At 39.0% G+C, this 552,450-nt stretch overlaps 5 protein-coding genes and 2 long non-coding RNA genes across 14 annotated transcripts; 3 read left to right on the forward strand and 4 right to left on the reverse strand.

The window, feature by feature from the left end:
- Positions 1-12,082: 12,082 nt before the first annotated feature.
- On the reverse strand, positions 12,083-414,565 carry SMYD3 (SET and MYND domain containing 3). Of its 6 annotated transcripts, XM_062629464.1 has the most exons (12): positions 414,278-414,562; positions 371,377-371,440; positions 364,179-364,286; positions 363,029-363,086; positions 359,524-359,660; positions 97,339-97,406; positions 94,825-94,927; positions 86,037-86,147; positions 64,450-64,537; positions 61,208-61,382; positions 19,349-19,457; positions 12,083-12,681 (listed from the first exon to the last, which is right to left on the reverse strand). In XM_062629464.1, the coding sequence occupies exons 1-12, from the start codon at positions 414,526-414,528 to the stop codon at positions 12,580-12,582; spliced, it is 1,374 nt and encodes a 457-aa protein (XP_062485448.1). In that variant the 5' UTR covers positions 414,529-414,562; the 3' UTR covers positions 12,083-12,579. The 6 variants fall into 6 exon arrangements, with proteins under 6 accessions (XP_062485448.1, XP_062485449.1, XP_062485451.1 ...); XM_062629465.1 differs by lacking the exon at positions 19,349-19,457 and having other exon boundaries at positions 414,278-414,565; XM_062629467.1 differs by lacking the exons at positions 359,524-359,660; positions 363,029-363,086; positions 364,179-364,286; positions 371,377-371,440; positions 414,278-414,562 and adding an exon at positions 272,242-272,355.
- Positions 342,790-343,351, reverse strand: LOC134169271 (uncharacterized). The gene is made up of 2 exons (XR_009966840.1): positions 343,228-343,351; positions 342,790-342,911 (listed from the first exon to the last, which is right to left on the reverse strand). It is a non-coding gene; the product is annotated as an uncharacterized LOC134169271 (long non-coding RNA).
- A 6,819-nt stretch (positions 414,566-421,384) lies between the features above and the next one.
- TFB2M (transcription factor B2, mitochondrial) lies at positions 421,385-431,463 on the reverse strand. Its single transcript, XM_062629471.1, has 8 exons — positions 430,879-431,463; positions 429,843-429,931; positions 428,840-428,993; positions 428,297-428,445; positions 427,057-427,146; positions 424,932-424,994; positions 423,997-424,148; positions 421,385-422,361 (listed from the first exon to the last, which is right to left on the reverse strand). Exons 1-8 carry the CDS (start codon positions 431,201-431,203, stop codon positions 422,175-422,177), a joined length of 1,209 nt encoding a protein of 402 aa, XP_062485455.1. The 5' UTR covers positions 431,204-431,463; the 3' UTR covers positions 421,385-422,174.
- A 15,466-nt stretch (positions 431,464-446,929) lies between these two features.
- Positions 446,930-483,121, forward strand: CNST (consortin, connexin sorting protein). Its single transcript, XM_062629472.1, has 10 exons — positions 446,930-447,364; positions 453,408-453,613; positions 458,089-458,119; positions 460,620-460,706; positions 461,162-461,276; positions 463,745-463,766; positions 463,946-464,042; positions 468,876-469,747; positions 477,261-477,396; positions 478,981-483,121. Exons 1-10 carry the CDS (start codon positions 446,980-446,982, stop codon positions 479,184-479,186), a joined length of 2,157 nt encoding a protein of 718 aa, XP_062485456.1. The 5' UTR covers positions 446,930-446,979; the 3' UTR covers positions 479,187-483,121.
- An 8,576-nt stretch (positions 483,122-491,697) lies between these two features.
- LOC134169179 (uncharacterized) lies at positions 491,698-504,885 on the forward strand. Of its 3 annotated transcripts, none has more exons than XR_009966806.1 (3): positions 491,698-492,335; positions 504,122-504,194; positions 504,670-504,885. It is a non-coding gene; the product is annotated as an uncharacterized LOC134169179 (long non-coding RNA). The 3 variants fall into 3 exon arrangements; XR_009966807.1 differs by having other exon boundaries at positions 491,698-492,287; positions 503,899-504,194; XR_009966805.1 differs by lacking the exon at positions 491,698-492,335 and having other exon boundaries at positions 502,539-504,194.
- A 1,303-nt stretch (positions 504,886-506,188) lies between these two features.
- Positions 506,189-515,322, forward strand: SCCPDH (saccharopine dehydrogenase (putative)). Its single transcript, XM_062629473.1, has 12 exons — positions 506,189-506,430; positions 506,674-506,786; positions 506,998-507,078; positions 507,468-507,597; positions 509,163-509,212; positions 510,485-510,615; positions 511,146-511,263; positions 512,669-512,788; positions 512,896-512,952; positions 513,697-513,808; positions 514,629-514,710; positions 515,131-515,322. Exons 1-12 carry the CDS (start codon positions 506,220-506,222, stop codon positions 515,234-515,236), a joined length of 1,311 nt encoding a protein of 436 aa, XP_062485457.1. The 5' UTR covers positions 506,189-506,219; the 3' UTR covers positions 515,237-515,322.
- Positions 515,323-516,465: 1,143 nt separating this feature from the next.
- Positions 516,466-546,229, reverse strand: AHCTF1 (AT-hook containing transcription factor 1). The gene is made up of 27 exons (XM_062629694.1): positions 546,086-546,229; positions 544,229-544,316; positions 539,641-539,767; positions 538,745-538,998; positions 534,446-534,626; positions 533,959-534,166; positions 532,576-532,692; positions 531,521-531,605; positions 528,103-528,253; positions 527,061-527,193; positions 526,792-526,973; positions 526,252-526,313; positions 525,224-525,352; positions 524,069-524,159; positions 523,892-523,981; positions 523,652-523,792; positions 522,820-522,924; positions 522,085-522,178; positions 520,473-520,596; positions 520,269-520,364; positions 519,542-519,810; positions 519,193-519,337; positions 518,976-519,107; positions 517,766-517,913; positions 517,530-517,680; positions 517,238-517,339; positions 516,466-516,778 (listed from the first exon to the last, which is right to left on the reverse strand). The coding sequence occupies exons 3-27, from the start codon at positions 539,759-539,761 to the stop codon at positions 516,559-516,561; spliced, it is 3,531 nt and encodes a 1,176-aa protein (XP_062485678.1). The 5' UTR covers positions 539,762-539,767; positions 544,229-544,316; positions 546,086-546,229; the 3' UTR covers positions 516,466-516,558.
- Between the last annotated feature and the right edge of the window lie 6,221 nt (positions 546,230-552,450).

Below are 552,450 nucleotides of genomic sequence, written 5' to 3' on the forward strand. Positions count from 1 at the left end.
TTGTGGCCACGTTCTTTCTCATTATGACAGTGGTATAAAATAGGGCTAAGGAGGAGACAAACTGATGGATATAGAACTAATGCTGGTCCCACCAGAAATTCCAGAAGAGGATGTATCAGTAGTAGATATATATATATATTTTATCAACTAAATTTTATGGGGGTGGGGGGCTGGGGGGGGGGAAGAACAGCATGAGGACAAGTTCAAAATGTGGAAAGTCACAGCCATGTCCAAGTTGGTCAACAAATGCATTGAGCCTTTTGCCATTAAAATTGTAAAGTTTATTGTTTGCTGGCTAAAAAATATCCTTTTTTGTGGTATCTGAGGTGTGAAACATTGTCAAAAATATGATGTCTGGAAAAAAAAATCAAACTATAGTGGCATTAAATGTTTACTTTTATCTTACCAATATATCTGCCTGTTCCTCCTGACTGTTTTACTTTGGATGAAAGCATTTATGAAGTGGCAGAGAAGAAAGTGCTTTTGACCCACAAGAGGATGTGCTATTATAATAGTGAGAGTGAGCAAGATGAAACCTGAAAATAAAACAACCAAAGGGTTCTCCCAAGCAAGTATTGCTGAGAAGCAAATTCACCAGAAAACAGTAACAAACTGCAGGGCTTGATAGCAGTGACAGAAATATTAACCCAAGCATAGCACCATTAATTTCTCCCCTGCTGCTGTTCGGAAACAAAAAGAGAACAATCTCAGGACCAGAATTGGTTAGGCTTTTACATAAACTGGTTATGCGTACGTGCCTCCCCAGATTAGCAGGGATTTCTCTATCTGCATCCATAAGCAAGAGAAAAATCTGAGAGTAAATGATAAAAATGTGTATGTAGGTATAATTTTTTGTCATCTCTAGCAGTTATGTCACCATGGGTGTAAACCACAATGTAAGAGTGATAAAACAAGTTCGTGGCCGTTACTGACGACATGCTTCTCTCTGAGAGGATACGGTGGCATGTTCAGCTGACCTCTGAGCTTCTGCTAAGATGTGCATAATATTTGCTAGCCTTTTGCTCACATTTGCGGTATTCCCCACTGATAATTAAGAGAACATCTTACATGGAGAGCAAGATATGAACTAGCTTTCTGGGAAGACCTCAAATACCCTTTGACACTTGGGTATGCCCTGATAAGGACTCTGTGCTCTTCCCATTGGAAGAAAACAACAAATCCTATTTCTTGTGGGAAGAGAAAAAAGGAAGCTATTTAAAACCTCCTTTAAGACACATCATATGCTGGCAGGTGATTCCCTTACATTCCCAACTTTAGGAGGGACATATTAACATGCTAGGCATCTAAATATTTGGTAGACAAGTTTGGTGAGCATTTAAAACCATCCTTTCTTCTATCTATCTTGTTATTACACCAGTTCAGTGACAGAGCTAGCAGTCACAGTGCAGGTGATGCAGTCATCTATGGTGACCAGCTTTTCCAAACGAAAAAATATCAAGGTGGCTGCAGAGGCTAAGGCTGGCACTAAATGTGGTGGAGGGGAAGAGGAAGCTTCTCCTCGTTTCTCCTCTCTTAGCAGCAAACCCTGTGACTCCAGTACTACCTTAGCTCTTTCTCCTGGGCTAGTGAAATTGCATGCTGGTGCTTCTCCACAGTAACTGTAAATGAAGATAAACAGCCATTCCTTTTCTCTTTGGGCTGTTCAGAATAGCTCTGATTTGCTCTAAAGAGCTAAAAGGCTTATTGCCTATTTTTGAGGTAATTTGTCTTCATTGCTGTTATCATGCAGCCACATCAGTATTAAAGAACCCAAAGTGCCTTACAGTGACAAAAACAGAGAAAAATGGGTTAGCAGAAGTCCGAGACTTTGTCTAAGGCGGAACTGATGGTGAGGAGCTCTCTTTGAGCTAAAAAAAAAAACAACAAAAAGGAAAATCAGTTCCCTCTTGGTCAGTTCTGAAGACCTCAGTGCTACGCACCTTCACTTTGGGGAAAGACTGCCAGGAAAGGTTTTGAGCATGGAACGGGAACAGGAGCTCACACCTGGCAAAAAGGCTGCTGTCCTGACGAATCATGCTTAATACTGTTGGCACCTCTTGTGTGGCGCTAGCCATCACCAAGTCTTAACTCATCTGTAAAACCAATAACCTTCCAGGCTAAGTCAGGAGAAGGTTTAGTGTGGAAACCTGACAAGCCCAATATCCTTATGGGGTCCTGAACAAGCTCCTTAGCTACTGGAAAATGAGGAGGAGCAGAAGTAGTTGCTAAAGCTGGTTCCTATCCCACATCTACCTGCAAACCATTCGGGCTTCCGTGACCTCACCCTCACTTTGGCTGGCATCACTAGCTGCCTGGAAGCCACAGGGGAGGGCAGGGGGCAAGAGAATTCAGCTCCCAGTCTCCCAGATGGAAACAAAATTAATGTTTAGTTCCTTTAGAAAAAGCCCATCTTTGAGTGGATTTTACATTTTATGATATCTGTTAGTATTCTTGACAGTTGCCAATCTGGCAGTTTTGGAGGCTGACATCTGCTATTTGAACTCTGAACAATGCTATACTGGCTGTGACCACACAAATGCCCCACATTTCTCAAAAAGCACTTCAGAACCTCCATAACCAAGCGGGTAGCTTGGAGGTCCTATGTACTCTCCTTTCAGGAATAACTATGCCAAATGCTGATCCAGAAAAAGCTCCAAGATGGGCAAAAGTGGTCCATCCCTAAAGGATGCTTGTCTAGGGGAAAGCCCTGCATCAATTTTCATTTACGTTTACATGTGTCTCTTCTGTGGACACTTACTGCACAGGTTTGGCACCCGTTCTTTGCATCAGATTGCAGGTTTCATGCCAGTCAACTGGCAGCCAAATGTACGCAGCTGTGTGTGGCGCACATTCATATTTCCATTTCTATCTCCTAGAGAGCCAAGTGCAGCCAGACACATGGGTATGGTATGCAGGACTCAGGGCTTCCTGGGAAGGAAGTCCCACACCTCCAGCAGATCTTTGTTACTGACTTGAAAAGGTGCAGGGACTGTGCTTGTTCCTGTCTCATCTGTCCTCAACTTCATTCATTCTCTGAATGGCAAGAAACCAGGGAGATGGGAGAAAACTTGACATCTTTCTATATCTAGTTTGCCAAAAGATTAATTGCTCATTGTATAAATAAAGCAGGAGGTGAGGGAGGACACAAGCCACCCCACTCGCTGTCTGTGCTCTGCAGACTCTTCAGTGCTGGTACGGTTGGATTCTCTGTGCCATTCAGCAAACTGCCCCTTGGAGCTTGCTTGAAACAAGAGTGTCCAGCAGAGCTGAAGGAGTAGCAGTGCTTTTACCTGCCTTGTATTTGAGTGCCTGTCCATGCATAGTGGCCCAGCTTGCTCCCATCTCTGTGTTTTAGCTGGATGCCCAGGGACACAACTACTAAGACAGTCATGACAGATGTGGGAAGATTCACAGGGTGAGCTGCCTGCTCCTAAACCATATTTAATGGAAACCTGGAGATACCTAGCAAGCAGCACCACAGAAGCCAACTTGTAAACATAATTTTCTCCTAATTTCTAATGGAAGAACAATGGAAGGCATGGAAATTATGATGTGACTAATGAGAAAGATAACAGTCCAGCTCCTCACCCAGCAGCTGGTGACTCTGCTGCTCATGCTGCTCCTAGGGGCTGGTGTAGCAGGACTCACACCTGCTCTGAGTTTCCAGAGGCTCAAAGATCATTTATGAAGGTTATTTGTAAAGCCATTAAGATGCTGTGAAATCAACAGGAAAGCTTCTGAACAGCCTCTAAGCCTCAGTGTTGCAGATTTCACACCCACCAGACTCCTTTCTGCTGCCAAGGCCAAAACATTGGGACCACCAACCTTGGCTTGACAATTAGCATTGCAGTGACATGAAATGGTCTGCAGAGTGGGTCAACCATAGGAGCAAACAACATGTGCATAGTAAATAAGCCCCTAAATAAATAAAGCTAGCAAGAGGGCTTCACACCTGAAATCTCTGTTGGGGATGCAATTAGTGTGGGAGTACTGGAGCACCAAAATACTTTCTAAGTGAAAATATTTGTTTGGGACTGGTTTTTCCACCCAGTAATATCACTTTGGCACTTGTGACTCATTCTATCAAAAACTTATTTACACCCCCTCTAAATAATTGCTGTCCTGCTTTTATGTCCTGCTAATTGATCACTTTCCATATGCTTGTACAAAATAAACAGGCCCAAGAGATGAAATCCAAGGAACAAGGGGGCTATAACAGGCATGCCAAGGGATGCTCGGCGCAGCACCAACATTGCTCCTTCCACACCGTTTTCATCTGTGCCAGCCATGGACGTGGGGCCATAGGCCTCATCTACATAACCCCATTCAGATTAGGGGTAGGGTTAGAGTTCAGAGATCCACAGAGCCTTCAGCTTCATGGACAATATGGATTCAAAAGACATATCAAGGAAAACATGGCACTGCACCTATTTTACTCTTTCCATACCTTTTCTCATCTGAGGCAGCCAATGGTGTGGGGACACAGGCCTCATCTCCATGTTGCTTACTTTAGGTTTAGGATTAGCATTATGGTTCAGAGTTCCATACACCGTTTCAGAGACACTGGGGCTGCAAAAGGCATGGCAAGGGGAACACAGCACTGGATGCACATTACTGCTTCCACAACTTTCTCATCTGGCCAGCCATGGATGTGGGGATGTAGGTGTCACCTCCATGACCCCTTTCAGATCAGGTGTAGGGTTAGAGTTCAGAGATCTGCAAAGCCTTCAGCTCCAGGGTCACTGGAGGTGCAAAAGACATGCCAAGGAGAACACGGCACTGCACCAACATTACTTTTTCCATACCTTTCTCATCTGGGCCAGCCAATAGTGCTGGTGACTAAGGCCTCATCTCAAAGATGCTGCTTACATTAGGGTTAGTGTCAGAGTTAGGTTTCAGAGATCTACAAAGACTACAGCTCCAGAGACACCAGAGCTGTAAAAGGTATGTCAAGGAGAACACGGCACAGCACCAACATTAGTCCTTCTACACCTTTCTCATCTGAGTCAGCCATGGTGCTGGGGATGTGTGCCTCACCAATATGATGCCACTTAAATTATGGTTAGGGTTTAGAGATCCACAAAGCCTGCATCTCCAGGGACACTGGGGCTGCAAAAGGCATGCCAAGGGGGGCTTGGCACAGCACCAACATTACTGCTTCCACACCTTATTCACCTTGGCCACATACAGTGTTGTTGCTGTCATTTTCACCTTCATATTGGATACTGTCATTCAACTTTTGTAAGGACCTGCCTGCAGAAGATGTGCCCATGTGGAGACCTCCTGAGTGGAGATCTCACACTCAGAGAGATGTAGTCAGAGGCTCAATGTCCAAGTGATGAGTAGAGTTCCTCAAGGGTTGATACTGGAACCTATCCCGTGTAACACCTTTGTCAGTGTCATGGACAGTGGGATTGAGTGCACGCTTAGCAAATTTGCCAATGACACCAAGCTGGAGGGAAGGAATGCCATCCAGAGGGACCTTGACACACTTGAGAGGTGAGACATGAACCTCTCATGAGGCCAACTTCATGAAGCTCAACAAGACCAAGTACAAAGTCCTGCAAGTTGGAGCATTCCCAAACACAAACAACAGCCTGGGTGGAGACTGGGTTGAGAGCAGCCCTGACAAGAAGGACCTGCTGGTATTTATTGATGAGAAACTCAACATCACCCAGTGTATACTCACAGCCCAGAAAGCCAAGCATATCCTGGACTGCACCAAAAGGAACATGGCCAGCAGGTCAAGGGAGGAGATTCTCCCTCTCTACTCTGCCTTCATGAGACCCCACCTGCAGTCCTGTGTTCAGCCCTGGTGCCCCCAGCACAAGAGGGACATGGACTTTTTGGAGTGAGTTCAGAGGAGGGCCACAAAGACTATCAGAGGGCTGGAGCACCTCTCCTATGAAGACAGTCTGAGAGAGTTGGGCTTGTTCAGCCTGAGGAAGAGAAGGCGCTGGGAAGACCTTGAAACAGTTTTCCAGTACTAACGGGGACCTACAAGAAATCTGGAGAGGGACTTTTTACAAAGGCAGGTAGTGACAGCACAAGGAGGAATGGCTTTAAACTGAAGGAAGGGACATTTCAATTAGCCATTAGTAAGGAATTCTTTACTATGAGGGTGGTGAGACACTGGAACAGGTTGCACAGTGGATGTCGATGCTCCATTCCTGGCAGTGTTCGAGACCAGTTTGTACAGGGCTTTGAACAACCTGGTCTAGTAGAAGGTGTCCTTGCCCATAGCAGGGGGGTTGGAAATAGATGATATTTAAGGTCCCTTCAAACCCAAACCATTCTATGATTCATATTAGGGTTAGGGATCAGAAAGCCACAGAACCTACAGCTCCAGGGACACTGGTGCCACAAGGCATGCCAGACCTTGAAGGGCTGTTCTATAGCAGAGATGATGTTGGTAGTTGATGATCTTCACCACAAGCCTGGAAGGACACATTTTGCCAAGGCTTTAGATATGAATAGCAAAATTAATAACTTTGTGGCTTGGGTGTATCACAGTCATATTCATGGATTGCATGAAGAACTTTGGGGCTGTGATGAAATGAACTTGGACAATGCCCACCTCCAGGGTTTTTATTCATCTTCCTGTCTGCCAGCCATAAAGCATCCCAGACTTGGGGTCAGCTTTCCTCTGACCTTTGCAGAAAATACAAAATCAGATTTTTGTCTTTTTTTCACAAATTATGTAACAATTCCAGCTCCCCAGAGGAAACATTTGGTAAGGGTGAAAAAAAAAAGTCTTTGAATTCCCTCATTACACTGACATACCATTATGTACTGGTGTGTTCAGAAATAAACTTTCCCAGCTTGTGGTAGAGCACTGCCCTTATTCAGTACTCCTGTTAGCATTATGGGCAAACATCACTCTGCAGTAATGGTATTTTGATCACAGTCCTATACAGGGTGTAAGCTGGGTACAAGGCAATGACACTGAAGAGAATAGAAATCCAGACACTGCCAGTACCTCATTGAAGCTGTTCTCTCCAGACTGTGATGTGACTTTGAAGAGGAGACTGAGATACAACAGGGGCCCTTGCATCCAAACAGGAAAGCAGGGCTGCCCAGGAGAAGCAGAAGCAAACCCCCAGCAGGGACTGCTCCCTGTCGTGCAGTCCTCATCAACACTGCTACTCCAGTACAGACCACTGGCTGTCCCTCACCTGTATTGGTCTCCATAATGCTAGGTATGGAGACCAGTTCCTCCCTGCAGCAATGTGATGCCTGTGACTCTCCAAACACTGCAAGAGCCTTTCCGTCCTTCACTGTGGCTCCTGCACATGCTGCTGCCAGTGGGAGGGATGGATGGCAGCTCTGTGATTTTGCAACACATCACTTTGGGGTCCCCAACTCGGCAAGCAACAGCACAAGGAGAGTCAGACCTCTTCTCTACCTGTTTCATTACGGGATGCTCAGCACCACACCTGGCACCTATTACAACAGGAAGGCAACACTAAAAAGGCTTCATTAAAAGGAATTTCATTAGAAGTAAAGAGGCAAGTACAACACAGAGCAGAGCACCGGGCCTGAGGGAGGGGAAAAGTACAGCTTTGCTAATTTTCTCATCAGACACCTTCTCTATTACCGTCTCCTGGCTCCTGCTCTGAAAGTCAAGTGGAATTGTCAAGAGGAATCACCTGTGATTTAAAGTGCAGTTCTGCTCCAAGAGCTATGTAAAAATGCCACCTTCCTATTTGGAGCTTCTGGGGACCAGAAACCAGAGCTGCTGAATTTGACAGGCAAAGGAAGAAAATAGTTCTTTTCTCCAGGCTTATCAGCTGTATTACACTAGCCCTTAGCTGAAACAGAGATGGAGGAGCAGGGTCTTAGTTCCAGGTAAGGAGACCAGCAAGTGCTGCCTGCCCAAGTCCAGGACATGGAGGGGAACTTGAAGCAAAGAAGAGGTTGTGTGCTTATCCCCTTCCTCCTATCCTGTAGGCAAGGAAATCAGAAGAGTTTGGGCTTTGTGCTGATTTAGGCATCTTTGGAGTTAAAAAGGACTCAGGAAGGATGCTTCAGCCCTTCTCTCTTGCTGTGAGCCCCATCAGAATTTAGTTAACAAGCAACTGGAGCATCTGAGACTACAGAAAAGCTTGTGTGTTTGTGTGTTTCTGTGTATGCCTGTCTCTGTGGCTACATAGAGATATATTTAAAAGAAGGTTAATTGGTCTCCTGGGTACTATAAAGAACTTGTTAGGTTCCTCTGCATGAGCAGTGACTGCATGAAGCCTAATTACTAAGCCTGAGTTACTCTTTTTGGGGGGCAGGAAGGAATCTCTAAGGTCCTTATTAAAACCTACAAAAAGTCTAAAGAATGATGGAATTAGAATTGATTTCTCCATGTGCAGTGCAAACAAAAACGTTGAACTTTCCCCATGAAAAACTAATGGGGGGCCATATAGGCATAGTTTACATATTACTATTGCGGGGACAAACAGAAACCGCCATGTCAAATGGCAAGAAAAGTAGACTTTCAGATAAGATGCACACTTAGATGTTCTTCTAGGGAGCATTTTACAAAACAGCCATCTCAAACGTATTTTTCAGGCTGATTAACATTGTAAATCGGAAATTTTAAAGAAAAGGACTTTTGTATGGGAAATGTACATTGAAAGGAAAGAGAAAAAGAAGAAAAAAAGATTAATGTGGCTTTGGTCTGAAATATCCAAAATCTTGGGAGTTTTTGACTGTCCTTAGATTTTGCTGAAGTGCCATGGGTGGAGACCAGAGCTTTGTCTATGTGGAGGAGACACAACTTAGGCATCAGCAGCTCAAAGCACTCTGCCCATGTGTGGCAACTCAGCTGCGGAGGAACTCTCAGGCAAAACCTGCAATTATAACAAGAAAACATGATGATGCCATTCCACCACATGAAACCCACAGTTAGAGATGGCAGGACTGAAACAGAGACATTGCACATAGCTACGGCTCTGACACTGGTCGGGACACGTGCATGTGGGACATGATTAATGTTGGTAAATTAACATGTCAACCAGCTCCTTGTTGCTCTTCACCAAAAACTAAGCTGGCCAAGTACTTCTGTAATTAGTAGTTTCTATAGCTTCTATTTTGCTTGGTGAGGGATCTTTCTGCAACACCGAGTTTCCTGCTCACAGTAGCACTTTTTTCTGTGAGAGAAGGCACTGACCCACACCCTGCTGATAGCAGGCATTGCTCCAGGGCTGTTTGCAGATCTGCTGTTGCATGAACATGTTGAGTCACTTATCTATAGCCTCTTTTTCCTCAGCTGTGACAAAATACTTGAGTAGTGGGCAGGTTTTGGTGGCATAAACCCGTGTGTGAGAGATGCCACACACAGGCTGATGGACTCAAGGATCTCAAAGCTCTAAAAATTGGTTCACTGCACTTTTCTCTCACTGTATTTCTTTTACTTTTTACCACCTCTGTTATGCAGTGCACTGCTCAGATAGTTCTTTCTTCCAACATCTGGTAGCATGTCTTGGGGGATATGGATACAGAGAATTAAACCATGCTTAAAGAAACAGCACAGTTTAGGGAAATAAATTATTTTTATTTAGTTTTTTTTTTTAGGCAGATGTTTTGTTCAACTCAAAACAATTGTTCTGAGCAAAACTGTATAATCCCTCATGTTTTTTTCCTGTGTGTTGGTACTGCTTTTCTTCCAAACACATACTGTAACACAGTTCAAGTTGTTCTAAATGCAATCTCACATTGTTGATCCTGGGCGAACTTAAGGGATAGTGACAAAGCAAAAGTAACTCAAAATGTATTCCTAAAACTTGAAGTGAACCCAAATTAGTCTCTGGCCTGCTGCAAGAAAGCAGCAAGCCTGTCAGCATTACAGATAACGTTGCAGTCTGCCTCTTTCTGACTCTAGCATCTTTATCTTAGCAAGATGATACCTCCTGAAAAATTTGACAGATATTGTTTGTGAAGACCAAAACATGAAGTCTGTGCAAAGACAGTTCCACCTACTTTCAGTCTGAGCAGAAAATGTAAGATTACTTGATTTGAAATGAGGGCTTATCTTACGTTCCTTCCTCGCTGGCACACTTGCTTGATATCACACTTTCAAATGACACATTTAACTAAATCTTTTTGCAGTTACCAGCCAGTCTGCCAGATTTTTTTGCAGAAAATAGGCCGGAGTAAGAGCACTGGGCGAGAAAACTCTGTCTACAACAACCTCCCCTGCAGCATCAGCATCCCTGCTGGTGGTGTTAGCACATGTGAACCTCCAAGGGAAACTGCTCAGAAAACTTGAGTCTTTTCTTGACCAAGCTGAAAGAAATGCGTTTTGCATCAGCAGTAATGAATATCAAGTAAGGAATTATACTCCCATACTAAGGAGTCTCCACAGACCAGCCCACAGGAGAAGTCCAGCCAGGGCAGGGCATTGCAGCAGTACCCTCAGGACCCTGAGCCAGAAACCTGAGCCATAGACCAATCTGGGGCTAATTTGGTTTCTTGCATTGTTCAGTGGGCTGCGAATCAGTTTCCTATAGCCCTGTGTGCGTGGCAGGACACTTGCTGTCCTGACACACTGCAGCCAACATAACACGCTCTTTCTCCATTTCAGACAGTTGTTGAACTGTCTTACTTGTATTATTTTCTTTAAACATCTGCTATAGACCACTGCTGGAGAGAAAATACTAACACAGGTAGATCCTTCAGCTTGGGGTCATTTGGTCTTTCTCATCTGACATCTGGTAACTCTGAGCACTTTTCCCTGCTATTGCAATTGGAGAGTTGGTGTGTCCTTGTATCAGAAGCCCCAGTAAACAGTACTGCATTTCATACATACATTCACGGATGTATGAGCTCATCTATATGCACAAGAGCTGCCAAGCTGTACATGCTGCATAAACTAATGCATCACCTTTCATTCTGAAGCTCCTCCCATTGCAGATTTTAGTATTGGGTATGTAAACGTGAGATAACATACGCAAACTCTTTAAGCAAAAGCACATAAAATCTAATATACATGTGCCTCTTTAAAACCAGAAAACAGCTCTTGAAGACTGGGTACCCCTCACATTTTCTGTTTGCACATCAGCGATGCCATTACTTTGTCAGAAATCCCAATAAATGCAAAAACCTGACCTTTACCCCCAGATAATTTCCTTTTCATAATAGCAAGACCCAACCAAGCAGTGAATTTCTGCACTTCTTGGGTGGCTGATATGACTTGGCCTCTGGCATCAAGCCATTCTATGTACTCTAGAAATGTACTGCATTTCATAGGTTATTGCTTGCATGTTACTGCCGGGCAAGTGAATGCTCCATATGCTGGAACAAATGCAAGCACCTTGAAAGGCGATATCTTCCTGAGCATTGGCATTCATGCTAATGGCTATAAATTATGCCCAGAGTGTTCATTTTCTTTTTAAATGTGTTCTCATCTTGTAATCATTAATGGTGTCAAGTTACTGGTGTGAAAAAAGCCTGACTTTACAACAATGATGGATTAATGAAATAACAGTCATGGCTGGAGTAGTAGCGATAAATTGTTAGAGAGGAGTAACACACCTGAAGTGATACTTTCAAAGGCCTTAAATTATTTAGGTTTCAATGTTCCTCATGAATATTTGGCTTTTGTTAACATTTGTGTCTCTATTAAAAATGGAAGTCAGCAGCTCCGGCAAGAATAACTCTCTCACAAATGAGCATAGGAAAATGGGCACCCACGCTTTTCAAGACATCTTTCTCTCCCCCAGGGATGACCTCCTAATTCAGCGGTCATCTGTAGGTCTTAGAACTTGACTATCTGGGGAAGTGAAATCCAAACCCCACAGGCTTAGAAAGGTCTAGAGAGCATAACACTGAATTAACAGGTCCAAATCTCTCTTTAAAACTGGTATGAAGTAAGAAACTCTTGCAGCAGTCAAAATGGGGACAAAACAGAGTAAGCCATTTCAACTCCACATAGATACACTTTTGATTAAATTTTTTGTTGAGTCCATTTTATATATTATAATATATAATATATAATTAGTATATAATATATCATATTTATATATTATAAAAATAACATCTGAAAGTGCAAGAAGAGCGGCAGAACCCTGGCATATTTGGAGGGAAGAAAATCTCATCTAAAACACTGAGAAACTTATTTAATATCAAAGAGCACTGGTTCAGGCTTTTGGAAACCAAACTGAAAGGCAAGGGAAAGAGAAAAAAATATTCTCTCTGCTTATAACGTGTCTGACATGAGATCCTTTATTTCAGGCATAAACTGGTATAAAAAAGTGACTGCTGATATCAATGGAATTGCATTACTTCATAACTTTGATGATGACTCTATGCATTCCCCAATATTTATTTTCAGTTAAATTAGCTGTTGTAAATTGATAATTAGGTACTGTCAATTAGATTGTTTAGTAGGAAAAAAAATCCTCTGAAAATTCCTGATATTCATCCAAACATCAATCACACAGCAAAACTAACAAATATTAAACATTTTTGTAAAGCAAGTAGGACATAATGAAAAAAAAGGGAAAATCATCAAGAAGCTTTCTAATGCAATAAAAAGCATTTGATTTCCTTTATCCTTGAATATTTTGTTTCTCAGACTAGATGCTATCTTCACTGTATCCTCATGATGGCCTCACACTGTTCCTTTATCTCCATCAAGGCTTGCATCAGGCTGTGATCTGTCCCATGGGTCACCTTCATAATATTATAGGCCTTGAGAAGAGAACAGAAAGGGACACATTAGTTATTGTGCTGACCATACAAAGGGGTTGATCCTTGCAGGACGGTAGGGATATAGGTACTGGTCCTCAAGTGGTTGGCAGTGGGGGCTTGAATGCATGGCATAGTAGGAATAGGAGTGAAGCACCCCAAAGTGCACAATGATTTGTCCCTGACAAAGAAGGAGGTACTGATACATTATTCTTAGGTGTTAAAGCCCACTAGTATGTTGCACAGATGGATGTCTGGAATAGTAAAGGAAGATATTTTGCACTGAGGCACGAAGGCCATTTTAAGATCGGTCAACTACAGCACCCAAGGTTTTGATACATTATTTAAAAGATAACTGTGAAGTCCATCATGTTAATAGCCTTGAAGTCCTGTAAATAGAAATGCATTAATGGTTAACCAATGGAATAAAGTGCCTTAACTGTATCAGGAGAAACGACGTATAGCATCAAACAAATGAGTACATTAATAGTTACACTATAAAAGGCATGCAGGGGAATGGGTCTTTGCTACTTTTCCCGGAGATTATTTTCTCTGTGTTTGTCATTTTCTATTGCTAGGCCAATTTATGCTTGCTGATTCCCTGCCACAGATATGTCTGAAATGCTCTTTGCCTAGTTTGTGTTTAGATCATCACTTTTCATATGACATTTCTGCTTCTTCCTTCTATTAAATTCCTCCTGCAAAAAGAGAAGTACCAGATGGAAATGGATTTGGCACTTCTGAAAAAAAAAACAACCAACCCAAGGGAGCTAGAAGTGTATTGGTAGGAGAAAAGACATCAGAGATTTTTCTCATTCCAAACTGAGTAATTATCAATAACAAATTGGTTTCAAGAAGTTCCTGGTCCAGTCAGCTGACAAAATTCAGCTAAATCAGCTTTGGACTGCAGAAAAAGGATCTTTTTGGAACCAAAAGTCAAGGCAGGGGCCTTACTTAAGTTGGAAAGTCAAAAATAAAAAATAAATATGTTCTTTGGTCAAACAAATGAAAGCTTCCACATTCTAGAGACTGGCAAGCATATGGAAAATCTAACACAGTTTATTTTGCTTCAAATTAGCTAATTCTTAAGAAAAAGAGGGAGGCAGCAAAAGACTGAAAGAACAAGTTGAAACGGCAGTCAAAACAAATCAGAGTGTGCATGGAGCTCTAAAAAGAGTCAAATATGTTCTGAGCTCCCACAATGCACTACTACCAAAGGATAAAACACTCAGTTAAACTAACAGAACAATGGAAATGCTTTCATCACTATTAGAAATGCCTAAAAAATTAGGAAACCTTCATTTTTGTCTATTTCTATTTTAGCAGAAATACAAAGCTGGTCGTGTTTTTTTGGCAAAACGTTTACAACTGTCATAATTACACTTCCTGAAAAGATGACTTAAATTGTTCTTAGTGTTCTGCTTTTCCTAATTTAACATACTGGGGAAACGTTGTAAAGAATAGATCATAGAAGCATTTCAACATAGTGGAGTGTAAGGTATTAAGCAGTACAAGAGGGTTTGGGTTTTTTTAATAAGCAGTTGAATAACACTTGCGTGGTGTAGGAATCCTTGGATGGTGCAGCCCAGGACAGTTACAGGAGGGATCCTGTGCATGTCGCAGTGCAGCAACACATAGCTGCACCCATGCTAACTAGGAAGGAGCAGGATCACCCTAGAGCAAAGTGGCAAGGTGAATTGGCCATGGATCCAGACACACTTGGTGCACAGCCTTTTTGCATGGCCTGGACAAGAAGGCTGATGGATTTATTGTGAATGACGTATGCTAAGAGATGTACATCTGGCTACATGTGAGTCGGAGTCCCGGGGCAGCTGACCTTGATCTTCAGCCTACCTATGTGACAGAGTTCAGGCATTTAGTGACGAACCTGGACCTGCATCACCCTGATGAGCAGCCAGATGTCCATATGGATATACTTCTGGTAAAAGGAAAAAAAATCCTTAATATCACACCTAATTTGGGGATAATGCTACTACTGCTGACTTATCTGTCACCTGCAACATTTCCTTTCCATTTCCTTTCTTTTCTCAGGATGGTAGATAAATGCACCCAGTCTTTATCCCTTGTTTCCTCAGGGAGAAAATCACGTCTCACACACTGCAGTAGGAGTCAAAACCAGCTGCACAGAAGTTATAATAACAATGACTTCTGTAATTCCCAATTTAAACTGGCATCAAGTTATGGAGCTGGTTTTGCAAAGTTTGGTGCAAAACTGGGGATAATTCACTTCCAAAGCAAGGAAGTGTTTTACTGGGCAGAAGCAAGAACATGCAGGCTCTCTAAACACTCCCCTGCTCTCCTAAACTGCACAGTTAACCAGCAGAGTCGAGGCTGAGCAGTCCTGTGGTCTGTGTGGTCTTCCTCTCAGAAAGAAGAGCAAAACTAACTATGAAAAACTATAGTAATAGCAAGACAGCAACACAGGCCACAATGTCATAAACCACATACTGTCTCCCAGAAGAACGTAAAACCCATTAGATTAGTGGTACGGCTGTTGTTCTATGAATGCAAATGAAATGCAGCACAGTCGTTTATGCCTGATTTGCATGGGGATGGGTGGGAATGCCCATCACCACAGCTGCAGGGAACTGTGATCAGATGCAGGACGGCTCCACTCCCATCACAAGGAAAGCAGAAAGCAAATGGCCACACACCAAAACAGCATGAAACGAAGGCTCGCATTTCAGAGGGAGTATCTGTGGTTTTCCATCTTTCTTGACTGACGGGGATACTTGTTAAAGCAGGCATAAGAAAACAAAAAATATCACAGTTACTATTAACCGCAGCTGGTAAACAATTTGGCATTTGAAGCAAACACCCAGAGAAACAGGATTTCTTCAGCGTTGCTCTGAAACCTTGGAGGGATTTTACCCCAATTTCTGTGCCTTTTGCCTCCACACCAGAGATTACAGCAAAAAGGGAGATGATATTGTACCTGTTGCAGGCCTTCCTGAGACAGGGCCATGCCCATCAGCTTGTGGGAGGGCAAAGGTGCTCCTGCGACTGTGCCAGCAAGTGCAGGGTCCGCAGGGAAACTGGCCAGTGTCACACGAGTGCACATCCTCCTGCCTGTCATCCCCTGTCCCCAACAGCCATCGCTCAATGGCTGGGCACCACTGCCCTGCTCAGGAAAGGGCAGCGGTGGGTTTGGGCAGCCATCACCACCACAGCCCAGAGGACAGAACACAGCAAGACACACTGCAGCAAGACACACTGCAGCACTCATCAGCTTGCTCTGAGGAAGCAATGCTCAGAAATTAAGTCTTCTCCTTGAATTCAAGCCTTCCCCACTGCATCCTGCCTGTCCTTCTAAGCCGAGTCCAGCTCCACACAGGTTATTGGCAACCAAACAGGTGAGCTCACAGCAACTGAAGGTGCACTGAAGGTAACATGTGACACCTAGCAAATGTTTATGCTATGTGAGTGCACCTAGGACAAATCCAGACACTTGCGAGGGGCTCCCATGAGCTCCAGAGATGCAGACCTGCCCTGAGCTCCACAGGACTGCTGCTTCCCAGTTGAGAATCTTTTCTCTTCACAAGGCAGCTTATTGCAATTTTTGTTATTGCCACTTTTTACAGTTATTCCAGGTTATTTAAATTAGGTTTGTCAGACAGCTCCAGTCTTTCGCTGACAAAGGTTTTCCTGATCTATAATTCTGTTTGTCCTCCCACCATTTTATCTTTCATAACCAGATGTATATAAATTTTGAAATTGGTTGTACAATAAACCAATGGCTACCTTCAGGTTTTATTCCAGAAGTAGAGTGTTGCCTCTCTCCAACACTTCTATTTTCAAAACCTGTCACATTAGATTCTGCAGGGCCTAATATACTTCAGGGCATGATTTCTTTTTAATGGGTAACATAAAGCCCTCCACATTATTTAAGCCTTCTTTGGGGATGCAGAGCAGAGAGCTAAACCCAAGGGCACTAGGAGTAAGGATGATATGACAGTGATATGATAGTGACAGTTTATGATGGGTGGAGCAGAGAACAGGATTACAGCTGCAGAGCTATGTATGAAGGTCTGCTGGGTTTAACAGACAGCCTCTGTGCATCTGATGCAGAGAGGCTGTCAATCCCCAGCAGCTCTGGGTCTGTGCCTGATTAAATGAGATTTATATGTGAGGTGAATTTCACTCAGATCTCAATTCCTCTGCACCTTCCACATCCTTCTCCTTAATGCCACAGTGAAATTAGTCTGACGAGGGTTCCAACAGGGTGCTATTCAGTGTCAGAGTGTATTAAGAAGAGCAATGAAACAGAGAACATAATGGAGTTTCTGCTCTGAGCATGTGGCATGCTCTGTTGACACATCTAATCACAAAGGGCCAAACTGTGTTCTCATATAACTCTAGGACATTATCTGAATTATATTAGGAATCACATCCTTTACTCACAACAAACTGGGAATTATATCTTGCTCTAATTTGTTCCAGTGTAGACAGCAATGAAGGAAATCAATTTCCTATCTCATCCAAAGAAACGTTGTGTCCTATGCTTACAAGATGTATGGAGAAACGGGATGACAGGAAGTTTTTCATCTGTTCAGCTGTGCTCCAGAGAGTGGGAGTTCAGTCTCTCCCTGTCTCACAAATGCGGGTGAAAGGGGGAGGCTGAAATAGGCAAAACCACAACAGGATTAAATTATAAATGGTGCGGCATCTTAGCTGTAGAGCACTTACATTAGAGTCCTTGTGGACCACTAATGGCTTTCAACCACAGTTAGAGATGCACTGAGGTATGGCATAGAATAGTGAGCAGCACGTTATTCTTCCTTTTCAGCAAAAGAGGAGATCACAGCTTCAAAAAAGTTTTCTGTGTTAGGTAGTTGCTCAGTACTCAAAGGATGATACTGCAGGAATCTGGCTTGTAATGGGCAACTTCTTCACTAAAATCATAAAAAACCCTGTCACATCTTCCACCTTCACTGATAAGCAGTATTCAGATGTCTCTAGGGGAATTCACTCCACTTTAGTTTAATGTAGTATCCTATTAAAAATGCAATTAAAAGAAAACTTGTTGATATATTACAGCAGTATCAATGAAACTAGAAGCTCCTCTAACTGGGGTCTCATTCCACCTGCTAAAAAGGAAAGTCTGAATGTTTATAAACATTATGGGGGAAATAGCAGACCAGATTACCTTGCACATGACAGACATATGACTTACTTCCAAATAATGCATGGAAAATAGAATTGATTATTCTTCCATCTGCTTTTTAATGATCAGAATTGGACATAATTTAAGTTAAATATATGAAATGAAAGTTTAAGTTACCAAGACTTAGTAAAACTGCATCATATTAAATACTAATTTATTATTTCAACAGGTGGAAATTATAAGCTATTCAGTTTGCATAATTAATCATTAGTTTAAACCAAATAGATACAGGGGTTGAAAAAGTAAGTACAAAATAGTAAGTTATGTAGACACTCATGACTGATACTAACTTTATAGGTGATCCAGGCAGAAGTAAAACCCACTTCTCCCCCTATCTCCAGTGCAGACACCCAGCCCCTTCTATCCCAAGCAGCTGCTCTAACTCTTCACCAAAAAGATTAGCTCTTCATATTGTATGGACATTAAACAAAGGGGACATACAGCCAACTTATGCACCTCTTTGAAATGCTGACTGGGACCTGCTCCTGCCTAGAAGCAACAGGCAAGTAGCTGGGCCAGGTGGCTGTCTGCAGCACCCAGCAAAACAATGTCAACAGAGGCTGTGTCAAGCATTGGAGGTGGGCTGAAAGATGAGAGGGGAACCACACAGAGTATGTACTGTCTTCAGGCCAAGCTGACCACAGGCCAATCAATAACATAAGGGAATAAGCTAAGACCTCTCTGGGGGGAACTGGAGGCAGCACATCTTCCAGGAGGGAGAAAAACACCTTAGCAGTGAATAAGGGCTGAAGATTTGCAGCAAGTTGAGAGCCTACATCCTGAGGACGTGTTGCATATGGAAGGGGATTTTTCAATATATTTAAGATGATATTAACAGCAATAAAATGGCCGGACAAATAAGAGCCTGAGACAGGAGGAAATTCATATAAAAGTCAGCTCAGTTACAAGAGGGATGGCTTAAAGCTGAAATAAATGTAACTAGGAAAGCACCATCTGCAAAAACAGATCAAAGAGGAGAAAGATGATGAGTGATATAGGAACAGGAGGGATCAAGAAGCATGCCTGCTGATTTGAGTGTGGCTCACAATAAAATACAGGCATTAAAGACAAAGTTCTCCAATCTGAAATCAAAGATCCTCGATAGGGAATAAGGAGGGTAGAATCTGCAGCTCTGCTCCTGTTGTAATTTCAGTGCTCCCAGATTCACTTTGCTATGGTAAGGAGAGTTTGAGGCACTAAGATATTTTTATCTCTTCAGATCTAATAGTAATTTGTCATCCAGGCACCTCTGAGCTATCAAACTGTGATTAGCAGTGACTGATACTGGAGGAAGTCAGTGCCTGAAACGCTGAGCAACAGTGACCCATCACCACACACTCAGCTGCAGCCTGGGGAAACACCACTGATGGAAAAAGCAGTGAGATACAGTCAGAGCAGAAGGCGGGGGGGGGGGACACGGACACATGGCAGGTTTGGGGGAAGTGAGGGAAGGAGACAGAGAAAAAAACAGTTCACAACACTGACCTGCTTCAAGGTCTCCAGTGCTTGAGGAAACAGGTCTTGACTGTACTGCAGTTTGCCCACTCTCATCAGCTGGACAGCCCTCAGTGGATGGAAACCAGGATAATACAGACTGCAGAGAAAAGGATGAAAAGTGTGTCACTGTCAGCTCTCACCTTCACAGTCACTGCCTCTGCAGGGAGCTATTAGGGTGGGACTGCAAAGTTATTGTGAATGTTAATAAGGTACTCAGAGAAAATTAGCTGCACTACTGAGAAGCATGAAATACTGAGGGGAATTAGCAAACTATTACTCTCCATCTCAGAGGAATGCCTTTAGCATTATCCTGTTAGAAACTAATGGGAGTGGGATTATTTAATTCACTACTGTTAGGTAATACAATAGCATTTACTGTACTTAGTGCTGCAAACAGAGATTGTTCACAATCTCAGGTCTCTGGAGAGGTACAATTTTAAGAAGAAGATTCAGCATGGAACCCAGTCATGGATCCTCCAAGATGAAAGAGAGGGACTGCAGGGGAAGCAGGTATGTAGGACAGAGGCCACTGTTACTGAAGGTTTGCTTGCTGCTCCCTGTTGCAGAAAGAGTTGGTGCTGCATGCCTAAGGAAACATCTCATACTTGGCTTGTGCATCTAGACAAGGTATCTGCTAGTGTGAGGATACACTCCCTTTCTTAATTTTACAGAAGCAGAGGTTTTCCATCAGTCTCATTGGAGTTAATAAAAACAGAACTATGCTTTGTTTTCTTTTTCTCTTCTAGGAAGTAGACAGAGAGCAATGCCATCATTAATTCCTTGCAAGATCTCTTGAAATTGTGGCTTTCACGGTGGCCACAACACCTGGATCTCACCATCTCCCTGGACATGGAGAGCACAGCATCTCGGGAGAACAATCCGGAGGCTGCAGAAAGCTGTGGATGTGACTTGCCTGAAACTGGCCAGTAGGAAATGTGAGGTGAAGGAGCATTTTATTTCTTCAAGTACACTAGCAATATGCTTAACTAGTGTCTAAAAAACCCACAAAATTTGTCAAAATTACAAGAAGAAGAGGCAATAAGCTTCCCAAAATCTACTCTTTGGAGAATGTATTTTATGTTTGCACCAAACCTGTGATCATCGGACTTCAGGGAAATTGCAAATGAATGGTACCACTGCAGTCAGAAAGACACTTAACTGTGCATGCGTATGGTTAAATGCACGCTAAAACATTAAACCATCTAAATTCATACACTGTATAGGAATCTTCTGATAAGTCTGCATGCAAATTAATTAGCTCTCTTCCCCATTATTTTTCACTAATGAAAATGCAAGCACAATTAAATACAAGTAGTTGTCTAAATGGCAGTGTATCTGGCCGCCCTTACAAATCACAAATGAAGATTGTTTTCACACCCAAAACCCCCTTCTCTGCTGATCCCATGCAGCTTCAGTAAGGACATACAGAAACACATGGGAAGCATGTCTGGCAGGATCTCATGAGCAACAGCTCTTAATCTGCCAAAGCCTCTCATGAAGCAAGAAACCAACTCCTCAATGAGAATAATCCACACTGAATTGCCACAAGTACCACCTGTTCAGACCCATTGTGGGTTGCAGTTCAAAAAAGCTGGAGAGCCAGCCAACAAGAGACAACTGATAGCACTTATGTCAGTCCAAACTGACCCCTCGGGAACTTCAAGGATCTGGTTAAACAAACACTAGAAAATTATCAGGTTTATTTTTAGGTTTTGTTTATGGCTATTAGCAATTAAATGATGCTATCTGCTACTAATGAAATAGGGAGAACATGCGATTAAGTCAGACATTTTGGTGTGAATCAGTGAGTAATAATAGAAATTGCAGCACTAACACGGCACAAATGGGAGTAGCGAGCACATGCACAACTTTGTAAAAATTGCAAAAAAAAACCCTACAATTGTGTACGTCTGCTCCCACCTCTGAGTACCAAAAAGGAAGGAGTAAAAAAAGTCATTCCCTCACCTCTATGCCACTGAAATGCCAGAGCGCATGGGGCAAGGATCACAGCCACGGGAGAAAGAGCTAGGAAAGCAGAGTTTTGCATGAAATGATAACTCACATTTGCAGCCCCCACTAGACTGTCTGTGCTGTATCCTCATAGCTCTGATTCTTTTCCCACTGCTCCTTCACAGCCTTTTCCCATCTCCTTTGTTTCATACCTTTACCTTTCATCCTTTCAACCACCTATTTAATGTCTTGCTCTTCCTCCTGAATCACCAACTCCTTTCAAAATACCAACTTAAACAGAGAACTTGGGTCTTGCCTCACCCACAATCACCTCAGGAATGGCAGCTCACATAGACAAATCCAGGTTATGCTTAATTTAGCAATGCGGTGCCTGCGAAACTTCACACATGGCCATCAGAATTCCGAATCTGGCCTCCCATGCAAACAGGTTTCTTTCTATAGATCATACATTCACTTGCAACCGATGAAGATTTAGGAATGTAATATACGCAAGATCAGAGAAAACAGGTTCTGATTTAGCAGTGTCAGGTACTCAGCCCAGACTACCAGCTATAAACTAAAGCAAGTGAAAATTTAAGATGAGGACACAGAAGGAGTAAGTGTGAAACAAAGAACCTTTTGCTCATAAATATTTACAAAGCTGTTTTACTGAGCTGATTTGTGTTCTGATCTTATGCATGTACATAGTTACATTTTGCAAGCCTTAAAACTGACATTTGAAACAACTGATTATTATCATATTCTGGAATAAATCTATTAAAATATTGGAACACCTTTTGTGGAAGCACATCCAATGAGTAAGTTTACCAAAGAAATACAGACAGCTTGCAGATCTTCTGGGAAATGTGTAAGTGGGAAAAATGCTGCTGGCTTCTTCCAGGCATCCCTAGGATTCAGTATTATGAAGAACTGGCATGGCAGAAAGAACTAAGAAGCAGAGGCAGGTACTTGTGAGCCAACTTATTATCCCCACACATTGCTCTGAACAAAACAAAGTGGATAAATTTAAGAATAAGGAAGACACTTACCAGCCAAGGAACTGGTACCTTAAGACTGTCAACAAAAGACTATGACAGCTATAGAGAAATACATGCTGTAAAACGTGTTACAGCTTTGGAAGAATAGGATTTCTATCTGAAAAGGATTTTACTAGATTTACCAGGGCCTGAGGGACAGGAAGGAGAACAGTAACATACTGAAAGCTCAAATAAAGACAGTTGTGTGATGTTTCCTGGCCCTTGGCACTGATCAGTGCCCAGTAGTTCACTTGCAAAGAGGGATTAAACAGAATACAACAGCTAACAAGTAAAGCTGCACTGTAAACAAGAGGATTGGAGGAAGCTGAGAAAAATTTGTACATTTTGCATCATGTCTTCTGCTTATATAAGGCAGCACAGCTTTGTTGCTGTTTATGACGAACAGCAGCCATGCTGGCCTGTCCCTCCAGCCTGCCCTCCTGCCTATGGATGGCTCTTCACAGTTTGATGTCCTCTGCAAACCTCACAGAGGCCCTTCTGTTGCCTCTTCCAGGTCATAGATAAAGACGTGAAAGAGGACAAGTCCCAGCTCCACCTCCCTGCAGTACCCCACTGTTATTGGCATCCAAACAGGGAATGACCCAACAGCCATGTTCTCTCACACCCACCACCCGACCAATTTTTTACCTCTTTACCCACCTGGACTGTAACTTCCCAACTTGGATGTTAATTCCCTGGTGTTCTCAACCTTGCAAAGATAATAGTGAGCAAGCTGGCCAGCTCTCTCAATGCCTTTGCTGGAGGTGACCATTGGGTCTGGTGGGTTTGTAGGGGTCACACTCTCAGGTAATCCCTGGCTCAACCTTTATTCTGAGGTGTGACTTAGTAGGTGGACAGTGAGGCAAAGAAGGCACTGTTAAGTTTACTATTCAAAACCTCAAATGACAGCTATTTTCTAGTCTCCAGGTAGCTTGTACCAATGTTCCACTGTTCCAGGCACCAGCAGCTCCTGCTTTTCATTCACAAAACACAAGGGTACCAATTTTCACTAGGCAAAGATATGGCTCATACTCTGTAATGCAATAGCTGCTTCTAATACACCATGAAATAAATAACTCATATCTGTAATTCAGCCGCAAGTTTTGCCTCAATTAACCCCAGAACAGTCACTGGTCATACATATAAAGAAAAAAATACTTTTCTTCATTCTCTATATTAGCTCTGACCATCTCCAAGCAATTCCTTGTATACTCATGTAAAGGACAATGTAGAAAAGCAGCCCTTGACAAATTTTAGCCAGTTCTATTTCTTAATACCGCGGTTCCATTAATTCCACTTAACTTATCTCCCATTACAGGGTAGGTAAATAATCAGAGCTTTTGTGTTCTCTTGTGTATTAAAGCCTAGTAGTAATAAAAGAGACTATGCAAAATCGCTGCCTTTTCTGATGCCTCATATTTTAAAATAAATAGATGCCTACCGTTTTGTCGTGGTTTAAACCCAGTCAGGTAATTCGTTCGCTCACTTCCCCCCCTTTTCTTGCCCTCCCCCTGCTCTCGGAGGGACGGAGAGGAGAATCAAAAAGAATGCAACTCCCACAGGTTGAGATAAGAACAGTTTAGTAACTAAGGTATAACACAAATCACTACTGCTACCACCAATGATAATAATGATAAAGGAAATAACAAGGGAAGAGAATACATCATCTCACCACCAGCCGACCGATAACTCGCCCCCCAAGCCCGACCAAGCTCCGACCGATACCTCCTCCAACCCTGCCGTCTCCCAGCCCTTCCGGCTTCACATCCTGGGCATGACGTGCTGTGGTATGGAAACCTCTTTGGTCAATGGCAGAGCATGAGGCTCACAAAGTCCTTGGCCAAACCAAAACATCACCTATCAGCTCTGTTCCCAAGCTGAAGGTCAAAACACTGCACTGCACCAGCTACCAAGAAGGGGAAAAATGACTGCTACTGCTGAACCCAGGACACGTTTCTTGTAAATCAGTCTGTGGGGTTAACATTTACACTGCTGTCTTCAGCCCAGTGTAATTAGAAGCAGGCAGGGTTTATAAAACCTTAAATAAGGGTTTAAAATGGAAATATTATAAGGCTTTTTAAATGGTGGCACGTAAAAAGTGATGCAATAAGAAACTGTAAATTGGTTTGCAGTACCTTTTAGTGCAAGTAAACATGACAGCATAAAAAATATAAAGCAGTTTAGAAGCCCCAGCAACAGAGAATGAATTAAGAGGAGGGAGGCTCCTGGGCTTCAGCAAATGTGGGGAGCAGAATACAAAGAGGACACCATCAGCCTCATTACAGAAATGTACTTGCTACAGTTGGTGGAAATGTTCAGCACAAATATAACACCCCATAAGTTCAGCCTTCTAAGCTCAACCTTCTCTCTTTAGCTCAGCATTCAGCAAAGTTTTTCATCTAACTGCAGCCTAGGAATTTTTTTATGTTGTCCAGTTATTTGTGCTTTCACTATTCAGTGATGTGAGACTGGTCACCCAATTCACATGATATTATTTCTACTCCTTGGCTGGGATGATTGACAGCTTCTAAATATGTGAATTATTAGAAACATTTTTAGGACAAATTTAAGGACAAATGAGTATTTGTACAAAAAGTAGAAACATTTGGTATCTATCAACATTTCTAGGGAGGAACCAGTTATTTTATGAATAGTCAAAGAAATCTTATGCATCAGGAACATACGACAGGTAAATGAACTGTGCTCATTTAGGAGTTTTACAGATCTTAATGACAAAGGTGCTGCAGCCGTTGTCTGATCTACACAGAAATTCATCTACCAATTCCTGCTCTAAAACCAGCAATTTGAGGCTGAAATACTGCTTAACAAGCAATGCTCTATTTATAGAAAATGATCTTAAGCAGCTTTATACATAATTTGCTCAATATCAGTATTTGTTAATAAGCACGAGCTCTATGCAAGAGTTTTGCCTGAAATGGAGCAAGGTTACAGGATTATTTTTGGAGGAAGTGGGAATGTGTTATTGACACTGAACTAGGAAGTGACTATTTTGCATGCTAAGTATTTGAAGTCTAGTTGGAACTGTAGACTTTTTAAGGGAATATATCTATATTAACTTGTGAACAATCTTTAAGGGTCCCTGAGAAAGCCTTCCAAAACAATACTGGCCTGGCTTTCATGTTAATAATGTGCTTTTTCTTGGAATAATAATGGTGTTAACCTCTTATTCTTTCTGGCTTCTCTTTCTCTCTCTCTCTTTTCTTCTCTTAGCAAATACAGTAAGCTAGGTTTAAATAAATTCAGTATCTTACAACTACCCTTATACCTTCTCCAGCAGCCATGTCATTTTTGGAGTAGCAGACTAAATCCTTCACCTGCGGTAGGCCTGATATACTCCAGCTGCCTAAAATGTTTATTGTGCATTTTATATCTCCATCACAGTGTCTCATAGAGGCAATCAAAGCCTTAGTGAACAGTTTAATATTGGCATCACCCTTTTCTATTTTTTTTCCCCAAATCTGACCTCTCTCAGTTGGTTTCGGGGATCAGCTCCTCAGCACTAGCAGGAAGTTTTCCTGTAGGTAACTGCTAATGCACATCCCTTAAGCATTATAAAAAAGGTTTGCTAGTTATGATAAGACATTATTATTAGTAGAAGATTTATGTTGGAAAATCTCTTACAAACTAAAGCAGGAAAAGTTACTTTCTGTTACTATTACCTGAAACTATTAATTACCTCAAGAGGCTCACTTTTCTTCTGGTTTAATCGAATAACAGCAGAAAGTCAGCACCATATTCTGAGCCAGCTAGGGCCTGATATAAGTAGTGATGTGTAGACCTAACAGATCAGAGTTCACTTGAAAGTCTCCATACTCTTATAAAATATCCTGATGTACACTCTTGCAGTCTGATTTATATGTGCTCTCTATCTGTATTATTGCTGTATTGGCAAAACTCTCAGTATCCCCAGTACAGAAATTTTCACCAGCGACCACAACTCATGTACGAGCCTCATCATACTAAGCACTAAAAAGCATGGCACGAACAACCTTTGTTCTTCACAGATATAACACGGACACCCAGGGAAATGAAGTGGTTTGTCCAGTGTTACAAGAGGAAATGTCTGGGAAAGCCAAGAGTTGAACCTAGATCCCACTGTAACTTTTGGATGCAGAGTTCAGTTCTTGTATCTATGCTATCTTGTCTATCTGTCTGATTCTGCCAATCCAAATGAAAGTAAATGTAGTTTTATATGCTTAACAGCCTTCCTGTATTTTGCAAATGAAACGTAGAGACAGTAATCTCAGTTTAGAAACTTTTGTGCCAGACTGTCAATTTATTTTTCTGGGTTTATTTATTCTGTCCTCACTCAAGAAATGTCCTGTTATTTTGGTGAAAAAAATGCTTCTGGAAACAGTTCAGGATTTAGATGGATGAAATTATGGCTCAAAATATTTTTCATCACATCTGCATCTCATACTGTTCAATTGCTATTTGTCTCAGTAATCTAACTGATGTGACCACATAAGCAATCACATTTCTTAACCGACTGAATTCTCAAGAAATTTTAGCTATCCGTCTCAGAAATTATTTCTCTCTAGCTGCTGATCATCCTGCCATATTCCTTACGGTGATAATTTATGTCACATTAAAATGGATATTGTTCCAGATGTTGGCTCTGCCAAGATTTGAATGATAACTTCAATAAAATGACGAGGTGGTATAAACTGCAATTTTCATCTTGGCTCTTGATCTGTTCAACTCACCCTCTTAAAATGCTGACATTGTCTGAACTGTCCACTTCAAATGTTCTGTCTTCTTCTGGTATTAAGAAGTATTAAGGAAAGAAAGAGTGTTCACTCTGGAATAGAAGTAGGAAAAGATTTTGCATAGATTGTTGCTGTGTCCTGGCTGATCTTCAAAACATCTTGTAGATCTTGTTGGTTTTTTGTCATGAGCTTACCATCTTTACAGCTAAAGATGGTAGGATAGAATGTCTCTGCAGATAAGAACATACTGTCTCAGTCCTTTCATAACCAGAAGAATAAGAAAATAAAGTCAACAGTTTAGATCAAAGGATTTATAAAAAGATTTTAAAAGCCATATACGGTATACTGGGAAAGTGCCAGAAAACAGAAGTAGTGTAGAAAAGACAGCAAAGGAAGAATGGGAAATCTAGTTAAAGAGAATACACACAGGAAGAGAAGAAAATACAAAAGGAAAATGTACACTAAAAGCATGGTAATTTGTGACAGACCTTGGTGTTACCTTCTCCTCCAGCAGTGAACCTACGACTAGCTGTTAAGAAAAATGTTAAGAAAAATGTTCCACCTTCCATATCTCATATAGCTGGGAATACAACTACAAGCCTGGCTGCAGATACAACCAATGTGAGTTTTTACTCCAGTTTTCTTACAGCAGATCACAGATCTACAGGTTTGTATGATCTCTCTTCATCAACCAGAGAGTGAAAGGCAAATATATATACCACTGGATCCCTTATGCAAGTTGCATATAACTTTCTTCTAATGGATTCCCTTTGCTACAATATGAGTCCCCCCCATATCATATTCACACATGTCTAATTGGTACTATTGTCAGTAAACTTCAGAGAGGTTGTGAAAGCATGTGTGTGTGCAGGTGCAAACACAAGCTGCACAAGGAAGGATGCATATTGACATCTCCAGTGAAAATGTCTTTTCTCCACTCACCAGTATCTCAGATTAGCTCAGAAGTCTGTTGTAATACAAAAGACTGATAACGTGAGAAATGACTGTGGAAGGACTTGTTGGTGGATTTACAAAAACACGGGTAGTGTGGAAAACGCTAATGAGGAAGGATCACTGTTGTATAACCTAGAAGTTATCAGATGAAACCAACAACTAACTGTCATGTTCAGAACAAATAAAAAGGTGCTCTGTCTCACTCAGACACTAGTTGAACCATCCACCCAGTACCTCAAGGTGCAGCTGATTTATGATCAAAAAGCAAATGAATAACTAAGTCCAGGTTCTTATTTTCCTCTTCCATGACTATATCATTTGGCATGTTAAAAGTCAGCGATCACCAAATCTTCTTCCTTGTCTGCTATTTCCAAATTATAAGATTGCAGTTTAGAGCAAGACTATGAAAGGACTTAGATGAATCTTCCCCTTTTTTTTTTTTTTTGATATTTCCCCAAACCCACAACTTTCTTACCATTTCTTATAATTTTTGAGCAAATGATCAACAAGAATGACAATAACTCTGTAATATTCCATGACATTCTTCATTGAAGCTTAGTTCTACGGTATCATCTAGATTATATTGTTTTATCTAAAATGCATTCTTGCACAATCTGTTTTAGCAAATCTACACTGTCTTTTTACAGCATTTTCCATGCCTTTTACTTTTTTTCTCCCATCACAATTTGCCCTAAATCTTTGAGGTGAAGCCCCCCTTCTAAGATACTGTGGTTCTCATTTGTCAATTGTTTAGTGTTTCCTCTGATGTGAGGATGCTCTTTGAGCACCACTTTTACTTTGAAAGTGCAATGTATCATATCCATAGCTAATAGTGAAGCTAAGTGAATACAGAAAGGAATTTACTCTGCATCTGATTAGAAAGATGATATCCAGTGCTATTCTTGTTCCCTGAGTAAATACGTTCCTCTTTGCACTAACTACCACAGTAGCATTGTGTTTACCAACAGAGTTTCATGTTAATAGCAATACAGGGATTATGGGAAAAAGCGAGACCAGGGATCTCTACCCCGGTCTTCACACCAGCAAGATGCTCTTTCACTGTCATCCCAAAAGCTGAGAGTTGATGCAGCTCAATGTGTACAGGCTTCTGATTTCATTGGGTAGCTGTTGAACCTAGTGATACTAATCTCACTGTCCTGCCAACATCTGGATGGCTCATCTCCCAAATTTTGAGCACACAGTTGCCTTCCAGACTCACCTCTCTTACAATCATTTTATGCTTTTACCCACATCCACTTCATTTCAAAATTTGTCAAGCCTGTGCTTTATCAGCTGCCATTTCAGTTTTTCTTGCTTCATGGATACATAGCGTCAATGACAGCAACAATAACAGCTGAATTAGCATTTACAAAATTTCATGAGATTCTTATGCATAAGGTGTTACCAGCATGTCTGAACAGGAACTCCATTGCCTGATGTCAGATATCTCATTTAGACATCTAGCTTTACTCCTCGTGTCCCAGCTTTTCCATCTTTAAGATAAGAATACTGATCTATCCATTGGAGTTCATATGTGGGCTAAATTTAATCATGTTTGTGATGAGCTTTAGGAGTTCAACAGGAATATTCTGTAGAAGTTCAAGTTATTAGCGCTGATTCTAAAGAGAACTACAAATCCTTGGTAAGCTACACAGTTAAAATGTGACGGCTAAACAAGACCATCTGCCTGAACTGGAGAACACTTAACTTCCATCCAGTTGCTCAGCTGGCTAGAAAATTTCTTGCATAACCCAAAAGGCATGTAAATTGCTCCAGAGTTTTCTAGGAAATAAAACAATCTGGAAGAAAAGGGAGGGGTAAAATAACATTCTTTGGAGAAGAAAGGAGACCTGCTATGAACTTTATGAACAGCAATCATGAGCAATAATCTCTCCTAGGCTCTAAAGTGCTGCCTGAAATGCTGGCTGAATATAAAGGAGAGATTTATTTTTTTTTCATGTTACACCACTATGCCTCTTCATGGCATGGAGAACAGTGTGCAATACTTCAAAAGAGCAAGGCATGCTTGAACTCTCTGTTTGTAATTGGAAGTAGCATGTTCACTGAGCAAGCATTTTTCAAGCAAAGCCATGTTTGCGGTACACCTTGATCGATGAGTACATATGTAGCTTGACAGAATGGGTAAGGGGTAAAAACTTTTTAAGAAAAGATTGCTCGAGGAGGAAATAGATCCATGAAATGAACATTTCAGTTCATATAAAGTAAAATAATTCTCAAGATTTCATGCTTTATGCGGTACCTCATAACAGTAGTTAGTTTAGCCTGTGAGCTATTGTCTCCAATGGATAAATCCAACATGTATGTTATAGATAGCAGAACATCTCAAGACACTTTCCCTGATATAAATTAGTACAATGCCATCGATTTTAACACTTGATACATAGACTTCCATGGTTATTTTGCCTTTTGCTAGCAAAAAAAAACCATGAAACAACATGTTTCTAAGAGCTATAAACCAATATGAATGTCAGAGCCCCAGAAACAAAACCAAGTTGCCAAAACGTCACTTAGAATGCATAGTACTTTGGATTAAAAGATTTTTTTTTCTTTTTTTATTCAAATACTGTTTTCTTACTACAGTACTCTCTGGGACAGAGAGCAAAGTTTTATGCCCATATTTTGGCTCAAAATTATTTGTAAACTCAATCCACCATTTTGTAATCATATGTTGCTGGCCTAAAGATTCTGAGTTTTTGCAAAATTAAACTTAGCTACAGTTATGTGACCCAGCCACTGGGAGCTTGTTTAGATGTGTGATACAGAAGGATAAAAGATAATCTTCAATAGGAATTTTGCATTGCGTTTCCTCATATGAGGTTTTGGATTGCGTTCCTAGATTAGGTCATTAGAGGTATTTGTCTTGACATGACAAGGCCAGACAAGAGATGAACATTTCAGCCAAAGTGCAATGCATTCGGTGACCTACTGAAAAAATCTCAAGCAAAAGCAGAAACAAAGAGTTCACAGGCTGAAAATACAGGGCATGATACACATATTCTCAAAGAATTAACTGGTTTTCCTGCCACTTAGTGTCTAGATAAAAATATACATATCCTTCTGTTGGAAGGACAATGTTTTCTCCAGTCATGGAAACTCCAGCCCTTGTGAGGAGATCCATAGGAGGGTGGCCACTTCCCCAGGCCAGACCACAAGTACAGTGGCTGAATATGACACTGAAGAATTTGGCCATGAGACCACCAGAAAAAACAAACAAACCAACCCTCCCTGGAAGCTGCACAGCAAATCCTGTGGAGTTACTTGTCAGGGACCTGATCAGCCCAGCCCTTACAATGGCACTTGCTCAGGCACCAGTGAAGGCACAGACATTTTGTAGTCAACCTCTTTTCCCTAGAGGCTGCGGGCAGACATTCCATCAGCACAGTACAGTTCTGATAGGAATCCTCCAAAATTATCTGATAAATATTTACCTTGCACCCTGTTCACTGAGGGCAGTGGGCACAAAAGAAGGACTCCAACTGCACTATCATGCCTAAAGCATATGAATAAATAGCTTGTAGCAGTCTAATATTACGAAAGAGTGAGCAACCACATTTTCCTCTCAGCCAGTTGTGTGAAGGCAATTAGCACATTGATTTATGGATGAGTGGAGGAGGGAAAATGAGCAAAAGAAACACATGTGCACTCTTTCAAATAATATTTTTTCTATCAAATGTTAGTTGTGCCCCACTGAGCTTAAGAAAGACTCTGTAAAACTTGGCCTAAAGTTCCCAGTAGACAGTTTCTGTGCAGTGAGACAAGGTTCACAGTTCTAGCTCAGAAATAATAGCCAGCTCCAGCAAGCTGCTGTGCAAGTGCAGCAAAACTGCCAGGGTAACATATCTATGGGTCCTGGACTACTATATCATCCTGTGTCCCAGGTTGTACCCCTTTATTGGCTAAAGCACTTCAGTATAATATTTATTATTGGTTTCCCATTACACATACCAGCTATGTCTGAGGCAGAATCTCCAGTCTATCTCACAAGTCATTATTTCGAACAGTAAAAAGATATTCCAATTTCTTTCCAGACACTTGTCTCCTGTTTTCTTGTCCATTTTCCTCTTCTAGTTTTTGTATCTTTCTTTCCTAGTTTATCTGTTCTTACTGTTACATTTTCTTCGTTCACTATTCTTTATCCCACAAAGTTGCCTTTTTTCCGTCTAACCTCCTTTTGCTATCTTTTTATTCATCATTTGTATTTTTTACACTCCAGGGCCCTGTCTACCTACACATAACAAAAATGGTATGTTCTGTGAAGGCTGATCGCTCATTTGGATGGGCTACATGCAAGATACACATCTTTGAAGCAGCTGTTAGATCACTAACAGCTGTTTCAAAGTACATTCCCTATACACACTGAAAATTACATGTTAAGACATGCAGTAGTGTACTGTGCATGAAGCCTCAGGAAACTACCCATTGATCTATGATCTGTCCATTAATCTCTGCAGCCTAAAGGGCATCTTTCTAAATTGGTACAGGAGGCAGCCATGAAAAGGAATCTGTCAATATCCTTTTGCAAGGAAAACCATGTACTGAGTCTTTGCTATTAAATATGAATCCATGGCATGAGTCAGGCATTGAAATCTAAAACAGCATTTACTTGCCTCAGGCAAAAACAAAATGTCCTGCTCCATCTGACTTTGCAAAGTAGCAGAATGGGACCTCACCATTTGGTTGTCTATTTGTGATTTCTCTGAAATATGGTTTAGCTACCTCTTGGCTTTCATGGCATCCATTTTGAGGATTTTTGTCTCACTTCCAGTTCATATTTCATGCTGGACCATATGTATCTCAATAGATCATAAAAAAAAGGCCTCTGCTAGCTGACACCTCCTCTCCCAGAAAAATTGAGATCTTTCCTGGAGTCACTTTGCAGATGCACATCGTGGCACTGCAAGCTTTTTTTAATAAAAAGGACTTCATGATCTTCCTTGGAGCTGTATCTTCCCTCTTTTTTTTGCTTATGTTGGTAATTCAAATAATTTTCTTGCCCCACTTCCTCCCCTTTTTTGTAAGACTGTCAAAGGACCAGCAACTTTGACTCACATGAAAGACCAGTTCTGCTAATTGCTTACTGGCTTTCTGCAGACTTTTGTGGGCAAAAACTATGACATACCTTAACACAGTCCTTGGTATTTAGGGCAGTCAGTTATTTACATTGCCCATTATCAGATGAACAGCTGATAAGAGTTGTAGTTTCATATAAGAAGGTATATGGCTCAGTTCTAGCCCTTACTTGGTGCTACCATCAACTGCTGTCTTTAGCCAAGGACAAGCCCCTCCTTTGACGTTTCCGAGCAGCTTTACCACGTAGGCATTTAACCTCTCACAGGAATGTTCCAGATCCCATCCTAAAGCTGAATAACCACTACTTTGGTGTTTAGGCCATGGTTTCCCCTTCAGAAAGCACCAAGATTACAGTTCCAATTTTTTGGCATAATTTAAATTTTAAGTTCAAAGATAATAATTACACAAAAAGGAAACTCAAAGTCACACATTTCTAGAAGCTATCAGACTTTTTAGCAGTACGCTTCCAGAACAGAGGTAAGAATGAAGCCAACTTCCAAACATAGAGCTATTTAGCTACAACACAGAAGAAGTCCTAGATAGTTTACCCATGCAAATGATGATTTTTATATGTTGCTATAAAGTACAAATATTGCTAACTATGCAAGCAAGTTTTGCAAAATGTGTAATTTTTCAGTGCTGGTTTGAGGCATGATAGAGTAGATTCTTTAAAACTGCAGACTATTAACTTCTCCATGAGGTTTGTTTATGAATAGAGATGAGCCAAGAGGGAAATTTTGCTGTGCATGGAGGTACAGTGACAGCACAAACACTACTGTGTAGTAAAAGTATTTCCACCACGACATAAGCAGATTTAAATGAGCGCATGCAGATATGCAGATTGCCTTAGCATTTGAAAATATGAGCCCAGACAGATTAAATATAACCATACCACAATTTTTTTTGATTCCCACATGATAGAGTATAGATCAAATCATTTCACACAGTATGTCATACAATATTATACAACACACAAGACATAACATTTTATGGCAGTTTCATGTGGCAAAATACTTATACCAGAAAACAAACATTGAAAAAGGCGATCTTCCCCTCAACAGAGAAGAATAAATGGAGAGATTACTGGGTTAGAGAGTATACAGGAATACCTTGCTTTGTCTCCAACTCTAGAGCACTTACCTCTTCTTTTTCTCTCTTCTTTTGTCAGCCTTGTCTTGTTTCAGGAACAGCCAAGCCTCTTCTGAACACTCCACCACCAAGTCTCCTTTAGCTTTTAATATGGCTTGCCCATGCCCAGGGCTCCTTCACTAAACATCTTTCCTGTGTCTTTGTCTGCAAAGACTGACAAGATCACTAACCTCCATAGTCATCAGACTTGTTAATTGCATCACAAGCCTCATGTATACAGTAAGTTATCAAACCCAAGACATAACCTTGGTACACTGAACAGAACTACTTCCAACACATACTCTGTCAGTGCGTTTGTAGTGTGACTCTACAAGCAGAATTTTTATTTTTAAAAGCAGTGAATGACCTTTTGTATCAGAAACAGTGTGGCCAGCAGGACTAGGGAAGTGATCGTCCCCCTGTATTGGTGCTGATGAGTGGTGCAGCCAGGCCACACCTATAACACTGTGCTCAGTTATGGGCCCCTCACTACAAGAGAGATACTGAGGTGTTGGAGCGGGTCCAAAGAAGAGCAATGAAATTGGTGAAGGTTCTGGAGCACAAGTCTTATGAGGAGTGGCTGAGGTGGTGTTAAGCCCAGAGAAAAGGAGGCTCAGGGAAGACCTTATCGCTCTCTACAACTACTGAAATATTCCTGGAGGTATTTAAAAGACATGTAGATGTGGCACTTAGGGACAGGGTTTTATTGGCAGACTTGGCAGTGCTAAGCTAATGGTTGGACTCAATGAGCTTAAAGGTCTTTTCCAACCTAAACAAGTCTATGATTCTACAATTTACATGAAGAGCAGATTTCATAAATCAGAGTAGTGGATAAACTGATGCCAATTTGGGCATCTAATATCTGTAGAACAGCTTAGCCAGAGTGTCTTTTTCACCCAGTAACCATCCCACAACATTGCTATTGATTACCTCACTGTATGTGTATTATTGTATTACATTTAATTTTAACACTTTATTTAAAACTCTATGAACTCCAGCATATCTGTTTACCTTACAGACAAGGTCAACAATTCAACATAGAATAAAGACAATTTACACATATTTTAAAGAAAGGGTGTCTGGTAAAACCTCAGCTGTATGCTTTTCAGTGTACTTGGGACTACCCCAATGAACCCCAAGTTGACTTGATTAGAAATCATGACTGCAGTATGAAACACATTGTTTTGGATTACAATTTCAAATTTTCAGCATTTGCAATATGTGGGCAAGCACACTAATTTTCAGGAGGAGTTTGTAAATAACTAAAATTCTTGGGTACACATAATTGCTCTTCATAATATCAGTGTCAGACAGCTTCTCTACCTACAGACTTTCCAGGTTAATAGTGTGAACGTAAGTTAACACTTCAGCTATGTTGTAGGTACTGTCATTGAAAACTAATGTAGAGTTATTTCATATTTAGCTTGATTCATTTCCAAAGTCAATTGGACCATGCTGCATTAAGTTGAGAGAAACACAGGTATTTGAAAAGATTAATTAAAGCACTTTAAAATCTATTTGGGTTATTTACTCTGGAGGCATAAGCATTGGTCAAACAAATGCTTCAATATTTCTTCAGAACATTGGTCCAAAACACATGCAAAAATAATATCTTATGAGAAATATCATGTAACTACCCTTTCTTCAGAATAAAACTTGATATTTTATTGATAAGACTTGTTTGAAGTGGACAGGAAGTACTCAGAAAATTGCCTAATGTGAAAAAAATATAAAAATTTGCACTTTCGGATACTCGACAATATGCGACAAAGTGCAGACTCGATACAAGAATATATTTTGCATTATTAGGTTAATAAGCTGGCTGTGCTACATTTTGATCCAAAACTGGTGGTACAATAAATAGAAATTATGAAGTATTAATCAGAAATGACATATTGTACTTAATGTACTAGCAGACACTAGCGATGTTCAGTTGCTATAGTAATTCTAGTATCCACCTATGTCTTCAGAATTGTTAAGGGATATGATGAATTTTGTCCTTTACAAAATGTGTGCTTTCCCATAATCGTGTTTAGTGGATTTTCTGCACAATGCCCATGTGTATACTGCACAGATCACACAGTGTCTAATCAGATCCAAATATCTGATTTGAATTTTTATTTAATGCTGACCTTTTTGATATCCATTTAATTTGCATTTGTATCTAATATATATATCACAATCTCAAACATTCCACTCTGCTTGTGTTTAAAGAGAAGGCAGCATGAAAGCAGTTCACTAGCAAAAACAGAAGCAGATAAAAAAGGATAAAAGATTTCTAAAGCAAAGTCCAACAGTTAATTGTTGCAAGCTAAAAAACTGGGAGCAATTCCCCCATGTGTACAAGGGCCAATACAGGTCCTGTACATCAATTAGACCCACTTAAAGCATATTTTAAAGGCTTAGACAGGATTTATGTGGTGCATAAGCCTGGGGCTGTCTGTCTGCATGTGAATTTCATCTTTTATCAATACACTTGTCAAGATAGCTGAAATCTGAACATTAAGAAGGTTGTTAGCAAACCAAAATCAAAATTCACAGACATTGTCACCTGTTTTATTTGTCACTCTTCCCTTTCTCACAGCAAAACAAAGTGATTACGTGCACAAAGCAAGTGCAAGCAACTGCTTGCCACAGTACTAAATATTCTCATTTAAGCTGCCTAAAAAGGAAGATGGATGGTACTTTCTGGAGAAAAAAATTGTTTCTCTCACTTGCTGTCTTTAAAGGATGAGGTTTTAGTGGTACCCAATAAAATTCATTGCTATGTCAGGAAATGTAGGGAAGGACAAATACTGTACTAAGCTCCCAAGATACACAAGCCTGCAATTACCAGTTTTGTTCACGTAATTACAAGAATTTAAATGTATGATCAAATTGCATTATATAAGAAGTTGGACTTTTATCCCTAATAACAATTATTTAGGATTCATGGATTCTTAGTAATTACAGGCTTCTCCATTTCTTTACATTTCTGCATCAGTCATCATTTCTAAGGAAGGTAGAATCATGAAAGCTGGAAACAATACTTATCTTCAGAATTCAACAGAAAAAAAAATAATATTTGAGACATGAAACATTTTGACAATTATTCACTTACATTCACTTACTTGGATCCATGCTAAATTATGAAATAAAGGAAAACCTACTGGATTAATTTTCCTCTTAATTCCTGGGGGAAAGGCACAGACACATCAGGTGGTGAATTTGCACTGAAAACACTACAGAATTCGGGCTTTGCATTCTATTGGACTTCTCCCCTATTAGATCCTAGCTATCTCTTAATGATACCAGATTTGAGAAAAGGTTTGTTTTTTTTTTCTCCCCAGTTTAAGTTCTGGGCATTTTTCTCTGCATTTCCTTATGTTTTATGCCAAACTGGCAAAGTATCACCACTGCCTCATTTAAATTCCTCTTAAGAAATAACATTCTGCAGTGCCTGAAGAAAGCAGAATTTGAACCTTTTCCCACTCTAGGATCCTCTAGTAAACCTTGCCACTGTTTTTTTAGGAAACATTGTATTCTGTCTATCAGTCTGTGCTCTGAGGTCTTCCCTTTGGAAAACAGACACAATCTACACCATAAAAAATTTAATTGCACTTTAATTATCAGTCAGCTGAATAGCATGAGATATGCATGCCTTCATTTTTTTATAGCTTCTGCCACTTCCAGCAAATTGTGTGCTTCTACCAAGATAAAATAAAAAAAAATGTAAAAAATTCAAAATGAAGGTTCAAATTCTTTTGGATCAGTCATAATCCAGGGGGAACAACGAATATGGATAGCAATAATGAATATCGATACATGAACGCAGCTGTGGCGTTCACATCAGTGGCAAGGTAATGCAAAAATTTACCCCTTTGGTCGAGTTCTGCTACATATGGGCAGATCCTGCTTGACCAACCTGATCTACTCCCGTGATAAAGTGACCCACTTGGTTGATGAGGGAAAGGCTGTGGTCGTTGTGTATTTGGATTTAAGTAAAGCTTTTGACACTGTCTCTCACATTTTTGTCCTGAAGAAATTGGTTGCTTATGGCCTGGGTATGTGTATTCTTTGCTCGATTGGAGACTGGCTGGATGGCTGAGCCCAAAGGGTGGTGGTAAATGGTATCGCATCTAGTCGGCAACCGGTCACTAATGGTGTCCCTGAGGACTCAGTGTTAGAGACAGTGTTGTTTAACATCTTCATTGACAATGGGGATGAGAGGATCGAGTGCATCCTCAGTAAATTTGCAGATGATACCAAGTTGGCTGGGAGCGTTGATCTCTGAACTCCGCACCGGTGAAGCCACACCTAGAATCTTGTGTTCAGTTCTGGACCTCGCACTACAAGAAAGACATTGAGGTGCTGGAGCGGGTCCAGAGAAGGGCAACAAAGTTGGTAAAGTGCCTGGAATAAGTCTTATGAGGAACGGCTGAGGGAACTGGGTTTGTTTAGTCTGGAGAAGACTCAGGGGAGACATTACCACTCTCTACAACTACCTGAAAGCAGGATGTAATGAGGTAAGGGTCAGTCTTTTCTCCCAGGTAACAAGTGATAGGACAAGAGGAAACAGACTCAAGCTGTGCCACTTGAGGTTTATATTGGATATTAAGAAAAATTTCTTCACAGAGAGGGTGATCAGGTGTTGGAACAGGCTGCCCAGAAATACGGTGTAATCGCTGTCCCTGAACATGTTCAAAAGCTGTGTAGATGAGGCCCTCAATGATATTGTTTAGTGGTAGTCTGTCAGTCCTGAGGTAACGGTTGGACTTGATGATCTTAAAGGTCTTCTTCAACCTAGCTGATTCTATGATTAAACTGATAAAAAGGTCTTGGCTGACTGACTCAAGGTTGCTTCTTTGTTTTATAAGATCAGAGCTTTACCGTTTTAAAAATATTATGTATGTTGCAATATTTACCTCATCTCCTACAGAGATGTTGTAACCATTCAGGACTAGCACAGAATATTGCATATATAGAAAATGCCTTATGAATAAAATCATAGCATCATTTTGGCTGGCTGCGTAGCCAATGAAAAATGTTAGGCTGGATAAAGTGTAGTATCTAGCTGGCTTTTATACCACACCCCACATACAGTGGCATCCGAACAGCATACAAAATGACAATATGTTGACAAATCCCCTGTAATACTTAAGTCTCACAACTGAAAACAAATTTGTGTTAAAAAAGGGTTCCTGTTTAGAATTATGGGGAAACAGGCAAACCAGTATGTCTCCATCTTGGCCTCAATGACTTTTTTGCTCATGCTGACCTTAAGCACAGGAGATCTTCCTAAGTATAAAAGTATGGCTGAACTATTTAATTCAATACATTTTATTGTATTCAATACATACCTTTCATGACTTCACAAGAACAGGAAACATGTAACAGAGAGAAATTACTTATCTATCCATGCTCATGGAAAAAGGATGGAAGGAAAATGTATTTGTGAAGCTTTGTGCTCCTTACCATAATAGATTCGTTTGACCACAGGACACATGCATTAGCTACAAACTTTAGTTACAAATGTAAATATTCATCTAGGGATGAGAAAATTTTATCTTTGGGAAATGTGTATCAGGCACAGTAACATGGAAATTCTTCTTCTTATTATTATTATTATTATTATTGTTTTCTATTTTTAAGGGAGGAGATAAATAGTGATAGGATATATATGAACCACTGCTGCTCACTCTGATAAATCCTCACTGCTTTTTTGCTGGAAAGATACATCACACAAGAAAACATTTGGCTTCTAAAGATACAGTAATGTCCAAACTGAAATATCAAAATGCTCACACTTCATTATCACATCAGGAAACAATATTAGACTGAAAGTGTAAATGAGGCAGAACCAGGTATTTTCATTAGCAAATACAAAGGAAAGTAAAGATCTTTAAATGAACACTGTATTTTCTCTATTTTCCTTATGCCGTATTACTCTCTGTAGCATTGTAAATGTCCTGCTATGATGAAAGGTAATAATGAAAACCAGGAAAAAAGTACATGCTTAACTGTGTATAGAGTATCTATTAAATCACAGTTACCTGACTTGACAATTCAGTAGATAAGGAACATTCAGTGGAAGCAAGTACTTCTGAGCATGCTTATATATTTTTTAAAGCCCTCAAGTTTCCCCTGCAATTATAATCATGTAGACAGAGTACAAAATAAATCCATTATATATTTTTTTTTCTGACAGGTGTGAAATGTGGTATTTGTAATATCAGAATATTGTTTTTTTAAAATAAGAACTGGGAAAGCCTTGATGTTTCAGTGGCATTTTAAAGTCTAACTAGAGGTTATAGGGAGGTTAATATTTGTCATTGCTTTTTTACTGTTGTGCTCCTTTATTCCCACAGGTTTTCCATAAGAAGCATAAATTTGCATAGGTATTACAGCATTGGAGGAAGAGATTAGAGCATGGATAGCTGAAGAACTGTTACATGAAAAGTCAGAAACATGAGCTGGTGTAGCACAAGTGTTTCTTAGAGGATTTGCATTGGAGAATAACATTCTTCCTGAGCACTTGCTCCATTTCGCCTGTCTGGGATGACTAATCACAAAAGCACTGGTATTAAATCAGTTAGCAGAGCTGAAACCCAGCAGAAAGTGTCAAAAGTAGATTAATTTAACCTTGCAGTATTCAAAGAATGGAAACTATACCCTGGGGCACATTAGAGAAGTACATGGATGGTAATTATCTAAAAGGAGATAACCAACATGGATTTAGAGAGGCAAGAGCCTCCCTAACTAATCTACTTGACCTTTATCGTGACGCTAAAGACAAGGCTGATAATGGGCTCTGCAAATAAAAGAGTGTGTTTGTATTTTCAGGAGGTCATGTGGGCATACACAACAAATAGATGAAAGGGGTGAAAAGAAAATAGCTTTATAAAAAACTCTGAAAACTCATAAGAAAGCACGTACTGCAAGGGAACTCATTTAACCCTCCACTGTCCACTGAAGCACATGCACATGCAATTGCTGCAACCCAACAGCAACACTGTGTATTTGATGCATCATCCACATAGTGGGTTTGCACACTAATGTAAATAATAACCAGGGAGTGTCGTTCCATGGGAGCCGATGGTCCATTTAAATATAAGAAGAAAATTATATATAAACTGCAGGGATCTCAGTATAGGTCAAAATTTGATTTAACAGACTAAGCCACTATAGTACATAAAATCCTTTTCTATACTCAGGTTTGCTTTTTTTTCATTTATTTTTATTTTTATTTTTTTTCTCTTTTCTTTTTTGTTAAGACAGCAGATGAACCTGGGGAAAACAGTGCTGCAAAACAGTGAGGAAGGTAAAGCTACTCTCCAAAATAATGTCTTTCTTGAAACTGCTCTTCTAGCGTATGACACTCTGCAGATACTTTGGGTGGGAAATGCTTGGGCCATAATCACAGTCTACCCTCTAATAACCATATCCAAAGGTCACTGGAATTAATGGGGTTTGGACAAGATCCTCATAGTTTCACTTCCGTCTAACCAGGTGCCAAGGTTATCATCTTTCCATTTGCAATAGAGCAGCCAAGCTCTAGCAAGCTGATTATTTTTCTCATTCCTGCACTACCTCAGCAGTGGAGATAGCTCCCCTTGATCTTACTCACTGAATCAACATAACTCAGGACTAATACCAGGTTTTGCAGCCTGGAAAAGAGGCTTGTTTATTGCCCTGACCTCACCCACAAGTTAAACAAGAAATTTTGAACAGCTGGATTTTTACTTTAATCGTTGTTGCTGGTGACACCACTGGATCCAGCACAAACACATCACATTACCATCTTCTTGTCTTTGTTTCAGAGTGAATTGCTTAGATGGAGTAATTTAGGTAGCTCAGAAAAGTCAGGAACCACTCAGAAAGTGTGAAATACCAGGGCTGAGAATACACAAGAGAGGTAAACAAGATCTGTAAATGAAACCACGCAGTAAGCTAGATAATATGGGTTAAAAAAAAAAACAAACCACAACAAACTTCTACAGAAGATACTACAACTCGTTTGTTGTCACAAAAAAAAAAAAAAATTACAAGCATTTAAAGTATTTAACCACCTAAACAGCATCTGGAAACATACTGTTTCTTTTCCTTCTGATTCAGAAGTGTGCTAGAAGCAGCACAAGATATTCTGTTCTTTGCTATGAAGTGGGAAGTCCCTACATTTTAACTGAAATTATCAGGTCCCTCATTTTGTTTTACAGTTAATAACAACTTGAATTCTTCTAAAGTAAATATTCGTAGCATGCATATTCTAGTCATATGTGTGGATTTGTAAAGTTAAAGCTTGGTTCTTGCAATTAAAGCCATCAGTAAGGTTTCCAAATGGCTTTGCACTTGCATAGAAAGTTGAAAAAGAATTATCTTCATTTTTTAATGCCAGCACTTGGCTGGATGTGCCTTAATGCTCAGCTAGCATGGAAACAAGCATTTTTAGCTGAGGAATAAAAACTGAGATTTGGGGTTTAAATGTTCACAATACAGTCACAAAGGAAAATATTCCAAATATTCTAACATATAATTATTTGAAGAATTTCACAAAAAATAAATATGATAACACTGCAAATATGCTCATAGCAGTTCTGAAGGCAAAGGAGAAATTAATTTTGGGAAACAAAATAGTTGTTATTCATTGCTTTCTCAGCTGTAGTCATAATTTCATTTGTTCTGTTCAGACGCAATTCTAATATCAGTGACAGAAGCCTGTGACCTCTGGCTGAGTTGAGTTGTGCTGTGTAGAATGGCACATGTTCAACTGTTGGAAAATCATTAGTGGGAACTACAAAATGCAAGATAGTGATATATCCTAATGTAGCAGTTCCCAGGATGTGGTTCCTTGAGGATTGCCTTAAATACTACAAGGGTCTCCCTTCAAATCAAACGTCTCAATTTTAAATGTTGGGAAAGCATACAAAGGTGAATATTATCTGCAGCAGGGCCACCATCCAAGTGGTGGAAGTGGAGATAGTATTTGTGGGAGAAACAGAGGCAGAAAGGAAAATCCTGTGCTGCTGCTTGTCATTTGTAGCTTGTCTTCTAAAAGAAAAAGGTTGGCATTTGTAAAAGAAAATGTGTGCCTGTAGCTGAGTGGGCAGGGATGGGAAGGTATCCTGAGATGGGTATGAATGTCGGGAAAAAGGAAGATACTGGTTGGTGCTATATGACTTAGGGGAATAAGAGTCCAACACCAGGTAGGAAAGAGAGTAACTCCTGGAGATTTGGCAGCTGTCAAACTGCCTTTGCAAAAAATACCCAACAAGTTGATGCTCCACTGCAATCAGGCAATTGATTAGCTGAAACTATCTAATCACTGCTAGGGTACCTAACAAACTGAGATGTTCAATTTTCATTGCTTAGTGACTCTAATAGGAGAAGCATCTTCACCATAGTTTAAACTTCCCATTTTGCCCTGCTATACCGTCTCTCAAGCTGCCTTTCACACGTGGAAGAAGCTTCACGTAAGCATCCATAAAACTACTTATTAGTTTTCAGCAAATCTCTCATTAAAACTCCTCCTTGTCATAGTTCCAGGATAATGTCTAGATTGTGTGGGAACTGGTAATATCTCACTCATGCCTGCCAGCAGTCTGCCTGTCTAAGGCTGGAAAGGACTGATGTCCTGTTCATACTCTATCTTATTGTTAGCCTGTCCTTCCCTGACCTGCTGGCTTTATCTTCTAATGTGACAGCTTGGGTAAAGAATCCTTTTTTTAGCCTGATAACAAGATTTATGGAGCCATCATGTGTCTAGTAATTTCTGAATCCACTGGCCAATTTTAGCTAAATTTGGCAGTGAAGTAGAAATCTCAAAGATGTTTTCATACTGTAAAAAAAAAACCAAGATAACAGCAGATAAAGATACCAATACTACTTTCCCCAAGGTAAAGAACACAGTGTGAGCTTGCCTCAAGATAGATATGACAGAAAGCATGCTGGAAAAAAATGTTATAAATTGCCTACTCATGGGGAACTCTGTTTTGTGCACTCTAAGCCCCATTATGCTGTGTCTCTGGTGTATTGTCTGATATGTAATAAGTAGTGCATGAACAGTGCAGCATAGCTATGATTCAGTCAATCAGCATAAAAAGTCAGTCAAAGACAAAACCTAATGGAAAAATAGCTGTCTTAGTTCTGGAGACCAGTGAACAACTTGCTTGTTGAGAGTTGGCATGGTGGTGTTTTCCTTCTAGAGCTGACATGTCACTGCCCAAAGCTTCATACATCTGCTGTCCTCGTGTTGCCACAGCTATCATGAAGGACTTGCGCATTAACAAGCAGTGAAAGGTTACAAGAAATACAGAGTAAGGTTCAGAAATCCTGTGATTCGAGGAGTCCACAGACTGCAAGTTTTCAGTATGCTCATTACACGTCTGCAGCCAACTTTTCCGTATGCTTGTACATTTATGGATAGCACTTCAGGGAAATCTGTGGCTTACAAAAGGCAAACAGTTAAATGTAAAGAAGAAAAACATATCTCCCGAGTGACTGTTGTTAGCAAGCTGTCTTCAGGGGAAGAATAAACCAGACAACATTTTATGAAGTATGTCTATTTATTTTTTATTTTTTATTTCTGAAATAATGTAGTATTCTTGTTAGACACAGAGAGATAAATATATCTTACATAAATATAACCTGACTCTGGCCACTGGCATGATATGTATCAGCAGAATTAAGGGTCAGTGATAGGCTGGTCAAAGGGAACACACAGGCTGGTGTCAGGGATGAAACAGGGTAACGTGCAATGACACAGAAGGCAGATCATGTGCCAAATGGGAGATATTTTCAAACTAGTGAAAGAAAAATGGTGGCAGCTATTAAAATCATAGCAGTACATAAATCAGGGCTTGCTCCTTCAGACTGTGATGGGCCATCCCCAAAACTTCTACGACCAAATATACTGCCAACATCAGCCAGAGGCTGGATTTATTCTCACTATTTAGACTTACACTACACAGACTTCATTCTTCTGTCACTTCAAGTTAGATAGTATCTTTACCTCTGGTTCCTCTGATCCACCAACCTCTCTTTGTTTTCTTTTAAAAAAATATTTTGAAATCAAGTCACTATACTGAAATCACTGAAAATCAAAAGCTGTGAAAGAGTACGGAAGAGGTCAAGAGTTGTGCAAGTACCAATCTTCACAAAACTGGATACACAATCTTAGGATTGTTTTGGCCTCACATGACCTCCATGGAAAAGAAATTTGAGAAATGCTAAGTACATACCAGCTTATTAAGGAGTGCCATTCAAACAAGGAGCATAATTTATTAAACTCCTACACTGCAAAGTGTGCTCTTCAAGATGAGGAAAGTAATGTAGTCAGTTTCAAAATTTCCCTTTTAATTTCAAAAGTTCCTTTTTAATTTCCCCAAACTCTCACTCAGTAGTTTTCTTCACTGATGTTAAGTTAAAGAGTGATAATTAAAAAAGACTTGGAAAAAAAACCCAAACCCAACAAACAAACCCAGCAAAACATTATCATTATCCAAAACCCTTTTGTGCAGCAGAAGAGGGTGCATTACACAGTGAAAAGCATTCTGTTGATGCCTCACAAAATCTTTGATTTCTAAATCACTGTTTTGTCTCAATTACATGATAAAATAATTTGTAATCTCCATCAGACTGTGAAAAGCAGGTATTTTCAACTATTGAGAACAAAGTAAAATTGCAAAATGTGGCTACACTAAAATTAAAGAGCAGCCAATGCTTCATTGAACTCAGGGAGAATTAGAAACGTCTGTCAACCTATCATAACAAAAACTCCTACAGTGAACAAAAGTCGTAAGTGCAGTTCTCTTACTTTCAGAGAATTTTGCTAATTTAAAAATTATGTACATAAATGTGAATCTGGTCTTGAACTTATGAAAGTGCACTAGTGCATAAATAACCGAGGAAGAGAAACATGCTATCGGATCCACACACACAGGATTCAGGCACTGGATGACAAGTGTGTATGAGCATGTGTCTGTCACTGAACTTCCATGCACGTGAGAGAGGAGGACCTGTCACTGCATTGCTTCTGGATAATGAATCATCTAGCAGTAAATTATTCCAGATGACTTTTCCCAGGGATCCTCATTTTCAGATGTGACAGACATGGAGATGGAGACAAACAACAGCCACTGCAGTGAGGGTGGGAAGTACAAGGGAGAGGTCAGAAGAGCAAGTTTCCTACCCATCGTGTAAAACTTGACAGTTCTGAAGATACTGGGAACACTTCCATATGACTCATCCAGAAGCCATCTACAGCTGACTGATCTACAACCAGCACAACAGATGCAACTAGCCCTAATGAAGGCAAGAGAATTTTGCCAATTACTACAACAGTGCCAAGTATCATACCTGATGGCTTTGAATGTTTTCTAAAATATTAACCAAAGATTGTATTTACTTTGATATATAAAAGAATGCAGACTTGTCAAACCCTTTCAGCTTTGCCTAGGCAGTGTAGTAAAAACTGATGTGTATGCAGTGACCTTTTTTCCTCACATAGTGTTCAAGTAACACTGAAGTTGTAGACAAGATTCTAGATTCCTTGGTTTTAATTTTTTTACCCCATTTTTACCATGGTAGCTTTTTGCTTCATACATTAAAAATAAAACAAAATAATTAAAACCAAACCAAATCAATGATTCTGTAGCACTAAAAGCAGGCAGGAAGGCTAATGTTACCACCAATACTGCATAAATTACGCTAATCTAAAGCAGAATGAGCTGGAATATGATGGAGTATGATGCATGTAAGATGCAGATGTTGAACTTTGATGACATAATTTCTAAGAGAAAAAGGGGCCTCAGAATAAGCAATTGGCTGCTATTTACAACTCCCTTTCAACTTCTTTGTACCTTCCCACTTTCCCCTGTTGGGGTGAGAAAGCACCTAGCTTCTGCCCATAGGTGTGCCACTGTGGCGAGCAGCAGAATGACAGAGTTCAACTAGTTCTAGGAGCCACAAAACTCCTTGTTGTTCATGGTTGTTTTACACTACCATAGGAAGATAGGTGTGGAGCTTTTTCCCCCACCACCCAGACATTAAAAACTGCTTTTTGCTATGCGGACATTTTGGTGTCTATCATACATTTGGGCATGAGCTTAAATTTGTTTCTTTATAGGCACTCTATACAGGGCCTCTTATTTTCTACAAATTTGTAGGAACCTCATATGCTTGACATCTCTGTCTTTATGCAAGTTGCCAGATAGTATGAACAAGCAAAGGCACTGACAACACAATCATAGAAGCCTCATTGCCACCAAAGCGTCTTTAATGTCTTAGTGGTTGCTGCAAGACCAAGCATTAACTGGAGCAATGTGTGGCATTCTTTCAGCATGTCCCTGGCTCTTGCTGTTGTGCTCTCCTGTGCTCTGGGCAGAAAGAATGTGCATGATACACTATAGCTAGGAGAAATGGTAGGGTGGGTGTCTTTTTTCAGCTATACAGGTTTTGCCATACTTTGCATAGTCAAGATTCACTTAGGTTTGAAGAGGTATGATGTTTATTGAGCCTTTCAAAAGCATCTTACCAACAGCACATGCAAACTAGTTCAATAGAATATTAGATACTATACTCTTAAGTACATAAAAAATGCGTTTTAAAGTTAACTGGAGATGCAGCACATATAATTCACAACAGGAGAATTTCCAGAGACACATTTTTAATATTATTTTTTACTCCACTAACCCCAAGCAAATTTCTCACAATCAGCTGAAACAAGATCTCTGCTACAGGTACAGGAATTCTGCACTCACAGAAAGCAACACATTAGAAAGTCACATCCTCTTTTTAACTTTGGGAGACATATTGATCTGATTGCTTTAAAAACATGAAAAAAACTCAAGCTTCTGAAAATCTAGGCTTTCTTTTGATTCAGTTATTAAGCTGACTTAGTTCAGTATAAAACAATAGCATAAATGTCAGTATAGGCTGTCTGCAAATTCCATCCCGAGGTTCAACTTTCTGCAAATTTTGGAACACAAAAATTAATTTGTCACCACTACAATGGCATACAACTCAAAATGCATAAAGTAGTGACTGTGGTGAAGCTATGCACAAATATAAGGGTCTTCCAGATCTTGACATGAAGGTTATTATTTCTTCAGATTAGCAAGTGGTGGAGCTCAGGAAGTCACTATTAAGGATACAAATGCAGTGTCTCCCTTATGTATATACCCTAGTGGCATTCAACTTGCAACTCTATCTATTATCTGCAGAGTTTTACATTATTCTTCAACAGATCTGTAGGATGCGTAACATTTTCTATTAAATGTTACAGATTTGTACATCATTTCCATACAACACTACTTCATTTTTATAGATGCTACTGATTTATAGAAGAATTTTAAGACACTCCTGCTATGGACTTAATTTTCACTGAATTGTAATGAGACTCCAGCCCCTTATTATTTATGTTGTTGTAGAATCTTTAATTTTTATTTTCTTTTTCAGTTCCTTAGGATATATCCACAATGACACTGTACTTTTTACCCATCTCATTATTTTAGGAGAAGCACACCTTTTAAGTAGAAGTCCCTTCTTGATGAATTGCTGTGCACCTATTGATATTGTGTTCCCTCCCTGTATCTATAATTACTGAAAATTCAAACATATGCAGTGTGTATTTATTTAGGTTAAAACAAGGAAGCACCCAAGAAATCTGATAGAGGCTGCACACTTTCATGAATCAGTCTGTTTTACAGGTTCCATCTGCTCTTGAGTGCTTCCCAGAGAACAAACAGTGTGTCACAACCACATATTTCCATTGCACTATCCCAAACACACTTAAACTGCTGACAGATTAATGCTTAGTTCACTTGTGGCATACATTCTTGGGTTCTTACACATGTTCTTATAAGGAAATGGAACTCACTAAGCACTTAATCACAAGTTGGGGTACTGTTATTGCATTGAATACAACACGCTAACTTTGTTTCAGGAGCAGGCTAAGGTATCTCTATATAAGCCATTGATGTCACTAGCACTGCCAAAGACCCTGGAAATCAAATCAGTTTTGTCAATCTCAGTTAAACAAAAGTAAGCAGAAATATGCCAAAGGGTAGCCCTGGGATGAGCCACATGAGGAGTGTGCAGAATTGGGCAAAGGATTGTGCTTTTTACTGGAACGGAACTTGTATGGCTTAAGCATGCATGTATTTGCTTGAAGCCATTAAAAATAGATCTTGATAAAATGACTGCAAAGACAGGGAATAATAGGCAGGTCTAAAAAATAATAGCAACAGAACTGAAGTAAAATACAGCCCAACTTGCTAAAGACATCAGCAATCCACTTAAGTGTGAATTTAACTAATGAGGAAGCAGTAACAGCAAGAGAAACTAGTGTAAGTATGTGCAAAATGTGAATATACACCATAAACATCTGGATTTGAGCCTGAGAGAATGGTAGAGTTTCATGGAGAATCCTTTACATCCTTACCTGATATAAAAGAAGTTTGATTAGTTAAGATAGCAAAGAACCTCACTTCCATTTAAATACTGGACAGAAAAAGGAAAGGATAGTATTTTAGGGTGAATATCACAGAAATTGGAAGTACATTTTCTTCCACATTTGATCTCATAAATATTTGTCTGGTTCTAATCTTTGAAATAGATTTGATAAAGAAAACTTAGTGCTTGACTCCCTAAGCAGACTGACCCCTGAGTTATAAACAATACACCATTATCACCAACTGTCAAGGCCTTTTGCCACCGAAATGTATGTTGCCAAGACCAGGATCCACAAACCATCACTGCTTTCTATGGAGCTAGATTCTTTTCAGTTATCAGCAAATTTGTTGTCAGTCTTCCCTTGGTGAACTTAGCAGGGTCTGCGTAAAACCCTCTGTGAGTTTTTATTAGTGTCACTGGATGTGGTAAATGCTCTATCCCTGGGGTTTTCCAAATGCAAAGATCAGGCACAGTGACAGTCCTCACCACTGCAAACAGGAGGGGAACAGTCATGTCCCACTACCGTATCTGGAGCTGGTTGTTCATCGATGGACACAGTTTAACACATTAGATGTGTATAAACACTGCACTTCCTTGCTCTCCTCAAGGTATTGGAAGACAGCAGTACTTCTCTAGGGCAATGCTGCTCTCAGAGCAAGGCAGGGAGTTGGAGAGGTGGAGTACTTAATAAAATTAGCAATTTTAGTGTAAATCAACATACTTTTGTTTGCGTCAGAGCTTAATGTCCACGTTCTGTTACAGAAAAAGACTATTTTCCCTCCTCCCACTCTTTATTTCTCTCTACTGGCACAAGAAACCTTGCACAATTTGATAGCATCTCTTGATAAATACCCAGTATTGGTAGAGCTCACCTGCACTGCAAATATGCCAGCAAGACAATACACAGATGAACTGAATCCAGACAGATAGCAACAGATAAAGCTTGAAGACGTATTCAGGATGTTATCTTACTGCAAGCATGTAAACCTGCTTTTTATCTCACAATTCTGAGATTTGAATTGGCAGAGGTAATATTTCCCAACTTGGATACACATTTTGAAATCCCTTGGAAAACATAAGGCCTTACACTGATGTGGTACTGAGGCAAATATCTAAGATAACTTATCTCTAGCTATTGTCATGAAAGCAAGCAACTAACTAGTAGGACATTCCCTTGGTCATAAGTTACTCTGTGTGATTTTTTCCTAAGATTTGAGAAGTTACACTGTATTCCATAGGATACAATGTCTGTGTTTCAGAACCTCTCAAACAATACAATATGCATCAATTTCCCATTCTTCCCAAGCAAGATCTCTTCCCATATTCACATAAACACTTTTGAAACATGTATTTTGTGGCACTGTCTAAAGCGAAGTTCTCCATAAAATGCTGTGGTAAGTCTTGCAAATTCCCCTTTGACAAGAAAATTAATCTCCTAAATGTTTTTCCTTTTTATGACTGTATATACCAAGGCTTTTGTTCTGAAGCAATATAGGATCTAATTCCATTTCAAAGTCTGCCTAGCACACTATTGCGTGAAAAGATTTTCTTCTCTTTTCTATTTCATCAAGTAGGAAGACTGGGTTTAGGATGCTTCCACTCGTGGCTGCCACTTTTGCCAATTTTCAGACTTCTGAAATCCTGGCCAGCCTTAAAAGTACATTAAGTCCTTGGTGAACACCATTAAACATACCTGAATTAATATGGAAATGTATTCATGATGTGGCTTTAAGAAACACACTTTGATTCAAGACCTTTATCTTCTGGCAGCCCGTCAACTATCTTGTCCAAGAGCAAACTGCATGGCTAGAGAAAGCTGATTTTCCTCTTAGGAAACTGCTTGCAACTGTAACAGTATCAATTTTTTTTGCCTTTCTCTCTTTTATCTATTGCAATGATGGGAAGAATTTAAGAGAAAAGAAGGCTTTTCCTCACTGATTTTGGTATTTCTGGGCTTCTTGCAATTGTTCTTTGGTTTCCTATACTCTTTCCTCTCTTCCTTTACTGGCCATATGTGCATTGCGTTCCCCAGTTCTCCTCTAAGATTACTTTATTTTGTTTTCAATATACATATTTTTTAATATTCATTAGTAGAATTGCATAATTTTTGAAAGGAAATTTTTTTTCCTCTCTGATACATTTATCTTGTGCTCACTTTTGTCAGCTTACATGGCACTTTGGGTAGCCTACTTTGTGTTTCTCAGAGCTTTTTTCCTTAGTGCTACAGTCTGCCTTTTGCTAGCCTTCCAGCATTAGTAATCAGTTACCATCTTTGTTCAGAGCTCTACCCACAGTCATTTGCTTTCTGATTCTTTCTTCTTACTTCTATCTTCACAATCACATAACTAAAGGCAATTCAGGCTCTTGTGTCTTGCCTGATGATGAAATGAAAAACTGAACCTGGAAAAAAAGGATCCAGTACACTCAAGGGAAGAGAAGGGCATCTAAGGGAGGTAAGGGTCGGGGAGAGAGGCAGCACTGCATCACCTGCTTATTCATGGAACCGGATTACCTGGTGCCCAGCAGATAGTGTCTGGCGTTCTGGACTAAAGCAGATAGATTTTTCTAGTAGAAAACCAGAGTGGAGATGAAAGAAGCAGCACCTTTGATGGCAGTCAAGGGCATGAATACATGCAGGAGGATTTTGCAGGTCAGCATAGTGTCACATCACACCATCAACCCTTTCACTATAAATTGCATAGTCCAACATCTAGATGTTCTAACAGAGAAGTAAGGAGGTGATTAACTGCTGACTAAATTTTTTGAAGGCCAGGAACTGTTGTATTTATAACGTAGCTCAAATAGCCTTTGTGTAGCAGTCAAAATTTTCAGCATTTCCTTGAGTAGTCCCCTAAGGCACAATTCTGCTGCTAATTATATGAGGCAGAGTGCTATCATGATGTAGCTGTGTTGTTTCTTATATCAGAATTGGATAATTCAGAACTAGTTCTGATACTTACAAATGTTCCCTGTATAGAAGGACTGGGTTTTTTGTTTTATGGCTTTCAGGAAAACTGAATAACATACCTTGAACAGGTCAAGAGAAATCTAGCTCAGAGATTTGATATGGCGGACACATATATGAACCTATTAAAGAAGGTAGCGTTATGAACAAGCTTAGTAAACACAGGACCTGAAAATACGGATATTTCTGGTTTTCAGGGACATCTGAGTAATGCATTCCTAATAAGATCTTCCATTACATTTTAGCCCTTATACTCAATAACTAGCAAATTCAAGTGCTGGTGAGCTTGTAGTTTATCATCACACCAGTAACTGAGTGGTCTCTAGGATTTACTCACTGCAGTAATCTATCTTTTCCTCTCACCTGCATGTTCATTTATTTCTGTTTGTTTCCTGTCAACATCAGTCTGGGAAATTTCAGCCTTACTTCAGCATCTCCTGTTTTGCTGTAGAACCTCTCTGACCTCCATTCTCTACTTTCTCTGCTGGATGGATCATCTCACTATAAATTTGGTCATTCATTGGCATGGTTCTTGTTTGACAATACTTCTGGTTCTGCATGTCCCTCTTTAAAGCACCATCTTTCCACCACTCACTCTCCCTGGCCAATCTCATTGATTTACCCTTTAAACAAACTGTGGTCTTCAATTTCTCTGTTCTCCTTATCTGCTGCTCCTTTCCTCTTCCCTCCCTTGCAACTGAATTTTTCCTTTAAGACCCTTTTCCACTTTTTCAATGGAAAAAAATATTTCTTTTCATCCTTTTCAGCCTTTATCTCTAAGGTTGCTTAGACTGTTTTCTTGTTTAAATACCACAAGTTTCCCTTTGCACCACTGTTCACATCTCCACCATTAGGAACTCTTAACTGATTTCCTCCTTAGAAGTACTGCCAAGTTTCCACTCTCTGCCTCCTCAACTCAAATTGACAATTTATTCAAACAAAGAAGTAGATATTTTCTGACTAAAATCACTCTTTCTAATTCTCCCCCCAGAGAATGCATTGCTCCTTACAACATCTCTGCTGCTATTTTCTGCACACCCTCTCTTTATTTGTCTCTTTCATCAGAGATAGTATTGTAAATTTATATTTCTTTCTTAATGATCATCCTCCCCTTTGACTCTCTCTTCACCACAAGTTCTGCCTCTAAAATAGCTTTTTCGAAGCAATATTCAGTTACTGTTAAAGGAATCCAAAACTCCATGTATGCTTCATACATATCTATTTTTAACTGTTAATTGTTCCCTTGATACCACTTCCCAATCACATTTTAGCTCAGGTTCTAACCAAACCTTTGTTTAGAATCTGTAGCCATCAACTGTCCCCTTTTCTTCTTAGCAGAATTCACACAGATATTATGAATCCTCAAAAACCATTCTCAAAGTCATTCCAGCTGAATAAGTATGTGGCATTTTTCTCACAGCACACAGGTCTTTGTAATATCTATTCATGCATTTATAGGTTAGTGTATGAGAGCTTTGTATTTACTTAGAACACTTTTAATACTCCTATTTTATTCATGCTTGTCCTTTAATTGGAGTGTAATAGCAAGCAGACTGATGAAAAGATCTCAGGCAAGGGCTGCATAAGTCATCGCTTTGTAAAGTGCAAATATGCATGTACCAAAGAAATAAAAAAGGATCTCTGATTACAAGAGAAAGATACCAACTATTACTGTTTAAGTAAAATAACCCAACCAAACTGAAGCTTTCAGCTTTCAGCTATGATAGGCAGGTCGACTAAGACTGAAATCCTTATTTTAGACAAAGTACAAAAGCCCCGAATGGTCTAACATCTTAACTGAAAGTGGGGAGAAGAAGAAAATGTCTACAGACGAAGCTATCATTGTCAGAGAACACAGCTCTTTCAAGAAGTGTTGTAAAACACCTTAGAAATGTGAAAGATGGACAAAACAACACTTGTAGTCATGTCAGAGAAAAATGAAACTCTGGGAAACTTGGTGATTTAGTTCACTAACGTCACTCAGAGATCACTATCTGTAAAACTCAGATTCAAATAGCTCTGGACATAAGTGAAAATGAAACTAAAACTGAAATTAGAAGCTAAAATTGAAGCTAGTAACACCAGTATACAAATAACAGAGCTACTAAATGAACACTGTCAAAAAAATCTTGCAGCAATGAAGCTATTTAACAAAGTTTTAGCCAACCTAAGAAACGTGGTATGTACTGAATGAGGTATTGCAAATTAAGACTGATGTTGCTGAACATCTGCTCGTGTGATAGAGTATATTGGACAACTTAGAAACATCAAAATTATGCCTGAAAAACAGCTGGCATAACCTAGAGGGAACAGTAAGAAATTTTACCCATAGAATCATAGAATAGTTAGGGTTGGAAAGGACCTTAAGATCATCTAGCTCCAGCTCCCCTGCCAAGGGCAGGAATGCCTCACACTAGACCATGTTTCCCAAGGCTCTGTTCAACCTGGCCTTGAACACTACCAAGGATGGAGCATTTACCACTTCTTTGGGCAACCTGTTCCAGTGCCTCACCACTCTCACAGTAAAGAACTTCTTCCTTATAAGCATGATGTGTGAAAATGAGGAACAAGAGCAGCACTTAGGGAAGTGTGAGATTACAGAAATCATTGAGGATTATGCACCTCAGTGTCACTTCTGAGGATAACACCTGGTTAGGACGGAAGAATACAAGAAAAACTACTAGAAAAGAACTGAAGAACAGAAGGCACTGGTACTATGCAGATGTATGTAGCAAGCAAACAGCAAAACAGAAATTCTATTTCTTATGTGCGAAATGATTGATCAGGGCACAGTCAATTTAGGCACCAGACTTCAGACATAAAACATTTCCTTTTGTTTTTTTGGAAAAGGCTGTTAGGATTTGAGAGATCTGGAGGGGTAGAAGTAAGGAGGAATAGAAGATAGGAGTGAACTGCTGAAGTGCTTTAAGGAATTCCTAAAGATATAAGGCCAGGGAAAAGCATGCTCCCTGTTTATCTATAAAACTGGTACACTGAAGCCAGGAATTATGCAAATATTGCTACAAATATCTGTGGCTTGGAAGAATTAGCCAGAGACAATGCACTCTCCAATTTATACTGAGTTTTCCTACCCAGAGAGCAAAAAATACCCCAACAACCAACTAAAGTTTACAGTTTGCATGGTTTTGCGATGTATATTTTTGTCCTCTCAGATCTGCATAGGAGAACAAAACCGTATTTAAGTTTCTGATTAAAATAACAAATATGTAAGAAAAAATTTTATTGTGAGGCCTGTGTTATCTCACATAAAGGATATGTGAGATAAACTGGGGATAAAGTAGGAACAAAGACAATTATTGTACAACTGATACGAATGTTCATATATATACTATTTCTTTGAAAGCTGTGAAACATGCTTAAATCACGATATTTGACAATATACAGAGCAGAGTGCATGAAAAGGTCTGACTTATACTAGGAAACACTTAAGTGAAGATTGTTTTTTGTAGTTTACAACATAACATCCACAGTCTCATGAGGATTTCTAACTACTCCATGTGTTGCTGTGGTTTATAAAGACGGGCTGGCCTCCACGGAATTTTACTAATAGTGACAGCTAATTTCATATAACTAAGTAAACACAAGCAGTGAAGAATGCTATGCTATCAACAACCTGGGAGAAAAATGGAGAGACGATCTTGGTGCTACCCACTGTTTATACCTGCTTTAGCAGTTTGTCACTATCAAGCTCTCATCCTTCAGTTGATTTACTTATGTGTAAGATGCACCAAGGCTGCTTGGAACCTCCCTGAAGTTCCAGTGAGCTGTGATGTCCCCAGCCTTGCACTTTCGTATAGACACAACCTACTCTTTTAGCAAATGTACCTATTCCTTTCCTTTCGCAGACTTCTGGTGTTTACTTGGCACTACTATCTTACCACCTCTAGATAACGCATCGGTATAACCATTTATGAACCAAAAAACAATTCCCAAATTTTAATTCACACCTCTTTGTTCAGACAATGGAAAGGATAACCCAGCTATTCAGATGTTCCCGTAAACTGTATTTTTTAAAATCTCTTACAGCTCTGTAGTAAGATGATTTTTTTTCTCTTTTCTTTCCACATATTTTGCTCTAAACATTAGAGGTAAATGGCCGTGGCCATTTCCTAAAACCCCAGAAAAGTGAGCAAGGTAGACTATTCTTTCGGTTCTGTGTTTCATTCTTCCTTTGAATTGCTTTCTCCACCTTCACATTTTTCTCTCCCTCTCAGGTGATCCCAGAGGTAAGATTTATGTTTACTACTGATGTTTTTATGATTAAGACATTGAACTTTGGCCACTGAATTACTACTATCTGTAGGTTCAGAAATGTGCCAGCCTCGCAGAAGTCCCCAAGGGGACCTCCAGCAACCAGGGTGCCGATGGGAGCTAAACCGAGACTTTAACCCTTAAGCACTAGCATCCCCCAGTGGTCCTATTTATCACTGCAGCTCACTTTTTTATTTTCTTTAAGTTTTCTATGTACTCAGACTTTCAACCTAAAAGTAAATTCAATTCAAGTGCCTCACAACTACCCAGTACTCAGGAATCTTCTGAATTCAGCAGAGAACTATATATATATATATAATGATAGGTAAAGGTGAGGAATTTTAATTTATTGTCAGTCATTGTATAGATCATGTACGTATTTCAAAACACCTGTAAGAGCAGAATTTTCTTGTAAAACACATTTGAAAAGGGGGAAAATATGACCAAAAGAAAATCAGACCCTTTATTGGATCACTTTTTTGAAGAAGGAAAAACAGGTTCAGAGTCTTTTCCAAGAAAATTAGGTTCTACAGCTGTTTCTGACCTTTTTAACAAGATCATGACTTATTGAAAAGATGCTATAGCAAGTATGATTTTTCTTAATCTGCCTTTTGATTGAACTTCACATACTTAGAAACTAGAGTCCATCATATCTACTGAATTAGAATTCTAAATCAAAAAATCCTGGCTGACATTTCATTCACACACTGAAAATTCAGCCATGTTCTCACAAAATACTCAACAGGAAGCACAACCCGGCCACTGTTCTTCAACCCAGCCCTTTGCAAAACAATCTGAAATTGTGTTGACTGGGACTGTTTTCCCTGTTCTCTAGAAGACCTTTGTCACTGGGGAAAGGTGAAGTAATAGGATATTGCAAACCTTCAATGGAAGGGATAAAGAATAGGAGTAAGAAGAGCAGACAAATGATGCATGTCTAACACAAATATGGAATGCTTACACCTACCCAGCTCCCTCCCACTCCAGAAGCAGAACAGCCACATCAGCAAAGCCCTGTTTCAGTGCTGACTTAGCAGAAGGAGAACAGAAGGATGTGCAAGTCTGCCAGGGGAAGAGACAGAACATCACTTCTGCACAACACTTCTGTACGTAATGAAAAGAAGGAATTTCCTTTCGTTAATGTTGGAGCCCTGCAGTAACTCCTACTGCTGCAGTATTGGAGATGAAGGGCTGTTAATTAAAACAGCCCATCTGAAAATCAGTGGGACTTATACATTAGCTGTAATTCCAGCAGGAGATTATGAGCAGTGCAGAACAGAAACAAACGTGTTTGTCCTCTTTATATCAGAATCTCACCAGACTTGATGTGACAGGCAGCCAGAGAGGTGACACAGCTTTACCCAGCCCCTTCTGCTTCCTAAATCCAGAAGGCTCAGTTGCAAAGCTGAGGACACCTAGTAGCGTTCTATAACATACTTCCATGCTTTGCCTTCAATGTAAGCACCAACACTTGAGACAGGAAAAAAAAAGCACCCAAAAACCGACCCCAATCCCCAGAATATATGTGCCTTCTCTGCAATTTAAGGGCTAAATCCTAGGGTTCTTCCTCAGAGGTAACCTAACAGAAGCCTGCGTTACTCGGTATCCGTGAATCCAGTCCTTCAAAAGCAACAGCCCAGACTGTGAATACGCTGAGACTAGGCAAACCCATGTAACACCTCTTGCTCTGTTATCCTACAGTAAAGGTTCATGTAGAACCTTCCTCAGGCTTTGAGAGGAAGTTTATTTTTGCAAGCTGCTGTGTGCTGACTATGATGTGGAGCAGCTTTCACTTAGGCAACTGTCTTAACTTTTGTTAAGGATCTTGGACAGACAAACTTACTGTGGCACTTACAAGAAAAGCTGCGTAGATGCAATTTGGCTTAGGCTATTCAGTGAAAGTGCATGTTGTAGGTTTCAACAAATAATGGACAGTTACGGTTTCGCACAATAGGAGAAGACAGCTTTTCATTTTGACAGCCACCATCTATCCCTTCCTTTTGGAAGTTCTAAAAATATTTGAGAGGTCCTAAACTATGTTCCTCATAGCTTACCATCACTACCTAAAACATAGAGGTTGGTATTCAGTATGACAAGTCGGTTTTATGTAGTTTAACCATCTGTCTCTGTCAGTTACATGAAGTAGACAATTCTGAAAAAGTCAGCAACCATCAGAATGAAAACATACATTATGATACAATGTGTCACACAGCACTGAAAATTAATCCTGCTGCTAAAGAAATGGAAAATGCATAATAAACACATTACCTGAAATTAAAGTTATTTTTGACCAAATCTCCAGAGCCTTTAAAGTTGTAACAAATACGGACTGCTAGAATTCTCAGGTGATTCCCTGTGGAGAGCTGTATGAATACTTTTTCCAGAGCTCAGGAAAGGAAAATAGATAGCTATAATGAAACTGCAGGAGCAGCCAAGCAGCAGATTGATTCAACAGGAGAAATTCAGTGCATCCCAAAAGATTTCCTAGGATTTGCTCTCCTGCTGCTTAGGGCACAATCTGTCGTAACGAGAAACTGAGGATTTTATTTCAGGTGTGTCAAAGCTTGTAGTGATGACTTGAAGGTATAAAGAAAAAGTAACAATTGAAAACCTTTCTTAAATAATCCTTTTGGATTAACAGAGAACAAGGGCAAGCTCTTCCAGGTGCAAAAAAAAAGGTAAAATATCTCATGTAAATAGCATTCCTTAAGAGATACTAATTGAACGCACAGTTGAATCCTTTCCTTCATCTCCAGGCTCCTGCATTCAACTACAGTACACTTCAGTAAGCAAAACAGAGAAAGCTTTATTAAATTATCTGGTAAAATTGCACTTGGTCTCAATGTGATCTCTGCTTTCAGAAATGCCTGTAGAAAAATCCCAAGTTTTTGATTGTGAAGTACTGAGCTAAGTTATAAAATAATAATAATAAAAAAGAGGGTTTGTTTTTGTGGTGCTATTATTTTTTTTTTTATTTAATAAGGGTATGTTTAAACAGGCAGACTACTCTGTTCATCTGGAGTGTGCCACACTGTAGAAGGCTGGCAGGAAGCACCTACTGCTGCAGTAGTACATAAGCCCTGTTTGAAAGGTTAAGTGGAACATGCACGATGTGAATTTCACCCTGAAGAAATGTGAGAATCTGTAGTCACTCATGCCCTCCTCTTTGAGAATTGATAGTCATTATGAATAGTGAGCCTCCTTACAACTCTGATATATCACAGCCTATGCAGATTTCTCACTAATTACTTCATAGTGAAAGCTCTGAAATGCTGTTTTGTTTCTTAAGGAAAGCTCAGAGTTTATTCAGAAATGGGCATCAGAAACAGATGAAATTTCTTCAGGCGAAATTTTGAATGCTGATGCCATCCTGGTTTGATTAGGGAAGACATGTAAAATCTGAGATGTTCATATTCACAGTAGCGCTAGCATACTTCTCACTTCTCAATATCTCACTATGTACTGGAACATCAAATCATGTAGAACCACGGAGAAGAAATAGATGTTCTAAAAAATACCTTACCAAGAATGAACATTATTGCATGAATGACATTATATCTGGACATTCAGCACCGGTTTATATTTAATTACAAACAATGCAAATACAGAGCAGACAGTACCTACCCTTTCTCCACTAAATGACTAAAGCTTCATTACAACTCCAGGCTCCAAACAATTTCAGGACCTACCACATGAAGCAGGATCAACTAGAACATCCTTCCTTATTGATAAAAGACCATCAGACTCAGAAACTTTTCCAGCACATAGCATAGGAACAAGTACTGACCAGAAGAGAACAGCAAGTGCTTCCCCCGCTTCATGATCCAAAATATGGACCATGGGATTTTTCATTTCCAGTTAAAACTGCATTTTGCAACATTTTTTTTGAAATTCTTATTCTTTCTGTAAACTCTGTGTCTAGAGTATACAGAGATATGCATTATTATAGCCAGCTACCTATCCCTCAAGCTCTGCATAAAACACTGATACCCTCATGGCAATGGACTCTGAACCAGAAATCATTTGATCAGGGATGGGGCAGGATCTGAACACATGCAACAGTGAGGAGCTAATAGCCAGTTATTATTATAGCTCCTATTATCATTTTACTGCTCTCAGCCTGACTGCGGAAGCAGAATGGGAGTTCTGCCTCATTCATTAGCCTGGAAAGCAAGACAAGTTGTACAGAAAGAAATAAAACCAGTAAGAAGCACCTAGACAAAACACAATCTTTGCTTTTAATGAGAGACCCTCCTCTGCCCCATCTTTGGAAACCCATTACACTTCTTACCTGTATGGTCCCAGAGTCCTGCTGCCGTAAGACAAAGCTTCTTCCCAGGATTCAAGGTTAATACAAGCATCCATGGCACAATCAAGCATTTTCAGCTGATAGATATTTGTGTCTGGAAGACGACCTGTATTGCTGCTCAAGAGCTTCTGGAATCTTGCCAGAATCTGTTCCCACTCTGTAATTAGCCATAGTTAAAGAAATATCTTTAATCAAACAAAAATACAAGTTCTAAATGTTGTTAGCAAGGAGTAAGAGCTACAGGGCATTAAGATAAATTTTCTTTGTCTTTGAAACAGTTGTAAAAATGACTGGCTTTCTGTTTGAGGTTTTTTTTTCCACATACAGCTGCACGTTTCATGCATGAAAAAGAAAATAACTGCAGTTCTGAAGTCTGACTACAAGTCATGATTAAGGATCTTGATCATAAAGAAACTTTTACTTCCAGTGCTACAAGAGGACTTTGTGTGCTTCGAAGAGACAAAAAAATAAGCTGGGTCTTACATTCACTTTAGTTGGATATTCCTTACCACAAATCACTCATTTTCATTGCATTCTACACTGCTTTGACTTCTCTGCAGACCAGATTCTTCTCTCTGACCACACCTGAGCTGAATACCAATACTCCCAGATTTTAAATAAGCACTGTTACCTGAGACTTTATGGGAGTCCCAGAATGCAAGCTCTCTAAACACCAAAAAGATACCATATACACCAATCAGTAAGACCAAATCAAAAAAACACCACATCCCCCCACCCCTCTGACATAATAGCAAGAGAAGGAACATTGTTTGTATCACAGTCTTTTCTATACAATCAGCCCAGGGAAGTTCAGCAGTTATCTTCACAACATCACTGAAAATACTATTCACCCCCAGTCCTGCAATGGATTTAAATGTACAATGATAACGTTCTGATGAAGTAATTAGTCCTTCCTGAACATGGGAATATTTACATACCTAAATTTAAGAATGTGACCACTGTGTGGCTGGGCCAGGATTTATAGCATGGCTGTTACAAGGCTAAACTAATTATTTGCGAATTGCTCTCATGCCCTTGGATTGAAAGAACCATATAAGGGAAGGAATGTGTTATTAGAAAATTGCACCTTAACCTTTATATCTCTGGCAAACATCCATGTATTCTTTACAACTGATTAAGGACAGACAAACAGAAGAATGAGGGATATTATTTCAACTTCATACAATTTTTGTAGAAAGTACAAAGCACTGACATTCTTGAAAGATTACCATTTTAGCTGATGCACTGTATTAGTCTGCTTGATTTTATTTCTCATTAGACTGCTTTGCTCACTCACTAGCTTTTATCGGCTGTTGGGCTATATTGCAGAACCTATTGGGATCAAATTTTCAGGTACCTAAGTTGCAAACTAGAAAACCCACTATCATCTGCAACAGGACGAAAGAGAAGGTGTCTGCCCTGTATCTAGAGAAGCAGCCCTCAACCAGCTATGCTGCTGTTGTGTGGCCTGAGATGCAGAGAAATACCCTTGCATTGGGTTTTAGCACGTCAATTTCTACGCTTAAACTGGAATTTAGGTCTGAGACAGTTTATTCACACATATAGTTTCAAGTTCTCTAACTGCAGATTTAGAATTAAAACACTCTAACATGCTATTGGTAGCTCAGATTTTGGAAGTCACTAACTTTCTCAACTGTAAGAAACTTTGGTTTAATTTGTAAAAAAAATTATCTTTGCAGAAACTGAACATGCCTCAAACAGCAAGGAAAGTTCTCTATCTATTTTTGGCAAGTGGAAAAACATCAAGCTCCCTTTTCAGGTAGTGCTCACTACTGCATGCCAATTAGTATTTTGGTGCAATTGAAGGATGACACATTTCAAACAACCCATGTCTGAAAAAAGAAGCTGAACAGACAACAAGGACATATTTGTCAACCATTTCTGATTCATTTTACTACAATGTTTTTGATTAAAATGTTACATTAGTAATCTTAATTAAAGACACTAGCAAAATTCAGTAGCTGCAATTTTTCCTGCAATTAAATATAGGAACGTTATATAGCACCAGTATTCTCACTCCATACTTTCAATATAACAATGATTGCAACTGCATGTGGCATATCTATAATTTAACTCTCAGGTTAAAACATGGCCTCTAAAGTATAGCTGAATACCTGAAGATCTACTTCAGTACTGTCTGTCTCAATCCAGTGACTACAGAGGAACTTAAGACATACTAGAATATATGTAAATTAAAGTTAGATTAGACGAGTATTTCCCCTTTGCTAACAAACAAATGTCTCTGGATTGGAAAGAAAAAAACCTCAGTTGTTGTGCTTTTTTTAATAATTATTATTTTTTACTGTTTTTATTTTTCTTACAATAAAAATTGTGACCACTTGTCCAGCCTGGAATATCACCACGCAAACTTGTTTTTTATGCTGCTGAAAGGGAGTACTGGAAGATTTAATTCTCTCCAGCTCCAGAGAAAGACCATGTTTCTGAAAATGGTAAGGAATTATTATATTGCTACAATAGGACAAATTCACAGTCAGTGAAATTTCAATGAATAGCCTAATATGAGAGAGGACCAATATACTCACAGTCTTGTAGTAAAAATCACCTCTCTCCTGTTCATCTTTTTTTGGCTGTTTCTGTTCACTAATTTTTTAAATTGGATTTAATATCTACATGATGGCCATTAGGCTCCAGTTCTGTTTATTAGTGCAAGATCATCTCATTCAATTTGCTTAATTATAAATTATTATTATATGTTATTATTATGAATTATTATAACGATGCTGTAATATTTGCAATGAACCTGACTGTGATTATATTCTTGTTATTTTCATTGCTGTGCAAAGAATGAGAACCTGGAAATGTTCACAATGGGAGTAATGAGACAAAGAATTTAACAACATTTCAGATTAAGATTTATTTCATTCAGAAGTGGATTTTATATAAAGTGATGTCTGTGATGGCAGAAGTCTAAATCTGAGCCAAAATATCCCTCCTTATCCTAGATACCTACTATTCCTGCTATGAAGCAATTCCAGTCCTAGTAATCAGAAAATCTATTATTATTAATATAATTATAAATATTACACATTTGAAACCTTAAATGAATTAAAAATAATTTTAAAATAACGTAAAAATATAAACCTTTAGGAAATAAATTTCAAGAGATGAACTGCATACTAAGGGACTCTCCAGACTGTTTTCAGAACTGAATGGCAGACTGTAGCCTGTCACTGAAAGGATACCTTCTTTTGATTTTGGATATCTCACTTTATTTACAGCATCTTTGACTTCTTTCCATGCATGTTCTTCACCGGCCAATTTCTCAGCATCCTGGTTAATCGAAACAAAAGCATTTGATGAGAAAAACAGTTAACTAAGAATACGCAGTAATGATAAAAAACAGGGTAAAACGGTTGACTGACAAAAGCTACTTGTGGGGATAGCGTCGCTGTTTTTTTTGCAAATACACAAACACACAAAAAAAACACCTAAAAAAAATTCACCTGGCATTCATACTTACGCAGTGTTTGTATGTAAATGAGATGATATCAAGAAAAATTAATACAAACTTGGAAACATTGACTATACTAACCAGATATTAGGTTTGCAATAAGAATTACGATGAACCAGAAAAAGGTAATAATAGTATGTGATTTTTGCCATCAAAATATAATTAGGAGATCAAATTTTCTCAAAGACCTACTAGCTGGTACTTCACAAATCCTCAGCCACACCATAGAAAGGGTTTAGCAAATTATTTTGATTAACCGTGTGCTGAGTACAGAGACATTACAGTGTGGGGCTGCCTTCATCCATTACAGTTATAAGCATAAGCTTACAGGAGAAGTATACTACTCAAAAAATAAATAATAAAAAAAAAAGCTGAATTTCAGCTTTGTTTTATAACTTATTGCTGTTTCTTTCCTATTCCATCAGATTCTATAAACAGCTATATTTTCCCATTGCTTTGTCATAAAAAAGGCAAAAATTATTAATGGCTACAACAGTAAGAGGAAGTTTCCCTTTTCAATTCTCTAGCAGTGACTAACTACACCTTAGTCAACCACTTGGAACAAATTTCTTGAAGCATCTGTAGACATGGTTAAGTATCTCGAGGGTTTTCCAAAAGTATCTTAGATATTAATTTTCCACCACTATAAGCCCTTAAATATCTTTAAAAATCGTCCTATGGATCTGCATTGAACAGTGCAGTTCATTATCTCTCCTTATAAAAGGCCCTCCTACTCACAAAAGAGTTTTGTAAAGGCAAATTCTTGCAGGAATATTTTAAACAGAGTTCTAAAAATTTAGCCTTTAGCAGGGGTGGAAGCCTGGAGATGAACAGAAGGGGTGTGAAAACCTAACCAAGCACTTCATAATTAATAGATGCTCACTGGGCATCACAGAAGTACCTCTATTAAAAAGCCTGTAATCTGTATCTGTCTAGAACTGCATAGTTTTCTTATTCTACTCCTCCTTGTTTACCATAAATTCAGAACAGAAAATATTTACAGTGAGAATCAGCGCTCACTTTCACATTTAATTTGCAGTTTTGTCTTTCCATCTGCTCCATGAAAGCAGACCTCTGCGTATTCCTGGAATGATTAAATAAAGACTAAATCAAGATTGGTCTCAGCAGCCCCACCATTCTACAAGGGCCTTACAAGGGGGGCAGCCTGACTCCACTGCATTTTTCTCATGTTCTTCCCCTACAGTCAGTTCTCTGATCAAAAAGATTACTTGGAAATAATTTTGTACATAGCTGAATTTGCTGCCAGAAGGCATGAGGTAAACGTTAGGGCAAACAAGCTCATACCGTAGAAATTTTATCAGCACAGTTAATGTATATACCCAGCCCTCTTACAGCTTTGTGATAGACTTACAATGAATCTTAGCTTCAATGTAACCACTACCAGGTTTTAGGGGACTACATCAACCTCTGAACTCAACTGCCGACCTGTAAAAATCTGTCTCTAAAACATCTTTGTAGATCAAGCACTACTCACTGATTGATCTAAAAAATAAGTCTGACCTGTAAGACACTAATAATGATGTCCATAAAACTTCAGGTTTAATGAGCTACTGAAAAAGAAAAATTCTTTTAAGCTATCTTTTCCCACTGGCCCAAGTATAACGCTCCATTTTTCTGTAACACACTGTAAGCCTTACAACTAAAACCTCAGAAACATGGGAACTAGGACAGATTTATAAATGAAAGAAAAAAAAACCCCACAACTATACACCAAGTTACAGAGCAATGACTTAGGTCAATGCATCATTAGGGCTCACTCTGAGCACAGTGGGACTGATGGATGAATCAGGTTAAAGTGTTCATTGACATGGGATTAACCTTTCTTGTGCCGTTTTTTCAGTTGCTTTCCATTGTTTTCTAGCATTTCATTAAGAACACAAAGTGCAAGGTTGGGGTCTCCTCTAATCTTTACACTAGTGCATAGGGTTAAGTCAACACTGGATTCATACCCAGGTAGAGAATGGGGAGTGTCTGTTGGACCAACAACCTCCCAGCCCTCTCTGGATTCATGGTCTTTATCCCTTTAATAAGATACTTTAGGATGGATGGAGCTGGGCAGTATGCCCAGCTCTGGAAAGGATTTAGTCACAGGTTTCAATGAGATGTTTTCTGTGTTCTCAAGATGTGGCATTTAGGGGATTGGCTGACGTAAGAACAAGCAAAGACCTGGCTAGCTGGGCCTTTTAGACTTCTACTGTTCATCAGATTTTCATACACCAAAGAAATCCTGTTCTTTCCTAACCATTCTAGTTCAAGGCATGCAGGCTGCTTCCAAACCAGGAGGACTTGTCACAGAGAACTTCTGCCTTCCAGCCTAATAAGCTTTTTCCATGAAAGTTCTTCCTCTCTCTTGGACAATGCCTTGAAAGTCATGGCTATGTGATATAACTAAGTCAGCTTAGAATACAAAGATGCCTTGGAGTTGGAATTATGGAAATAATTGAAGTGATTAATACTTGTGCCAAACTGTTTAATTCAGTCTAATAGCATAGCAGTAACAGCTATGGGAGATTTAGCTTTCCACAGAGCAACCTCCATTCAAAGCAGCTCTTTCCAGAGCATGTTCCCAGTCAAACCTACAGGTGTGCAGAGCTGCCAAAAATAAAGGAAAACAGTTTTTTTCATCTGTAGAGAGGGAAAACCCTAGCTGAAGAAAAGAAAGAGGCTTTTTAAAAATAAGGAATAGTAACTTGTGCCTAATAAATAATTATTTCTAACATTGACACTAAATATAAAGTTTGTTTAGAACAACAAAACATTTCTATCGTGGTGTAAAAAAGAATAATTAGACTAGACAATCTAGTCACAAAAACGTATGACAACCTTGTGATGGCTGAAACTGGCATGCTTTACAATTCAGCTTTCACACATAGAGGCATGCTGGAGAAAACTGACAGCAGAAGTGTCGAAGGCTCATGGGGAAAGCAGAAAAGACAGCTGCAACACACAGTTTTCCATAGCAAGAACACAACCTTGAAATACTTTTAATAACACAGGTAAAATCCATTGGAGACAGAAGCATAACTGGATGTGATAGCTGAACCCACAGTCTAGAGCACAAGGATAAACAAAATGGATCCTGTGACTTATTTTGAGCAATTATTTCAGATGGAAATAGAATAGCTCCAACAAATAGCTCCAACACCTGATTTCCTCTTATTCCAAGCATGTGCAGGGGAAACATTCATCAAAATGTGAGTTAAGATGCAACAGCAACATTTCAATCCCACCTCTCCATTCTTCCAATACCATGGCAGATGCTGCTACAGTTTTCGTGATTAAAAATACCTGGGGATTTGTCATCTTAATACTGAAGCTTTCTGTAATTCTCCATAGACTACCTACCCCTGATTACTTAGACTTTTGCTTCTAATAACTCTCTTATCAGAGCAAGCACATGCCAATGTCAGTGTCATTGCCTTCTCTGCCCAAATGCACTACCACTGCCTCAGCATTGCTCATCTGAAACACACTGCACCTCACAAAATCTCCTGAACACTGAAAAGGTTGATTAAGGGCTAGTCCTCCTTTCATACTTAGGCTACAGAATAGAAATAGGACATGGATTTTCTGTCCTCTCTACAAAGTTAATCTTTCTCCTTCTCACACATGGAGGTAGAAAAACAAGCCAGGTATTTGCCAAGGAAGAGAGCTGTGAAGCACTCCCCACCTCCTTCCACAGAAGGGAGAAGTTGGGTCAGGAAATTCTGATCAATAAGAAACTCCTACACTCCTTTTTCTCCTTTCCAGCCTTCCTCCTACAAGAAAGTCAAAAAGAAACTTCATTATGTGACTATTACCAGTGTTACGGTATCCAGTCAGTCCCACATAGGCAGAAAGGAGAAAAGCCTTGTAGGGAGTATTGGAGAGAGTAAAAAACAAGGGAACATTTTCCAGCATTTATTAGCTTCACTTCTAAATACATAAATAGAATACAAAAGTGTAATGTAAACACGAGCAACTGTCAGTTTTACAATGGTAAAAGCCTATAAATCATAGTTTAAACAGAAATTAGGGGTTTAATATGAAATATTATTGGGCATGGTATTTTTGCAAGACAGAAAAACCATGCTAAAGAATCATATTAGTTCCTTCTGAACTCAAAATGTATGACTATATAATGATAATCCTGTAAGACAGCAGCATATAATTCTGTTCATGTTCTCTTTTTGTGGAAGCTTTAAAAATATCTTTACAAAGGAAGTTTTCTGGACTGTAATATTTTAATACTTTAAAAGCTGCGGATACCTCAAATAGCTGAACATTTCATATACATTGCTCACCATGGCTTAAGATTTGCTTAATTTGTCTAATTTAAGTGGCAACAACAGATGTGCATCTGACAGAACAATTCTACCAACTTGATGGGTTCAGATCAAAAGAGGTTTTCTTAGGTTTTGTTTGAAGAAGGTGTCAGAAGAGCTCAGACATTTAAATTAGGGCATGACCATTTAAAACAGATCTGTAATGCATTATGCTCTGAAAGCATAAATAATGTTTTATTTCCGATTCTATTTAAAAGTGCAGCAACTACTGAATGCATGTTTCCAGTAAACTCAGTAACTCAGCGTTTTAAACTTTGCAGCAAAAGGGAAGCATTAAATGTGTAGAACATATTGTGTATCTTCTGAAGCTTCACTTTCAGCAAGATTAAGAAAATGTTAAGAAAATGTGATATGGAAATGGTTATATACTGTGGCTAAACTAAACTTGTGACTCAAGTGCTTCAGAACAACCAGGGTATGAGGGCCTGCAGGGCAATCACAGGTGCATGCAGCTACAGGCACAGCAAGAGAAAGCACACTTGAGCAGTGTCCTGAAATATCTGAGGTCACCTCTTATAAAATATTTTCAGTCTTTCTCATTTCTATAGATAGCTTGGTGCTCAACTTTGAAGTCACAGCTTTGTGATGGGACAGCAGTTTGTGGTAGAGGACTGCCTATCTTGAAGAAAAACATATACTCACTGGGAAGCACAGATTATTGTGATGCATTTTTGTATACTGGATGTATTTGTATACATATTTGTATACTGGATGAAGTTTAAAATCAGAATCAAAGACCCACCATCTCTTATCATGAGGATCGTGGTTTACTAAAGCCTGCAGATTCAGCTGAGGATTTCGCTCTCGTGAGTGCACTTTGTTAAGAATTACAAGTATGTGAAATCATCAGTGAAGAGCTCTGTCATGATTCAAAATTTACATGTAACTTCTGAAGTTTCAAAAACTCACATTCTCTGCCCCATGAAAAACAATGCCAGCTCTATAAGTGCCAGTTCAATTATCCTTTCCAACCCACATAAGGCTGTCCTCAACAGCAGCTGACCTGTCACAGGAGAAGGCCTTGTGTTTTCTCTCATATGGCCCTGAATAGGGTGTATAGGACACATGGCAATTCCAAAACTATTCTGTCTGTGAATAAAACCAATGTCATGTTCCTTGTGAGGCTATTAGGAGTGGGTGAACTTATTTACTTTTTATTTTTTTTAATTCTGGAAGTAAAATTAGACACATTGCAGTTGGATTCCATATTGCAGCTGTGCGGTAAATTGCTCAGCATTAGGCAAGGCTGCATTACCTCACATAATTGATATCAGCTCTTCATGGGTTACTGACACTGGTGTCTGGAAGTGCAAAAGAACTACAGAGGCTAGTCATATTTTAAATTGTATAGGTATTGGAAGAATTAAGTTGTTCACACCTTTCATGTTTAAGTGCTCTGCTTAGGCATTCTAATAAAGATGAAGGTTTCTGCACACCCTGCGTACAATTAGTGCAAAAACCCCAAGCACCTTAACACGGTAGTATGAATAATCTTCCCTTAGCATTACCCAACTTGCTTACATTACAATATTAACTTGGAAATTTTAAAAAGAGGCATCAAAAACAACTGTGGGAAATTTATTAAAATGAGATGCTCTTAATAAAGATAAACTTAAGATCAGCAAGTCCATTTTAAGAAGTCAGTTTAACAAAATTATATGGGACTAAGATATGTTTATCCCCAAAATATCTTAGATATAATTAAGTCTAAAAGTATAAGGTAACAGGGGAGCAAACAGACCAAAAGTTCTCAGCCTATCCAGTTGCAAGTCCAGTATCTGTTAGGCTGACAATTCTGCACACCAAAAGCAGCAATTGCATTTCTGTCAGGCTCATACTCTACTCTCATTCACTTCAGCTATTAATTTCTCTGATTTTTTTTTTTTTAGGTACACATATTTTTAAACATTTTTTTCAAAGACCACTGCTTCTGTATATTGTATGCTAAAGAAGCAGTCTCATAAATATTTTACAGTGAAATAAACTGACATCCCACTTCCTACTGACTCCCCTGCTTATAGATTCAAGGGTCACATTAGCCTTCTTTGCCAGATGTTTTCCATTTCTTTTCAGACAGCCATGCTCAGATCCATCTAACCAAATGTAGACATTTGGGTTACTCTTCTATTTGACAGAGAAAAAGAAGCATTCTTAGGGTATAATTTGTATTATCCTAAAGCAGGCTTCTAAAATACATCAGATGAATAACAGTTGAAGTGTGTCCATGTTTCTCCATTTTATCCATAAAGGAAGTCTGGAGTAACTAGCTCAGATGCCGACATTTAGACTGTAGCTGTCTGTGATTTTTGTGAAACAAATCAAACCTGCAGATCCCATTTTCAGATGTGGAACATGTGTTCTACCCTTACAGTGATGGTGCATTTTATTTCAATAGGTCTAATTTATCAAGCAATTCCAGTTACTCTGCATTATTTACCTATCCTTGTAAATGTTTATTATTCTCTGAGTCTTTGTCATCCACAAATTTTACTGGCAATGATTTTGCAATTACTTCCAATTCATTCATGAAAATGCTGTGTACTGTAGAAACAGGTTATTTTGGACACACTCTGAAACTATTTGGTAAGCATTATACATACCACTTATGACTATGGTGATTGAATGTTTAAATGTGTTGCCAGAACAATCTTTAGAGTGCATATATATTTAGAGTGTATATATATGTATGAATTTCTGTAGTAAAAGACACCAAAAAAGCTCAAAGCTTTCATTAGTCTCGAACATCACAGCCCAATGTACTTTTTAAAGACCAATAATGCTCATAGATCAAGTGCTATTATTAAAGCTTTTCTGTTTTACTTGCACTCTTTGTGACAAAAAAAACAAGCAAATAACATTACATACAGTGTTTCCTTTCTCAAAAAGCAGCATACAAGGACGCTAGGCTACTTAGCAAGAAAGCAAGATAGTAGCTAAAGAGATCTGTCAAAATATAAACAATATACAGGGCTAAGCAGCTAAACTTCACCATACCATTTTCCCTGGACCTGGAGACTCTTCAGATGAAAGGCACTTGTACTTAACACACTATGAAGTTGTTTCAGTTAAGCGTTGGTCAATCAGGTTCCTGACCAAAACATCTCCCATATTGATTCTTAAACTATGTCCCCTAAATATTACTATTACCTTTGGTGAAAAGGAGTCATAATTACAAAAGGTCTATCCTAGCTCCTTTGATTGCCTTTTCTCCATACTGTTTTACAGGATACTTGTAAAATACAGCTCGGGCCCGTGGTGATGATCAGCACTTTGTAGACCCATAATCCCAATCAGTACTCCCACTGAAGACAACAGAAGTTGCTGTTTATTCCATGAGCAACAGGACTGAGTTTTGTGTCTGTGACAGTACTGCCTTTATAAATCCCCTAATTTCAGGAGTTTAGACCTGACTGCAAAATTCCCACCTAAACTATATAGGTTACAAGCTGAAATAAAAATTGATTGGACCATTGGAAGAGCAATAAGTGTCACTATTTATCAACTCAAAAAAGCCAGAGGATGAGAGGAAGACAGGAAAAGCAAAGGAAAGTACTTACAGCTTAGTATCAGAGAAATAGGGCCTTATGCCAGACCACCTGGAAGTTCTCGACACATTTGTAATTCCACTGTAGTTTCCAGCACCAGTCCAAAAACACCCTGTGGGTAATTCAGTTACCTGAGGAAGGATACTGTTCAGCCTAATCCTTATTAACCGTGAGGCTGGTATTTCAGACTGTCTTAGACATTACACATTTGCTAAAGCAATCTCTTGGTCTACATTACCAAACAGACAGCTATAAGGCAAATCTATTTTATTCCCGAATTTTGCAACCTGTTGAGACACAGAATGCCACTGAGGACATTTAGTGGCTCAAAAGAGATATGTAGGTCCAAAATCAAGGATATTTAGATATTCACAATGCATAATCCAATCCACATTCATCACTGCATTATGTACTTAAGTATAAATACATGCACATTTAAACTTAATATTTATACAAATGGCTAAAGACTTCACTAAGTAGAGATGTAGCTATTTGTGTGTCAAAGTTCAATTTACGTTTCAGTGATTCTAAGAATTTGTGCCCACTGAATTATTGGTTCTAATTTCAGATATATTGACATGAAGTTACACATTCAGTTTGAACACTAATATTAAAAGCAATTTATTATCTTAATGAACGATATACCACATGATAAAATGGTAGCTATAGAAATTACATTTTTAATGCATACTGCAATTTAAAAATATTTACTGCAGCATATGTTTTCTGAATGAATGGGTATAAAATACAGGGAATTCAGGGTTTAGAAAAGCACATATAACATGGTTAAGGTCATACACAGCTGATCAACCTACCCTATACCTTAAAATATTTGACAAATCTAAATAGTGAAAGTGGCAATTCCTAAACTGCTGGTGAAAATGGACTGCCCTAACTCACTAGCATGTTGATTGAATATTCAGTGTCAATGCTCAAATCCACACTTACAAGTCTGTAGGAATTTTAAACTCGTAAATAAAAAAAGGTTGAATTAATTTTGTACAACTGCAGCTCTTAAGAGAGCACATTATCTCTATTTTCCTCCTCTAGAATTTTGCCAACAAATTTGATCGTCTCCTAGATGAATATTAGTTTCATCTTTAAAAGATAGATAGAGAGTTTCAGTCATTCCGAGACCGTCTACTTTGGACAACTTTTATTGTCTATCCTCTAACTACCAGCAATTTAAACCAGTAGAGGTTCTTCCAGTCTTTAAGGGAAGCAGCTAGAAACACTTCATAAGGCAATTGAAACAAACAAACAAAACAAACTGGTTCCAGTACCTTTCTAGTACTCTATTACTCTGATTCAATAATTACAGGCATTTTAGTCATTGTCACAAAAAAATAGTAAAATGGCCACATCCCAGAGAATGAAAATGACATTCTCTATAATGTCATAATGTCACGGAAACTATTATAAGATGCCTGAATGTTTCTCAGGCCTTAATTTTGTGTTTGAATAACTGTCATGCAGCTGGTTCCTGTTGACTGCCACTGTTACAAGTTTCTATGTGCCTCCACCACAGCAACCAGTGGTGACCAGCCAAGTTGATTCAAAGAGAGAACCAGTAGCACAGATCACAAAACATGTACTTAAAGTTTGATATCTTGACTCACATGCAAGCCCAAGTTTATGGGACCTGCTGGAACAACATCATTTGATGATACATTATCAATACTGGATTTCCAATTTTTCAAAAAGGTTCATGGTACTACTGACATATTTCTCTGTCTCCTGATAAGTACTCTCCACTAATCACTTAAAAACACTCATCACTTAAAAACAGAAAAACTGTTCTCCTAAAATATTTTTCTCAGTCAGATGGATGAGTGTCACCTCTCAAAAAGCATACTATCTTATCCCCTCTTTTTTAAATTTCTTTGACGGTGAAGGTTTAAGGTAGGAAAGAAGAAGCTCACTTTGCACGGATCCCCACTTTCATTAACCAAATGCAGGGTACTAGGAACTGAACTTCACGATATCTTTCTCTCCTCAGCTAAGTGCCTATGAATTCAAACTACTGTATTATTAGGCAGTAACATCAAAAGCTTTCAAAGCTTTGAAAGATGACTTCTGAGCATGGGAATGATGCAAATTTCACACAAAGTTGTACACTAGAAATATTTTGAAAGTAAAAATCCAGTTGTCTAGATATTATCAAAGGAAATGAAGAAACTTTCATTTATATCCAGCACTTGTCAGCACTAAGACAAAGATTCATACCTTATGAGTTCTAAAGCAATATGATGCAGCAACATATTTTTCTGAATGATTGTGGTCAGCTAAATCTTGGGAGATATACTGTTTTATCACACTCCCCAATTCAAATCACCGCTTGCAGTGTAATCAACAGCTTTCATAGAATTTACTGAGCAACCCTGTGGAAAATAACAGGATATCCTGCAATGGGTCAATAAATCACACAGTGCTCTGCTGTAACTCACATGGCTGGAGTAAATTCAGCCTTTTCAAGCCTTCTGCCTTTTACACAACAAAAAGTTCCTATTCATGTCTAAAAATAAAGCTCACAAATGCAAAACTTACAACTACAGCTTTGGTTACCGCACTGTTGTGATATTAATTAAATTCATGGCAAGAAATTGATGTGCCATAATAGTGATTTTTAAATCCAAAGCATTCAGTCTGTAGTTTTACAGTCTCAAAAATTATTTACTTCCTTGCTATTCAGGTGAGCTAATTCTTGCTTTAATAGACCTCAGAGGATATTCGTTAAGGACTGGAATTGATATAGGCACTGAAGAGCCTTATTTTGTTTTTCTCAATCTACGGCGCTTCGTATGAATTCAGCCAAAGCCCCATATCTGTTTTATGGAAGGAGATATGAAACAAAGCTGTACATAACTTTCCAAAGATCACAAAATAAATAGCAGCAAAAGACAAGTACCACCACCATGTACTGCATGTGTAATACATTGCTCACTAAAAGGTACAATACCTTGAAAATTGCTCCCATGTGGTCAATGCACATATGCATGCATACTAGGCCGTGGCAGTTAAACCTCAGGTGTAAACGGTGGGGCCAGTTCTGCGCAAGCTGCGCCTCACCTAAAAAATCCACTGCAGGCTGGAAGGGCTCACTCTCACTTGTCTGTATGGACAGGCAAGGGTCAAAACGGTAGGTGACAAGGTGCATGGGAAGCTGCAGATCCAACCTTGCATGTGGGTGGACCAGCGCATGGGTAGCTCGAGTTAGCTCAGGAGTTGACAGTCGTGGTCGGACACTTGCTGAGTGCCTAAGCACCCTTTTTTCCAACCAGATTTGTATATCCCACATGCCCTTGGTCATCCTGCTTGTAGAAAGCATGGTTAAAGCCCTTCCCAAGTCTTCGCTCGTGAAGCCAAGCCATCAATCAATCAATCAATCAATATGCATACAATATTGCTTTCCCCATTAAGACTTGTTTTTACCTACTGTACATACATGGCCAATTCACCACAAAAAAGTAATCACAGTGAAATGGATCACAGAACACACTGCTCCTCCTGGCAAGTGGACAGGCTAAGATTTTTTAGTTTATAGAATTACCAATGGGGCAAATTACTAGATTAAAACCTGGACTACTAGATTAATTTATTTTTTTTTTCCAAGCTTCTTTTAACCCATTGTCGATCCACACACTGTAAAAAACATGATCTTACTTCAGGGCCCACTGTGCACAAGTCCACTTTACAAAACCACTCATTATTCCTCTTCTCTGGAATTATCAGGGAACTACAGCAACAGGTATAGCAATAAAACTAATCTTTTGTTTTACCATGCATTTGCACCTACTGCACATGTAGTACTTAATCCAGTGATTTCCAGGCATTGTATGGGCAATAACTGATCTCACAAAAAAATATACCATAAGAAAGGTGAGATTTATCAGCACAATTTTCAGCTAAGGAAAATAAAACAAAAAGAAGACAAACCACCTAACATTGTAAAGAAAGTATATAGTATACAATCAGGCTGGCATTAGAAACCAGAAATATGGAGTATGAAGACAGTATATTCAGAGTCTGAAGAGAAAGACATGGGATGCACTGATACGAAGAAGAGGCATCATAAGAACCACAACTGAAAAAAGATGTCTTTCCAGAACAAAAAAAAATTCCTCTAGACTAGTTTTGGTTGATATCTTCAAGAGAGAATGCATTTTGAAATGACAAAAGTTTTCACTGAAATTACTTGAAGATTGCAAAAAAAATTCAGTGAAGCAATAAAATCGTGTGTTATTTCAAGTTACGCACAAATTTCTGATAAAGAGTCCTTTTCCTTCTTGTTTTCTTCCTCCATATTGGTGTGACACAGAATCTTTGTAGACTTTACTGTTCCTATTATTTAAACCTGGCAGTATCAGAATCACAGCTACACTGTTCTGCAGGCTTTTAGACTGTACAGAGTAAGAAGAGTACTCATCTCAAAGAGTCTACTGGGAGAGAAAACAGTGAAATGGAGGTACCAAAACATACAGCACGACAGGAAAGGCTGAAGCTGTAATCAGCCCACATACTGTTGATGTCCTGGTTTGGGCCTTTAAAAGTAAACGGTAAAATTAATTCCTTGTCAGAAAAAGATTTAGTTTACATCCACAGAACTAATGAGAAAAGGTATTTCCACTCATTTTCATCTCCTTTTTCTTTAAAATTCATAGTCCATTAGTTAAAATATATACATGGGAAGAAAAAGATCCACACTCCTATTTCTATTTGATTTGGAGCAGGAATCTAGAAAAAAAAAAAATATGGTGAACTGTCTGTATCCTGGACTCAATGGAACTTCACCCATTGCCTGAAGCATTGACAGAACTGTGGGGTTCCCTTACCCCATAGGGAGTGGGCCAACACCTATAATAAAATATCATTCTTGCTCTGATCATTTTGTCCAAAGTAGAAGACCTTCAACAGGAGCAATTTTTAAGCCCAGTAAAGTGAATCCTACTCAATCCAGGAAACTCTGCAGTTTAAAGTTGTGATTATATTTTTTTTTTTTTTTCTGAGATGGGAACTGAATTGAAACCTATCAAATTTCAAGTAAATTACCAAATTCATGGGATTTAAAAAGACCAAACATCCTGCAGAGTAAAAGAAAGTGACTGATAAACAGATCAGGAAAAGGAACCCACATTCAAGATTCTTCCCTTAAGTACTACTGATATTAGAAACCACCTTCTTGGGCTGAAGCACACAAGGCCTTATACCAAACTCAGTGAAAGAGAATTCAGAGATCCAAGATCAGATAAAGCAACAACTGGCTTCAAGATATATTTAGGAAAAAACTGTGAACTAGTCTCCCCAAAATCACTGCAGGAAAAAGCATTTGAAAAACGATTTGTCTGATCTAGTCCTATGTTTTAAATTACTGCTGTTTCTCTCAGCATATTGTATCTTCTATTTGCTTATTTTGGATTGCTAACACAGAATAAGCCTTTTCTGCTTAGCATTCAGCAGAGACCAAATAGTGATATTTATAAGAATGACACCATCTGAAAAAAAAAGGAAATAACAGTAATAACTAGTTCTAACAACTGCCCAAAAGAAGCTAGATGTCCGGAAAGGGGCAACACTTCTAGCCACTACAGCCTGAAACAGTAATGACAGCAGGCTCCCTCCTCTTGGCAAAACAGTATTTCTGCTTAAAATATCTGCTAGAAGATTCACATTTCCTCTTAGATGGCTGGGTCTGAAAAGAATGAGATTCTGGTCCACTCAGATGAGCAGAAAGGTAGAATCCTATGAGGCTGCCACACCCCAACATTGCCTCCAAATATGAACCTGTTGGACTAAATTGACACGTTTCCCTGTCAAGGATCTCCTGAACAAGCAAGAAGTCTGCATAGAGTCTTGAACTCATGTCTGTTTATAAGACCAGCAATATCTTTCCTGTGACCTTTGACAACCCAAGAGAGCTTCAGCTAACTGCTGCCAAACCATGACCAAAGCACACTGAGGTGGTCCTGAAGCAACTGGGTGGCAAGTTGTCATGGAAAAATGACCACAGTCTGTTTGTCACTGCCTGTGGGACTTCCCTTTGATAGAAAAAAAAAGTACAATGTTGAAAGGTGGAAGAAACCTCTAAAGTCGTGTAACAAATACTAGGAAGCTGAAAAGATGATGCCTTTGTTAGTGAACAAGACAGCCCAGAAATTAGAAGTGGTTGCCTTGGGGATTAGTGTCATTTTTGGCACTACTAAAAAAGAAAAGCCCTCTGTCCTTGGAAATACATCCCAAGAGACTGAAATCCTCTGAAAGGGAACAGAAGAGTGTTAGATGACTGTTGGATTTCAGGAACCAATCCAGGATTTATGTCACTACCAAATATCTTGCCAGAAGGAAGGAACTGTTAATCAGCCTATGGGAATCTATTGAAAGAATCATCACTGTGTCCCAGTGGACTGCTAATTACTACCACTGGCTTTTGTAAGTACTGGTTATGTGAGCATTGGGCTAAAAGGGTAGGTCAGTGAAACATGACTGAGCTCTGGCTTGGCTTCCTTCTCTAGTTTGCTTCAAAGGCAGTAAAAAAGATGAGGAAGTAACAGATGATTTCTAAATAAATTATTGCAAACTCTATTTTGCTAGAAAACAGATTAAACCAGCATTTTGTTAGAACAATGTCCTGATCTATTTTTTTTAACACACCTTTAGAACCTTAGTACTTAGCAAGTGCCTTATAATCATGGCTAGAGATACAGATGCTCCTACTTTATTCTTTGCTTTGATCAAGTGGGTTATTTTCAATTAGCTGTATGAACAGATTGTTTTCAACAACAGTATTCAATCTTTGCTTACCAGACTTCATCTTTTGAATTAATTTGGAGATCTCATCTTTAAGATCAAGTGAGAACCTAAATGCCTGAAAATAAATCAACATTGGGGAAACTGGGACACAAACTTCTGGAATTAGACAATTCAGCAATTTACAAAGGCATTTCTTATCATATAAATTTGTATTTCCTGTGTCCTAAATATATGCTCCCCGAAGGAGGGTGATATTTTTGTAACAACATCAGTAGAGTGATCTTACATGAAGCACTTACATGCTAATTCAAAACAGTCAATAATAATAGTTTTCATATAAAAAGGCCTCTGTTATTTAAGCACATGTTCTTCAGCAGTACGGATATTCATATTTGGTGCCAGCAAAGGTGAAAATGTTGTGTGAATTCTATCCTTGGCCATATTCAAGAATCTCTCAAAAATGTTAGTAAGGCAAGTCAACCATCAACATAAGCCCTAGCAACAAATTTTAGTAACTTATGTAAAGTACCATTTATATTTGATGAAATTCCAAGATTATAATTGTGTTGTTTCCTAGGATAGGAAAAGATTGTCAAATCTTCTAGCAGGTTTGGGAACTTTTTTAATAAAAGAGCTGGTTGTTGTACGGAAGTGCAATACGAGCCTCAGAGTTGCAGGTGACATTTTTATGTGGCTATAAATGGCCTGGCTGCTGTTCATGTGACCTAATTTTGAGAGCCCTTGAGCTGGAAACTGGACTTATGATATTCTCTACCAAAACTCAGAATGCAATATAAGTAAGTACTAGGCAAAGCTGATTAAATGAATAACATACTTACTGGCACTACATTATTCTTAACTTCGGCAACTATCAAATAATAGCCAAATATAAAAACAATTCAGATTTAAATCCATTGCTTTTGACCTTGCAATAAATAAAAGCCTTCCAAAAACCAAGCTAGACTAAAATAGTAAATCCTGGTTCCAAAGGAGAAAGACGACTCTTAACAAAGTGATTCTATAAGCGCAAATGTCCCTGAAATCCTTGGCTGAAAACGTAGAACATGAACAATAGTCTGGCTCATGACTGTGGAAAAAACTGTTCTCCATTTAAAATGTTTGTCATCAATGTAATCCCATCTTTAATTATAATTAATACAAGGGACTTTTATGTGCTGGAATGATAAAACATTGCCAAGAGTTCAGCTTTTAGGAAGGCACACATTTCTGAATTACAGTAGAGATTGATCTTCAAATGGAACAAATAATAACATATAAAGCTGTCAGAGGTACAGTGAACCGAAGACATTACAGTAGCAATAACAAATTGCTACAGTGAGGAAATATTGCATGAGTGACTTTTAGAAATATATGTTTTTTTCCCTCTTCTGGTTACTGATTTGACTTTTTTTTTCCCCAAATTGGCCAAAGATCAATTAAAAGTATTGTTTAGATTTGTAGCTGGTGCCATTTAATTTGGCAGTAACTGTACTACCAAAAGGTTCACCTTAATCTTATCTCACCCCATTTGCACTGTGTTAGCCCTTGCTACTCTTCCCTTCTCAAATCAGCAGCCAGGCTGCTTGATCAGTTGCTAAAAGACATGGGCCAGCATTATACTATGACATCTTAGAATCAAAAGGCAGCTGACATTGAGGCCCAGGTAACAAGAATTGAGATCCACAGGTCCAACTAGTTGCCACTGTTTGCCTCTGTATTTTCTCATCCTTGATGACAGCTATGCACCTGGATTATTCCATGGCTGTGCTCACATTTGGAGAGGCAGATAGAAAAACTACTGTAGAGCAAACAGGGATTCATTTTAAAGTCTTTTCAACAGTGACCAGTGAGGAACATTTGTTGTCACAATATACAATACAATTGTGACTGCACAGCCATGGACCTCTCCGTCTGGTCTGCACACACCGAGTGTGCATCGGTTGGTCAATGCTCAACTTCAAGAACTTCAGCAAGGTCCCTGTGGCTGGGCCGCAGCCTCTTTCAGTTGAAATACAGCCTTTGTCATAATATAGTCCCAGATCTAGATAACTATGCAAGTGAACTCCAGCACAAGGCAGTGGTTAGAGAAGATTCTTATGCTGTATGAAGTCGCTGTATCTAGCCAGATAGACCAAGGGACTGAATTTTGAAGTCATTGCTGGCATAAGAGTGTATTTTGCTGTTTTATATAGCTGTGACATGAAATATTTCATTAAATGAGAAATAAAGACTATTTCTTCATAGACAAGTTGCCTTTTAAACCATAGCTCACCAGAGACCTGAAATACTACAAAAAAAGCCCTAGCAGAATCATAACCTATAATGGCAAAAGAGCACTTTGCCACATTACTCGTTTTTACACAAAATAAACTGTGACTGTATTATGATGTAAATATGTCCTGGGTCTGGCAGTAGCAGTCATTTTTTTCCTTCTTAGTACCTGGTGCAGTGATGTGGTTTTGACACAGTGGTTTTGGCACAGGCTTGACACACTGGGTGCATTCCTAGTGTCATCACCTCCATACTTTGGGAGGAAGCAGAGACAGGACACCTGACCTAAACTAGCCAAAGAGGTATTCCATACCACAGCATGCCATGTCCGGTATATAAACTGGGGGCAGTTACCCGGAAGGGTTAGATCACTGCTCGGGTCAGGCTGGGTACCAGTTGGCAGGTGGTGAGCGGTTGTATTCTCTTCCCTTGTTATTTCCCTTATCATTATTATTATTGGTGGTAGCAGTGGTGGTTTGTGTTATACCTTAGTTACTGGGCTGCTCTTATCTCAACCTGTAGGAGTTACATTCTTTCGATTCTCCTCCCCATCCCTTTGGGAGCGGGGGAAGAAAGGTGGGGAGTGAGCAAGCGGCTGTGTGGTTCTGGGTTGCTGGCTGGGTTTAAACCGCGACAAACTACTATCACAGTTTAATAATTTTTAGCATAAATAACAGCGAAGAAGCAGTGATACTGGCTGTAAGATATATTTGTCTACAGCAGCAGCCAGAGACAAACGCGTGGAGTATCAAATAAATTAATTTTACTCACAGTCTGGATCTTAGTATATTGAAACCAATGTAATTGCAACTGCACTCTGCTATCCGCATCAGCACAAAAACATAATAATGTGATTCTTGATTTTGTGTTTATATATACTTCATGGAGCAGCACAATTCATCTCACCCAACCTTATCTGTCTAAAGAGTGGATATTTACTTGACAGCACTCCTTAAACCTCTTATAACCAACCCAGTTTTCTTAGATTTCTACTGCAAGACAGTATGAATGAGCTCTTTGTCTTTTCTTTGGGTACACAGAAAAGCTAAAATTTGGCTTAGATTAGATACCTAACTAAAGTTAGGAGAAATTATAGCATTTTGTAGGCTAAATCTTTTATTTGATTATGTATATAATGTCTCTGAAGGAAAACATTACCCTCTTTTTTGTTTGGGTGATTTGATTTTTTGTTTGTTTGTTTCTTGCTTTTTGTTTCGTTTGGGTGGTGTTGCTTTTTTGGTGGTATCCAACCATGTGACAATAGGAACTGGATAAAGCACACAACTAAACCTGAAACCATTCCATTTCAAGGAATCATTCTCAATAAAGCAAATCCAGCACTTAATGCTAAAGGACCTTAGAAAATTTACCATCTTTATTATCCTTTGGACACCAGAATACACAGCAGAAGTACAAACTGCTGCATTTGGGGAAACTGAGCAAAACAGCTTCACCGAACACTCACAAAAATGGTCCCGATATAAAGACTGATCTAGTTTCTAGACAAAAATCTGTTCAGCTCCAATTGAAATGGTATCTTCTCACTAATTTTGAAAAATAAGGGCAGGGTTTTGGAAAACACGAAGGTTGATTTTGAATAATTACCCAAGGTCACTTACAAAGTCAGTCACTGACTTGAGAACTGAAACTTGATACCACCTTCCTTCTTCGCTTGGGCATGTAAGACTAAATGAACAAGGATTTAGAAAATACAGCAAGAGACATATATTTCATTGATAAGAAACCTGCAAAGTATTTTTGTGAATATGAATAAATAAGTATGTATGTAACTAAGTACTAATACATATAAAGTTTATATGCCCTTCATGGAAACTTAAATGTATACTTCCCACACGTTACTTTTAAAGGATTACAAAATATGTAGTATAAAAGCTACAATGGAAATTACTTGCCCTACGCTTTTACCATAAATTGAAGTGTGCACTTCAGGAGTGATTCCTCTGCTTTCAATGGTACACTAGTTTGTTCAGCAGCTGGCAGGCACACTCAGCAAGACTGGAATTTGAGAGTAAGAAGAAGCTACAACCTCTGTAAGTGTTTGTTAGAAAAAGGATTCCAGATTTTTTGCTGAGATGACTACGACTGAAAAAATCCTCAACACCTAAGAACTTACTTGAAGGCATAAAGCTTCTCTTAGCCAAACTGGAACGTGCATTTTCACCTGTAACAAAGACTTATGAGGTAGATTGCTGTTGACTAAGCCATCATATTTGCAAACCAATGTTGTAATATAATCAGCTAACAGTAAATTCCCATATTTACTGAATCACAGTGTTGACTCTACCACCCTTGATTACCCAAAACTACTGCTGTTGCCAAAGACTTTGCCTTTTAGAATATATCCAAGATGCCTTGGTAATTTGTCTCGGTATCTGGGGTATTTCAGCAGGGATATCATTGGACAATTTTACCAACTGATGACTTTTAAGCATCTAAATCCAGCCATTCTGTAATTTTAAAAACAGTATTTCTGAAAATATTATTTCCCACTGTAGCTGAGCTGCAGTGTTACGTGACTTGCAGCTTGCAGTGACAGAGATCAGTGGAAAAACCCCCACACTGTTTCCAAGTTAGCCATGTAAACAGTTGCATTTATAAAATTTCTGTCACAGAGAACTGAAATGCAGTACTATAAGGACTACTGCAGACTATATCTAACCATCCTAGACTGAAGCTGAGAGTAAAGATGTCTTCTTCATAGACATCAATAGACCTCTCTACATTTCCTCATTGTAGAGAAGAGGAAAACAGAATCTCAGAGCACAGTCACAAAGAGCTTTCCAAACAATATCATCCCCACAGGGAATTTTGCCAATGGACAAAAAAAGATCTATAGAATATGAACTTAAACCACAATTACAAATTTCAAAGAGAAAATTAATTAACCTACATATTAGATTATTGTTTTCATCAATATATGCACATAGAATTTCACCACAATATTTTTTGATGCTGTATGTTGACTGTTACAGTGAAGTGTACTTCAGCCTGTGGATCTCGTTTCTTAAAATATTCCACATGCTGAATGGTCTTTACACTACTTGTCTACTCCGTCACAAACTGTTAAGCAATCTTTAAAGAATCTTTAGCCTGCTTCTTTTTCTTAATTGTCTCTGCATCCACAGGGTTGCCCTTCCCCAAAACTAATCTAAGATTTCACGGCACTTCAGTGAGCATCTTTAAAAGAAAGACAAAAGGTCTTTCTTCACTTCCCTTCATTGCCTCTGAGTAGCACTGCAGTAATCTTTATCAGGCACAGAATGCCAGCAAGTTCTGCACACAGAGAGGAATTAATTTAGCATTATGTCATAAGCCTGAAACTTTTCTGTGTTCTCTTTTTTGAACTGTTCACTGATAAACCAAAGTATACATTATGTATTCAATGAGTGTGCATTGGCTTAAACAAAACTACACACATAACTGTCCTACCCAACACAGAATTTAAACATTTTTTTTTTTTTTTTAATTTTTAGCTGTACAGCAATTATTTCAGGAATCATATCATGGTCCATTTTCATCAATACCATTTTTGCCATTTCTAATCTCCTGGGAACACATTTAGCTATGGCATACGACTCACCCAAACCAGGCATTTCTGGAAATAACAAAAAGTGTACGTATAACTAGAGACAAAGTGCATAAACTGCTTTGAAGACAGCCTTGTTTTGCATATTCCATTTGATCTCTCATCGGGCTTGGGAGCCAAAATTATTCTAGCCAGGCTGTGTAAGTGGGAAGCAACTTACTGTATAATTAAACCCGGCTAGGCTGAATCCTAGTAAGAAGTCACACCGAACAAAATTTTATCTACTACAACTGACCTGCTACTCCAAGAATTTGTGGAAGAGAGCATAAAAACTACAACAGTCATCCAAGAGGACTCTAAGTGCTGAAAATGTCCAGTAGTTCTTGAATGTTATTGATGCGGGTGTTTGTCAGAATTCATTTAACATTATTATGAGAATAAGCATAGCCTTCCTGTAGCATCAGACAAGTGGTTTCAGTAAAAGCTCCAAGATTATTCTTTTGAACAGAAAAAAAATAAAGCCTTCCTTTCAGCTTAAAGTCGTGTTAACACTCATGTTCAGAGTTCTTGAATCTCAAAATTATCCGAATCACAACTTGGAACTCAAAGCGGTTCCTAGCTTTACAAACAATGCACGTTTTAGCAAGAAATTCTTCTTATCATGTTGTCAACATTTCCTGCTTTTCTTTCCTTCACAGCTGTCTTCATAGCAACATAAACAACACTGAGGGCAGAGGTAATTTTTTTCTCTATTCTGGTCATTCGATTAGTAGCAAAAGATAAGTATGTAAAGGGGGGGAAGCTGTTGACAGGCCTTGGAAAATTCTGTTTCATTGTCAGGGAATATCTTCACTCAACCTACCTTTTCTTGATTCTGGCAGAAAAGACAGTCACATTCAAAGCAATACTGGCGCATCAGTTGCTTTTGGCGTTCACTGGTGGGCATCAGCGATTCAATATAACTGATGGTGAGCTGTGTGCAGTACATACAAAACCAGAGTTGGTATATTTTACAAAAATTCCATGTTCAGTGTATGGATAGTAAAGTAACATTTCTGGATACAACATTTTTCCAGCACAAAATAAAATTTCATCTCAACAGATGACTTCCCAGAAGAAATTGACTACTTTTACAAATGGAAAAAAAAAAAAGGCCAAAAATAATTTCCATGAAGAAATACTTTTTAGCATTTCCACATAAATATTTTTTGCAACATGAATGCCCCAAATTATCACTATTTCATTTTTTCATCCTAATTTGGAATAAAAAGAAAAAAGGAGAGAGAATAGCTCAGTATCTGAATTCCCTGTGCATGAAATCTTTTTCAGTCTAGCTCCAAAGCTCAATATGTATTTAGCACTGGTGTTATAGAATGTTCAGCTATCTCCAAAAATTTCAGGGAAATTTCAGGGAAGCCTCTACTTTCTGACAAATACATGTTTGAACTCTTATGTCATACCCATCCTCAGTTTGTCTATGATGTTTCCTTTGTGATCAAAGAAGCACAAAAGCACTGCAAAGTTGTTGAAACTATTGACAAGAAAAAACATTAAAATGATACAAGAAAATGGTTACATCTGTGCCATTTTCAACTCCCCATGCTGTACACAGTGAATTCCAATTAACTAGAGAGAAGTCTGTAGCTTATTCACTTTGATGCCTGCCAGAAGGAATTTTACAGGCCTAACTATTTGTAGAGTTCTTCAAATGTTTGAAGTGCTGCACAGGCACAAACTAATGATAAGGGAAAGAATATAACAGCATAACAGTCCAACTCAGATCAGCATTTACTATTACACGCTATTGAGTGATTACACTCAACACTCTTTGAAACACTCCAGAGAAGTCAAAGCTAAAAAAAAAAATCAGGTCACATTATTTCATCCTGAGCCTAGACACTTCAACTAACTGGGAGAATTTTCATATGGTTCTCAGTTAAGTCATGAGAGTCCACTCAAACAAATTACAGGAAAACCTAACCAATTTGTAGTAATGGCTCTGAAATCCACTGTCAGAACCTGCCTTCTGCAAATCAGTGAGCACTCTAATTAAATGAGCAATTAACAAGCAACTAAAACAATGCCTGATTTTTTTTCACTTATTACTACAGCGTAATTTGATTACATATTGAAGGACAACTGTATTAAAAGAATACTACTGAGATGGCAAGTCAAGCATTTAAAATGATCCTAAGCAGAAAGCCTGTGGAAAAACATAAATATGGTCTCATAATTGAAGATTAATAGTACAATTAATGACAGAGTCAAATTAGAGTTCCACAGATACTCAAAAATTAGAAAGTATGAGAACTTTGTTACGTTTTGCATTCTGTATAATTTTGTTCTGCTCCAGGTTGTTTGTGTCTGACCTTAGAGGGAATTAGTTTCACCATTGCTGGTTTACAGCAGAACAGTCCATACCAATCACTTACACAGGAGCTGCAGGCTTCTCTCTGAGCTTTCAGCAGTGAATGGATAGAAATAGTTTTGCCCAAGCTTGGTCTCTTCTCCCCCATGCTCTCCAATATGTCTCTCTTCTCCACCCCTGGATGTGAGCATCATTTTCCAGTCTTAGTCTTTTGTCTAAACCTGTTTTCCAGTCTTAGTTCTAGCATTTTAGATAGTTGCTCTTGGTACAATGGGCTGATTTCATCATCCTGCCAACCTCAGGCTCTGCCTTCTCCCTCCCCTCTGTTCCTCCTCTTACACCTTTTCATGACATTTGATCACAAACACTTCCCCAAGTGAACGGTCCTTGTTACCCTACCCTGGTTTCTAAATCATGTTCAGTGATCCCACTAACTTTGTCCTTGTTTCTTTCCCCAGCTGGTCCTACTCCGCATCCTCGCTGGTAGGGTATCTGTCTCCTTCCTTCCCACAAAGCAGTTCCTAGTCAAGCTGTAGTCCTAACCTCATCCTTTAGCCATTCATAGCCAAATTTCCTTCACCCATCACAAGCCCCTAATATTCATGTCTCCTTGCAATTTGCAAGTGTTTGCTGTCAAATCATTCCACACACAGGCTTTTTCCCCTGTCTCTCATCCTCTGCATGAACACTATTGGTTCCTATTGGTCCTGACCCATGTCCCACTGAGATTTAGGTTCAGGTGTCATCCAAAAGTAAAAGGGATCTAACCAAATTCAGGCACAGAGCAAGATAGTAGGAATTTTCTGGGAAAAATCATTCATGTGAGACTAGTCTAACCTTTGTCAAAATACTTAAGACAATAGCTTAAACCCTATTGTTACTGTTGAAACCATCAGGTTCATTAGGGTTTAGTTCTAATACTGCAAAAACAAACACATAGCCAGCATTGAACATGCTTTATTTATCTTCACCCTATAGGGTGAACATAAATATCCCTTTATATTCTTTATACTTTTTTTTTTTTCATTTTTGGCCTTTTTTATTTTTTTTTCTCCCATACTGCAGAAACCTTGGAAGTAGGAACAAGTTTGAAAACAGAAATTTCTTTTACAGAGGTTACTGATAAGTTGTAGGTACAAATAGTCATGTAATAACCTGCTCTGAATTACAGCATATGACTGGGCAGAAGGAGGAGAAGAGACTTCATTACTGTGATACCTCCTTTTACTGTTCTAACAACATGGGGTTTTCTCTGCTGTCAGAGGCCCAAGTCCAAATTCCCAATCTTGCCAGCAGAAATCCGTAAGTGAAAAAGTGTTAGTAGCTGGCAGACTGAATGGGAAAATGTAATTAGAATATTTAGAAACATGACCAACTTAACAGTGACTAAGTCTGTACTAATCATTTAATCGTTTAAACATAAAAATTCTGCATTCAAGTTTCTCTCCTACACTTGTTTTAATTTTGGATCCCTTCATTTGATGCAAGGCTCATTTAACTTGTACGTATTTAGGAAATATGCCCATTTATCAAAGGTTGTCTTAATGGTATTTGCATGTGGGATGTATGGTATTAATTAAAACATTATTTCAGCTGACCAGAGCTTGCCTCTTTATCGCATTGCTCATAAAGAATGCAGTAAATCTTTTCCCTCAAACTGGAGAATCTACATTAAATAACATTTATGAAGGCAAGGAATTATTTAACAGCTGTGAGACTTACTGACTCACAAGATTTTCTCCTTAGAAATGCAGCATTGTCTGAGCCCTGCTTCTTGCTCTGACATAGAAATTCTTTAATCATGGTTATGGTGGTTAGTTTCTCATATTCCTCATCAGCCAAATGAGGTGGGCACAATTTTTCAGTACTGCCATGCTGCAGTGGACTGAATTTATATTTTTTTTGTAACAGACTATAAACTATAGAATTTATAGACAGAGGATTCTGTAGAAATTTGAAGCAAGTTATTTAATGCAAATGGCAGGGTAAAAAAGCAAGTCCTCTTGATTTTACAATCATGGGTCTCTGGGTTTTAGAGAGGGCTGTGTACAAATACCTGTTCCTGAGACAGGGTCATGTAAGTGAACAATCTGTGCTCTTTCTGTTTTAGCATATATGATCAAAATGCCATCTAACTCAAGGAAAAAATTGGTTTTAAAAAATATAATGTGACAAAATGTAATGTGTCAAACATGCAGAGATATAAAATTTCTCATAGAATTATAATAACTGAAATATTACATACTTTGGTTGAAATCTGTCATGAAGACAGACAATTTCTGGCAACTTGAAACTCTTATTTTTATTATGTATTAAATTTTAAAATTATGTGCTCTATAAGAATACAGTCGGTTATCTGACTTTACCTGACTTTCTGCAGAAAGATTCATAACTGAACTCCGAAGCTGATGGGAATCCATGCATTCGTTTTGGAGCAGAACTGGTTATCAGCTAATACACAGCCTGTCTCTCAGCAGGACTAATCATAGAATCATAGAACAGCTAGGGTTGGAAAGCACCTTAAGATCATCCAGTTCCAACCCCCTCTGCCATGGGCAGGGACACCTCACACTAAACCATGTCACCCAAGGCTCTGTCCAACCTGGCCTTGAACACCGATTTTTTTAACTATGCAGTGAGCTAACCACAGCTATACAACTTCTGATTTGTGAAGAGGCAAAAAGAGCCTGCAAAACACCACCTAGAGACAGTAATTAATGAAAAGTCAACTGAAATTATAGCACAGATTTTGATGCTGTTTAAAGTGGTTACTTAAGGGTAGGGAAGTAATGAAGACCTCTTCAGAGCAGGCTGCTTGTCTTTTTGAGAAACTAAATTAGCTGATAGACTACCTTATCACTGAAGGTGTCTTGGTGATCTCTAGATGAATAATTTTTGCCTTCTTATAATCCTTCCCCATATCTTACCTTTCTTAGCAATACTTACATTTCATTAGGGGGGTTGGAACTAGATGATCTTAAGGTCCTTTCTGACCCTAACCATTCTATGATTCTATCATTATTGTAGAGTGCAAAAAGAGGAAATCTTTGTATATTGTCAAAGTAAAATCACCTAAAGTTAGAAAAGCTGTGATAGTCAGCACTACAACTAACATTATCTTGAGGAGGTAACAGGTGTTATAATCAGCTGCTAGAAGTAAGTTTCAGAAAATACTGTAGTCTTTTAAGTGGAGATAAACAGAATAAAATCCCCACAAAAATCTATTATTTCTTTCTTTCTGCTATTAAATTCAATTATACTAAAAAAAAACAGTACAGAGTCTAGAGTGTTAAGAGACCCTTTCTAGCCACCTCAACCTCCACTCTATGAATGTGGATCAACAGTTGTTCTCAAGCTTGTCCTCCTTTTATCTCCTCTGTCCTCTCTACTGCTTCCTGTTTCATTCCCATTATGCCAGTTGCAGGACAGAAAACTCTTAAATTTATTGGTGATCTTTACCAACTGGTCAAGCACTAGAATTTGGGGTATTAGCATAGACTCACGGGACCTTATATGAATTAGAGCCAAGCAAGGATGGATAAGGAAAAACAGAAAGGTTACCATGCCTGGAGAAAGTTACCTATTACAGCTAAATTTGCACATTAAAAATTCTACATGAAATGACAATTAGAAATGTCATTTAAACAGACAAATAAGTTTTATAATGGTAGAAATGAAAGCTGATATTTTGAACATCAACTAAAGCATTCATTGGCAAAAGCCAATGGGAATGTAGTGTATTTTTGTTTAAAATGGTAACTTTCTGCCCTCAGAGAGCTTGCAATTCCATAGAAACACATTAGTATAAAACTCAAATAATATACCTAAAGATAAATCTGCTTTTTTGGCTGCCAAAGCAAAACTTAAGATCAGCAACTTCTCCATCTTGCCAGCTCTCAGTATTTTATTATGATTCCTGCAATACACTTTGTTTTCTTAAAGCTTCAACTTGGAAAAGCATTTAATTATGTATGATCCCTTTTTTCAATGCCTACAAAAAACCTGATGTTAATGCCTCATGATTTCTTAGTGCTTCAGGATTGGCAACATTTTCTGCCACAAAGGCTTAGATGGCTAAAACTTCTGCATATGACTTTAGGAGTGATTAGTTTTCCAAATGCAAAGCACCATCAAATTTAGCACTTCTATTCTGTAAGGATTCAGGCAAACACTTTCTGTCTTGGGAATCCTGATTTTCTACAGCCTGAGATATAAATTTTGGCCTTAGGATTGGAACAAATTTCAAAGCCCAAACCAAAAGTCAATTAAAAGCCACTAAATGCCACATGCCTTCCTGTCAAAAACATGCAAAGCCAACAATCATCTGCTTAAATATGAGACTAAAACTGAATTGAAAAAAAATTGCATTCCAAACACAAAAACTTTGAGGTTCTCAATCTTGCATGTTTTTTACCACTGACTTGGTAAATATAATTACTTTGTATAGCTTGAGCACTCTAAAGTGTGGTTGGGTATAAATGTTATTCCTGAATACATCTGCATCGCACTGCAGCAGTTATGTCCCATGTAATAATATCTCTTTTTCTGGTTTACAACCAAAATCATACTGATGCCTCCCTCTTTATATAATTACGAGGTGACCACAATGGCCAGTTACCTCAACACCCTGTGTCTCTGTTTTCCCTGTGATTATATGTGGTCAACAACTCCTTAACATGAGTAAATTGTTGTTTCTGACAGCAAGAACTACAAATGTGCAAAAATATTTCTATTTCTCACTGGCCTAGTGAACACATCATATTGCAGTGGCTGATACTTTCCTGGAAAGGGTCCAGAAGCCCTATCAAGTTTGTTCCTGTATGGACAGTAAAGCCATAGTCCTCTTCTACTAATCCAAGCTTGACTTCCTGCTTAGCTTCTCATTTCTCATAAATCTTAGTGCTTATTTACTTCCTTTTAGTTATTACATGAGGCATCTCATTCTTTCTCAATCTAGTGTAAGTTTGAACAGGATAAGGCAAATTTTCTACTGCTTATAATTATTTCCATGTTCTTGTTGCCTCATGACTTGAAACAATGTTTATTTTGCCACCTCAGAGCACTTGATTTATTCAGAAAACCCAATCAGATTCCTCCCTAACATGTATTTTCTCTCCCATTAGCTCAGATCATGACCTCAGTAACATAAATAAAAACTCACATTGTAACGGGTAATGTAGTTTCTTGTACATAGGTGTGTAAATTCAACACATGGCTACAAAGAAAACCGGGTTCACCCTGCTACAGGCAATTAGTAAGGCAACGTGAAAGAAGTTGTACCAAAGCTACCATAAAGAAAACAAAAGGAAAAGCAGTAGCAGTTACGTAAGAAAAAAAGTAACTAGGTGTTGAAAAGAATATTAACTGCTGACTTTTACATAACCTCATAATAATTTTCATTACCTTCCTCCTCCAGTAACAGATCTAAATTAATATCACTTTGTATCTTTACTTTCTCACTTATGCCCATTTTTTTCTTAGACACATCCTTATTCAAAGAAGCATGCAGCTCAGACTGACACTTTTATTTGCAGGTAAATCAAGAGGGTACCTGTTTTAACACAGTGTATATATATGTATTTATATGTAAAATCTTAACATGCTTCTTAAGGCAAGTTTTCCTTTCAGTACCAAAACCAGAAGCAATATTCACAACAAAGACACCAGAACACAAGCTCGTCAGAAAATTCTGACTTTACTGCCTTATTGGAGGCAAAGTTTTTTAGGAAATATAATATACCCACACAACATGCAGTCATTTTAAAGCCTGTATTCACACACAACTGGTCCTAGCTGCCCTGTTTTATAACCTATATTTATTTCCTGATTGCCTTGAAAATGATTTGTAACTTACACCATATCTGTTTCACCACTGATTTTAAACTAGAGACTTCTATGGGTTACAGACTACTAACACTAAGTCTAAAACTGGGTTACAGCTTCATAACCAGAGCACAGTCTGCATGGTGGTCATGCCTGCAAGGAAATTCTACTTCACTGCTCACTCCAGAACCACACAGGACCACCTGAGGGTCCCTCCCAGTCCATAAAAGCTGCTTGTTAAAAAGAATTGCTTTATGATATTTATCTAGAAAAATATATCCACATACAGAAAAATAGGATAGCTTCAGAATTTAGAATTCTAATAATTAACACAAATGAAATGGGAAATTTAATGGAAAGACATTAAATTCTACTGCATTTTGAAATAAAAAACCCATCTGGGTGAATTAGGAAGCCAAGAGGAAAATGGAAGAAAGGTATCTAAAATCTGGCTTGAATAAGAATGCCAGATCAAAAGATGTCTATACTCAAGAGCTCCACAAAAGTATATTGCATCCTAAAAGACTTCTCTTAGCAAAAAAGTAAGTATGCAAAAGCATTTCTGTTGTTTTCCCACAATGTTTTGCCTAAAAAAGCATTTTCCCATTTACTTATTTTGATGCCTACTCTCTTAGAGAAAGGATATAGTGAAAAAGAAAATAATAGGGAGGAAAAGAGATTGCAACTTCTAAATTTGAACACGTATGCCCTTGATCTTCCCAAAGTTTGCAGCAAAGGTGTGAACCATATTTACATTAGGTCATGATTTTGAAATGACCAACAGCTAGGACTGCATAGGTCACTAGTGCATGTAAAGTTACATATATAAACATGTCTCTGCAGCCCTTACTAATCAAATTCATTGTTGCGTTGCTGAAAAAGACATTTACTTTGAAACGCTTACCCAGACAGGAATAATTATTTTCAAACTAGTACAAATGCTGTTTTAAAAACAAAGCTAAGAATACCTTAGACCAAATCAGAAATCTTTTGAAAGGGGTATTTTGAAGTCTTTTCTAATGAAATCAGCAAGAAAATAAAACTTGTCTTGCTACTTTCACTGTCAATGAAAGGTTTACTACAACAGTATGGTTACAGCCTGACAAATGCTTATTGTTGCAATGACTTAGTGAACACTGCATTCCACCCAGAAATATCATTAAGTGTTTCCATCAGGGTAAAGACATTCAAATACAAACAAAATAAAGTGCCTAGAGGAGGAAAGGAGGAACAAGAATTTATCAAGACTGCTAGTGATTTATGAGAAGTAATGATTATGGGGCCCAGGCAGTGTGAAGAGATGATTCTATTTATCATTTTCCCCCTGATAGCTATGTGCTAGAAAGTGGCATCAATATATCATCAAAATATTAAGCTGGTGGCCCTGCAGTCTGGATTTTATTTAGGGAGATGTCATTGTTGCAGGTGTCTGTGATGGAAGGGAGGACAAGTTAATTACCTCTTCACCAATCTGGATCTCTTGGACAGAGCGAAGTAAAAGCTGGTATCCTTCAAAAACGATCACGCAGTTTGGGTTGCAGCTGTGGTTCAGTAAAGACATGCTGTGAGGGGTGGTAGAGGGGAAGAGAGGGAGAAAAAATACTTTACAGAGGAGCCTCCACTGCCCTTCCCCTTTAATAATTTCCAAGTAGCCAACATGATTACATCTGAAGTATCAAGCAATTAAGTTACGAAACAAATAAAATCCTTGGTAAATGAGCTGCTTGCGGTTAGTGGGGGAAAATTAACACTAAGAAGATTTATATTCATTGCTAATAGGAGCCATGCCTGGGTGTCTTCATGTGTTTCTGCCAGGGTGGGAGGGGACGATGGCCTGATTCAGGGGAGAGCGCAAAGCAGGCAAGCAGGGAACAAGGCAACCTGGACAGTTCAGAGCAAAAGGTTAATAACATGGGACCATGTTTTATTTCTGCAGCTTCTGCTCAGTTTCATACTAACCTTATCGGTTACCCTGATTGTCAGAGGAACTGCAGCTCAAAGGGGCCAGCAATCAACCAATATTTCCTATTCGGTAGAAAATGGAGTATACTGTGTCCCAAAACCAAAGTACTTGGTGTATAGAGTTGAAAGAAGAGATACAGCCATTGCCGCTGTTTTATGCATATTTTGGTTCAGCCTCTGTTCTTGTGGTGTGTAACAGCTGAAGCAGCACAGCTCATTGCACAGCTGCTGCCACTCCCAAGAGACACACACGCTGCTGGATCTCCTTGACACAGATATGCCCTTGCCTCTCTTTTCAAGCAGACTCTATGCTTTTGAGTCCCATGCTTCATTAGCTGAGAAATAACTGACTTTGCCTGGCCAACATTAGTCCCATAGGGATTGACCCATTGAAAGAAAAATTCTGGCATCATCAGGCTGAAAGAACACTTGGCTTATCCAGCTCCTGGCTGCCTTTATTTGCTTTCCTTGTCTGCCTAACTCAGCGACTCAAAATCCCAACTGTTGTTGGCAAAACAGAGGATGTTGCCAAAGGGCAGAGCCCTGTACCAGACCATGTTTATGCAGTTTTGGACTCTTAAAGGAGGTATCAACAGGAGCATGACTCTTCCAATATCTTTCTGGCCTCATAAAATATATATGGTTAATGTCCACATGAAGACAGTAATGTACACTGGGAGAGAGTGTCTATTTAACTTATTGCAAGATCAGTGAGCATGCTCCCAAAGCTGGTGGCAAGGTGATGCAGAGGAGGACCACAGGATTTTATCTATTTTAAAATAGTCTGGGATACTGAAGTTATCAAGCCATGCAACAATGTCCAACCTCTTGAAGAGACTAAAGCACTTTCAATCAAATTTAACCTCCAGGAAACACTAGCGGTTTTGATGACAACTTCATCTGGAAGCATATGAATTCATCTGGAAGGCCATTTGCCTAGGTTTGGGAAACTACAGGTTTAAGTTCACAATTTTCCCAGCTCAGAGTGATTTTCTACAGCAAAACTTGAACCGCTCTGAACTGACTTGGGAAAGAGTCTATGGCATGCCTTGGCAATGCATTATCACAGAACATATATAGTCACTTTCTTTGCAGTCAGGATTGTTTTTTTTTTAAGCAAAAGAAAACATTTCACTAATAATATTTCTCCAAAGTAAAATTCCATTTTTTCCCAAGTATGTGAAAGGGTTTGTTTCCATTCCACTAGAAAATCAAATAACTTTTCTGTACTTTTCATAGCACTAATTCCCATGTCCTCCTAACCACCTTTCCCTTATCTTTACAGTAATGTAGGCCTCAAGATACTACGTGTCCTTAGTCAAATCTTACATGTGTGACATTAGTAGAAAAAGAAACAACACTGACAGGCCCACTGAGATATTGACAATATAGTTCAACTGTGTATTATAAAAAAATGAAGATGGTAAAACACAATTTTAAATTATACACAGTAATTTTTTCACATTAACAATTAGAAGTAACAAATTCTATGAAGGAGAAACCTTCAAAGGGATGTACTTCTTAAATAATACATACAAAAATAATAATATGAAATTCAAATATTAACATCCATCTCTCAAGAGGCTTAGCCTTTCACCTTACTGGTGTCTTAGTTATGGTAATTTACTAATAAATGTGTTCAATCTTTATTTTAATTGCCAGTTCAGAAGGCTCTTGGTTGCAACATATCTGCATTATAAAGCAATGCTGAATGCGTTTCCATTTACTAGTCCCTGTCACACATTTTTTATGTCAGCATTTATTCTTAGAAAAGACTTCCACCTCCATGAAAATAAAATACAAACGTGTCTTACATGAACTGTTTTAACTCTGTAATTGGGACTATTAAGACTGTTTTCAACGTTTTTATCCTCCTTTAATTTATTCACATTTCCCAGTTTCTCATTTAGAAATGCTGCTTTGATGGCCCTTACAGCTACCTAGGAAAAAAGACAAAAAAACCCCAAACCCTAACATAGATTTTGCCTGTGAATGAAAGTGTCCACAGTACCTGGGATACAGGCCAACACCAACATCCTGCATCTCTCCATTACTGATGGTGAAACAGTTACAGGTCACCTGTAAAAACAAGGGAAAAAATCCAGGATTACCAGAATCATTTGAAAACCCCATACTCAAGTGAAAAAAACTTTCAAAATACATTGAAGGGGCAATTGGTAATTGGATGGGAAACATTCAAACCCAACACTGGTGCTCTTTCATTTTAGAGCAACCACATCTGGGACACACTCTCCTGTAAAACTGCAGTGAATTAAAAGCAGAAATATCAGTATCCTGCAAAAATGTGGGGTTAAACACATGCAGAGGCCCTACCTTCCTGTCCAGAGTGGGGGGAAAAACGGCACACTACCCAGAGCCTGAGGAACTCATCCTAGAGACAACCTAGCAGATGAGAGTGACTGCTGATAAAAAGAATGTCTGTTTCCATGCAGGGACACCACTGATGTCAGGCTGCCATAGCACCTTTTAATAAGTACCAGTGGAGCCCAAAGAATATGGGAAGTTTTGAAGTAAATAGCAGCCTTGACTGTGGTAACCTGATATGGATACAAATGAACACATAGACTGTGCAATAGTGTATCTTTCACATTGTGGGCATTTTGGTTCACAAATAAAATATCCCACAAAAAAAAAAGCATGCTGAAATTGCTATTCAAGAGAAATGCAACCTTTCATCTAATCTCAAATATTCAGTTTGATAGTATTCTTCATACAAAGCTAAAGTGGTTTTAGAAAAGAGTGGAGAAGAATAGAAGTTCCTTGCAAATTGATATAATCCTACCCCAAACTATCAGACTTAAGTTTCTTGGTATTTGCCTCCAAGACAGATCAGCACTTTGTAAATGATTGCAAGTATCATTTTCACCACCATAAACAAGAACCAGGACTCAGATCCTTATGTATTTTTTACATATCTGATTTTTTTTTTTAACAGATGATTCTTATTTTATTTTTTAGATAACCTGTTGGTCAGTTATCAATAACGTGATAATAATATATTTTATGTAGAAAAACACTGCATGATACTTCATATAACAGAAAAATCCCAGGTCTCTTCTGCATAATATTAGATTTTTAATCTCATTAATTCCTGTTAGAACAAAAAATTACTTAGAGTAGGATTTGGCAGACATGAAAGTTGCAATTTTACCCCTAGAGTAATAATAGTCCAGAACAGTAAATGCACACCTCTACTTTAAAGAGGTACACTAAGCAATTCAATAATATATCTAATCCTCTACATTGACAAATTATTATTTATGAGATCATTAACCTTAAGGTGAAAATGAAATCCTCTTTCAAAATCTCACAAATTCTGACAGCAATGTTAATTTAAATAAATGTACATGCAGACGGGCATGTGTTTTTTTAAATAGTTAGACAATACTTTGATTAGTCTGTTATTTATGTGACCCATTCAAATGTTCCTGATCAATTATCAAAATCATATATCTTTGTTATTTCTTTCCTGTTGGCATTGGATATAAAGTGTCAGACAACCTCAGAGCAAAGATTAGCCCATTTAAAATGGCAATTATCCTGGTTCTAAAAATATTGACTTGATTTTGGCATTTATTATAGAAATAATGCCTTCCAGGTAAAAGAGAAAGCAAGTAAGCTTATGTGAACCTTAGTGCTCTCCAATGGATTATGAAGTAGCAGAGGTCAAACATCTCTTAGAACTATATGAATCCCTCTTCCTTGCAAATGTCCTATTATTACCGCAAAATGTTTATATTAACAATATTTAATTTTTACTTCTGTAGTTAGAGACTGTTTCACCATTTTCTATTGAAGGCATGTATTCTATTATGTAAAAAGTTTCACACACAGAAGCCACAATAGTTTTGCTTTTTCTTAAACATGCATTAGCTTTTTATACTGGGATATATATGAAGAAAAACGTGAGACGAAAGCATGTTCCGAGATTCAGACCCCAGATTTTCAGGTGCTCTGAGGTGTGATTAACCTCTTTGGAGACAATATTTCCCCACTTTTAAACTCAGGCATGAAAAAGAAAAAGAAAAAAAGGGTGATACACACATAAAGTGCACTACAGATAGTAGTAACCTCTGTTATGGATGGTTTCTGTCCTTAGCAAACGGAGAAATGGAGAAGGAGGAACTGATGGTGGTGGGAGGAAGATCTCGTCATTTAAGGTATAAGAAATTCTAATTTAATGACAACCCTTCATGGACAGTCAGCTGCTGGTGACACGTATCAAATACAAAATCTTCATAGCCTATCAATTGAGGACGGGTTGTTTTTTGTTTTCTTTAACATTTGTAAAAAGTCTAAAAATCTACCGAATCTTCATTTCTATTTACATAAACTTATAGGAGCTTTTAAATCTCAGTTAAAGAGTAGTCCTGCCACGGGGAGTTCTGAGATTTCAATCCAAAAGTCCATCACAGGACTTGATGTTGCAGACCACACCTGAAAAAAAATCCATTTTCCTAGCTTCCCAGGATTCACAGATGTAGCTGAAATAAATCTGGAGTATCTAACACTGCTGTAGGAGAGCACAGATCAGCTGCTTGCTCCTGAGGCACTCATTTATGGATCAAAACCTACTGGATCTGGAAGTTAACTAATTCCATTTCTAGGGGAAAAAAACCCAAACAAACCAACAAGAGAAAACAATGTCATTGCCATGCACCACAGTATTTCCTTTAGGTTTCATGGTCACCCTGTGTTGTCTTTCTTCTGCTTAACTGAGTCACCTTTTTCTTAAACTGTAATCAGGTTCTAATTCTGTGTGACCCCAATTTTAAAATAAGAAGGAATAAATAATTCTCAGCAATCTGGCACTTCAAAAAAAATAGGTTCTATCTTACAAAGGCATGGCCTTTGTCATCTTAACTCCTGCAGGATCATTAATCTCAGTTACTTAATTTGTGGTGTTGTTCAGGTTGTCCCTTCTGATTCTTCTAAAAACTCCTCTCTATCCAGCTGCACAGCACTAAACCTGCATATCCACATACCGAGACAGAACAGAGTACTCACAAAGGTTGTTACACTCACAGATAAGGGAAAATACACACATATTTAAAAACTTCAAAGCTGCAAAGATGAATGCCTTGCCATTTCTAACATTTCTGAAATAACACATCTCCCAGCATGAGAACCGAGGGAAAATTCTCAGGGTAGAGCCACAGACTTTTCAGACCTCCACAATGCAAAACTTACTTAGGAATATCCTAGAGCTCCTCCAGGCTTATCATCATAGCCTGACTGGCCATACAGCTCACTAACAATTTAAAGAATCAGTGCTCAGTGTTTGAGTTGGCTCCATGGCAATAAATCCTGCATGTTTATTTAAAAGCAGCAGCTATTTCAAACAACAAACTGATTGAATTAAGTAAAAAGAGTTGCTCTTTTGAGAGACTGCGCGTTTTAGAGGGGTATCCCGTACTCATTTAGGCAACCTAAGTAGAAGACATAAACACACAGCGAGTACACCAGTTTTACTGACTGGCCATTATTCTCAGGCATACTTTAACAGCAAACAAAAAATACTGCAATCTGTTAAAATTTATTTCCTCTCTGAGTGACACATGAAAAATCTGTAAATTTACCTCATAAGGAGGTCTCTGTTCTCAAGACGTCTGGAGCTACTGTCTGAGTAATCTCTGCCTCTCCCAGATGCACAGTCTAGTGGACAGCCATGAAGATTTATTTCAGTGTTTGCATTTTACAGGATATGAAGGCTTCAGTTTGGCAACATAATGAGTTGAATTTGCTTTCAGTTCATATTACTTTATACTATGGAGTTGCACTTGAATTAAATAAAACAGACTCAGACATGATAGCAGGCCATTCTAGATTTGGAATTTCAGACACTAAGACAATGAAAAATGTCAGTAAGGGAGTATGAGGAAGAAAAAAATCCAAACTGAATCATTATTGCCTAACGCTGAACATATCAAATCACAAACACCAGGACTAATAATCAATCATTCCATCCTCAATGTGCTCCTGTACGCTCCTGCAACACAGTGAGGCAGCTCTTACAACATATGTAAGAAACCCTTTAACAATAAGGACTACCAAAAGTTATCTTACACTGATGGGTTCAACGTCATTTTTAGCTTTTACATACGATGACTCCAGCTATCTCTGTTAATGGTGTGTCACAGCTGGTGTATTCTAACCAACCACCAGAAGCCATAACTAACACTTTTTTCCCCTAATTTATGAACCCAATATAATGTAAATTAAAGATATTAAAAAGCCTTCATGGATTATTAAGTTTCTTATTCACACGAAAGCTGGCTGGGTACTCCTGGTCACTTGCAAATATTTAATAAAAGATGCAGTAACCAGTTCTCATGTTAATGGGCTTCTCAAGAAGACTCAAATATTATCCAGGAGGAAGGGATGGGCAGAAAATACTATGCAAGGGGCACACTAATTCAAATGACCAAGGCATACCCCAGAGACCTTCTAGCACCACGACATTCCACTATAACTTTGCACTGACAGCTCTTTACCACTCAAGTATGAACAGATAGCAGGCACAGATGGTTGATAGATCTTAAATCTGCTAATTGTTTCATTTGGCACATGGAGCGCTAGAGCAACAGTTCTAAACACAGCAACAGTGCTAAACACAGCAACAGTGCTAAACTGTAAATGCACAGTATGCCATGGGAGTGACAGACCTGTGAAGCCCCTGTTTTGAGTGTATTTCAGTCAGCTGCTTGTAGCCACAGCCCATGACACCCAGGCTTCCCATGCAGTCAGAGCTTCTTGATCTGTCCGTTGGACAGGGTATTACAGAAGGAGAGAGGAGACAGGACAAGGTGGGAAGGCATCTGCTACCAGAATGGTGTGCTTGAAAGGAGCCCTGTTACAAGGCACATTTGCAGACAAGACCTTTGAGTCTTGCATATACATGCTTGCATGTTTTACTAAATCAGGAATTTTCAATCCAGTTCTGCATTGCATTGTACTTGAGACCTATCTACTGGCTTCCACAAGGACCACAAAAAGAAAACAAGATGAGAAACATCAGAAGGATCAAAATAAACTAAGGAAAAGAATGATTCTTTGGTGTTTGCTTCCAGACAAAAATCAAAACACCTTAGTATGACTTTGGGAAAGCTTTGTCTTATTTAGATTTTTAGACTAAGAAAAGGTGACTAGTACTTAACTATTTGTGACAATTGCTCAAAGCCAAATTTTGCTGCAATACCACAAAATTTGAAGAAGTTATATTCCTTTCACTCCGTGACTGAAGTCACAAATATTTTATTTTACTTCAAGAACAATTTGTCCTACTAATCTTCTGTGACAAAATACCAATGTTTTTGCTGAATTAGAGACTACCATTACTTCAGAGCTAGTTACAGCAAAGATGTGCTTTTCCAGCTGTTAAATCTTCATCTTATGTGCTTGGAGGTCTTTCTTCACATCAACTATCAATATTTCAGGCCTTTTTTCCTATCGTAGCATGTAAGTTTCTGTCAAGTGTGCAGAACACAAGTATCCATTGCAAAGGGCTGTCACCACCTACAAGGTAGCAGACCAGAAATTTGGCCTGACATTAACAGATGATTTAAAGTTAAGTGTGCTTCAGGCTCCCCTTTTTAGTAGTCAGTCAAGTGGTGCAATTTTGATTGGAATGGAATGAAATGAAAATAGGTCATAGCAAATTACCTCCTCTTGTCTTAACCCCAAACATACTTCTCCTATCTTTCAAATAAAAATATTTAGCCATGCAGGTAAATATATTTGATTACCAAGAATTTCAAAGCCATCATCACCAGGACAAATGTTATGTTTGCTATAGGTACTTTTTTTTTTTTAAGAGTATGCAAGGTGTAGTCATAAACATAAGACTTGAAAAGGTGAAGCCTGAAACATGAAAAAAATTGTACTCTTTGGGTAACATGAAACAATTTGAAGTTTTGTGGGGCTCCCAATAAAAATTTTGTGCAACCTGTCCTAACCTTTCCACAAATTTCTCCTCTGACAACAGTCAGCAAGTCTCATGTTCCCTTTGGTGAAAGTCTAGCTTTTACCCAGCTCTGCAAATGTTATTATTCCTGCTTTTTGGAACAGAACTGAAATGGATCTATTTCTGGAGCAGAACTGAAGAGACAGTTGCAAAGCCACTAATGGATCACATTACAGCATGCTTGCAGCATTTGGCATTATTAATTGGAGTGAAGTAGAGGCATGACATCCTTCTTTTCATCCTCATTTTCCTGCTGGTAACTCCACTCCTGTGAAATGGGGCATAGTTATTAACTTGATGTCAAAAGCCACTGCATGTCACTCTATTGAAAACAAACTGCTGTTTATCAAATGAGATCAAACTTCATGGGCATCCAGGAGTGGTTAACTAACTTTGTATTTGTCTTGCCTACTTTGTTAGATAGCTGTTTATCTGCTTTGTAACAGTATACTAAAAAAATAAACATTGGAAAATTAGATTGAGATTCAGTTATGGTTGCTGGTATGAAAATTACATAAGCAAAAGCAAAACATTAATGAATTACTCTTTTATAACTTCAGCTAATAATACAGGTGGAATAAATTGCTGTCTGTCAGCTCCCATTACCCAGATTATTTCCTTAGGCTAGGCAGCCTAAGTTAGGCGAGATGAAACCTAGCCTAAGTGTTTGAGGGTTTGCCGACTTTATTCTCACAGAAGAAATATAATTGTTATTCTTTCTGGAAGTGCTTGTTGAGCTAGAAATTCAAGCATATTTACCTCTTGAAGTTTATCATAAGCCTTTGGATCTGGTGTATTGGCCTTAGTGGATTTTTTTCCTCGCTTTCCTCTTCCCTTTTTCACTCTTTAAATACTGCCCAACAATATATTTTATACTGGAGGCAGAGGGAGATGAAAATATGGGGGAAATGTTTTTCATACAATGTATTTAAAATTGTTCCCAGTTCGAAATTTCTGAAAGCACAAAAGTTAAGAATGTTTATAGAGGAGGAAATTTCAAAAAGAGTAGGAAAAAAAAAAAAAAAGTAACTTCCAAAATGTGATGGCGTATTTTAAAATCTTAAAAATTTAAACTAATAAAAAGCTTGATTTTGAAAAATCTTCTGAAAAGGGCAGGAAAAAAAAGAAAAAAAAAGGTTTAGTTTAGAAATGTGGAAAGCTTTTTTGTTCTTGTTTTGAGAAAAAAAAATCTCACTATTTTTTTTTCTTTTCATAAACAGCATGAGTTTTTTTTGAACCAGCTCTAGTCTCACTTTGCCACTTAAGTTACAGCCTAAACCAGAGATGACTGGGGAGTTTTAGAATTGAGGCTAAGACTGTGTTTTTCTTAGTCTGGTGAAAAAAAGTACACAGAAGCCACTCATACCGGCATATGACACTGTAAACCTGTATGTGTCCATGACCACTGCAAAGCAACGTCAACTACAATCTGCTGCTTTGGTTTGTATTAACCAGACAAAAGTTCAGGTTCTCAAAATGTTTGCATGTCAAGGCCCAAAAGAATACTGATATCACTGACAGTTCCTTCCCTTTGTCTTATGTTGTTTCCCTATAGATAAACTACTACTAGTTTTCTTTTGACAGTTCATAAAAAGGAATAAGTATTGGGTTTTTTTTTGCAAATCATTAAAAAAAAAACAAAAACAAAAATGTACTTAAGTTATTTAGACATAACATATTTTTCAACGTATTCTTACCATACAAACTGGGTGACATTACTACTTCTAAAAACCAGTGGGCCAGACATACCCTTTTGTAAATCCATCACCATCAGTGGTCTAAACCACCTTTCTCCTAATTAAAGACCATTGGAAATTGGTAAGGCAAAAGGAAACATGCACTGTGTTCTTCCAGATTGCTTGCAGACCAAACATCTGCTGAGAGCAGGTCATTTAAATTACATGCAAAAGTATAATTTGAAAATTATATGAGCTGTTCACAAAATGCCAATGTAGAATTTTATAAATAAAATAAAGCCCTTTTCAGTCTTTTGGCATTTGCTTAACACATGCCTGTAAAACGGTTTTGAACTCACTCTTATGCCTTACTTCCACAGACAGCATAAGAACAGCATTGTTAAATATATGACTGATGATACTGTACCACAGAAGGTGTTCTGCATGAGACAGGCTATAACTGCCTGAGGCCAGTGAAAAGGAGTAGAGCACCACCTGATATTCATCAAATATATTAAGTCCAGGTGGCAATTTGAAGTTTAACAGGACAAACAGTAAAACTGTGAAACAAAAAGCCCACTATGTATTTAACCCTGAAACACACAGCTGATTGCCTTAATAAGAGGTCTTTAGGAGGAAAAAAGAGTAACTGTCTATTAAAGGCACTGAAGAGGTGGTTAAATCCAGACCACAGTTCTAGACCCCCTTCTGACTGAAAGGAAAATCTGATTGCACTGTGACCATGTGCACTGGCACAGAAGGGTAAATATGATCATATCAGAAAATAGCAGGATATGACATAGCAGAAAATATAAGTCAAACTCCATTTCCTTCCCCGGACAAAATAGAACAGTATACATTTAAGGTAAAGATGTGATACACAGAAGAAATCAAAGCTAAAGGAGCAATTTTAAGGCCTGTATAATTCAAGTTGTCAGTACTCAAAGAGCTCCTGGATTTCTACAAGATGTGTGCATTCTTAGTAACTCTGGAAAATCAACTGCCCAACGGTTTTCAGCTAGCTTCTTTTTTTTTCCCAACATCTTTTTTTTTTTTTGTCTATTTCAAATATTGCTCTGATCAGGAAACAGTTGAAATAATTTAATTTTTGGAATTCCGTAACATTAGATATGTTTAGTCTCAATGCAGTACATACACTTCTAGTTACTGTGAGGCACAGCTTTCATGCTGATGCCACTCATTTTCTCATTCCCACAGTGCTAGTCTGACAGTCTTGGACAATCCTATTTGACAATAAGACACGGTAAGTCAATGATTTTAACAATACCAAAGACAATTTGCTAGCAGTATGCGCTATATTTGACCATATTGGGAAATGACAGGGAGTTAAGTCAGAAAATAAAACAAAGCAATCCTGCTCTACTCCTTTGGATCCACAGGGTGCATTTGGCACTCAGAATCTAAACCAAAGCATCTCAGGGCTGCATTTCCCATTGGTAGGACAGAGTGGGGGATTTTGCTCGAAAAGGCTCTGGATGCTATGACCTGTTCCATTCAGAAATGCCTGGTTAGTTGGTACCGAATAACAAGAACCTCCTTTTCATATTTTGCATTTATTTTTCTTTGATTTTTGTTAAGTACTAGTAGAGAAAAGAAAAAAATAATTATTTACTCGAAAATAAGCTTATAAATGAAGCTCAACAAAGAATTCCTCGTCAATGTGACATCAGATAATAAGTTGACAAAACTGTAAAATAACTATGCAGAGTAGCTTTTATTAGCACAGCTAGAGTCATAGCTTGCAGAAAAAGTCAGGAAAAAGCCAAACTCCGATATATGCTTCCTATTTTGTAAACTCTCTTAAGGTATACAGACTGTAAATTGGTGAGAAAATGCTCAAATAATTGCATTATTTGATCTTTCATTCATTAAAAAAATAAAAAGTCTCTATCGGATATCTTGGAAATACAGAAATAAAGGAAGGTTAGACAAACACTGCGCTGAGCTCACGGTTCAAATGCTTGTGGGTAGCTAACTAAAGTTCACAGACCTGCATGTAATTGCTGTCTACAGGAAATACTTGCATTAGCAAAAGAATTTTCTCCTCACTCGTTCACCTTTGCCCTTCCACAAACTCAAAGAGCAAAGAAACCTTTCTGTGAAGAGAACTTTCCCCAGCTCTATGAGATGAACTAGATTTAAGACAAAGGAACAGAATCTTACAACTTCTCAGAAAGATTATTTTAGCAAATATTAAATGATAAAGGATATACGTTTCTACAAATAAGCTTGGAAAAAAAAATTTCCACTCCCTGTTCATTTGTTCTTGTTTCGAATCCACACTGAATTATGACTTTTTTTTAAAGTTTGTACATTTTTTTTTTAATCTTGTAAATCAGAGCACAAAATTTGCACTTATATTAATGCAAACTGGCAGTTACTTCACTGTCATCAGATGAGTTACACAGAACAACAGTTAGGTAGGAAGAAGGTTCACAAGTTGAACTAGAATTAAAATTTCTGTGAGCACTGAAATTTGGTGATTTAATTCCATGTGGTTAAAATTCTGTACATATCAGACAAAACAAATCTTTGCTATTAAACATCTGCAAACCTTGTGTTGCTCAATTCTTGACCTAAGCTATTCACCACAAAAGCCTCAACTTCCCATTAAATACTAAAATAAAAAGAAGTTTTTAAAAAATAACCAAACAACAAACCAGACAGTAGATGTGATAGCATTAAATAGCTTGACTAGTCAAACTGGGAAGCTGACCAAACATTTCAAAAATAGAGTGCAATTTTTTTCCCTCTAGCTTGAAAGACACCGAAACTTTGCCATTATAAAAAATGTCTGTGTTTTCCCAGCATTCAAATGATATTTACAAAGTGACTGCCATAACCCTGTATTGTTTCGTGTGAAAGTGACACTTTTGCCTTCCAACAAGTATCAATATTTCTTTATAGGAAAAGCTGTATCATCTTTAATCATATATGCAAGACCAGGAAAATAAATATCACTAGTATACCCTGGAAAGCTGATACATACCAATATGCTTTAATTTTATTTTCTTCATCTCACAAGCTTTAAGCCAATTCAATTGTTTTCATAACCCAGATTCAAGATTTCAGAAACCTTAAGAACAGACACAACCTCTACATTTCAAGGTCCCAACATTAACTACAGTCTGAGAAAATTACCATGGTGCTGTGTTACAAATTTCAAGCAAGAAAGATGGCCAAGATGGCTGTGCTGGCTTTACAAAGGTAGCTACAGATTTACAAAATACCCCTTTGATTCACAACACTCTCCTAGTGCTTTATGTTATTTTCTTCAGATATGCAGATTCACTCTCAACAAATCTTTACAGTCTTCATACTCCTTATCTTGAGCTTTTGGTTTTGTTTTTGTTTTTTTTTTGCTTTGTGCAAACCAGATCTTTTACATATACCCAAGACAAGCAAACCAGTTAGATAAACAGCGACTTCAGCAAGTTACAAGGAGCAGCTGTCACTTCTATTACACCTGACAAACCCCAGGATGACAGGAAAGAACGTACTAATTTTTGGTCACAACAATGCAAGCTGGATCCTACCAAATTTCTCATCTCCACCCCTAATGAAAACTCTATGTTTATACCTTGAAGCAATTTCAAAAACATCATAGAAACAAAGAAAGAGCAAAACTGGATCAGAAATACGAACCACAAGGCACGAGGTTTTTCAGATCTACTGCTGCATTTCTCCTCACAGTTTGCATTTTGACACTGACTCTCCTCCTTATGTTCATACTGGTTTTATCCAAGCATAATGCCAAAAATGTACATGCCAAAATGGATTCTTCCTTGATGAACTAAGACCTTTAAAATCCAATATTCTGGCCATGATTATTTAAGAGCACATTTTTCTTTCCTCTGGGCCTTGTCTCCCAACTGCCTATGGAAACTTTACCTTTAAATTGCTGTACTTTCATGAATAGAATGAGGTAAAAATAAAAAATAATTCCTAAACCCTAGACATTTCACCCTGAGGAACCATTCATGATACAATAAGAATTTAAAACAAAAATTGTAATATCACACTAGGTAAGGTTTCATTGTTATCTGTTGTTATGAGAGTCATATGAGCACAAAGTAAACTCATGCTTTCTTTCACAAACGAATGTGGAAACAATTCTCTTTTTTATATGTTATGACAGAAAAGAGCAATTTGTTCCATTAATAGCTGTTTAAATTACAATTAAAATGTATTTTTGAAGCATTTTACATGCTGTGCTACTCTTGGCCATTCATCTCAAATTTAAATCAGCGCATTAAATGACCTTTAGGTCATCTATCAAGAAATTAAAATATCAGGATACCAAATACTTCCACATTTTTTTTTCTAATATTGAGCTCATCCTAATGAAAATGCACAACATATTAAAAGTTTAACTCAAGGAATGATTTGTTCTGTTTGACCAGTCTTTCCAGACTGAGTCCAAGTGTTTTCCCATAGACAGTAAGTCACATCACCTCCTCAGTGAAGCTGAAACAGGTACCCCTTTTCATTGGCACGGCTCTTCCTAACTATGAATGAAGTGCTTACTTCTCTTAAACATCATTGCTATTACTTTTTTGACATTTTATACTTGCTTTGATAGCAATGCATCCAACAGTCTTGATATATCATTTAAATCAATTGTTCAGTTTGTATTAAAAACAAGTATGTGAAAATTATTCCCTTGGACAAAATATGAAATTCTAAATCTGTTCCTCCAAACTACATTGACAACCATCCAGTTACACATCCATGATTTTTAATAAAGATAGGAAGCAAGAGAAGGAAAAGTAATAAAAACTATAAAATAACTGAATTAAGAGAAATAAAATAGAAGCCAAACTTGCAGGAGATAATGTATTCAAAACACAAGTTCAAACAGACAAATTCTTCATGTTTCAAATACCAGTCAAGGCCAACAGTGTTTAATTTCCACCACCTGTTACTCAAAGGCATTATGCAGGCTCCACTAGAATATAAATAAAGTTTTGTTTTAAAAATTAGGGATGTTACACATCTTAATTCACTCAGCAGTTCTAAGCAGCAATCCAGCTTTGACACGGAATGTGCCCGTAAGTGCCTGGCAGTATACTCTCAAAGATGTCGGTGCAGCAGTTTTTGCCTCTTCATGCAAATATAGGGCTGAATTCAACCCCTTGAAGCTGAAACTCCACCTGCCTGTGGATCCCAAGGTCCCTGACTCTAAGCTATTCTCACAATTCACAAAAACTGCCTCTTATTAACTAAGAAAACCTTTATCTGTGGGACAACTGAGGCTACATAAATCATACACCTTACCTTGCAAAGGTGGCTGCATAAATACTGGGGTCCATTCACTGATCCCTTCTCACCCAGTCAGCACCTAGAGATTGTATTTTCAACTGTCCTATTGTAAGAATGATTGAAAGAACGAATACTTCCTTGATACCTTCACTGTATGGTTGTCTGATGCTGCTTTACAAGTAGAGAGTTTGTCACCTAACTTCGCACACACCAGTCAGACATCTGAAGATGGAAAAATCTTCATGCTTTGCTCTTGTGTGAGAAAGAGGTCCTGCTTATGCAAGTGCAAACAGAGAAGTTTGGTTATCAGCTGAGCTTTCTCAATTACCTCAAAAGGGTAGTCACAGGTTACTGCTGCCACGCCTTATCTGCTTTAGTAAGTCACCCTGCAACCCACAACCCATAAATGGCTTATTCATCTACTTAAGTATTGCTATTCTAATTAGAACTAGTTGTGTCTTATTGCATCTAAAGTCTCTGAAATGTAACTACTGTAAAAAAAGGTAATTTTAACTTTAAACTTATCTTTTATTAAATAGACATGTGATTTTCATGCAGAATCTGGCCACTGGGAGGATTCCCAAAGCAGAAGAGTCACAGACAACCCCAGGACCTGTGCATGAGATGGGAACATAACAGTAACAATTGTGTGGGATGGCTTTTTTGGACGTTGCTTATTGGTAAATGTGTCATTGAGTAACACTGACAATATTTAATGAAATTAATGCAGAAGTCTTTTACCGGAGGAAACACGTTAAAGCGAGAAACCAAGTGAAGAATGCTCAGCCTTGATAACTAAACAATGATCTGTTTGTATGACAATACTTCCATGAGACTGGGCAACAACAGCAAAGGGCAGGTAAGCTGACTAGGCTTTAGGAGAGATGCATTAGTAATGGCATGTGGGGCGATCAAAGCAGAGATGTTTTTGTCAAAACAAAAATAGTGATTGAATGGCTACATAAAAGCCATTATTTAAAAAGCCCTATCTATCTATACAGATCTGACAAATCTGTTCCAAGACATATAAAGAGATGATTGCAAAATAAATCTCACTGATATTTACACAGACTTCACTCTGCCAGGTCTGTGTGCATGACTATGAATGTACTCGTCACTTCATGTGTTTGTCTAAAAAAAGACTCGTTATTTAACAATACAGTCTTTGGCAGAAATTTAGCCATAAAGCCACACATTTTGCAAACCAAGTATCCATAGTAACTAACTGCACAATAATGGAATTTGGGTATTATTTGTTTCAAAATTATTCACAAACAAAAATGCTACACACTTGAATTAATAAACATCTAAGCCTGTGCATCCTCTTCATTTCCATGAGTAAAAATGTTTATCCTAATTAGAGCTGAGCAAATAATTTTTAACAAATCATTTACCCTCCAAAAGCAGTTTCTGTCTTTACTTTTGGAATGCCTGACAGTAATTATAAATCTGTCATAATTCATTCAAAATCAGCTCAAATCTTTCTTCCTTGTTGTTGCTGGTTTTGAATTCAATGAGCCAATCATGGACTAGGTAGTAAAAATTCACATTCAAATACTGAAAATGTGACAGTCACAGAGTCTGCAGACAAATTGGCTGACTTAAAAACTGAAAATATTGTAGCTTATTGTGACTGCATTGCAGCATAGATGCTAAATGTAAATAACGATCCCAAAGACAAGCTGGAAGAAGCTCTGCACTAGAATAGCAGCAACTAGTGGAACAATAAATCTTGGAAAATATTAATTATTTTTTAGCCCACACAGAAATTGTCAATCAGTCCATCCTGGGAATTATTATTTTGGAGGGAAACTTTTCATTTCTTCTCCCATTATCAGATTATTATTGGAAAAACTACTTAAATGCTTTCTGAAAATGATTGGGATAAAAAAATAAATAATATTTCAAACTCAGGAAGTAAAATAATGGAGCACTTCATCAGTAGGAAGGAATAAAAGGTAATGTTTTGGGAGATTCTTTCCTCATTGCAGCTTCTCACAGAGCTTCGCTTCTGCTTCTCACTTTGGCAATTCAGTTTTGTGGCTACAGTTTGAAACCAGACTTCATCAGGCCTGAAATACTGTTATTTATCTGCATATCTGTAGCTTTATATATATATTTGCTCCAGGACATCAAACAATGTATAATATTAATTAGTTCAGTGTTGCAACAACCCTGTGAAGAACAGAAATGAGGAACTGAATCATAAAGAAGTTGAATGTAACACTAAGGCCATGGAGCACATCAGCAGCAGTTTGGCATAACAAAGAAATTATTTTAGTCTTTGTATCACAGGATTATAGTATCGTTTAGGTTGGAAAAGACCTTTAACATCATCAAGTCCAACTGCCCAAAAGGTTTAGAGTTAAAAAGAAAACACATTAATGTTCTTAAGAAAATAACAGAAGCACAAAATCTGCAGTTGAAATGGCATTCCTGGCTTTACACCTCCCTTTGGCACATGTTGATGGTGCCATGCTGCAGTAAATCTGAAAGCACAGTGTTGGTCATGTTATGCCAGTTTAGGGGCCATGTATTATTTCATGTCTTCCGTCTTGGCTGCATGATGCTGTGAAATCTGCTGGTAGTTCCAATATACTTCACTGGTGCATTTTCAGTCTGCATTTGCGTTTCTCCATTTATGCAGATTACTGCATGCCTGTTAACTGCCATTACAGCCCAAACTCATCACAGAAAACAAAAAAGCAAGCAACACAAAGAGGAGGGAAAGAAGTCCCCTCATCAGCCAAAGCACCAGAGCACTTTCAAAAGTTCAACCATGAATCAGAAAGGAAAATCCCTGAAGAACTGGGGACAGGAGCAGCCAAGCTAGCACAGGGAGGCCATGCAGCCCACCTCATCCACTTGCTGCAGGGCATTCGCCATCCCCAACGCTGCAGCCAGCCTTGGCAGCAGTGATTTTGCCTCTTGACAGTTGCTGTGCATCCGAAGGTGTGCCTGCTCTGGGGAATGGCTCCCCTGGGCCACGCTGGGTGAGGGGGGGAAGCAGTGGCAGTGGCAGTGGGGGGCTGCCATGTCTACACTCTCAAATGCAGGTGACTGTCAGACCAGGAGGATATCTAGGAAGGTGGGACAGGCCCTGGCTGCCCCAAGGTCCTGGGGGACCCAGAGGCCAGCCCACACAGTGCCACTTTACATTACTTGCTTTCTCCTGTGAATCAGGTCATGGCTATGAAAAGATTACAGTACTTAAGACATAATCACAACGGAAACATAATTACGCCAGCCTGACAGCAAATACCCTCTGTTCCTCCTCCTCACCCTCCATGACTGAGGAATACTCCCAGGAAAATACTACAGAAAACAGGTTTAACAGAAAACTAGTGCATAAACAGACATCTCCAAAACAGGTCTCAACAAAACCACAGCAATTCTGGAACAACTTAATTTAATTTTTTTCACTCAAGAAAATGTGACAATATCTAAAAGCTGCATTTCCCCTTCCCCTTCTCCCATGAGGAAATAGCCCTCAATAGTCAAACTTCTGATGTGACAGAAGAAAAACAACTCATCATTAACTGTGTATTTTTCAAAATTATACTCTTTGTATATTGAAAGCATGTGCAGTTTCTGGCCCCTATACAAGTTATCTATAGTGAATTTTAGAGGGAAAAGATGTATTTTTTTTATCTGGAAAGTGAGAGAACTAAGTGTGTGCTCAAAGCCCAGAAAGCCAACCGCATCCTGGACTGCATTAAAAGGAGCATGACCAGCAGGTCAAAGGAGGTGATCCTGCCCCTCTACTCTGCTCTTGTGAGACCTCACTTGGAGTATTGTGTGCAGTTCTGGTGTCCTCAACATAAAAAGGACATGGAACTGTTGGAACAAGTCCAGAGGAGGGCCACGAGGATGATCAGGGGACTGGAGCACCTCCCATATGAAGACAGGCTGAGAAAGTTGGGGCTGTTCAGCCTGGAGAAGAGAAGGCTGCGTGGAGACCTCATAGCAGCCTTCCAGTATCTGAAGGGGGCCTATAGGGATGCTGGAGAGGGACTCTTCATTAGGGACTGTAGTGATAGGATAAGGGGTAAAGAGTTAAACAGGGGAAGTTTAGATTGGATATAAGGAAGTTCTTTCCTGTTAGGGTGGTGAGGCACTGGAATGGGTTGTCCAGGGAAGTTCCATCCCTGGCGGTGTTCAAGGCCAGGTTGGACAGAACCTTGGCTGACACGGTTTAGTGTGAGGTGTCCCTGCCCATGGCAGGGGGTTGGAACTAGATGGTCTTGAGGTCCTTTCCAACCCTAACTATTCTATGATTCTATGATATAAATATATATAGGGAAACAATGTGTGTAGGTAAATTTTGTGGATAGGAAAGCATTCACTACTATTCATTTTCAGTGGATAGACAATATGAGTTGCTTTTCTTGGAGTCATTGAAAATGCACAATGAAATCTATGTTATTTGCCACTTTAGGAGGAGCACGTTGGGATAAATGGTAACTTATTTCCATGTCTTGTTTCCACAGTAGCCCCCACGTACAGATTCTTAATTCAAACCCATAAGCAACTTCTTAAAAACCACGAGAAAAATACATGATCTACTTCAGTTTTAGATCATACACTCAATTATACATCATGTCTCAAAAATACTTTCAACACATTTCTGGTGCTCTGAAACCTTCACTGGTGCTTTTACAGGTATAGATACTGCTGTCAACACATGCTCTATAGCCTTCTGTGAATAATGCCCAAAGTACAAGCCTTTTTCAAGAAAATAAGACAATTCTCATATAGTCACATTGCATTGTGCTGCACACAAATCACAGTCTCACTGGAAATATACATTTTCCCTTCTAGGTGTTTTCATAAGCCTCAATAACACCACCAAGTAAAAGAAAACCACAAATACTTGCATAATTCATGCTGCTTTCAGGAACTCTCCCTCCATCTTCATACAAGACATAGTTCAAAACAAATCTGTAGAAGCCATGAGTTTAAAAGAGTGCAAGAGCATCTATATTAGCAGACTACAAGGTTCCTTCTCAAGCAAGCAAACAAGGTTTTAACAAAAGTCTAGTGGTTTGACCTAGATGGCACTGGGCATCTGACGATATGTTTTACCCAGACGATATCTCTTCTACAGATTATAACCAAAAGCATCCGTGGCTTAGACTAATCAGAGGAGAACATCCTTCATGTGAAGGAGAAAATGGGTTTGACATTGAAGACTTTAAGGATAATCTGTGAACTATTTTCAACTGCTTCTTTGTCAGAAAATGCCATATTGCAGAATTAACTATTTTACAGAAATGCGCGTCTCATACAATTGTTGCTGTGGTACTGGAGAGCAAATTTAACTTGAGTGAGCAATAACTTGTATGAGGTTTGGGGAATTTTCTGATTTTTTTTCCAGGATTTTGCTATTTCTAAGAAAATTTTTAGAATGAAGTCTCATTCTAAACTGGCATAAGTCAGGCACTTGGAGCTCAACCAGCTACATCACTACAAAGTACATACAACATCACAAAGACATTATCATAAAATTACAATAAATGTTTCTAACAGTGTTGCTAAACAGATTCTGTATCATATGACTGGACTAATTTGATTTCTCAGTTGCACAAACAACCAGAAGAACCCCTGCAGTAAACATGCTTATAATGTAAACATGCTTATAATGGTTAGACCCAACTTGAGACCCAGTAGATGCTGGCAGTACTGGGCCAGTTCCTCAGCCATGCATCTCAGGACAATTCAAGCAGGTTTCACATGGTACTGTTACAATTCATAACAGTGAAGGATCCATCAGGTAATTATGAAAATGCCAGTAGGGAGGAAATTGTTTGCTTTCTTTGTAATGTTAAATATTCTACCTAGGTCCAACTCATTTGCTGAATTTTTTGTCTGAGATTCACTCTCGTTTCTTTTTGACAGGAATGTCTGTTAAGGTTAAAATGAACTAAACATTATCACAAGGAAGAAAATGGCAATAAGAACATTAATTGGTAATGACAGCATGATAGCATCCTTTCTTAATGTACAGAAGAACATTTGTCAAAATATGAATTCTCTGCTCTGAGAACATTAAAACATAAAACCAAACAACTTGCATGTGGACTTCAAGAAACATCATCAAATTGGTCAAATAAAAATGTAGATCTACCTCAGAAGCCCTTGACCTCCAAGACAGCTTTTCAAGCCAGTTAACTTTCTGTCTTGAAGTAGAACAATTTTCTTATGCTTATCTCAGACTATGTGGGTGGATGAATGAAATCAAGCCCCTGTGAATCTCTTAGAAAGATACAACGTCTCTGTTCTCAGGCTCTAACAGCATCTCTTGGTTTTTAAAAACAACATGCCTGATGAATGATAGAGTTTTCAAAATCATTTTAAATAGTCAAAAGAATGTGCATAATTGTTTTCTAAAAATACGTCAGATACAATCTCTGTCTAGGTTTTTTAATTGCCTAGCTGGAGCCCTACATTGGCAGCACTCACTGTAGTATCTGAGCACTCCCCAACTATTAACTGCACTCTGTAGCCTGGAAGTCTGTCTTCTCTCTAAAGCTCCCCTAACAGCCCATGTCCACTTATGGTCCTATTCTGAAAATCTGTTTCTTCTGAGGGCAACTCTGTGGCTATATAGAGCTTCACTGATACCCAAAACACTGTGTCTGTGTCAATCTATCGATGTCTTCCATTGGATAAAGGAATCTTAAATGAGTATTCTGGCTCATGCCTTGCCCTTCCTTCTAAAATGTGCCAACATTATATGTATATAGAGTCATTTAGCAGGGAATAGCAACACTTCTGAGACTTCCAAGAAACTTCCCCTGCCCTTCTGTTGCTTCCCCATTTATTTTATTATGCTAATTCATGAATATAAAGATGTCAACATCTAACGCTGTTTACTTCAGTAAGCACAGAAAACTCAAAGTCAGTCAAGAGGATACAGAGGCCACATTGTCCCAAGAACGGAGGGTTCAATGCTAGTCCCAGAGCAACCATCCTGGCTGGTGTGCTGCCATGCACCTGCACTGGAAACATAATCTGAAGCCAGCAGCAGTCTCCAGTGCCATGTTCACATCCCTAAACAAAATTCATTTTCTGAAACATCTAACAGTCAAGTGTGTGAACTTACATTGACACTGACAGGTGAATCGGAGTTTCAGATAGCTTGTAACCAACTTCAAGCTTAATTGTAAAAAATTAAAATCACCTAGGTATTTAAAATTATAGATTGTAAAGTATGGTCAGACAATCATGTACTGCACAGTGACTTAAATTAGCACTAAACTAGCCAGTTTACCTGCCATGAAATAGAAGCATGCAACAATCAGTCACTGCATCTCAGCTCAAGGGTGGTAACTTCTTAAGACATGCTAACTTAGTCATTTACAATCATCTACTCACAATTCTACTTTACATGACATTGCTTCAGCAAACAGATTACGCAGCTTTCAAATGACCTGCACGGATATTATTGTATCAGTTAAAATATTAACAATGCAAATTAGGACAGGCCCTTGGCTACACACTCAATCATAAATCATTATTCTAGTGGTGCAGGAGGTAGAACACATAACATACAAAGAGGGTTTTCAGAAACTATCACGCATTAGTAACAATATACAAGCTACTGCCTTCCTGAGTTTTTCTTTTTTTTTGGCCATGTCACATACTAAACCAAAAAGTTAGCAAATATAGAAAGACAGTGATAAATACTATGAGTAAGAGAAAAGACATGGTGGGGTTCGGCTAAAATGCTCACTAACTATTGCAGTAAAGGAAGAGTAAAAGGAAATCTGAACACCAATTTTCAAACCTCTGACTTGCAACATACTTCCTCTGTGGCTTTGGGCAAATCACTTACCCTCTCTGTGACCCAGAGCTCTGCATGGCATAGAAATAGTCTGATCTAATGCTACAGCTCTGTATCCCTGTTTTCCTTGTTTTCTCTTTGTACTGTGGGCATTACAATATGATTTCATCAGAATGCAACGCAACAACAAAAATTGACTGTTTGTTCTTGTTGCCTACAACTTGCCCTAATGTCACACCCTGTTTTCTGCACTAAGCCTAGAGCCTAACTACCGCCAGACCTCTCGGAATGTAAAATCCTTTCATCTGACATAAACCCAAGCAAAATAAATATCTGTATTTCAAGCATATCTGAACTGTTAACCAGAATTAACTGACTTTGATTAGTGTGTTTCATATGGTTGACAGACAGATGCCAGCTTCTCACTGTACCATAAAAGTGTATTTCTGTGTGAAAAAGACATACAGAGATTTTTCCTTTGATTATTTTGGATAATTCCGCCTTCTATTTTTTATTTGTAAAAACAATCACTTTCTGAAATGTTGCTTAACCGACCATGATTTCCAATTAGCCTAGGGAAGAAACCAGCAGGTTTTCTTAAACGTAACTTTACAACGGAGCAGCATCTTGAGTGACAGATAAAATTACTACCGCTTATTGTAAATGAACTATTCATCAGTGAAATATTGTTTTAACTCAATTATACTTCCATCCACAGGAAAAAGAAAAAAAAAGTACAAACATCAAATATTAAGTGCTTAAAGGAAATCTCATTGGTTTATGGGAAGAATGGTACTAGAGAATGTTCTCTCAAAAAAGAAACTGAACACTTGCTGCAACTTTCTTCCTTGAAACCAACTAAAATGAGGAGTTCCCTTGCCCTTAATAAGATCACAGAAATGTAATCATGAAGCACTGCCATCACTGAGAAAACAGATCTCGTTTTGGTTTTTGGTTTTTTTTTTTTACCGTGTGTGGTAATATGTGGGTAAGAAGTGAGGAATCTGTAGTCCTGCAAGAAATTGCTTACTAGCGCATCTCAAACATCCCCCAACTAGTTCATGTATTGAGAAGTAAATTCTGTCTTTAAGGATCTATTTCTCCTTGGTTTTTAATGCCATCAGAAGTTGGGAAGAGGATAGTAACATTTGCTATCATAGGCAGATACCCAGTACTGCCATGACTAAGGACCTTCTGTCTTTAGCATCTGGGCTATAATATCCAAAACCACCATGTGCTGGCATTAGAAGGACAAAAAATATGCTTGGTAGCTGCACAGGCTGAAAGGAGTCACAAAAACCTGTTTTTTTGCTCATCAGCAAAGAACTAGGTAAAACCTATTGTCTGTCCTGCAACCTGTGATGCAGAAAACACTACTCCATTTTCAGCAGTAGGAAAGTGGAGAAACATGGTCCCCATGTCCAGTATGCTATCACAAGTCATAAGCCAAAAGCATCTGACACAGAGCTCATGACACTCAATGGAAAAACTCCCACTGATTTCAAAATGTTTTAATCCAGTGTTTTCACATACAAGCCTGAGAGCTTGTATGATTTTCAGAGATGATGATTGGCAGAAAATGAAGAAAGAGAATACATTTTCATAACATTATTTAGTCAGTTCTTTGGAAGAATAATATCTGCTTTCCAAAACAGGAATTTTCTCTTTCCCATTCCTAAGGACTTTTCTCTTTTTTTTTAAATTATAATATTTTAATAGCAATCACCTTTGTAAAAACAGATTATAATCTGTGAAATATTTGCTGTTATTAAACAGCATTTCCAGTACTGCTGGTAGAAGACTTATTCTTAACAGTCATATATGCTCCAAAAATCATTGGATAAATAAAATTTTCTGGGTTAAAATAATCAGCTGTACTCTATGGCAATATTAAAATTGCCTACTAAATAAGCAAAAGAAATATTCAGTTGCTACATATTCATCATTAGCACCCTTATTGTAGATCACTTTATGCCACTTCAGAAAGTCATTCAAAGGCATTTATCACTACAAAAAAGCAGCACAAGGATGGTCACCGGTGTTTCCAAGACAGTGACCTATGTTTTAACAGGTGAGATGTAAGGCTCATCACAGCCATCACTTTCTACTCACTACATTATCAACTACCAAGACTAGGACAGCCATACATCATACAGTTGCCTGCCATAATGTTGCAAGCAGAGTGGTGCCAGGTGGTGCCACCTGTTCAGCAACACAGGAAAATGTTAGTTTTAGAAATGTTCATAACAGATGAAGTTCCCACCTACCTTCCTTCATTACAGTGTTTATTTCACATTTTAGACTCTTTTTAATTGACTGTATAGCAAGACATGGCAAGACAGTCACCAAGAAAAGACAAGAAATCACAATCAATAAAGGGAAGTTTACAAATTGGAGATGAAATCATGATGATCTTCTGAATGATGCTGCAATGTTTCCTCAGTCTTGTTTTATTTGCTTTCCATTTGACTTTAAGCTAATCAGCTACTGCACTAGGACTCCCCAGGCTCATCCCTACATTAGGAATAACCTCCCCCAGCTTGCAGACTGTCCTTCGCCAGTCACCTCGGCTAACTGGCTGTGGCACAAAGTACTCTGCCTCAGGGCACACTTCTATGACCACTTCATCTGTGAATAATAGCTCCTCAAAGACTAAATTGAACTTGATGGTGGCATAGGTACATTGAGAGAGATAATGTGAGGGATGAGCATTCATTTTGGGCATCAACCTGATTGGAAATTCTAAGTGCTGCAGGCACTTAAAACGGAAGTATGTACATATTTACTGAATGGTTATGAAATCAGTCTATCTGATAAAATCACCTGTTCTGGGAAAAGCCTCTCTATGTGCTTCATTCAACTCCATAGGGAAAATACAGGATGTTAATTGGATGACTCACCCATGCAAATTCTGAAGCATCAGGCACTGATCTTTAACTGCATGCTATTTTTTCTGGTGTTCTGGTTAACTGAAAATGGCCCTCAGTGCCTCAGAGTTTAAGGATACATAACTGCCAAATGGCTATATATTTATTAAGGAAATAAGACTGCAGGCATCAGAGATGTACAGTCCGCTAACCTGCACAGTACAGACCATGTGGTGGGTTGACCCTGGCTAGCGATGAAGCATCCACCAAGCGATCACTCCCCACCACCACCTCAGAGGGATGAGGAAGAGAATGGGAAGAGTAAAAGCAAGAAAACTTGTGGGTTGAGATAAAGACAGTTTAATAACTGGAGGGAAAAGAAAACAGCAAGTGGTGCAACGGCAATCATTCACCACCTTGCACAAGTAAACCAGTTGTTTCAACAACTTCAACAGACTCATATTGGAGTCACTAAATGATTTGTTTCTAACTCGTTATATCTAACTACACACATGTATTAAATACCTGGGTTTGCATATACAGACACAGATACTTAAAATCAAAATAATTTTGTTTAATTTTTGCTTTTATAAGATGAGATTTAGCAGAGGGAAATATTGACAAAATCAATCCTGGATATAATTCCACCGAACTCAGAAGAGTTATAGAAGGCAAGTTTGGCTCAGTATATTATATTAAGGTTTAAATCAAGGCAATAGATTATTACTACTTTCTTCTGTATTCATTGCACAGCATTAGCTATTTTCTTCTGTTATTACTTGTCTCTTCTGTAGAATATGAAAGACTTTCTCTTTTCCCCTCACTGTGTCTGCCTCTTATCCCACACAAAACCTTTGTTGTCTCCTATTTTTCTTTCTGGCGGGATAGAAAAATATATACAACCTTCAAAATCCAGAGGAAATTTTCTTTGCAGATTTTTCTGGTTTTGTTCTATTTTTCTGCCATTTTTCCCAACTGTTCAGGTGCCACATGATCATTTCCTACTTCAGTTGCCTCATTGACACATTTCTTCCTTTCTTCCTCAAAGCTTTCAATGATTACCTGCTTATTCTTATTTTTCAGAACTTTTAATCTGTTTGCTATGGTTAAGTTTAAGGTCTCAAATTACTTTGGGTAGGAAATAGGAGGTGAATCTGTCTCATTCTCATCCATTCAGCAAGCAAGTATAACATTCAGCTGAGCTCTGAAAGCTTCAGATTTCATCTTTCATTCTACTCATAAAAGGCCAAAATCTCTCATGATAACATTTTTCAGTTAACATTTCACACATTAGAAAGCACCAAAATTAACAGGAGTCCAGTCAGCAATCTGTGTCAAGCTACAGTATGCACAGTATGCTCAAATTCCAATATCTTCAGATACTTCTGTCTCCCATTTAGTTGGCAATGCATGAAGGTCTGGGTGGTTCAAGCCATGTGTAGCACAGAAAGACTAACATCTGGAGTATTACAAGTGTATCAGCTAGAGTTCAGAGCTCAAACTGCAAATGCAGGTTGAAGTTATTAAAAATCACTGTGCTAAAAATTCTAGCCACTCAAAAACCAGAAAGTTTAAAGGAATTGGTCACAACCTATTTTATCAAAAGTCTTGCTGCTTTGGGTACCTCTCAACTGTCAGGGAAAAGAAGCGAAGAGATCTGCTGACTGGACGGTCAAATTAGCAGAGGACCTTTTGGAAACGTTTTGAGGGACATGGATAAATTCCATGTATCTTTCCAAAAGATAATGTTTTAATTCACCCTTAAATCATTGGTCTTAATGAAGGAACTGGGACTGAAATGTTGTGGTGTTTCACAAAGACTGGAGTATTACACTAAGTATTCTGATTTTCTGAATAAGAAAAAAAAAACCTAACCTTAACCTCTTTTTCAGCTTTGGTAATTGCCTTAAAATTAAAACTGTAAACTTCAGTTTAAGCCTTCCAGTATGTAACTTCATGCCACTGTATAGCACAACTCTAGCCACCTCATTGCATTTTCTGCACATCAGAAATCTGTGCTTAATGATAAACACAGCATGAAAAGTCTGCCTGGGTTAAAGTCTGCTATATATTCATCAGAGCTCCCTTCTTTATTTCCTTTACCTTTGACAGATGCAATGTCTCAAGTACTTGATATTAAAAAGTATACATTTGGCATAATATATATGCCCTATACACTTAAAAGATAAATAGCACAGGTTTGCAGGAAAAAGTAGTATCTTTCATAAGTGATTGATATTAGAGGAAAAAACAGAATAACCTTTCAATCATTTCTGCAATTATATCAGGTGGTCTAACAAAAGACTACTTCAGCCTACAAGCCTCAATTCTTCTGTTTGACATTCATGGCTACACTCAGTTCCTAAACCCAGAATCTCTCATAGCACTGTACTGTAATCATAGCTCAAGACTGCATTGAGGGTCTCATATTCTTCCTCTGATATTGATACATATATATACACAATTTATACTGAGTTGCAGAAGTAACATGCAAAAATTCTGCCCTTGCTTAGGACACACACCCAGCTTTTAATCACTTCATTATGATTTGCGTGATACTATTATAGTGTGGAAAGACCCTTCACATTTTGAATGCATTTCTGGACATTTTATGTAAGAAATGTATTTACCAACTTACGTAATCACAGATCAAATTTACTTTCACAATTATTCCAGCATTCTGAAACATAATTTAGTTTTCTGATTTGCTAGCTTATACGTAAAGATTTTATAGACTTTATTAGGACATCTCCATAATCTTGAGATATCATTTAAGAAGTATAAAACCATCTACGATTTGTACATTATCTTCCATCTGAAAGTATTTTAAAATTCATTACAGAAGGTATTTCACATCTGTGTTGCTTGATGCTGAAATTTGTTAAATGAGGACTTACAGGAGCAGCGCATTAACTAATGCTGCACAGGCTCCCTTACCACAAAGAACTGTCACACTGCATGCCTGGCCTGGCCAAGTGAACAAACTGCCCTTGAGGGGACAGCGTTACCCTATTCTTTCCATCTCTCCATTATATTATTATTTGTAGACTTTTAATGGGTTACATCATAACCCTTCTCTTCTTCCTGAGGAGGAGTAACATGAGCCAAATTCTGCCTTTAAGAAGGAGTGACCTCACACTGCCACTTACTCCTCTTCATAAAATTATTAATTTCAATACAGGTAATTTGTATGTCTTTTCATCGGATATAGTTGGGCATTAATCTCTTTCTTGGAAATATCCACTCAGGTATAACAACACCCCCAAAGACAGTGAAAAGGAAGGCCATTTAGAAAGGCACTTTCAGTACTAAGTTACTATTTGCATTATTAATACGCAATACAGAATTTGTACTCAAAGCTCCCAGTGAACGAGAATTGATGAGTCTAGTAACATGCATATTTACAATGAGCACTTCTCATGAAGTAGGTGATTTATAGAGTTGAGTAGCAATCGTGGAGATGCTGTAAACAGGAAAAAGCCAGCCAAGCTAGAAGGAATGTGCTAATTAAAGAAAACAAGTGAAAAGCAGCCAGATAAGGAGAAGGGAAAACCTGGCCCCAAACAGGAAGGAAGGAGGGAGCATCCCCCTTGCTAGATTTGCATATCATATCCCACGGCCCAGCCACATCTAGCAGGGGAGGTAAACACTCGTCCTTCACATCTCTATTTAGTGCAGGTCCCCAGGCAGCTTTCCTATTGAAAAAGATCTAGGAAGGAAGTTGAAAAGAAGGATGGCAAAAGGAACAAAAGAGAGAGCGAGAGAGCGGAGCTCAGAGCAGAAGCTGCTCCAAGGGAAGGGCGGTTTCTCAGCAGCTCACTCTGCAGATACAATCCAAGGACAGCCAAAGTCATTCCAGCCAAAACTAAGACACAGTGACTAAGAAAGAGGGTAAGTTCAGAGGCCAAGTAGTGGCATCACTGTATTCCCTAGAGCTTAATTGCTTATGCAAGGCAAAGTTTCTAAGTAAAGCTAATGCCTTTCATCAGAACAACTGATGTCCCAAAAAGGCACAGAATTAAATCACAGGTACACCTGACCACATTCCTTCTTTTTTTTCTCCTTTGTGTCACATTTTTTCTCTTTCTGTAATTCAATACCTAAACTTCTCTCATTATTTTCTTAGACTTTTCCTAGCAATTTGAGCAACTTCCAAATAACCTTGCGGATTAGGAATTCTCTGTTCCTGGGGAAATATCCATCCCGCTTAGTCTAATTGCAAGTACACTCTTATTTCCAACACCTATTTTGAGGCTGTGAAGTGTGTCTTTCCCTCAAGCTGTCAACAGCACCATAAGGAATGACAGGGACACGTGGATATGGAAGAGGGATTTAATAAAAATTCATGTTCCTTCCACAAGCAATAGGTTATGGGAATATGGCTTCTACCCATACCAATATCCCTAGATAGGAGAACAGGTCTAGAGTTTGGTGGCATAGTGAAAAGTCCCCCAAAGTCCTTGGTGAACCCACTGACTTGAGTACTTTGAGTTAGTTCCTTAAATCAGATTCCACGTGGGAAGACACAGACAAATCCATGAAGCAAAACAGACTGAGACTACTTGCAGTTTAGATCCGAAATAGCTCTGCTGATTTCCCTGGGTTTAAGTTGCAAGTTTACTTGGTATTCAGCTAACTGGCTTTTCTCAAACCCAGTCTGCCAATAGTGGAAATGAAGCCTAAAGGGGAAGCACTTAAAATAATTAATAATTGTGAGGCACTGGGTTTAATTTAACATGGTCTTCAACATTATCTGTGATCTTGAAATATTTATCTGAGGTTTACTGGAAATGCATGAACTATGGAAAAAAAAGATATCAACAATGGAAGGAACAGACAACAGAAAGAGTATTTTAAAACTACAGAATCTTAAGGGAGTTTTTTGGTTTTGTTTTACTTTAGAAAACCTAAATCAGGGTTTTTTCTTACTTTTTCCAAACTCTAAACAGACAGGAAAAATGTAAATAAATAATGCCTTTGGCTTTTTACAGCTCTATAAAGGTCTAAATTAGTGAAGGTCTTAAAAGCCAGTTCTTCAGCAAAGGGAGCAAACAAATTAAATATCCATTCTTCAATCCCTTTGTGGTATCTGTATTGTTAAATGGTCTCCAAATGACATAAAAGAGAAAATTTTCAAGTGTTGAGATCAGAAGAGTTTTTGAGAGTTTTATATTAATTAGCTGATAGCTAAGACTCTGTCCCATAAACTAATATTAAGTTCTTAGCCAATCTTTTCACATTTTTGTCATTAATTATTTCTATTATGCCAATGGAAAAACAAAGACACAGTGCTCCCAAGTGTTTATTAATGAACTCTGAGGGGACCAAACAGCCATAATTGTCTTTCGCAACTGGAAACCTTCCTTCTACAGTGGTTCTTTGTCGGCATATCACGCCTTTGTATAGCTTAATGTTGCTTTTATCACTTCATTGCTTTTGTTACTTTTTCACATGGAAATGTTTTGATTAGATTCAGAGAATCTTTCTAAGCTTTCATAATAGCTATTTCTGCATTTACAGCAATAATACAATCCCCGTAATACCAAATTTGTAAATTTGCTCATTATTTTATCATAATACCTCTACTATCCTCTAAATAGATAGCCAGATTAGCAACAATAATGACTATTATTACCAGCAGTGAGTTGTAAAGTTTGTGCCTGAAATAGAAAACTTGACCAGAATCCTAATTTCAGTAAACAGGATGCATCATTGTGGCAACACTAAGGACATTCTTTAATGACCTTCAGCATTTCATCTGGATATTTGACAATACCACAGTGTTTCTGGAATAAGATTTTAATTTAAATGATTCCTACCAATTCTCTAAGCAAGGAAGGAGGCAGATTCTTTCTACTAGTTGCCTGACACAGCCCACTTTAGGTTCTTTCATGGTATATCTATAAAGCAATTGGATTGCAACTGCCACAGCTTCACCTAAGCAAGTCAGATTAACGTCAACAATTAATATTCAATGCAATCCCAATAGCAGCCAAAACTGTGAAACCGCCCAGCTGGCTACGTGTAGGTGAGCTTGTACAGCCTATCCTGGGGTATATGCTGTGACAGTTAACGCTCTTGAGTCCACTTGGTTTACAGGTGCAACACACGTCTCAGCTAAGTGTAAATATGTTATAAAGACAACTTTATGTTATCTATGCACAGGGTGGCTGAACAACCTCACATGACAGGAGGGGCATGTCTTAAGCCAGGGCAACTCCCAGACAGAATATAAATGTGATCTGGTAAAACATTTATGTTTCTCTTTCCTGAAAAGAAGTACCTGCCTAGCATATATTGTAGCTGTCAGCTAAATATAAATGCCTGTGCAGGCCTGTCCATCACATAGGAACATTCTTTTGCTTGCATAATAGTTCCCAAATGATGTATTATGCTTGCTCTTTGTCAGATTGGGTGTGAATGAATTACATTGCTTTGACTTTGCAGCAACAAAATCCTCTGCTAAGAATGCTACAAACTCAGACCTGTTTGTATCATATGTGGTGGTTTCAGTAATAAAAATGTTATCTGTAAGTTTACTGAGAAATGATGCAGAAAAGACATAGCTCAGAATTTGAAGTAGATGAACTTTAGTAGAGGAAATGAATTTCAGAGAAAATCAAGCAAGTGACCCAAAGTATCCGAGGAAAGGGCTAAAACACCTTAGTTTCTTCCTATTAAATAATTTCCAAATAATAACTGCTAATCTGCTCCTCAGTATAATCTAGAAAATTTAGATCATACTATCCAGTTTTTAATCTTTTAATTTACATTAAAATAGAAATAAAATGAACATATTAAAAAAAAAACTATTTTAGTGTCTCAAGATGAAATTGTGGCTCCATTTAATTCAGTGGAAGATTTGTCATTGACTTATTGTCCTGGGTTCAGCAGTAGCAGTCATTTTTCTCCTTCTTAGTAGCTGGTGCAGTGCTGTGGTTTTGTCTTTCAGCCTGGGAACAGCGCTGATAACACCGATGTTTTCAGTTGCTGCTCAGTAATGTTTCGTCTGATCAAGGTCTTTCTGAGTCTCATGCTCTGCCAGGGAGGAGGGGCAGCCAGGAGGAAGCAGAGACAGGACACCTGACCCAAACTAGCCAAAGGGGTATTCCATACCACTGCACGTCATGCCCTGCATGTAAAACTGGGGGCAGTTACCCGGAAGGGTTAGATCACTGCTTGGGTCAGGCTGTGTATCAGTCAGTGGGTGGGGAGTTGTTGTATTCTCTTCCCTTGTTGTTTCCTTTATCATTATTATTATTGGTGGCAGCAGCAGTGATTTGTGTTATACCTTAGTTACTGGACTGCTCTTATCTCAACCCGTGGGAGTTACCTTCTTTCGATTCTCCTCCCCAGTCCTCCGGGAGTGGCGGGAGGAAGTGGGGGGAGTGAGTGAACGGCTGCGTGGTACTGAGTTACTGACTGGGCGTAAACCACAATACTTATGTACTCAAAAATGTCAGCAGCCATTTCTTTCACATAAAAGACTGAACTTTCAGAATAAAGGTAAAGGGACTGGGTTTGAAATTAAATTCAGGATTTCCATTACTTTAATTCCTCTCCCTCCAAAATAAAAGAGAAATCAATATCGCTTAATACAATGTTTATATTTCTGTCATCCTGTTTTAAACCTAAAGTAAAAGAGGTTGTTTTAATTTTGCAAATGCGCCTTCCCTCCATAGAACTGTAGATCAAGGTTTGAAATAAGGAAAGCATAACTCTATAGGGAAACTGAAAACAATTTAAGGTATTTTTTCATCATCTCTGAACACATGGAGTTCGTTGCATTGATTTATTATTATTAATTCATGATGTATGCACTCACACATTTTTTTTCTTTTTTGTCCTGTTCCTTACTATTGCATCTGTGCCAACCTCCTCCTTTTTCCAGGGAGCTCCACCTCACACCAACTCTCTAGTTAATCAACATGTGTATCAGTCCAAAATGTAAGGCAATGATGAGGACTGCAGGAAACACTTTTTGCTAGGTGCCGCTGGCTGTCATACAGCTAATGATATCTTTCTCTGCTGGATAACATTCTTTGTTTAGACAATTCATTGAGTCCACTGCCAAGAGATGTTTCTTGGGTGTGGTCTAAGGAATGAGCCATTGGAAAGAAGACAGGCATGACTTCGTTTTGCCTGCACACAATATTCCCTGCATAAACCCTCAAAATTTCCCACCTGTTCCTGGGACGAATGTATAAGGCTGAATTAAGACTAGCCCTAAAGAGAACATTGAAAAACAAGTAAAAGAGAGAACAGCTCCTTTCCCCATTCTTTTGGCCTTAATGCTTTCCCTAAGTTTTTTTGTGCAAATGCAGGGGCATCCTAGTACTGAATTTATGCATTGCAGAAACAATACTAGGCAATATGACAGAACCTAGGCAATATGACCAGAGAGGATTTCTGATCACATAAAGCAGCAGTATGATTTAATAAAGAAAAATAAATAGATACCTATAAATAAATTAAGCCCAAAACTAACATACACCAAAGTTTGAATTAGAGAATGAGTCATATAAAATAAAATACCAGGTTAGTGCTTCCAACAGCAGCTGTGCTCCAAAAAGGCCTTGCTTTTGTATTTTAAGTCTCTATTTTCAAATTTATTTTACTTTTTCAATTAATTCTATTTTAGAATTTATTAATATATTCTCCTGAGCAACTGAAATTATATTACTGATAATTACTTCCAATACACATAGTAAATAATACCTGCATTCACATAAGCTTCCTTTTCCTAATGTCCACTTTTAGCCAGTTTGTCTGTTTGTGTGAAGCAAGTGCATAGCTCTACTGATTCAGTAAAACAAGGTTGATTTATACCAACTGGGGATTTAGCCTTTCTTGTTTCCATAAAGTCAAATAGCATCTCATAGAGCTTTCCAAATCTCTTAAATGGTATGTAACAGAAAATGTAAAACGCTCTCAGATGGTTGGACATTTCCTTAGAGTGCTGACACTTCCTTCCTGCTCATTTCACTTGTAAGACAGAAATAACTCTCTGATATCTTGACCTCTTCAAAAAGAAAAACATTTCCATACTGAGACCTGCTAATGAGGTCAGACTGCAGGAGCAAGTTTATTGCTATGATCCTCTGAAAAATGAAAAGTATTAATAATTCCTTACCCAGAGGCCTGAGCACAAATTCTGAAACAAATACTCTCTGGTTTACATCAGAAAATCACTTTACCCATTTGATTTAATGCTGCTCAACACACATCACTGTCTAGTGAAGAACTAGTATATGGTTCCTTATGTTACATCTACATATTCTGCTACCATTTATTAGGATATAAATCATCAGTCTTTATAGTATTTTTGCCTATGGTCTACGGTCCAAGTCGTCTGCATGACACAGATACCTGGATAAATATAAATATATAAAACAAAAATAAACATATAAAACCAGTCAGTTTTTAACAAACTTATACAAAATCAATTTATTGCTAAATAAGATTAGACACTGTATGGACATGCAGGTCTACAGAGTCCTGATAAGAAAATGTCAATATCTCAGGCATGTTGCCAACTATTATTATTCAAACATCATTCTTGAAATGAATTGTCTTCTTGCAAAAGAAGAATCAAATGTTTCCAGAAATGAAGCAAAGTGTACAGGGATGCCTTGGTTGGGCAGCAAGAAGAAAATATTATTTTTTCTTATTCTGTCCATTAAAAAAGGAAATATTTGTCATAAAAAGGTACTTTTAGAAGATGGAGCAAATGGTGTCATCTTCAAACCCTACCTACTGCACAGGCCTCAGCTATGACAGGTGGATAGTTTTGCCCCTTGAAATGTGATTTATGACAAATTCTGGGTTTGCCAGGCTGTTATAACATGCCACGGTGCTAATTAAATGCAAGTCAAAAGTTCTGTATAATTCATTAGCATTCTTTCTTGATTAGGAACTATGCAGCCACCTGTCATTGCTGTTATTCAAGAAAAGAAGACAAGGTAGTCATTAAAAAAGGACTGGACTGACAAGCATTTGGTAGTGGTGAAGTACAGAATAAGAACAACGAAACTGCAGATGGTTTTGTGATCAAACTACTGATGTGAACCTACGAGACTTAGAATCATAGAATCATAGAATAGTTAGGGTTGGAAAGAACCAGCTCATGTTCATTTTCTCATCAACCAACACCCCCAAGTCCTTCTCTGCAGGGCTGCTCTGAATCTCTTCTTTGCCCAACCTGTAGCTGTGCCTGGGATTGCTCTGACCCAGGTGCAGGACCTTGCACTTGGCATGGTTGAACTTCATGAGGTTGGCATCAGCCCCCCTCACAAGTGTGTCAAGGTCCCTCTGGATGGCATTCCTTCCCTCCAGCATATCAACTCAATCACACAGTTTGGTGTCATCGGCAAACTTGCTGAGGGCGCACTCAATCCCACTGTCCATGTCAGCGATGAAGATGTTAAACAAGACCGGTCCCAGCACCAATCCCTGAGGGACACCACTCGTTACTGGTCTCCAGATGGACACTGAGCAATTGACCTCAACTCTTTGTGTGCGGCCATCCAGCCAGTTCTTTATCCGCCGAGTGGTCCATCCATCAAATTGATGTCTCTCCAATTTAGAGACAAGGATGTCGTGTGGGACAGTGTCAAAGGCTTTGCACAAGTCCAGGTAGATGACATCAACTGCTCTACCCCTGTCCATCAGTTCTGCAGCCCCATCATAGAAGGCCACCAAATTGGTCAGGCAGGATTTTCCCTTAGTGAAGCCATGCTGGCTGTCACCAAGCACCTTGTTGATTTTCAAGTGCCTTAGCATGCCTTCCAGGAGAATCTGCTCCAAGATTTTGCCAGGCACAGAGGTGAGACTGACTGGTCTGTAATTCCCTGGGTCATCCATTTTCCCCTTCTTCAAAATGGGGGTTATATTTCTCTTTTTCCAGTCACTGGGAACTTCACCTGACTGCCATGATTTCTCAAATATGATGGCCAGTGGCTTAGCAACTTCATTCGCCAGCTCCTTCACGACCCGCGGATGGATTTCATCAGGTCCCATGGACTTGTGCACATTCAGATTTCTAAGATGGTCTCGAACCAGATCCTCTCCTACAGTGGGTGCAAGGTCTTCATTCTCACAGTCCCTGCGTCTGCCTTCCAAGACTTGGGTGGTGTGATCAGAGCATTTGCCAGTGAAGACTGAGGCAAAGAAGTCCCTAAGAACTTCAGCCTTCTCCAAATCCAGGGCAGCCAGTTCTCCTGATAGCTTGCGGAGAGGGCCCACATTGTCCCCAGTCTGTCTTTTATTCGCTGCATACCTACAGAATCCCTTCCTGTTATCCTTAACATCCTTAGCCAAGTTTAATTCTAACTGGGCCTTAGTTTTCCTAACCTGGTCCCTAGCTTCCCATACATCCCTGTATTCTTCTCAGGCCGCCTGTCCTTGCTTCCACCTTTTATAAGCCACTTTTTTCCTTTGAAGTTTCCTCAGCAGCTTCTTATCCACCCAAGGATGTCTCCTCGCCCTCCTGCTGCACTTCCTTCTAATTGCAATGTAACCCTCCTGAGCTTGCAGCAGGTGATCCTTGAATATCAATCAAGAGTCTTGGGCCCCCTGCCCTCTAGGGCTAGATCCCATGGAACCTTACTAAGGAGGGTCCTGAAGGGGCCAAAGTCTGCTCTCTTGAAGTCCAGGGCTGTGAGCTTGCTGCACGCTCTTCTCAATGTCCTGAGGATCTCGAACTTGACTGTCTCATGATCGATGCAACCAAGGCTGCCCTGGAGCATCACATTTCCAACGAGCCTTTCCCTGTTGGTGAGCACGAGGTCAAGCACGGCACCTCTCCTTGTCGGCTCCTCTATTACTTGCAGAAGGAAGTTGTCTTCCACACAATCGAGGAACCTCCTGGATTGCTTGTGCCGGGCTGTACTCTCATTCCAACAGATGTCAGGGTGGTTGAAGTCACCCATGAGGACAAGGGCTTGTGAGCGGCGTGAGTCTGTTCCTATCTGTCTATAGAGTGCTTCATCCAGAGAGTCCTCTTGATCACGTGGTCTGTAACAGATCCCCACAGTAATGTCCCCCATAGCTGTTCTCCCTTTAACCCTGACCCACAAACTCTCTGTTGACTGCTCACCTGTCCCCAGACAGAGTTCCATACTCTCCAGCCTATCCCTAACATAAAGGGCAACTCCCCCTCCCCACTTGCCCGGCCTGTCTTTTCTAAAAAGCCTGTAATCTTCCATTCCAACACTCCAGTCATGGGAGCCATCCCACCATGTTTCTGTGATACCTATTATATCATACCCCTGTAGACGTGCACACATCTCTAATTCCTCTTGTTTGTTCCCCAATGCTACGGGCATTTGTATAGAGGCATCTGAGCTGACCTCCAACTGAAGCCGGCTCATTGGCTGGAGTGGCTGGAATCTCTCTACATTGCTCAAAGCATTTATTATGGGTGCTGGCAACTGACTGGGTGTGTTGGGATGGAATGATGCCCCCCTCCCTCAACACATCTAGTTTAAAACTTTCTTAACCAGCCTGGCAAGCCTCCAAAAACTAGCTCCACCAGGCTCCACTAGACCTGGCCTCCCAGATTGAGTCCCATGTTCTAGATACCCAAACCCCTGACTATGGCACCATCCTTCTAAGCATTAACTTGGCCAATCCTCCTAGCCTTTTTAAGGTCCTCCCCTTTATGCTGGAGAATTGACAAAAAGACAATCTGAGCTCCAGAGCTCCTAACCACCTCTCCCAGGGCTCTGTAGTCCTTCTTTATGTTCTCCAGGCTACTGCTGTCTGTATCCCTTGCACCCACATGTATCACCAGGAGTGGGTGATAGTCCGTGGGACTTACTAGAGCAGGCAGCCTCTCTGCCACATCCCTGATCCGTGCCCCTGGTAGGCAACACACCTCCATTGAGATGGGGTCAGGCCGACAGACGAGTGCTTCTGTCCCTTTCAAAGTAGAGTCCCCTACTACTATGACCCACTGCTTTCTTTCTGCAGCACCAGTAGTGATCTTTTTTACCAGTGCATCAGCTGGTTGTTCATGGTGTGAATGTGTTTCCTCGTTAGCCCCCTGCAGAACTGCAAATCAACAGATTTAGGAGGAAGCCCCTTGCTTTTAACTGTACTCTTCCTCCTTTTTTTGTCGGTTTTCTTTGTCACTATTTCCCAGCTTCCTGGGTTAATGGCCTCCTTCTTTCCTCCATGAGCTAGAGGGGACGCTCGAGGCCCCTGCACAGTTTGGGCCTGGAGCAAGCATTCCTGCTTCCTCTCAGCTTCCCTGACATCTCGCAGCCTATTGACAGCGTCCCGCAGCTCAGCCACCTGCTGCAGGAGGACCTTCACCAGGGAGCACCGAGCGCAGCCCTGCCCATTGCGCACCCTCCCCTCACCAGACCAGTGCAGGCACTCTCTGCACTCCAAGCCCTGCGCTGCAGCCTCCCCTCTCATCGGGGACTTACGCAAATGTCATTTCTCCATCAGATTATGTGACTTGTATCTGTCTGAGAAAATCGCTTGTTTCTGGGACACCGAGTTGTGCAGTAACCCTACAATAGTAAAATTGTTGCTGCGGAAGTTGTTGCAACTCTCACACAAATTACCTAAGAGCTACCAGAAAAAAATCTTTAGTATTAAGGAAATCACTAACTAGAGTAACATATAATTTGCATATTTTACAGTTCACACCACTGGATGCAATGCAGGCTTGCAAGGATTCAACTTCTACATTTCTCAGTCTTAATTCTATCAAAAACGACAACCAGTCTAACTTTACTGATAATGCATCCTACTCACACCAAACATCCATTCTGAACACCAAGAAACAAAGTACCAAAATAGCTCTTTTATATAGACATCTGCATAAAGTTGATGAAGATATAATCCCTTATTTCATTCCTGTCTCAGTTCATGCTGTAGACAGGCTGCATGCGACCATTTCTCTCTTTTCCATTTGCTTACATTCAAAACTATATATCAAATATTGAAATAAGGAATCTATATGAAGTATTACAATACTAGCGTTTGTTTAAGACTGGACATTTTTCATATATAACAAGTTGCTAAAAATTATCTGCACGATCACTGACATTTCAAATACTTCACCAGGAAAAAAGACAGGTTATGAAAGTCAGACAGACCATTAGATATGCTGTGTTCTTTACACATATAAGAAACATATGTATCCCTAAAAATCTAGCTAGCTTAGCTGTAATATTTTTCCTTCAAGTAATGTAAAACTTTAAAGAGATACACACCCACTATTTACTTCCAATACTAGCTCATAAAGAGACCTTTTTTCACTGAGCTACTTATGCTTAAAATGCAAAGCTTTTAAAAGGTGAATTTCTTGATAGAAAGCCAGTCAGTAACTGAGCAAAGTGAAGAGTGCAAAGCCATTTTCTAGTGTATGTTATGCTACATGTGTGGCAGACCGGTTTTCTATGCCGAATTTATGCAGGCAGCCGAAAAACCGTGAGAGAACCACAATCTGGAGTTCTTCTGCTTTGAAAACCAGCAAGTTTTCAAAATCCATACACATCCTTTAAGCCTTAAGATTATTACACACCAAGTTCACAGCAATAACTTTTTTTTTCCTAAAAAAGGGGAGTACATGAAGAATAAAACTTTCACTGGTTCTTAGCTGAAACTAATAATGCCTACAGTATCTATGAGTTTACCTCAAATTCATTCCCCCTATCACCTGCATAACACTTTTATACTGTTTTTACTTGTATACATGTAATATACAAACACATACCTTTAACAGATTAACTTATTAGTTAGGATTTCAAAGTTCACAGTTGGTTTTTAATCCCTTTATAGAGGGTTGGTAAAAGAAGCTGAAAAGAATTCTACATGAGGAAAGCAAAAAGGAAATACCAGTGAACAGGCCTCCTGTTATTACAGAGGAGACCAGATAAGCTGGAGGATAGCTAGGATTGCAATTTTGCAGCATCATCCCTATGAACACAACTCTTTCAGTCTTCAAGGAACAATTTAATGACCTTCACTGGGAAGTTTAGACTGGACATTCAGAAACATTTCCTTACTGAGAAAGTGGTCAAACACTGGAACAGGTTTCCTAGAGAGATGGCCTATGCCCCAAGCTTCAAAGTGTCTGAGGGATTTGGATAATGCCAATTCTTTATCTTTTGGTCAGCCTTGAATTGTCCAGGCAGTTGGACTAGATGGTCAGTGCATGCCCCTTCCAACAGGAATAGCTTATTCTACTATATTCTGTTCTATGCTATTCTATTCTATTCTCATGTGGATTCTATTCCAATTTGTCACATTTCCCCTCTAACAAGCAGTAAGAAAGCAGGGGATCTAGCTAAAGTTCTAGTTTGTTTTGTTTTGTGGGTGGTATTTTTTTGTTTGCTTGTTTGGTTTTATTTACTTGTGCTAAAATCTTTTGATGGGGCTACAGCTGAGGAAATTCTGCCTTTATAACACTAAAAACTTCAGGCTTTACAATATGAAGCCTGGTGCAGTGGGAATCCTCTGAAGGTACGTATTTACAAATAACTAAGAGTGCCAAATGAAAAGTTTCAGTGTTCTCTCTTTGATCAGCAGTTATGCAGATCACCTTCTGTTCTACCGCAATATTGATTTTTATTAATCATGAAAACCTCATGGCTTGCGGGCATGAAAGAAAAATCAATGCACTAATGTTCTTGTTGGTTTTCTACTAGCCAGCACATTTGCTTGACAGAAGAGGGCACACAGCGAAGCCCTTTGGTGAGTCTGTAGGTAAACAGATGAGAAATGTAAGAGCAAAAATGCTGGTAGTGAATGAAAAGTAAATCTTTTAACAGCTCTGACACAAAGATGTTTTGAATGCTGATTTTATTATTCCCTCACAGAATACTGTACTTAGCATTCAGTGTATAGGAACCATATTTTTACTAGGCATTTGGTGTATTTCATGCTTATTATTCAAATGCTACAAAAAGACAGATCTCTCATACTCCCCTTACTTATTCAACACTAACAGCACACTTCATTCATACATACTTCTCCATAATAATAATAGACGCAGTACTGTTGTGTAACTTCCTGACTAATGTAACAATGTGTTGACCAAATAAGACCTTCCATCACCAGACACATAACTGTGTCAGAAAAGTCAGGATACTGGATGAACTGGTACTTATGTATCACTAGAATCTGCAGCATGAAAAACAAAGCACAGATGCCAGCTGAACCATGTATGTAATATAATAAGGCTAAAACGGAAGTATATGTTGATTTGTGCTGTGTGAGGTACTGCCTTCTTAGACTGTCCTGTCTCCTGAAATGAACAGGGCCAGTGAAATCAGCAGAAATATTCCTATTTATGCTTGCAATTAATTTTCATGCAATTTCTTCTGAGTTATGGCTTACTGATCAACAAGCTTAAACTATTTCTGCCTAAAAGAAAAAAAGAAAGTGTAATTCTGTAATGAAGTGTGTAATAAGGTTATAAAAAGCTATGAAATCACTCTTAGAGTATCAAAAATTTCCTTTGCATAAGAGAAATTTTTGGGGAAGTCAGATTTCTCTTTGTAGTGCACCATGAAGGCAAAACTAGATGATGCAACTTAACTGTGGTTTTATACACACTAGGAATTGAGTCACACAGACAGTAGCTTGTATTTGTAATAAATTAAAGCAGAATCTAATTCCTACTATCAGAAAAGGATATAGTAATAGTACACAATAGTAGCATTTCGAGGCATCATAGTATGGGTAAAGTTTCCAAAAACTAACTTCCAATATTAATGAATGCACATGAATTTCAGCTGTGAGACAGTTTATATTTAGTTTTCAAGGTTGACAGATTGGCTTTGAACACAATAATCCAAAGGAGGAACCAACATTAACATCACATAATGAACACCTATTTAAACCTTTTTTTGCTGTAGAACCTGCTCCACAAATAAACTTTTTTTTCAGTAGTGAATTCCTCTCTCAATTAAATTTTAAGATTTGCAAGGAAAGAAACAGATGCAATTTTCAATGTCTTCTAGAAACCCAGGAAAGAACTGTTCTCTTGTGTTTGCTCTGTCTTAATGAAGCTGAAGTAACTCTCCAGAGCATACGAGCCTTAAAAATTGTGAATCTGGAGAACTGTTTTCCTTAACAGGTTGACTGATGTTCTTCCCACTGAGGTCTGCTATGAAGTCACTGACTGCAACAGTCAACCAGTGTCATGGTTTAAACCCAGTCAGGTAACTTGTTCACTCACTCCCAGCGAGTGGTACCGAGCTGACAACAATCGAGGTCCGTGTCTCCCCCCCACTGGGGTTCTCCCCTTCCCCATTCCCGGAGGAACGGGGAGGGGGGTCGAAAGAGTGCAACTCCCACGGGTTGAGACAAGAACAGTCCAGCAACCAATGTACACAAATCACCACCGCTACTATCAACTACAACAATGATAAGGGAAAATAACAAGGGAAGAGAATACGATACCACCGGCCAAGAAAACGAGTTCCACCCGGAAGCCCGTGTCCTTCCGGGTAACTCCCAGTCACCCCCCACCCCGGGCATGATGTGCTGTGGTATGAAATACCTCCCTGGCTAGCCCGGGTCAGTCGCCCCATCTCTGCTTCCTCCCGGCTTCCCCTCCTCCCTGGGAGAGCATGAGCCTCACAAAGTCCTTGGTCAGGGTAAACATCACTTAGCAACAACAGAAAACATCGACTTCACCAACACTGTTCTCAGGCTGAAAGTCAAAACACAGCACTGCACCAGCTACCACAAAGGAAAAAAAACATGACTGCTACTGCTGAACCCAGGACAACCAGAAACAAAGTGTGACTGATTACCAGTGATATCTGTGATTTCACATTAAATCATCCTTTCCTACTAATTTCCATTACCTATTTATAGGACAAACTATCTCAAAATTTTATTGGAATTCAAACAATTGGTAAAAGTTCTAAAGCAGTAACACTAATATAGTCTTTAGAGGGGAAAAATGCAACAGGCAAGAGGATTCAGTGAACTATTTGGAAAGCTAGAAAAGGACTTTAAGCTACTTTGCAAATTCAGAGAAGGTGGGTATGTATTTCATGGAATTAAGTAAGTGGCAAAATTTATCTCCTAACATTATTTCTACTTCTGTGCATACAGAAGCCCCATTCTATGTGAGAAATCACTGAAAAATGTTTTACTGTGTAAAAACAAGGCCAATGTATGTCATGCACCCTAAGAAAAAAATGGGGTGTTTTTATAGGAAAATGCTTTACAGAATTAAATTATCTGAATTGTATTTGAAAATATCAGTGTTTTGGTTTTTTTTTTTTCTGGTACTTTCAATTAAATTAAAAAAAAACCACCAAAATTCAAAGTACTATGACATTAAAGCCTCAAAACATTTAATATCAGTGCTGGAATATATTTCCTTGAGTCCCTATGCAATACTGCTTTTCAGGAAGAATTCCAATTGACTGTAAATCCTGCCATCCTCTAGCACTGGAGCCTGATGGGAGCTGTGGTTCCAGTGACTGTCACCTCGCCTTCCCCATCACCTGCAAAGTCTGTGGTCAGACCCCCACTGTCTTGACAAATTCAGAAATATCCCTGTGCACCAGACCTGGGGATCAGGCAGCACAGGAGGAGTGGAGGATGAGGGAACAAAACACCGGCACACAGCTCCAATGAGCCATGAAGACACACACCAGTCTCACAGACCTCAAACCTACCTGAAATGAGACCATGCAATTCAGTGAACTGAAATGGTTTGGTTTTGTTTGATTCACAACCAAGACAGAAGGTTTCCTTTCGTTTTCCGTGGCAGAATGTTTACATCTGAAGGTACTAGGAAGGAGCTGAACTTACTGCATTTGACGTCCAGAGGATACATAAAACCAAGCTTCGCAGAGTATGGAAATTCATCAGGTGTGTTTCCTATCATGCAGGGCCATTTTTGCAAGAACTTCAGCTCCACTTAGCAGCAATAAATCTTCCTTCAGAACTAAATTCTATGCCTATGTAATTTGATCCAGTTCTACTGAAGTTAATAAAGCTGCAGAAATTTATAGCAGCAGATAATTCAGCCCAGAAAGAATGAACTGCTAATTAGTAGGAGCAAGGGTTGGAATGACAATCTTAGCCTGCTTCAACCGTGGTATTAAGTACAGAATATCTCCATTTATCTCATTTGTTCCTGTCATAAACATATTTAGGAGAGTTCTACCTGATGCATATGAATTTCTTTCTTTAAATTACTACATCGCACATCAGAGTAATTTCAACACTTATTTCCTTTCAACAATTCAGATAATTATGTTTAAGAATTTAGAACAAGCTTATATAAAGTTGCTTTACTCTATTTATTATGTGACAGATACTGTATCACTCATGAGTAACCAGGGCCTGTCACAGTGGAAAATTTCATGAATAATATGTCATATATTATGCATGCACGTATAGTTCAGCATAGTCAAATATAACCAAACAATTAATAAAACAAATGAAGAACGCATAATTGAAGCGCTAAATCTGAGAACTCAAAACCAAATTGACTAGAAGAGAATTATTAATCTGCCAGAAAAATATCCATTGTAAAGTAATCTGAGTGCACTCAACCAAACTACAGCCTTTTTAAAAAAATAAGTATTGCTATTATAAATTGATTATACTTTTTAATAGCAATAAATCCCCATGAAATTAGTTATTGCTTACCATAGCTATAGCATTAACCTTTTGAAGCAAACTTAGCAAATTGCTAGCTAATGCTAACGACCAATTTTGAAAAGGATTACTCCTTAATTAAATTATATCATATACAGGAGTAGTCATAAGACAGAATCATTTTGATGCCAGCTGCATCTTAACGTGAACAGTCTGTATTGGAATGAACCACATTAGGAATGAAGCACATTAATCCAAAATCAGTAGTTCGTGTAATTAAGAGAAGCATGAGGACTACTTAGATGTATTTGAATGACCAGGAAAAAAAACCTTTGATTCACATTAAAAATGTTAAACCATGAACGACCCTTCCCAAGTATGTACCTATTGTCAGACTTCTGCAGTGCACTTGCTCAATAGCCTACTTAAGTAATGTGATCTAACTGCCAGGATATAAGGGACTATAGGACAGCCTTATTTTCAAGAAGGACATTTGCCATTTAGTAGTCTCCCTGAGTTAGTTACTGAGTTTTTACAAAGTGCCACTAGCTTCCTTTGTTACAAAACCAACTACAGCAAAACATACCTTCAAAATCTGCCCATTCTATAAATTATGTCATGAATCATTGCAGCTATAGTATTAAATGCAAATTTCAGAGTCCAATCGACACATGCAATGTTGTTCAAATAGGCCAGTGGTGGTTTCATCTGCAGTTCAGATGGAATGAAATGAAAAGTGATAGACACAATTCCAATCTCTCTCATTCCAAAGGAACTGCTAGGCATGCTTTGGACTCCAAATGAGGCAGAACTCTACTGTGCAGAGGAACTGCCTTTTAGGGTTTCAGGTACTGAAGCTCTTAGTGAAAGTGGGTCTATTAGAAGAAGCAGGATCTCTGTAGCACCTTCAAGAACTAAGCAGCTTCTGCGACAACACAAATACAAAAGGGGGAAGGATACAGGCAGCTGTCATGCCAGTTCCAGCAATAAAAGCCACGGACCCAAGATCAAATAAATTAAACAGTCTCCAGAATCTTCTGTATACTCTACCTCATGCAACTATGTCAGGAAGATGAGTACAGGATGTCTACGTTTATGCTTATAGCAGTGGAGTCCGCAGAAATGGGTCATAAATCAGATCTTGCGGACAGAAAAGAGAGCTGGTTAGCAAAAAGCAGTGGTTCGCTGCAACATGGTGCAGCTCAGTACAGCCATTTCAGCCCACAGGAGAATCCATGGTTTGGTGACAATGGCCAGTGGTTCCCAGGCAGCCTCTTCGTCCTCAGTTCAGCTGAAGAACTGGTTTTAGAGCAGGGCAGGAGCTCACTCTCTCCTGCAAATAACCAGGTGCTTCCCTAAAGCACAAGATCTAATGTGGAGACACAAGTAGCGCTCACTCCAAAGCTTTTAAGCTCATTTGAGATTGAATACAAATGACTAAGTATTTGCCATGTATAAATTTGTTAAAATAAAACAAAACCCACAGTAAAATCTTGTGTAATCCCCTGGTTAATCAAAACTGCTTAAGGGTATGAAGTATTACAGCTGCAACTTAAAAATCATCTTTGTTCATGTTTCTTACTTATTTCTGTACACAGTTGAGTAAAATCTCAAACCAGAGGGCTAACTATTCCCAAACACGCAGAAGTTTGGATCCAGATCTGAGCTTTGTGGTTGGCCTTGCCTCCTTGATGGCTAGAGCCCAAGCCTCCATTACCAAGCACCCCAAACTGTGATATGGATGAGAACACGTGTGGGAAACTTTACTCTTACGCACATATAACTCTGCAGTTGTCATCGCTTCCCCCTTCAGAGTCTTTGCTGCAAATCTGAATGAAGCCCAGTGGTGCCGCAGCTCTTTGCTTCGCCTCTTTATATTTGTCTTTTTTCTCCCCACTTTGAAATATTTTTGCATACAATGCCAACTGAAAGCCTCAAAGCTGGAATGCTTACTGTCACTTAGACTATGCAAGGGAGGCAGACTTATTTGAAACATTCCTTCCCTTCCTTTTAATTTTTGCTGCTCCCACGCTATTGTTGGCAGCTTTAGATCCATATCAGAAGGAAAGCATGTAAAATGTATGCAGTTAGGCAGTAGTCTTGTATGACACTTCATGTGCACAAAATATCTGCAGCTGTGGACTGCTTCTGATCTGTGGGAGACTACATATGGCACGGAGATCAGAACACATCAAATCCCCATTATTAAATGCATGTGTCTTTAAAGCAATGCGTCTTAATTCCTGTTAAGAGACTCCAATAATAATAAGAAAAATGAATTACATTTACCCCCAGCAGAAGGGAAATTATGATTTCATTTTCTCTGTTCAGGTCATACCAGCAAAGAAATGCAACAACATAAAAGACTTTTAAAGCCTATAGAAAGATGCCTTTAAAACACTAAAGCACAATTAGCATTCAAATAATATTTACAGTTTTTTCCTCTCTACAGCCAAAATCCTTGTATGGCTTCAGACTCTTGGTGGGCAGCAAGAACCAGCAGCTAAAAGCCAACACAAGGTGCATTCAGATTCCTCCATGATGTTTTTAACAGTAAGGATGAGGAGCTGGGAACAAATTAATGTTCAGGTTTTTGATCTCCAAGCACAATCAAATCCAGTTTAGCTGTCTTACTGAAAGCAAGCCTTATAAACTAAGAAGCACAATAAAGGAGAAGCCAAGGGAGAATTAAGGAATTACTATATACAAGTGAGACTAGCTGATGCAAAGATTCACTTTGGCTGCATGCTCTAAAATCTTATACTATAAATGAAGTAATAATAGGAAGTAGATACATGGAAAAGCCATTGGAAAGCAACACTTTCTTGAATTATTATTTTTCTGTTATGTGACTTGAGATAGAACTCCCTGCTGAACTTTGAAATAGATGCCTAAAAAGTACAGCGTTTTTGCCATGAATTTAGGAAACACAATGTAAGACGAGAGACTTAGGAAGGCTTATAATTCACAGGAAATACTGCATTTCAGTCAAGAAATTTCACAGCCAACATAAATTCTTAAGGTTACATAATTCAGCTAGTTTATCGAGAGCTACCATTAGTACAAATCTCCACAGTATAAAGTATTGCTACACCTCAAAAGGTATAGTCATTAGTAGAACCACATCTTGCAGTCCTTGCTCATGCAGAGATCCCTACTAGTATCTGGAGAAGTTTTACAGGTACCAGTATTTTAGGATGTAACAGAGAAGCTGGCAATATACTGAACAGAGGCCACTTTCTTTTTTTGGACTCTGCTTACCAGGATACCAGTGGCAAACAAAGATAGGACAAGGGGTAATGGGTACAAACTGGAACACAAGAGGTTCCACTTAAACTTGAGAAGAAACTTCTTCTCGGTGAGGGTGACGGAACACTGGAACAGGCTGCCCAGGGAGGTTGTGGAGTCTCCTTCCCTGGAGACATTCAAAACCCGCCTGGACACATTCCTGTGTAACATTATCTAGGTGTTCCTGCTCCGGCAGGGGGATTGGACTAAATGATCTTTCGAGGTCCCTTCCAATCTCTAGCATACTGTGATACTGTGATACTGATACAATGAAGTCTTTATACATGGTTGGTTTATTGTCCTGCTTTGATTTTCATATTTGCAAATTTATTTGTGCAGATGTGCAATTTTTTTACATCAGGTTGTTTATCCACAGTTGTGCATAAGGTGTTTCACTGACCACTATCCTGGAGGAGCTGGCTGTGGGTGTTGTGACTCTCAAAAGACAGCTATCATGTACAAGGAATATTCAATAGGTTGTTGATCCCTACCTTAGCTGATTTTTGTGCTTCTAGTGAATATACAGATCCAACAGGACACAACATCCTGGCAGAAGTTTATATATTTGTAATTTTACTTACAGCAGGAATGAATTTTGACTATAATATTTACCAGGGAAATGAAAGAATAGCTGGTTTTAAATTATATTTCAAATACTTAACACTATATATATATTATATGCAATTGATTTAGGCAACAGTTAGTTTGAAAAGGCTGGAGATTTTTCTGGGGTATTTTTGTTTTATTTCATTCCCAGTGTAGTAAGGTCTTAAATTACAGATATGGGTACCTGACATAACATTATGCCAAGCCCAACACTTCACACTTTCATTTATATTTTTCTAGTCAGCAGATAGCCACTTACTGGGTGCAAACTCAAGCTTCTACACTGGAGTATATAACAGCTGACTTTAAAACCTTTACCTCTGGAGAGAGGTGGGCTTCGCATCCTTTAGTTTCTTTCCTGCAGTACAAGTCTACCACTGAGATTTCCATTTTCTTGTCCATGTTATGAAATGTCAAGTCTTGGTGAGTTTGTATCAACAATACTGCAATTCTCCTATAAGCCTGGTGAAAATTGCAGCTGGTGATATATCAAAAGGTTCCCCAGACAAGGAAGTCTCCAACCAATTTATAGGTGACATAATACAAGTGACTTTCCTAACACTGTCGTCAGGAATGCTTTGTCACCTGAAGCGAGGTGGAGACAGGCTTCAAAATCACATTGATCACCCCCTCCCAAAACAGTGACATTTTAATTCCTATATCCGTCTGGTGTGCAAGTGATAGGCCTGGGCAATTCATCTCTGCTTTCCTGCATTCCCAATCTGCTGTTACCAGCTGTTCTTACACTGAGAACCAACTCATGTTTGCAACTAGTCATGTAAAATACAACTTAAAAAAACATATCAGTAACAGTGAAGATGGTAATATGAAAATGTTAAATGCCAGACTGTTACTGATTTTGGTATTTCATATTTGATTAACCAGCTGGAATTCCCAAACTGAGGAAGCAGTAATTAGCATACTGGCTACCTCAAATACACACCAATCCCTGTTAACAGGTTAGTTTAGCTATCTGTTAAGATGCAGTATAGCAATAGAAAAAACTTCACTAAGGAATTATAAAGTCAACAATAATGGCCAAATTGAAGATTTGGTTTCAGTTTCAAACTTTTCTTGGGACCTGTTTAGTCAGTCATTACATTAAAACAAACAAACCACAAAAAAAACCCAAATAACCAAAATCTCTTATTCTTACTGGACTTTATCGCTCCTCCAAATCTTTACTAAAACACTTTTTCTGCTCAGTAGAGTCAGCAGACTGAAAGAATTCTGCATTTGGATGTCACAAAGATTTTGCCTGGGCAGTAAAGATCAAACTGCTTACATACAACTTTTAATATGAATTTCACAATCTTTAAAAAAAGCTTAAGGAAAAGGGAAATTAAAGTTTTACAAAACAAAAAGAGTAGGAAAAATTATAAAGGATTGTCTTATTTCTGATAATTTTTTGGTGCACGTTTGTATACAAAATCCATCATCATATACTCTTTTTCTCCTCTTTTGTTGAAACAATTGGGAAAAAAAAAGTGTGCTTGTAAAAGCTGCTGTACAGTAAAAGAAAATGTATGGATCACTGAAAATGGAGTTTTATAATAAACCACATTTATATATATATTTATACATATACCAATTACATTAAAATAAAAGGAAGCAAAACTTGCTAAAAGCAAATTTCATAATTTATACTGTGATATATCTGTATAAAACAGGAGCTGGAACAACTCTGCAGGCTTTATAACCTTCCTATCAGTGGTTCTTAACATGCTGACTTACTTGAAATGTATGTGCACAGAAACTGCCACATCATTATCAGATGGGCAAGCAAATGCATTTCTTCTCACTTTTCTCCTATCCCTAGCTAATGTCTTATCATAACAACCTCATAAGCTATCACATCACTGACAATCTGCCTTATTTCTTACCTTCATCTCAAATGCAACCTCAAAAATTACTATAAGGAAATAACTATGGCCAGCCTGACTGCAAGCTGAAGGCAGATAGGAAAACTGGCAAAAGTGGTATGTGCAAATGGTTGACCTTCAAAACAGCAGTCTGCAAAACATATGTGCTGCCACAAAACAATAGTAAGTAACCCTTCTTGTGCTTCCGCTACTAGATTCACACTGGGGCTAATAAATATTGATCTGCAGCCCTGGAGAGATGTTCCCACATCCTCATGAAGAAACCTGCTTTAATTTAATTCAGCATAATATCACTGTCTTCAAAATAGATCTGCATACTGCACAGAGGTGGCAAGACAGCAAAAGCCAAACCTGGCCAGACACCCCAGTGTGTCCCAGAGTAGGTTACCCCACCAGCTGCCTGGGACAGAGCACAGCCCCCTCCTGCAGAAACCGTCAAAGGTATAAGCACTTTCAGGTCCAACGAGCTAGACCATAGGAAATGAAGTTGACAGAATAAGTGAAATTGCTACTTCCATAAAATAAGTGCATCTTCCCTCAACCCAGCCTGTCTATAGATTTTTGAGGGGAAAGGTTTTATTTCATAAATAAGGCTTAGCCAATGCCTATGAGGCATTGTTGGGCTCACGGTAACTACCTGGTGCTGAGGGATTCTTTTCCTAACATATACCTAGATATCAGACTACAGCATCCTGCACTCCCTCAGACTGCAGAAAAAACAAAACACAATTACCAAGACCAAAGAGGCTTGAGTAACCAGCACAGCTTCAGCTGCAGTCTTATTCCCTTCACCCCTAAAGGGCTAATGACTGCAGCTCAGAGTATAAAGTAGACTCAATAGAGAATGAGCTCGAAGAAAATTGTCTTCCTTCCATGCCCCGCATTAGCTCTCTCTGATGATACCTAGGCCTTGCAGCTCCCCAGAGTTATGACAGACACACTGCAGCTGCTAAGACAACCCCTCTAATGAACCGGCAATCTCATTTGTAAACTCCTTCCAGCATTATAAAAAACAAAAACTATGATAGTGATTTGGCATACATCTGATATACTTCCATACAAAAGACCATCTGCAAATACATATATTTTAAATGTTACTTTTTCCATTACTTAATCCCTCCATGATTTGTGCTTATAGTTTGTGAAGCGCAGAAAGAGCCATTATTCATTTAAGAGCTTGAAATCCATACCAGTTTCTCATAACTAAAACCTAGACAGTACTGTACTCAAGCGAGTTCTACTGCACAAAACACAATTACCCTATCAATTGACTACACATCAATAGAACAGCACATGATTAGACAACAGTGGGGAATCCCTGTGAGAATTGGGGTAGTGCAAGCCTCTCATTTCCTGCTCCATGATGTGTAGATGAAAAGTACACCAGAAAGAATACAAAATGAATGGCAGCAATTCTGTGCACATCCTAACTTCATTTTCATGGGAATGTGGAAATCTAATGAAAGAGCAAGACCATGATTATAAGATGGAAAACAAAAAAACACTGATTGTAATGTCTTACTTAGGAGCACAATGACTTGTCCAGTTCTATAGCCCTGATATTTTCAAAGGGCTGATATTTTCAAAGCATCTGTTAGACACACACATTCACTCCCAAGTATCTTCGGGTTCACCAACATTCACAGGTAGGTGACAGATACACTGTGACACATTGAAAGTCACACTTAATGTGATTCTCCATGGAGACAATCTGGTGAGTAAAACCCTGGTGCAAGCTGTTCCTCTCACAGGGCACTACAGTCAAATTAATACGGCCCTCCCAGGACCAGACATGTGTCACAGCATGCTACAAGGATGCCAACCAACTTTTGTTTGTGTTTATTCCATTCCCCAAGGTCCTGGGTTCAGCAGCAGCAGTCATTTTTCTCCTTCTTAGTAGCTGATGCAGTGCTGTGGTTTTGACTTTCAGCCTGGGAACAGCACTGACAACACCGATGTTTTCAGTTGCTGCTCAGTAATGTTTACTCTGACCAAGGACTTTCTGAGGCTCATGCTCTGTCAGGGGGGAGGGGAAGCCAGGAGGAAGCAGAGACAGGACACCTGACCCAAACTGACCAAAGAGGTATTCCATACCACAGCACATCATGTCCACTATATAAACCAGGGCAGTTACCCAGAAGGGTTAGATCACTGCTTGGGTCGGGCTGGGTATCAGTGAGTGGGTGGTGAGCGGTTGTATTCTCTTCCCTTGTTATTTCCCTTACCATTATTACTATTGGTGGTAGCAGTGGTGGTTTGTGTTATACCTTAGTTACAGGACTGTTCTCATCTCAACCTGTGACAGTTACATTCTTTCTATTCTCTTCCCCATCCCTCTGAAAGGGGGGGGGGAGGGAGGGGGGAGATGGAAGGTGAGGGAGTGAGCAAGCAGGCTGCATGGCAGCTGAGCTTAAACCACGACACCTGTCACCTGCAGTGGAGAGCTCAAACTCTCATAGTGTTGTTTTGGTTTTGTTGGGTTTTTTTATCTTCTGATGAAGAAAATGATTTTAAAATGAGATATAAACCATGCTTACACACTTTATTAATTTCAACAGAGGACATATTAGAGAGATCTGAATGCTACTGGAGACTGTCAAATTAACAGAAATACATTGACAAAGAGACTTTGTTCAGGGAAGGTCAGTACAGCAATAATGATGCTAAGTGATGGCAAAGCATCATTTTGCTTATGGCAAAATTTCATTTTTGCCTGTTCACAAAAATAAATGCAATTTCTGCCACCTGTTTTTTTGTCCTTGCTTGATTTGTTTGACATATTTTAAAGGGATATTATTTGCTTTCTTTTTCATGTTCTTTTCCGGCAGTTTCTAAGAATCAGTACGTTACAGTCTGTTAGACTTAGAAAATCCCCAACAGAGCTGATCACATTACTTTGCGATTTGCAATACCAATACCATATGACTAACGCTATTGATATGGTATTTTCAAATACTACTTTTTTTTTGCCAGTCTCAGTACAACCTAGTTTGGTTTTCTTTCCTGGTAACAAATGTGCATTGAACAGGACTATCTAAACTTAGTGAGCAAGAGCTCTAAAACATTGCTCAGTTTTCTCTTGTTAACTCCCAAAGCTTTGCCGTCTCACTGCTCAACTGCTATGCTATTAGTAGGCTCCCTTCTCTCCTTAACTTTTTCTATCAATACAATTCAGCAGAAATTAGTATGTTTTGAAGACTCTTTGATGAAATTAAATGGTTGATTTGGCCCAAAACTTATTTAATACCATGTCTGGTGATGATCCACACCAAAGGAGTTACAGTAAGTTACTTTTTACACTGCTCTGAGCTGTAGTCAGTGAGAGACTAGGAGGGAAAAGACTGGGACACTTCTATCTTCCTAGCATGCTTGAACATCTACTGTTGTTGCAAGCATCTGAGACCTGCAAGTCTGGCTCAAAGCCATCTTTCCTTCCATTTCTCTGATTCTGTGGTAAAAAAGCTCAAGTAATTCCAAGGATCTGACAGCATATCTATCATTGTAGTGTTTGCGCTCACCAATGTAGTACTTAAGTAGTCAGTGATAACAACCTCTCTACCAAAACCAATGTTTTGCTTTGGCAAACATCACTTAAGACATTTCTGTTGCAGGCTTTACGCATATAAAATGAATATTTCCCTTTTACTTTGAGGAAGTAATGAAGCTTTTGGATCACAGATATTAAAACTACTCATATACTGAGATACGTCTAAGCAGAAATACAAAGGTTGCTATCCCATATTTTGGATGATCTTCTCAACCCTAAAGTGCCCATGAATATGTAATGTTGTTTGTTCCATGTCCTAAGTTATTCCCCTATAAATTCAATTAGCAAACAGAATTGCTTCACCACAAACTGACCAAAAATGTCAAAACCCATTTAGAGACAACAGCAATCATTAAACAAAACCCATTTTCAGGAAAGGTGAAGGCATTTCCAATACTCGCATGAAATTTAAAAATAGAAAACACTTCAAAGCGCTTAAACTGCAGACAAAACCCTGTTTAATTTCAAAGTAGCAGAGTTATTAATGCATCAGCTACTTCAAATACAGCGAAATCATTTCCTTTATTAAACATTGGTAGTTACATCCAAAATGAGGGGAAAAATATAAGATTTACCAAATATTAAATTTAACGTGCACAGGTTGTTCAAAGTTGTCTTAATTTGCATGAGCGAGCATAGCAAAAGTCATAACTTATCACAGTTAGTTAGGCTCAGCTTCAGAAATTGCAGTTCAGTCATGAACCTCAAACAGTCAACCCACAAGGCCACCTCTCCCTGTTTTATTCCATAATGCTGGAAAAATAAAGTATTGTTTACCTAGCTGGAAGGATTTTCTTTATTATAAAACACCACAGGAGAGTAATTTATTTAATATCATTATTTAGCATGTGCATGACCACAGATAAATAGCAAAGCACTCAAGAATTCAAGGCCTCCCCTGAAATATTTTTACAATCCTCTCAAAACCGATGAACTTTTGACTCAATACTGGGTTTTCTTTTCAATAATTATTTTTCCTAAATCTATTACCAAGCTCTGATTACCTTTACACTAAACGCAATTAAAACCCCAACACAATGCACACAGGAAAGCCATATGCCTGGTTACTGGGATCCTTATTCTCAGGCTGAGCTGGCAAGAGCTGCTCCTCCACACTGAGCTTTACCAGCTCCATACAGCAATTTAATGAAGTCCCCAAATAAAAAAGTTCAAAATTATATTTGGTTTATAGGTTTGAAAAAGTTTCCTTTGCATTTTGAGAGCTCATAGAAACACAGCACTGCATGGTTAACACTGACTGGATCCCTTTGAAAAGACATCTTCATGAGAAAATGATCACCTGGAGACAGTCAAGCCCACCCATTTTTATGTAACTATCATTTACTGTAAAAGCAAAATGAGAAATGGAACAGGTGAACCTATAAAATATTTTCAGAAGAGGAGCATAATGAAATCTAACATCAAAATATTCAAGTTTACAAAGTAAAAACTGATGCCTGCATTAAAAAAAAAAAATCATTACTGGGACAGAAGAAGAAACTGGGGGCTGTGTAAAGAAATTCAGGCTCAGGAGCTCATACACACTGTGTGACAAGGGAACTAGTTTCCTGCCAAGTCTGGATTTTCATCAGGGCATGCAGATCTGTATCTGATGCAGAGAGCCAAAACAAAAGCTCAGGCTCTACAACTACTTTGAAATTGTGATGAACTACTGCCAGGTTATTGGGCGATAGTGCAACTTTGTACAAGAATGATTCTGAATGCTTCATGTTCAATACATGATGGCTATTGATCCAAGTGTTGAATGTATTTTACAGGGAATTGAAGTATTTCTGAAAAGAAACTGTCAATATTTAAGAATAAATGGAACTTTTCCAGCCTTTTTCTACCACTTTCATGTGTGCATGTATAAGGTATAATATTTAGATCAGTGTCTCCAGCGTCCGTCAAACAAAGAAATGTCAAAGTACTAATATAATCTTTTTCCTATTAATAAAACAAGAGCTTGCTATCAACTTTCAGAAGAGGGAAGGCCTGGTCATGTTCTCCCTTCCTCTCCAAATTCACTGAACAGTGAATATTTCAAAGGGTTGAAGCTTGCTCATTCACTCTGTTTTCCCAGCTTTGCATAGTTGCTTTGAAGCAGCTCTCCTCAAAGGATCAGATACTGAGATTTCAAATCCTGTTTCAACTTTTCAGCAAGGCTTCTGAGTTCTGTTAAAGATTAGGCAATATTTTTTCTGCACTGAGGCCTTCTAGGCATCCAAACAAGGAACAAGCCTCCAAACATGCTAAACAAAGGTGACATTGCTCTTGGCCAGAAAACCCCTTAAAGGACATAATTTCCATTCACAAGGAAATTACAAAAAAAAAAAAAAAACAAAAACTATTTAAAATGGCCCTTATCATTCCATCTGAATCAAAAAACATATGTACATAACAAACTTCTGCAACAGAGTAAATAAGCAACACCTGTGATTTTAGGAATTGTACTATATATGAAAAATATTCCATAAAAGGGTCAAAGTATATCATGAGATGGAAACCCAAGTGTCCAGCACATTCCTTCCCTAAAATGATGTTATGTTTAGCAAAGGCTGCAAACAGCCCACTCTCAGATAGGAAGTATGGGGAACGAATACTACCATATTAGTCCTGCAAGCAAATATTTGCTGTATATGTGTTAGGCAATTTAAAATACATGTGTACAAGAGTGTGTTTGTGTGCATGCACAGGCATGGACACAACGTGCAATAGCACAGTGTTCTGAAGCACTACTTCTCACAGGTTCAGTGTTTCACAATTTAGCTGGGCCGACAGTGCTTGCTAGTTAAATTATTCTTTATCCATTTCTGTGAAATATCTGGTGACACACAAGATGGAAATTTTATTTCCTGAAATTAAGTAAAATGAACCATAGGTAGCTGTTTGGATTACTATCATCCACAGATGGCCAATTTCTCCTCTGAACATCACATACCCACCCCTCAACACCTACTCTAATTATGAAATTTTACAAGGGAACTGACAACTCAGGCTGCCGAGTCAATACCCACAAAGGCTCCTGCCCAGGAAGCATCAGAATAGGACTATAAAAGTAAAGATAAATGCCAAAGTAGAAAGAGATGCTGCTGACCTTTAACTGTTCCTCCGAGATGTGATGCTATATGTAATTCACAGGCACAGTATGTTCTCATTCGTGGAGAATGTCTAACCTAACAGTAGATGCAGAGGGTACACCGTGAGCCACCCTCCCTTCATGCAGTGAAGAAAGGGGCAGAGAGGGGTCCTTTCAGAAAGAGAATTCAGAGGCGTTATCAAACTCTTCAACAGTGGAACTGTAACATGCGAAAAGGTTGCAGAAATACAAACTAATGGCATATTTCAAAGTTGAGGTACAAGCAGCAAGTATTCTGCCACTCTCCTTTGAATACTGGTATGTACAGTCTTTCTGTGAATGGCTCCACCCAAGACCACAGTGATTACTGCCAGAGGGGCCATGGTGGTTCACAAAGCCATGATGTGAACAAAAACTGAAGCACAGGCCCTGCCAAGGACAGCATTGCTCCTAATGCACTGAAAGTGACACACAAAACTGTGACTGGTGCTCCAGGCAGCCGCCCTGCCAGCTACTCAGACATTGAGCAATGAAAAAAACCCAAGTCTTGCTTGCTGGCCTTCAGGAAAGTGGGAGATCCCAATCTCCAATTTACATTGCAAGAAATTCAGTGTAGTGGATTTTTTTTTGAGGAGAATAAGGCCCGCCTGACATTGCTGTTGTAGGCACCTGGAGGCAAATAGTCCTCCAAAGGGTTCTGTCCTACCAACACAGAAACACACATTGGCAGTTCTGATGCTGACAAGTTTCTCTTGATGATGCATTTTGTCTAATTTTTGAGCCTATCTGGTAAGAGCACAGCCTTCTGCATCCCAAGGAACCTGTGCCAGACGAGCAACCCTGGAACCAAGGGTGGTTTTAATTAGGTTTATTTTTCTTTATAGCTGATTCTAGAATGCCGGAGACAGGAAACGTGCAACCCCTTTTACACAAACCTATCAAGCAGCTGGGGACACCCCTCTTCATTGCTTTTTGGCTCTAGGTTTAAGTCCAATGCAAGATATTTAATTGTGATGTTTTCTTCTTCCAGGAAGGAAAGACAACTGGGTAGGTCCATTAGAAACCAAAAATTCTTTACCATAGCCCTTGATGCCAGGGGAGATTATAACCACACACTTTCTGGACCAAAGCCAGAAATTACAGTATGAGATTTAAAAAAGTAGGTGTGGAAACCCAGGACCAAAGTTATAAAGTAACAGAATAAAATAGTACAAGTCCTCAAAAGCATTAGAAAGAACCTAAAGCAAATGAAAATTAAAAAATTAAAGGGTTGTGATGCATTTAAAAGGGGGGGGGGGCAGGGGAAGAAACACTGTAACACAAACAATAAATGGGAGGTAACTGAAGTAGGAATGAGCTCCAGTGCTTGTTCCGTGTGAATCAGATTATGTGCTACACATAGTACAGAAGCAAATAAAAAATATATATATCTGAACAGCAGCCCTTGAATGTATGTACCCAAGGCGTGAACAGAAGAACATACATGAACCAGCTGGAGCAGTGATTCATTCACTGGAATGAAAACCATGACTTCTGAACACTTGGCATGGTAATACTGTTCTATTTCTTACTTCTCATTGCCTGTTTGCTAGCTACAGACCATGGAACTGCCAAAAAAATGTAACATCAGAAGTTTCATAGATGATGAGGTGGTTTTATAGTATTTATTGCCTGGCTATGAGACACAAGGAGATCAAAGCTAGAGTTACATATCAAAGACACAAGAAGACCTCTAACTGGGGCTTTTTTCATCAGAAAGTCACACACTGACACGTAATTAGCATGAGTAATTAATAATCCAGGCCAGGATTAGTCAAGACAATTCTAGACATACATCCCAGAGAGCTGTCCAATCTCCCTTTAGAATTACTAGAGATAAATAGACTTTTCTAGATCATGACTTACCTCATTTTAAAGTTGCTGTCTGGTTTAGATTTGATGAATTTCATCCCAAGTTTTCTTTGAACTTCTGATTGCAAAGAAAGTCCAAGCAACATTTGCTTTGAAAGAAACATCTGTCTTTTAAATGTCTAAAATGACACAGGATAGATTCCACCCCTAAGGCAAGACCCATTATGGTGAGCAGGAGATGTCTATTCTAAATGTTGAGCAGAGCCATCAACATATTTGACAGCTCTTGCCATTTCCTACAATTGTTCCTAACAGCAGTGATGCCTCATGAAAGCTCATAGCTCATCCTAGTTTCTGGTAGACTTTCATGAATTTCTTTTAATCTAGAGAAGCTCAGTTGTGGAAACAAGCTCTGTAACAGTTACACAACAGTGCCTCTGACTTTGCCCCTTGAAAAATTAGGCCCATGACAGTAATAAACTTGTGATGTTCTTTTCTTAGTCTTTTTTGTCTTTGATAGGTTTTGGACACTGTGACACAGCTTAGACTTACACTGGCAGACTCACCACACCTTATGACAAACCCACTGTGCATACCCAATGATTTGTGGTGATAGAATTTATGATATGCATCATGGGTAAACATTTTTCCCTTCTAATTACTTGTTGCTTATTTTCTTGTAGCAGAGATGAGTATCCCAGTATGTCCTTACTTTGGAAGCTTACCTTTTTAAAAACTGCAGTTGTACACTTTCCATTATGCACAATGGCCAGGAAGATCAGACTGAAATATCTGAAATGTTTCCTCCTGTGAAGAAACATTTGACTACATTTCTAAACAACATATTTGGACCCAAAGCCTTATTAAATTAACAGTTCTAAACTAAGTGAAGAATTTTGAACTAGTATGTCTGTAGCATGCCTACAGATATAATTTGCAGTGCCAATAATAAGAAAGCTCAACTTCAGAATGCAAAAAAAGCCCTATCCAAATTTTATACTAAACATTCCCCATCCTTCCTGCAAAAGTCACGTTAGTGTAGGCAACTGCATACTTGCTACAGATGTGGTACTCCCAGCATTCTCAAAATCTATCTCTGAATCTCTACTTTAAGAGCAGTTTGGGTGGACAAATAGTGTTCAACTCCAACTGACAAAAGAGTAGATCTTCTGTGACTTGAGTGTGAATATGTGACTGAAATTCTGCAGTGTCAGACCATGTACAATAATTTAGACAAGGTTTCAGACAAGAAAAATTGGATGAAGATATGCCATGAAACACTGCTCAAAGAGTATTGATTACATACTTCTTCCTGTATATAACAAAGATTTACTGTCCCTGGAAGAGGACAACACCTTTTGACTAGATGGTGTTCAAGACTGTCTAGCTCTTCTTTTGGAATAGCTCAATGAGGAGCTCAGTTCTGAAACTGCTAAGTCCTGATCTATGCAGTATGCTCCCTTTTCTGAGTTGAAGCTAAGAGAAGAGAAGATTGATTTGGATCAAATTCAGCTAATCCATTTTAAAGAGCAATAATTTATATGCCAAAATATCATGACAGTATGAGAAAAAAATTGAGATCCTTGGTGAAAGAACAAGTGTAATTACAAATAGCATAACACACTGGAAGCAAAAGTTTTCTTCCAAACCCTTGACTTGCCAGAGAAAAGCATAGATTCCAAATTCAGAGAGATTAGACAAGTATTTCAAATAAATATGAATAACATCTCAGCTGAGCTTGGGTAAATACAGTGCCAGGTACCTGAAGACAGCCTGGCACTTGATCCATTATAAGTCTCTCTTTTCCAGTACTGAAGGTCAGAATTTAGAAGCTGTTATCTAACTTTAGTAGTGCATGCTATGGAATTATTGTGGGAGGCGGAAGGAGAGATGAGGAACAAGGGAGGGACCAGCCAGGGAATTCCACACCCATACTTTATTGTGAAAAAATACTGTAAGAGAAGGCCCTATACAGCTTGGCTTGCCAGTTAACATAGCAGATGGTTTTCTTTGTTTAAATAAAAAGTTTCACTGATGTTGCATTTGATCTAGAATTTAAAGAGGCTAAATATTTTCAAGTACTACGCTTTTATTCTGTGGAATGTTTTGATAAGCAAAGAGAGGAACTACTTCAAATAATTTATTCACTGTCCACTCAATTTTTTTTGAAAAATAAGATCTAAAAGCATATCTGGCTGCTTATTTCTGTGCAGGAACACTCAAGTACTTGTCATCTGGCATCAGCAAGCTGAATAATGCTGAGTCCCTTCTACTTTTCATTCATTCAAAGGCTTAAGTTCAGGGATTAACCATAACATCTTTCACATATAGGCTCACATATTCATGAATATCAAAAAAGGTTTTAAATCAGTACTTCACAAGTAATTTTATGCTGCATTTTCAAGAGTAACATGCTAGCAACTATAATAGTACAGAGACAGAAGCCACTCTATAAGCTGATTCTGAAATACTGCATACATAGTTTGGGGACTTTTTAGGAATTCTATCATTTAGGTTTGGGAAAATAAGGTCAGACAGGGTTGTAGGTCATTATTTCAAAAGAAAGGCACGCAATTTCAATCCTCTTCATAACAAGCCATGTACCACAAAGATATTGGAAGACAAACATTTCAAATATTTGTAACAGCAAGGAGCAATACGCAATCATTTTAAAATAAGGTATTAAACAAAGATCATTTAGGTATATCGGTATTATAGATGTGTACTGGAACACTACTTATGCTCAGCTTTGAGTGTCCAAAATTGATGAAGACTTGTGAGCAGCCAGGAATAGGCTTTGATCAGATGATAGAGTACAGAAGTGAAAATGAGCCTTGCTGTGGTCCTACTTTTTCAGGAACCAGACCCATTCTGCATGAGTCAACTGCCCTCTATGACCTAACTCCATTCTGCTGTGTCCTGGAAAACTTTTGCAATGTCCAAGTCACCTTGCATCCCAAAGAGGTTCACACTGGCTGCAGCAAAATGTTCTGTGACACAGAGTGTATAGTTACCTTGGTTTGCCAAAGTGGGCACAGATCACCCTGTAATCTGATTTCTAACAGCGACAGTAGGGGCCATAGCCCTGGGTTTCAGTGACCTCTGATAATTATCAGAACTATCTAAATCTGTAAGAAATACAGATTTAAGGGATTACTTTAGCCAGTATTAAAAAAGTCAAACACCAGAAGTACCAAACCATGGAAAATAGCCTAATTATTCACATTCTGGCCTCCTTTATATGACCCTTATTAAAAAAATCTGTTAAAATAGAAACCTTTCTTTCCTAAAATTGAGAAGAGTAAATAAAGAACTAAATAGGTCCTAAATATGCAGTTGCATTGTGAAGCTTTATTCATCTATCCTAAGTGCAAATATTATGTATCTATACCTCCAAATATTCTAAAAAATGCAATATGCATTTTATTTTTTAAGCTGTTATTCACTGTAGACAAATTCTGAATTCATCATTGCATGTGAAAACTGAGCTATTTTAAACACTTGTAAAATATTCTGAAATATTTCAATCTGTCCATTTTGTTCTTTCTCTAAGCAATTAAGGAAAGATTGGAGATCTAAACATTGTTTTCTTAGATTCATTTTTAGTAATATCAACATTTTAATTTCAATTTTTAATTTTGTCCATCCTTTATGCTCAAAACCAGAATAATTTCATTTTTACATTATGTAAATTACAATGCAAAAGTAAAAAATGATTCCAAAGAATCTGCATATCTCAATGTAATGGGTGCTAATGGAAAGAAAAGCACACCCGATTTTGAATGAGAACTATTGGAGAACTACGAAAACTAATCAATTATATCAAACCAAAGTGAGATAAATTAAAACTAGAAATTTGCAGACAAAATTCATACAGAAAATAAAAGGAATAAGTGCACTTATTTCTTTCGTGATGCACTGATGTGGTTGAAAAAAGTCAACGTCTGATTGGTAAGAACTTATATATACTCACCGAAAAGACACAAACAGTATACACTGGCTTCAAACACTTACGTAGCTGCAGAATTTCTGGGAACTTAAACAACATTTGTTCCACTGGATGTAATGATGGTTTTTACATACAGCTGTCTTTGTCAGATCTAAATATATGTTGAGGTAATACATTTGAACAAATGATCATGGGCTAAACTGAAATGTTAGCAGTCCAGCTGAACTGCTGGGCCTGTATTATGTTTTGAATTTCCCACATTGAAGCATCAAATTATTTTAAAGCTCTTCTACACTTAGGTTCTAAGTTCTTCATTTTAGTTTGAGCTGACATCAAAAATCTTATAATAGATACTCAGGTCCATGAGAAATACCAGGAATGAGGGTGGATGCAGTATAGTAGTGGACTGAGCATTGAATCACAGCTATAAAATCTGGATTCACTTCACAGCACTACCTCTGTCCTTGGATTATCTTTGGCAAGTTTCTTCACCTTCCTGCACCTCTCTCCCTCCCTCCCCCTCATTTGCCTGGGGTATTTCCATTGTACCTCACAGGCAGAGACCACCTCACCTAATGTGTTTGGGCAGTTCTAGCACAGAGTGGCACTACTGAAAATTCAAGACCTTTAGATGCTGCTGCAGAACTAATCAGAATGTAGAAATAAAAGCTGAAAATATTTTCTGAGTGTCACATTTAAATCCCGAAGTGTCCAGGACTTGGACTACTGCTATCCAATACATCACTGTTGCAAAGACTAAAGATTATCAAAATATTTAATCAAAATATTTTTTCAACTTATTAACATGATATCTACATCGAAATCAATTTTAATATCTCTTAATATTTGCTTGATTACTGTTATTTTATGAACTGATAATAAAAATTTTTTTAAGGCATTTCTGCTTTAAGATTTTTTTTAAAAAATGTCAGCATCAGTGACTTTTTTTGCAGACACACTTGTCTTGGTATAATATTTTAAGCAAGAAAGCAGTCCTTTCTTACACAAGAAGCATTCTCCTTAAAGCGAGAGCTGAGATCTGCGTCTCTCATCTCATTTCCTGTCTTTCTGGTTTTTAATCAAAACGTATTAAGTCATTGCTTAAAGAGGGTATTCAGTCATGTGAATATTGTGGAACTGGGAGAATATAGATGTTTAGCAGTAGAAGAGAGGCATGTCAGAGGTTGAATCCCACTGATCTGATCTCATTTCTTATCAGAATCAATTGATCAGATTCAAGTGATCTTCATGCAATTTCACATAAAGAACCACATGTAGCCCCCTATACATTCCCAGCAGTATGTTCTGCCTGTCCTATTATATAAAAAATCAGATTTAGATAATACTCTTAGACATCTGAAAAAAAAAAATCTCAGCAAAACCTCAAGCACGTTGTTCAGGGCTCAGTTGAAACAGCATTAACGTGCTCTGAATTTGCCCGATCAAGTTTTAAGACCAGTGAATTGCAAACATCTTCCTATACATACAGACAGACACACAGAAAGAAGAAGAGATATTTCCCTCTTTTGGTTAAACATATTTGTTATTTTTGTATTATACAATCTCCAAAGCTCTTTGAAATTATAAGTCCTTAATGTGAGCACTCCTAATTAAAACCAAGTAATTACCACTCCCAAAGTTGCAGTTAACATTTATTTCTTTAACCAATCTGAAATATTTTATCTCAAGTCAGTTTTAATGTTCCCTGTTATCCTGCCTCTGAGAGGATAGGAAAGAAATATGATGCTTATGAGGCAGATACACTTTTACCTGTTGTAGGAGACAGCCTGGAACAGCACTCCCAGGGACGACTGGCAGTGATCTTTCAGCATGTCTACCTTTCTCAAGCTCTCTTGTTTGCTAACATGATAGCTGCTCTATCACTCGCCTCCTCAGCTGGACTGGGGAGAGAAAATATAATGAAAGGCTTGTGTGTTAAGATAAGGGTGAGGAGTGATGACTCACCTATTACTGTCATGGGAAGAACAGATTCCACTTGGGGAAATTAGCTTAATTATATTAGTTCAGTTATAAACACAGAATTTACAAAGTAAACTAAAATCTGAGCCTCTGGAAAAAATCTTCATATACACATTTTTTGCTATGCAGGTGACAAGTACAAAACTTTATGGGATATGAGCAGAGTTCTGCGCTGCTGGACATTTATGTATACATATGCTGGCAAAAATTAAGATATGTCTGAATGTGTTGACACAAATTCACACATAGAAGTGAGCTCAAAACAACATCTGATGACATGACAACAGTGCCACTGGATATGTATTTATGACTGGAAGATGGCACTGAGAATCTTGGCCAGGAGAGGAGAACCAAAGAGCCAGGACATTCACACCCTGAAGAGAGAATAAGGGACTCTCTCAAGTAAGACAGGGAGCAAGACCCAAACTTTCACTTGCCTTGTGAAGGCAGAACACAAGATAGAGGAAATACAAGACAACTTGAATCCCACTTAGATCTTTAAAACAGGATGAAAGCACTGCCTGCACCTGGCTGATCCCTCTGCAAAAGGGCAATTGCCTGGTTATCCCACAGGCATTAGAGTTGGACTCTGCTTTTCCACAAAGGTGCAAGAGTCTTTTTCTTTGGTTTCTAGATGAAGTCTCCAGTTAAAAGCACAGGGACTTTCACGATTGTTTTGGATACTTCATGGCAATCCCTACATTACTTCTATATCCGCTGAGGCGATACAGTGCCATGGAGATGGCAGAGAGGTGACCTGCCTCCTCTGAATGTGTTAATATCATTTAGGTGGAAAGAAGTTAAGATCTGAAAGCACAAAGGGAAAGGATTGTAGATCACTCTAAATCCTAAGTGAAAGAAAACCCCATTTCATGAATATTTATTTTCACAGAGATTTTCCTATGGCACATGGAGAGGGAATTCTCCACAATTAAGAAGAACACATAAACTTTAGCTTCCTTATTTGAAAGTATACAACATCTAATTTCCTTATTACAGTATATGATACAACTATGCTCAGAAACCAAAATAGGAAAACATACTGGCCATAAACTGTTCTTTTCAAAACATATCTTTAGCCAGAGCTTTAGCTGCTATTAAAGTTAACTTTACCATAATCTGAAATAGGATCAGAATGAGGACCACATTTACCATGTTGCATCTATTTTCAGCTTTAAAATTTTCAAAACTAAAATGTTTACTTTTAAATTGAAGAGCAGCCTGCACGGAAAATTACATTCTGGCCAACACTGCTCATCAATCAAACATTTCAGGGTTTCCCTGGACATAGAGAGCTCTCACTGCAATAACTCAGAGCTGAATATAAAATTTTACCCTGAATCAAACTAAGAACTAAATACTTGCTAGTGAAGGACTACTTTCAAATTCTTCTTTTAAGTCATTTCTCATTTCAGTCACATTTTCTCTGAGCTTTAAGAATGAATGTAGGCTGCTCAATTTCAATGAAACTGTCTGGATAAATCAACTGTATCACACGTTTTGTATAAGACCAAATATTGATCCACAAAGAGTTATTTTTTAAGGTTATTAGATACGGCAAACTGTCATGTGTTCTTTTTTGTAGCTCATTCACCTATTCCTATATAAACTAAAGTTCCATTTATGGTTTTTTATAATTTGGTCTATACTTCACCTGGAAAATGATTCAGAAGACACACACAAAAATTACCACACATTTAGGAAATGTAAAATATAAACCTGAATTTTTAGGGCACAAATACATACATTAATTCTCACAGATAAAAAAACATACTATTTCATGAATTATATTTAACTTGTTTGTCAGAGAAACCAAAGGAAAAAATTCAAAAATTTGGGAATAACAATCCCACCACAAATTTAAGGATACGATCCTCCTAGAAAATCCAGACTCAGATGAAAACATGATCTTTAGTGTCCACCCCTGATTTCAAGGAGAACTAAAAGCACACCAGACTTTTACAGGATTTGTCATCACATTGTGTACTCTGCTGTACTTTGTGAGAACTCAGTAAACTTAAAAACTTTCAGCTTACAAAGATGTGATATTAAGTGTCTGAAGTTGAAGGCATCGTCTTCATTTAAACACATTCAAAAGGATGTAACCCAGTTTAGATTCAGGCCTTGCAGTATTTCTGAGCTGATTTATATATAACAACCAGACAGAATGCCAAGTACTAAGGAACATCAAAAGATGGTTCTAGGATGAAAATGGTTATAATAAAATCTTGTTGGACATTTGGATGGGAGTGAGCCCCTCACAGCTTTCAACACTGTCCCTCATTTTCTTCCTCTGAGAAAAATAGCTCCATCAGCAATAAGTGTTCCTTTCCATTAATCTGGGTGGAAAAGCTGCTTTTTAGAAAAAAAAACAACAAAACAAAACAAAGAACTGATTCTTCATTTAAAAGGAACTGAGTCTCCTCCCCCAAAATAAACAAAATTCAATTAGGCTTGAGAAACACCATGGTCTTGAACAGAGAATCCGTGTTCATTCACTGCCAACACAAGAACAGGGAGTTAGTGAAAATCTAAGACAGAGGGGTCTTTTTCTTTAAGAACTGATGCTTTGTCAATGGTTTTAAACACCAGTGGTTTCCATAATACAGTCTGTATATTAAAATACCAGTTCAGCTTTCAAGAAAAGTTTACTGTCACAAGACTGCTCTTCCTCCCATATGTTCCAAACTTCAAAGATTTTTCAAATCTCTGGTTTGGTCCCAGTGCTATTCTATTGAGAACAGGCACAAACAGAATTTGTGGAACACAAAGGTAATGAAATTACAGGATGCCACTTTGATCTGTTTTCTTCAGTGTGCCACACAACCCAGACACAGAAATGCAAATCTGAAGATAAATAGCTCTAAAAATATTGAAGCACTGTGCATTTCAGCATTTCTTTTGTTGAGACCCAGCCTTGAGCGGGTTATGTAGAGAAACAAACACCATGAAGAGTACAGCTGCTTGCAAGATACTTAACTGCCTGTGGGATAAATATTCATACAAATCAAGACTCCACTGAGTAATATCAATTAGATATATCATTTGGATATACAATAAACCAAAACGTTTAACAAACTTAGAGGCCATTTGAGTAAGTGCAAATCAAGCAGAATACAATCTTCTAAAGTTACAAAATCTGTTGAAACTGCAGCAGTATCTGCAGACACCTGATTTCACCAGATGTGACCCAGCCTCCAAGCCACATACGTTATTCTACATGTTATACAGGAAAATCAGGATACCACTAAGTAAACTTAACTGGATGAAAATACAGATGAAGGCACACATTGATGCTTACTTTTGCTGAAGCAGTTTGCAGTGACAGTCTACCCAGGTGAACTTAAACTGAAGAGCCACTTCTTCCCTTCCGTGCAACTTGCGTCTGGGAAGTGATATAGCCCTGAAATGCCAGTATGTTAACCCATCTAAAGAGAGGCACTTGGATCACTAAAAGGATCCGCAAGAAAAAGGGACAGCTACTCATCCTCCCTCATGCTATCTGGTTAGTGAGAGGGAACATCATTCACTCCCAACATTTGTCCCCTCCATGCCATGGTTTTCTCATGCCAGTACAAGATTAAACAAACTTACCAGTGATTTTATGATACACACAAAAGATGATTGAGATCGAATCACTGACACGCAAATCAGTTATACTCCAAAAGTTCAAAAGCAGAAAACACTTTCACAGATCCAGAAATCTCACTGTGACTTATTGCCCTTTCAACATGGACACTGGTATTTACAGACAAATTGGCACTATTTTTTTCAAACAATGAGTGGAAATCTAAAAATCTTTTTCTTTATACCAAGACCAAGGCCAAACCAAAATTGCCTGAACTGCTTCTCAGTCACAGATCAAATCTAATATCCCTGAAGGTGATGTCAAGGGCCATCTGTCAAAGTTACCTACATTAGATAATAACTATATACAAGTAGGTAACAATAGACAAATAGCCATTTCCTTTTTGCAGCACGTTGCCACTGACATCAGTAGATCTACTTATGAAAGCAAGTGCAACTCACCACTAGGATGTGAGCTAGGAGAGCAGAGGGTGCATCATCCACTGTGCTTCAGAAACAGAAAGCAGTAAGATTCACCTTGCATAAAGGAAAATCACAGTTGCTGCAGAAAGAGCATAGCTGTTGTCACACCTGACTTGAAATAAGCCTAAGAGGCAACTTCTCCAGTTTGTTCCTAGGACAAGACAGATATGAGGAATAAGCATATAGATGGCAAAAGCCATGTTTTTACCTTTCTTTTCAGCTGTGCTGTCACAGCACAGACTATAAACACAGTCAATAAGGTCTGGATGAGCAATGCAAAAGGAATTACATCAGCTAGGAAACTGAAAAATAAGCAGATCACACAGGAGGTCCATAGACAGCAGCAGAGATTTTACTCAACATCCAGGGAGAAAGTTTTCGTCTTTGAGTTTCGCACTTTCATAGTGGCAAAAGACTGAGACCTGCAGTATGACCATCCCCTACTTTGCTGAAAACAGCTGCTGATAGCTCCAGCACCAGAAAATCTAGAGTTTTGCAGAGCTCCTTTCCTCTTTACACGTCTTGGTTACCATTAATACACATCTTGAGGATATTCTTTATCGATGAACATGTTTAACAAAATGGTTCTAAAGTTATAAATATTTTCTAGTCACCGTCAGGCAAGCACTGACAAAGCACCGACACCAGCAAGGTGTGTATCTTTTCCCCACAGCAAGATTCAATGATCTTAATCTGACTACTCATACTGGAAGCATCTGCTTCAGTCTACTGAGCTTATTTAAGATATGATAGGGAGACAATTAGTGGATAGTCTCCATGCAGAAGAGATCCTTTGCTTTTTCTTCAAATTCATAACAATTCACATCAGTGGAAGCTAAAGGTAACCAAAATTAGTTATTAGAAGCTTAATTGCTACAACATGACACTGAAATACAGAAGCCCTAGCATTGCCTGATGCCTTTGAATAAAAGCCGGGTGACTTTTCAAAGATGTGTTATACCTCAGACACGTGTTCATGGGTCTAACATAGCAATTATTGTTGTGGCTTGTTGTCCAGTTCCATAAAGGATATCACTAAAGCCCTTGGTTCTACTTCTGGCCATAGAGGTATTCATTTTCATACATGGCGCTATTCATTTTGCCTTCATTTATTATACGATCAAAGTCAAGCTGCATTTTGCATCTACAGCTGGGAAAAAAATATCACTTAAGCTCTTTAGATGTTATGTCCAGATGATAAAACAACTGCACTAAAATACTAATTAACTTTAAGATTTGTGTCTTATTACAACTATGTTTCAGTTTACAGTATTCATTAGGAAGATTTAACAAGATAGAACATTTAGATTGGTTTTTGCTAGCTCAGTTGTTCCTAGTTGCAAACAACTGAGGTTCATTAGAGAAACAGTGGATGCACATGTAAATTGTGCAGTAAATTTTGGAGCTACAACTTCCTCTTTACAGACAGTATGGTTTTCATAAACACTTTGATTATTGCTCTTACACATACAAACTTTGTGATATCAAAAATTTCACGCTGAGATCTTCCAAAACTTACTGTACTTTGTCTTCCTAAAGTCTGGGACAAACCCTTCTCTCAGGATTGGCTCCCAGGTCCATTAGCTCAATGGACCTTGGATTATACTGAAATTACAAGTACTAGGATATGGCTCAATGCATTTTAAAAAGGACTGAATTAAACTCTATATTTGAGTCTTAATTCCTTGGGATGTTTTACAGTGTTCACAAACAATAGCTTCATGTAGAGACAAAACTTGAATATACTTCTGTGGGAATTTTGATTAAAGACTGTACGCACTGACGGTTCTCATTTAGCAAAGCACATTACATCTTGGGAATATAAAACCCAGAGAATATTGTGAGAGACATATAAAGATATCTTAAGGTCTTTGTTGTGTTTCAGTGTTTATAATTCCCTCTATAACTCTCAACATTGAAAAAGGTTTAGAAGTAGGTTTACCAGTCAGTGAACTTTTCAAGTCCATGTATGCTTCTTACTCAACCATTTGAAAAAAGAAAAGGAAGAAATGAATATTAAAGATATCATACGTCTCATGTAACCCATATAATAAACAACTGCATTACTCTTATTCAGGAAAAAGAGGTGGCTGTTTAACAACCATCAGCCTTAACTCCTGTCTTCCTCTATTTTTTTTTTTAAACAAGACTATTACAGCAGCTAATATAATCACTGAATAGGTGAACCAACTGATATTTTTTGGTATAAATACCACTTCTGTTTTACAAGAAAAATCTCGTTTCATTTAAAGAAAAAAAATTACTACATATATGCATAATATTCTTTCTTTCTTATAAGGGATGGTTTCATACTGTTTTTATCCTACAGTTGTTAGGATGTGTGCAACCATCTTCAGTTAGAATGATATTTGATATAATTTTTCCATACATGGATATTTTAATATTTTTCTTTATAAGATCAGTTGAGCTTACACATCATCTGAAATTGCCAAATAATGCATTCCATGGTAAAACTGTTTCAGATATATACAGTGACTGCTAAGTCAACGCTTTCATCCATGTTGTGCAAAATTTTAGACAAGATAAGTAGTTCATTCTTCAGTGCAGTGCATGAAAGGAATACAATAATACTTCCATCATTATGTCCTCCTTCTGACCCCACTATATTTCCTCCTACTTTCTGACAAATCCACAGTTGGAAGAAAAGGTAGAATCAAACAGCTTGCATGACAACTTAATTCACCAGCCTAAACATACAATGAGGACTAAAAAGATACAAACTCTCTTAATTTTGAGACATTTTTTGCTAGGATAGATTTACATCTAGTTTTACACTGTGAGTGGTTTTGGGGGTTCTTTCAGTTTTGTTCAGTTTGTTTGGGTTTTTTTTTTTTAATTTGTTTTTGTTTTGATTGTTATTTTTTTAAGAAGAGAATTACTGACTTGTTATAATCCAATTATATTGTTAATAAGCTAATAATTCAACTAAAACAAGTGACTGGAGGGATAATCATTACAAGAGAATTGTTATTTTGCCTGTTTTCCACAAGCTGGGAAAAATGTGGCTTGTTTGGGAAAGAAGGGTGGGAAGTAACTACCAAAATACTTTTAAAATTATTCCAGCTAGGTCACAGAGAGCGTGTCCTTTTGAATAGCTCAGTTCACATGATGCAAACAGAAACCAAAGAGAACTTACTCCTCAAAAACATTTCAAATAAACTATCAAGCATAAGTGATATTGATGGAACTGATTAATGCATTCAATAAAATAACATTACAATAAACTGCCCATAGCACTGGGGAATGTGAAATTAATAATTAACTGGCCAGAAGCGGTAATTTTTGTTTGTTTTCTGCAACTATTTCTGACATAATTGTATGATAATGGAGACTGAAATTAAGGCTTATTTTTAAGTGATAGGCCAAAATACCTTTGAAAATGCTTAGAATGCTTCAAAAATACTTTGTAGTCTGATTATCATTTGCAATTTCTCTCTGGTTTTACGTTGACGGTAAGATTGTGGCAAGAATTGTATAAGAGCATTTGTACAAGGGAAGGAGTGTCGAGAGCCCTTGATCCCTCTTTTTCACAGCTTTCATCTTCCAATCAGTACCTGAAAAAGAAATCTGTGCTTTCATGTTCTCCTAATATTACTTCTCTCCTCTAGAACATTTGCTGATAGCAGCTCTCCCAACTCTTTAGTTTCTATACCAATTTATCGGGAAATTACTTTCTGAAATTATGCTACTTAAACAAAAAATTGCCACCTCTTCAGGGCTAGAAACCACTGGAAACACAGATATACCGTACTAAGCAAGCAACTGTAGAAGAAAGTTTATGAGCAATTCAGGAGGCAAGGTGTTCAACAAAACCGCAATAGAGCCATGAGAAATGTGGCGAAGTGAAAGCCTTGAGAACGAGCATGTGCTGAGGACAAACTGCACTTTATCCAAGTATTCTCCTATTCTCCAAACATTTATAGCTAGAGCTTTTCTTAGCCAAGCACCCTTTCATGCATTTATTAATTCTCAAGAGACTACTCTCAAGAATTTATGTAACCTTTCATTATCCACAATGTCCTATGGCAAGGATTTCTGCTGATTAACAATATATCATGCAGAGAACTGGCTCCTTTGATTTGCTTTGAATTTACCTCCTGTAAATGTCATCATGTATCCTTTACCAACATTCAATTGCTATAATACTCTTAGGAAGGACAGATATTGCTGAAATCTAACTTCATCCTTTTTCTTCAACTAATTTTGGCTGAATTAGACAACTAACAACAAAACAATCCAAATCAACCACTCACCCCAAGTTTGCTTCCTGCAGGATCCCTGAGGCACCATCCCCTTGTCCAGGGTTTATCTCCTTCCCCAGAACAGATACCATGAGCTCCACCAGCCATAGGCAGCCCAGCAGGCTCTTTCAGAAACACTTCTAGCAACTGTCAAGGCAGTGGCACCTTTCCTGTCACAAGCATAATCTCCATGTCAAATTCCTGTCACAATCACTATCTCTTTCTCAGAGCCAAATTTAGAGAATGAGTGTTAGGAATAATTTGCCTTGCTCTAATACAACAGCTGTACCATAAATACATAAAGGGTGGTGCCCACTTTTACGCCATTCTCGTATTGATCAAGAAGGCAAAATCTTCTCCCACTGACAGCCACTGCTTTGGCTTTTGCCAAGTTTGAATACTGTGCTTATTTAAATTTGGTACTTGCAATGTACACAGATAATTCTGGTTACATACACCTTTTACTGGGTTAGAAAATATTAGAAGCAGATGATAACAATACTCAGTGCAACTGTAAAAAACAAGCACCCTCTGTTCTAAGGGTTTGGCTCAGATCTATCTGAAATCAAGAGAGGAGCTTTCACTGGTCTCAACAAGTACTGCACCATGCTGTGAGCTCTTGGTGATAGTGTTCAAAGTGGTAAGCTATGCATTAATGGCATGGTCCTTGCCCCAGCACACACAGCAAGGATGCTCCTGCTTGATGCAACCTGGGCACTTGGCACTAATGGGAGGGGGAGAAAGAAGGGATACATCCATACCTGCACCTCTGACATCCGAAGGGATCTAGTCCCTCAGGAGGAACTTGAGCGTGAGTTGAGCAAGTACAAACTATAAGCAGGACTCTTCACCCTTCACAGAAATCAGCATTGCCTCAGATTTGGAGCTGGACGACAATTTTGCAATTACAGTGAGAAGAAAGCACAAGAATTGGCTCCCCACCTCTGAGTGCTACTGACAAACTTCCACAGCTACACAGCCCAAAGTAAAGAGACTTCAGTAACTACCCTCATAACTCTATAGCAGAAGCCTCTGTAATATTTGTAATGACCCCAGTAATAAAAATCATTTTAGCAGCCTTCCTCCATTCTCCAGTTGTACCCAACTCCTCATTTCTAACCAACAAAGAAGTGAGATGGCCCTTAACAAAAAAGGGAAACTCACAAAGTGTTCCATTTGCATCCATCGGAAAGCAAAAGCACAGATAAGCTATGAGACCCACTAAATCAAAACCTACAATTAAAGAAGTTGTCATCTGCACTACATAATCAAGTTGTGTTTATACAGCAATTTTACCCAGTTTGTCATCTCATCAGCTTTCAGATCTTCATATATTTCAGAGAATTCATTGTGCAGCTGTGTTATGCTCTCTCTTCAATTATTTCCATTAGATATCATTAATAGGTCACATTATAAAGATCTCATTGTTTTTCTGGCTAATGACAAAATATAAATTATTTATCTGAGCCAACATTTTAATGTTTTAAAACATTTTAATTGCATCTATAAAGATTCCAGAAATCAATTTGGAAACAGCTCTCTATGCTGCATACTGCCTTTAGGACTTTGCTAGAATTTACAAAATTTGAATTATCATTTACAGTTAAAATGAAATGTGTCAGAATCCAGTCTCATTCTCTTAAAAAACATTAAAAATACTGAGAGAAGAAATTTTTTTTTTCATTTAGAAGGATTTTTCAGTTCAGTAATAATATAGATATGTATACTGTCCATTCAAAGATGGGAAAATTGATGGAAAGTAATTAGCAGCACAAATTAGCCTTTGCTATCACCCTGAAATGAAATGACTATCATAAGATGCTAATTAGCTGGCAAAGTATCAGGAAAGAGTGTCTGGCAAGGGCGTTTAATAAAAAAGGACCAAGTTTTAGTTATTACAATCATCCAGTTTTTAGGTGCTGCATGCCTCTGGCTACCCTACTCAAGATCGCAGTTTAAGGATGGACAGGCTGTTTTTTTCCTCCTCAGCTGAAGATAAGAAGGGCCAAAGGGTACATAAAATGTCAGTTACATTTTTAAGTCAAATTCACACAGCTATGAGCATAATTCACAGTATAAAGTAGTGAAGATGCAAACCATGGTGCCCAGGCTGTGTTTTTTTCCTCCTCCTGCAGATGTGACCTATACATCAGGCTGAATTCTGGGTATCTTCTCCATATGCTAAATTATGCAAAGTGTTGTGTTTTCTTTGAGCTTCCTGACACACCTCTAGAGAAAACAAAAAATGCTCTCCCACTGTCAGGAGCAGTGGTTCTCATTACGCTTAAGCATGACCTATGTACGGCACAGCACCCCCAGTGGCAGGTGGATGTCCCGTGCTCTTCCTACCAGAAAGAGAGCAAAAGCGGGCACCATTCCATGATCTTTGGAACTTTCCCAATCCTCACAGCAACTGCAGCATTCAACCCTGAAAATAGCAGCCAAGCCAGTGCAAATGAATAAGAACTGATGTGCTGTGTCTTTTATTTGAATTTGCCACAGCTGCTTTCCAGTAAATATGGTTGGTCTGGGCAAGTCTCTATGCATATTGTTTCTTCAGTAATTTACTCAAATAAAATAGATAATGGGCATAAATGCTAAAAGGGGAAAGAAGATATTTGCTATACATCTGGGCCACTTCTTTTCCCTTATAATTTCCCTTATTCCCAAAACTCTGAGGATACAAATGCAGCCAGTGCAGCTGCCAGAACACAACTGAGGGGTAACGGTATCTTTTTGCAAGAGCAAAAAAGAAGGGCAAACACAGACAAGGCACTCTCAAAATCTCCTACTGACAGGAGGGGAAAAGCCACATTCTCTACAGGGTCCTTCCTTGTTTATGCCTAGGAGACTAAAAACCTCCCCTGTCACTTTTAAAATGTACTGTATCTCTCCTCCCACCCATGTGTTTTTTCAATAAATTATATATGCTGGTAATAGAAAACACAGGGTACACAATGTGGATTCCCAAATCCTTAGAGTTAATTAGTACTTCACTGAAGGGCCATTTCAGAAAAACGGACTTTTATTACCATGACTAATCAGAGCAACGTTGTTTACAGTAAGGGTATACTGCGGATGCCTCTAGACTGCTTTTGCAATATAGAACTAAAATTGGCATCAAATGGCATGTATTGGCTTGAATCCATGCTGTTCCAGGTTGGGTACATTTACACTGTTTTGTAGAAAGCAGGCCCCAGTGGATATGTGGAAAATATGTCAATATATCTGTGTTCAGCAGCCAGGGTTTCCTCTAAGAGACAAGGGGTTGGTTTTGTGCCAAGAGGAGGCCAGAAGACAACTGACACTGAACAATCAGAGAGCTGGGGCCACAGCTCAAAACAGACAGTGAGCCAAAATGACTGTAAACATACCTGTGAACTGGGTGTCACACACTCACACATGTAAATCACTTGAAAAGGTTTTGGAAGGACAGCAGTAACTTAAAAAAAACTTGTAATTTAATCACTGGGTGGGCATTTACTGCTACTGTGTGGGCATGTACTGACACAGTACCCAGTGTCATGGTAAGGGAAGAAGAGAGATATGAATCTTTTTCTTTTGTCTTCATTTTGCTTACTTTCTATGCCAATGGTATTTTGTGCACACTGACTTCTGTTGTCCTCTCTCCACATGTGCTTCTGCACTTCCGTGGGTCTTTCACCCAAAGGCAGAAAAGAAAACCAACAGAAATCATTGACACAATGATATGCAGCAGGAACGTGAATGGCATCACATTAGGAAAAGCTATTACTTCTTGTTTGGTTGCTTTTAAATCAGCAACATTTCACCATGTCGCTTTTAAAATTAATTTTTCCCCTGACAAGCCTTATTTGTTGTGATTTAAATAATTTACTACTTCACCATATTTAAGGTATTTTATACCAACACAAATGTACTCTTAATCGTTTTCCAGTCTTTTTTCTCTCTGAATGTCTGCACTCTGTTTAAGTTCAACCAAAGAATCAGGCTAGCACTTGAAACGACTGCACTTACCAAGTAAACCAGCAAGAACCTGTTCTCACTGGACTACTGTCGAAACTGATGTTTATTTTGGCACCAGTAGTTATGGTATGTCTCTGCTAACATAAACTAGTAACTGCGATCAATAAATGGACAACAAAGTTCTCTTGCAGAAGCCATCCATCTGTTACTTGCTGTTGAGGTATTGATTAGTATTCTGCACATGTACCCGCATTACCACACAATATACATAATACAACGATGCAATTACTGAAACTAAGAGCTAAATCTTCATTTGTTTCATAGGTTGGGCAAATAAAAATAAAAGACTCATGACATTCATACCCAAGCAATATTAAAACCACTATTTTCCCATTTGAAGCCAATGAAAATACAACCACATAACACATACCTAGCAGTATCTTGAGAGCAACAAAAGGTTTCAAAAAATACGGTATTGTAATAACTCTTCTTTCAGAAAACTAATTAGACACTCTTGATGGGAGGTTCAGAATTTCAACAACAACAACAACAAAAAATCCTCTGCCTCAATTAATGAGATTGTTTAATGAAGAGCACTCAATTACAGTGTTATGAAGACTCTCTAATGTCCCTTTAATTGCTCTTTCCCATTCTAATTAACCTCTTGAATGCCAGTCTTTCTGGCCTGCTCATTACTATGCCTTTTAAGTACGATCCTGCTCCCCAGAACAATAGCACAGCATACAACACACATCCTCCACACCATAGTGTAAATGGCATGTCACAGCCACCTTCGCAGTACAGCCTGGTGTCTGATGAGCAATCACATGCACATGCTGCTCCATGAAGAACTAGTCTTAGTGGACCTTTTTTATATTTAATCGAATTATTAAATGGAAAGTGGTCCAATTCATCCTTTTAATTATTTCACAGATTGCCTAGCAATAGGAAGACCCACCACAGACTGTGCGCTTTTTTGCCACAAAGAACCGAAAGTCTCTCTTACCGACTTCTGCAACATCTTGCGCTATTGCGCTACTAAGACAATTCTTATTCCAAGCTGCTTTTCAGAGACAAGATTTTGGCTAATATTTCTGAGGAAGTAGGGTAAGTGATTCCACAGCAGGGAGACAAAATGTATTTTGAAAAGAAGCCAAAGATTTTATTTGATTTAGAATGCAACTAGTAATGTCGAAATAAATGCCAGCAAATCTAGGTCACTTACGGAATAATATTAAGAATAAAGCTTTTGTTAATCTTTGCTTTCCTCTTTCCAAGATAAACTACTGCAAGATTAAACTACTACTCCAAGACACAGTTTCTATGCAATGCAACAGAAAAATATTGAAGGCACACAGTATATCTGTTCTTTCAGTTCCTAACTGAGGCAGGGCAAAGACAGCACAAAGGTAAGAAAATAATTCTGTGGGGGAAACTTGTCTAATAGCAAACAGACATTAAAATATTTGCACTATGAAGAGATTGCTATAAGCAATCCTGGTTTAAGCTACATAAAATCAAGAAGAGTAAAGACTGAAAATTCAGAGATTTCGGCATAGGCAGAGGAGGCAAGTAGTCATGGAGACATAAATAATCTTGCCCTATGTTTGGTTCTTCACATGCCTTCTCTGGTTCTTGTCAAGTGCCCCTGTAGCAGGAAGATCTCTGTACTCATAAATACACTCCTGGCCATGACTTACCCTGTTTTCATTTGGAGTTCCTTGAAATCAGAGTTAAACTTCTGTAGAAGAAAGTTTGCAGACAACTATCTCCCTTGCATTATCTACCATTTGTGAACAGCTATTTTTTCTAAGAGCGTATTAGTAGATTACAAAAACAAAGTAAAAAGGACAGCTGCAAAACACAGTAACTTCATGAAATCTTATTAAAAATTCAATATGCTTTAAACAGAAGCTACAAAATAGGGTGAAATCTTAGCTGTAAGTCGACAAGGTACAAGCATCACACCTCAACCCCACGTGTCAGTTGTGCCTGGGAAGAACGGCTTTCCCAAATATTGCTTTTGGCCCAGCACATTTTTATTGCATTTACTGACATGATTAAATCAATAAGCCAGTTTCCTGAAACAACATCAGCCTGCCTGCTTGTTCTGTTTTGTTTTTGTTCTCTCCCAGGATGGACACTTCCTAAAGCCTCACTGAGATCCTCCTCATCGAGCAAGTGTGTTTTGAAAGTCAGCCTCCATCAAAAACTGTTCTTGCAGCACTCACACCCAAATAAAAATGTCAGGAGTTTCTGTGTCCAGTGCCCACCTCCATTATCCTTTCATAAGTAAACCATTTTCAGGCCACATCTCCGACAGTCACTAATGCTTCCAAGCATGGCTGTCAGTGAAAGTGGCACTGGCCAGCAGTGACAAGCAGCACACCTGGGACAGAAACAGTGGTCTGGAAGAAGTGGTGGCTTTTTTTACATGCCCCTCCCCTGCAGGTGTTTGGATGGTGTAAAGGGCAGAGCCAGGAAGAAAAAAAACCAACAGTCCTAAGAGCAGCACAGAGGCTACAGGGAACTGGAGCCATAGAAAGATAGTACCTGTTTGAGCATACCTGCATCTTTTGCACTTTAAAGGAAAAGAATGTCTCAAAGACTTGCAACTCCTAATACCAAGAGGAACTGTATATCAGAGAGCTTGGGAACCTTCAGCCATATGGTCAGTCTCTTCCAATGTTTACTAGGACACACAGCTTGAAGTAAATTATAAAGAACAGTGCTCACTCTCCTCCCAACTTTTATTTTTTAAGCCACAAAGAATGCTATAAACAAACACAATCAAATTTAAAGCCTTCCAAGTCTCTAGATTATACTTTACAAAAGCAGTTTTTACTTCTCCCCCAAAACAGAAACTACCAGTATATGGGCATATTGTAGGGAATAATGCAACAGACTTAAAAATGGTTTCACTGTATAGATCACACACAAACTAATTACAGCTCCTATCAGAAAGCAGGTATGTTGTGAGGGCACAGAAAATGTTTAATCTCACAGAAATCTCAGTAGAACGTATAAAATATTCCAATAGTTCTGCTATAAAAAAGTCTCATTTAAGTCCTGACCAAATCAGTATTTATGAGAACAAGTCCCTCTTTTCCACGACTCCTGGTATTTTAAACAGGTCACTATTTGCTTCTCTAAATGTATTTGGTTTTATTCATTTCACAGAATCAATGTGTATCATATATTATCAAACTAACTTCTGTGGCATATATTTAATCCTGAGTAAGACTTTATTCCCTTTAAGAAGAGAGAGCTTCCGTCAATCATAGGCATAGTGACCTTAGGTGTATTTAACAGGTTATTAATCTAATGCTTTTAATACTCTGAGATGCTTAATAATAGATGCAAGTTAGAGCAGATTTTTGCTTTATTTCTTCTACCATCATTAAAGAATCCAATAGAAAAACATATTTTTCTGACGCAGAAATAAACAGGCTGGCCAAAATACATTGAAAAATCTTCTTCAATTAGTACTGTGAGTAAGGCGTTTACTTGTCACAACTGTCTTTTAAGAAACTTACTGTCACTTCAGTGACATACAAACCACGACGTTCTAAATACCTAAAAGAAATATGGCTTTTGGAGCCTGTTGTTAAAGTGCAGACACTGTCTATATACTCACACATACATTCATGAATACCAAATGAAGTATATTCAGAGATGTCAGAGAAAGCTTCTACTTTATTTTTTCGTGCAAAATTAGGATAAGAAAATCTGAATCTTGTCCAAAGTTTGATACTGCATATGCTTAGCTTCAATTCAAGTATAACTCCACATAAAAACAGCTCTTGACTTTAAGTTTGCAATTTTACAGCATTGCACGATTGTTTTGCTGTTAGCAGCGACGGCCAAAAGCAATGGATAAGCTGTCACACTGTACCCAGACTTTCTGGTTTCAGTTTTAAGACAGCTGTCTGCCAACTTCTGAATTATTTTGGAACAGCCCACAGAGGAATTTGAAGAAGTAAATAAGGAAAACCAGAATTCAACTGGGTGAACTGCACATAAAACCAAAGAAATGCTCATGACAAACCATTAAAATAATTAGCTTCTGGTATCTTTTCTGTACTGCAGAAGTGACTGGAATCAAAAAACATTAACAACTTCCATGAAGCTGAGAGTATGTTTCTTAAAATGTAGCCAAAACCCAATCTACAGGGAAGATCATAAATTATATATGTATTTTCTTCCAGGGGTATTAGTGTTATTATGTAGCAAAAACAAAACAAAAACAAACCAACAAACCCTCCCCCCCACAAAAAAAAAAAACACAAAAAAAACCCAAACAATCCAACAACAAAAATAAAAAAAAAAATTTAAATTAAAAAAACAACAAAAACCAACAAAATGACAAAACCACAGAAGCAGTCTTGGGGTAACAAACTTTCTTTCTGTACTTCTTAAATTCTAAGGACCACTCACAAACCCTGAAATCTAAATAAATATTCCAGCTGAGCACATATGAAAGGAAATCCATATACTGTCTTTCACAGTCATGAGCTTGGGTACAGGACATGGGAAAAAATTAAGACATTTCTGTAGAACCTTACAAAATAGCCTTCAAGATTTCGTATAAACCTTCCCAGTTCAAACACAAAGGCCTCCCATCAGCTGTCCCAGTGTAAAAGACTGACTGGAAGGCATGCAAACCTCACCACTCTGGGCACTCCACCTCAGTGTGCTTCTAAGATCAGAGGGAAGTCTCGCTGAAAGCTGTTTTTCTTCATTTTTTTTCTCCAATCCTAAAAATGTCAGCAGAGCTTCTGAATGAAACATTACTTAATAAAGGAAGACTCGCTTCTTTTCAAATACTTCAGAGAAATGAGACGGCAAAACACATTTAGTATCCAACCATGAATGATGAGTTCAAAGTCAGAAAACAATAGTGCATGGCACGATTAACGCTTACAAAGCCTTTAAGTTCTTCCAGACTAACAGCACTGCAGGAAAGACACTAATCTGATACAGTTACTGTAATTTCAGAAACTTATCCAAGTTCTGAAAGCAATTCACTGACATTTGAATATGAGCTGAGTTACTTTGGTTTGAACTTCTACTGGCCCAGTGAAACCCCTGACAAAAGGACTGATGGTGGGACAGCCATTTCACCAGGGCACACAGGTAGCTGTGCCCTCTGCAGAAAAGGTACTAGCAAACACCACCAGTTACAACCTGTTAGCTCTCTCCTAAAATCACAAGACTCCAGTGAGAGACACAGCAGAGACTCAAGCAAGGATGCTGCCGCTTTTCTCTCCTCAATACTCTTCTCTGCTCCCAGAAAATGCAGTTTACATTTTGTCCAGATTCAAGCTGAGCTTCTGGCCCAGTTAAAGCTCCTGTTTCCAGACAGATCAGCATTCTCTAAGTGTATCTACCACACCTCTGACATTACTGGGATGCACCAAACCTATACCACTCGCCTCTTAAAAGATGCTGTTAAAAAACGGAGATGTTTGCTTTTAAAGTGACCTGCCTCTAACTGAAGTAATTTGTTTAGATTTTCCCAAAGTAAACCAAAATATTTCAGCAAAAGTGGATGGGTTCCCATGTGAAAATTTGATTTTAATGGAATTTCCCTTTTCATTGTTAATACACCGGCAGAAGGTTCCCTATAAAACAAAAACATCACAATGACTGGAAGTGAAAAAGCTGTCTGGATAATCCACTTTGTTAATCTAAGACACAATACTGAGAAATGGGAATTCAATTATAAAAATTAACAACACATGTAAGAAAACAACAGAAATGCTGCTTAACAAAAATTAACAAAAATGTTAATGCAAACATGTAACAAAAAAATATACATGACTAAGAGGAATAGAAACTGCTACCTCAGCAACACATCTTGCATATAATATGGAGGGCTCACTCCAGCTTGGTTCCAAAAGTCTGCTCTGTACTGGCCACACATAAGGAACGAAAGATATCAATTCTCTTAACTCACCCACAAGTAGCAGTGAAGTGGGGCAGCATCCCCAGCTCTGACGCTCCCAAAATATATCCAAAGGGCTTTTGGGGAAGTTAAGTGTTTCCCTGCTCTTTCCAAGAAAAAAAATAAAACCAAAACCAAACAAACCCTAACAAATAAGCAGTGGCATGGCTAGCATCCATTCAAGAGTTACCCATCTTCAAGCCTGCAACAGAGACACTGATATTTTGTGTAAAGCTCGTATTTTAGTACCCTGGCTGTCCTCTGGCACATCCTCTTTTTCCTTATTGTTTACTGTCTGCCGTTAATCTTGTTTAATCTTGTCATAGAAATAACAAGATTAAACTAATTAAGATTAAAGGTATTTTAGGCAAAATGTTTATTTGTTAAGGGTTGTTTTGTTTGGTTGTTTTATTTTTTTTTTGATAGCACTAGCTTCCAGAGGCTTTTCTTTTAGGATGTGACTTTTCTTTAAGGCACTTGTTGACAGAAACAAATGGCAAGCACACCTGCAGCCATTTCATACAGGATGCTGGCAGACATTCTGCTGCTGATCCAGTTGAGTACAATAACTCCTAAGACTGGATGCATCTTCTGCAATACTCGCTTGTAATTTTGATCCCCTGCCAGCTTGTTTAAAAACATCCAGAGCTGATCAAACTTTTTTGTTTGTTTTTGGCTGCTGCTTTATGAAAACTTTACAAAACTTTAATTTCAGCCTCAGGAGCCCTGCGGCCATAAATTAATTGAATAAAATTTACAAACATTACACACTGATAAAGCACTTTCAAAGCTTTTCCCTATTCAGATGACTTAGCTGCTTGGCATGACAGTTTTGCTTGACATGAGTTCAGAGCCTCTGGAAATCTTCCTAATCCCATTCTCCAGGCCTTGTGCCTATTCAGGGAACCATGTTAACCCAAATCCAGAAAATTAATAAATCTCAAATGGTTTTAAGCCTTCAGTAACATCTCTTGGTACACATCCACCTTCCTTACACTGCAGACATCATGCTGCACAGAGTAACTCTTATTTGAAAGACCTAAGTGGAAACCAACGTAGTCCCCTAAGTTATTAACATTTAATAAAATATCTTATTCAAGATTATTGTGGGTTGAAGCATAATTGTATTTACTATAGTCATTATGAAGTCATCTGTTTATGTTTCAGTGCAAGACGTCCATGTCAGTGCGCAAATTAAACTTTTCAACAGAATCCCTGGATGACTTCTTTTATAATAAAGAGCAAAAAAATCCCTTCTGCACATATACTAATCCATGAAACCCCTGATCCTCACCATTCTTACTAATATTTCTGATCAGAGCAGGAAGCACTACTTCTCTGAGACACATCAGACTGGTAGCAATCTAAACATGATTTCTTACATTCTGTGCCAACATGGGAGTACAAACTATACACATTTCATTAAATACTTGACTGCATGGTAAAGGAGTTTCCTTATACCTTTTATCAGTTTAGTATTTTGAAAACAACTATTAAGCAATAATCTTTAGGCGCTATTTCTACAATAGTCTTTAGGCAGTACTCTTAAAATCAAATCCAAGCAACATTTCCAAGTTGTTCTTATTAGAGTTCACAGGAGAAGCACATGGAAGTAAATACTATAAAAAAAATTATTCATTATGTGTAAGCATAAAAAAAAATGAAGGACTATATTGTCCTATAACATATATATATATAGGTCACTGAAGTTCCAAGAGAGATGAATTAATCCAAATAACTTTATCTCACCCCAAGCTTCCTTTCATTTCTATTTGTGTGGGTAATTAACTACAAATGACATGATGCTAAAATGATGTCAAAATCAAGAAATATCACTCTTTTAAAAGAAAAAAAAAAGTTTTTTAAAAGTATCAGGTGCCCAATGAAGGGAGGATGAGCTGTTTCCTGCAGTGATATACCAGAAGAAAGCTTCATAAAACCATGCATGCAGAAAAAGAACCTAACTCAAAATGAAGTCCAGAAGATAAATAAAATATGGGAATGATTTCAGGCATATAGTAGATGGAGAGAATACAAAACATTGTTAATGTTTTGACAGACTAAACATTTTAACAGAATCATGACCATTTTGCATCAGACCTCTAAATCTACAGATGTGATGATGTCATGAAATCCAAGAAGGATTTTTAAATATATTTCAAAAATCAGATCAGAGCTATTGAATGACACAAAGAAACATAAAAGAACAGTGTCTTTTTAGCTCATCCTATTCATAATTCAGTCAAAGACTATAATTGTCAGAGATTTCATAGGCAATACTTAAACAATCAAAACCAAAATAAATTCAGAAGCTAAAGGAAAAACATTTTCAAAGGCACAGAGTCCTTTCAGTGCCCTATTCCCAAAGCAGGAAAGCAGAATTTGGGCAGTTAAATACCATTTTTGCTTTGAAAAGCTCTGCCTTCTACAACAGGGTTACAGCATTGGTGGATAAGGGAAGGGCAACTGAAGTAATCTACTTGGACTTGTGCAAGGCATTTGACACTGACCTGCACGACATCTTTATCTCTAAATTAGAGAGATGGATTTGGTGGATGGACCAGTCAATGCATAAGGAAGTGGCTGGCTGGTCACACTCAAAGAGTTGCAGTCAACGGCTCCATGCCCAGGTAGAGACCAGTGACAATTGCTGTCTCTCAGGACTTAGTATTGAGACTGATCCTGTTCAACGTCTTTGCTGGTGATGTGGACAGCGGGATCAAGCACACCATCGGCAAGTTTGCCGACAACACCAAGCTGTGTGGTGCTTCTGTGTGGATAGGCTTGAGAGGTGGGCCAGTACAAACGTTATGAAGCTCAAAAAGGCCAAGTGCAAAGTCCTGCACTTGGGTTGGGGCAATCCCAAACACAACTACAGGCTGGGCAGAGACTGGATTCAGAACAACCCTGACAAGAAAGACCTGGGGGTATTGACTGATGAGAAGCTCAACACGATCTGACTTCAGTGTGCACTGACAGCCCAGAAAGCCAAGTGTATGCTGGGTTGCACCAAAAGGAGCATGTCCAGCAGGTCAAAGGAGGTGATCCTGCCCCTCTATGGTTCTCTTGACAGACCCCACCTGAAGTACTGCGTTCAGCTCTGGGGGTCCCAACACAAGAGGGATGTGGACCTGCTGGAGCAAGTCCAGAGGAGGGTCACAAAGATGATCAGAGTGCTGGAGCCTGGAGTGCCTCTGTTATGAAGAAAGGCACTGAGAGTTGGGCTTGCTCAGCCTGGAAAAGAAAAGGCTCCAGGGAAAACTTACAACAGCCTTCTAGTACCTAAAGGGGGCTACAAATAATCTGGAGAGGGACTTTTTACAAGTGCAATTAGGGACAGACCAAGGGGGAATTGCTTCAAACTGAAAGAGGGGGGGATTTAGATTATACATTAGGAAGAAATTCTTCGCTATGAGGATGGTGAGGCCTTGGCACAGGTTGCCCAGAGAAGCTGTGGTTGCCCCGTCCCTGAAGGTGTTCAAGGCCAGGCTGGACGGGGCTTTGAGCAACCTGGTCTGCTGGGAGGTGTCCTTGCCCATGGCACAGTGTGGAACTGGATGAGCTTTAAGGTGTTGTCCATTCTGCTGATTCTATGATTTGATGAATCCGCTATGGCCTTGAGACCAGGTATTTGAAGTGCCTCAGATTAAGTTTAGGAAGGGGGGAAAAAAACAAAATCTATAGAAACTTAGGCATCTGGTACAAAACACCCTTGGTGGGACTGACCACATGGTACCCAATGTCACTGAACAATAGATACCAATGCTGGAGCTTCTGTGTGGAATAACGCACCAATATTTCTCTTATCCCTGGTAAAATAAAGTAAGCCACGCCAAACAAGGCAAAAAGCACAAGAAAAAGATAAATGAACATGGGTCAAGTTTCAAAATACGGTATTATTTAAGTAAATTTGATGTACAAGCTCCAACTTCTTAACTGTCCCTTCTAGTCAGTATAAACAGCCTTGCTGTTTCCTGGAAAAATATTAACCATGTGACTAGTATTTAATTTATACAGTTCTAATCTTTGTCTATCATGATGCAGTCAAGTTGCTAAATCCAACACTTATTGCACTACAGAAGCTGAAATAGAAAATTATTCTTCATGATACTCGTGGGGGAAATGCTGGGAAATTTTTACCTTTAATATTATCTATTTAACATTACTGCTATTTCTAGAAACATAACTTTGGCCCTGGGCATTTTATACAAAGACTGTCTGTACTGTAGGTATGGCACTGATAGAGGCCCGGATAGCCTGTGTAACAATAATACCTAAAACCTTGGTATTAATTATATCTGAAGCACAGTGAGGATCACAAGGTTAAAAGAAAAACAAACAAGCAACCTTCATGCAAGCAGCAAAACATGTTTTTAAAAGCTAGTGATTTTGAGCTTGTTTTTAGCTTTGATCCAACCGTTTAACAAGGTTATGTTTCACTGCATACCATCTCGGTATCATCTAAGAGCAATAACACAGGCACCCAATTTTAATTCCTTGTGCCAATATTTTGATGTCAAGGGGGGAGCAAGATTATAAACCACCTGAACTGAAGAGCTGGAGCTCTGTTGTCACTTCCATGTGAGTACCAAGGAAAATACTGAGGCAGGCTATAAATTTTGTGTATCATTTGCTTACAAGTCACTTAATTTATACTCATAAATCTTGCCAAACCAGCTCTTTACACCTAACATCATGGTCTGTATACCGTGCTATATTAGCTGGTTGGCAGGTTCTGCTGTTCATTTATCAACACAGTTAGGAGATAAAGGCTAAATTTCTTTCTGCTCTTCTAGTAGTGATACTGGCAAGCTGTAAGGATGCTGGAAGAAATGAGCTCCAAATCCACGTAAATGCATATAGACATAAATGATATGGTCACTTCAATACACATAAACGCAAGAAAGAGTGTGGGTCTAAGAATTCATGAAGTCTGTCAGAGATGCAAAAGACCTATGCTAAGCACAATAAACTGCCGATAATGTTTGTGGGGTTTTTGAAATGAAGACTGATTTTTTAAATATAATGGTGGCACTGAATAACAATCTAACATGAAACTCAAAGCAACAGTAAAGCTCACAAAATTGGGAGATAAGTGTAATAGGCAGCAGACAGAACCCTTCATCAGAATACATTAGCTTTTAATTAAATGTGATTAAAAGAATGAAAGTAGAAAATATAAAGTGCATGGTTTTGCAGACTGTGAAAACTCTCAACCTTAATAATTGTATGTTTTCAATATACTGTTCTTATCCAAATTTTCTCAAATGTTTTATCATTACTGTTTGTTATTTACAACATATGCTTGCCTGTGTGCAAGAGAGTAGTGATTTGGAGGAACTGGCCATAGGTCACAAGCTTTGCTGGGAAAGAAGATATCCCTTCTTATTTTCTCTTAGCTTATTTTTATTCACAACACGTGCACAAACTGAAATAACTTAAAGAGGTTGCTTCAAACAGTTGCCAAACCACGCAGGGACAATTCCAACAGCAAAAAGCCCAGATGAAATCATTTTGTGCAGGTAGGTGGTCAGAAAGCACTCTTTCAGCTTGTGATCCCTCCTTCCAAACTCAGCAAAGTGCCTTCCTGCACCATTTGCACCACCTTCATATGGCCCTGGGTCAAAGACATGTCGCAGCAGGTAACTCGAAACACAGCAGTCATTTTCCTTTCTCTGTTACAGTTTAGCTCCCTTGTTCTGGGGACAGAATGCACACTATACTGATAAAATGTCACATTTAAAAATATTTCAGAAGATAATGGTACCAATTTAAAGCCATGACCTTGCTCTCCAAGTCCAGTCTTAACTGTGATAAGCCAAAAGAGTTAGAAAGATAATCACCCAGAACTGCTCTGAGGGAAGACTAAGAGGGGAGCTGGTAGGCCAAGAGCAGGCAGCACATGTAGGTCTAGGGATGGTGCTAGAAATTGAGCACTGATGACAGCATAACTCCTGGGTGAGAGCCTGAAGGCTCTTCAAATGATCAGAAAGCGATCCATTGCCCTGATAAACATGCACAAATTTCATTTAATAATAGACATTTTTCTTTATTCAGAGAGCAATGCACTGAAATTGTTACATTTAAATGAATGCCTTTGGAGGCATTTCCCACATGAAATACAGACATAAAGTATTTCACTCACGTCTGTATTAAAGAAGAGGTAAAATTACACTAGAACTGATGAGGTAAAAAAGGATGAAGGAAAATAAATTAGCATGGCTTGTTTTCCTATTTGGCTGAAGGAAAGAACAAATAAAAGAGAAAACAGGCAAATGTACCTAGAGTAGCATTCTAAGCCGTGAGCAGTTCCAGTCATACAATTCAATTTGTTCTCTGACCTTCAGAGGGTGAGCACCAATTTCCTACCTTCAAGTCTGTACCTTCAGAAATTATGATGCAGGCAGCTCATACATGTTTTATTCACTATCTTTTGGCCATCTAAGCATCACAAAGAGAACTGGCCTTCGAACAGTGAAAACCAACATTCATTTCCAAGTTTAAAACAAATTATAAGTTAAATTTGGGAATATTTGGCAAGATGGACATAGACAGATCCCCACAGATGTGATCAACAAGATAACAGCAATGTCTCCACCAACTAATAAGAAAGAAACGCAAGCTTTCTTGGGTGCAGTGGGGTTCTGGAGAATGCACATCCCAAATTACAGTTCGATTGTAAGCCCTCTCTATCATGTGACCCAGAAGAAGAATGATTTTAAATGGGGCCCTGAGCAGCAACAAGCCTTTGAGCAAATTAAACGCGAGATAGTTCATGCAGTAGCCCTTGGACCAGTCCAGACCGGACCGGACCAGATGTAAAAAATGTGCTGTACACTGCAGCTGGGGAGAACGGTCCTACCTGGAGCCTCTGGCAGAAAGCTCCAGGGGAGACTCGAGGTCGACCCCTCAGCTTTTGGAGTCGGGGATATAAAGGATCTGAGGCCAGCTATACCCCAACTGAGAAAGAGATACTGGCAGCCTATGAAGGGGTTCAAGCTGCTTCGGAAGTGATTGGCACTGAAGCACAGCTCCTCCTGGCACCCCGGCTGCCCGTGCTGGGCTGGATGTTCAAAGGCAGGGTCTCCTCTACACATCATGCAACTGATGCTACATGGAGTAAATGGGCTGCACTAATTACACAACGAACTCAAATAGGAAATCTCAGTCGTCCAGGCATTCCAGAAGTCATCATGGACTGGCCAGAGGGCAAAGATTTTGGAATGTCACCAGAGGAGGAAGTGATGCGCGCTGAAGAGGCCCCACCATATAATAAACTGTCAGAAAGTGAAAAGCAGTATGCCTTGTTTACTGATGGGTCTTGCCGTATTGTGGGAAAGCATCGGAGATGGAAGGCAGCTGTATGGAGTCCTGGACGACAAGTTGCAGAAACTGCTGACGGAGAGGGTGAATCGAGTCAGTTTGCCGAGGTGAAAGCCATCCAGCTGGCCCTGGACATTGCTGAACGAGAAAAGTGGCCAGTACTTTATCTCTATACTGACTCATGGATGGTGGCAAATGCCCTGTGGGGGTGGTTGAAGCAATGGAAGCAGAGCAACTGGCAACGCAGAGGTAAACCCATCTGGGCTGCTGCACTGTGGAAAGATATTGCTGCCAGGGTGCAGAACCTGGTGGTGAAGGTACGTCATGTAGATGCCCATGTACCCAAGAGTCGGGCCACTGAGGAACACCAGAACAACCAACAAGTGGATAAAGCGGCTAAGATTGAAGTGGCTCAGATGGACTTAGATTGGCAACATAAAGGTGAATTATTTTTGGCCCGGTGGGCCCATGACACTTCAGGCCATCAGGGCAGAGATGCAACATATAGATGGGCCCATGACCGAGGGGTGGACTTAACAATGGACACTATTGCCCAGGTTATTCATGAGTGTGAAACATGTGCTGCAATTAAACAAGCCAAGCGATTAAAGCCTCTTTGGTATGGAGGACGATGGTTGAAGTATAAATATGGGGAGGCCTGGCAGATTGACTATATCACACTGCCACCAACCCGCCAAGGCAAGCACCATGTGCTTACCATGGTGGAAGCAACCACCGGGTGGCTGGAAACATACGCCGTGCCCCATGCCACTGCCCGGAACACTATCCTGGGCCTTGAGAAACAGATTTTGTGGCGACACGGCACCCCAGAGAGAATTGAGTCAGACAATGGGACTCATTTCCGGAATAACGTTATAGATATTTGGGCCAAAGAGCATGGCATTGAGTGGGTATATCACATCCCCTACCATGCACCAGCCTCTGGGAAAATCGAACGGTACAATGGGCTGTTAAAAACTACACTGAGAGCAATGGGTGGGGGAACTTTCAAGCATTGGGATACACACTTACCAAAGGCCACCTGGTTGGTCAACACCAGAGAATCTGCCAACAGGGCTGGCCCAGCCCAGTCAGAACTTTTACATATTGTAGAGGGGGACAAAGTTCCCATGGTGCATATGAAGAATTTGCTGGGGAAGACAGTCTGGGTAATTCCTGCTTCAGGTAAAGGCAAACCCTCTCGTGGGATTGCTTTTGCTCAGGGACCTGGATATACTTGGTGGGTAATGCGGGAAGATTGGGAAGTCCGATGTATACCTCAAGGGGATTTGATTTTAGGGGAAAACAGCCAGTGAACTCAATTGTATGCTGTTGCCTGCTGTGTAATGCTTTTATAGCCCATCAACTAGATGTCTCCAGGTCACCAGCGATTGGCCCTGACTTCCCTCCAGCCATCATCCCAACAGAGAATGAACTTTGAATATCATGGACCAAATGGACTTGGCAGCATTATAGGGATTGGTCCATGCACTAAGAAAATGATTATTTCCTCTTGGTCTGTATGTATATGGATGTATATATATGGGAGAGCAATGGTGTATTGAAAATGTGGGATCTGAGCACGACGTGAATGGTATGGAATAAGGGGTGGATAATGTCCTGGGTTCAGCAGTAGCAGTCATGGTTTTTTTTCCTTTGTGGTAGCTGGTACAGTGCTGTGTTTTGACTTCCAGCCTGAGAACAGTGTTGGTGAAGTCGATATTTTCAGTTGTTGCTAAGTGATGTTTACCCTGACCAAGGACTTTGTGAGGCTCATGCTCTGCCAGGGAGGAGGGGAAGCCGGGAGGAAGCAGAGACGGGGCGCCTGACCCGGGCTAGCCGGGGAGGTATTCCATACCACAGCACGTCATGCCCGGGGTGAGGGGTAACTGGGAGTTACCCGGAAGGACACGGGTTTCCGGGTGGAACTCGTTTTCTTGGCCGGTGGTATCGTATTCTCTTCCCTTGTTATTTTCCCTTATCATTGTTGTAGTTGATAGTAGCGGTGGTGATTTGTGTTGTACATTGGTTGCTGGACTGTTCTTGTCTCAACCCGTGGGAGTTGCACTTTTTTCGATCCTCCTCCCCGTTCCTCCGGGAGTGGGGGAGAACCCCGGTGGGGGGGGGACACGGACCTCGATTGTTGTCAGCTCGGTACCACTCACTGGGAGTGAGTGAACAAGTTACCTGACTGGGTTTAAACCACGACATAAACACACTGACAAATTCAAATAACAAAACCAGAATTGAGATCTGTCTCTGGGAGGACCAGGGAGCAAGAGGACAGCTTGCTTATATCCACCACCGAGTGCCTTCATCCACTCCAAAATACACTGTTTGTGAAGATAATATGAGCAACAGCATCTAATATTCAGTTAAAAATCAAGTAAGAAAGGCAATACACTACTATATAACTGTAAATACTGTGACAGAGATTGCATATTTAAGGATCAACTCTGCTGACAGATTATCACCTATTTAATTATTGCGGTACAGATGGAAAGACATGCAAATGTAATTAGGTAGGCTAGCCTTTTAATGAATTAACAAGAAGTGCTATAGGTAGTTAGATACTCACTGCTAACAGCAACACTAGAAGCTTTTTCATTAAAAAGTTAGTTTGCCAAGACAATTTTTTTCAGGTGATGAAAAATGCATGTAGGAACCTATAACAAGTTCAGTAATGATTTCTGCTCATCTTTAGCTTTCTCTTTATGCCAGAAAAATAGTAAGCAGTGCTTACGAAGCAGCACTTCATTAGTCCCTTGAATGCGAAGGTAGCGTGAAGTCATGGCTCAACACTTAGATACCAGGAAGAGGTTGAGTATAGTACTAATTGTTAACTCAAAGGGCCAGGCAAAATGTCACAGTAAGGTTCATTTAAAAAGAAAACAGTAAAGCCCACATGTGATGGGACCACTGTCCATGTCTCAGAGTTCAGGCTGTAGCCAAAAAGATGGGAATGTTACTTTTCACATAACCCAGTCATGAACTGGAATATTCACAGTGTTAAACCTAGCTTGAGGAGATAACTGATCGGACTGTAGAGGTAATGTCCAAATTCTTTGGGACTTCATGCACTCCAGGCTGACACACACATATGAGCACAGACATGTTCACTTCATAGTCCCAGAAAGGATGTCCCAGCTCCTTTCTCCTGGGTTTCTGCATAACAAAAATGTCCAGGAGAAAACTTTCTTGAAAGTAAGGGCTAGTGGCAGCTGTGTGAGAGAAACTAACCTGCTTCCATCAGACAACAGAAGTTAACAAGAACTAAGAAACCAAGGCAGCCTGTTTTACAGTTACAACCTGTATAATAACACCAGTTTCAAGCAACTCTCTTTTTTTCTTTAATTTAAATAAATAAATAAAATTAAAAAGAAAAAAAAAAGAAAAAAGATGTTGGAATAATCAAATCATTCTACAACAATGCTATTGAAGGAAACCTGACTTTGCCTTAGCACATTAAATCAGTTACAATAAACATAACTTAATGATAATTCCAACACATAATTAACACAAAAGTGAAATCTCCACAGCTGAAGATACCTCCCCTGGGTAACCTGACCTCTCTGGCCCTGCTTCGAGAGGGAAGAGGACCAGATGACCTGGTCTGCTTCTCTGTATCAGCCTCCTTCAATCCTGAAGTATTCTACAATTCTCTGTTTGATTCCGTCTAATGTATGTACAAATTGAATGGCTTTCACAGCAATACCAGTATAACGCACTCTGGCACATACGATATTTCTCTACGCAAAATTAAACACACAATGCTTGCATTATGATAATAGCAGAGCTAAACAGAAATATGTTCAGTGGAATAGTTTTTGTTATGAGGTTTAATGTGGTGTAGACCTCATGTGAATGACATTTTCATAAAAGTCCTTGAACTTATAAATTTTAAAATGCCTTTTCCATAACATTTTAACTTCAACATGGATAAAGAATACCAAGGTTGAATTTTGCAAGAAGAGGATGTTGCATTCTTCAGTAAGACCCAGATAAAAATTACAAGCAATATTAAAAACTTTTGCTTTTTAGTACCATCAGTGGCTGCTAATACCTGCATCTTGTCCTAGCAGGAGCAATTCTAATTCTGTTAAGTGTCAAATTAAAAAACAAACTGATGCATGGAAAAAAAAAATCCTCTGCTATGTGAATTTGAATTAATTATAAGGGGCAAATAAGAGATTATTGATTCAGTTCCATAATACTAAGAACTTGCCACAGATCCCAATGACCCAGAGATATAAGCATAAATGCACATAATAGAATCAAATCAATAATCAGCCTCCCGGTATCCTACCAAACCTTGCCTTTTCCTCCGATGTTGCAAGTTTTTTGCTGTGAAGGTAGCTATCCATTTGCACAATACGTTACTTGCAATCTAGCTCAGCACCCTAAAAACCCATTCCACTCTCCACATAGATTGCTTTTAATTATCATTTTTAGCAGCCACCTAGTATTCACAGTACAAGTCCTGGACCTGACAAACCAGGGAAGGCATGTAATTTTTTGCTACTGCTCTGATGTAAAGGATGTCTTGGTACACAGATGCAGCCACTGCTGGATGAGTAAAGCTTTGCTATCTCAAGAGTTTCAGCAGCAACAATCAGAACCTGCAGAATGAGCATCTGAATAGCAAAAATACATTAAATCTGCAATCTCTCTTAATCCCTGGGCCCTCACTGAGACAATGTAAAACATGAACTTGCACAGGGTGAGTCTGGAGGATTACAATCATCATCACACTCCCAACCTCACAGCTGCTGTGCAAAGTCTTCGGGAACAACAAATACTTCATACACAAAGTCTTCTACTAAATATGGAATAACCCTGTGACCCACATCTGACTGAAATTGATAAGGACAGTTCCATGGGTGCAGACTACTCACAGAAGAAAAGGTTGAAAGTTTGTTTCAGCTACTGGCAATTTGCAATCATTTATCTTAAAATGAATACAGTCAAATCTTAAACCTAGTCAGTTTTCATCTCGAAGAGATAACTGGAAATACAAACCCAGTATTTCTAGTGAGTCCCAAACTTGGCTAACTTTATAGAGCAAGCGTTGAATGCTGACAGACCATTTCTGTGATTTAGTTGGAGGCAGGCAAAATAGTTCAAGGTCCATATACATTGACATTTACCAATAACATAAATCCCTTCTTCATCTGTGTCCTAAAATTCTCCTCTTGCAAATGATTCACAAATAGCAGCAACAAACTAGTACATTTATGTCAAGCAGAATGAGCCATCCAGAAGCAGAAACTGCAGAATTTCTCTGTTCCTGCTCCCACCAACGCATGCAATGCTGTTCCCAGGTATGACCAACCAACCATGCCTGCAATAGGGCATCAGTCCAGCAATGTAAGAACATCATCACTTAAGTCCCTGCAAAGTCTGATGAATGTAATGTTTGCTAATTGTTTGGAGTCACTCAATTACGATAATTTAAATAGTAGGAATTAAACAGTAAACGTTCTGGGGATCTGATCATTTAATTGCCATTTGTAGCTCAATATATTGATTTCTTATTTGTACAGTTTGCTAGGTTACGGATGAAGGCCACTGTGCATGCTGATGTTGTTAAGATCTAGCATACTGCAGAAGAAAAGATGGTTTGAATTTATATATCTTACTGCCTTCTAGAGGAAATTAGTTTTATTTTCTAATTTCTGAAATAAATAAAAACCCCACCTATATTATTTGTTTAATAACTACGGGGTTATCAGTAAGATCGTAATTGGAAATAAAATTTGGTCTTCAGGTAAAACAAAAGAGGGAAAAGACAGCTCTCAAAATAGTTAACAGAAAATTCCTGAAGAATCTTTTTTCTGCTAATGTTGTATATATATTATACGAACTACTTGTAGGTGAGGACAGATATTAAAAATACATTTTAAGACTACATCATGTCTAACAGAATTTGAAATTCCTAAGTTCTTCAGTCAAGTCATTTTACTTCCTAGTAATCCACAAATTAACTGTGGCTAAAAAACCTCTGCTTTGAGTAATCACAAGTAGGTACAAATGAAAATTCCTAAACATAACAGAATTTCCAATAAAAATCCTGCATTACCATGAACCTATTAACCTACCTCAAACCAAATGTCTAAATCCTAGCATTGTCAGTGCAGAAATGTGTACTGAATTTAAGAGCATCAAGGTTTGAGCCAGTATTTTTCTAGATCTAGAAATGCTGAACATAATATAAATTCTGAGACTCTGGACAACTTGAAAACAGTAAAAGTGATTAATCCAAATTAGACTTTCGGAAAACTAAAGAGAAAGAGAAAAGAGCATATCTTTGCCCTATGTTTTAATATAATTAAAACCTATAAAATACACCAAATTGAAAATGTGAAGAGAAAATAAAGGCAATGATTAAACTTTCACTGCATGCAGACAGAAGCCCTTTTAATAAAGCTTTCAAAGACCAGCTGAGCTGATTCTCTCCACTAAATTTCGTTATTGTTATTTGGAAATGGTTCTGGCAAGAGCCAAATAGATGCAAGAAAATAAAGCAACAGTAAAACAAATTAAAAATAATAAAGAAATTTAATTTGATAATTAATATAGCTCCACTAAATAAAAGGTAAATAATAGTTGAAAAAAAAAAATTAGTATAGTTGTGAAGGGGTTTGTAACCACATATACTAAACTTCCCACACCGATACATACCCAGTTACTATACTTATGTATTACATTATTCTTAAGTGTTCTAGGTAGCAGCAGCCACAAGCTCACCTCTCTGGCAATAAGGCAAATGTAACCTGAGCAAAGAGATTCCCAGTTTGAGCCTGGGGCAACATAATCACCTGCAGAGAATCTGAAGGGCAACTATACCTTGCAAGTTGTGTAAATTACCCCAAACACATGGGTAAACCTAAATCAGAAGACAAGTTATCTTGCCACCAGGGACACTTCACACTGCAATGAGGACACAGGAAATTTGCCTACGTGCCTCTAAGTAAAATGCGAGGTTTCTAGCTGTCGATCAACTGGAATACTTTTCTTTTGAAGAATCATGATGTATTCCCTTGAACTATTTCTAATATGAGCAGTAAATTATGTCCAGCAAATATGTTAGATGCCTTTAATCAACTGATGCAATTTGTATGTCTATTCTATTAATGGTGCCTCATAGCACCTCAGAAAGATAAGGAAATAAAAGGGAAGTTGTTGCCAGGAAACACAGGATTAATTCAGAGCAGCTCAGACATACATTTACATAGCATTGCTGGTTACATTAGTTCTTGCATAAGGAAAAAAGATGAGGTTTAAACTGAAAATACCCTTTGGAAGAGGAATCAGAACAATGCCCCTACAAATAAGACTTTAACATATGCATGTAAAAAAAAGGGATTCATTTCCCTATAATAATTACAGTAACATACCAATGCCCCTAGCTCACATTCTATATAATAATAATAATAATAATTAAAAAAAAAAAAACAACAAAAAACAACTTCCATTTCCAAGAGAGAAATAGAAGTACTTTAAATCTCTCTTGATAAAGCAATACATAAATGCTACCTTAGAATCAAATAGAAAGATCTTTTCATTTATATAAAAAGATGCATTGTGAGCAGCCGTTATCATTAAGATTGTTTTATATTGTTCTTTTCCAAGCAGAGATCTGTGGCTAATGTGGCTGCTATGCAACAGCTGCTAATACTCGAGAGACACTTTTTACTATTCTGATCTGCAGTGCTGCATCACAGTATTGAAGGAAGCATGGTAAAAGCAGAACGCCAGCAGGCAAACACACTTAGCTGCGAAACCCCTACAAACAATCCAGTGCAGACACACATTAAGGACATTTACTTTTGAGGTTAATAAAACTTGTCTTATAGGACACTACAGTCAGTAAAGCAAATCACTACCAATGATATTAGAAACAGACAGCCTTTTGTACTTAGTAATACTTTTTACAGCTTTGCCTAGGAACAGTGATGCATGATAAAGTCCTAAGATTTTAATATACCTTGAAATGCCTTTTAATAGTCTTTATAATCAGTCCTGTGCCAGCAGGAATGGCGCAAATTGTAAAGGGCACGCAGTGTGAAGCATGTGCATTCAGAAATGTATTTTACTGTACTATATTTGGTCTTCTTTATTTTCTCAAGATTCAAAAAACTCAATAGCTGGATTCAGAATTGAAAGAAGTGTACCTGCATAATATTAGAGATTTTAATAGCTGTCCCTTAATATCCCTGTACCTTGCCTGAGCCACAAGGAGATTGGAAGGGTATGAAGTAAAGGAGGTTGTGGAAGAAATATCACAAAGAAGTACAAAGGTGCTCCAGTAATGCCACATGTAAGCCAACACAAACCTCGGATCTGAAAGTCGTATAGACATGTGGAAGCAGAAGAGCAGAGCAGTATTTTCCATGCTTCAGATCCATCATGCTGCTAACGTGCCCCTCAAATAATCACTGAAACAAGATCTGAATCTTTAGGTCTTTAAACCTTTCCTCACAAGTCAGACTCACCAGTACCCATGGAGGCAGAGCTACCCTAAGGAAAGCCCCTTCTCTTCCACCGAGGGGCTGATCTGGGTCTCGGTGCCCAGTGTTATGTTCAAACCAACGCAGTGATGCAGCAGGTGGTAAGTGGCCAGCTCTAATGCTTCCTGGTGAGTGCGCCTTCTCTGAGGCAGCACTGGTAACTTTTGGACCAGACACTACTGCTGGGTCATCAGCAGGATGCAGAGCTTGTGCTCCCTGTCTGTATACAACCTTAGCATAGAAGGAGCTGGCAGAGGCTGCAGCTGCCACAGTGATTTCACAGCACTGTGACAGCAGTGCTGGCTGTGACAGGGATCACTACTGTGGCTGCAACAAGGAACCCTGAGGCTGTGACAAAGATCACTGCCGTGTCTGGCTGCAGGGACGCTGGCAGAACCCACAGTGGAGCTCAGCAACACTTGTAATCCCTAAGACAGACACATTTACCCAAAAGCTTTTCTCGCAAATCTAGAAATCTCAGAGGATCAGGTATGTCCCCTTGAGGTCTTGCAGCTAACATCAGTAAGTTGGGTTACAGCCCCATCATACTGGGACTGACAAGGTAAACGCACAACACTTCAAAAATACTAATGAAGTCAGAGTTATGCTGGAGAGAGAAAACAAGGGCAACAGGATCTGGGTTTTTAATTTTAGGAAGACTTGCTTCCATCAACCCAAGATGGCTCTAGGGCTACTGCCAGTGACCAAGCTCACAGCAGACAAATTTTCCAGTGCTTCTTGTAGCATTTAAACTTCAAACAATTTCCATGTCCTAAAAAAGCAGTCAGTGCAGAGGCAGGTGCTTCTCAGTCACAGCAAGAGCTGTATGACACATACAGACAGAGGGTGGTAAGAAACAATGAATCACTCCAAGGGAAATGGACTTGGTCCCGACCAGCACTGTAAAGGATGACATCTGCTGCCAATCACCCCACTTGACCCGTGGAGACTAAACCAGCCCCTGGACACAAAAGTTCACTGCAAAGATTCAACTGCTTCTTCTGTATGAATGTCAGGTAAATCTGCACAGGTTTCTACAACATGGTATATATCAGCTCCTGCTCAGCACTACATCTGCAGCCCTGTTCCATAAAAAGAGACAATGGAAAGGAGTAATCTACAATCTCCAAGCTAAAGCTGTTACCTGAAGTGACCAAAAATATGCAATGTATATAGTATGCTATTCAAACTTATGTCCTTCATCACATATACTTGAGAACACTATTGTCAGCCCATCCTCAAATAAAAGATGTTTGAGAGAGTAAAGCAAGACTTTTCCATTCTGGGGGGAATGCCAAGAATTGCCCAATACAAAAGAAAGCCTTTTTTTTTTCTCCTTCAACACAGGGGTATATGTTTTTCTAGTGTTGCCTGTGCAACTATACAGGTGTAACTGAGGATAAAATTAAACTCATTTATGCTATGGGTTTATTTATGCTTAGTCTTGTATTCATGGTAATTTGCATGTTGAACACACAAGGAAATCTAGATGAATTTAAAAGTGAAATGAACCAGATTTGTTCATTCTTCCGAAGAGGTTAAGGAAAGACCATAACCTTTAACTGAAATAAAAGTAGACTCACATTGCACAATCCACCCCTGCACAGAAGCTTTTTTTGAGCTAGGTTTACTGGACTCAGGCAGTAACACGGGTCAAACGCATGTCTTCCACACAAGACCAAAAGGCTACTTAGATGTACAGGTAGTCCCAGTGATCATGGGGCTGTCACTGGTCTCCATTGCATGAGCTCCTCCAGAAAGCCTTGAAAGTCCTCCGCTGAATTCCTGTAAACCTTCCTCTTCCCTCCAGTTCCATTAATACAATGTACAACAACCATTTTTCAGTTACAAAGAACCAGACCTGTAATTTGTGAAAAGTAACCCTTTATTTCAGAATAATGGCTATAATACTGCAACTTCCATCATCCAGCTCAAACTGAGAGCTAGAACCACTTGGTAATCTAGTTAATGAGTTCCTAGTTAATGGGTTCAAATAATGAGAGTTAAACAACAAAAATCTACACCAAAACAACAAATACATTAAAGCAGCTTTTCATGTTTTGCCAGGGTTTTGCTCCCTGGCTTAAATTAAAATTTGCAAATATAAAGAGTTTAATAAATGTATGTCTGGCTTGGGGCTAGCATATAAGAGAAACAATATCTCAACAAATAAATACATAAATCAAAGATACACTCCTTTGCCCCAGTACAAAATCCTACTACGCTACTTTTTAACCTGGTACAGAAATTCAACCAGTATCCCTTAGCTGGACTAAAACTGTCAAACAGACAATTTTGGAGTAACAACAAAATTAGAGTAATACAAACTGACACAGATATGTGGAAACTAGTTAAGATGTCTGATAAGGATTTTAGAAGACCAAATGTGATGCTGGCATTTTTCCTCTAGAACAGACTTAGAACCTAACCTGAAAATACTTTAACACACATCACATTGCTTTGTCACAAAGCACACACTTCTTGTTCAAGACCAAAATAAATTATATGTAAATCCAGACGGTAAAGTACTTGTATTAGCCAATGAAATAAATAAACAGAAAATGTTGTGCTCAGAAGAAAAAAAAAGGATTATAAAATTACACACATTAACTTGAATATATTTACATCATGTCTGCGTAAGAAATAAAATGCCAACTTCCGTTTTACTACTGAGTCCTTCTTTCTCTATAGAAAGTAGGAGTATAATGTTATGTATAATGAAGGCTTTTCTTCCTGAAAGCATTGCTGAAAACTTTAAGAAGCTATCAAAATAAAAATAATAGAATGGGCTTTTATAGACAGACCTCCAATCAGATAGGAAGATAACTCAGCAAACTTCCAAGCTGCACTGAGCTAGGGAGAGTGGCTGACACGGTGAATGTGAGGGCTTCAGTCCAGAATGACTGCAATAAATTAGAGGATTGACCAACAGAAATGTCATGACTTTCAATAGGGAAAAATGCAGAATTCTTCAACCAAAGCAGAATAACCCCATCGCAGATACAGTCTGGGAAATACCTTACCAAATGGCATCCCTTAAAAACATACCTGTGGTGTTACATCATACACCAGGCTTCAAAAGTGAGCCCTCACTATAAACAAAACTGAACTACATTAGGAGTACCATGGCAGCAGACCAAGGGAAGCTGGTGGTGAGGCAGCCCTGAGAGATCTCTGCTCAAGAGGGATGCAGAAAAAGTAGAAAAGGTCTAAGAAAGGGCCACCAAGGTGCCTAAAACACATACTCTGTAGAGAGGCTGAAGAAGCTGGGCATGGTAAGTTTGGTGAAGAGGAAACCACAGGGTGATTTAATTACAACTATGTGAAAGGCAGTTATTTGGACACTACCACCAAATGCCGTCTGGTAGTGCCAGACGGCATAACAAGGAATACAATCACACATAGCCGCTTCAGAGGTTAAAGTTGGACAGCTGGAAAAATATTTTCCCTAGCAGCACTGGAATAAGTTGCCAAATAGACAGATTTTCTGTCTTTAGTCCTGTGTTGAAGCAGCCTTCTTCCAAGCAGAACCTTGAACTAGGTGACTGCTGGAGGGCCTTCAAAACAGCAATTTTATGATTCCTCAGAATGGTAAAGTTCAAAACTATCCCTCCATTCATTCTTAATCTACTATTTGATCGATCACATACTGTAAATGTTCATTTTTTTTTTTCTTTGTTTCTACTAGATACTTCAGCGCAATACATGTATGCACAGAACCCAACATTTCAGTACTCCGAGTGGAAGCTGTTCTTAAACACGATCATGTGTGCATCTGCCTAGGCTGGAAATCATTTTGGTTTTCTAGAAGAGATATGTTGTTATATGTTCACTGGCACTGCAAACTGAACATTAAGCACAACCGAGTGAAATTTGCAAAAGCACTGAAAATGCTATTGCCAGGCACCTCCTAAACCAATGTCATAATCGTCATCGTAATCTCTGTATTTGTTAAGAATGCACTGATGAATTTGTACCAAAGTGTTACATACAAAAAAAAATGGACACATCACATGGGAAATACAGGACACTAAACACTACTTTGTTCTATGAAATTCAAACGTTCCCATTACTTACAAAGTTTCTTTCCTAAAAGGTAGCTTCCTTCCTTAAAAATCTAGCCAGGTAATGATGTGTGTCGTATTCAGAAGACACACAAATGGCAGCCTTCATCTCTAAACCAGAGCATATGTGCCAGTTTAAGCTATTTTTATACAGACTTTGTAAAGGTGAAAGGGAGAAGCTTGGGGAAAAGAAGCACAAAGCCCATCACTGAGTTACCTTGAGATACAATGACTTATTCAAAATCCTCACTGACTCGGAGCCAAGAAGAGGCTGGGGAATGAGTACTCATTCTGGCACTGCTGAGCCACTGGCAACTAGAACCCACTGCTGGTGCCCACTCCCCAGCCCCAAAGGTGCCTGCTGCCCAGCCTTGCCCTTTCCACCCCACACAACTCCTCATGCATTTCTCTGGAGGTGGGAGTCCCACTGCCTCATTAGCCTGCTTCTGATTAACAACACGGTACAGTTTGCAAAGAAGCACAAGGTATTATTTCAAGATGCAACCTCTGGTACCTTGGACATCACATACTACATGGGCTTACTGGAATTTGCTAGCAGTGTGGCTAGCAAACCTGCTGTTGGGTACGACAGTTAGAATCACGATTTCAGTTCTTCAGGAAAATGTATATGTATTGAAAGGATCAGCAAACACACTAACTTTGAGGTGAGAAATCACAAATGGAGAAATCAACCAGCACTTATTTAGAAATTGTTGCAGTACAGGAAATGAAAAAAAGCAACAACAGCAACAAAACCTCATCCCATGGAGGAAAGCTGAAGGGCTGAGGATGTCCTGGCACACTTCCTGCTGCTGTAACTACATAAAGGTGCTTACTTATAAATTCAGCAAGTGTGTTGCCATCAATAAACCAAAGTTTGAATAACATGCTTTGATGCAAATGCTTTACTCAGATCCTTAATTAGTGAAAGGAAAAAGCATCTTACGGCAGCAAAGAAAATCTCTGCAGCAGATCACAGGTATGCGTCTTATGCAATATACATGTCTATCCTCTACTGACTTTCAATACTTCTCTGCCATTTTGAATTCCTAGTACTTGATCTAACCCAAACAAACATTAGTAGGCACAAAACCAGTCCTGCCTTGAGATCAAAATAAACATCTGACTTTAAATGCAACACACATCATAAAATCTTCCTTTTTTGCTAGAATTTAAATGCAATGGTTAAATTAAATTAAATTGCTACTGTCCAGCTAAAATTGTTAATGGAAAACTACTTAAAAATGGTTTAACATTTGACTATCCAAATAACTGAAATACTGCTTCAGAGTTAGCCTTTATGCTCTTGGAGACGGCAAAAGAGCAATGGAAGGAAATGTTCATTTGATGATAGAGAAGTTTCGAGGTGTTTCATATTTAAATATGTTACAATAGAAGTTGACTGAGCTCTACAACTCAAGCTCAGCCCAAATCTACTCCCTGTGGTAACAATAAAAGCTTCTGAGAGAAAAAAAAATTAAAATGAACTGCTGATTCAGTGGGTTTAAAAGCTTTGGGAACATTCGAGGCAGATAACAATGTGAATGAAGGAAATATAAAACAGAAGAAAAGAAGTGGTTTCGCTCTTTAGCCCCTTGAAAGACTTTGAAATCATTGAGCCTCACAGCAACGATCCCATCTGATGGCTGTTTTTTAAACATGGTTCATTTGCAGTATTAATAAAAATATCTCTATTTAAGTAATTAAGCATGTCAAAAGACAAGGCTTCAGGGGCATCAGATGCTCAGCATGAATCATGCTACTTTAAAATACCCAGCAAGATAGTAACTCCTAGGACTCCAACGCTTGTGTTCAGATGCATTGCAGAGAAAGTGCTGGCTCTGTGGTACTTGTGCCAACTAGGGCCCCCTCAGAAAGAGAAACTTCAATACTCTGAGATAAAATGGATTAAGAGCAGCACTGAGGGGTTGGAACTAGATGACCTTTAAGGTCCCTTCCAACCCAAACCATGCTATGATTCTACGAAAATGTAGGTAATGAAGAATAGAGGAAAATGTGGGGCTCCCTGCAGCACCCCAGAGAGCCCAAACGACCCAGGCAGTGGGCAGAAACACATTAAGGCATCAGTTTCCCAAAATAATCATTTCTTTGTTCATCGAACTAGAGAGGGAAGGCTTGAGTGCACAAGGAGCAGATTAGACAGAGGCCTGATTCATTTCCTAGCTGATGCGGATGTGCTCATAACTCATTCTGCAGGGATGGGGTCGTTTCTACTGAACAGGTAGAGTGGCAAGACACAAATCCTAGAGATGCTCAGAAACAGAGAATGAAAAGAGATGCATGAAACAAGTGCTTCCTACAGATCAAACAGCAGCTTGTGAAGAACATGATATGTTTTGTTCTCATGTGCAATACTACGAAATCACTGTACACATTATTGCAGCAGTTTCCTCCACTGTCTTATGATCACCATGGGAATGAAAATCCATTTAGAGGGTCACAGGGAAATGCTGAGGCTCTGAGGCTCATACAAAGAAGCAAACCCAAACATTACTATAAATGCCTACAATACATAAACACAACTACATTTTGGAAGTTAAAGAACTGAATTAAGAATAGTATCTGGCCAGAGAAACCCGATTAAAGACAATGGAGGTGCAGTGAACAGATCTAATCAGTTCACTTCCAATTCTAAGGCTGCATTATCCTTAAAATTATAAAAAATGTTTGCTATTTAGTCACTATATTCACATTAAATATAGCTCACTTAGAATTTAACAGTCATCCTTGGGAAATGACCATAGATTATTAGGTACCGAAAAATACCTTATACAGAGTGTCACAAGTCTTTGCATTTCTTTTCTCCATCACACGTATCCTGTATATTTCATAATGAAGTAATAGCCTGGCTTTTCATGGCGTTCATTTCATACGGGTGATATATTTTTGAAATAATGACAAAATGTCTTAGCCCCTCTAGGATAGTCCTTAGATAAAAGCACATTATGAATAAAAAATAAATTTAAAAAAAAAGGAAGAAAAAATCTTTCTAAAATAAGTTTAAAAATCAATTGCCTTCAAAAATCAAATATCTCATTTTTCAAAAGAAACATGAGTAATGGAGGGAGCTGAAATGGGGAATAGTTTTTAGTTTAAAAAAAAACCTCACACTGTAGTTATCAGAAGCATGTAATATCTCAGGTTTATATTAAGACTTGAAGCAAATAATTGCAAACTACAGCATCTTGAGGGGAATTTTACATAAGAAACAAACAAGAATATATTTTGTTCCTGGGGTATTTCCAAGAGAGCAGATGAACAAACCAGGGGCAGCTGGCAAGACTGTCAGGGCAGAGTCCAGAACCAGCATCTACTGAGCTCCAAGTCAGAGTTGGGTTCTCAAGCTGTGTTATGCAATTTATGCATATTTGGAAATTCAGTCAGATTTGCTGCCCAAATATGCTTAAATTCATGTCTCTGAAAACACAAGACCTTTTTTAACCGCAGAATGAGTTTGGGCAAGGAATAGCTTCAGTTAATTCCCCTGGGATTAATTATTTAATTCAGAATCTATCAGCAGATTAGTGAGTACTTCAGAATTTAAAAGCAACAAGTATAAATAAATTTATCCAGAGAAGTTAGTATATGAGACTTGCAGACCCTAATCCCATAAACACAGTATCAAACCTAACCACTGAAATTAACATTAGAAATGTCTATGAGATTATTTTTGTTAAATGTAGGAGTTGGTAGAAATAATTTGAAGCTCCAACTTCTTCTTGATGTAGACTCAATAAAAAATACCTCCATACTATCATGGAAAGCCGAGACAATGCTCTTTTCCTCAAGCCAGAACAGTAGCTTCAGTGGGGTTAGAAAAACAATCAATTAAAGAAGCCTTTACATTTTCAAAAGCAGAACTGCTACAGTCGTACCTTTCCATTTTTCTCAAAAGTTCCATATATTTACTTAATATTTTACTAAAGATTCTCATTCACTATCAAGTATGATTTTTCACTAAGAAATGTATTTTTGGCCAGCGTGCACATCTGAGGCATTATTTCAAAGACATTTCTGTTAAAAACATCTTGGGAAGCATTACACAAAAATAAAATAAGTCTATTTTAAATCAAATGAAACAACTTTCAGGTTTCTAAAAAACTCACAAAATCCATTTCCTGCTCTTTAACCAGCCTAAGGAACATCATTTCTAAGTACACTTCTCAGTGACAGTCAATTTAATAGAAAATGCACCTAGACCAAAAATTAACAGCATCACACAAACCTTCACTTGATAGTTCCATTGTCTCTCACGGGTTTTCTCTGGCCAGATAGCACTCTTTGCAGCTATAGGTCACTGGTGTCATAGCTATAGCTGTGCTTGCAGTGAACCACACAGAGACGCCACCTGTGAAGCTTTAACGGGCCCCAGTACTGCAAGCTGGGCACTGGGGTTTATTTCAAACCTCTTGTTTGAAAATTAAAATTATCTTCACCCCTTTTTATTCCCAGTGATTAGATATTGTGTAAATATTAATCACAAGAAGAACTGTGAACATCCATTCACAATTTCAAGAGTCATTCAGACTCACATTCTTATACGTAGACTAGAAGGTCAAGTATATGTATATATACATATAGAAACATCTATGCATATTTATCTATACATGTATATCCCTGGATATGTGGCAATCATCTGCACACAAATGCTGGATATGCAATGCAAATGTGAAACTGCAAATGCACATATTTTTTTCTTAATACTTGCACTGATAAAGAGAAATTAATATTAACTACTTAAAACATTTGATACACACAGAGACAGTCTCCAGGATTAACCCCAAATTTGAACAGAAGATAATAGTTGTATCAACTTTCACAAGCAGTAGCCTCTTTCTGTCATTTTTAACATCCAAAGTGGAAGAAAAAAACCTAATCCAAGTCTGGTTTTCTATCTGTATTCTATAAGATAGTCATCTCTGGCATCAGCAGACTGAGTCTGGGCTTCACATTGATTTTCCTTTTTCCTGATGTATAAAGTGAAATTTGAAGCCCTATGCATTTCTGTTAAATAAGGTTCTGCTTTAGCTAATAGCAAACTATGACAATGGTCTGCAATGAATTGGGGAAAGGGAAGCAGCCTTAAAAAAAAATTGCCAAGAGCAGCTGTGAATTTATAACTGTCAATAAAATTGCTGAGGTTTTTATATGCGCATTAACAGCATGTTTCAGTGTAAAATGGGATTCTTAATTCTTTTCACAGAGCATTAAATCATATTTAAGATTAAAAAAAAATCCTTGATCAGCTACTGACGGGTCTCCTCCTTATCAAAACCACTCTGCTTCCTGTGGTAATACTTTGTAGACTTCAATAACAAGCTAATTGCAAAAGGATCTTCTCAAAGTAAAACATAAAATAATAAGGTGCAACTATACAACATATGCTGTTCACCATTTACTCCAAGAACAACTCCAGGAGGCTAATGTGTTTTCTTGTAATGCCAGTGAGATGTGTTTCCAAAGGAAGGTAAGTCACAAGTATAATATGGTGCAAGACCGAGCTTCTGGTTCCTTCAGCTGCATGGAAAAACATCGTTCATTTACTGCATACTTCAGGAAAGGCCACCTTAAATCCTGTGAAGATGCAATGATTAGCTTGTGAAGTGGTTCTAACCTTCTGTTAGGACTCACTCAGGAAAACAGCAATACTTGGGCCTCCGAGAACTCCCGTGTGTTGCTGAAATGTCTCACAGTTTCCAAATCCTGATGAGGACAAAGCACCTTCTTAGCCTTGCTTACATTTCATCCTAACTCTCAGAAATAATGTGGAATGTATCATGCAAAATCTGGCCCTGAGTTGATCTCATTCCTTGAGAGATTAATAAAATAAAGCAACAATCAGAGCATCTCCAATACCTTATCTACCTCTCTTTATCTTAATTTCACTGTCAGTGCAAACTAGCTATGGCACCAGGGCATGAGTATCTAACCCACTGTTGCTAAAGAAAAGTAAATCGTTACAGGCAAAAACTCTGTCATTAGAGAAATACATTACTTGCATTTATTTTATATTATTAATGAAATATTTCTATGTAACTGTGGAACTTCCTTTTTGTAGGAGTTCAGCTGTGACCTGCAATCTGTTTATCAGAAGTGTCTAAGAGACAAGACCACAATAATTTTGTGTGCAGCCAAAACCAGCAGTATGTAAATTCAGTGGGCTAATAATACTCTGGCCTAAAGACTTCCTCTAATTTGGCATCTGGTTACACAGTAAGGCCAAATAAACAACCCCAAACAGCTCTGGCACTGGCACTTCCACCTCTGCATGACTGCAGCCACTACCAGATGAAAAGTACGAACAGATCATGTATGACACATGAGGATTAGGCTGGTGTTGGCAGGCACCAGCCACGGGCATATGATCCAGTGGCAGCAGTGCCTGACAGAGATGCTGCCCCTCAAGCTGCCCAAGGGAAACACAGGGGTCCTGGCAGGAGGGTGAAGGGAGCCTGGGCCAGCCTGGCCAAAGGGCTCGCTGGCACCTTGTCCATCCACCACTGCCCTATGTCCATCCTGCCACTCCTGGTGTTCACAACAGCATCTGCACCCAGACCAAGGGGGTTTCTGAAACGTGACCCCCTGACACTTGCCTTGCACCACTTTCCTCCTACCGGCTTGGCACTGGCACAGAAGATGAGTAATGAAGCAGCACACGCTCATCTTCACAGCCTTTTCCAGAGAAAATGACAGCTTGAGTGACCCATTCTTATTGAACTGGTTTTTAATGAAATGCTAGTACTGTACACCACTACACAAAGAACATATGTGGTTGCAAGTGATTAATTACACTCTCAAACAACCTAATAAGAAACTCATGCTTAAAATTCTTTGTGGCAACTCTTAATTTTTTTCTCTCTAATAATCAGAGTAGTGCATCCTTCACCTTAAATTTGCCTTTTTTTTTTCTCTTCCCTCCACCTTTGTTAGCGTTGTTAATGCTCATTGTTGGTTATGTGCAGCAACCAACCTTACTCATCTTTTTAATTTATAAAAGATAAAATACATTTTAAAAGCTCTTCAATTTCATCAGAAATAAATATTTCAATCTTCACCTCTACCCACTCCCTCAAAATGGTGGCCTTAGGAAATGCACATTATTTTATTTTCACATCGACTATCCCAAGGGTCCGCCTTCAGATGTTAAAAACACTGAGCCAAAATACACGACCTTTGAGATGTGCTTGAGTAACCACCATTGAGGACTGAAAATCAGTGGTTGTCCATACCCAAAAAGTACTGAAAATTCAGACTTATGTACACTAACTTCAGAAGGCTACATTCTGATACCATCCAAATAGAAATACGACTTTTTTTTTTTGTCCTGTCAACCTGTTTGACAAACACAGACAGCCCTATGTTTTAAATGGAACTCTACACAGAAATCAATAGAATTGCTATTTGAGAAACACTTTTGCTTTTCTGTGCTAGACTGGGAGCAAGTCTGAAACCAGAGTAATTGACCTTCTGCGTTAGCCTGATCCAAAAACACTGGTCAGCAGCAAAACTTCAATACCAGCTCCTAGCTGCTGAAGGAATATTATTCATATTGATGTAAAGTTTCATATTGATCAACTGTAACAAAACCCAATTCCATCTTTCACTTATTTTAACACACTGCAAAAGACTTCAAGGAGCATTGCAACTTGCCGTTACCGCAGAACAGAGTTATTGTGTGAAGAAATGAAGAAGTCATGCACACACCGAGATGACATTTCTGAATACTCCTTTATGGTCTGCCTTAATGCTGTTTTCCAAAGCTGACTATTTTATTTTGACCCTTATTTTACACAGATGAAAAACGATGAAAGCAGGAACAGAAAAACAAAAATACATTTGAGGATACTAATCCATATGCCCCTAAATGTATTTATACCTTTTGCAAATGAGAGGAAAACAACCACACTCTATGAGTACATAAGATTCTTATCCACATTATAAAACGCAACCCATTCAGGAAAAGGCAATTATTTCAGGCATTCTTTAAATTATTTTTAATTTTAGAGCAGACCCATGGATTTCTGCTTTTAGCTGCTGAAGCACAGTCATGACACCTGGCTTAGCAGACGGTTGTGTATGCACTGCAAAGCTATAGGCACCAGCTTGTCTCGTTAATTTGCACATGAGGGTGCTGCTGGTCGGAAGAGGACAGTCTGCTCAAAAACAATTATTTTGTCTTTTACCACTCCTGTTGCTGGTAGCTGCAGCCAAACCACTTGAAATACCATCTATTTGCTGCCATCTAAGACTGTATGTCAGGATAAAACTAGATAAGCACAGACACCGATGGTAAATACACTTGCCTTTGCAAGCCTGGTAGCAAGACATAAGCCTCATTTGGGGGGAAAATGAACATGATGAGTTTTGCTGGTTCATCCCTTGAAACACAATTCACACGCAAAAGAGAGCGTCCTCAAGAATGAGGAGTTTAATGATGCTTTATTGCTTGAGAAAGCCACATGCCCCCAGAGAATTTGTATCAACATATGCCATGTGTAAGGCTGGTGGAGCTGGTTTTAGGCTCTAATAAGAGAGGTGGAAAAGAGAAGCTGAAAAACCACTATGACAAAAGATGCTTTTGTTACTTGTTGAGATGAATCTGAATCAAAATGTGTTCACAGTTATAATTTCTTGTAGAACTGGAAAAACTGCCAGTAGGAATAGCATGATTTTACTTTCCAGTGTCACTGTAATTCTTATTCTGATCAAAAGAGGCTGGAAAAATTGCCAAGTTATTTCATTAGAAAATGCAGCTAATTTACAGGCACGGTAATTTTCCCCTTACAAAATTGTATAATGAGCTTTAAACTCACTAAATAAAGGGTCTCTTCTCCAAATGATTATGCTTAATTTACACAGGAATTAATGGTGACTGGATCTCCTTTCAGCTTTAAAATAGCTGCATTACAAAACCAACGTCAACAGCTTTGAAAAAAAATCCTGTCAATGGAGTAAAAAATACTTATCTTTACTACAGTGCATACATATAGGTGTCTTCACAAATATCTTTTACAGGATAAGCACATGACTATTAAATCAGGTATCAGAATCCAGCAAATATACAGTGCTGATCTCACAGTAAGTTACTTGCCTAGGCATTACGCTGATAGAATGCATAGAAAATCCTAAACAAACAGATAGACAGAAGCACCAAGCAGCAATACTTCCATCTTTAAAAATTGTTCTCACTGTATTCAATGACAGACCTATTTATTAGGTCTGCTTTTATCGTGTTGGGCTTTTTTTTCCTGCTTAGTCTGTCTAACACATGGAAACTTTGGTTTATAGACAAGCTTTGCCAAAGGCAGCCCAATTTCCACAGTCAAGTAGTTACTAGAAAACCCCGGCATTTCCAAAAAACATGTATTTTTGATATAGAAACTAGATATTATAAGCTATTCCCAACAGCAAGTTGTTTATGGTCTCACTAAGGCAGTAGATGTGTCACCTAAATAGATAGCATTTGTCCCTACCAAGTTATTAAATGAAATTAAAATTCCTGTTACCTGAAGCAGTTGATCCTGAGGTTGTAGAAGCGGGAGAAATGTATTTGGAAATCTTAGTTAAAAAAATAAAACAAAACAAAACCCTCCCATTCTTCCTTTGTAGTGTAGAAAGTTACCTTTTCAACATACCACAGAAGGGAGATTCATAAAATTTCAGGTCTGGAAGGCACCATTAAATCATATAGCCCATCCTCCTTTACCCTAATAGAATAGGTTTACAGATAATACAGAATCAGTGACATCTGTGAAAACAATTAACAATATCTAAGCCAAAATATTATGAGTGAGCAATAGAGACCAAGACCTTGCTCTCACAGCAGCTTGATTAATTTAAAAGAAATAAAAATAGTATTTTTAAAAGAAGTAAAAATGAATCATTGGTATATAAACCTTGGGAACCTGGCACATCCGTCATGATTGTGGCACCACTGTTTCCTCCGATCAAAATAGGGATGAAGCAGCATTTTTAATACGTTATTACCATCTACTGGACACAAGGGAGAATGCAGCTCAGAAATGAGACCGAGAAAATGGACATCCAGATAGCACAAAGGGCTGCCAGGTCTATCAGGACCTACATCCCCACTTTTCCCCTCCACACACCCATCCTAACACAGTTTGTCTTCCCTCTGAAGTTCAGAAGATAAGCAGTCCAAAGGTGTGAAAGTGGATCTGGTAACTAATGTATAACCCAGGACAGTGCCATGAATACAGTCTGAATCTGACGTCTACCAGGAATACAGTGAATTAGAGCCTGAGGCTTCTCTGGCAAACAACAAACATGCTATCTTGTTTCCAGCAGCTTTGACAGAAGGAAACCGTTGGAACATGTTCCTGATGCAGTGACAAAGCCTTTCTGGAGATGTTTTATCACCTTTCCCTCCGCCTGGAAGTCATTTTCACACTTTGGAACCAAATGTAATGCTTAGGGAAGATGCAGGAGCACGATAAGACCAAAGAATTTGACAGTGACAATGGTTTTCTCTGAGAGAGAAGTCTCTTCATCTTACAAAAATCCGTCCATATGTGGGTGGAAAAATCTGCTTCTAAAAGTAACTGCATATCTGTAAGATGTATGCATTTGACTAGATCCAACAGATTTAAGAGGAGCATATGCCTCTTGAATACAAATGTAGTAAAGCACCTGTAAAAAGGCTTTTTAAATTAGAACCAGTATTTACTGAGCTGACACAAACCACTTAAAATAAATTAGATAATAAGCACTGTCAAAGAACACAAAATGAACTTAATAATACCTACAAAATTATGAGGGACAACTTACTGACAATATTGCCACTCAATGAAATCTGGACATTACTGTAGCTCATATCAACTGTTCAAACTAGAAAGTTACATTACATGTGAAATCTGCATGACTGCACATATGTTCCAGTAGCAAGTGGATGATACTGGCCACCACTGGGAGAAGAAGGAGAAGGAGTCCATCCCCAGTCTTCCTCTTTCCCATCCTGGATCAGGAACTATGCAGGCTGAAGAGGCCACAAGAGTGGCAGCTCCCAAGTGGCTTGGTAAGCACCCCCATGCAAAGCCCATCCTAGGCCACAGAGCCACAAACTGCTGCTTGTAGGTTTATAGATACTGCTCAGACTGAGCACTGATCTGAGACTTGAGGGAGATCTGGGAACTGCTGCTCAATCTATTTGGATCTGCTGAGTGACTTCAAACAAGTAATTTCACCCTTCCACCATCTCATTTCCCCACATAGAAATGGGATATTAACAGCACCCTCCTCTGTGTAGCAGTTTGAGATTGTGATTTACAAGAGGAAATTATTACTGCTGCAGTTAAATCCTTATGAATTTAATCACATATGTGAGTAATAATGGCCCAGGAACAATTTTTTTAACCCATTGTCAGCATTACTAATTGAAAAAAAACCTTGTTGTATTTTGCTGTGAGCTATGAATGTTTTTTACAGGTCACTCATCTCCTCTGCTTCGTTACCCTTGTCTTTTCCAGTAAGTTTTTCTCTCTTTCACCAGCAGCCTCCCTAACACTGCCACACTTTCTTATACATGTCACGCTATCAAGTTCATGACATCTTCCCTCAGCCTTTGGTAACACTGAACTTCATCCAGCAGTTCCATGAACTGAATCATTATGTTGTTACTCAGACATGCTCAGCTGGTATACAGAAAGGCACTGAAGCTTTGCACAGTGCCTAGAACAGGATATCATCAAAACCCACAGCAACCTTATGTCATTCTCCAAAGTATTCAGAAGACTAAGACACAATGACCCAACAGAACCAGCTGCTCTGATTTTTCTGGAGATTAATGACCACCAGTAGGAAAAGGGAGGCAGAGGTTTATTTATCAGCCATTGACTCCAAAGAGTCATTTTTGCTTTGGACTCATTCTGCAGGGTCTGTGGAAAAGGTGTAACACATCAGTACTCAGCTCTCCAGAATGTTAGAACTCACTGCAACTGAAGGAAGAGATTCATGCATCTCTAAAGCAAGGATCCTGATGCTTCTTTCTAGATACAAACAAGAACTGGCTTTTTCAAAGGAAGAAATGCTAAATATGTACAAATACACTTAAAAACTGGACAGAAACACTCATTTCATTATTCTCAGCTTCGCACTTCTCACTAGATGGGTGAGAGTAGTACTACTACTGATCTTCCCAATCTGCAGAATGACAGATTTCTGTGGTATTTTGTCAGTACTAAGCACTACGAAAACAGTAAGATTTTATGCAGGACCTGTATTAGTATAAACCACAAAAGCAGACACAGCATCTTTGTCCAAAACAGAGCTGTTCTAACTCCATGCAGCAGTAAGCACCCAAAAGTCATATGGTAGTGCTGGCTAGGTATACGTATGCTGCTCAACTAAAACCAGTCAAAGCAGTTTGATGGGGAAATTTATTTCAGAAGTCCTCTCCTGGTCTGAATTAAAACATAAATATAGATGCACTTGTTGAGACACTAATTTCTTGTGGTCCATTGAGTTTTGACAAATGAGCATTTCTCAATATTAACCACATGGAAGCTCATCACAGGAATAAGACTTGTCTTTTTATTGTAGCTACAAAAGACAGTGACTACCTCTTTCCATTTCCCCCCTCCCTTTCTCCCCCTTCTCCCTCCCAGGACTTTATGTGTGTATATATATAGATTTACATGCTGAATTATTTCCTTTCACACAAATCTAAATGATTATCAGCCTCAGTCTAACAGTTTACCATCTCAGCAGGTGCAACTCTTCTCCAACTGGCTTATCCCCTCTTTCCAAGATCCTGTGATTTTTATTCCCAAAACGTATGACAAATTGCACATGTTAGTTACTCATAGGCCTGGAGCACAGGGCATGGGATCCAGGTATGGCCAGCATCCCTACTCACAACCAGCCTGTGCTGCTTGGCTGAATGATGAGATGCAGGACCCTCTGGGTGCAGAGGGGAGGACCCAAGCGGTAGCAGTATGAGGGCCCAGGAAGGCCCCATGCTCGAACTGGGGCATATACATCACATAAGTTGGTTCTAGTTTGCAACTTGACATTTTCAGCTTCAGAGTCAAATTAAAAAATGCCTATTGCTTTGAAAGCATTACAAAGCACACATAAAAAATTAAAACTTCAAAAACTTTACAACAGGGAACAGAAATTTCTCCATAAGCTATTAGTTTGAATTTGGCCCAACAAACCATTTGATTACCACAATAATTTAGCAGCACCTGATTGCTCAGTGACATTATCTTGGCAGTATCAACCCAGCCTGTAGAAAAGTACCCAAAATCAAAGTCATGACTGCAGTTAGCATTAATTTGCACCATTGTGAAAAGGGCCTGCAGACAGGAAAAAAATGTAAAAGTCACAAAAAGAGGGACGTCTTCTCATACTCCCAGATAGAGCCTCTAAGATCTCCCTCCTGAGGCACACTGACAAAAAGTACAGAGAAATTGCTACTTGAGCTGTTCTATAAATGGTGTACACTCCTCAAACCTGATAAATGGGCACTTAAACAATATCAGATTGAGATCCTTCCACTCTTGGGAAAATCGATCAATATACTTCTGCTTGATGCAAGTTTTAACATTTAATCAAGTTAAAACAGGTTTTGATTTAAAGGATGCTAAAGGAAATAGTAAGAAACAACTAAAACAATTGTTACATTTCAGTAACTACTGAACTATAAAATGTACAATCAATTCCTTCCATTTTTTACAAGAACAAACTCCCAAATAATTATCCTCCGGTATGAAATTGGGATTTTAAATTTCTGGATGGAAGAAATCAGTGCCTTGTCCTCTTGCTATATTAAATATCCCTTTTGCTCTCATTCCTTTTCCCAAGCTTTTTAGACAGCTTAGTGAAAGTGAGAGCACACCTTTCATACTTCCAAGGCAGCACCTGAACTTTCACCTCACATATTCCAACAAGGCAGTTAAAAAAAAAATTTGGGAAGAACGATAAGGCATAAATGTACCACTGAATTCACTGAGAACAGAAAGGTGCAGACACATCTCTTGGTCACTGTTTTTTATTCTTTCCTTCAATTCTTTCCTTCAGTGATTAAACCACAGGAATGAAAAAAAAAATTATATAAATTATAATAAATAAATAAATAATAATAAATTATAATAAATAAATAAATATATATAAATAAAAATTATATAAATTATAAAAATTATAAAACAGTGAATGTGACAGTTGCATGTTAAAATGGAGCTATGCAGAGGTGAACTGATATTTTATTATTATTTTAATAAATACGTAATCTGGCTGCTTTACTTAGAAAAGCCATGAAATGGGGTGCACTGGATACAGTGTAATTACTTCTATTGAAACAACCTGCTTCTGGTTTTTAGTGTTATATGAGAGTAAATCCCTGCCATCTAAAGCCAACAGGAGATCTAATCTTGACTACCTGTAAAAGGAAGGTGCTATACAACTGCTGAGACAAAGGAAACAGGACCATTATTTCCACTGATGTTCAGTATTTTACATATCTTGCTCTTGGAAAAACGTAAAGCCTAATTTCTGACCAGTATTGTTTCAGAATAAAGAGTACAACAGAAAAAGAGGTACCAAAGGAAAAACAGCAAAGACAAACAATGCATGAAATTTTATGATGAAAGGACAAGTGATTGTGGCTTCTTCTTGCTGCTAGTAGAAACAAGGACAGACTTTCCTCTCCCACACTGTCATGGAGTCAAGATGCCTGTCTGGGAAAGGTGCACAGCAGTGCCCATCCCAAACCACAGCCAACAGATTAACAGAGGGTGAAGTTCCTGTTAAGGCAATCTTTAATTAGTAGGCTCATCCAGATCAGGAGATAAAAAACACTTTTAGAGAGGAAAAAAATTTCATTAGTTTCTTAGAAGAATTATTTTATTTTCAACAGGTTCAGCACTGAAACTCTCAGAGAAAAAAAAAGGGGGAGGGGGCAAAAAAATTACCTCTAGAAATACTTTTATAAACTACAGGTGTACATTTTTCTAGGAACCTTCATACATGTAAGGCATTGCCTTGGCTTAGATAATTTGCAACAATAACAATAAATATAGTTTAAGATGCAAGAAATTTCTTACATACAGGGAAATTTTAAAACATTAATGTTATCTCAGTCTGTTGGAAAGATTGCACAAAATGTATTCAGTACTTCAAGAATAAAGGATACTCTTTTGAAAAGATGCATCATACTTTTCATACATTATCATGTGATATATTTTAGTCCTTTAACTATAAAACTCATTGTAATTATGGAGGCACAATGAGCATCTTTTTATAAGGATAATTCTTTCACCCATATTTTTTTCTGCTTATTATATTCAGAAGTTTCCCATGCTACTATTTCCAAAGTATTCATGGAACAGAATTTTAACTGAACAACTGTTAAGTCTCCATATTTCTACAACCTTTTCAAAAACATTGCCTTAGAAACAATATGCAGAGCTGCATGCTACAGATTTCTGAGACCTGAACACCCCAAGGTGTGTTTTTGCAGTATGATTTGCATTTATGGTACACTGTTTCTGCTGGAAGGTAAAAAATACATTAGGAAATATGTTTAATCTTAGGAAAACATATTGAAAATAAGTTAAGTAAAAAGTATTAAAAAATATGTCTGAATCAATGAGCACCAGGGTTAGGGGTTGGGTTTTTTTTACCTCTGCTATTCAGAGGTAAACTTTTCAGCCAATAAGACTCCTAGTGCTTGCTACGGGGATAGTCAAAGCATGGTCAGCTGGTCCATCTAGATTCACTTAATTCCAGGTGCAACAGGAGGCACTAGAGCTAGGAAATCACCCCTCGAAACACTTCCCTGCAGCTGGACCATGAGCTAAATCTCTGCCCAGAAAATCTTTAAGTCCTCACCCCTCACCAAACAGAACAAATGAAAACATGAACAAAAAGCATTTCACCCTTCTTACTTAACCATACCAGTCCTGTAACCTGCCTTCAAAAAATTAAATTATGGGAACACGGCAATGTAGCCAACTTAGTACCAACTAACACAACAGATAAAACAGGGATGCAAGGTGATAATGGCATCTCAAAGGGCAGAAGGAACTCGGAGTTAACCTCTGCACAGATTTCCATGTCCAGATTTGGATCTAGACAGTTTTAGCAGATACATCATTTCTCTGTCAGTGTGTTTAAACGTGACATCACACCTACCTCACTTTTGCAAGTGCATACACAAATATGTATTGGAAAAATCTCTGGGGAGAAAATGATAGTTGACATAGAGCAATAATCCTCTGGCAAGACATTTTACAGACGATGACAGAAAGCCTGCAGCCCAAGTAAGCCTCTGGAGAAGGTACCGTAGGAAAATGAGAAAATACAGTCAAAAAAAACCCAGTTAATTAAGTCACTGGTATAATAAACACATTTGAATGACTAGACTTCAAAATAAACATAGATCAGATCACAAACTTACAGGTGTTGTAAAGGTGCAGTAAGGATGAAAGAAAAAGCCTCTGTGACTAAGGATGACTGAGTTGTCTGATCAGAGAACAATATGAATGCAAAATAAAAATGCTCCAGGACAAAAAAAAATGGAACTTATGAAGAGAAAAAAAGAGGAGAAAATGTTAGGGGGGGGGAACCCCAAAACACACAAAACACACAAAAAACTGCACACAGTCCAGTAATAACAAAAAATCTTCTACAAAGTTAAAACTACGAGGAGGAAAACCACAGTGACTTTCCAAGAAGATCAAATGCTCAAACAGCATCTGTGTAAAATGCTGACAGTCAGTCTTGCCACAAGAAAAATGGACCATGCACACTTAGTGAATTCCAAACGGTGCCATGGAAATCTGCAACACCTTTCACAGTATATCAACATTATAACAACTGCCTCTGAAGAGGCCAGGAAGTAAAAAAAAGGCTAAAAACAAGCAATGAAATTCTAAAGTTTGCATAAACAGCAACTAAGTACTATGTTAATACTTTAAATGAATGACTGGTGTACACTAGAAAAATCAGATTTATTTTAGAACACCTGTGTACCCACAAAGGATGCTGAGCCCTGTCAGAGCCTTGACAGGTACCCAGGACACATTTTTTCACCCTACTCCTTCCCCAGCTGAATAACAAAGATGATGACACTGGAATCTTTTAGGAAGCATATTGAGATCTATCTATTAGACTAAATAGATAAGAACTAAGCGTTAATAGTATTCTCATAAAGCCAAAGACAGGATAAGCAGAAGAGTCTAAGAAATATCCTGTAGCAAAAAGAGTTAAAGGGACACCAAGGTTTACGTACTGCTTTTGGGCAAGATTTTCATTTAATTACAAATAACTTCCAAGGTTACTATAGCTAAAAATTGCTGAGAGGAAAAAAGAAACCCTTATTTGCTCATTTTGTTTAAAATAAACATTGTTTGCTCAACTTCCTTGAAATATTGCCTTGGGTATTTATTTCTTCCTGCAACAGATGAATAATACTTTGAGGAGAAAATCCTTGTAAACCCATAACATCTGCAAAGATTCTGGGCACAGGCTACCATCTGAAACAAATTTTGTTCTACGACTAACTTCCTAGTTCGTATATTTCCTTTAAATAGCAAAACATTAAGTTTGCTTTTGCTTAGGACAAAATACACTTACCATAAATTGTTGACTAACAGGTGCTAAGTGCTACTTACCTGTAAAACAAACAAAACAAACGGGGAATTACTTAAGGGCACTATGAACTGCATAGGACAGTAGGTATTATTTAGGTGGCTTGGTGGTTAATCGTTCCTTTCTTTAACACCAGTTAGATGGAAGAATGGAGTGAACCAAGGATTTCGTCAAAAAGAGATATGAATTACAAACTCCAGGTTGAACTGTGTGATGAGCTGTGCAAAGTTCAGTGTCAGCAAATAACATCTGAACTTCACTGTCCCAAGATGATGGTGAGACTGCTGAGACAAAGGTCTTGCACCTGTTTGCTTTGAAACTCAGAATTGCTTCTGTCTCACCTAAGATAAGCCCCTGTAACACAGGACACATTTCTTATGAGGTAGAATCTCCAGCGTGTTCCTTTTCCAGACTAACTTCACAGGAACCACAAACCAATATTATTCATATTACACACAATTTCACAACTTAAACAATTCATTAGCAAACTCCATTAAGGCATTGTACACTCCCGTTAAGAGCTCAGTAAGACTATGTCTTTGCCTCATTTTTCTTTCAAAACCTCTTTCTGTCTGAAAACTACAAAAGTAGCATCCATTACTATACTTGTTTCTATCAAAGGTGACAAATTTGTAAAGTCGTAAGTCATTAACGGCAGTGTCTTTAATCAAACAATAACAGAAATGCTGCTTGGAAGGAACCTCTGGACATCATCTAGTTCAACTTCCTCTATTGGGAGTGGATTCTCATAAAATTAGATAAATTTTTGAGTTTAGCCTTCTTTGAAATAGAAATCAAAAAAAGGACTTAAATAAAGGAACAACCAATGTTCCCTTGCAATATTATAGTTCCAATGCAATATTATAATTAAACAACTCTAAATATGCACTAGTCAGATACCGCATCTTTTCACAGTGGACACTATTATTGTGGTACTTAGAGATAGAAAGGATTAAGGTTAATGGAGTTAACAAATTGTTTATTTAAACCCAAAATTTGCAGATAATTGTTCTTTTTAATGTTCTTTGGCATTCAGCATCTTTGGCACTGATATACCAAATATGATGCTACTTACCCCTGAAATCAAAAAGTGCATAGAAAGATGCCAAAAAAAATGTTAATATAGCTACAGTCCACACACATACCAAATTCACATTTTTACAACATATAAACAATGTCCAAATCCTAAATTCATAACCCACTTAGCGTTCATATTGGGGTCCTGACAGCTTCCATAGCAGACTGACAAGTAGACCATTTAGAAATATCATCTCTTCTGTTCCACCATGGCAATGATGTCTTTTGTTTTGAAGATTTAAAATAGAATAAGAGTTTGAACAATAAAACTTGTCAAAGCCAAAAGGTGTATTTAAGGGGAAAAATAAAATCACTTGCATGAAGATAGAAACAGCAGTACAGCCTTAAAAATGGCAAGGTGTTCCCCCGATAGCCTTGCCATTGATCATGGCAGAATTCTTGTTAAATGCATTTCATCTCAGCTCAAAATTCAAAACAGGTCTCATGCAGTCTAAATAAATCCAGAAAAGGCTCATAGGCTTATTCCCATTTTGAGCCAAGTTTGTTAATCAATCATGAAAAAAAGTATAGAACAGCAATCCTTAGATTTCTGAGTATAAGCCAGTTATTCTTTCATATCTAGAATTCCCCTGGTGATGTAAGGAGATTAATGTAATATACTATTCACAATATTATGACACACTATAATTATCTCCATAGATGCCAGAAACAATTTTGACCACTGTGATAGACTGGGTACTATTCAAAAGAAAACCAGCATAGATTTTAAAAGATACGGGTACAAGTGCACTACATTTTGATCGCACTGATAGGAAGCTAAAGGCAGCCAAGGACAGCTGGGGCTGGGGAAAGGGTGATGCCAATTTAGTCTTTAAGATTGACAGCTCTGTTTGGGACAAGGAAAGATGAGCGGATGCTATTCAGCGAGGGAAAAAGCCCTGTAGAGGAAAAGAAGCGGTAGAAGTAATATATTAAAAATAAATGTGGAACTTGAGGGCACACTTAATGTAAAGCAAGCCAAATGCTTTGCTAAAAAATGCAGCCTTTGTACTCTTTTGAAATTAATACATGCTAAACACGTGGCCTTTGTACTCATTTGAGACTCTTACCGTCATCAGTTTTCCTCCCCTCAAGCTATGTCCCTCAGCAGACATTAAAATCCTTGTAAATGTTAATTAGTATTCAGGAACACGTTTTACCATGAGAAACAGAAAGTGCCCTGAGGAGCTCAGCCCTGCTGCTCTGGGACAAACTTTGCTCCCAACACCAACCTTGGGCAAACAGCTTCCTGAGGCCTTGCATTGCCGTGGCTCCAGGGGCACAACACTATGCCAGTTCCCTCTCCTGAACGACTACATCACCAAGAAAGGTGGCAGCAAGTGCTGGTGGTGGCTCTGGGTGGCACAGGTTCACAGGTCTGCAGCCCTTGCCACAGGGAGTGATAAGCACGCTGCCGGGTCTTGAGGAAACTGGAAAAATTTGAACTCGCAAACCAGTTGGAAGGAAAAGCTGCTCAGAAAAGTTTCTTCTATGAAAGTGAACTCTGGAAACTGTAATTTCCCAGGAGACCCAACTCCAGTGTTTGCACAGGGCCATTCCTTACGTGCTGTTTGGAAGTAACTCTGCCCCATGTTGCACTGTTCTAAAGAAGAACCAAGATGCTTCAAACCTTGCTTGTCTTTTTGTCTTTCTTTGTTTTCCCACAGAAACTGGCTGGCAGTTCTGCATCTTTTCCTATTGAACACAAGCAATAAAATAGGCCTGATTTGGCATCACAACCTTCCCAGACCTGCCTCTTCACAGAACATCGTGTCCTGCTCTTCTGTCTTGCATACTGGACAAGTTCTGCTTCAAGCTGGCCACACAAACATGGCCAGGATTTGTCCTCATGGATCTCTTAATCCAAACATTTCATTTACGCAACAGTTGCTGCCTTCATACAATGACAATAAAAAAGGTACCAACAGTGCAATCTGATGCCACCCCCATGAGGATCACTTAAATGACTTGCTTGAATCCTATCATGCACATTTCCCTCCAGGAAGCAGAAATATAATACTCTTAATGATTTATAGAGAGCTGTTGAAAAGCCTTTGCCAACCTCAGGAAATCAGCGAAAGTTATCTTTTTATTTGGTTTAGAAAGAGGAGAAAACAACACAGAGATTGTAGGTTTTCTTCTTGGTGTGCTTTTTGAAGCTTTTAATTCATTGAACGGCTAGCTCGTAATATAAACATCTGACAGCAAGTTCAAAATTCCCACTGTCTTCTACAGTAATTCCAACAGAAATCTGCAATATTTGGGCTTTACCACAAATCTCTTATTAAAGCTAGCACCCTCTCCTTTGAGCCCAGAAGATATCCCATAAGCTGGCTTTTCCCACCCATGTCTCCTTTGGGCAACAAACATAAATACTTTAAGATTAAATTTTGTTGTAGTATATATTTCTGTATATGTTATTTCTGTGATAGGATATTGTATTGCTGCTTCACAAACACCCCCATATATGTTGTAACTGACAACTACATCTAAGTTTAATTAAGTTTAATGCACACTAATAAAAGCTACACAGCATCCAAACTCTTTCACCAATGTTTTTTCCTATGGGCTGATGTATTTTTTTCTTGGACTTCCTCAGCAGAAATGCACATGCGAAGCTCATGCCCAGTCAGCTCACAGATCATCAAAGCCCCTGCACAGGCTCACTGCAGTGAGGGTTTACACATACACAGAGTAAATCTGACCTTTCTGTATGTGTCAAGTCTTGCCACATGCGCACAAAATGCAGGCACCGGGGGCTTGCCAAGTGAACTGCACACACACTGATCATCCTGTCCCCATGCTTGGGAAACAAAAGGGCATGCCAGGAGTAACCAGAATGATGCCATAAGTACTGAAATGCCAGGCGACTTTCTCCTGAACACAAGGTCTACCTTGAGAAAAGAAATGGCATATTCAGCAAAAGGCTACTCCCACAGACTTCCACGTCAAAGTCAGTTTAGTTTTGTTTCTGTCTTATATATATTTTAGAACCACTTTTTCTGAAGGCTGCCCCAAGGCCTCACTGCTTTCATCTATAAAGCTTTTTCTAATTAACAGTCTTCATCTTTCCCTTCCCATTTATACTTAGTGCTAATGAACTTGCAGAGAGCAGTAAGATGCTTTTCAAAGTCTTCATTTGACTTGTCTGAATAAATCAAAACATTTTACTCCTCCCTATTCCACACAATCAATTATTTTCATTGTACCTCTTCATTTTGATTTCATCCATCTCTATCAGGACTTGAGCTGCATTATTAACCATCTCTGGAAGCTCCTGAGCTGATAAATTTCAAGAGTGCATTTGGGTTTTGTTTAGTTTTTGGTAGCATGTCACTAGTGGTTGGTGTTGGTGGTTCATGGTATGGCACATACTGATCAGTCACAGTTCCAGACTGGTGAAAATCACTAGGACTGGTCACTCCCACTCCATAAACATTTCTTGTTATCTGTCCCCAGCCACTGAAATACAGATTTCTCTCATTTCCTTTACTGAGATACCTGACTAGAGGATACAGAGAAGCCAGAGCCAGACTCTTAGAGTTGTAGAGCACTATGACAAGATGCAACAGACACAAGTTGGAAAGTGAGAATTCAAATTAGATATAAGGATTTTTGTTGCTGTTGTTACAAGGAGGCCAAATACTGAAAAGGTTTGCCCAGAGCAGTTGTAGATCTCCCACCTTGGAGATATTCAAGACTTGACTGGACACAGCCCTGAGCAACCTGATCTAATTACTTAGACCTGCCTGGAACAGGGAGTTGTGCTAGAAAACCCCTCCAGAGGTGCCCAAGTTGTTATAGGGGGCTTTTCATCCTAGTGACTTAACCAGCCAGTTTCTTCTGACTGATGAACTGATGTTATCATTATACATAAGGTACTCTCTACACTTATTTTGCAAGATTTAAACCAGTATGGTAATTTCATTTTATCCTTGTCTTTTCTGACTGTGACATCAAAGCTGTGGTTTTCATCTGCTGTAGGCTTTCTGTCTACTTCTTAAGGTCTGTTTTGAAGGTGGTTATTCATCCATGTAGGTCTAGAGTTTTTCACCTTTATTCCCAAGGAAGACAAGAATTAATTTTTTTTCTACAGGTTTTGCACGTCTGACCTATGGAATTCTAATCTGTCCCCCTATTCAGCTCTTGACATCATCACTACAGCTATCAGCATGAACGAAATTCCTTAAAGTTTACACTTTCAAAGCTGGAAGACAAAATATATTACAGATCTCATTTAATTTAAGTAGCATTACAAAGAGGTTCTTCCCAGACATCATTCTGGCATGCCTAAGTCCACTCTAAAAGAGAAGAATCCTCTGTTGGCAAAGGGGCTATTAAGTAAAGAAACCTCTTATATATGGCAATAATTGGGTTCAACCATCATTCTCCAATATATATCCAGCAAGTAATATGGCATGGCTGCTATGGATGTCATTGTGTGGCTGTGAATCACAGAGTCATATTCAAAGATTATAAAATTACATATTCATTTTGCAGTATGGCAATTGCAATGTATGAACACAGGTGCTTGCTGAGTAATAAGGAATGATGAGATTAAAAGCCAGACACCTGCACTGAATAGTGTAAATAACTGCTCTTCAGAAGCACTGAGGATCTACACCTTTAAGCTGCTAATGCTTAGCTCTATTCAGCTGTCAGGTGCACGTCTCCCCTCAACAAACTGAAGGATAGAGGCTTGAATTATTTCTTCTCAATTCACCACATCTTACCTAGTGTGGAATTCTGCAGCCCACCAACACTATAATAAAATTAACACCTGCACACGCTTTTCATTTTAACCTTTCAGTCCAGGAAGCTGACCATCCCTGAAGACAAAGGTCTTGCTATGGAGTCCATAAACCCTCTGGTTTCCCAGGATGAGGCCAGTTTGGCTACAAAGGTTATCCCCTGAGTGCAGGTGGCTGTCATACAAAGATACCCCAAATAAAGATTACTTCAGCCTGTAACTGATGCTGTGGGAGTCCCAGTTAGCACTGATGGTAGCAGGCAAAACATCTGCTGGCATCTCAGCTCTCTCCAAGTACACTTTCAACAGCTGGGAGAGCTGGCCCTCATATTATCCTCTCTGCTGTAATCCTAAAATGACTAGAGCACATCAGTATTTTGACTTCATTCTAGTCTGATAATTCCACTTACTCCTGGCTCTTGCAAGTCCTGAGAGCACACTCTTCTTAATACCTGAAATACAGCTACTAGAAACCATGCTGCCAAACAGAGGTACATACATCTAACTTGAAGCAAAAGGACAGCTAGCATTTTAAAAGTAAAACAAGAACAAGATAGGCAGTGTTTTCTTGCTGACAACTGTGTCAGACAGTGCAGCAGACATTCAATTTTGAAACACAGGTGGGTTTTTAATCCTGATAGTGTAATGAGAGCAGTAGTTCCAGATGTGGGGAAATTGACCTCCAGAAAAGAGACTTGCAATGATATAGCACATAGGACGCTAAATTATCACCAAGATGATTTGGAACCCTGCTTGAAATCCAAGCTGTTCTACCCTTTGGTGGAAACACGAATGGGAGAGGGTAGAGAAACAGGAGGAAAAAAAGTAACAGGAGAGAGCAGACGACAGGTATAGCCTTAATTGTGCATGCAAAAGGGTACAAATTACAATCCCTTGAGCACACAGAGGGCAACGTAAGGTTCACAATGCCTTATTATATTAAGCCATATTATAAAAATGACTGTTTACATTGGTTCATTAATATTTGTACAATGCTGTGAAAATGCAAAGTGGTAAGTATCAGCATAGGCATCAGCATAGGGCCTCAACTTTGACATGTTCAGGAGTATTGTAGCAACAGAAAATACACTTTTCTTGCAATAATTATTGCTCACAAAAGGTGGTGTTTAACATACTGTCTCTCTGCATCATTTCTGACCACCGAAACTAAGTCAGAAAGTAATGTCACCAGTGGGTACTGCTATCCTGAGCACTTTATTTCTTCCAAAAGACAAAATGGGTGCAATCACCTGCAAATTAACAAATTCAACCCACTAAACTAGCACATTTGGAGCTGCAAGGCCATGTAGGTACTGTGTTGTTAAATACCTTTAGTTTGATATGGTTCAAAGCCTTACATTGCACTGACAGGTGAAAAGGAGGCTATTGCTCAGCCTTCTACTTTCTCTTTTAAGTTTTTAATTCTTCCCTAACAGTAGCAGACCTGAAACCAACATGGGGTTACAGGAGGAAGTGCCAAGATCTATTGCGTAAAGCGAGTACACCAACATCTCAGAAAGTCAGCTTTGTTTTAACACCAGCTAGAGCAGTAAATGCTATGAACAGAACAAATATGGACTCTCAGCTCTGCTGGATGAAAGAGTGAAAGCAAGGGGGCTGCAAAGAAGTTTCTCCCTGAACCTCCAGGCCCTTGCAGGACAGGTCCTTTTTCTCCAAATGGGCTCTTGGCTGACTGGTATCTACTCATTTCCTGGATCAAAGCAAATTCTACAAAGACTTTCTTGGTGCATTTTGATATATCTCTGTCTGCCATCCCAAAAGGCTGCCTCTGTTTCTCTGCTTCTCCCGGCAGCAGGCTGGCTGCAGAGGTAATGCTCACCATGTGCACATGCCAGTTCTGCTCCACCAGCCTCTCCTCTACCATCTTCCCCAGTGCTGCTCAGGGAAAAGGCAGACTACCCTGCACCCCAAAGGCATCCACTGAAAGGGGGTTGGGGCACACTTCCCTTCTGCTTCTTCGCTACAGCCTGTTAAAGGCACATATCGCCTGAAGCAGGAGGGAAACTGTTAAACTTCAAGCAGGTTAATAATGAAAACCCTTGAAGGTTGGTATTGGGACCAATCTCACTTAATACTAGTATTAATGACATTGGCACAAAAATATAAAAGCAAACAAATAAATTTCCTGAGACCTAAATGTCTAGAAGCCTTGTCAAAAGAAAGATGATTGTGGGCTCACACAGCAGGAGCTGGATTATCTGGAGGGGTAATAGAAGTGGGATGGAATTTAATAGCAGTGTGCAAGGTCGGAAGCTTTGGAACTAATAAGACTTTCTGCTATAAACTATGAGGTTGTCAGCTTGAGGAGCTATGCAGGGAGAAGCATACTTGTAGAATATGGGATGTTGTACAAATCATCAGCCATGAAAAGAGTAAACCCATCAGGTCATGTATCCTCAGAAAAGCCAAGGAAGATTATGTCCCATGTTAAAGACCCCTATGAGAGCTCCTCCTTTGAAATACTATGTATAATGACAGCCATGTTCCAGAAAGAGTCCTTTCAACCTGAACAAGCCAAGGAATAGACTTCAAGATTATCAAGATGATGTTCTGCTGAAACAAGAATAAACCACCTCACCTTTTACCATAGCAAGACCAGGACAGGAAGGATAGTATTCCTGTCTGGTCATTTGCCAGGCAAAATAAACAGTCCAAAGAGGGCTTTAAGCTAAAGGGCACACAGGTATAAATTTCAGAAGAAAATAAGAAAAAACATGTCTAGGAAAAAAGTTATGGAAGTGCTCCCCATCAGAGTCCCACCTTAGGTAGGGTTTGGAAAGTTCATGATAAAATGAAGGTCAGGAGAGTAAACTTGATGAAAGAGGACCGGATTTACAGTAGGAAAACTATTACCTATACTGCTACATATTAGCATCAGATTGTTATCCAACACTTTCCTTTGCGTTTCTCTAAAGGAAACATCCACAAATTTTTTTTTTTTTTCAGCATTTCTGAATAGTAGTAGCAACTTTTTTCCCCTCTATTTCTTGTAAAAGTGCCAAAAGCTTTTTTGCTTTTCATAGTAACCCTGTAATGGTGCATCCCTCAAGCACCTAAGGTACACCTGACAGTAGGATGCACCCATTCTGCCTTGCTCCGGCTGCCTCCTCCCAGCTGAGTTATTATTTCTGTAATTTCTAAAACAGTATGGTGCATTCCTTCAAATCTGTGCTGTCTGTCACACTTTCCCGGCCTACAAATACTACAATGTGCTATCTGGAAGAAACACATCATTTGCACTGCTCCTTCCTCCTAGATGCTGTTGCAGACACATCCCTTCCTGTTAAACAAGACCATTTGCTGTAGAGCAGCACTGCCCTTAGCCTTACACCACAATAATTGCCAAAGGATCATGCCTCACAGTCAGAGAGAAAAAGCATGCAAAATACAAATCAGGCAGTTAAAAGAAAAAGAATCAACCCTGTGAAAGACAGAATTGGCAACAGGAAAAGGAGGCTTGTCAAATTGTATAAATAAGGCAGCAGCAAGTTTTTTGAGGAAAGAATTAGAGTAAGTGAAATAAAACTAGAGTAGAACATTCCTGATCTCAAGTTCTAAAAGCACCAGATGCACAGACACGGCTCCTCAGAGCTCTACCCATGCTTGAAAGCGATTTCAGAAGCTAGAAACATCTCATCAGTGGTGCTAAGGAGTGTTTTCCTTGACAAAACCCACGCGCTACAGAAACAGAAGATGGAAAAGGACAGACAAGAGCTCAGAGCTCCAGCTTGGGGTGACTCATACAAGGAGAAGAAAAACAGTTAAATAGGCAGAAAATGAAGGCCTTCCCTCAGAGGGACATGTCCTCAGTCCCCAGATAATCAAATAGAAAAGGCATTTTGAGAGAGTGCTGTTTGCTGTTGAAAATTTTAATTTAATCAGATTAGGCTTGATAAACATTTAAACAAAAACCAGAAGCATTCTCATTTCTTTGGACAATGCTAAAACTGAAATGTTTCTATAGCCCCTAAACTGGAATATCATAAAATGCTAATTTTGCCAGACTTTGCTTCAAATTAGGATGACAGAAAATGTCAGAATGTCCAGCTCTCATGGGGAATGGAAATTCCAGTTTCCAGTCAGCTCTCTCAGATGTCAGTGACAAAATCACACTTTCGATTGTCCCCACACCTATGTTTTATTTAGATGGGCCCACAGCATTTCTGTCTTTCACTAAGAAAATGTACACATTATGTAACTAACAGCAGTCACTGACCTTTTCTGTTCCAGCTTCCCGGGCCAGCTTTATTTTTCAGGCTGGAGACATATGGTCCCTTCTTAAATGTTAGCTGCCACCTGCTAAGCCTTGGATGTAAATGAACAAAAAGACACCTGCAGAACGCAACCCACAAGTAGGGTCAAGTCCCCTTGAAACAACAGCTTTTAACTAGAATTCCCTTTCCTAACACCATCAGACTTAAGCCCAGTACTCAAAGCTGTATTGATTGCATTTAAAACAAGCAAAGGTTTGATTTCTCTTGTTCCCTCTGATAAAGCAGCAAATGTCTTTTTCACCTGCCTTTTTTTAGGAGAACCACTTAAAAATTCCAACGACCTTAAACTTCAACATGAGCTCAAAAAAAAAGTTCAAGAGAAACAATTTCCCCACTTCTTTAAGGTTTCCATGTTAAAATCAGTCTTTCACAATGACTACACATTACAAAACTGAGACTGTTGCCAACATGAACACTACATTTAGATCACAATATGAATTAATAAGCTTTCTTTTCACCTTCATCTCCCCCTTCTTCAACACTTTCCCCATCCCCTCCCAAATAAATAAGCTATGTTCCTAATAAAGTGCTTGAAAGGAAGGCTGGGAAATTTAATAATAAAAAGCTCTCTGAAATTAAGTTTCTGGCAGTGCTTTAAAAAAGAAAATGTTATTACTTAGTCCATTGCTTTACTCCAAAGCAAATTTCAGTCCTTTGAGGACAGCACAAATATAAAGCAGATAATTTACGAACCTTTTATTTGGCAATAAGCAACCATAATATGGATTGCAAACTGAGATCCTAGTATAGGAAGAGAAACTGTATATTGCAGAAGAAGAAAGTCTCCTTTTTTGATAGAAAAACTATCAAATACTAGACTTTCAATAGGAAGCAAATTGCTGAACATGTTAATTTTCACAGGAAATAGAAAGGACCATTAAGACTGAAAGCCCAATAATAATTGCTGGAGTTCTTATCTTAATAAGCTTCCTAAGCTTAGCTCTTTTACGTTTGCTGTACTGAAGATGACAAAGGGGACAATACCAAGAGTTTGCCTTAGACTATTCAAGTCCAGAACCACAAATGAATCTATGATTCTATGAAATGAGCAGCTATTTGGTGAAGCAAACCTAGACTTCTGCCTCTGCTCATGTCTTATCAAAAAGAGTTATCAAAATAGTCTTGACAACTGAGAAAACCTAAAAATGTCAATTAAATTGTGAAAACTTAATCAGGAAAACAAAAGCAAGTCTAATTATCTAATTTTCCAACAGCTACAGTGTCTTAGACTGTTTCTTACCTAGTTCTCAAAGAACAATGTATGAAAATCAGGGTCCATTGAATTCTCTAGGAATTTTCATGTTGCATCCATTGTGTCAGGATTGTGTTACAATGCAATAAAACTGCAGAATTGTTTATCAAGGGACCTATGGGCTAGATTTTCATGTCCTCTATTGTAGTAAATAGTTGTACCCTTTTGCATTATTGTAAATGTACATCATTTTGCAAGAGTCATGCTTTATTCCTTAATGATATTAACATAGATGTCATGGGTTGCTAGCTTGTAAAATAAAAATGGGCTGAGAAATTTCAGAATTGGATTTGGAGTTCCATGTTGAAAACCCATTTGTGCTTCTGCAAGTTCAGATTTGGACGCATGAAGATTTTGACATCTATACTAATGACACCTTGAAGTTTACAGGCAGGGACTGCTCATTTTTTTGACTGAGAAAAGCCCGGAAGAAGTATACATATATAAGAAAGCTGGCTCTGACATCCGTTTTGCAATTTGTATGTTGCCTATCCAACAACAGCAAAGCATTCAGATTAATTAAAGGTACAAATTCTGACCCATTTTTCGCATGCCGAGAAAATTCTGTTGGAAATTGTGTTTTATGTGGCCAGGATTTTTAAAAGTCTGTGAATAATTTCTAAACAGCTTATTCCAAATTTAAAGACAAAATTATGGATGTTAGTTATATAGTTACTCTTTAACCACTGCTTTAAATGAAGTTAAAGGTTGAGGCTACACAAGTAAACTCTAAAATACAGATTTTAAAAAGAAGTTATATATGCCATAATTTAGGATATAAATTCAAGCATCACTTCAGCCTTAAGTACCATATCACTTATTAGATGCAATCTTTAATGAAAAGCGATACCTGTTTTATTCTTTAACTGTAAAACTTTTAATCACATTCTGTACAAAAAGTTTAGCAATGAAATATGTATAACTAATGTTACTGAAATGTTGCATACAATCTTGATTCTGTGTTGATTTATCTCTCAAGTACAGAGCTGTGAAAAATACACATAAAAGATTTTATCTGTGGAGCCGGCTCCAATAGTGATGTTAAATGAAGAAATCTACAAACACATACAGAAACTCCCTTTCTCCCAACAGGAAAAGTCAAAGATCTGCCAGATAACCCCTAAGATTTTTGCATGTAGATTTCTGATTCAGCTGCACATAAATTGCTACAACATATTGCCCTATGCTCTGAGAACTAGAGGAGGCTTAGAAAAACAACCCTCATCTCTGTAAGTGTGTAAGCATAGAATAAAAATTCTGCTGCTGCTGACTGAGGTCTCCTACATTTCCTCACAGAGGGGACAACACATGCAAGCCACTCCAGCAAAGACCACCCTCCCCTTGGACACTCACACCCCTCACTCAGATCCAGAGGGCTCTCATCCCCATCTTACATTAAGGTGCAGTCCAGCCCAAATCCTTCATCTGTGGTGCAATAAAGCCAGTGCTGCTGATCCTTCTTCTAAGTCACCAGGCAGCTCTACCTGGGAGCTTTCATACCATACAGATGGGAGTTTTCATTACCTTTCTGGCTCCCAGATACCAACACCTCAGAGGATTATACTTCTCCTAGTTCAGGCAATAACAGTGAATTGCTGGATAGGCATAACCTTAATCCTTCAGGGTGAAAGAGAAGATTTTTAAATAGACAGTCATTTCACCCGACTGCTTTGAGATGGATGGTGCAGCCTTATGTTGTCAATTCCTTACTGATACCTACAGGGAAAAATAGCTTTTACAGTCCTTTTGGGAGAGACCCACAGTGACCACTGGAGAACAGTTGAAGTTGAACACTTCTAATTCCACTCTGGTTCTGACTTCAGACTTCAGAAATGTTTGGGCTGGTCAGTTCAAGAGAATTAGACCTTAACCCAAAGTCTGAAACAAGTCCAAGCCCAGAGTAAAGGTAGTAAAAAAACTCCAAGGTCCTTGGATTTTAGTGTTCAAAACATCCTAAAACATCCTAGTTGTGGCATTGGCACTGACAATCTTCACAAACTCTGATCTCTTCGTTAGACACAATCCTACAGCAACTGAAGCTTTTCTCATCTGCATTTCAGTCAGTATTTAAAATTTTTATGCCCGTATATAAAGTGGGACGACTGCTTCAGAACTGCATCCATATTGTACACTAACGGCACTAAAGACTTCTGCCCATCGAGTTTGCTTATTATTACCCTGAATTTCCTGACAATTCCCGTATTACACTATATGGCTATATACTTGTCTTTACATATCTCTTAGCTCCTATTGTAAATGTAGGAACTTTTCTGTACTTTCTCGTAAATGATCCTCATAGATAAAACAAAAAAGAGGCAGAATCAGAAGTAAAAGTATTTTCTGTCAATACAAACAGCTTAGGTAATGGGCTTGGTTCATTTCTCCTAGATGATGGGAGATGCCCTTTCAATTTGGTTTCAGAGTGGCAGGAAGCAGACAATCAGATGATGAGACAGCATCTCCCACTATGGGCAGACTGCTTGCAATGTTTTAATTGATTTTTAAATGTAGTTTAATGATAAAGAAACTTGCTCTTCATTTTTTAAAATTATTTACTTATCTTCTAGGTGCAACCAAATTCCCCATTCATTCCAGCACTTAGAAACATTTCTTTCATGCTGTGTATTAAGATACGCACCATCACAGAGTGATGTGTACATTTTATTATTAATGTATATTTACATTTAAATGTAATGCATTTATCTCCTCCTTCCCTTCCAATAAGTAAATTTTCTTCATAATTACATGGCCATCTATATCATGGAGTATCTACACATAAATTATTTTGTTCTCAAAATATAAATAAGAATAATCACCTTGGTTTTCTAAAGACCTACAAACATCTTGAATCTGTTGCACAGTGAAGCATAAGCCATTGTGTGTAACCCTCTTAAATCCTTTAGAAGCTCTCAAAACTCTGATTCTTCAGATCAGTTTGCTTAAAGAAAAACCTAAACCAACCAATCAACCAAAAAGCCACATTTTTTTAGTTCATTCTCTTTTGTACATATATCCTAAGATGACTTTCTGTCAGACAGAGACAGCTGGCAGCAAGGTTGTCTGTCTCTGTTCTGCAGATATTTGTAGTTGCCAGCTCTTTGGAACAGTCCCCAGACTTGTCTCACAGCAAGTCAGGTTGTGTACCTGGCTGGCATCAGGCCACAGCCATCACGGCAAACTGTAAGAGAATCCGAAGAAGCAACAGATTTTCACAGAAAGAAAAAAAGAAAAAAAAAAAAAAACACACAAACAAAAAAAAAAAAAAGAAGAAGAAACTGGCCTGTGACATGTAAAAAAAATTAATAAAATTAAGGTGCTCAGGATAAAAGCCTTTTCAAGCAGTTCTTTTCCCACCTCTAGATTTCAGAATGTAATTTGGTTTGGGATCATCTGTCTTTTTAGAGCAAGCATTACCAGCCTGCAGCTGAGAAAGCTGTCTAATCCCATCCTCCTAGTTACATCAAGAGAATTTATAGCAGGTCCTTGAGCTGTTACCCGAATCTAGATAAATGACTTTTACCTCGTAACTTCTTCAGGACACTCAAAACTGCACAGCACTCTGAATGAGCAAAAATAATTTTGAAGTAATGCATTTTTGAGGTGACAACTTCAACTAATCTTATTCTCTGCTGAATCCTAATTAGCTTTTACTGTGTTAACGCAGCATAGGGAGATGCAGAAATTACTATAGGCATATTGATTAATCAGCCTATTTGGCAAGAGCTGGGGTGATGAAAATGTAAATCCTGCACTCCAGAGAGCATGCCCAGAGAGCACTGAGTTCAAAGGGAGTCTGGCACCTCCATGCCACGAAGGGAGGGACTCTGGTGCAGAAGGCAGAACCTGCCTTGCCACCACCAAGCCAGACCAATGACTCTTCAGGCTCTGCAGAGAAATGTATAGTGGGTCTTCAGCACTGGCTGCACCAGTGTATGCACAGAAACATTCAGCAGGAACAGGGAAAGAAACGCTGCACTAGAGCATCATGGATTTAATAACCCCTTTATGCATTGGTGGCAAAGCCACAATTTGAGCAGGCCTTCACCAAAATGGTATTATCAAGGCAGAGGGAGGAATGATACAACTGTCAAAGGGACAGAAGTCATTCAGAAAACACAGGGAACAGGGCAGAGAGCCATGAGAACTGCAGTCCTGGCAGATGATGAAAAGAGAAATCCAAGCAAAAAAAAAACCCTCAACTTCCAATCCTCATATTTGGTCATGTTTCCAACAGCAACTGCTGACACTCACTTGCAAGACAGGGGAAGGTTATTTTTAAACAAGAAACTTCCAAGGCTATGCTACTGTTCCCATCCACTTCCACTATTTTGCAAGGTACGAATAAGAATTACAAATCAGATTTGTTACTGGTACTCTGGATTGTTGTTTTCATGGGCTGTCAAACTGTCTGCATCTGTACCTTTACTTACTGATTCACTTGTCACCTGTCTCAAAAGAAAACAGCTTAAAAACTTTGATTTAATAGAAAGAGAAAAAGGAAACATAAAAGAACGCATTATGAAAATGCTTTATGAAGCATCTGTTATAAACCCTTTCTTTTGTTTATTGCTTAAGGGATGGCAGCAGGTGTCACACGCTCTGAAGCTGGTGAAGAATCACTTCCTTAGTGCAAAACTCATCAGCAATATCAGACTCCAAACATGAGTATGGCTTATTAGTTATTTAGTAAGTCTAGAAATCCCCAAATCTGTACTTAGTCAAAGAATGAGAATACAGGGCAGAAACATGACAAAGACACTCATTCATTTGAGAAAATGCTTAGAACTGGAGGCAGAATCTCAAAGACAAAGGTCTTTGGTACCTAATAACTGCTCTAATGTTAAAATGTTAGTTGACATGGTTCGTTAACTGGTTTTGGGTGGACTCCACTTATGTCTTTTTACTGATCTTTTCTGTCATAATATCAGGGCGAGACAGGGACACTGCTCTGTCCCCACTCTGGAGATGCTGCAGAATAAATAATTCTGGATTCTGAAAGCATCAGCTGTAACTCAGAGTGGCAGAATTGGTGTAGAAAACCACCTCAATTTGCTCCTGTAAGTATTTCACTACCTCACCGTCAGCTTTAGTCTGCAGATAGTATTGCCTTTGCTATAGGTAGTAATAGTAAATTTCAACACTTCTCAAAGATCTTTTCAGCCAGCACGTTTCCAACACAATTCTTGAAATCCTTCCTGTGCTGATGCCCATTTTCTGAGACCATGGGCCAGGCAGCATTTCTCCTAACCAGGGAGAACTAGTCAACAAATCTCCCTTTGCCCACCAGTCCCAAACAGTGGTGCACACCCACCTGGCCTTTCCCTTCTTCCCCATCTCCTCCCCTTTCACCCAACAAAAAGTTCAAACTGCACTATGAGAACTAATTTTGGTAACTGAACTTTTAAGCCATTTGTAGCACCAAAGCCAGACTATCCAGTGTGCCTCACAGAACTTCCAGAATCATTTCTTCCACATCCTCATCTAAGCCACGGACAGAAGTCTAAGACAGATTGTAGGTATTACCTTTTTTTTTTACATGAATTACTACTGATGTTTAAATTGCACAAGTTCTCTCTGCCATAGCCAATGTTTTAGCTGCTGCAATTGTTTCCTGGCCATGCTTTTTCAGAACATAATGCCCCTGCAGTACTTCACAAGTGGCTCTGCAGTTTCAGTGGTATTTTGCACATGCATCCCGCAAAGGCAATCACAGGCAGGGCATACAGGATGCCCAAAACAAAACTGCATCACACATAGCAAGTGAAATAGGCCAGATGTATCTCTAACGTCTAACTTCTCTAACTAGTTGCATCTAATATGCAACTGAAGTGTCCTGTTTGTTTTTGAGTTTTTACATTGTTTTCACTATACTGTATATCTTTACACTTTAGGGGATCAATCCTAACACCATTCTGGCTCCAGGCTCCAGAAATCTTAAAGGATTATTAAATGCTACTGTGGTAGTACCTTGCCTAAATAGAAAAGAGCACTGTTTTTCCAGTTTTCCAGGTGATCACACTGAGGAAAAACATAACCATAGTTACCAAAAGATATAAAATGACATAAAATGGGTCATTCTTTAGTTGCAGGCTCTTTGGCATTTACAAAATTGGCCTGATAGAAAAAAGACCTTGAAAGTAATTAAGCTTACAGAGTTGCTAGCCTGGGCCTCACTGGAGAATGGTAATACACTCATTAATTCCTAACATGGCAAAATAGTCAAGGTGCAGAGCACAGTCCCAAAATCCTCTGCACCCCATTTTTATTTAAACTCTTAATGTTTATTACCTGTCTAACTTCCCAGCATTCAACACACCGCTTGCTCCAAAACCCAAAAGAGGACTGGGGCATTGCACAGCTTCACCTTAACCTGCCCTGGCTGGAAGCTGTACCAGCAGCAATCTTGCCAATGGAATTTTTTGACAAATTCCCAAAAGGCTCCAGGAAACATCCTGGGTTCATTTCAAAGGGCAGACAGCATGTAGTAGGACTGTCCTAGAGCAGTTGTATGTGCGTGCCTGCAATTTTGACGTCAGGCAAGGATCTAATTTGCCCACTTCCCAAAAGTGTTGTTGAGAAACAGCAGTTACAGTAACACCATATTTAAGCAATAATAAAAAAAAAACAAAAAACAAAAACCACAGATTTTTACAATTTTCCTTGAAAAGAAAATGAGTGAAGACAGCTATTAAAAATCAGAGGGATTTTTCTATGAGTAACAAAGCTGAGATTCCTGTTATTTGGCTATTGATTCATAACAGTTCACTTGGATATTTTCAAGCTGTCCTCTGAATCATAAGGCTAAGTTACATTCTGGCCCTAAGCCAGTCCACAGGCTAGTCTAGCTTTACTGCATAATCACAGAAAACCTATCAGAAGAGTTGACAAAAGTTTGCTTATTGTCTTGGTAAAGTGCTTAAAATGGGATCAGAACATGATTTCTTCATTCATAATATTCATTAATGCTCTACCTGACCTAAAAACTCCATAGGCAAACACAGTAATGATCCTCAGAGATACTTCACAGAACTGAAGAGATGGTGCCCTCTTCCTCATCAAAATACAAGATTTCTGCTGCTGCAACAAGATTCATTATGGTACTATGACACTTCCCATGGTAGAAACACAGGTTTCCCTGGGTTATGTTCACTCCATGTGCATTAAAAACAGTGCCCTATTTAAATATAGTGCCAGAGTAAAATCCAATTGTGAAAAAAAATAAAATGGAATGGAATAAAATCATAAAACAAAATCTTGCAGCCAATCCTCTCCCTGCCTGTACACAGTCAGATGTGCTGACTGAGGAGCAAACCAAAGCTTTTACTTCTATCAGCAAAGCTGAAATGGATTTCTTAACCCGTTACTGCAGTTTTTCTGCCACTTAGTTAAAATAACTTTTCAACTAAGTGCTGGCTGAGGCCACTTGCTGCAGTTACCCCAGAAGAGCCATTCCTGCTTGCTTTGTCCTGGCAGCATGGAAGGGACATGGCACAGGGATATCCACATGCCACCTCCCTTCTCCTGTTGGACACACACCTGGCTGAGCTTGCTGTGTGTGCTGCAGCAGTGATGTGCTCTAATCCAGGCATGGTTTCATCAGTAACAAGCATTCCTATTCACACACCCAATTTTGCTCTGGATAGGTCACAAATTAACTCTCTGGCAAGCATGGATAACGAGACTTTATACTGAAATTTTGGCTGGCCCTCAAAGCAACAAGCAGGTTAGAATACTGTAGAGTGCCTATTTGTGACTTGATACACATTTTAAAGCACTTCTACATTTAAGAAAATTTGTTACCGAAACCTTTTCTTCTGAGTTACTTCACATATTTGCTTAATAGGGAATCTAAAAGGCAGAAGGCTCTCTGCTGGTTTAAATAATTCCTAAAAATTACAAGACTGCATTAGGTGCATCTGCGGCAAAATTAATGGAGCTATAGGGGTACTTGTAGTCTAAATTAAAAAAAAATCCTTAATTACCCAGAGTACATTCCATGGACTGAAAGTTCAGTACGCTCAACTGCGTTAACAAAAAAATAAAATAAAATAAACCGAGTTCAAACTGACCTTGTTATTGTAGCCTTTTTGTTTTTTTTTTTAAAAACCAAAAAAGAAAGAAAAAGGCAATTAAAAGATTGTCAGTGAAATACAAAATACTACAACTGTTCATCTTATGATCAGATATTGCTTGTTAAAAATATATTCATTTAAGAGAGCAGCACTTTTTCAACTGCCAAGAATGTGCATGCACAAAAGGAAGAGCTGAGTACTCCTACAAATGGAATGATTCATCTCTCGTCTCAGATAGCGACAATCTCCAAGATCATCCACCTTGGTCATTTCCGTGCTGTAAGAATGGCAGAGAGGAGTCCAACCTGAACTCTAAATCCACATTTTCTTCATGTGGATGCGGGAGCAAGCTCCCAGCTGCAGCTTTGCTTGTTTTCCATGAGAATTAAACTTTTAACACTAAAAGCTATAGTTTCTCATGTGCAGAACAGCATGACATCTGTTTCCACACTCTGACCCAGGTGTTCTGGCAGACACCCTTACCTGCCTGCCATTGAGAGCTACCATGCAACTTCCACTGAAATGCCAAATAAGAATGATTCAAAATTAGCTCAATGCCATCTTTTTCTAGACTAGGACTATGTTCCCCAAAAGAGTACGTGTTCTTATTACAGGACACTGGTGCCTACAAGACTTTCCGAATGAATTATCACTAAGTTGTGATTAACATGCAAACTGCCAGAGGCATCTGAAACGCCCTGTTGTCACATGATGCACAATTTCCTGCAATATTCAAAACAAAATTCAGCTCACGTTCAGGTGAGCAGCAAAGATGCTTTCTTCAAATGTGTGTTTTATTACATCTTTTTTATCATATTACTGCTTCCTAGAGTAGTTCATAACTCATTTTTCACAAAGTTTCCTGTAATAGTCTAAGCATACCCAAAGGCTCCCCTCACCCCCTCCTACCCCTTCCATTTCCCACCCCCTGCGTTTCCTGAGCATTCATCTTTCAAATGGAGACTATCACAACACCTCACCCTCCACTCTTTTTTCAGCTAAAAATCACTAACTGTTTCACCATTTCTCAGAAACCAGTGCCAATGCTCCGCCTCACATTCCTGACCTGTCTGCACTGTACAGGCAGCCCAAAATTACACAACGCCAACAATGTGCAGCTGCAAGGCTGCATGGTGTGCGTGTGCGTGTGGATGGGGGAGAAGAGGAATTATGGTAGCTTATTGCTTTTTTCATATACTTTGAAAATGAATGATCCTACTCTAAAAGATGATGTGATAATGTGAGCAAACAAGCCATATATAACTAGCTCACACAAAAGAGACTGGATTTTCTATTAACCACCTGAACTGTTCTCCAGTGTTAGCAGAAGACCTCTGCAAGGGAGAAAATAATGTATGCTGCAACTGTGCCTCCAGCAAATAATACTGTTACGTATTCCTACACAACTATATAGATTAAGATACGGCAGTCCAAAGTAGTAAGTAGAGCGTGCTGCAGTGCCACACACACAATGCCTCCCAAAGTGCATTTCTGGTACTGTGCTGGTGCCATGACTGCAAAACTGGGGCTGCTGTTCTCAGGCACTACAGAAGGCAAGCAGCAGGCAATGTTTCATCTAAAGTGACCATGCCATTTTGCCACCCAAGCCAGGGGTTAACATGGCATTCAAAAGCACAGGTTCGATTTCTGTATTGGTGAAAAAAAATTAATTCTAAATTGGGATTACTGTACATACTGTGCCCTCAAGGATAAAATCCATAAAAAACAGCTCAGTAAATAATCTGTCAAATTAGATTACAGAGATAAACTGTCTATAGATTATCCTCATCAGGATATATGACAGACATAAAATCTTTTTGTAGCAGAAATTCAGGTTACTAAATCCTCTAAAAAAGCCTATAATTGCTGACTGTACTAGGCTAGCTCTTGGCTGTGGCAGGCTTGAAAAACAGCAGACAACTTTCATTTCTAAAAATCTCATTGTTTTTGTAACCTCTTTTCCATTGTATCAGCATACTGTAATATACAATCTAATTCCACTTAATTACTTACACAGCCCTGGGCAACAGTTCTGAGAGGGGAGCTGCAGCAAACTCATAGGACACACCAAACAGAGTATACACAGCTACATATTCAACAGCTTCATCAGTCAAACTGTGTCACAGATGCAGGGAGTATGAGAACCAAAGCAAAACTGTAGAGACCCAAGAAAGCTCATTAGAAAATCACTGTTTCTTTAAAAGATAGATCTTTCCAGCAGAACCCTCAATTGAACAGTACAGGCTATGAAACGGACAAAAGACTTCCAAAACCCAGAGAATCTACAGATATTACAATCTATTTTTCCCAGAATAAATATCCCTGTTTTCTTAATGCATGGAAATGGCAGCCACTTCAAAACATTTCAGTATGGAAATTTCAAGTATTTCAAGCAATCTTCAAAAATTTTCAGCGTATTTAATACATTACTGCCTTTATCTGTTTTCTTATGAGAAATAGGATATAAAGGGCACCGGGATGCAATAGGTCCTTCAACCGATAAAGAACAATGTTCTTTAATCAGCTGTATGCAATTTGCTTAGCCTTTTATGTCTAAACATATTTTTTTTCTAGTATGAATCACATTAAAACAAAGCATGTTGTCTGACCTAGAATGAACAGCAAATTCCAATAATTCTTACTAAGTAAGAATTATTAAAGAAAAACCTTTTGTTGAATCAGACTTCCCTTTAGCATTAGGAATTTCAGTTTTCCCTGCTTATGCAGATGTTCTTTGCCTCAATTTCCATCCTAGCAGGGCAGCAGGCAGCAGCTGGTCTCCTGTCTGAAGTATGTGGCTTTGAATGCAGTCACTAGTGAATCACACACCCTAAATCTGACACAAATAGAGTCTCGAGATATAAGGAGCCATAAAGGAGATTTGATGGGCTTTAACTGTAGCCGAATGCTACAAAAGGAACATACTCTGCAATAACATGTACGCCGTATGGATCCTATTTGCTTCCCCATGATAAAGTGGCAACTTAAGCTGCAAAAATTACTGTCATCCATCTCACCCCATGCTTCACATGCTTGGGAAGTGTAAGCGAATATGTAGCTACGTGGTTTGCAACCAAAATATTTCTCCTAAGTTGAAAAAAAGAATACTTTAATGCATTTCACAAGAAACGATCAGTCAATGCATGGAGGCCTGGCATGAGTCCAGCCCATCAAAACCCATCAAATCTGCCTCACAGACACTGAAAAATCCTGACTTTCAGGCTGGAATCAGTTCCACAGTACAGAGGTCCAACACCCCTGAAGTCAAAAGACAGAATTCATGCCCTAATTCAAAATTTCCTTTACTATGTGCTACAAAGGCACCTCCTTTTTGCTACTTTTATGTGCACTGACAGTACTTGTTCTTAGCCCTCCCACCAGATCTCACTGATCTCCCAGAGTGTTTATATAAAGCTTAATGTCTAAGGAGCACATAGGCATATGTTCTGTAATACAGATTTATAAATATATATGCACTTAGTTTAATTGAACTTAAAGAAACTCCACTCCCCCAGAAGCAGCGCATACGATAAGAAAAACTGTGTGTTCTACAAAATAGTGCTTGTGACTTTTGAAGACTGTTTCCTTTTGATCTCAAGGAATATTCTGAAATATTTCCTTGAAATAAGAGACATATTTGCATGATGTATGTTGCATTTCCTTGTTGTACATTATCAGTTCCTTATACATTTCTACCACATTTCTATTTATGTGATACCTGTTTAAATCTAATAGTTCTTTCAACCATTTGTTGTTTTATCTTTAACGTTATCATCAAATTTTCATTTTCTATTTCTGGATCCTTTCTTTATATACTTTGCCACAGAGACATCATAATCCTACATTATTGCTTATCACACAGTGATATTGAAGAATTTATTGATGCTGATGTAACAATGAAAAAATAATTGATTTTAGTAAAGATACACTTGAATCCATCAGCTGAAAATGTGGTCTGATTTTTGCTGGACATTAACTCAGCAAACCTTATACAATCCCAGTCTCTGTGACTGATTGTAACACAACAATAAAACCTGCTCCTATAAATCTACAAGCAGGAACAGATTCCAGAACTTTACCCTAATAACCAAACACCGCACTCTCTGAATATTGCTTTGCAAAACACAATTGGGTTACTGAGACATCATATGACTTCAAAGGTCTGGGGGACTGGCAGCGATGTCTCATTTGTCACGTGCCACAAAAATTCTAAGCTTTGCCTAGAACAACTGACAAGGCATTTCCAAACTTAAAGAAATAAAAGAAGGCTTCAAATAAGACAATTTCTCATTCTAATGGTCTGCCTGTATTAGCTCCGCTTACAAAATGAAAAGTGCACAGCACAACACCTACTTTTTAATTCATTTTCTTGCATTACGTGAACAATTCCTACAGAAGTTCTCACCAAAGTTTCTCAAATATTAACCATATAAGAAGGTGTATTATTCCAATTGTACAAATGAGAATATTGAGGAAATAAGATTACACATGATCCTACGTCTCCAGAAGCCAGAGCTCGCATTGCGCACCCACAGCTGCTCAAGCTTTGGGCTCTGCCTGTGCCTGGCCAGCTCAGGGACCACGGGACAATAGCAGCCCTGCCCTGAATGGTAAGGGAAACGTTGGCTCATGTGGATGCTGCAGCCTATGACCTATGAATATTTCAGTTAAAAAATAGAAGCATCTGTTTTACCAATAGAGAACCCACACAAGAAAGTAGCAAAAGGGAATTAACAGAGGGTAAGGAAATGATCCATTTCACATCTAAAATGTCTTTTGGTGGACATCCCAGAGAAGGGAGAAATTACAAGGAAACTGTGGAAATGTGTTAAGAGCCCAAAACGCCAGCATGAGCTGAAGTGGTACTTGTAACAGCTTTTAAGAGGTTCAGGACCTGGGCACAGTACCACAAATTTGAAAATCAAATAATGCAATGAAGGAGAAATTATTTACTGCTTTTTTTTCCTCTGAGGATGTAGAGACACACAAAGCAAAGCAACCTACATTACAAATAAGGCTAAATGATCTGTGAGAGGAAGGGAGGAACAGAATCAGACTTCAGTATCCTACCAGCTTATACATTGATATACGCAGAAAAAACTTGGCAGACAAAGCTATCATGGTTTCCTCAGTAATGCTGAGGGACCTGACAAAGCAGCAGGAATATCACCAGGACAGGTTGCCCCTGCCAGCAAGCAAGCATAGTGATTCAGCAGAGGCTGTCAATTAAAATCTTTATATCACATTTTCTGTCATCACATCAGCAGGCCAGAACTGCTATCCAACAGCTAAGACAAAAAATAAAATAAAAATTTATTCTAAATTAACTGAGAGGTACTGCTTATAGAAGATTTATGAAATGACTTTAAACAGAAATGTTTAAAGGGGGAGGAAAAGAGAGTGAAAAGATGCTGTTCAATTAACTTGCCCACTACCTTTTTTAGTTTTGGAAATATTTACCATATACTATAATTATATGAAAACTTTTCAGTGAGCTGTTCTTGTAAGCAGATACTACACGTAACACATTTTGGGAACAATTTAGTGCAAATAATCGGTAGCAATATATCTCTTCAAAGATACCAGAAAGTATCCTTCACACACTGAACGTACCAGGAAACTTGGAACTCTATACTCATCTTTCCCCCTTCGACCTCAGAGACTGTTGCCCAGCTCCCTGGGTACAGAAGCACAAGGGATATCCGCCCAAGGCCCGGTGCCTGGGAAAAGAAAAGGCAGTTCCGAAAAGCCAGACTATTCTGAAGAGGATGTCTCCCAAAGGCAGCAATACCAGCAAGATCGGGGTCAGCAACCATAGACAAGCCTCCTGAGGCTGAAGCAATGAGGAGCTCCACTCCTGGTCCCAAATTATTTGGGCAGGACTGACCCCGAATGGGCAAAGGGAATAGAAAAACATGTTTTCCCCCCAGGGATGAAAGAGAACTTTCAAAATCAGCTTCATAGAATTGAATGTGAGCTGAACAAGGCATTTTGTCCTCATAGGACTCAAGAAGGGTATGAACACTCGTTACAATCCTTGTGAGGAAGGAAAGAGAGGAGGATGGAGGTTTTAAAAACTAAACCATCGTCAAAAAGTCTCTCCTGTCTCCTTACCCCCACAGGTATACATAGCAGGAATGCAGGGTCGCAGAAGTTACAAGCTTTCTGAAGCTAGAAAATGGATGGTTTTGAACATTTACATTTAATAATTGGAGGAAAGAAATGGCGGAGTGACTGCCGGCACTCATTGCGTCGGGCTGACAAGTTGTTTTAAGTTACTTTTCACCCACACTATCAGTTGAACAGACCTGTGCCAAGACACCAGGAAAAGCTATTAGTTTAATAGCATGTTTATGCACTTCAGAGGGATAATGGAAGGTATTGCAACAGAGACTGACATTAATATGGAGAAACTCAGCAGAAAGGAAGGAAAGTCATGTGGATGGATTGAGAAAACCAAGTGAGAAGGCGAAGTTCAGGAGGAAAGAGTTTTACAGTAGACAACTGCACAGATTAGCAAGTTAGATCACACTCAAAATATCCAGCATTTAGAGCAACAACCAGTAAAAATATCTCAACAGAAAAAAAACAGATTCACTGAAATGTAACACTTACTGTAAACGATTAATAGCAACATTACTCTTTGAGGATACCCAAAAGTATCTCTGTAAACTGAAGGGGCCAAGAGACCCTGAAGTCTTTCAAGTTTTTATCTTATGCTTCACATCTTTTAGATGGTTATACAACGGCAAAGTTTTGAGGCCGCATCAGTGATAAACTTGAAAGTCATAGTAGGATGGATAGAAGTGATATAGTAAAAGGAAGGAACATTCTCCATTCATTTTCTTAACTTCATCATTTTTTTTTGATTGGCATATCACTCAAACATGTATTATGGATCCGTATTTATTTATTTATTGAGAAGCACCTAAACTGAAATATCTTAGGTTTCAAAGAGTTTGGATTCTAAACCTAGCAGCATTTTAACAAACTAGTAGCCTTCAGTTGCAACAACTCCACCTTTTTTCAGTTACCATCCCTATCCCATGGGGATCGGGGGAGTGAGCGAACAGCTGTCTGGTATTTAGTTGCTGGCTGGAGTTCAAACACAACAAAGGGTTATCTATGCTTTTTGTATTCAAGCAACTTCCAGTAGGACAAGAAAGCAACAGGAAGAGATGTAGAAGAATCTGTTCAGAAATTAGTAAAGTGATATGTGAATAAAGTTTGTAGAGTTCAAAGACCTGCCCTAATTACTCCTGAAAAAAAGAATCTGAAAAGCAGCCATTATTCAATTAAAAAAATAAACAAATAAAAAAATTTGTAATTTCTGAAAATTTTCTTTCTTGTATCTTTCTCTATTAATAAATGTAACAATACCAAGAAAATGAGCTGGGCGCAATGCACAATGCACACCAGGCTGAGTTCAGAAGACAAACTGAACTAAAGATATAACAAAAATCCAGACCAAATAAGATGAACTATTCAAAATTTCAGTTCTCCAACACTGACACTTCTTTAATGCTAAGTTTAAGGCTCTAGAGATAAAACAGTCTCTGACCTTACAAACACCACTCAACAAACTGCACTAAACATTAAACAGAACATTTAATAGAAATGTTAAATAGAAGCAGGAAGAAGTATGACTAGTTAGACAATAACCAGATTAACCATGGTGAAATAATGTACTGCAACAAGTTACTGGTAATTAGTTACAGAAGTGAAACAAATGTAGCTCATTCCTACTGACCCCTCATTATAGAATTACTTTCAGAAGTACATCAAAAAACTGGTGGTACACAACGTACAAAAAATGTAAAAAAACAACATACAAAAAAAGGATGCATAATACCTCAAATTTCTTAAGTCTTTAAACTATATTTCTGCATATTTCCAGTCTATTCAGAATTTTATTCAGCTTTTAAATAGACCTTTAACATTCAGGTCTTTGCTGGCACATATGTTTTTTAGTATGTGTCAGCACCTTTGGTATGCAAAAATCACTCTGCATTATGTTTTACCACGTATTTCACAGTTCTTTGTTCCTCTCATCACAAGCTGGGCTGTGCTTTCGAAAACTCTCTAGACACATGTGAAACATTTTGCAATCTCTTTTATGCAAAACGTTTCTCTTAAACTAGGCATCACTCTTCTCCTGACCATGCAATAAATATGACAATGTTAGGATAGACCTAGAAGTTATTTATGCCCAATGCCTTTTTTTTGGTCTTGTGAGTAAATTGTTCCTCACCTGAAAGAACATAAAGACAATTACGCTGGCTTGTGCTAAAGGCAGAAAAACAGCACATAAAATGATAAATAGCAGAAAGAGGATATTTAAATAGGCATGAAATGTATGCTATACACATTAAGTAAGAGAAACATGATCCCATTTTAGCAGAACCTACAGGACACTAGGACTGCAGTAGTGTGGTCTGCCCAGAGACTTAGAAACTTACATTTGCCACACAACAAAATAATTTTCCCAAAATAATAAATTTTCAACAATACAGTGAAACAAAGAGATGGCAGTCAAGATCTTAGAAACTGCATCTCAACAGCCACAGCAGTTCTTTAAAGAAAAGGAAGATGATAAAGACTAAACACAAAGCTATGACCAAACAATGTCTGCCTTCATTAAGCTGGCATCATTTCAGTTAAACTCTACTGACTACAGTGTTTTACTATTCCAGTTTCAGTACATCATAAATGATTTCTGAATTAGTATGTTAACCGCGTAACTTACAGCTGGCTTCTGCAATCAATGGGAAAATCAGACTTGCACAATGAGTATAGACTGTTTTCTTCTTCCTGATCCCCAAACTGCCTCTAAATATTTCTCGGGCTGCCCTCCTCCCAGATGTCGGTGACATATGAAGAGCAAAACCAATTTCATCACTGTGACCTGCACCTCTGTGAAATGGTCTCTGCTGGGAAAGAGACCAAAAAGGTCTGTGGTCTCCTCTGCTGAATCACAACCTTGCTTTGCAAACTGAGGCAATGCTTGTCCTGACCCTCTCACAGAAGCGTATGTGTAAAATCAGCATATCCTCAGTAGTGCTTTCCCAGGTCCCCAAGGCTGCACAGAGGAGAATATTATCTTAGCTGGACCATAGAGCAGAGCAGACCTGGGTACAGCAAGGCTGCAGGGAGCGGGTTCAGTGTACCCTGCAGAAAAGCACCCCCTCACAGAACTCGGACTTCATGCCATGCAAACACTTCACCTGACTTTTCACTATCATTGGCACTTTGGCTGGCCATGGATAGCTCTGGAACCTCTTCACTGATGCAGCATCTGTATGTCAGCTCCTCTTCTGCTGCTGTTAACTAGGATTTCCTGGAAACATTTTTCTAGTTTTATATATATAATGTTTTGCTCCTGGAATGAATATTAGCAAGTGTAGAACAGTATTTGGTAGACAGTCTGTCAGGCCAACCTACACCACTTCTTTCAATAATGCATATAAACTCACGTAATGGGGGTGCTAAGACAATTGTAACTACAGCAGCTGTGACTGTGATGTTGTAACATAAAAGTAACTGTCATTACAGTAATTTGAAAGATACCAAGAGAGGAAAGAGGACAGGAATGAGGGGGACAGCTTTCAGGATTTCAGCATTTTCCATTTGGACTCAATGATCTTAAAGGTCTTTTCCAACCTAAACAACTCTATGATTCCATTTATTGGATGTTGGCACTGTAATGCCCTTCCTTTGAAAAAATAGCACACAGTACCATTCCCTGATGGTTTAAAGCACAGTGACTGTGAGCACAGCTCACAATTATGGCAAACTCTGAAATCTGTTAGTCAAGCAACGGAGCTGCTAATACCAAACAAAACATCAGATTTACACCTGGGAAAAGAAGTTATAATGTAAGAAATACATTTTCTTTTGTCTCATTTATAATGGTGGTGGGGGAGTAAACTACAGGGGATGCTGAGCTTATTTACAAGACACTACAGGAGGCTTTTAGCATATTTACAAGCAGCAATGGCATAATTTTACAGTGCAGAAGTTTAAATATTGTAAAGTCTGCTCTGTCTTTAGATTCTGTGATTTAATGCATCTGTATCTACACCTCAACTTGAAACTTTCAAAATGAATAATTTCTGTAATGAAAACCCCATGCTGTACTAACTCAGCACAGTCACAGGATCTTCCTATGAATTTTCTAAAAGCAACAGGGCATTTTGGTTTGAATTTTCTTTTTATTTGATGCTTTCTTTAAAAAGGGCAGAGTAAAAAGCTTTATTAATGCCTCAAAATAATGTGGGGTTTTATTTTTAGACTGATTTTGTTTGCAACAATAAAATGTGCTGACACTAAAGATGCATTCAGCATCTCCAGACAGTTGTGCCCTGTTAAGCACCCCTAAACACTGGTGTGCTGGGCCCTTCTTCTTTTACAGGGTAAGACAAAAAAAAAAAAAGAAAAAGAAAAACCCAGTATATCTTCTTCAGCCACATTCATCTTATATTTTACTATTTGAAAAATAAAACCTAGGTTATGTAAATATAGATCACACCACTCAATCTTCTGTTTAAGAAATCTAGGGATCTAAGTAAGGATCATGTGTTTAATCTAAGGAGGGGACACTGAATAATGTGCGAGCGCAGTGACATACAGAATCATAGAATCACAGAATAATTAGGGTTGGAAAGGACCTTAGAATCATCTAGTTCCAACCCCCACTGCCACGGGCAGGGACACCTCACACTAAACCATGTCACCCAAGGCTCTGTCCAACCTGGCCTTGAACACTGCCAGGGATGGAGCATTCAAAACTCCCTTGGGGAACCCATTCCAGTGCCTCACCACTCTTACAGTAATGAATTTCTTCCTTATATCCAATCTAAACTTCCCCTGTTTAAGTTTTAAACCAACATTCCTTGTCCTATCACTACAGTCCCTAATGAGGAGTCCCTCCCCAGCATCCCTATAGGCCCCCTTCAGATACTGGAAGGCTGCTATGAGGTCTCCACGCAGCCTTCTCTTCTCCAGGCTGAACAGCCCCAACTCCCTCAGCCTGTCTTCATACAGGAGGTGCTCCAGTCCCGTGATCATCCTCGTGGCCCTCCTCTGCACTTGTTCCAACAGTTCCATGTCCTTTTTATGTTGACAACAGAACTGCACACAATACTCCAAGTGAGGTCTCACAAGAGCAGAGTAGAGGGGCAGGATCACCTCCTTCGACCTGCTGGTCACGCTCCTTTTGATGCAGCCCAGGATACAGTTGGCTTTCTGGGCTGCAAGCGTACACTGAAGGTGGCTCATGTTCATTTTCTCATCAACCAACACCCCCAAGTCCTTCTCTGCAGGGCTGCTCTGAATCTCTTCTCTGCCCAACCTGTAGCTGTGTCTGAGATTGCTCTGACCCAGGTGTAGGACCTTGCACTTGGCATGGTTAAACTTCAGGTTGGCATCAGCCCACCTCACAAGCGTGTCGAGGTCCCTCTGGATGGCATTCCTTCCCTCCAGGGTATCAACCAAACCACACAGCTTGGTGTCATCAGCAAACTTGCTGAGGGTGCACTCAATCCCACTGTCCATGTCACCCACAAAGATGTTGAACAAGACCGGTCCCAACACCGATCCCTGAGGGACACCACTCGTTACTGGTCTCCAGATGGACATTGAGTCATTGACCACAACTCTTTGTGTGCGGCCATCCAGCCAGTTCTTTATCCGCCGAGTGGTCCATCCATCAAATTGATGTCTCTCCAATTTAGAGACAAGGATGTCGTGTGGGACAGTGTCGAACACTTTGGACAAGTCCAGGTAGATGACATCAACTGCTCTACCCCTGTCCATCAGTTCTGTAGCCCCATCATAGAAGGCCACCAAATTGATCATGCAGGATTTCCCTTTAATGGAGCCATGCTGGCTGTCACCAAGCACCTTGTTGTTTTTCATGTGCCTTAGCATGCCTTCCAGGAGAATCTGCTCCAAGATTCTGGCAGGCACAGAGGTGAGACTGACTGGTCTGTAACTCCCTGGGTCATGCATTTTCCCCTTCTTCAAAATGGAGGTTATATTTCCCTTTTTCCAGTCACTGGAATCTTCACCTGACTGCCATGATTTCTCAAATATGATGGCCAGTGGCTTAGCAACTTCATTCGTCAGCTCCTTCAGGACCCGCGGATGGATTTCATCAGGTCCCATGAACTTGTGCACGTTCAGATTTTTAAGATGGTCTCAAACCAGATCCTCTCCTACAGTGGGTGCAAGGTCTTCATTCTCACAGTCCCTGCGTCTGCCTTCCAAGACTTGGGTGGTGTGGTCAGAGCCTTTGCCAGTGAAGACAAGGCAAAGAAGTCCTTAAGAACCTCAGCCTTCTCCAAATCCAGGGTACCCAGTTCTCCTGACAGCTTCCGGAGAGGGCCCATATTGTCTCTAATCTGTCTCTTATTCACAATGTACTTATAGAATCCTGTCCTGTTATCTTTCATATCCCTAGCCAAGTTTAATTCTAACTGGGCCTTAGAAAGGCATCTTTCAGACAGACTGAAGGACCAAGTCTATACTTTCCCTCATAGGAACAGCACCAACAAAAGCTACAGCAGTCAGCAGCATACACCCATTACCATAACTACAGGCTACGCTCATTTAAAACCTTGATCTATGACATGTGCCTACAGCCTGTGGATAAATATCAGCTTCATTCTTCCTATCTCACTGTATTTTAACATGTTTACTTGCAACAAGATTTGCATAAGCATAAAAAGAAAAGATGAGATGGAGGACATTCATCTCTACCTGGATTTAGGAATGCAACTGAGGCACTTAATACGGAAATGTGACCCAGAGCTCTCCCTGGAAAGGTACTCATGTCCCAGAAGTAATTCAGCCTACCCAAAATCAGCTTCAATAAGAAAAATCAAAGACAGAATTACCACTTGTTTGAACGTGACACTAATTAACACTAACACAATATTTTTGGTAGGCATTATTGGCTTTTACTACTTCATAACGCATTTACATTTTTTATAAAATTCTGAATCACAATCTATACATAAAATTTCCCTCATTTTTTCCATTAAGTCTAATAAAAAATCATTATACATTCATGCAACTCAGGGAAATCTACCAATTATCTATGGTTGGAGGTAGACTGCAATTTACAATACTTGCAAAATACGTTCATTCAAGGTCTTGAAAACAAACAATGTAAAAAAATAAAACTCAGATTTTCTGTATTTAGGTTTCTCTCATAAAAGAGGCATCTTAGACACTGAAGAATGTAAAACCAGAAGTAGCTTTAATTTTTTAGCTTAATTATGCCTCAGCTATGAAGGAAGATGATGACAAAGAAAGGGGAATTTCAGAGGTTAGAAACACTGGAGCTTAACACAGATCCATTTACTGGTCTTCTTTGAAAACCTAACTGAACAAGACACCACTTATGACAAAACCAAGGGGCAATGCACAACAGATCGTCCTCCCACATGAACTGGAAGCAGCCTGTGTGCCTGCTCAGGACAGGCTTTTGTTAATTCCCACCTTAAATTACTCATAACAAAAGCTGTCTAAATGATGAGCCAAACTCTGCTATAACTTAATTCTGATTATGTTCATTAAATTAAGGAAGAGTCAAGTCATGGCACCATAAGTGTAGGTGATCTAGCTGTTTGTATTTCAGATATATATATATATATAAACAAGAAAGGGTTTAGTATCTAATATTAAGGCACTAAATTAGATGCTTGGGTTACCTGATACCATAAAGTCAATAAAAAGAGGCAGGTATCTAACAGATGCTCTGATTTATCTGTGGAAGTCTCAATTAAAGAACCTAGGCTAACACTTTAACCTGAGATTACATGCTGTGTGGGGCTCCTGGCCCGACACACAGATGCACACACATGCACACTCCAACTGAAAATAACTGCAGCTCCAGAATAGGATTTTGCCCATACAAAATCAAGATGTTGATATTTTTTTGTCTCTGTCACAATTGCAGCTGGTGGGAGCTGCACTTCTTTGTACAGGTATTTCTTTGTCACTGCTCTGCTTTCCTTTCTTCTTATGTATATGACTGAGTGTGTGCTGAGCCACAAACCTGAATAACTTAGAGCTCATGTAAACTGATCATTTCCAGTGCCTGAACTACCATCATAAATAATTTGGATTTAGACCCTGCTGCAAAGTAACAAGACTGCCAGGTATTAAGACAATAATTAATTATCTGCGTTTAAAATTAGTCACATTTCGACATAATAAATTGTAACTGGTGGAAACTGAGTCAAAGTCCACCTCTACTAAGAGGCATAATATACTGCCGTAACTATAACTGTTGGATGCAACTCAAAGTCTGAGAGTTAAGTATTCCTGAGTAGAAAAATTCAACTATCTGGATTCTTTGCTACTGTAGTATGTATCACTTTGGTACTGTCAACATTACTTGCCTTTATTGTGCATATATTTTGTACATAATGAAACCCCATATTTACAAAATGATTAAGTGATACAGGATCTTTTAAGGCCCCTTACACTATAATACTTTAATAGCATATGGTCTGACATATAATTATTCTACTCTATGATTTATTTGTATGCTATAGACGAAAAATATTTGGAAAGGTGTCATCTGAATAGTGAATAATGGGATATAAGAATCTGGCATTATTACTATTTTATTCAGGAAACCACTTGTCTCAAATATGTTGCTCCACTTTTATGGCTTTACCATTTTGTATTACTACATCTGGGGCAGTTTAGAGGCCAGTGAAAAAGGATTCATTCTGTTCTATTTCACTTTTTTTTCCTTTGGTGTATAAACCATCTGGACTCAGATTCCAGTCTTGCCATTTTTAGAGTGCAAAGTTAGATGCCTATCCTATCAATCCTCACACAGATAGGTAATTTTTACTCACAATATTGTGTTGCCTGTATTTGAAAAGATTGCACAAGATTTACTTGGACAAGTACGGTTTGCCAGCCTGAGCCTTGGGGGAGGATTTCATTACTTCAAAAATTTCACACTTCCAGAAAAACTGCCTATAGAAGACCATACACAGTCATGGGATGCACAATGCTCCTCAGTTCATCCCTTCCGAAAACAGAGAAGCTGGCAGAGGTAACATGGTGAGTTTTCAGACTCAGTAGTACATTGAAACCAGCAAAACCTAAAGCAGCCTCCTTGCACTCCCCAGGAAGTAATTTCTCAATGTACGCTGCAGCACTGGAGACAGCACATTTACGTGCAGAATGATATAAAGAATCACATTTGCAACAAGTAAAACTTCAGTTAAAGTAATATTCTAAAACATTGTAAAATAACTTCTGAAAGTCATTCTTCTGAGGTTTTTCATGACTGTTGAAAGATAATAGCAAACTAGTAGGACATACAAAATACTTTCTAAACTTGTCGCAAAATGCCTATTGATATCTTTCCGCAAAGAATGCTACCTTTTAAGATTAATTTTAATGCAAATTATATTCAGATTTCTGTAGGAAAAATGACTGAATTCTACTAACAGTTTTCTTGTCCACAGGGAATATGTCCAAAATCTTCTTCATTTTACAGCTGGAAGACCATATAAATAAAGAAGATAATGGAAAACGACAGGCTGAATACTGAATAGGGGCATGGCACATATGTATTATTTACAAGGCAGAAGGTTTAAATATTACAAAAGTTGAAATCAGCTCCCGTATTAAAGAAAGGGATATGTGAGATAAGATACTGCATGACTCTAATACTAATCCTATAGGACATTCCAAATTCAATTTCTGTTCAGTAAGAAACACCATAGATTGTGGTACATTAACGAGCAGTAGTCAAAAACAGCTCCTACATTTTATCCTTAATATAGTTGGAATACGGGAAAAATCCACTTAAATTAACAGGACTGAATAAAAGAGTAAAGGTTTGCAGAATCAAATTCTTTTGTTTCCAGAACCTTATTATCAAAATAGGTAACAAAAAAAAATTACCACAGAATGAAAAATATTTTGTGAAAAGACTGTTACTGGTTTAAAGCATTTGGACCCATCATGTTGGCTTCTCAGCAGACACTTTCAAACCCACATAAAATCTCCAGTGCGCAGGAAGGAGCTACAGTTTCTACACACAGAATCTGATTCACCTTGTTGCTACAGCACAAAAGCATTGCTTCAGCCCCTCAAAATGTTTGACCAACTCTTGCCTCTTAAAGAAGTCCCAGAGCAGAAGGGACCATCAGAGGATAAGGCAGAACCTATCCTTTATTAAGCTGCTAAAAATGGGATAATGTAATATTACTGAAGGGGTAAGGGGTGCTTGGTTTCTATTATGAGGGCAATGCAAAGTGCTTTCTCTACTCCTAGCAACACACCAGGAAACACAGACAAACAACCCAAGAACACCAAGAAGGAAATACCAAAGGTCAAGTTAACACCTGCCCCCTCCAGCTTTATGAGGCAGCACAGGTCCTTCCTTCCCTCTGGCTGATGGATATGCCCTTCAAAGCACTCAGCCTACTGCCCACAGCACTTCTTCAAATTTCACCAAACTGAACATTTTCAAAAGAGACCAACACAAATCGATAGTATTTGAATAGCTAACACTGAAACTTTTACTCTCTTTTCTGTTGCGGTAATTACCACCCTTTGATATGCTTGCTTCAAGCAAGGAATACTTTTCTAAAGGTAGTGGAATAGACAAATCTCTATTTTCAAACATTGCTATTTCTAAATGGTATAAAAGACCCAACATAAAATCTATCCTGGGAAAGTGTCAGACAAGAACCTTCAATATACTACTAAAATTTGGTTCATTATTGCAAAAACTATCAGATACCAAGCACCTGGAGACATTCAAGGTCAGGCTGGATGTGGTTCTGAGCAATCCGATATAGTTTAAGACAGCCTTTGAAAGTCCCTTCCAACCCAAACCATTTTACAATTCTGTGATTTTACCTCTGTTGAAAGAAAATAAGCAAGATAAAATCCATTCCAGCTTCCTAGTACTCAAAAATCCCACTTAACCTAACTGTAACATGCCTCTGCAAGACAGAATCTACAGATGGCTTCACGCTGCAGAGCTTGCTCACACTTTTACATCCACTACTACAGAATCACTCGTTTTCTGCCTCTCCATGCAATGTCCCAGCCTCATAAAGATCAGGTTTCAGAGATCAGCAAAAGCTAGAAGAGTGCAGGTAGTAATACTATATGTTATTTACTCATTGAAAAACCCCCAAATAAAATACTACTGACCATCTTCACCAGTAAGTAGAATCTCTGAGGAACCATGTCACAGTTATTGGCAGAGTCCTGGAGAGAGTGTAGTGCAAGACAGCAGCACCAAGACAGTGGCCTCCCTCTCTTCCTCCCCAGGGCCACAGGTAAGAACAAGGATTGAAGGATTTTCCAAGTGTCTTGAAAGAAACCAGCACTGACTCAGAAGAACTTGCTTTAACGACAAAGTTCTTGAGCTAAACCTATGCAGGAGCAGGAGCCCTGATTCCGTATCAGAGCTGGGCAGCCCCCCGGGAATGCTCAGGCTGAGCCATGCAGCACTAACAGCCTCAGCTCTACATAGGTTCATCATGTACCAGACATTTTCTCTAACACACATAGCAACTTCAAACGAATTTTTGTCTTAGGGAGCAGGCTTTTCATTCTTCAATGAATAAAAATTACTTATACTGCTGTCTCAATACAGCAGAAGCTGTAAAATAAATTGTTACTACTGGCTGGCATGATACTGTATTTAGAAATATCATTTTACAAGTTCTTACCGATTATTTTAAAACAGTGTTTCATAATGTACTCCTACCAGTGTGAGAATTACTCCTATTAAATGATTTTTCAGATTTTGGTTTTTTTACTGTTCAATTTGGGGGAAATCCTGCTTGTTCAAAAGGAATTAAAAAAAAAAAAAAAATAAAACTGTATTCCATATAATAGTAATAAAAAATACAAACAAACAAAAAAGAAAAGAAACCCCACCAAAATAAGTAAGCCAACCACCAGGCAAGAGAATAAAAAAACCACAGAGTTGGCACAGCATTATGACATTCTTTGTCACATGCATATAGGGTAATATACTGGTAGACGAGAGGCGAGAACACATATGTGTATGAAATCTACAGATGACTAGAGAGAAATAAAGGCTATTTATATTTTGTAAACATACATGTTGCATAACAGCTAGCTATTTAGATGAAAAGCCTTCTGGTCTCTTCTCAGTCCATAGGATTAAAAATATATTCTTAATTAGTAAGTAAAATCATAACAATTTTGAGGAAAATTCTGCCATGTTAATATGGAAACCTTTCATTACCTAAAGTGGAAAATTTTAAGCAGCAAATAAATGTATAACTCCTAGTCATTAATGTAGTAAGGGAAAATGCCCAAGATGCAAGGAGATGTATCCTAGTGTGCACATTAGCTGTTTGTTTGAAAGCTGTAAAGCATTTCATTCTTCCCTTTTAATGCATATTGCACAATGTAAATATTGCTCCTTATGAAATGGCTAGCAGTTTGGGGTTCTTGGATTTTTGTTTAATCCAAACTCTTCTGGAAGCTTCTTTTCATTTCTTTTTTTTAAATCCCATTCAATTTTGGTAAACAAGCAGCATGATACAATCCAAACATCGCAAAACTAGAAGAAATGCACCAAATCAGACCCTGTAAAGAAATCCCTATGACTACCTACTGCTGTGAGCTAACTGCCAATTCCACATACTTGGCTCACAGGTTAAAATATTTGATAAACATGCAGTGCCCACGTGACTAATATACATGCTTTAACTCCTCAGCAGAATATAGCATAGTAGATGTGTTGAGTGAGATTACACAAAATAAACACTGATTTTGATTCAAATTGCAAACTGTCCTAGATTTAAAAAATTACCAATGACACAAAGCAAGTGAGCTGTGACAATATTGCTTATGTCTCTCTTCTGTTGGTTCTCTTTCTTTCTCATCATCTCCTGCCACCACCTCATTTCATCCAATACTCATTCAACATATTAGCAACAATGGACATAAACAAATAGCCTTTCCCTCTTAAAAAACATGGCACTGTTAACACGCACTAATGGACAATTTAGAGACACGGCATGAACAATGATTACTGACCTTCTTTTTCTCATGCAACTTGCTAATGAAAACGAGTTGTGTGGAGAAACCTTTTCTGGGGTATCAAGATCATTTATGATGATGTATGTACAGTGCATTATATTTAATTGACACTCCTAGATTTCAAGTTTGCTGCAGAACAGCTATTTTTTCAAAGTGCTCGTTATTCCTACAGAATATCCCACACACCATTGCAGAACCTGAAAATCTTGATTAATTGCCATATTAGACATCCTGCTTAATATGAAGTAAGGGTTGCTACTCTGGAGGAACAAAAAAAGGTATTCCTTAGGCTGTCAATACACATGTTTCTGCTACTAGAGCATCTTCCTAAATTAACTATCTTGTTTTCCTAGGCTTGTCATGAAAATCCTGTATCCTTTAGCCAGAATAGGAACAATGTCAGAAATAATTACATTTGCTTCCTCAGCATCATGACATTTCATTAGAAACTCCAAGAACACCAACTGATGTCAGTAGTACCAGCTTTAATGATACCCGAGTACACTGCCAATGGTTTTATGAGAAAGAAAATAAGACCGCAGGCAAACACCTCTCCTCCTTGGGTGACTGTGTTGCTCATCAAAGGCAAAAAAACATGTACGAAACCCTTGTTACCATTTCAGCTAATCAAATTTTGTGGCTTGGTGGGATGTGCGTGCACGCACTGACCTCTACAATGTTATGACTTTCAGGTTACTCATTGATTTCCGGGAATCAAAACTGCAACGCAAACCAGTAACTGCTAGTCAATTAGTTCTTATCATGAGCTTGCAGTCTGTGGCAGTGGTATGACATGCGGTTCTGCATAACAATTGTGAACAAGCCTTTTCTAGCCAGGTAAATGTCCTCAAAGGCGAGACATGTCCCCTTTCCCAAGAACAGATGTAGTCAGCAACATGATTAATGCCTTTGCACATGGTACAAGACTGATCTTAACAGCTGTTAGCAATTTCAGACGGTATGGGCAGTCCCTTCCCACTTACGCGATACACGTGATACCAATGTAATCATGGTTTCAGTATTCACACAGAAGGAAAGCTTTTCTTTTTCTCATTATTATTATTAAATTCCATCATAACCAGATAACTGTAATGAAACTATTTGGAGCGTCTTTAAAATGCCTACCATTTGCCATATGTTAATTTAATTTTTAAGAGACAGTTATACTGGGCAAGTTGCAATGCTTTGCCTACCAATATATGTCAGTAAAATTAATATTCATACAGCACTTCCAGTGGCTTTGCTTAATATCAAGCCCAGTGGAGTCATTAAAAGGCTTGTCAACATAACCTACCCATGCCTTTGGCACTTGTAAATTATGAACTTTAACTCTCTGGCTAATCTCAGTGTAGAATAGGAAAATAAATTACTGCATCATTTATCACAGTTTATCATTTTCATGAGTAAATCAAGATTTTATAGTACCTCCAGCATACACTTAGCTTTATTAGAAGTCACTAAGTTACTCTTGACCAGTCCAAACAGACTCTTGAAATACATTATAATTTCTGTTTCTAGATTTCATTAAGTTGCCCTTAGCAGCAAGCCGGTATTCTTACTAATTCTGGAATTATTACCATTTGCTCTTAAATCAGGTGAGCATCTGCAGAGCTTGTTTGAAGTAAAGGCTCAGTCACCTTCCCCTTTGTGGAAATCTCCCAGTGCAAAGACCATGCAAACACCAGTTTGTATACGGGAAAAGTGAGAATCGATGGCTAAAGGTCTCTTGATACAGAGCAGTCTCCCCTGGGGAGTCCTTACATGATCAGCATACAGGGTAGCATGCCCTAAGATTGAAAAGCTGTTGCCACTCCCCACCTACTACATTTGGAGTATCAGGGTGGGTGGGTGACATGGGGAGGGAGGGAGGGAGGCTGTTTTGTCTGCCTGATGTGAGCACTCATAAAGAAGGGGAAAATCACTGAACAGAGTAAAATGTCTGATGAAAAATACTGACAAAGAAAATGCCTGCCAGCCTGGGAACTATGAGCCTTGAAAACATCCTTGAAAATTACAGCTGGCCTACTTGAAGTACAGCTGGGTACCTAGAGACTGGAGACATCCTCAGATATCATTGATAGGTGCTAAACCAAGGAACTGCAACAGCAACACATCATCTGAAAAGGTGAAAAATAGCCCGGCAAAAGGAGAAAGGCGTTCTCTCCAAGACCTTCTTGAACCTTTCATTTTCCAAAACAGGTTGAATTTTGCTCAAGCTTTCTGCAAGCTCTTGGACTGTCACCTGGAATGACTGGCTGCCTGCAGACCCTGTGACCCAGACCACCTTTCATAAAATCATAGGACAGTTTGGGTTGGAAGAGACCTTTAAAGGTCATCTAGCCCACCCCCCACCCCTGCGATCAGCAGGGACATCTTCAACTAGATCAGGTTGCCCAGAGCCCCATCCAGCCTGATTTTGAGTATTTCTAGGGATGCGGCATATACCACCTCTCTGGATAACCTGTTCCAGTGCTTCACCACCCTCGTAAAATAATTCTTCCTTATGTCTAGTTTGAATCTATGCTTTTTTAGCTAAAACCATTATTCCATGTCCTGTCGCTACAGGCCCTGCTAGAATAGTCTCTCCCCATCTTTCTTATAAGCCCCCTTTGAGTATCGAAAGGCCACAATCAGGTCTCCCAAGAGCCTTCACTTCTCCATTCTGAACAAGCCCAACTCTCTCAGCCTGCCTTCATAGGAGAGTTGCTCCAGCCCTCTGATCATCTCTGAGGCCCTCCTCTGGACTTGCTCCAACAGGTCCACATTCTTCTTATGCTGGGGGGCCCCAGAGCTGTACTCCAGATGGTGTCTCACCAGAGGGGGGCAGAGGGAGATATCACCTTTCCTGACCTGTTAGACACACAACAGTGCTTCATTAGCACAACTGTAGTGAAAAGCACAGGACAGACCTTCTAGGTCAAACTGAAAACCTGTGCACCCAGTCTCCAAAAGGAGTCATACACAGGCACCTGAGCAAGGGTAAGAATTAGGAGCAAACACCCTCTACACTTTCAAACTCCTGAGCAGTTCTTCCTTCTCCTAAAACAGTACCTTGCATATGCTCCCAGGACCTTCTGCTGCCATCCCTTAGCTCCATATACAGAAAACTTCTGGGAAGATTTGTGAAAAGATGAGGAGTGCTTTCATTAGTGCTTAATGACCTCTGATGCCTCCCTGTTACATATGTCTGAACTTGAAGAGTAAAACAAAATATTCAGTACCAAAGGCCACCTGGTTTTGACTCAACAAAATTGAGATAACATCATGGTTGTGACTGCTAAATCATTCATTCCTGGAGGCAGGTCTTCTTAAAAGCAATATACAAGGGGCAGAATGACAATCCAACATGTAAAGTTAATTTTGGCATTTTCTGACACTTCCTTGGACATCTGAATGACAGCATTCTTCTAGCAGTGCTTTGTGTACAACCTCCTGGTTTTAGAGGGGGCAGCATTTTTTGCTCAATATACTTGAAGATAACCTCTGCCTTTGTCTAAACAATACAAAGAATATGTGCTGTTCACCACATCCTTAAAAACATGATGTTTGCCTTTTTTTTTCTTCTACACACCAGATTCCCTTCACTCTCTGAGTAAGATTTCACTCGAGGAGATCATTGCACCTTAAAAGACTTCAGCTTTCTCTGAGTGCTCACACTTTAAACGAGCAACCAAGAGAAACACGGCTATCTGTCACCAGCCATCCTAGCCAGGATTTTCCCGCGCTCTGCAGACACTGTCAAGAAGTAAACTCATGCTTCATTTCATTTTAGGCAGCAAAATAACTCATTCCAAGCAGCCAGGTTTTCAAAAATATGAGCTCTTGCTGACACTCGGTTTTTGGAAAATGTGGCCTCAGTATAACACTTGTGGGAAAGCCAAGGACTTCTGCAAATCTGGTCCTAGTGCATGCCAGGGCCTGATATACAACATGAGTTGTACAGTGGACACTTAGCATCTAAAAATTGGGCAAGCAATCTTCTCAAAGGCTAATAGTAACCACTCAAAGCAGTCATTTATCAAAATAAACAAGGAATCTAACTCAAGGTAGGCAGCTAGGATGTGCTCTGGATTTCCAGCAGTCCATTTTACACAATACTGGTTCAAATCTCTTTGCTTTTCATTTTGGTCACTGCAGCACTAAACAACTAAACAGATGGTACATGAACAGGATGCAAAATATTTGATCACATCAGGCAAGGTACAGTAATACCAAATGTTCTGGCCTGCTGACTTTGGTGGAGTTTAGACAATATTGAAAAGTGCTTGTTATTTTACTCTCTTTTTTTTTCCTCCTTTGGTCTCACCTCTACAAATGAGAAGCTAAAACTAGGAAGTCAGACTAATATGCTATAAATGCAAGAAGCATTCCACACATTTCACCTTGCCCACATATATTAATTTAGTACTTAAAGGTTTAGTACTTAAAGATAGCAAAACAATGCAACCTGTAGAGGTGGTGCATCCACAGCCTTATTATCCTTGCTTGGTCTCTGGACAGATTTCTGTTTAGCACATTAATTCTGACCAGACTTTGGCTACAGATAATTATATAAGCTGAAGCTACCAATAAATTATCACAAGTGCTTTTCCTCAATTGAACTATGGGTTATGGACTGGTAGGACTTTAGGGATATTCACCTCCTTTAAAGCAAATCAAAGAACTGTAGCCCCTGAATAAGGATGGGCAATATACATACTTTGCCACCTGTAAGCATCCCTCACTTGGCAAAGAAGAGAGGCCAGGCGCAGAGAGCCCTTGAGTCAGGTTCTCCAGTCAAAAGCATATGGAAGATGATGACACACAAATAAAGAGGAGTTGGAAATACTCTCTCTCCTGCAGCAATATTAGGGTCCTGATTTTGTCTTTGTCCCAAAAACATACTTTTTTTAACTCCTAGAAGGTAAAACAAAAGTCAGAAACCACAGCATTAACATCTGATAAGAAAATTATAAAATAACAATAAGCCAAAGCTAGAAGTTAAATTAACCCAAAATTTGGGTAAAAGTTATTTCAATCTATTTTTCTTAAAAGAGCTCATGACTTCTTCATTCTTCAGGTTGACTTCAGCACGCACAGCTCACTCCTGCTTCTCTGCACGGGTTGAACTACTTCCATTTTAGATTATCAGCTAGCTACACAGGCTCTAGTTGTATTGTTTGCAAGCTCTCACAAAAACAATGATCTTAAAAAAATATTTGATAATTTCAAGTTAGGTGGGAGCTCTTTGCAATGAGTCTACACTGCACCACAAAGACATATTTAGCAAAGTTCTCAGTAAATACAGGAAAAAATATTGCAAGGCCACATGGCTGTCACTAGATAGTGCTTTGCCCTCAAGAAATCTCCAAATCATAGAATAGTCAGGGTTGGAAAGGACCTTAAGATCCTTGGTTTGGAGGCTTTTTTACAAGAACCAACAGAAGTTGCTTCTCACATTCCCCTTAGCTCAGGCTCTCCCCCATTAGCCAATAAGCCTTCATTAAGCTATCTGAATTACTTTTTAAATTAAGAAAGTGGCACACATTCCTGCATACAAGAACAATAAGAGGCTTTTGGCAATGATCCTGCTTGAATAATTACAATATTTTGCATTTTTACACTGCCTTTCATCTCCCTGGGTCCCAGAGCGCTTCACTAAACAGAGGTCTCTGTCCACAACTGCTGCCTCTCAGCCATGTCACGCTTGCTCACAGGATATGCAAGACTGATTTCACAGGTGTTTGCCTTACACAGACAAGCAAAAATGCCACAGTTGACGGTACACTGAATTCATTTCATCAACGTAAAAAACATAGGAGTAATAAATTCAAATCAGGGAAACTGCCTGATTCAATGAAAACTGGTTGAAAACAGGAAAATGTTTCCACCAGGCAAACATACGGACCCTTAAAAGGTATACAGTACAAGCAGCTGACATAGAATCATAGAATGGTTTGGGCTGGAAAGGACTTTAAGCACATCCAGTTCCAAACCCCCTGCCATGAGCAGGGAAACCTTCCACTAGACCAGGTTTTTCCAACCTGGCTTTGAACACTTGCAAGGATGGGGCATTCACAACTCCTCTGGGCAACCTGTGCCAGTGCCTCACCACCCTCACAGTAATAAATTTCTTCCCTGTGTACATCTCCTAATATCCTCTTGAAAGCAAGAAAGGGTGAGAATGAATGCAGTACCAAGCTAATGTTTAAATTGCAGGGGTAGCCCTAAACAGCATTTTCAAAAGCATCCAAGTTACTTAAACTGGTCTATCACTAATAAAGAATCAAAAGCAAACCTGCTTTTTAGCAGTGATGTTCCAAGTGTTCACAGTTATGGCACTAAAAACCCTGCCACAGGTGTAGATTCTCACACTGCATGGCCTATTACAGCTGTGTTTGACCAGTAAGGTGTTACTCAAAACCAAAGACCACATGTTCATTCTCCTGATCGTTGCAGGGTCTCCTCTCTCCACAAGCTGTTCACACCAAGAAGTGTACCACTATCACCATGCTGACTTTCAATGGTAAAATCCCGCTTTCAAGGGTAAAATTCCAACCAGGAAAACCATGGGTAGCCTATGTCTGGGTACCACCTGTTGACAGCAGCAGTAACAAGCAAGTTCAACTACATGAACTGAAGTAAAAAGAATTCCAAATAAAACATCCCTAGCTGAGAAAGCCCCCTCGGCATGACTACACAGAACTCACACAATCCCCTGCGGGTTTTCATTTCTGAACAACAAATGCCAGTAAGACAAAGCAACCCCCACAGTCAAGATCTCATCAGGAAAACAGTGCCTGCTCCTGCACTCCCCCAGCATCCCAACAGCACACAAATCACAGCCAGGCTCAGCGTGGGGACATTTTCTCCAGGGCTTTTTGCTATTAAACCAAAGGGATTGTTATTTTGTTTTGTGCTAACAACTGCAAAATGCCTTTTTTTTTTTTCTCACCCCCACAAAGCACTGCCATCCCTTAGCCTCCAAGCCTCTCTGTGAGCTCGGAATGGTACAATCCCCCAGGGAAACCTTTGATTTTGTCCATTGTGCTGGTCAGGTTGTGAGCATGGCTATAATGGGAGTCTTGATAGTAGTAATTTGTAACAAGCCATTTTTTATCCATTTCAAATAGAAGGGAAGGAAAAATGTCAGCAATGCTTCAGCAGCTGCTTCAGCTTCTATTAGACATCTGCTAAGTGAATATGTACATTTCCAAAAAGGAAACAGCACTTCGGTAGCAAGGGCCATGGCCACTCAGGCCACACAGCCACCAAAAGGAGCATATGCTCCTCACACACTGCTTATAGAAACAACAGGAGTTTGAGTGTCATCACAGTTGGACTTGTTTTACCCCCAGCCAAACTTCAAAGTTTTTCTTGATTTACACCCATGAGAGATCAAAATAACCCCCACCATCTTGTAAATAAAAACACTCTTGAAAGCCTGGCCCAAAATCAAAGTCCCTGAGCCTTTTGGGGGGAGGCAATAAATCTGAACCCTTCACAGAATATTTTCCTTCAAATTAATACCAGTTTGGTTTGCATTTCTCATTCAGAAGTTCTCCTTCCAAGGAGCTACATTAAAAGAAGCATGATAAAAAGTGTGAGGATAAAAAGACAGAGGAAATTCAAATTCTGCAAGTGAAAAGCATGAAACAATTACAGAAAGAGGACTCACACTTTGCTGACAGACACCTCACATCCAGTGCTCAATGAGCTGACTGAGAAAGAATACAATTTGCATAGTGTTAAATTAGCAGCATAAATGTATGTTAATTATACCCAGCTGCAAGTAGCTCACTTCTTCTCATATTTAGTACAATGATGTGGCATTGTAAAATATTGACCATAAACTTCTGTTGTAAAATTCAAAGGCAAATCCAAACTTCCTTAAATCTGAACCTTGTTCTCAGCTTGGGCCCCTTATTCAGAGGGTTTCAGACAGAGCAGTCCCAGGAGTCTCTTTCTCTCTAGCTTTCCCCACACTACCCCAACACCAGCCTAACTCTGTGAAGACCTGCTCACTTACTGTTTGCAATACATTGCTAGTGTCATCTTATAGACCTTCCACCACCTTTCATTAAGCTTCAGATCAAACACAAATGGTTTTAAAACTGTTTAAAGCCTAAGTTGCCCCCATCAGCCACTGACTGCAGTTAAGCACAGCAGTGCACCTAGCCTGACCGCAGCTGATAGGTCCCACCATAACCAAAAAAAATCAACCCAAATTAAGTGGTTCTTAAAATAATTTCCCCAAAAGGAAGGGTTACTCATGACTACAGTATGGGTTATAGGATGTCTGTAGATTAGGGGAACATAGAAATATATTAACTGATGACCAGAACAGATGTTTTCTGGTTACTTGCTTCACAGGTATTTAGGAAATACTTGTTAAGTGCAGGTGAACCAGATATTTTACAATAATTTCTGGTATTCTGTTTAGGGAAAATAAAATACCTATAAATCTCTGCATTAGCAAACCCAGATCATCTGCAGAGGCATAGAACACTCCAGACTCTGCATGAAAAAAGCAAATCAAACATAAATAAAAGCAGAAGTTGAGATTCAGGCTTTAAGTCAAAAGAATATTATTTAAGTAATGGACTCAGCAAAATCGAAGATGTAATTTTAGAGTTTGTTAAAGGCAACAAAAATTAAAATTACTTCAAGGGAATGCTTCATGGTTTTCTACATCAAATTAAATGAAGATTTAATGCAAAATATTCAAAAGCAAGAGAAGTGAGATCTCTGCATATTTTGTGCACATAAATATGTAAGAAAATACATATGGAAAAGAAGGTTTTTTTTGTATGCTTATCACATGTTTATGCACTGTCTGTTGGTACAAACACAAAACAGATTAGGAAAATCAATACTCAATTCTTTTTCTAGATTTTTATCCACTGTAGTACACAAAAGCAATTTAGGTCCTGGCTGCACTGAATCCTTACTTCAGCCTTTCTTAGGTGAGTATATTTGGCATTCCCTCTAACAAATATCAGTTAACACAGGTGGCAAATCAAGGTTGTTTTATATTTAGTATTATTTAGTGCATTCTAAAAACATAAGCAAATCACAAACTTAGCAGATAACTTTTCTTGAAAAACATATATTTAGTCTCTGATGCTAAGAAGGGCAAGAGTCAAAAAGAGCATCAGCAATTATTGACCATGACAAAACCCACCTGTATTCCAGGAGTCCATGGACTTTCTAAAAAAATGGTTTCTAGAAAATGAGAAAGAGGCTGGTGACACAACAAGCTGCCTGTTCCACAGCTGTGGACAATCACTGCATGTTCCAGATGCATTCTGTATGGAGAACACCACTGCTCCTCTGGCAGTGATGTTGACTAGTTTGCAGAGTAAAGCTGCCAGAAGAAGAAAAATACTGAGTTTTGTGCTGGTCTAGAGAAGAGAAATTAAAATTAATTTTAACCACAAAGCTCATCAGAAGATTCTGGTCACCTCACAAGGCAAGACAGTTTGAGCGCTTAGATTTGGCTGCTGCCAAGTATACCATCTAACTTAAAAATTTCAATTTCAAGAGCTAATAAGCAAACTTACACTACTAATGCTGAAGGTATTTCATCTACTGTGACAGTTCACCCTTACTCCTACTTACATGCTTAAACAGAAATCAATTCGCATAATATAATAACACATTTTAACTTCCAAAAGTTATAAAAGCAAGCTTTAGTTTCCAGCTGTCTGCACTTCCAGGTACAGTCTGAAAGCATTTAGCAGCAAGGCCTAAGCACGGAGCAATCTGCTGCAAGACTATTGTAATACCAAGCTTAGATGTGAAATGTTCAGCCTCCTCACTGTGGCCAGCAAATACACTCTGCCAGCAGCAGATCCTGGTTAGGGAGCAACTCGCTAGTAGCTATTTCCTATAATTTTCCTTTTTCTTCTCCAGTAACACTACCTGCTTAGCACAGGATTAGCAGCCTCTCAGCCAGGTGTGTCACTGAAAGAAGATAATCTGGCCAGGCCTTAGGTCACTTTTTTCCTAAACGTTTTTAATTGTGTTCAACAGTGTCAACTACACCAATTGCGCATGTTATAACCAAATAACCAGACATTCGCCTTTTGCCTGTATTGTGGACTCTTTGATTTATCATCCTTGTCTTGCATGAATGTATTCCTGTCTTCTGTTTTCATTATTCAGTAGGAGACGTATGAAATTCATGTATTACTGTCAGTGTTTCAGAAGCAAATAAAATTGGAGCACAACGAAAAGAAAATAAGTCACAGCTCCAGGAGAAGGAATCCCAATTGAACAGCAAGGGCAAGCGCACAAATTGGCTGGTTCTGAAAATAGATAGCAAGTTGAAATACACGACTAGAAAGTCAGTGGGATCATTTCTGCCTTGAATAGAAAACAAAACCAAGTAGGTGTGCTGTAGTATCTGCCTAGTGTGTTTTCACACACAGTTTCAAATGAGAAGAAACAACAAAAGGGAGGACCTGGCATCAGAATAGTGAAAAATTAAAAAGAAGGAAGTGATACAGGGGATGCTTTACGGTCACAGATTCAGGAGCCAGGAAAACAAACATGACAAGGTGTTTAGTACAGCATTTATAAGACATGCAGATACCTCTAAAACCAATTTGCCATGACCTTTGTCTTAAGGCACTCTGATTGCAGAATACAGTATTTATTGTTCAGGACCTTGAACAACACAAGGATGGCTCACACTGCTGAGGACTGACACCCAGTTCTAGCTGGATGCGTTATTCCCACCCGTTATCAGATTTGGCACACACAGAGCAAAATCCAAGAAAAGTTTACTTGCACTTAGAAGCAATTTTAGGTATGTCTTGTTGCGCAGTAGTGCAATGGTAATGAATTTATGGGCAAAGATCTGGCCAGTATTTCTGAGCTTTAAACAAAGCTTCTGAAAATTACAGCTTTTTTTAATGTCTGAGGAACTGAATAAAAGCAATCTGGAGATGACTACAGATATTTTCAACATGAAATATCACAGACTGATAAAAATATTTTGCATTAAGAATAAGCCTAATGAAACAAAGCTAACAGTGACAAAACTTACAATTTCAAAAATGTTAGTTCAGCCAAGCAAAAAATTAGCAATTTCAGGGACAGAAATATATGCACCCACTCCTGTCACATGAAATAATGTATTAGCACAGAAAATGTCCAAAATTTAAGTTCAGTATCTTCTATTATTATTCCTAAACCGCAGTCCCCACTCCCTGTGCTCTATTTTGAACTGGATGATTACAGCTGCTGCCTTGGCACTTTCTCACTTCTTCAAATCCCAGAATAACATATATGCTGCTTAATAGACAAAAGACATTCCTGGTTTAGTAAAATTCTTCAGCTTCCCTCCCCATATCCATAACAAGTAGATCTTCTCTTTTAAACACAAGAGCTACAACAGTATTATTTCTGTAGTGTTTGTGGAGCTTTAAAGACATCTGTGCTCTAGAAACTGAAATGAGACCTCTAATGTATTTCATGTAAGCCCTCCAATAGCTGTCAAATGGTAATGAATTTTATGGACTGGAAAGATTAGCTTTTGTCTAATTTATTATCTGATTCTCAATTGAAACAAGGTACTGAAAACGGCCAGTGTCTGCAGAATTCCTTTCCTTTTCTCGTGGCTGAAGTCACCTACACATTTCAACACACCTGAAACACCAAAGAAGAAATCACCTTAGAAATTATTGACCCTCTTTTCAAAATATCCTGACCATAATCCACATGTGCAATACTCATTATTATTAAAGTACATATATAAAGGAAGGGAGGCTATACACCTTGAGTGTTGCACTGCTCCATGAAACTGAAAAGGAAGCTACTGCCACTCATACTAAGCAACTGAAGTATGAACATTTAGTTTACATTATACCAACGCTACACTAAAGCATTCTTCAGATCAGCTGGTTTTCTTGAGGAGGCTACACTAATCATTTCATGAGGTTTTAACAGTTGGGATGATAGAAACTGAGCTCTGAGAAGTCCTCTTAGACATAATGCACTTATTCCCTTATTCCCTTATGACTGAAATATATTCAATACCAATTTCACGTGTGTATACACACACGCACACGTATTTTTATTAATTAAAACAAAAACATACAATAATTTCTCTGTCCTACTTCAGAGGTAGCTTCCCTACTTTTCTTCTGGGGAGGAAAAAGAAAGAAATGTACAACATAAAAGTAATGTAAGTTATCTTCATTATAGAGAACATCGCTTCTGATTAGTACAACTCTTAACCACCACCTGATGAACCGATTAATTGGAAACAAAGAAAGATATTATGCTACACAGCAGAAACTAAAAGAACTCGTGTATGGGACAAACAACAAGTTCAAGATTGTTATTAAGAGAAACATATTGCAAGGCCTGCTTCATAAAGATTTGTGTATTTATGTTTATAGAACAACCGCAGCGTTAGTTCTGATAAAGCATAGGAACAACTTGATGGGCAAGTTACTAATCACTGCGCACTGGTCCTTAGGTGGGTTCTCAGTAAATTACATTTGCTGTTTGCAAAGCTGCAGCTGTACTGAAACATCGTTCCTTCTTAGCACACACATTTCTCTTCTGAGTTTATAAATGGTATTATTGAATAAACTTATTTGAAAGGTCAAATCCATTCCTCTGAAGCCGTATAAGCTTCAAAAATATCTATGTCCAGATAGAATTTCTACTTTGAAATATCTGAATTCCCTGGCAAAGCCATTTTGTTTAGAGCTTACATCTTTATTAAAAAAATTGGAAATACACTTTTTTAAAAAGCTGTAAAACCTGGGCATGTGCGTTTTCTCTGTCTACTGGATTTCAGTCCTGAAAACTGCCCACTACCTCCACCAGTGCAGCAGATCACACCTGTTTATGGGGCTGTCCACAGCCCTAGAGCTCTGATCATATTGCTTGTCTATGTGGTAGTGAGAATATTAGTCACCTCATGTACCTTCAGCTATATTACATGGAATTACTCAAATAAGAGCAAAGTTGAGAATAAAGATTGCCATACACTGATTAATTAGGAAAACAAAAACAGCATATCTGTGGCTAGAACTTTTTGGGACTTTTCCTGCCTCCCGTTCTCCCCAAACACTCAGTCCTCCCATTCCCTCCCCAGCTCTACAAATAGGTACTTCTCAAAGTAACTAAGGATGCCCCAGCTATCTCACTCCTGGGACACCCAGCTTTCTTGCCAGCAGCCGCAGCTGCATGCATACTGTGGTACAGACCATAACCTCAAAACAGCAGATCCAGATTAATTTCCTTTGAAGAGAACGTTATTTTTTTTATGCTGTGGGAAGAACAGCAGAGGGGAGCCTCCTCTTTCCAAATTCTCTCCCCAAAGGAAAAGGCAGTTTCTCCTTCCTCTTTTTTTTTAGTAGAGGTTAAGAAACAAACAAACTAACTAACTAACTGCTTAAAACCTATGGGGAAAAAAAAGAAGGCAAACTGAAGACTACCACAGATCTTACTACCTTGTACTTAGTATTAACTCCAGTGACTTAACCTCACATTCTCTAAATTACAGATTTAATCACTTACATAATTGTGAATGGGGTGGGGGTGTGATAATGAGCCCCCATCATCTTTTCCCTCTTTGCTCCACTCACTTCCCCATGCCAGAAGCCATCACAACACATGGTACAGCAAAGAGTAGCAAACCCATTTTATTTTCACCATTCCCAAGGGCAAAGGCCATCCTAAACATGTGCTTTTGCATTCATTTGGCCTTGTAAGACTGAGGAAAGCCACATTTTAATACCCTGAACATGAATTTTCAAGTGACTTATCCAAACAGACTGCTCTCTTGCTCTTTGTCTGGAATAAAATATACTTAATTTTTGATTTTAAAAGTAAATAACATAAGCATTCTTTCATTCTGACAGTTAAGTTTAAATGACAAAAACATATGTTACACCAGTGTTTAGACAGAAGCATAGATCACATTTCTCTAGACAGTCTGGTTATTTTCCTTCTAAACATCCTTTGAGTAGGAATGATGTTTCCTGTAAAAGAAATACCACAAAATCATCATATGTAGCTGGTTCAACTGTAGTACTCTGAGGACCAATATGTCTTACAAATGCTTACACAGCCCACTAAACATGTGACTAAGTCCTGGGCTCTGCTTTCAGACCTGTCACCAATTAACAAGCAGCTATAGCAGCGTTGCGTAGGAAAGTCTAACCTTTCTGTGCCCCATTTCCACATCTGCAGAGGGGGAATGATCATATTTTTCTTTACTGTGCACTCTGTGACCAACAGGTGAAAACATACTAATACAAGCTTATCTTCTTCAACCTGTCAAGCTTTCTCCATGCAAGCTTATTTGTATTATTCACGCCTGAAGGATGCAAGAGAAAGATACTTTTAGCCCCACGATACTAAAACTGTTCTTCTTTGCTATTTCCCTGCTGCTGCTGTACCATGTTTTGTTGACAGACTCTGGTACGGCTGGTGTTAAACAAACAGGAATGGTACCTACATCTGCTCTGAGAAAGGTTGCTTAGCAACTGCAATCAAAGGGTGTTTTACCTTCACCAATCTACTGTAAATTAATAGAAATCTCTCTATAATATTCAAACACCTTATGTTTTAGTTGCTATATAAATGTTTTCTTAATTGGAATAATAATATTATTATTTCATAGGTAACATGTTTCATTTCATGATCTGCCTCAGTCAAAATACAGAGCAGCCAGAAAAGGTCAGATTATGAAGCACAAAATGGTTCAGAGACTTGTTTGATGTAGAAATATTTTTTGACAGCTCATTGCGTTTATTTACTATATCCTTTGCTTCTGCCATTTCAGCTGCCCCACGGGAACCTGAAGCCATTAGCCTGAATTATCAATCTGAATGCAAATTTCACAAGGTAACACCAAACAGTGAAGGTTTTTATTCCTGTAGTTACTGAGATGCTTTCCCTTCAGAGAGGTTACAGGTCTATTACCTGTTTGCATATTAACAGCAATGATTTTTCAGTACAACTGACATTACAATGTTTGTTTATCATATGTGTAGTAGCTGAATACCAGAAGATGTCATGCAGAGTGCATACCAACACACAAAACAGCAATTAGCATCTGAGATACTGAACAGGCTATGCAAGCAAGGGGGGGGGGAAGGAAATCAATCAAATGTGGAGTAAAGAAAGCTGGTAAAGCTGGTAGAGCCTATTCACTACGTTTTAGCAAGTTCTATTTCCAACCATATTGAAAAAGGAGCAGAATTTTTGTTTCAAAACCTTTTACTGAAGATCCCAAACCAAAAAGGCTGGAACTTACTGGTGAACATTAAAGATCCCATTCTTTCCTCATCACTAAAACAACTATCCTAGGCAGCAATAAAATGAAGGAGGAACAGGTAGAAAAATATAATTTTATTTTAAAGCTTACACATTTTGTTATTTCCTACCTCTGGCTAGACCATTATGGGAGACTGCAGTTTGCTTTTTGTTCATAACTATAAGAACACGAGGAATTTGAAGTGCTTTGCTCAGGAGAACCCTCCACACCTCCCCTTCTCCCCACATACCAATGCCCTGTGCTCCATGCAGTCCAAGATCACATGCAAGTCTAGCAAAAGCAGCTCCTAGATTTTTCTGCTAGAGTCTACTTTAATGTAAACAGCTTTTTATCCCTGGTCAGGAATTCACGCAAAACCAGCAACAATGTAGGAAGCATGATGGATTTTTGATTCTCCCAAGAACTACTGAAGGCTTGAGCTACACAGTGACTTCAGTTTAGCACTGTCTGTGCTTCTACTGGTTTTCATCCTCTTAAAATATCACTGTGTTTGTGCAGCTCCCTCAGCAGAACAACTGGGCCATATGCTAGAAGAGTAACAGCTATTAGATGTGGCCATAATTGAGAAGTACAGATCACAGAAGTCTAACAAATTATTTAGTAATTGCACAACTCTCCAGAAAATATACTTTGAAATGACAGCTAAACTATTTAGAGCTGGGGGCTTGCATGTGTTTGTTTAAAGGGACACATTAAATAGCTATATTTTCAATCCAGAAAAAGTATCTGTGGTATTTGCTTGAAAAATACATTTCTTTACAGTTGACTCATTCAGCCTAGAGAGTTCTAAACTGGCAATTCTCCAGAATGGAAATCGCTCCATACTTTCAACCATTCTTCTAGGTACCTAATTCAGATCTACCACACCATTATGAATAAAGAGGGAGGAAGGGTCCAAATGAGAGCACCACTGACCTACAAACTGGCACTTAGGTTCCTTGCTGTTTTCCATTTATTTTCCAATAACTTCTATGTCTCATTTTTGAGATTTTGATTTTCACCCCACTCCACCCTTGTGCGTCAATCAAGACTACTCTACACTGAATTTGATCTACCAGTAATCACTACAGTATGCAAGATCTTTCCTGTAACATTTATACGTTGTGCATCATGCACCCATGCTGGACTTTACTGATGTCCTATCCTTTAACCAAACTGATTAATCCACCATTTAGTTTTTATCTTTCAACCAATGGATTATTCTCTTACTTCATGGGAATTTAGTTTCTTTGAGAGACTTTCCTTTCTCCACATAGTTGCTGAGACCATGAGTGAATACCACTGATTTCTGAAACACTACTTCTCTTTACAAATGCTGTGCTGGCTCTTCTTCTGTATGGCCTACAAAATCCGATAAATTACAGGCCACTTGTCCATAAATTTCACTCCTTAATACAGTTTCTATCTGCTTCGTCTGGAATATGGGTATGTGATTTACCTTGGAACTAAATTTTTATACAGATATTTTACTTTTTTTTTTAACTAGCATGCCATCAGCCTCTTGAAGTTACAAGGCAACAAGGTGGTTTTAAACAAATGGTTGCACACTAAATTGTCTGGCTATTTCTTCTTGTTCCTAGTAATGAGGTCATATTAATTTTGCCTATTGGAACTATACCTTTGTCTACCAGCTGTTCAAATTGCAGCAGAATTTTCCTGTAAATGAGAATGAGTTGGAGCTAATGCCTTCTAGCATGTTTTTCAAAATGCTACAGAAAATCTTGCACAGAACAGCCCCACATATATCTTATTTATGTAGTTCTTTGTAAAAGACATGCATAAACTTGAGCCACAGAAACTCAGAATTGGTGGGAGAGTCTTCTACTGAGATAAAAACTAGTAACAAATTAATTATGAAAAGGACACAAGGTACCACTAATATCTTGGAAAGATGCTTTTTGTTCTTTGATCTAACATAAAAGGCAAGCAGAAACACATCTATTCCACACTATCCAGCTGAAACATAATTCTACAAGTTATTAATCCCAAAAACAAGTTAGCAAATACCTTCTTGTCCCTGTAGCCAGCCCTACCAGACTCTGTCTCCTCCCCTGAGGCAGGACTGTGACTTGGAGCAAGTCCTTCAGAGGAGCAAGGAAGGAGTGAGCAGGTGATAAGGCTTCACCCCGTAAGCAGATGGGTAAGGACAGATAGATGCTGGGTTTTACTCCAAAAATAGTCAGCCACCACAGCTGGGACAGTTGGAGAGAGATCATAAGATGAGACTGGTGTAGGCGTATGGCAAACTACTACACATGTGCACAGCACAAGAAAATGAGATAGTCATACCTTGGAGGTGCCAAGGCTTTCAGCAGTCTAGCAACACTTAGAAGCTGTAGTGACTCAGAGCTGCTATCAGAACCAAAATCTAACCCTTGTCTTTGAAAGAAATATCTTTGGAGACCTAAGTCCATTTAATGAGCACTAATTTGTTCATGAAGATGGCAGCTGAATTTCTGCTTCAATCTGCATTACGTTGTATGTCAGTTTTGTTGGCTTCTGGGGAAAAAAAAAGGGGAAAAATAGCAGTCTTTATTTAAAACCAAAAACCAATCCATGATGAGACTGACATGTAAGAGTTGCTGCTCATCAGTAATTGCTTCCCCCTGGGCTTGACAATGTTTACAAATGAAAGCTTTTTCTTCACATATGACTTGACCTATCATGAATTATATTGGCTGCTACCAATTGCATTCCTCCCTGCACACAGAAAAAAAAGGGTTGCTGTCTCAATTTTGTACTGTAATTAAACATTTTCCAATGGCATATTATTTATTCTTCCCCACCTGCAGCTCTCCTGGCATTTACACATCTCCAAATATTAGCAGGCAATTAAAAATTATCATTAACAACATTAATATCCTAAGAGCTTATTTGATGCGAGTGAGACACAGGTCTGAACCGCTTGCCTTCAAGCAACTGATTTATTTTCTTTTAAATCTGTGCATTATCTAGCATTTTGCAGTGTTTGTCCACAGTTAGGACTCTTAAGCGGTCCAGGAGGAGAGATGAAAAAATAATGATGAGCCAGATGTATCACTAATCTCATTTGAGCACTATAAAACCACCAAAGAGCGAACCAAAGTATTAAAAAGCAAACAGGTATAATTTTGTTATTTTACATTTTTATTAATGGTTTGCTTTTTTTAAAGAAAAAAATCAAGCTACAGTTTTTCATAAAAAAAAAAAACACCCTTCGAAGGTAAGTAGGACTTGCTGCATTAGAAGGAAAGCCAAGATCAAACAAAAGAGGAACTCCATATTTCAGACATTCAAATCTAATTGTTTGCATGATTCCTTCAAAACTTTAAGGTTTTTTTCTCACTCCTCTACACATCATGTAGAATTCACTGTGACTTTGTACCAGCTGAGAATTTGGCCAGCTAAAAAAAATGTATTCACACAGTTCACTTTGGTGTGCTTCAGAGCTGCTCAGTAAAAACACCTTAACCGCAGACCAAACTTGCCACACTCACATGCTTGACAATTTTGTGACAGCTTGCCATTTTGCACCTTGCTCTGTATTTCACATTATGTCCCACATGAGATGGACCAAGTTAGTACCGCCATCTCCCTTCTCTGCTCCCCCAGACAGCAATGTGGGTGACAGGGGCTGCCTGTCCCTTTGTCATCTCAGAAACCAAGAATCCGGCCACACTTCTCAGTCAGGAAGGGCACCATAGCTCAGTGCCCCGGTGCGACAGAGAGCTCAGCGGGGTGTGACAAATGCAGAGGGTGAGGAGCAGATCCCAATAGGGAACAGGAAAAGCCGGCAGAACTGAGAGATATATTCTGTTTAGTGTTTTGCCTGAATAACATTGATAAGTAAAAGCACGTGCTGAATGGGATTTGGGTGTGCCCGGGACTTCTTTTTACAGAGATGACAACTGCAATGGTCCCCCATGATCACCCTGTGTTGCTCAGGTGCTCGTAGCCCTGGGGCAGTGTGGGCAGCACAGGAAGGCAGCAGGAGTGCCAAGCTACATGTACACCTCAACAGGAGCAGATCAAGCCACACACAAAGTTTTGCGACGGCTTCAGCTATGGATGGGGGACAAGCCAGAAGCTGTTCTTCCCAACATTCATTTGCTGATGTAACATACCAACTTTGAAAATACACTAATACATAGATCAACAACAAACTCTTCAGAGGCTCCACAAGCAAAGCACCTGTAACCAGCAGTGTTTTGCTTTATCACAGACCTAATGTGCCCAATGTACTAACGAAAACTAAACCGTATACTGCTTAATGATTAGTTCACACTAACATACTCAACATTTGGTTGCTAAAGGGTTGGGGTTTTTTATCCAGTAAGTCAGATGTTTTTGCATTTTGTTAACCCATGAGAAAAAGAAATTGCCTTAGTAAAGGTAACTAACTTGGGATTGATATGCATTCAAAAGCTAAGATCTGCAAAACACCGTATTTATCACTTAACATTAATTTAAACCTAATTCTTTTAGGTTTAACGACTTGATCCAGTCCTCTGAAACATGCTGGACTATAAATATGTTGAAAATAACACTTTGTGCAAAAGGCATTTTATAGGCATGCTAGAGCAGAGATTTCATCAACTTCAGTTAAATGTATAAATGAAAATATGCATTTTGTGTCTGACATTTAAACTAATGTAGATCATGCACTGCTATGTAGTTAAGACACTAATTACTGTTCTTGACAAACGGTGAATTTTCAGCAATTTAAGGCACTGAAAATATTTCTATTTATTGTCTACCCTTACCTCTGTTTTTCAGAAATAAAGCTACATACATTTATGTCTATCTTTTCCCGCAACAGAAGAAATAAATGAACACCATCAAGAAAATGGGATTTTACAGTGAGCTGGTATTTATCACACAAAACCACTATGACTTCTTGCTCAGCTGGAACCATGCACATACCCAGATGGATTATAATTTCACAAAAACAGTTTACTCTCTCAACAGTTCTTGCAATTTCCCTCAAAAGCCATCTCAATAATTCCACAATCTCTGTTCCTACTCCCTATGAAGTCTCCAATATCTTTTCTATCGGCATTATTTTATTTCACTATCATGGAACAATTTTATGTAGTAATTATGCTACTGACCTACTTCCATAGAGATTTTATTATTTCATTACAATATTTATATTAAGCTCTTTACAAGTCTTTTTTTTTTTATTTTCCTTAATCCTATACCTTTCATATTGTTCATTTTTCTTTAATAACCCAACTATGACCTGTGATGTTTTCTCATGGTCCTTTCTGATGGACAACGAAAAGTGAAAAATTTCCTACGCTGACACCTAGGTGATCCAAGATTTAATCAATATTAGCAAAATACTATATCTCAAGTTATTCAACACTATAAATATACCAGCTGTGAAAGGGACACTGCAGGAGAGCTGCACAAAGCCTAGAAAGACAAACACAGGGTCAGATGCCAAGCCTGGACCTGTTGGATGGTGGTGCTAAGTACCAGACCCAAGTTGCAGTCTCTCCTGCTGCAGAGATTGGAGACAGTGGCAGCACCACTTTGCTTTCACCATGGTACATGCTGCCCACAGTATGCCAGCGGATGGAGGCTGTCCCTGGAGCAGATGCTCTCACCTTAGACTGACTCACCTAGAGAGCAATGGGGCATGAAAGAAGTTTGTCACTCCATGGCCTAGAACCTGCAACCACCATCTCTAGGTTAGGCAGAGCAACAGTGATGATGGGAATTTGGCAGCAGGGCAGGTGCCCTCTTACCCAAGGTGTTCCTCAGCACCTTAGAAGGAGGAAGATAACCTGCCTTCCTGCACAGGTGGAGTCCCAGGACACTGGTGAATTAGAGGAACAGCAGTGTGCTTAGAAAGACACTGGGGCTTTTTCCCCTAGCCATTCCATCGCCTCCTGTGTTTACCTTTCAACTGCAACAGGAAGGTGCTTGGAAAGCCATGAAAAGCCTGTGCATCACCAGCTGTGCAAGTCAGCAGAGGTGCAGAAATGAGCACAGGTGACTGCAGCACCCCATGCTGAGGACTCAGACACTGGACAGTGAAGCACCATTTCTGAAGCTGGAGGAGAGGCCTGGATTAGGCAATGTTCCAGAGGAAGCCAAGGGAGAAATGGATTTCCAGTTTCCTGGGGTGCAGAGGAGCCCCACCAATGGAGGGCTGGCATGTGGCCAACGCCAGGGCACCACCCATCACTGAACCACATGGTGCCTGAGCGCCAGACCTACCACAGCACCTGAAACAGTTCTGGAAGGCAGTAACAGTGCAAGGCCAGAGATGGTTCATGCTTACCCCGATCACCTGGCACCAACTGGATTCATGAATTATGAGCGAGGGGGGAACCGCATTAACCTTTCTGAACTGAAATTTCTCCTTGTAGGGATCACCCACAGAAGTCCCCATCTGAAGTTCATGAGGCAGAGAAATATGCTGACTTGTACTCTTTTAGAGATGAAATGGAACATTTGTTTCCTCACCTTACCGCTACCAAAGATACATGTATCAGAAAATAAAAAAAAACAGTTTTATAGCTAAATTAGCAGGTTCATTGCTCACAATGTTACAAGAAAGCTTTATTTGGTGTTAGGGCTTGTCAGTGGCATTATATAATTCAACATCCAAGGACTTACATTATTCTCCCTTTGTTCTAAAACAAAGACTTCTCACTGATTTTGTTAGTACAAGTAAAAGGAAGCTCATGGACACTTTTTAGTGGCGGGACGGCACAGCCCTAGTTAGGTCATCATCTTCTGGCAAACTGCAATGTGCCTTGTTTTTTTAAAACCTGATAGTTTTTGCACCTTTAACAAGTTAAAAAATGACATTGTTTACTGTGAGCATACTTTCAACATATCTCAAATAACAGCTGATCCAGTTAACGTTATTAACACAGCAATTACAGTACTGCAATGACACCTTTGCTGCTGTAGACCTCTTAAAATAATCCATTTTTTGTAATTTGCAGAGATTGTGAAATGAACCGCAATTTCTGAGAAACATCACTCTTGTTCTGGAGAGATAAGTAACGATACAAATACAGCAGATACTCTCAAAATAATTCTGCAAAATGAATGTAAGCAAATTTGATATTAAGCTCAGCTTCTTGGGGTTATAATCACTGTGAGAATGCTTACTGCTTCTAGCCAGAAAAGGAAGGCCCAAGTTGCTCAGCCAAACATCTTTCCTGGTTAATGACAGAACTCACAAGTTTGATTGGCTTTTACTATCAGGCTTGAGCAACACCTCAGATGGTTTAGCACTCACGAGGCAGCAAAGAATAAGAAAAAAATATTTTAAGAATCTACAATGTTGACACAAGCTACCAGTTACCAATGATTACTGCTCCATTGTAATCTCTATTGTCCACAACATACCTTCCTGGCCATGGAAATAAGAAAGTAAGGTAGCAATATTCAAATTAATACACTTATTCACTATGTGCTGCTGGTGCAAAATCATGCACAGAGCCAAGGTATTTAAGCTGTCATTGGAACTGACACACTGATGAAAGCACCTGGAATGCAATGATGTTTTGAAGAGGAGCTTTTACTTTCTGCCTTACCAGAGCTCTGGTGACTCATCTGTAAGACAGTCATGCATTTCTCCATCATTTGCTCTTTTTAACAGTTCTTTAACATAACTCTGTACCTAATGCAACAGGTTTGAAACTCAGATTTGTTATTTAGTAAAAATATGTAAATTTACAAATCAGTAAACAGGTAAAGCTACTTTTTAGTTAATAAGGTGAATTCTTTGGGATTTTTGGTTTTCTTCATGCATTTCATGCCCCACCAGGGGCAAGTTAGTGTTGTTTTTTTTTTTTTTCAGTTTATCATGAATGGAGCAAAGCAAACAGGTAATATTCAGACATGCAGTTGCAGAAGAAACCTTATCAGCATATTTACAACCATCAATAAGTTAAGAGAGTAAAGAGACCAGAAAAAGAGCATTTTTTTTATTACCTTCCCTTAATCACTGATCAGAAACAACAGTTGTTTAGCAAAAAGCTGACTCTCACACAACTTTGGCAGCCCCATAGATAGCAAGCACACTTCATCTCTCACTGTTCTTCTCAAACACTACTTTTTCTTTCCTCTCTAGCCCTGCTCCCCTTCCTCCACTCCACCTTCCCTATTCCTCCTTATATGGTTCTTTCTGACAGGAAATGTTTGATTACATCTTTCTTAGATGTTCAGTTTTCTTCAAATTCTGCGTGGACGTTGTGGCTCATGATTCTTGAATTTGCCTTTTCCTTGAATCATGAATTCAGAGATGCATGAACAGCCTTACTTGATAGACTGTGTATTACGTTACCTCTCACTTCCCTCTGTTATTTTACATGTTGTCAAATCAGACTTCACATTTTGTCACAGCAACTCCTTCTGAATGGTTATTTTTTCACTGAATGTTACACAGATGGGCAATTATTTTAAGACTTGAATACCTGCCAACGACTGTAGTGGCATAAAGCTGATCCCCAGAGCCCACACAACCACAAAGAACACCAAAAACAGAAGACAACACTGAATGTAAATTATACCAATTTTTATGGATGGCAGAGATAGAATTTTTCACACTATTAAGAAAAAGCCTTCAATCAAGTATAAACTTCCGTATATATGAACAAGTAAAATTGCACGTTTCAAATCCCTAAAGAATAACTAGAGAGAACTAAACAACTTAAAGAATAAAGGAGTTTTATTAATTTATGTATTTTAACATCAAAATACTACTCATGGGAGGAGTAGGGTAACCATCCTTTAAAGTCCTACATGTATTTATCTATAAAAATGAGCAAAATATAAGCACCGCTCTTGAAAAAGAAATGACACCTGGAGAAGTGGGTCACTTGCCATGTCCTCTAGGTTGACAGCAGAGAGGCCAATGACTAATAATTCCTCTGTTAACTCTTACCCACATACAGAAACCGTGTCAAGAAATATGGAGCGTTTCACAAAAGATACCAGAAAACTGTCCATGTGCTGTGGCCACTTCCTCTTCCTAGCAGACATTGACTCTGTATGCCATCAATGTTACTGTCGCTGTAAGGGTGCAACATGGCCCCACCTACCAAACAGCCCACGGTGGACAGAGATCAAAAGAAATCACCACGTTCACACCTATGCACACCCTGGACAAATATAGCAATACACATACAAGAGCTTACGTAAGTATATAAAGTCATACAGCACCCAGCCAAGCTTGGCACTGGTAAAATCACCTGCTGCCTTCACCTCTGTCCCTCTAAAAGCCTCAAAAAGTTTTTAGCAATTTTCAAAAATACTTAAGCAAACCACCAGTGGCCCTGAAAAATGTACATCAAGAACTACGACTTACTGGTTTGCACAGGACGCAAAAAAAACAAAGTGATAATAAGGATAAAACAAGACTACAATCTAAATCAGGCTTTTAACAGAAAGCATTGCCATAAAACAGTCGCATGCTTCAAGGTCCTCAGGGAGAAGTCTTTGATTTCCTGAAGAATCATTTACAGAGAGACACAAACATTTGGTTCCAAATCCATAAATAATTAAAGAAGTTACTTATTGAATATGTGAGCCAGTCTTCTCTGAAAAGAAAATTCAGAAACCATTGCAAGCACTTTTTCAATTACATTGGCTTTCTTAAGCACAGTACAGACTTCCCTCCTCTTTTTGTATTCCTTCTCCAAATAGAGTGATGCTAAACAGTGCAAAAAGGAGCACGTGATGTACAGAGATGTACAGCAGAGCCAGAAAAGGCTGGGTGCTATTATTTGAATCACATGAAATGAATAATTTTCCTGATTTTACATTTATTTTTTCCACGTGTGATTTTCTTTCCTTTTCTCCACTTTCTTACAAATTTAGAGAATGCATGGCCTCACCTACAGTCACTCTGCTACACGTTTCCCTACAAAACCCAAATTCAGTCACATATTTCTCAGTAATAAATAAGTGTTCAAAATGGGCTGCTCAGAATAAAGAGAAATATTCTATTAAAAACTTAACTTTCATTCATTTAAAAGCTTCTGTCATTCAGGTTAAAAAATAAATAAATAGAAGGGTTGAAAGACTAAACAGTCATCTAATGTTTTACTTCATTATCAAGCAGGTCATGTTTGCAGAATGTCTGCTGCAGAATTTTGAGGAAATCCTGACACTGATTTCAGGCACATGAAATTGTGTGTTCATACGTTCACACATGACCAGCCCTGGAGATCTGCAAAGATCCTTCTTAGCATGAGTATGCTACTAACCAGTTATGGGAAAGAAGAAAGGAATGACAAATTGAAGAAACACACTGGAGCATGTCAGTTAGCCATTCATGAATAACATGGCCAACCGTAACAATACGCTCCACTGCTAACTTTCAACATTTCAGTTCTATAAACTAATTAAAATAGATGCTGCTGCAGAATATCTGACTTCACAATCCACACATGGTTCTGATTCCAAAGCTATGTTTAGTAGCTGCTGCAGAAATTTCCTATTTCTAATAGGAGTGGAGTTAATTAACCTCTGGCTTTCCAGAAACATTAAGAATGTGGAATGGTCTTCTGGACTATGGTGATTTGGCTACATGCTAAAACTGCTTTATTAAAGGAACTTATAACATGAAGTATCAAAAGCACTTTCGACGCTCTACATAGAGACGGACTAACTGTTCCCTTTGCTCACGACTTTTCCACCCAGACACAGTCCCCAGACTTGAGTAGGGGCATTAACAGTGGTGTCAGTTCAGCCCTGCAGAACCATGCATGAGCTGTGAAACAATTTATACAGCAGACAGCAAAAGGAACAGCAGTCAGCACAGAGATAGGTGGCATGAGACAAAGCAATGTACTACTGGGGAAATCAGACATGTGATGAACTGCTAAAAAAATTACATCAGGAATCAATGGGAACTCTTCTTGCACTGCTCTCATTCAAACCTTTCTCCCTAAGCAGGTTGCCAACAGGAAAGCACTGGCCTTACAACTAGGTGACTGCCAATTGCTACCTGGACGGAGAAAGATTCTCCATTATTTTAGTACTTGAAAGAGGACTGGCTTAGTAACCTCCATATAATTAGCTTCCTAACAAAAGAAAGAATTTCAGATGTAGGATGCCTGAGGAGGAGGGAGAGAGGAGGGCTCACTAATTTTTTGTGGTTCGTTTGTTCTCTTTTCTCTCTGGTGACCTCTCCCTTATTTTCCTATGCTGTAAGGGAGAAATGATTGTTAATGGCATAATGCATGTTATTATTTATTAGCAATTGCTTTTGTTACATTAACCTGTCCTACCTTGTTGACTGCCACAATTCTGTCAGAGAAACTCACTATATATAAATATACATGTATCTAAATTGCCATGGCAGCTTTCCTGCAAAAGAAAACTGCTATTACAGCTGACTGAAAAATTTCCATTAAAACGAATTTATACTACAGTGCATCTTTGAATGCACTGTGGTTTTGCTACATATTATATTGGATAATTTAAAATAACACTCGGTGTTTTCTTAAATAAAAATATTTTATTCCACAGTAATCAGTTTTTAAACAATTTACTTTGCTCACAAGTGTTCCCAATATTCATACATATCATCACTGATAGTAGACTTCCACTGGTAGCCCAGCATGACAAGATACCACAATCACTTGTTTATTTCACCTGAATATTTAGACTGCGCAACAGCATCAAGCATGTCATGAACTGCTACTATTTTCATGACACTAATAATCTAAAAATTACATAAATGTCAAAATTAATTTGGTATTGAAGCAGAAGTTAAGTTTTCTCAAGCTAAATCTTATTTTATTTCAAATTTGCAGTAGGTTTTGGAAATGTTTCATTTTTGCAAATGCAAAATCAATGCAAAGTGGCTTCTCCCTCTCCTCTTGTTATGCCGCTTCAGCTTCTCTCATCCACCAGAGCAGAACACACATGTCCTCAGCAGCTCATCCCATCCACTTGCCTTACAGAAAACCAAAGCACCAGGACCACAGCAACTGTTTTTTCTCTCAAGACAAGGGCCTATATAAAAGAAGCATTCTCTGCATCTACATACAGACACACAAGGCAAGTGTGAAAGTAACTTCAGTCCTCATTACTTGGGCTTCTCCAACACAACAGCAAAACTATTCTACCATGTATCCTAAATGACTAATGCTACTCAACCATGAAAGTCCTCTCGGAGAATGCTGGAGAGGTTAAGAACACGGTTTGGTATAAACAGCTATTATCATATTTCATGGCCAATTTTTTATAAACCTTTCTGGTCTTACAGGCATTTCAGTGTTTTTCAAATCTCAGAAATCTACCAAGATGTCATTTCATAAGGCTTAAAGTATAGTCAAGGAATCATCATGCTTACTAGCACTGAAGGCAGAAAAAAAAAAGTAGATTAAAAGAAATATTCATAGAAAAATAGAAAAAGGAAAAGCAAAATAAGAAAAAAAAAAAAATCTCATTTCAGATAAATATCATTATTATATTGCCAAATAGTCTGACATTTCTGAAAGAATCACAGGACAATGAAATCTGAAAGACAAAGGGAAAAATGCTGGCCTACAAGTATTTTGCTGTCCTCTATCTCACCTCCCTGGATGGGGAGAAGCCTTTAGCCTACAGTGCCAAGATTTGAATGGAAAAAAAGAGAGTTTCCAGCAAGCCTTGGCAGCTTTTTCCTGTATCATATATGCAAACTCATCTACCACATAGAAGTTTTATTGAAGAATTAATGACATAACATCAGTTTATAAAGGAGACAAACCCCATTTCATCTTCCATCTTTCCTGGCAAAAGCTGTCTTCTTTAATTTAAGTCCTTCATTCAGTGATCAGGGACTACATTACCATTAGCTAAGTTTCACATCGGTGCAGACAGATCAGTGATGCATATATCTCATCATCCCGCCTAGACATAGTGATACTCCTAGGAGAAGGAAAACTAACTTCAAACCTGGGCAGATCGAGCTCGTCTAGCCTTGTAAGGCCATCCATCTAAGAGAAGGGTACTCTAACCAAACCTACGACCTGAGGACTTTGCTGCTACTGTCCTAGGCAGCCAGCAGATAAACCTCAGGTGTAAAGGGTGGGCCAGTACCGTGCACGCTGTGCCTCACCTAAAAAATCCACTGCACAGGCCCGAAGAGCTTACCCAGACTTGCAAAGCCCTGTAGCGACAGACGAGGGATGAAACGGCAGGTGATAAGGTGCACTGGAAGCTGCAGACCCAGCCCTACATGCAGACAGTTCAGGATATTGGTCGCCCGAGACTGACCCAGGAGATGACAGTCTTGTTTGGAAACATCCTGAATGACCAAGCAGCCTGTTTTCCAACTGGATTTGCCTATCCCACATTGCCCTTTTAGTCATTATCACACTTGTAGTAAGTATGGGTAAAGCACTTCCCAAATCTTTGTTTGCAAAGCCAAGCCATCAATCAATATGTCATCTTTTACCATCACTGTCTGAAGTTCTCACCAATGCAGACTCCTTCTCCATAGCAGGTAAAAAATAAGTAAATAAATTTAAACAAAAAAAAAAGCAAAAAGCCCTGATTTTTCTTCCCTTTTTTATCTCATCAGAAGAGAAAGTTGCTGCAAATCATAGGCTCCTGCAATGAATGAAACAGCGAAAGCAGAAAGACACTGCAAAGCTAAAGTGTATATGTGAGAGAAATAGCATTTCTTTTCCTTTCTAAAAGCATAACACGTCTTTTTAAATACTGTCTTAAAGTGGGGCTTTTAGGCTCCTTTAATTTTTTGCAAGAAAAATATTCTATGAAAATGGGATCCTATAAGCAGCAATTTTAATTTATAGAGCAGAAAGCTTTAAATGCCTGTCTACATTTAAAACTGCATTAATTTAATGGCCAGTCAGCTCACTTACGCTTTGGCTATCTCTGGAGGGGAAAATGGATTCCTATTAACAATTCTTAGGCTAGGAGAAAGCTCTGACCTACACACACGGTTTAGCAAGGCCTGCTTTCTCTGCAACAGCTACAGGTGGGAGCAATCCTCAAGAGACTTGTTCCTGCTGTTCTCTTCTGATGAAGGAACCCTTTGCATCTCCTCTGCCTTTTGCCACCTAAACTACAGCACTCGTCAATAACCTCAGGAGAGACATCTAACTTTTTAATGCTTGGGGTTTTTCTCTAAACTCAAGGTCGGAATATGAGGATTGAATCCAGTAAAGGTGTTTAATGGTGAAGAAGACAACATCATTTAATCCCTCTTGGTAAAAGTTAGCGAGGTACTAGGAAAAAACAGCTAAGAAAATTCTTGAAGGCAGAGGAGAGGAGTGGGCTTTTTAAACAAAGACACTCCATGATCTTTAAAATATAATCTGAACAGAGTCCTTTAATAATACACATATTCCACATCATTGTTATCACCACTTAGTCACATGGAGGCTAAACTTTTGTGTACAGTTCTGATCAGCCCTACATAACATTGATTTTAATGGTGCTCCTCAGATTACAATTGTAATATGGAAATTAAGGGTGTAAATTTTGCTTTAAAGAAGAACTAAATATGATGATGTTGTTTCTGTAGCAAATTTGTTTGGGCATGTCTTTTTTCTCCTTTTTATCCCCTTGAAAGAATAACAATCTTTCCTTCTCATGGGTTAGAATCCAGCAAAGCTTCCCTTTAATAAAAGGGGTAGAACTATCTCCTATAAATACTATTTCTACTACATTTACATGATCTAAGGCAATGGCTATAGTAGAAAAGACAATGGAGAATAATGGATGACCTTATTTTAAGTACAGGAGGCTTTGTCTTACCAGTTATAGCCAAAGGATGCTACAAAAGAAAATAATCTCTTAAAAAAGCCTGCCCACAAAAGTAGTCAATAAACATCATGATAAGCACTTGCTAATCAATAGTGGTAAGTCAGTACAATTTAGCTAACAGATGTTTCTTCAACAACTGTTTTTGTAATACCTAACTCACTAGTATAAACATATCAGGCCAACACTGTAAATAAGAAAGCTGTTTTGTTGATCAGACAGCAGCATACTACCCCTAACCACTCATGCCAAAATCTGTTCTATGTTTTGCAGAAGAAAGATCTGCTGTAATGCTGGAGCATACAATTATTTCTAAAGGGTGCAAAATACAATATTGAGAAAAATCCCCTTATTTTAGAAGAATTGCACCTGCTCATTGAAACAAACCTTCCCTAACTGGGAAACAAGTTGTAGGGAAGAAAAAAAAAACAAAAACAAAAGGTATAAAATTGAAAATTATGGTTAGTAAAGATAAAACATGAAATGTATAAACTCAAGAGATCATTATGCTGTTCAAAAATAGGTTGATTACAGGCAACCAGCTGGAGTACCTGGAAAACTAACACTCTTATCTTTTATATTATATATATATATATATACACACACATATCATATTTAGCCATGATATGAATTCTTCAAGCTTTAGTCAATAATTAGTGTAAATAATGAGCACATTATCTGGACAAGAACTCCCTAGGGACAGTTCTGACTACCAAAGCCTTACTTGTGGTACGATGGGTGAGGACCAACACTCATTAAAATCAGCTGATGTCTGACTTGCTTTTAGAGAGTGCAGAAAAACATCAGCTCCTGGAGAAAGGGGACATGTAAGTAACCACAGCTTTGACGTCTCTAACAAAGATGAAGAGAAAAAACAGGAAAGGAAAAGTTATTTACTAGACATTTGCTTTGAATAAATTGAACTAAAATGGAAACACACTCAGGCTGATCTTTTCTTAAGCATATTCAAATACTTTCACAGCAGAAACCTTATCTGTGTGTTCAGACTTCAGCAACAAACTTCTTCGTTAGGTATAAACTCAGGCTGCAGGAAAGAGCATTTGTCTTTGACAAATGCAGTTGTTCCTTTCTCCCATCCATTCCCACATAGTGCTGTAGGGGATCCTCACCCCTTCATTGTGCTCATGCCACCCATCTGTTTGGACTCGCCCTGGTTTCCCCTTTCCTCAACACTCAGACACAGGCTCCTTGACTGCCAAGGCACTCTCTGGCCTATTCTCATTTCTCTCTAAATCTCTGATGTTTTGCTTCCTGGTTTGCCAATTACAATGAGGTCCTTTGTCTATTTATTAAATTTTCAAATCTGCACTTCCCTATGCATTTCAAGAAGCCGCATTTTGCTTCCTAAGGCTTTGCTATCATCATGTAACTCACTGATCAGTGCGGTGTCTCACTGTACTCTCCAAAGGACAGGATGGGCCACAATTGTCTTCAGCTGTTCCCTTTCTCTCAGGCCGGCTTCAATTAGTATTTTTACTTCTGTATTTCTCATTTCTCATATCTTAGGTGTATTCCAAGCTTCTAAGCTTTTAAAGCCTGCTCCCTTTAAAGTATCAAATCAAACTAAAGGTCTTTGGGCCAATTGCAGGCAGGGATTTTGCTGCTGCTGATTCAAGATATTTTGTTCTGTCACAAAACCAGCAGGTTTTAATACCTGTATAACTTCACTGCCAAAGCATAGCATACCTGTAGTTTCTCAGATACCTAGCAAGTTAGGAAGGGGGTTGCTGGAGTGCTCAGTTTAAAAAAAAATAATTAGTCACTTATTTTTAACATGGACATTTAGGAAAATCAAGGGTGCAGGTTCTAGGTGTGAAAGATATCATCTACTCTCCAAAAAGAAACCATGGTCCTCCTGGTACAACTAAGCCCTCAGCACTAAGAGAGCAGCCTGTCTGTGCAATACAGCTATGAGGGATGTGGTTCTTTGACAAAAGAACATCAGCATCCCTGCCTTCAGTGGGCAAGAAACACCAATTTGCCTTCCCCCCTAAAGCCACAGCACAAAATAAACACATGAAGCCTCTTCAAATAAAATAAAGCCCCTCAAAGTACACCTGCCTCTCTGGAAAAGTTGAAAGAGCAAATCGCATTAGTGAGGGTATTAGTTGCCTGAAGCAAGATTAGTCAACTAAACTGAGAGTCACATGAGATGCTCTGCGCATCTAAACCTCAGAGGCTGGCAGACAGGACAGAGGGATGAAAAGATGCCAGCTACTGTGGGCCAGGTGGGGCACTCAAGACTACCTCATGTGGCAGTGGAAGCTCAGGCTCATACTGTGGCATCCAGCCCCTAAATGTTACTCAGAGCTTTCAAGCGCTGCAACAAGAGGAAATTAAGAATTTCTGAAGGAAAAGAAGGGCTCGCTGACAAGGCTGTCATCCTTCACCTCCTATGCAGCAGGAGGGCAGTGTCTGAAAGAGATCTTAACACACAGGGGTCTCTGAACTCTCTGTCTGGCTGCTCTGGCCACAAGAATTCAGGTTTGCTGGATTTCTCCAGCAGTGTAAGCAACATTTCAAATACTGACTCCACTGCACACTTGTAACAGAACTCCCGAACCATGCAAATATGAACGCTAACACAACCAAAAGTTATTTTTCCTTTTATTTCATTGCCACACGCTCCTAAATGTCTCCCTAAAATTAGACACTGAGGAGCAGAGATCAGGACATGCAATGTTTCCTGGTCCGTCTGTCCCTGCAAGAATGCATACACTGGGTGCAGGCAATTCTTCAGATGCATGATAAATTACTCTGGAGTAACAAAGCATGGATGAAAGTAGATTCCTCCAAAACCTAAACAGGTGTGTAAAGCCACCATTTATAATATTGTAGTGATATCATTTTCCACATTTTAATACTCCTCCAGTTAACTGAGAATACTTTTATCACACAGGCAACAACTGAGGGTGTTCATGAATGCCAATTTTTAAAAAAAACATGAATTCCATCTGAAACCCAATGTATCACAAATCCCTAAAGTATTCACTGACTTTTCACTGCCGGCAATTACATTTCTTTAAAGAGAGTTCCAAAATCATGCCTATAATTTCCTATTCTAGGAGAGAAAACAAAAATCAGTTGAGCAGCATTTATCCTTCTGTTTGTTTGTTTGTTGGGTGGGGGCTTCACAGTGCTGTTGACTGGCTTTAGTCAATTCAGCATAAGTTTACTATGGCAACAGTTGCATCACTTCATATCACGCAGTGTTCGATATAGAAATAAAACCAGCACCTCCTCCTCTTATCCCTGCACTTTGATCTTCTTAAAGGTAGACTTAAAAGCTTCTGCTTCCAAGATTTCCATACCAGTGAGACTAAGCATATAAGATTCCTACCTGGCTGAGATTTTTCTTATTTACAATTAATCTAGCAAAAGCATTTCTCTGAAAGTTCCTTTGTGCTACGTGGTACATCCAGCAGTTAGGGGGTTAATGCATGAAATGGATCACTGGGCTGAAAATAAGAATCACTGTTGAAAAAATGTGATACCAGGAGAATCGGGCACAACATAATACTGTAACCACCGAGAATTCTCAACAGTAAAATAAAGCCTTATACTCCCAGCATTTTCATTAGTTTTCCAGTAGTGCTGGACGCAGTGTGAATTACAATGAGCTAGAAAGCAGTAGTCGCTCTCTTTAAAGAACATGCACTGTATAGGGGGAAGTCATTTCTTCAAATCATACTGTGCTGGTTATTGGTTTGTATATGCTGGTATGCATTTTAGCACTTAAAAATTATATTTCTCTCCATTACTGAATGCTGCATACAGCCTGCAAAACAGTATGTGTTTAGCAGATCTCAAAATGAACCTCATTGTAAGGTAAATATTTGTTCAGAAGTATGCTCAGAGATATAAATCTGTAGAAAGAGCATTCTGCACCAAATCTTTCACTGGGAGGATGTTGTCTAAGTCTGGACAGGAGGCACTGTGTTTTCATTACAACTGCAGCAGATAACATTAAGAAGATGACTAAAGGCCAAAACAGGACAAAAATTCAGGCTGATATAAGCTTCTAATAGGGACTGCTGGTGTTCTGCTGGTAGTTAGCTATTCAGCATAAAAAAAAAAAGAAAAAAATAAATAAACTGATTTGGGCAAGTAAAGCATGTATCTGATGTGGTTTAATCCCTGCTCGGCCAAATCAGCAGAGTATACCACCACCAATCACCCTGAGAAAACAGACAAACAAGCTTACGTGTACAGAACTACTCATTTCTCCAAAACCACTACTTATATAGCTCTTTAAGAAGTAAGTATATCATCCACATTTGAAGGAAGATTTGAGTTGATCCAGGTCTCAGCATGAACTTCCCAAAGATTCATCTGGGGAATCTATAGGCATGGGTCAAAAAAAATACAAAGGCAATACAGATATTCTCTCTGAGCATTTTCTGTGCACAGACATTCATTTTCATGTGTCTGATACTATCTAGAATACGAAGCTCAGACCAACCTGTACAACCACTGCAACACCTGAGCCTCTCATTCTTAAGAAATCCAACCACCCTAGACAAAACTGTGTAGAGCCAGTCCCCAGCATATATCGCTGCTTGAGGTTGTTCATCCCCAAGGACTGGACTGTGCATTTGCCTCTGCAGACCTTTAGCAACTCCTGTTGGCCCATTTCTCCAGCCTGTCAAGGTCTCTCTGAATGACAAGACAACCCTCTGATATACCAGCCATTATCTGTATTGCCTGCAAACTTGCTCTCTCCACCTTTTCCTTCCATCATGTCCAGTAAAACAAGTACTAGAGATTTCCATGTGAGCAGTGCCTGTTCAGCTCTAGGACAAGGCCTTCCTGTTCAGAAACAGCACTGCACTAACTGGCTTTCCAGTTCTTCAGCCCCGAGCTAATGCCTTTGCACAAGACTATAAATCTCACTGTGCCTCAGGCTTGCATGTGCAGTGCCTTGATCTGAAACATGCAAGATCTGCCATGTGAGATATACGCTGAGATTTTATTAACGCTTTTCCTCACTTTTCATACTCTCTCAAGTCAGCTGTACTCTAGGAGAAATAGAGGCACAACATATTTTGGATTGCTATTTTCAAATTTTAGCATTACTTCCAACATTGTCTCATTATCCACCTTTTTTTGATGTACTGCCTTGTGATCAGCACAAGTGAAGGGTCTTTTTGTTTGCTTGGTTTGGTTTTTATTTTTCAGAAAAGAAGTAAACCATAGGATAGTTTTCCTGCAGTGCTTAAAGGGAAAGACTTGTCTTTAACCAGTTATGCTAATAACAGAAGACTCTAAAGATGCGATTAACAAGCATTAAAGCTTTTTTCCCTAACAAACAATCTGGTATTGTGCTCTTGAGGATCCTTTCTTCTCTTTTTCCCTGAATGTGAACAGCAAGCTGTTTAAAAAGTCAGTGAGATGAAATATTTACAGAAGAAAAATAAACACATTTCAATAGGTATTAACCAAATTTGGTGCTGTTTTCTGGTTTAGACCATGTACTTTTACATGCTAAAACTCTGTTGGATTTAAGTGGTGATGGACAGGAATGCGAGGTGTAGAACATACCTGCACTTTCTGTTTCCACAGGGATCACTGAAGTCATCCAGCCCCTCTGAGCAAGGCACAAGCAGGGATAGGTGAGGCAGAGAATGGGCACCATATGATCTATCATAGCTACACCTGCTACAGTTTATTCCCGTTTCAGAATAGCAAAGGACAAGACCACCACTTATACCACTGGTGGTTTCACATCACGAAATAAAGATCATCACATCATGAAATAAACGTCTGATGCAGTTAAACCACTTGGTTTCTTTGGGGACATCTCTGGCGTTACAGCCAGTCCACACTACGGCCTTTTCCTCTGTTGGGCACTCCTCAATCATGGCATCCCTACTGAGGGAGCTCATGCAAATATGACAACTCTGAGATCTCCATTTTCCTTTCAAACCATTCAGAACTCACTCATGGGTTTGTAACACTCCTGGAGAAGATGGCAGCAACATGGGGAGATTAAAGGAAAAAAAAACACACAAAAAAAACAAACAAACAAAAAAAAAAAAACCTTTGTCTTCCTAACAAATCTGGCTAAAATCAGCCAAGCAACTATGGCAAAATAAGGAGAGAGGAGGCAGCCATAGATGACATGCTAATAACAGGTTCTCTTTGAGACTACAGAAATCCAAAATACATTAAGAAGCAATCCCGATGAACTGACAATTCATTATATTTTACTTCAGTTGCTCCCCACACCTGAGAGAGATCATTTTAAGACCTTATCCTGCAAGCCTCTTCATGGAAGTAAGGCAGTGTCACAGTACCACTGAAATCCAGCACAGCAGGCCAAGCAAGGATCATTTTTCCCTTGAAACACCCAAGAACTGCAGGGCAGAAACAGCAGTGTCACAACTGCCCCATTTCAAGTGCATGTTTAAGCTCAGCTACCCTGTACCAAGGCATAAAGCACAAGGGCAGAGCTACACTAAATTTTTCAGGACAGAGAATCACAGCATGGATTCGTAACTGTACCAGGTTTGCGTGTTAAGGTTTTGGTATCAGGGAAGGGGGTGTGTGCTACAGAAGTGACTCCTGTGAGAAGCTGACAGAAACTCCCTCTGTGTTAGAGCCAGTGCCATCTGGCTCCAAGATGGACCCACAACTGACCAAGATGGTGGTAGCATCTCTGGGATTACATAGTTCAGAAGCGAAGAAAGAAAACTGTGCAGGAGTAATTGCAACAGGAGAGAATGTGTGAGAGAAACAGCCCTGCTGATACCAAGGACAGTGAAGAAGGATGGGAGGAGGTGCTCCAGGAACTGGAGCCTGTGGCGCAGCCCATGCTGCAGCCCACTGTGAGGCAGGCTGCCACCCTGCAGCCCATGGATGTTCACAGTGGAGCGCATATCCATCTGCAGCCTGTGGAGGCCCCATGCTGGAGTAGGGGAATGCCTGAAGCAGGAGTCAACCTGTGGTGAACTGGCCACAACCCCCATTTCCCATCCCCCTGCGCTGCTGGGGGAGTGAAGTTGAGCCTGGGAAGAAGAGAGGGGCTGGAGGAAAGAGGTTGTAATATTTGGTTTTATTTCTCATTAGCCAGCACTGATTTGACAGGTCAAGCCTGTTATCCCCATGAGGGCAGTTGTCAAGTTATCTCTCCCTGTGCTTATCTCAACACGTAAGCCTTTCACAATAACTTGTCTCCCCTGTCCAGCTAAGGATGGGAGTGATGGAGTGGATTTGGTGGGCACCTGGCATCCAGCCTCGGTCAGCCTGCTACAGTAACACGGGTACCAGTTGTGCAGTACGTCCCCACCTCCAGACTCCAAGGCAGTCCATAGCATTACTGGTGATCCCTAACCATCAGGAGCTAGGATCTCCATCTTTGTTCCACCTGACAGTGCAATCAGCCCACCACCTGTAAATTAATCTCAAGAGAGTCTTAAGTAGAATAAAACCTATTGATTGACTTTTTGTCTTAACATCACCTATGACAGAAAAAAATAGATTAACATGTTGCATTTAGGGAACCTCGTAAAGGTCGGTTCTGTCAATTACAAAAGATGCAACATTCGTTAGCTGCATAATACACAGAAAACTCATTTCCAATTCAAAAACATTGCATAGGACTTCATGAGTTTCTCAACAAATGTTAGAAATCTGAAAAAAAAAAAAAGGGCAAATTAATCTGTTAAGAGTGCTGATTATGTTTTTCCAGGTGTTTACTGTGATTGGAGTACTACACATTTGCATAACTTTTGGATTTTCTAGATATTAAGAGAGAAGCAAACATAAAGAGAAGACTGTGATTTATCAAGTGGTTTTTCAGGAAGGAAGAGTAATTTTCCTTTACAAGCCATCTGTACAGTTCAACATGTAAATAATTCTCTGTTCAAGACAACAGAATCATATTTTACTTGTGGGTTTAACATACACAGCACATTCCCACCTCCATTCTGTTCCACCACCAGAGGACTCATTAAGAACTATCAATTAACACAACAGCTACACTAGCAGGCAGAATAATGAAAGGACATTCAGACCTAAAAAGGTTTTTTCCTTCCAGCAATTTTTATTTAATTTCAGGGGGGAGTGGACTGTATATTAGGTATACAGTTTATGGATGTTTCTACCACAAGGCTTCGAGTAAAGACAAATTGTGATCACCTTCCTACGGCACCTTGCTAAATCTCCCAAGTCTTTATTTATTTATACAGAATCCATCACTGCAAAGTCTAGGAACACAAACAGATTAAACATGCTCCCTGCATGCATCCAGGCCGCTCTTGTTGACATTGCCCAGGAAAGCAACTGTAGATTTTATTTTCTCTTTCATCCTTTCAAACTTGAGCACAGAAGGGAAATTGTTAAATGAGTTTTCCTTCCTAAGACTAAACTACACTATTTACTGAATGTCAATCACAGAACAACTGATGGATGCTTGAGTTGTGGAGAACATACCTAAGTCTCAAACCTCCCGTTTTCTTAACACCTTGATACACAGTGACAGAAAAAAGAGAAAACAAAAAAAAAAAAGCTACTTGGGAAATAAAATTTTAGCTAAAATCAATTTATTCTTTGTACACTGCAAATATATCCTTTTTTTTTTTTTCAAATATAAGCGTCTGCTTTCTCCTGCAATTTCCTGGGCATGGATGTCCTCTACCAATGTGCTTGTAATGGAAGCATTTCATTTTAATGGCTTGCAACTTGGGAGTAGTTTCAACACTGCCAACCCAACATCACTGAGACACAACCAGCAGCCCAGGAGGGCACGAATCCATGAAAGAAAAAAGAAGAAAAGACAATTTTACATGCAATCCTTCTGCCTCAGATATAAATTAGGATATTGATAAAGCAGTGAGGTCACAGACTCCTCTCCATCATGTTTTACTGTTACAAGGAAATTCAGTGATATGTCATTCCAGGTATGATAAATTGTCTTCTCTGGGCATCTATTTTTCACAGATAAACAGCCCATGGGATTTAGGGCTTCCACCTTCTCCGAGACTGTCACACCTGCGCCCTTTTAGTATTACATAGTAGCTTAGTGTTCTCATTAGAGTCTGGACATTAATATTAATGAGACAGATTCTCACTCAAGGCATGCTAACTTACATGACTTCAATTAAATTTGAGTGCAACTTATAATGAGAATTTACTTTTATTAGTATTAATTTTTAGAGCGTTCAGCTTCTTTTTCATACCACATTATATCAGAAATAATTCAACCTTGATAAAGCCAGGAAAAGAGTAATCAGTTCCATACAACAGCAAAATCGATACTAAAAGGAGATTTCAGATTCTGTAATCCTTTTCTCTTTGAGGAGAGATGAGTTGGTTTTGGCTCAGGTAGGCAAGCCTTGAATGAGAAGATCATTCGTAAATACAGGGGCTGGGGATGCATACTACTTAAGATTATCAGGATTGCTAATTCAGACAGCCTTGTAAGCGGATTGTGATTACACAAAAAAAGTTATTTTTCCTGTTATCTACAGAAAGGAGATAGAATCTAGCTTTGCAGAATGGGTTTTTTGACTGTCTCACAAGGAAGGAATTATGATGCAATTCAAGATTAAAAATTTCAGTCACCTTTCAGGGATTCTCCAGTAACACAATTTGCTCTGCTGAAAAGGGAAATCCACTGCAGAGTACTAATGCATTAATGATATACTGCTATGTACAGTCATACTTTGATTGCTGAATCCAAACATGCATATCAAACTCACAGGGACATCTGAATACTGCCTTTGTAGCAAAATTAAGAGGTTCTTTTTCTTCAGGGGTTGGGGTAGTTGTTTTAGTCACAGGGTACACAAAAGCAGACTTGTACAACCACGGAGCCTAGCAGATAACCTCCAGGTAACACCCAGATTTTCTAGCCAATTTTAGCTTGACAACAGAACAGCAGTCTGGAAGACATCACATTTCAGCACGGTACAGGAAAATTAAAGGCTAGGTAAAACAAGATAAACACAAAAAATTGTCCCTGTGAGGGAACATCAGCGGAATGACCGTATCAGTGCTCTGGCTGGACACAGGGCATGTTGCCTCTTACTTAGGTGACCTGGAAGAGACCCAAAATGCAACAGATGAAACAGAGCAGTTTAGGACCTAATTAAAAAATAAATAAAAAATTACAGGGTTTAACTTTTAAACTTTTTTGCAGCTGAAAGCTGAGTTTCCGGACAACAGAATAAAATTCATGGGGCAGCTTAATTCTGCAGCTCTGCACAGATGTTTCTGAAATACAGCAGCCCAGTGACTACTGAAAGATGTTCTAAGCTGGATTCTTCTCAAAGCCAATACATCACAGAGTGCTGCCAGCCTAAAAGAGCTGGCATTTCACAGCTCCTTCACAGGCACTATCATTTAGATAGGAAAAAAAAACAAACAAAAAACAAAAACCAAACAACCAAACAAAAAAAGCTCACAAAATTGTCTGAGGAGGCTCTGAAAACATTTCTCTTTCTACCTGGTTGACTAAATATGCTCTTTCACATAATTACGGCTTCTAGATTTGGGAAAGACATCAGCTAACTATAATGTGCCATTTATTTATTTTTCTATAATGGCCCAAAAGGCTTCTTCATAGCCTTTTATATGTTGGAAAAAGTAGTATATGACAAGTATATTTAAAGGCCTATAGTAATTTTGTAAATAGGCTTCATTATTGCACAGAAGTGATGCGATACTGCAACTGACTTGGGAACTGCTCTGAATACAGGTTATCGCACTACTATTGTAACTATACTGGTTTGTTTTGCACTATGCCCCAGTGGAACCACAATGAAAAATTAGCTGTTTCACATTACAAATTACCTTGTTCTCAGCTACAGCAGGTAATGGCATTTCAAGGTGCACTGAGAGAATAGGAGGGGAAGGAGAAAAAATAATAGGTGTTGAGCCTGCATGCCTCACAAACTCACTGTCTCTAGATTCCATGGTAGGATTTGTAGGTGATTCAGATTTGCTCTCTTACTTTGCAAAATAATAAAACTAATTAACATCTAATGAGCAGCTTAATTTTAACATTGTTTCCTACATATTTTACCATATACACCAGAGAGGCACAGCAGCGAGGACAGGCTTCCCTTGGGGGATGCATGAGAGGGAAAGGGGACACAGGAGCTGGCTGCAGTAACAGGTTTTGGAGAAAAGCCCTCCAAAGAGCTACCCACAGGCACATGACTGTGCCTTTCCAAGACAGACCAAGCCCAAGAGTGCAGGTGCTATGCTCCCCTCTGTAGTCTGCCTCCATCCCATGGACCAGCAGCCTAAAAGCTACCTGTAGCTGCCATTGAAGGGTAAGTAAGCTTAATCCCCTCAACTCTTCCCTTGTAACCAACTATTACTTGCTGTATATCACTTTTATTATTAACAGCAATTTTCTGTCTGCTTTACTTCTGACCATTTGAGTTTGAAAACCCCTTCAAGGGAAGAGGCCAAATAGAGGGGCACAACTCCAGGCACATCCCAACCTACACACTCACCACACTCCTTGCAAGGCAAATCAACTCAAACCTCCCAAAACCAAACTGGTGTGCTTTTATCCTATGCTCATTGTGCTGAACATTCACATTCCAGCCATACTCCTTTGTTACCTCTACCTCTTTTCTTCATAAATATTCTTAGATAAGACTTATACCTATGCTACTAAGTACTTATTCCTAGTTACATAGAGAAGTGCAAAATTAACATTAATCATCACAGCATTATTTATGCTTTTGTTTATTAATATGACTTCAGGGAGTTTAACATTCAGTCCTCACTTCTCTCACAATACACAGCAGTTCAGAAGTATTTTGTGTCCAAGACACTATGAAAATCAGGCACCCTAAACATATTTGCAAAATTTTTCCCCATTAGAAAAAAAATGTTTCCAGCCATTTCTATTTCATTTTGATTCTGGCACAAAGAAAGCATTTGGCCACTTGAACATATGACAATTACTTATTCTTCATTCTCATTTACAATTTGATTGTGATAGCTCTAGAGAAACTTGAGATATGAAATAAAAATACAATGCCTGCATGCAAGCGCAAGTTAAGTGTTTAGTCTTCCCATCATCAAGAGACAAGCATTTGCATGGTAAGGGAGTTTAAACCTAAATTCATTTCTCATTTTGTCTGACTAATTCCCAGTCATAAATTGCTTCAAATAAAACAAAACCCAAAACCATTGAGGCTAAACCACAACAAAAACAAAACCAAACAAAACCCACAAAACTCCCCCGCCCTCCTAACCAATGTGATTTTGGTATTCCAGTAAGTAAACTATATATAAACTACATATACACTCCTGTAACGTCCTCTCATTAAAACTAAGGGGCAGATGGCTATCCCTTTCCCTTGCACACTTGTCACATACCATGATTGAATTACCACATGCTAAATTTGTCCAAATTCACTAGATGTGGCCACTGCTGAGGGCTTTATTCACTGTCTCCCACCCCCTGAAGGCAAAGCCACATGGCTGAAGGCACACTGCACCAACACCTCTCAGCACAGGGGCACAGTGAGATCACAAGCCAGAATGCACAGTGCAGTTGCGTGGGATGAGGACAAGGGGGAAGGGAAAAGAACAGTTGGGATAACAAGGACAGCCAGTGTTGTGGAACGAGCTTTGACAGGACATGAATGATGGAAAAGGTGAAACAGAACTGTACGAACAGAAAAATATTAGTAGTATCCTAAAGACGAATTAAGGGATCAAAAACTTTGCAGAAGCCTGAAAACAGAGAAAGAGAAGGGAAAGAACACACAGCTTTCAATATTTTAATATTGCATTTACATGTGCAAAGGCAAATGGGAGAGCATAAAATGTAAGAGAGATGCAGATGTGGAGAGACAGAAGCAAAAGAGGAGAGGGAAAAGCACTATAGCAGTAAGGAAAAAACAGAAACAAAAATAAAAACAGAAGCAGCTTCTAATGGCCACAGGTAGCAAGGTTTAGAAATTTCTTCATTCAAAGAAAATACTCAGGCACCAGAACCTCTTTGCTTTGTAAGCTGACAGTAGTTTGGCACCAATACGGTTTTAAACTACCAACTCACAAAATATGCTGCGGTATCACACAAAGTTTTCTGCCCTTGAGTTTGACTCTTAAAGACAAACATGCTGTTAGGAGCGGGCTTGGATAAGGGTCACAAATGTTTGTGGCATGCCCGTTGGCATGAAAAAAAGCACCAACAGGAGGATTTGGCAGCTTCCTTTCTGAAGCCAGTGGAAAAAAACCTTATTGTTCCAGGTTTCTAAAACCCTGCGGCAGCTGCCTGGTCTCGCCAAGCTTCAGCCAGCACCTGGCAGGCAGGAAATACAAGTGTCTGTGAGCATGGACCTAGCACCTCTACAACCAGCAAGTCAATTAGACAAACTAGGGAAACCACCCAGTAGCTGATTTCTGCCATCCCTGCCAGTTCCTCTGCTCATAATGTGGGAAACACGCTGTAGCATCAGTGGATGTTTGTGCTCCAGCACCTTGTGCACCATATGCTTGCGATGAGCAAAAAATTGTCACTATTAAAGAAAAAATATGTATTTTACTCTAAAACCTTGATAATGCGAAGAGTCACGTTCAGCGTTGTAGAAAAGTAGTTTTCTGTAGCTACCTTGGAATTAATCTTTATTGCAAGAATTTTTAAATATTTTTTTAAATGTTTCCTCTCCTCCACTCTGCTTTTTCTCACAGAACTAATACAGAAAAATACAAATTAACCTTTTCATTCCATGATTCTGGCAGCTGGGTAGGAATGAAGGCACTCGGTGTGTGAAATTGGAAAAAGGAATCTGTAGGAATGGCCATGTACAAATCAGGGAAGGGAAACTCAGGGTGGGCTGCAGGCTTTGCTCCTCATCATTAAGTAGACAATAAAGCAGCATGCTCTAAAGTTTCTGGGCATAGTGTGTTACCATGTGCATTTCAGTAACAAATTATGCAACATGTAAAAGCAAAACTTTTAAATTAAATCTTAGTGGTAATAACAAATATAACAAGTTTTAATTATTAAAAGCCTGGGAATTTGCAACTGCTGGAAATTCAGTCTTATGGTTTACACATTATATTTTAAATACATATATACATATGCACTATTTAAGAAACAGACCTGACTGACTGGAAGTAAAGCTATAAGAAGACAAATAGAATTAAAAATAACTTTATAGCATTGTTTTAAAAAGTCATTGTACTCTACCCTACATTAAAACACTAAAATTTGTTTTATTAGTCATTTTTTTATTGCATAAAATCCACTGGAAATTTAATTGAAAGTATTGAGGCTCTATATCTACCTAGCTTTTATAATTTAGTAATTTCTGTAACTGACACCAAAATTCTTATTTGCCAATTATAATGTCACTTACAGAACAACTGCATTAGGATCATTTTTTGTCCTTGGTTTTTACCCTCAGCTTCAATGACATACTAAAGTGATTTTTTTCCTAGGGGGCTTGAAACATTTTGTTTTTCTTTAAATAAACAATCCACTTAAATAAAGCATCTTCTTTTAAATTTAGAAATGAAGAAATACTAGGAGGTTTTGGTTGCTTTTTGTTTGGTTTTTGTTTGTTTGTTTGTTTTACAGGCAAGGAAGTGTTCATGATCCTTTTTTTGATCCATCCGTACCTGTAAGTCTAAATCATATTAAAAATTAAATGTGGCTATATTATTTAGCACAGATGCTTGTCTGAAGCCATCAATTAACATTAATCTTGTTCAGCTACTATACAGAAGATCAATCCTTAAACTTCATTTCAATTTAATTTTGTAAAAGGGTAGAGCACAGGTTCACAGCAGAGCTATACAAGATAGAATCACTTTTCCATAAATACAGTAACGCTAGAAATACAACTCACAGCTTAACAAAGGCTGATAAATGTCTTTTGGCATCATTGAAAACATTACGCTTCCTCCAATTCTGACTTGTATAGGCCAGCATTAATTAAGAATGATGTTAATAGAGATTTATTAAAACATATAGGAGCTCACAAATGCACAGCAGCTGGTGCAGCATAACCTTAACTAAATATAAGCAGCAATCCTGTAATAAAAGAGAAAGTAAGAGTTGCTGAACCATTTGCAATGGCAGCCTCACTTAAAGTTACAGATTATAGAGCAGGCTGCTCAATGAAGCTGCACAATCTCACCATCATTAGAGGGCCTGAGCATTCTGGTCAGACCCCAAAGCAGACCTTACTTTCAGCATCAAGTTGGGCATAAGTTACCTTGTGATGCCATTTTATCTTTTCTAATTTATCTAAGATAAAGATTCCACTGATTTTGATGTCTGTCTTCCACAGGTAATGGCCTCAAATAAAACCTCACCAACAACCCCCTCACAGAGAAAAACTCCAAACCCTACCAAGAACAAAACACCATAAAAACTTCCAAACTTTAGAAGACTTTTCAGCTTTTCTGTATGATGTTAGCTGTCAATGAATAAATGAGATTTTCTATTACACAAGCAGCATATTTCTTTAAGCCAACACTTCTACCACAAAATGAATAGACTTCAGTAAGATGACTTGTACGTTTCTGAACAACAGACCCTGAACCTCAGTAATTGCACAGCAGCCTGGAAGGAAAAAAAATATTCCCAAAAATAATAGACGTGAGTAACAAATAAAAACAGAATAATCTACAAAGAATTATTGGAATGTGCTGGTATGGGCACATTTTCTTTTCAAGAAAAGAGGATCCACACCAATCCATTTAAGGTGACACTCCTCTATCATGATGCTTATGCCCATGTCACTACACTGAGAAAGATAAATCTTTTCAGATGTTATAGATATACTGTACTTGGACCTTGCCACTTTTAGTAGGATATATAGCATACTGAAGTAGCAATCAAATCTCTGTAATCACAAATGCTGTCAAGCAGGAGTAGATGACAAAACTACCCAAGTGTCATCCTTATACATTAACAATGCCACTTTGTCACCAGCCTTGAACAAAGAGTCAGTGATGGAGATCTTGTTGCAACACAGCGAAGAAGAAATAGACAACATATCAGTACAGGGGATTAGTGAGTATACCCTGCCAGAAAGCAAAAACAAAAAGTCTGGGGTTTATTGTCTCTCTCTCGCATATTGTTCAGATACTTGGTCTAAAGAAACCAGGAGTCTCATTAGAATGACACGCCTCCTCCACACCATAGACCCTAAGCCCAAATTTTAACATGTGAGGTAAGACCCTGTCCTGGGTTCAGCAGTAGCAGTCATGTTTCTCCTTCTTGGTAGCTGGTGCAGTGCAGTGTTTTGACTTTCGGCCTGGGAACAGAGCTAATAACAAGAATGTTTTGGTTTGGCCAAGGACTTTGTGAGCCTCATGCTCTGCCAGGGAGGAGGGGAAGCTGGGAGGAAGCAGAGACAGGAAACCTGACCCAAACTGACCAAAGAGGTATTCCATACCACAGCACGTCATGCCCAGGATGTAACTGGGAGTTACCCAGAAGGGCTGTGAGACTGCAGGGTTGGAGGAGGTTTGGGTCGGTGCTTGGTTGGGCTTGGGGGGTGAGTTATTGGTTGGCTGGTGGTGAGGTGTTGTATTCTCTTCCCTTGTTATTTCCTTTATCATTATTATTGGTGGTAGCAGTAGTGATTTGTGTTATACCTTAGTTACTAAACTGTTCTTATCTCAACCCGTGGGAGTTGCATTCTTTTTGACTCTCCTCTCTGTCCCCCCGGGAGCAGGGGGAGGGCAAGAAGGGGGGGTTGGGGGGGAAGTGAGTGAACAAATTGCCTGACTGGGTTTAAACCACGACAGACCTCAACGCTCTGGTATAAGTGCACACGAAGTTGGACATCAAAGGAAAGGAAAGAAATGAAATACTGCTGCTAACTTAACTGCTCATTTTATGCAGAGACATGACACCACCGGCCAGCTGATCAATAGATTTTTGCTGCTGTTCAGAGCAATAATCTCACAGGGCTGCAGTGCTGGGAGCCTCCCCTTCAAGAAAAATCTCCTATCAGGTATAAGACAGCTTCTGTTGTCTCCTTATCACCTTCTAAAGCTAAACATGACCCCCATGTCTCCTCCACCTATTTTCCAAAAGCAGAGGAATTACCATGCACAAGAGCTCTTGAATGCAGTGACCACAGGTAGTCAGCAGTCAGCCCACCACCAGGGCAAGCAGCCGTTTTCAAAACTTGGAGGGAGCCTTTGCTTCAAAAATCACAGCCGTTCCCAACTCCTACCTCCAGATAGCAGGTGCAATCTCCCACCTCCAAGGTGGCTGTGAGCCCCCAGCCACAGTCCTCTGAGTCAGCCATCCACACAGTGCACAGGAGAGCTCTGTAACAGCCATAGTTCCTAATGCCTTTCTGAAAGGGAACTCTTCCCCCCCAGGAGCCACACAGTATAGTGACATTTTAGTATAAATAAATAAATTAAAAGAGAGGGTGATGCGACACGTGATGCCTCCAAGTTCTCCTTCCATACCTGAAAGCCTTCCCTTCATTTCAAAGCCAAACTGTAATCTGGCCTGAGCTTAAACCCAAACCCCATGGTTCCTTCAACTCATTTTCTACTCTGAATAAGTAGCAGAAGTCAGAAAAAGTACCACACACGAGAAAAGGGAGACACACACAGGGAGTTTGCAACCCACAGTACTCTTAGAAACTCTTTTAAGGAGATTTATTAAGAAATGCTACAACCAAACTTTTTAGTCAGCTGATGTAGTTTCTTCAGTAGTCTAATCAACTACCATCACAGGTGGAGATGATGCATCTGGAGAGTGTTTACCTTTTAATTCTCAGCAACATTTGGCAACACTTCTAAAAACTGCTCTGTGTTTTATAGATGTCTGTGTGTTGGTACGCAGCCTGAACTTCAGGCTCCATACAGTACGGTAACAACTAGCTTTACAGCAACTAGCTTTGCACAAATACTACACTGTAGCTATGGGAAATCTATCACCACCCAGGAATCTGAAAGTAAGCAATATTGATCCTTAACCAACTTAGTGGTCAACTCCTGAATGAGCACCATCCATCAGGACAGTTTTATTGACAACAAGGCAGACAGCCGCCACACCCACCATCACCTCAGAATTTGACCTAGAGATGTTATAGCAACATGATTTTCTGTGGTTTGCCAGATACTAGAGCTCAGCAGAGTATTTCATAGCATTCTCAGAGGATCATAACATTTTATAACCCTAACACTGAATATTCAGGCTATTGTTACTACAAAACAGGTAATAAATGTTAAACTATATAATTTATCAGCAACTACAATTTATTAGTCACTGTAGCTTTTAATAGTGTATTTTGGTTAGGTGTGAAAAACATTGTTTATCGCTATGCTCTATCATAAACTTTACTTTTACTTTTCCAAGTAAGCATCCCTTTGTGACTGGCAGCTCATACAAGCTTCCATTTGAGGATATAAGGTCTTTGACGGCAATAGCATTTTAGGGACTTTTTACTCTTCTCCCTGTTCTCAGAAGTAATCTTTGGTTGTACAGCACAGAACGTTAATCATTATGAACCAGAAAATAGAGAGACTCAGGGTAAAAATAATTTAGAGGCAGAGAAATTTTGAACCAGAACACTTTCTTGAACAATTTATAGTACAGTTGCTGTAAGCAGCTTGGCAAAGACTGCCCCAGCACAGCAGGAACGAACAGAGAGAGGCAAAGGAGCAGAAAGCTTTGTGCTGGCAAAACCATTGTACCAATTAACTACAACCACCACAGCATCCTGGGAAAAGACTGATCTAGGGCCAGTGTGTCTCATGGTAACAAATGCTGCCCAGGAAACACATTGCAAGTCACTTCTGTTTACTAAAATGGCATACACACATGAAACAGCAAATGATGTCAAAGCAACCAATCCAATTTTTGTTTTAACATCAAAATATTGGCAAATGAAATGAATGGCAAAAAATATGAAACCAGTTTTTCAAACCAGTTTCAGAGAGCATCTATGAAACGAATACCTCCGAATCTGACACTTCTATGCTATGCAAAATCACACCTCATGAGTCTATCAGAATTCTTCAAAGAAATCATCTAACTTACGACTGGATGACTGTGATTTAGCTGACAGCCTACCTGAATTTTCAAGAAAGGTTTTTAAAAAATTCTTCACTGAAATCTTTCCCTCCCAAAAGCTGAGATTTCATCAAACAGATGGAAAAACCTTCTCACAAATTATTAAGTGGTTAAAGGATACAAAATTCCAACAGAAATGGCCAGTTTTCATAATGGGGGTAGGGTCTGTGGAATCTCATAGGCGTCTGTGCCAAGACTGTGGAAAACGAGGTCAGCTGGCAAAGTCTGATGACATGAAATTATTCAGGATAACCAAGTCCTAAACTGGCCATGAAGACCTATGAAATTTCTATAATGAGCCACTAGAAAATAAACTAGCAGATGAAATTTAACTTTGATAAACACAGGGTAAAACATTTATAAAAAATTATCATGACAAGGCATACACTGCAGTGGGCAGTCCAAATCATGATACCAATTGGAACAGAGATTTTCATGGTTTTGTTTAAAGTTCTCTGAAAATATCAGTTGAAAGCCAAGCATGAGCGAAAACAACAAATTAAATGGTAGGTGCTATTAAGAACAGAACAGAGAGCAAAACAGAAAAAGGTCAATATGACAATGAATAACTGCATAAAGCACACAGTTCTCTAGCACAGCACTCAGCTGTTGTCCCACTGGTCACCCTATTTCACAGGGAATGTAACAGAACTGGACACACTACAGAGAAGGGTAATGTCATGGAAGGAAATTATGAAGTGCTGTCTATATTGAAAAAAGCTCAAAAAATTCGCCCTGGAAAAAGATATCTTAGATACGAGGCAAAATTATGCATGGAAGGGAGATGATGAACAAATACTCATTTTTCTTACTGTCCTGGGTTCAGCAGTAGCAGTCATTTTTCTCCTCCTTGGTAGCTGGTGCAGTGCAGTGTTTTGACTTTCAGCTTGGGAACAGAGCTGATAGTGATGTTTAGGTTTGGCCAAGGACTTTGTGAGCCTCATGCTCTGCCAGGGAGGAGGGGGAGCCAGGAGGAAGCAGAGACAGGACACCTGACCCAAACTGACCAGAGAGGTATTCCATACCACAGCACGTCATGCCCAGGATGTATATATGTGGGAGTTAGCCGGAAGGGCTGGGAGACAGCAGGGTTGGAGGAGGTATCGGTCGGAGCTTGGTCGGGCTTGGGGGGCGAGTTATCGGTTGGCTGGTGGTGAGATGATGTATTCTCTTCCCTTGTTATTTCCTTTATCATTATTATCATTGGTGGTAGCAGTAGTGATTTGTGTTATACCTTAGTTACTAAACTGTTCTTATCTCAACCCGTGGGAGTTGCATTCTTTTCGATTCTCCTCTCCGTCCCTCCGGGAGCAGGGGGAGGGCAAGAAAGGGGGGGAAGTGAGTGAACGAATTACCTGACTGGGTTTAAACCACGACAGTTCTTTTTGGCGCCCAACGTGGGGCACGAAGGGTTGAGATAACGACAGATCTGACCGGATTAATAGTCACTCGTCACAATGCTGATTTATTGGGTCTCAGAGTTGTTTTGCTTGATCTCACAGCTTCAGAATGTTGTAACTTACGTAGAGCCGGTATTTGCTGTGTTAGTGTTTATCAAGTATGGGGCCTGGGCTAAGGTTCTTGTCTCACTGTGCTTTATGGCAATGGCTTGTAATACGGGCGGGCTCCAGCAGCAGGGCGGGACGGACGTGGCCGTGGACTTGTACCTGGCCGTCCGGCTGCTCTTCACCGTCCTGGCCCTCACCCTACTCTCCATCTTCGTGAGGCTGCGGGGAGCCGAGGGGGAGCGGCCCCGGGAGCCGGCGGCAGCCGAACCAGCCCGGGAGAGCGGCCCCGGGGACCAAGCGGCGGCGGGAGCGGGGCCGGAGGCCGCGCGGGGACGGCTGCCGGTGGAGGAGGTCGGGGCGGTCGAGGAGCAGAAGGAAGCGGCTGCCGAGCAGCGGGAGAAGGCGGCGGAGGAGCCGAGCCCCGCGGAGGAGCCGAGCCCCGCGGCCGAGCCGAGCCCCGCGACGGCCGAGAGCGTTTCCCGGAAGCCGCCCGCCGAGCCCCAGGAGGATGCAGGAGACCACGCAGCATTTCCCAGCAAGGCAGAGGAGGAAGAGCTGGACTCGGGAAAAGAGAAGCTGGCGGTGGGAGAGCCGGCAAGCACAGCAGCTGCACCAGCCCCAGTGACAAGTACAGCAGCATCAGTTGAGAGTTCTGAAGGTTTTGAATGGCCTTTGGGTGTCCTTGGTACCTGCCTGCTGATTGTGATGGGGATCAGCATGTTGGCACACACACAGACTGTGTTCTACCCACGACCATTTTGTCTGATCTCAAAAGTTAAGCAGAGTCAGGTTTGGGTCTTGTCTGGGGTTAGACGAGGATATGGGGGGACCAAGAGGTTTTCCCCAAGGCTGGACAGCCAGGAGTGGCAGGGTGTGTGGGACAGTGTGGGCAAGTATCTAGTCCACTGGGCCCCTCCAGTGCTTTGGAAGCATTGGAGATGGAAGGCAGCTGTATGGAGTCCCCAGCAACAAGCTGCAGAAACTGCTGAAGGGGACAGTGAATTATTTTGAGCCTGGTGGGCCCAATGCACTTCAGGCCATCAGAGCAGAGATGCAACACAGAGATGGACTCATGATCAAGGGGTGGACTTAACAATGGACACTATTGCCCTAGTTATTCACGAGTGTGAACACTGCACACAGTCTCTCCTGCTCTGGAAGACTGTTAGAAGAGATGGAGACTGACATCATGGACCAGATGGACTCAGCAGCTTTATAGGGACTGGTCCATGCACTAAGATAAGAGTGATGGTATATTGAAAATGTGGGATCTGAGTATGACGTGAATGGTATGGAATAAGGGGTGGATAATGTCCTGGGTTCAGCAGTAGCAGTCATTTTTCTCCTCCTTGGTAGCTGGTGCAGTGCAGTGTTTTGACTTTCAGCTTGGGAACAGAGCTGATAGTGATGTTTAGGTTTGGCCAAGGACTTTGTGAGCCTCATGCTCTGCCAGGGAGGAGGGGGAGCCAGGAGGAAGCAGAGACAGGACACCTGACCCAAACTGACCAGAGAGGTATTCCATACCACAGCACGTCATGCCCAGGATGTATATATGTGGGAGTTAGCCGGAAGGGCTGGGAGACAGCAGGGTTGGAGGAGGTATCGGTCGGAGCTTGGTCGGGCTTGGGGGGCGAGTTATCGGTTGGCTGGTGGTGAGATGATGTATTCTCTTCCCTTGTTATTTCCTTTATCATTATTATCATTGGTGGTAGCAGTAGTGATTTGTGTTATACCTTAGTTACTAAACTGTTCTTATCTCAACCCGTGGGAGTTGCATTCTTTTCGATTCTCCTCTCCGTCCCTCCGGGAGCAGGGGGAGGGCAAGAAAGGGGGGGAAGTGAGTGAACGAATTACCTGACTGGGTTTAAACCACGACACTTACATACAAGAAATATGGAGCAGAATACAAATATCCTGCAAAATACTGACAACAAATAAACTCCATATAATCACATTACAGACTGTTTTGCTATAGGGTGCTGTAGAAAACAAAGACAGAAACAGAAAGCAAACCCAGATTCAACTCTGCTTGGAAAGACTCAAACTACAGCATACTGCAACCTGCAAAGCCACACTGGCAGCAAAATAATTTTGTATTTGTCTTGAAGTTATTTATTTCTGGTCACTGTGAGGCAAGTGAGTGGGCTAGGTGGATTTTGGCTTGACCTAGACTGCTCCTTGTTCCAATTGCCTGATCCTCACCCCAGTGAATCCCACCCAGCTGACATCCTTCTTCAGGGCACAGAAAGAAAAAGCTCATCAGCTTACTTGTCCTGACCTCTACTCCTTCATCTCACCAGCGGTTTCTAAAAGGGCCCAGGGAAATCCCTGTGTAAATCACACAGGTGAACCCTAAGGAAGAACAATAAATCCCCACACTATCCTCTGACATGTTTCATGCATCAGTTAAGCCGTTGCTCTCAGTTTCCTTTGTAATACAACTGCTATGACTACTGGCATTAACTACCACCTTTGCTGACACTTGTAGACAGGCCCTGCAATTCATGACTACAAACGGTAATCTCCATGAACAAGTTCAGAAAATTGTGCTCAGCTCTCCCCATACATCAAGAACCAGAGCAAGGAGACATGCATGTCAGCAACTTCGAATAACAGAGGATTGAGGCTCCCAATAAAAACAGTACCCATCTCATCTCACTGTCATGATTCAGTGCAGTGTAAATGACTTCAAATAATTGCTTACCAACTTCTCTTTGAAAAAAGGTAAAGTAGCCATAAAATGAGGACATTTGAGAATTACACCAGCCTTACTGTTATCAATGGCTCACACAGATAGTACTTCCATTGCAAAACTGGTACACAAACACAAAGTAAAAATGTAAAAGAAAAGCTACAAAATACAAAGAAGAAGAAATTTCACTCATATTTGCCTGCATTTTCTAGAGCTCATATGCTGAGGACAGTAGATACTTCAGAGTAACATCTACCAAAGTAAAAGCCACAGGCAGTGATACAAACGGATGAGGGAGTGAAAAAAGCTCTTTTTGATATCTTATGGCATGCTCTGTCTTGCATGCACGACCAAGCTCTTTGCCTTCTAACAGTTTCCCTCTGCTACACTGGACAATGCTGCCATTTTCCTGATTATTCAAATTTGTAATCCAAGCATAAACTCCTGTTAAGACATCCTTTGGATTACATATCCAAACTGTCATTTATAGTGACATAATATTTCAAAACCTGAAGTCTCACAAAGAATAAAAATGAACAATTTTTAAGTGATTTTGTAGTTTCATAGGGCACCAGAGAAAGCAGTAAGACAAACAGAAACCTTAAGACGAGGATAAAGTTCCCCTTATCACTCCAGTAGAAACTCTCTCAATGAATCCAACTGGAATTGGAGAACCTCTATACTTTAAGATCTTCAGAAAAAGGGTCTTAAGTGATATACCAATGAAGCTTAAATCAGCCACATGAAAAAGCAATTATTTGATAACTACCCTGAAACAGCTAATACACAGTCAACAATATCACATTAGAAATAAGTGAAATATATAACCAATATAATTTCAAAATACTAGATCAATTTGACAGAGGCAGTATTAAATCAATTAATTTTTAACGCTGAATATCATTGAGACCTTTGGAGTAAATTGATAATATTTCCATCTTCTGTGTATTGCAGCATTAATGCTTTCATTTATAACTGATTCCAAAATGTACAGATTAAAGCAGTAACTCTAATATAATAGATGTTTTAAACCACACACTGTTAGTAATCCATCATTTTATCTTGATATGGCAAATAAATCTACTTACAGAAAGAGTTTCTATTTTCTCTCTTCAAAGCTATATAATTTTCAAAGCAAGACATTCACTGAATTGAGGCAGATCATCAATTTGCAAGTTTCAATAAACGTGTATCAAACAATCTAGGAAGCAATGAAAATTAGAAAAAAAAAATCAAGAAAAAATAATAAAGCTGAAGAGAAGCAATAGTTAAAAGAAAATGAGTTAGTAATGTATGAGTTGACCTTAGGAAATATAAATAAGTGAACCCTTTTCCTCTTCACAGGCTATATACATGTTTTCATCTCTGGAAACTGCAGCAGAGATTAAATCTATAAAAGAATCTAATTAACACAAACAGCAGCAATATTTTTCCACAGCTGTCACTTAAAAGAAAATTTACTGGATGTGGATACCTGCCTCCAATCTAGAAAGTTAACGGGGCAACGCTCACATAGAGCGGCAATGCATGCATAGAGCATAGAGTTGTGCTTTAAATCGCTGCAATCATACAAACATAGAATAGTTACGGTTGGAAAGCACCTTAAGATCATCTAGGTCCAGCCCCCCTGCCATGGGCAGGGATTATGCAGTGTCCTTAGAGGCAGGCTCATCTACGATTTACAAATAGTATTTTCTGGGTGCACTAAATAATAGAAAAAGGAGGTAAAACATGCAAACAAAACTATAGAACTGGTGCCACCCATAAAATTCAGAAAAAACATCCCACTTCAGGAAGCTATGTTGAGAATCTTTATCTTATTCTCTTTTTTTTTGTAATCTACCAGAAATACCAACACAAAGCAGGATCTTTACTGCTGCTTCATAGTTCTTCCGTCCCTGCAGCTTATTCTTCATCTAAATTCACAACTGTAGTTTGGGATATCACTGTTAATTGCTTCAGAGACCACAAAATGTTGAGAAGGAGGTGATTTTGAATTGATGCACAAAATTAAGCATGGGAAACAGAGCAATTCCTCAAGTCCGAATTCATTAACTGACATTGTTTAAAGCAATTCTCTCTCTCTCCTGTTTTCAAAGCATTATAAATTTACCATGCAACACAGTAATTTCCTATGAGGAACTATAATCTTTAGGCTAAAATTTTCAGTTTTAGTTACCTACTTCATGCTTAGGATGCAGGAAGGGGGAAGCTGGCAGCTTTATTCACTTTCATATTTTTAGCCCTTCCACACATTTCACCACTGAAACAAGCCAACAGATTTGGTGTACAGTGAATTCTGTCAGGTTTTAAATTTTGACTTGGCTTAGGTAATACTATGCCAACATGATGGAAATGCTGGCTGGAGGAAGAGGCACAGCAGTACCTTTTCAGCTCAGATGACACACGCTTCAGATCACCCATTGTAAGCATACTTACCTAGAAGAGGAAAGAAAGTGGAAATGGGTAAAGTAAAAATGGCAGTAATAGTTGCAGATAAGAAAGTTATTACAGCATGCAGGACCAGAGAATACAATGAGGCACATCACAGCACACTAAATGAACTAGTAAAGCAACAGCAAAATATACTCTATGTTGATGAACGCAACATGGGGCAACTCAAGAAAGCTGACAACACAGAGCAATGGCAGAGGAAAAAAAAATAAGAAATAAAATCTCTGCTCATCAGCAGTTGTGGTTAAAAACCAACAGTGATGTGTAAGGAATACTACAGCAAAGCACATGGATTCAGATTTGAAGGATACCACTGAATTAGTGGATGAAAGTGGAGAGTGAAGAAAATCACTAAGTCATATGTATAAAAAACAAATTGTCACTCTTGCTTTTGAAAGGAAAACCTAAAAGCACATGACATTGTGAATGGTCTAGAAACCAGTCATGAGCTTCTCATGCTGTAAGAACAAAGGAATCTTCAGATGAAGAGAGCACTCAAAAAGAACAAATTCAAAACAGATAAAACAAATACTCTTCCCAAATGATGTGATTAAAACTGACTTCCACCAAAAGTAAGTGAAAAGAACTTCACAGATTGCAAGGCCACAATGGATATTCAGGCATTTGTCAGTAATATCCATAGGATATCAAATTAAATTTTGGGAGAGAAGTTAATCTGCATTAAATTAATAGCTTGTGAAAACAAGTCCAAATATCTATCTACTAAAACCTCATCCATTCTTCTAACAGTATAGCTAGAGTTGATTATTTTTAGAATTTGATGACTGCTGTAGATGGCCACCAGATCTAAATTAATTGGGTCTTACTATGATTTAAATAGACATCCATTTCCATGCTCCCTGCACGATCTCCTACAGCTCAGAGGTAGAAATGAAAGCAAGAGATGCCAAAAATCTTATTTCTTACTTTCAGCAGAAGTAACAGAAAATGCTTCTTAGAACTGTCTTCATAAATTTCTAAACAGCAAGGTATTTTATCTGTTTCATGCTTTCAAAGCACAAACACTTTAATAAATGTTTATTAGAGATGTCATTACAAAGATAAGTAATCACAGATAGAGCTGAAAGGTCATTGGTTCGTATTGAAGAAACCACACTGCCCACCCTCACTATACAGTTTAGGAAAAGGAGCTCATTAAGTGTTTTACATTGAAGTGTCAAAGAGTATGGTTATGGACACCTACCATGGAGTACCTAACAACACATACTTTGCTCATGTGTCTAAATCCTTACACTCTCACAGCTTGAAATGGTTCAGTTAGGTCTGAGGTTTGTTATTGGTGTTTTTTCTTTACTTGACATACCTCTCTACTGAATTAGCTGCAATAGAAGAGCTGAATCCAGCTATTGTACCTCATCAGCAACCAAATGCACCAGTTTGAAATTAGTTTTAAAACTATTTGCCAAGCTGAAAAAAATAATTTGGTCTGAATAAAAGCAGTACAATGTATTTCATACTGATTTAGCTCATGTCACCCATAAGCAAGTCTAGACTTGTTCACGTAAGATTTTTTCACTGAACTGAACCAATGTTTAGATAAATTGAGCAAGTTCTGTGCTGTTCTTATAAAATGACTAGATGGGGAGAAGTTAGCACCTTCAGATTTGTCAGAATGACAATGACCATCTTAATGTGATAGCTCATTCCTGCTTTGAAATAATTCATAAGGGAAAAAATCCTCAATATTTTCTAGTGCTTACACTTAGAAAACCTGCAAACAGGCATAAAGCAGACAGATAAGAATGAACTAAAAAGCATTAAGTTTATTCTATCAGTAATGTTTTAGTGTGTTCTCTTATTAACCAGAATACAGGTCATTCTTTCTAGCAATCCCTTTGATTTGTCTCTGGTCTGAAAATGCTACTGCACAGAAAATGCTAGATCATGCGTATATTCATTATTAGTTTGTATCTCTTCTTACATCTTTGTTCGTACATCTGGATAAACTATGGACCAACACAGTGGATATCTTATGTGAATTTAGTCCAATACTGGAAAAAACTAATTTATACAATCAACATAGTGACACTGGCCTAAACCAGATTTGGCTTTGCTTTTAATTTGGTAGGAAATACGGGCAAACGCTGAAAAACATAAGGTCATATAAATTATTGTTAGTAACAAAGCAGTGCCCTATTGATTTTCTTTTGAAGACCTCCTCAGCTGCAATTTAGAGTATTCCTTCAGCACACAGAAATGTCATCTTTCTCTATAAAGCCTGTACCTTTTTCACCATCACACATCTTTTACATGCATAGAAAAAACTGAGAACACTTTGTTCTTCCCTTGCTTAGTTCCTGGCTCCTCTGGAGACCATACCTGTTCTGAAATGAAGAGTGAACTGCTCACTGGAAGTTATGTCAAGCACCAACACAATTAGTCAAGATTATTTCTAAATGCTGAAGGTCAGCAAATGTTGCTTTGTTTTAGAGAAGATGAATTTAGAAGTCAGGATGCTTTCCTAACAAAACCTGTCAGTCACAGAGCAAAATAACTACTCAAAATTCTACCTGAAGTCAGCTGTTTGTCAGCACCCATCTTCATTGCTTCTAGATGCCCTCCTATCCAATGTGTCTCTTAATTGTGTTGTCCCCTCCTCGAGTAAGGATCTTTGAAGTTTATCTGATGGGAGGGACTACGGATGTAGTTGAATGCCAGTATCCAGCACCATAGCTCTCCTCCCCACACAGGGGGTCATTTCTCAGGTATATTATCTAATTCCAGTCTTAAGGGCCATTTGTCAATACCGAGCAATGTGATGGTAAATACCGAGCAATGTGATGGTAAATACCTTTAGGATTCTGGTCTACCAGTTTTCCTTTATCCAATTAAATATAATTTCATCTTTTCATGAGCATATACCTTCCTTGCACATCTGAGGGAAGCTCACCCTGCGTAACTTCAGTACAAAACCAAGATGAGCATTTTCTATGTACCAAGGATCTTCTTACCTCAGATCATTGCTCACTTTCTGGCTCCCTAGTAAGATGAATTCCCTGGCTATTTGCCCACATACAAATAATGAAGATTGATAGAAGAAGTTTTTTATAGCCACAAAACCCACATATTGTCACTGCTGCCTTACAGGTCCTCTGATTTACTCAAGCACAGACCAGCTCCTGCCTCAGTCATTGGAAGATACGGAAGTCAGTCCATAAGGAAATAAGGCAGCTGTCAGTTGCAAAAGTGTAAGGTTACATAGTGGTTGTTGGAGACACGGGCCTTTTGTGCTTTTATCATGCATAGTGGCATCCTCTGTTTTATTCTGCAGCACTTCTTTTACCCAGCAACATAAATTTGGGCATGCTATCGCTACCCTTGGTACTTTCATGCAGACATGATTCCTTTTCAAGGCTTGCACTGAAACAGAATCCTGAGAGAATTTTGCCCTTCAGAGTCCTTTGCAAATTGTTTCTCAGACCACCTACCTTAATATAGCTGATTTCAAAACAAATAGAGAAAAAAGAAGTTCCCACATACCATCTCCCATACTGTGGGGTATTTTATGCACTGGGGGCTTATCCACACTTAAAAGCAACATTTCCACTTACAGATGTAGTGGCTTCCTGCTCTTTGTTACTATATGTTGTTAGCCTCAAATTACGCAATTATCAAGTGACTGCATCACAAAACCTGCCGATTATAGCAAATTACTCCCATATCACTGAGAGTTTTGCTGATGTTGTAATGTATTATCCCCTTGAACCATTATCCACAACTTTCGGGCACCACAGTATATGCCTGATACGTTTTGTAAAGCAAAAAGCTCTGCAACAGTACACTGCTTGCAGCATCTTGGGTTATTTATCGACTGATGAGAAACTGAAGGTAATAGCAGGGGCTGGAACAGGAATTCAAGCAGCTTTGGTGCTCCTTCCCACTTCCCATCTGCAGAAAATATAGCAGTCCTCCTCCAACGCTCTAGGACACAACACTGGCAGACTGTAGCCCATTTTGGGTCTATGAATAGAAGCACAAGAGACATTTGTCCAAAAGCCATGTTGCTGGAATTTTTGAAATCAAAACCATGGTAGTTCAAGACATTCACAATGTTCTAAGTAAAGAGCTGAAATGTAAAGAATTTTTATGAGATAAACCTTACCCATATTCAAAGGGAGACTAGCAGTCAAGTAAAGAAAGGGTTTGCCCTTTGCAGAAGATAAAATGGAGAGCCACAAATACTTCTGAGCAAGCAACCCTGTTGTTAGGCAAAGATGAAGACACAGCATGTGAAGACAGACCTTGAAAGGCTGGCTCCCGATACGCTTAATACAGTGCAAAAGCATAACAGAGGAAGGAACTGATGAAATACTGGGGAAAAGGGAAAGTCAATGTAATTTTTTGTTCAAGGGTTCCACTAGCAAGAAACAGTGATTTAAGACCTGTGTCCAAGACTTTTAGATCCACCCCAGGAGAATTAGGTTGGCAAGAAAAATATTCTTTTGCTGCCTATCCAGGTGCCAATGCAGACACGCAAACACATAGAATGACATGAAGAAGGCAAAGAGCTTTGAATTGTGGCAGTTCAAAAGGGACAAGTGAGAGAGGCAGCAGCTCCTAGAGGCTTTTTGAACTTAAATTTATCAAAACACTCTCTAAATTCAGGAAGGAAAATGGGACTCAACACCTGTAACATACTACAAACATTAGCAATCATTCAACCAGCATGTTTTCATAAGCTTGCCAAAGCTAACTTTATAATGGAAAGTCAGTCAAGAGGTGAAAAATCGACAATATAGCTTTTAAAAGCAATATGGTCTGTCTCAAAATGGTCAAAATTAGTTAGCTCCATTTTGTATCAAACAAAACTTCACACAAAATCATTTAAAGGAATGTTATATTCTATGAGAAAATATTTCCCTTTAAAGTATGTAAAAAGTAGTAGTGAATAAAGCTGTATTCCGACTCATGACTCTTTCCAGAGAAACATGGCCAAGTACCTAAAGCCCTGCTATATCTTTCAGAAACATATGCACAGACAGAGGCATGTAATGTTCATATCTGAAGTCTCAAAGTTTGGGGAATCTCGCACTACCTTAGATACCAGACAAAGTAAAAATCATCATGGCAAATCACTGAGAAATTATTATAGGTAAAAACTGAAGATCTGTTCTCACCCTGAATTTCTGCATAATCTAATTAGATATATTTTAGTAGAGCATAAAGTGACATCCACCTCAGTTACATAATCTGCAGAGGGTGATAGAGTGGAAATAGAAGTACAGAGAAAAGCAGGAGGATGATACAGCTTCCAAGTAAAAGGAGATTCTCAAAAAGAAGAAAAAAACCAAGGCAAACTCAAAGCTATTATATTTGCTGCTGCTGCAAACACAGTAGTTTACAAACACAGTAGTTTAACATGGTGCTATTCCAGTCTTTCAATATATGATGTTATTTCAGTCCTGACTCAGCAACAAGTTTGAATTTATAAAAAAAAAAAAAAAAATACAAATTTGAACATTGTCAACGTTATGTTGCCTTCTCTGCTTTCATTAAAACACAGCCCATTGTAACCCTGAACAGTTACATCACATCAAAGATATTAAAAGTAATATTGGACCTAATTTGGACTACAGCAACTAGGAATCAGAACAAAACAGTAGGGAAAAAGATAAAATCTGATTCCTGCTTGTTCTGTAAACATCCTGATTTTAACATTCTTATTGTTAATATCAGCTACCACTATCAACCAATATAGAACAAGTTAAGTTTAGTAACTCTGCTGAGCTCATATGTCTCGCATGATTCTTATCTTCACTCAAGGTTTTTAAAATTAATGGCGGAAAGAACCATCTACATACGACTTGTGAATCAATGATCAAATGTAAATCAAGAATTTCTACAGGTGTCACTACTGAACTAAACAAGAATGTTAAACCATTCTAAAAGATATATGCTGTCATTTACTTTTCCCTGGAATGCAAGAATCTAAAGGTGGATGCACTTCGGTAGGTATTCCATACATGCAGCATGCATTGAAGTGGCAAGGACTGCAAACAGAAACTAAGCTAGATAGCTGCAGAAAACTAAGCTGCATGAAAGACATAAGCTAACAGGGACTGGCCTCATCACATACCCGTTTGGGTTTTGTTTGGGTTTTTTTACCCATTTTATCCTCCTCCTGCTTTCTGATTTTGTAGATTAGACCTTACCTTAATGAATGCTGACCTTAATGAATTACTATGGCCTCTCATGACCACAGTCAAACACTAGAAATTCAAAAGCGTACCAGCAGATTTCTTTATGGGAGAAGGAAAGTGGTAGGGCTATGAAACTTATCGGCGGGTAGCCTCTATGCATACACCAGTACTTCTACCTCTGAAGAACCTGATGTAAAAGACTTTCGTGTCTTTGACATCAGGTACAAAATTTTCAGTTTAAATGTGATTCATCACAGAAATTAGTCTTTTGCTATCCTATATCTTAAGGTATTTTCCAACCCTAACTATTCTATGATTCTATCGTTCCTATGCTTTTTGTAATGAATATGCATGGGGTTTTCTGCTAAGTGTCATATACACCACGTATTCTTTAAGGACAAAATACTGGAAATAATGTAGGAAATCAGAAAATCTTCAGAAATGGTTGTTTGTTCATTGATTTTAAGAAAAGGACTCAAACCCAAAATCCTGTAGGAATAGCAGAGATAGTTTTAGAGGATGTCTACCAAGTTACATACACAGTTTATCTGTAGCCTGATTATGAAGCTTCACATTCATTCTAGCTCTTCAAGTGTACAGTCCTGCAGTTTCAATTTCCATTGGTACTAAACTGACCCCTGCTGGCATGACCTGTAGTTGTTAAAAACATCTGCATTTTTAAAAAAGGTTTATAAGGATGGAAACAATTTTTTTAATGGCACCCAAAAGTGTGCTAATCCACCTCCTTGTACAAATCCCTGTAACCCAAGGAACTCACAAAATTAGTTTCTGAAACAACCCAGAAAGGAGCAATCAGAGTACAGAGAGGAAAAATGAAGGCAGACATAGAAGATTATTTGGCTTTTCAGCAAACTGTGTATCTGTGTATAACAGATAGCACTTTCTCCCCCATCATAAAACCACATAAACTCTTCATAAAACAAGGTCATTAAAAAAAAATTTTAAAAAGTTCATATAGTCACACATTTTTGAAATTGTATTATGGGAGGCTGAAGATACTTGACTTTTGGGGGTTTAGTACAATGTTAACAGCAACGGTGGAAACCAGCATTTTCTCTTGGAAAATGAAAATTCCTCCATTAGGCTAAGTTTTCTCAGAGGATGTTTGCATAAGGATACTGTACAGTAATAAAACTCTCCCACGTGGATCACGTCACAAAATTTTGTCAGAAATATTAACTCAAAGGGAAAACTGATTTTGTGCGCCTGGCCCAAGCTTCAGCATCTCATGCAAATAAAACTAATCATCAGGGAAAAAGTCATGTGAAAGTTGAGAAAACACCGACATATTTTCCTATGGGTCTTGAAGGTGCTTCTTAATAGGTCTGATTGCATTTCTCCCACATTTCTTTTTCTGCTATTCCCTGTCTGTAAAATGGCAGCCCCTGGGAAACACAGAGAAGGCAATCCAAGCTATAACAAGGTCTCTTCTCATGCACATGTGTACACATGCAAATAAGTTAGTTTGTGCATCTTTTTTTTTAAAATGGCACCTATTTCTTTCTATAAGTCCATAATGAACATGGTCAATGTGATCTAACTTACAGTGCTCTCCACACATATTTTGACACTGAAAACTTGGACAAAGAAACCGAATCCACAAAGAGCAGAACTCACAAAGCCTTGTCTCCTTGGCTTTCATTGACAACATCTCTCTGCTTCAATTATCTTCCCTCTACTAGTATATTGTGGTGGCCATTTCCTTAGTGAAAACACTAAGGGATCTCTTTCCTTCTCAATTAAATGTGCACCTTCACAAAACATGTAGTAATAGCTTTGAAACCTCCGCCCCTCTACTAAATGTGTTAAATGTGATGGTGATGAGTTGGCAGTTCTAAAAGTTATTGGGGAAAGAAGAAATGATTGTCAAAGCAGTATCAACTAAGTCATATACTTCCTTAGGAAACCAAGCAAAAATTGGGTTTGAATTGAAAATAAAGACAGCAAAAGAAGGGAGAAGGAAGTAAGTTATGGAAGAGAAGAGCTAGAAAGTAATGTTGTGGGCTTTTTTTTTTCCTTAGGACAGAATAATTAGAGAGAGCGACATGGCAGCACAAAGCAACTGAAAACAGTGAAATAACAGCACTGGGGAAATAGGCCCAAAAGCCATCCCATACCCCACTTTTTCAGAGTACCTGCTTTTTCTGCATCCTGTCAAAAAGAACTCATTTAGTCATTTTACTCATACTATAGTCCTATCAAACAATTAGGATTGTAGCATGCAAAGGTATATATGCTTGGAAAGAAAATACTGAGATCAGCAAGATGGGTGATGAAGTTTAATTTAATAGACAAGCAGCCACTTTGTGAAGTAGGCATTCACTTTGTTCTGATTTGTCCCACCAGGCTGCAGGTACATTATTAGACATATGTGCACACATGTCCCCAGGAACCTACAGGCAAGCTGTGGTACACATTCTTAAGTGTAACGTGTGCAAAGCGTAATTATAGAAAGCATCAAGAATATATCTGAAACATTTGGATAGCTGGGATTGACAAAGTGTCATTTGTGGACATGAACACATTTTAGATAATGCAAAGCAAGTACTAAGTCCTGATAGCCAACAATTGCCCAGACATTTATAATACTTCCAGATACTGGATACCAGACATTACCCTGTAATGAGGTTTAAAAAGACTCTTCAGCCAGGCCTTGTATTTGCTGCTGTTATTATCTTTAAGTTATTTTAGATACGTGTGTCTAAAATATCACCCACTTTAATTTAGCATTTAAGAATATTAAGGTTGACAACAGAGAATTAATAGCCACACAAGGAATTGTTATGATGAAACCATTGGGATGATCTAAAAATCTTACCTTAAATGAGGAATTTTTTTTTTTATTTTTTTTTTTAAATGGATACAAACACTATCAGGGCTGTGTATTAGCGCATAACACAGGAAAAATCATGTGTGCTTTTTAGTTGGAGGAGAAACAGCTTAAAAAGGGAGAAAAATATTACTTCAGATATGGAATTAAGGTGCTCTCTATGCCCATGGCACATTTGCCCCCCCCCCCCCCCCCCCCCCCCCCCCCAGTTGGCACAGGTTATGTACATCTATTCACTCCCTTGCAGTACTGAAATCAGAACAAAGCTTCAAATATAACTATTTCAAGAAAAAAACACATCCATTTTCTGGTTAAACATCTATTCCCATCCACCATTTCACAAGCTGCCTTAGCATATAAGCTTAAACACAGTTATTTAATTATTTTTTGGCTTTTCCAATTGCTAACAAATTTTTGCTGGTTCTTGAAGACTGAAAGTCACTGCTGCAGATCAAAAAAGCTTTAAAGTAAATAAAAGAACAGTTTGTTAATTTACTGCATCCTACTTCTTTATGAAAGCATGATTTCAAGCTCTCATTTGCTCAAATGAGACTGTATTCAGTTTTACATCCACAGTTCAATAATTAAGAGATTAACTCAGTTTTATACACTCAGATTATCAGTGATTAAATATACATCCTTCTTTATAAAGAGACATATTTTCTACTCCACATTTTGAAATTGGTACAACTAGACATTTGTATATCCAATATCATCTACAATTAGAACAAACACTACAGCACATCAGAATGTCCTGTAGGATTCTGTTTTTTCTGGGCAAATGCTAAAGTAATTCGACATGCAAAATTTGTTATCTGTTTTCTAAGCGTGCAGAAGTACTGAAAAGATCAGAGAGGTTCAGCTTTAGATTCCATTTTGATGAAGTTTGACACTCCCTGCAAACTGCCCCTTTAGTAGCCCGGGCTCTGTAAGAGTTCTTCCAGGGATTACATAAAGTAGCAAATGCCTTTCATGCGTACTCCAGGTTTTTTGCAATACCCCAATCCAAACTAATGGAGAATAGTAAAAAAAAAAAAAACACACCAAACAAAAACCAAACCTATGAACCTCCTTAAACTGTATAATACAAGCTTGCTCCTGTCAGTTACCAGTTGTAAATTTATTCCAGCCCTGTGTAAACCTCATTTCTACAAGGTAAATATTTCATATTTCTAAGCATTCAAGTGGAACTGTATGTAGTGTGCTACAAGAAAATGAGTTTAGAACACTCTAAAGTAAACTACTATAGTTCAAGGAAAAAGCCAAAGCAGAGGGAACACATAGTGCAAAATAAAGCATTAAAAAGAAGGGGGAGAGGGGGGAGGGAGAGGGGAGGAATTAATTCTATATTAAAATCTTGAACAAGCAAGGCATTAAAGACAGAGTGACCCAACATGAGAGGGGTCAGCAAGAATTCTAGCTTGCATTATTGATTTTTCAATATACTCAGCAAATACATTTCTGCCACAGCTTCTTCATCTGAACAATACGAGTAAAATCCTGAAGGAATCAATAATAGCAACAAATTAAACAAGAACATTCTAAAGATAAAAATAGCACTTCAAATAATTCCACAGTAAGAACAGAAGATTATTATCATTTGTCCCTGTTTTGTTATATTGCATCTTCTACTGATAACACAGTAATTAAAAAAAGTTAAAGACTAAATACATACATAAGAACATAGGCTGGGTGCTGACCTGAATTACCAAAACAGAAGAGTTCTGCTTATGACTTTTGATGCTATTTCAGCTAGTTAGTTGAAAAAGCAAGTCCCCTTGCCTACTCACTCAGTTGCATTAGAGCTTAAGCACCGTATTGGAATAGATAAGCCTTATTCCTCAAAAGGCTAAATAAACCTTGTTCTGAAAGCAAATGAAGCTTAGATCGCCCATACTCCAAAATTCGGAAGCCAGGACTGTCTTGGCACTGGGTCCGAGGTAATAACCATACTCAGGGAACAGCTCAGGTTCACTTCCATGATAACGGTGCTGGTCACAGAGCCTCCTATTTAGCTACCTGAGAGCTTTACAGGAGTACATTCAAAGCTGCCTGCAAAACACTGAAGAGAGATGACTTTGGCATTTTGGTACAGAAAGGCTCATTTTGTTCATTATGCATCCAGTGCTTCTTATCATCCTTGTGCCCTAAGCAAGTAAAGCAGTCTTCATTATACATTTGGAAGAACACTGTTTGCAGACTGCATACCTTAACCACAGTTTCTCAATACCCAATGTCTCTTTGTCTCTACTTTTGAATACATATAAAATATAGTTATCATAAAGAATTGGTAACTGAAATTAAACCTTTTGTTCTGTAGATTGTATTTCCATGTTCAGAGCATAATGGCAGAACTTGTAGTGAAAGCCTGACTTGTGACTTGCATTTAGTCGAAAGTACTGGATGACATGTTTGGAGGCCATAAGGAGTGCAAGAGGCCCACTGCATCTGGTTTTCTTTATGATCTAGGTCTTGCTCCTTATTTATATGTGGACTTCAGCTCAATTTCAGATAAGGTAATTTAGTAAATTAAGACAAATTAATGGTTCCTCAAAAAAATGCAGCAATCTTCTTTACAGATAAGAAAGGTAGATGAATGCTGAGAAACTTGGAATACTACCACATTAAAAATACGTAAACTTTTTGCTGACAGAGTTGATAAGATAGCTTAGTCAACACAAATGCCCATATGTCTAGACCACTGAGTACAATTTGCACATACAGCATGATTAATCTATCTTATTCCAAACTGAGCAGATACAAAAATATTTTTGACCAGAAATAATTTGTCTTACCCACATAAATATGCCACACTTGTCAGAAGTCAAACACAGCTACTCAACCAAATAAGGCAGCAAGATTTGGGTTTCTTATGGAAATCTACAGATTTTGTTTTACAGTAAAAGTCTGCTTTAGCTTTCTCAGAATTATAGTTCCCAGCACCGATCAGGCATAACTGCCACATCTCCTTTCAATACCAAAAACTAAGCCTCCAATAAACCACATCCAGTCAGGAGATCAGGTTTTATTGGGGTTCATTTTCTTTCCTCTCTAATAGAACAGGCTGATATGGGACTTTACAATCGCTACCTGGAGGTTTGTTTAGCTTCCACAAGTACATCAGTTTGTTATTCACAAGACTATCAGCAGAAAGAATGCAGAAGAGACATTAGCACATGCAAATTTGAGGACAACCTTTCAAAATAGTCACCTGGCACATAAATAGCTAATGTAGATTTTTTAATTGAATGTAATAGATAAATAACTGCTTTCTTTGCAGTTAAAACATCATTTCAACAGGATATCTAAACAATTTTAAGAAATCTGTAAGTCTGCTTTTCTTTTCCTTAACACCAAAAAGAATGAATTTGGTAATGGATAAAGGACAAATGTCTCAGCACTACAGATTTGAGGATGCTGAAGCTATGAGCTGTTCTCAGAGGCTCATAATTATTCCGTAACAGTCATGTTTTGGCTGAAAAGACCTACTCAGGCCTTCTTTAATTTTTTTACTTGGCAATATCTCAAATCACTTCTACACCTTAAAGTAATGACCAAACCTATTAGCGAGGGTTTCTAATTCACCAGAAACCAAATCTGTAAAACTTGGAAAAAAAAACCAAAATAAAACATTTCAGTACCAACTTGTTAGAGCTGAGGCATCTTCTAGTTTTGCTCCAAATATGCATTAGCCTCTACGTGCAACTGAAGATGTATTCACCACTTTCGGAGTAACTGGCTTTCAATGTGACCTTCTTAATTTGCTTACCTTGTAGTTTTTGAGAACATACCACTATATTGATCAAATTATCGCAAAAGATCCATTGCATTTCAGTAAATTCATACTGATCATGATGATTGTTAACATCCAACCAACACTGAAAGTCCACAAGACATCATGTGTTTCAGTTTATATTCATACTACACCTCATTACTCAAGGACCCAAACCACAAAGTCTGGGTACTTAGGCTCTTGACTAAGGAATTGACTAATACGAAACTCAACCTCCTGTTAAATTCCAAAACCCTGTAGACACAAAATTCTCCCCTTTTTCAAGAATGGAAATATATACAAGACATCCTTAGCATAATTAATGTTTTCAAAGTTGATTAAAGATATGATACAGAAACTGTAGAAAAGCAAACTGATCTCTATTACATTGTCAAAAACATTGTTTTTACCTTCTGTAATTATACTCTTCAGTTTAACAACTGTAATTATTAAGTTGTTAAGTTCTTTATACTTATTTGAAAGCTTTTAATGCCACAGAATTTCAGTGTTAACAAGAACACACTGTTATATTTTTGCTAAGAGAATTAGACAAAACATTGCCAAATAATAAAGCATCTGACAGACATAGACCTGAGACATTGTCATTCTGAGAGCACCGACAGGATGTAAATGTACAGCAGTAAACCCTGGGGTCACGGTACCCACTCTACCTGCAAAATTAAAAGATTTCGACCTTGACACCAAGGCAGGATGAAGCCACCAGCCCCAGACGGTTGGATTCCCTGGGCAGCAAAGATAAATTGTGAAGCAATCGAGAGGCACGCCAAAGAGGAGGAGGAGGGAAGGACACGAGGGATCTGAATTTATAAAGGCAGAACAAAGACGAGGCTCAAAGGAAGCACAGAGATTTAAAAAACAGCCCTCCTCACTAATTTTACAAGCAAAGTTCATTTTTGCACTCAAAGATGTGTTTTTTAGCTTTAAGCTTCTCCCAGCTTCCAAACGGACTTTTTTTAAAGATTTGTAATGGCATTTCTAAACACATCAAGGCGTTTGAGTTTTTATAACTCAAACCACACTGACAGAATGCACACTATATAGCATGTAAATTGAGTAAGTGATTTGGAAAAGGATGGTCTAACACAGAAATCTATTGAGCAACCCCACCACTTCCGCATAAAAACAGCAAGGAGAATCTCTCCTGTTTTACCACCTCTACTTGCCCAGGGAGGTTGTGATGCCCAGGGAAGTTGTGATGCCCAGGGAAGTTGTGAATGCTCCATCCCTGGCAGTGTTCAAGGCCAGGTTGGATGAGGACTTGGGTGGCATAGTTTAGTGTGAGGTGTCCCTGACCATGGCAGGGGGGTTGGAACTAGATGATCTTAAGGTCCTTTCCAACCCTAACTATTGTATGATTCTATTGTTAAAGCTACATCATGTTTCTTCTTGGCTCTTACCACCTTCCCAGTTTCATTACTGCATCTTGCACCTTTTCTTCTTTTATGCCTTTTTTTGTCTGACCCTCAATCATAACCTGTAGTCTGAGTAGCTCTTCTTGCTACCCATTTCTTGCACTCTGTGATCTGCTTTTTCTTTTCTTTCCTTAGCCCACTTGATACTTCCCATTTCCTCTACAACAGACACTTATATTTCAACTGGTTTCTTTTTTTCCTGGGAAGCAACCTTTTCAAATACTTATACAAATCCCACATTCTTCGGCTGGCGTTCTGCTGCTGGCCTCCACTTCAGTGTGATTTCCTCTTGCTTTGCTGCCTGACCTTCAAAAAAATCTTCTTGCAGCTTAACGCAAGATGAACTACAAATATTGTACCTCATACAGTCTGCTCAAAGACGATCCCAGGCTGCATCACCCTGGCAAATGTGACACTTGTGATCTCCCTTAGTACTAAAATTGCTTTGCCGCGCAAAATTCCAGTTTCCACTTATAACATAAAGCAGCCTTTCCTTTTTTTCTTCCGAACCCTCTCCTGACACAGAAGCATGGACACTAGTCTTGTGGCATGCTGAGTAAACAGACTAATTTTCAACCCCCAAGATACAGGGTGGGAAGGGAAAAAAAAAGAGATATGGGAAGAAAGACTGAGGAAGGTCAGCTAAAGCCCACTGTGGGCTGCTTTCTAAAAAAACCCAAATAAATAAAATAAAATACCTGAAGAGCAAAAGCGAAGTTACCAACCTATTGTTGCAGTTATTCCCCAAATTTAATTTAGTTCACTTCTAAGCCTATGCTATAACACTGTATACTTAAGAGTTTGGCAAAATGTACAGGGAGGCATCTAGTTCTGTGCCGCTATGGACTCCTTTGAATGAGAAGTTACGCTGATATAACTAATCTGCATTTGTTTTGCATGATGATAGCCCTGAAATCAACAGCTAGCGAGTGCATGCTACTACTTCCCCTTAAAGCCAAGCTCCTGACTGCTTTCTTTTTCCTATACTTGAGGGAGCTCCTCCCCTTCCTGCTTAATTAATGAAGAAAGAGGTGATCAAGTGGAATGTTACAAGTGGGCATGCAAGACGAAATGTTAAGTGAACCTACAGTGGCAGAAGAAACAGAAGTAACACTGGCATCACCAAACCCGAAGCTTGCAAATGTTTCTCAACAAATGGGTCATAACTAAAGACATACATTGAATTATGCTCCATTCCTCAAAAGTTGGGAGCCTAACAACATTCCCTTCTGTAGATTCACATGCAGCCTGCAGGCAGGCATGTGAATACACATACACAGCCCATCTTTAGGTACATACCTCCTCATAATTGTAAGGAAATCATTAGGCTTCTTGTTCCATTGTGTTGTATCCACCTTTGTGTTCACAATATGTTTTATATACAAGATTATGCAAATAGATGCAGATGTACCAGTTTTTGTAAGATCTTATGATGGTCTACTTTATTCACTGTGCTCACTATCGCTTCATTTCTTGTAAATGATTATATGCTGTAAATAGCAATTGATGAGTCTGCAATAGTTTAAGTTAATATACGTAACATGGAAAGAATCCATGATTTTCAATACAAAATTATTCTTGAACAGAGAATAAAAGATACAAATGAGAAAACTCGGAACAACCAGACAGAGAATCCTGAAATGGAGTGACGCAGGAGAGAAATATGGGGTTTTGTTGACCTGAGAAGTTTAGAATAATTTCTTTGAGTTGAAAGAGCACACAGTACAATGTAGGGGAAGAGACTACCCAGTTCTACCAGTTCACAGCCTATGAGGAATTTCACCTTAGTACAGACACTCACCTTCAATGCCAGCAACTCAGGCCAACGTTACTGTGGAGTCACACTACCAAGTTAAAGATACAGTACTAGAAAGACTCAGGAATCCAGCCTTTCATATAGTTCTGGTAACTTATTCCAAACAGTCTTGGTAGCTATCAGCTAGTTTCAAGATAATTGATGCTTTTCTAAGTGATTGGGGTGCAACATTTGAGTTTGGGGAAAAAAAAAAAAAACCCACAAGGAAAAGAAAAAAAGCAAGAAAAAAAAAACAACAAATTATGTAAATGCCATCCCTAAAAAGTTACAAACTACAAACCCAATGAGCACCAGACCAGTTTTGCTAACCATTATTTCAGTATTCCTACATCTATCTATTCTAGAAGTAAAATTCATTACAGAGCAGAATACCTATATATTGAAATAAGTCATCAGAATCTAAGACTGCTCAGATCAGTTACTGGTCCAGTAACTTTATGATATATAAATTGATGTCATTCTAGCAAGGTAGAGGTTATGAACAGCAGCTTTATAAAAGGATGACCTCTGGCTATCAGACCAATACCGAACCAGTAGCATGACAGTAGATAAGGAGTTCCAGCCATGTGAAATAACAAACCTTTTCTCTCTTCTCAGCTGGAGAAGTGCAGATGAAGCTCATTAACAGTTGATATAATGAAGATTCATCAATCAAAACAATTCTCACTATCATAGACAACTTCCTTTTAAAACAGAGTTTATTATATTGTTTAGCTGGCTCTCCGCAAATGCAAGGCAGTACCATAATGCAGACATTTAGTTACATTCTTAACGTATCATTTTGTTTTAAAATGCATGTTTAATGCAGTAGCTTTTATGAACACTGGAAAATACCACCATTTACAATTATTGTATTTTTCCACTCTGGAAAATCCTTGAAGCAGAACTTATCAGAACAAGTCAGTGTGGAAGAAAAGTTGTTTGTATCATTATCTTTCCACTGTAAGAGGCAAAGGTTTGCATTGCCTATTTCTTATTTGCTGGCAAATTGACATTTAATATTTTGCTAATTCTTTCTCCATCAGATAAGTTCCTTGGCAAAAAAGTGATACTTTGTCATCTTTAAATGTTAAAATTTCGTTTACTTTTTGGCTTGCAAACCGTGCGGGCCCATAAAATCCAACTGTAGAGAGTTACAGAATCTCTCTAGGATTAATTATGCTTTTAATTAAATTAAAAAGATTCCTCCTTACGTGACCTCCATATCAGTCCCATATGCATGTTATCTCTTCTCAGCCTTGTCTCAGAGAACAACAGACTCCCCATTACAGAACTAGACTGTTTTCCCTTTTGTGGCATCTGCCAAGAAGCTATTTGGAATTTAATTGCTGCCCTTATTTATGAATTATAACTGCAGGAAGAGTTGTTTGTGTGACAAATATTCTATGAATTTGAATTTTTATTGCAATGGTTATTGTAGGAAAAGAAAAGAAACACAGTAGGTTTTTGTTTTGTACTCATCTTTAAAGACAAGTACAATCTGCCCTACAATTAATTTTTACATGCCCAAAATCAACTATTGCATCTGAATACTAAACACTGTACACACCTGATAAAAAATATACACAAATATCTGCTTATGCATATTATGTATGTATAGACACATGCACACAGACATTTTTAGAGAAGCTAAATATTCCTGGGAGGTATCAGCAAGCCTAGATTTAAACTGGGAGATGAGAAAGAAGGGAAGAGGGAAGGAAAGCAGTTACCTGATGGATTAAAAAAGAAGAGCGAAACTGCAGTGGCATGCAGGATTGCACACAAAGCAGGTTAAAAAAGAATAAAAAAAAAAAAACAAACAAAACAAAAAACACAAACAAAAAAAGCCAAAAGCCAAAACAAGCCACCAAACAAATCAAGCCACATATATTGTTCATTAATCATCATCTACAGTAGAGGCAGGATAAAATAAACAAATCCCCAGAACTGAATTAGACATGGTCTGATTAAAACACAAACACACAGTGGAAGATAAAAGCTGTAAACAACATAATGGGGTCCCTACGTGAAAGCGTGTTTGCAATACCGTTCTAGATAACAACCCTCTCACTTTTTCTTTCTGAGCAGTCACAGAAGCAGCATTAGTTTCTTATGAACCTGCCACAAAACATGAGGGACTGGAAATCAAACAACTGCACGCTGATGAAACAGAAGATAGATTCCTGACAAGTAGCAATCTTTCAGACCATAGCAGTGTTTCTTAGAAGAGAACAAATGGGAACAGGTCAACTCTCTCTCTTACAGACGCACACACCGGCTTTTCTTAACACAGCTTGATCCATGTGTAGTTTTGTCTTGGCACCCTTGATTTTATCATAGCCAACTGAACAGGAAGGCAGGAACTGGCATCTATCTCTTTCTAGAAACTACAGAGCACACTGTATTCATTCTCTGTAGAGGTCAGAGAGGCACTGGTGCATGAGAAATTGTCTGCTGGAACATTGTACTAATAGTATCAAGGACAAGGAGTGCTCCTCTGTGCCAGCCATTGCATCCCTTTGCATGGAAGGGCCTCCAATCCACAGGAAATATGCAGGTCCAGCACCACCAGCAGCACCAGTGCAAGCTTCCACATAGGTTGAATGAGAGCTGGACAGGGCAGCTTCTTCCATAGATAGCAGTAGAGAGACATGTGATACGACTCTCATTTTCAAGATTGGGTGCATACTGGTTAAAAATAAGTTTGGTAAAAGACACAGAGACTAAATCCCTCACTGGTTTTTAACCTATCCAGGCAATTTCTGTTTGTACCAGGAGTGTCAGAGTAGCAGTAAGGTCAAGCAAGTTATTATTAATTGCAGAATTAATAATAACTCATTGTAGAATGACTCATTGTAGAATGATTGCTCTTCACATACTTCTCAGCAGAAAATTCTGCAGATCAACTTATATTAAGGGGGAGAGGGGAAGAGGCAGGGGGGGAAGGCAGAAAACCCCAACACATGAAACCCAGACAAGCCCCACCATTCAGGTAGCCGCAAGTACTGTCTCGGCTTCCGACAAGCTTGGGTGAACCGCAAAAACAACTAACAAATGATATAAATGGAACAAACAGTTACAACAAAATGATGCTTTACACACAAAAATAACTCAATAATAAATTAGTTTAAAAGAATTGATTCTAAAATGCAAACATAAACTTAGTTTCTTGTATCTAAGTTTCTTTTTAAAATTAATTTTAAGATAGGATGTAAAGTATCCCTTCCTGGAAAGAAGATTTTTGGCAATATATTGAATATTTCTCATTTTAAATTCTTACGGAGGACTTTTAACAACCTTCCTCAAGAAAGCTGTCAAAGCCTAACAGCTTCCTCTACAATTTCTACAATTTTTCCTCTACAATATTCCTGTCCTACCAAGCAACTCATGTTTTAATACAATGTGCTGAACAGTTGTCTAATGGAGTGGCATTTGCTCCTTATGCCATTAATTACCTCCACATTTTGAATGAAATAGGGCAAAATTCCATTTGCATTCTTTCTACTATGTCTACCACTCCAGCATTCAGGTATCACCTGCATTACTGAATATCAACTTGACTGAGCACCAAAAGGCCAAACATCTCCCTCCTCCTCCAAACTGATTTGATCTATTCTGCAAGAAAGAGCATCTAATCAGGTGTCTTCCAGGAGCATGACACTAACTATTCTACAACACTTTCACTGGAAAAGCATACCAGTTAGAAATGAGACTGTGATGCATACTAGAAACACTGCGACCGGACAACTCATTCTTGAGCTCAACATCCAAGGACTCTCCTGCTTACCTTCCTAGCACTGGGAGGTGCTCAGGCTAGATACTGCCTGGGTACCATGCATATCACACAGATAGACAGAAAGGAAGGTAAGACTTCAGGAAATGGGATTTCACCCAGCTATGCATTACTACAGATTACTGCCTCAAATCTTTCCATGAAGCAGTACTCAGTGCAAACTCTGGTGTAACAGATTTTCTTATTAGTCCCATTTTAAAAGCTAAGAGGAAGTCAGAAAGTCCTTGAATAAAAAAATCCTGTTTCAATTCAAAGGTCATTTCAGTACTGAAGTACCATCTGTACATGCTGTAATTAAAAACTTTTTTTTTTATAATTGCACATTTTAAAATTACTGTCATTGAGGAAAATAAATACACAAAAACCTGTTGAAAATACAGTTTTTAAATGCTGAGATATACTAAAAAAATTAAAGAGTTGCTTTATTGAAAAATGTAAATTGGATTGAAAACTTTATTTCAGTTTCTGAAAGTTCAAAAATTTTACCATTTCTAAACTTGAGGAGCAAAGTTCAGCTTCCTGTTATGCCTCAATTAATCTGGGACTGCAGCAGCACACTGTGAAAGGGACAGACATGGATTACTGCAGAAGACCTTTAAATAAATACGTATATGGAGGGATGGAAGGAAGCCCACTACTTTTTGGCCCAAGAAAAAAAAAGGACAAAAAAAAACCCAAACCAAAACCATGAAACAAACCACATATCTGACTTTTTACAGCCATCTGGATATCTTATAGCAGTTACTGAACATACGGAGCGTAACATATAGCGTGGCAACCAAAGAAAGATGCTTGCAGTATGGAGGGGAGGGCTAGAGGAACAGACCCTTCTATTATTCATAGAAGTGATTTCCCATCCCAATGGCACTTTCTGCCTATTATCAAAAATATAACTTGCCTTTGGACAAACCTCTGATTTCTGAAAACAATGTCATAATTTAGAAAGCAATCTAAAAGCTAGGAAATCGGGAGTTTTGTTGTTTGCGCATTAACAGTAGTCGATCCTCTTCCTTCATGAGAGAGGAAGAAATTTTTTACACTGAGGGTGGTAAAATACTGGAACAGGTTGCCCAGAGAAGCAATAGATGCACCATTCAAGGCCAGGTTGGATGTGGTTTTGGGCAACCTGATCTAGTTGGGCATGTCCCTGCTCATTGCAGGCAGGGGTGGACTAGATGACCTTTCAAGGTCCCTTCCAACCCAAACCATCCCATGAAGCTTCCAGAGGCTCTCTGCTAGACTGTGATCACCATGTAAATGTCATTTGACTCTGATCAATTCTGGTACAACAATAAAAATACTTTCTTGGAAGTCATTCTAATCTTATCAGAATGCAGTGGTCAGCTACTATAATGCTAGGAGAATTTCTTAAAGCAAAGTCCTAAAACTAATCAAAAGGAGTCTTAACCCAAATCTGAGGTTTTTTCCATTGGTACCAAAAGAATAGTCCTTTTTATTTTACAATATCTCAGGCTATAGTAAAACTTCACATTATAGCTGGAAGAGGAGCAAATAAACACATCACTTTTTAAGGTAAAGGAGGCATAAAGAGAGCAGCACCAGAAAAAGTAAACATAAAAGGGTTGTTTTTCTTTCTTTTTAATATCTGCCAAAGACTGAATTGCTCCAATAGCCTGCAATATAAACCTCAACAGTTCCTCATAATTTGCCTGTGAATACTTTTTCTTAGCCTGTTCATTTGGAGATTTTCCCTCAAATCTATCTGATAAGGAAATGGCAATTCAAAAACACTACAGAAAAGAGATGAAAGAAATGGCTGAAATGTAATGCATACACTTTTTCCTCACATACTTGTACAGCTACAGTTTGCTGTTCACCCAAGTTTTATTTCTAGGGTAAGTACTACTATTTTTAAAATTACCCCTGTCTGCTAAGACAGAAGAGGCTTGGTCTCACTGTTAACATGCTCATGAAATTTCACCCAGAAGCAGCATTCAACCACAGCAGAGCCAAATTACTGAAGTTCTCATTACATTCAAGCTGGTGCAGAGTCATGGTTGATATACGAGTCTGTCATTCTCAGCATTGATTTGCAGAGCTCGCTGAATGTCTCTGAGTAGTACAGTCCCTTTAAAGCATTTTTCCCTTCTCTCTGCCATACATCATAACTCAAATTGTCAAATCTTATTTAAATGTCTTTGTTACATTAAAAATATTCATCAGGTTGTCATTATGCTCTAGCTATGCACCTTCTTTCCCTTTAAAAAAAATAATCAAACCATAGCAACTAAGAGACGAGTAGAAAAAACAGCTGATGCAGCAATATAAAGCTCTCATGACCGTCATAATGAAGGATGTTAAAGAAAAATATTACTGATATATTTTGCTGAACTATATTGGTTAAGCAAAGGCTTTCTTGTGTCCCATTGTAGACACTACCCATGTAAGCAGTGTGGGGATCAAGGCTGATGAATCTTTCACTAAACTCTTCATGCTCTCTAGCTCTCCTCTAAGTAGACTTACACAAAGTAATTGCATCACCTGCAGGTAAAACACACAACAAGAATAATCCTCCTATTTCCTTTAAGATCCAGCATCTTAAAATCCACTGTTTTATTGCATATATTCATAACCACAGCATATTAAACCTAAAATCAATTTTGGCAAAAGCACAGCATATAAGTTCACAGAAGTAATTAATGACTTGGTAAAAGTTCCTCACTGACAGAAACTGCAGCACTTTAATTTTACATAAAACAAGTTGTTAGGAAGCATACTCTTCATGGGAGGTAAGGGAACTGCCCACTCAGCATGTTTACCAAACTTGTATGCGCCTGCACTACATCTCCAGTAGGTAATCAAAAACAAGTACGTCTTGTCAAAGGCCAGATGTGTTCAGCTGACAAACTGCTCTACTCAAAAAGGAAGGCAAAGCTAATGTGCTCAATTTCTTTTGCCTATATAATACTGAAATAAAACATCAGAATAAACTATCAATACAAATTTTTGCCAGCACTGATTCCTATAGCTGGCATAGGAAGGTGCTCTAGGAATAAAGGCCTTAGACAAACACATAAATTAAAGTATAAGGCCTCCATATGTATTATTGTTTATAATCTTTCCTACACAGAACTTCGCTTACAAGCCCTTTTTTTTTTGTCTTGCAATTCTTGGTTACTGCCAAAGAGGAGGATGAGGAACAGAAAAAGAAATTTACCTACAGTTGTTGCCGCTCCAAAAGAAGAACTGGCTCAATGGTAACACAGAAGTATCTTATCTAAAGAATATATATTACTAATTTTAGCATGACTAATCTAAATTTAATTTCTCTTTTTAAATCAAAGTATCTGCAGTTCAAATTCTCCCTAAAGCAAATTCAGGATAGGACCAAATCCTTCCCTAAATACCTTCTTTATCAGTCCCACCTTAAATAGCTCCATGGATATTCCTCTCAATAAACCACTATAAAGCTTAACATTTTTCCCTTTACTTTCAGTAACTCCTTTGGCTTTCTCTAGCTAAACACCACCTCAAATCCTAGTCCCTCTATAGCAAGCATCAGGTTTTTCCTACCACTTCACAATTGCTGCTTAGTCTCTTTCATATAAAGGAATTAGATTTAACAAGAATGAATTCTCAGCACCTGGATCACTACACTTCATTCAGAAATATCAGCATGGTCAAATAAAGTTTTTCCAAGAAACTTTTCATAATCAGTTTCTTTTTCATAATGTAGGATTCCTAATGAATAATTTAAAAAACAGGAAGAATGTTTTATTATATGAATCAAAGGCAAATGTACGAAAACAGTTAACTTGCTGAGAGTTCACCCACAAATTGATTATAGCAGAAAGCACTGAAAACTAAATGTGCTACAACCAAATGCAACTGTAACTCTGAACCATCAAGACACAGCCACTCTTGAACTTCCAATTATGATGCCACCTTCATGCCCATGTTTTGATTTATTATATTTACAGACTCTGAGACTGCCAAATTCTAGGATTCTTTTCCTCCTCACACAGATGAGTCTTGCTTTCTCTCAACTGGTTTCAGCTGTTCCAGAGCCTGAACCATCCTTCTCCCGTCTGTCAGTTGAGCATCTACGCTTCAATACTGCAATAAAGAACATGTAACCGTGTGGTTAAATATGGCAAGAAAGGGAAACCACAAGTTTCCCCACTTTGGTTTGTCTTGGTCATGGAGTCATGCTCTCACGTACAGTTTTCCCCTACATACAAGCTTTATCACCAGAGGTGAATGCCTCCTGCTCAGTCCCCCAGCCCAGTCTTGGCTGTGTTCCTGGCTCCCCTTTACTCTCTATTCTAGGATCTCACAGTCCCATAAGTGGGGAATGAGACATTTACACTGACTGACAGTAGAAACAGCCCCCTCCACTCACCCTCCCCTTTGGAGAATTAGGTTTCCCTATCAAAACAGCTTCACAGCTAGTTCAGTTTTAGTATTAAGGATGACAGCATCACCACACTTCTGCTCATTTTCATTTATGCCTTAGGTACCTGGGGTCCCGTCATAAAAAATTCATCAAAATACACATTCTCTTTCATAAGTCTGGCCCTACTAAAACTATGACTCAAAAACTTCAGAGTGATAAGAATTCAGATGCAAAGATACCGCACGGCTGAATTCAGGTCAGCCACTCAACCTCAACAACCAGACCAAATGTTTTGTTTACACAACACAAACCCAGTACAAGGCAACACTACTGTACGGCGGGGAAGGGAGAAAGGTGCCTCTTCAGTTTCAAGTTTACCAGCAGAAAAAAGATTAAGTAGTTTTTCCATGACAGACCTCATCAATCTTTCAGCACTTCCTGATTTTACAGTCACCTATGAAAAAAAAAAAAAAACAGACTTAAAACCAAAGCTTTGAACTGATACCACAATGATGGTAATTTGAGTATAGGCTCATCTGGAAACATACGCTGATAATTAATCCCTTCTGAGCAAAAGTTGTTTTAGTCCTATAACAAGATAATTGAAAATTGTCAATTCCACTCTGACATAATTAAACATTAGATCAGTATCCAAAAATAATATTCATTTGGTAGCTGATTGGCACTTTTTATAACATCTGCCTTCACCTGAAATCTCTTGAGATTCTTTCATTATAGTGAACGCATAAGAAATCTAACTGAAAGATGTACTTTTCAACAGAGTTTCACTTTGGATTTTGAGATTTAGAAATAAGATCGTGAATGCAGACTACAATTTTCTCTCTGTTATATCGAAACCATTGATTTCATTTGCTAGAAACACAAATCAATGCAACATGTAGACATTATAATGGCCTAAAAATATTGAAGTATACTTTTATCCATAACAGGAAATAAAGCCAATTCAGGTAGATCAAGAATTACTTTTTTTTTGTTTATTAGGAAGAATGTTAATGGCAAGGAGAACACACTCAATTGTCTACCAAGGACTGATTTCAATAGTCTATTTTTCTCTTACAAATCTTGTGATTTGGTATGACAGGCTGCATTGCATGCTTCAGAATATTCAAGTTATTAAACACATTTTCTGAAGCACCAACAAGAAAGAGAGTATGGGAAGATAAATAACTGGAAATAAAACAGTAAGATCCGTGAAGAAGCTGGCATGGGTAAATTCCAGAGCTTCCTAAGGAGAATGGAATGAAAAAGCTAGAAGATAAGGTGGTAACAAAGGAAGACTGAAGCAACAACTGGGGGAAAAGAGTCTTATTTTGCCTTGTCCTCTCTTTACGGAGTCAAACGCAGATGAAAGATGTCTATATCCAGAGGGATCAGGTGCTAAAGATAAGGAATTTATTTCAGCTCTTTAAGCAAGTTTTGAATACTTTGGAAAACACACAAAACTTTCAGCTTTAGCCTTTTTAACCAAAAACACCTCACCCATCCTGATCAAAAATACAATTTCCCATAATAAATCAGTAAGGAATTCAAACACAGCGTCACAGTGGCATGTACTTGACTTTCAAATTTCCTTTTCCTACTTCAGTTATTTAATTCAGGTATGCCACACAATCAACTCAGACAGTTACAGAATTTATGTTACTGAAAACTCAAAGCTCAAAACATTTGGGTAATGTAAAATTCAAGCTGTTATATAATTGTAATTCTGTTTGCTTTACAGAAATTGTATATTTTTCTCAACTACACCACATTTTTCCTATGTGCCTTCTCATAAAATTCATTTAACATTGAAGCATACATTAAGAAGGGGAAAACATTTAGATGTTACTAAGTGATGTTAACTAGTAACACACAGGAGTCCTAACAGACAGTCCTGCAATTTTATTTATGACTAAAAACATCAGATAAAACATTTGATACGACATTTTCTGTGGTTAAATACATATTGCCTCCCTTCATAAACAAATATACACAAAGGATTAAAGGAATGAAGTTGAAAATATTTAATCAGGCAATGTTTAATGAGAAATACAAACATTTTGGGGGCAGAAGTGTCTTTGGGTTTGTTTTTTTTAATTTTTTTCATGGTCACATTTGTATCACTTTCAGATTTTCTAGGGAAGGGAAAAATTGTTTATACTATGGTAAAAGTTCCCAAAGGTAAATAATCTTTTCTATAAAAGTTAAGAAATGTCATTTTATCATTGTATTCACACCAAATACTTCATTTTGCCTTTTGTTTCCCCTGTTTGCAAGTGTTTGGTGAAGAGAGGTACATATACTATATATACATGCTGTTTTGGGGAAAAAAAAATCCGCCTTCTTAACAAGCACTACCTTAACAGATGTAAAGGGGTCACGATAAGGTTATAAAGCTCTTACCTCATATGCTTTATAATAAAGCATTTATATAGAATTTCCCTCAAAATTTAAATTAAAAATAATTTTTAAAAGTTAGCAATCCTGCATGGCAAGATCAAGTAAGCAGAAATGTCATGGTTTAGACAAGTTGTAAATCCATAACTGTAAGGAACATACTTCCAACAGCTACAATATTATAATTTGGTTAGTTGTTTTTTTTAATAAAATATATCCATATTTCATTAAAGAAGTTCACAAGTTCCCTTTTTCTGACTATAAGTAGAAAACTGTTTACTTCCTCACTTGCTACAAATTAGAGTGTTGGAAGTGGTAATATAGGGTAGGAAACAGCTGGAATTACCATTTCATAAAATGTCCAAGATACCTGGGACTATACTCAATGTCTGCCAGCACTCTACATTGGCCTAAAGGAATAGTACCACTGACGAGTAAGGCTAATCCAGTATTTTCCACTATCAAGCATCAAGTCTCATCTCGATAACCTATAATCAAGCAGTGCATGAAAATGCATCAGTAAGCGTGTGATCAGCACAGTAGAACGCTGTCAGAACTCAAAACTTGAAATACTTAGCCAAATCCCACAGAAAGTATGAACTGGCACATTAAGCCTTTTGGTCCTCCCTGCTCTGTGCAATTTTCTGTGACTTCTGACCCCATTTTAAGCATCCACCATTCTTCACACCCTACTTCCTAAAACATAATTTATTGGAGCATTTTTTCCGCCAGAAAATCTGAGGCAGGGAGGAGTTCACCTCTGTAGTTTAAGAAACAAAAAACAAAACTGTAATATGTCACTATTAAATGCACCAAATACACATTCTTAATACACATTAAACTGGTCTCATCTTATGGGGATCTGATGGACGTAAGACAGAATATCAGTACTGGGGTATTTGCAGTCACTTGCTCAGAAGGACAAATTGAATTGACCTGCACCCATATAATGCACCAACACTTTAAAAGAAGCATTAATTAGTGACAACCATAAAAGAATTGTTCACATATAAACAGCTCCGAGGCATAATGAAGAACGTATTTGCTTTTTGGCAATTCCCATGAGCTAGCTACAGAAACATTGCAGCCCTTCCTCCTAACAAGACAGTGCAAAGATTTTATGCCACTCTTCAGTTCAGTAAAAAAGACATAACCAGTATGCTCTAAAGGGATTATCGTCAGGTACGGCTTTACTATGCTGATATCATATGATCCTTTGTTCTGTCAGACTGCCCTGTGGAAAAACAGAGGGTTGCAATCATTTCTTCAGGCTTGACGCACGTAAACCAGACCTACATCTTTTAGTGGCGCTACTGACCCCATGCATGAATACAGCCAGAAGCTGGACCAGACGCAGCTGGCTAAGGCTGCTGAGGCACAACCGAAATACAACCAGAAAATTGTGAAAATCAATCAGAACAGTGGGGGATCATTTCAGTGCTATTGTTTGCTAGTACACCAAAATGCAGTAAGAGTACAGAGGTTGCTCTGATGTAGAGCAATTAAGACACAGTGCTATGGGTTCTACCAAGGCAAACCTAATAGAAGCAGTGGTCAGGTGAAAACAATGCAGAGAGTATTGTCCCTGTTACTGAGCTGGTATAGCGGCTTCATAACAGGACAGAAGGAAACCTTCCTCTCCCTGGAGTCCACACAGCTGGTCTTTTAAAACAACTCATAAGTAAACATTAAGGAAAAATCCCTAAAACGTGCATGTGGCTCTTCTGGGGAAGAACTAAACTCCATTTCTTTTCATACAGAATCACAAACAAGGGTTTCATTAATTCTTGAGACACCCATATTCAAGTGGATAGCCATAAGTTGCAAGAACTATTTTTTGTCTCTTCATTTCCTACAAAGAAATCTGTAAGACAACACAGTTCCAGTTACGTTCATCACTACATTTACCCAAGACTGTCACATGAGGAACAGATTACTGTAACCTAATCCAGCCAGACCATATGAGGCCAGTTAAAAGCTGAAGCCAAGGCAGAAAACAGCTGCTTAATTTTGCTATATGCTGGCAACACAACAGAAATTCTTTATAGACTGGCCTCTAGCTATATATTGTTTTTCAGATGGCATTTACTGTTTAAAGCTCTATAGAGGTTACCATTTGTTTACCAGCAAACATCCACCTAACACTCTAGCTAAAATCACCCCTCTTTAAAGGAAAAGCATTAATGATCAGGTGTTTTCATAAAATACCCTTGCCTCTACAGTTCCTATCTCAGCAGAAGGCAGAACCTGCTAACTTTACTAGCAGCAGATATACATTTTCTTTTCTCCTTACATGGGAGGGAATAGCCAACGCAGGGCTTATTATGGAAATTGGTTAAGCATGAGACTGTCAGGGTTTTCCTTGGGATGCAATATGAGGATGTAGTGTATTTTTCAAAAGGTATCTACAATTCTTACCTGTTAGATTTTATAGAGGAATAATCTCAAACATATATTCCTCACTGATGGTCTTTTCTCGCTCCTAAAAAAATATTTCCATTTCTATCAGGTCAAAAAGCTATTTTTTAAAAACACCCTGCATAAAATAACTGTACAGACACAGATTTATAACACACAGGATTTTTCAAAACAATTTCATTATCAGAACATCAAAAGTTTACTTATCTCCAAATATGACCTCAGCATAAATTTAGCCACAGGAAATGAGGATACTGTGTATTTTGAACTTGTTCTATATCCCTCTGAGTCTCGAGTCTACCCAGAAGTTGTGCAGCTTCTTCATATTTAATCCTTTCTATGAAGCCAAAATCTGCAAGTTTAGAATAAGCCTTTATATAACTATTAAACATATTATTATTAAAGACCCTCTTATTAAGCAGCTTTGTGATTTCCTAATAGAAAAGGCCTACATTTGCCCAACTCCATGATTTGCTATCACAATAACTGCAAAGGAAGTTACTTAAATATTTTGGAGAGTCTTAGCTGTTTTCATTTACCAGAAGCGAACAGTTGACTTCGTTCCAAATAAAACATTGTAGACAATATCTAGTTCTGCAATAGTAACTGTTCAGATAAGACTAGCTTGCTAAGAAATTATTTACCTGGAAAAATCTTATTATTAAAATGCTGATGTAATTTTAAAGAAGAACGTCTAGATCAAGACCATCTGTAGTATTTCTGTGACTGCAATACCCAGAGCAACATTGGTTTGCACTGTAAGACACTCCCATCATCCTGCTCTGCCCCCAAGTGCACATACCAGGGCATGAAAAAAGCTGGACACAAGTACACACACATTACTTCTGCTTTTCATCAATAAACACCATTGGCCTCTCAATAGTAATAATAACACATAACATTTTGGTAAAGAATCATCAAAAGATGATTCTTTCTCAAGAAACTATAAAGTTAAAATTTTAGCTTCAAAGTGAGTACCACAGAGCTTATGACCTCCATGTCCTTGTTAAGGAAAAGTAACAAACACTGTCAAACTCAAATAAAGACAGTAGCATGAAAGGTCTTCCAAGCATTATGAAAACACTCAGCTGTAGTAAGACGCAATACTGCAGTCATCTGTTAGCTGAAGGGAGGAAACATTATCTGCCATACCAGCTATTTTTGAGCTGGAATGCAATTGTTTTTTTTTTTAATTTAGATAACCAAAAAAAAAAAAAAATTGCTCAATATTATATTTCTTCACCAAACACATAGTCATCAGAAACCCCCTATCACTAGTTTAACAAGAATTTGTTTTTCATAAGGTCATAAAATGATTCAGATTGGAAAAGACCCTCCAGATCACTGAGTCAAACTGTTAACCCAGCACTGCCAAGTCCACCGCTAAATCATGTCCCTGAAGTGCCACATCTACATGTGTTTTAAACTCCTCTTGCAATGGTGACTCCACCACAGCCCTGGGAAGCCTGGTCAAATGCTTGACAACCCTTTCAGGGAAGAAATTTTTTCCTATTATCCAATCTAAGTATTTCCTGGTGCAACTTGAGGCCTTTTCCTCTCAATTCTATCACTTGTTACTTGGGAAAAGAGACCAACACTTACCTCACTATAAACTCCTTTCAGGCAGTTATAGAAAGCATTGAGGTCTCCCCTGAGCCTCCTTTTCTCCAGACTAGATCAGTCAAGACTGATTTGATAAGATTTCATCTGTATCTCTACACTGTCTTTATTGAGAGTATTTTGTATTTCACAGCGACATTATTAATTTGAAAATAAAAGTGATGCGTGTTGAACATTTTAGATATTGACTGAATGTCATTTTTTGCCCAGTTTTCAAAAAAATTCAGCCCTCAAAGAGCTAGCAACCAGCATTAATATTCCTGACATTGTTTTGTCCTGTTAAATCCAGGCTGTCAGGTCAAGATGATAAAAAGATTGTGTAGCATTGAAATAAAGCAAATACAGAAAATGTGGTTTGTTGGGGTTTTTTTTTAAGGTCACATACACATGAAAAAAATAAAAAATAGGACTGTTTTTATGTTATATTCCCTTGTTTATAAATATAACAATAACTGCTAATATTTTAGACAACAGCTCTATATTCTCATGCAGAGACCAGCTTACTGTAGCAAGCATGTACGTGATTCCTATGAAAGAACAAAAGTAATTTATTGTTCCCTTTCCTTCATAAAAATCAAATGCAGACCATTTCCACTCACTGACCATAAAACCCATGTTATTTATCAGCTGCACCCTTGCTAGAAACCATTATACTTTGTTTCTGCAAAAAAGTGCACAACTGCAGTTCCTAACACAAATTATTACAGCTATCCACTGAAATCAGCAAAGTTAAATATTTTTCACATGGTACGCTGACAGCACATGAGAATACAAAAATGACCAATGCATGTTAGAAGGATAAAGATTTACTCCAATCACTATAACTTCATCCCTCCATTAAATATCCAACCTGTTTCGTAATGTGACCTATTTAAAAGATTTTTTTAAAGCATTTGAAATGCATAAAATTTAATTTCACTCTGTCAGGAAGTTTTAATTCTTATTCCTATGAACGTAAGTTCCAATACAAGTAGGGATATCAGAATGCTCACCTTTAGATAATGTTCCTAAAAAAAAAACAGTGCCAAAGGTTAACCACTGGAGCGTTGCTCACCTTTTTCCAGCACAGAAAATTAGGAATCTTCTACAGAAATGATCTTTTAAAATAAAAAATATTTGTGAAAAGCCCCAACACTGAGAGTAAGGAGAACTACTGGCTACTTTACTTGCAGGCATTTTTGTAGTGAGACTCAGTAGGTTTCAATCAATTCTGATTTCAAATAAAGATTAAAAAAATAAATATTATATTCAACTTTCTGCACCATAAGACACTGATGGAAGAGGTATAAAAGGGAGAGAGAATAGAGCAGCCCAAAATAGGTATGCCAACATAGTCAAGAGATAGCATTAAGGTTATGTCTAGTAAGTAAAGCAGGATTTACATCAGGAATTGGTGGAATAAAATAACTATTTCACATCAGAACACATTGCTTTGCCCACCAATATGGAGGAAAATCATCTATCCTTCTTTTACAGGGTGTTTGAAAAGACATGATGAATTCCAGAAGTAAGCAGACAGATCATCAGGGGTTTATTTTTATAGAGCAGGATTAGTAAATCATCATTTAATGGTGGCTACATCCAAAGGTCGATGTGCAACACAGTATCATGTTTCTGACTGGCCCACACCAGACTCCTTGTGAAAAGACATAGCAACAACATAGATATAAAGAGATCTTTACACTGCAATGTACATCCCAGTACCCACCAATATCTGCCATAGAAATTTCCTGAGCTAAAGGCTGTATTCACCTTAAAAATGGCAGCAATTTCTTCTTCAAATCAGCAGATCAGCAGTCATACCAGTCTAAGACATGACAAATCTAATGTTATCCTCTTCTCTCACACCCTACCTTTCAATATCCCAGCTTCTTACACACTACTAACAGTACAACACAACACAGCATTAGAAACACAGGATTAAATGGCTCCCATAGCTCCATCCAACTTACCAAAGACTGGTGAAGTAGATATCAGATCAGACCAGCCAGATGGTACCTCCAATGAGGGAAAATATTCCAAAGTCCAAGGGCAGACCTGCCAGCCCTTGTCTGTATCTAGCTGGCATCTTGGATGCCGTGCATATAAACCAAAAATAAACAAATGAAAAATTACAAAATTAAAACTTTTACTCATCCTCATGTATCCCCTCTCCTTCCATTTTCTGTCTCTTTTACTCCACAGCAGAGAAAGCAAGGATCAGGATACAAGAAGGAGCTGCTATGCTTCAGCACAACCCAAACACAGCAGCTCTCCTCAACCCCACACCCAAAAGGCCAGGTGAAACAGAGCTGCTTAATGCTCTTCATGGGTTATTCGCACAAGCTGCAGTGCATCGTCACCACCTGCCCCACACCTGAAAACTTACTCAGGTGCCTGCACTCTTACCCTGAACTCAGAGCCAGACAGCAGGGCTACCCTTCACCCAACAGGAGCTGTTTAGTAGCCTGAGAAACATTTAGAACGACCCATGTCTCTACCAGAGCAGACCCAAAGTCAATCAAGCCTTTCAGCTCCAAAAGTAGCCAGCAGCAGGAGTCAAGGAAAGAATACATGAATAAGACAAGTGTTATTTTGGGCAAAACTTCATTTACACAATCTCCAAGGCTTTGCTGATTTGCTTCTTAAGGATGCTGCAAGCCAAAGGTGGTACCTTTATATAATCAATGGGATTTTCTTCCATAGTTTAACCAATGCAAATTATTGCAGATCTAGCAGTTCCACTGTTACAGGAACACAGAAAGGAGAGAATCAGATTTTACTAGATTTATTCTGTTTCATGCCATCCAAAAAATGTATAAGTAAAATTAATTTAAAATATTCTATAGTATTTTGGAATCTTAAATGTCTTGGTCTGTTTCATATAGTAACCCAGCCAGGGAAGATCTCCCCATTCAAAACATTAAAGTGCAAAATTTGATTCCTTTTTTAAAGGACTTTGTTAAAACCATTGTCATAAGACCCAAAGCTTGTTTACTGTGAAATGATACATAAAATGCAACTGTGACTGGAACTCCAGCTGCCTTCTCATTTATCTGGTACCTCTCCACCTGAAGCTAATTGGAGAATAGGCAAAGGCCACCTACCCCTTAGTTCTGCCTTTCTTCCTCCTTTTCCCCAAGCATGTCAAATGGTTCCTTGGTTTTCTACATTCACCTTAAGAACAGTTAGCATTTTTCTAATTGAAATAGAAAAGAAGTGTTAGAATCCCCAAAAGCACTCATTTACTAAAGGAATTGTATTATATTCTGCAACATACAGGCTATTAGACACTTCAGAGCTTTGATGTGAACTAGTCTTACCCCTTTCAAATTGTTTAGTAACAGCACAAGAACAAATAGAGCATCCCTTAACAAATTAGTTTCTGGAGGCAGCATTTATACACCAGTCATGTTACTCAAACAAATCCAAAATTGGCCTGCAAGAAGTTGACACAGTCCCTTCTTAATAAAGACACATGAGCTTCAAAACTATTTATCAAAATGGATTGTGCTTAATCAAGTAAGAAAAAATTGCTGTCACAAACAACATCCCTTTAAAGAAGGCCAAAAAGCCCACCAGCTTTTAAGTCATGAACAGTAATCTGTATTCAGATTTCCAAGAGCAACCCCAACCCTGTAATTACACAGTAGTTACAACCCATTTCCCTGACAAAGCCAAGCCCACACAGAAATACCAAGTATAATAATTTTGTATAAAAATTATTGTTTTCTAACCCTAAAACAAGCAAATTTCAGAGAAATATGGAATGCCAAAAGGTATAAAAATACGAACAATTCAATCCTCTATCATGTTGCACATGATCAACGTTTCCCATTTTCTAGCTCAGCTTCCACTTAAAGTCAATGATACATTTTAAATGATACAAAAAAAAGAGACCTATTAAGTTTTATGTTACTCATGTGACAGTGTACTTTTTAAGGGGCAGAAATATCTCCACTGTGCCCATAAAATTCCTAAGGGATTTTGATGAATCATGTCCTGTCTGGAGTTAGCTGCTAAGACTGTCTTCACGGGACGCACATGTAGCATTACCAGGATTAGTCAGACAGACCCACAAGAAAGTCATTTAAATCTAAAGAGACTTATCTTTCCTACAAGAGCAGCAATACTCAAGTTGTTTATGAAGTTTTAGGTATCACAATGGCCCTCTTTCTCTTCTGTAAAGAAGATGGTGCATTTCAGCTATTAAAAAAAAAAAAAAAACCACTCAACCCATTTAAAGTCCTTGGAAATTCTTCTCTAATAAATCCACCACTCAAAGAATATCAGTATCAATTTATCCTTTGACTCCAAACCTGTAGAATTTTCCAGAACCACTGGAAAATTATAAGAATTGCTTTAAAAAACATTATCTCACTTTAATTGACCTAGAAATAAGTACAAAAACACTTTTTCTATCTTATTCCAACAACCTTTTCAGCTTAGACACTGCCAGTGCTTAGGCGCTGCTTTACATTCATGTGAGTTCCAGAAATCATAGAATCATAGAACAGTTAGGGTTGGAAAGGACCTTAAGATCATCTAGGTCCAGCCCCCCTGCCTTGGGCAGGGACACCTCCCACTAAAACATGTCACCCAAGGTTCTGTCCCCAAAAAGTACTCATTTATTAAAAAAAAAAACAACTGTATTTGAAGTATATTGGTGATATCCAAAAGCTATTTAGCTTGGACAGGTAAGCTATTGGCAACAACTGTTGAAGCATAAAACGCAAGCTATCAGGCAAGGTGTTTGCCTCACATTAGAAGACATGAAATATAATTGCTTCTTTTAACTTACCAACCACTAAAAATACATTTGAACTAATTTTTCATGGATAAATTCCATTAATACAAATAACTGCATAACCAAATTCTGTTTACAGGGTGTCTTTTTAGCCCACATGATAGTTATAAATGGGGGTACCCTAGTTCAACCTTTTTAAACGGTGTATTTTTTATCCTTTATGCTTTTCTTTAAAAGTCTTCAAACTTATTTCCCAACTACTCAATCAGAGAACCACAAACTACACAAAAAATGAAATAAGTAATTTAATTTGTGCAATGATTCAACATCAGAATGAAGCAGTAAATGAGCACATTTTCTTCTGCTGCTGCTTCTTTCTCAAAAGAAGCTATCAATGAGAGGTTCTGAGGCAACAAGACACAAACACATAACATCACTGATTCAAACAGCTAATTGAGGGCAGATGTCTCGAGAGAATACCAGAGCAGCCTTCTGCATTTCCAAGTATGTCTTACTTTTCTACAGATAAAAATATCCCCATAGCTAGGAAATTCATTGCATTCTGAAAGTAAAGATGCAATTTGGTTTTGTGCAATTTGTGCATCCTTCTATATTTTAATTACAAGTTCCCTCACGGTTTGGAAAAAAAGGAGCACAAGCAATTCTCACAGCCATATGGAAGCATCAGAGAGCAAGAGTGGTTTTGTGGGAGATAACTTTTAAAGTACTTTTTATCCTAACTTCCAAAGTACACTATCACTTCTGGAAGATGATGACTGCCTTATAAAAAACACATCAATAATATTTTCAAAGTGATTTTTGAGTGCTCTATAGTGAGAGCAAGCTTCATGACAATTAAAAACGTCTTCTCTCAGGGACTCAAAAGTTCACAGGTTCACATATACTCTTCTGTATAACACACACATACAGAAGTCTTGTGTGATCTTCAAGATACCAGTTTCATTCTACCTAGAAAATTCATCCTATATAAAGTAAAAACCCTAAGCAAACTCAATTTAAATTAACTTTTATTTGCATAACAACACATTCCAGTTACATATGTAAAACAGTCATCACTGAAAGCTTTTTATAGCATAAGGCTAGAGTGTAAGATTAACTAGTAACACTAGAATAACAGCAGTTCTAATTAATTCATCCCAACCTGTACCCTAATAGCATGCACAACACTCCTAGCATTAACAATTATTCCACTGTATACACCTCTCACTGAATATACTCGCATTATGCTTAACATAATCCAAATATAACATCTCCCAGAACACAGAAGAGCTAAGGTAGATATGTGGAGGTAGCTTGACTTACCACAACAGAATGGCATGTGAGAGGATGCAGGCAGCTTCTGGCAAGAAAACAGTGTGGAAAAATCCAGTTTTTGCTACCCATTTGTCCCTAAGCAGCAATGAGTATATTCAGATCTTGTCCCTGATCCCATGGAATCACTGATGGCACTCCCACTGACTGAATCTCATCACACAAGGTTCAACGTAAGGCCACATGGAGAGAATGGATACTCAAGTCAAACAGAATGTACATGCCTGAGCACAAGAACACACAAGCCGGGTCCAGGACAGGATTGTGCCTTGGCATATGGGAATACACAGCAGGGCAAGGTCCCTGGAGCCCACATGCAGCTGGAAGTTGTGCCTTCCAATGGGATAGCCCTCCAGCTGCACAACAGCACCACCTCCTTCAGGACCCCATGCAGAAGGCATCAGTAGACTCCCTAACCATGTCTGTATCTAGGACAAGGGGTATGAGAAGATGAATATTACACCATAAGTGAAGTAAATTAATGAGCCTCAGTGGTGAAGCATGGAGCAGAACAGCATGCCCTGGAACATGAGGCAGTGGGTCCACACCAGGGAGGTTATATCCTGAACCCTAGCTTAGGGGGTTTGGAGACCTCCTGAAGATTCACATAGTGCATTACCGTTGCATTACCCTGTTGCTTGCATTTTGTCAAGAAAAGGCTACAAGGTCCTGAGGAGCAGAAAGTCTGTAAAGGTATAATCCAGTCTGGCAAGGCCAGTCTTCCTAGAGTAAAAGTGTTGAATGCACAGACAAGACCAGAAGTTGCCGAAATTGCCCCTACATCTCAAAATTCAGAGAGAGTAAGTCGATTGGAATAGCAAGCTAATCTGCAATCTGGGCCAGAAAGGTAGATGAACATCACTCTGCAAAATTACCTTTCAGCTTCAAAAAACTTTCAAGTATTCTGGATATAAAACCACACTGGTTTTCTTTCCATTAGTAATAAAATCAGTGTTACTGGGAGAGGAGCAAAGCTGACTATGTAAACAAAGCCAGTTACAGCTTTTAAAAACACCAGATGAACTTTATAGAATCCCATGGTCAGATCTTTTACCGTGGGGTTTTTTGTTTGTTTTTTGTTTTGGCTTGGGTGTTTTTGGTTTTTGTTTTGAGTACTCAACGTTTACTTGGAACAATAAATAAAGCCACTGTGCCTCATTATTCTAAATTCCATCATTTACCATTACACAAATTTAATCGATGTCATTTGTTTGCATGAGCTAGAACAGCCACCTGCCCTCCCTTTCAAACATCCTCCAAATTCTCTGTGCAATTTTGATTCTGAAGAGTGGCAAGATCATTCATATACTCAAGGCTTCTCATCTGCTAAGCGATGAGAACTTTTGCTAGTAGTACTGTAAAGACAGGTAAGGTGGATGGAGAAAATTTTAGTGGTCTAAAGTAGTTTTTCATTTTTTTGCTGTAAAGAATTAAGACAATTAACATTCGTCTTGCCACTGAAATGGCAGATGTGCAACTGAAATATCTAGACACCAGGAGAAAACCTGCCAAAATGCAGCTACACACCTTTTTTCATATTACTGCATGAAAATAAATCATTAAATGAGACCCAAGGAGATTCCTAATCACTAACAATAATAATTATAGAATTATCATCAGACAATTGAGCATTAACCACTTAATCTTAGTTGAACTAAATATCAATTGCCACAGAAAGACAGAATGTGACACACTCCTCCTTCACACTTGGGAGAGCTGACAGACAACTGTGGAGTTACACAGTTTTCAGAAGACAGTACATAAATACAAATTACTATTATACACTTGCTTGATCCAACAAGCTTGGTACAGCAAGCTTCATCATATTTCTGCCTATGCACCAGCTCTCCCCTCCACCCCAGCAATGCAAAAATGTAGTCCAGAGAAGTCCTCCTCCACACACTGACAATAAAACTCCAGTCGAGTGTGTATGAGCAAGACAAAGTGATTAAAAGCATATTGTGACATATATTCACAACTTCCCACTTCTCCTTATGTATACGGGTTAACACTAATAGAATAACTATTATAAAATATGATGAAGTACACAAATGAGTAGGAAACCCACCAGACCATTCTCCCCTTGTCAGCTCCACTTCCTACGCTTAGAGACATTCATTTAAACTTCTACAAATATCTGTATTCCCATCCCCAAAAACTCAAGAGATGCTCTGGCAGCAAACAATGGTGCTCAAATGTCTCAAAGTTAACTGGAAAACACAAAGTTCCCCCCTAACCAGCCTTGTATTTCTCTTTCTGCGCCTTTCTCATGAGAATTCACATTTCATCTAGAGCAGAAATTGCAAATTTAATTTCTTGTGAATCTACAACATTTGGATGATAGTAAAAAGTAAAAAATAGTTGCTAGAAATCATACAACTATGGACCTACTGAACTGGGTGGGTTGGTTGGTTTGTTTATATCATGGGCAGGTTTGCCATTATAATTTATATTACTTTTGTTGTTTGTGGTGCAATTCCTGATTAGCAGATAAAAACTTTCAAAGAAAGATATCTGGCAGCAACATGCTTGGACAGCAGATGTGTATATGCTTATGTATATGTTTACTGTTCTCCCAGACAGTAGGGTACTTCACAGTCAAAAATCTCTCGTGAAAATACACTGTTCACAGCTCTGGACACCCAGCTCTTTTGATTCACTCTCCCACCAGAGATGTAACAATGGACTACAGTTTCTTCCGGAATACACAAGCTACCAGACATCTCTCTTTACTTGGCAGGGTTTCTCTATATGTATACACTTTGTGTGGTTATAGAGATATACTATCTCTCTGATCTCATAGCCACACACATATTTGCTTTTGTCTTTCTGACACAACATGCATTATGATTCTTTATCTACTGCTACCACCTGCAGCAATATGGGCCACTGTGAGACATCAGGAAATCTACCAAATTTCAGCTGCTTTCAAGAAGACACAACTTACTGCAAATAAGAACCATGAACGCTGTACAAGATCCTGCTGTTACAGAGTACTGTTTGTTTCCAGGTTCTTCTATTCTTTAATTTTGTGCCATGACAAAATATTACAAGAACAGTTAAATAAATAAGATAGGAAACGTATCCATTAACATCTTCATTATGTCAAGAAGTCTTTTTAGAGAGCTGTATAAAGTTAGAGTTAACCAGGAAAAAACATTTTTCAAAATTACAGTTAACACAATTGCCTCAAATTGCTTCTATCCTTTATACCTCATAGTTCATATGTACTGAAGAGGATGGTACAAATCTTGCTGTAATTCTCAGCAGCCACTGCTAAATCATCTGAAGTACATTCTTTTTATAGGAGATGGTTAAATACACTTAGTCCTCTTTTAACTACAGGTACAAGGATATTAAGACAACAAGCTGAATTCTTGTCTTGGTCATTCCTGCCGTCAGTCAGCTGTGGAGTCAGCCTAGTTACATTACCCAGGTAATGGTACAAATTGTGGTCCTGAGTGTCATTGCTGGAAAACTGACAGAATGGGGGCAAACTGGTGAAGCGCCACACTAAGCTTTACCGCTGAAGCTTGTTTTCAGAATTGTGTCTTTCCAGTAAAATGAACTGGAACTTGCATCAAAAATTACTACTTGACTGTCTGAAATGTCTAAAATCTTAGTTTAATGAAAAAAAGAAAAATAAACCTAGGGAAGTGAAATCTCTCATTTAAAGAGATGTTAATTTCAGATTCATGCCATTTACAGTATCACAGGATGATGGATATTTGTCAAGTAAAAAAAAAAAAAACCAAACACATAGAAACATTTTTAAAAGTTGGAAGCTTAAAAACAAAGTGATTCTACGCTGATAATTTCTCACTAGCAGCCAGTTTAGAGAACTTTACCTCTCACTCTATAATAAAGTCTAAAAACAAATGTGACTCTCCTAGAGATAAGACAGCACAAATACACATAGTGCAAATCGCTGTTTTAAATGCCTATTTATTAATTTGAGTACAAGCTTATTCAGTGAGGCTGAAATGACTACAGAATGAAAAACATGTCAGCATTGCTTAGTCTATATAATTTCTGCATACCAGGGGAAATTGATGTTACAGATAGCAAGCAATTTGTGCACCTCTCTCTCTTCTTACTATCTTCCCAGGCTAGAGGCCCAAAAATGTAAAGTATTTTTCACCCACAACACTGAATGAATGCTGACAAACCAGTAGGCTGACACTTCACTGTTTCTACCTAAACCAGTAGCAACACATAATCCCATCCAGTCTATTTACATGATGAGCGTAGACAACTCTGATTTCAGTGATCTTGTGATCCATAGAAATATCTATCAATGAGTGGGCATCCACTCCAGTTTCCTCTGAAGGCTGAGTGAAACCTTGGCCTTGATGATAATGGAAGAAGAAAGAAGATTAATTTTGTACTCATAAGTACAGGCAAAGCACAAGGTTCATTGACAGACTGAAAAATGTTCTTGTGGAATGGGAGATGGAAGGAAGCTTTAATTCCTAAGGTTTTCTATTTTAAACTAGAAAAATACACCCAAATTTCCAAAAGTGATTATAAAAGATTTAACAGTCCACAATTACTTTAAATTCTGAAGGGAGACATGTTCAAATCCATCATCTGCAGCATCTGTGACATTAGGGACACATCTGAGAGCACACATTCAAAAGTTAAAAAAAGCCCACAGCCAGCAAAGGATCTATAAGAAGAAATGCAACTATTGATGGCTATAGGTATGAAAAATCTAGTCAATATTTACACAGCCAAGGAAAGGAGTGGATATAGAGGAGAAAAGAAACAAAAATTTAGATGAGCTCCTAAAAGAAACATTCCTAGGTTTGACTCTGCCAGTCAGTCAACAATCAAAACTACCTGAGGACAGCACAGGAACTTCCAGGGCAGGGGTGTAGGGAAACGCAAGCAAAGAAGCTATTGCAAATTGTCATGACTGTCAGTCACAGAGTTGTTTCACCCTGCTCCACAGTATCTGCTGCCAGTCACTACTACAAAACAGCTGTACCCACTGCTGTGCCAAGAAACTACCCAATTTACACTCTGTCACCTTCAGGTTGCTATGGCACAAGCTGAGTGATCTCAAGCCAGCTCATAGTGTACCAGTGATACAACCACTTTGTGACTGATGCTCACCCATTTTAAATGGTAATAGTGGATCAACCCATCTGCAATCCTGACCCAGTATGACTGTTGTTTCTTTCTCCATCTTATTTCCACAACAAACTTAGGCATAGTTTGAATGAAATAGGACACACCAAAAAAATTTTAACATCACAGCTACAGTGTTGACAAATATATATATACACCCATATACTGGGGAATAGGGAGAGAACACACTTTTAAGGACTAAACTTCATGTAGGTATGTATCATTTATCTGATACCCACTGAAATGCCTACATGTGACAGAAATCGTCTCACCTTCTGTTGATAACTTCAACTGTAACAGCTAGTTACATATAGGATACCCTCACAGGTATCCTATAGGATACCTTAGACAGAGAAAGTTACCCTCATTTTCACAGAGGCTCCGAAGAAGCTGAGAGAAAAGCAAATCAACAGTAACACCACAAATACACAGCTCCCCATCCTATACTCAAAGAGCATGGTATTCTTCAACAATCAATCTGCTCCAACACCATTCTGGAAGGAAAACAATTTTTACCCTTTTCATCTATTAAACATGTTAAACAAGTCTCAGAGCTGATTAATAATCCTGCCACACAGAGTTCTAGCTCTCCTCAGAGCCAAAACAAACAAGCAAAACCGCTTTAAGCAACCACACTGCAGGTCATGCTAAAGACAAGGATAGAACAGTTTGCTGCCAACAGCATTACAAGCAGTTACCAGGCTTATCCTCCTCAATTAGAGGCTTTTAAAACTGCCAATAGAAGATATAAGTGTTTCTCATTTACTACCCAGACCTTTACTAAACATCTTCATGACCTTGTTTCATGCTGGCTTTTCCTAAACACAGAAGGTGCCTCACCCCATATATTTTTGTGCATGTACTCCAGTCACCACAAATGGTAAAGCTTTTTATCATTACTGTTTCCAGTTCACTTCCATAAGGGTGCCAAAAAAGCAACTGATGTATATCACATGTCAGAGACCATTAGCTTTTTAAGCACTGTGTTTTGTGGATATGCTCTGAGCAGCATTAAGCAAAGTAATGGTAATTAAGTCTCTGGCCACCTGGATACTTTTCAATTCTGCACTAAGAAAAAAAAAAGGTGAGAGCTGCAAAATAGCCTACATTGCTCTGCCATTTATTTCCCCAGACCCTCTTCTGCCTTATTACTTTCAACTTCTCATGACAGAAAAAAGGTCAACTGAACAAGCATATACACTTTCCTCCACCACCACCACACCTTCCCCACCTGCACACACCCAAGGGTTTAAACAACTCTTCTAGAAAGCTTATGCTTTTCAGTCAGGGTTGAATTAACCTCCTTTAAATATGTCTTTTCTCTAACCCCTGCCCTCCAAGAACAAAGCTTTCTTTCCTATTACACACAACCAAATTATTACAAATTCTACCCAACCATTCCTTGTTTTAAAATTCTTCTACCTTATTTTCTATACCTGGTGCTTGTTAAAGTATAGGCAATTTGTAAACAGATGGTGCACACAGCAACTAAATGAAGAGACCTGAACTATACCATAAGTTAAGTTTAAAGTATTGTAGTCCTATAGTTTTACTTTCACTGTACCAAGCTGAATCTTCCTAATGTCTCAGCTACTGCATCAGGAAAAAGTAAAATGCTGAAATGAAAGCATGTAAACAACAAAATCCAACATTCACATAAAACATGGTTGCTTGCTATGCTGCAAGAATCAGATAAAACTTGGTTGTTTGCTATGCTTCAAGAACCAGTGCTTAGTTTTCTTCTAATATATTTAATTTTTCCCTACTTCTTTTGGTTTTATATACTGCAAAAGCAGAGGCTGAGCTTATTTTAGTCCCCTCTTGCTACACAAGACAGCCCTCAGAGTCAACAACAAATGCTAGCAAAGTGATCATCCATGTCCTCTGACAAATATGAAGGTCTGCTAGAATTAGTTTTGTTATGCTTTTGTGGAATACACTCAAAAGAGAGTACAGAAAAATTCCCCTAAATTGTTCAGGCAGTAACCAAACACAGCATTTCTGATGATCACAAGTCAGTTCTTAAAAGCTGTAAGGGTGAAGCTTTTTAAAGCTATACCCAGAGGGAACAGGAAAGAAGACGCACCGCCTCCACATGCCCACCAAACAAATCTTTTTTCAACAGAACTACTAAACCGGTAGCACTTTATATTAAAAGATAATCAACAAATCTCATGTAATAGACTTAATGACAGCAATGGTCAGAGAAAAAGGTACTGATATAGTTTGATGAGCAGGAACATACTCCTCCAACTCTAAAATAAAAATAAAAGAGTCAAGAAGATTGATATAAACAGAGCTGGATGCTGAGCACCTAGGCTTAACCACTGTTGCTTTAGGTATAATGATTTCTGAAAATTATAAGACTTTGGGTATTATAAGAAAAAATAACTATAAAAATGAAAAGTTTTTTGCAAAATAGTTTCCTGGGCCATGACTAAAACCAAATTTGTCAGTACCGGTCTGGTCTTCAATTTACCATAAGCACAGAAGTTTGCATAAGACAGGATAGTAATGTACATTAGGTTTGAATTACACAAAGAGCAATGATGGATAAACATGCACTTGCTTTTGTCACCTCCAGAAAAAGAACTTCACAGCCTCGTAATCATAAGGAAACTAAATAAAGGCATCCAGTGTTAAATAGAACAGCAAACCTGGCATCAGAAAGCAACCTTGTCATCAGAAAGCAACCTTCACCTGTATGCCTTTAACTTGCTTTTATTTTAACATACTCTTAACTTTATCCTAATATTTCCTTTTACTTTCTTGCTACAAATCACTGTAATTTCCCTGCTAACATAGATTACTAAGTTAACTTGTGAATCCTAAGAAGTGCTGCTAAAGAATATGTTGACCAGGCAGACGTATCTTATCTTCAAAGGTCTTCTCAGAAAACATAAGCTACCTGATGCCTGTAAGATCGGAGAGAGCAACGTGAAGATCAAACATACTTTTTCCAGTCACATCAGTAAGTGAGACTATTTCCTTCAACTTGTACTTAAAAAAATACCCAAATAGATTACCACAATTTAACATTCAGATTTTACAAAGGCCAGGTGACACTGCTCAATTCCCAGTTCTCTTCTGCCTATGCAGATACATACCAAAACCCCTTTAAAAAGATTTTTTTTTTTAATTGGTACTAATGCCATTTATGTTGAAAAGAAACTCTGTCAAAGCATTGAGCAAAATAAAAAGCAAGCATTGAAAACTCAGAAGAGCAAGTAAAATATATTTAAACTTTGATAGGAGGAATAAACAAAGGATTTTAAAGAGACCAGGGCATTTGGTGTCTCAAGGGATGTACCTCTGCACTTTACAGTAGCTTTCTTACTTCTTAAGAATAAAATTAATTATACCAAGAGCCTAAACGGACAGTTTGTCCTTTGCTTAAAACTGTCTGTGGGTGGGTATACAGAGACTAGCACACAGCATCAAACTTGTATTCTTCTTCAATTTCAACTTCACAAACCTCAAAAAAAATTGAGGCAGAAAAACAAAAATCAGACTGACATATAAAAGATGAACATGTTTCTAATGCATATGGATACTGAGTTTCTTTTTCATCCTACCCTGGACTTTACAGTCAGCGGAGTCACCCACAGTTTTAGAGCCAACATGGTAGATACAGATTTCACTCAATGTCTCAAGTAGTTTCTCTAGCTCTATCTGCTATTATGAGAAGAACCATAAATGTATACAAAAAATTTCAATTTGTATCCCACACTCATTGTCTCACAGGATTCCAGGCCACCTCCTCACACATGTAAGTAAAAGCTGAAGCATAAAAAGCAAGGACTGATTTTATCTCAAGGTTATGGAAACATCATTAAACCATAAAACCATGTTGTCAAAAATTTATCTTGACATTAAAAAATGTCTCAGTGGAGTTAAATCCTTAACACATAATTAACTGCAGATAATTCTGTTTAATACAGAGGATCAGAATTTAAGAACAGTCACAAACTCAGTAAATGACGTTAAATAAACTGCAGCTTCTGAAGAGTGATCAGATAGCAAGAATGAAAAAAATCCAACTCCAGCTCAAAGAACAGTTGATGCAAAAGTAAATTGCCTAATAAGGACAGAGCAACATTGGCAAAAGGGAAGGTAGGTACTTTACCCTTCTGAAAGGGTACATCCCTTTCAGTACAGCTGATATTTTCCACAGGTCTTATGCAAAGGTACATTGGAGTGAAATTCTGTTCCCATGGAAAAAAATGTCAAAACTTTCTTTGAATTCCAGTGGGAAGTTTCTACAAGTTTGTACTCAAGGGGACTCTGCTCATTATGTGGCACAAGTCAGTGAATAAAACTATAATTAATTTTCACAAAGACAAGAGCAGTGGCCAGCACAAAAGGAGGACTGTTTAAAAGAGCTTCTGTGAAGCTCTTTTGACCTAAATCAGGTTGGAGATTTTCCAAGAACTATCCAGCTCTGGCTACCTCACTTCAGGACTGTTGTTCTTTTTTGTCTGTCCTTCTGTCTGCTTATTTTCCTTCTTGAGGATTCAGCATCAAACAGAATAAAAAATGACCTTTGCCTGGATCTTCTCATGGCATGCAGTGAAAGAACTGATCCAAGAAAGTTCAGTGTTAAAATAAGCACCGGCTGAACTTGAAAGGAATGTTGTAAGAGGTTGGGAAAACAAGATTACATCTTGAAGTCATGTATCTGTAGTATTTCTTTATTCTATGACCACACAGAGAAGTCATCACAGCTGGTGTTTTTTAGAGTTCTTTTTTAGAGAAGAAAGTGCGTAAGTCTTTTATCAGGAACTTTACAGTTCCAAAGCCTTAAATTTACCTGCTGGGAATAAGCATCCCTACAGCTGAAGGTGAAAGAAAACAAAAACAAAAAATCAAAACCAACAGCAAAACTAGCAAAAAAAACAGTATTTTTCACACCGACATTCCTCTTATCTCCCAAAAAACTATTTTATGGCAGTGGCAGAAAATGTCTGCTATTATCCCACTAGGGATGGGGGCATATTAAAATCATATCTTAATATAATGCCATATTTCATAACACACTCAAAAACAACCAAACTGGGAAGGCTGTTAGCTACCACATGGAAAAATATGGAGTAAAAATAAAGCTTTCTAAAATGCACTGTGCTTGACAGAACTCCCAATGAGATATCAATTTTACTCACAAATAAAGCATATGGGTATATTAGTCAATAGCTCCTTTCTCCCAACCAACTCACCTGTTCAATCAGATTTTTCTGCCTTCTGTCCATTCATTTTATAACTAGTTATATGAAGTACCTGTACCCATGATAGCTCTATGTCATTTACTCTCCATTTGCTTAGGGCAGACTATCACATAGGCTCACCAAAATGAGCAAAAGAAGGAAATGAGACCTACTTTAATGGTCTGAGAGCCTCTGAATTTCCAGAAGGGAAAAGAAAAATAAAGCAACAACTTAAAAACTCAGTACTTTGTGGTACATTCCACAGCAACAAATTCATAGTCAAAACAAGGAATCACAAGGAATATATTGAGTTAAAAATATCTTTGTGTTAGCAAAGCTGTAGTGTGACAAATGTCATTAAGAGGAGTATTCCCAGCTCTCCACTAAACACGATACGGAGCTGGCAAGTCTTGCCTTTCACTCTGTCCTGATGCACACTTGCATCACCTAGGCAAAATATATTGGATGGAAGAGGAGGTGTACAAATGTGCACAAGTTTGTGCATGTGCATACATAAAAAAATGTGAAAAGCTTCCCTGTTTTCTTCATCAGTGGTCAAATATATTAAGGAACCATCACACTGCTCCTGTAAAGCCACCACGGCCATCTTAAGCTTCTTACTACACAGAAGGCAACAGCATTTGTAAAGAATTTCTTACAATCTGTGACTCAGTTCAAACCGGTTAGGCAGTTCAGCCTCTCATACTACAGCTTTATCTTCAGCTGTACAAATTCTCTAAACCGAGTAAGACAGCATCCATATCTCATGTGAAATGCATCTGACAAAATTCAGGCCAAACCAGCAGGCCAACACAAGAAAGTAAAACAGTTTGAGTGGAGACGAGGTAGTGTATAAGGCTTTTATCTGTGAGTCCTTTTGACTTAGTATATTTCAGCCAGTGTAGTTTTTCAGAGAAAAAGTTAACATCACAGCAGTCTCACCACCAATTAAAAAATCCAGAAAGATACCACAGTTGATTATATTAATTCCTATTAATTTCCATCCATAGCAAAAGATTCCACAATTGTACAAACAGAATAAAGGAAAAACAAAAAAATCATATATTGCATTTATATTTCATTTCTTTAAAAGAGAATCTCCTTCCATTTATATCAGAAGAAAAACATCTAAAAGTTTTACTTACTCATAAGAAAATGCTTATTAAAACAACTAAAACATGCATGAGTTAAGATAAAACTTACAGTATAATTTATTCATCAGTTAGAAATCAAAAAAATTAAATCAAGTTAAAACTATGAGTCTTTTCTATATGAAGTATTTCTGCTAGCATTGTTCAAATTAGGTTTTCTAAATTGAAAGCAATAAAATATGTACAGCAAAAGTGAACAATATTTTGTTAGTAACTTAACAAACATTTTCTATATTGTGGAAATTAATTTCAAGTGCTTTACATGTAGCAGTGTCCCAAATACCAGCATATAAAACAGGATTTGAGTATATCTGCAAACATAAGATTGCACTCTGCAGAAAAAGTCTAGGCTGCAAAGTGATATTATTTGCTCTATCACAGTGGAAAACTTGGGTTGATTGACTCAATTGGTTTTGAATTTGTTTGGGCTTTAATGCAACTCCCCCACCCCCCACCCCATGAGCTTAAATATGATAATTCTAAAAAGAAAAAGAAAAAATATCCTCTGGCTGCTGCTTTAAGTGTTACAATTATATAAAAGCTATACTTCACTTAAATACTGACTGAACAGAAAACAAAGTTTGATTTCACCTTGTATTATATCACATTCTGGATCCATGTACTGAACTCCCACTCAAAAATAAATCAAGAACACAAGGAAAGGATAATTTATGAGTTGTCAAGCGATCACATTTTAACACTTACCTTTGTGAAGATCTGAAAAAAGTCAATTGCAGGTGGCAAGTGAGATGCATCCTGGATCTCTGCTTTCAAATACAGTTGCAAGGTATGTGCAAGGTGCCTGAGGCCGTCCTTCATTTCTTCACTTAACTGTTCAATATCTTAAGGGGAAGGGGAAAAAAAAGTATACCAGATCATAAACGGAACCTTTCACCAACATTTTGAGAATGCCCAATGGCAGCCATACATTCTAGACATATCCAGGCCCAGAATTAATCCTTACAGAGGGCAATTTTGACAGAGGGTGGACATTTGTCATTTTTTGTGACAGCTACCTATCAACACACAGAATAGTTTATCAGGTTACTACTGCCAAATCATATGAATAGAATGGTATGTTAAAGATCAAAAGCCAACAGATAAAACAGATGTGTAAGCAGATGTAAAACATTACACACAAAAATTAGTCATCTGAGTTTGTAACATTTAAAATGTGCTAGAATTTTTTTGCAGCAGTACCTTTGTCCTTTCAGCAGTGCAGATTTTCATACTGTACTCTCTATAGATGTGTCAGAAACACTTTATGATAGCAGATGAAAAGGGAAAGTAATTTGGAGACAAAGGTAGTTTCAGACACAGCAGCTGATAAACTGAATGGATATAGAAGACTATTAAGCAAATATCACTTTATTAAATACTAAAGCACCATTATTCATGCTTTATGGACAGAAATTCTGAAGCAGAAAGAAGAATAGTGCCTTAGTTTCTAATGAAGTGATCATTCATGCATCAGGTCTGATAAAATGGAAAGTGAAACATGACTGCCCTAGTAAGTTCAGTGCCTGATTACCTGCTTCACATTTCTTTTTCCCAACACTTAGCACAAAATGAATAAGGCCTAAATGGAGAAGGTGAAAAGATTCAAGCATCAGTCTATAACAAAAGGGAAAGAATATTATCATACACTGTGAATCAATTTAATCTCTGCATAATGGTCAATTGTTATTTTATTTTAAACATCTACCCTTAATGGGAAGGGAAATAACCTTTTACTAAGAAAGATTTTTTCCTGTACTTTTGTATCCAAGCTTGTTATCCTCCTGGAAGGACAATTCAAGATCTGTGTTCCTCTTTGAAGCTAATTCCTAGTCACTCACTTAAAAAGAGGATGCAATTAAAGCAAATGTCACTGAGGTTTTTTTGTCTTTTGCACAGAAAAGTATCGTATCTATAAGGACTATCTTTAAGCAAAGCAGAAAACTTTTAGATGACTGCAAAACTCAAGTTTAAAAGATTTAAAAAAGCCACCATAAATGTACACTTGCACTTCTTATATAATATTCTTTTGAAAATAAAGATGCTTTTTCCTTCAAATGTATTTTTCCTCCACATCATGTCATTCATCTTAAACTACCTGACACACACTGCAAAATGTATTATGGCAAAGAAAGGAAGACATGAGTTGCTTCCCTATTAGCAAATAAAACACCTCGAGAATGGAGAAGAGCAATCACATAGGCAACACGGTATAAAGGGCCACTGCAGCTTAGAACAGATGCGAACAAAAATACCAAATCCAACTGGAACTTCAGACAGAATTGACAGAGTTGGGAGCAGAATGCAATTATCCATACTGGAATTTGTCCAGGACATGAGAGCTAATGATCCCTGCAAAAAGTCCCATGGGATCTTTAATGGCGAGTGATCAAAACTTAGTTTTCACAGCACATCAAGCCACCAAGGCCAAAAGCAAAGTGGAATGTAATTCATGAGTGTTTTCATTTTGAGTTTTTAAGAAACCTTTTTGATTTGTGTAAGAACCCTGGTTTGGGAGAGAAACTGCTGCTGTAAAAGGCTCTTTAGGAAAGACAGGCCAGGCAGATGGGGAGGGGGTGTAGCTATCTATGTCAATGACAGGCTGGAGGGTCTGGAACTTTGCCTGGGGAGGGGTGATGGGCCAACTGAAAGCTTGTGGCTTGGGGTCAAAGGGAGAAATGTGATGAGGGATGTTACTGTGGGGGTCTGTGAATGGACCCTGTTACTGCGGAGAACCCTGCAGATGAAGCCCTCTATTAGGCAGATAGGAGCAGCCTCACGCTCGCAGGCCCTCGTCCTCATGGGGGACTTCAGCCACCCTGATATCTGTTGGAACGACGGTACGGCCAGCACAAGCAACCCAGGAGGTTCCTGGATTGTGTGGAAGACAACTTCCTTCTGCAAGTAATAGAGGAGCCGACAAGGAGAGGTGCCATGCTCGAACTCGTGCTCAACAACAGGGAGTTTGCTGAGAAACCTCAATATATATGGATTTATCAGCTACACAAAAAATCTTTACCCACATTAAAGAAAACTGCTGTATAAGCAATCAGTATTTAAAGGGAAACTTCGCTACAGTTCCTCCTGTGCCACTCTTTAGCCAGCCACTGGTACAATAGAGCACCATAAAGAATTTTCTTCCCTGGATCCCAGCAGTGCCATGAGGCATGAAAGTTTTTCATAATTCTAACTTCATTTGAAGGATCTGGAAATGCTGCTCTTAATTCAGGTACTTTCGTAATTCCCCATAAACCTTTGTTACACAATTTGAGAATATCCATGGCAGAAAAGCCTGATGTTTTAAATTATTGAAGTGCATTCCTTCTATCCCTTTTAATTGTTGCCTTTTTAAGGTCTTTTGCCCTTTCAGTTTGGGACAAGGCAGCAGAATGCCAGAATGCACAGAAGTAAAACAGAATACTAGTTATTGCATTTTTTTAAGGTTTATGTGGATTTTATTTCTATCTAACTGTATCAATAGATCAAGCTGGTTTATAGCCAAAGCTCTGAATAACACTAAAAAATGTTGAGGTAATCATATTATTCACATTACTCTCTAGAAAATCCCTTTAAGCAAGATGCAAGAATGAACTGAGTATGTATTTCTTCCCTTACAAGTCTTTAACCTTTAAGCTTCTGCAAAATCTGGAAAAAAAATGTTTTCTATTTCAATATTAGCTCTGCTGAGAGATTATAATGAGCATCCTTTCCTACCCAAGCAGTTCAAACTTGTGAAACCATAAAAATAACATCTGTGCAATTCTAACTTTTTTTCTCCACTGAATGTAGAAGAAATACACATATCTCCTGTAAATTTTGCATTTCTTTCCTTTTTCTGGAAGTTATTTTGAAGCTTTCTGCAATAGGACATAGCTACTAAAAAAGTAAAACTCAGTGTACAAAGATACGTATTTTTGTATATGCAAGTTAAAATACTGGCACTGGTTTGGTAAGAGAGACTGGGTAAACTAAACTCCAAACAGGTAAGACGTACACTGCAAAATGAGGAAAACTATTAACGCCAAAAAGTCAGTTGAGAGTTTTGCTTGAACAAGACATGTTTTTTCCCCATGGAGGTTTTAGTAGGTTTTGTCATTGATTCTGTTATTCTACAGAGCAGACCTTCAGAACACAAGCTGCAAGAAAATCGGATGGCTGTTCTGTAAAGCAGAACTTGGAAGCATTTCCCACAATATGGCTGGCAATTACTTACTTGACTGAAGATCGGAAAAAGAGTAGAGTCTCTCAGAATGGCATACTGATTGCCTAAGCTATAAAGAAAAAGAGATAATTAACACATAGCACGCTTTATCTTGAAAACTCTAGAAGATTGATTATTCCATGTGCTATGCCTGTAAGATAATAAGGTAAGGCTAACAGCATCAACATAAATCTGGTTATTCCATACTTTGTGTAAACTATCCAACCCCCCCCCCCCCAAAAAAAAAGGAAGTTAAAACATGCTCTACTAATATTTTATGCTTTTTTTTTTACTTAGCTTACCCTTAGCAAATTTACTTGGGCCCTTCATACTATAATTGAAAGCCATTTATGAAGTGAGCAGTCTCAGATTTCATGCGACTATCATTAATGCACAGGATACTACATACATATTTGCACTTTAAAAACAATCATACATACACTCTTCCCAGCAATGTATAAATTAAGATGTAAAATGGTATTTTTATCACCCCAGACTAAAACAAATGCAGGCAGACATTTTTATCCAAGACAGACAGCATCAGGGCAGGGTCAGCTAAAAAAGCAGGCAAATCCTTTTTGATTTACAGTCTGAGTCATAAGCTGCTCAACCGAACAAAACATTTAATCCATATAAACTAACCAAACCATGGGAATGTCAAACACCCAGGACTTCCAAGAGAGTTTATTAAAAGGAAAAAAAAAAAAAAAAGTAATTGAGATTAACAGAACCTAATACAGAAATCACGGCAGGACTAGCTAACAGTGCTTCTGTCCTTACCACTCAGCCAAATGAGGGTGAATGAAGTTCCCAGTGAAGTTAATGGAAAAGCACCAATAACTTCAGTAGTATCAAAGAAGAGTATCCCTCTGTGCTTTCCTTCTAGGCAGAAATAATATTAGAATGCTACCACACAGTCATAGGAAGAGAAATTCAATATATAGGTCCCTTGAGCTTAATTATGACCATTTTAATATTTCTTGATCTTTTCAGTATTTCTGCAAATTAATCCGTAATCTTATAATGCAATATGCAGTCCAATTTTGTTCAGCAATCGCAGTAACTTCAGCTTTCTAGCTCCTAATTACATTAAAAATGTAGAGTGAAAAAAGTATTTATCTGAATCTGCTACACTGAATAAACCTAAAAGAATGTCACTTACTAGTTTAAAAACGATCCTTCCAGCAAGTCTGACAGAGTCTGGAGGAAAATTAGGCTCAGCGCTCTTAAGACACCTGCATTCCTGCTTGTGGTCCAGCCAAGCTTCTTTCTATTAAGATTTTTTTAAAAAGGAATAGAAAGAAAAAAATGCATATTATTTTACATAGCATGTATCCTATTTTATATATATATATATACACACATATATTTTTAATATATATATATATATATATATATATATATATATATACACGCGCAAACAAATATGCTAAGCCTTGCAAGGGGCTGGACCTGGGGATCCAGAACCACAACACATCCACAGCCATTGAGCCAGGCTGGGAGGAACAGCCCCACAGCCACAAATCAGGTTCAAAGAATCAGAAAGGGGGCCCCTCCTCAGGTACTGATGTCCAGTGACCCTGGCAGCCCCCAACAAAGGCAACCTCGAATGTCAACTGCCAAAGAAACAGCAGCTTTACCAGCGTAGTCTAAGATTGCAGCTATAACATGAGTGATGTGGAAAGACACAGGCTGGGTTATCCACTCAAACGAACGCATTGCACCATTCCCTCCTGTAACATAATTAATTGTGTAACTGATACTATGGACACTAAACTACTATGGAGCTACAGCAGTGCAGGTTCAGGACACAAGAGTATCACCAGCCTGGTACCCCAGAATTTAATTTTACCTTTAAGAAAGCATAAAATAAACACAAAAAAAAAATGTATGGTCAGATTCCCAATCCAGTTTCCTGCTATATTTTTCCTTTGCCAGTTCATATCATTTTTTTTCCAAACATTGTATCTGATGCCTTTAAGACACAAAAGGAACAGGTAAAGACAGAATGAAAACTACACAGCAGCCTAGAAACCTTCTTTTTTTGTCCCATGTGTCTGCTATACAAATAATTTTCTTTAATTTTCTGCAACATGTTATAAATAGCACCATCAGCTAAGTTCAAACTGATATCACCGTTCCAACTAGCTGAACTTTTTATTAGATAAATAAATGCATTCTGATTCTCATTTCCCTGTGGCAAGAAGAGATGGAGCTGCATACTTCACAACATTGGAGAGAACTACAAAGGATGCTAAAATTTCCTCTACTATCTTAATTCCACCAACATATACAATGCTCTAAGGAAGTGTTCACTCATCAGTGAATGCCACAGAGGCCTTCAGAAGCTATCCACTTCACCAAAATGCAGCTGCTCCAAAGCAATGGTCAACTTTTCCACAGTGCAAAAACTGTCCCCAAAGCTCCCTGAACTGATGAGGAGGCATCAATGCCCATGGCTGGGAGGACTGGGCATGATACTTTCACAGTTCAGACCAGGAATGTAACCAAAATTTGCCAAAACAGAAGATGGAACCAAAAATACCTTAGGTGCTCGTACCACCTGAACCTGAAATTTTTGTTTCATGAGCCACTTCTATTACAGTAGCAGGCAAAGACTAACACTTCCATATCAGAGAAGAGACAGGATAACAAAGTGAGGGAAAGCTGTTCGGTATTGAAATATGCTGGTTTTTTTTTTTTTCCTCTTTCTTGTCTCCCCCAAATCAGTGTGGAAGAGAAACAAGAATGAGTCTTCAGCTTCCAACATGTTAGAAGAGACAGCCAATTTCTGATCACTGGATTTTTTTGTTTAAAAACAGTTGTAAACTTGTAAAAACAGTTACAAGCTGAAAATTCTGGTCACAATTTACAAAAACTCCAAGCCCATCTTATCAACATAGTACATATTTACACATTTTATTTTCATATTCACAGTGCATGTCTGAAGCCACCCAGATGTTTCAAACATGTAAAAAGCAAATTGAAAAAATAATGGCACAACAGCAAATTGCTACAATGACAAGAACTCAGAATAACCAAGGGCTTCTGAAGGTGACATTTTCTCAGAGATATGCAGTGAGAAAAAAATAAACAAAATCAGAAAAACAGCTTCTGTTAGGTAACTGACACACACAAAATGATAAATTGTCTAATATAAAGAAATTACATGTTCAGCAATAAAAAACAGGGAATGACAGTGATACAGGCAAGCGCACATCACACCTGTAGACTATGACATGCTAGCTATAAAGATTACAGAGGCGATCATACAATTTTTTCTTAAGCTGCATTTAAGTGGGGGAATTGTTTCAGGTAACTAGGTTTCAGCACCAGCAGTATTTTTTCTATTTCATTCAGGTTTCCCCTTCACCACCCCCACCCCCCACACCCTTGACTTAGACATAATAAATAAATTGGACCTTTTATTTCTTTCAGATACACAGGAGATTTGTGATTTCATTTTCTTTACCTGTAACTCCACAAGGGAAAAAATGACACCAAGAAGGCATTAATCCAAATACAGTTAGTGTCACATGCAGCCTGACAAATAAAAGTTAAGTATTTAGTGCTGAATAGAATTATTCTTGTCTAGAAGAAACAAGGTCATGCTTGTAAATGTCCAGGCATCATTCTGTGTAATATAATTATAATGGCATTTTTATCCCACTTAAACAAAAATTGTTCTTTGGAGTAAGCCTTAATCTGTCAGATTTTTTCCCTACTTAAATGTCGCACAGTATTTTAAAAATGCTAGAGATGACATCAAAATGATTAATAGCTTTCCCAGCCAGTAAAGCCATAATGAGATGGAATATGCAGTACTACATAGCATCATATGCCACATTTCTTTGAGATGCATTCCCACATGAGAAGTACAGTTCAAACACACGCCTTCTGCAAAAGAACACTTTACTGAAACCAATGCCAAAAAGGAATTAGTCTGCAGAAGGAGCGCTGGAACGGGGACTGCCATTCACTTTGCCCCAACTGGATGAGGAAAGAGGGGAAACCTCCAAATGCATTAAGGGTAATGAAATTCAGCAATATTTCATCTCACTACCAATACAACAAGGATATAAATTACAAGACAATATGAAACCATTAAGAATTGTGACCCTGGAGAAACCTACTTTTAAAGTAGGAATCTAACAATACTTAGTGGTGGGCTTATATTAGTCCCACAGTTCTCAATGAGAGGTTTTCTTAACTGTGTACCCTGGCTTCCAGTCAAGGTTTTTATACCCTATATCCGCAGCATGAGTACAAATACTACAGCACAGAGGTGTAGACACCTGGTATAACCCTTCTCCCTCCCCACCAGAGAAGGTCTTCTAATTTGGCTACAGACAGAGTTTTTTTCCTCCATCAGAAATGAACACTACAAGGAGGAGACAAAGAAAGACATGAAAACAAGTGCAGGGCAGTACCCAGCCCTCATCCTCTGGGCTTCACTATGCTTAGTAACTCAAAGAATATCCCTCCTTTTTTCTCCTCCCAAATCGTTGTCTCTCATTCAAGCTCAATGTATCCCACGTGCAAATCCTCAGGTTTTACCCATGTGAAAAGGGTCAGCACCCACATGGCTTAGAATATAGTACAGCATACAGATGGCTACTGGTGGCAGACTCAGAGTATGCCCCCCCAAACCAGCACCACATAAACAACAGCACATCACTGGGTTTCACTGGACAACTCAGGCTTAGGATCATACCCTGCTGGTTCAGGGCACAGGCAAAGATCCCTCACATCTACATGCAAGGTCTTGCATACTTTTAGCTGAGCTGTTTTGACAGTGTGCATCCTTTTTTGCACAGACATTTACTATCCCTGTCTCCTAATGGTCCCTAGCCCTATGACAGATATTAAACCAATGTTTGTGAAACAAAGCTTTCCCTTGTATCCTACACAGGATCAAAAAAATGAATGCTTCCTGCAGACTAACATGCCAACAAAAAGCAGTTAAAGGCTAGAACTCCTTAAAAAGTTTCGAAGTGTGATATTTTTTTCATTGGAAAGTCTTGATTTGTTAAAAAGACAATTTCCATTTCCAAAGGAAGGTTCAAATTTTTATTGAATGTCTTTTTGCTTGGTTGTGTTGTTGGGTTTTTTTAAATGAATTTCAATGTTTGATAATGGCACATTCTCTGAATTCTGTCTAAAATTACTCTCTCATTTTTCAGGGATTACTGTCTACATCACTGGTCCCCGATCTATGGGATGCACCAAATTAATAAACATTGCCAGGGCAGATCACAGCAGAGATTATGAAGAGCAGCAGATGTGGTAACTCTATGTTTGCAGGGACATCCAGCCAACATAACACTGCTAGAAGGCAGCTCCAAGAAATAAGGCATCAACAAGCACAAAAGGGGCTACAACAGAGGAGTGTCAGAGGGGCAAAAGTCAATGAGATCCAACTGAAAAAAATGTACTGACCATAAAACTCCAGAAAACTCACAGTTTTTAAGCCAAGATAAGTGGTTTGAGTTGTACGATTCATTTAACACACATCAAAAACATGAAATTGCTCTGCAACTATGTGTAAATTGTAAATGCAACTGCACTATTAGCATTTCAAAAAGTTATCTGCATTTATAAACCAAAAACAGTCCTGTTCTACCAATACTCACTTTTTTAAATGTTCAAACCACAATTTCATTCAGTAGCATGCTGTTTACTTTGTTCAGCAACTACTTCAATTAGAAGTGCACATGATAATTACACGAAAGCTACAGAGATGGAATAGAGCACAGAACCTTTGGCTGGCCCAGGAGAGCTTTGCTCACAGCTGCTATAAAACCAGAGCTGCACAGTAGTTTATCTAGCCAAAAAAAGGATTAGAGGACAGTCCTTAAAAGCAAACAGATCTGACTGGTCTCAGTTTTATCTGAACCATCTGCCCTGTCATCAATCCCAATAAATTCACTGTTTCAACTAGAGAATTAAAAATTTTTTATTATCCTCAACTGCTACCTAATATCACAGGGTATTACATAATATTAATTCAATATTAATTTATTGTTACAAACATTTCAAGGTGTTATTTAAGAGTAAATACACAGCATTTCAAGTTCAGTAACATTTAAAAGCAGTAGCCTGTCTCACTGAAATCAATGCCTACAACTGTGGATGACTTCAAGCATATGAACCCTAGGGCTGGAAGCACAAAGTAGGTAGCCTGAAGCCATCTTGGGTATCCAGTGTGAATCCTTGAAGCACTTTCACATATTTGTTTTCCCCAAGGACAAAGCCCCATTTTCTACTGCCCTGGGTTCAGCAGTAGCAGTCATTTTTCTCCTTCTTAGGAGCTGGTGCAGTGCTGTGGTTTTGACTTTCACCCTAGGAACAATGCTGATAACACCGATGTTTTTAGGTTTTGCTCAGTAATGTTTACTCTGACCAAGGACTTTCTGAGTCTCATGCTCTGCCAGGGAGGAGGGGAAGCTGGGAGGAGGCAGAGACAGGACACCTGACCCAAACTAGCCAAAGAGGTATTCCATACCACAGCACATCATGGCCACTATATAAACTGGGGGCAGTTACCCGAAAGGGTTAGATCACTGCTCGGGTCAGGCTGGGTATCGGTCGGCAAGTGGTGAGCAGTTGTATTCTCTTCCCTTGTTATTTCCCTTCTCATTATTATCATTGGTGGCAGCAGCAGTGATTTGTGTTATACCTTAGTTACTGGGCTGTTCTTATCTCAACCCGTGGGAGTCACATTCTTTTGATTCTCCTCCCCATCCCTCAGGGAGCTGGGGGAGGAAGGGGCGGGGGTGAGTGAGCAAGTGGCTGCGTGGTTCTGTGTTGCCGGCTGGGCTTAAACCATGACACCTACCTTCACTGCAACTACACCTAAGTTGGTGTAGTTGCAATGAAGGTATTGTATTGTATTACCCTTTGCAGATTTGCTTGTGCAGCTCAGTGCCAACACAGTCTCATCCCACGTTAGAAACTTGCCAATAGAAGCTTTAGCAATGACTTTCCTGGCAGATATTTGTTTTAAACTTACCATGCAAATACTCTGATCCTTTATATTCTTCACAGTTGTATTTTCCTTCTGACCTCCCCTGATAAATCTATCTATGGCATTATTATTAATGCTACAATAAGCACCTAATGTACATTGCACAGATTTGCCATACAATGACTCAAAATGACGTATCTTCCTTTCTTGGCTGTCCATATGTTTTAATCCCCAAAAGGACAGCTTTCTGGCATGTTGAGAACGCTGCAGATTATAATAAAGCATAATTGTTTATCGAAGCACATGACATGTGAAAAGATCATTTGAATGTCAAGGACTTAACTTAAAAAGCTACATTCGTATACATTTAATACAGTATCACTGCTAGTCTGTTTTGACCATTAGTTGATTTTCTTCCTTTTTCTCTATTTAGATGAAGAAAATCAAACAAACATAGAGAAACCCACACAGAAATCACAATGCAAAGATAAGTGGAATAATTGAAAAATTCAAGGGTCTGTAACATGGCCCTCATGTTTCAAATCTCAGGTGCCTGATTCTCTGCTGTGTTAGACCTTAAACAGTCATTTAGCTTTGCATGTCCACACAGTACCAAGTCCTGCATACATCTGCATACATGTTTAAGTGACAATACAAGCCAAATATAAAAGCTAAAATTTTAGGTCTGAACACCTTTAGCTTTAAAAACTGATTCGCAGAATAGAATCAGGTAACTCAGGTTGGAAGTGATCTACGGAGATCTCTAGTTGCAAAGCAGGGTCAGCTCTGAGGTCAGACCCAACTTAAGAGCTTTACCCAAGTAGGGTCTTGAAACTCTCACAGCATGCAGATCACACAACACTGTGTCCAGCCTGTTCCAGCTCTTAGCTGTCCTCAGGGTGAAATAACTTTTCCTTATATCCCATAAAAAGCTCTTTTCTTTCTTCTTAAGCCTGTTGTCCTTCTGCCATACACCACTGTGTAAGGCCTGATTCCATCTTTTTGAAAACCTCCTCAGCCATGCAGTTTTGCCCAAGGCTTCTCTTCTCTGCACATTCTTGACCCTTTCTTCCCTTAAAGAATGGAATATATACTTTGCCATGACAAAAATAACGCCTGAAATATAAATTAATTATTTTTACTGCAAAAGTGACTTAGAGCCTTCAGTCTACCGAAGACAACGCTGAAGTATTATTCCTCCCCCTCTAACCATGCACAGCCAAAAGTAATAAAATACTCAAATAAACCAAGGCAGCATATTTGTACACTCTGTCCGTAACTACAACATGAGAAACTGCAGTGTGGAGTTATGACAATGCATGGAGACCTTGTAAATAAAATATTCAAATGCCTATTTTTCTCAGCCCTTTAAAGCTGTTATTTTTCATCTTACCTGACAAGATTTACCGCAGTATTTAGCAACCTTGCACTGAGAGCATCTGTGCAGATGTTCATTCCTGTTTAAAAAAAAAAAAGAAAATTGGTTACAAACACAAATATACCTTCATAATTTTCCCTTTTTCAGAGCTAGCAATTTTCAAATATTCCAAGGAAAAAAAAAACAAACTGAAAAACAAGAGCGGTCTACAATGCTGTTACACAAGAATAAAGTGTGCATGGTTATGTTCAAAGATAGATTCACAATCCTTTACTCGTGATTCAGCACTTTTGGGGCCAGTTAGATCAACAGTCAAGGTGTCAAATGTGCTTTTTTTTTTGTTTGTTTCACATAGTTATAACCCTGAGGAGTTTGATTTTGTAGACAGCATTATAATGAGAGCTGTGCAATACAGCCAGTTAGTCTGTTATCTACTTTGAGTCTTGTCTTAAGCAAGCAGCACTTTAAGCAAGACCTTGCCGTGGACCTCCAGTTGTGACAGGAAGATCTAACTTCATAACAGAGTCTAACGCTGAACACATCAGCAGAAATTTCTCTTCTAAGAAAATACTTCTGATTGGTGGGAAGTGACACCAAAATAAAAATTCACTGAGGGGAAGGGGAGGAGGGAGAAGGAATAAAAATCCAGTGAAAGCCAGAAGGACAACTACCAGAGCTATACATCACAATCTAAAGGTTAAAAGTGCTTCCTGACTCTAGTACCATTTTCTGATGTTGTCATAACTTACAGTTATACTAGACTAGCTAAGAAAACAGCACTGAAGTTCTGTAAATTTTTAGACACCAAGAAAATATTAAATGGAAAGTGCACGCACAAAAAATCTTACATCTCAAATACACAAATTTCACTGGGAGATAAATACGTGTCTAACACAGCCCATTTGGAACTGAAACTGCAAGTTTAAGTGATCAGATGAAGGACCTTTCTCTGCAAGATTCCTGGTGTCTGCACATTGGTAGTAGATGTGCTCTTTCCATTCACACTCCCAACTGACACAACTAAAACACAGTGTAGTTCTCCATCTCTGCTGGCACCAAAAGAAAACTCCTCCTCTGTCATCGGTAATGTAGAGGCTGCAAACACCGAGTCTCAGCAAAACTGCTTTATGATATGACCTCTCTTTTTTCTTTCACTTATGCCACTCAGTTGCCCCCAAATTTTAATGTCTATGGGTGACTTCAGAATGGTAGAACATTCTCCAGAGGCCAGATCTAAAAAACACAGCCCACAGATTTCAATTTACAAATTCTGGATGATGAATTTATCCAACTGATTTCAGCCGTGACACCAAAACTACCAGAAGTAGGGGCAGAACACCAGAAATACTATGAAGCATCCTCTACTACAAACCAAACTCTCCTTTCCCAAAAGTCTCACAAGTGGGAAAGGTATTTTGCTGATATATCAAAGTACTGCTTCAATATATGAATTATTAAAATTAAAAAATAGGTTTTAATTAGTAAAATAACTGTTAGTAATTATTAAAATTAGATTTTTTAAAAATAACTGCTTATGCACCATCTTGGGATTCTTATAAGCATTCAGGGAGTTTCGATAGCTGCATTGGTCAAAGATTAAAGAGAAGCACTATTTACAGATAATTACAAGCAAGTAACAATCTTTTCATTTCTACCCCATAAGAATCTCTGGTTTGTTGCACAATATTTTTTTGACATTCCTACTAACTACCAGGAGAAAAATAAATTAGAAATATTTCAGATATGAGCACGTTTTGCTTGTCCCTTCTTTCACTTTTTACTTGCAAAGCCAGCCCTAGAGACTGGAGAAACTAGCAACTGTTGGATTCCTATAAGCAGAATCTAAAATCTTGTACATGCACAACAGGGTTTTTATTTTAAGGTGCAATCCTCGAGGATGATTCAGAGTTGGAAACAAGTGTGAAATCTTCAGCTGAGGAGAGCTGCTTCATTTCCAAGGTTGAGCAACAACACTCACTTGAATTGTTCAACCTACTGCAGAATGACTGAGCAAAACCATTTTGAAGGCAGACCTTTTTTGATCCAAATGCTATTTATCAAAACACAGTAGTGAGTTATGACTTTGATAACGGAGCCCTTCCAACTTTATTCACATTCACATTAAAGTACCAAAAGGTTTCAACAGCAACAAGTAAAACACAAATTCCCAAAGCAGAGTAATTATAACTTCCTGGAGCCAGAATTTAAATGAATGAATGCCCATAGCTATTAGAGAAGTCTCTCCTACAGATTTCACACTCTTCCGTCAGAAGGCTAGATCTGATAATCTTAATATACTGCTAGCATACCTTGGCCCTGTCTACCTTTTAGTATTTTTCAAAGAGATGCTAGGATTTACTGAAATCAGTGGTGTCATCCAGATTATTCATTCTTCCCTTTGTAAAACAATTAGCAGACCTGTTGCCACAAAGCAGCACTCCTCCAGCACGTACCAAAGTCTCAATAAATTGCAGGATAATTTCTTTTGCCTCCTTTGTCCGTAAGGGTTAATGATGCTGCAGCAACAAATGTATACACACACACAAAAATCTAAGAACCATCACACAAAACCTGGATTTTTGCCAAACTGACACTACCAGTCAGACTGCTTGAATAAGGTGACTCCTGGCTGGCAGTGTATAATGAATTAACTACCCATTCATCTTTTGAGGTTTCTTTGAATGACAAGCAGCTGTAGAATGCTTATTACAGAGCTGAAGAGTAAAGTATAGCTACTGATTAAATTCTTACTTTTTCTTCTAATCCTCTCCTCCCTCTCAGGCTAAAAAAATCCCTTTAGATTTACAGCATCTATGAATCTTGCTACATGACATTTTAAATGTAAAACAGCATGATCTAAAACACTTCACCTGAATATAAAGAATTTAAGATTCATCTATTCATATATACAGAATTCATGTATTTTAGAACATTTTAAGAAGTGAGATTATTCCTTTGCTTCTCAATATTTTATTAATGTTATAGATTTTATTGAAACAATTTTAAGGTCACTGTCAAATACTCCTATGCATTTCTCATTACCTGCAAACATCATCTGGACATAATATTAACTTACTCACAAGTTATCTACTGCATCTTGCTTAACTCATGACTAATTTCGTGAGTGAGAAAATGCACAGAATTTCACCTAATGCATTCAATAATACTTAAATCTCTGGAAAAAAGCTGCAATAGAAAAGGAAAGAAAGATGCAGCAATTGAAAATAAATTATTAATTTTCCAATACAGCTTCAACAAGATTTTCCAAACAAGCCAAATCTCTTCTGAAAGAGCAAGCACAAGTGAGGATCTTAGCCTCATCTACATACTACTTCTTTTCATCATTACTGCCTATAAACACCATTCATAGATTAAGCTCTCTCAAAGTGTACTGAGAAGGAAAAAAATGAACATACAGATGGGTGGAGGATGTCCCAAGGGCTTGCTATAGATGGAATTCAAAGGAAAACCTATGAGTTAGGGAAAAAAACTAGTAAGACAGCTCAACTGGAAGTAGCACACGCACCCTCTCAGCAAGACAGCTTTTTTTTCTGTTGGTTTTGTTTAAATTCCTTTTTCTTAAAGGTGTGAGGAGACCAGAGTACCGTATGGAGGCACTGATGATGAGCAGTGAGGCAAAAAAGTCTACGGGAAGCTGCTCCCAAGTATGACAAGCGCAGGAGACAGCCTGAAAACACTTGGCTAAAATCCTGAGAACATGCAAAGTGTGAATCACAGAGTGAAGAGGTTGATAAGGGTTTGCCTGGACTGCCAGGTCCTATCAGAGCCACACCTGCACCCTGACAACATAAAAAACACACACCCGTTTAAAAACACAAAATACTTCTGTTTACCCTGAAAGGGCCTAATTTAATTTGAAAAAAACACAACAAAATCCAACCAATACAATTAGGTTACTTAATTTATAATGGAAATGCATCTACACTTCTCTGCTGATTGCAGGCACTTGACCTTCCGCCTTACTCACAAGATTAGAACATTTGATTACCAGACTGTGCTCAACACTCCTTTCTATGCAGTTTATTCACACTTCTGCTTCTGCCACAGCTTGCAGGGGAAAAGGGCAATCTCACATGAATCCCCAACCGCATTTTTGTTGTTGATATTTTCAGTTAATAACCCAGCCCTATAGCGTATGTAACAGAAGAGTGTCTCTTTCACACGCATGTCATGTTGGACTAATTTCCTGAACAAATTCTTAGACCTTTGCAATTCAGGTGAACATGTGAAGTGCATAAAGTCTGCTCAGATTTTCTCAAGTGTGTACATTTCAGACCTGTCACAAACTGAAAGCAAGCAATACCTACAATAAGCAAACATGTCATTCATTGGTTTAATAATATGCTCCTGATTCTATTAATAAAGATGCGAATAACAGCCATTTCGCATTTGGTAGATTTGAGAGCATCCATTAAATGCAATTACAACTTTCTTTCCTCACATCTCTCCCAGCAGAATAACGCGGTCTAGTAACACAGCTGGTCTCAGCTGTTACCCTGATGCTGACACACATGAGCACCAGGCACTGTGGGTGCAGGGGCATCTCCAGCATACTAAAAGCCACAGCACAGCTTGGGAGACAAGGATGAAGGGTGCTGGGTCAGGCAGCAACAACCCCAGGGTGTATGCCTATGCAACATCCCAAACCCCTTCTAAAGCAACAAGCCTCCGCACTCAGCGAGCCATGCCTCTGGTGCCCTGGATGCTGACTTGGGGCAGAATGGTAGGCTCAGGGCTTCCCCTCTTTTCTCCTGCCAGGGCCCTGGACCCATTCTGCAATTGTGGATCAGGAGGCAGAGAAGAAACCATCCTCCATGCACCCCATGACCCATGTCCTCTGAAAAATGCTGCCAGGTTTTTCTGCCCTGAGGTTACTCTGCATACTGCTGTCGCATCCCACTGGGACCCCCTAGGTCTGGATAAACAAGACTACAACAGGTAAGAAGCCTTTGACATCTATACCACTAAAAGTGAGGCCAAAATCTCCCATATTCTACACTTGCACACTTCATTGTATTAAGTATATGAATTCATCTTTTTTAATCTAACAGCAGCACTGGGGAGAAGTAGCTTTCTGAGAGGTAGCAAAAATGACAAATTTTTGAAAGTTAAAAGACATTAACTGCAGCTAGCCATTAATGAATGACCACATTTGCTGCTGGTCTCTGTAGTTCTTGTAACACCCAACCACATATTTAACACCCTGAAACAGAAGAAAAATAAAGATGCAGGAAAAAAACCTTACTGAGAATCTGAAGAATACCTGGTCAGAAAATTGTGAAAAACATTTTCTGACAATTTATGTTGGATTTTTAGGTTTTTTCTTCTACTGGAGCTCACATGAGCCAAAATCAAGGCTGGAAAAACAATAAAAAGACATACAAGGGGGAGATTTTCATTTACTCCCATGTAGACGCTTGTCTTTGTGTTCATGCAGTGATGGTAGCATTGCTAAATTCTTTGCAGTACTTAGAAAAAGACTGGGTTTCAAAAAATTTCCATCACTCACATATGGTGCAAGATTCTTCACGGAAACTGAAGAGTTATCTAGAGCCACAAAGACATAGTTCTCCTTCAGTTAAACCAACTAAAAAAAAACAACCCAACATCAATTTTCTGGAACTAAACCCACTAGATATGCAGTATTTATTCTGATACAGCCAAGAACAGAATTATACATCTTTCTAATAAGCTGACAACTCATCAAAAGCTTTAGATGCAGTGGTTTCCAATAAAATCAAGAAAAAACACCCAAAATATGGCTCTCAAACACGCAAGAAATTTAATCTTTGAATTGTTTGAATTGTACTTCTTTGTACAATAGTTATTTCTGACCCTAACCTATACAAGGAAATACAAGAAAATCTCCCTACTGAAAACCAAGAAAAGACTTCAGAAGTAATTTCAGTAGTACAAGGCCCTTTAACTGAAAATGTTGTCCAGAAGCAGCACTGAGCATCTCCCAAAACAGTACTTTTTGCTCTAGAAGACAGACTAGCTTTAGAATAAAACACCTTTTACATTTATGCATGCATATATATGTACACATACAAAATGCATATATATGCACACACACAATCAACATGCACAATTAATAAAACAAATGCCACCACAACCAAAACCAGCAGTTGTGTAAAAGTACTGTAATTATCCTCCCAGCAAAACTCCTAGCTATCTGCCACTGAGAGCACTGAAGCAGAAACACAGCAAAAGTTGGCTCCCAAAGCACAAGGTAACTACTACAAATTTTCTCCTACAGCTACTTGCCCTGCAAAGCTTCTTTGACACACTTTCCCTCAAATCAAGGCCATCTCCAGTGTTTGCCCGCAGTGGGTATGCCAACATGCCTCTAGCAATTTCAGGCTTAAACAGATTAATTTTGGTCACACAGTATATTCATTCCACCTTGGGATTTTAATCAAAGAAGAAAGCCAAATACTAAGGAAGACTAAAGTTATATTTCACAACAGGAAAAGGTCATCTCTGCTAATTAGAAACATGTAAAACCGCTACATGCAATATTTCTAAACATTCATTTCTAGAACATGTGGTTACAATCCAATGAAGCCAAGTATAATAAAGCATCCCATCTTTCACTTTTCCCTATAAAACTGATGAATGCATTGTTCATTAATCTGCTGTATGTCCAAGACTTTTTTTTTCTTTGACCCATAAGTCAACATTCCACAAAAAGGAAGTTATTAGTCTAAAATATCATGCTGCTGCTGTAAATATTTACATCCTGCTAGTATTACCTCCTGGATCATATGGACCTATGATTTCCAGTGAAATATAAATCCCTCTGACCCTCTCAGAGAGGAGTATCTTCATCAGCTCTTTTCTTTTTAGCTCTTTTCCCTTCTTGACCATTTTTTAGGACACTAGTTTTTTAGAGGTCCTACAATGTTTGTTTACTTGCTTTTATACTTCCAAACATGAAAAGTTAGACCCGAAAGTCCTTTCATTCCCTATGGAATACATTTGGAAAGTGCTGAACAAAAATTAAAATATTTCAGGCAACAAAGTTGGAGAAACATGGGAATAGAGCTGGGCTTAGAATATATCATGGTGCATTTTGTCTCATAGACATAGAATTTGGTAAAGGTGTACATCAAGTTAACCCTTCAATTTCACCTGTTTAGGCCTTGTGTTCAGATCACACCTGAGTTAAGATGACTGGAACAGCATAGTCAATTCTGCCTACATATAAGCTGAAGAACTCACAAAGCTAGAAAACAGGAGTGAAACGCAGGAAAAAGTGTATTTATATCAAATAGCAGAGAGGGCTGAAGACACAGAGAAACAGATTCACACATAGACTGGTACACAGCCCAGAGAAACAGCTTATTTCCGCTTTGCTCAGGTTTAATCTGATACTGAGAGGTCTTGCAAGATATCCAAAGCATTCTTGTCATTAACTAGATGCTCATAAAATCCAGCTGAAGACTTCTGCATTAGAAGAATGTGAAAATATTCTTGACAACAGTGCCTCTATTTCCTGCCTCCAGCCATCCAATCCAGAGGTGGGCAGCTTTCTGCTGTACTTGCTCCTCTTGGGGTACACTTTAAACTCATAGAAGTTTCCCTCAGCATTTTTGACACCAAGTCTAAGCTTCACCCCTTTGAAATGCAGGCTACTTCTGACTATACCACTATTGACTCTCCTAAATTATTCTACACAATTGTGAAACATTGAGGAAACCTGTGGGTCTGTTTTAGCAGACCTACAAACACCCGTAATAAATTTACAAATACCTGCCTAACCAGTTCTCTCTCAGTTTAGCTGGAAGGAGAGCCTTTTAAATTACCATTAGCAGATACCTTCAAACCTTATTTTAAACATGTTTTCCTTCAAATCTTCTATATTTCATCAGTTCTTTTCCTGTCATTTTCTTATCTCCAGCCTTGCAGGCATTTTAGTTTCTTGTCACTGTTCATATTATTTCCCTAATTTTCCCTGTGTTTTAACACCTTTCCTGTTTGAGACTCTCTTTCCCCTTTTCTAGTTTATAAAGGCCTTGGTTTTTCGCTCAGAGAAAGTCTCACTTTGTTCCCCATCAGCTCCAAAAGTTTTTTAGCTCCCAGTAATTTCTGGCCAAGTACAAAACAAAATATGGTTTGGAAATAGCTAAAAATAGCAGACATTTATACATAAAGCACAGTGCCAAATACCCTTACTGAATGATGATTTTTCATCTTACACTCTTTGCAGCAATTTTCATTTCATATCAGGGTGATCACATTCAAGGAACTTGATCTGAGAACATTTTACAGATTTTCTTTCTAGCAAGTGCTTAAATAAAATCTGTTGTGTCACATCTCTCACTTCTCTCTCCAACAAATTCTGGAAGTCAATACAGAAGGGATGACTACTTCCCTTCAGCCTCCATCCTTTATGCATCCCTGAAAGGTGGATTGTGTGGGTCCCACTCTAAAGCTTAATTTTGGAGACATTCACCAATAAGAATGAAGGTATTTCATGTTAGCACTGGGACAGCAATGCTACATAGAAATTACTAAGAAAAAATGCAGAATATAAATATTTATTATTGACTTCTATATGGCAGTTAAAGCCAAATTGTTATTTTCATTCCAGCTGCTTTGCACCTTTAGTGATGGAAAGCAAGATCTTCAAGCAGGACTTAACATATAATAGCTTAAATTTAAGGTTAAGCCTTAAAGCTGCCCTAAAGTCCACTTATAATGCCAGATGAATTGAAAGAAATCTTACAATAAAAATGCAGTCAGTAAAATTTTCACATCTCAAACCGTGAACTACTTCAGCTTAAATATTTATTGGAGCCTCCATCTTCTTCTCAAAGAACTTTGTAAGAAACTCCTTCAAATGTCCCCAAACTCAGCCTCAATCACTGCAGGCAGAGTGCCGTTGGGAAAGCAGGGGCAGTGCACACTGCTGCCCAGGAAAGCAGTAAGCAGCTGGGCATCTAACAGAGCAAAGGTCCACGCTGCTGCATGGCTTGCAGAACACCACCGAAACTGCAGAAAGCAATGAGGGTGTGCAAAACAATAAGCACTCCCATAGTACACATGCAGTAAAGACAGATTGCTTCCAAGGCCTCTGCTAAGTATTCCACTGTAATGAGCACTAAAACACCAATACTGAGCTGTGTGGTGGTGTGCTCACCTCTTGCTTGCTTCCTCACCCCTTTCATTTGGTGTCAATGCCCCCACTAAAACAGAACAAGGTCCTGAACCCATTTCTTCCTCAGTATTCTAAATTTAAGACGGTTACAGCCATTGTGAAGCTGGCCAAGGTGCTGCCACTGTTGATCTCTGAAAGCTTCTGAAGGACTGGAGCCTTCCCACTCCCAAAATAAAGAGCCAAGGAAAGCCATAAATCAGTTCCACATCACTTAATACTTACTCTCTGTACTCTGGTGACATCCGATGGCTAAAAGCGTAATACATGTTTCTTCAATTTCATAAACAGTATACAACTTAGTAAAGAAGCAAAATGAGTCAAAAGAAATGTCTCTATACCTACAGTGACACTTACGTATTTTCAGAAAAAATGGTTATAATTTGAGAGCCGAGAACACGAGTGTTAATTTGCCTCAGTTCACTTCCCACCAATTCTATGTACCAATCAGTAAGCAAACCCTTTAGGCCCTTCACAGTTTCCAAATTTGTCCATTTCCAACAGAAAGGTCTTTAAAAAGAAAATGGCCTAATTCAGAAATGCATATTAGAACTCTGTCATCACTACCTTCAGAACAAGCTTTCCTGCTGAACAATTCTGACCAGGAAGGCATCTAACCCTGGGAATAACCCTGAAAATTTTAGCATCACCGACATGCTTGAAGACATGCACATGGTTAGACATACCTGCAAATGGCAGCTCTCTCTCACAAACTAGTTCTGCTGTTATGCTGTTAGCACTGCTGCATTTCTAACTGTAGTCCATAACTTCACAAAAGATACTTATCCTAATTAAGTAAGGTTCTGAATAATTTAGTGTTTCCCAGAAACTACTTCTTATTTTAGGGAGGGAACACATAATCAGATAATACTTGCAAAAAAAAAAAAAGAAAAAGGAAAAAAAATTAATAAATTCTTTTGGAAATTTAAAAATTGAGATGAAACATGGGCAACTTCCAGAATTCAAATAATTCTTGAACTAATTCCATTAAATCTTAAGTTTTTAATAAAAAATCCCATGTATTTTTAAATGAAGCCTTCTCTATTCCTATCTCAGTTTATCACTATATTTATCACTGTTATTACTATAACAGTGTTGCATTAACATGAGAAACAACCGAGTGCTTTTTAAAAATCTGAAGTTATTATTTTCATTAATGGAATCTATTTCTTAAGTAATGGGAATTCCAACATACAACGTGCTTCCTCACACTTAGCTACTGGTTCTCATTTTTTTCTTCCAACAACATTCCATAGCAAATGGTGAAAGAAAGAGAAGCTGCCAAGTCATAATATCTGTTGCAAGATGACTTTCTACCTTCTGTTGACTTGTCCCAGTCACATCACATCGGTGCACGCATTTCCATTTCAAAAATTGCCCCTCATATTGAAGAAACTTCAAAGAGGCATAGACACTGTAAGAAGGTTTGAAATAATGTGGAGAATCACAAATTGATATGGATTGGCCATGGATTTTGTACAATTATCCAGTTAAAATTGTTTTTTGTGTTCCAGAAAATACTGCTTTTACATCACTATAAGTCTTCAGTTAAATCTCATTTTCTCCATGGCCAGGAAACATGGGCCTTTAATCATCATACTGTAGCTTCAGTGATGGGTCATAACTGAAATCAGATTATTTGTTTCAGTTCAACAACCATGGAATGAGACTTTGAAGAGCACAGAACAAGAAAATGAGAAATACGTTATTCTATTTGCAAAGGAAGAAAGTGGAGGTTTATTGTGATGGACAAACACTGGGAGAAAGCATGAGCTTTTGTTAATGTATGCCAGTCCTGACATGGCTTATAGGTATCAGTAGAAGTTAAGTAATCAATGGCAATGCTCTGCTTTGCAGAATAAAAGAAATGCCAGCAGCACATGCTTGAAAAACATGAGCCTCTGGTAATTTCTAAAGTCAACCATGTCCCAAATCAATGAACTGAAAATGCCTGTGAGCAATTTACCATTTTGTAGAAACTTCACGCTCATTAACATTACAAAATAAAAAGATTTTTTCAAGTGTGCGCATATACATGTATAAATTTTTATCCATACACACAGTTGCTTTGGTTTTCTTATTCCTGTTCTGAACTCTTCATTTCATATTTCCTACTTCCTCCTATGTCTCATGAAAACATTATTAATTCATCCCCTTTTCTGGGTATCTACCACCACCCCTGCAGTAACATAATGAAACTCAAAAGAGGTCCCTCTCAGCTCAGGCACCTGCCCCCTTTGACAGCTCTGCTGGCACACACGCGAGTGGCTCGTTCATGTTGAAATGCTGTTACAGTATCAGAATGATCTATATAAATCTTACATGTAGCTTATTTTGCTGCCTGAATGATGGTTTCCATTCAAACTCTATATCCAAATCAGACTGGCATTATAAATGGAGGGAGAGAAAAGTATTCTACTGTGCAGGCTTCACTCAAAAAACATTACAGCACACAAACTTTTAGTAGCTCACATTAATTCCCCACTGATGTTGCACAACTGCAGTAGATACTTAAGTTAAAGCTGATGTGAGCATTTCTTATAAAAACAACACATGCATTGCCCATAAATGAGAGATGCAAAGAAAGTATTCCTCTGCCAGCTGAAAGAACAAGCACCTTGAAGACCACAAGGCAAACACACCTGACCTCTGTCATTCTGGTTGCTTAGTCTCCACAGGAAATACTTGCTGAAGTAGGTATTTTTTGAAGGTCTGAGCAGAAAAAGCAAAGTTGAATTGTCAGTATAAACAGTAGGAGATGCAGGTTTAGTTTTGGGTTTGGGGATTTTTGTTTGGCTTCATTTAACTAAGAGGCTGGCATCTCTGCTTAAATTGGGGTCATTCTCAAATAGTATGTGGATTCCAGCCTCTGATTAATTTTACATAAATCATTAAAACTGCTAAAAGAATCCAAATCACACCTACAATTTAAGCTGAATGTAAGAACTACACATAAAAAGACTCCATATCCTTTCGGTGGGACTCCTCAAAACCTGAATACACCATCTGAAGAAGAGATCTGCTACTTCTCAGTGAACACAGCTAAGGGAACAATGCTCTGTCATCTACAAAAACTACTTATACTACTAAAATACCTGTCTGAAGAAAACAAACTCTTTTTCATTTATGCTGCTGTTTGTGGAAACCACCTCTGCTAACACAAAATAAAAGTGATAAAAACATTCCAACATAGGAAGGCAAAAAATAATGACAAAAAGGTGAATAACACCTTTAACCCACCACAGTGCAGCAACCTATTACCATGGCAAAATTCCATTTTGGAGAAGAGATTTCTTGACAGCCAGTTGCACCAGACCATGGAACAAAATTCCTATCAGCCAAGGAACCACTCAGATTTTTACTTCAAAATCTAACCTCTAGATGATCCATACTGTTTGGGGTTATTAAAAGTTGTGTATTAACATAAATGCATGTGTAGTGCTACTGGTATAATGGCTTCCACACTGAACAGCTCATATATAACGTTTGTTCGTTCAGAGCTGTCAATTAGAAAAGTTATGTACTTCAGTTAAACTGTGATCTCACATAGAAATAATTCTTGTTCTCCTCTTAAAAGCACATTGATTTTACAATCTGTTACCTAGGTATTCCAGTTGTTCTAAAACAACCTCACTCAGGGGGCTGAGTAGTATCATCCCCTCTGCTGTGCAGGAATGTTACTGAACTCAGGTACATACATGCTGGTTACGTGGAAATTAACCAAAATTTGGTTATCTTCACATCAGTAACCCCAGGATATTGTAGAAATTCTTCCCAACAGACAGAAATTTCACAAAACCCGAAAAGCCCACATTTATGTTATGTGTGTGTATACGTGTGTGTGCGTATGCACCAGATGTTTCCAAACTAAGCCACTTTAAATTAGGAGAATATACGTAAAACACTGACACAGAATAATTTGCCAATTTAGGACCATATGTCTGCACTTCATATAAAGCTGTGTTTTCATCCAATTTGATAAAAAGTTCCCAGCATGATACTAGGTCATTGCACTGCTGAAGATGAAGCCTTCTGAGGCAGAAAAAAACCCAAGGCTCTGACCACGGCCTTGATTTAAAAAAAAAAAAAAAGAAACAACTCTACAAGTTTGGGCTTTTGTTTGGGTTTTATTGGCCAAAACCAACCAACCAAGAAAACAAAACAAAAAAACCTTGACATGATAGGCCAAGAACTGGTGGATGCACACACACACAAACAAAGTCTTTGGAAATTATTTTTCTGCATTTCTCATCCTAAACTATAGGTTATGTGAACAGCAGCAGTGTCTCAGCCTGTAAGAGAAAGCAGTGAAAGAGAAATTTCTTAACCTACCTGACTGGGAAACTGCAAAGTTTGTATTTGTAATGACCTTTAAAAGCCCTGGGTGGAAAACCAGATTAGTGCATGTTTGGTATTAATCATTCTTGTAAAACTCATGAACCCTGAAAATGTCTCTGAACATTTTAAGATAAAATATGGACTGAGCTTCCAATACTAATTTGTGTTGGCAATGATCAAGACAGAATTACAAACAGATGTTCTAGGTCTGTCTGAAAAATGAAGGGATTTGAGGATAAAAGTCTTCTGAACGATTAATGATATTGCCAAAATAAATAAATATGCAGTCATCTGCTAAAACTAAATATATATAAACACACAGCCCCAAAACAAAGTATATATCCTATGAAAATACTAAACAGATTAATAAGCTAGGCAGTGCCAAGACAATTGTTTTAGGACACTAAAAGAATATGTTACAATTCTCTTTTAGAGTGAAAATACGATATACTTAATAGTACCATCACATATTAAACACTTGGGGGAAAAAAAAGAACCACTGAGACTTGGACTCTGTGAAATACTTAAGAATGAATGACTCTCAAAATCAGAGCCTTAGCTAAAAATAAAAACAGATAAAGATTACCAATTTATTAACACTTTTACAGGGCTTTAGAAGGTGCTTTTATATTCACAGGGACACTGAGTTTGAAAAGACAATGAGGTTTTTAAAAAATAAGAGGAAGTGCAAATATTTTAGAATTCTGGCAAGAGAAAGCAAATCCTAAATGCAGTACATCATTACATTTAATTTGTGAAGTATTAAAATAACATATTCAGTGTACCCTAAACTAATTGCAAACAGACAAATTGGCAGGATAAAGCGTCCTACCATCCCATAATGTTTTCAACATCTTATCATAAACATAAACATCTTATAATATTTAACTGGAATTCTCACAAAGACATAAACCAAAAAGTGGCTTAAGTCCATTTTTGCACTGGATTTGTGTGTTTTTCAAAAGGAGTTGCTCATTCCTGGATCTCTTCTGATCACAATTTGCTCATTCTGTGTAATTACTAAGAAATAGAACAACTCTCATAGCTATGACTTGAAGAAACCAATTAAGTTTCTAAATATTTATTTAAGATTAAAACCATTCAAGCACCTTTTCTAAAATGACAAATATTCTATTGATGAGAGCATACTTGGGATATATAAATCAAAAACATTTACACACTAGCATTTGTGTGTAAACCCCTGGAAACCACTGCATCCCACATCCTGCCCAAAGCAGGGCTAACTTCAGAGGCTGATCAGGTACAACATGTCAGATGTTCTCCTGAAATGTAAGCACTACTGCAAATCTCACAATCATCAACTTGCTGGTCTTGTACATGTATTCATCCATCCCTCTCCAATGAGTCCAAACTATATATTTGTACTGGTGAGCAGCAACCATGAGCAGGGCCACTGATTCCTTTTGGTGACATCCAGAAGCTGACATTCAAATTGCCATCACATCATCCAGCAACAAGTATAGAGAATCAAGGGCGAGTATAGAGGAACAGAACAGATCTCTTGTTAGAGCTACTGGAAGAGGTCATTATTTAGCATCAATAAGCATAGGTCACATCTATTATCTGAAAATCCAGTTCTTTCAATCTGTCTGAAGACTCAATAAAAGAACACTGTATCAAGTATATACCAGATATTTTCACTGTCTTCTTCCACACAACAAAAGAAAAAAAGAAAAAGAAAAAAGCAAAAAGCAGCAGAAGAAAAAAGCCCTTTCTGTACCCACATATTCAAGAACTTTATTGTCGGGGAGTAGCAGATAGAAAAAGTGGTAACTGGCAGCACATACAGCCCTTGTTATAAAAAATAAAAATAAAATACAAAACCAATGAACGTATTTACTCAAAAAATACTCTGGTATCCATATATAGCAGTGATTATGCAATTTTTTTATTATATAGACAGGAAGCTTACTACATTTGGAACAAAAACCCAAAATGCATGCAATAACCCACTGGGTAAAAAACTCAATAAATGCTAACAACTGATCCATTACCCAGCATTTAATGACTACAAAAACCCTGCTGAAAAATAAAGCAGTTCTTCATCTGCTGAAATGATTTAGCAGGTCCATCTGAAAGAGGATGGGACATCTGTATACGATAACCTTGTGAGCTTGTAGCAGAGACTCCATCATACCAAGAGGAAAGAAAAGGTTATACAGGTTAATAGATGCAAAATATCCATGATTGAATTCTGTATTTCATTACACACAGAGTATCTTCTGATAATCACTGAGCTGTTGGAAAGTTTGTATGAATCAATGCTTTCTTCACATTCAAGATCGAAAACTGCGAAGACAAATTATAATTATATAAATCATTGCTAGAGTACATAATGCTATGACAGTATCTGTTTACCATAACAAGCAGAGAGCAAGCATAGCATTAACTATAGAGGCTCAAATGTCAGTGACAGCTCAAACACAAGATGTAACCTCAAAACTTACATTCTCACATTAAAAGGAATATTTTCTTATACAATATTTGCAATTATGCAGGACAGCTTTCTGCCCAAACTCTCATCCTCACCTCACTTTGGCAGGGGGGATAGAGGCTGGAGGACCTATGAGGAATTCTTTATTTTCCCTCCTGCAGCTGATCTCTTACAGGTTTGATACTTCTATAGGTCAGGGTTTCCATGCACAGAGCAAACAAACCTCTACAGGTTTTAAACCAAACAGGTTTAAATGAATTTCACTCACTTCAGTGTTCTGAGTTCTTTGCAACTGGTTATCTTCCACAAACTGGAAGAGGCAATGGATCAGCATCTTGAATTCTTTAAAATTTTTAAGTACTGTGGCATTGGTGCCAATTCTGAACTCACATTAACAGTAAGGGTTCATCTTTTACTTATTTGGGCAGCAACAAAACAGAGAATGAGACAAGAAACCAGGTAAAAATGCTAAGCAGACAGCAAGAAATGAGGCAAAGGAGACAGCAAAACTATGCAACCTTCGAAAATCCAAGCTCAAAAAAACCTGGGGGCAGTGATTTTGGGGAAGAGCCACTGCTATCCATTGTCCACCCTGGCAGCAGACCAGCATTCGCAGAGAAAGGAGACCTGAACAGCCCTGGAGCAAGGGCACCTGCAGCCCTCTGCCTTTCAGCACTGTTTAGCGTGCAAATACCAGAAGAAATGCACACGGCAGCACACATGAAAGCACGCACCCTGCTCACTGAGGCCATGCTGCCTCTCTGATTTCCACAGGAGCAATTCAGTGCCCTTCTATATTTCTCTTGCTACCACTACTGCCACATAATCCTTGTATGTGCTCGAAGCTTCAGTGAGCTCAAACACCAACAATATCACCAAGCCTTGCCTGTGGTACTGGCATTTACATAGGAGGCAGCCAGAATGTATCTAGTGCTACACAGGGAATTACTTTAAAGGAAGACAAGTGTAGCTAACCAGTGAAGGTCTGAAACTTAATGGAAGACAAACTCTAAAATAGACACTCCCAAGTGACAGTAGTAAAACAGACGCAGTCTTTTTAGGCATTTTATCTCATCTCATTTGCATGTTATCCCACGATGTACTTTAATGAAATTTGGCAAGAAAATCTTCCAGCAAAATAACAGTTGAGCTGTGTTTGCATGCCCCGCAGGAGTCACACAAAGACCAATGCTGTTACTAATGTATATAAATGACTGCCTGAAGGTTGCACAGATGCTCCGCTATGCATCTGCAGTGATGATGTGGTCATTTTGAAAAGCCCTTTCCCAATCTGTTACAGAATACCTGTTTCTAGTTTCCTGACTTGGGGAATAAGCTTCATCATCAAATGGCTTACTGATAATTGCCTCATGTTCAATCTGTTATGAATAAAATGCATGATATTCCTGCCTCAAGTTGAGGAACAGTTGCACATAAAGCAGTTGGAGAACTGACAGTAGCATTTAGGTAGATGATAAACATGGCAATTTAATGCACTTTAGAGCTTGCACTTTGGTTCTTCTACACAAGTCATGTGGCTTTTAACAACTGATAAATTTTCCCTTCCACCGTGGCTCCAACCACACTGCCTATGAGCACTAATTACGGAGTAATCAATGTTAGCCCGTACTCCTTGCTAAATGGTTTACAAAGAATGAATAATAAAAGCCTACTGCAAATGGAAACAGATTACCTTATTTTCATACATTCTGGGTCTGTATTCAAGTATTTACTATCAAAGACAGCAAGAATTAATCCACAGTAAAATTTCTTTGCTCTCTCTAGTCAGACAAAAGAGAACTGGACATTTACTGCTTATGCATACAAGGTTGAATGCAAGAGCTGTCAAAGACAACCTTGATCTAGTGGCCAGATGACTAATGATCATAAACAATAAAAAGACAATTTAAAATTTAAGGTCACTGGGGCAGGGAATTGTTGCCCATATTGCAAAATTGTTTCTTTTGCATACAATGCTTTCCCATAGTCCAGAAGCCAAAAATGTCACCTGACACACACAAAGCTGCAACAACACAGAATGTTACAGCGAACCATAATACTGACCGTGTCTAGGCAAGTATTTAATACTCTGGTTTTTAAAGAATCTTTTTGCTTAGTCTGAAAATCACAAAAGCTGTTAAAAAATATGCCAGAAGCATCAGAGAAAAATTTGGTACAGTTTTACTGGAAGAAAAAGGAAAATTTTAAATTAAAAAGCTCTTTTAAAATACAGTACTGCTGGAAAATGCTAGAGATGCTCTATGGTGTATTGTGAATATGAGAAACAGTATTTATTGTGGCAGAATTCAGTCTTATGAGTGCACTCACATTATTTAATAGTCTTTCCTGGTTTGCTTCTTGGCTTTTTTGAAGTCTTCATTATAACTCTCAGAGCTTCGTACACTCAGGAGCTTCTGAAAACAAAAATCTATCCAAAATGAAACTTTTTCAGGATATTTCATCATTTAGTTAATGATGAATAGGAGAACAAAAAAAAATGTTGTTGATGCTTTAATAATTATTGGGTCACTCAGCCTGGAACAAGCAAAATTTTGTGAGTACAATCACTGCAAAAGGAGGAAACAGTACAAAGTATAAAACAGCATTTCAGTTGCTTCTGGTCATTTTGAAGCTGCCCATGCTATACATCCACTAAATTGTAATGTTGACTGTGAGCTGTGAGTGCCAAATGCAGATGCAATGTTACAGCGACTGGACAGCCACTGGACATGAGAAAGGCTACTGAAAGTCAATGAAAAGGTCTAATCCCATATGCTGAATACCAGCTTTAACAGGATTTGCCCAAGTAACAGGAGGAGCATTGCTGCAACAAGTACCCCAGCCCAGGGTGATGTGCTTTATCAACAGCTTGGCTGCCTTAGGGACACTGACTTGCCAGGAGAGCCTGAGCACTAGCAATACCAGGGGCATTCATTGGCTTTGCTCAGTGGGGACAGTGGCTTGGACAGGCAGGGCTCCATGGGTTCAGTCTCTTCCTCATGTTCCCTGTCACTGCACTTGATAGGTGACAACTCTTGGGAGTTACTGCTAGCAGTAACTCCCTTGTGCTGTGCCCTCAGGTCTGGAAGCCTGGACCTCACATGTCATTGCGCTTTAAGAGCTACAAACCTTAATGCAAGGCCAAGAACAGATTTTTAAGCCTCTAAACCATACAAATTCATTTCAAAGAGCAAACAGAAAGATTATACCATGAATGTCACACAATGTTACAGTACACCTCATCAATTTCTCAGACGGTCTGCCACTCTTTTATCTTAAAATTGGAGGGGAGGTGAAGAAATAATGAGTCTCTTCAAACAACCCTGGTAAATACAAATATGACTTTTATTGCTTCCTGCACTGCTCATTTCAATGCTCTGTGTTACCATGTCTGCCAATACCATTTAAGCAGCACTGGGTATCAAAAAGCTTTAAGGAAAGGCTCAGACCTGGCCCTCAGGCCACAGCAAGTTGCCACAAAAGAGACTGATATGAAGGGGCACCAGACTGCATAGGCATCACGGCTCAGAGCTATGGGCATCATGGCTCAGAGCTACAGGCATCTCCCTAATAAAGGGGACAATCATGCAGAAACAAAATAGAAACCACCATTCTGGTGCAGCAAAAGTACCACCTGCCCTTCTGTGTTCACTCAACGAATAAGCAGAAACTGGTCTCAGGCAGAAGGACTGAACTCCACCAGTGTGGTTTTGAAAGGGTGCCCAGGTTTTTATTGTGCACACAATTCAGACAACTTTCCCATCTGTCTGTCTATGCACTCAAGCACACCTCAGCATTTGCTGGCAAGGTCCTCCTCAGGGCCAGGATTCAGAAGTACTACTCCCAGGTGGGAGAGGGATGGTTCAGCTGCCTTAACTATGAAAGAGGTTGTCCTGGCAGACTATTTTTCATCTACAGAGGTTTGGTTTCGCTTTGATCATCTTTAATTATTTTTAATTGTTTTGTTGTTGCTGTTTTTTCCTGTACAGTTTCCTTCAAACGTATGTGTAGATTTGGATTTCACAGAAGCTGATGAAGAGACAACAACTGCAGGTGATAAAGCCCAAACTTCTGTCAGGAAAATAAATGTTGATGACTATCTTGTAGAGGACAGGAATGATTTGCAACTAAACTGAGCTCTGAATGCAACTAAATTAAGCACCCAGCTGCTATATAAAACCTGTCTCAGAATAATTATATTCCTACTCCAAAAAGCACAGAAAATGATTACTTGAACATACATCCAGATGCAAAAGTGACAGAAGTTACTTTATGTCTTCGAGTATTTTTTAATATTCAGTATTTTAATGTATCTCTCAAATATTTACCATCCAACCATTCTTGGCTAGAAATACTTTATATATATAAAAGCTATAAAAACAATTTAATAGGCAATCTGTTAAAGTTTCCATTAAAAATGGTGCACAATCCCTAATTTTCCTGCCTATCTACCCATCTAAACACAAGACCGACGAGATAACATTGGCTCAAAACACAAACACTAAGTAAGACACGTTATCATCGCACTTGTAAATTTAGAGTGAATGGGTTCAACATGAGTTATACTGTAGAGTAAAAAACTATATGTTGTTTTCTATTTTTGCCATAAGGATTGTTACTACAGTAATTTTCTAGCCATGGAAATATTTTCATTTGTAAATATTAATTGCAGGCAGCTAAGGCAAACAGTCCCAAATAAAACTGGCAATCATTTTTTTAACCCTTCAAAAAAAATTCAACAGATTCAAGGTATATCCCTTCAAGGGATATAGCTGCTGCTGGAAACTTGATTTTTTTTTCTCTGTTTACCAAAAATGCTTCAGTCATAGGGTAATTTTGTTCAAAAATAACACACCCACCCAGACATGAATATGCATGTTCAGTTTCTTCTCAGGGATTTTTTTGTCCTCTTTCTAGGTGCCATGTGCAGCAGCCCAGCCAACCAATTAAAGGTTTAAAATGGCCTTTGGCAAACACATGACTTTTGGGTTTTATAAAACGGTGATAATATTAAGAACAAATACATTGACTATGAACTACACCCTTGAAAGCAAAAATAAAGTCTCTGGTAATTAACACCTAATTCACTTTTTGGAAGAATTACCTGTGAACTTAAAATCACCTTGAAGCTTATAAATGTCATGTAGGGTTGTTTGTACCATAAAACCTATCTAATAAGGGTAAAGTGCATGGTGACCACTGTTGAATTAATTGTTCAATCAAGAATCAGTAAGTAAAAGGCATTAGCTCTGTTATGCTCCATTGCACACCGTTACTTCTTTGATAACTGCCCCGTGGGAGTTTATGGATCCTACATGACCCCTGTCAAAACTCAATTGACTTCTTCCCTGCAAATTCTATTAGAATTGGTCCCTGCATCACTGCCCACAATAATCAAGAGCAGAGCATTTGATCTAAGAATAAGCATTTTGTTTTCGTCTAACTCAACAGAATGTAAAATAGATGAGGTTGGGATGGCTGTTTAAAAAAAAAAAAAAGAAAAAAGGTCAACTGCATCCCATTCTATACCACAAATAAAAAATAAAAAGAAGACTTACATCTCATTCTCAGGAATGTTTACACTTATGGAAAACAGAAGGGCAAGATAACTCAAAGCGCAAGAGATAAGCAGACTACATCAAAACATAAAAACTTTCAATCTTTGCTAGCTGAAGTGCACTTTGGGAACTGTTCGAAGCCATGCAAAGATAATCAGATTTCAAACAGTAAAATACTTTAAACGCTTGAACTAGATGCAAACCCAGAAGCTCTGGAGGCGTTAAGCAGCCAATACAGTACCAATCACAGGAACAATGTACCTGCAATGCACAAGTTAGAAAAACTGCAACACAACTGACATAACTGAACTAAGAGCAGAGGCTTCCCGACTTTACGATCCCAACAGCAAAACCCCTCTGCTGATTTGCTTTAAATGGATAAATCCCTCCAGTAAATGCATCAGCATTAGTAAATGCATTAGCATTTACTAATTAGTAAATTAGCATTTACTAATTTATGATGTTAAATTCAAACAGAATTGTAACCAGAGAGCAACCAGAGAGGAAGGTTATAGAAAAGTCCACACAGTTCATTAACAATCTTTACTGACATCATCCTGATCACTAGAAGTCAGGATGCATCCCTCAACCCGGCTTGCCTCACTGTAGCTTTATGAATTCAAAATTCGTCTCTATAAATCAAATCAATCTAAAACTTGAAGATAGCAAAAGTTAAAAACACACACTGGTTTCCAGAAAGGCACATATCCACTGCCAGTTCTTAAGAAGAAACCTGATGGGTTTATAGCCAAAATTTGCAGTATCTATATGAACATAAGCCCACCCACCCAAAGAATTTAACATTTAGCCTTCCCTCAGTGCACAGATGCTTAACTGCAAAAAAGATCTTGGAAATTCTGACCAGATCAGCTAGTTACCGTTCTTTGGCTACCTGCATTGAAAGTGCTGCTCTTGAAATACTTTATTGGACAACAATCTTCTCTTCCCCTGCTCTCTCTCACAATAAACAACCTGTACAGGCATTCGCAGCTCACCAGTCCAAGTTACATGCACCATCCATCACAGCAAAGCTGCAGCACACATGGTCAATTAGACAGTTGGCCAGCATACTGTGCCACCCCACTCAAGGTAGACAACACGCATGCCTCCAAGCAAATTTCTCCACCTAATGCTTCATCTCAGCAATTTCAAATTGCGCATCCTAACAGCTCTGCATTACACAGAGGAGCTTATCACGCCCTGCGCCTGGCAGGATACACCTTCAAATGGTAGCACTGCATTTCCTTCTGCAAACTTAATTAACAAAGCAGATGTATGTGTTCCAAAATGCAAGCCATATTCTAAGAAAAATACCTAGAAAAAAAACTCATTACAAAATCTAAATAAAAGCATAAGGGCCCTAAATTAAGGAAGGATTTAAGAAAATCCCCATGCTGGCATGAATTTCAATCTGTGTAAGATACAGTTATTGAGACCAACTGAGAGTAAGATTAGAACAGGAAAATAAGTCAAAACTTGCATATTTGGGCATTTTCAAATTGCTTTAAGTACCACGGATAGACCATTCTCAAAGAATGCCTGCAACAGACATCTGCCATACATGGAAGACAAACAAAACACCAACTTGGATTTTTATTTTAAATCTGCCTCTCAGAGAATACTTACGTGGGCTTATTAATCACACTTACAAAATAAACTGTTACCAAGCCTGTGACACACAAAATATTTAATACATATGCAAATCTTACTTTGCCCAAAATAAAATGTAAGTCTCCTGAAAATAAGCTGAGACCGTATGGCAGGAAAAACTACCCAGTGTCTACATATGACTGCTATTACACCATTACATTACACTTGTCATTACAGTCTTTAAAATAATATAGAGATATTTTAGACTGCCTATGAATCTTGGAATTGCATCCATTTACTTGGGAGACCTTAACACTATGATGGTAGCAGTTGTGGGATACCGAGAATGAGTCTGTCAAAATTTCTCTCTTATAGTGACTACTCTATTTTAAAGACTCTAAAGAGTGGTTACAAGTTTAAACCTCCCTTTCAAGGAAAAAAATCCTACTTCAGTGTAAGAACTCTAGATATTTCATCTCGATTAGAAAGTCAATCATTATGTTCTCAAACACAGGTTTTTAAGTGAAAGAAATTAAAGGAATAATCAATCTGAATAAATCTATTGCCCCATGCTAATTACCCAGGATTAACGCACTTAACTTGAAGCAGAATTGTCTTTTTTTCCTACTATTACAAGCACAGCCTTGAAATGTTCTCCATTTGTCCTAACAGACGGCTTTTCATCACAAACCACAAACAGTCTCAAATCTGGTTTTTCATTAAGAGCTATATTTGAAATAACCGTTGCACAGCAGAAGAAATTCTAATCTTTGGATAGCAAAGTTTGCTCTTGCAAGCTAAAGCCATCCTTTCTCTATCAAAAAATACTCATGGGACTCCAAACCTTGTCAGCCATCACTCAATGGTATGAGGGCTACAGATACCAAACCCAGTGCTAACACCATAAAGGCTGCATCATTGTGCGAATACCTGACAAACAGCTTGGGAGCTGAGTGATGAAAACCCCACAATTTAACAGTTAGAAGTGAACCTCCTAACAGCACCAAAATATTAACTGCAACTTTAAAAGAAATACTATTCTTATCATAGTACACAATTTTGGTCAGTCTACACTATTTGAAATTTAAACTATTCTACCAAAGCTACTTTAACCTTTGTCTTCTGCTCCTCCTGGAACCAGCTCCTGGGTCGGAGCAATCCCAGGCACAGCTACAGGTTGGGCAAAGAAGAGATTCAGAGCACCCCTGAGGAGAAGGACTTAGGGGTGCTGGTCGATGAGCAAATGATCCTGTGCTGGCTTCAGTGTGCGCTTGCAGCCCAGAAAGCCAACCATATCCTGGCCTGCATCAAGAGGAGCATGACCAGCAGGTTGAAGGAGGTGATCCTGCCCCTTTACTCTGCTCTCGTGAGACCTCACCTGGAGTATTGTGTGCAGTTCTTGTGTCCTCAACATAAAAAGAACATGGAACTGTTGGAACAAGTGCAGAGGAGGGCCATGAGGATGATCAGGGGACTGGAGCACCTCCCGTATGAAGACAGGCTGAGAAAGTTGGAGCTGTTCAGCCTGGAGGAGGTTGCGTGGAGACCTCATAGCAGCCTTCCAGTATCTGAAGGGGGCCTATAGGGATGCTGGAGAGGGACTCTTCATTAGGGAGTGTAGTGATAGGACAAGACGTAACAGGTTAAAACTTAAACAGGGGACGTTTAGGTTGGATATAAGGAAGAAGTTCTTTACTGTAAGAGAGTGGTGAGGCACTGGAATGGGCTGCCCAAGGAAGTTGTGAATGCTCCATCCCTGGCAGTGTTCAAGGCCCAGTTGGAGAGAGCCTTGGGTGACATGGTTTAGTGTGAGGTGTCCCTGCCCATGGCAGTGGGGGTTGGAACTAGATGATCTTAAGGTCCTTTCCAACCCTAACTATTCTATGATTCTATTCTGTGATTCTTTGAAACCAATCCAGTTGCAGAGTCCAAGATGCATACCTAAGGTAATACTAACAAGCCTTAAGTTTATTTCAACCAGTTATTCTTCTTTTCAGTTTCCAAAAATGCTGAATTTTGAGCAAACTTTAAAATGCACACATATATGTATGCATTTAAAAGTCATTGTTTATGCTCAAGCATAGACTTTTAACATAAATATATAACTCAACTTTATAAGTTAACAAACTTAAACCTAATCTTTATCTTTTATTGTGTTTGCTACATAAACACAATACAAAAGAGCAATTGGAAACCATAGTCCAGCTACAGTTTCCAGCTGTGTGCAGGCACACAGTGAACAGTGCAGCTCCATCACTGAACACTTACAGAAACAATACCCCGCTGGTTTCCTGTGATGAAGCACATTTATTCATAACAGGGACACAAGAACAAAAAAAGGAGGTCACTCCTCATGTGGTTTTGAAGAAATCAAAATTGTCTCCTCTAGTGGGACAGTGCCCATCATTCAGACCAGTAAAATCACCACATGTGATGGACTATGAATGCAGATGAACTGCAACTATATACATCTGGGAGGGCTCATTGTAATTTTTGAGAAAATGTACATATAATCTCAATTATTTGGATTGTTCTATAGGCCATGATAACCATAGCAGCATCCCAAATAATAATTCTACTAGGTTTAAAATACGAGACATATTAACTACTACCAAAACATCATATTAAAAAATACCATAAAAATTCATAACTGACTCTCGGGGATAAAAGGATCCATGCAACATCAGCTACAGCTAAGGATTTGCAAAATAAACACAAACTAACAAAAAAACCTAGGACAGTCTGCATAGCATAAAGCCCATATCCAACATCGGACTGAAGTAAACTCCAAAGTTTATACCCTAATTAATAAACAAAGCAGGGTTTGCCTTGTTTCTTTCTTCAGTATTACCTGCACATACAGTTTAGAGATAAAATGGGATACCTTTGCGCTTTTAACCACACTGCAACTGATGGGAGCAGGAGCTGAATAAGCAGAACAAAGCCATCAATCTTGCCTTTGGGCCACTAGCTGCTGCTGCAGGGCTGCAAAGCCACAGCCATGATCCATACCCTGGTTCTTTAGTTCTAGTTGGTTACAAGAAGAAAGGTCTTCTTAGACTTTCCCGCAACCATTCCCTTTGTGTCATTCCCGCATTAATCTATTGCAGTGTATTTTTTCACAGCATTATTACTGAAGGCCAGCCAAAACTTCCTGTCATTTCAGGGTACTGCAGTCAGGCTGCTGAGGGGAATGGGTTGGTATGCACAACCTACCTTCACTTCACTGACTGCCCTGGTTCCCAAACATTTCCAGATGCAATTACAGGCAACTGGAAATCACTGCAGTGAGCCAAGACAGATCCGATGTTCACACTGATCTAAAGACAAGCAGCAGAATTAGCCTCCCCCTGTCAGTTACCCAGTCTTGAAATAATATGGCACAGTGGAATGGCACATAGGTGAAGTGTACACTGCAGTCCTATAACTTCCAATTAAGACATGAGTGGGGCAGGGAAGGGAGGTTTGTGTATCTTTAAGGCACGCTTTTAAAGAACACAGAAAGCAGAAGGACACATAGTATAGCAGGAGGTCAGTGATATATACTGCCTTTTGGGGTTTGGCTTATTGTTTGGTTGAGGTTTTTTAAACAGAACATGATTGGGGTGCCACTAGGCAGCATGTTAGAAGAGACATTCTCACAGCTCTACATGCGATAGTGTCCCACTGATTACTAAAATCAGTCCGTTCTCCTGCTAATCAGAAAACAAGCTCACCTGCCCTCTGTGGAGGCAAATGGCGACATTGGTACCCATCACATGGTGTCCTTAACCTTCAGTTCCTAAGCTCTCCCTTCTGCAGACCCCTGGCTCACAAAAAAATAATTTCCTTCAGAAGCCAGGCACATTCCCTTTTAAAAATATCTCATTTTGTTTACAAACAAGACTGCTTTTGCATTGTTTTCATCTAGTTTCTCCTACACTTACAGGATGCATTAACAGCTGAGCAGTACTCTTCCCCCTTGTAACTTACTACACATGTTCCTCACCCAAATTGTTACTGGGTTTTTGTCATGTGCTTTTGCAGCAGAATAGGATGTTTGTTACCACAGAACAGCTGAAGAACACATGATGTCACGTCATCTTTTGTTTCATGATGCAAACTAGTCCGAGGAAAATGTTGCTGCAGGACTGAAAATGGCCCTGAACTGCAAAACTAAACTCAAGTAAAAGCTCTGTCCTTATCTATGGCATACTAGCAATTCATTATAATTTTTTTCATCTGGTATGTAAGACAACCATGAAGAAAGAACATCTTTAACCAGATATGACACTGAATTGACTCTGGCAGAAGTTGAGACAGATCTTTTGTAAAGTTCAACTCCCTTAAAATTCATACACATATGAAAGAAAGCTGACAGCAGAAAGAAAAACAGCTGGCAAAGTCTTTTTTTCATCAAATCTTCCCTTCTGCAAGTGTGTGCCACATGACCAGATAACTGTTCCACTACACTCTGTATGCTTTAAGTTAATTCTGAGCCAACAAAACCATTTCACAGAAAACTCTATGATTGCAGAAATGATCACATAGAGATGGATGATGTAAAACATACTCAGTTATTCATAGAAACTGCAGCTGATATAGATAGGTTTTGTGCACAGCCTGTTACAGCTGAGCATGGAAGGCAGCTATACCACACAATACTTTCTTAATAAAATACACAATCTGGATTATTTTTTTCCAGGTCACAGATACACCTGTTATTCCTTCCATATAATAACAGCATAGGTACATTTTCTATTCTGTATCATATATTCAAATGAAGCTCTGTACTGTTATGGGGTTTTTAAGCAGAATGGGCACAGCTTTTTCAGAGCCTGACTCAACCTTCATGCACTCAGTTCTTCACAGTCATTTTGTTTCTCATTAGCAATTTCATTTCTTGGCTGACAGAGTAACATCAAATGCATCAAGCATCAACAGCCAAACCAAGCAAGTAATTATTTTAGACATGTACAGAGCTCTAGAGTACAGCTAGTGTCAACAAAAGTCATTTTAAACACTCCAGCACTAGAAATAAAAAGACTGGTTCCCAATTTTAGACCTTTAAAACTGAGCCTCTTCTAGCCTCATAGTGGCCTATATTCATTGTTCACACTAAACCACATAATTTCCAATAAAACAGATCTATCATTTGAAGATAACTTTGCATTTCAGTGTTGAATATGCTTCCTCATCTGCCAGAAAGATAACCACAAGCACTGAGGGTGTGTATACATCTAGGGGAGAACCTGAAGATTAAAGCCAGTGAGTGTCTGAACACAAGATCAGACACTGATCTCTTGTGGCTCATCTGGTGGCTGATCTCCCAGGTAACAAGTGACAGAACAAGAGGAAACAGCCTCAAGCTGCGCCAGGGAAGGTTTAGACTGAATATTAGGAAAAATCTCTCCACCAAAAGGTTTGTCAGGCACTGGAACAGGCTGCCGAGAGAAGTGGTAGAATCACCAGCCCTGGAAATGTTCAAAAACTGTGTAGATGAGGCCCTTAGCAACGTGATTTAGTGGTGGATTTCAGTCCTGGGGTAACAGTTGGACTTGATGATATCAAAGGTCCTTTCCAACCTAGCTGATGCTGTAATTCTACAAGGAACTAACCCTGTCTTAAAAAATGAACATGATTGGACTCCCTCCTCATCTTTCTGGTTTGAAATTTCTGTTCTTTCCCAAGCTGGGTTGGGTGGTTTTGTGTAATCTTGCAGAGCTAACCTCCAGAAAAAGTCAGCCACCCAGTGCCATAAGATGGGATCGATCATGAGGAAGGAACAAAGAGATTTAAATACAACTGCATCAACTCTAAATAGCTTATCAAAACCTTCACTTGCTGTTAGAAAACAGAAAAAAAAAAAAAGGGAGGGGGATCTGAAGCTATAAACACATACCCTCTTCCATTATGAAAACATCTTAATATTTGGTTATTTAATATACAAACATTCAGAAAAACAAACTAATGTCTTTGGATATCAAGGGTTATAATATATATAACTCTCTATATGTAATGTTATACAGAATGGTCCACAAGACCAGGAAAAAAAAACAAGCACACCTTCCTTGAATATGCATCATATACAACTCAGGTTTTAAAATAAAACCTCAATTTTCTGAGCATCAAAATCCAAATCCATAGCCTAAGTTTTAACCAGAAGTAACTTCAGAAAATTAGTTGTTTAATAATCCTATGGTCCTAAAAAGTGCTGCAGGCTTACTGTTTCAGGTCTTCTGCAAATAATTGAGGAAAACTATGGGAGGGAAAAGCAAAAAGTTAAAGGAGTTAAATAAAAATGCAGTATCAAAATATATGAAGATCTACAGATTTATTCTGTTTGTGCCAGGCATGTGAAATGCACATTTCACCAGTGCTACAACAGATGTTCTGAGTTCCCATGTACTCTTGAAGTATACTTTTCTAATTCACTGCAGCATTTTATGGAATAAAATAGCAAGAGTAAGCATTCATTTCCTGAAACTTGAGTTCAAATTCTGATTAGGTCACAAATGAAGTAAAACAGCTTATTCCTACATGATGATGCATCTCCTGCGCCTTACATTCAATGTCTGTTCACTTCAACTGAAGTGGATATACCTCCACACCCTCTAAGGTCAGACCTTGCATTCACAGGGAGGGAAAGAAGAGAGAGCACTCCTAGCACTCACTGAAAAATCTGTTTGCAATTGCAATGTCTCCAAAATAGAGGATAACTTCAAATTTCAGGTTAGCTGAGGCATGTGGAAGGCATCAATCAAAATTACTGTTGTAGAGCACCAGCTCCTATTGTCTTGGAAACAGATACACAACTGCACTTTGGCTGCCTAGAAAATAAAACTAAAGTATGATCACGCTGTAGTTAATTTTACTTCAGTGCCTTTCACTTGGTTTTCTTGCTGCTGGCCATTTTACAAGTAGGTAGATAGACTTCATTTGCTATTTTGCCTTTTTTTAAATAATTAAAAAAAAACCCACCACCAAACAAATTTTCTATCTGCTAATGAGACAGCTCCCTTTACTATACACACAATATATTAATCATATGCAATAAGTGGTAACAACATACTGATGTTTGTGGAATGCTTTTCTCTTCCCAAACACAGTCCATTTGCAGTCTACATTTCTGATGTGATTAAAAATACTCCAATAGCTCAAAACTACAAATGTGAGTACCATATGTAAATATTCAGTCTTCCCAACACAAAAGGAAAAGGGTGATTTCCCAATCACTAATTCCTACAGATTAGACTCACACACACTTTTAAACTACACGTTAAGCAAAACTGAACTGGTGGCTTCCATATAAGACAGCCAAAAAATGAGAACTGCTTAAGAGTGCTTTGGATGAATTTGCCATTCATAACCTTTAAAGTTAGTTTTTAATTCATTACACACGTTTACAACATGTTGTTACCCCCTACCTACTGTTTTTGTGCTTGGTATTAATCTTTTCTGTGAGCATCTTTATGGTGAAAGTGAGCATGCAATTAAAAAACCTGAGCACGCTACTAAATCTTTTTAGTTCTATTAAATTTTTCACTGCTGAGTATTTCATGCAAGTTTAAGGGAAAAGACAAAAGCAATTAAAAATTTTGCTTAAGGGAAAAAAAAAAGAAAAAAGAAAGGCAAACAGAATAGTGTTCATGTCTGACAGAAAAGTAATTTTTTTCCTGGATAGTTCTTGCATGAAGCTTATTCTAGAAACAAGCCAAAGTGCTAATTCCAGAAACAAGACAAAGTTGTTCTAAGTCAGGTTTTCTCCAGACATACTTTTTAAGTTTACAGACTTAAAAAAAGAAAAAAAAAAAGTCTTAGGAAACAACTTGTAAGTATCCAGACTTAAAAAAAAAAACAACAAACACAATAAGTATGCAATGATGCCCTCTATTAAGGCTTCTCTTTTTTCTTGTTTTTTTTTTTTAATTTCATTTCCAGTTATAAAAACATTTTTCCCCATTCTTTGCATTCTTCTTATTTTAGTCACATTAGGTTTTTGTTAACTATATTACCAGGTTTAAAAACAAAACACCAACCAAACAACAACAAAACCCACAAACCAACCTCTCCTCACATATAAAACACTTAAGTGTTGTAAAACAACCATACAGAAAAGCAAACCTTGAAATAAAGGCATGACTCCTCATACCAGCACATATTAACATAAGAACTAACTAATCAGCACACACATATCTCATGTGGTGAGATTTCTTTTGCATTTTTGGAAATTACAAATTCTAAGAGACATACGAGTTAAAAAAATAAAAACTTATTCTCTCTTTATTAGAAATTCTGATAGGAGATAATTGCAGCAGTGAGTCCTCAGAGATTTTGCTGTTCCCAGTTGTGAACTCATACCCCCAGCAGCAGTACACAAGACATACACACATCAAGGACATACTTTACTTCACAGGTATAAGCTTGGGAAAAACTAGAGGTCATTTATTTCTTCCAGTCAGAACAAATACAAAGGACTCACAGGAAGATAAAACTAAAACACCTGCTCTACTAAAAGCTACTAAAAGTTTGTGGCAAAATTGGAAGCATTTCAAACCTGAGAAAAATTTCTAATCTCATCTGCTTACAGAATGGGGCAGGATGGCAGGGGAGGAGGAGGTTTCTGTTACAGAGAGCGGGGGTAAAGCACAGCCTGGTATGACATTACTAAAACTACAACCACTGATTAAACATTGTCTTAAGGCAAAAATTCTACACAATGAGCTTATGCATGCCTTACGGATGCAGCTAAATTATTATCTGCGATAAACTGATAACCATTTATTAACTTCTGAGCATAAGAGACAACTGGCAAGCTATTTCATGCCTCAAAGAATTTACAGCAAAAGGGAGAGAGGTAAACATACAGGTGACTCTGTATCTGGAAAATATAATGAATATTTAAAAATATTGTTACCTTCCAGCTATAAAATAGATCGACATTGAGATGTCCCAACAAAGGCCATTTTTAAAACTGATACTGAATGCTTATGTGCTGTCGAGCAGAAAAGTAAGTATAATCTTTCCATTAATAACAAATAGCTATTAATAAAGTCCTTTTTAGTATAAACTAATCCTACAATTAAAGCCTGTATGAACATATAAGTACCAAATACGTGCTTTACAAGCAGTCCTAACTAGAAGGGTCATAAAATAGTACATGCACAGATAGTTACAGCTTATAAGACTCCATAGGGTGAGGTTAAAAAGAAGATATGAAAATTAAAAATTAGTAAGTCTACACTACAAAACTACAGCTGTTCTGAGCAGACATATTCCAAAAGTCACAACTCCCAAGGCAATCTCTGTGGACAAGAATTTTGGGTCCATAGCTCTTTCTGAAGCACTTAGGAGTTCTGTAAATTATTTCATCTGCCTCAAAACCGATTAATAAGAGACGGAATGCAGCCAAAGAGACCAGAGTCCTACACCAGCTCCCCCACCCCCAAAAGCCAAACACCACTGTAGGCTGTGTACACAAAACACCAACATTGATGAGAGCTACCTGTTCAAAGGCAGAATGTGTCCTTTAGTAATTCAATTCCAAGACTCAAGAACATGGTAAAAGGCTAGAAACGACTTTGAAACAGGATATTCAGAGATGTAGCTAATATGGATATACATTGGAACAGACAATGATACCTATGTGCTCTTCCACCATCGGGCAGTGTAACCAACCCAATGCCACCTTGCAAACAGCCACAGGCTCCCCAGCTCCATGTCTAGTATTGGTGTTTCTGTCCCACAGCTCTCATGGCCAAATACAAAGACACAACTCTCTACTGCCCAGCCAAAAATGCAGTTCCCTCCATGCCTATTTGCATACAAGTTCTTAGAGAGCTTTTCCATTAAGAAATACTGTTCATTTAATGCTTTTATCCTCTCCTTGAGAGGCTTTTTAACGTCAGGAAAGTAAAATCTTGTGCAGAAATTACAAATCTCTTCCCAGACCTATATTTTCTACTTCCCCTTCATTCTTTTCAACTCTTTACATGAGTCACACAGAGGGGGACCACAGCCTTGTAACTTTAAGGGAAAATAAGGACTGTAGGTCTCACCTTTCAAAATCTGAGATTTTTTTTTATAAATACATGCAAAAATCAAAAAGTATGTCTCATAACCCTTCATACCATATATATGCCATTACATCAGTTTCCATCTGCTAAAACCTCTCTTCGATTTGGTAAGTGAATTATATCACAGTATCACCCATAAAAGACCAGTACACTAAAAAACTTGAGATATTCTTTTGTTCACAACCAGCTTTTGCCAGAAATATTTAATATCCCTTCTGCTTAGAGCAGCTCTCCAGGTTATGTCTCCTGAGCCCACCTCAGGTAAACAATTTTTCACACCAGTGTTTTCTTTAGTCTGTTGCAATTCAGATTCCACTGGCCCATTTTCTGTTCTTCAATGGTAATAGTAAAGCTGCTTTTTTAACACACAAACACATTTTTCTTCTCTTAAGGACAAGCAAGTTTCACTGGTTTTGAAACTAGAAGGAACCACCGTATGGTCTAGCACCATAATATTCTGATCTGGCAAATTGCACGGGCTATAAAAACAGGATTCTCCAGTCAGCACACAGGTGTGTCCAGCAAAACAATCCCACCCCAAATTTCCACAAGTCCTTAGAGGGGTATGAATGTTTTGCAGTGTTTTACAGGGCTCAGCATGTCCACGCTCTTTACAGAGTTTCATTAAAAATCCATTTTAAGTAGCTTTGCCTTACCAGAACACACAATAAGGCACTAACCACATAAAACTATAATTCAATCAAAACGACTGCCAAAGCAAGAAAGACTATTTTAAGTTGCAGCAAAACCCACATATGAGCAATATACAAACCAAATGCATGTCTAATAAAATACAAGGTATCTATTAGAAGTGTAAAGATGAACTTGTTTCAATAACTGGATTGCTAACTAAGAGCCATTATATCTCTCCTGCTATTATTATGAGTGACCTGTCACTCTTAGTGCTCCTCAACATAATTCATGTCCTGTCTCAGACACAGAAAGGGACATTCTTAGAGTAAGAGATACTAGTCTGTGCTTATTTTGAAAAAAAACAAAACAAAACAAAAACCCACCCAACCCTCCCCCCCCAAAAAAAAACCACGCCAAAACAAAGTATTTACAAAAAAAATAACATAATTCTGTAACAGATTTTAGTAAAGATAAAATACATTTAATTGCTATGTCTGTTCTACACTTGATGCCATATATATCTTGTATGGATTATTGCATAGCTTCTCTTTGTCCTGGAGCAAAAACTTCAGATAAATCTATCATCACATGCTGAGTTTCATAGAGTATTTTAAGAAATTGCTTTCACAGCTATTCCATCTGTTGCGCCGCAGTACAACTAGTAAGACAGTTTTAATATGACAAGTGGATAAAATATGTAAATAGCTGAGGAGCCAGTCTCATTTGCTAAAACATAGACACTTATGAACCTAAATCTCTGAAGTGGCTTTCTGTGCCACTTCAACTTTTCTTTTTAATCTTTAGTCTAGTTTTGCTTCTTCAGAAATCTGGACTAAGATACTTTCAACAGCTAGAGGGCTTGCAGTCAATGCATCATAGAAATCAAAGTGAGCTACACACAGTAAAGACCCACATCAATGCTCACATAATGATCCAAATATCTGGATCCAAAGACTGAGAAAAAAAAAAAAAAATCTCATTTTTTTCAGAGGAAATCAAACTGTAGAGCACTTGCACAACCCTTTCTCAACCCATACAATAATCAGTAAAGATTCCTAGCACAATCATCTGCAAAGTAGTACTTGAATTTACTTTTTACATATGGACAAGTTGTATAGAAATGGAAGAGGTAAAATTTATGATATATACTTTTATACATGGCAAGTGTTCTTCAGTACAGCACTTACCTCAGGAGGAGATGCAAGCCCTATTTCTATGATGGAAAATAGCAGCCAGGCCACAGCATGACAAAGAGCTATAGTTTTTCTAATCAGGGAAAAAGTACTACAAATCAAAACAAACCAAACAGGACAGCACTCCAGCTTGAACCCTTATTTAAGGGAAGCTCCCTTCAAGCTTTTCTTGACAAATAAACAAAACCAAGTTTCTGGCCTTTGAAAAGCATGAAATACACTGAACCAAGATTTTACACAGGAAACATACATAGTTTATTTCATGCTCAATATTTCCTGAGATGAATCTCTCTCCTCTTTGAAGGCAAATTCTTTCCCCCTATTCTACCATGATCCCTCCCACTACCAAGAATGCCACCATCACAAAAAATCGCCTTTTTTAGGTCACAAGCACACTCTCTTAGCAGTTTAATAAGCCATTTGAATTAAAATGTAATAATGAGCCATATTCATTTAAATTGTAAGGAAGGGCTTATAGTTGATGAGTGGTTTTACCCTGCCCCCCCCTTCTTCCTCAGTGATGATCTTTTGTTCTGCACTTCTACATCACAGCTACTCCTAATCACAGCTGTCTAACAAGTCCTCAACACACTTGCTGGCTTTTTTCTTTTGAATGAAGAAACCTGATTGTGCAGGCAGCACACAAACCCTACATGAATGCCTAGACAAGCCCTCCCCAGTGAAGGAACAGTATTCCATTACACCAGGTTGCTGAAAGCCCCATTCAATCTAGCCTTACACAATTCCAGGGATGGTGCATCCACAACTTCTCTGGGCAACCTGTTCAGTGTCTCACTACCCATAAGGTAATGCATTACTTCCTAACGTCTAATGTAAATTTACCCTTTTTCAATTCCCCCCAAGTGCTCTTTTTAAGGTTGCATTTTTAGCTACAGCAGACTAAAAGCTAGCTACTAGCAGAAGGCATAACTCTGATTGACTGACCTTGACAGCCCTTCAATGGCAACTTCAGCTCCTTTCTCACCCCAGCAGTAATTTGATTCAAGGGCACTTAAAGATTTTTATATACTGGTAAAGGATGGGTTTTGCCACTTTTATCTTTCTGATATACTTATCACACAAACTGATGTATGATAAGTATGTCATACATCAGTTTACCTGACGTATGATACACTTATTTAGTATATCATACACCAGATAAGCAGCAACGCTGCAAATGAGAAGCAGAAGGAGCATGCAGGAAGGAGAGCAAGAACTCAGAGGAGCAGTAAGAATACCTGCCCTTTCAGCAGATCCTAGCCAGCACATCAGGCAGGTTGTCATGCATATTCATACCTCACTTCAAAACACAAATAAGTGAGATGAAGAGGCATGCTAAAAATTGTATAAGCCTTACCTATATAATTTTGAATCATTCAAAACAGTCGTTGTAACTATTTCTGAAGAAAACTAGATTCTCCACAGGAAAACAGCATCGTCCTATACGCGATACAGTCAAAGCATATAGCACCTTTGAAGTACAGCCATGATGGAAGCAACCACTAACAATTAATGAATTCCAATGCCTATCGACAAGGTATCTTTAACAGTTCTTAAAGAATTTAAACAATAAATTCCCTAACACTGTGTAAAACTTTCAGCAACTTGCACAAGATTAAAAACGTTTTTTGGAAATATCTGAAACTAATTATGCCATTACATATTACATTAGCTAGAAGTTACCCATATTTTAATAACTTTTGTCTTCCCTTGTAGCGCTAATTTTCATTTTGTGCTTGCACAATTACACTACACCCTAAGAAAATGCATACTAAAGATAATCCAACTCAGAAACTTATTTTCATGGCTGTATCATTTACCACAAGCAAAGAACATTCATGCAGAACATACTAATATTTTAAAGCATTAATATTATGGACTGCACAATGCAGAAGACAAATATAATATCAGGTATGGACTGCAGATATAGTAAAGCCTAAATTCAGAAGAATTTACAAGATGCCTGCAACTGATACTGTCAGTCACAGCTTGCCAACAATTTTGATCTAATACCTGTCAAGCTTCAGAGCAGTATAAGCACGAAAATTGTAAACACAAAAATCACAACATGGTGAGACTGTAGAAACTAAATTTAAATTTTCATTTTCCATAAATGACAGCACAGCAATAAACACTTGACCTTGGAGAATGTATTTTTAACAATGCCTCTCCCTTTTCTATTTCTTCTGTTTTTAACAGGGGCAAATCCAAGTTGGCAGCAGAAGGCATTAGCAGCAGCCTCGAGACCACAAGGCAGGGGAGGAAGGGAAGAAGATGGGAAAGGATCCACACCTTGCCTAAAGCAAGCCCAGAGCATCCAAGGCAGTAAGAAGGAATGGAGCAAGGACCGAAATACTGTGCAATGGAAAGGAGAGAGAAGGTTTACATCAAAGAGAACCTGAATTACATTACAAAACAGAGAGAAAGAAATAGTGAAGAAAAATACCTACCAAGGGATATTCCTAACAGCAACACAGGAAACTCCTGACCAACCTGACGGGTGCTGTGAGGAAGGCAAACCAGATCAATGGGCAGTCCAGAACAACTTATGAATGCTATTCTGAATGACAGAGGTTCCTCCTTTCCCACCTTCAATTTGACCCTGAGCAAAAGGAAAAGGAGATGGCCTCCAACTTCTACTACAAGCTTTACTCCCCCAGAGAAGAATGTTCAGGGCCTTCACTTGAGAAGATACTGCAGGAAAGCACAGTCAATAGAATTCTCTTCACTCTTTCTTGCAGATTTCCCTGGCAGCATAGGACAGCAGCCTGGAAGCCACTTCAACTATGACTCCAGCTGGCACAAGGACAGAAAAAAGCATTTCTATCCTGCTCTTTGTAAGGTTGCTTCAACCTTCACTATCACAGCAAAATTAAGTCGGGGAGGGGGAATATCTTCTTGGGAAACAGCTACTTGTTTTAGGCTATTAGTCATTCAGGTACAGAAACATTTCTGGTGGTGGTGGTGTGCAATTTCTCAGGTCTTGGGAAGCATTCTCACACATCTAGGTGGAACCTGAAATTCTTAAACTTTGTATAGTTCATTCTCATGTACAGTTTTTTTTTATGTGCTTTGCCCTTACCTCACACAAAATCAGATATATCAAGAGCATAGCACCTGCAATTGCTCTGCTGATTAGTCAGAAATGCTACATAAAGTTATAACATATAATTTACAGGATTATCCTACCTGGGAAGCACAGAAACTTACCTGCTCCTTATAGACACAGTCTCCAATGTCATAAGGACCAACTTTATTTATGTGGAAAGTCTGAGAATTATTTTTTTATTGAAGTCTAAGGAGTTTTAAAAACCTTGTAATTCCAGCCTATTAATCATGAAAAATCAATAGTCTACCAAACAAACAAAATGAAAGCACTTTTTATATAAACAAACTATAAAATGTTCATATCATTTTATATCTAAAAATTTTAACTATAATCCATCTCAATCTTCATTTGATGAGAACTGATGGAAAGTTAACCATCAAAGAATGTATCATCAAATACTAGTTTTCCACAGTTCAGTATAAGTGTAGAACAAAATGGCTTTAAGCCCACAGGAGTAGATTTAGATTAGACATTAGGAAGAAATTCTTTACTGTGAGGTTGGTGAGGCACTGGCACAGGTTGCCCACAGAAGCTGTGGTTGCTCCACCCCTGGAACTGTTCAAGGCCAGACTGGATGGGTCTTAAAGCAACCTGGTCTAGTGGAAGGTATCCCTGTCCATGGCAGGGGGATTGAAACCAGATGATCTTTAAGGCCCTTTCCAACACAAACCATTCTATTAAAACACAAGAATACCAGGAACACCTAGAGCAACAAAACAGTATGTTTTCAAGAAGCAAGCATAGTTTTAAAGCTATGTCTATATTAATCAGCAACAGAAGTATTTTTCAGAGATAAATGAGGAGACTGTGGATTTTATAGCCCCATGCATTACTGGAAGTCTCATATATGTTAAACTTCTATCCACATAAAGAAAGAGCATCAGCTAGCAAACACCACCTAATCACCCAGCACAGCTGGAAGCAGCCAAATTCAGGCCCTGTGCTAGCAGAGACTCTTTGACCCTTAAGGAAGAATCATAGGTTTGTTGGTGAATAATTGCACCTTCATGGAGAAATCCCCACTGCTACAGAGCCAAAATAATGAGCTCCTCTTGTCTCTTGACCTCCCAATTTCAGTGTGAAAGAAGTACACTTGGAGGGTTGAGAGCTAGCTGTGGTCAGGCAGAGCTGCACTAGTCCAAGCCAGGGTCACAGTGCTATGAAGGATCACACAATCACACCCACCCCCCTCATCACTTGCTTTCTGAATTGCACCCTGTGCTTCTCTCTACTCAAAATATTCCACACCCTGGTTTTAACTTAGTGGTATTATTGTACCTTCAGAATACCATTAACCTAGACGTTCCATAATTTAACAATGATATGGCAACATTCATGATTATGATAATAAATTACTGTTATTATTAATAACAGCAATATAAACCAGCAGCTAATTTAAGAGTCTATGCTGAAGATACAGTACTGAATGTAAAGGTGTGTCCATTTGGCTATTATTTGTCCACTTTGGCCAAGTGAGGTAGAGCAAAGATCATATGCTTGCTGGCCTGTGTTTAGCACTTTGCAATTGCCCAACTATCTACCAAATTCTTGGTTATATTTCCCATACTGCAGTAGAGTCTGCTGCCATGGCTACCTTTCCAACAGTGCTTAGATGCTTTTCCTCTCTCTAAGGTATATTTACAAAACTTGCAGTCACAGAAAAACACATTCATACTTCCTGTTATCCCATTACCCAAGTCTGAACCTCTGACCTAACCCAAACAAATAACACATCTTCTATTTCATAGTATGTACAGAAATGTTGTACATTACCTACCTTCAAATATTTACTTAAGTGTCTCTTCTTTAAAGGCATTTGGAAATAGGCTAGTGTTGCCTCTTTTTCCTTCTCTCTTTGTGACACAGACTCTATAAAGTTTGTTTTGTTTGCTCCCAAGCGTGAACCAGGACTTAAGTTTTCTTGCAGTGAATTCTTGTAAATACAACCCATCACACAAATGTTTTGTGAAAATCAAGCAAACACCAAAAGTGTGATTGATTTTCACCCTCATTTTGACTCCTATTCTATAGCAGACTGGGTACCCTGTTGCAGAGAACATACCATCATGCAACACAATGTCACATGTTCTCTTAAGACACTGCTTCCACAGAAACAAACACAGTCCACAAACACTTTTCTTCTTTATCAAAATTTCTATTTCAAAGCAAATCTTTACCAGGTATCCTACCTTGGGGCAGTTGTTGGGGGGGGGTGTTAATTGCTAATGGAATATAATTCAAAACAGCTATGGTATTGTATTAGACCAGTTACAGCAGAATATTTTAGCCCCATCTTCTATAAAAAAAAAATCATATGAACATATTCTTTAGAAAATACAGGATTACATATATACATTATGTATATCTAAACTTTTCAGTATTTGAAAACTGCAATAATATTCACTTCAACTGAGATAAGATTAAGCAGAACTACTGCACTAGCTGAGCTTTCCTCTCTGAATCAGAGTGCAAACTCTGCCCCCAACAGCCATCCCTACCCTGGCTTGGGAACCTCAGACCCTTGCTGTAAGGACTCATCCAAGATCACAGAGTAAGACAGCACCTTAGCAAGCCCATGAACACAAATCCTGGTGATACCATGCTGCCGCTCAGCGGGCAGTCCAGAAATAAGATATTCTGCACATCATTACACATCTTCTGGCTCACCCAGCAGTTCTCATCCAGCCAAAAGCTGCATCCAACAACACTGAGAGACAAAAGTAAGTATAAAATTACACTTCACAGTACAAAGCCTCAAGCATTGATGTTATATATAAGAAAATTGTTAAAACGCTAAATCAGTGTCAAGCACAAGACCTTTTCTTGTGTGTTACTGTACTGCCATCTAAAGATCAGAGTAAAAAACAGGAACAGTAGTAGACAACATCACTTTTCTCTGTAGTCCTGGAAATGAGAATAAATGGGTTTGCTGATGCCTGGCTTTGAACAAAGATCACACTGTGTATTAAATGAAAACCAGATTCCTGAAACAGTTTGATTCCCCATCCCACTTCACCATTTTTCTAGTTTGCATACATTAAGAGTGACCTATGTATCATTTGCTAATATATACGTACCATTTGCTAATTTAACAAAGTCCATTGAGTAAGAGACCACCACCTTTAACTGACTAAGAGAAAAGTCAACTTGTACAGTTTTCATCTATAAACTCTGTCTAGCCACAGTACATCTTGCAATGGAAGCTGGACTGTTGGAAAATTATTTTTAACTTCCTTATGTAACTTTTTTTTATCTAACATATATCACTATTTAGCAAAAAAAGACACTTTCACATAGGCACAGCTTTTCATGATACACCAGTTGGTAACATCACTATTTCTCCCAGCAAACACTGCCCTGGTTACGCTCCTGCATCCAGCACTTCAGATTCATTTTCATTCCACCTGTTGCACACAGGCTGCCTTCTGAAACCTGCAGCATCCCATACCTTGAAGTTAAAAATTAGCAGGCAGTTACCACCCTGAAGGACTCAGACGTCACAAGCAACACTTCAGATGTATTACCTAAAAATCTTTTTCGATTTGTTTTCAGTTGTTTGTGGGTTTTTTTTGTTTTTTGTTTTTTTTGGGGGGGGGGGGGGGAGTGGAGGAAAGTGGTGGGTGTTGCTGTGTGGGTTTTGCGGTTTTTAATTTGAGGTTTTTTTGTATGCTGAGGTAATATGCAAGTCAGACTTTTCTCTGGGAAAATGAGGCTCACATTATCATTTATTTAAACAGAAGCAGAGATGCCCAGTGAGGAAACCAAGAGAAAAATAAAGTTTTAACAAAACAAAGTATCAAATACTTTCAAGAAGAGTAAATAAAGGCTAGCCATATTGAATTGTCTTCTAGGTCTGTGTCTTAGTAATTATATATGGTTTTGCATTACCTACCAAAATGTTTCAGGTATTAATATACAGCTCTCTTACAAACAGGTCTATCATGATCTGTCTCAATCAGAAACTGGCATAAACCAGCTTTGGTTTAAACAAACACAGAGAGGTACTGTGGGTTAGTCAGCTTCCACTTGTCAGGACCTGCTGCAAGGCCGGCCGCATTCATTCCACGCATGTCTCCAAACCACGCTCTCCTTGCACTGGCTGAACTGGCGCAGGTGACAGGAAACTGAACCACCTCACGCTATTTCATGACGACTCATGCCCAGAGGCTGTCCTGTTGTCACCTCGGTGGCTGCCCATGGTACAGCATCACACTCTAGTCAGACGGGTGGCTTCTTTGGAGGGCTACAGCGCACGAGAACGTCTCCCTCACCACCACACGTGGTTCTGAGCCGGGCGGCGACTGTCGCACAGCGCTCACCACAGCTCCTCAGCGCACCCCGCCGACGGCCTTAGGCCCCCAGAAGCGACAAGCCCCTAGTAGCGCTCTGCCGCTTCCAGCCCCGCCAGACTGAGGAAGAGCTCCTAGGGGAGGCTGGCACCTCCAGACAGCGACGCGAGAAAGCGCCACCGAGCCACCTCCAGCCCTACCGACTCGGACCGCCCTCCCGCCCACAGCACGCAGCTATCCTAAGCAACTTCCGCCCAACTTCCCGCGCCCGGGGTGAACTCCCCCTTGGAAAAGCGCCCTGGCTAGAAAGCGCGGCAGGGAACGGCATACCGCGCTCCTCAGCCCGGGTACCACCCACGCGCCCCGTTACCGCGCCACTCTCCAACCCGCCGCCCACCCCTGAACGGCCGCATCATGGGGGAGCCTTGCCACTGCCCCGCCTCGGCGGAAGAGGCGGTGCTGGCCGGGCGGGGCAGGCGGGAGAGAGGGCTGAGCGTTCCCGCGCACGCCGGTACCTGCGGAGGCAGCGCTCGCACAGGCTGCCCAGTTGCTCCTTAGTGATGACATAGGCGAAGGGGTCGGCACGATAGAGCAGCTCTCCGGGGCGCACCCGCCGCCGGGCGCGGAGGCCGCTGCCCTTGCCAGGGCTGAGGAATCGCTCCAGTACCGCCGCCTCCATCCTCCCGCCCTCGCGGCCACAGGCAGAAAGAAGCGTGCGGCCGCCCCGCCCGCCGCCTTCCCCATGACGTGACGCTGCCGCCGCCATCTTAACTGCGGGCGCGGACAGGAGACGGCTGCCCTTCTCCTTGGGGGTCTGACGGAGGTTTCTGTGCTCCGGGACCTGATCTCCCGCATGCACTGAGAGGCCGCGGGGCAGAGAGCAGCGCTTTGCTTGAAGTCGGGTTAATAATGCCCTTCGTTAACACATCCGCCTGTGATGCTAAGCAAAGTATTTATTTGTTTCTAAGTGTTATAAAAACCTAGCCAATCTGTTTTAATTGATTTTTATTATAATTAATATCGAAAGACAATAAGCAAGCAGCGCTGGGTGCGCCGGGGAGTCTCCGCTCCGCCCGAGACGCACGAAGGGAACTCCTGGGGATAGTCTCTTACGCTTTTTGGTTTCCCGGGCTTCTTGGGTTTCAGCCAATCCTGTTGTCTTCTTTTCCCGGGCTTCTTGGGTTTCAGCCAATCCTGTTGTCTTCTTTTCCTGGGCTTCTTCACCTGTTGCTGGGGTCTTGTCTCCGGGTGAAGAAATATTATGTCTATCACAAGTCTGACCGCCATCTTAGCCCCCATAAATTCCACTCCTTACGTGTTTATCTGTTCAGTGCACAGATTTCACAACGTTCTGTAACAGGACATATCTCTAAGTTACCTACCCCCCCCCCCTTACCTTCTAAGAGCATTCATGCAATTTAAACAATGAACAAAATATTTCTTTGCACAATACTGCAGTTGACCCAGGGGAATTACTCCCTTGTTTCGTCTTCCTCCTCACTGTGGTATTGACAGGGACACTTATCATACCCTTTGCACATAGCAAAATGATCACAAGGGATTCCACCTCCACACAAAGTGCAATGATCACTAGGACCCCTGAGTTGCTGACAGGAATCACTCTGATGTAACTCACATAAGGGAAGTTACAAAGAGGGAGTACGTTGGAGTTTTTCAGTTACTTTGTAACTTTTTGTATTGATTTGTTTGTTTTTAGAGGGAATGAGGCAATGAAAAGTATCTAACAGAAATCTTGATGGTGAGATTGGAGCCCTCCTGACACCTCACTGTGGCAACCTCCTGTCCTGCACAGCCACCCCACTCAAGCCTCAGGAGACACCTGAAGCAGGTGCCATATCAGCCCTGTCCAGTACCATTACTGCTTCGGTTCCTTATTAGCCCAGCCTCAACACTGACGCCAAAGTGGGAAATAAAAAACATGAAAATACAGTGGCATGAGAACAACTGAAGGTTGCATACCTACAGCTCCATGCAACGAAGTGAACTTCCTAGGGCCTGCACTGTGCAGAGGTGGGTGGCCCTCTTCGTCCCTAGACCAGTGCCATGTCCTCCGAGGGGCTTCAGGAAACCAGAGAGCCCCTGATTAACTAAGGGCACCCCTCTGAAATGGTGATGCTCAAAGCCCACAAGAAAAGTATGGGTCTGTGTAGTTTCATTCATTTATGAGACGACACACATGGTGCAGGCTAAATATGCTGAAATGCATAGACTTAGCCTGGTTTTCCTTATTATGCCTACAGAGGGAGTTAGGGCTTATGTTTTGGAAAGGAGCGTTGAGTAGTCCTGTCAAAGCCTTGAGAGACAGGCGTAACAGTTCTGCAAAACAGCTTTTCGTTTCTAAAACATACTCAGTTTTGTTGCCTCAGTAATGATTATTTCAGTCTGCAGCTGTTTTCATCCAAGTTGCAACAGGGTAACCAGAAACGGCAATATGCATATCCAAAATACTGCTGTTGGGAAGAACCAAGGTACATCGAAACACGGGATTCCCACTGAAACATGTATTTTGACATTCACTTAAAAGCTGCACCGATGTAATTCATTATCAAAAGAACTAGCAGCAATCTGACTGGCAGTTAAATCATCATGCACACACATATGCTTACCTTTAGTTCTCCTAACAATTTTTTAAAAGGCATTCAGTTACAGATATATTCTGAGATACTCAAGAATCATCCTTAACAGTTATTAAAACAGTAAACAACCTCTGTATTTGGCTTATATGCTTTACTCCTTCACCTATTTTGATTTTCTCTGTTTCCCTGTCTATGCTGTTTTATTGAGTTTCTAAAAAGGCATTGCCCAAAACCTGTAGCAGAAAGAAACCCAGTAATAACGGAAGATAATGTCTGTCTCTTGAGTGAATAAACTTAAGAGGTGAATGGTCAAACCATACACAAAAGGTATGAAGTTAAAAGTCTTACGCATGAACTACAAAAAGTGCACTCAGGGAAGAGCTAATATCAATATACAATACCGGTTGATGCTTTCATTCTTTTCTCAGTTATTCAGGTCAGATTTTCTCACTCACATGTTCCACAACACAACAAAATCTCACAAAGTACAATGACTTCTTGAGGGAACAACAGTCAAATTCACACACACACAAAACCACAACCTTAGAGCCCAGCTACTCTAGCAAAACCCCAAGTATGAGTACCTGAAGAAAGGGGCTTTCATCAGCTTGGCATAAGTTGTACAGATAAATAAGCCATGGAAGCCTAAGAACAAGTTTTGGCTGACATTGCACTGCAACTGATATGACAACATAATTGTAATAATAGAGGCTTTTCAAGTACAGATAAGCTTTTAAATGCAGCGTAGACATTTTCATTGGTGCTGTGTTGGATATTTCAACAGCTGTAAGAAAAGCCTAGAAAGCAAATTCTGTGTATCTACAGTTTATAGACTGGTCTGTCTAGGAGGGCCATTCAACAGAGTCTTTGAGCAGTGACAATCAACAGAACACCCAACTCAAATGTTTGGAAATGTCAGTCTCATTTTTCTGAAAAGAATAATGCCATTATGGCTATATATCCAAATGAGTCATCATTTAGCCCTTAACTTTATTTAGTTGAATTAATAATCCTTGTTATCAGTATGGGGTTTTCATATGACCAAGTCATCCACTGACTAGACAGGTTAGACTCCCCAACAGCTATTAGAAATGCATGACACATTCTGGACAGAAGCACCTGTCAAGGCATGTAATGGAGTCACTTTTGCGGGAAATACCACTTAATCGTGGCTGATGCTCCTGAATTAGTCATACATCCTTACTGCCGGAAGATGAGACACCTTAGTGGAAGTTTAGCTCTTCTATCTCAAGACAGCGTGTTTTACAACATGAGTTTATAGAAAGAATCACAGTAATGAAATAATCAAAATTCTGCTTTTTAGTCATAAATATGCAATACCCATTCCAGCCAACACAGCATAAACCCAAATTTTTCTGGAAGAAAATTATTTCTCAAAACACAAAATGTTAAATTTTGGATTAGTACAAAATCTGTATTGCTAATGGCACAGAAGAGCGATCAAATAATTAGTTGAAAGCTTGTAAGCACATACAGATCTTTTATGAACAGATAGGAAGTTCTTGATATTGTTTCTTTGCTTTTAATGATGTGCATTAGAATTAAAAAGAAAAAAAGAGTTAAAAATTGTATCTAGAATGTAAAAAAAAAAAACCCAAACAAAAATGAACAAAAAACCCCACTCCCAAATAAAAAACCCACCACCTCAGTGCAGAAGCATTTTAAGCATAAACTCATAATGAATTTCACTCAAAGTTACACAGATTTTACCTATTGATTTTTTACTACAAACTTTACAAAAACTTTCTACTTTGAGTCTTCCCTGCCTCAAACACATTACTTCCTTTCAAATGGCAGAAAGAAGCTTCTGAAGTTCACCAGTGTAATTTCTTTGCTGTTTATCTATTTGATGTCTTATCAATAGTATCAAGTACATCAAGTGAAGTCTTGCTTACATTATGAGTAATTGACTGTTACATTTGGTGTATCTTAAGTACCCCTAATTTCTCTTGGGCTTTGTATGCTTGCTTCCTGTTGTGTTCTATCAGCTGGGGATAGCCAGTGTGTCTATTTTTAGCAGTGACATGTTAAACAGCACACCCAAAGAAAGATGCAATAGCTGTTGAGCAATGATACAACACCAGTGAATAAACATCTCCCAGACTTCTTGTTCCTTCTAGAAAAGTTACATGTTTCCATTTTCTCAGTGTTTGCAGAAGAAAGGTACGGCTTTGCTAATTAAAGGGTTGCAAAGCTTAGATTGAAATTTTCAGTCCACATCCCCATAGATTGCATTTAGCCTGCCAGAACAATTAATTCAACACATTTCCGAGGAAGCCTCAGGTTCTCCCTATCACACTTACATATCTTAAGCTACACCACAAAATCAGTTTCTCAAGTTTTCTGTGGATATTTTTATCAACATTATCATTACCTGCAAGGCTAAGCTGTGATTATTGAAATGTCCAATGCTGAACAAGCCTAGTAGCCAGTATATACGCATTCCACCTTAACAACCCCTTGTCACATCATCTACTGTGTTAATTAGTACAAGATGACAAACCCTTCTTCTGGATCAAAAGAGAACTACTAAGTATAGAATCCAATTTGACTGATCTTCTAATTCCAAGTAGCAAAATTTCTCATTAATCGGGCATTATAAGGACCAAGGTTTTTTTCTGTTTGTGTTTGTGTTTGCTATAATTTCACAGTCAAGTAGCAAAACCTTAGGCAATTTCCATCACAGCCATATAATTTTCTTTTACAGGCAGATGGATGGCACATTATAAGGGTCATTCAAAAAGACTTAGCACCTCTGAAGTTACAATCAATACACAAACTGTCACATACCAGTGCTTTAATATGGCATACCAAAAGCCATTTTCTTACCACTCCTCTAAGAAACAGTATTTGAAGAATGGGAACAATACTTGAGTTCTGCTTGATAGATGTATCACACGTGTTCATGTTTTAGAGGTTTATGAATCAGATCGTTCATGAAAGGGAAAAAAAAAAGTAGAAATTGAGGGAAAAAAAAAAAACAGACTGGAAATAATTGAGAGGAATATGCTACACTGTGGACCTTCTGTTAAATTTGTTGTATGAACATTGTAATCTTCATCTCATCCAAGAGCACAGATTACACAGGAAAACACAGGAAGAAACAAACCTCCCCAGAAGCTTGCAGCCATATCTTATTACAAATTATATGTAATTTATATCTCATATATTAATAGTGCCATAACAGAAAACTATGCAAAAACAACTGAATTGTGCAACAATTTCAAATGTTGGTGCTAATTTCAAAATACTTTTTATTACTGTATCTCACACAGTCACAAATTAATGCACTTTCAGAAATGGGAAACTGCTATATCCCTATGTATAAAAGTATGTAAAAGTAGTTTCTGTAAACCCTTTGGTCTCAAAGTTAGCATTAACGTTTTCTCTTCTGAGAGGTTTAGCATTTTAAACTTTGCGTGAATTTGGAGGGTTTTCTTCTCTTTGACTAGCATTTTTGATGTTTACTAAACTGTAAATACTAACCTGAATTTATATACTGTTTTCCTAGTTGTGTCTTTGCACTTACATAAATCAAAGTGAAAATACATTGGCTCAATTTTCCAGCAACATATTGAAGAATATGGCAAAGGCAGTTATAAAAAGGAAAGGGACACAAGTAATACAAGGTTGCTTAAAAATCATAACAAATATATGAGAAGCTTTTATACAGAATTTAAAATTTCAGTGAAAATTTGCATTCGGCATTATCCTACAGAAGCTGTAAACCTGCATCAGTGGAAAGTACTGAGCAGATAACCTCAATTAATCAAATCCATAGACCTACCTCATTTTCATTCAACTGTATTTATTTGTAAACACCACTAATTTTCACTTTTTTCTCTCTCTTCCACCAATACCATTTTTATAATGTCAGTTATTGTTCTCATTTCACATTTGTGATCAGGGCCACATATATTGCTTATACTTAAGACTTAATGGCAGTTCCCATTATTAAACCTTCTCATTTCAAGTCCCCAGTTACACAATCTTCCTTCCACTTACAGACTCCTGCTATTACCTTTGCAGTCCCTGCACTGGCTCAGTAAATCCTGTTTTCCAACAGTAAAAAAAAAAATCACAGCTATTTCCTTTTTTTCAGTTCATGTTTGAAATGTTATCAGAACCACAGTTAAAGTTTACAGACAGTGGTGGTTCTGTATTTTATGCACTGAATATTTCTCCTGATACATCAATGTAACACATCTTGCTGCAACAAGAGCAAGGTATTTGATTCCCAGTGCGGCGAGGAATCAGCACAAGGGACACTGCATTCTTGTAGACCAGTAGATAACAAGAGTCACCATCTACTGAGATTGAAAAAAGGTGGAATAGCTTCTGTTAATGCAAGTTACAGTCAATTTATAACCCAAGTTATCTGAAATAGGAAGAGACGTAAACAGAGAGAAAGCCTCAAATCTTCACAATGCTCTATACCAGAACACCAGCAACCCTCAGGGACAGACTGAAAGTTAAACCTCAGCCTTTCCAGTAGTTTCATCATAGCAACATTACAAGGGCTTTTCAGCAGCTTAAACAGATTATCTGCAGCCTACCTAGCAGGGTGAACTGAGGCTGCTTGAAGTCAATTTTGATTCTGCAGCAGGAACCACAAGACGAAAAGAGAGATGAATGTATGTCACATCTACAGCTCACACGACACTTAAGAAATACAATTCTGTATGTGCATTGTTTTGGCCACTGCTGTTTTCCAAAGCCTGAAAATAGCTCAGCCTTTACCAAAAAGGTATTTTGTTAACTAGTGCTCTGCTAAAAAAAGTGAATTGTGGGCACGACAGCTCTTCCCAAAGGAGACAGTATAGAACACAGAATAAGGACAGCCTGCTAGCACTATCAGACAACAGTAGAACAGTTACACAAACAGAAACTAGGAAGAGGTTGCATTGTGGAATAGTGTGGCTAAAGAGAGAATTTTAGTAACATATGGTTTTGAAGTGATTTTGTATATACATTACACATTAAACGAATACATACTGACAAAGGTTGCAGGTAAGATGATTTTATTTTTCCAAACTGTTTATACAGAACAGAATGTTCTGGTGACTTATTTTAAGTTTAAAAACAATAAAGCCTACACGCATACAGGTGTTCACGTATTGTACTGTGAAGTAGATCAGGCTCCCCAGTGTTCTCAAATTTTCAAAAGAATGAACTGTTATGACTTTCTCTCTGAGAGAGATTACAATTTTAGTTAAAAAAACTAACAAATAAAACAACCAAACCCCAAACAACTCTCAGTTGGTGTTTTACCATGCTGTCATTACCTTGTATTCTATTAACTCACTGCTATTGATTTATTAATATTGACTTTAGACTGCAAAGTTTTTAGATCAGGAGACAACGTAACAGGTTCAGTCATTGTAAAGACCTATGTATTTGGGGAATCTCTGAAAGGGCATTAACAATCATGAAGCACTAAAGCACAACTGCACAAATAACAGTATTTGGTCTGTTTTGTTTTTCAAATGTTGTAAATATACAGCAGTGAAACAAAAAGTTCTGTTTGAATGGTACATCCAAAAGCAGCAGGCCATTAATATGCTCCTGGAAAAGATGCAGAGTTTGTTTGTTCTAGGTAGGATTGTGATCAAGCAACTGTGAATCCATTACTTTCATTCTTCGTAGAAGGGCTCCAGTTACTTGCTAAGTTTATTTTCCTGTTTGGACAGAAAATCGTGTAGGTAACAGTATTTCTGATTTTATTTAAATCATTTCTTATCAAAGTAATCTTCCAGAAGCAAACATGATCTTCCAAAAGACAGCAGCTTTAGATTTAGAAGTTTATGTTCCTTGTATTTTCAAACACTTCATCATGCCACCAGTTTTCAGTAAATATATTGGAGCTTTGCAAAGCCTCAAAAAGACGCTTATAGTCTCCTGGGTATACGTTACGTGTTTGAGCATTTTCTGGAATTTCTAGTTCTCTCAATAATTGGCTACCATTGTCCAAGCTCCATGAACTGAAACAAACAAACAAAATCATAATGGAGCATTTATCTCTGTGAAAAATTAAAGAACAAGAAACAGAACCTGAAGGGTCATTTCACTCTTTTACAGCTTCTAGAAGTTAACATCTTCCAACAACGTAAGTTATTTTCAATTTCTACTGCAAATCGGAAGAAAGCTCTGATAATAAGACATATCAATACCAAAGTACCCAGCAGACAATACCAAACTACATAAGCTCCTTATTACAGGGTGGGTGCCCTCTCTCCTCTGCCCCAACAGCGTAAGTCAGTAACAGGCATTACAGAATAAAAAGGGATATTGTACTATACCTAGGAAGTTAAAACTAAGGTCATCTTCAAGATGATTCAGTATAGCACAAGTTAGTGTGACTTACACTTCCCAGGTATTTTCTTCTATAAACACATGTATGCACTGTCTCTCCACCTACATTATTGCTATGAAAACTAGACCTTTTATAAATGTGCATATACATTAGCTATTTCCCAGACAAGAAAAAGGTGTATAAATACACAGAAGATGCACATTAGAAGCCTTCAAGGTTAGGTCCACTTCCTGGCTTAAGGATCTGACAGGACAAGGGGTAATGGCTTAAAACTTAAATAGGGGAATTTTAGATTGGATATAAGGAAGAAGTTCTTTATTGTGAGGGTGGTGAGGCACTGGAATGGGTTGCCCAGGGAGGTTGTGAATGCTCCATCCCTGGCAGTGTTCAAGGTCAGGTTGGACAGAGCCTTGGGTAACATGGTTTAGTGGCAGGTGTCCCTGCCCATGGCAGAGGGGTTGGGACCAGATGATCTTAAGGTCCTTTCCAACCCTAACTATTCTATGATTCTATGATCTGAGTGGCGATCAGGTACACCACTGAGCTTTAGGAAAGAAACCCATTATGGCTCATTGCACTTGTCTTTGCTAAATGAGTTACCGGAATTTATTAGCTTCCCCCCCCCTTTCTGGAAATTAACTTCCATAAACTATTACCAGAAATTAGAAATATATTCATTATTTTCATTAACAAGTTCAAATCAATGCTTTCCAGACTGCAAACACTTCCTGTTTATGGAAAACAGAAATCTACTCATCATGAAGCAAAGTGAATAGCTCCAATATAATAGTAAAAAGAATAATTTAAAGAGTTGCATAATTGGTAAATAAGTCTAAAGCCTAATTTTTTATTTAGATAACAGAAAGCCATTTGAGAACATCCTCACTCCACCTTCAATAACCTCCAGCTGTTTTCATTAGTATTACTTTGATGTTTGCTATAAACTGAAACTCTCAGCTTTTAATTTCCGCACATGCAAAACTCTTCATGACTTTCTTCTTGCAGATACATGACCTCACTTCCTTTGGAGGTACAATTACTGCACTTCTATATTCTAAATACCTGTCAAGCTTCCTGTCAAACCTCAGGTTTTTTATCATCTGTGAACAGAGGCCAGGAAAAGTCCCCAGAATATGGTATTGCAAAACCACAATCTCCTATTCTACATGTAGACAGTTACTTAAAAAGAGAAAAAAAGCTGTATTTCAACTGCAAATAACTACTGCTTTGAGAACATTATCTTAATATTTTCCCATATTTCTCTGAAGAAAAAGTATAAAAACTGTAATTCTTTCTTACTTACTTTAATCTATCAATAAGTCTAGACTTAGGTTTAGCAAGACACTGTTTCACCATGAAAACAAAGATGGGTGAATTTTTGGGATTCAAACCTCCTGTAAACAGATTTTGCTGAGGAGTCAGTCGTACCAAACATAAATGGTCATTTGGCAGCCGCTGGAAAAAAAAAAACAAAAATAAAAACACAAAAAACAAAATAAGTCACTGAAAAGTCTTCTTTAAGATGGGTTTGTCTTTAGCTCAGAGTTTCATCTGTGCTAGCAGTAACATTTCTTACAGTTTTAGAAGTCTTAACAAGATGATCTCATTGGAAAAAGGATTTCAAATTTTGTTCTAGAATGAAGATGCTTTGACTCCCACAACCCATAAACAATAAAGGAAACAGGAAACAAAACAGACATACTATCACTTGAGTTTTAAAGATTTAAATTTCTTTGTTGAAATAGGTAACATAGGATTGATGTGAATTTTCAAGATATTATGTGGCTTACTTTCCACTCCTCAAGTTTAGCTTTCAGACTCATACTTTTCAGCAATTAACTAGTGCGTGGGATCTACACTGGACATGCAAATAACCATTTTTATCAAAACCAAAGGCTTAATAATTGTGCTATTACTTGCGGTAACACTTGTTTTGTTCAAGCAGGTAGCTGTGACCCTGTCGGTCATTTCTTTTGAAAAAGATTTTACCTGTTCATGTCCTTTATGCTGTTTATTCACTGTATTTTTTCCTTCGTGACAACATACTAGTTTATTTTAGTTTCTAAGTTAATAGCAATTCTTCACCTCACTTCTGATGCATCTACATGCTGTCCTTAAGTTTTAATTAGAAGAACACATCTTTAAAACATATATGTAACTGCTGTTATATTTTAACCTTCCAATTAAAGTGGTTTAGCTGCATCTCCAACAGGAGAGACATACACACAATGATCTTACCACACTTTTCGGTATCGCCAGTCCCCCATTTTTCAAATTAGTGAAGAATGATGACCACGGTTCCTATGGGAAGGAGCAGATATATTACAGAATATAAGTGCTTTGTTACAATAGACTACTTCAATTCAAAGGGACCTACAATGATCATCTAATTGAACTGCCTGAGCAATTCAGAAGTTAAAGCATTTTGTTAAGGGCATTGTCCAAGTGCCTCTTAAACACTGTCAGGCTTGGAGATCAATTGCCTCTCTAGGAAGCCTGTTCCAGTGTTTGACTACCCTCTTGGTAATGAAATGCTTCCTAACATCCAGCCTAAACTTCCCCTGGTGCAGCTTCAAACAATTTCCATGCACGCTATCACTGGATACCAGGGAGATCAGCACCTTCCTCTCCACTTCCCCTCCTCAGGAAGTTGTGGAGGACAATCAGGTCACCAGCTTGTTTAATTTCATCACCTTAATCACAGCTTGATGCTTCATCTATATAGATCCCTCTGCAATGCCTCTTGTTCCTGAAGAGAGTCAACAGCACCTCCCAGTTTGCTATCATCAGCAAACTTGATAATGGTGCATTCAAATCCTGCATCCAGGTCATTGATACTGAACAGGACATTGAACTGGACTGGCCCTAGAATTGAACGCTGAGGAATAGCACTGGTGACTGGCTGCCAAAAGATGTAGCCCCATTCACTACAACCCTCTGAGCTCTGCCCTTCAGCCAGCTCTTCACCCAGCACACCATGAACCTGCTCATCCCAAAGCTGGAAACTTGTCCAGAAGGATGCTGCGAGGGACAGCATCAAAAATATTACCAAAATCCAGAAAAACTACCGTTCTTCCACTAGGTGGCTGACCTTACCACAAAAGGGTATCAAATTAAACAGGACTTTCCTTTGTGAACCCATGGTGACCGTGCCTCATGATTGCATCATTCTTTAAATGCCTTTCAACAGTACCCTCTATAATCTCTGTAATTTTTCCAGTTTCTGAGGTCTGTCTAACAAGTCTGGGGTTAGTCTAACAGGGTTCTGAGCCTTCCCTCACACCTTTTTTTGTAGCCTGGAATAACACTAACGAGTCTCCAGTAAGCAGGGACCTGCCCAGATTCCCAAGACCTTTGAGAAGGGTCCTGCCATTATACCTACTTGTGCCTTCAGTACTCTGGGATGTACATGTGGCCCTCAGGCCCCATAGACTTGGGGAGATTCAGCTGATACAGCTGGTCCCTTACAATTTCAGTGTCCACAAATGGAAAATTGCTGCTCCCACACTGGGCAGCCCAAGGTCCATCAGTATTGTTAAAGACTTCTGAAGCAAAAATCACATTAAATGCCTCTGCTTTTTCTTCATCCCTATTAGTCCGATAACAATCTTCAACAAGTACCATTTTATTCTTCAACTCCTTAACATTTATCTTAATACATACCTTGTGGTATAAGGTATTTGGAAGAAACAACAAAACTTTTAATTTTATATTAGCAAAACATTTAAGCTATGAAGGTAGATTCCTAGAAAAACATTACAAAGATAAATAAATATAAAAACCATAAAGTAAGTTAAAGTAGATGGACACATGCTCATGTTGAGGTAGAGGGACAACATAAAAAACTTTTTAAAACTAAATCATAGCATGTTTGACAAGGTAAGATAGTTACTCGCTAGCAGGAGAAGCAGGCCTGCTTGGAACATAAAAGCACCAAGACTCAAAAAAGTATACTGAATGCAGCTCAGGAAGTTGAAAGCATACATGACAGCAATATGCAGAAGACATAAACAGCAGGCTGTGACAGGTTGGAATAGCAATCTTCCAGTATCACACAACCCTTAATAAGACAGAAAAGACTCATCTGTTTTGCAAGCATCTCTTTCTTACCTACCAGCTCCTGAGAATAAATGTTTTGTAGTACAGTGACTTCTAATGAAAATACTGACATCATAGTTAATGATGCTGCTTACACAAAACATGACTGTTTCAGGTTTTTACATCCAAATGTTTTGGACAGCTTTCTAACTAATTTAAATGTAAAATTAGCTTCCAATTAGTTCACTATAGTAAAACAATATAAACCCTTTGCTAAAAATAAGTTCATAGCATTAGACTATGTCAGCTGGTACAAAAAACTTACCATGTGCAGTAGCTGAATTTCATATCCTAATTGACAAAGCACAGTAATTGCTTGGTAAGTCCCAGCACTCCCAGGCTTTCCTGTTAATATCTAACAAAATGGTAAAAAAAGAGCATTTTTGTTGCATAAACTAAGACTGCTTCTTTAAGCAAAATCCTTATATACAAACATTTATACAATACAAGCGCTAAAAATTCAGAGTTAAGTCTAAAATCCCAAGGTAAAGTACCATTAGGCCTCAAATACATATTTTGTGCTATTTTAGTACATCTTTCAGAACACAGGGTTAGAAAACATTATGGCAGTCTAAGTATTTTTCCACAGCAATTATTTGGATAACTGAACTGTGTAGGAATTTCCAGCTTATACTTTCCGGTCCCTTTTAAGGCAGAGAAGTTTCACAGGGAAGAGAAAAGGGGATTATGTTTTGTATAAAAACCATAACATGGGCAGAGTTATCAGCTTGCACTGATCAAGCAATATTCCCAGTAAGACACACAAGCGAAGCAAGCCAATCATTAGGTGACCTCACTGAACATTAAGCAGCTTGCACAGTCATCACCTTGATCAATATTACAGATCAGACAACTCTTAGCGCAAGAAAAACGAAAAACTCATGGTTATTCTCAAACAGGGCAAAGAGAGCAGTAATTAGCAGGAAGATTTTATTTCTCATAATAGATTTAGAGAGTCTCATTATATGATCAACTAAAAAAACCTCAAACCAACCAACAAACCAAAAAAACCCAAACAAAAAGGAACCAACAATCCCCACTAAAAGAAGGTTCCGATTGCTTTTATTTAGGCACACAATAAAACCAGAAAACTTAATAAAAAACACAGTGAATGCATTAAATGAATAGTCTGCCCTGTTTGCTCACGAATCTCGCCATTAAAACCATACCATGTAAGTGGATATTTCAGTGGTGTCCAACCTGTCATTTTGCAGAAGAATATACTTAGGACTTTCAAACTTTTTCAGTAGGGTGTTAGATATAACACAAGTTGTGTAAGCACACTGGGAAGTCTTTGCTTACTTCTAGTAATTAAAGGTCTGTGGTGCTGTATGAACTTCCCAGTTTCACAGAACTGTAAGTACAGTTCTAATGGTTTGGGACACCATAAATTAAGAACACATAACCCAGAAAGCTGCTCTGCAGGAAAAGAAATTTTCTAGCAAAACCAGTAACTTCTGTGAAGCACTACTTACTCTTTACTACCTGTGAAATCTTACACATACCTTGTACTCTTTTTCACTTATAAAGATGTTGAGTTCTGCTCTTCCGTATCTGTATATGGAATTGCATTCATACAGGGCAAAAAGATGCCTCCAAAGTATGAGCCTTTCCTTGCTTTGTGGTAAGATTCCAAAAATTTTCACAGGTGTGTCTGTATAATAGTGTGTAAAAGTATCTTCAAAATTTTGCAATATTGACTAAACAATGTCATTAATTCTAATGTGTAAACCACAAACAATTACGAAAACAGTCTGTCAAGTCATGCTGTCCAAGAACAAATACAACTCAAGCTGTAGTCAAAGTTAAGGCCAGTTTGCATTAGACTAAAATAAATAATGAAGAGAAGGATATACTGGCAATTTCATATTCCCATAAGGGTCTTTTGAAGCTATCAAGAACATAATTAAAGCTGAAATGCAAGAAATAGTATCCAATAATTCAGCATATATATTAAATATATACCTTGAGTAAATTCCAAAGATTTTGCCAAATTGCCTATGCACCCATCAAATGTATTTGTAACTTGTGTGATCATATACATGTACCTGCCCTCCAAGGAACTGCTGCTACACCCACAGTTTCAAAAAGTTTCTCAGAACATACTGCAGGTGGTTTCACTGCTCCAGTCACCAAAGGATCCAGTCTGCAGAAGTCACCGTAAATTACCTTTAATTGTCCATCCAGGCTGTTCTCTAGGGACTGAATAAAATTAGCTTCAGTTGAAGAAATCTGGATGCAGCAACCTGTCTTCCAAAACACCCAACCCAAACACTAAAAAAAATGCTCAAGCACTACCTAAAATTGTTAGTCAGCAAGAGTTAAATCTCAAAGCTGCTTCTTACAGCTGATAAAAAATTAGCTTCCTTCATTACATGGGGCATTTTGACATTTTCATGCTCTTCAACTGCAGCTTTAAAGCACTAATTTAAATTAGTAAGACGTTCTGCAATGTGTTGCAAAAAAAGGCTACACTCAACTATGCAAACCACTGTATTTCATGATTTACAAACGGAATTCTGCCTTCCATACACGTTTTAAATCAGGTGAGAGTCTTTGGTTCCGAACTTCTACATTACAGCACCATAACACAATCCTTCTAAGTGCAACTTCTGCAGCTGTGTCTGACCACCTATGAATCCATGCAAAGCCAAAGTAACAGGACAGTGCAACACATGTGTCTTTATGTTATCAGTCAACTGTGGGACAACAGATTAAATAATACAGTGTGATAATCAGAATAACCAAGAGTATTTTTACAGATTTCTTAAAGCTACAAACATCTTGCGTAAACATACCTACAATGACTCTGACTAGTATTAGCCTCAAATATATGCATGAAACTAACAATAGGAACTTGACTCGCGACTGTGAACTTGAATTCCCACATACCCAATGTCAAACCAACTGATTACAAAATAGTTATTTCAGATGTTACAAGTAACAATCAACAGCTAAGTCCTTTTTGATCTAACAGTTATTACACAACTGTAAGTTCATTTCTTATTTTCCTTTAAATAATAATAATGTGCTACCAAATCAAAAGCGTACCTGTAAGTTTGGAAGAAAAGCTGGGTTATTTTCTAGAGCTACCACTCTGACACCTGCATTGAGCAGAGTTCGGGTCAAGACTCCAGGCCCTAAGTGAGAATAAAATAAATAAATAAAGCCATTTGAAGTGCATTTTTTTCTAAGTGTTTTCCCCAACACAACACTTGGGCAACACCACCTTCAGCAGGTGATAAACTTGTGTTTATTTAAACACACCTCAAGAGTTACAGATTTATAAACAGCATGCCAGAGATCACCCAGTGAATTATACCAAGCACAGCACTACGATTAGATGCTGAAGAACATCAGATTCAATGTTTCAAAGATTTCTACTATTTCTTCTGCCAACTGAAATATGATTTGAAACCTTAACCATACAAACCGTACCCATACTTATTCTACAAGTAAAATACTCTCTGCAGAACTGTGAAAAAACCCCAACATTACATACCTGCAGAGGGCTAGGTGCATAACAGCCCCAGTCTTAGGGTGTGCTTTTACTGACAAAGTTCACCTACAAAACCTAAAACACTATCCGGACAGAAATTTACATCTCTGCTTACTCTAATACCAGTGACTCAGGTCTCCAGACTGAGCACTCTCTCATTCCCCCAAAGCTCTGTATAAATGGACATACACGCACGCACACCCACACCACCCGCCCCAGGCACAGCGCAGTGCCACGACACTCAGACGTCCTGCCGGTCGCCAACGCCCGCCCCGGGAGGGTACCAAGGCGGCGGCAGGCGCAGCCCTAGCATGGATCCAGTCCTGGAGGGCCCAGGCAGCACCATTACGCAAAGGAGCCGCCGGAAGTAACGGGAGCAGCAGGGCCCCATTCCCTCAGGACCACCACTCCTCGCGACCCTGGGACAACAGCCCAAGGGCCCGTTACCGCCGGTGGCAACCGCGGCAGCTCACTGACCCCGCAAGGTCACCGGGACACGCCGAGCAGCGCCTCGTCCCGGCGGCCCCGGAGCGGCTCACCGCCGGAGGGCGGCGGGAAGAGCGCGACCGCAGCCTCGCGGCAGCTTACCGGGCCCGCACTCGAGCAGGACAGGCTGGGAGCCGGGGCTGGCTCCGCTCTGCAGGCAGCGCTGCACCGTGCGCGCCAGCCGCGGGCAGGCGATGAAGCGGCGGACTGTGACACCGGTATGCCGCACCTCCTGCACCAGCCGTTCCGCCTCCGCCGCCTCCGGCACCCTGAGGCCCGGGCTCGGCCACTGCCCTGCCGCCCGCCTCGCAGTCACCCAGCACGGCGGCAGCCCGCGCAGCAGCGGCCGCAGCCTTGCCACCAGAGCCGCTGCCAGGAGGCGGCGGCAGCAGCCCGCGGCGCCCGGCGGCACCGGGCCTGCCAGCATCGCCACGCTGCCGATCCCACGCTAGCGAGCACCGGGAGTGCGATTGCCGCGGCAACGGGAGCGTCACTTCCGCCTCTCCCCGGCCTCTCTAGCGCTCTTCCGCTCTATCGTCGGAGGTCTCTTGTCAAGCCGCCCTCTCTATGGTGCCAGCCCTGCACCGCCGGGAGCTTGCGGCAGCGGCGGCGACGCGGTGTGGCGGGATCGTCCCCTCGTCTCCACGCCATGCCGAACGGCGGCTCCCGGACGCCCGAGCCACGACGGGGCTGAGGTGAGCTGGCAGGGTCTGAGCCGCAGCCAGAGGAGGGGATGGAGAGATGTTTACCCTGCTGCCGCCTTCCGGAGAGTACCGGCGGGTGAGGGCCGCCGGGCGGGCGGCGGGAGGGTGCCGAGCCCGTCGTGTCGCCGGGAGACACGGTGAGGTCGGCACCTTCCCGGCGGCGGCGAAGCTCCGACGTGGGGCGAGCAAGGGAGCGAGCGCGGGAGGCAGGGGGAGGCCGGCGCGGGCGGGCTGAGCTGAGGTGAGCCGAGCCGAGCTCTCTGCCCGCCTCAGCCGGGGTGTCAGGTGCTGGCGCTGCGGCTCCTCCACCCAGAGTGGTGCCCTGGGGCAGGCCGGGGAGGTCAGACGTGTGGCCGTGATTGGCCGCTCCGGAGCAGGAGGCTTCGGCTGGGCGGCGATGGAGCGACGTCTGCTCGGCCGGTTGGTGGAAGTCCCAGGAGCTACGTATTTAGTTTGAGGTTTGCCTGGGTGTTCATGGGCGTCTTTGATCCTTCAGCAGCTAAATAGTCACTTCGGGACTCGGTGCTTTGTATCTCCCGGCCGCCTCAGCAGGTGCAGCATCCTGCTGCAGCGCATCTCCGACATCATCTTCGTCGGCTTACTTCTGCCCCATACCGCCTTGCAGTTGCGGTTTAGGTAAACCCGGTAATTCGGTAGCAGCGACGTTGTCCTTTCAACAATCTCCTTAATGCCTTAACGAGAAATAAGTTTAGGACTGTCTTCAAAGTGTTTTCATGTTCTGCAAAACTAGAGCTCTTCCTTCAGGGATGCTGTGCTGAGCCCCGTCGGTGGCAGGTAGGTAGCTGCGGTGTGAGACGGGGAGAGAGACTCTTCCCAAAGGTGTTTCCCTGCTCCCTGCCTAGCTTGTGCAGGAGGCAGGAGTGACCTGACAATCACAGAGTATACTGGTCTTCAAATTAACGGCTCAAAAATAGGCTTTCTGTATGAGTTTGTACAAATAACTTAATTTCTTGTATCTCTTTTCTCTGTTTGTAAAGTGAGAAAGTGATATGTGCCTACTTACTAAACATAGTCATTTTGTTTGACTTAGCTTTATTAATCAGAACCTGGGATGGAAAACTGGGTCTTTGCTATTCTCTGTTTTGCAGATCTTAACGTGGCATGAAGAGGTGCTGGGCTGAATTTAAGAAAGATTGCAAATGTCGAGTGCAGCACTTCTTCATATCTACAATTTATTTTTAAATACTCGGATCATTTACACTGAGTGCTGTAATAGTCTACCCCGTGTCTTAAGGGAAAAGGACAGACTGTTGTGAAGCGATACACCTCAATCCATTTTTAAACTGGGCGTTGTTTTTAATAGCTTTTCTCCTCTCTTACTAAGTAGTCTGATAATTCAGTAATTCATAGGACTTTTAGAACATTGAGCAGAACTTGATTTTCGTAGACCAAGTATTTAGTAATGTCCCAGTTCAGCAGTCCTTATCAAATTTTGTTGATAGCTATGGCCACAGAAAGATTAGGTACAGTTGCTATATTACCATGTAGCATTCAATGTATTTTTAGGTTAATTAAAGAATTTTGGAACTTTTTGTTGGTAGTCAGCTCAGGAGTGTTGTGTTTTGTGAATGGGCTGTTGAGCCTAATTGAGATTGCTCAAAGGAGTGTTTGCTAAGTAGAGACAGAGTGCCCTGACAATTCTTCATCCACTTAGAAGTGATACAGTTTTCTTCATATTTTTATTTACTTCAGCTTAGCACTTGGCTGCATTGAACCATAGATCTCTATAGGATAGATTTATGATCCTTTATTCCCTTGCTCCTTCCCTCTAGAACTGCCAGATATATACTGAATCCTGCACGCATAGAGGGCTATCTCCTTCTGACCTGGTCATTATCTTTGAGAAACTGTTGAAACCTTAGGAAAATGGTAAGTTTTGGACTTTTTTTTGTTCAGAAATTACAGTGCAGACAACTTAATACATTTAAGTGTATCCCAAGGACATCTGAACAGTTATTGTTAAGTTAATGGCTGATTGTAGCATATATTTTCTACTTTAATCTAGTTATTGCCACATGCAAATATTTGAATTTACGGTCTTACCTCATAGAGCCTATGTCCTTGTAATTTAAGTGCATTGTTGATTGCTCTGAAATGATTGTTTCCTCCTAATTATTATTTTTGAACTAAATCAGAGAAAGAATCAAAAGGGTTACCTGTTTGATTGGATTCCAGCCTATGCTTGAACCAGAACAGCTTAAACAGCTTATTAGTTGTATGGGACAAAAAGATAAACAAAGAGAAATTTTTCTTCTCGGTGGTTCTAAATGTCTTGTGCTTTTATTTGGTTCTGTTGAAAGTTGGTGGGTTTTTTTTTAGGTTAATATGAAAGCATTAGTATTATTTTGCTATGTATTAAGCGCTTATCCCTAGTTAATACTGAGAAGCATTTCTAAGGGGGAAAATTGCAATAGTACATTAATCTTGATCTCAGTTTTTGAAACTCTTATGCCCATACTTTGTTTTATGTGCACATTCAGTAGAATTCCCATCTTGCATAAAAGAACTCCCAAGAGGTATGTAAATGGAAATTTGCAGGATCATAATTTTTCTTGTCCTGGTAGTGATATTTGTCATTAGAATGTCCTAATTGGCTCAGAATATGGAATAAGTTCATTAGTGTATAAATGCTTCAGAAACTCGTTATCTTTCTATTTTATTCACCATATCCCATTTTATCATTGACCTATTGTAAAATTTATGATTCACTCTCAATATTTTTTTTTTGTCATACATGTATTGAAAACCTTACCTGTTGTTAAATACTACCTCTAATGTGAATTTTTTAAAAAGCTTACAACAGAACTGATGTTCAGAAAAAGAGCTGAAAGTATCACTTCTGTGTATTAGCTTCAGCACTGTGAAAATAAAACAACCTTCTATGTGCTTGAATTGGCAGAAGCATCTCTTTGTGGAGATGCAGGATGTCACAGAATCATTGTTTTCACTAATTTTATTCTGCATACTTCAATAATCTTATAATACCTTGGAGAGTGAACAAGGAAAATAGTCGGAGTTGTAAGAGTTTTCTTCAACTTAAGTGCTCTAAGTGCTGTGCACTCAGAAAAACCATCTCTAGGCAGAACTGGATTTTAAAAATCAGTCTGAGAATTGCTTCATTCTTTTGTCCTGATCCCTTGTCATCGCTGCCCCCAACTCCAAACCCATACATGCACAAAGGAAGTGTCCCAAGAACTGAAGTAACATTTAATGCTATGCCACAATCTAGTTTGAGATCCAGTAAGTTTGTAACCTGTGGGTTTTATTGGACGTCTTCCTTCAAAGTGAAAACTGGTCTTTATAATGAAGTCAGCAATTTTGCATTTAGAGCTGCTATGCTCAGCAAACCTCAACTTACTGCTTTTCTGTGTCTGATCTGTTGATGAAAAATGGCTGGACACTTTGACTTGGGGATGGTGGTGGGAGAGTTTTTTATGCTGTTTGACCAAGCTATTAGTAGTAAGGGAAAGTTCTTTGGAATCCAGTCTGCGCCATGTGACAGTGTAGCTTGCAGCCTAGTGCTGAAAACCTGATTAATATAGAATTACTGTCCATTAAAAGTGAGCAGATGACTGGAGAGTCGGTGCTCAGGTACTAATTAAGTGGAACTATTAAGTTCACCATTGAGCTGGTTTCTGAGCACCAGGTGTATGGTCATGTTTGTTAATATGAGCTTATTTAAAAAAAAAAAAAATCAAACCACTCCTCCTTTGCTGTTTTTCTGATATAATAACATGCTGTTTAATACGAAAGGGTTGACTTTGCAGCCTTACAAACATTGCAGCAAAGTTCACAGCTGACAAAAGAGCCTTTCAGCACAAAAATACACATTTTTAATTGAGCCGGTGGCTTGAATCCTGTCCCTACCAATGCTGATAACAGTGTCCATGTCTTATTGCTGCTTAGTGTTCATTATAAGGGAAAATATTTTTGACATTTTCAGTGGAGAGGCAAAGGGTTCTGTGGTGTGAAGACTGTTTCATAAGCTGTGTATTGTGAGGCATTTTGGCAGGGGTACAAACTTTCTCACTCTGTGCTATATCTGTTCTCTGTATAAAGAGAAACTCAATCCCTAGGGCTATCAATCTGGTGTCTTACATCAGCACTAACCTTACTGCAGGTGTTATTTGTGTGCATGTAAAAAAAAAAGTGCTATTAGACCTTTGTGGACAGGAGTAAAAAACATTAAAATAGGTGCGTCTTCTGTTTACTTCTCTCAGAACTTCTCTTCATTTAATTCTGACGAGTACATTCAGCTGACTCAAATTCACTCAGCCCGTGTTTATATTAAGTCATAAGTCTTTATTTTGACAGTGTCACCTTGCTTAAGAGCTTGTCATGCTAACATGGTTTTTTTTTTAACTTTTTTACATATTTATCTGCTTACTGTAAAAATGTGATGTGTTTGAAAGTGTATTGCTAACTCATAAGGAAAGTGTAGGACAAAAACTGTACTGTGTCAAATATTTCTGTTGGCAAATTTTGGTGTGCTTCATGCTTGCTGCTTAGGAGCATGAACTTTTTTCTGCTGTTGTTCTAATACACCACTCCGTCTGTCCAAACTGAATTGCTAACATGTGGCCTTATAAATGTGAGCTTTGACACTGCTCTGTCTGTGGAATTCACTTATTTTTCCTGGTTTATTTTATTTGTAAAAAAAAAAAACCAAACAAAAACTACACTGCATGGCAAATTGAGATTACTTCAAAATAACTTCAGGATTAAAATCAAACAAACAAAACCAGCCAACCGAAAAACCCCCCAAAAAACCCTTAATCCTGGTATTTGTTTTATCTTGTAATATGAGCATGTTAGGAAGATTTTTAGGTTCACTTGATGAATATGTAATTGAAATAATGTAGAAATTTGTAGTGTACATTTTGGAGGTTCTTTCCTAGTGGTTAGAACTTGGAATTTTGTGTGGTTTTAGCCTCAAAGTGAGGGAAGGATGACCTTGCCACTTTAGAGACAACATTTCAGCTGGACCCACAGTACAGTTCAGGTGGTGTTGGTTCTGTTGTTACAGTGTTACAGTTGACTAATGGCAAAACAAACAAATGGGGGAGCATCTGTGCTGAAACATACAAGTTTATAAATTGTTCAGTAATACCTTGTGTCTTCATTCATGTCTTTATGCAATAAAGTGACATTCACAGTGGAGAGCGTACACATTTGATCCCAAGAAGATTTTATGACAGCTGGCATATAAAATTACCCTTTATTCAATGTTGGTTTGATAGCTGCTTAGTTTCTTATCTGTATTTCTCTTTTTCTCATGGAAGACTATTAAAGTCTACTATCTTAGCACTAAAATATGACATCATTAGTAAAGGAGAAAAAGTAATCACTGTCTCAATAGGCTGTAAATCTCCCCGTGTCTTGGTATCATTTGAACTATCTCAGTTTGGGTGTTAAGTGAAATGAGTTTTGACCTTCGTACAGTACTGATGCTAGCTGTTATTAGTGTTTGTAATATTTGAGATTTTCAAATGGGAAGGTGCTTTTTTAATGGAAACTGCAACTTAAGGTAGCCTTGATAAAAATTTTCAGTTTATGGGCTCAGGTATTACAAACATACATTCAAATTCTAATACAAAACATGGTAACTGTGTGCTTCAGAAAACTTCTCCAAAGTCTATTCATCAAATGTGTAAATTATTAGAGATGGCTAATGTACAGCCAGCATCTACTTAACACAGAGCAGAAATTAATTACCTTCACTTCATGCTGGAAAGAGGAGAGTTGAAACAGCACTCAAGGCTAAACTCACTAGTGGGTTTAAGTAGTCACAGCTTCATTAACAAGTCAAGTTATAGCAGTGGTAAATTTTGTGGGGACTGTGATTCATTTAACGTAAGTCCCTTCCAGTTTATACATGCTTGAGGTCTCAGTCATGCATTTAAGCACAAAAAACTTGATCAAATTTGAGTGTCTGTTTTGTACCTCTTTAAAGTTCTTGTGTGGTCCGTCTTGTCAAAATATCAGTTTCACAGTCTTTTAAATGTATTCTTCTTTGTTACATCTCCCTGAAACAAAGCAGTATTTTGTAGTTGAGAAATGCGTTAAAGATGATATATCAGTTTGACAGACTTCACACAGGAGTTTCAGAGCAGAGAAAGGATTTAATCGCAGTCATATTTGTATCTGACACTGGATAATGTCAAAACTAGACCATCCTTCCCTTGTGAAATGGAAAACCAACTGATGCAACATTTTCATAAAGCTCCTGGGTTTTATAATGATGGCAATTACTGAAGCTCTAACCATCAGCTGTGTTCTTAATCAACCTTCTGGTTGAACCTGCAGTTTTGATAACAAAGGGACCACAAATATGTAATACTTGGATACAATAATTGTTTCATGAATTTTACGGATAGAGAAATCATGACAGTCAGGTGAAGTTCCCAATGACTGGAAAAGGGAAATATAACCCCCGTTTTCAAGAAGGGGAAAATGGATGATCCGGGGAATTACAGACCAGTCAGTCTCACCTCTGTGCCTGGCAAAATCTTGGAGCAGATTCTCCTGGAAGGCATGCTAAGGCACATGAAAATCAACAAGGTGCTTGGTGACAGCCAGCATGGCTTCACTAAGGGGAAATCCTGCCTGACCAATTTGGTGGCCTTCTATGATGGGGCTACAGAACTGGTGGACAGGGGTAGAGCAGCTGATGTCATCTACCTGGACTTGTGTAAAGTGTTCGACACTGTCCCACACGATATCCTTGTCTCTAAAGTGGAGAGACATCAATTTGATGGATGGACTACTCGGTGGATAAAGAACTGGCTGGATGGCCACACACAAAGAGTTGTGGTCAGTGGCTCAATGTCTGGCTGGAGACCAGTAACGAGTGGTGTCCCTCAGGGATCTGCATTGGGACCGGTCTTGTTCAACATCTTTGTTGCTGACATGGACAGTGGGATTGAGTGTGCCCTCAGCAAGTTTGCCAATGACACCAAGCTGTGTGGTTCAGTTGATACGCTGGAGGGAAGGAATGCCATCCAGAGGGACCTTGACACACTTGTGAGGTGGGCTGATGCCAACCTCATGAAGTTTAACCATGCCAAGTGCAAGGTCCTACACCTGGGTGGGAGCAATCCCAGGCACAGCTACAGGTTGGGCAGAGAAGAGATTCAGAGCAGCCCTGTGGAGAAGGACCTGGGGGTGTTGGTTGATGAGAAAGTGAACATGAGCCAGCTTCAGTGTGCACTCGCAGCCCAGAAAGCCAGCCGTATCCTGGGCTGCATCAAGAGGAGCATGACCAGCAGGTCAAAAGAGGTGATCCTGCCCCTCTACTCTGCTCTTGTGAGACCTCACCTGGAGTATTGTGTGCAGTTCTGGTGTCCTCAACATAAAAAGGACATGGAACTGTTGGAACAAGTCCAGAGGAGGGCCACGAGGATGATCAGGGGACTGGAGCACCTCCCGTACGAAGAGAGGCTGACAAAGTTGGAGCTGTTCAGCCTGGAGAAGAGAAGGCTGCGTGGAGACCTCATAGCAGCCTTCCAGTATCTGAAGGGGGCCTATAGGGATGCTGGAGAGGGACTCTTCATTAGGGAGTGTAGTGATAGGACAAGGGGTAACGGGTTAAAACTTAAACAGGGGAAGTTTAGGTTGGATATAAGAAGGAAATTCTTTCCTGTTAGGGTGGTGAGGCACTGGAATAGGTTGCCCAGGGAGGTTGTGAATGCTCCATCCCTGGCAGTGTTCAAGGCCAGGTTGGACGAGGCCTTGGGTGATATGATTTAGCGTAAGGTGTCCCTGCCCATGGCAGGGGGGTTGGAACTAGATGATCTTAAGGTCCTTTCCAACCCTAACGATTCTATGATTCTATGATTTCCATTCTGTTTATGGTTGTTTGTGGCCTTGATATGATTTAGGACCTAACTGAATAGTTTGACCATGCTAATTTTATTTGTATTGATGAGGGCTGTAAAACTTGCTTATCTCTCAGGTGTAAATTATGGAATTCAATCTCACTATGAAATTCAACTGTCAGAAAGTCTCGAACACTCTTATTTATTCAGGTGGGCAATTTTTAGACTGTTGCCTTTTTAGACATTAGATAATTGAAGATGTCCCTTGCATCTTCTTTCAAGGGACTGTATTCTGTAATTTCTGCCTTTTTATATGTGTTTCAAGTTGCTACCTGAAATCGCAAGAGATTTCAGATTGTTGTCCTTTTTTCTTAGTTACTTCTCATGAGGTAGTAGGATATATCAGCTTTCTCAGGTCCCAGTAAAAGTAAAGATTTGGATGAAAGTGAGCTGAACTGATCAGTTCTCGTAAAAATAGTCTATATTGATTTGCCAGGCTTTTTAGTTTGATTGGTTTGGGAGTTTTGGTTTGGGGGTTATTGAGGGGTTTTTGTTTGTTTTAGCTTTTATTTGGGTTTTTGTTTTGTTTTTTTTCTTTTTTTTTTTCTGTTTTTTTTTTTTTTTTTTTGGGGGGGGGGGGGGGGGGGGGAGGGATTCATAAGAAAAAAGTACCTATCCTAGAAAAGAAACATAAATTTATCTATTAGGAAGTTTTTAATATATGTTTTTGTAATCAAACTTGTGCACATGTTCTGAACTGTAACAATCTGGAAGTTGTTCAATTAGAAGGAAAATGTAAAAATCAAAAAAGGCAAATTACTTATTGTAAGACTTAAAAGGCAATTCAACCATCTCAAGACAGGACCAGTTACTCATAGGTTATTCCTGACCAGTGTTTCTCAGGACTGTTCATAAATGTACTGCAGTGATGGGAGTTACCCATCCTCCTAAACCAGTCTGTTCTACTGCCTTTCTACCTCTATCACCTGGTGTTTTGCTGCAGACAAGAACAAAAAATGAATACTCCAAATGGTGAGGTCCCCTTTAATTCTTACACTATTCAGTGAAATGTATACTAGTGAAGCTTGAAACTCAAAACTTTCCAGACACTTGGGCAACTGATCATTGTGTATTTGAACTGCTGGAAAAGAGCTTGTGTGAAATTTTCATCAGAATTCTGTCATATGTTCCAATGAAAGATCCCGTTTGTTCCCAGGCAAACTTCTTGTAATTGGCTGCTGGCTGAAACATATTTTTATAGTCATGTTAAATGTGGAAGAGTAGATTATGCCTGGCAATATGTGTTTATCTTTGTTTGTTAAGGCTGTAGGCATAAGCAGTATGACTAGGAAGTTTAGAAGTTGAAAATAGCATGTGGCACTTCCTCTCAAAACCTCACTATTCCTGCTGTTTACAGATGTAAAGATCATTATGCCACTGCCACTTGAGAAATGTCACTTCAATGTCAGAAAGTGCCAAACCACCAAAATATGCATGCTCAGACATTTTTGTACATTCAGTGAAATTAGGTAAACTGTTCCTGCATCTGAATACTTCTTGGAGGACAACAGACTGAACATGTCTGAAGAGACAGACCTCCTAAACAATGTATGTGACACAAAGGCAGAGAAGACATACAAAGTTATTTTTACCCCTGGTACCTTATTTCAAAGCCAAACATAGGGCAAATGGAACAGTCAGGAGGATGTTAATGAGATTCTCTCATCACGAGGCCATCTAGTAAGGGGATTGTATGTAAGACTATCTTGTGAAATGATAAATACTAATGAGTCCATGTTCTAAGATAGCACAACAGCATGGTAATTTTTTTCTGCAGAGATGTCAGGTTGGAAGTATACACATAAATACTTGTATTTCCTTCTGTTAGAAACAGCAGCATTCCAGCCATTAAGTGTTGCACATAAAACACAATGCAGAGCAGAATTCTGCTAGCTGGAAGTGGTCTGTCTTTGTAAGATGATTATAGCTAAATGAATTGCCTACATTCTTTACCTACTGTCTTGTTCCTTCTGCAGCGAATTGTGTGGTGGTTAAGTATGTCTTCAACAACTAGGACATTTTTTTTTCTTGGCTGTAGTGAGGCAAGGGCACTCTGAAGCAATCTGGTGGTAATATTCCAGGTTGGTTTAGGTGCATCTTGGCTTCCACCTCAGCAGAAACAGCGAGCAGTTGCAGAGAAATTGCACTTGCACTTTCTCAAAAGAGCATACATGCTTTTTGTTTATTAGCTCCTGTAATAGCATAGGAGGTATTGCCCTTTTTCTTGCAAGCTAATGAAATGTAATGGTATGTTGTATGTAGTTTTTAGATAGTGCTATATAGCTACTCAGTCATCTAGTTTCCTCTTTATTGATTCATTTTGGTAGTATATGTAATCATAAAATGAAATCAATGTTCTTCCTTGTATACAGAAATTAGTGTGCAATAATAATAATTTGCAGTACATGTTTTGATTTTGTATGCCCATGATGGTTGTCACATTGTATTAATTTGTAAAAGAATATTTATCAATATTAAATGAGATACTAACATTTAAATGTAGTCTTCTAATGTGTCTTTACACCAACTATCAGAAAGATCAACAGGTTTATTCTATTTAAGAAATATATGGGTTAGGTTCCTCCATTATTTAAATTTCAGTGTTTCTACAGTTTTCCTTTTTTGTTCTATTGGTAAAAGCACCAGCTCTGTAAAGATAAGGGTTTAAAAAAGTCCTGTTTCCTTTTCACAGAATCAGGTTGAATTTCTCTTTCCTCTAGGACTTCTGAAGCTGCTTGTAATTTAAGCAAACAAACAAGTAAAACCCTGCAACAATGAAGAAAATGAATCTTCCTTAATCCTAGATACTATCTCTTTTACCTGTTCTTAAACCTGAAACTTGCTTAATTTGTCTTTTGAAAGGATGAGGCTTCCACAAATCTCTACACATCTGTTTGGTTGTTCATATGAGAACCTTTTCTAAGCCGAATGACTGTTACCACAGATAGTGCTGTCCCTTTTCTCTCCAAAATTCTTGCCTCACTGTGATCTAGGTTTTCTTATTTGTGTACATCTTAGTTTGTGTATATTGTGCACAAACAGAAATAGATGGCTGTAATTGATTAATGTCTGCTAGGGCATAATGAATTCTCTTGTGCCTGTAACATTTGCTGTATTATATCTCAGGAGAAAAAAAAACTTGGACTCGCAGTCAGTTTTCTGTTTGGTATCTCTTTGAGATGCTTTTCATCAGAACAGAATGACTGGTTAATTCGTATTTCATATAGATGTGCCTCATTTATTCTAAAAGATACAGTGTGTTCTGTTTGTCTTAGTGAATTTTATGTTATGCCTCTTGGAGCACTTATTGCTACAATTAATTTTGAATTAAATCCTCAAAAATAGTGTGTCTGCAGATTTTATATATTTATTGTGTTTTATCACTGAAGTTAATGAAAAGATTGAGTAGAGGCAACACCAGGAACCTGTCTGAAATATCTGATCAATTCAAACAGAGCAATATAGGTGATGTAATGGGGAAGCTGACTTTTGAAGAAATAGACTTAAATCTGCGTAATTAACATAGAATAATTGAGTGGCATGAGAATGAGAGAGGGAAAACAGTGTCTTTGGAAGAGGAGCTATATGAAGACAGTCAAATAAAAAATTATTTGCCATAAACTTTTTAAATGTTAGAACCTTTTTAGCCTTTAGCCAGCAGATACGATGTTATGATCTTGATCTATTCCATCAGATACTTCTGAGATCAGTAAGTTAAATACTAAGCTATATACTCAGTAAACATTTACAAGCCCCACCAGCTTTGCAGGATAGAGGAGCTGTGTTAGCATGAGGGTTTGGGGTGGGGTGTTGTTTGTTTGTGGCTTTGGTTTGTTTTTTTTTAATGCCCTCTTCAAATTTTGGCTGTGAGAGGTTAGGAAGGATCCCAGTTCTAACCTTTTCTTAAGAGTACAATCCAACCAACTGTATTTGAGGTTACGTTTCCTTAGTAAGGACAGATGGAAGAAAGACACACAGAGAAATGAGCAACTGCAAAAGTTGTCGAAGTTCTATGAAGTACATGAAAGAGACCCCTGAAGAGCATGGGCTTTTTTTAAGTTGAAATTGACCTGAAAGACATTTCTATAACATACATAGTCTCTGTCTGAAAGCAAACAAACCTACAACTGATTTTTTTAATACAGACTTTGTCTTTTAGCCATTTGCCAAGTACTTTCCATCTCATGTTTGATTTGTGCTATAATCACCATGATTTATGAATTTGTGTGGCAACTGAACTGAAGCACTTTTCATTCATCACCATCTAATAAAAGTGTTAGCTTTTATTTCAATTTTGGGCAACCAGTTAAGGCAAAAAGGATGTGCCTAGGAAGAAACGTTTTTTTCTTAGTGTGTTGTTTGTGTGTACAGTTCATTTCAATGACAAAACAGTAAATACAGTAAATGCATGTTAATAATCTGTTAAATATAGTTCAAATAACTAGTGATTCTAATTCCATTTTTGTTCATAAATATGGTTTTCTACTTGTGTTTTTAAACAGAGCTAAAGTTCATTCTCGCAGGACTTAGCTTCACTTTGGTACCTGCCTGTTGTGTCAGTAAACTTAAAAGGAATTGCAGGTCACAGCACTGAAAAACAGGAAGGAAAAAAAGTTTCATCTGGGGAGGTGTTGAGATAGGGGGAATCCTTTAAAAGATCAAGGCTACGACCATTCTAAATTCTTTGAACTTATGTCTTTCTGGATTTTCTTTCTGTAAGGAGTCATAAGGGTTGCAGAAAGGAATAGATTTTCAGGGCTGCTTTTATTTGGAGAAATACTGAGTTTCAAACAGCAAACTACAAAAGGTTGATCTCTGCTCTCCAGAGGGACTATCATTTTAGCCACATGTTAAAAGGAAATGAGTTAATATTTTCTATCAAAATGTTAGCTTCCTCTATAGAAAATGTCACCTGTCAAAAGCATCTTTTCCTCATTTTGCACAATCTAATAGGAAACACCTTGCTCAAATGCATTCATGCCTGTGTTTCCGTGTGTTAACTGTTGAAAGGATAAACTGTTGTCTATGGGTAGAAGCAAGAGAGTGGTGGTAGGACATAATGGTTTTTAATTCTTGCTGTTAAACCTAATTCCTCATTGGCTTTGAGCAATTTACTTCAACCTTTTTTGTTCAGTGTATAATTTAATCTATGAGCTGGGGAGGGCAGCAGTAGTTACTATTTCATATGCTAGGAGGAATAAGAAGTGAACCTTTCAAGTTTAACTTGGTGTTTGGGATTATTTCTTTTACTGCTTTAGAATAGTTACCATCAATAAATCAACATACCTATAATGTGTGGGTGTCTGAACAGAATATCTTCCAATTCTTATTCTTTCCATACTAATTAAAGTTTTGTCCTCCTTTTAACGTTTCATTTCATATTTAACTCTGAGAGAAAAAGGCTTGATTAAGGAGCATCCTTCTAATGAACAGATGCATTCTCCAGATACGTGTCTTCTCCTGAGTTCCCTTCTTTGTCTTTCCGGTGCTCAAGGAAAGCCAATTTTCTTATTTGCTTGCCAAAGGAAACTGGCTTATGTCTCTAGTGTACAATTAATTATTCTTGTATAATAGAATTGAATATTTCAGTTGGAAGGGATCTACAATGATCATCTAGTCCAGCTGCCTGAGCAATTCAGGGTTGACCAAAAGTTAAAGCATGTTGTTAAGGGCATTGTCCAAATGCCTCTTAAACACTGTAAGGCCTGGGGCATCAATCGCCTCTCTAGGAAGCCTGTTCCAGTGCTTGACCACCCTCTCAATAAGACATGCTTCTAAATGTCCAGTCTAAACCTCTCCTGGAACACTTTGTATGTTATAGGATAGGCAGTAATTTTTGTTAGACTTGTATGGCTGGAAATAGTTAACAAAATCTTCAGGCTGGAAGTCAAGATGGAGTTGTTCTGGTTGGTGCTGAATTTTGCTTGTGTGTTGCTCAGCCAATGGTGGCTTGTTGCTCTCTGCGTGCTTCCCTGGAACTCCTCACTGCCTGTTCATCTAGCCTGTACTTTGTATGCTTGTCGTGAGGGTGCTATTAGAGACTGTCAAAAACCTTACCAAAGTCAAGGTGAAGATCATGTGTTCTCTCCTCTGCTGAGCTTCACCTCTTTGTAGAAGCGTATCAAGTTGGTTAAGCACTATTTACCCATCATAAATCCACGCTGTCTACTCTTGGTGACCTTCTTGTCAATTCCATGTGTGAAAATGGTTTCCAGGATTACTTACTGTATCACCTTCTAGGGATTGAGGCGAGGCTGAGCAGCCTGTAGCTTCCTGAATCCTCCTCCTTGTCCTTCTCTAAGATAGGAGTGATGTTTTCTTTTCTCCAGCCTTTTAAAAAGGCTGTGAAGGAATAATTTTAGGAAAAATCATTCTAGTTATCTTTAATAGAAACATGTTTCTTTATATAAAGGAAAATCTACTTACTCTCTGTTTTTTTCCATTTTTCTGCAATTTGAATTCCTCTAGCAATGAATGAAAAAATGAGACATCATCTTGCATGTTTAGCAAGTGTGCATTTCAGTTACCTCAGCTGGTAAGACTGAAGAAAGCCTGGTGAAGCCAGGATTCCTAAAAAGCCTTTTCATTAAAAAGAAAGGATTGGAAGCTGCTGTAGGAGGCTTGTCTGATCTCTTCTGTAATACAGGAGTGCTTGCTGATTTTTGGCTTCACTGTTTAAAGTATGTGAGTTAAATCTAATGAGATGTGCGGAATGGAGCCATATTTCATCTATATAGTTGCTAAGTTAAATCAGCAGTATTGCCATGCTTCTTAAACTAAAGATAGGAACTGATACAATAATGGTCCTGTCTAAGTACCATGTAACTCTGCTGCTAAGTTACTCTTTTTTCTTCTGAATATGCATCTAACTGCAGCATTGATTAGAGTTGCATGTTCACAAAAAGGGAAAATTGACCCCTGCTGAGAGTAAGTGGGAGATTAGGGTGGTTTTTTTTACTAACAAACCATCTGCTTCTGTGTATCCTGAAGACATGTTGAATGTTTTCTTGAAGATAAAGTGACAATCTGAGTCAATAAACAGGTTCTACTTTCATCTGATTCTTGGAACAGAGTTAATTTATCTGCATATTTGATGTGATACCATCACTGGCAGAATTAAAAGTTGTTCTGCTTTTATTCCTCTGTGGTTTATTTTTATTTTAGTCTAGCTATGATCTTATGTGTCAAGAATGCTTTTGTTTTAGCCATGGGTTATGGGGGGTGGCGGGGGTGGTTTCTGTTTATCTTTTTGTTTTTCTCATTACTTCAGCTGTAGCTCTATAAGCTCTGCTGTAAATATCAGCTGTGCTATTGGTCAGGTAGCTGGAACCTATTATAATTGGATAAAAATGCCAGTTTATAGATAATTTTTTGTATTTTTGCTTTAAGACTTACAATGGGATAAAGGATTACTGATTGAAAGAATTTCCCCATACTTTTAAACTGTATCACTTGGCTGATTTGATTCTTTATTGGCTGGCATTAAGTACAAGGTTATGTATCCATTATAATACATATATTATAAGTGCTTCTTCTGATTTTATATTTTAGGTCTAAAAATATCTGAAGAGAGATTAAGTGGTTCAACAAGTAACGCTCTAATGGATGAAAGAGAATTTCCACCAAATAATCTACAAATAGACTCAAAGGACAGTCTTCCTGCTGACTTTAGGGTGGAAAGTTTGGCATCCCATTTGGTTTCTTCAGCTGATGAAAATGAAAATCAACTTGACAATGATGGCAATGAGGTTCTGACCAGTAGTAGCATTGCTATGGGACAACAGGAGAAAGGTGAGCAGGACAGCATCAATAATAATGAGAATATAAACACTCAAGACTGTACCCCAGGCTGTAAGGAGGAGACTGAGAGGAGGTCTGTGAATGTCCATATGGACCCCCAGCTGGAGGAAAAGCCAATTGCAGAAAAACAGCCAGGTGGAAAAAGAAGTCCAAGAAGCAAAAGAAGCTCCAGTAAAAAATCTAAAGGTACTTGATAAAAATGTGTTATTGTTCTGTTTGCTTAAAATAACAATACGGCAGTTCTAATTCTGTGAACTAATAAACAAGATGTATTTTAGTTGTCATACTAATTATTTTTAAAATGTCACTAAATGTTTGGGGGTTTGGGGGTGTGTGGTTGTCGTTTGGTTTGGTTTGGTTGGTTATTTTTTTTTCTCAGAATTGCTAATAGTTCTAAATCAGATACAACTCTAGATCCTTCTGTATTAAAACACTGGTTATGTAGCAAATGGAACATATCAAGGAAGCACGAGTGCAGGGAGCTGTGGAGTTTCAGTATGGAAATTGGGCTGACTTCCAAATCAGGATAGCCAGAATTTCAGGCAATATGGTTCTGTTAATTCGAACATAAAAATCCAGTGTAAAGATTTGAAACCTCGGTCGCCAAGATTTCAAACTACCAGATAGTTTGATCTTGGCCTGTTGTGGTCAAAATTTACATTGATTTTTCAAAACTTAACAGATACTCCCAGGAAGTGCATTTTGGGTAAATGAGCTGTTCAGAAATGTGTTTCTACCAATTTTTTGTTATTTCTCCTTTAGATCTCTTAGATATGAACTGGATAAGGAAAATGTGAATGTTTATTATGTGCTCTTGAGATGCTCCTTCCCTTTTTGAATAAGCAGGATTTGTCTGCATCAACTCTATTATTATATTGGCTTTTCATCATAAAGCTTATGTCTGTAGTGCTGCAAATATATTCATTAAAATCAGTGTGTCTTTCATTGCATCGGTATCTTTTGAAAGTTACTTGGAACAACTGAATCATGCCTGGGGGTTTTTTCCCCCATCTTTTTCTTTTTTCCCCTCCACCTAAAGATTGAGAAGATGGGGAATTTGGCTACTTAAAATAGGTAATTTTAAAATACAGTTTTCTTGATAAATGGCAAGTCTTTTGTGACCTGATTTGAAAACTGATGATGACCTTACAGAATTGTAAAATAAGTAAAGAAGAGAAAAGAAGGAACCCTTGTGTTTCATATCTTGCACATCTAGACAAAATCTAGAAGAACTGTATCTTCTAGTAAAGATAATCCTGATATCTGTCATTATAGGGAGAATGAGTTCTTATTAAATGATGCAGAAAGTCATTTAGTATGTGTTTAAACTGTAGATTTAATGTTTAGAAAGAGAAGAAAATACTTATTTAAAATAAGAGATTGGCAGAAGTAATTCAGAACCAGTCATCCGTATGACAGGAATAACATAAAACAAGTTGAGGAAATGTGATACACATGTGTGGACAGAGATACCTGAAGCGTGATAAGAAGAACAGAAGGAAACAGAGGAAAAGGAGAAATTTGCCCAAACACTGAAAGCTAATACAAACTTCTCTTTGCATTCTCTTTCTGTTAGTAGTGGTGTTGAGAAATGCGATCAACTGATACAGAAATACCACAGATTGAGCTGTGCACAGTAGATGTCAGCTTTAAGCCAAAAGGCAGGAACATGAAATAATAGAAAATTTTATGGGAAAATCTGGAAATGTGAAATGCCATCACAGAGAACATCCTGCCTGTTAAGAGTTTTAACTCCTATGAACACACTCTTACTACTTTGCTGATGAAGACCCCTGACTATTATAGGATGACGATCAAAATACAAAATTACATTTTATTTCCCATTGATTACAGGCTAATTTAGCTTTTTAGATGTTCTCACATGATGGTTCTCCTGTTTTCATGCAATGCAGTGACTGTGTCACAATTTTTTGATGTTACAAATCTATTTCAGTGAGAATCTTCCATTTATTTTTTAACACCATTTATTTTAAGCAATTCCTGAGTAGCCCTCTTTCTAGTCTTTATACCAACTCAGAGATAAAGGAGAGAATAATCAAACCAGACTGGAAGACCCCTGAGTGGGTGAGTGCCACACAAGCAATCTGGAATCACAGCCTAAATACTTGTGTGGCATGTAATGGTGATTTTTTTTATTTTTAAGTATTGAAAAATCGTGGTTGAGTTACTTTGACTTATAGCTAAAGAAAGGTTTTATGAATCTTCTGTTTTCCTATAAGCAAACGTGTTAGGGTTGCTGTTAAGTGTTGCCATTCTGGAAAAGATGACATTTTACTTAGGAGGCATGTTATTCTTATTCCTTCTTCTGCTAGTGACTAAAGCAATAAAACTGGAATATGTAAGACTACATTCTACATGTTTTTTATTTGGGACTTCACTCAGTAGAAGACTGGTGATCATTGGAGGAGTCAGTCTTCTGCTGTGGACATGCTTTTTATTTAATAAAGAACAAGTACTCACACTTCCAATGGGTTTGACATTCTTTAAGTATTTGCTTACAAAGCATAAACAGTTGTAAATCTGATTATTATGTTTTCGTAGATGCTTAGAATATGTTGGAGCTATAATTATTCTAGCTCCTACAATCAGTAAACCAGAATGCAAGATTAAGAATCACTGTGTCTGGTTGAAGATTCACCTAGTTCAATATCCTTCCTCAGACACTGGCCAATAAAGGATGGGTAGGTAAGATTATAAGGACAAGGCACAGAGGCAGTGATTTTTTTCATGTCTTCTCCTTGCCATCAACAATGATCCATTCAGGATTTCCCCAGATGGAAATAGATAGACTGTAATAGCTTACAGTAAATTTGTCACCTGACTGGCAGTTGGGTTTTTGAGCCCATTTCCTTATCCTGGAGTAAGCAGCACCAAGGTTTCACCTAAGCATTGTTTGATGAAGCATCTCCTTTTAGCTGTCTTGGTGCTGCAGTAGAGTGAAATGACAGGTCTGTAGATCCCAGATCCCAAATCTCTCTCACATTCTTTTTGAATGCTAATAATAGTTTTGAAAAGACTCTTGATTATATCTGTTTAAGGAGGACACTGGTGATCAAAGAAGTGGTGTAAATTTAAATTGACAGATTTAAGCTTTGGTGATTATTCATACTTGGATTCCTTGTAATGAGTCGTATTAACTTTCATGCTATAGATTCATGTAGTGATTCATAAAGTGGCAGCTGCTTCAATGCATTTTTGTAAATGTGGACTTCAAATTATCCCTGTTCACTGAAAATAATTTCAGCTTTTACCAAACAATCAGTCATGGCATAACTAGTAACTTAATATTGTAAAATCACAGTGTGTAATTGCTTAAGGTAGCACAGCACTGTAACTTACATTTAATAGATTTTTCCCAAGTTAAATTTGGCAACATAGGCTTTTCCTCTAAATTGTTCAACTTATTTCTTGAAGCAGCTTGAAGGTGGGGGAAGAAAGTGGAATGGTTGGGATGAATTTGGTGTTGCAACAAATGAAATATATGAATATAAATTAGTCCAATTCTATTAAAAATCAAGCAGTATTATTTAATTTAGGGTCTGCACTAAACAAGACTTGGAGCTTGCTCAGTTGGAGCATCTTTTCCACCAACACTCCTGTCTGAAATATCTTCTCTGGTCTTTTTTTTTTTTCTTTTTTTTTAAACAGTTCTTGAATGAATCACACTGAGCCAGCTTTCTGGTATTGAGTACCAAAGAATGTTTAAAAAGAGAGATTGCCATATGTTTTTGGTGCTAGAAACTAACATTACTGGTGACTTGGGCAAATTGAAATTCAATTAAAAACCAGAGGACAATATCCATCATTTTATTTTGATAGCAAATGCCTCATATGTGCACCTCTGACTTCTTAGGCAGGTGGCAAAAGCATCTTAATTTCATGTGCTTGCAGTACTGACAGAACAAAAAATAAGTATTGAAAAAAATGTCATTTTTATTCACAAGGTCTGTCAAAATTGGGTTTTTTGCAAACATGGGGCCCCTTCTGTGAACTCTTAGGTAAATTTTGAGGAAGTTTGCGTCTCTTCATGTCTTGTGAAAAACATTGGCTCACCCAATTGGGCGTAGAAGATGTCAGCTGAAACCTCTGTGAGTCTGGCAGAAACTTGAACCTAGCTCCCTGCCACATTCTACGGAGCACTCTTTGGAGAGCTGATATTCTTCTGTGGTTTTTTCACATTTATTTTCAGAAAGGTTTTGGTTCCATTCTAGTATGGAACCAAATATCAAGTGTAGAGTAAATATCAATGGTTTGCGAAGTGAAAAAGGTCAATCCTGGCCTCTTAAAAATATCAGAAATATATGTCTCTACTGAAAAATATATCATCTGTACTAAGATTGAATGATTTCAGGAAAAAGTCATGTTGTATGCTACTTTCAAGAACATGGAGGAAAATAAATAGGGATCTTAACCCGTAACACTTTCATGATGAAATGGCATTACCAAGTGTTACTTTCTCAAGGAAAGTTTTTGGTTAGTGCTAAGGCACAAATGCTGTTTTGTGTTCAAAATAGAAGGTAAAATTAACCCAAATGGTTATAAAGGCCTTGCTTCAGAGTCACAGGAGGAGTTTGAGGGCAGAATTTGATTCCAAGTGAGGGATAGCTCAACTATATGTAGGAATAATGTGCAGTTTATAAACTATGTGGCAACAGAGCCACAACAACATTACAATGAAGATTTTGCATGGTAATTGCTACTGAGCATGTTTCAGTCAAGGTTTGTGTTTTATTAGGATGGGTGATTATTAACTGCTTAATAAAGTGCAGTTTGAAGGGCTTTTGTTTGTTTGTGTCCATGTCGTTCCCTCCCCACCCACCCACCAAAGAGAAGAGGTTTGCAGAACATGTGGGCTCTCTTTTCTAGTTTGTGCTGAACAGAAGGCTGTATTTTTAAAAACAACCTTAATTTCATCTCTAAAAGTACTTCCTGGTTTGTATTTTGCATCCAGTTATGTCTGTTGTTGCTTTTGGCCCACAGAAAGCCCAAATAAATAGTGGAAAAGCAGAAACATTCATTAATATTGAAAAATCAATGTTAAGTTACAGCCATATTTTGTTTGGCAGTAAGCCCTGTGGAAATAGCCACCCATGGAGATTATTAGTACTCCTGACCTGGATAGTTTACTTAATAAAGAGTTTAAAATGACCAAAAATAGAATGGTGGAGCCTTCTGTGGACCAGCTAATACCTTTCTTAAGCCCTAAATCTTCATATAGGGTTTCAGTTGCAGTGAACACAAGGGAGTCTGAAATATGCTGAGTGCCCAAGCTGCAGAAACAGTTGAAGCATGACTGTTCTTGAAAGTGCCCCCACCTGTCCTGTTTTTAAAGGATAACATGATTTTCAGCAAACGGGTACAGCTGGGGGCGAATAACATACTCATCCTCATCATAACTTAAGTTTATAAACAAGTTTATGGTGCACATTTTGGTGGCCAAATTTCTCTAAATTTTTTTTTTTTTTTAAATATGAGAACTTCTTAAGAAGTTCAGTCCTACGTAAATGTATCAAATTCAATATTGTTTTATTGAAAAAAAATCATTAATTGGAGGAATAAGCTGTAGTTTTCTGGGTACTCCTAAGACTGTGTGGTAGGAAGGCATCATTTGTTGCTTTTATTCTCTGTGAGAAACTGGTCCAGTCTGTATATGGGTACTTGATGTTTCCTGCTACTACTGCCTGCTCTACACTTCTTTATCTCATTTAATATTTTGTGCTAACTATCATATTGATGATCAGCAGTACACTACAAATACTGCGTTTCTAACAAAAAAATGTGGGATTTGCCCCCAGGAATTTTTTCCTGTAACATTTTAATACTGTTACACTTTATGTTATCTTTCAAATACCTTGCCAGCCCTCCCCCTGCATGTCTGACTTTTGTTTTGACTTCCTTAAAATTGGAGACAGGTAATGTTGGACTGCCAGGGAATGTACCATGGAGAGCCTAGTTTTCTGCCTAGCAAGAAGTTCTGGATGCTATATTCAGTTTACACATCCTTGTGTCACTGTTACCAGTGTAGATCACCACTACTGGCTCAGTTCCCTGGACTCTCAAATAAACTCCAACTAGCCATGGGCTCTCCGTTTTCACCTTGCCTGGGACAGTCCTCTTGGACATTTGTGCTCCCCAGTAGAATGCTTCTCTGTCATCATCTGCTTCCTGCTATCCTGAATCCTAACTTAAGTACTTGTTCTTTTTCAAGGAGTTCCTACAGTGGGAACCACAGCAATCAAGGAGGAAAATACTCTTATTACAGATACAGATCCTGTGCATGCTGAATGTGCTGTTGAAGCAAATGAAAACTTCCACCAGAAAGAACAAAAACACACGTTGCAGTCTCTTTTCTCTTTGCTCCGTGAAGAGGTTGAGCAGATGGATTCAAAGATACTGCCCCTGTGTCTCCATCAGGTACTTCCTATGATTCTGAGGTGCTGCACACAGTTTTTATTTGAGACCTTTATTCACTAGGAAGAAATGCTTTATTTCAGTATATGCCAGTATTCCTATCTGGACAGGGTATTTTGATTGTATAACAGGTGATCGCAGAAAGTATCTCCTCTAAGGTCTTCTAATATACGGTAAATTATAAATTGCCTTGAAAGTATATTCTTCAATTAAAGGAAACTCTTAAAAGATGGGTTTTCCAATTCCATAAGGATGAAATTCTAACTTGGCTGAAAGATTAGGAAAATCACTCTTCATTATAACTTAAATACGGTTTGTAAGACACTGGACAGGTAATATCTAACATTTTAAATCTCAAATTGTTGTTGCTGTTACAGACTTTTCTAGCATGAATTTCATTCATGAATGCTAAGAGTCAAGGTTTCTTAGTGTATACTTTTTTTTTTATAACATAGTTGCAACTCACTTTCCTTTAGCAAGACCAAAGGAAATACTGTGTGATTTGGAAAGCAATCTCTTTTACTAAATGGTCAATATGGTTTTCTTTCTGGAGATTATAGTGCAAGATGAGTATGTTGATAGGACTTGATGCAATATTAATTTGTGTTTAGTTGTGTCACACTAACAGTGGACTAGAAGACGTTTTGTTTGGCTGTAGTGTCTAATGTGGGCTATATAAATAGATACTATACAATGTCTGAGTTGACTTAGTTGTATTATCTTTATTGTAGAAAATTAGATGATTGTGATATTTTAAACCCCTAAACTGCGATGACACTCCTACATTCTTATTATCTTTGATATAAATAAGTGGTTATATTTGCAAAAGAAGTTTCTAAGTATTGCAAATTACAGATAATTTACATCTGACCTAGAATTTTAAATTATTTTTTTAATCTGTGTTTTAGTGAAGATGTTTGATACCATTCCTTCATTTATTTGCAACTTAGCATTAAGGTTAACCATTTATACCTGTAGTCACACCAAATTTGGTGGTTGTTCATTAGTTAGTACAAAGGTCAGTTTTGAGAAAAACACAGTTAAAGCAAAAACTTCAAAATGCTTTACAGACATTAAGGAGTGCCATCAAACATGATGGAGGTGAAACCTGTCCAGCTTTTTGGGTGAGGAAGCCAAACCCTAAGGGTAATAACCTCTTGAAAGTCGTACAGGAACTGTGACAGAACTGAGAATAGAATCTACATTTCCAGATTCAAACATGTGATGAATCACCATCTCTTTTTTCCTAAGAGATATCAAGCATTTGAATGGAGTGTTTGAAAGAAACAGAATTTAGAAAGATCATAACACGCTTTTTAATCTGAGAGAAAGGATTTAAAGATGGGATTCATGTTTTCATGTAAAGTGAGTCTATTAAAAATGTTTTTTTCCCTTTCCAGCAGATTAACCTGACATCTTCAGTCTTTTTTTCAGATCGTTAATACAGCTTGGCATTAACTTTCTTTTTTGCCAAGTCTAGCAAATACTCTTCTACTTCATTTTAAAGAGCTTTGTCAAATGTTCTGGAGTGTTAACAATTCATGTTGTTAGTGGAAAGCCTGTATGGAATATTTAAAGGCTGTGGGATATTAGAGGCTGTTCTAAGGGTTAACTTTTAATTGAAATAAGATACTATTTCCTGCCTTGGATGGGATTCATGTGATTTGTTTAGCATTTGTTGCAGAATCTTAGAAGTACTTATATTTAAAACACAGATACAGAGCTTTAGCAGATCCTGAAATACTTAGGAGGCTACTGTGGGTAGCAGAGAAAAGGCACAGAAATTTTTTAAGACAATAAAAGACAGTGAAATACAAAAGTTCTTAATAAAGAACCCTAGAAGTCGCTTACCAGTTTTGTTTTGGAGGTACTGAACTCAGAATGCTCTAGTGGTTAGTGATAAGGCTGAGAGCCAGGAATTCACAATTTGTAATCTAGACTCCTCTATCAAGTTGCTGTCTTTTTTGAGCAATCAGACTTCAACGAAAGTGCCCACTTGTCAAGCCCTTCAAGCTGTGAGGCCCTAAATTGATATGCCCCAAAGATTTTGAGACTGAATGTTTGTGTGCTGTCATGGAAGTCATTAGCATATCAGCTATGAGGTGTCTTAACCTGAATGTTCATTTATCAGGGTACCTACAGTTATTGGGCACATTTTGCAAGCATGGCCCTTGCCACACCATGCATGGCAAATAGGAAGACTGCCAGCATTTGCTGTCCCTCAGAACTGATTTGTTAATGCTTGTAAAGGTCACCAGTGCTGTAGAGTTCTGTGAAGCAAAATAATTTTACTTCTGAAGTTTATATATTTTATTGTATTTACAAACAAATCCATCCGTATTCTTCAGTTTTCTAGGAAAGCTTCCCCAGTTTTTTAGCAAACACAAATAAGCCGTTGTTGCAAATCTCAACGATTATTTGTATACAGGAAGGAATTGGAAGAAAACATTTAGGTTACCACAGTGTTAACACCTTCTCCTTTGCAGGCGTCGGCTCTATCGTTTCTGTTATACTCACCACCACCAACTCGGAGTCAAAGTGAAATTCTATTTCTGATTAGAAAGACACTCATTTTCTGACTGTCTTTGGATACTTACTTTCTCTGAGTTGGTTTTATGGACTGTAGTACCATGGTGTCTTTAGCCTTTTAGTCCAAGAAATAATCCTTTATGTGAGTTGGGGCGGAGAGGCGAACCAAACAAACACCTGCCTTCCGCCCCACCAAACCCTGACCTTTACTTGATGAAGAGAAAAAGTACTTCTAACTGTCATCTTGATACTTCTTCTGGAAGTTCTACCACTTCCATGCTTTTAATTTTGGCTTTGACATAGCTGGTTGAAAGCCAAGGCATTGCTAGGAAGAGGATAGGAAAGCTATTTCTGTAGTCTGCAGTTAAAATATGTAGCTCTGATATAGCAATAACTTAGTATACTGGAACATAATTTTCTCTTACGTTTCCTTGACTGTGTTCTTGGTTTATACACAGCCTTTCATTGTATAAACCCTTGGTCATCATATATTTACTGTTCCTTTTCGCAGTGATCTGTTAAAGTTAGGTATAATAAAATTACCCAGCCAGTGTGAAGTTGTTTTTAGGATGTTGCAGCTAGACATCTTGAATGCTTAGGCAGAGATCCCTTGTTCAATTCCTAGCCATTGGCTAACATAGCAGCTGCTACAGCACCATTTAATGTGAGCTTACACATTTTGTAAAGCTAGAAGTTACCAGATATTCACTTAGGTGTTCAAGCGTTTTTATGTAGCCTGTCTTAGGTTTGATTTTCCCTCTCCTTTGTAATTACTTTGGAATGATTTTTTTCTCTATATTAAACCTCCTTAGCACTTTGAGCTTTAAATGCAGTGGCAAAAGTTTGCTTATTTCTTGTGTCAGTTCTCTGGTATTTCTTTGTTTTGACATATCTGTATTAAGATCCATCTAAGAGAACAAGTCTTGAAGAGCTGTTTTTTTTATCCAGTGGTCCTCCTTGGCAGAGCTGTCTCGTTACAAATCCAATTTTAATTGTTCTGTTATAGAAATGTCAGTCTAAAGGAGGAAGAGCCACAGTTTTGTTCCATGTCATAACAACTACAGTGCAAATCAAAGAACTGCCGTCTGGCTTAACTGGATGACTTACTCTATTGTTGAAGAGCTTCAGATATCAAGATGTTAGTCTTAGTGAACTGACACATGAGGTAGAGGATCCTTAAATCTTTTTAACAGCAGAGTAGCTTCAGGAAAGGAATTGGCAGAAGGCTGCTGCAGTGCTATTGTCTGCCTTCTGTGGGTGGTCTAGGAGTAATACAGAGAGAAATAAAGAGCTTGAGTCTGTTTGTGTTTATCTCATGAATTTCAAATATTCATACTGTAAATTTTTCAAACTTAATATACTCGAAATATCTGTTGTAATCATTTATAGTAAATAAGATATAAGCAGGAAGGTCACTGGTATATCTCTGGTGCAGTGATAGGCAGTATTTTTAGAGTCTTTTATCCAAAGATTGTTTTTTTCTCATCAGTCAGGAAACCTCAATTTCTCTATTTTATCACAATGTTCAGGAGAACTTGGTATTGATCTCAGTTTGGTCAAACATACGGAAACAATGGTCAGTAACAGAATACAAATTCTTCAACTCGTATCAGTAAACACAGTACTTCTAGGTAATTTTAAAACTTTCTAATACGATAATTTTAAAAGTTTCTGAAATAGTTTTTTGTTGTTGTAACAACATAAGACCCAACTAACATTTGAGCAAATCCACTTGTGTGATAACACTTAGTATTTCTTTGTTGTTTGATATTTTTCTAAACATCTTTCCTAGAATAAGAATACGTGTATTTACTCTGAACATTAGTATTTTATCCAAACTAAATATGAATGTGCAAAACAGATGTTTGAAACTGTGATAAAAACTTCATATTACATCATTATCACCCTCACAAAAATGATAATTCTGATTATTTTTTTTACTTTTGCAGATAGCTGAGACCTATTTTCAAGAGGAGGAATGTATCCTTTTATTTGTTGAAATTGTGACCCAATATTAAAATAATCTGTCATGATAAAACATAAAAGAGAAATGCTTTGTATTGACTCACAGGTTGTGGGTCAGGGTTAATAAGAAGTGAACAGGTATAATTTACCCATGAGTGAATATACAATATGTTAGCAAGTCCCTCTTAATCAGGCAGCTGGAATATGAATTAAGTAATAAATCCACTTCCAAAAGCTGTACCAATACAATCATTAGTAGTTGTGCATAAACAAGGAAGTAAGAGAATATTTTCAAAGAACTTCTGTTTTTATAGGAGTAGTTCTGTTCTAAGCATTAGTAACTGGGAATATGTCCAATCTAGATAGGGTATGTATTCTGTTATTTCAAATAGGGCATAGTTATAGTAAGAACAAAATTATCACAACCATTTACTAGAGTATGTACTACAAGTGTCTAGATTAGAGTAAAAGTAACAAACGCACTGAGCTAAGGGAGATCAGCAACCTGAAAAAATAGCAACATGTTATTTGGTAGATAATGAGTCAAAATCATATCAAGGTATTTTGAGAAACTGTTGTAGGAAAATATGGGTAATAGCTTCTGGGAACAGCCAGTTCAATGGTCCAGTTTATTTTGATTTGTTCCCAGATAGTAAAATTAAGTTTGGTCAAGAAGTTATAACAGCTGAACTGCTGCTAAACGCTGGATTTTTTTTCAGTAGTTGCGGGAGAGATTAATTAAACCATAAAGTGAAATGAGATTTTTAGAAAAGGTGGAGTGGGTTTACTTCTGTTTGCTTTGAAGGGAGGTGACTGGACCATGAAAAGAAGAGGTGAGAGTGGCAAGCCCTTAAGGTATATGTGATTTACTGAGATCAGTCATAAATTACAGAATTTGTGCATACAGATTATTATGTAGTTTGTTACAAGCAAAATACAGCAAATAGGCAATTGTAAAGGTTAAATAACAAAGTATATGAAACCTGGAAAGGTATCCTCAAAACCTAGACAAATTCTGTTAGCCTGTAGTGCAAAACCAGAGAAGTAACTCTGGTGGTAGTATAAAAGCATATGTAAAATAAAATACCCTTCACTGTCTTGGAAGACTGTACTTCTGTCATGGTCATCCTATTTCAAAAGCATCCAACAGAGAATGCAAAATACACAGCACTAATTAAAAGCATGGAAAAATCTGTAGTAAATTATGGCTCTGCATGCAGAAATACAGTAAATTTAAAATGCATTCAGCAGTATGATAGAAAGACAGTTTCTCTTTCATAGAAGTTGCTTTAATCAAAGGGCACTATTTAAAGCTGATCAAAGGGAATATTTTTAATGCAATGTACACCTGCTGTGTGGAATTCAACACCACTATATAATACATATTTATGAAGGATCTCTCCTCTGTACTTGCAACCATCAGTTTCCTGAGGTTAACAAAGAACTTACTTGGTCATGTTGCATTGTATTAATTATCCATGACAGACATTTTCATTTATCTAGTGCAGAACTTAACTAATTCAGGGTTTATTGCTCTGATCCTTTAAGGCTATCTCTCTCATCTGTAATTCTGTTTTAATACCAGATTTCTTGAAGGCAAAGAATACTCTTTGCATTAATATTGTTGTTCATAAGCCATGGTATGTATGAGGCTAACAAGAATAACAAGTACTGGCTGTGTTTTTATAATAACTACTCCAGTGTTTTAATAAACATGAATAATGGAAATTGTTTTTTTCTGTATTACCGAGAACATCATTCACTGTACTTCTGTTCTCATTCTACTGTAGAATTAAATCCCAAATAGCTGGCAAAACATGGCTTTAAACAGAAAAACCAGCAATTCCAGTTTGATGGAACTGGAATTATCCTGAATATTTTGAAAATATGTAACTACGTTTGTGAATATATTGATAACCCTAAAGGAGGGGATAGAGTTCTTCATATAGGAGTAAGCAGAATCTTCAGAAAGAAAACCAGATGAACTCAAGTGTCCAACAGTGTTCTGTACAATGGCTGAAAAGGGGGAGAGTGGGTATTTCTTGAAAGTTTGAGTTGGGGGAATTTTTTTAAACATTGCCTCCAGCTGGTCAGTAGAAACGAACCGTATTTTCAGGTAGTTGTGGTTATTGGCTTATAACTGTATCTCTTGAGAGGTAAGTGCTGGTATTTGTTTTGCTTTTCAATTTCTGGTAAGAGTTGTTGGCATAAGAACATTTTGCTTGTTTCTTTTCTAGAAAAACTTTTGTTGGGCTTAAGGCAGGTGGGAAGAGGTAACTGCTGAAGAGAACAGGATTTTCATTTTTAGAGCTTTTCTCAACTTTACTTTTTACTTGTTGTTTTCATGCCTCTATTATGTTCTTCCTTGAACAGAAATCTGGATACTAGCCATTTTTCATTCTGATCCAGTTATCTAAAATTTCAGGTACATAATGATTGCCCTTTCAAATATGCTGCTGAATATAAGTAACTCATGTGCATATATGTGTGCATTTTTCTTTAACCTTCCATTCAGATGAGAAAGCAATGAAGTTTATTCAGCTTGAACGACTGTATCATGAACAGCTGCTTGCTAATCTTTCTTCTATACAGGAGCAGTGGGGTGAGTACAAGCTAAACTGATACGGCAGAAGAAAAAGCTAATTTGGTTTGTATTTCTAAATAATGGAGTATACTTTTTGCCAGCTTAGAAATGTTACATAGCAAAAGCAGCATTTATATTGGAATTTCTCAGAGCTTGGTACAAGAAAAGTATTCCTGCTTTAGATTTCTTCTCACACATTTCATGAAAAAGGTGCAAATAGTTTGTCATTCTTTATTAATTAAGACTTTGATCCAGTTGTTTGGAGCTTATTTTTGGTTTAGCGTTGGTGAATCTGATGCAATGAAAATGAAGTGTGTTGTGAAAAAATATAGTGCTTTTTTGCACAGTCTGAAATGAGACCTTAGAGCACACAGAAGAATTGTCAGTATTTCTCCATTAGTTTCATGTATATGTTAAGGAAATAATACTTTTATAAAAGTACTTTGGTTTAAATTGATTTTGGTTTAATTTAGAAAGAAAATGGAAAACAGCAGTTCCTAGTCCACTTACAACACTGAGGAATTCAGCTAAAGACCTGAGCGGTGAAGAGCTGGAAAAGCTTACTAGAGTTTGCTCTTCACATCAACAGTACGTATAAGACAATATTTTTACTTTTCCAGTACTTACCTTAGCATAGCTTTTGTCTCCTTGCTAGTGCAGGTCTTTTAAAATAGTCAGTGTCAAAATAAAAGTTGCATCCATTGACTGCAGTGAATTTGGTTATAAAATGGTGGTTCTTTTGGATATGTAACTAAAATTTGTCCATTACCATGAATTTTCACAATGTTTTAGTACAGTTTAAAAAATGCCCAGGGACTAGATCTGGTTCCAGCATGTCATTAGTTTGGCAGGAATGGAGTTTTGAGTTTTAGTATTTTCAGTCAAAGTGAAAACTGAGTAGTGTTAATTTAGGAAGAGAGAGGCTATGGAACTGATGATGATGCTTCTGTCTGATACCTTATTGATTTAGTTGTTGTTTTTAAATTCAGTTGTCCAGCATCTTAGACTCCAGCATCTACCCTAAAGGTTTTAATTCACAAATTTCCCACATTTTAGGACATTTCCCAATGCTTTAAATCATTCTAGTTATCTTTTCTTGATTTCCTGTGGATTACATAAATGTTATGAAGTAGTGATTCTGTAGTTCCGTACAGTGGCAGTACTCTGAAAAGATGTGAAATCTTAGTTCATACATGCTTTACCTGATCCATCAGCTTCCTGAATCACTATATCACATTATCACAAACTTTTGGACAGTGCCTAGGGCACTCTTCTGGGTAGTAACACATATGGGATTTTACCCATCAGGAAGGAGAAGGTCTGTTATTTCATGGGTTAATGTCCTACCTACCTACCTACTAGGCACTGAGTTTAAGGGACAGATGTGAAAAATGAATAAATAAATAAATATATATATATCAGGTGCCAATCAATAGAAGAAGATCAGGCAACAATAATAAGGAAACTAACCACATCCAGATGCTGTGAAAAGACCGACCTGTGATGAGGGAGATACTCCCAATCAGATGGGGAGAGATAACTTTTTCAAATATATTTGCATTGGCTTAGTCTGGATGTAGTAAAAGCCAAGATGCTCCTGTTATTCATAGAGAATATGTTTGGGGTTTTTTTATTCAGGATGGCCACAGAGAAGTTTGAGAACAACCAGGCTGATAGCCAGAGCCCAGCAGGGATTGTTTGTTTGGGTGGGAATACCTGGAAAGTGTACTTCTGCATTTCCTTAGGAGGAGGGAGCAGCCCTAGCCCTGTGGCTGGGTATTTGAACCCACAGCCTGCTGCTACTGAGAGATTGCCTGCAGGGTTCCTCAGCCTAAATTTCCTTGCACGTGACCTTGCAAGCCCACAAAAAGCTTGAGATCCAAATCTATTGTAATTTATATACTGCATCTAGCAGCACCTCCCTATTGTCACCTCGATTATCACTATTTTGAGAATAACTCTGCTTTCTCCTGATTCTTCTGTGCAGCCTCACTTCAAAATACAAAATTTCAGTTATGTAACATCATTCCTGGTTCTGAGAAACACTGCAGTCTGATAAAAATTAAGGCTTGTGTTCATTTGCCATGATTAGTTCTGTGTATTTAGTAGTATTACCCTTCTGAAATCTCTAGGCAAAAGATTATTTTTTTTCCTCAAACTTTAATCTCCATTTATTTTGTAATTAAAATTATACTTTAATTTTTAATGAATGGCATGCAGATCTCAGGAAATCTGAGCATTCTGCTTTTGTAGTTGAAAGTAATGTAACCCTTTCTGATTACTGAACATGTTTGTTCTTTAAAGATAGTTTTGAGTGTCCCTTATTTGAAGTTTAAATGGTAAAATTTAAAGGTCAGTGGGACTTTTAAACATTCTTGTTACAGAGTGTTAGCATCGGTACTTTTGCCTCTTGCCTCCCCTACTTTTTTCAGTAGTTTACAAATTGCTGAACATTTTGTCTTCATCGCTGTATGAAAGGCTGAGAGGTAGACACTGCATGTTAAAACACATGGTGCATGAATCTCTACACAGTTTGCAAAGTCCACACATTGTTAGCAGTGCTGACTCACCAGTGAATCCCAGTGGAAGCTGCTGTGTCTTAAGTACCCAGAAACGTGTCCCATGTAAACAGTCTGTGGAGAGGGAAATGTTTTGCGAGGATTTTTCCATTCTTCAGTCTCTGATAGAATGATCATTAGTTGTAATACTAGTAGATACTGAGTCCTTACTTGATATTTTTAAGTTGGTGGAATTCTGTTTGACCATAATGTTTTACAGGAATTTAAATCCTGTGATATTTTGCAGTAAGTTTTCTTTTGACTGTTTTCTTAATTAGGTGGAGCAGTGTTTGGGCTAATTAGTCTTCTGATGATATTCACATGTAGTATGGGTCTGTGCTTGAAACTATGCTAGCATGCTGATGCTGTTTCAGGGTAAGAAAAGTTCTGTGCTAATAATAGAAGAGAGCAAAGGTTTATAAGATTTCATTTATATTTGATATGAAGAATGTTGCTACTAAGTTATTTAATTTTTTCTTTTCTTCTTTGTTGCTGCAGGCCACAGGCATGCAAAACTAAGGTAAGCAGCTGTTTAATTGAATCTGCTTAGTCAAACACTGCTATAAATATATATTAAATATTATTAGATAGAATATTTCCACTTTAGTATAGAAACTGTTTGAAGTTTGGATGTTTCAAAAAGTCACAGTGTTCCTGTTTCATTCCAAAACTTATGGGAAATACTATCATGTTTTACAGCTACTAGCTGCAGGAAATACACGGGAGAGTGGTTGTTTGCTTCAGTTAACAGAATCAAAACATTTAAAGGAAAGAGAAGCTGCTGCTTTTAAATCAGGTATTTGTGTGTGTATGTGCATGTGCATACATTTGCTTTAAATACTCCACTGTACTGACATATTCCTATAAATACTTTGAAACTATTTCATTTGAGGCTAAAGCATTTGTTGGATTCCCACAGATTCATCCATTTATGCTAATTTTTTTTTTTCCACAACTGCACAATGGGCGCTGCAGCTGTAATGAGATGTTGATATTCAGAATTGTAATTTAAGTAATTTTAGCCTACATTAAAAAAGGTCTTTTACATGTGCATACATTTATAGCAGCCTACATTAACTATGAAACTGTACAGAACTAGAGATAAGGTACATAATTTGGATGTATAAAACATAAGGGAAACAATCTGATGACAAATATTCTGAGTTGTGGCAATTCAGTATAGATAACCATTCAGCAGTAACTGTTTTAGTAACTATTGTAAATTATACGCAATATACTGATTTTGAGACAATTTTTCTTGTAGCAGCACAGAAAATTAGGAAGCTTTTTGTTGGTCTTGAAGAGAAAAATATTCTTCCGTTATTTTTTTCAGTACACACTTTTATGTCTGCTTCATTTTCTTCCTTCTGCCTTGACTGCTTTGTTTGAGTAATTTGTTAAAAGTCATTGGGTTCTTATGAAGCATTTAAAAATTAATGAATTGTTAAAATGGAGACGGGGAGCATTGGTAGGCTGCCAGGCTGTGCTTTACCTGTGTTCTCTTTTAAGCAAGAAGTTTCTGGGTTGTTTTTTTGCCACATTCCAGTTGCAAAATTGGCCTAAACTCTGTACCTTTCCTCAAAAGCAGCAGAATTTCTCACCAGAAAAAAAAAAACAGAGGTTGGCCTAAGTGACCTGAGGAGGTCCCTTTCAACTTAGAGAATCCTAATTGGCGTGTACCAGCCAGGATGTTCAGGAGAACGAGAAACTAACACAGATACAGTGTCACAGTTCTCTACATCTGTGGATCCTCTTCATCCTCTTAAACCCTATGCTGCCTTTTCCCTGTCTTTGTTCTAACTAAACACAAAACATTGAAAATACGAAGCAAACATGTTCTACAGCTCAGAAAGCAGATAAAAAGAAAGAACTCGATGCTTTTTTATTTTTGGATGGTTGGAAATTCCCATTGAAAAAAGGCACTTTTATTTTATTCTAAGTGGGAATGAGAGCTTTCTGGAGAGCAGAATCTCTGAAAATTTGAAACTGCTGAATTAAAGAGCATTTTGTGCCAATGTTTAAATACAGTAGTGCAAACTTAATGTGGAAGGTATTAATGGTATAAATGGATTTTTTTGTGCCTTTCTCTAAATGTAACTCTTCTAAAAATGTCATCAAAATCTTTGCTTTCCTGTGAGATGCCTGTAAATTAATAAAACTGTGCCATCCAATAGAATGACACACAGAATTTTGCAGCAGCGCTAAATACTTTTTCAGTACAAAGATAGGAATAATTCAAGCCTAACTCAAATTTAAATGGTTAAAATTTGCAAAAGATGGCTTTCACAAGATCAGTGTGTTCTTGAGGAAACAATGAGTTGTCACCCTGACAGGTCTCTTCATCTGTTAAGTCAGTGCGTGGTAAATTAGCTACTGCTGCCCCTCACTGAGTCAGCGCGTTGGCAGCAGGGGGCTGAATGTTTTTGTTGCAGTTAGAAGGACAAGTTGATCCATAACTCTGAATTTGTGTACACTACTCAATGGGCTGCACAAAACATATTTGAGCTGTGGCTGAGTGATACAGCTCAGCACTAGAAGGAGTAGGGGCACCTGGGGCTTGTTCTTGATTTTGCCTGAACCTCAGCAGAATCCTATGCTAGAATAATCATCCAGTTCCTAATATTTGAACCTGTTCAGCATTACCCTAAATGCATGGGCCTTCTAACTGAAAACTTAGAATGCTTGTCTTCTGCTCTTTGGGGTGGGTTTTTTCCTCTACATCATGAAAAATGAGACGTAAATGTGGAAACTTCTGCCAGAAATGTATCTGCCGATCTTCAGGAGAGCTACTTAATTCACTTTGCTGGTAGAGTTAGTCTGACACTGAGTCAGAAAAGGGAAATTCTCAAGTGATTTGAGGACTGTCCTTCATATGAATTCATATGCCCAAAATAAGAATTTATATATCAATTATGAATAAGAAGTATTAGCTTATGCAGAGAGATATATTACATTGTAGAGATTGTTGCACTGTACTAAGGTAGCACCTTCAAAGTAAAATCACAGTTGCCTTACTGATCTAAAGCAAAAATTGCTCTATTGACTTATTGCAGGCATTTGGGAACATAGTTGGAGTCTCTGTAGGCAGTTGATCCTAAGATTTTACGATCTCTATTGGGGATACAGTGATCAAGATAAGAAGCTGGCTGGTCAAGATTCCTGGGACAGTAGCTGAAGTAGTCTTCTGCCCTTCTGAGCAAGAGTTGTTCTGTTACATATTTCTTTCTGGCAGATTTTCTCTTTGAGTCTACCAACAGAGAGACCTGGGCCCTTAAAGTTACGTGTGCGTATTAAAAGATGAGATTTGATACATTTTATGTCCATAAATTCTTCAGATTCTCACTGAAAGCCTTTAATAGTGTTAACTAAAGATAATCAAAACCATGTGATTCATGAAACTCTTTCTAATGAAAATTATTAATTAAATAAAACGCTTAGCATAATTTTGCAGTGTGTACATATAGACCCGTTTCCAAGATGGGGAGAAACTGCTTATACCCTGTTTACTTTTAGATCATATGGTATTTGTTTTTAAATGGAAAGAAGGACAAAGATGGAGAAGTGTGAGTTCTCCAATGATAGAATGTCATAGGTCAGTACTCTCTCTGCTAGGCTGTCTTGGCTTAACAGGATAAAAAAGTGATGGCTGCAGGTTACTGTGATGAGCAAACTGTCAAGTTGGAAATAACCTGGGGTGAGGAGGGGGACATTTATTAAATTACCATAAGTGCTTTTGTGCTAGAAGATTTCCAGTAGACACTTAACTGTATCTCTGACAGTCAGACAAAAATTACTGCCATGTTGGTGGGTACATCTTCATTAACTTAGTAGGAAAAAAGTATTTGTTTTAACTTGCCTAGAGTCTATAGTGGGCATGGCTTTTCTAATGCAGGTGTTTTGAAATAGGTGTAAAGAAAATACTGAAAGCTGCTGTATGTCTGTAGTTTGATAAGGATGCTAGGAGCATTTATTACTCTCTTAGGAACAGAGTCCTGAGCTCAAGGGTCACCCTTCATGGTAAATTCCATTTAATATTTGTTGCAGTTGGAGCTGCCAACAACGATGTCTGTTGTAATGTGGATGTATCCACTAAGGAAAAATTGACAGATGGTAACAAAATCTTGCACCAATAATCCAGGCTGTGTTTGAACTCATGACCTGTATGTGAAGGACTCGGTATCCCATTACAAATCCCTTGAGCTGTCTACTCATCTGTGTCTAATATTCAAAATGTCCCGTCTCCTACCCATTTCCTCTTTCAGTGTTTTACAGAAGTTAAATTCCCTGTACTCTTTATATTTGTTGATGTTGTTCTGGGGTTGGGTTTTTTTTTCTGCATTTTGAGATGGCTGGATATTCCTTTTTTCAATTTTCAAGCCAGTCTTTTTTGTGATACCTTGTATTTCATTATCCTTTAAAATGGGGATAGTTTATAATTTAATAACATTGTTCAATACAATGAATGAATGCAAACATTTCTTTAAAGACTAACAAATGTGACCCTGTTTCAAATAACAAGTTCAGGAAGTTGCTCAGATTTTGGGTGAGGTTTAACCAATGATGAAGGATAAGATTGGCATAGAGATCTTTAGTCATTCTTGTGACAATGTATACAGTTAATAAGGGCATTGCTTCATCTTGTCATTCATAAGACTTTTCTGCTTTTTGCTATGACCAAAAAAATGCAAATGAGTGTTTTCTAGAAATGTTCATTTGTTGTTTGAGGTTGTTACAGTTACTGTAACAATAGTCCTACTATAACATAGTCTTAGCTTAATTTTTATTGACGTATGGAATGAAAGTTTCTGTCATAGCTTGCTTCAGTGTTCTAATTTTAAATGTCCCCTTTTACTCTTCATAAGCCTAAACAACTTGGGCTAACCATCTACTTCATGAGCTGATAATGCCAATAGTAGGTGATTTCACAAGCTATGTAGAATTCCCCTGGTTTCTTACTGACAATTCAGATAAGAAAAGTCAGTTTTCATTTGTATTGTAAATGCGAATACAGAAATAAGTTGCATCCAGTTGCATTTTTTAATATGTAAACTAACCTATGTATCCAAAAGTAACAACTTTTTACTCAATTTGTTGTGTAAAATAGTGGATATTTAATATAGCGTTAACCAGAGGAGCTAGTTGCCCACTTAAAAGAAACTGAATTTAAAATTCATTAAATTAGTACGATGTCAGCTGCTTTAAGCAAATACAGGTATCTCCCTGTGTGATAGATACACTAGCATCAAAATGCAATTTTCTGTTAAGTAAATTTGTCTCCAGGTCTCCATGAGATGCACTCACATAAAATATGCCATAGAAGAAAACTGGCTGTTGAGAAATATACATACATATTGTGCTTGAAATATGGGAGTAACTCTTTCCAGGAGGGCACTAAAGCACATGCTTTGCCTGCAAGAATGTGTGTGAATACTTTGCTGAATCGGGAGTCAGCTTTTCAGACTACTAATGAAACTTTTGCATTGTCTAGAGCTTAAAATACCTGCCCTTTATGGGAATGCATTTTAAAGCAGTAGGTTGCAGCGTTTTCAAATCACAGTATACTCTTTCCCCTGGGCTGGTGTTTTGAATCATTTTAAAACACTGGAATTGTTTTTCCTGTTGAACTTAGGTACTGAAACTTGTCCTGGCATTCAACCAAAGAAAGAAGATCAACAGCTGAGCACTGGTTCTCCAGGTGAAAATGAAACTGAGAGACAGATGGAGGCAGCAAGTCTTCGGGTAGCTGCAGGAAAGGACCACATGGAGGAGCAGCACTGCAGTGCTGAATCAACATCAGAGCCACACACCCAGTCCACAGGGACAGTGGGCAGGCTTTCTTCGGGCTGTTTATCATCTGGGGATGCCAGTAAAGATAACAGTTTGCAGCTGAGAGAAGGACCACTCTTTAAGGATGTGGAAGAAATAGAAGTCACAGCTGAGGAGCCTGGAGTGAAACTCCCTCTTGAGCCAATGGTAGATGCTTTGTTTTTAACAGATGCTGATTATATGCCTACTGATTTAGTTGCTACCGATAAAGATGTGCAAGCTGATAGAAATCTGCTCAGATCAAAACATGCTGCTGGCTCTTCAGAAGTCACTAGTGGACAGCTTGGAAATAGTGATTTAAGGCAGCAACATGAACAGCCTGATGATGAAAAATCTTCGCAGGACAGAATTGCATCAAATGTATTCTCTGGGTGCAGTAAAGTATCTGAGACTGAGAGTACTGCCAATTCACGAGTATGCAAGGAAATACAGAGAACAGCAGGAGAGGAGGAGAAGGTAAATAATGAAGAACAAGAAGACTTATTTCTCAGATTTTTAAATGGTAACATAATAGACACTGAAGAATCATTTGCAAACTTAGAAAACCAAGAGGACTTTGATACTGTTCCAGACATTTCACCTGAACGAGCATCTTACAACTCATTGGAAGCTTTATCACTAGATGACAGCTTTTCTTCTCTTGACGAACTTGCAAGAAGGATAGAGATTGCTGAGGTAAATACTGTGGATCCTATAAAATCTTCCATGTTATCTTAATTAAAGTATTTTAGATATTGCCAACTTCAAAATGTGTTAAATATTCCTTTAGATATAATTATTCTTTAATCTGAAAAGAAATCTTTACTTACTTAACTGTTCTAATTCAGAAAAAAGTTGGTTTGCCTCCTGAACCAGCAGTGCTCTCTTTCTAAAAATAAGATTGATTTCTACATATGAGTGTGAGCAACTTTTTTTTTTATTTATTCCGACAGAGACTGTTAGGAGGTGAGCTGGCAATTCCTGTTAAATCACAATTTCATGTCTGAGATCTACATAATGCGTATGATGTAGCATATGCTTCATTTCTATTCATAGACTAAAATTTGCTTTTCTGTGCCTGTTCTACATAGGTGACAGCTACATATGTATGTAATAAACTCTATATAGTGTGTGGGCTTCTAATTTTGCTGAGTTTAGACAGGTTTGTTGATCAACCAAACTAAGAAAAAACTTCTCAGCCTGAACCCACCTTTCTGAAGCACTGCTGATGGCCACAACAAAGATAAGTGCTTCATAAGCTGAATCGCTCTCTGAAAATATAGATTTATTGCTCTGGGATTTTTTGGGGGAGTGTATGATGACATCTGTGCTTTGTCTTCTGGTTTTGGTGCGTTTGCAACCATGGGACCTTAAAAGCTTTTTCTTTAAATGAAAAAATGAGATTACTCTGCAGTGATGTGATTACAGATGCTGGAGGGGGAAGACTTGTAAAAATGTATCTTCCTGTTTCATCTCAATTTTTTTTTTTTTAATGCATTTAACAATGTGATATCCCTTGGCAATAAAGTGACTGCTTTTGTATAGATCAGAAGCTAATGCACAGAGACCAAGAACCACCATGATCACTCAGGGACAGTAGCCAAGCATGGAACTAAATACTGGAGATCCATGCTGATGTTATTTCGTATTTGGTAAAATCTCCAGAGTTGTAAACAGAGCATTTTCTTTTTCTCCCCACCTAAATAGCTTCTTAACTCCTTTCCAAGATCATTCATCCTGTCCTGTCCCTACAACACCTTGTATTTCTGTGGGATGTCAGGAAGCATGCCACGTACCAGGGCCATGTGCATGAAACTGTACTGCACACAAGCTCTTGACAACATGCAGATGTGGAAAACCACATACATGTTCAGACATGTTATCAAACTTTTGCCCTAAATCCATTGGCTTCTGTTTGCTTAGAGGATGGTCTTGAAAAAGAGCATTTTCTTGACAGTCTGTGCTAAGCTTATTTACATGTATAACAGAAGAATAATTTAAATATCATCCCTCCGGATTAGATTTCTTTTGTGCCCACTGGAAGTTCAGTGTTTTAGCAGGAGAGAACTGTTCTGCTTCATGTAGGAAAAATCCTAAATTAATCCTATAACATCTGTTTTTAAATTGCTATGTTTGTACTATTTGGATTTTAGAGAATGGGATAGGAAGCAGCATGTCAGTACTGTTAGAAAAAATATACTTGTATTGATTGGCCTGGTAACCAGTAATGATACTTTACAGGGAATCTAGTTTTATTTCTCATTTGCTGTCCTGATACTAGGACTGCCAGTACTCTGATGGCAGAGTTAAGTCTCTGGAGAGGAAAAAGTACCTTGAGTTCTTCCATAGTACTTTTTCTGGCCATACAAGGCACAGTCTTGGCTGGCGCTCTGGGAGCTGTGCATGAGGGAGAAGGATTAATCTCAATACCGATTAACATTTGTGATATGCAGCATCTGGTGCTGTTTTGCAATATTTGAAATTTCTGGGTGCAGCAGCATGAGTTAAGGGCAGCACAGCAGCTTGTGGTGTTTCATTAAACACTTGCATTTTGGTTTCCCAGTTTATCTTATCACCTATCATTACCCTAGGCATTGCTTTTCAGAAGTGGTGAGCATGAGCACCTAAAGCTTTCCTGAAAGACAGCAGGAACTGAGAGAGTTTGGCACCCCTGAGAAAGCAGCGCTGTTAACTTGCTTTCACTGCTGTGTTGTCTAGGAAGACAGGAGGGTTCAGTGCTAAAATAAGATTCCACTGATGTTTTGATAAGCAGACTGATCTTTGCACCCAGCAGTAACACTTTTTTCTTTCTTGTACACCTGAAGGCTTCAAATTTTCATTGTTCAGGCTGTGGGCATCTAATAAGATAAGTGTTTTCATTTCATACAGAAGTTAAAAAAACCATACCAAAACAACTTGAAACATAAATCAATTTGGCTGTGATAAAACTTTTCATGGACGGCATATTGCCACAAATAAATTAGAAGGAAGGCAGAAGTAAAGATTATTATGAAATAACCTAGGTACAAAGATCATATGGGAGGGCAAAATTTCATTAATATTCTTCAGTGGAGATGTGATGTTGACTTCTTGAAAATGGGGAAGGGTAAATACTTGTGTATGTATTTACAGTTAGGACAAGCTTTGTTTGACCCCATATTGAGATCAAAGAATTATGTAGTTCTCTAATTTAGATCCTTTACGTCATTTGCTTTTAGCCTACCATTTACAGTAACTAATTATGAGACTGAAATTCTACAAATTCTGACTCTGGCTTTAAATAATTGCAAAGTTCAAATGGTACTTTATATATGGTGCACTCCTTTACACTGGGTGTTTCTTCTCTAGTAGAAACAGTGTAGCACAACATGCAAATGTGTAAGATCACTGTCATTTTATAGAAACTAGATTCCTACAGCTAACAAAGAGCTTTGAAGCAGTCAGCAGTCAGCAGCAACAGATATGGGAAGTGTATAACCTCTTCTTAGATATATTTGCTGTTGTGTCTGTGAGAATGAAGTGACACACAACAGAAGTCAAACAAATGGTAACCTAAATCATGTAAGTTGTATTCTGCCTACAAATTGGAAGTTTATAAGCTTTTTGTCTGAGTGAACATCAGGGCAAGAAGTAAGATCTTAATGTTTTTTCCTACTTGAAAAATTATCATTTGATATTTCTTTCAGAAAGCAAAGATAATGATACTCTCTACTGCACCATAAGGTAGTAGCTTTTGGTTGGCACTGTTTTTACACAAAGACTATTTAAAAGTACTGGGTATGTACTGACTAGCAGCAGATTTGATTGCAGAAATGAAGTCTTCACCTATCTGTACTAGGTCTGGAGTCAATGCCTTGGTGAGATTCCCTGTTCTCTTGTATGGCTGGGGTCTTGTACTTTTGAGTTTGCAAGAATTATGCTTCTGTATGAAATGCTTACATGGTATCTGACCTATTTATTGCTGTAGAAAGGAGTCCTGATACTTGCATGGCAAGCGTATGAGCAGAAAAATGGTTAGAGTCAAATGCTTTGGTATGAACACTGAATCTGTTAAGTCAGTTCCTTTTCAAAGTCAAATTATTTATGCACCTAATATATTTTAATAGTGGTTTGTCTGTTGTTTATAGTTTAACCCAGGGCAGTCTTGCTTTTTCTCAGTTTGTTGTACAGTTATGGATTCTCACTTAAAAAAAATCTGGTATTGCTAGGAATGAAACTAGGCTTGAATGAAAATAGGCTTTTGCAAAGTATCTGAATAAGGAATACTGACTACAGAAGAATACACAAACAAAACTCCTTGAGTGGTTCTCTGCATTCAGACCAAAATACATCATACAGTGAACTTCTCTTCCTGAATCCCAGTTTTCAGTGCCTCCAGTTTTGGGGATTTTTACTTATTCCTGTATGCTACAAATGACTCCAGTAGTCATGTGTGATCTGTTCTCTCTAGGAGTTTGAAGTACAGGACCTTATTTTCATAGTTTTGTCTAATACGTTTATAAATACATACATTCACACACTGTATTTGCAAAAATGTGCATAATGTAAGAAGGTTTTGGGGTTTTTTTCCTATTGGCAAATTCTGTTTGAAATACAGAAAAGACAGGAGGTTTATTTAGAGTTTATGTTTTTCTTTATTTACAGCCAGGATATTAAATTTTGCCTAAAAAAGTTTAGAACTTTTCTGTGAAGCAGAATCACTTTGTATCAATAGTGGTAAAAAGAGACAAGCTAAGATATTAACAGAGTTTCAGTTAACCAACAATCATTGCTGCTTTCCTTTTTAACTGTTGCTCAAAATGCCACCACATGCCCATATGCCATTTTCAGTTCCTGTACAGTAATTATAAGGGCTCTGGTTAAAAGACTTCCGTGAAGGCCACCAGAGCCAGGTGAGTAAGCTCAGTTACAGACATGTTCCAAGAGCATCTTCTGTTAACTTTGTAACTTGGACTTAAGAAAACTTCAGTGTTTCAACAGGGTCCTTTCTGCAGCTCTCTTTTGTAACAGCTGTGTGAGGTCTGGCCTAGTGCAAGCCTACATTTTTCCTCCTGTGGCTCAAGTCGAGCAGAGGCCTGTGGTCAGCTGTATTAACCACAGCTCCCGCGTTAACTTCCAATTTAAATAATGTAATCCGCCTTTTTAAATTCCTCTTGCCTCCTAAAGACTGGAATGGAAAACTTCAAGTCTTGCATGGCAGCTAAGTCCCTCTCCTTGGATATTTAATTAATTGGAGAGGGACCTAATGCAATCAGTTCATATATTGCTTTGAAATCTTTCTAAATAAAAGGTATAGTAGAAAAATACATTTTACGATTGTTCTAATTGCATGAGATTTGACTTTACCTGACAGTCTTCCTCACAGCAATAGCATTTTTGTGACAGAAAATAAGAACAATAAGATGTGGTGATGGTTGCGTTAAGTATTTTTGAGCTGCAGTTGAGAATAGGGTAGAAAAGAAGATGTAAATATTGCTTTATACAAAATTCCAGTTGTTTGTATTTGCACTTTTAGCAATAAAGTGTATTGTGATTAGGAGGCAATAGCGTTGTGGGTCCTTTGCAGAACAAACCAAAAATCTTGTGTGACTTGTGAAATTCAAAGGCAGATGAAACATTCTAGTGTGAATTATATATCATGTAAAAGGGATATTCTTAAAAGTACGGTCTATGGCTTTTGTTGGGACAGGAGAGTAACAGCAGCACACTCATTCTATTGTGAAATCAAAAGCTCCCCTCTTTTCAGGCAAAAGATGTTCAGAATAGAGAAACCGGTGCTGTGTCAATTAGTTCTTTATACATTTAGAAGTAAATCCTGAAACAGAGCCATGTAGGCTGACAGGGAAAGTCACTGAACCTCGTTTAGAGCAATACTTTCCTTTGCAAGCCTTTTACGTAACTGTAATCAGGAAAACACACGTTTCCACATAATCCTGTCAAAGACAGCCCTCTGGTTTTAAGGTTGGAGAAGACAGAGCTTGTGACAGTCATTCAAAAACTACCAGGAGCCAACAGATAAAACAAAGCGTCTCAGTTTGAAATGACTGCTGCCAGAACAGACCACCATACACTAATGTTAGGGCAGAGTGATACAACCGCCCTGCTGCCCCGTGTGACATTGCTACCATTGCAGTACAAGCCACCTGCAAACACGTGTGCCAGGCAGCAGCAAGCCTGCTGCTGGGGTGGTGCAGGAGGAGCATTGATCCTCTTTATGAAAGCAATGCCATACGCAAAAGATTAAAATAATCTACTCTTCTGAAGGACATTATTTCACCTCTGCCCTCCCAAATAAATAAATCAAATTAATACACTCCTACATGATCCCCCTTGCTTGTGACAACAAGGAAGGTGTAACTGTCAGTTTTCTGGCTAGTCTGATAAATTTTCATGGCAGTTCTGCAGGGCTAACTTAACATTACTAGTCAAAGCTCACCCCAGTGCACTTGGCTGTTGTGATGAGACAACATCTCTGGTTCAGTTGTGCCAAATAGTGGTACTCCATATGTTGATGTAAACAGTTTCTTTCCACAGTTTTACAGATGAAATGATCCATTCAAGCTCTTGAGCAGATAATCAGAAGTGAAAGTGCATATGAAAAGGGGAAGTGTGACAGAGATTGATTTTATCCTCTCAGTTGTGCTCGTGGGAAAAGTTGTTGGACTGTAGGCACAATAACCAACTCGAGTTTTTCAGGGCAACATTATTTGTCCAGTTCAGGGCTATAAAATGCTGCCAGACTAGAGACCTGCAAGTGTAATTGCCACATTTACCAGTTAAACTGTTGCAAACACCAAATGCTGTAGTTGGTACCATGCCTATTGGATTGTGCTCTGTGTTTCACTGTGTTCAGTGCACCATCTCTGGTTACAGCATGCATCGCTGCATTGCATAAGTTTGTAGCATGAAGCAAATTTAGGGGAATAAGTCATGAAGTGACTTGTTTTCTCTTTTTCTACAGCTCTTACAATTGCCAAGCAAACAAGTTTTTATGCATGGTCCTCTAACTTGATTTGGTTATGGGGAATGTTAAGCAGTGTTCTGCAGCTACGGTGTTATCTGGGAAGCTGTTTATTTTCCACTTTTAGTTTATGTGAAAATTAGAGATCTTTGGGGTCATCTCCTACACAGATGAGTTGCAAACTCAGTTGCAAATGTGATGTGTTTTCTTAGCTGTAGCACAAATGTATACAGATTACTTTTCAATTTAACCAGTGTCATTGGTGATCTACAAAGTAAGTGCTACTCGGATTTACAGAGATAAATAATACCTTTTTCATGTAAAGATGATCTCAAGATAAATGAGGGCATGTCTAAATATGCCTCCTATTTTAATTTGTTTGTTTCTAGCACACTGGGAACTGCTTCCTAGGAAGGTTTTTTTTCTCCTGATACTTCCCCTACTTTCATTTATCTAATAACTGGGAAATTATAGACTGCTCAGTCTGGTGTAACATTCTAGAATGGCTTAGTATATACCCTTGCAGCTAAGCCAAATGCTGTAGCAAATGAAAGAGAAGTTATGAGTTATTGACTTGTTGACTGTATCGCTGTTTGTGCAAGCTGTTTGGGTGACCAGCCTGTGGGAAGGATTTTTGAACTGCTGCTGTATCCAGAGAGCTTATGACAACATGGAGCTGGAATCTATCCAAAGTGCTGAAGCTTTCTTTTTTTCCCTGGTGTTATCTCTTTTTGGTTTTGTGGCCTTACTGTAGCTGCTTGTTCACCCTGGGGAACCAGTTGCAGTGCTGGAAAATTAATCTCACAGTAAGTATTTGATAGCCTTTGCAGGATTTTATCTTTGGAGAGGCAACAGCAGTGTGTCATGGGGCTTCTTATTGCCCTCTAATGATAACATTTTTGACATGAACCCTCCTCACCGCTGCCCCAACCCGTTTGATTTAATGTGAGCTTACTAAGGTACTGTTGCAGTGAATATAAAGTATGATCCAAAAGTAAATGTGCGTATATTTAATATTGATACTAATTAAGGGCAAGCAGTGTCAGCAGTCATCAGAATGATAATGCAGCTGTCCTGCATGTTAAGGAATTGATGTATTCAAGAAGGTGTCACAAGTGCTGCGATTTTAAGAAGAGTTTTTAAGTTCTTTTAATTGTTTAACTCATCTCCTCCTTAAAGTTATTGTTTAATAGATCCCACACTTGGATTTCTCACATCTCTTGTGCCACTGACTGTCTTTCCTAATAGATTGCCCCTGCAGAAGGATTGGTGTCTATACTAAAGAAGAGAGATGACAGGGATGGAAAAACAATTGCTCAAGTCCACCAAAGGCAAACAAAGAGAAGAGTGCGATTCCAAGAAATGGAAGACACATTGGATCAAGGTAATTTAAAGCTGTTAATTCATGGTTGCACTCTCAGGGTGCAAATGATGTTGATCTTTTTGTTCATAAGAGCAATATGGGCTTTCTTAACCAAGTAATAAATGTAGGTAATTATTCAAAGATTATTCTATACCAGGTGCAAGACTACAGAAGGATAAAATAAGTACACTTCTGTTTTAAAGCTTGGTTGAGACTGGTGCCACAGTTTTTTTCCTTCAGCCGAATGATTTGCAAGCGACATCTAATGGATGTTCTTTCATTAATGTTCAGAGTCTAGAGGTGAGAGGTGTAGGCTTTCTCCCTAAATCTAATACATGTAGGTAAAGAGGAATGTAGAAGAAAGAAGTCTGTTGTGCTTTGTCCACAGGTAGCTTCCCAAGCTTTCTAGTAGACCATGGGATTGGAGGGTATCAGATTTTAACCTTGCTTTGTAACTAAGCATTTACATATATTTGCTAGCTGGCACTAATTTTGGATAAACACCTTACTGCCTTTATAATGGGCTAAACTGCCTTATAAGAAATATAATATATTAGTTTGTTATGCTTTTCTTGGAGTTTAACATCTCTATTATTCAAACCAAAGAGATGTAAAAAAAAATACTTTTGGTTACTAATGATAGTACTTTCTGTATCCCACTGTGTGTGCCAGCCACTAAATGGAGGAAAATAAAACCCATTCACATCCCAAAAGTGAGCTTACACCATATTTTTCTTGAAATTATTTTAAACAATTTAGGTTTTAAATGAAATTTCAATTAGAGTTTCTTCTCTGATTTTTTTTTTTTTTTTTCTTTTCCTGCCCCAGGAATTTAATGATTCAAAGGAAAGTTATTACTATTTTAAATCTGATTTCAAAACCACAGAAAAATACTTGAATGTTTCCTCCTTTTTTAATTCTTTTCCCCTGTTTCTTCTTCTTGATGTAAAGTGGAGATCAGAAATTTTCTTAAGAGCCTCCAACCTGCCAGAAAATGCAGATATTATTCATGCATACAAGTTACCAAGGATAAATGAGGTTGTGAGGATGCAGCGGAATCCCTGCAACCTCTTTATTGCTCTTACTCTGGAATAAGCAATTGTGCAAAGAGTTACTACAGAGATGTAAGCTAACCCTTCACATTAGCCTACCCTGAAGGTTTTGTCTCTATCGTTACAGTCAAAATTTGAAAGCAAATACAAATTGCTCATGATAGTGCAGTCAGTGTCAATACGAATTAAGATTGTTTCCATTTGTTTTAGTTTCAAAGCTTTCATTTCATTCCAAGCATTTCCATGAAGGAAGGCTTTGGCTGAACAGCATTCTCAAAGTGTATTTGCGTCAGTGTGGTGTGACCCTGCAAGCAATATCAGCAGTGACAGGTACACAGGTTGCAGAAATGAAGCTATATTATTATTTAGGTTTCTGAAAGACTGGGTAGAGGAAGATACAGTTCCTAGTATGTATTATGGTCACTTTGACACGGTGAGCATTATTAAATGTGTTTACCTCCTGGCCCATTAATGGTAAAACCAATCTCAGATTTTCTCACACAAATTCTTTGTACATCATCCTTTTTCACTTTTTCTTCTTTTACATTTACAGATGAAGTAGCTGGTGGCTCCTGTATTTTGCTGATCCTGCTGTGCATAGCAACTGTTTTCCTTAGCATTGGAGGAACTGCATTGTACTGCACCTTTGGTGACATGGAATCTCCTGTGTGTACTGATTTTGCAGCCAACATGGATTTCTATTATACCCAAATATTGCAGCGTATGGAAGAATTTAAACACTGGATAGCCTTCTCATAGCTGAAATGAGCAGAGACAGCACAGTAAGAGATCACCAGTGGTTATTGGAGATGGTAGAAAAAAAATGTGATTTCAAGTTCTCTAACACTTGCCACCTGCAGGTGATGTGTATTTGATGATGTACTTACACTTCTACTTAAAAATCAAGAAAATTATAGTTTAGCAATCAGGTGGCAAAATGTTCACATCTGTTCTTAACTGTAGCAGTGTGGTATGGGAGAATAAGAAGTTATTGTCATCACCCTTTTGAGAGTAGGCAAGTAGCTTTTCAACAACTTGAGCAAGTGAAGAAGAAAGAAGAAAATCAACTGTCTTCTGCTCTCCCATTGCCACCCATTGTGTAAGCAATCTCTGGAAGCTTAGTAAAAGACAGCTTTAATTTACAGCTGTTTGTGCAAAGGTGTTGCCTCCAGCTATCATGCAATAAGTCTGTGTTTTATGGAAACATTGTTTTTATTCTAAGTCTTACTATTCTTCTACATTGTTTTTCTCCATTTTAATTCTCCTGGTGAGCCATGTAATTATTTGGGTGGAGTGAGAAAAGTGCAGCAGCATTCACAGAGCCCTCATTTGGTGATTAACAGACTGACCCTGTGTCTTAAAGGTTATAGCGAATGAGTGGGATAAATACGCCAGCAGACTTCACTAAATTTCCTGGAGCTTTCCTCCCAGTATTGTGGGGGCCGTTTGAGAAATGGAAGGTTAAAAATAAACCATTGGTCTCACTAAACACAGACACAAAAGTAAGATGCTTACTAAATTATTCATGTTAAAGTGGCTTTGGCCAATTTTAAAGCACCTGGTAGCAGGTGTGGGGCTAACTGGGTTTTCTGTCCAGGTATGTCACTGACTTAGAGTAATCACTTTGTGCCTCAGTTTCTCCTCCGTAAATGGGGAATAATGATCCTTGCCTTTGTCTGTGAATTTTTATTGCAGTTAGGGCTCACGTCTGATTCATCCCAGATGAGTGCACAGGATCACCGAACTGTGTGCCTGCGGCCTCTCTCAGTGGGTGAATGCTGATATAAAGTGGAACTTAACCAACAGAAGAGATTCAGAGGCTCACTACAGATCCGTAGCATGGTAGTAGTCCAGGGCACTCAGTCCAGCAGATAAAACATGTTTACATCTATTTGCCCTGCAGTTCTGAGACCTGTGTTGTAAAATCTGTTCTTTTTCTATGACCTATACAGATTTGAATGAGTACAAAGAGTCATTTTAAATGGGTATTACTATTACTTGGTGCTTAGTCCTTCCTGGGTGGTATGTGAGGGGAACACTGACATGACTGTGAAGGTGAGAATTAGATACCCAGGGCTTTGGCCCACACTCTGGTCAAAATATGGCAACTGTTCTTGTACAGAGCACAGTGTCCCAGCCCTGCTGAGGGCGTTAGTGTGAAACAATTCCTTTACACCTCAGGAAACAGCATTTTTGAGGGGTCCACTTCACTCCACTCTGTGATTCCTTGCTTACTAACGTGGTATGATGCAGTGTGTTCAGGTTTAGAATATTATTTTGTAAAATACTATGAAATGAAATCTTCAAGATGTGGCTCAGAATTATAACATTAAATGATCATGCTTTCTGGCATATGCGAGCAGATTGTCCCTCTTAGTGAGCTTCATTGTTCCTAACACACTGTTATACTTCACGGGTTTTTAAAGTGAAAGTTAAAATAACTTTTTTTTTTCTAGAATAAATTGCATGTATGATTTGTCTTCTTGGTTTCGCTGCGGAGGCTTAGTTTATCTGTACCTTAGGGAGCCTCCTGTGCAGCTTTATATTAAACTAGCGAATTTTAAATACCCAAATTAGTGAAACTTTTGATTTCAGAATGAAACTTGAGAACAGTAGTTTGTATATTTTTTGTTTGTTGTCCTCAGAGTATTATAATGCTGGGCTGATCTAAAGGAGAAAGACACTTTTGTATTTTAAAGTGTTACTGGCTGGTTCAGTTTATTATTTGAAGTCTGCGTTTGTTTGTTTATTTATTTAGTTGTTCTTTTAAAGAGAATCCTATTTTTCTTTTTTGGTTATTTACTCACAGAGTAATTAAAGCATGCATTCAGTTAAAATATGTATTTATAGAGACTGTGCAGTTAGAATATATTTTGGGTTTCTGTAACTTTGCATTGAGTGTTTCAGGATATTAAGTTTATTCCTAAAAAGACAACTGTTGATATCAGCTTACATAAAAATTTTAAGCTTTTGTGCACTTCATCACCAAAAAGATCAAGAGGTATATATAGAATATTTATTCAAAAGTATATCAGATACGGAGATCAAAGATCCTCTACTTTTAGGTTCATTTCATTAAGACTATTTAAAAATAATTATTTTATTTAAAATTGTAAAGCTATTTAAAGGCAAAGTGATTTTTAATAAGCAGTTCAGTTTAAAAGCAGCGGCCCAAATCCTGGTATGTCCACTTTGTACTATATTTGCAGTGCAAAGACTCACTAGTATCATCAGAACTGCCTACAAGAAGATCATGATGAGGCTGGATGGACACCAATGTTACTTACACATACCTGATGAAGAATGAACAGCCAGGTGTCTGTGTAACTCAGCTACCTTACACTTGTGTTGTAACTTGGAGCATGTCTCCAGCTTTCCCAACTCTGCCAAGGTACTACACATGCAAAGTCTCTCAGGATTTGAGGGAGCAGAAGGTGCACATATGCACAGGCTGCCCGGCTCCTGATCTGAGCTGCTCACTCCTCAGTTGCAACCAAGTGGTTGAATCTGGACCTAATTTCTGTTGGCATTACTTTATAAAAAGCTGATGGTACTAACTCTTGCTTCATGTGACAGTGCTCTTGGATTGCTGGTGACATTGCTTCTGCCCGAGTTACCTGAGGGGTCAGGATCTTACAGTCAGGTAAATTCAAGCTAAAAGAAATAGCTGAAGCTACTTCTCTTGTCTGAGTATTTTGAGGTAAAATAATCCTGAGCAACAGCTAAGATAAGGAGGAAGAAAACGGAGGGAAAAGGCTTCCTACGCAACCCATCCATTTTAAAGCCTTTTGCATATAGGTATTTATTCTTCATCCTTCCCTGCCACTGTCTTTAGGACTGTTCTGCTTAGCAGTAGGGGAGACACACTATGCTGGTGTACAACAATTTATAGTTGGTAGGAAAATTCAGGGAATGCTTCAGTACTTGACAATAGTTAAAAGTAATTTCTTAAAATATGACCGGATTTCAGGCTCATACTGTACCTTCAAAGAAGTTGTGGCCACTTAATCACATGCAGCACTCTACTAGAAACCTCCAGTTTATTCTTTGAGTGTAATTATTTTGAAGAGATTCTTATGAAAATCGAGATTCAGCATATGCTGCCAAAAAGAGCTTTCTGATGACATGATTAACACCCTTACCCCAAACAGCCTGGACTACACCAAGAAAAGCACTGTGCTGTAGCAGTCATACTACGCTACAGGCTTGTTTTCTGAACAGTATCAGTAAGGAAGCAGGTATTCTACAGCCCAAATATACCAGCAGAAGTTTATGATCTAGGCACAGCCCATGTTTTAAAATTTTTCCAATGTCTCTGCTTTCATACCTGAAAAATGCATAGCTCTGGTGACAAACAGTAGGAAGTAGTCTGACAAAAAGGGAAACTCTTTTTAGGGTTTTCAAGAGTAGAGAGCAAGCTTGAAGTATCAAACAAGCAGAGTAGATTGGAAGACTAAATTCTTGTGTGATAGGGGACTGTTCCACTCAGTAACCTAAAAGGATGTTGCTCTCCTAAGAAAACATGTTTGCCTGCTGTAATGTAAAAACCAAGGCCATCTGAAAGGACTAACTGTAACAAATTCAGCTTCCTTTAACAAAAGGAGTAAATAATTGTGTTTGAAACTATCACCCAAGCTTGTAATTTAAATACTGTAGCAAAAATAATAAAAACTGTCCCAAAGAAAATACATGAACCTTTTTGGGTATTGTGATTCCTAAACCTGTAAAAATACTGAGAAATTTTCTGTGAAATTCAAGTAAATGTGCAGTACCGCCAATAAGAATTTCATGGTCAAACCCAAGCCAGAATGGAAAATGAAAGTAAAATGCAAAGGTTTGGTTCGGTTTTTGGCGTAATGCAGTTTTTCTGAGGGAGGGGTGTGGTGTGTCTTTGGTTTTTAATAAGGTCATTCAGTTAGGAGTGGACCTCAGAAAGTCATGAACTTTCAAGGCAGGGCCAACTGAGATCAGACCTAATTGCTCAGGGCTTTGTCCAGTCAGCTCTTGAAACCTTCCACTGCTTGGCTGTCCTCAGGGTGAAAAAGTTATTCTTCATATCCAGTCTGAAGCTCTGGTTCAGTTTGCTGTCTCAGCCTCCTGATGTGCACTGCTCTGAAGAGCTTCTTGGTAACCTTCTCATAGTTACTGGAAGGCTGCCACTTGGTACCCCAAAGCCATCTCCTCTCCAGACTAAATACTGTGTTTTCTAGCAGTGTCCTTCTCATCCTTCTTACTTCCTTGTCCACAGCATCTTCCCTCCTGATAGGGATCCAACATTTTCCTGTTAGAATAGGGGTTATGTATGCTTCTCCCTTTCCTCTTCCACTTTACACTCTCAAAATCAAGATTTTAAAATCAGTAATGAGGCCACAACAAAACTGAAATAGCAGTGACAACTACTATTCCATTAAAAACTACCCATGGCTTACTGATTCCTTAGTGATTTCAAAACTTATGCTGATTCTCGTACTACTCTTTAGCAGTTGGTGTCTGAAGGATCATCTGCTGACTTCCACGTGCTGTCATGAAATCTAATTCTCTGAAATAGTTACCCAAGGAAGCCCAAAGTATTTAACTATAGAGTCCTTTTGTAGAAAAATGATTATTTTTAGACATTGCTCCTTTATATCATTTGTGATTTGTATTACTTTGAATTAAATGTTGTGGTAATTCTTTCACATAAAATGAGCCTAGGGTTTATTGCATTCAGTAATGTCCAAAACTTGTGGTCATCCCTTGAAGAAAACAATGATGGGGAGTAGATGCATGGTGTTTTACAGATTTGCTCTGTGACACCTAAGATGCTACAGAATTGATATCAGTAAATTTCAACCAAAGTTTGATTCTTCAGTTCAACTTGGTTTTAATGGCTCTAAGTAAAATTAGAGGCAGCACTGAAGCACATCCGAAATTTCCAAGGCATGTCTACCATTAGACGCAAGGCCTCCGTTAACCTAAAACTGTTGAGCTGCCCTTTACTGAAAACAAGTTTGAGTCCAGCTTCACACGACAATAGATCTGTCAGCTCTCTCTTTTGCTTTTTGCCAAGAAACTGTCTGGCAAAATGTTATCTTTTAGCCAAGATGGGCCCCTGATGTAGGACTCATTTGTTAGGCTTTTGGGGAAGTTTCCAGTAACACTTCTGTCAAATTACAGTTAATGATTGCATCTCATTTCATTGCTTGGCATTGAAAATGAGTTTAAGCCCCACTTTTGTCCTTTCACAGACTGATCAACTTTAAAGTTGTTGCAAAAAAAACAGCTTACAGAGTGCGAGCTACAGTCTGCTTTTTTGTTGGCTGGTTCATTGGGGTTAGATGTTTGGGGATTGGTTTTTGCCTTTTTTTTTCCCAGAAAGTGCCATGTGATGAGTACTGCAATGAGAAAACTTCACTGGTTTTCAGAGTTTTGCCAAAACATGACCAGATTTTTCCACAGTTGCTGTTTGCAGTGCATGGAAGTGGTGCCAATCCAGTGTTTCCTATAGCGCACCCCTTCAGCTGGTAGGTATTCATTCTGTTCTGAACTGAATTGGCAGTGTGGTACAAGAGGGTGATGGTTCCATGATGGTGAAACATACGTGAACTAGAAGTTGAAAAACATGAGGATATTGTTACTTCCACATAACCCTTACACCTAAAAATTTACACTTTTTTCACTTTTCATATAGGAACCATTCACCAGTTTTCCTTGACATCTCTTTATTAAGAGCGAGACAGCACTAATCCAGTTCTTCCGCTGCTTCTCTAGGCTCTGGAACTGATGGGTTTTGGCAGAGATAACATGAATCTCACCACTTGTGTGTGATGCTGAGAATCTTCGTGCTTGTACAGCTTAATACTTACAGCTTTTGTGCCAGAATTTCTAATGAAATTGGCAGATAGTCTCTAAGGCTATGAAAGTAGTAAGAATATTTGCGCACTACTTTGAATGAGCTACCCGAATTCAGTGAACTATAGACAGAACATGCAGAAAGTAAGACAGTGAAAGGTCTGAATCACTGAGGACCTGTAACAGTTTCAGCAAGTCAAAATGTCGGTATCCACAGAAACTAGCAATGTTGCTCCACAAAGGCCCGCCATAATTAATAGACAAGAATGTATTTGAAAAGAGCTACAAAATAAAAAAATACATACTGAAGTTTCTTAGTGCCTATTCAAAGATCTGAGGTTTCGTGTACAAGTCAGTAAATGGAACAAGGGGAAACATCTTCTCAAGGTTGTACAAAGGTAAAGACTGTGTTTATTATGGGCAAAAGGGCTGCAGAAAGAATGTAATAAAGACCTTTAATCAAAGATATTAAATATTGCTGGTAAAGGATGAAAAATATTTCTGATAATTATATCTCTCAGTTACGTTGGGGTTTTTTTCCCAATCAGATTTTCTAGAAACAGAAAAAAAATGCACCATAGTTTAATGACCTCAGGGAGGAGAGGAACTGATGGTTAAAATATTCCTTGTTAGGATTCCTTTGGAGTAATTTAAGTGGTTTGGACAAGGTCACAGAGGAGGAAGAAGCAAAGCAGGACCAGAGCTTACAAATCCTATCTTCTGATCTTTTGTTTGTTCCTGGTTCCCACAAGGCAACACAGATGAGAGAAGATAAACGAGTACCTTATTGTTCACATTATCTTTGATTTCGCACAGCTTTAAAGACTTTATTTACTTTTTTGTAGTCTCATAAATTTTTATGGTGATCTTTACGGAATAAAAGTGATTTAAGAGATTAATTTTCTTCCTAGTATGCAACACTAAGTCCAAATGCCATTTTAGCATATTTTTAGTACTTGATATCATCATACCCATGGTAGCTGGTTGCTATTTATGTGTATTAAGGCAAGTTGTATCAACAGACTGCATGGGAACGCACAGTATAATGGCAACTTCTATCATCAGAAAATGAGGCTCAAGCTGTCTCTAGTCACTGTGTTTCACCATCTAACCCTTACTACTCATGCTCTGTTAACTACCAAGAAAGTAACAATGCTCACCAGAGCAGGCCCTATTGAGAATCCTATTAAGAATCCAAGCCACAATCCGGCAGCTCTGCTGGGCTGCACACAATACCTATCACTGTGCCAAGAGTGAGGAAACAAAGCGATGTGGAAAGAAGCAGCAGTCACCAGATTCTGTCTCCCAGCAAAAATCAAGTTCTTGAGAGGCGCATAAGTGTTTTGACCATAAAGGGGATGTTGTCATCACTGTCTGCAAGATGAAAATAATTTTGAATGCTCTTGGCATCCCTCAAAATGCTTTTAATAACCTTTTTTTGCCTTTCAATTTTTGTATTATTGAAAGCTTTCCCTTAGTTGAAGACAAAGAGGAAGATTAAGCCATGGTAATTTTTTGTGTGTTTTGTTTGCTTTTGTTTGGCACATACTGTCTCTCATATTTTTCTATAAATAAGGCATTGCTTTTCTGAGCCAATTCACTGCTGGGTAATAGCCCATGGTTTACCTACAAAGGCAAAATAGATGGCAATTAGCAATAAGTGACTCATGTATTATAAAACAGCCCATTAAAAAGAGCCATCGCTATCGACTCATGCAGTAGGATGATAAAAACAGTATTTTCAGTGAACTGGCTGAATGTTGCAATGCAGCATAAATAAGCCTTGCAGAGCCCACCCTCACCACCAGCTCAATCTCCTCATCTTTCTGCTGGGACCTTTCCCAGTACAGAGTAGACAGGGAGGCAAGTACTCTTCCCTTTGCTCCTTTGACCACAGAGATGACTAGGAGCTGTATGTCTCTCAATACCAAACAGAACAGCCGTAAGCTGTCTAAAGACATCTAAGAGTTTCAGTCATAAAACTCCAAAACAGCAAGTCAAATGTATTGCTGGCAGGAGATCAAGCAGCATCCTTCAGGACTGAGCCTGAGATTGAATTGCACAGAAGAGACTGCACAGTATGTCCTGTGATCCTTCCAGAAGTATTTCAAAGTAATTTCTATCCCGAGCACACCCAAAAATGAATTTAAGAATCTAAACCTGTTGATTCCTCTTAAGTAGAAATATGTAGAAGGGACAGAAAGCTTTAGGATCCCACAAAAAAAGGCACTGTGGAAACCATAAAAAATGCAGAAAGTTTTGAGTGGAAACAGTGCTGCTGAGACTGCCTCAGGATTTCAAGAGTATTCAAATATGAGCAAGAAGGGCAGACTTCGAATAGTTTCTTGAGGAAAAAAGGCTATGCTCTGTGGCACTTGCCATCACAGAGCACTTAGTATCACAATGATGAACTGAAGTATGGTTTAACAGGTTATGCTAGGACAGAGGCAAGGCAAGTTTAATGTCACTTTTTTCCCGGCTATTATTCTCAACTGCTTTGTTAAATAGCAGACGACTTGCTTTTCAGTTCTGCCCTTAAGATCTTTTCTATTTTATTTTCCTAACCCTCCATTCTTGCCTGCCGATGACAGCCCTTTTAACCAGCTGGCTCAGGATTTTTTTTGATGGAGCAAGAGAAAAAAAACCCGGCTGTGGCTGAAAACAGCTGTGCTGTGCTCTGGTTTGAAGTAGGTGGGAGAGTTGATTAAGTGATAGAACACAAAACTGGAACTTGGGAGGGTTTGATTTAATTGCCTGTTCCCCCACAAATTTCCTGTGTGGTCTTAAGCGCATCACTTAATTGTCCTGTGTTTCAGTACCTCGCCTATGTAACAGGAACAATCCTCCCCTGCTGATCCCTGTGGTGATGCAGCAGTACGCATTCTAATGTTCCTTAGAGTGAGTGTGGTCATGGGAATAACAGAAGTAGAACATATTAAGCAATAACAGCAACTTGCTAGTCACACTTTGAAATGGTTAACCTGCATTGCCACAACTAACTGCAATGAACCTTGCATCTGAAAAAGGAAGGGAAGAAAACTCTCCTTGTTCTTCACTTCTTTTTGAGTTTTCTATTAATATGATAGCTGTTTCGGGGGGGGGGGGGGGGGGGGTAGAAGAAGCACTGAAAAATAGGAAGATACACTTTAGTATTCCTGCCAGGTTTTGTGCTGTGCTATCAGGTAAAGAAATTGCATCTGCTTTTATTTTTTTGGGAGGTACTTTTAGCATCATAATGACTGTACTGTGAGGGTTTACAGCTCTTTTAAGCTACCTGTAGAGCTGTAGACTGCTTCTGCATCTTAGCTTTTCCTTATGAGAATGAAGGGTAAAACCAGTTGCTTGAAGGATTTCAGCATCTGGTATCTACAGTATATAGGCTTCTTGTTAGTCCTTCCCACTTTATACTATCTGCAGTGGAGCAGAGCTTTTAGTGGTCCTAACATTACCAGTAGCTACCTAAGGTGGAGGGAGGGACGGGTGGACAGGAATAGACTGTGGAAAATACAACCAGGTTGGTTTCTAAAGTGTTTTTACTAGCTTTCAGAGAGAATATGAAAGTCTCTCCCCATACTAAACTATACAAACTACTATTAGCATTTGTAGCAATTAAGCTTTTTGCTACTGTGTGACTCAGTGTAGTGACCGGATTAGTGAGGATTTACTGATTTAGATGTATTTACTGATTTAGATATATGCAGTGATTTAGATTCTTAGACTCGCTGAGAAATTGCCCATCACAAGCTATTCACTGGAAATCTTGAAAACAATGTCTGGAGGATGACATAAAGGAAAAAATGAGCCAAATTAAGGTACAGCTTCTGGACCAAACAAAACCTAGAAATTCCCTAGTGCATCCACCTCCAGAAGCACCTGTCATAGATACTAGCTCTGGAAACTGCCCTTACCTGCAGACAGATTCAGGCATCTTGCCAGCTGGTTCTGGTTTTTTCCTTTTTATAAGTGAATGGTTAATAGAAGGTAGAGGTTATAGCTTTTGTCCTTTTCCTTCCTAATACATAGCCAGGTGGTGGCAGAGAGCAGTGACATCATCATAATCTCTTACTGGCATAGAAAACAAGAATACAGTCACAGCAGGTAGCACCCATTTTTGGTGCTGTCATTACACTTCTATGCACCCATTTTTCAGACCCATGCGTGTCCTATTCTTTTCAGTTGATGCTGGGAGTACTAAGTATATAGGGGGCACCATTTAATGGTCCCTATCCCTATGTCACATAGAAAAAACAGAAATGGACATTAAATGAATAACCCTATAAGCCCTATTAAAATTCACTGTGAGATCTTCAAGAGTTGAGGTACTCAGCACAACTCACAGAGGTATCTGCTTTTCACCATATCATGATTTCCAAGGCACATGTTGAGTAAATGGTAAAAAAACCCTTAAGTAGGGGAAGGGGAAAGGCAGGTCATATAATTAGATGAAAATAGGTCATATGACTGGGATTTTCCTTGTGATGAAATACTCTTTGCTGCAAATTTATTCCAACTGAGGAGGGAGGGAGGAGGAAGGGATGTGACTGTGTGGTCCCTTCTTCAGGCTGTTTCTTATTGCCTCTTGACCTCAAATATCTCATTCTAAAAAACAGTCAGACTCCTGCTGCTCCTGCTTCTGTTACTGTGAGAAGCATTGCTTTCTTAAAGCGCATTACTGACAGACTAGACTTGAAATGTCACCAGGAATGCATATTATCACTAAGAGACATTATTTGTTTCCTTTTGAGTTTTCCTCCTTAGGAAGGGAATTTTATTTAGATTTACTGCAGATTTCCATTTTAACTACATCTGAATTTTAAAATCATTTCAAAACAAGAAATGGCCCATGCATGACATATGTACTTGGCCCAACCTGCACTAGCTTCACGTACATTGTAGAGCATCTTTCTCTCAAATTGTGCAAACCTGCTGGCAGAGATCAAGCCTATCTTTTTAAGGCAATACCTCAACATTTACAGGAAAGCCTTTAAACACTGTAGTTAAATTAGTGCTAATCCATAACTTCAAGTGAATAGTTTCATAAGCAGAATCTGATGTGGAGCAGGCATTTTAACTAAGACCTGAATCCACTCATTGAGTAAGGAAGGCAAAAAGAATACTGAGTAGCTTCCCAGTGACTTCATGATCAAGAATCCTTGGAGACAACAGGACATGTTAATGTAATTAAAGACAATATCATAATACATAGGTATCAAAAGGCCAAATCACAAAGTATGAGCAGCTTTATTTCTGGGATTTGAGGCATAATGCTCTTCAGAGAAGCAGCAACAGAGCTACCTTACTTTAAAATACGCAGCTGCATCAAAATCAGAACACGTCGAGTATTAGTCTGTTTTCTTCCAAAATAAAATCACAGCAAAATGGGAAAAAGCCTTTTGATAGTCTTGCGACATCATCTCTAGCTACTGCAAAGCCAGATTTTTATATTCTCACTACTCTTGCACAGAAATTCTTGTATGGGTATGTTTGATCTGCTAATCTTGGAGGTATGCATTTTATTACTATTATAATTAATGTTTATAACTCATGTTTAAAGCACATGCTGCTTGTGGTGCAAGGCCACGATATCATGAGGCTTCTGTATATGCTTCACTCCTATTATCTGTCTACATCTCTGTAAACCAGAGCCACTGAGTACACAGGCAGACCTTGCTCCCCTTCTTCCACTTCCCAGGTACATTGTACAGGGAATACCAGTGTAAGAACAGCCCTGCTCCCCAGGTGCTGCACTCCTGACCCATACTTTGACAGGACATGGCCGGGGTCTAAGGGTGCTTACTTTCCTCCCACAATTGCAGTGCAGCCCTGCACAGGAATTTAATTTCCACTGCTTTTGACACCTACCTAAAAATAATGAAATGCTTTGAGACACTCTTGACTTAAATAAAGGTGCTAAAAACAGGAAAACATCTTACTGGTGTGATTTGACACCAACATGAATTAAATTCAAGCTATCTCACACTTTCTCAATGAAAGCCATACTGAAAGAATCCCACAACTGGCTGCTCTAACTTCCCTGTTGTTTCTGTATCTTACCGTCCTGGTGTAGATTTTATCTATCTCTTTGATTCTTATAACACTGCAATTCAGAAACCAGAAATTAGCATGACCATGCCTAATTCCTTTTCATGACACTGACACCCTGACATTACTGCATTTTCCCTTCCAGGTGGGTTAGCAAGAGAGGCTGGAAATCTATTTTAATAGCAGGTTTTCATTTTCCTGCACTTCACCATTTTCGTGCTGGCTGGGTAATTTCATCTGTTGTTGACCTCGTTCCAGTTATGAATTATCATAGAAGTTCCATCCTTTGGCCCTTAAACTAATTCGACTTTTTTAAAACATATGCTGTAGATCATTAATGAATGCCACACTATTTTGCGTATTGAGTTCCTTGTTTCATAAGAGCACGGTGTCTGCACACAGCCTTGGTGATGATTCCTTTTTAATTCTAAGGTGTAATTACCACCGGGAAGGGTGACACTAAAAGTTAGCCATGAACTAGTTTTGATCAGCATGGCACATGATGCTGTTGTCACAGATACCACGGCTGCATTGCATGAATGTCTCCCTCCAGCGATATTGAGGCAGAAGCATCCACTGTAATTAGCAGTTTGAAACCTGTGTTGTGTAATCGGTTCTGCTACACTGCGCAGAATGAGTGTCCCTTTTAAAAAGTGAAAGAAGAGGGAAAAGCAGGTAATCTGAGCGGTTCTTGCCGGCTCCCTGCCTGTTCTGCCAGCCCCTCTAGGTGACTGATTCTTGCTTGCTCACTCTCACTTTGGCAGTGATGGGAGGAGCAATCAGACCTCTCAAAGCTTCTTGGCAATGTCTGACTTCTAACAGGTTCTGGGGAGGAGCTGGATTCAACTGACCTTGGACACGAGGTTGCAGCTGGGAAGGTGATGGCTATGACTTTTCTGGTTCCACCCATAGTGGGAATTTGCCCTGCTTCCATCAGTGCGTGACTAATTTCCTGGACATCTGAGCCATCATAAATGTCTGATGTAGGTGAGGAAAACAAAATTACCACTAGTTGTAAATCCCAGTGGACTTAAGGTAAGTTCAGCTTTTCTTGACTACGCTTGAGATTTGGATGTTGGCCCAAGGCATTGCTGCTTGGCCAGAAGTCTGGTGGAATCTTGGAAAATTTCCAAAGTGCCTCAGGAAGTTTCTAGGGTGGCAAGATCCACAGAGCAACATTCCTGAAGCTGCTTAGTGATTAACGCTGAAGTCTGTAATAACACGTTCACTATAAATTTTTCTGCTGTTTTCCCTTCCACTCATGTATTTATAAACAGTCCAATGAAGCCTTTGTGCCATCCATACCACAGTCCTTTGCCATAGGGAACCATGTGAGTGTGGGAGAGAGGCAGCTGTATTTAAGAGTGAAGCTAGCTCAGCCTGGGAGAAAGCAAAAGGGCCCAGGGGAATGGGAGGGAATAAAACTGAAAACATCACAGCTATGGCTTTTGGAATTGAATGAGAGAGAAACTCCTTGTGGGCCTTATTTGTAAGGGTCGTTTAGGGATATCCTTCTTGCAGTCCAGAATCCTTATCTGCCACTAAGTGATTACACAATATGTTAGTTGAGATTTCAGATGTTTTATGCAATCAGTTGCCTCCAGAAGACTGATAATCAGAGCTGAAGGTCTCTTCTGCGTGTTTTACTTCCAACTTTTCATGGTTTACCCCATTTTTATAGTCTCACCTAATGGGTGTATATTTTTACTAGATTCTGATGTTTTTAATATAAAAATGTCTGTCCCTTGTGGCTATGAAGAAACAACTATTTTAAGAAGCTTGAGAAACTACAGGTTAAATATAAAAAGCCACATCTTCATTAGATTTGTTTGGTTGTTTTGACTACATACTTACCTGTATTTGAATATTCCAGGATCAGTATTTATTGTCCATTACAGTGCGCACAGATATTGTTTATAACCATAAAATAGTGTTAAATCAATTACTTAGCCAGCAAAACAGGTATTGCAAAGATTAAGAGGTTATTAACATGTCTTGCATCAAACCCTAACCAAAGTCCTTTGGAGATCCTCCAAGTGTTATCTGAGGAAGATAAATGTCATACACACAGGAGGACTTTTTAGCTATTTGCAAGCAAAAACTTGTGGTTCCAGTTTTTGAAAGACACTTGTGAAGAATCCAAATGAATTCTTGGCAATACGTTGCCACATCAAACCAAGGGATTTCCCCTTGCCCATCAGTAAAATGTGGGTAACTGTGTGCGGTCATGTGGTCCATGTTCTTTCTGCACATGTGGCGATTCCACGTGCACCAGAGAAAATGCAAAACAGAAGCAAATTAGAAGAGGACACAAGTGGAGTTTGGAGACAGAGGGAGTGAGCTGTGGGCACGGCTTGATGGCTTCCAGGAGCTGGAGGAAGACAGAGGGAAAAGCTAGAGACAATTTTGTTTGAGCAAGAGGCCAGATGTAACAGTATCTTCTTTTTGTGTTTGGTTTGGTTCTGTGCACATCCTCAGTCTTGTATTTAGCAGAAATTATCATTTTTCACTTTATTTCCTTCCCTCTTCTCTGCTGTCCCTTCAAGAGAGAGAAAACAGGGCATGTGCATGGGCTGATATTGGAGAACAGAGATTACTGAGAACTCCTACAAAATGGTTAACTACAGTCCCTGAGAATGCTGATAAGAAGACACCTCAAACCCAAAAAGGCATCCAGATTTTTATTTCGAAACAAATGTTGACCTCTGTGCAGCAAGTACTTTCCAGACTGCAGCTTAAAAAATGGAACCTTTAACACACTTTGCCCTTCTTTGGATTTTTCCTATTCCCTCCCAACTTACACCAAGAGAAAAAAACAACAGCTCTGCAGTCCCGGCCTTAATGAGGAAAAGCAGTCCTAAATAGGACAGAGCACATCTGTGCAGTCCATGCACCGACATCAGCGGCATATATAAAGGTTAAACCGTTGAAAACCAGAGGCAGCACAAGGAAGCGGTGCCGCCTGCCGGCTTTGCAGCAGCCGCGCTCAGCCCTGGAGCTGGAGACCCTGTCTGTTCCCCAGGATTGCAACACAGGGGCCACGAAGAGAAGTCGAAGAGATGCCTTTTATTCAGTGGTGCAGACTGGGGTGTGCAGCTGAAACAGAACCACTTGAAGTAACAATAGTCTTTGTTTCTGTCTGTGTATAATGCAAATCGGTCACATAAAAATACAGGAAAGGACTGAAGCGTTAATGAGAGGAAAATAAGTCCACAATGCATGACCGTAATAGCTGCCAAAGAGCACAAGTCTGCTCCCCAGATCTAAGCAATGCTTGGTGATTTCTCTGCTGCAGCTGATTTCAGTGCTCAGCCATGTGATCCTCAATTTACCTCAATGCTTGGGAGTACATTTCAGGTTATTTGTGATGTTCTCTGAACCAGACATGCACATTTAGCATCTGTTCTTAATTGTTTAAAGTGATGAGCATCTATGGCCTGTTTTCAGGACACTTACATGCTTAAATCCTAATAAGGCCTTCTTTTAAACTAAAATGTCCTAGTTTCAGTTTCAGCTTCACCTACTAAATCTTGTTACTTATTCCTGTAAGGAAGTTAGGTCATTTTTCATAGAAAGTAAAAATTCCAGTGTGTTCTATAATTAAATAAAAGGGTAAGGACAACCAAAGCTGTTCATATTTACTGGGGTATGGAACCATTATCAGATATAACAGAGTGATCATTAGAAATACCCTTCCTTCTGTGGAGGCAGGTATTGCTGCTAGGTATATAATGAAATGTAAGGGCACTCTTGTCTCCAGGCCCGTAAGGAGCCTTTGGTGGTGCTACATCAGCACTTGATTTCAGTGATGTGTCATTTTTTTAAGAAGGCTCTGGCATGCTGCCATTAACTTGGGTTTATGCCTCTCTTGTGTTTTCACAGCTGCAGGCTAGATGGTTTCAGCATTATATTGCCTTCTCTGACACAAAACCTGACCACATTGCTCCAAATCATTTTTAAGGTACTTTTCATTCCACATGCTTTTTTCTTGTTATACATCACAGCTCATTCAGCATTAGTCATTTTAGCTAAAATCAAACCTAGAAACTTCAGCATATTGTAGGCAGCACGGAGAGCTGGTGACTGAGCGCAGACGTCAATGGGGCTGTTACTTTCCTTGGAAGTCTTCAATTACTATTGGATTTGTAGGACAGGACAAAGCAACTGCTTTGGAAAATTCCATTGAAACACTTAGTGTATGATCAGATCATGAACTAGCCTGGGAGGTGGAGAGATAATGCAGTGGTTTCTACTACCACAGCTTTTTGTTGCTTCTTCTCCTTTTGAGATCTTTTGTAAAATCAGGTGGACAAACCTACAAACCTCCTATGGGTAAGCCTATGACAAGCCTGATATGGTGGGCAGGGAAATATTGCTGCTCCGTAATGTCAAATGCAAAGCTTCAGTTCTTTATTCTCTTCCTTATTTGGGTAAATTAACTACCCCTACAGCTTTCACTCACCTTTGGCTGATGGCATAACAACTTTTCACCCTGCTTCGGTTAACTTTATGGCTGCTGTCATGCCCACTCCTTAACGTGTCTTGGATCTGAGAACTCCAGAAATGAGTTCTCAGTGAGGTAGGGCAGTGTGAGGACAGGAACTTTAATGGAACTACTTCTCTGCTGTACCCAGAAGAGGTAGGACTGTAAAAGGTTCTCAGTGGAACACATCTAGGAAAGAGAAGTGGTTTTTTGATGGCACAGGCTTCTTGAAAAAGGATGAATATATGAACAAGAGTTAATTTGTGGTTGTGGCTGAATAACACAATAAAATGCAGTCGTGTGAGCGTGGCAAAAATGACAGCAAGCCAGAAAACAGCAGTAGCAGGAAACAGTAATGCTAATGTCCACAGCTTGCTAGTACCAGTAGTGCCCAGACAAGAGGCAACAACCAAGACAAGGGGACCTATATGCTACAGAGACATGAAGTAAACTCACAGCAAATCACCAGTAGAGCTGAAGGACACACAGTCACCACAAGATAGCTGAGGGTTGTTTTAACACAAGAATTCCTTTTCTCCTCCCACTGTGGGGAAAAACATAGGTAGATGTGTGTGCCTGCAGGAAGTGGGGTAGCACTTCCTGGCCTCTGTAGCTTAAGCTCATTGCACAAAAAAAAGGCCCCATCCATTCATCATTCCAGGAGGAAATAAATAAACTGCCAGAGAGTTCATTTGCCATGTAGAAAACTGAGCAGTCTGATTTTTTAAAACAGTGATTCACCCCTTTGCTTATTCTATAAGGTATCAAGTCAACTGATCTATATGCCAGCCTTACTTGACAGTTGTTTTGCATTCATGATGCTAAAAACCCTCTACCACACTCCCTTCTGTGTTTTAGAAAATACTTATGTTACCTGCAGTAGGAAGTTATACAAGCCTGCTGCTTCTGTTTTGCAAGTGCTTTGCAAACAGTCTAGTTTTCATTTGTCTCTAACACCATCAAAACTACATTTGTTCTCATTACTTTTCTGGAAACTTCTAAAAATAAGAGCTTAGCTTGTGAAGCAGAATTGATGTGACCTCTTATGGGCCAGGTACAAAGATCGTTTGCGTGTTTGTTTTAGAAGTATTTGGGTTTGAATTTAGCGATTCAATCAAGAGGTATGTGAGCTTTGGGCTGTGATCTTTGAGCGTAGTAAACGCACACAACTCACTAGAGGGAGCTCAGACACAGTTTCTGAGCCTAGCAAGGAGCTTCTATACCTCACCCTGTTACTTGTTGTTTTGTCGGTAACTCTCTCCCGCTGATTAACTTACGGTTTCTGTGTGGGCAGGTACATAACCTGCATTATGAAAAGTAAACCTGCAATTGCAGATAACTTGAAAATCAGTACTGAACTGGGGCACGCACTTCTCAAACTTTGTCAGCACTGTAGACAGTACCTGAATATTTTTTTCCAGACCATAAGAATGGGTCAGAAGAGGTTTGTTTCTCCTCCTGCCTGCCTCTTCCCTCCTAGTGTGTTCCTTCCCCTTCATTAGATTCTCAGGTCCATGCACTGACATTCTTCTACTGCATGTCCTACTCCTAAAAACCACGCTCAACTTTCCTGTCCGAGTAATGTACCATACTCAGATCCCAGCCTTTCACCTCTGCCCACCTACTGCATGACCCCAACCTAATCCACTCACCTATCTAAAACACATTAGGTTTCACCAGTACCCTGTGCTTTATCTCATTCTTTCTCCTGATCTTTCTTTGCCTTAACATCCAGGGCTGCAAGTGCAGGTTCAACCAGCACACGGGCTGCTGCTGAGGACATTCTGAGAGGACCAGCTGAATGTGCTATGTACAACAGTGAGGTTCTACTGACTGCCTGTAATCACTGTTGTCAAAGCGTTTATCTAATGTTCAGGAAGAGTTTAAGGAGTAAAGACCTTTGCCTCGTGGTCAGGTACTTATCTGCCATGAGGCAGTGACTGCTCACATGGAGGTATTTGTTGTTGCTCAGACAAGAGTTGACATAAAGCAGGTTTGGAATCTGCTGTTGTTGCCATGTAAGCTCATTTTTTCTCTAAAAAATACTTGTAAAAAAATCTGCATGCCACACCTTGGAGCCTTTTTGCTAGAGAATGCTAAAATAGTGGTATGAGTTACAAAAATCATCCAAACCACTTAGGACAGTCTCAGGCACCCAGATAAAGAGAAGCTGCTACAGGAGGAGGAGATCCGATTGAGGCCCTTTACCCTTATCACCCTCCACGTTTACTGACATAGTGAAAAAGGTTAATAAAGTCAATTCATTATTTTGTATCAATCCATTAAGCTTTGTTATGTGATAGCTAAGACTGCTTTACTAAAGTAATGCCTTAAATAACTGATTCTCAGTCCAGGTTGGACACTTTGATGCTATCCCAGAAATTCAGAAAAGTGGGAGAGAATTGTCGGTAAGTGAGGCTCTGTCCCGACACAAACCAATGCAGGGCTCTACACAGGCCCTGCAAAGAGTCACCTGGGGTGTTTGAGTTATGTCAAGAACATGGCAAAATGTACTGCAGATACTCCCCACGTTGTAGTACCATTTGATTCTTTAGTACTTCTCAAGGTTCAGTTACTAGCCCCACACACTGGTGAACAAGCCAGCTCTATGAAATAAGGGGAATGTGCTATCTCTGCATTACGTTCTATGGTTTTGCTCTTTCCATCCTCACAGTAAGTGCTACCTGTACCAACTGCTCAGCTCTAAACTCAGTCCTGAGACAAGACACTGGTTTGAAAGCTAAACTTCTGCTTTCTACAGAATGAACAAAAGGATATAGTTGGTCAGCCTTTTGGCAATTCTCCACAAACCTTCTTGATGAGATGTAGTTATGAACCGCAGATTTTGGAAAATGTGCCCCATTTCAACATTACAGAAGCTAGAGATCCGCTAGGATCTTTCCTGTGAAGGAAGATGGAAGACATCTTGCCTTGTCCACGTTACAGACAAATCTAAATTCAAATGCAACTATACTGTGATAAGTTCAGTTAGGGGCTATTGAATAGTAGTTTGTCCTGGTTTGGGTTGGAATAGAATCAGTTTTCTTCTAGGAGCTGGTGCAGAGCTGTGTTTTGGCTTTAGTCTGGGAACAGTGCTGAAAACACACCGATGTTTTAGTTGTTGCTCAGTAGCGCTTACCCTGCTCAAGGACGTTCAGCCTCTCATGCTCTGCCAGTGGGGACAGGCAGAGGACGCTTGGAGGAAGCAGAGACAGGACACCTGACCTAAACTAGCCAAAGGGATATTCCATAACATAGAACGTCATGCTCATTATATATAAGGGGGAGTTGGGCGCGAGGGGCTGATGACTGCTGGGGTGGGTCTGGGTATCAGTCAGCAAGTGGTGAGCAACTGTACTGTGTATCACTTGTGTTTGGGGTTTTTCAGTTTTATCTTTTGGTGGGTTTTTTTTGGTTAACACAGTGTGCAGTTAAAGCAGAAGCCTTGCACACAGGCAAAGCAAACCAAGGAATTCATTCATTACTTCTCATCAGCAGGCAAGTGTTGGGCCATCTCCAGGAAAGAAGGGCTCCATCACACATAATGGGTACTGGGGAAGACAAAACATAACCTTGAACATCCCTCCCTTCTTCTTTTGTCCAGCTTTTATTGCTGAACATGACATCATATGGCATGGAATTATCCCTTTAGTCAGTTGGGGTCATCCGTGCCAGCTGTTTCCCCTCCCAATTCCTTTTACACCCCCAGCCTACTCACTGGTGGGGTGGTGAGAGGAGCAGAAAAGGCCTTGACTCTATGCGAACACTGCTCAGCAATAACTAAAACATTGTTTTATTATCAACACTGCTTTCAGCGTTGTAACAAAACATCTACTCATACTATCTACTATGAAGAAAATTAACTCTATCCCAGCCAAAACCAGCACATAGCTACATGGGAGACACAGAAGAAGCAGCTTTCAAGTGTTGCTTGTCGCCCATATTTCAGCACAGAAATACCTCTGCAGGATATGGTGGCTGAGAGCACAGGATATTTGGCATTCTGCTCTCACTCCCAAAGCTCTGCAGCAATTCTCTGGCACAAAACATCCACACAGAGCAAAAGCAGCTGCACAAAACTAAATGGTATGCTCTCTTCTCCCACTTTCTTTCACAGGAACAAGAGAGGGAAAGCTTTACCACTGCACCATTTCTTCTCCCCTTATCAGGAATTCTCTTCCCTTCAGTCTCTGACAGTTTATGAGGATGTCGCATTAGTGAGAAAGGCTAGCTTCAAGGGAAGTTTGATGGTGCAAATGTGTTAAAAATGATATGGGGTTAGCAGGAATAGCAATGTGTAGCAATGTGCTCTGCTTGTACACACACACACAGATTTGCACTGAGCTGCTATGGATTCTGGGATGAAAATCTTGAGTTTTGTGAAGGAACCATTGCCCTGGTTTTGTCTGGGATAGAGTTAGCTTTCTTCCGATGACAACCATCCTTCCTAACTCCTTATGTAAAGAAAACAGGTGGAGCACAGAGACGGCCTCACACAGGAGTTATACAAGATAGTACTGGGAAAAAGAAGTCTTTGGAGGTCAAAAGATGAAATATGTTGCCAATTTGAAGACAGCTACAAGGCTTTTGAGGACAGTAATACCTGTGTAGGTTAGCTGTGATTTATAAATGTGATAAAAATGAGTGGTTGTGGTTTTGCCAGTGTGTAAAACTGGACAATCTAAGTTTCTCTGCATGCGAACAGGCAGTATACAACCTGAAAGAAGAAAAGTTCTTGTGGGTATTCTGCATGAACACTGACAGAGCATTCAAGTGCACTGAACACAGGCACCTGGCCTCAACTGGCCCCCAAGAAGTTCTGCTGGCAACTGAAGCTGGTAGAGAGTAACATTGAGGAACTGTATGTTTTTGCCTGCAAGCACTTTTAGCTAATTAGAGCATACAGATGTTTTCCCCCTTTTTTCCCCCTCTAATGACCTTGCTTAAATAAGATACAAAGGAATATTTTAAGAACTATCAGGCTCTGTTATTATACTCACAATGCAATTAAAGGAAAGATAGCTAGAGAATTTTACAGTTCAGTCTAATACTGATGACTGCAGCCAGTAAAGAACAGATGACCCACCTAGCCATCCACTTACGCTTGTGGCATTGCATAGCTTCCTCACAGGTAACAGCCTGGTGCTTTGTTTCAGATGTCCTGTCCATTGGCACTCACTGAATCATTGGTCTCATTCTCTTACTGACATCTCCCTTGCTGCGAGGCATGGGCTCTGCTGGTCACTCTCTCAGCCACGTCTGCTTAGGTGTACACCTCTTTTTTATTCCAAGTCCTTCACCCTCCACCTTCAGATATTTGCAAAGCACTATTGTGCCTCTGTAGTGAATACATACCTTGAACTTTGGATTTGCCCCCTAAAGTGTCTCCATTCGTACTCCTGGATGATTCATTATTTCCTGGAAAATTTTCTTGGAATTGTCTGCAATTCGTCAATCTATTCCTTGTAGCAGGGGCCCACAGTAGTGAAGTGGTTGAAATGGAATGCAATGCTTTAGGTAAGACTTTAAAATGGAGACAGATTTTTATTTCCTTCCATGCAATCTGATGCTTCCACATTGCAAATACCTCCCATTTGCCGTACACTGACAAAACATATATCCCCATTTCTTTTAGGTAGCTGTATTCCAGGTTTTAACATCTCCAGTAGAGATTAGTGTGTGTTTTCTAAATCCTTTCACTTTTAGTTTTTTAGCTGCCATTAAATCATTTCTCTGCAACTATGGGAGAAAGTTTCAAATCTTTAACTGTTGTCATCAAAATGACTACTAAACTGTGAGGTAGGGCAGAACCCTGCAGTACCCAGCAAGAGCACTCTGGCATGTAACTCTTTATGTCTTAATTTACTGTGCAGCCACTTTTGTTATACAGCATTCTACTGCAACATTACTAATTATTTAGTGTCATCAGAAAAAGGTGCTCTTCCCCTACGCTTTCTTGCTCTGTGTCCATCTACTGAAAAATCTGTACATTTATCAGCCTCTTCATACCTCTAAGTGTTTCAAGTTCAGTGTGAGAAGTCATGGCTGCAGTTAATATTGAATGAGAAGCCTGGACTCCAGTGGCAGTCAAAAGCTTTGACTTCTGCTGTCCTTCTATGGGTCAACAGTGCCTTTATTTCTTCTTTTCAGAGCTTGTTTAGATTTGTGCATGAATGGGAATGTGCATGCAACTTATTAAAAAACAGAAGAGCGGGATCTGCCATCTGCTGTTTTGTATTCTCCCAAGTTAGAAATAAGCAAACTAGGTAAAAAGAACCTTGTTCCTTTATTATTTTATTTGGCTGAATGTACATTTGGTTGAATATATATACATACGTATACAATATACATATTACATGTGTGTACGTATACATATATATTAAAATGGTCCTGCATTTGGGCCACAACCCCATGCAATCCTACAGGCTTGGGGAAGAGTGACTGGAAAGCTGCCTGGAGGAAAAGGACCTGGGGGTGCTGACTGACAGCTGAACATGAGCCAGCATGTGCCCAGGCAGGCAAGCAGGGCAATGGCATCCTGGCCTGCATTAGAAACAGTGTGGCCAGCAGGGCCAGTGCAGTGATCATCCCCCTGTACTGGGCACTGGTGAGGCCACACCTCGAATCCTGTGTTCAATTCCGGGCCCCCACTACAACAGAGACATTGAGGCGCTGGAGCAGGTCCAAAGGGAGACAAAAGCTGGTGAGGGGCCTAGAGCACAAGTCTTATGAGGAGCAGCTGAGGCAACTGAGGCTGTTTAGTCTGGAGAAAAGAAGCAACTTTGTTGGATTCTCTGCAGTTTTTAATTTCAAGAGCCTCTTTTTTTTTATCCCAGTCTAAATAGTTTTATTACAAATTCTAAAGTTATGTATTGAGCAGCTTTTTAAAGCCAATTGCCTCTTGATTATAAAGTAATATTCTGCATAAATTCAACATAAGATACACCACGACACTAAGAACTGTAGACTTTGTTCCAGAAATATTTGTTCTCACAGTCTTACAGTACTGAGTCACTGTAACAGGTACACAGATGCCTTTTCTTTTTAAATCACTTATATACTCACCCACATAATTCTTCATACCCTGCAGTGAATTATCCATGCATTGTTAATCAACCTTGTTTCCCAGGTTCTCTACCTACTCTTATGCTCTATTTTTCATGTGTTCTGTTGTAACTTTTGAAATGATGCAAGCCATTGATCTTATTTCATCCTTTGGGGTTCAAGGCAATTACCATGCTGTGTTGAAAAAAGCTGCCTTCATACATCATTATGCAATTGACATCATATTGCACTCTTTCTGCTACCTTATTATTATTTTAATTAAAAAGCGGTCATGGAACAACATCTTCGTTTCCACTCCTAATAAAAAGCACCCTAAAATTATAAATGAGTACAAAAAACTTTACCACAAAGACTGGTGTCCAAGAAATCTGTAATATTGACAGGAAGGATTTAATCAGGATGCCCACTGCATGAAAGGAAGGGACATACAAGTGCTCTTACACATGTTTACATAGATTCCTCAGATCCTGCCAGAGGCTCCAAGCAGAACAGGAGAAACTAGCACAGGGAGGCGTGCCCCTTTTTATTGGATGACTTTGAAAAGATACGCCTGCTGTGTGCATACGCGCTTCTGTACTTCTCTGTCCCACAGAAACTGGCAAGGAGCTTTAGACTGAGGCAGTCTGGCTAAAGGAGGCTTTGCATGCTGATACACATGTGAAAAAATAAGCACCTTCAAATCTGGAACACAAGATTTTAAAAGAAACAGCAGTATCTTTTTTGTGAGCTTCTAAAACCGATTGAGGTGAGAACCTCCTTTGTGGAACTGCACTTGGCAGCAGATCTGACATTTCTTGGCTTCCTATTGGACAAAGGAAAACTGTAAATCGTCCTACTCCTTTCCCACAGAATAATTTTTGTAATCCTGCACTGAGGGCACTAACTAGGGAGACAGGTTAACCTTTGCCTTTAGTCAAGACTGCTGTTAGCTCTCCATTTAAAATCATTGCCTTGATGTCTGCCACTCTGAAACCTACCCATCAACTTGTTAGTTTCAAGGGCAGGAATGTAATCTGGTTTAGAGACTGATTTTTGTTCTTTTCTTACTAGTGAGCTGGCGTGAAACTGGAGATGACTGCAAACAGAACTCTCCCAGTTGCCAACCACAGGTCTCTCTCGAGAAAAAGAGTTGGAGCTACCATAATGATGTTTTATGTAGGCCTCCTGTTTTGATGCCCCCCTAGTTGGTTTTCAGGTGTCCTTCTGCAGCTCTGAAAGCCTGATTTCTTGCCTGTGTAAGCTGCAATTTACATGAATTATCTTGCTCCAACAGGTGTGTTTTAAAGAAATGCAGCTGACATTGTACAAGTCGATGGAATATTGAGAGTTGTGGATTGATAAGCAGGGTAAGTCTGACCATTTTGGTGTAAAATTTCAGTCACTGAGGAGGCAGGTTACTCAGCACTGCATGCAAGCTTGTGCTTGCCAAGCCACTGACTAACACAACGATGCAGCTCTTATCAAACACGTATGGCCCAAGAAAGATTGTGCAGTCCTGGTTTTTTACAAATAGTTGAGTCAGAGTCATATCTAAACTGCCTTGTATTTTGAGAGGGACAAGGGATTAATATGGAAGAGGGAGAAAAGGCAAGAGAAGCAAGCTTCTGGAGCAAAGGGATAAAGAAATTAGGCAGCCCTGTGAGCTATGTCAGAATCCCTCTGCAATTGGAAGGCTCCTTACAGCCTCATGTCACTGAACAATTTTAAATGTTAATGAAAAGTCTGAAGAAAAAACAATTTTTATTAACTTCAAACTGTGGGGGGGGGGGGGGGGGAAGGTAAATATCTATTGATTATAGTTGTGAATTGTTTTTTCCAAAGCTTTTTCAAAGGAGAAAGGAGAGTGGAACACCAAAGACTGTGGCCTCGGAGAAAACAGCCTTTACTTTGGAAACAGCTGGAAATTATCTGAGGAAGACAGTAAGAGACAAGCTTGACTAATGAGATGTTCAGGGACCTCAAACACAAGAAACTGGTTTTGCAGGTTCTCTCTGCAAATCAGATCAACAAAATGATCTGGATTAAAAAAACCTACAACAGCCATCTTTGTCCTTCCCTCCCCCACGCTTTGCTCTTTGTTAGGCTCTGTTGTTTCACTGGCACAGCTGATCGAGTAGGTCTACAAACAGCTGCATCAGCAGTACTTAAGGAGTTGATGCTGATGCTTTTAGAGGTGAGGATCTCTTGTTGCCTCGGAGACAAGATGTTTAGAGTGTGTTCAGAAAGGACATTAATCTTCAGTACAAATGTAAAACAGCTGAAAAGAACAGGAAAAACGTATGTGTGAAATAGCCTGTGAGGAAAGCTCAAAAGAGTTACTGATTTAAAAACTAAGGATGATTGAAGAGATGCATGGAAGTTTCCAGCTTTGCAGCATCTTTTTATACACTCTTCAGGGATTAAATCTTTTACTAATGTCCTCTAGAAACAGAATGGCATGTGGGCAAAACTACAGGATGTATAGATCTAGTTTCTTGTATTCAGCCATATGCAAAACACTGTGCAGGAGATTGCCTGGGAACAGTCTGAAAGCATCAGTCACTAGAGATTAGACAGGCGTCTCTTTGGAATGGTTAAAATAAGGCAGAAACTGCCTGGGAGAAAGGGATGCAGGAGGCTGGCTCCCACACGACTTGCTGCGAGCCTCTGGAATCCAGGTGAGCAGCCTGGCCTTGAAAAGCACAGAAATTATAACCGTGCTTCACCGCGCGGTGCAGCCACAGATGCTCCGTACCAGCACGGCTCTGCAGGGCCACGGCCTCTCCCCACCACAACAGCAACTGCAGATTTTGCATTTGTTCTCCGTCCCTGTTGAGCCCGACATACACATCTGCTGTAGTTGTGAGGCAAACAAGAGCATTTCATTTGGCTTCTAAGTGATTACAATTATCTCTCTGGGTTACTGGCGGTACCCTATTAATCTTGTATCACCTGTGCTGAAACGCTTAAGGCAATAACTCGGCAATGGGCCGTGCTCAGCAGAATGTGGGACCGGACACAATGGCGTCTCTCTCCAACCGTCGCTGCTTAAACCCCCTGGCTCCATGACCCCCCGGCAGTTTCTCGGTATGTTTTTATTTGTTCACGGTGTGTGTCAAACATGCCCGGAGATAACACCTCTCCCTCCCTCTCTCTCAGCTGCTGGAACGAGACCAAGGGTTACTTGCCCCAAGGCAGGGGCACAGAGCCGTCACCGCGGGTCCGCGCCAGGAGCTGAGGGTCTGCGCTGGGTGCGGAGCGAGGCACGACAGCACCACCCCTCAGTCGCTGCAACAGCCGTAACGGCCGCCCAGGGCGGGGCGGGGCCGGGCCGGGCCGCTTGGTACCGGAGCTTCCTGGCGGCGCCCGGCAGTGCGGCAGTGTCTTTACCCATGGCGGACGGTAGCGGTGGCGCTGGGGCGCCCGAGCGGCCTTACGAGCTGGTGGTGTTCGGTGCCTCGGGATTCACCGGCCAGTTCGTGGTGGAGGAGGTGGCGCGGGCGGCCGCCAGCGGGGAACTGCGGGGCGCCCTGCGCTGGGCCGTGGCCGGGCGGAGCCGGCAGAAGCTGCAGGCAGTGCTAGAGCGGGCGGCCGAGAAGCTGGGTACGGGCCATGGGTCGTGTGGCGCAGCGCCGTCGTCCGGGGCCGGAGGGGCCAGCGCGGTCCCGGTGTCGGGGTTCTGTCCGTTAGGAGCCGCCCTCGAGCGGGTTTGGGGAAGGGCCGCGGGGAGAGCCGGGGCAAGCCCCTTGGTGGTGGGGAGGCGGGTCGGTGGTTTGTCTCGGGGTAGGAAGAGATGCTGCCGGGGAGCGGCGGGACGTGTCGGTGACGGCGATCTCCGGTGCGCAGGGAAGGCGGCGGTGGGGCCGGAGGTCGGCGTGCTGCTGTGCGATGTGGACGACGCGGCCTCTCTGGCCGCCATGGCGAGGCAGACCCGGCTGGTGCTCAACTGCGTGGGCCCGGTGAGTGCGGCGATGCGGGCGCTACTCCCGCGGCCGCTGACAGAGCCCGGGGCTGCCTCTCTGCTGCTTGCGGCTGGGCTCCTCGGGGCAGGCGGCAGTGTAGCAGGTTGGCGTGGCGAGGTTTTGGTGTACGTACATGTGTAAGATAGAGCATGTTGGGAGAGTTGTGCTGTGGAGCTTCCGTTATGTGTGGTGTTCTTTTCTTCTATAGTATAGATTCTTTGGGGAGCCTGTGATAGAAGCTTGTGTTGAAAATGGTGCAAGCCACATTGACATCAGTGGAGAGCCACAGGTACGTGACAGTAGAAAAATGTTACCTTATGGCAGTGTGTTTATTTAGTATGTTTCACGTTCCTGTTAATGTTTATGACCAGGAAGGCAAATTCTTCTTCGTGATCTACAATTTTAAGGTGTGTTAATTATTTTAAAGTACAGTGTGTTAGCTGTTAGGTGAGAGCCTCTAAGATTCTTCCCAGAAATCCTTAATTTTTGAGTTCTGACTCAAAGCTCAGTTTGATCCTATGTAGGGAATTTGTGCAGGTCACATTTCTTTGTCTGTCTCAGATGTAAGTGGGTTGAAGTATGTAGGGTGCTATGATATGACACAGTAAAGCATGGGTGGCTAATATTGGGTATGTCCAAATAGACAGTTCTGCTTAAAGTATTTGTTCTGTGTTTTAGTTTCTGGAAGGCATGTACCTGAAATACAATGAAAAAGCTGCGGAAAAGGGAGTATATGTCATTGGAAGTTGTGGCTTTGACTCTATACCAGCTGATATGGGAGTGCTGTACACCAGAGACAAGTTGAAAGGTGATTTTTAAGTGTGACTTTATGCTGAAAAAGAAATGCAGATTATGTTTTCATTTGGTTTCCTAAAGCAGTATTACTTACATGGGAAGTTTTTCAGTCTCTCCTTTTGCCTGCCTTTAGCAGCTGATCAGTTTCAACCAGATCTCGTAGGTAGAAATTTTAAAGTAAATCATAATTCCTATTAGATTGAAGAACATTGGTTGTTAGGTAGAAGAGGGATTCAAGGAAACATTGCTTACAAAGACAACAGAACCTGCAGCTGTCACCAGTGGGCTGTTGAGCCAGAGTGTGGTTGTCCCTTGGCAAGCCTCAACACACTGCCTCTTGTACAGTGAGAATCTTTGTAGGGAAGAGGCAGTGGGAAAGGGTTTGCAGATTGGTGGGTAATTGGGTTTCCTAAGTTTTGTTTTTCTACCACAAGCACTGAGAAGCTGGTGTATGAGTGTAGGTGGACAGTGCCATACGATACTTTTTACTTTAGGAACAGGTAGACTGTAACCAAAAGAGCATAAATACTTTTGAGAAAAGATGTGAGATATTTGCGTGAATTCTGGATCAAATTAGGATCCTGGATGCATAAATCGGGATCAGATTTGCATTTGATCCTAATCTCAAATGAGGATGTTTTGTTCATCGCATCTGACTTTCAATTGAAAAGGCCAGTGAGTATCCAAATGTTTTGCTTTTATGGGCAATTAAGTGCTGTTAAGTGGGTTTGCTTTGCATTGAAGTGTATCGTCTGCTTTCAGTTTAAGAAAACTCAATCTGGATGTGATTGGAGGGAGAGGAGAGGCCTGGAAATGAGCATTTGTTTTTACATGGGGTTATAATTCGATGTCTGATACTTTTTTTGAATAAAGACGTCTCTTATGTCTTCCTGGTTTGACTTTATGGTATTGTCCCCTGTCTGTCCAGTTGCTTGCTATATTGAAATTTGCTCATACAAGTACAGTTTTGTAAACTGGGAAGGAACTGTGCAAAGCAAAACAAATCAGAATTTTGAGGAACTGTTTTATTTTGCTGTTCATCACAACTAAGCATTCTTTGTGAAACACAAGATAATATTGCATGGTTTAGGATATCTTGTGAGTTCAGGGTTCTCTGTGGGTTTGTAAGCTTGTGGTTGGTGCTTTGTGGGTTCAGGGGGTTGGGGTGTGGGGTGTTTGCCCTTAAAGTCTACCACAAATTAACTCCATCCTGGTCTTCATAACCTCCATCGTCCTTTATTTTGAAACTTGGAGGAAAGCTAAATATGGCTCTTAATATTGTTTTCCTTTTTTTATTGATTGTTTACATTATGTCATTAAGTCAATAAGACATGAAAAAGGTAATGAGTAAAGCTAGCATTGGTGACCTCTACTGAAGTACTTCACATAAGAAATTTGATACTTGCTAACTGAAATAGCTGTGGAACTTAACCTTAGTTTAATTTGAAACAAAGACGTGACTCTGCCTTTTCAACTGATAATGTCAGTGGTCTGCTATTTGAGGTTACCAGAGTGTATACTGTGGCTTTGTGAACTAGTAATTGTATATGCCAGGTAATGTTTTCTCTTCCCCGAAAGGTACCTTAACTGCTGTCGAAAGTTTCCTGAAGGTGAAATCTGGGCCAGAGGTTAGTTGATTTATACCTTCTTGGAAAATCAGAGGTATTAATATTCCCACAGCCCATCAGAATAACTTATTACATTAATTCAGACCAAGGGCCAAGCTGGTATTTCCTTGATGATGAGTCCAAGAGCTTTATTTTTTAGGAGCTAATAAAAGCATCCCAAGCAAACACCCTTTTGTAAGGTTAGTTAGGCAGACATCCTTACAACAAAGGCCAGAAGTCTGTTGCATTAAGCTGTTTCAAGAAATAGTTTTGGTGGAGATCTGGTGAGGATTCATATATAAGTCAACTATAACGGATACATGGTGTGTTGCCAGTAATTCTAGTGTGTGTTTGTCTGTCTGTCTGGAGAGGTTATTTCAGTATACTTCTTGTAATCATAATACATGTATTGTACATAATAATCATAATAATTTCTAATATATGTAATAATTCTAAGAGCATTATTAAAACAATGCAAGGATGGCCCAAACTGGGCTGGATTGGTGCCCAGCAGTCAAACATACCGCTTCTCCTGTCCTGATCATTAATCTTGAGAGATGGGGCCAAGTCATCGCTTGTTCTTGCAAACACCTGGAGTAAAAGTAGCCCATGGAATGGGAGAATAATACCTATCTTTTAAAGGACAGGAAATAGTTGTTAATGAGAATATCTTTGGCATAAAGATGGCTTAAGTATGTAGCGTAAGTTGTAAGTGTTGGTGAGGAGGGATTTCAGTAATGAGAGAATTAAACGTAGTAGGATGGTTAGAAGATACATGTGTGTATGTGTACAAACATGTATTCAATTATGTGGGACCTAAGGATGACACAAATCATATGGAGTAAGATGTGGAGATTGTAGTGGGTCTGGCTGAGCTGGAGTTAATTTTCCTCATAGTAGCCCTCATAGTGCTGTGCTTTGTATTGGTAGCTAGAAAGGAGTTGGTAAGACACCAGTGTTTCAGCAAGTGCTGAGCAGTGCTGGCACAGCATCAAGGCTGTCTGTCCAACATTCCTCCCACAAGCTGACCCAGGAGTTGGTTGTTTAGGGGTTTTGTTGTTGTTTTTTTTCCCCATCTTATTTGCTCCCCTCCCTGTCCAGCAGAGGAGGAGTCTTGGTGGCCACATGGTGCCCAGCCAAGGCCAACCTATGACATTTCAGTAGTTCAGTGCATGTAATCATAACACACATATGTAATAACTAAGAACATGTAATAATTCTAAGGTCATTATTAAAGTAATACATGAAACCTTTAGATATGGAGTTAATTACTGTTTCGTGGTATATCACTAGGGAACTTGTGTACATGATGGGACCTGGAAGTCAGCTGTTTATGGTCTTGCGGATCAAGACAACCTGAAGAAGCTTCGAAAAAAGATAGGATATGCCCCTGTTCCAGTAGTTGGTGCAAAGCTTAAAAGGAGGTATAAGTCTGAGATGGGAAACACACTATCTTATAACAGTTCCAGTATTTGTTGTATAGATTTTGAATACTATTAAATACTAAAAAGATGCATTTAGGACTTCAGTATACTAGGAACAGAGATGCTTGTCTTGTAGAATTGAAGTTCAGTTTTACGGATTTGCTTGTATATACTGAAAACAGAACACGACCCAGCATTTACTGGGTCTCAAAGTTAAATTGTTCTAAGGGGCTTTTAGTGGGGTGGTACAGTTTCGAACTTCAGAAGTGATCAATAAAATGGAAGAAAGAAATGTGAGGAGAATATTATTTTGGTTATCAGATTCTTCCTTGCTGTAGTGCATGGCATCTTGAGTCACAGATGGTTTGCTTTTGGTGAAAAGAGACAATGTCATAAAAATGCTTGAGAAAGGCCAGTATTGGTAGGGCTGTTCCATTGATAAGTTTCTTCAGTTTGTGTGAATATTTGAACATTTTTTCTGACCTTGTTTTGTTTGGGTTTGTTGTTGTTGTTTTTTTGTCCTTTTACAGAGGGCTTGTGTTCTACAGTCAGGAATTCAAAGAGTACTCCATTCCGTTCATGGGATCTGATGCTTCTGTTGTGAAACGGTCTCAGCGTTATTTGCACACAGAGTTGCAGGAAACACCTGTAAGTTGCTGTTATTAATATACTGTCTTTATTACTGTTTTCAATTAATTTCCTTTATGTAATAACTGTTCAGTTAGTAGTAGTAGTGCAGATCTGCATAGTAGGGCTGCTGTATTTAGGTAAACAGTAATGAATCGGAATGTGCTTTTGCTTCTGTGAAGAAGGAGGCTTGTTCTCTTTACCACCTTTGGAAGCTGCTTGACTTGATGTGGTCTGGGTTCTTCTGGGCGCACTGGCCTATTTGATACTACTTGATCCTCTGCCTGATGAGCTTGCTTATTGCTGCTAGCATAATAGTTACAAGATTATCTTTTAGAGTTCTTGAGCTGTCTGATTTCTAGGTATGTATCTGTAGGGAATAGGAGCCCTAAGTCACAGAAATATTTGAAAGTTAGGCTTCCTGATTTTCAGGAATGATAAATGCATTAAATTATCTTCTTGCAGAGCGGCTTTTTCTTTGTTGTATCAGTAAAGCTTCTGAAAGGGTGAAACAATAAACATGTTGATTGTATTCACAGCCTCCTCTTTTATTGCAGTATGTCAGGAAAAGTTTAGGTTGGACAATAGAGAAGGCTGTTCTGTGAAAGGTGGTCTGTCACTGGAACAGGTTCCCCAGGGACGTGGTCACAGCACCAAGCCCTTCAGGGTTCAAGGAGCATCTCTGGACAATGCTTTTAGTCATATGGTTTAGTTATGGGTAGTCCTGCAAGGAGCAGGGAGTTGGACTCGATGATCTGTATGGGGGTCCCTTCCAACTTGGGATGTTCTAAAGTGTAGCTGTAGTTAGGTCAGTCTAGTGTAGTGAACATTCTGATAAAGAATTTATAGGCTGCTCATTTGTATCTGGAGAGTAAAGGCAGTATGAAGTGGTGGTGGAAAAGATGCTAAGTTTTTTTTTTTTCCTCATGGTTTCATGAGGGGAAAACGCCACCAACAATCTGTATAACAGCTGTGCAGAATCACAGCCATCAGCTAAGAGATGAAGGTGAAATAGCGTTCTAAAAATACACATGGAAAGCACAAATGAGAAAGGCTTGCTACTGTTATTTCAGATTTGAAAAGTAAGGCAAGGCCTCAGTTTCTCTTAAGCTAAAGCACAAAGATCTTGGAGAAGAAGCTTTAAATCAGATACCAAAACACAGCTTTTTTTAGGAGTTTTCCACTCTTGTTTACTGTGCTCATTTCCTCACCATTCTGTAGTTATATTCAGTTCTCATAACGCATTATGAAGTGAAGCATTATTTGAAGAGCTGTTTGGTACTAAGGCAGTTGTTTAAGGCTATGTTTAAGAAGCTGTCGTATCAAACACGTGCATCCTAAACTGAGGGTAGATTCATTTTTACAAATGAATTGATGCAAAAATTTTAATGTCAGTTCTGCCTCTGAAAATATGTTTCTGCCTCAGGTGCAGTATGGTGCTTATGTGAGCATAGGTGGTCTTGGTTCTGTTATGAAGCTGATGTTTGCTGGCATTTTATTTCTTCTTCTTGTGAAGTTTAGTTTTGGAAGAAAACTTCTGACAAAAGTAAGTGTTCAAAACACAAAATTAAAATGTTTGGAGACTTACTTTTCTATCTAGTTTACTGTTGGTCATCTTTTTGTTTTGTTTTTCTCCCCTGCCTTATTATGCAGTACCCAGAATTTTTCTCTGCTGGACACTTCACAAAGAAAGGACCAACCCAGAAACAGGTAACTGGCTGTTTCCCATCACAGTTATTGAATATATGTGTCATAGTAATGATGAAATAGTAATTTAGAGTCAACTGCATAGAAATAATGTCTGAATATACACTGTGTGTATTCACACAATATCTGTTCAGATAGCTTTGACTATTTAAATGCATCTTCTGTTACTAAACATCAAAGTACGTAGAACTCGGATTAGGATGGGTCTGATGTATTTATGTGATGCATAGGTTTAGATATTAGGAAGAAATTCTTTACTGTGAGGGGTGAGACACTGGCTCAGGTTGCCCAGAGGAGTTGTGAGTGCTCCCTCCCTGGCAGTGTTCAAGGCCAGGTTGGATGGGGCTTTGAGCAACCTGCTCTAGTGGAGGGTGGCCCTGCCCATGGCAGGAGGGTTGGAACTGGCTGAGCTCCCTTCCAACCCAAACCATTCTATGATGATTTACATGCATGGCTTACAGCACCCAGTCTGTCAATGATGATGACAGAGGGAGACTGAGCGAGCAGCAAAAACAGAGGACTGAAAGCACTGAGAGAATAAATGGACTTTAGAACAGTAACAGTTCCAACACAGTGGAAGTGATTAAAAACATAGCTGACATTATGCCTTTTAAGCAATGTCTCAAAATAACTGCTCTCATGTCTACATGGTTCATAGAATTTGGTGTAATAGATCCTTCTATTTTCTACTTGTTTGCTGGGAGTGAGTTACTCTTTTCGTGACCACACTTGTCTTGTCTACTACAGATGGATGGAACCTCTTTTACAATTACTTTTTTTGGTGAGGGTTACAGTGAAGGGCAAGATCCCCAGAGTGGCAAACCAAATGTAAAGATCTGCACTGAAGTGAAAGGACCAGGTATGTAAGTCAGTAGAAACTAACTGCTTTTGCCTCATACTCCCTACTTTAAAGTAGGGTGATGGGTCCACTGCTCTTTCTTTCACCCTTGAGAAGCACTTGTAACGTGGACAAAGTTAACAGCCTTTACAGAGGATTGCCTTGGATACTAGCACTCACTGAGACCTGTTTTTTGAAACAACCAATTAATTTGTGTTCTTCTCATTCTCTTTCCTTCTGACTTTCCCATTCAAATTTTCATTTTTGCAGATTAGAGCAGATAGAGGGAGAGTGCTTTAAGGACAGTTTCCAGTTGTTACAGCCTGGACTTAATACTAGTTTGTTTCTAGTCCCCTGTAAGTCAACTTAGAGGTAGTGTGGTATCATTCCTAATTACAACATACTTGTGCTCAGATCATTCCCTTCAGGGGAGATGACACCTGAAGTAAAGTTTGGAGACAGCAAGAAAACACTGAGAAAGGAGTTAATAATGCATAGCTTCTTTAAATAACTAGTGATGTAGCCACAGCAAAGGTCTGAATTTCAGCCAGAGGCTGGGGGAAGCGCCTTTGACAGAGGGCTCTTTAATGAAGAGCCCTCTGTCACTGTGAGGCGATGGCTTGTGGTTGTGCCATTATAGGCCATATTTGTGCAGCTTAGATCTTGAGGATTTTGCCAGCTACTTGGGAAGATGACCATGTAGAAAAGCTGGTCTGAAATGCAGAAGGCTGTTTCATTACCAAAGAGATTATTCTTCACCAGGCTGTAGGTAAAAGCAAGATGAAATTCTACATTTCAACACACTGTACATGGTGGTTGGTTTTTGTCTTGTTTTTGTCAGAGCCTGGCTACATTGCTACACCAATTGCAATGGTTCAAGCAGCTGTGTCTCTTCTGGAAGATGCAACTTCTCTGCCTAAACAGTAAGTACTTCCCATGCAGAGCAGCTTGATCTCCCCTAAAGCTACTGTGTGCACTTGTTTCTCTTTGAAAATACAGATCTCATAACCCTGTGGATTTCTGTGTTACCTCACTCAAATGGCTGTGCAAGGGAGATCTTTCACCACAAGCTGCTTTAAAGCCACTTATTCTTCATCTGCCTTTTAATTTGAAAGGATGTAGTTCAGAGGTTTTTAGTAGTGCTTTTGCATCGTGTATTGCATCAGTATTAAGTTTGCTGGATCCAGAAATGAACCTATGAATATGACCAGCTTGCCCAGTTCTTCACAGGCTTTCCTGTGGGACAGAGTGGTGCTTTTTTTGGCAAGGAACATACATTTGACTTCTAAAAGAAGTGTCGCTCAATTTCATTTTACCACTAATGTTTTTATTTTCATTAACAGGGGTGGTGTGTATTCTCCAGGAGCTGCTTTCTACAAAACAAAGCTGATTGATCGCCTTAACAAACGTGGTATTGAGTTCTCTGTTATTAGCAAGCCTGAAGTCTGAACTCAAAACATAACTGTATGAACTAACACCTTTCCTGAGTCTAGTTCCAATAAAACTCATTTGGCTGCAAAAGCCTAATCGTTCAATAGTTACACTGTCCCAAGCCTCTAAGTCATAGTGCTTGCCCGCGGTGGCAGAAGGAAGAACACACTCCACAGCAGTCTCCATGGAATCTGCTTTTTGTCTTGATGTTTCAGGTATGTCTTCTGAGCTTTGAGCCTTGACAGCACTGTCTTCAATAACTTAAAGGAGGCAGTATTATGGAGAGAGCATGGGCTGCAAATACAAAAAAAGATTTAAAAAAAAATTAACTATGAAGAGAAATATGGTCAAGAGAATTTTGTAAAAAAAAACCTCTGCCTTGCCAAAAGTTGCTAAAGTGTCACATAATAGCAACATGCCATCCTTCAAAAAATTCAGGAAAGACTTGTTTGCAAAAACTTGCCTTTTATGCCTATGTATCTATGAACAAGAAAGCTGCAAGTAGTTTGTCCTAAATTCAGTGAAGGCAGACAAGCCAAAACCCAGTGTACATATAAATCAGTAAGCACCAGTTAAGCTTTCGGGCTAGGGAACAGCCAACAGTACAGCTTTCTTCAGCAGAAGCATTCAGGTCTTCTTAGCTTAGCTCAGTAAAGGTTTTACAGGGGATTAAAAGGAGGATAATGAAACTAGCTTCATGACATGGACAATATATAAGAAGAAGAAAACAGAACTCTGAGAGATCACAACTGCTTTGCTCAAGCAGGCAAAGACAAAAAAAATCAGCACCAAGATGACAGGTCAAATGGTATTTCTTTTATTGTAACATTGTGATGGCTGTGAATGGGAACACAGTTTAACCCAAACAACTAATGGGTAAAATTACTGCAAAAAAGCCATCACTATATTTCACACAGACTAACATCACTTAACCTACATCACTCAGCTGTCATTCACTGAACTGGATTAGGAAACTGAAGCATATGCAGCTTGCTTGTATGTCAAACTATAGAGAACTATTGAGCACTTAAATGAGATGGTTAAGCCAGATATTGCACCTTTAAGGATCTAAGTATACTGAAAAGTCCAATTTTAACTTGGATCCATGCAATGAAAGCAAGTGGATTTCACAAACCTCCTGCACACTGCAACTAACTCAGAACTAAAGCCTTCCCCATTCAAGACTGTTCCCAACATACTGCTCTGAAAGTACTGTATGTACAATAACCACATACATGCATGCTGAAAAGATTCCACACTTTGAATCCAACAGTGTTTGCGTTAGTACTTTGGGGGGTTCATTTCGAAGACCGTTTACAGGCTTTTGTTGTGGTTGGTTGTTACTGGTCTTTTAGAACACAAACCTTAACCACCAGAGGAGTCTCTAGCAGATTCAGCTCTGATGCTCTTAAAAACTTCTTCTGTAAGGCGGAACCATGCGGATTTGAATTCACTGGGCTGGATGCCATGAATGAAGTAGAATCTCTGCATGATGACTGCCAGCCACCACCCTGCTCTGCAGAACACGAAGGAACAGGACGAACCACCGAATCCAGCAATCTGTTAAGAGGCACAATTTCAAACAGGAACATAAACAATGCATGACAAAATTGTGTTCAAGAAATCCGAGATGATACCTAACAAAAACACTGAACGAGAAATCACTTCTTTACCGTTTGTGCTTAATGTCCTAAATCTCCGCCTCTGAGACAAGAATAACCCAACTTTAAGTTGAAGAAGTGATGTAACGCATGCGTCAGAAGGAAATTCCTCTACCTGTCAATGCTGGGACCACTTCGAATTCTCTACTTCTCAGTGTGTTCCCCTCAGCTGACCTTTTCTTTAGCACATACAAAACTCAATGCAAACAGAAGACTTTGCAAAGACAGAAAGAATACACACGCATACATACGCACACGTACATACATACACACACACACACACCCCCCCACACACACACATATGTATTTACAAATGGGAGCCCTTTCTTGAAACACCCATTCTGTAGATCTACTATACCTGGAACGTTTCTGTGAGAATTTTGTAACTGGTGTCCCAACAAATGCATCGGGCAACTCTGCAGCAGGGAGAGGATGTGCTGGTGGTTCTGTAGCTCTAGGGCTAGAACTGAAAGGAAAATGTAACTGATGATGGTACCAATTCTGAAATGCTATATACTGCATGTGCAAAAAACCCAGACAAAGCTTTCTTCAGGTCACCTTCCCTCCAAAACACTAACGTAATTGACATGGATTTCTCTCCCTTTCCAAATACACAGCTCAAGATGAAATGTTATTAAAAGGCTGCTTACCTATCATATTGTAAAAAACTGGTTTTCTGCTCATTTCCTACCCACACTTCTCCAATTTTGGACAACACGTTACTGATGAAAGTTGCTCTTGTATGCACAGGTCCTGCATTAGCTTGTTTTGCTACTGTTGATAATGGCTTTGGTCTTGCAACTGGAATGCAAGAGAGAAAGAAGATCACCCTTGTGGAATCAAAGCGCTGGTTACTTGTCCAGTATAGCTGCCCCCTAAAAATTACCTTCTCTTAAGACTGATGAAGGCAAGTGGTAAGGCTTGGCTCTCTCTAAAGCCAGCTTCCTTTGAACTCTAGGAAGGATCTTGCCATACTGTTCTAATATAGAATTTCTGGCAACTGCTCTCTCTCTCAGGCGAGGATCACGATCACCCTGATGAATGAAAAGCATAAAGCAGAACATTAACTGATTACAAGTTCACTGCACCTCACCACAAGCGCACCCATCCCTGTATAAACTTTCTCTACAGATAGGATAAAATACATCCACTGCACAGAAGAGCATCAAATTCTTACCCAGCAGCACACACCTATTTCATCTGGTGTTGGTTGCAAAGAGGAAGGAGGAGTAAATCACAAGAGAGATGACAATTCTAAGTTAAAACAATTCTGGCATTCTGGCGCTCCACGGAACCTTTTTCAGATACACTTGTATAACCTGTAATTTTCAAACAGCTTACAAAACAGCGGGCTTTCCCTACAATGCAACACATTCTAGCTGGATGAAAAACTTCAGCTGGGGAACCTAAAGCTTCCAAGACTACCCTGTAACTGGGATTCACTGGAAAACCTGATTTCAGAGAACAGCAGATGTATCACAGATTCATAACAGATGTTCACAAAACTGAAACTGGCTGTTTTGACAAACAAAAGTTAGCTGAGAATGTCTGTCAAGAAAGTGGTGAAATGAGAGGTATGGAATGTGAAAACAAAAAAATCCCACACCGATTTTACCTGTGGACAGACATCCAGACTGGCCTCAGCTAGAAAAATGAAGTCGCGTGCAAGACACAAGAGAGGACATATTGCACAGAACTGTGGTGACATACAACACACCCTTTATTCCACAGAAAGGAGTGACATAACAATCTTGCAATTAGCTAAACCATACAAAACATACACACCTGAGCAACTGACTGATACAGCTGACTGATAGAAAAGATAGGGATGTTTAGTCCACAGATGCAAACAAACTTATTTAAGCAAAGGCAACAACGGTGTGCATTCTTTAACACAGATATTCACAGAGCACCTCTGGAGAAATACTCTGTTCAAATTTCATGTTCAGATGTAACTTAAGGTGTAGAAACTTATTCCTAATATTTCAAAAAAATGGTTTACAAAACAAAGCAGAATTTTTACTAAGTAAAAAAAACACAACCAGCGAGTAACTCCTAACAGATACTTGCAAATCCAACACAAATATTACACTTACCATAAGATTAACCTTCATTGACTGATTCAACTGCAGTGCTGGAATATAATTGGAACGCTGCAGACGGTGGACTAGAAGAAATTCATGATTCTGATCACCAGCACGGGTCTGCAGAAACTTCTCCAGACACTCCTGTGGGAAAGAACACATTGGAGAAATCTACTGTGCTTCTGCCTCTTCTCTTTCCAATTCAGATTTTTTTCTTGTCCACGCTTACCTGTTCAGAGTCGGTGAAAGGCAGCTTCAGCAAGTCTTCCATTAGTCCCATCTCCTGGCAGAGCTCATACATGTGCTTTAACAGCTCTTCCGTATTTAACTTAGTCGTGTGTTGGTGCAACAGAGCCCAGGCCTCCACCATGCACCTGCAGGTCATTTGGTTGAGATACAAAGGAATACCAGTAATTCATTTGGCTGAAATGCAACGGAATACTAATAGCATAACCCCAAAATGGCCCAAACTACTGTATTCAAAGCTTTAAGGAAATGTAGGGGTTGGTGATTTGTGCCCCTTGTTCTGCACCTGTCACAATACTGGAGTGCCAGAATGGAGGGACAGGTTCCTTTACCTATTGGACAACAACACGGTGAGGAAAAGCCGAACTTCACTACTGCTTGACATCGATGGCTTCATCATCTGTAAATATCTGAGGGCTCGTCTGTGCTCTCCTTGGCTCATGAGGGCTTGAATAATCCTCCTATGTTGCCAGGACACAGTTTTGATCGTAGCTGGATGAAAGAGCAGGGCCAGGGAATTCTGTAGACGGTAGAGATCCGGTTTATTACGATACATACAGCCACACGTGTAACAAAGATATTCAAAAGTTTCTGACAAAATCATTTAATCACACAGAACAAAGCGAGAGCTGTAAGAGGAGTAATTCACACTTGTCTAGGTTAATCAGCCATCTGTATACAAACAGCACTCCTTATAAACACGTTACTAAATAACATATTGTTCTGTCAGACTAACAGATTTTATAACATCATAAAGGACAGCCTTAAGCATCGGAAAGGACAAGAATTAGCTTGAAAAGTCACTTCTGCATCCTTACGTCTCAAACCTTGCTGCTAGAATCACAGTGAATTCATGTACTGGTAAACCACTGGTAGGGAAACTTTTGCTCTGAAGCAGCAGTTTTGTGAACCATTCCAGTAACAAGCCATTTGCCAGAGATAGAGGCGCTTCAGCAAACCAAAAACTGGGCTCCATTTTGAGAAAAACTAAGGGAGGGTTTTGTCTTCAACATTTCTTAGAAAGCCTGCTTTCCCACAGCAGAAAAGATACTAATGTGCATATACTGAAGGTGCAATGAGAATTACTAGAAAGGATACAATTGCATGTTTGTAGCTCTCTTCAATGCTTTCTAACAAATAGAGATCCAGCAGGGCCTGAAAGGGAAAGTTACAAGCTGTTAGAAAGCTCCTGTCTTTCAGAAATCACTGGCTTTTGGGTGGGGGTTCGTTGGTGCTGCTGTTTTCAGTGAACGTAACACCTACGTGTAAACTAGCCGGTGGGTATTTCCCAGTTCCTCCTTCATCTCTCCTCCACAGCTTCTCGACTTGGTCTCCTAACTGGGAAACCATTCCATCAATCATCAAGCAGTCAGAATCCCATTTTCCCCTGCAACAAAAGGTAGCAAGGATTTGGACCTAGGCTCCAGCCACTAGGTGTTAAGAATTTCCTTCAGTCAACACAAAGCAAAAGCTCCCATAAGTCAAGGAAGTAACAAACATACAGAGGCCTGAATATGGTTTGAAGGGCACATGAAAGACATTTCCAACTCAGATGAAAAACATTTGTTAGATCATATTGAGTTATTAAAGGAGTACAAAGCAGTAATCCTAAAAGCTCTCTTATTAAGGGAAAAGTTGTGATGACCTTTTAGTTTTCAAGTTTTCTTTTTTGTTGCATTACTTGTATTACCCAAGGAAAACTAAGTTTTTAAAGTGCCAGAAATAACCACGCTCATCCTGTCTAACAGAGGAAACATACCAGTACTAAAGTACCAGGACTGTTCCCTATGCCAAATCCAATGCCTTAAATAGAGTGTTCCAACACAGAGGTGGGAGACAACATAAAGGAAGTTTCAGATTTGATTCTCAGCATTTCACCTTGGTTACTGAAATTAAAGTGACTGTCACAAAGCTGAGCAAACATGAAATTTTAGCAGCATCTTAACAGCATCTTTTATGTTTCTCTACACACACCACTGCAATTATGGATGGATGAACGTTCTTCAAAAGTCCATCCCAGTCTTCTGCTGACTGGGACTTACCCTGTCATTTCCTGATGATAAAAAGCAGCAACAGCACACCACAGCTTGTATGCTTGTAAGAAACACACAAGACTGTAAGTTACCTGACAAGCCAAGTGAGATGAACTTCCAATACCTAACACCCTGCAGCTTCCATCTTAACTCATCTTGCAGCATCTTGTTCACTACACCGTGGACTAAGCGTCGAGTCCTTAGTAAGTTTTCAGTGCAATTTCTGAAGAGGAATCTCCTATGACCTAATCCAAAGGATATCACCTACAGCCTAGTAAGCCAGTCCACAAAAGAGACTTTACATGTGGAAGTGAACTTTATCCAACAGCCAGTAGAGTGCTAGGTGTGCCAGCTACACATAACTGACACTATCTCACTAAATTACACAAATGTCTGTGTGAGTAGGAGGCTTAGGCCAGAACAATTATTACCTCCTATTACTAGTCAACAACAGAAAACATCTTACTTATTTAAAACCAAAACCAGAACTGTGCTTTCTTCTGTGTCCAACTGCTCTGCAAAAGCTGCACTTTGCTGAACTGGAGGTGACTGATCCTAAACACGTGGCCCTTTTCAGCAGTAACAAGTACAGATGAGCCAGTGCACTAAGTACACTACAAGAACGGACAATACCAACAAATGGTACTAAGCACACCTATACATAAACATTTAACAAAAGAAAGTAACCTCTGTGACCAACAGAACACAAACATCACTCATGTCTAGAGCATTGCCGGCCAATGCACTGAGCTTAGCAAATAAAGCTGTTGCTACAGAAAGCCATTCACTTCCACTTCTGAATTTGCAGTGGAAGTGTACTAGAGATTTCCCGTAAGCCTTACCCTGATAAACGTTCAAGTTTCTGTCGATGGCCAGTATAGTACCTCTGAATCAAAGGATAGTTGTAGAAAGGTCTAGACAAATGCATATCATCATCTACAGGCAATAAAGAAAAAGCAAGTTAAAGAAATAGTATCACATTTTTAAACTAAAATTTTTGACTCAAAAGACAGAATGATACAAGCTAAAAATCAAGAAGCACATGGAAGCTTCCAACTCTGAAAGAAGCCCATCCTGCTTCTATCTTTGCTAAGAGATGTAAGGCACAAGACTCAGTTCCTTCTTGTCTCCAGTGCCTTTCAGGCTTACAGTGCACGTGGAATTCAGAACATGAAGTATAAACTCTAGTTCAGTATATCAAAAAAACCAAAACCAAACATTTTCTTCAAGTCATGTTTTTACAGTATAAAATACATTTCAGGATTTGCTGTTTAATAGTAATTGGATTAAAACCCCAGGCATTTTAAGATGTGGACACAAGCAGCTCCTTCAAGTCAGAGGCTTACTGCTCTCACATAAAAACATCCAGGAAAAAACTGCTTGCATTATTCTACACTATGAATTTGAAAACTGAGTAAAACCTCCGTTTCACCCACAAAACTTCAGCATACACTGACCCTGAACCAGCACAATTTGGGATTAGTGAAACATTTACACAAGCACTGCTAAGAATGCAATGACAGAATTACTTAGTGCACACTCTCCTTGTTACACACATTACTGCACTTGATACTTACCTAAACCCTCTGGGAGGAGACTGGATCGACAAAACCAGATGACCACTTGTGCATACAAAGAAATGAGGCTGGTTACCACCTGCTTATTTCTCAGGTCTGCACAACCTGAAAAAAAGGCATGACATAATTTTTGCTATGGAATTCCTTTCATTCTGACAAAAGTCCCTTCATCAGACCAATAGAAAGTATAAAAATGTCTTGGCATTTTTCACTGTTTCACATTTGTGTTTGAAGAAAACCCCACAACAACCACCAAAGCAAAAAGCAACAACTACGAAACAACAGATTCACTAAAAATAAAAATAAAAAATAACGTTACTAAAAAGCCTGAACTATTAAATACATTCCTGAATGAGGCACCTGGTTTTCACGTATCAGAGATTTTTACAATAGCAAAGCGGTATTTTATTTTTCCACATACAAAGCAATAGAAACTCAAGTAACCTACATTGCAAGTTACTCATTTATGCTTCCATCATGAATTTAGTAATTTGCATGCAATTATCAATTGGTATCTAGGAATTAAGGGGAAGATTTTCAGCATTACCACGTTCAACTGCTGTAAATTCAAGCCTGCCGCTTACAAAGCTTCTTACTGAATGCAGCCTCCCATACCCCCTTACCTGAAGACCACAACAAACTATTTCCCTGACATTAATGTATATTAAGAGGTAGTCCACACTTCTCAGATTTAAGGCTCTCCTGCCAGCTGACTTGGACAGTCTTCCAATCATCAAAAGCAATAAAAGCTCATGTTTCCCCAATTACAACCCAAGCCTAATTTCAAATTGTAGTAAAACATACCAGAAGATTTTGTAAGGCTCTTACAAACCTTTTTCTGTAAGCTCCTGTGCTTCTCTTAGGAAACAGTTTAAGATTGTGCTAAGGTTGCTCAGAAGCAACTGGCAGTGCTGAAGAGATTGCAATGTCTGCGGGTCAATGAAGTTGCAAGAGCCATCAAACAGCGGAACACCTTTTCAAGAAGAAGAAATGTCAAACCATTACATTGACTGAAGAAGCTCAAGGAGAAACAATGACTTCCTGTGTGCACAGTGACTACACTGGTACTCACCAATTTGGTCAAATTCGTGTTTTGCATAGATCACTTTGTTCCACGTCCACTCAAGAACAAACCGTAAATTAGCAGCAGAATTTGGCTGCTCTGAAAAAAAAAGAAAAAAAACAGAAATTAAGCCACAATCTCAGGAAAAAAAAAAATCTATCATAAAGGCAATGTGGGAAGGATTACCTTCAGATGTCCAGTGTTTAATGCATCCAGTCAGAAGCTCTAAAGAACCTGTGTGGACAGCAGCTGACAATACCGCTTGTAACTGCTCCTCCTAAACATAACAGAACACATAAAATGAGAATTTTATACACTTTCAGTACCTGAACCATCAAGAGCATTTCCACCCCTACACCCATTCAGATATCACAAAGTCTATTAGTACACGTGTTAATAATGCCACATTCTTTTGCTTAATTCCAGCCACAAGCAGGACTGCTTCTTGACCTGAGGAACACATCGCAGTTTTCCTGACATTCCTATTTATGCTAATTCTAATCTTTTTGCATGCCTCTGCATCGCAGTCTTAATACACTGAGATGCAATTTACTCTTCTCAGTAACATCCTCTGCTAATACCCTTTACACGTATTGTGTAGTAAGTTTGCCATCAGGAAAGCATGAAGGGGACCGAACAAATACAACCAGGAAATGTATGTGTGGAAACAGTCAAGCAAAGGTCAAGCAGCTTTCCACACTATGAAGACATGAAGTGGTTCTGGCACCTGAAACATTAAGTTATAACTTTCTAAAAATGACATAAGTGAAACATTTAAATTTTAATATGTTTAAATTTTAGGCAGTTGAAACACAGTATAATCATGTAGTGGTGATCCTTGAGTAGGAATCCATCCCAAGGATGTCTATGCACATGTATGCATAGACTTGCAAGATTAAGCAGTAGCTTTCTTCAGCTGCTGTTTTGATACTCATTCACAGTGAAATGACCCTTCATAAAATTTTACTTTTTGTTAGTTTGGGGTTTTATAAACACATTCAAAAGTTATACTAAGAGAAAGATTCTCCACGTTGCACTTGACCAACTTTGGCTTCATACTTCCTTCTGCTTTTGTGTCACCCAGAATTAATAGACGGGTCTCTAAAGACAGGTGTATGGGGGCTGTTCTCAGGCAAACTCAGTCATCTGGGTATGAGAATACCAGTACTAAGTTACTAGCAGTTCGTAACCAAGAATACTAGTTGGCTAACTAAGGTAACACCCACATTTCAAGGCAACTTGTACGTAACACAAAAATCAGATTATAATGTCTTGCAGCTCCTAGAGCCCTACCAGATAAAATGGATGTATTTTCCCCTTGGTTCCCTCATATGCACTCACCTGACTCAAACTGGAGGGCTGGACATCCACTAGTCTTGGAGACAGCAAGCCAGCGGCAAGACACCTATTGTAGCTATCATGAATGGCTTCACTTACTGAAGGGCCAGATTTCTTCAAAAAATTCAAGGTCTGAAAAGGCAGGTCAAGACAGCGTTATTATTCAATCACTAAAGGTCTGGATGACCGCTAGGAGAAGTAATGCAAATGTTCCCTGCAGCTGCCAGAAAGCCTGTGCCAGTAACATGCTTTAGGTTGCCAGTCTGAATAAGCAAGCATTCCTCTATAGTCTTAAAAGACAGCAGCAAACCAAGAGTTTCAGTTTATACAAACAAATCCTGTAATACAAAACATCAGCCCTTGCAATACTGAATTATTTCCTAGCTTCCCTGTCAGGACACGGACACAGGCCTTCCCTTTTCCCCAGCCACTGACACAGTGTTCACTGCTAGCTAAAACTAGCACACAATTTAAAATCACACTCTAGAAAAATCTTCCTTAGGTTGGAAATACTTAGTGAGCTCAAACTTAATTCAGTTTCAGAAACTTATTTCAGAGCTTTAGTTCCATTATTGGTCACAATCTGTACAGTGTCTCAGAAGCTGTAATTTGGCCAAGTCAGTGAGACAAAACATTGATTTCTTCTTAAGGAGTTAAATCATCTTTTATTTTCTCCATTCTGTCCTCCTTTTTCAAGGTACTCAGACATCAAAACCCAATCTCAAGATTGGCACTTTGGTAGATGGGTAATAAAAAGGTAACCATGTTTCCTGACTTCCACATTTTCGTTCTTGCTTCTCAAGCAATGCTGTGTTCCTTTCCAGACATTCAATCCCTGCTCGTGCCTCAACAGGTGGCAACTGTAGTTTTACAGTCCCAAGAGAGGACCAAAAACATTGCTATGGCACGATACACTTGCAATGACACATGTGGATGGGCAGGATGAGCATAAAGTGGTCTCTGGCACTGAAAGCAGTGCACTGGAAAACCTAGGAAAGGTACATCTCAATAAAGATGCAGGAAAAGGTCACCTCCTTCTGGAAGCCGGTGCAGGTCATATGAACAACTCCAGACTTCAGCAAGCACGTACCATCTGCAGAAACAAGGAATGTTTGATAGCCTGCTGTTATGAGCAGTTTGCATGTTACAAATAGCAGTACCTGGAAAGATAGAACTGAGCACCCATTTGCTTCATCAGATCACTTACAAGCTTTTTCTACTATTTAATTACCGCCTGTAGCAATTTTATCTCTGGTGCTACTAAGGTGCTGTGCTTGGAGCTTCAGCTCAAATTCATTTCATTTGGTGACCATCACCACTTCCCAGACTACTACTTTACAAAAGCAACAAACCCCAAAACTCAGCAGATTGCCAGAGATGTTTCACAATATTCAATACCTTGTTAGGACAGCATAACTATCAAGGTATTGAGTAGTGCTAGTTATTGGGTTGGTGGGGATTTGGTGTTCTCTGCTTTGCTTTTTGAGCCACCAACAACAAACAAAAGAACCAGTAAGTGGCATCTGACCTCTATTTTAGCTTATCACTATCAAAATCAGGGAAATACCTACCAAAATTATAGGTGCTTGGATTAAAATACTGCTCAGGTGGTGGATAAGAAGGAGGAACTCCCCGACTTAGACTCCGCTCATGTACCACAATATCCAAAATGAGGTTTGGAGAAGTCATGTTTATCACAGAATCCAGTGACCACAAGGCAAAGTAGGGGCAATCATGAAGGAATTCTTCTGGCCTTAAAGGAAACAAGCGTGTAAGTGAAACACTGACTTCCCAATGAATTATTTGTTGGGATACTGAAAAGCACTACATAAAAATCTACCTTAGTGAATCTGGCATTTGAGCATGGTACCAGCGATTAATGTCAAACACACCCAAATAGGTAGATGGTTTTGCCTGGCCATAGGTATTCACTTGCCAACTGAAGATTGATACGCTGGTGTCAGGAGACACTACTACAAAAGACAAGAAATTGAGTACACTCAGAATCAAAAACCAAAATTATCACACAAAAGAAATAAATAAAAGAACAAAACCCGAGAAAGGGGAAATTGGAATAAAGGCTTTAATTTCAAACACAGACAGTGTTACACTCCAGTTTTCTCAAGAAGTGGCATGGTCTGTCTTCTCTAGGGAGAATGCATTCTCCAGATGGAAGCAAAGCATGTGTATATCATTTACACTAACAGAGAAAAGATCCTGACTGTTTGAGAAAATATTTCTCTGCTCTCTGTTAAATTCATCATCATTACTGTTCAGGGATCCTCAAACACGTTACTGTGTTCCATTGTGTACTTCTTTGCTGTTTCAGTTTTGTAAGCTGCTGAGACTGGCTTTGAAGTTATCAATTCATGATTCAGAGGACAGCTTCACTGATGGCTTCAACCAACACACAACAGAACCTACAACTTAAACTGAGCAGGTTCTAAATAAAAGCTAATTAGAAACGACCAGAAAAATTACAGGTGTTTCTCCATGCCTCCTCACATCACTTTTTATTGTTGTTTTCATTTGTTGGGCTTCAGGTTGGTTTGTTCTTTTTTTTTTGGGGGGGGGGGGGGGGGGCAGGAGGGTGTTGTTTGTTGAATCATCTGATTGTTCAAAGACAACAGCTGGAAAAATAAAAGAACTAACCAGCATTACACAGATGACCCCATCACACATTGCTACACCATAAGAGCAAGCATAAAGCAACCTCCATATTTTCTCCATGAGCTAAGCCTCATATGACAAGTTTTCTTTCTCAATAAGCCTAAGAAGCTAGTCACTATGGATACTCAATACTTGCACACAGAACGGCATTCACTGCTTAGATTCCTAAAACCTTTCTTTTACAGTAAGCAAACACAGACATCAGAACAAACCTTCATTAACACTATCCTCTCTGTCAATGTGGTTGCGAAATTTTTCCACGGTCTGACAGCTGAGTAGCTTAGTATTGCTGGTCTGCCCTCTGAAGGGAAAGACTCCACCCGTGAGCTCTAAACTGTACCTTTCATCACAGTATTCCAAACCCTGGGGTAAAATAGAATAAATAAATGGTCATTTTGAGATTAAAAACCTGTATGTTATACTTAAATAGGAAAAAAATGTGTATTTCTAATACAGTATCTATATTACATTGAGCTTAATTCTGATAACAAAAACTACATCTGACACGCGAAAGGGTGCATGTAATGGGCATGATTGGCTGTAAAGGCTTTTTACATTTTCATAATTTAGCATTTCCCAAACTACACTTTGCTCTGAAGCACACACATTCCATTCAAACTTTGGAAGTAACAGACACGTGCAGAGTAGATAACAAATATCAAAACCACCTCTTTGAAAAGTTAGCGTAAAGCCTAAGCAGAGATTCTCATTTTTTATTGTAGAATGAATAATCACTAAAACCAGTTTCATCAGATAAAGTAATAAAACTCCATAAATCTGTCAGAGATTCATTTTAACAACTAGAAATTTCAACTTTGATTCATATAGGAAGAATCAGTCCCCCACAAAGTTGGTGCAGAGGAGAAGGGAAAAATAATAGCACACAGTCCTGCCTAAGACAACTCCAGAAGCAAACCAAGATACTTTAAGTTTTCCACTCCATGGAAAAATCTTAATTTTTAATCTAAATTAAGTTTAATCTTAACTTAATCTAAGTTAAGGAACTCCACTGTATGGAAGATACTAGAGAATGACTTTATCAACCAGGAAAATATGAAGACAGTTTCCAAATGAGATGCACTGGTCAGACTCTGGTATGAAAGTAGAGACTGTACACTCTGCCAATCCACAATTATTGTGTAGGACCAAGGTAAAGATGTGCTCCATGATTTGATGCACCAGATTTAGCAACTGCTGAGACAGTATAAAAAAGATCTTTGAAAGCATACCTTTATGTTTAATTACTTGAGCAGACTTGCACCAGCCTTGAAGGCAATCGAGACACAAGCTTGACACACATCTACAAAAACACTGTCACATTTTCCAAAAGTCCTCTTAGTGTCTTTTTACCATGATACAAAGTCCAAGATGCACTGTTGCATAGCCTCAACTCTGATTCCTGGAACGTAAAGCACTGCTGTAGTAGACAAGTCTTTCAAGCTCTTAGGAATTCTATTCAGTGGACAAGGATCAAGAGTTCACTGCTCATGTACTCAGACTTGGCCTGGTAAAGGGGAACGACTCTCAAATTTTCTGCTGCTGAAGATGTACAAGAAACTTGACTCAGACTGCCATGCAGAGAGTCAGTCATGTAGTACTGAGCAACCTACGACTACAAGGAAATATTCTGAGACTAACAGTGTCCACTGTAAAGCACAGATCCTGCCTTAATGCATCTCTGGTGGGGGGCAAGGGGTGGGGGTTGGTTTTGATGGCTTTCTTTGGCAGTAGGTGTTACCAGGTCTTGGTATGAAGCTATATGTGTAAGTGGCCCATCTGAAACCTAGTTGAAGAACCTGTCTTTTCTCCCCAGAAGGTCCAGCTATTTAGTTTGTCCTTTGACTACTTTGACAGATTAGCTCCTGTTTCAATCTTCTACCACATTTCATCGCAGGGAAGCAGAAACAGCACAGGAGAAAAACACCTCTAATCCAGACTCAGGTGCCTGACACCTCTTATAAGCCTGTGAACGTGTTACTGGCTGCATAGTCTGTAGAGGATTAAAAGTCTTCCATTAACTACATCACGGCTTTCTCAAGCCACAAACACAGGAACATTACTTAATCACATTGGGTGCTTTTTATAGCCTGTCTGCTGAAATGTCTAGAAAACCCGTTCTCAAAGGATGATGAAACATTTGACTCACAGAGATAAAAACTGACATTCGCTTAATCTGCTTCAGGAAAATAAGGAGACCAAGACAAAGAACTGCCAAATAGTTAAAGGTCCCATGTTAAAACTTTAAAGGGTTGAGACAAAACGAAGTAGCCATGAGAAGAATGGATACAGAAAACTGCTTTTTCTCCAAAGCAGCATACAGCACAAGGTATCGTCTTAGCCACTGCAAAGACTGCAGCTAAAAAAGAACTTCTAAAGGATAAAACACAGGAGTTCAACAGTAAAATGAGAGAAAGATTGAAGACAGTTTCTCCTATCAACCAGCCAAAGTGCTTAGAGCACTAAAAAGACCTGCAGCAGTTAACTATAATGAAAATCTTTTAAAATTGAAAATCCGAATCAGGGTGCTCTGTTGCTTTAGAGCACTGTATTTATGTCATTAAAAAGCTGCACAACAACAAAGAAAAAGAGATGACATCCATACTTAGAACACATTCAATCAGTTGTCTACTTTGTCCCCATGATAGAGAATACCTTTTAAGGAAACATCACCATTTCCCAGCACCAAGACTGTATCTATTCAAAAGTTATAATTCCATATGAGGAAGAGGCTTTCCTATCTTTAAGGAAAAAATACAAGATCAAAACTTAAACTTGGGCAAAAAAAAGAAAAAACATACAGTCCCTATAAAACAAGAGTACCAAGATACAAGAATCATTCCTATTTCATTTCATAACTATTGAGAATATGCAAAAGAAAGTATCAAAACAGGAGGAAAGATTTGCTCTGAATTAATATTACTTTCCCCTCAAAATGAGTTTTGCGGAGTTTGACGCATACTATGGAGTAGACTTGCACAGTATACAGACACATTATCTGTTAAGATATGTCAGATATAATGATATCCCATCTATATTTTTAACATAAAATCTCTGGAGCCAGTTCTATAAATGTATTGTATACCTTTCTGATCAAATCATGCCACTCTTTATTGCATTTCCATATTTTGCTGGCTTTAAGAGTAACCCACCCGACAATTAGAAGAAAAACAAGAAAATAAGACAAAGAGCAGAAGTGAATAAAGACACAGAGAGACAAAGAGAGAGAGAGGTAAAACCATATTTTAAGAAAGGCTGACAGAAAGAAGCTTCTCTGGGTCTAAACTCTGGTTACACAAAGGTATTCAAAGTCCTGTCTACTTGAGCTACACATCATTAATTTGCTGTTTAAATTAAGAACAATTTTATATCTAAAGGCTATTTCCTCTTGAACAGTTGTATTCATTTGGGCTCTTTGCAGATGACTCTAGTTGGAACACATGATGCTGCAGTACAAAATTGTTGTGGCTGTCAAAAAACACAAAGGCCAGGCCCAAGAAGACTCAGAAAATGACTCCTTTTTTTGTCTGCTCTGAATTCTAACCATTTAACATCAGCCCCTCCAGCTTCACTAATTCTCATTCAGAGAAAATTACTATTGTTACTATCTTTCCACACACGTGCATGTCTTACCTCATACATGACTTGTCCTGAAGCCAAGCGTTTTCTGTCACCAAATGCTAACTGCAACAGATGTAAACTCACAACATCACCTTCACTGAAAAAGGTATCAAAGATGAAATCTGATTACAAAGCTGCTCTATAGTTCTCATTATTAGTTCATAAGACCTATACTGAAGTTACCTTAATAGCATGCTCTTGTAAAAAAGAAAAACACCACTTCCCAAAACATGACAATTGGTCACATTTAGCCACTAATACAGATCGGAGGAAACGGGGACGCTAACAGCTTCAGCGGCAAATGCCAGCCATACCATATGAAAGCTTTAAGATGCTGCAGGGACCAAAATGTCTTGGAAACAGTTCTTCACAGTGAAGAGTTTGTGATCAAGACTGCTTTAAAGTCAAACTTTACAAGACTGCAACTCTGTGAACAGCTGAGCTGATCACATAGCTTGGTGATGCTGAGAGAGAGCTTTCTCCCTCTCCCTTCCCACCAAAGCCCCAGTCCCTCTCCTGCATACACTGCATCTTCCACATCCTGATTTGATTTACCAGTCCAGCAGGAAAACACTGGCTTCTCTCCTGAACAGGGATCATTTGCTGCCATGTGAGCTGAACCAGCTCACAAAGGCTCCAAAGAATGCTGAAGCAGGGTCAAGGCAATCAGTACTACTGTCACCTCCTCCTTCAGAGGCAGAAGGCTGCTATATCAGCATGTTTAGTCTTCCAGATCTGCAGCCTCAACTACTTTTATTGGTGTTTTGATACCATGGAGGGAAATACAAACTGTGAAGCTGTCATCAAAACCAAAGGAAATCATTTAAGAATGCAAGCACAAAAATACAGCCACTGTTGCTCTGCCTTCTTTTCTGAAGGTAAGAACTAGGAACTGTTCATGTCTGCTAAACCCTGTGAAAACTGCATTGTAAGCTTAATACCTCCCATAACTGAGAGAATCTCCCGCACAGCTAAGGAGATTCTAACTGATATAAGTGTAGCAACCATATGTTAACAAATATATAAAAACGTAATAATTCAGTGGCTTATAGTAAGGGTTTATTCACCTTTCTTGTGTAGACTGGACAGCCCACAAGTAGCAACAATTGCGAGGGTCATTCTCGGGCTCTTGAAAAGTAACAGCATAGACAGGAATCCTTCCTCCTTCAAGCTGAGAGTGGTGCCTGCAGGTTTTAAAAAGAAAAAGAGAAAAGGTGAGCTTACCGGCCCTAACTTTTTGTAGAAGGGTAGGAGCATTTTCTGAGCAGAGCACCTTGTGTCCTTATCCCCAAAGGACAGAAGGGCACACTTCCAGCTCAAACTAGTGAGACAAAGAAGCAACTACTTGGTATGCAACAGTCAAGAGGTGAGGAAATTACTGTCCATCCAATGCAAGAACTCTGGTTTATGTCCTCCTTTACCTGAGGAGCAGGAGCATAAACAATTACTGAAGCAATTGCTGAAGTAATTACTGCCAGGCAAAAGACTCTTCCTGCTGGTGTAGCCTACTTCAGTATTGAACTAAAAATGCAGCACAGCTTCTAAATCAATTTAGAACAGTGCCAAACAGAAAGCAGTTTCTCTTTTCTTTACTTGAACTATGGAAAGCATCTTTCATCCAGACTTCTGAACCTCGTTTGCACCTTCACAATCTATGCTGGCCACCTATTTATTGCTCCCGCATCTATTAATGCATCCAAGAATTTCTGGTGCATCACTGCAGATTTGCTAAAGTGGACAAGTGAGGTTTCTCGTTGGTAGATTTGAGATCATCTCTTAATTCTTCTATTCCTTATGAATTCACATGTCCCTTACTCTCATTTCCAAGTGTTCCAAACAAACTGTCATGAACAGGCATTGCTGCACTGCAACGGCTCAATCCCCTATTTCGGTCCTGCTTGAAATGTAGGAGAGAATTTAATGTTATGCAACGATCAGCTGCGGATTTTTCATGTCTCACTAGTTTCCCCCTTTAAAGAATTCCGTCTCCAAAATCATACTGTGTAGGTAAGCCTTTCAACATATGCCCCAATTCCAGAAACTGGTTCTCAAAAATAATTTCCAAAATCTGTTTCTTCAAAATACACACATTTCCTGGTTTCACTGATTATTACTGATAGAACAAACTGACTTAAAGAAAAAAAAATAAAAAAATCAGCTCAGCTATCACATCCAAACTGCTTGACATAACCCAAAGGAATATGCTTCCCACAAATCTTCCATCAACAGGAAGAATAAGTAAAACAACCCTAGCCCACTGGGGAGAAGGCGGTCCATTTAATCCATGTATTAACTTCGTAGTTGTTTTAGAAGAAGATTTCTAAGCATTCCAAGAGGATATTCAACATTTTAGTTCCTCAGAAAGTTCTCTTTGCACCAACACACTTCCTGAAGCAAAAAATTGAGATTCCTGAACCTCCAGGCATGGCAGAGCGTAAAGGCCTACTTACTCCCTCTTCAAAGTTTTCATATTCCATAGCGACAGGTAGCCATCAGAAAAACCCACAGCGAGCTGATTGCTTCTGCTTATGTAGCACAGCGCTGATATTGATGTTCCTGATGGATTTTGTAATTCAAAACAGAGATGTCTCCCTTCCCTCGTCACAGTTTCTCTTCTTTGCGGAACTTCAGCAGGAATTCTGGTGACAACTTCTAGATCTACACACACAAAACCACAAAACAAACGACTGTGTTAAGCCACTGCAGTAGCGTTTTAAACACCGATGTGACAGCACATGTAATCTCATTTTACTGTTGCTATTTCCATATTGGTAACTTCAAATAACATAAGAACTGCCTGACCCAACCGGGACTCTCACCCGTATTTCAAACCCAGTAAAAGGGTAACCCTCCCAGACGGATTTTTCTTGGACTCTGTAAATCAAGAGTTTGGGCCTCTTGAAGAAGCTATTTCAATTTATATGACTGCAAGCTTACCTGATGCTTCTATTTCATTCTGACTGCAAGATAAATCATCCAGACAAAGGTCAACCAGAAGCAGATGTCCAACGTCTGTAGCCACCACTGCCACTCCAAAGAGCCATCGCAGACTCTGATGCAGATGCCGAGTGCTCACACTGGCTCCTCCGTCATTAGTTATGGGTTCTATAGCCGTTACCTACAGGAAAACAACAAGGGAACACGTAAGCAATTTGACAAGCTACAGCGATACCACTTCCAAGTGAAACCAGAATTAGTACATCAGAAACAATGACTTAAAGACAAAGCATTGTTTCCAATTATATCATGAAAAAACAAGAAAGAAAAAACCAAACAAAAAAAAACCAAAAAAAAACCAACAAAACAACTGTGCAAAAATGTACTCCTGCCTTCCATTTACTATACTTCTTATTTAACTGAATTAATTTCCATTTAACTGGTGCATTCTGTTACTACAGCTTACCAATTTCCATTTCCTATTTAGAAATAATTAAGAAGACACAGAAAAACAGTTATGTGCAAGAAACTATCATATGTAAGGGACTTAAAATCTAGTTCTCCCATTGCTCACAGCCCATCAGCACTGTGACTCAGCTGATACCACCTCTGCCAACAGCTACTAGGATAAATCACAGCTGTCACTCAGATCAGGCAGCAGTTAAGTGGCATCATAGACACACCAATCCTATGAGAATTAAACGTGTTTATGTTTTTAGAAGGGGCTGAAAGAAGACAGTAGCTTAGTCACATTTCCACTAGTCCTCATTCAGAATAAAAACAACATCCAGACACAGTAAAACAAAGTTTTAAATGTACACCAGCACTTTTAGGAATATTAACCAAAATTTGAGAACAGTGGCAAAAAGAACAGCAGCTTGATAGATAAAGACATAACTCCAACTGAGGAAGAACAGCACACCTCTCTTGAACATACGAACTAGCCTGTGAGCAACTTTATTTCAAGGTGATGACAGACCTTTCAGCACCTTCAACCCACCCCGGGTAAAATACTGACTGCTACAGCGGGGATACAAGCACACAAAGATTCCTGTGGTTAAAGGTACACAACAAAAGAACATAGACTACCGTTTAGCCTGCTTACAAATGCAGCATAATGAAAACCGGAAGCTATACAACAAGAGAGTTTCATATGAAAATAAAACAAAGAAATGAACAGCACAAGGGAGTCCAAGGTTTTTTTACCGGCAGAGCTGGGGAAAAATAACCAAACCCCTAAGCCCCAATGTTTTCTCCTCTCCCTTATGAAGCACTTGTTTTGACTACACTGCCCTGCAATCTACTACAGAATTTGTCTTTCATTGTGGTTACAACAATTCTATCTTAGAAGTACCTATAGAAATTTAAACAACTTTCAGTTTCAGATTCCCTATAAATCAAACGCAGTTTCCAATCTTCCCTGCTACTAAAAGGACAATCAAAAGTGTTCCGATTATTGAAATTCTTGCTGCTCGAAGTCTTGATGACAGTTGTGAGGAAACCAGAAATACTGTATAAATATCTTGCTACAGAATTAGCCAAGTTCAAGTGTTCCTTCTTTTTCGATTTTTTTCATTGTACAACTGGCTCCAAACGAATCTTCCATCTTTGCACAGTCTTCCAAAAATGTTTCCTGGTTTTAACACTTCAATTTTCCAGAGAAGCTCCTGAAACTGCATATTTTTCTACTGTGCTATGCACTGCCTTTTCATATTCTCCTAGACTACTGCCAACTCATTCTGGGAATTAACAAAGAAAACTTTTCTCAGCTCACTGAATCTGAATGCTACTCTTCTGCCTCACACAAACCAGGATAACTCATGAAAATACTATTCAATAGTTGTGAAACATACAACCACTATAAACCTACTTAATATAAGTCATGTTTTTAACCCATATTTGCCTTTACTAGAATCCAATTCAAAGAATACTCCACTAATACTTTCCCTTTTCTGCTGTATTTCACATGGATATCTACGGGGCAATGAGAGGTGCTCCCGCCAAAAAAGAAAAATTATGTCAAAATTCATTCTAAGTTTGTGAGTTTGGTTTTCTTAACCCATGCCCTTGCCCTCTGAATGACTACACATATACTATTATGTTAAACGGCAGTCATACAGACACTATAAAAATGCTGCATTAACACACGAATGGCTTCACACCTTGGACAAGAGTTGCTCTAGAGTTAGCATAAACCTGTACAACTTAATATCCGCAGAGATAAACCAACACAGCAAACAGTCTAGAAACTAAGGTACTCATTAAAGCCTTAAACCAGCAATGATATAAACTGCAGAAAGCAATGTTAGTAGCAGATCTGCATTTTACCTTTACAAATGTCAGGAAATCAAAGAAACAAGCAGATTAAAAACATATTATGCAATGTATAATTTGGAAGTATGAATTACAGAATAAATTAAAACCATGTGGACAATGGCCAAGCACAAGATTAATCTCCTTGGTTTCCCTTACCCTTATTCGCATCCACAACTTGGAAGTTAACAGTCCAACTAGCAACACCTGTGTCCTGGCAAAGCTGATCTAACTAATCTAATAGCAAAAAGATAGGAATCAAATTGAAAGCAACAGACCAAATGTAGTCAAGAGCATCCAGGGCACAAGAGCAAAAATTCAAGTAAGTTTTGGCTTTATTTCAAAACTCATAACCTCCATCAGACATCAGCCAACATTTCCCCCCATGGCTGCTTCATATATTCCCATTTCTTATGGTATAGAAGTCACTAATACAACCAGTAGATAGAATGACATTCTATTTCGAACCACTTCCGTAGACACAGATTCGGTATGTGACATGATCCTTCTAAACCTTTTATTTCCCGATTCTCAGCTTACTTAGATTTCAGAAATAAAACTTAGAAACACAGGATAGTTAGGGTTGGAAAGGACCTTAAGATCACCTAGTTCCAACCCCCCTGCCAAGGCCAGGGACACCTCACACTAAACCATCTCACCCAAGGCTCTGTCCAACCTGGCCTTGAACACCACCAGGGATGGAGCATTCACAACTTCCCTGGGCAACCCATTCCAGGGCCTCACCACCCTCACAGGAAACAACTTCTTCCTTATATCCAATCTAAACTTCCCCTGTTTAAGTTTTAAACCGTTACCCCTTGTCCTATCACTACAGTCTCTAATGAAGAGTCCCTCCCCAGCATCCCTATAGGCCCCCTTCAGATACTGGAAAGCTGCTATGAGGTCTCCACACAGCCTTATCTTCTCCAGGCTGAACAGCCCCAACTTTCTCAGCCTCTCTTCATATGGGAAGTGCTCCAGTCCCCTGATCATCCTTGTGGCCCTCCTCTGGACTTGTTCCAACAGTTCCATGTCCTTTTTATGTTGAGGACACCAGAACTGTACACAAGTGAGGTCTCACAAGAGCAGAGTAGAGGGGCAGGATCACCTCCTTTGACCTGCTGGTCACGCTCCTCTTGATGTAGCCCAGGATACGGTTGGCTTTCTGGGCTGCGAGCGCACACTGCCAGCTCATGTTCATTTTCTCATCAACCAACACCCCCAAGCCCTCCTCCTCAGGGCTGCTCTGAATCTCTTCTCTGCCCAACCTGTAGCTGCACCTGGGACTGCTCTGACCCAAATATAGGACCTTGCACTTGGCATGGTTAAACTTCATGAGGTTGGCATCAGCCCACCTCACAAGCGTGTTGAGGTCCCTCTGGATGGCATTCCTTCCCTCCAGCGTATCAACCAAACCACACAGCTTGGTGTCATTGGCAAACTTGCTGAGGGCGCACTCAATCCCACTGTCCATGTCACCAACAAACATGGTGAACAAGACCAGTCCCAACACCAATCCCTGAGGGACACCATGCTTCCTACTAGTAATCGCTCTGCAGCATTACAAATAAAACTCCAAATGGATTCTAGCAAGTTAACCTAAACCACGTTACAGAAAGCTGAGCAAGAGCATTTCTTTGTTGAGATTCTAAGATCAAAAACTATGGTGAACCTTAATTTTCTCTTATGCTGATTCTTGTTTACTTTAAGAAAATGCTCGCATGTGGAAGTAGAGAATTAGGTAACTGTACGGTCTACAATAATCCAAGAAAACTTTTTTAGTAACACTAAACTCAAAAGATAATGCTACTGCTAAGATCTTACATTAAGGCTCTGTTTGACTGGATACTCTAAAGTGACAATATGTTAACATAATACAGTAAAAACACCTCCTACAAAGAGACACTCCAAGTCTTTTCTTAAGACATGGTTATGCAGCACCTAGCAACTTAAAAGCTTTGTTTTTCCTGATTAAAAAGTACGTACCCTTCCTGGAAGAACAACTGCTTTAACCACTCTTGATATTGCAAGGTCGTACAGACAGAGCACACTTCCCTCTGCTTCTTCCAACCCAACCAGCAGTCCAGTTCTCTTCTGCCAGGAAAACTCCTTTACCACACGGACAGTGGGGGACTGTTCATTTACTCCACCAAAACGATAAGCAGAGAGCCGCTCTCCTGTCACAGAGTTCACCACCTCAAGCTGAGGACCACACGCCAACCAGGCCTGGACATTTCTCCCTGGAAGAGGAAAGAAAGCTGATAAAATCAAATCTCCAACAGAAGACTGGAAGAACAACTGAAAAGTCACTGTCACTGCCCCTGTCCTTCAAGATATGGACCTAACAAAGGAAAAGTAACTTACCCAATGCTGGTCAAGTATTTAAAATCACCCACTGAACTCCTCAAGCAATACATCTTAGAATTAACAACCTTATTATTTGCATTTGTCATTCCTGCAATGAAGAATTCTGATTGGGATATAGTGACATATTGATCTATAGCCTTTGTACCACATTCAGCTTGGCCTTGCTAGAAATCATCAAAATACACACACGAATACAAGTCTTAATGCCCATTTCAAATATAACAAATCTAAATCAATTCATTTCTACTTTATTAATTTCATTGATACATGGTGCTCTGGCCAGGGATTTGGAGCTTAAAACAGGCACTGCAGGCTGTTGCCATTTTAAAGTTTAACCGTATTAATGATTTAACATTAGCATTTCTAACACCTGAAACATGCTTTTTGTCCTTCTGGAACCTGATGCATCATAACGGCACCAACCAGACACAGTTGATGCTACAACTCTATGCTTTCAGGCAACCTCCAGGCAAGAATCACTTTCTACAAGATCAAATCTAAAGGAAAATGCTCACCTCCAGAAAACTTCCCGCACAGCACAGAGTCCAGGCTTATCTCATCTTCCCCAAGTGCCTGAATAGTCACCTCTGGAAACCGCAGCAGACTGCTCGTTGCCCGAGCCCTTAGGTCTCGCATTCTTCACTGTAAATAAAGAAAAACATGCAAAACCACACTCATGTCAGCAATCAATATTTTTGAGATTAACAAAAGTTTCATCAGCATGCAGGGAAAAATCTCCTATGAGTTGCCTGAAGCTCTTCTTACAAAAATGGCAATCAGGACAGCCTTTGATCTCTCAGCAGAGCACAAGCAGAATCTTTTGCTTTTCTGACACCTGTGAGATCACCAACAAATAGTGATGCGCAAGTCTTGACAAAAGAAGTAACAGAAAAAATACAATACACTGAGTTCAAGTTCAAATCTGCTCACATGGGTTTGTGAGGGGCAACCTGAGAAAAAATATCTTTTAAAAAGCTTCTTAGGAAGAGGTGCAAGTTTCCATTTGTCCTTTTCCTTGATTTTATGCTTTGTTGTTTCTTGTCATTTGTCTTCTAGTAGATTTCATGTTATCATTTATGTCTTAATGACTTTTGCATGTTCAGTTTGACCATTAAGGAACACTAAGTTCTTCACCACCTCCATTCCCCAAAACTCCTCTAGAAAATGTGCTGTTGATATTTCCACATCATAAGCAATACAGACTTCAGAACAATGAGGCTGTGCAGAGGTAAGCAGTGGAAGGTACCAGAGATAATTTCAAGTCTCTCTGGTATTCACATTCAAAAACATCCCATTGGTATTTTCACATTACAAGCAACACATAAGGATTCATAGCTCATCAATCATTACTTACAATGGGAATGTAGTAAAGCACTTCAAAATACTGATATTTTTCTAGAATTAAATCCATTACACACATGCTGACCAACTCTAGCATCAAACAGAGCCCTTACCCTACACTACTAGCCAGTACAACCAACCACTTAAACGTACACACAAAGCCTGCTGCATCAACTGTACCGTACCTGTTCTCCTGCAAATGAAGTTTTATGACTGTTTCTTGCAGCATGCACTAATAACCCTTTTCCCTTATAGCTAGTTGTGAAGACTAGACTCTGAGAGCAACACAAAATTACTTAAGGAAAATGTTTATAAAGAAACACTGTTTATATTAGTTGTTACTTCTTTGGAGGAAGATTATGTCCTCAACATCAGAAGGACATGGAACTATTGGAGCAAGTCCAAAGGAGGGCCATGAGGATGATAAAGGGGCCTTATACCTCCCATATGAAGACAGCCTGAAGAAGCTGGGGCTGTTCACCCTGGAGAAGAGAAGGCTGCGTGAAGACCTTGTAAGAGCCTTCTAGTACCTGAAGGGGGGGCCTAAAAGGGTGTTGGAGAGGGACTTTTCATCGGGGACTGGAGCAACAGGACAAGGGGTAATGAGTTTAAACTTAAACAGGTGAAGTTCAGCTTAGATATTAGGAAGCAGTTCTTTACTGTGAGGGTGGAGAGGCACTGGAACAGGCTGCCCAAAGAAGTTTTGAATGCCCATCTCTGGCAGTGTTCAAGGCCAAGCTGGACAGAGCCTTGGGTGACATGCTCCAGTGTGAGGCATCCCTGCCCACAGCAAGGGGATTTGAACTAGATGATTTTAATGTCCTTTCCAACCCAAACCATTTTATGATTATGCTCTAAAGTCTGGTTACTGGAATCTACTATACGTTTCAAGTCACAAGCACTCTATTTATATAAAGTACATTCCAGCATCTTCTTCAAGCATGAAAACAAGAAGCATGTAAAGCTTGGGAAGCATAAGTCAGGGTCCTGTACTAAGCACAAGTCAACATTTGGAAAAAGAATGTTGCCAATGGCTATGCCAGCACTGCAGGATGCTGCTGAGGCCAGCCCACCTGACCACTCTGCCAGCTTTCACAACTAGCACAGATCAAGTTCCAAGTGAGACAGCTTAGCCAACAGTAGCTTTGTTGGGTTGGCTTTTTGATACCTGTCATCATTTCAAAGTGGCAGCAGGGTGAATATTTGCATGGCATCCAGGGGCTCCAGTGAGTAAAAAGAACCACAATTTGACCAGCATTCCACCTTAATTTAATTGTAATGATTTAATGAACGCTTTTTATGAGTAACCTGTAAGACCAAATATGAACGTATACTGATACACTGAGCTGGTTAACGAGTTTGTGCCCAGTGCCTCTGGTCCTGCCACTCAGCACCACTGCAAAGTGCCTGGCACCATCTTCTCAACCCTCTCCTTTCAGGTATTGATATGCATTGGTGAGATCCACCTTGAGCCTTCTCTTCTGCAGGCTGAACACTGCCAGCTGTTCCAACCTCCCCTCACAAAAGAGGTGCTCCAATCCCTCCAACCACCACTGTAGCCCTTTGCTGCATTCTCTCCAGTGCCTCCCTATCTCTTCTCTATCTCCCCCCTATCTCTGGGGAGCTCATACCTGGACACAGCACTCAAGGCACGGCCTCACCAGCTGTGCCTCCTCTTGTGGCCCAGGGTATTGTAAGCCTTGTTTGCTTCAGGGTCACACTTCTTACTGAGGGTGCACTGCCCGATCACCCAGATCTCTAACTAAAATGTCGAACAGACAACACTCCTCCTCATGCAGCCCAGGATACCAGAAAGCCCTTTGGCTACAGGGGCACGTTGCTGGCTCACGGTTAATTCAGGGTCCACCAGAACACCCAGCATCTTTTTTGTCAAGGTGCTTTCCAGCTGGGCAGCCCCCAGAGCATACCAAAGAGGGAACAAGTATCTTCCAGTACAGCAGGAAATAGCATTCAAGAAAGCTTCTCAACTGCATGTTCTCCATGACTCACCCTGAGTCACCCTGCCTTCGCCACTAAATACCTGCACAAGCCAAGAACACACAACTTTATGTGGCCAAACTGGAAATAAAATTTTAAGCTACACTACTGGGGAGATCTGAATTTGAAAACAAATCAGTCACCAGCACAAACTCCCCATCAAATCAGATTCTTCTTCTCTGGTGGAAAGCTCACAACTTGACACTGTGTAGTCCTGTCTACAGCATGCATCAAGTGTGCTTATCAATCCAGTACCACAGTAAGTACCATCAAGCAAGTAACACTCCAACACCTGGAGCACTCACTTTAAATTTAATCATGCAACAGTTGTTAACTGCATATGAAAATGCTACAGATCATCAGGCATACTGAGGTTTCTTCTAGTAAGCCAATGTCATTTTTTTCTAGGCACCTGGCTTGACTGTACGGAACAAGGGCAATAAACTTCATAATAAATTATGAACAACATACAGTGATTTGGTTATTAGGATGTCTTACTTGCATCACTCTACATCCTGGGTTCAGCAGTTTATAAAGTTTCAGAGTTTCAGTTCAGAATTTAAACCACAACACTCTAAGTTAAACCAAGGACTACTGAGAAATCAGACAGCAGGAAAAAAGAGCTAGATTATAAAGGCATGAAGTTTCTGTTCTAAGAGATATATCCAACACTAACTGCATTATTGTCCTCTTTGAAAACAGTGACAGTGACAACATTCACATCCCTAATTCTATCTGTTAGAAACGAATTAATGCAAATACACCACAGGCTTACTCCACGTCCAGGAGTAAACGAGAATCCCATTTTAAACCTCTCACCTGCGTCCTAAACCAAACTGCTCTGTGCAAAAGTTGCCAAAACCACCATTCTTCAGCCTTGATACATATGACTTCCAAACATCATGAACTATTTCCAAAGAAAGGAACATGCCACAAGTCACAGACTGATGACAGTGGTGATAGATTTTTGTGTGAAACAGCTCTAGGGTAAAAAAAAAAAAAAAAAATTTAAAGGGTGAAGCCACATGTTCAAGCAGAACCACACACAGCCAAGAGTTCTGGGATGTCAGTTCTGACTGAAAGTAGTGCATGAAAACTAGTTTCAAAGGCCAACAACTTTATGGGCTTACTGAAGGAAAAGCTAAAAACACTGTCTATCACAGCTGAAGATAATACTTCACAAAACGTACTGACTTCACTGTCACTAAAAGAAAGACCTTGCTGCTACCTCCCTTCTCCATCTGCTCCTTTGTTCTACTACTGTACTCTTGTGCCTAACCTTGCACTGACTTGAATACTTTTTAGAGCACTTCATAAGCAAAGGTAGCCCACAAAGCAGAGAAGAAACTAATCCAGAGCAGCAGAGAGTTTTCCACCAGGTTAAAGAGTCAAACTGGCTTGCAGAGAGAACTAGCAAGCATAACAGAAGGAGGCAGAACAATGCATTGTGAAGAAGAAGGAATGTCTATCTCCATTTTGTGGCAGTGAAGCTGCTATGCTAGCTGATACACATCTGAAACTATACATTTAGTTTGCAAGGAGAGCTAAGGACCCCTTCACTTTTAAGGAAAGACACCACCCAAAACACAGTCAATTTCTAACTCCTTCTTGCACAAGAGGAAGAAAAACAAAGTTCCAAGGAAAACAGCATCCTCTTTGTTGAATAAACAGCCAAGGGATGGTAAAAGCATCACAGAATTTTCTGAATTCCCATTCATTACCAGTTCAATGACATTTTCACCAGGAAAGCAGGAAACAACTCACAAGCATTGGAGGAGCAGTAGGTGGAAAAGACACTTCCTGCACATCAGTAGTCAGGGCCAGTGAATTTGTGTTCTGCCGTATTTCACTCCTGCAGAAAGAGGATTTAGTGAGTAAGTCAGCAGGTGATTTAGTAAGTATCACTGTTCCACCTTAGGCAGAAGACCTCCCCCCAGTGTGTTAAGCAAAACCTTAAGTCCAAAAGCTAAATTTTAGTCTAAAAAGCCACTTGCAGAGCATAGACATATTGGAATTCTAAAAACAGGCTTATTTCACTCAAGTGCAGCTCCTGCAGAGTGTGTGCACATGTTCCACAAGCTCTCCAAGAAGCATTAATCTACAGCAGCGGATAAGAATTTCAGTTCTCTACCCAACAGCTAAGATCCCATATAAGAGGCAGATCGTAGGTTTGATTTTCCTTTAACTGAAAAATCAGTCAAACCCCACACAGACTAGAATTTGACACAAGAGCCAGTTCACCCAGCTACCTGCAGTGGTTATTCTCTAACATTACTATACTTGCATTCAGGAGTTGTCTCCACCACATAAGTAAAACAGCTCCACACCAGAAAAGACTAATCACCATTATTTCTCTAAAACTGTATCCGTCAGCTTACTAGGGAGAACACATAAAACTAAGAAAAGTCTGAGTAAGTTCATTACAATGTCTTAAAAATGCAAACTTCAAGCAAGTCAATGCAGGAAGACAATGCACTAAGTGAAGCAGGAGCTGTCCTCAGCAGAACGGAGACAGTACTGTGTGCCCAAACACATGTGACAGCTGCCAGCCAAGACTGATCCAAGTTGAACAAGGCACCTGAACTACCACACCTGAACACGCACCCCAAGCAGGGTTCAGCATCCCGAACAGAATTAACTCCCTACACTGCTCATCATTTTATCAAACACAATCAGGAAGCAATTATTAGACCTGGAAGACTCACACCACGCTGCTTTCTCATGGCAGAAGTTCCAGACCTTAAGTCATGGGCTATTAAGGAAAAAATAGCTTTTGCTTCAGTCGGCAACTTTGCTGCGCAATGCAAGCAAAGACCAAGAGACCCCCGCAAATTGCGCTGCATTCCTGTAAAGCTGTGCTCTCCCGATTAAACCCAGCCCTTTTCCCGCGACAGCCGCAGACAGTGAATTTCCCGCCTCCTCCTCCAAAGAACACCGACAGGAGGGACTAAAACGAGAATATTATTAGAAAGGAAAACCCTCCAAAAAGTGACCGAAGGCCCTGCGGGAGGTGAACGGGCGGAGAGAACACTCCCGCCGGCAATCGCATCTCGCACGCCCCCAGCCTATGCCGGCCGCCTCCCGCCTTCGGAGGCTCGCACGCCGCCGCCTCCCATGTGCGTTGCCCAGGCCGTGCCGCTGGCCTCCCCCTGCCTCTCCCTCCGCAGGGGGGCCACGTTTGGCGGGGCACAGCGCCGCGGCCCCTGGGGTCACTTACATAAGGGGAAACGCGACGACAGCCGGGCCCGCCCAGGGGCTCCGCCGGCCCGCGCTGCGCCAGCGGCCTAGCCGCCTCAGGGGCGCCCGGTACCTACCGGCACGGGGGAAGGAAGCAAGGCGGGCAGCCGGGGGTCGCCTCCGCCCCCTCGGTCTCCTCCGCCTTATTCTCCCCGCGCCGCTCCCCCCTGGCCGCCCACCCCAGCCCGCTTGTCCCCCGTACGTGCAGATGAGGGCGGCGGCATCTCCCGCAGCGGCTGCGGCGGGTACAAAGGCCTCGGCCAGCCGAACGCCTGCCCGGCCACACCACAATCGCCTCCTACGTCACCGAAAGCACCCGGTGGGCCGCGCGCCCTGTTCGATGCCGGGCCGCAAAGCGCCCCTCCCCCCGCGCGCGGAACCCACCTCGGTCGCTCACCCGCCGCGCGGGGGGCGGGGCTGGGGACGGAGCTCTCGCGAGAGCTGCGAAGGCAGCCGCGGGAGTTTTCAAAGTCGCGGGGTACGGGCCCTTGGGCGGCGGCTAGCGTCGGACTGCGTGTCCCAGCGTGCCGCGCAGCCCGCAGCTTCCTGTTCCGGTGCGGGCCGGCTTCGCGCGGGGCATGCCGGGAACTGTAGTTCCTGGGCTACCCCATCAGGCGTGCTCCTACCGCCGGGGTTCTAGAAGGAGGCGATCTTAGAGCTCTCAGGAAGCACATCGTATCCACGACAAAACCACGCGCTCTGCAGAGCCCACTCTTGGCCCACAGCACCTCATACTGAGGGGCCGGGCCTGCACCCCTCTCCTGTCAAGGGGGAGCACACTATGGCAGGTGGACGGTGTCTTCGCTCATCCTGCGTGCCCCTCTGGGCGCAGGGGCTGCCTGTCCTGCTTCGGGCTCTCGGTGGATGCTGAAAATGTGTTTCAAAAGAGCTCAGCCCTCCCTAGGTGTCAGGTCCCGCTGGCAGGGGAAGTGTCCCTCGCAGCTGCTGTCTCCTCTCAGCAAGCTCAGCCTGGAAATGGAACTCCTCAGTAGTAGCTTGCAGGCTTTGTTTGTCTTTTCTTACACCTCAGTACAGATTCTTGCCAGCACAGCTGTTCCAGCAACAACTGCAATATTGGCAGTGCCAGTGAAATCTCATGAAGAGATGCAACCGTATTTCGGTGAAGCTTGAGCCTGGTACCAGCATGTGAAGTGTCTGAAAAGGCAGTGGCTCTGTGGCAACATCCTTCAGCAGTCCATATCAGGTATATGCCAGGAGTATTTGCTCATGAAATAAGTGCCAATGAGAAGAAGACTTTGTACATTTTGTAAATATACAGGTTTCCAGGTATGCTTGGTTCCCAGTGCCTAGTTTATTGCAGTTTTTCCTACTTGACTGCAAAGGTCTAAATAGCAAGGAAGCAGAAATGTAGCTAGACTTTAATAAAATTATACTGGCAATTAAAAATACCTAAAAATTATAGCCTAAAAAATACCCATATGACAGAATAAATAAGCATTTCTTTACAAATAGAAACCATGATTATTTTATGCATTCACCACTGGGCAGCTGGAGGTACTTACCTATACAAAATGATTATTTTACAACCAGCATGATGATAGGTTTTTTTATTGATTTGCCAAACTGATTTGTTATCTTCTTCCCGTTTACTTTACAACATAAGGTGCGTCACCATCACCTTGGCAAGACACACATCCTTTCAGGTTTTGCCTCTTGAACATCAGCAAAGTTAGGAAAGAGAAGTATCACCGTACTTCTGAATTACTCTTCGCTGAATCCTAGTTTGTGACTTTTGATGTTCTGGATGTTGTTTCAGTTAGGATGTGATGGTGATAACAGGCTGATATATCTCATGTGCAACATTGTTTATGTGCAAAGAATGAGCAAAATCATACTTTCTTTTAGCAAGCAAGAATTAGATGACAAAAGATATTTTCAACCCCCTTTCTAACTAACAGTTGCCACTAGGAGCCCATCTTTTTCTCCAGTTACCCAAGTACTAGCCAATTTGTTCTTTTTTATCATGTGTGTTCAAATCTCCATCAACATTGCAGAAGACAGTTTTTAATCCATCTGGCTGGTATGGTATCCCTTTTATTTCAGATGCCAAAAGAGCTTAATTTCTTTTATACTTACCTTCAATAAAAGAAATCCATTAATCATCCCAGCTTCAACAGAGCATAACACAGTCACTAACATACTTAAATGGCAGCCACGTACTTTCTTTTATGTGAATAAAAGAAAAAGAGCTGTTATTACAAGTTAAGTAAAGCTCACTGAATTTACAGTATGCCTGCAGCATAATTTCTTCTCATCCTTCAGTTTAAATTAAGGAACTGTCTTCTGTTTTTATCTTTAAAAGCAAAAGGATAAAATTTGGTCTTTGACATTTTAACAGAATTTACACTTTCATGCTGTTTTTTTCTCCAACCCACATAGTATCCTTCACAAAGAGGTTCGCTGCACATCAGATCCAAGATAGTTTTCATTACAATTTACAAATTGTCCAGAAAATACCAGAGCTATTGTCACTCCAGAAGTTTAATACATGGCTTCTCTCTCCACACTCCCACATGTATGTCCTAAAATACCCCACAAATGATAACCGTGAAAATCAGAGAACAAGCCAGTTCTTGCATTCTAGACCTGTCCAGCACATTCATAATGAATTTAATTGATTTTTGAGCAAAGCAGCTAAACTTTGAGATGCATGTTTAAACCTGCAGCACAGCAATAACATGCTCAAAAAGCTTTACTGGAAAGAAAAAACCCAAAACCAAACCAAAACAAAAAACCAACCTGGGTAATAACACTAAATGGTCCTACTTGAGATTTCTATATACTCTGTCAGAACCATGGCTTCTTGTAAGCAAGGACTAATTTGTTTCCCATTACAGCAAGGACTCCCATGTAAGACTCAGAGTTTCTTCAAGGACACGAATTTATTTAACACAAAGTTCAGAAGAAAATACCCTCAATATAAAACATGTCCACTGAACATTCTAGAATATAGTCTACACAAATCATCTAAGGCACATGATTCAAAGATGACCAGCAGGCACCTACCTCTTTCTTCACCTCCTGCTTGCTTCCCCACCCACCAGTCCCTCTCCATTTTAAAAGTCTCTGTCTTTATAGTAGACATTTTCAGATATTAATAAACAAACCTGCAATGCTTCTAAGTGGGAGGATCATCAAAGGAGTGACAAACACATTCAGTTTCTCCCAGCACTCCTAACAGCATGCATTACCTCTAAACTACATCTGTGCCTCTTAGTAAGTCAACTTACTAAGTTTAAATTTAAATTAATTTAAATTTAAATTTAAATTATTATGCAAATGTTGATTGTGACTTGGTGGCTGCTGTTGCCACTTTAGATCTATTAATTTGTAGCATATGAGGGCACCGGTTGTGGACAAGAAGCCCAACATGCAAGGCAATGAAGTTGCATGGGACAGTTCCTGACCTAATGGGGGAGGTTGTGCACACAGTCAGTCACAAGGCATCAGTGAGACACTATTTGGCTTCGCAAAAGGAAGCCTGACTTCTGAAGAGCTTCTAGCAAGGAAAAGGGGAATTTTTAAGGTGCATTACTTTTGCAGCTGTGTGCAGCAGCTCCTTCCAGACAAGCTGGGCAGCACGCCACCAGCAGGACTGTGTATGAGAACATACCAAGTGGGTGATACCACCCACTGATGGGTGATGGCAGGGTTGGCTCTGTCATGTGTGAGAGGCTGTGTCCAAGACAGGCAGAGCTGGCATAGGCTATGGAAGGACTTGAAACTGAGGACAAGTGTCTCACCTGATGTGACAGAGTAGCAAGCTAGGGAAGAAATGCAAAGACAGGCATGACAGCACCAGAGGACCAGCTAGAGTCATATCCTTTGCTGTGGCATTTGGAGTGTTTATCTGCAGGACAGGACTGTGTTTATTAAGGGCAGGACAAGCAATAAGCATGATTCAGAGTAGCAACAGCTTGGAAGAGAGCCTTAGCTGTGTGGATAGAGACAGAAAGGCTTTGTGTCAGGAATTATTTATAGGGCAAACCTTGCAAGGCTCAGACATAACCTGAATAAGGATACAGAGAGAGGTCTGGACCAAAGATGTGCCCCCAGTTGTAGGCATAAGTGAACACTGGCCTAAACAGCAACTGAAGAGCTGCATGATGAAGTGGTCTGGTTTAGGCGAACTTGAGCTTGAATTGACAGCAAGGCTTATCTGAGCAGGCCTCAGAGAGGTGGGCAAGCCTGTGTTTGGAAAGAAGGTCTGCTATTCATCTTACCCAGTTTTAAGTGTCTGCAGTGCAGTCACCAGCATCAGAGCCTGGTGAGGTAGAGGAGGGAAACAGGTTTTTCCTGGGTGCCATTCATCTGACCTGCTTTAGATACATCCTATAGGATTCACTGTAAAAGGAGTCTAGATGATGTTGCAGATGGACACACCTATACTGTACCCTTTTATTTTTGGTCAGGTTGATCTCACCTTGAGAGAATAATCTGAATAGAGCACCGGGTCTTTAAGTTGCTCAGCAGCTGAGTTTATGTTTGCGGTTGGGATTAGGAAGGAAGGAAGGGGGGAAGATGCTGCAACTGAAATTGTATGTAAGTTGCATACAAATTGAAAACGTTCAGCTAAACTGGAAAAATCATCCTGCTACAAGATGTGGACAAGCTATATTTGAAAGCTAATGTTCTTATTTAGCTAAGTTAATGATAGCCAAATGTAATTCTTAGGGCTGGGTAAGGAGCAAGTGGAGTCACAGCTGCAGCAGCACAGCAGCTCTGAAATGGGGCCCCTGAGACCTAGGCACTAACTCTGCCAGTGCCTGGGCATGGGGTCCTGATGCACCTTATGCATCAATACCTTGTTGGGGTACCTAGCCTCAGTGATACCCCCTTCCCAGGGAAATCTGGAGCACAGTGCTGGGTCTGGGGAAGGGCTCCATCACCCCTGCCTTCTGCACTGAGGCTGACCTTCCCCTTTGGGAGACCTGCGGGAAGAGCCCCAAAGCTCTTGTGAATTACAGAGAGTTGGAGGTGGGGTTCAGGCTTTCCTGTTATGTCCTGGTCAGCACAACCTTCCTTCCAAGTCAATAAGTCAATATCTAATTATGGGTGAGACTTGCTAGCATGGTCTGCTGCTTTGTGCAGCACCTGGCACTGCAGTCTGGCTGTCGCTCCCGTATATCCAGTCAGCATCCATTTTTGCCTTTGTGTTACATTTGAGTATGTGTGAATCTGCCTCAACAAGCTAAAATGGAAGTGATGCATTTTTGATAGTATTTTTTCCAAATCATTGTGAAGACCTTACAGTAACATCCTGTACAAGCACTTCTCAGTTGGTGCTCACAGCCTGAAATTTTTGGTAAGCTGTACCAAAATTAATCAAATCCTAAAGTGAAGAAAGCTCTGTGTTAAAATGAAGTTCAGACTGTAAGGATACATCAGGGAGATAAAGGTGGCACAAAAAGGAAAATACTGCAGTGGTGTAATAATTATATTCAAGCACATGATTATTTATAAACATAGGATGCTCGGAGATGTGGTTACACTTAGTCAAATATGTAATTACAAGTATACAAGTTTAAAAAAAAGAATTAAATACTGCCTTTCAGTAATTACATAGGAGGAATCTATTTGGAAAAAATAACCCGTAGCTTTAACGCCAAATATTAGAAAGCCTCAAACACAACCGACAGAAGCTTGGGCTCTTTGAGAGGCTTCATTGTGAGTTGTTTCAACTGAGATTTTTTGTATTTAGACTGTTTCGTGTTTTTAAAAACACTCAAATTTAGTTTCCTGGATTCAGAATGCCTGGTTATGAGATCCTAGGAATTAGTTCTCTGCATTTTTTTACACTTACATAATTTATACATTTTCTCAGCCTTTAATTCTACTATATATTTCATTTTTTCCTTTAAATTGTATAAATTCAGTTGAAGGGCATTACTAACACTACACATTAAGAGCATTAATTAGTGTTTTTCAATATCAAAACCAAAGTAATTAGAACCTTAATGAACAAAAAATAGTATAATGGGATCTCTTCCATTCTCCACTAGAGCGTCAATATTTTAATATAAAGAGGGGCATTCTAGAATTTCCAAGAGAAAGAGAAGATTAAAGAGTGTTTGGATCTGCAATTTCTGAAGAGTCATGCAACCATAAAAATAAAGGGGGAAAAAAAAGGAGAGAAGCATCTGCATTTCAGTTCCAGCAGAAAAAGTGACCTTAAGAGACATTGAAAACTGCTTTCTTTAGCAGCAGGCTGTATTGGTCACATCTCAGCTTCATCTATAGAAAATGTTACATCTTGAGTTCAGAGCTATGCCAAGTGCATTTTATGCATTTCAAAGTTATATATTACAAAGTTTTGGAGGTTTTTGGTGGTGGTGATGGTTTTCCTCATTGGGGTAATTGTTTGAAGCATAGACATCTTTCTCTTACTGATTTTAAATGTGACTTTTCTTCCTTGGGACTTTTCTTCCTTCTTCAGCTTGGGACAGGGAGGTGTTTTCTGGAAATGATCCTCTGTCACTCCTCTGCTCTGTGTGAGGCAGTTGGGGAAGTGCTGTCATTAGCAGGCGTGATGTGAGCTGTGGCTGAAAAGACCTCTTTGCTCTAACAGTTTGCATACCTGTGTTTCTGAGCAGGAGAAAGAAGACAAACACTAAAGTCTGGATTTAGGGAGGTGGAAACCTTTGTAGGATATTAGTAGCTTGACAAATGCCATTCAGGCTTTTAATTTCATAATTTAGGGATACCATGTCATCTACTTAAAATCTGCA

This window comes from Pezoporus occidentalis, unplaced genomic scaffold, assembly GCF_034315485.1.
Source record: "Pezoporus occidentalis ecotype Australia unplaced genomic scaffold, CSIRO_AGI_Poc_V1 ctg34, whole genome shotgun sequence".
Classification (NCBI taxonomy): domain Eukaryota; kingdom Metazoa; phylum Chordata; class Aves; order Psittaciformes; family Psittacidae; genus Pezoporus; species Pezoporus occidentalis.

Bases quoted from the DNA above. Each gene is read 5' to 3' on its own strand.
- SMYD3 (XM_062629464.1), bottom strand. From the start codon at position 414,528: ATGGCGGCGGCAGCGTCACGTCATGGGGAAGGCGGCGGGCGGGGCGGC. The intron at 359,661-363,028 runs GTAAGTAATTGC...CTTCCCCTTAAG, and splicing joins TTTTTCCGATCTTCAGTCAA to ATATTGAACAGTTAAGTGAA. The intron at 12,682-19,348 runs GTCAGTGTTGTG...TCTCTTCTCAAG, and splicing joins CACTGGAGACCTTGAAGCAG to GCCTATAATATTATGAAGGT.
- TFB2M (XM_062629471.1), bottom strand. From the start codon at position 431,203: ATGCTGGCAGGCCCGGTGCCGCCGGGCGCCGCGGGCTGCTGCCGCCGC. The intron at 429,932-430,878 runs GTAAGCTGCCGC...ATTCTCACTTAG, and splicing joins CCTGCTCGAGTGCGGGCCCG to GGCCTGGAGTCTTGACCCGA. The intron at 427,147-428,296 runs GTATGTGTAAGA...CCATTTTGTTAG, and splicing joins TAAGTGAAAAAGAGTACAAG to ATATTAACAGGAAAGCCTGG.
- CNST (XM_062629472.1), top strand. From the start codon at position 446,980: ATGGATGAAAGAGAATTTCCACCAAATAATCTACAAATAGACTCAAAG. The intron at 460,707-461,161 runs GTGAGTACAAGC...GGTTTAATTTAG, and splicing joins TTCTATACAGGAGCAGTGGG to AAAGAAAATGGAAAACAGCA. The intron at 461,277-463,744 runs GTACGTATAAGA...TTGTTGCTGCAG, and splicing joins GTTTGCTCTTCACATCAACA to GCCACAGGCATGCAAAACTA.
- SCCPDH (XM_062629473.1), top strand. From the start codon at position 506,220: ATGGCGGACGGTAGCGGTGGCGCTGGGGCGCCCGAGCGGCCTTACGAG. The intron at 506,787-506,997 runs GTGAGTGCGGCG...TTTCTTCTATAG, and splicing joins TGCTCAACTGCGTGGGCCCG to TATAGATTCTTTGGGGAGCC. The intron at 514,711-515,130 runs GTAAGTACTTCC...TTTCATTAACAG, and splicing joins GCAACTTCTCTGCCTAAACA to GGGTGGTGTGTATTCTCCAG.
- AHCTF1 (XM_062629694.1), bottom strand. From the start codon at position 539,761: ATGCGAGACCTAAGGGCTCGGGCAACGAGCAGTCTGCTGCGGTTTCCA. The intron at 527,194-528,102 runs GTTTGTTCTGAT...TGTCTTTTGTAG, and splicing joins AGAGGATAGTGTTAATGAAG to TAGTGTCTCCTGACACCAGC. The intron at 519,811-520,268 runs GCACATTAGTAT...TGTGATTAAATG, and splicing joins TCATTGCACCTTCAGTATAT to ATTTTGTCAGAAACTTTTGA.